At 40.3% G+C, this 487,587-nt stretch overlaps 5 protein-coding genes and 1 long non-coding RNA gene across 10 annotated transcripts; 3 read left to right on the forward strand and 3 right to left on the reverse strand.

The window, feature by feature from the left end:
• Positions 1 to 70,420: 70,420 nt before the first annotated feature.
• On the reverse strand, positions 70,421 to 117,439 carry Tmem64 (transmembrane protein 64). 5 transcript variants are annotated; one of them, XM_076563865.1, is made up of 5 exons: positions 115,816 to 116,754; positions 102,566 to 102,721; positions 99,918 to 100,089; positions 97,138 to 97,345; positions 95,188 to 96,579 (listed from the first exon to the last, which is right to left on the reverse strand). In XM_076563865.1, exons 1-4 carry the CDS (start codon positions 116,605 to 116,607, stop codon positions 97,140 to 97,142), a joined length of 1,326 nt encoding a protein of 441 aa, XP_076419980.1. In that variant the 5' UTR covers positions 116,608 to 116,754; the 3' UTR covers positions 95,188 to 96,579; positions 97,138 to 97,139. The 5 variants fall into 5 exon arrangements, with proteins under 5 accessions (XP_076419981.1, XP_076419980.1, XP_076419983.1 ...); XM_076563866.1 differs by lacking the exons at positions 95,188 to 96,579; positions 97,138 to 97,345 and adding an exon at positions 70,421 to 70,536; XM_076563868.1 differs by lacking the exon at positions 97,138 to 97,345 and having other exon boundaries at positions 95,194 to 96,579.
• Positions 117,440 to 142,916: 25,477 nt separating this feature from the next.
• LOC121827153 (uncharacterized) lies at positions 142,917 to 169,490 on the forward strand. Its single transcript, XR_013048982.1, has 3 exons — positions 142,917 to 143,515; positions 144,658 to 145,226; positions 169,265 to 169,490. It is a non-coding gene; the product is annotated as an uncharacterized LOC121827153 (long non-coding RNA).
• Positions 169,491 to 222,110: 52,620 nt separating this feature from the next.
• Necab1 (N-terminal EF-hand calcium binding protein 1) lies at positions 222,111 to 383,131 on the forward strand. Its single transcript, XM_006983273.4, has 13 exons — positions 222,111 to 222,567; positions 230,490 to 230,514; positions 249,207 to 249,315; positions 282,575 to 282,600; positions 289,550 to 289,647; positions 330,211 to 330,347; positions 344,230 to 344,351; positions 347,925 to 348,001; positions 353,414 to 353,467; positions 361,596 to 361,708; positions 368,689 to 368,766; positions 370,107 to 370,198; positions 380,057 to 383,131. Exons 1-13 carry the CDS (start codon positions 222,469 to 222,471, stop codon positions 380,083 to 380,085), a joined length of 1,059 nt encoding a protein of 352 aa, XP_006983335.1. The 5' UTR covers positions 222,111 to 222,468; the 3' UTR covers positions 380,086 to 383,131.
• On the reverse strand, positions 382,858 to 409,004 carry C2H8orf88 (chromosome 2 C8orf88 homolog). The gene is made up of 6 exons (XM_076563869.1): positions 408,864 to 409,004; positions 403,203 to 403,301; positions 398,947 to 399,020; positions 394,908 to 394,983; positions 387,934 to 388,040; positions 382,858 to 383,269 (listed from the first exon to the last, which is right to left on the reverse strand). The coding sequence occupies exons 2-6, from the start codon at positions 403,279 to 403,281 to the stop codon at positions 383,246 to 383,248; spliced, it is 360 nt and encodes a 119-aa protein (XP_076419984.1). The 5' UTR covers positions 403,282 to 403,301; positions 408,864 to 409,004; the 3' UTR covers positions 382,858 to 383,245.
• Positions 408,024 to 409,891, forward strand: LOC121827154 (uncharacterized). Its single transcript, XM_076563497.1, has 3 exons — positions 408,024 to 408,086; positions 408,650 to 409,340; positions 409,455 to 409,891. The coding sequence occupies exons 1-3, from the start codon at positions 408,024 to 408,026 to the stop codon at positions 409,610 to 409,612; spliced, it is 912 nt and encodes a 303-aa protein (XP_076419612.1). The 3' UTR covers positions 409,613 to 409,891.
• A 13,571-nt stretch (positions 409,892 to 423,462) lies between these two features.
• Pip4p2 (phosphatidylinositol-4,5-bisphosphate 4-phosphatase 2) lies at positions 423,463 to 485,352 on the reverse strand. Its single transcript, XM_006983275.4, has 7 exons — positions 484,964 to 485,352; positions 456,615 to 456,763; positions 450,056 to 450,162; positions 448,937 to 449,060; positions 437,113 to 437,165; positions 426,230 to 426,320; positions 423,463 to 424,996 (listed from the first exon to the last, which is right to left on the reverse strand). The coding sequence occupies exons 1-7, from the start codon at positions 485,067 to 485,069 to the stop codon at positions 424,853 to 424,855; spliced, it is 774 nt and encodes a 257-aa protein (XP_006983337.1). The 5' UTR covers positions 485,070 to 485,352; the 3' UTR covers positions 423,463 to 424,852.
• Positions 485,353 to 487,587: the final 2,235 nt, after the last annotated feature.

Consider the following 487,587-nt stretch of genomic DNA (forward strand, 5'->3'; position numbering starts at 1 on the left):
GGCTAAGGATTGTCTAGTTTGAATAATATCAATAGGCTTTGAGGAACATGGAGTCTCTGGTCCTCTGGTATTCAACTCTGGAGTGATTTTAGCAGGTGGATGATGATGCAGCATTTGAGAGGCCAATAAAGGAGTTATGGGCTATAGACACTTGCTTAAGAACAGCCTCTAGCTATGGCCTCTATTCTAGTTTGCTTTTCTGTTACTGTGCTAAGCACCATAATCAAAAGCAGATTGGGAAAGAAGGGGTTAATTTGGCTTACAGGTTACAGTTCATAATCTGGAGAAGCAAGTGCAAAAGTTCAAAGCAGGAAATGAAGCAGAGACCATGGAGGGGTGCTGCTTAATGGCTTTCTTCCTTCCTCTGGCTTTCTCTTTGCCCCACCTGCTTAAAGATACCACCATCTGCAGAGCTGGCCTTTCCATATGAAATAGCAATGAAGAAAATGCCCTGTAGACAGATCCAGGCCAATATGATGGAAGTGAAGGTTCCTCTTCTTAAGTATGTCAAGTTGACAACTGAAGCCAACTATGGCAACCTCCAAATACAGCAAAAATAACTAACTTAAAGACTATATCATGATTACATAGTGGCAGCTCAATACAGATATACTGTATATGCAGGCTGTGCTAGCAGAGGAACTCTCTTAAGAGTGACCATGAGTAGTCAGTCAGTCTATCAACGGAAGGACGAAAGCAGGCTTTACTGTACAAACTGCCTTCTAACCAAATAGACATGTGATGGGTCCTTCCTAGATTCTGCTGCAAAGTTAGAGATATACAGGGGAGAGCAGAAAAACTCCACCAGAATTTTCAGAAATACAGTGGTGTATACTATCCATATATATAAAAAAAAGGCTCTTTTTATTTTAAAGCAAGCATCTTCAATGGCTCATTTTATGAGCAATTTCTTATGAAAATATAACCATTGAGCAGCAGTGGGTAGAGAATGAGGAATCCTTTATCACAGACAGCCAGGAATTTAACCCATATGAGTAGCACCATAGCACAGACTAACACAGGACAAGTCAGAGGGAGTAAATGAAACAATGAACAGAGAGCAGAAGACACACCTGCAGACCTGAGCCAAAGTACCACCATAGCTCCACCTGCTGAGGGGTTGAACTCTCTTTGAGGAGAAACATTGGATATCAATGGAAGGATTCCACTACATTCGATCCATTGCTCATCTACTCTTTATATTGATGTGTAACAACTGTATGACACTTTGGTGTCACTTGATTCTTCATGGTGTATTTATCTATTTGTTATTGCAAAGAGTTAACAGAGATGAATGGCAGTCAGAATTCTAGTGCCCGGAATAAAGAGACCAAATGACCTATAACCTTGACATGGAAGAACTGACCTTGCCAGTGAAGGCATGCCACCTGCTTTCTGTGGGTCTGTCACTCTATATGACAGCAGTGACTGGAGAAAATGCCACTTAAAACATACTGAAGAGTTTTTGGGGTGTTTGTTTTTTGGTTTTTACATTAATCTGTGTTCTTTTTCTCTTTTAGAAGTTTTAAGGCTTTTCAGGTTCTGGCTGGAAACAACCTAGATGCCCTTCAACTGAAGAATGGATAAATAAAATGTGGTACATATACACAATGGAATACTACTCAGCAGAGAAAAACAATGACATCATGAGGTTTGCAGGCAAATAGACAGATCTAGAAAAAAATCATCCTGAGAGAGGTAACCCAGACTCAGAAAGACAAACATGGTATGTACTCACTCATAGGAGGATACTAAATGTAAAACAAAGATGACTAGACTGCTACTCACAACTCCAGGGAGGCTACCTAGAAAACAGGACCCCAAGAAAGACACAGGGATCACCCAATGACAGAGAAATGGATGAGATCTACATGAACAACCTGGACATGAGTGGGGGTAATGAAGGGCAAGGGTCAAAGGAAAGAGAGCTTAGGGGAGCGGGAGATCCCAGCTAGATCAAGAACAGAGAGGGAGAACAAGGAATAAGAGATCATGACAAATGAAGACCACATGAGAATAGGAAGAAGCAAAGTGCTAGAGAGGCCCACAGAAATCCACAAAGATACCTCCACAATAGACTACCGGCAATGGTCGAGAGAAAGCCCAAATTGACCTACACTGGTGATAGAATGGCCAAACACCCTAACCGTTGTGCTAGGAACCCCATCCAATGACTGAGGGAAGCAGATACAAAGATCCATGGCCAGGCCCCAGGTGGAGCCCCAGGAGTCTAATTGGCGAGAAAGAGGAGGGATTGTATGAGCAAGAATTGTTGAGACCAAGACTGGAAAAAGCACAGGGACAAATAGCCAAACAAATGGAAACACATGAACTATGAACCAATGGCTGAGGGGCCCCCAACTGGATCTGGCCCTCTGGATAAGTGAGACAGTTGATTAGCTTGAAATGTTTGGGAGGCATCCAGGCAGTGGGACTGGGACCTGTCCTTAGTGCATGAGCTGACTGTTTGGAACCTGGGGCTTATGCAGGGACACTTTTCTCAGCCTGGGAGGAGGGAACTAGACCTGCCTGGACTGAGTCTACCAGGTTGAGCTGAATGCCCAGGGGAGTCTTTGCCCTGGAGGAGATGGGAATGGGGGGTGGGCTCAGGGAAGGGGTGGGGAATAGGGAGGACAGGGCAATCCATGGCTGATATGTAAAATTAAATTAAATTATAAATTTTTAAAAAAAGTTTTAAGACTTTCAAGAGTAGTCTTTGTTCATCAAAGCTAAAGATAACTTATTTTTCATAATTATCTTTACATACTGATCACACAATCAAGATAAATCATATCAAACCCAAAGGCTGCATGTCTCCAAGATAGAAAAGCCTATGCCTTTTCTATATTAGCTGACTCCAAATTCCTGTGGTAAAGTGTGGGGATCTACCTTATAAAAGTTTGTCCTCAGCCCAGAGGGATGTGTAGTTCTTTCTGATACCACGCAGACAGACAACTTTCTTAGTACAAAGGGAAAAGAAAAGGAGGTAAGGAGTCAACCTGATTGCTACATAGCCCTGTACTGTTCAACAGGAACCAGGATTCCTGCACCTGTTTATCCTGTAGCAGAGAATGTCCCACCCTACTGAGTAAAACACACGCCAACATGCCCCTGAAATAGACGAGTTCAAAAACTTGCTACAAAGAGTCCCATGAATCCCATGCCTGGAACTTTACTTTAGATTTGACTCTTTTAACCAATTAGTACTGAACATCTTAAATCTCTTCTCATTTTTTACCATACGATGCTCTGGAGTGCCATCCCTCCTCCAGCCCCCATGACACGTGTGTTTGCTCTACTTCAATAGGACAGGTTTCTCAGAGTTAAAAAAAAAAACAGTGGAAAATAAATGAAATAAGGAGAGCTGGAATCTGTTCTTGTTTCTGTCTTTGAGGACATGTTTTGTGTGTGTGTGTGTGATTTTTCAATTAGCCATGTAAATTTAATTCCTCTATACCCAGTTTTCTCACACACAAAAGAGAAATGTAGTTAGAGTATGTCAAGGCCCTGAAATTGAACAAGTGAAGAAATATCTAGTACACCTTTGAAAGCTCAGCATTGTACTTTTGGGTTTTTCTTTCTAGAAAGGATGATTTGCCCAAGAATCTCATAAACGGTTTTTATCTCCTAGCAGTTGAGTGAGCCCTGACTCCAATTTTCAGATGACTCAGACAGTTCTGACCACCCCCTGCACATTATGATCTAATTCCCTCCATAGAAGTCAGCAAACTAAGAATATCAGTTCTCCTAAGGCAAACAGAATTCAAAGAAGAGGAGCACAATTATCCTTTATCCTTACACCCGCCCAGCTGAAACTAGAGATCTTGTGTCTAATGGCCCAGAAATTACCTGAGAATGTCCCTGTGGCTGGAAGAGATCTAATTTCCGGGCCTCAGGAACCACTGACCACAACAGCTCTCTTCCACCGTACCTCCTTTCCCAGAACACTGAAAGAGAATGTATGCAGTGGAAACCGCTGCCCTCAAAGATTTGGACCCTCCTGTTTTCACCAAGAGGACAGGAGTAGGCAATGTTTGTGATGATCTACGAACCATTTGACAGCATATAACCATGTTTTCATTGCTGTTTTCTATAACAAGGTCGATGACCCTGTTAGACCTCCTGGTTTACAATGAAGAAAACTGAAGTCCCAACAAATTGCCAAGGACGATACAAAGCTAGACTTCTCTCTTGATTTTTGGTCCAGTATTTAAGTGCGCCACAGCTCTGTGGATCCAAAGACCCATCAAATAGGGAATTTGGGGACTGAGGAATAAAGAAATGGTTTCTCTAGAGTTATAGGACTAATTAGAGGTAGAAGAAAGATGAAAACCAGCTCTTGTGCTTTCAAGTCTACAAATGTCATCCCTAATGAAGGGAGGGCAGCATTGACTAGAGAGAAGCAAATTAATAAATGGAGTGGATGTAGGCGCACAGCTGCTAAGGGGATGATCAATAGAATGGTTAGGAAAACAAGCACTAATGATTTTGCTGTAATTGGCTGGTAGCCATTCAAGAAGTGAATACAGGAAATAGATTAAATAAAACTGGTCTCATTAAATGGTACAGATATGGACAGAAATAACTTTTAACTTATCATACTTTCTTGGTCTTTTTACCATTATATACATGTTTGTGGACCTACTTAATAGGCAGAAATATTAGTGCTAGATACAGTGTACAATCCACATGATTCCTAATATGTTTAGCATCTGACAGTCTTCAGATACATGATGCAATAATGCAGATTTTATAGAAATGGTTTTCAAAAGGAACTCCTTCACAGTTCCTTCTCTTTTATCCAAGTTATTAAAATATTGGCATATAACTTATACCCTTTCTCTTTAATTCTTAAGATTTTTCCAAAAGTAAACCATTATGAGAAAAATAATAATTATCCTACTCCATGGCATGGCTTAGGATCTCCCCAGATTTCCTTTCCCTGCCTTTAGATTCCTCTTGCAACCATTTCCAATTATTTTTAGAGAGAAAGGGACCAGAGTAGGGGAATTAGGCTTTCAAAATGACCAGAGAAAAACTGAGGAAGGAGAACCAATAATCGCTGTGTCCCGAGAATGGAGAGCAGTTATGATGCTTGTGCACAGTTCCTAGTCCAGCCTCAGAGTAGTTTATGAGAGGAATGCTGTCACTTTACAGACAGAGGAGGTAAAAATAGGGTTAAGTACCAGTCACAGGCTCATGTAGTCAGCACATGACTTGGGAATATAGAATTAAATTTTGTATCTCCCCTCACTGCTCATCCCTTTAAATTTTTAAATCTGGAAGACTTAAAAATGTTTTTGCAATAAACAGTATATCTAAGATTTATCACTAATAAATTAAGTTCTCCAATTAAAGTTGAGTTTAAGAGGCATGCAAGTGATTGAAATTTATTTCAAGCTGCGGATCTAAAAAGTGGTCTTCCATTCAAAGTGAACTAACTTTGCAGGTGTCTGACGTTCAGACAGAAGTGCAGATGTTGCCTTTAAAATGATTATTTACTTGCTTATAAATAACACTGTGATTTGCATAAATACGGACAGAATAGGCAACTAAAAATTACACCCACATAAAAAGTTCAGTACAGAAGCTAAGGATGTCCCAGCTGTGCCTGCCCAAAACTAACAGATGTGGTTCACTTTGGAGATTTGTTGAGTAATCATGACAGTGTCTAGTATATACTAGAATGTGAGCAAAGAGCAAATTTAAAAAAAAAAAAAACCACTCTTGCTCTTTCCTGCAGATTGAGTAGCATAAATGTCTCCACCTTCCCAGGCTGGAATTGCATGTCTCCATACCCACTTAGCATTTATGTGAGGTCCTAGGAGGATCGCAACTCTGACATTCTTGCTTATGTGGCAAGCACTTCAACTGCTGAGACATCTCGCCAATCTATGTAGAGTGCATTAAAAAAAAAGGAATTCAATTTTCTTCCTCTTTATCCACACTTACATTTCACTTTTAAAAGGATATCTTGGCCATTAGGACTGAGTGGGAGAAGAAGACCTACATGCCTGCCCAGGATTATCCACCCTGAGCATGGAGAACACTGGTCTGCCTGGGGCCTTGCAGCACTATTATGGTGAACAAATATATGGTGGGGTATGGAAGAGGGAGAGAGGAGAGAGAGAGAGAGAGAGAGAGAGAGAGAGAGAGAGAGAGAGAGAGAGAGAGAGATCTGAAGAGGTAAAGGCAGTGAAGAGTGGGCTGAGGTGGGTGGCCTGGGCTGCTGCCAAGAAACATATTTGGGCCCTTGGCTTTGCCACAGCCTTGGTATTTATTGATGTCCATGGCTCCTATTATTACCAAAGGCCAAGACAATAGGGCTACCCAGAGTTGGCCCTGCCCCTCACCCGGTGCAGCACTGGAGAAAGTAGACCCTGCCCCTCACCTGGGCTCTGGTGAGCCCTCCTGAGGGCTTGAAAGTGGGAGAACTTGGCCTTCAGCATAGTAGCATGGGAGAGAGGAAGATGTCCTCCCCGCACACCCCTTACCACCTGTGACAGGTAGGAGAGCTGACCCCTCCCCTCCCCAACTGTAGCACTGTGGAGAGCTGGGCCCTGTATCTCCCCTAGGCAGAACAATGGAATTGACCCTATTAATGGGGGTGGGGTGGGGAGCAGGTGAGCTGGCCCTGAGAATGTGTGAGATCTGGTCCTGGCCCTCATCTACCATATGGTGGCACAGAAGAATGAGAGAAGCCACCTTCCCCATCCCTTGCTGCCAATGGCAGGTGGAAAAGCTGATTCTGAGGGAGAGAGAGAGAGAGAGAGAGAGAGAGAGAGAGAGAGAGAGAGAGAGCCCGCCCTGCCTCTCACCAGCTGTAGGGCTCAAAAGAGTGGCTGCTGCAATTCACCTGGACAGCACAATAGAGCTGACCCTGGTGATGTTAAGTGTAGGTGAGCCAGCCCCAAAGGCTTGAGAGTAGAAGAATCAGCCCTGCCCCCTTGCTGCTTACTGCATAGGATGAGCTAGCTTGGGTGGTGCTGGAAAGACCCTGTGGTGGTGATGAGGGAGAGCTGGCAGGCTGACCAACCCAGCTACCACCCAGACCCAGAACCAGGGATCTGAGTTGGCCCATCACAACATCCACCCCATCTATGATCTGCTGAAGCACTTGAAGGGGCTGGTCCTGCAGACCCAAAGCTGCAGTATCTTCATGACACAGGACAACAATAGGATATCCAAGAGGAGTCCCAGTGAGGGCCCAGTATTGATAGTGTAGCAGAAACCAGACCATGCCAATGGCTCATTGCAATGAACACTTACAAGTAAAGATGTATGGACTAAAGGGTATACTGTGTGACTCTGACTCACTGCAGCTGAAGTTTTCCTGTGTCCAGTTCGGTCTGTAGACACTCAGACCTAAGTAAATGCACTGAGGTTTATATTAATTAAAACTGTTTGGCCATTAGTTCAGGCTAACTACTGACTAGCTCTTACACTTAAACTCAGCCCATTTCTGTTAATCTGTATGTTGCCACATTTTTCTGTGGCTTTACCTGTGTGCCATTACATACTGCTCCCTGGAAGGTAGGCTGGCGTCTCCTGATTCAGCCTTCCTCTTCCCAGAATTCTCTTTGTTTATTTATCCTGCCTATACTTCCTGCCTGGGTACTGGCCAATCAGCATTTTTATTTATCAACCAATCAAAGCAACACATTCACAGCATACAGAACATCCCACAGCAACTCACTGTGTCACACTACAGATTCCTCGGTGAGATTTTTTATTTTCTTTTCTTTGCTTTTAAGTTTTGTATTGTTTTGTTTGAAGAGGGCTACACTGGTGGAGGCTGGATGTGGTGGGGTGGGGAGATGAATGGGATTGAGATGCATGATGTGAAATCTACAAAGAATCAATAAAAAATTAAATTAAAAAAAGAAAGATATTTGAAGGTTGGCATGATGGCTCAGCAAGTAGAGTGCTTGCAACCAAGTCTGACATCTTGAGTTCACTCCAGGCCACATGGGGTAGGAGGAGAAGACCAACACCTATATGTTACTCTCTCTCACAGACACACACACACACACACACACACACACACACACACAAACACACACACACTTACACACGCACGCTCACTTAAATTTTTAAAAATTTAAAGGATATCTGAAACATATTTAAAGGTAGTTTAAGAGACTCAGCATTGGAGAGCTCTTCTGATTCTTCATTAGCTACACTAACATTTTCTCCTTTATGCCTGACCATGCATTCCCCACAAAGATATTCTCAAAGTGGAAACAAAGCCCTTCAAGTTTCCAGCTTGATGGAGGGATGACCTAAAACAATGTGGCTAATGTCTTCTACTCTGTTCACAAAAAGTTATCTGAAATGCAACATTTTACTTTATTTCAAGCTGTTTCCAATTGCCAGAGCTTGAATGTCTGAAATGTCTCCCAAAGGTGCTAAAGTCTTGGTCATCAACTGGTGGGATTTTTTTTAAGCAATCAACTCATGAGAGACATGACATCATCAGTGTATTGATTCAGTGATGGACTCATAATTTGATGACATTATTGGGAGGTGGTGAAAACTAGGAGATGGAGGAAGTAGGCCTCTGGAGGTGAGCCTTGGAAGGTATGCCTTGCCCCTGGATCCTTCCTGTCATTTTAAAGTTTCCTGGGAATCTGCTCTTGTACATTCCTGACACTGAGGCCCATAGCAATGAAGGAAGTTCACCAGAAACTATAACCTCCCAAAGTTGGAGCTGAAATAACCTTCTCTAACTTTAACTTGATTTTCACAGCTACTTTGCGAAAGCAACAAAAAGTGATAAATACACAAATTTAGATCTAATTTGGAAATTGAGATAATGCCTGAGTCAATTAGATATGGGGCAATAATGAAGAAAAGTCACAGACTGACATTAAACAAAATCTACTTGTCGACCAGGAATCTTCAACCTTTTCTGGAAATGATCACATGGAATCAATGTTAGGCATTTCCAACCCTTCTCTCTGTGCTGTAGGCCATACACAGACTAGAGTGTGGCCATATTCCAGACAATCCTATTTACCCAACAGAGTGGCTGCATTTGGCCAGCAGGCCATAGTTTGCCGATCTCTAGAACAGAGTCAGTTTCAGTAGGATTGTTTCCTCAGAATCGGCAGGGTCTCGGGCATGTTACTGTTCAACATTGAAGCCTTCCTAACCGCATAAAAATGTAAGGTTTGATCAGAGTTAATTAGCTTTAGAAAGGATTATTTTCATAATTTAGCCAACTGTAAGACCTAAAGCTAGCACTACACTGTGTTCTTCATTTAGAGAACAAGATCCCACAGGCATCTATTCCCAATTCTAATTTCTTGGTAAAATGTGCTCAATATCTCATAATTTCATAAAACTTTTTCATATGCTTTCTTCAAGCAGATGTTAAGATTACTGGTACCATTGCTAGAAGATAAAATTGGGTTGGGTGGTCAAGGAAATTATCTTCATAATTAGCTTAGAAAGAATCAGGCTCTGTGTTGAATTTCTTCTTTCCCACTGATGAGCATAATTACTATGCCATTGATTCCCCTCTCATTGCAGAAAAAGAAAAACAAACAAGCAGCTTTGCTCTCAGTGATCTGTAACAAAATGTACCTTCGTTTCTTGCTGTTCACACGCACAGGTTTTATTGAACTATATCATGACTGTGACATCTGTCAGGGGTGGACTATAAATACACAGGCCACACTGATGATCCGTGCCTCTGTGGTTTATGAATACACAAAACCTGAATGACGATTTTCAAGAGATGATGAGAGAGCAGCTGAAATATGGAGTCCTGACTCTGAGTATTATTCAATTTCTGATAGCTAACCACAGAGAAAATGTCATCATGATGTTATAGTTAAATTTAATCACATGCTGTTAAATCACCTGCCATGTGTCAGTCAAAGTGCAAATTCTATGAAGACAAGGGAAGATGGATATTCCACCTCCTCCCACAGCATATAGCCTACACTAACACACAAGTGCCCAAGCGCTCTCAACTTTCTGATGCTCTTAGAAAAACAACTAAAGGGGTAACATCTTTAACTGGATTCTCTGGTGGAAATTATCTGGCCTCATTAAAAATATTAGAATGTGTGAGTGGACATTAATAACACAGACTTTGAAGCAGAAGAAAACATAATGAAAACTCACTGACATTGAGGTATTTTGGACAGTGCTCCACATTGCTCATAAATGCTCTTTTGTAAGACCTTTCTTAAATGCTCCCATTCCAGAGGATATAGAAAATAAATGATGGTCAAATATTAAGCCGGCTTTTTGGAACTGACCTCCATGCCACCTCCCTTCTGGTTATTACTCACAGTGCTGGATGCCCTTTGCTGAGGGCTGTGGTTAATTGAGAGGCTCAGAGCTGGTGAAAGTGGTGAGATAAGTAACTGTTGAATGCTCAGGCCTAACCAGAACATCACCATCTTCTCAAGGCCCAGGAAACATTACAAAGGGAGAGAAGGAGCCAGAGTATGGGGAGTACCACAAAATGCTGACATTGAGACACACCACAGCCTTTGCAATCACAAACACACAGAACCTGTGGACACCTGAACAAGATAGGGCCCTTTAGCCTTTCATAACAGGTAGAAGTGGTGACCATGGGCTCCCACCCCTTTCTGGGGATCTATTGATCCTTTAACATATCTAATGACTACTGAGCCTTTAACGTGTCTAATCATTGCTGAGGGGAGGAGGTGTCATTATGTTCAGTGGTGTAGCCCCTGAGGGAAAAAAGTTGGAAAAAAAAGAAGAGCTCATAGGGATAAGAAGGAGCATAACCAAGGGTAACTGGGAATGAATATAACAACAATATACATATTACATGTATAAAATGTCTAATATATATATATATATATAACATTTTATATAATGTAATAAAATATACCTATGGAATTGTCAAAAATATTTACCCAATTTTAGAATAATAATATCTTAACTATCTTATTTATATGGATACTTTTGATATCTGTCAATTTCTAGGATGATAATGTTACATCTTAAATTAATTCTCATAAAATTGCACTGGCAGACAACATAAACTGTCTTGTCCATATCTCTGTTGTTGTATGTGGTCACTCCATCTCATGCTGAAGGTCACTGTGGTGATTTGAGTTATAATGGCCATCATAGGCTCATAAATTTTAATACTTGATCCCCAGTTGGTGGAACTGCTTGGGAAGTATTAGGAGGTGTGGCCTTGTTGAAGAAAGTATGTAGCTGGGAGCCAGGCTTGGAGGTTTCCAAAGATTAGTTCCTTTGCCATTATGTGTTTCCCACTCTACCTCATGATTTTGTGTCAAGAAGTGAGCTCTCGGCTACTGCTTCAGTGCCTTGCCTTCCTGCCTGCTGCCATGCTTCCTGACATGATGACCATGGACTCTAATCTTCTGAAACTGAAACAGTGAGCCCCAAATTAAAGACTTTCCTTTTAAATTTGCCTATGTCATGATGTTTTATCATAGCAATAGAAAAGTAACTAAGACAATTATGTTTAGGTTGATTTCCTTTGTCACAATCCTGGGATCCATATCGAAAGGCACCCATCCCTGGGGAATATTTTTCTGAGATTCCACAGGAATGAAAGAGCCTGCTGTGATGATTTGAAAGAAAAATAGCCCCCAAAGAGAGTGACACTGTTAGGAGGTGTGGCTTTGTTGGTGTGGGTGTGGCCTTGTTGGAGGAAGTGTGTCACTGTGGGAGTGGGTTTTGAAGTCTCCTATGGTCAAGATACTACCTGGTGTGTTAGTCTACTTCCTGTTGCCTGCATATCAACATGTAGCAGCTTCTTCTGCAGCACCATGTTGGCCTGCATGCTACCATGCTTCCTGCCTTGATAATAATTGACTGAACATCTTAAACTGTAAGCTACCACCGCAATTAATTTTTTCCCTTATAAGAGTTGTTGTGGTCATGGTCTCTCTTCACAGCAATAGAAAACCTAACTAAGGTGCCTAACAAGCCAAACTGTGGCAGCTGCGACTCTTACATGTAAGCATGAGGCAACTACATTCATTCGCTTCCCAATACAAGGCATATGGTCAAGTACATCCATAGAACAAGACTCCTTGCTCTTTGTGCTCTGGGAAGAAAAAACAGAATGGTGACTATGGCCTAAGAAACCATTTCAAAGTTCACAGTGAAATTAAGAATACTAAAAATTGTTATATTTTGAAGTGTCAAAAATGTCTTATATGTAATAATATATACCTATGTATTTACATGAAATTATATGTATTATATATATATATATATTATACATATGTAAGCCTTTGAAATAATCAAAGAGATTATTCCAGAGAAAGAGGAAGAAAAGGATCAGACAGCACAGTCTTTCACAGCAGGGGTAGGTGCAATCGCTACAAAGTGCAGCCTGAGCTAATCACCTAAGGAGCAGACAGTGCATTTTTAAAATGTTTCTGCTCCAGTGGACAACATTGAGAATAAGGATTTCTTGGAGTTTAAGTTTTTAGGTTTCTTTTTATGAGAAGCTATGTCAAGGTCACAGATAAATGGAAAAGTTATGCCTACTAACTGCTAATATAGAAAGAATAAAGTCCAAAAATTCTGCCATAGTAATAAAGTGTTAATTAAAAAATATTATTTTCACAAGAATAGAAACTATATATTTATCATGTGTAACATGGTGATTTGCTGTGTGTATATATTGTAGAATATTTCAAGTGAACTAATATTTTGTGGGAAGAACACTTAATTCTACTATGTGATCTTCAATTATATTACATAATGGTTGTATATTACTGCTTTTTTATAAGTAGATAGATGCTAGGGGATGTCTTTCTGTATGCTGTGAATATATGTTGCTCCTATTGGTTAATAAATAAGCTGCTTTGGCCTATGGCAAGGCAGCTTAAAGGCAGGTGGGAAATTGAAGGAGAGAGAAAGGAAGGAGAAAAGTAGAGTCTAGAGAGACGCCAACCACCACCAAAGGAGAAGCAAGATGCCAGCAGGTTGATAAAGCCACAGAACACATGGTGATACATATGTTAATAGTTATGGGTTGAGTTAAACTATAAGAGCTAGCTAGCAAGAAACCTGAGCCATAGAGCAAACAGTTTGTAAATAATACTAAGTCTCTGAGTGATTATTTTATATCTGGCTCCAGGACCGCTGGGCCAAGTGGGACCATGGGGCAGCGTGAGACCAGAGAAACTTTCCAGCTACAGATAGAGATAAGAATAACCAAAATTAAATGAGTACAAAAAGTATTATTTCACAGAAATCATATAGATGCCTGTTAAAGGAACATGACTATCTGAGATAAATTTCAGAATATCCATTCACTACTGAAGAGTAGCTCTGAACACTGAAAGGAAGTAAATTATAATTGAGGAGCCATTAGTGCAAAAGAAAGAACAGAATCGGAAAAAAATTATACTGTGAATCCTCTCTAATGGAATAATATTGCAGAACCAGAAAGCAACTCAAAGCTAGGCTATGTGAGAAATCCTGCATCTTTCCTTCTTAGATTAAGAAGTCTTATTTGCTAGCTTATTTGCTAGAATTTACTAAGCACTACTCACTGATTTGGTGAAGGCTTTTGCATTCTCACTAGGTAGAGCATTTTCCTGGAAGTGTGAAACACACAGAGAGAAAATGCAAGCCTCACTCCCTAGAGCAAGCACTCTAGCCAACTGTGAAAATTGTGATGGAAAGCTCCCTTGGCTCCATTTCTCTGGGAAATAAGTCTAACACAGTGAAGTAGGTGGAAATAATTCATTTGGGAGGTAAAGAAAATGTCCAGTGGGGAATAGAAAATTGTGAAGGGAAAGGAAACAGCTATCAAAAGCTGCAAGAGAAATCAAGATCCACTGTGAGCCAGAGGCTTGCACCTATAAGGAATCTTGGGGTAACAATGTTGGATACACCCCTAAGCCGGCAACCTGAGCATTTCTTCCCAGCATTGTTCTCTTGCATGAAAGCAAAGACAGTATGAGAAGACATCAGGCAGCCAGTTGCTACAACTTGAATAAGTACTAGCGTGTTAAGATCTGAAAACACACAGACATCTGGTACAGAAGTCTTAGATTCACAGTTGTTCCTGATTGACAAAGTGGAAGTCAAGAAGGGCTTCCTGTAAATTGCGTTTTAGATGTCAGGGAATAGAAGATAAAATATCAGCATTTTCATCAGGACATGATCAAAACCTTCACAATCAGAGAGCTCAAGACCCTTTGGATTTGGGTAGCAGTTGTGACACACAGAAACACGCAGAAGGGGGCAGGAGAGGATTGGCTAAGAAATGAAACTAGTTGTTTACAAGAGCCAGTGGGAATTAGCCTATTAGACACCAGCATCATGATATCTGTGAAGTACAGAAATAGGAATATGCCACATGTACCATGGCATGAGTTACATAGCATAACTACAATGCTTAACTAGAACCTTGCTTGAATTGGGACTCAGTAGCTTTGACCAATGAGCAAGCTCTTATTCTGGTACCAAAGATAAGAACCAATATATAAGAAGCAAACTATATGCACTTTCATAAGATTTTGGGATCAGAATGATAAATAATTGCACAAATGATAAATAAGAATTTTAGACACAGAAAAGCATATTGATCAAAAAGTAGTAAATGGTTCTTGTGCTATTTAATTATATGCTTAAGAAGACTAGCCTGAGAAGAGACTATCTAAGCTGAGAACTGAGTGAGGATAAAGCATGGAGGCTGAAGAAAAGTCTTATAAGAGGGAATTCAGCCAATGAGGCTATTTCAAGGTAGATATCCTCAATGGGTTTTCAATACTGATCAGAGGCATAATTGTATCATGATGGAGAACTGAGATTGTAGTCTAAAGGTGATGGGAATCCATCGAAACATTTCACATAGTGGAGCAATATGGTCTCTTGTACATTTTTTTAATTGACTGTTCTCCCCAGAGAAGTGTTCACAGATGTGCAAATGTAGAGACAGGGAGAGCAGAAGAGAGGCTATTGCAATGGACCAGGGTGGAATGAGGGTGGCCTGGTTTGTGGATAGGTGTGGAATTGTTTTGGAGACTGCCAGAGCTTGTTCCTAAATGCTGGGAAGGAAGAGGGAAGAAGAGGATTCAAAGAGGGAAGAAGTGGCAGCTCAGTTCACATTTCAGGAAGTCTTAGATTGTCAAAATTTCAAGTTATTATTATTTTTTAAAAGCAATGTAAAGCATAAAGCTGGACTACTGAAAGTCCTTAATAATCATGCTAATGTCATCAAATTATAATATCATGATGTGAGAGTAAATTTTAAAGTAATATCAAAAATAGCCATAGGCTGGATCCCACTTATTTTAAAAATTTAATCATGATTCTTTGTGCCTCATTTGTAATATCTCCCATATTAATGTAGTTTCTTATAAACTCTTTCTCCATTTCCCCAAGCCATTATTTCTCTTTGGTGTGTGATATATATGTGTGTGTGCACAGACCCATGAGTGCCAGTCTATAGGCCAGTGGTTGTGTGTCTCTTGGATCACTCACCACCTCATTGATTGATCTGGAATTCACTGAGTGGCTAGACTGGTCAGCAATCACAAGGGATTCTCCTGTCTCTGCCTCTCCCAGTGTTGGAATTACAAACATTAGCTGCCATGCCCAGAATTTTACAAGTGTCCTGGGGATCCAATTACAGTTTTCCATGTTTGGGCAGCATTCACTTTGCACATTAAGCCATCACTTCAGCACCCAAGCCATTATTTCTTACCTTCTTCTCTGCTACTCAGTCTGACTTCTCTTGGCTTTTCCTTTTGAGATGTTCTACCCAATTCTCATGTCCATTCACTCATGAACTCAAGAGTTTTTCCTCCTTTCTTTATTGATGGGCATCTCAGCTTAGGCTTCCATGATAAAATACTAGATAGACTTGATAGCCACAAAAACATAAATTTATGTGTCACTCCCCTTATGGCTGGTTCTGACAAGGTTCCACCAGACCTGCCGCCAAGCCAAGCAGTTTTTAATGGATTCTTGTCACATTGGGCACCAGATGTAGATGTAACCAACCGTCTTATTAAATAAGAAACACAGAATCAATGTAAAGGAGAAAGCCAAGAGATCAGAGCTCAGAGCTAAAATCTCACCCTTCCTCCTGCGGTGGTTCTAGCTCTCTGAAAGAGAGCTACTTCCTGTGTGTATGTCTTTTCATAGTCTTTTTGTTCTGCCTTCTCATTGGTTGTAAACCCAAACATGTGACTGCCTCATCACTGTCTGTAAGTACAGCCCTCTAGGTCTTAAAGGCATATGTCTCCAATGCTGGCTGTATCCCTGAACACACAGAGATCTATGGGATTAAAGGCATGCGCCACCACCGCCATGCTCTGTCTATGGCTCTAATAGCTCTGACCCCCAAGCAACTTTATTAACATACAATTAAAATCACATTTCAATACAATTAGAATACCACCATAGTACAGTGAGCATTTATCTCCCCTGCCTCTTCCTCTTATTCTCCTGTTACATTTTATTTTTTGTGATTTTCTTTTCTTTCTTTGCTGTTGTTGTTGTTTTGTTTTTAATTTTATTTTTATTGAAAAGAGATTCTTCTCTCATACAATACATACCGACCACAGTTTCCCCCCTCTCTACTCCTCCCAGCTCTCCTACAACCCCTTTCTCCCAGATCCACTCCTGTAGGGAAAAGGGGCTGGCTACAGAAACCCACCCTGATCCTGAAGCCCAGAACTAGAGAAAGATGGTTCAGATCAGGACAGAAAGAAACACAGTTTGGCTCAGTCAGATCAGAGCCATCTCTGCCCCTGGCCAACTGAATTGTGAAACCAACCAATCACAGAGCAGGATAGTAGAACCCTGGGCCCAGGGTTGACTCCATCCACTAGACTTCCTGTGTAAACCACCAAGCCTGGTCAGTTAGAAAAAAGGTTGTTCTCTCCACCCTGGTAGAGGCAGCTACTCTCCTGGACTCCTTCTTCCCAAATAAATCTCTTTCTCAAAAGAGTTTTGGGTGTAAAGATCTTCATTCACTGGCATAGAGAAGATCCTTGCTGAGATGTCCCCCAGTGAACAAAACAAGGGAGAGCTGGAAGAGCATGGCAAGGAGGAGCTGAACAGAAGATCCTTACTGAGATGTCCCTCAATGGACAGAGCCAGGGAGAGCTGAAAAAGTAACCCTTTTCCCTGGAGCCGGAGGAGATTGCTACATTTCTACCAGGGTTTCCGGTTTCCCAGAGTGAAGCAAAAGAAGCAACATCTTAAGCCAGAGAAGCAGAGCTCTGCTGGGAAGCCCCCTTAAGTGGGGGCTGAGAAAAGCTCAGCTATAGAGGAGGCTCTCCAGGAGAGGCGCAGGATTGCTATATCCTGTGGGGAGACCATCCCCCATCATACCAAGTATACCTTGACTTTCCCACAGAGTCAGGACACCCTTCCTTGCTGAAGCAGTTGCACGCGTGACTCACCTGAGAAGTCAGAAAAATTTCTCTTCCAGTGCTGGGCTGCTGCTTTGCAGTTCCAGCCATCAGTAGCTAGCTGTGCTATACAGCTCCAGGTATCCGGGACACCTTCAGGGCAGAGCTGTTGTTCTGAGCAGCTTAAGGTGTCCTGGATACCTCACCCTCCAGGGTGTCTCCTTGCAGTTCAGCGATCAGAGCTGTCCTAAGCAGGTAGTCAGGACACCTTTCCCAGAGTTGCAAAACTCACGTTTTGGTGACAAAATCCGGGACCAAACCCATACTTGTTGCAACCAATTTACTAATATTTTTGGTGCCAAAACCCAGGACACCAAACCCACAGAGTTGCAAAATGTGCAATTTACCTACAACTCCCCCTTCAGAAAAAGAGCAGGCCTCCAAGAGATGACAGCCAAACAAGACAAAATAAGAGAAGCCAAAGGCCCTCATATCGAGGCTGCACAAAGCAACCCCATAGGATTGTTTTTTTCAGAGTGAATCTCACTCTATATGCCAGGCTGGCCTCAATTCCAATTAATTCTTCCACCTCATCCTTTTAAGTGCCAGCTACCATGTCCAGCCTCTTCTTATAATGGGGATGCAAATTCATAATCTCATCTAAGCTGAATTTCTTTACAGAGGTCCAGCAACCTGGGTTTCAGCATAATGATTATGGGAGGGCACCAACATTCTGTCCATAGCAGTGGGGCTCGAAGCCAGTGGCCATAGTATGAACAATGTGTGCTGCTGAGAAGGCAGATAGACTTCTGTCTTCACTGTGAGTTCCCATTGACTAGACTGAACAAATGTGTTCCCCCAGCGTGTGCCCCATTTTATATTGCATGCAGCACTGATGAGTTAAGAATGAGTCTCTGGTTGTTGATCAATCATTTCTTCATATTGGTGACTTCTTTTGCTTCATTCTTAATTTTTGCAATGTATAAAATGTATTTTGATTAATCTCTCACCAACACCTTCTCTTATTGCCTTCTTATCCCTATTAACATGCCCTTCTCATGACCAGTCCCTTTTCCAAGTTCAAGACTTTAGGTTTAGATTTGTGAATAATGTAGTTTAAACCCGACCATCGGTGACCAGTGGATTAGAGGTGTCCATTGGAGACTGGTGGCGTCAGGCATGACACAGTGATTTGCTTGCTCTCTCAGTCTATCAGTAGCAAGTAGTTTATTATTTATTAGTGAGGTGTAAGAAGCCTTGAGTCTCTCTATCATATGTCAGTATTGACAGGCAGGCCCATCTTTTGCAGATCCTATACTGGCTACTTTTCCATGTGCTCCCTCTGAGTTCTTTTTTTCTTGCTTGGAATGTTATCAAAGGAAATTCCTGCAGAAGTTAAATGTATAAGAAAAAATTTATACAAGACTACTGAAATAGGAATCTAAAACCCTTGAAAGAGAAAGTAGGTACTGTATTAAACTTGTTAAGTAACAAGTAGGAGTGTTTTTAAGTGGGGAGCAAATACAAGAGCACCAGAGAACAACAGTATTAAAGGAGGAATGACATGGCCCCCTTTTCTCTTGATTTCACGACAGATGGTTCCTAGATACATGAGAATGACATTCAGGGAGTATAGAACAAAGTTGTGAAGGAATGTGGAAAGTGGATTTGGGAGCATTTATGGGAAGGAGAAGGGATCAAAATACATAGTATGCATGCATAAAATTCTCAAAGACTAAAAGTATTATATTAAAAGTACATTTAGCCGGGCGGTGGTGGCGCACGCCTTTAATCCCAGCACTCGGGAGGCAGAGGCAGGCGGATCTTTGTGAGTTCGAGGCCAGCCTGGGCTACCAAGTGAGTTCCAGGAAAGGCGCAAAGCTACACAGAGAAACCCTGTCTCGAAAAACCAAAAAAATAAAATAAAATAAAATAAAAAATAAAAGTACATTTAACTCATGGTAAACTTGAAGTTCCCCAGTAATCATTGCCCTCGTACCTGGCCAGTTGATGTTTATACTGGCTACAATGCATACTGACTTGGTCTACTGTTTCATTCTGTACCCCTGCCAACTACTTCTCCTAACTCATTGGAGACCTAGTAACTTCTAAATTCTCTGTGTATACAACTAACTCACTCTCTCTCTCTCTCTCTCTCTCTCTCTCTCTCTCTCTCTCTCTCTCTGTTTCTCTTCATCTACACTTACCTCCTTCCCTCTAAGCTCAGAGAATAAATCTCTTTTCTCTGCCTTCAAAGTCACCTCCTCCCAGAATCCTCCAAGTTTCTCACACCAACACTTATTCAGAGGTGTGGGTTCTCTTTCTTGTCCATATATTTAACCCTACTGTATAATTCAATTATTTCTCAACTAAAAAACGCTCTGTCTAGTCTTCTCAGATCAAAACCAAGCAAGCATTCTACATCAGTCCTATGTCCTTCAAGCTCCTTGTTTTCATCATAACCAAGCTTATTGAAAGGTAATTGCTATGTGCTTTTGACCCCTTTTCACTTCTTATTCACCCTACTTTGTGGTCTATTGTTACCAAACTTCTGGTCCCATATTCAACTGAAAATTTTTTCACCAAGAACACCAACCAACTGCCTCTTTCTTGCCAAGTGCAATGCCTTGCAGCAGATGTCAGGGATAGTCATCTTCCCTAAAGACCTGTGCAGACCCCTAAAACCATCTCTTTACCCACACTGACCCTTTATAGTAATACTCTCTGCTCATGAGCCACAAATTATCCTTTATTCTCCTAAGTCACACCTGTAGGGAGCAGAGGGAGCCACAAGTAAGTGAAGTCTTGAGTGAATGGTATTTTGGCATGTGCACACTGGTGTCTGTGTTGAGAACTCCAAGGTAACTGATCTATAGGACAATTTGGCAAAGCTATTACCATATGGGCCAGGTTCAAGAAGAATAGCAAATCTTTCCTTGAGAGTCCCAGTATGAGTGTTTATAAATAATTGATCCACCAGATGCAGAGATCCACGGTCAGGCCCCAGGTGGAGCTCCAGGAGTCCAACTGGTGAGAAAGGGGAGGGTTTGTATGAGCGAGAATTGTTGAGACCAAGATTGGAAAAAGCACAGGGACAAATATACAAACGAAAGGAAACACATGAACTATGAACCAATAGCTGAGGAGCCCCCAACTGGATCAGGCCCTCCAGATAAATAAGACAGTTGATTAGCTTGATCTGCTTGGGAGGCATCTAGACAGTGGGACTGGGTCCTGTCCTCAGTGCATGAACTGGCAGTTTGGAACCTGGAGCTTATACAGAGACACTTGGCTCAGCCTGGGAGGAGGGGACTGGACCTGCCTGGACTGAATCTACCAGGTTGAACTCAATCCTCAGGGGAGTCTTTGCCCTGGAGGAGATGGGAATGGGGGGTGGGCTGGGGGGAAGGTGGGATGGGGGTGAGTGTGGGAGGGGGAGAACAAGGGAATCCATGGCTGATATGTAAAATTAAATTTAATAAATAAATTTTTAAAAATGAAAAAATTAATTAATTAATTAATTAATTAGTTAATTAATTAAATGATTGATCCACGGGTGCAAAGACTAGATATTGGTGAAATTATTAAGGCCACTCCACATAGTTAAAAGGGAGGTTTATTTAGTGGAGTAACTTACAAATGAAGGGATAGGTAGGTTGCGGGTTCTGGGAAAGACGCAGCGCAGTCCAGTGGTGTTCTCTGGAGAACTCTCCTAGGTCTACCTCTAGCGTCCAGGGTCCAGGAAAACAAGTGAGGGTGGTGCATGCAGATCTAGGGTCTTCAGGGCCCTCTCTTGGCCCTGCCTTGTTGGCGCGATAGTTACCAAAGCCTCAATAGGGGTTGGAACTTCCAGACCAAAGCTGGAATGGCTACCCACTACATCTAGAAACTGTGACTTCCTTGATTTACAGCCTGAGACTGGTGGCCTGCAGAGGCGTCCTATGAGCACTAGCTAAGCTCTCCCCCTGTGTTGTTCCTAATAAATATGCAGGAGTTCTAAATACAGTGGATGCATTAGCAGAATCTGCTGATCCCAGTTTCACTATTGATTTGTCAATGTGTCTATTCTTTCTTCATTCCCTCATCAGCCCTGGCCAGAGATTCCAAGACCCAAGCCATTTGGGACATGGTACATACCCTCTTTCTTCTCCATGGTTTTGCCCATTCCTTTCCCTCTGCCTATAATACTCATTCCTACAGCTTTCACTTTTGAATCATATGTGATTTGACTCTGGTACTTGCTTATTCTGTTAGATTGCTGCTAAAGAGTTACTTCTTAATTGATACAAAACAGCCTCTGACCCTGAGAAGCCCCTGGAATCCCCTAATAGGTCCTGGTAACACCAAAAGATGCTCTACTCGGTTGAGGCAGCTCAGGAGTTTCGTGTTACTTAGCATTCTAAAGAGAGGCTGCATTGGACCCTTGTGCTGATTCTTTGTTAGTGAAGCAGATACGAAACAGCTAAACAGCATTAGCTCTTTATCTGGGCCCCAAACAAACAAAACAACAAGAACCTTAAAAATCTTTAACTGCCAAGGGATGAAGTGAACACCTCAAAAAGGGACAGAGGGAGAATTGACAAGGACAAACCCCTGAAGTAAATATTCCTTTTTAAAATGGAGGCGCCTTCAAAGAGCCAAGTAGCTAGTTTAATGTTACTGAAAGAGCAGGGAGCAGTAGAAACATCTTGCTCAGTGTGGTGCATTTGTCAAGGCCAGACCTCCCTCTGTCCCATCCCAGTGAAGGACGTCTCTGTTTTATTTTTTTTATTTTTTTATTAATAAATTTTTTATTCATTTTAGATACCAACCACAGATCCCCCTCTCTTCCCTCCTCCAGCCTCCAGCCTTCCCCCTATGAGCCCCATTCCCTCCTCCAACAAAGTAGGACTGCTCTATTTTATTGAATAGACCAGTAGATTGTGGGACTCATATCTTCTTTCCTCTTGCAGTGTTTCAGCATCTTTGGGAAATCTCTATTATCACTTTCTAATTAACCACTGCACATTACAAGGAAAAACAAGCAACAACAAAAGCCTTTTTGGTTGTTTGTTTATTTGTGTGTTTGTTTGTTTTTTGAGACAGGGTTTCTCTGTGTAGTTTTGGTGTCTGTCCTGGATCTCACTCTGTAGACCAGGCTGGCCTTGAACTCACAGAGATCTGCCTAGCTCTGCCTCCTGAGTGCTGGGATTAAAGGCTTGCTCCACCACCACCCAGCTCCTCCTACACTACACTTTCATTGAGAAATGGGCTTTGTTGTGCTGCCTATATATTGATAAAACACAACACCTTTTTTGTTCTGAGAACTTTCTTTTCTTTGGGATCTTCAAACTTCAGCATATATATATATTAAGACATTTTCATACAATTTAAGAGAAATAATGGGATTTATGAAAATTTTAATGCCCTAATGCTAGAAAATGTGCTGGCCCTTTAATTTTCATGGGGAAAGCATTGTGAGTGAGCCTTATCAACAGCATGCTCCTTTATCACAGGCAGAGGGAGGGAAGCAGCTGAGCTTTTCAGGCTAACTCTGTTAGGGAATACTTGTCACTCTTACACTGAAACAAAAGGGTGGTGCCAACTTTTCCTCCTGCTGCTTCCCTAACTGTTGTCATAAATTCGGCTTTGCTATTATGCAGAAACCATTCTTTTCTTAATGTAAACTAAACAGCATTTACTATAGATGTGTGTGGTGTATATGCATATACACACAGGGATGACCTTTTCTTTAGGCAGCTTTCTTGCTTCAGAAATCAGAGCATTCCTGTACCAAGAAGCCACTCCTGCAAGCATCCCATAGTGTTACTCCTCACCTGTCTTCTGATGCTTGGGCAGCCTCTCAGGACTGAGCCTTTGAACCTTGCTCCTCTCTTCATGCTCTTTTCATCTCTGTCCGCCTTGTGGTGCAGATGCATAGTTTATGAGGTCTGGGACTCCGCAGATAAGGGCTGCTGTTGCCCAGCCAGGTTCAAAGGTGACAGCAGTGACTACTGGAGCTGCATATTCATTCTGTGCCCACTGTCATGCACAGCTCTACACCACTGAGTCCTAACCTCTCCTCCTTGTTTCCATTGTTTTAACTCTGGCATCTACTCCTCCTGCCCAGGGGAGGATGAATAATTGACAGTTGAGCATGAGCTTCATTTGTATGCCTTGTAAGAACATTTTTATGCTGATTTGCTTTGCATTGTCTGAAATATCAAAGGCCAGCACTCAATGACTGGAATAATTAATATATTCCATATGTAATACTTGCCTCAAAAAATTATCTGGAGGCACAGATAACTTCTTACATCACTTTTGGGGTAATTTTAAATTTCTTTTAAAATGTCAAGAAGAATAAAGAGAATTCTCTATTATTTTCTAGGAAAAAGTGTTCTCTGACTGCTCTATGACAAATGTTTTGAAAATAAACATTTTTATTTCACAGTGAGATAGCAAGCATATGTCTGATATTCTCTCCTCTTTGTTACCGGAGCATCCATTTAGTTACTTTTCCACCAGTGTTTTAAAGAATGCATCTGTTGTTAGCTAACTGTGTACACTCAGTGCCCTCCTCCAAATCCAGATGTGCAAGCCCTCTAGTATCTCAGGGTGTTAATGTATTTAGAGACAAGTTCTTCATAGTTGTCATTAGATATAAAAGAGCTCACCAGCATATTCTCTAACCCAGCATGAATAGCGTCTTTCTAAAAAAAGAAGTTTGAACATAAGCAAGTATAGAGGAAAGATGATAGGAAGATACAGAGAGAAACTGTCTTCAGGCCAAGAGCAGTCTGGAGTAGATCTTGTACATCCCCCAGGAGCAACCATCCTTGGTGTGATCCTGATTACTGCTAGCCAACTTCTGATATCTCAAGCCTAGACTTCTAGCTTTCAGAAATGTGAAAAAAAAATGATATGTCTCTTTTATAAGCAGTCTGGAGTGTGGATACTTTGCTACAGAAACTAATATAGCACTCCCCTGTCAATCCAACATGGAAACACCTAGGCCTAGAAGACTGACTCTATCTTCCTGCCCTGCAGTAGACTGGACTAGAAGGGTAAGCCTAATCCAGGGACATTGAACATTGACTGTCTAGGAACCAAGAAGGGACTGAAAAAAAAATTGAACCAAAATGCCAAGCCAAAACTATAGGGAGGTATTTCAGTTATTCAGCTGCTCACTGGATTCCATGCATTGGAATAATCTACCTCAAAAAGCAGGAATCAACCAAAGAGAGACTAGAGATCAGCTGGAGAAGAAAGATGATAAGGGAATAAGGAAGAGGAGAGAAGAAAACTAATTATGCCACTGACATGATTTTGTTTCTGAAGTCAAATGCACCCATCCATCAAATCCCCAGTTGAACTATGTGGCACAGTCGTAAGCCAGACTCAGCCTTGAGCTCATGAAACTTAAGGGCTAGAAATATCTGCTTTCTGATTATTTTATTTTGCCACACCTCTGTTCTGTTGACTTCAATCACTTAGATCATCTTCAATAGGTGTCTCCAAGTGCACTTTTAAGTAAATGACTCATTCTTTCTTACTATCTGTGAATAGCTTCTAAGCCATCTTTAGCATTTGTCTCAAACTGTTTGGAGAGTTCTGTCCATACATCAGTGAAAGAACAAAAGATAAAGCCAGAAAGTTCTTTTCTCCTTATTGTACTTAAGAATGGTTTTAGGGGGGGAAATTCCTGAAACAAAAAGAAGTTGCTATTTTAATACTTCTTTTCTTTTCTTATGCATTCTTCTCTTGTATCACTACCCTCCCCAATCTCCAAGCCCCCAATAAGCAAACTTTTGAAATTGGTCTTCCCTAATAAGTACTTCATGTTTCAAAAATATTTATTCTTCATTCAATCACGTCCACTTATGTACCCAAAATTTCCATGAACTCAATGAAAGATAGTGGAAAGTGTCAGCCTTTCAGAAGGAAATTCTGTGGCTTGTGATACCATGTCCAGGATACTATGATAAGTGAACTGAGCTAGGCATAGAAGGACAGATACTGCAAGAATTGTATGCATATGCAGAATTTCAAAGAGTCAAATTCAAAGAAAGTGTGTATAGAACAGGGTCAACCATGGCCTGAGGTGGGATGGTAAGTAGATGTTCATGAAGTCTCAGTGAGCAAGGCAGAAACGCTTTTAGTGAACCAGCCATATAATGTTGACCACAGTTATTAAATATGTTTGTCCCGGGCTGGAGAGATGGCTCAGAGGGTAAGAGCACTGACTGCTCTTCCAGAGGTCCTGAGTTCAATTCCCAGCAACCACATGGTGGCTCACAACCATCTGTAAGGAGATTTGGTGCCCTCTTCTGGCCTGCTGTCATATATGCTGTATACATAATTAAAAACAAACAAACAAAAAAAAATATGTTTGTCCCAAAGAAGCATATGAAGTAACAAATTTGTTAGTTTTGTTTAATCATTCTATAAAATATGGTGTTGTGCCTCTTAAACATATGTAATTGTTATTTATAACTGAAATGTTTAGAAATGAATGTATATTTTCCTGATATATTGATGTCAGGGGGGAAAAGCAGTAAAATTGAGCTAACATATATGAAATTCTTTTAAAATAATGCTCTACATTCCCTATGTTCCCTATATCCATTTCCACATTTTTAATTGTATTTTTTATTTATTGTATGGTGTGAGAGGCAGCATGCCACAGCATAGGGAGAGGTCAGAGAACAACTTCATGGCACTGGCTCTTTCCTTTTACCCTTGAGTTCTGCGGATAGAACTTGGGTTCTGCAGATAAAACTTACGTCATCAGGCTTATACAGAAAGCCATCTCAAAGCCCAATTGTCACATTTTAAGAAAGATACTCCTTAGTTTAAATTATTGTCAAAATAACACAATTATAGGCCACATAAGAAGATGAAATCTTAAGCTTCCAAAGATACATGCATAGTCCATCACCATGGGAATGGGCCAATGCCCTGGGGAGGGCAATCCCTAGTGTCAACATCCTCATCTCTATTTCTACTTTCACTTCCTCTACTTTGGTATCAGGAATCCCTAAGAGCCCTAAGATTTTGTGCAATGTATTTTCCTTGCAGGGTACAAAGTACAAAGAGAATTTTAGCATAGGTGCATCTGTATTACATATAGATCCATTTATTTAGTCAGCCTGTCATTCATGGATTTGAGAAGCAAATCTCAAGTTCTCCTTGTGTTCATTTCTATTCATGGTACTTAGGACTCAGCAGTCCATCAAGTGTACCTCTTCCTTTGTGTTGTGGACTTTTAATATCATACAAGGCTGTTATACAACATTGTCTGGGATCAGGTTAACTGTTGCTGGACTGAAAAATGCTGATGGGGTAAGGTGTCTTATCCCAAGTGAGATAATGATAACATCAGTGATCCCGGGCAGTAAAGGTGTGGCTCTTGCTTAGGTAACAGTCTGACAAACATACTTCATTATTTTGGTTTTAAAATTCTAGGAATTGTGTATATCATCTTTATTTTACAAATGAAGAAACTAGGTCAGACAATAATTAAAGTCACTGAGCTAGTTTTTAACAAAGCTAGGATGTGGTCCCAGGTATTTGGATGCAGAATCTATAGGCATGACTACCAGGTATGTACTGGCATGAAATTGTTTTATGTATATTTAATTTAAAAACAGAAAATTTAGTTTAACAATAGTAATGACTAATAATAATAATTTATAAATTGGCCACATACATATTAAGTTTTGGGCACTGTGCAAAACAAAATAGGCACAAGTTAATTCTAACTGGGCTTAGTGCCCAGGCAAAGAGTGATACAGCAAATACAGCAAAGAATGCCATTAGAATGCCAGGAAAGAATGCCATTAGAAAAACTTAACACAGGTTTTTATTTTGGCTCTTGAAGAGTGTAATAGCCAACTTGGGTACCTCCAACCAGTGTGAGACTGAGAGCAAAGGATTCTGATCTGAGATAAAGGATTCTGAATTTGTGTACACACACACACACACACACACACACACACACACACACACACACACACACGCAATGTAAATTCTGCCCTAATTGATCTCAATCACAACCTGGATACTGGCCTTGCTTAGAGTTTTTCAGGAGATTCTAGGGTGCAACCAGGGTTATAAACTACTTCTCTAGATCCTTGAAGCTAAATACAGCACCTTGGCTCTAGCCTGTTAACTCCCAGTAATAGTAGCTTCTCTTTCATCCTCATTGCCAGTGCTGTAATTACGGACACCTTCATTTCCTGTTCAGATTATTGCACTGGTCATGTGACTGGTCTCCTTGGTGCCAAGGTTCCCAAGCCATCCCTACTTTATTTTCTGATAGCTGCTAGAGGATCTTGCTAGCATAAACACTTGGTTCTATCACTCCCTTGCTGAGTATCCAGTGAACTCTCTTGTATTGCTCAGTACAGTTCATGCGATCTGCTCCAACAGGATGTTGCCAATTCCCAGCAACTTGCCATACTAAAGGCTGATTCCCCTGGTTTATGCCATAGTACAGTGGTTGCTCTTCCTAGCAGTTCCTCTTCAAGTGACAGTAATTCTCTGTCACATAGCATTATGATCTCTAAATCTTCCTTGGAATCTTCCCCTGGACCATATCCATTTAGCCAACTGACAGATCAATTAAAAGAATATGAGGTATGCCAGATTTTTTAGAGGCTTGACCCACCACTTGACATGTATTTCATTGGTCAGAAAAAAAAAATCTTGTGACTTCAGCTGGATGTCACACATGATCTGAAGGATTACTTTTATGTGGCTAGCAAAAAGGTGAAAAGCAGAGGTAGTAGCTAGCTAGCATTGTCTCTACCACACGTTTTTGTCATGTGACTCAAACATTTGTCCAAATATTTGACAGATAGCTCCTATGTAATGATTGGGTTTTAGAGACAGGAGAATCACTTCTTAATGTCTTTAGTCCAAAGTCCTGTCTTGATCTATTACAACATTAAGAGTTTGTGCCTGCTTCCTTGTCCAATTTCACCCTTTGCTATTTCTCATGGGCATTTCTTGCCTCTGTGTTACTGTTTTCCATGTGTTCTGTGTTGTCATGTCATTTAATTGGAATCCAGAAAATATTTCTTCCATTATTCACTTACCCTTCTCCCATTTCCTCCACAGTACAGATGTGGTCACAACAGCTGCCTCATTTTTTCTTTTCTAACAGCCTTTTGTGATCCCTGACTTTATCCTATTTTAACCCGATGAACCCTAACTTTATCACCTCTAGGCTATGATTCACCTCCAAACTCTCAACCATGTACACTCTCCAAATCCCTGTCCTTCCCGACTGAGTTGATAGCCACCCCTCCACTTTGTATTTTTCTCTCTTAAAATCATCTCTCTGGTATTTAATCATTCTACCCCTTTCTTCAATGTTTTCATTCCAACCTCATCAGACTTTCCTCTCTTACTGACCTTGATTTCATAACTAATAACAGAATCACTTTCACCAAAATTATATCTCTCCATACTTCTTTATATTTACCTGCATAAAGAACAATACATCACTGCCAGATTGGCATTTTCTGCTTCCAAAAGATCCTGGAGAAAATACATTGAAATTGATTTTTTTAAAATGTTCTCACTGGATTAATGTCAGGGTCTTTGATTTGATTCCATTGATCCACATGTCTGTTTTTATGCCAATACCAAGCTGTTTTTATTACTATAGCTCTATAGTAGAGCTTGAGGTCAGGAATGATGATGCCTCCAGAGGTTCCTTTATTGTACAGGATTGTTTTGGCTATCCTGGGTTTTTTTGTTTTTCCATATGAAGTTAAGCATTGTTCTTTCAAAATCTTTGAAGAATTGTGTTGGGATTTTGATGAAGATTGCACTGAATCTGTACATCACTTTTGGTAAGATTGCCATTTTTACTATGTTGATCCTACCTATCCTTGAGCATGGGAGATCTTTCCATTTTCTAATATCTTCTTCAGTTTCTTTCTTCAAAACTTTAAAGTTCTTGTCATACAGATCTTTCACTTGTTTAGTTAGAGTTACCCCAAGATATTTTTATGTTATTTGTGTCTTGTAAAGGGTACACAGGATTGAACTAGGCCTTCTGAATGTGGGTGACAGCTGTGTGGCTTGGTCTGTTTGTGGGGCTCCTGGCAATGGGACTAGGATTTATCCCTAATGCACGAACTGGCTTTTTGGAGCCCATTCCCTATGGAGGGATACCTTGCTCAGCCTTGGTGCTGGGATGGGGGGGTTGGTCCTGTCACAACTTGATATGCCAGACTTTGATGACTCCCCATGGGAGGAGTGTTTGAACAGTTACCTTCTCTGAGGAGTGAATGGGGGTGGAGTGGAGTGGGGAGAGGTGGGGGGAACAGAAGGAGGTGAGGGAGGGGGAACTGTGGTTGTATGTAAAAAGAAAAGCTTTTAAATAAAAGAAATGTTCTCGCTGTGGAAAGATAGTATCTTTTTTTTTTGAGATGCTACATACATACTAGCTGCATCACAGGGGTATGTGACATGTTTCATTATAATGCTCCCATTTTCTTTCACACAAATTTATTTTTAAGGGTTTAATATTATAAAAAATGCAGGGAAATATAGCCAGTTGTTTTAGAAAGCCTTTCTTGTTCTATTGCCCCACACACTCATAGACCTCATCTCATATATCTCTTTGACACAGAACATCTTCATTGTATACTTCTCTACGACAAAAGGTTTTTTTTTTTTTTTCAACATACCTAACAGTAACTTGTTGCCTGGCACAAAGCCGACTTTGGATGAAAGTTTCTTGGAGTAAATGATTATCAATTAAGGACATTAAACAGTCCTGACTTTTTACCATTGAATAGTAAAGATGGTTTCCATTGTGACTTGATACGTGTGCGCAGACTTCGTGTGTTCAATTGTTACCTATCCCTTTATTAGTGCAGACAACTCTGTATAGAAAATCTATTGACCATTAAACATAACCCTGTCAGTTCTTCAGGCTCAATGTGATGATGCCGACTCTAACTGCTATATTAAAATGGGCCACAAGAGAAGTATTTGAGGAAGAAATAAGATTTCAAATTTAAGAATGCATTTGATCACAGGCGATTTAATAAGTATACTAGATGCTGCTTTGAAGATCATGACTAGTTGGTATAGCATGAGAATGTTATTAGAGATCCACAGAGTACACAAATAAATGGTATGGGCAGCCACTGAAGACAAATTTCTACTTTCAATGTTTTCCCCTGGGGACATCCTATTGGCGAATCTCATACCCTAGTGGGCACTTATGACTCCACAGCTCAGTAACCTAATACCAGCAGTCCCAAGTAAAGTTATCTTCTTCCAACAGCAATCACCTTTCTTTTTGCAGGCATCTTTTACTTGTTATCACTTCAATGGGAACAATTACCTGCCCCTCTTGTTTATTTTTCATTAGAAATGACCTGATTTTATAGCAGGAAGGGAATGATAAGTTTTTACTCCTTATTTATCTCACAATTTGCTAGGGTGTGATGAGATGGAAATATGTAAGTGGCCACATTCAAAATGTTTCTGCAACACTACCATTTGCCTCTCTAGACCCACTCCCTGCTCCTCTTTACCTTGCTGTGTGTGCTAGGAGCTAAAATTATTGTATACAAGTCCTTTCTGATAGTATTTAGTCATGGGTGGCACCAATATATCATCAGAGGATGTTCAGCTCCTTTGTCCACTTGGCTTCCTCCCTGGGAGTCACCTGAGATCACCTACCTCTTTGCACAAGACTGCAGGTACTGCATGCTGACCTCCAGGCTTCCAGTTTCTCTGTAGTCTCTTTAATTGCCTCTTCTTCTACTCTTGATGCTGACTTCCTGCACTTGCTAGCCTTACATTGTTTCCGTACCTTCTATTAGCTTCCCTTTGCCCAATAAATGACCTGTTAGCCATGAGAAAAGCTGGTTCACTAGAGTGTCCTCCTGAGCAGTACCATTTCTTTCCTCTAGAACTCTGATCAATACAGTAAACTAGCTGGTAAGATACTTAGCAGCCAGTCATAAGGCTACAAATAGACCTCATACCTAATCTCTCTCCATGGGCTACAAATGTGTGAACATTTATAAAAGTGTAATATCTTTATTACCCTTGAAGACCTTCCTGAGAGCAAAATGTCAGTCCACAATTCAATCTTATGTTTTAAACAATGTTATAGTATGAGGATGACAGTTTGAACTGATGTTCTCTGGCTTCTGAGTTACGGATTCCTACCACACTGACCTGATATGTGTGGGCCCCTCAAAGACCCAAAGTCTTCTGATGTGTAATCTGTGATTGGGTGATTGGCTGAGACTTTGTGTTCTGGAAAACTGGGCACTTATGTGGCTTCCCTAAAGTTTCTGTCTAACTGAACTAACAGAACTTTTTTGCTAAGTGATCCCAATGAGTAGACCTACACTTAGCCCCATTTATACCACATGGGTGTATGCATTTTTGGCAATCATTTTGTTCATTAATACACCTGAATACATGGTGATTAAATGTTCATATTATAAACCAGAATGAATAATAGATGAAATGTCTGTTCCCCCACTTGACAGCTGTCTCAAAAAAGTTAATCTCTCTGAATCTCAATTTTCTGAAATTAAGGAGGATTTTAACAACTTCTATTTTACAAGTTGTGAGACATAATACATGAATTTCTCTAAGAGTTCAGCACATTAGCTCATAGAAACACCAAGTGAATGTTTTCTCACTTGCATGCATCATTTTCCTTTAAAAAAAATGGTGAAAATATTCCCAAACTGAAATATTCTGCTGTTACCATCAAGCTCCAGACTGCCATTCCTGTTTTTCTGAGAGAGTCCAAGATTTTTAGAACAAGACATTTAATACGAAACCATTCTGTCTGGTCATCGTAGACATTCAGGACTCAAGTGAGCAGAGCAGCTAGGCAGTGTTGAACGTTGAACCCTGCTTCAGTTTTTCCTGAAGGGGTTCTGTGCATCAGACTGTCTGGATTCCTATTGCTTATGAGCACAGCTTTTGTCTGTGTGGTGGAGCTCTCTGGGTGACTGCTTGGTCCCTTGAGACTGATTCCACAAATGATCTGATGAAGGATCCAGTCCCAGTCTCACTGCTACTATCAGCAACAGCATCAGCTTGTTCTCATCTTATTCTCCAACCAGGGCTGAGAGCACTGCTTTTAACTCTCAGATGAGCTCAGGTTAGAACTTCTAATTTGGGGGTTAAACTAATGGTATGATACTTAAAACTACACAATTTCCTCTTGGCCTCAGGGCCAATACATCAAATGTAAGGAAGGTGAACAACCTGGTGTCATTCAATACAAGGCGTCATATATTTTGTGATTTCGCTTATGAGAAATATCTAGAAGGAGTAAATCTGAAGAGAAAAAGATAGAGTAATGGCTGCCAGGGCCAGGCAGGGAAAAAAAAAAGACTGTATAATGGGTAAAAGGTGTTCTTTGGGGCAATGAGTATTAGCAACTGATAGTTGTAGCTACACGTGTGCATCCCTAAATGCCACCAACTTGTAAGCTTTGAATTCATTAATTTTGTGCTATGTGACTGTTATTTCAGTTTTTGAATTTACATGATGCTTACATATGGTATGGTTAGACTCCTAGTTAAGATCGCCAACTGCTTTTGTCTACCCTTTCAGTCTTTGCTCACTTCCACACTTTTTTTTAGCATTATGTGTCCAAGAGTCCATGCAGCTTTCCTGCAAGTTCCTTCCAGGAATTGACTATTTCTGTCTGCAGACCACTCCTTGGGGAACCAATGTTTCATTCAACTGGTGCCTCAGGTTAGATAGTAGTCATGATTTTCTTTTGAATATCATAGCCCTCTTTGGTTTAGTTATCAGATTTATGCCAACAAAGAAAAAACAATTAAGAATCCCTCTGTTTCTTTTTTCTTAAAGAGTTTTGTAGAATTTTTATTATTCTTTTGACATTTTGTACAAGATAACAACTGGAGAAATTTTTGCCTGGCATGTTCTTTGTTAGAGGACTTTTGATTGTTCATTCAATTTCTCTAATTACAGGTTTTCTGTTAAACATGTCATGATTTTCCTTTAATTCTTATGTCAGTTTTTACTAGAATAACTTTTTCTCCATCCATATTCAGTTTGAAAAAATTGGGATTTTTTTTATTTCATCACTAATTCATGGGATTGTAAATGTGTTAGTTAATTCTAGATATTTGGGTATTTGTTAGGCTCCAAATTTGTTACTTATTTCTATTTTAATATTGTTGTGATTAAAGAATATACTTCAATCATTTCAAGCTTGTACAAGCAAGATACGATAATCAAAGCCAGGAAAATAATACTGTTGTTTAAGTGCTGAACACTCAGTGAGATTTCCAACTGTCGCAGTAATGTCCCTACAGAACAGGGTCAGCACAGGGGTCTCTAAGCTTTCTGTGGCCACGCTACTTAAAGTGGAAAAGTTCTCTGTGTTTGTTTGTTGGTGGGGGCACTTCTGGAGGATGCAGGTGAGCTGTTCTGCAGACTGGCCATTGGAGAGAACTTGTTCATCTTTCCTCAGGGTGACTTTTTGGTGCTGCATCTTAGGCAGAGGTACCATGGTGGTACGATATTCTAGTTGCTTTCTACTGGATGGAACATAATACCACTTTTCCCTCTGTTTTATGATGTAGATTTTAACCAAATCCTTTCTTGCCAAGATTTTTCACTGTTAAATTGTTCTTTTCCCCTTTGCAATTAGTATGTATTTGGTAAGACGCCATTTTAAAATTCTGTAAATCTACCATTCTTCCTGGTTTAATTTGCTTGTTCATTTCTGTCTTTTTGTGTTTCTATTTTATTTTATTCAGTCAGCTCAAATCAATTATATTTATTTCAATGTTCAAATTATCCCTGTGTTTACTACTAATGGGAGATTTGGCAAATGCTTTACAGGTTCTTTGTGTCATATTTTTGACATTCTTTGACAGATTTCATTCTTTGAGCATTTTATTAACTTCTTGGCACACACACACAAATGGTATCTCATGCTTGTCTTCCACTTCCCCTGCTCCAACCTCGAAGTAATCTTTCCCTTTCGAGGAAAATGGTACTCAGGAGGTAGGAGCAGGACTGTAATTCTGCTAGCCACTTGTGAGGTGATGCCGCTCCTAAGTTCACTCAGTAAGTGCTAAAAAAAATGCATATAAATAATTATACACATTTAGACCTATATTCAGCTTTTATAGTCATTATAAGCTGCAAGTTTGCAGTAACACTTTAATCACAATCCAACACTACTGGATTCATCCCAGTTTGTTTGGTTTGGTTTGGTCTCCCTCCCTTTGTGAACTCTGGTCTCTAACACATTACCACAGTGAGAGATCTATAGTCTGCTCACACTTCATATTCCACGTTTTGGTCCACAAAGTACTGCCAGGCAGACAAGAGTGCTGGCCAACCTCTTATGTGTATCCCCTTTCTTAGGATCTTGATCCTATCCTTTGCCTAGATGTTGTTCTAAGTTTTATCTAGTTTTGTAATTGCCAGTGGAGCGCAGGCTTTCAGTATGGCACTTACTCCCTCATTTTAGGGGTAGGAAAATGGACCACAGTGTGTCCTCACACTGTTCACACATTCCTACCAAATGTCACTCACACGCACTATAAAAGCAATGGTGAGCATCTCTTTTTTTTTCATATTCTATTTTTTTTAATTTTATTTTACAATACAATTCAGTTCTACATATCAGCCACGGATTCCCTTGTTCTCCCCCTTCCCGACCCCTCCCCTTCTCCCCAGCCCACCCCCAATTCCCACCTCCTCCAGGGCAAAACCTCCCCCAAGGACTGAGATCAACCTGATAGACTCAGTCCAGGCAGGTCCAGTCCCCTCCTCCCAGGCCAAGCCAAGCGACCCTGCATAAGCCCCAGGTTTCAAACAGCCAACTCTTGCAATGAGCACAGGACCTGGTACCCACTGCCTGGATGCCTCCAAACAGGTAAAGCCAATCAACTGTCTCACCTATTCAGAGGGCCTGATCCAGTTGGGGGGCCCTCAGCCATTGGTTCATAGTTCACGTGTTTCCATTCGTTTGGCTCTTTGTCCCTGTTCTTTATCCAACCTTGGTTTCAACAATTCTCGCTTATATAAACCCTCTTCTTTCTCACTAATTAGATTCCCGGAGCTCCAACCAGGGCCTATCCATGGATCTCTGCATCCAGATCCCTCAGTCGTTGGATAGTGTTTCTAGCATGACAATTAGGGTGTTTGGCCATCCCATCACCAGAGTAGGTCAGTTCGGGCTGTCTCTCGACCATTACCAGCAGTCAATGGAATACTACTCAGTAGAGAAAAACAATGACCACATGAGGTTTGCAGGCAAATGGATGGATCTAGAAAAAAATCATCCTGAGTGAGGTAACCCAGACTCAGAAAGACAAACATGATATGTACTCACTCATAGGAGGATACTAGATGTGGAACAAGGATGACTGGACTGTTACTCACATCACCAGGGAGGCTACCTGGAAAACAGGGCCCCAAGAAAGAAATGGGGATCCCCCAATGACAGAGAAATGGATGATAACTACAAGAACAGCCTGGACATGAGTAGGGGTAATGAAGGGCGAGGGTCGAGGGAAAGAGAGCTTGGGGGAGCAGGAGATCCCAGCTAGACCAAGAACAGAGAGGGAGAACAAGGAATAGGAGACCATGGTAACTGAAGACCACATGAGAATAGGAAGAAGCAAAGTGCTAGAGAGGCCCACAGAAATCCACAAAGATACCCTCACAATAGACTGGTGACCATCTTTGATCATCTTTGAAAACACCTACACTTGGTAGAGGAAGGGATTTGGACACAGCTAGAACCATGTTCTAACGTGATCTTAGATGAGTCCATCTTGGCCTTTTCCTCTGCTAAGGAAGAGAGATGGGGAATAAAGGATATATATAATGCTGAGAATTTCTATTCGAGATCCCTATACAAAGATCTTCAACAAAAGGAAGCATATTTCTCAAAGACTTCTAGGAAGTCTATCATATCTTTTTGAAAGGATAAAGTATTTCCAATACCAAATACTTAAATTACTTCAGAAACATTTTCTCGTGATTTTTATAGTTCTTATTTCTCATTTAAAGAACATAAAATTATTACATAAATTGAACATCAGCCTTTATCACATCAGCTGCTGCTAAAAAGTCAGAGTCTCTGGGGTAGAATGTGTCAGCCAGCTTTGAAATAGCATGCAGATACAGGCTGCTTAGATTTTAAATAAAAGTTAAAATTCTTCTTTCACCCAAGTCTACATGATGCACTCAGCAGTCAGGCTATGCCAGTTCCGACTGAGCACTAACTACTTAAGTTTTCTACTTGCTTTTATTCAACTGGTTACTCATCATGACTAAACCTTGAAAAGGTGCTGCACCCATACCCTTTCCAACTTTGGAAATTGCTTTCCAACCTTTATATAATAATGAATAGGTTATATGTAAAGTAGTTAGATTATGTAATACAGTGTATGCCTGTGGTTGTGTTAAAGAGCGGAGGTGTCCTTACACATATATGTGTATACCCTGTGCACATATGCACATATACTTACACATAGATCTCCAAGGACTCCAGCATTTGACATAGATCGACTGCCCCTCTGACTTGCAGCTTCCCTCCTTCCAGTCTGGCCTTCTCATTCTCATCTTCCTTCCTCCTTTCCATTGCCTTGTCTCCCTTCTTCTGCCTTCCACTTCCTTGTTTCCCCACATACACTGTTTACATACATTTGTTTCCCCCATATACAACCTCCAATGACATGCTAAAGGTATCTGGCAATTTATATGCATACTAAATACAGAGTCCCTCTTATCCCAGCAGCCACTTCCAAACAAGCACACTGAGGCTCATATTAATTTTAAATGCTTGACCAATAGCTCAGGCTTATTACTAACTAGCTCTTATATTTTAAGTTAACTCATATTCCTTATTTATGCTCTGCCACATGGCAATACCTTTATTAGCCTGGCATGTTCATCTCCTGCTCCCTCTGCATCTGACTCCTCCCTTCTCCTTTCCAGCATTCTCAATTTGGCTTTTCCACCTAACTTTATCCTGTTCAGCTATTGGCCAGTCAGCTTCTTTATTAAACCAACCGCAGCAACAAATCTTCACAGTGTACAAAAGGATTCCACAGCATCCTTCTGATCCCAGAGAACTTTAAAACCACAAATTAAGTGCAGCCAGCCCAGCACTGGGGCACTCCAAGTCTCTCTGGGGCCAGTGAGTGAGTCCTGGCTGGGGCTTTGGCCAGTGCTTACCATTTCCCTTCTCTTCTGGAGCACTGTAACCTTGTCATTTTCACCATTGCCTGTCCCCTTATTTCCTCATATTCACCTCTGGAATTCCTGCTAAAGCTAGTGTTGGATTGCCTTCTCTGTAATATAACCTGTTCTTTTCACTTTCCATCTCTTTTCCCCACTGTATTAGAGGCTGGGTCAGTTTCAGATTGACTTTCCTTTGTGTGCTCTTTAGCTTATCTATTAACTACCTTAAATGTCAGTCATCAGAGGAAATGATCTTTGCTCTGAATAAGTCCAATTTCCCTTGTCTGCAGTGTGCTGAATGCATGCCACATGTTCCATAATTTCTTGTATGTCTGTGGTTGTTATAAATATATTTTAAGGATCTCTTAAACTCCATAGTCTTTATATTCTAGTTTTGAACAGTCATAGTTGTTTTATGTTCAAATTTTTATTGGTGAAAACTTTTCTTATTTCAAAATGTTTTACTGGCCTTGGGTTTTTCATAATATTTAACAGAACTCACTTCTGATGGAAATGTTTCCAATATTTTCAGCTAGAGATGTAGAAGTATGTTGTCCCGCCTATGGTGAATTTATGAGTTTGATTTGTTCTTTATGAGTTTTTCACATGGTTCCTTAGCCAGGTCTCTGTCCTTGAAGACAGTTGTATTCATACTGCTCAGACTTCGTTGACTGAGCAAGCTCTTTTATCATAGCCCATTACAGTGACTTGGAATCAAACTATGCCTAAAGGGCTGCTACTGATGTACAGAACTAATGTCATAATTCATACACTGGACAACCCCTTGAAAGATCCACTATTCAGGGTGTCAGGTCAACTTTTTAATACTTGATAGATGTGAGATCATTCCATACTACATGCAGCCAGGACCACTCAACTCCACATCCAGCCCAACCACACAGACATTACCACTTCCTTGAATCCTCATGTGCTGCATCAGTTTTGGTTTCTTAAGCTGCATACTTACTTGAATCATGCTGTGTGGTCTGAGTGTGGAGGAATTTCTGGGAGTCTAGGGACCAAAGACCTTCATCCACACTCAGACCATATCTTATTCAAGGTCCAGAGTCCATTTTTCCCTATATCCAGTCACTGTTTCTTGATGTAAAACCAAAGTTCAAGTGGATGTGGAGACAAATAAAAGTACATGACTGTGAGATGCTGGGCATCCAAACTCATGCTGCCATGTTCACTGAGCAATCTTCCCTCATCTCTTTTATAATGAGAATGTTTAATTAAAAATTAAGGAATAGGAATCTCATTTTGCCCCAGTGTTGAAACCCCTTAGTCCAGGTTGAGTGCAGTTTTGCTTCTTCTATTTGGCCTTTGTGCCTATTAAATATGGATGATATTTTTTAAAAAAAAAAGCTTTAAAATATAGCCCCAAGCATCCTTTTGTTTTATACCTCACTTCAAAGTGCCTTTGATGGCCTGAGAAGGGTAAGAGACTAAGATGCCGTATGCTCTCGGAGAGTGCTCCCTCCTGCTTCTGCTCTCTGCCCACCGCACCCCTTCACCTGGAGTGCCTTCACTCTCACGTCCTCATCCTCAGGTTCACACACGGCCTCCTGTGTTAGCTCCGTGTCCTGTGGCTCTGTGAGAAGATTTGACCAGAACAACGTAAGGGAGGAAGGATTTATTCTGGCTCACAGTTGGAGGGGATATAGTCGACCACAGTGGGAAGGGCATGGCACTGGGAGTAGCTTGGTGTGGCAATAAGGGCTCGCAGCTTGTTCACACCCCTGTGTACCAGGAAGCAGAGAACTCATACCGGAAGTGGATTTGGACTATACCTTACGAAGCCCATCCTCTTCCCAACAAGAAATCCGCTTCTCTCAGCTAGGCTCATCCTCCTTAAGGCCCCAGAACCTTCCTAAACAGTGGCACCTACTAGGTACCAACTATTCAAATGCTTGGGCCTACAAGCAGCATTTTATATTCAACCTATAACAATTTTTTAGAATAATTTCCTCAGTGTTTCTCCACAATCTTATGCAAAATCATTCAGTCATCAATGACACATGGAGTATCCGTGGTTTGCCCTGAATACTGACCCTCTTGGAGAGGCAAGACTGCAAAAAGTCGGCTCTCCTCCTGTGATACCCAAGCATTTGGCTCAAAACTCTGCCAGCAGTTCTCAGCCTCGTGGTTCTTTACCTCTAAAGATATTTGGCAATTTCAGAAGACATTTTTGGTCTTCAGGACTGAGTGAAGAGTGGCATCTAGTGGGTAAAGGCCAGAGACGCTGCTGGCCACCTTACCATGCGCAGGACGGCACTGTGTGAGGCTTTCCCTGGGAAGATGCTGCACATGGTCTACTCGCCCCAGATAGGAACCTGACAGCCGATCAAAGAGAGGATTCTGCCAAAGGGCAGTTTAGTGATCTAACAAGTAAACGGAGTGAGCATGGGTAAGGGTTTGCTTACAGGAGCAGGGACAACTCAAATGCATGTCCATCACTGTAAAACCCACAGCAACCTGGACTGTGACTCAGGAAAGCTGCACCCCTGGCACCTCTTTTAAGTCCTACAAGTTAGAGAAGCTCTTCTCTACAATCCTGTCCAGTTAGTCTCCTAACCAGTTCTGCTTCCATAGCCTTAGGAAGGGGGTCCTTCAGAATCTTGTACATTTCAGATTTCCCAGATATGTGACATTTATTCACTTCTTGAGTCTCATGAGCCTCTTCCCTTCTTTCTGGGGTAACATTTTAATCCCAGAAAATTGCCATACAACAGTTTGCCCCATGCAACAGAAAATCACCTGATCCCAAATGTTCATAGTGCTGAGGCTGAGAAAGCCCTATAATGAGGAGGGTATGTGCCTTCAGTGATGTCCATCAGCCAATGAACTCCTGTTTCACAGAGGTCATAGCTCCCCATATGTCACAACAGAGAGGTGTCAATACACATTTGCAATGGAAAATGGTTAAATATTTTGTATTAGATTTACATACTTTATTTTATTTAAGAATGTTTTGCCTTTACATATGTATGTACACAACATGCATTCTTGGTGTCTGTGGAAATCAAAAGAGGACACTGGATCCTCTGGACCTGGAGTTATAGATAGTCATAAACCTCCAGGTGGGTAATGGTAATAGGACCTGGGTCCTTTGTAAGAGCAACAAGTGCCCTTAACTGCTGAGCCATCTTTTCACCCCTATGGAACATTGTTAAAGGTAGAGGTCTCTGTTGTCCTCAGCAGTTGTCCATGAAGACGCAGTTCAGTTTCTGGATATTCCCAATGCCTTGTCTGGTGACTTCTAGGTCACAGTTCATAACCAAAGCACTGAGTGTTACTTTGATGCCAGCATCTCCATCTGAGTTATTTTTTCTTTCTCTGACTGATCAGCCACAGAGGCCTCCTGATGATCCTGTCTTAGTTTTCGAGTATCCTTACTCTTACATCTGCACCCTCACCACCACCACCAAGTGAATGGTGCTGCATATACAGAAACTACAAGTCCAAATATCCCAAGTGTTATTCTATGTAGCTATTACTCTTCAATGCTGTGGCCAGAAAACAGAAATTTCAGTTTCTCTGGGTTAAGTAATTTAGGAAGAGGAGCCAATAGCCATTGAAGTCATGACCTTAGATGTGTCTGATTGTCAGGGTTACTAGAGGCAAACCTGAGTGGCCTTTGGGTATGTTTAAGTGTTACCATCAAATAGACCTCACTGCAACAACTGATGCCATCTTCATGGAAGACCAGATAAAACAGCACATCTGAAGCTCACTTAGCATGTGATAACTACCCAGAGGACTGATGTCATTGCTTTTCTTACCCCCATGTGAAAATGTCAAGTGGCCTGTCCTTGGCATTAGTTTTGTGGCCAGAGCTGTAGAAATACTTCATGTCAAGATCTCTGATTCTAGCCAAACAGACAGTGTCCTCTAGAATGATGTTTCAGACTGAGAGAGTGAACCTTGCTTTATTCACTATAATTAGAGGCCACAACTGGTACATCCCACCAGGGCCTAGACATGCTAAACATCTTGCTGCAGGTGAGACGTGACAAAGAACAAGACCTAGGGTCAGGCGTCTGGCTCTGCGGTCAAGCCCTTGCCTCACACTTGTGAATCAAGCATTTTCTACTCACCAGCACATCGAAAATAAAATAATACTTTACAGAAGCAGAGAACTGGCTTACTCTAGGTGCTACCACTGTTCTCCAACAGGAGAGAGCTGAGCCAAATGACCCCAGACATAGGTCTGAAATCCCTCACATGCATCATGAGTCAGCCTTCTGATGGGTGGTCATTATACGAGGTCTCATGAAGGGGTTATAAGTCAAGTATGGGTTCAAATTTTCGACAAAAATCTAAAAGGATGCCACCAGATGAGCCCAGTCAAACCCTAAGAATGGCTTCCTATAGTGCAAAAGTTTATGAAAAACAGAAATTCAAGACTTCATAAACAGGGTCTCAAGGCATTTTCTAGCCCTCTGACTGCCGCCTCCATGTCCAGCTCTGAGGAGACAATGCTTTAACGCTTGACATCTTTGCTCTTCTCTCTGCTTATTCACATCTCTTTTTGCTCTGCCTCCCAAGTTCACTCTTCTGTTTCTTCCTCTGTTAGCTCCCCTCCACCACTTCAAATCTGATTTCTGCAGTTTTATTTTGTTTTTGAATCTTTCTTCACAGACAATTTGCCTTTATTCCTCTGAAATGTTTTAAAGATTTCTTCTATGATAAAAGAACCAAGGCATGTGGAAAACCTTTAAAACTTTTATTCTAATAGCTTACAAAAGCTTCCTGAGACACTTACTTAAAAGGAAAATAGGAATGCTTAAAGCATTTTGCTTCTGATTTCAGCTTTCTTGACACATAGTTCTAAGAAGAAAGCAGGATGTTTTGTTCATGTGCTTCAGCAAGGATTTATGATCCCTCCATTGCACAGATGTTGGGAGGGCTGGCTGGTCACATCAACAGACACCTTCAGTCCGGCTAACCCTCCTTCCATCACTTGGCTACTAGGCGGGGCATAGGGCATTATCTATGAAGCACTGGTCTACTGCTTAGAATGTAGACAGCATGTTTAGTTGTTAGTAGTCACTTAGAGCGGTAGTTACTATGTGACTTTGGAGAGGTGGCTCCAAAGGAGCATGGGTGAGAAGGGGGAAAGGTTGGATAGAACATATTCAAAGACTAAAGAGTGAAGAAAGCAAGGAGAAGCCATGCAGTAAGTAAACTAGAAGGTTCTATAAATAAATAGAGGGTAGAAGCAGCAAGTTCCAAACAGGCTTATATAATAGGAGAAAGGAGATCTGAATAGACACATCTGAGATGAATGCAAATGTCAGGGAGAAACTTTGTCTAGGACTCTTTAGAGGAGTGGTTCTCAACCTGTGGGGTCACAATCCTTTGGGGGGATCGAATGACCCTTTCACAGGGGCCACCTAGGACTATTAGACAATATGGATACTTACATTGTGATTCATAATGGTTTCAAAATTACAGTTGAGGTAATTATGAGGTAGCAATGAAAACAACTTTATGGTTGGATGTCACCACAGCATAAGAAAATGTATTACAGGGTCACAGCATTAGGAAGTTTGAGAACCACACTGCTTTAGAGAATGAATTTACAGAACAGTAGCATCATCATGTCGGCTGCTGATAACAAAGGTTCTAACTTTGGTTTCTCCATTAGTCGTCAAAGCTGCCAGGACATGTACTCATGACATCTGCTACCAAACAGTGGGATTTCCTTTGTGAGCTGAACATGAAAAAAGCACGTTTCTTTATAACAACTCTGTACACAGAACTCCCTGTTAATAGCCAGGATGTGTGTGAGGGGGGAGGGAGTCTGAGTGGATACCAGAGTGCAATCTTGAGTGTTGTTCTACAGATGACACCCTCCTTTTACTATAAGGCAGGGTCACTCACCCACCTGAAACTCACCACATGGGCTAGGCTAGCTGACTAGTGAGATCCAGGGATCATCTAGTCTCCATATCGCAGAAATGGAATTCTAGCAGCCTCCACCATGCCTGGCTTGTTTTTAAACTGGGGTTCTGGGGTTAAACTCAGGTCCATGTTCTTCTTGGCTAAGCATTTTGTTGAATGAGTTCTCTCCTCAATCCTACTCCCAGGTTATTTTTTAATGGGGTTTCACATATTCTCCAGACTTCTAGCTCAATGAGAAAAGCAAAGACATATCACCTACCTTGATGAAGTTCTAGGATTTGACATGGAGTGAGTCACAAAGATCTCTGAGGTATAAAACTAAGTTGACTGAATTCAATAGCTTCAAGTTCATTGACAAAACTGCTCTGTCAAATTGCTGCTGGCGAAGTTTGACCACTATGTTGATCCTCCTCTTCATTCTCTTCCCAGACACTGCAAGTCATCTGCACTCTTACAGATATCTATATCCTGGACCAGCAAGATAGCTTAGTGGGTAGAGGTGCTTGCTGCCAAGCCTGAGGACCTGAATTCAATCCCTAGGTCCCCACATGGTGGAAGGAGAAACCCAACCTGGAGAGTTGTTCTCTGACCTGCACATGTGTGCCTGTGCTCATACATGTATACACACATATACACAATAAGTATAATTTTAATCAAACAATAATAAAGAAATCTACAATATCCTTCTATCTTCGGTATTCACTGTGCTCCAGGAAGCCATGGACAATTAATTGAGATCAGTAGCTCAGGTGAAATCTGTGTAAACCTGGTAAGCCTGGCCCTGCTGTGTACCAGCAGCACACAGGGCAGGTGAAGTCAGTCACAAAGCTGGTCTTCCTTCCTGCCCATGTCAGTGGCCAGTTTACGGCCTTCACCACATTCCTTCATGCTCTCAAAGCCTTGTTCCTCAACAAAATAGGAAAGAACTCAATGTTTCTATGTATTGACCGACTGTATTTTACTATAGGTGATTTGAAAAGAATCAGCTGATGTAATCCTCCTTCCTCTCAGAAGCGTTTGCTCTTCCTAGCATTGACAGCCACCCTCCTTCCTACTTTTACATGAGATTAGGTATAGTTCTATCAATGGTAAACTTGTCCATACAGTATGTCATGGCCCCATGGGATCGTGGTTAGTTACTCTCCATAGGAGACACTTTTAGAGAAAAACAATGGCAGGCTATGCCTAGGATGAACTCTATGATCACTATTAAGCATTTGTATTTGACCTTTCACCTGAACCACATTTGCCGGGAAAGTTTAGTTGGCAAGGAGTTTGACTTATTGAGATTGTAAGTCAACCCATTTTTTGAACCAAGGAGGGCAGGTTTGAAACAGTCAGACATTCTCCAGGACCTGGCCCTGGTGGCTTCCATCTCTTTGGGGACTAGAAAACACACCTACTCTCACTGATCTGAAGGAAGCCGCTCTGCTTTTGAAAATTCATATGAGAATTCTTAGTTCTTTACAATTTAGGGTGCTTTTGGAGAACACTGAAAACTAGAAAAGGCTGTTTCATTTTCTTTTCTTCTGCTAAATGTGTAATGGTTCTATGAGAAGAAATGCTGGTCAAGAGCCCTCAAAACGTCATGCAATGTTCTCACTCACCCCTTGAGCGACACTACTGAAGTGACAGACCACGTTGACATGGGTCACCTTGTGATAAAGGCAGTGGAAAACAGTAGATGGAAGGAAAACAGTCTAACCTTGCCTTTTCTTCCTAAAACTAGGAAAGACACACTCCAGTGAGAAAGATGCCCTCCTGGACCTTTTACATGGCAACATTCTGTGACTGAAAGTCTCAGCGTGGAGAGTTCTATATAGCCAAACCTGGCTAAAGTACTTTGCATTCTCCTGTCCTCCAGACAAAATTTACTTACCCATACCGCCTCTCTTGACTGAATCTACAACAAGCATGTGGGTTTCCTTTCCATATGACAGCTCCCATGTCATGAGGAATTTGTATTAAATTTGTATGCCTTCTTCCCATTCATTCACCATTATCTGTGTTAATTTAATATACACACTCAGCTAATATGCTAAGCAGGTAGAGAGCAGCTAACATTTTACCTCTCCTACGTTATAAAACCCCAACACAGAAAGACTGACACAGAGGCAGAGAGACAAAGAGACAGACATGCACACACACACACACACACACACACACACACACACACACACACACATCTCTTTTCTTACTCTGCCAGCAGTCTTCCCATTTCCTCAGATCCCAAGTTCCCATAGCAGCCAGAGTGTTGTCTCCCACCACAATGTACTGCATACGAGCAATCCTAGCACTATGGAGGCTGAGACAGAAGGATCAGAGTTCAAGGCTTGCTAGGGCTAAATGCAAGTGCTTCTCTCAAAAGTAAAAATCAAAAAGGGAAAACAAAAAAGAAATAGTCTCACTTCCCCCGCCCCAAACCCCACTTAGTTCTTCATTTAGAGTGTATTCTGCCTTACAACATTACTTTTTGTTTGGAAAACACATGACTTGTAAGCCTTCCTGAGGATCCTGGTAATGTCCCTACTCTTGTAACCTAATGGTATTCAGTCCCACTGAGCATGGAAGGACAGGACCACAAAGATCCCTGGGAGTGCCCCTGAAGATATTCGACCAACCACAACCTACCAGCACTCAGTCCCCACTGATCCCAGGGGAAGGATAAACTTTATGTATCAAAGATCCTGTTCATTTGGGTGTGCATGTGTGCAAAAGCATGCTTGTTTGAATGCACATTCGTGTGTACAGATGTGTGCACAGACACATGGAAGTCAGAAGGCAAGCTCAGGTGTCTTTGCTGAAGGCACTGTCCACGTTTGTTTTTGAGACAGGGTCTCTTACTGGCCGGGAGAGTCACCAAATAAGCTCAGCTGGATGGACAAGGAACCCCCGGAATCTAGCCACCTCCATTTCCCTGTGCTAGGACCACAAGCTCAGGATCACCAGACCCAGCTCTTGAAAACTGTGTTTTCTGAGATTCAGATTCAGGTCTTTGGTGGCAAACGCTTTACTGACAGAGCCAGTTCCCCAGCCTGAGAAACCTTGAAGACACTGTGGAAATTGAAACCTTCCCACTAAGGCTGCTGCAGAATTAACACAGCTCAGAGAGTCCCGACTTGTCTCCCATTGTGTAATTCATTTGTTCACTAGTGTTATTGAACACCCAAATGTTCAGGCATTCTAAGTGACGGTGACGATACAGCAGTGAATAGTGAACAAGACTGCTAGCCATAGAGACCCTGTGATTTTCATTTCCTGGACAGCACTTGTTCCTTGGATTTTTGTTTTTGAGAAAGCTGCCTCCCTCTATCTCCTCATAGAACAACACGGCAAGGATGGAGCGTGTGACCCGGGGGTGGGGGTGGGAGTGGGGCTGGGGGTGAGGCTGGGCGTGGGGCTGGGGGGATGGCTTATGTCTCCAGGTTTTAGAAGTGAATTGCATTGAATCAATCTTAGCCAATGAATGGAACAAATATTTTTGAGGCCATTATTAAGCTCCAGGGGCTTCATAAAGCTGGACATTGGCAATATAATTATAAACTAAATAGATATGGTTCTGGGTGCTGGTCTTGTACTACTCATAGATAAAGGGGACAGACATACCGCAGAGCTAAATGTCTGACCACAGAGTGTGTGTGATGCGTGTCTGATACTATGACAGGTAGACAGTTCTTCCTTCCCCATTTTTGCAAAAATGGTTCTCTACACTAAGATAGACACAGAAAATATGCAAAACTAGACATAGAATCAAAAAATAGAAAAAGCACTTTCTATTTTCAAGTCACTGCAAATGGTGTGTGATATCAGTCATGTGACTAAGGACAAATTTTGCTTTGTAGGTCAACAATCAAAGACAGTTCTAAGACAGAAGAAGAGCTTTGCAGTTTTTAAATATAGTATCTTCAAAATGGCATGTTAATATTTCCAGAAATGAAGTCTTACCTTCTAGAATTTATCCTTGTTTCCATGATGAATTGATGGACTAAAAATACCATTATCTTTGGTTGTATGAAAAGAAACTTCTGACTCCCTGGCATAACTTCTAAGCCCAACACAAGTATCACCCAGACACTATCAAATCATTGGTTTTTACTAGATGCAAACAACTATTCAAATGTAAAATCTGCTAATAGACTTTTAGAAGACATCTAATCAAATTCATGCAGTGACCTGACTCATTAGCTTTTGTTCTCTGCTGGAACACTTTGCTGACTATTTCCAGAAAAATTCAAGATGTGATTGAATATTTGAAAATCCTTTATTTTTCATAAGACCATATAAATAAATTAGATTAGTGTTAGTTATTTTCATGCATGTGTATCTTTCAGAGAGAAAACAAGTTGTTGAAATAATTCAGCGTTGACATGTATGGGCTGAACAAAGTGTCACCTCTAGGAAGAGCCTTAATTTCTCTTTTACTCTTTGAAAATTACATGCTTGTATCTTAGTCAACTGAGACATGGTTCTATTGCTGTGAACAGACACCATGACCAGGGAAACTCTTACGAAAGAAAGCATTTAACTGGGGTCTTGCTTAATTTCAGAGGCTTAGTCCACAATCGTCATGGCAGAGAACATGGCACCATGCAGGCAATCTTTTCAGCATTTCACTCCCTGGTGACTAAGCATTCAAACATATGAACCTATGACAGTCATTCTTATTCAACCACTACACTTGTCTGCAGTGTTAGCTTGGTCATATCTACTCCTAGCTTGCCCTCAACTCCCTCGGGGCTGCCCCTTCCCCAACCACAACCCCCCTTCCCGACTTCTTCTTCTTCTCCTTCTTCTTCTTCTTCTTCTTCCTCTTCTTCTTCCTCTTCTTCTTCTTCTTCTTCTTCTTCTTCTTCTTCTTCTTCTTCTTCTTCTTCTTCTTCTTCTTCTTCTTCTTTTTCTTCTTCTTTTTCTCCTCCTCCTCCTCCTCCTCCTCCTCCTCCTCCTTCTTCTCTCTCTCTCTCTCTCTCTCTCTCTCTCTCTCTCTCTCTCTCTCTCTCTCTCTCTCTCTCACACACACACACACACACACACAATAACTCATGGAGTCCAGTTAGTGGTTCCATATTTGCATGGGTGTGTGACTTGCCCTCCTAAATTTCCACATTGTCCGAGCTCTGGATGCTGACAAACAAGAGATCCATGGACCTTGAGCCCCCAGCCCCAACTTCCCTGGTTCTTCTAGTTTCTAGCACTAACTGGCAAGGCATCCCCAAATTCTGGGCACTAGCCAATTTGTATACTATATTTGAAAGCCCAAGATTGATACCAAAATTTGCATTTAAAAAAGAATTTGTTTATGTAAAGAACTCTAAAACAAGACACTATAGTTGAAACAAAAATAATAAAAAAATCTTTCTAGGAAAAGGAATGATAAAAAGCCTTAGAGTCTTACCCATTTCCAGATAACTTTGATTTTCATACTTTTTTTCCTAAACACCTTTTTCTAAATCCTTTCATTTCAAGTAACTATTCCTAAAATCTTCGCTCTAGCATAAAATTAGAAAATACTGTAACTCCAGCCAGATGCACAGGGGACAGTTGTGGAGATCTACTGAAACATGACCCTATTTTCACCCAGGATTTCCTCAAATCCTATTTAAAGTTAAGCTTATTGAAGCTTTTTAATCCTGAGCTTTGGAAAGCTCGGCTGAGGTGATTATTTCTGAAATCCATGTGTCTTATTTTCCAGAGTCCAGTCAGCTCAGTAGCGTGGATTCCATCGTATTTTTCAAACACCTTTTGGAAATGAAAACAGAGCTGTTCTTTATTTTCTTCCCTCAGGAATCTGTGAGTTTCGGGGTCAATGAGCAGGCTGACTTCTTCATCTGTCTTCATGGGCAAAGGCAACAATATTCACCCTTAACTAACTGAGCTACAAATAATTCCCAGTAGTATAAGCTTTAGGGTTTTAGAATAAAGATCCTTCTGGTCTCAAAATGTGCAAAAATTATTACTTTGGAAGATTATTTGAGTCAAGTCCTGTAAGGACACATTTCTGCAACTGAAATATTTGACTGACTTCACATTTACTCACTTATGATTTACAGATATGCATGCAAATATTTTTTAAAACACTCACCTCACCAAAGAAGAAGAGAGATTGTGAACACAATCTCCAGAGTGAGTTGAATACAGGCTTTAGAAAAATAGCAAATCAAAAGTGTTGGCATTCTGCCATCCAGTGGTCATCAGTGGTACTACAGTATTTTGACATTTACAATTTCCACGCAAGTATTCTAAAGTGTGAGGATCCCCAAAAGACAAAGTTGTTGTATATGGTTGTATGTGTAAATGCTTTAATATTTTAAGCTTTTGGCAGACACTTCCACAGTCATTAGATTCCAGTAATAACAACTAAACTAAATATTTTCTAGTTGATGAAGGTAAACATCAGATCAACAGAAAGGGAGTCCAGTTCAATATCATAAGCACATCACTGAACTCCATGTGGTTTTGATATTTTAATTGAGAAGGTGAGAAGGATCAGGAAGAGTCTAGGTAGCTCCTGAACTCTGAAGGAACAAGGGGTGGAGCCTCTTGTCCCAATCTTCCACCTCCCCACTCCCCTACCCCCATCCCCCGCTGATCTTCAGAAGGATAGCACATTTTTATTGTAATGCAGACAGCATGCTAGCCTCCCACCATTCATTAAACACCCACAGAGTGTACATAAAAGACAAGGGGACCCAATGTTTATTCTCAAATTTACTTAATCTCTTTTCTCTCCCTATACCATCTTCAAGTCAAGTAGGAAGCTGCCCTCGGTGGCAAGCAATTAGAAAAGTCCAGTGCAGTCACCTCCAGTGGATGACACCACCAGCCAGGTAACCACTTAGAACAATCTTGGCCCAGTCACCTTCAGTGATGCAGAAGCAACGCCTCAGTTTCCACCCTAGCATTTGTGCCGGCCGACATCAGACATCGATGTTCCGAGACATCCCAAGAGCTTGTCAGCTTGCTCTCAGCCGGTTACAGAACATTGAAATGCACATTTTCATATCTTGCTCATGAACTTAAATGGCAAAATAGGAGAATTTAAGCTTTAGCTCAGATTATTATTTACATCAACTTTGAACCAAGACTGTGCTATCATTTCATTACTCACACACAGACTAAATGACTTTGTGTTCACTTCAAGCCTCTCTGTCCTCTTCCTTCTGTTTGTCCTTTGGTGGAACTCACCTTCCCACTGACCCCTCTGGGTATCTTCCACTTTACTCCCATCAAAATCCGCCTCAGGTTTTGTGTCACAGACCAAATAGAAGGAGACGATCCCAGTGTGAGTTAAGTAAAGCTTCCCACAGGTAGGCAAGGGCACCATGAACCTTTGGCCTGTTTCTCATCCATATTTCCTTTTTGAGAAATGCAGTAGTGGTATTGGCTACTCTTAAAGCTAAAATGTCAAACTGGTTTGCTGTGAACAAAAGTCACAGGAAGACTCAAGCACAGAGATCCAAAGAGGGGGTGGCAAAGCTAGATCCTTAAAGTGTTAGACTTGAAAAGGTTGAAAATATTAAATTAGGCCCTAATTTAACCCCTGGATTTTAGGGGATAGGAAGGAAGAGCTCCTGAGGAAAGAAGGGAGAGTGGAGAGAGGCAGGAACTAAAATAATATATGAACAACAGGGCATTTCTGCTCATGCTTAGTGTTCAGCTGTCTTAAAAATACCAGCACCCAGACTCTGTTTTTCATTTAAGATTGAATTTTTTTCCCTTTAACCACACCAGTACATGTGTATTATAGGAGTTTTAATGTGGTGTCTTAATCTTTACCATGGTCTTGTGAAGCAAGAAGTCACTTCATCTTATTTTACAAATGAAGAAAGGAAGGATTTGAACCAGGCAAATAGCTGCCTGTGAGGAAGTAAGCAGGAAGAGGAGCCGAGCTTGGCAAGGTCCTGTGTGCTCTGTTGTGGCCCTCTCCCTGCCTTTACCCACTTTTCCTTTACTTCCTCTCTGATTCCTCTGCTGTGGATATCGATCGCTCTGTATGCTGTGAATGTGTTGCTCTGATTTGGTTGATAAATAAAATGCTGATTGGCCAGTAGCCAGGCAGGAAGTATAGTATAGGTGGGACAAGCAGAGAGGAGAATTCTGGGAAGTGGAAGTCTGAGTTAGGAGACATTGGCAGCTGCCGCTGCCACCACCATAAGAAGTAAGATGTAAAGTACCAGTAAGCCACATGACAACTTATAGATTAATAGAAATGGGTTAATTTAAGATATAAGAACTAGATAGCAAGAAGCCTGCCATAGCCATACAGTTTATAAATAATATCATTCTCTGTGTTTTCACTTGGGTCTGAGTGGCTATGGTCCCTACTGGGACTGGAGAAAACTCCAGCTACATTCCTCAGCCCACCATCCCCATCTTCTTCATTCCTGGATTTTCTCCTTTCCCTTTTGCATTTTAGATCCCTTTGTTCCTTTTTTTTTTTTTTTAACAATCATCCTCTCCCCTCCCCCCACCATTAAACTGGAAAAAATGATGGGCAGGCACCTACAGTGCACTGTGGTAGGTAAGTACACAGGCCTGAGTTTCACAAGGCTCCATTCTTCTTCAGCTTGGGCCACTGAGCAAGATACCTGCCCTGGAATCTCAGGCTCCCATCTGCAAATTCAGATGGTAGGACACCTTGTGAGGTGAGCGCCTCTAAAGAACCATGGAGCAGAGTCTGGTACAGAGCAAGGATGGGCTTGCACCTGCCTCCCCTTCCCAGCATTGTTAAATGACAGCATTTAGAATTTTTTTTTAGTATAAATGTTGAAATATCCTTCCCATTTAACTTTTTTTCCTACTTTCTAGATGGCAAATTGCTCAAGGGAGGCAACCTCTCTTTTGAATGCCAGAGATTAACAAATGTTAAACAGTTGCTATTATAACCCTATCTCCAGTCTCCAGTGTGACATTGGTGGAGTATAAATTTAGAACAAATTTACATGAAAGGTCAGTTGCTTAGTGAAGGTGGAGATCTACTGCTTCTTATTTAAAGTGGGGCACCAACCAACGCAAGGGGGAAGGATTAGGAGGTGTCCTGGCACTCACTAATGACTCCCAGGCTGTAAGACATGGTAAAGAGACCCCCAAAGAGCCATGGGGAACCCATCACCACTGGCTTGGAATTGCCCACTGCCTATCGGTCAACTGTGCCTTTGCATGGAACAGTCCACCACTGGGACTTCTCCAGAAGGAATAAGAAGACATTGAAGACCACGTGCCCAGTGCAAAAAGTGTCTACTCAGCAAGTTTAAAGTGGACAGTGGTGACAAATAAAAACATTGGTCACAACTGCTGGAGAACATTCTCATAAAGATGAAAAGCATGATGTTGTTGATTGGCTTAATAAAAATGATAGATACCAGCTGTTAGGGTTTCTGTTGCTGTGAAGAGACACCAAGACCAGGGCAATTCTTAAAAAGGAAAACATTTAATTTGTGGGCTTACAGTTCATTATCATGGTGGGAAACATGGTGGCATGCAGGCAGGCATGGTGTTGGAGAAGGAGCTGAGAGTCCTACATCTTGATCTGCAAGCAATAGGAAGTGGACTGACACTAGGCATAGCTTGAGCTTGAGAGACCTCAAAGCCCACCTAAACAGTGACACACTTCCTCCAACAAGTTCACCCTTACTCCAACATAACCACACCTCCTAATACGACCACTCCTTATAGCTTATGAAGGCCAATTACACTGAAACTACCATACCAGCTTAAATAATTCCCCTTATTGCTCACAATGTGCTTAATGGAGTTAACCAGTCACGCCCTGTTTTGGGTGTCAGAATTTCCTGTGTGATGCACACCTGGATTTGACCAGCTAATGGAGAACTTTTTGGGCTTTCTCTTAGGTTCCCATCACATTCTTCTTATTATTAAGTGTTATTTTCACGCTGATCCCCTCCCAGCCCTCTTCTTTCCTTTAATGACTGGAGAATAAACTAGGCAGATTTTGATAGTTACTCCAATGTTTGAAATGTAGTTCATAGCCCTCAATTTCTAATGAATATGTTCTTCTTAGCAGAGAACATTCATCTCAAGAGCTTCACCAACAGCATACAGGGGTCTATCCATTTGTTTAAGATTCATGAATGTGAAAGTCATTCTGACAAAATCTCCAAACTGCCTGTAAACACTCCCCTTAGCCGAGAACTCTCTGAGGAAAACCTCAGGGCTTTGGTTGGTGTTATTCACTACACAGTATCATTGAGATGTCTATCAGGTGGGACTTTATGTATTCAATGTTTATATTCCTTACCACATTTCTACTTTTGAGAAATAATACTTGGGTGGCTTTGTCAACTTGTTTTAAAATATAATCAAATCATTTACATGTCTTGGACTTATTTCGTATTTTGCCTTTAAAAATGAATCCATTCTCTTTTGAAAAATCATATGATCTAGAAAATTATTTTGAGAGTCAGAGCCTTTAATGAGCTTTTGAATCCTAGAAGCTCACCCTAAGGGACATATTTCCTCCAACAAGACCATACCTCCTAATTCTTCTAATCTTTTCAAGCAGTCTTACTCCCGGGTGACTAAACATTCAAATATATGATCCATATGATCCTATGGAGGACATTCTTATTCCAACCACTACACTTGTGTGACATATATCTTGGTCATATCTATTCCTGTCTTGCCCTCAGCTTCCTCTGGGCCTCCCCATGCAAGTATGCAGTAAGGACTTCTTGTTGAATTCTGATAGACACGCGTGAGGTTTATCAATGCTGTACTGAGTCAACTATCAACTTGCTCAATCTGGAAATCAGTCACACATCTTCAACTAGCCTCCACTATTTAAGAGAAATACATCAAAAGACTCTGACAATATTGGCTCCCAGACAGGGAACTAATATGACTCCTTGCTCTCAATGCGTCAGTGAAAGGCAATACCTTCTAAATAGCTCTTCACCTCTTGTTTGCTGGTCTTGCATCATACCTGAATCTTCCAATAGTCATTCTTCACCTGGTCAGACACAATAACCTCTGAGGGTGAGGATGCAGTCAGCCAGCAGACTCAGCGCATTACATGTGTTTTAACATTCCTAATCTAGACTTTCCTTTCTGTCTATCTGAAAACAAACAGCTTTAGGACTGATTCACAGGCAAACTGGGTTGCAGTTGAAGTTGATACTTGAATTGTAGATACCAATGCTTAGTAGAAAAGGAAAATAAAATAAAATAAAAGCTACAGCGGAATATAGGAACTGTGGCTAGCGCTTGGGGGCTAACTGCACAGTAGCAACAGCATTAGTAATTCACATCTCCACAGGGAATGAAGAGGTCTCTTAATCCTACCCCACAGGGGAAAGTCGGTGAAGTGATGGGAGAGCATGAGGACAGACCTGCGAAAACTCTGGGATGTGTAGCCCCAAACCCTTGGTGATGCAGGCGTGATGAAGGGAGAAGCAGGCAGATATGCTTTGCTTGAGTTCATTCCTTTCCTAGTGTTGATGGTGTGAAGAAAAGGTAAGTTTATTTGCAACTAATACAACAGAGTTTATTGCAGTTTCTTGACGCACATAACTTGTGGTGTTTATGTAGAAGAGAACCTGTGTCATGGTGGAGAAAGGGAGAAAAACACAGAACAGGGACACTGAACAGAGAGGTAAAGGTTTCAGTGTTTTAATCAGGTTCACAGAGTTTGTTAAGTCTGTCAGATTCAAAAGAAACTCCAGACAAATGGCTACCTGTGGTGCCGTTAGCATGCCAAAGCACATGCTGGCCTCCAGGCTCCCCCAGTACCTGCAGCTCTTCTCACCCGCCCCTACCTAAACTTCTCCAGCTCCTGGGCTTCCCTTCCCCTAGCTTCTCATTCCTATATAACCCCACCATTTTGACCATGTGCTCTTTTTTGCTCTTTCTTTTGGTCTTCCTCTCTAAGTTGGCCCTCCACCCCAAGACAAGGTCTTGTCTTCGAGCCATGTTCAGTCTACTACTTTCTCCCTGCTCTGGATTCTTCCAGATGCCTCTGGTTGTTCTCTCCCTCATATCTACAATAAACCCTTCCCCTCAACCACACCTTGGAGCCGTGATGTCCTCCCTTTATATAAAATTCATGCAATCACTTCAGGATCAAACAACCAATAAATAGTGGCACCTCCCCTTGCTACCCTTCTGTGTATGCCAAGCTCTGTCTCCTAGTGAGGCTGAATTGATGGCCTCCAAATCTTCCAAGCTATGGTATTTCCAGCCACACCCGGTCCCTGTGCTGATGACACTCTATGACTTAGGCACATGGTCTGCTGATCTGGCTTCAGACTCCAAATCTAAAACAGCAACCATACCACATCTAAGTATGAAGGATTGTGAGAATCAAGGCAAATATGGGGGAAGGGCATTTTCAGTGCTTATAGGAACATGCTGGAATCCTTGGGCTCTCTGCTCATGGCCAATCCCAGAGAGAAACACTTCTCCTCCTCTCTGCTACTGCCCTAGTAGTGTACACATTGGACAGATCAACCTTCCAACTTCTCAAACTTGTCCACAGACATCCCTTTAATGGCTGAAGGACTGAACAGATACCTAAGGATGGACTGGACATTGTCATCGAAAGCTACTCCCAAAGATGCTCTTGGAAGAATTTTCCAAGACTTTTATTCTGTTCTCTGTTACAATAAACTTTAAAGTGTTCAGTGAAACAATTTACATTTCACTATAAATATTTCAAATAAAGCTGATACTAGAGAAAAGTATTATATATGCAGTGCCAAGGGAGCTAATGCCTGATTTTATGAAACATGGCCTTGTTGAGTATATGATTACAGGTGTGTGATGCGCAGCCTTAGCCTACAGTGTCCTTGTTCTATGCAACTATCTTGTTTTTCTCATATACACTTTACCATATTATTCACAAACAGTTCCTCATGTTGAATATCCCAACTCTAATCTTACTTTTACTTCTTTTTCTAAACAACACACAGCATCTGGTATTCCTCAACTTCCATCTGAAAGCTTAGCACAAAAGTGGAACTTTTTGTCTACCTTTCCCCTTTCTCCTGTAGTTCCAAGTATCTAGTCCAGTGTTACAAGTTATACCTCTCTTGCTCCTCTCACTGTCTTTGGTGGTTGAATGAAAATGGCCCCCATGGGCTCATATATTTGAATGCTTGGTCCCTAGTAGATAGAACTATTTGGGGAAGAATTGGGAGGTGTGGCCTTGTTGGAGGAGGTGTGCCATTGGGGGTGGGCTTCAAGGTTTCAGAAGCCCTTGCCAAGTCCGGGCTCTCCCTCTCTACCTTCAACTTGTGGATCAGATATAAGCTCTCAGCTACTGCTCCAGCACCATGCCTGCCTGCAGCCATGCTCTCCACAATGATAATCACGAACTCACCCTCCAAAACTGTAAGCAAACCCTGCAATTACATGCTCTCTAAATTGGCTTTCTCACAGTGTCTCTTCCCAACAGTAGAACAGTAACTAAAACACTATCTTTTTCCATTCCTTGTCAATCCCATTTCTATCTCTGAGTTGAATACTTCTTCCTAGTTCGCACCTCCTACAACCCAGCTAACTTCACCCCAAAACCCTGGCCATTGGCCAAGACTCTTGTTTTCCTTTTACTCCTTAATGTGTCTAGACGTCTCCTGAGCCTTGGAGTGCATTCAAGGAATCATGAAAAGGATTTTCCACTTACTCATAGGATGCAGCTTCAGCTCCATTGTAAAAATGACTGTTGAGTTGTTAATTTATTTTGGTTTGTTAAGACAGATCTCTCTGTGGAGCTAAGACTTGCCTTGTCCTCTACATTTTATCCTTATCTGCCAAGAGTGGGCACCATCACACCTGGCCCAAAACTGCTTTTCACTTTACAATATGAAAACAGTACCTTGGGGGTACAGGACTATTAAGGCTTTAACTGACAGCAGACTCAAATATAATCAAAGTTCCATTTGTCTCAAATGTTTCTAGTGGAAATTTTGAGGTAAAAGTAGATTGTCACAGAACCATTACCAAGAACAAACTTTAATATTTTACATCATTAATTTTTGCATTACAATAAACCCCTTGTTAAAACTAGAAACTTAGGCATGTAGCTCAGCAGTAGAGCAATTAATTAGAATGTGCAAGACTCTGGGTTTGATTAATGGTACCACATACTCAAAAAATAAAATTCCCTAAGAACCAAAAAGCTGTCTTGAATCAAGCCTTTCTTTTCTGAGCCTTGAAAGCAACTATGTTGCTTTCTGGAGTGTCTGTGTGAATGTGTGCCAGCATCATCAGGCCCTGGAATCACAGTGGCAGAGTGGACGGTGGCTTTGAAGTGACACTGGCTGAGATCCAAATAGGATTCAGAAATCTGAGCAGAAGGGGAACTGGGTCAGCAGCCTAAGAACCTCTCTGAAATCTCCATGCTGATCTGCAATCATTAGCTCCTCTCCCTTGAGAATGCAACTTGAAAGGTAGCTGAGTGCAAAGGTCTTTTCTGAAGTCAGATTGGAATAAACACTTCAAATATAAACTCCAATACAGAGAAGGACAAGGGATAGTAGCAATAGCCTAACTGGTTTACATAATGAACACAAGACTACATATAGTCATACATACCTTTTCTTGGTATTATTTGAAAACTTTTGATTAGTTGCATCCAGGTATCGAGCTAGTTGGCATTTTTCCAGACCTACAATTTGACCCAGATCCTAGAAATAAGAAATTAATACAGACCTGCTGTACAGAGGGAATAACACAAATTCTCCACAAAGAAATTTTAGTCTGCAGCCTATTTCTCAGCACTAATGGTCTCTGGGGAGTATACCCCAAATCCTCTCAAAAAAATTTTTTTCCTGACATTTCTTGAAAACATGATACTCAGCTAAGGAAACAAAAGTCACAGTTCTTGGTCCATGGACTCATTGTTTTACTAAAAGTGTTACCACTGGGGTAACTGGTGTCCTTCCTTCTACCAGGATGTAAATCATGGATGCACCGGAAGCTCTGCCCGTTTAGAATTCCCCAGCCCTTGACAGTATTTTCATCACAACTCCCAAGTGTAAGGTCGGTCAGGTTTCCAAGACCCTGGAGAGAAGACGGCTCCACCACCAGGCCCAAGGGCGTCTCAGACCTTTGTCACCGAGGCCTCTACTGCTCTTCCACTGCCATTGTCAATGCTGTGGCTGCTGCCTTGGCCTCACACTGATCAGGCTTTGCTCTGCCTCTGCCATTGCCACCGTTGCCAGTGACTACGGCTCCTCTGCTTCCGTAACTCTACCTGTCTGCCATTCACAGGGTGGCCTCCTCAAACGCAACCCCAACAGGGGTGTTCAGGTGTCCCAGCCAACCATAGCAGACCTTCATGTGACATTTACACCAATAAAGGCATGACTTCTTTTGCTCTGGGCGAAACAGTCCCATTGCTAGGCCGTGCACTTCCCCTTTGGCCTGGGTGACCATGATGGCAAAGGAAGTTCTGCGCCAGCTGTTTGGCACCGGTCATGCTATAGCCACGGCTGTCATCCCACAGCACGGTCAACACAGTCATGGCTGCAGTGTAAGCCAAGACAAAGAGGAGCAGAGTGGTGGCTAAATTCCTGCCCCTCACTAAAGATAGGCTCATGCCGTCACTTTTCATTCTGTGAGCCTGGTGCTGTCCACGTTCCCGAGTAAAACAAACTTAGACATAACCAGTTGTGATTCCAGATGCCAAAGTTTGAAAAGGGGCACAACCAACTGAGTCACACTGGGCACAGAAGCAATCGTTGCAAGATGACAGGTAAAATTTGGGAGGTATTTTTGTAGCTGGTGGCAAGAAGACCTGATTACCAGTCTTCTGAAGGCCCTGGTAACCGGAGTTAAGCTGCGCTGAATGGTTCTATGCAGAGACAGAATGAGCAACATCTGTGAAACAGCAGGACGGCCAGGGAGCATGGAGAGGTCACTATGCAGAAGCCGTGCACACCTTTCTGAAGACCTGGGTTGGGCGATACTGGATCTGGACATTTCTGAACTGACGGTGCTAGCAGCAGACACACAATGACTAGTCTAGAAAAGACTTCTACTTCTGTCTTAGTTAGGGCTTACTGTTGCTGTGGAGAGACACCATGACCACAGCAACTCTTATAAAGAAGACATTTAACTGTGGGTGGCTCACTTACTGTTTCAGAGATTCAGTCCATTATGATCATGAAGGGGAGCATGGCCGTGTGCAGGCAGATGTGGTGCTGGGCTGAGTGCGCTACATTTTGCAGGCAACAGGAAGTCAACTGACTGTCACACTGAGGGAAGCTTGAGAAAAAGAGACCTCAAAGCCCGCCTCCACAGTGACACAATTCTGCCAGCAAGGCCTCTTCTCTTAAGGGTGTCACTCCTTTGGGGGCCATTTCCTTTCAAACCACCACAAATTCTAACAGACAAGAGCTTGAATTGCAGCTCTGCTACCCACCGTAGGTCTCCTGTGGAAGAGTTTTGCTGAGCCTGTTTCCTTATCACAAGGCACAGTGAAATGAGCTCTGTTTCACAGGGTTATCATGAGGGTGGCAGGACATCAGTCTTATAATACCTGGCTCCCCTGTGTGGCAGGTAGTGGCAGCTGAGGGACAGGAAATGGGATGCTGAGCTGATGACAGGCTTGAGGATGCTCGGCCACACGCTGTGACTATGAGGCTCTGCTGTACCACCTGACCATCGGAGTGTACTGGTAGATGTGCCCTGATTCCCTGCAGTACAATAGTCACTTAGAGAGTAACTGAGGCATAGATGAATTTCGAGTGCACTGCTATATTCTGTTCCTGTTGGTCTGTAACACAACTACTGATGCTCTGTGTTTCTAGGTTTCTTGCCTCTGGCTTAGTGAGCTTTAATTCATAGGGCAAACTGTAATTCACCACCAGACTAAAGATTTCAGTGCTATTCATCATTGACTCTCCACACCAAAGCACAGGCTCCTTAGAAGCCTTGTGTCACAATCCCTAAGGTCCTTTGCTCAAATTTTTCCATCATTAGCCTTCTTCTGTCTGTGAGATAGCTATCGTACGGCATCCCTGTTCATTTCAGCACTGATTTTAAAAATAAGTCAGTCTTTATAAACACAAATGAGTCCTAAAAAGGGATTCTGTTGGTGAACTGACAAGTCATCCAGTCACCATAGCAGATAAAAATCATTAAACCTTCACTTCTGTCAGTGAATAGTTACATAAGAGTTTCTTAGACACAAAAAGTCAGATTTTACACACACACATACACACACACACACACACACACACACACAAAATTAGGTACTGAATACTACACAAATGCTTTTGTTCTCCAGCTAATGTTCTAATGTATGTTGGAGTATTGTCTATTATGACTAACTTCTAGAAAACATGTATATACATTAATTACTTGCTTAAAAATTGAAATAGATTTTCATTTCATTTCTGGAAGGTTTGAAAACAGATCACATATTAAATAAAGATGCCCAGTAAAGTAAGGCTACAATATCTGAAGGAAGTGAGCAGATATTTTTAGACATGGGAGTTCAGTGGATTGTATCATTTAAGCAACATACTACTTCCGAAGCTTTCTGAATGTCAGAGTATGAAAATGAGCTGCATCAACATATATATATATATAGTTCTCCTCAACTCACAGCCTGATAATATCATAGCCCATCCTAACGTACAAATGTATTTAATACACCTAGTCTGACAAACATCACAGCCCAACCTACTGTAATGTGCTCAGAGCACTTATATTAGCATGCATTTGGGCAAATCATTTACCAAAAAGCCTACTGCACAATGAAAAAGGTGTGGGATACCCCCATGTAATTTATTATCTATTGCATTTAGATCGAAAGCTGTTTTGTTTTTTTAAAGTGAAAGTAGGAACTGCTCACTTTTAAAGAAAAGCACACGTTAACCTGTAGAATTTTCAAGTGGGGATTCATTAGTGTTTTTTATTACAACACGTTTGCATATTAACAGGTTTGAGAATTACAAAGGTTATCTAACAGCATTTTCACGCCTACATTGTGTAATCAATCTTAACCTGCTGTGAGATGTCTTTCCATATGCTGTGAATATGTACTGCTCTGATTGGTTGATAAAGCTGCATTGGCCTGTGGCAGGACAGGATAAGGTTAGGCAGTACATTCAAACTGAAGATGAGGCAAAGAAGAGTGGACTCCAGGAGTCGCCAGACCACCACCAACGGAACAACAAGATACCAGCAGACCAGTAATGCCATGGCCACATGGCAACATGTAGATTAATAAAAATAGGTTGAGTTAAGTTATAAGAACCAGCTAGCAAGAAGCCTGACCAATAGGCCATATAATTTGCAATTAATATTAAGCCTCTGGGTGATTATTTTATAAGTGGCTGCGGGACCTTGGGGTCTGGTACGACCTGAGAAACACAGGACTGTGGGGCTGGGTGGGACCAGAGAAATTTATGGCTACATTAACCAAAAGGCTGAAAAAGAACGCATGCCAATCCTCTGAAGATACAGAGAAACAAACACCTAATTCTAGTTGGTGGCTGTCTTCTGTGAAGGAGCATTGTCAAAACAAAGTGTCGCAAATTGGGCTGCTTGAACAACAGAAATCTATTGCTAGAAGCATGAGATGGAGGTGTGGGCAGAGAAGGGTTCTTCCTGAGAGTACGAGAAAAATTCCATGCGGTGTGGTTCACCCGGCTTCTTACAGCTTGTGGGAGAGCTGGGGTTTCTTAGTCTGAAAGGCGTTATCCTGAATTCATCTTTCATGTCCACATGATCTTCATCCCATGCATGTGCATCCCTGTACCCAAATTTACCCCTTTGAGAAGGACACAAGTCATATTGGATTAGTTCCCCATCTTAGTTAACTAATTAATTGTATTTGCAATGACTATGCTTCCAAATAAGGTGGCAGTCTGAGGTAATAGGGTTGAGAACTTCTACACAGGTCTTGGGGCAGGAGAAATCATTTCAGCTTTTTCTGGGCAATGTGGGACAAATATTGTAACAGAGCTATCCAAGTACAGATGCAAACCTGGAGCGTTTGGCTGAATGACTGCCATTATGATATGTTAGGCAAGCTGTTTACAAGAACTGGTTCATATTTAATTCCTGGCCGAATCTCTTATTACCCACTCACTAGTAAAGAAGTCTTACTACTAAAAGCTCATGAGTTAGACTCTATGTGAGACACTCAATTATTTCCCTATCCAAACTGTGCCTCAATATCCCACAGCTGCTTGGAAGCTTCTCAATGTACTGGATGTTATCAGATGTCTGTCACTAGACCTTGTGAATGATCAACACAGCTATCCCCATGCGCAGGCGGTGACTCCACCTCATGATTCACTATCCACTAATGCAGGAGGAAACCAAGGTACTGTGGTGGGGGAAAAAAGATTATCTGTTCCCTTCAGGGATTCTAGGGTTTTCCTTTCAGATGGAAAGTTTTTTTTTTTATTTTAAATGATGTGTGACTTCTGAAACAATTCTAAAACTAGAAAACACATGACATAATAAATGACAACTAAGTAATAAATAAACATCCAGCTAATGGGCAGATACATATAAGTGAAAAGGTGCATATCCCACAGTGCAGTGGCCAGCATCCCCAGAAGTGTGAAGCTACGGTGGCAACTCAAAGCCAGGCTGCTACCAGCTTCAGATGTTGCTTTCACACTGCTGCTAATCTCAGTCCCACCATCATCACAGTCAACAAAGTGATCTTATTTTCGTGGTCCAAAGATCTGCCTTGTAAAGACTGTGTTCATAGGAAGCCAGGTACTCCCTCGACCCGTCTGTACATCTGGTTAACCATTCAGACTCAGAATTTAAATAGGCCTTCAGTGAATCCTGCATCTACCACTTACTGATTCTGTGATTCTGTTAAAGTGTTTCCTGTGGTTCATTGCTGAATAACGATCCAAATCAGGTATCAACCAATTCATACCATCCTTAGCTTCATGCCAGATTCATAGTTAACACCAGCATATTTCAAGAATTATTGCTTTAATCAGTAAAGGTGAAAGAATTATGCTAAGAAATCAATTTGTTAGAGAATTCTTTGGAACCTCTTAAATTTTAGTGTGTGTATGTGTGCATACATGCACACATATGTAAGTGTATGCTTGTTCGTATTAGTACACAGCTGTGCAGGCTTGTACCTGCATGTGGAAGCCAGAAGAGAGCATCAGATATTCTTCTATGTCACTTTTTGCCCATCTTTTTGAGACAGAGTCTTTCCCTGAACCTGAAACTCACAGTTTCTAGGCTGAGCACCTGTCTCTGCCACTCTCAGATCTAGGGTTACAGGTATGCATGGACAAATGTTAGTTCTCATGATTGTACAGTGAGTACTGTTAACAGCAGAGCCACCATTCTGGACAGTGTATTTTTCCTTTATATACATTTTTATTTTATGCCTGTATTTGTATGTGTGCTCAGGTGTATGTGCAGTGTGTGCAAGCATATGTGTTCATATGTGTTCAGGTACATTGTGAGTATGTACATGTGTGCCCATGTGTGCATGGAGGCCCAAAGTTGATGTTAGGTATCTTCTTCAATTGCTGTCCACTTTGTTGTGGCAGGATCTCTTGCTGAATCTGAATCTCATCGATTCCAGCTGATCTAGCTAGCTAGCTTTTCAAGGGATCCCATGTCTCTGGCTCCCAAGTACTAGGATCACAGAAGGTCATCACATCTGCAGCTTTTATATGAGTGCTGAGGATCTGACCTATGGTCTTCACACTTGTGTGGCAAATGTTGACCCATTGAGTCATCTCCTAGCCCTCATTAGAGAATTCTTTATTGGTATGAACTATTCTGACTTAATATAATAATGCCTCACTTTTAAAATAAATAAAAACAATTCTTGCATATATAATGAGAAAATTACATAGATGTCAGAATATTATATAAAAAGTAATATTAAAGTTTTGTGCACAATACTTCTAAATGGCAATGTGTTACATTAAGGTACTGTGTTTCTCTGGGGTGCTAGAGTGGAGTAGTGCAGAGAATTTTAATGTGACATCCGTGCTCTGTTCCTACTGTCCTCACTTGTCTATCCTGGGCTGACAGTGGAGCTGAACTCTGATAGGGATTCTCAAGGCTGGAGATCACAGTCTGTGAACACAGCTTTCCCTATTTGCCTTGGCACCTCTGAAAGTTTCATCAAAAGAATATTTTTAACTCGACTTTGACTAATAATTTACAGTCATATGTCCTTTATCCAAAGACCAACTTATTGAACCCCGACAGAAGCTAATTTAGAAGAGAATCCTAAAGTTAATCCTCAAAGAGATATTCTTTTGTTACCTAAAAGTCCCTCAATTTGAAGCATTTATGACACTGCCTTTCTTATCTGTGATTGATGCTTCTGTCTTTAGAAATGGCTTGAATAAACTGGCTAGTACTGAAAGTTTGTGGAAGAAATTGGGGGGAAGTGATATGATAAGGAAAAGAAAAGATAAGAACTGTTAATGGCTTCTCATATAAGTTTTGAAGGTTCAAGATATAATTAGCTAAACATATAAGAACAAATAGGACAAGGCTAATGCTCAACCCCAAAAATATTTAAAAGGTTGAAGAAAAGACTAATTCCCTTGGCCTAATTTATTTCAAAGTGTGTTTCGATTATCAATAGGATCTTCATTGGTGCTCTTTGCAAAACCAAGTATAGCCTATTTTAGATCAGCTTTATCCATTAATAGTCCTTTCATCCCAGACCATTTCTATCAGGAGAATGGTATTTGAGGCAGGAAAATTATTATTGGAGGAGTTCTAGAGCTTCATAATTAAAATGTTGTGACAGAAATGAAGACTAGAAATGCTTTTATATGGCTATGGAGATAGTTGGTGTGTGCTGTACAAGCATGGGGACCTGAGTTTGCTCTCTATTACCCAAGAACAAAGGCGGGACATGGTGGCACATGCTTGAAATCCCAGCTCTGGGGAGGTGGAGACAGGCAGATCTGTGACTCACTGGCTATTGAGCGATAACTAATGGAGGAGCTCCAGGCTCACTGAGACACTCTGTCTTAAAAAACACAGAGAGAGATTAAAGAACACAAGAGGTCAGCCTCTGGCTTCCATACACAAGTGCACTCACATGTACACACACACACACACACACACACACACACACACACACACACACTTACATGCACACACAGAAACACATACCCACACACACTTTTTAAAATAGTCTAGATTCTAAAACTCACTAGAACATGTGACTCCTTATCAGCATCAAGTTGAAGTACCAATGGAAGAAGGACAATCCATTGAATGGAGACTGCAAAACTGGAAATGGTCTACTATAATTATATAATTGGTTTCATTGATGGCATGGCTGCTCAGCATGAGGTCTGGGAGAAGCAAAGATAAAGCAAATACAAATGAGGAACTAAGTGAAACTTTCACTGACCATGACAGGAAGGCAATTATTGAAATTGCCTGGCGAGGTGCCTGGGTGCAGCCATGCATTGCTGTCCTCAGACACAAGTGCATGGCCCTGTGATCGAGTGGATTAAAGGCAAAAGAGAACGCTCCATACCTGTCATAGTGAGCCGCACCCTACAGCAGGCAGCGCTGAGTAGTGCAGTTTGCACTGGCACAGCCGTCAGGGACTCTACACCTGAGACCTGGAAGATTATACCACGCACACAAGTCACTTAACTGCAGTGAGCCTCAGGGTTGTCACTGAAGTGCCAGGAAGTCTGTGTTCTCAATTCACAGGACTTCCTACCGGGATTGAAGAACACTGAATATGTAAAAAGAGCACCGTAAACTATAAGACTCTGTAAAACTGTACTAAATACGTGTTTATTAGAATTCATTTATAAATGAGCTTTGATATTTACCATCTTTTGTGTAATCCAGTAATGCTGTAATGCTATAGATAAAATGCAGTCCACCAATCCAATTTGCTTGTCAATTAACTTTTAAACTCCTCCTCAATAAAATGCTGACTCACGCTTCACACATGGTGTATCTTGCAGAATCAAATTTCACTTTTCTTCAGGGCTCTGAACCGGGCACTGCTGGCCCTTTGAGAATGTAATGCCAACTTCCTAATTTACTTTCAATTAGTGCTTAATTTACTTTAAAATGTGTTACCAATACTTCCCAGTCCTAAGAGTTTCCCAGAGCCGCCAAGAGTATTGGGAACCCACCTCGTTTCTCTTTTGTGGAGCAGTAATAGGTCACATAAAATATTATCCTATTCTGAACAAACTATCAGAGAGAAAGCTGGAGGCTGCTGAAACCTCAACATCCTTCCGTGGCCAACCAAAAGCACTGATCATTTCCTCCTCAGCAACCTCAAGAAGGAGGAGCTGAAGTATGTTTCAAAGCACTCTCAGACTGGCTAGATAGGTAGCACTTCCTCACAACTGAATGTAAGCAATGAACTGTAAACAAACAAAAGTTGCTTCCGCTTATATTCCCCCATCAGTCATTTGTACCTCAATTAAAGTAAATTATTAACATTTCCAGTAACATAACCAGTAGGATACTTACTTCTTCATTTAGAAATCCTTAAAAGGCATGTGATACCTTTAAATAAAAAATCCACATTTTGGGCTGGAGAGATGGCTCTACAGTTAAGAGCACTGGCCACCCTGGCAGCTCTTTGAAAGGACCCGGGTTCAATTTCCAGCACCCACATGGCAGTTCACAATTGTCTGTAACTCCAGTTTGGGAAAATGTGGTACATTCTCACACAGACACATATGCAGGCAAAACTCCCCGTACATTTAAAAAAAAATTATTTCCAGCCAGATTTTTTTCCTATTTATTGCAAATCTAAACTAAATATCTGAATACTAAGAAGGTGCTGAACCTACTGTGCTTTGCTTTGTAAGGCACATTCCTAAGAAGACATTAAAGACAATAATAGCACCAGAGGCGACAGAAAATGATGATAAAAATAAATCTTGAAGACGGTGCCTCTTTTAAGGCCTTCTGTCTGTTTTGTTTGAGTCTGTATGGGCAAAGAGAGTCACAGAAGGTCTGTAATACAGACCCACAAAAGAATCAGACATATCCAAGTATGCTTGAGTCAACTAACTGGAATAAGATGTGAATATGAATTTGCAATATAGAAAAATGGATAATGACTGGTTATAATACACCTGTTTTTGTAATTAAACAAAGTCAAGGCATAAACAAATAAGTTATAGTATTTTTGCATTTATAATCAAATGTTCTATTGAGAGCAGAATGTCTCTATCCCTTCTCTGGAATAAATGTAAAGACAGAGGCTTAGGTGTGAGGAATGAGATCAGGAGCCAGGGAGAGGAGAGATAGGGAGCTGCCTCAGTGGTTAGGGGGACCTGCCATGCAAGCCTGACACATCTCTAGAGAAGGACAAAGAGGAGAGGGTGGGATCCTGGAAGGCTACTATGGTCAGTGGCCAATGTACAATAACTATATGCCAATCACAAAATAATGGTAATGAATCAAGAATCCTGAGGGCCGGGGGGAAGGCTCAGTGCATAAGAGCCTTTTCCAAAAGACATCAGTTTGATTCCCAGCACCCACATGGCAGCTCAGAAAGCTTGTAACTCCAGTTCCAGATGATCTAATGCCCTCTTCTGGCTTCCACAGGCACCAGGACCACGTATATTATACAGACTTACATGCTGGCCAAACACTCAAACAATATGATAATAAAATAAGTATTTAAAAAGCACCAAATATCCTACCAAATCCTGTCTTAGCTAAAATTTGTTGGCCTTGCACAAGTCTCCCAGTGCCTTCCCACCCTGTGTTCAGGAGCACTCCCAGCTGCCACTTACTAGGTCAGTTTTGTGACGGTGCTCAGAAAACCAGGATTAGCAAGGCTGACAAACAGAAAAGATGGGAAGAGAAGGGGAAAGAAAAATAGGGTGAGAAAACAGCTAATTTAAGTGGTAATAGTGAAGTGTTTAAGATGGGCCACAGAGCTCCAAGTGTTGGCAAGGAGAGGGGACAGAGCTACATAGATACCGCTGCGGCCACCTCTACATAACCCACAAGGGAAGCCAGGCTGCAGTCATTCATTATTTCTCCACCTAAACATGGGTCTAGGGAATGGAGATCAGCTATGACAAACTGGGGCTGGAAGACAGACATCAAAACAAGCGACATGGTGAAGGTTGAAAGAAAAGAGGTCAGGCTTCCATAAAGGGCACTGAGAAGCAGCTCTTACGAGTTGGAGGGAGATAAACTACATCAGCTGAGACAGAACGTGTGCGTGAGGGAACGAACGGGCCAGGCAAAGACTGGGGAATGAGCCATCGGACAGAGTAAGTGGATTGGGTAACCATCTGTGGGGAAGAAGAGTGTTAGCACAGAAGTGAGGTACCTCAACCTTCGAGGAGGCAGTGGATGAAGACGAGGGTGAACAGGACCCTCTGGACACTGGCAGGCCTAAGGGGTCTATGCATATGCAGCAGGAGCCACTGAAATGATAACTAATTGAAACCACTTACCAATGACTGTCATTTACGTATACATTTACTTCTAAATTAGAAGCAATTGAGATAATTAGGACTAGAAGATAATTTAGACGTTTGCAAGGAGCCATGGACCCAGTTGTGGCTTCTAATCATCATTACCTTTCCGTGGAGATGAATCCAGCCTATCCTGAAAATGCTCTTTGAACTTAGTCACCTGGCAATGGTTCTACGGCTTAACCTTTCCTCATGGAAATGGTCTTCTAAAAAAATTTCTGAGCTGGGCAGCGGTGGCACCTGCCTTCAATCCCAGCACTCAGGAGGCAGAGCCCGGCGGATCTCTGTGAGTTCGAGGCCAGTCTGGTCTACAGTGTGAGATCCAGGACAGGCACCAAAACTACACAAAGAATCCCCCCCCAAAAAAAAGCTTTTTTGCAAGCTGGAGAAATGCAGATGTTGGGAGTGCTTATTGCTCTTCCAAAGGACCCAAGTTCAGTTCCCATCACCCATATCCCATGATAACAACCTCCTGTAACTCCAGCTCCAGGGAACTGATGCCCACTTCTAGACTCCTAAGGCACCCAAACACACATGGCATGCAGTCACACAAACACATAAATGAAATTAAAAATAAGCCTATTTTAGAAGGCTATTTTCAGCAGGTAACATGTGTGTGTGTATATACACAGGTATACATATATTTTATATGTATACAATGTTACAATACATAAATATATTATAGGCATAGTATTCTATATAAGTAATATATTTTACTCATTTTAGAATATTTATGAATAGTTTATTTTATTGTATATGTATGGGTGTTTTGCCTGCATGTACATCTGTGCATCATTTGCATGCTGTGTGCCCTCTGAGGGCAGAAGAGTACATCAGATTTCCTGGAACTGGAGTTACAAATGGTTGTGAGCTGAGATATGGGTGCTGGGAATTGAACCCAGGTCCTCTGGAAGAACAGGCAGTGCTCTTACTCACTGAACCATCTCTTAATTATATATATAAAGAATAATTAACAGTAGGGTTATTAAAATCAAAATTCTACCAGAACAGCAGCTTCTTTTTTTTTTTTTTTTTTTTTGGTTTTTCGAGACAGGGTTTCTCTGTGTAGCTTTGCGCCTGTCCTGGAACTCACTTGGTAGCCCAGGCTGGCCTCGAACTCACAGAGATCCTCCTGGCTCTGCCTCCCGAGTGCTGGGATTAAAGGCGTGCGCCACCACCGCCCGGTTGAAACAGCAGCTTCTTAAAAGCTGCATGTTCACTCTTGGGACCATCGTGATGAGACTCATGGTATCTTCTAACAGGTGATCCATATTGATTTCTTTTTCATTGTCAAGCTCTACATAGGAGGCATTTCATTTTTGATATGGAGAAATTAACACTGGGTGTGTTTTGTGTGTATGGTGCTGAGAATTTAACTTAGGGCCTCATGTGTGCACTCCATCATTGAGTTATACAACCAGTTCTTTATCTCTTAATATATAGGTGCATCTTCATATGGAGTTAATCAAATGTCCTTACTATATAGATCACAAAAGAAAAATCCCAACCACACAGTTCACAGAGTCACCATTTATTCCTGTATGGATTCAACAAGTTATGCCGCTGTGTCCTTCACAAGGAATCTCAAACGTGTACAGTGTTGTGGCTTTCCCGAAGCCTTATGTTTCTCGCTGCAAGGAACACAAAAGAACAGGTAAGTTAGTATTTTAAAATTAACCCCAAGGGCTTTGGTGAGAGCAAAATTAAAAGGTTAAGAGGTTAAGATGTACAAGAAAAATAACCATCACTTACAGCACTCTGAACACCCCTGTAAAGGAATCCCACGCTATCATCTTTCCCGGATTGGGTAACTGCTCCTGCACAGACCACTGAAGACATTGTGTGGGAGGCTGAGTGTGGATGCTCAGGTTGGACAGGTTTTGACCTAGCTCTATCATTTACTGGAAGATGCTAGGTAATTACTCAACTTGGTTTTTATAAAATGTTTAAGAACAGCATCAACAGTCTAGGATTCCTGGGCAAATTAAAAATGCATATATTGTTAATATTTAAATCTTATAAATACATTTAAATATAATGTATTTAGATTCAGATTTCTATGGTTCTCCAGTGTCAGTATAGATGAACCCACCATAAATACTCAAAGGAACAGAAGCGTGCAGGACCTTAATATTATCCTATTTTGTTGCAGAAAAGTGTAGATTAGAGCACAGCTTTTTTTTTTTTCCCTTGTTGTATGTTTTATAGAATGTTTGTCTTCCCTGTTGTCTACAGTTTCCTTTCAAGGTCTTTTTGAAGAGTCCTTGTCATTTCTCTTAAGAGTCAAAGCTGGTAAGAAGAGCTCTCAAACCTGCTCTGCAGTAGGAGGCAGAATCCGAAGGGCCAAGGACGAGGTTAAAAAAGCACAAATGAGTTGTGAGGTACTGGTTTCTACCAAAAGGTTTTGCTTAGGCCAGGCAGTGTGCTTGAGTCTGGTCTGGCCTTGCGAGCTGACAGTCTTTATCAGGAGGAGAGATCAGTTTCCTACTACAGAACCAACAAGTTGTGAAAGACATAAGCAGCCGTCTGAAGGGTGGAGAAGGTGGGAGAAAGAACAGCAACCCGCTCACACACTTCTTGGCTGAACTCAGTACAGGCCTGTCTGCCTTTCTTGCAGGCCACCCACTGTGCAGGCGCTTTTAGTCACATCCCTTTATCCTCATATTTTACAGATGAAGCCGCCAAGGTTCAGAAATCATAAACTGCTTATCTACGATTGCTGAAAGCACCACCAAATAAGAGAACATTTGTTATTTTTGGTGAATTATCACAATCTGGGTCATGAGCACCAAAAAGAGGAGGTGCCAAGAAGTGAGCTAAGGGGAGAGTCGGACCCTGGATTTTTAAATGGCACATGCAGGACACTCCACTTGACCCATAGAGCCACGCTTGAGTTGAAAGCTCATTGTAATAAAGAAGTGAAAACCCTGAGGTGTTATGCAGGTGATCCATTACCAAACAAACAAGTTCCACTGGTAGGTACTGGATTATTGTCTGATCATAGTCCTTGCTTTGGTCCAGGACCTAACAGCACTGTGTGGTGCTGAGGAAACTTTCAGGGAAGCAGCTCTCCGAGCTCAGATACATGACAAAAAGAAACATTATACAATTATTATACATCTGATAGAAGTTTATTTTAAACGGAGCTTTTCCTGAATAATCAATTCAATCTCTTGATTTTGTTTTCATAGCACACAAGAAACATTTGTGCCTCGTTGGCAGCGACTTTGTTTGCTTCCTGACCAAAAACTGTCTGGCACTTCGGGAGAGCAGAAAAGAGACTTAAGTAGGAAAAGCTGCTCTACTCAGACGGGGAATGCTGTCTTCATCCACAGTACAAGCATTGCAGACTTTAAGTTGTCTTCCTGAAAGGTTTTCTGACCATCTCTGCTCTCCTAAGAAACAAGCCAACAAGACCAAAGTACCACTTCAGGCTGACGGGTGGCTCATCGGGGACGGTGCTTGCCTTACAGATGTGATAGCAGAGTGTGGCCTCCAGAACTGACTCCTGGAACTTCTCCTCTGACCTCCACACATGCTCCTCGGCATACGCATGCCTGCACTCACACACGTCCACACACAAAATAAATACATATAAAACATAAACAACGAAGGAGGAGTAAATGTATTCTCTTTCCCTGTTGTTCGCTGCCATGCCACTTCAAGCACTGGATGGCATTTTTTTTAAATGATCTTGAGACTGAACTTCCATTACAGTTTTGGGTTTGCCCCTGTGTCATATCCTGCTTCTGAAATTATGGGCTGTTCTCCCAAGTTGTCCCATGAGTGATCTACTCCTCTGTAAGTAGAGGGCCCACCATGGACAAAATCATTCTGGAAGCATGAAGATCAAATCTCTTGCCACCAAGGAAAAGCTTGCTTGACTAGGATTCCAGTTCCTGAAAAATCAGAGCCAAGACACAGACAGAGCTTCTGACCTTAAGAATGTTGGTCTTTGTTCTGGGAAGCCCTGGCACACAGGAAGCCTGATGTCCAGTGACCTGTTACTTGAAATGTCATGTCCCCACCAATTTATTAGAAGTTGACTACTGACAGAACAACATCTTTGTGTTCCACTTCTTATTTATTCAGTGAGTATTATGCAGCAAATGACCCAAGGACCTGAATAATAGCGCCATACTTCTGTAAGTGGAGTGCTCAAGACAGAAACCATTATGGGAGCAATGGTCCAGACAGAAGATGTGAAGGGAGGTTCAAGGGGAGGGGTAGTTGGTGTGTTGAGAGCATCAGGTTGACCAGTTAGCTGATCTTTTGCTTCCTACATACCTAGACATCAGCAAAGAGTTAGCTTATGGTCCCCATCTCTAACACACCCTTCTGACTCCTCTTCCTGGTGTTCTTTCCTTCACAATAGCCCATGGTTATCAAGACCTCGAGGCTCACAACCTCAGCAACAGCTTTGTTTCCCCTTCTAGGATATTTGGCCAGTACTTGGGGTGGCAGACCAAATGACCAACCGTCAGAGGTGCTGAGATGGCCACTGCCAGAGAAGAAGCTGGGTTGAGCATGTTTAAATGAATAGCACTCTGATGAAATAAATCTATTGTAATGAGTTTTTTTTAATTTATTTACTTAATTATTTATTGCCTCTGACTTATCTATCACATGTTCTCCTCTTTATTAGGAAGCTTCTGTTAAGGTCAAAATCTGGAAAACCACAAAACATGCTTCCAGATGAGCTCCAGTAGTTTCTGCATTGCAAATAAATCATTTTTATCACAACAAAAAAAACACTAGAGGGAAATGTTTGTGCGTCACTACACGTTTACTTAAACCACTTGAGATTGCCAGTTGGGTACCCCTGGGCTGTTCCTATGGTGCCCAGACATTGCAAACTATTCTATCTTCCATCCTAGGTACCAAGGTGATGTGAGGTCCGTAACTTCTCTTTAGGCTACTCAAAGACTCTTAAGTAACCCAATTCATTTCTTATATGATTCTTTCTATCACGCTTGCCAGTACTACTTCTTTATAGGGCATTCCCTCATGAACCCTTGCAAACTTCAGGACTGAAACCTAAACACTTGCCAGTTCTGACTAACTAGGAAGCATTTGGTCACAAAATAGTAACATATATGTACATATATAATCCCAGCTTTAGTAATATAATGACTCGAGTTGAAATCTAGTTAAGGGGTGTGTGTGTATATGTGTGTGCGTGTGTGTGTGTGTGTGTGTGTGTGTGTGTGTGTTGTGTATGTATGTGTGTAAAAGGCAAACAACTTCCTGATTATCAGTTAAGAATAACCAACATGCAACATAAGATACCAATGGAAGAAATTATTACTCTCAGCTCTTGAGCCACATGTAATGTACACACGTAATTTCCATATGTAATACTTGTACAGGAGGAAAACAAAGAATGCTATAAGAATGAATGAAAGACATCCCTTGTTAGAGGATTGCTGAATCTGAACATTTAATGTCAATGGCAGATTAGGAAACATGTTTCATGGATTTCTAAATGTTTTCTCCCTTCTAGCGTGGTCACTGGCTGGACCCTTTCATATTGTGGCATAGGCACCTGTAGCATCATTTAAATGTGTGATGCTACTCCCAGGCCTACGGCCCTGGGCTCTAGGTTCTCCCAGAAGGGCAGGCTGAGGAGACGTACTTGGAGATGTGTTTGCAGCACATTCAGGATTGAGAAGCTCTACCATGGGAAGCAGGAAAGCATGGAGGTCCTCAACTCAGCTTAAAGTACCTTCCAAAGCACTTTCTAGTTATGATGCTCACCATCCCTGTAAAGTACTTGCAGTTCTGCCTGAACCACAGTGGGAGCTCGAAACATGTTAGACATTACACCACATTCAAACCCCAGACCTATCTAAGCCAGACTCTCTTGAATAAGCCAGATCAGCTGCTGTGGAAGGAGGAATTCCTTTTCCCGGGAGATGAGGGGGGCAGCTGTCACTAGAGAAAACGCTGCACTGTTACCATGGAAATACCCGTGCCCTGCTCCTAAAGGCAGCTTCACAGCTACACACATACATTTTTCCAAAAATAATTCTAGAAATAAAACAAAATTCCAATGAGTAGACAGAATTTAGTTTACACAATTTACAGCACAGATGTCTATTCCAGAAATGACTTCACTTTCTATATTCAAACTGCCCTTTAAATTATTATTTTAGCCACAGCAGCATTTTACAACATCAAAAAAGAACATGGGATTTGCATTACAATAACAAAATATAAAAAAACTGGTATCTTTTAATGTGAATTTAATTAGGTTAGAAGAAAATTTTACTTACAAATTAAACAGAATGCTTAATATTAATGCTAATATTTAATTAGTGGGAGCCTAATTGTCTAGGTGTTTATGACATAATTAACATTATTTAGTCAACCTGTATGTTCTATAGTAAGACAAGTTCAATTAGAAAATTACTTCCTACTAAATAAAATTGAAATATATATTTAATAGACAAATTCTATTGTGATTTGAGTTTACAATAGTTTCAAAAAGGAATTTGCCACAAAGGGATTTCATTATAATTTTACTCTAGGATAATACAGAACTCAATAAATACAAAAGGAGATTCAAATGACAAATTTTCAACATTAATTTATAAAGGTACTTAGTCAAAAATATTTTAAAACTACATTTACAGTCAACATTTCTTTTTAAAACTTTTATATTTTTTTAGGTACCATTATGACTTCTTCAAGAAAGCATGTTTTTCTGTTTCTTCTCCCTTCCATTTCCCCACCTCTCCTTTGTTGCCCCATACTGTTATTATTTATGGTGAAAGGTAGAAATAAATTCATGGACTTGAAGAAGGAGATAGTAAATGTTTAGTAGGATTTATCCAAATCTGCTTTGAGTGATTTACTCTACACATATGAGACAACGTTCCCCTCATCTTGGCACAGTTTCATCTGGGAACATTAACATGTTGGTGTCATCTTAATCACAGACACCAAGCCAGAGTGCTTACACAGTAAGCATGACTTTAAGTTCTGTAAAATGCAAAGGTGTGCATTTTATGTGAGTAATGTTTACCTGTCACAGAATTTCCTCCTTGCCCTGGTTTTTAAGTGATATATACATGCAAAAGTCTTAAAAGTTAAAGAGGAGCACTTTAAATATGCAGAAATCAAACTGGAAGGACCAAAAGCTAATTTTAAACAGGTTTTTTCCCCCGAATTCTTTTAACAGAAGGCAAAAATTGTAAGTGAAATATTTTAATAGTAGAACCAACAGACAATGTATAAATTATTAAAAGCTCAGTGTTTGCCTAGCTGGTATGAGGCCCAGGGTTAGTTAAATCACAAAAAGAAAAAGAAATCACTAACATATTCTGTATCAATTATGCAGCTCATTTATACAAATTCAGAAAACATTGAAGCAAATGTTTGATCGTTTGGAATTCATTAAAATAATCTGAACATCCAGTTCCATTAAGAGTGCTCAAGGTTTTAAAATACTGTTTGGTGAGATATTATTTTATGGTAAGTGGTATGTTTTCTTCTCATTTAAAAAAATGTGTCCACATATCTAATATAAATCACTTGTTTGTGAACTATAAAAATGTCTGGCATGAAAGTAAATTTTCAAAAATAAGCACTTAAACTACTGAAAAATACAAGCACATTTTTGTCTTTTCACATGTATGATGTGTCATGTGGGTGCATATGTATAGGCATTTTCGTATGTGGGTACATTTGTATATGAGTTTGTGTGTGTGTGTGTGTGTGTGTGTGTGTGTGTGTGTGTGTGTGTGTGTGTGCAGATGCCTGAAATTGATCTGAAGTTGATGTGCAGAGTCTTTATTGTTCTTCCACTTTATCCTCTGAGGCAGGGTATCTCAATCAAACCCACAGCTTGTTGATAGGGCTAGTCTCATTGGCAAGCTTGCTCCAGGGATCCCAACTCTGCCTTCCATAGCTGGAACTCCAGGCAGGCCTCCATGTCCACTGAGCATTTATGGAGGTGGGATTGGAATTCCAGTCCTCTCGCTTGCATGGCAGGGTTTAGCCACTGAGCTATCTCCACAGCTCCCTCAAAACATTAATTTTCACAGGTGGAAAGATGTCACAGGTGGAAAGTGGCAAAGAGCACTTGATGCTCTTGCAGAGAGCTGAGGTTTGGTTTCCAACACCCATGTGGCAACTCATGACCCTGTGGAACTCCAGTTCTAGACAATTCAACACCCTCTTCCAGCCTCTGAAGACACCAGGCATACACTTATACACATAAACACAAAACACCCATACACATGAAATAAGACTAGATTTTTAAAATTAAAACTTAATTTCTAAACCCTAATGAGCATATTCATTATACTGAATTCTAAAAGATCCCTTGTTGAGGTCATTAAAAATATCAGTTTCTAATATACTCAAAAGAAAATGATAAGGTTTTGCTTTTGGTAATTCATAAAAAGCAATATCCTTAGTGTGGCATAGTTGTAAGCATTAATTGACAGCTCCTGACATTTCCATCATATATAAAAAGTGAATGTGATTTACTGTCAACATTTCTGAATGTTTACTAAATCATATTCTACTTATAGAAGGCAATATTAATTTCACCTCAGTAGGTCAGTCAATATTTCTAGTGTACCCACCAGGTACTGGTCATACAATGGTAGGCAAGAGAGTAAGACAAATGATTCAGAGAGAGAGCAAGGTGGGATATAATTGAGTATGCATTGGGGGTATCTCTTGAGATGCCATGAAACACTTCCATATATATGTCTCTGTCAAGCACTAGCTGGGGTCCCCAGTTTCCAGCTACTGGCAAGGAAAGGTTTTGCCCAGGTGGCTTCTTTTGTTCTGCGTCATTGTAACTATAAATGTGGCTCACGTAACTGAGCACATGGCTAACTAACACTGATTTCACTGTTAGCGTTTTGGAGGGCTGGGGGGTAAGAGTTCTGTGCACACTCACAGAGTTAAAGAATACAGACCGAGGGGGCTGCCCGGGCCAAGTCTGCTTAGTGAAGCCTCCACTCCTGAGTTCACAAGCAAGCTGAGCGAGATCACATTCTGCTGACCCGACAGACCATCTACAAGTCCTCAGGTCTGCTGATGTCAACTCTCCCTGGAACTCTCCGGACAGTCTTGGGTAGCAGTTACACAAAGGACACATCGTGCAGTGCAGAGAAACAGACCCTTTGTCACTAAGAATGTCGGTGGCAGCTTCCGCTTCCCGTCCTGCTGATGGGATACCAGGTCATGAATCTCTACAGCCCTGGGAAGTGTCGTTTCCACACCTACTGAGTGTTTTCTACCCACCGGTTAATGTGGTACCGGCAATGGTCCATCACTTACCTTTATTTTTAGCATTTCAAGCTACCTTGGTTTAACTCGTGTAGTGGCAAGCATAAAACATTTAAAAACAATGCACCTGTTTTGTATTTTTTTTTAAGACACACATCACTTACAATTTTAAAAATAAGACTTTTGTGGCCTCATACGTGTTGTACCCTTAAGAACAACATTCTCACAGCTCTTTTCATGATCACATGGATGGTTGGTAGGAGGAGAGTGTAGGAAGACTGCTTCTCCTTTTATGTATGTAATAAAGCAAATGGCTGCCTGTTTGTAACTCTAGGAAGCCTCTAATGAGCCTCCAGAGAAACAGTTAATTCCCAAAGCCCCTTCAAGGGCTGAGCCTATTTATGTGCACATTTAAAACCTGCTTAGAGCTTATCTTTGCTGTTCCAGCTGCCTGTGCTTCAGAGTAATTCAGGGATGGAGACAGGACTGGTCGGCCCCCCAGCCTGAGGGCCTCTGCACTGCTCAGAGAAGCGGACAGACCCAGCACTGGCCGTTTCCCTTCCACTGTGCAGTCCCACTTCTCCAGCGCTGTAGAAGCCAGAGCTGGATGAGAATTCTTTAACTTTGTCTTTGCTTTGCCGCTTCTCAGCGACCTGCAAATGTCGGAGGTGGCCAGGGTCTGATGTGCAGGCTTCCGGCTCTAAGGGCTTCGGCTCCGAAATGTATACTTCCTAAGATTTTCATTCACGTCCAGACCCTTATTACTAGATGCCTACTAATATCTCCTCTTGGATGTCTAACAGACTTCTTCATTCTAACACCCCCAAAACAGAGCTGCTCGCTTTTCTCCCCAATTCATTCCTGTCTCCCTTACTAAATTGTGGGCACCCACTCAGTTGCTCAAGACAGGAACAAAAGCAAACACTATCTCCAGTCTTCACTCTTTCCCGAGATTCCATGTCCGGTTTGTTAAAGATTTCTGTCAATTATTTCACTGGGATCTACGAACTTTGGAATTTCTTCTTGCTTACTCTAATGGCTGGCCTTTGCTCTCCTGTCTAGACACTGAAAATAGCCTTTTAACGACTTGTCAGACGTTTCTTTGTCCCTTGTAATCCATCCATTCTCCACAGTCAACCAGACTGACTTTTAACAAGATTTTCACATTGATAGTGAAGTTGCAATAATAGTGAGAGAAGTGTGGTTTTTCTGAGTCATTTCAAGCATGATAATCTCATCTTTGATCCTGAGTCTGTCAGTCTTTCTTCTGCCTTCAAATCCATAAATAAACACTAGTACATTATTGTTATTTAACACAAAGAGCCTGTCCAAGCTTTCCAGTCTTTTTTTTTTTTTTTTTTTTGGTTTTTCGAGACAGGGTTTCCCTGTGTAGCTTTGGAGCCTGTCCTGGAACTCATCCTGTAGCCCAGGCTGGCCTCGAACTCACAGAGATCTGCCTGCCTCTGCTTCCCAAGTGCTGGGATTAAAGGAGTGTGCCACCACCGCCCGGCATCTTAAAAATGTCTCTTATGACTAAAGATTCTATTGGGGCCACATATTGTATTTAGATGTCATGACAGTCAGTTGTCATGTCTCTTTAGGATCCTTCAAGATGCAATGGTTTCTATTTTTATTTTAATGTCAAACTTGGCACTTTTAAACTACTACCTTTTTATTTTCTATCACCATTTCAGTTTGTGCCTTGTATTTCTTCATGAAAATATTCATATTATACATTTTTTTAGTAAAAAAAAAAAATCCACAAAGTGGTGCTTTTCCTCTCCTCACTGCATGTATCATATGGTTGTATCAGTTCAAGTCTTCAAGAAGTAGATGGTAAGGCAGCTTAAAGACCATGATAGGTTAGTTATGCATACATCTGTAAAGGATGGGGAGGAAGAGGAGTAGGCAAGGAGAGTGCCACATGGCCTGTAATAAGAAGAAGGAAACAGACTGCAGCACAGTTCTGAGAAAGCTTCACACTGGCTGATGCGGCACCTCCAAGCAAAGCTGCCTGATAAAGAAATGCAGCAGGAATGGGTAGGCTGAGCGCCTGCTCCCTCAGCATGCTCAGAGATTGGCTGGAGCATCCTAGGAAAAGCATGACCTCAGAATTCATGGGGACAGACTGGTGTGTCAGTCAAGCATCTATGGCTTCCACGTCATATTCTGTTACCAGGTCACGTTCGTGGCCACCACACACTATTTCTGGCAATGTCCGTTTGGTGGGCTGTGGTAAGAGCTCAGTTTCTCCATTACTGGATTGGTGGCGGCAGGACAGTGAGCTGTGACTATCATTTTGCTGCTCCATTGTCACAGATGAGATACTGGCTCCCGTGTCTTTCTGAGGCGTCCGCAGCATTCTTGAAAAGCTTTTTACTAGCAGTACAAGGCAGGGCCAGACTCCACTTGTTCTTTCCTTGCCCCAGCCCTAGGGTTACCCATTTCTTCCAAGACCACCAATTCCTTTTAGTTAAATGACATCTTAGAACCAGCATCTGGATACTAGGTGACATTATTGCTATTGTAGTATCTTTGCTCCCAGGCCCTCTCAATGAACGGAGCCTAAACAAAATCTATTATCTATGATCTATATCCATCTATATATTTACATATCTACCTACCTATGTATCCATCATCTATCTTGTATCTATTGTCTATCTTTAGAAACTAATGGTATTAAAATTGTAAGCCAGCTGGCTCATTTTAAGTTTCCTGCTTTTCCTGTTTGTAACTCCTTTCTCTCATAGTGAGAAACAGGCCTTGCTCTTTACTCGGTGTATTTCAGTCCACCTGCATAAGACAGTCCTGTGACCTCATCTGGACCCTAGCAATGTTGTGCCACTCCTTGACCAGCTCTCTGCCTTCACCTGGGACACAACTGCATCCCACCTCAGATCATCTTAGATACACAGTTCTGAGACAACTCATCATTGCTGCAACAAATAGTCCAATAATGTTACCAAAATTGGATTTAATGCTAACATATGAAGAACAAACAAACAAACAAAAAAACCTAAGGAAAAGAATAACTAAGAGAAAAATGCCAGATAAGTGGAGAGGCATGGAAGATATTTGTTGACCGAAATATTTAGTACATAATTGCACAACATATATGTGTTGAGTGCTGTCCTAGAAACAGGATATGAGGCAGTGAAAGGAAAAGAGACACAAATCCAAGAATAACAGAAGTGCTAAATACAGAATTCATAGAAGCATAATTACTGATGAAATTATAGCAGGAGATACTTTTAGAGATATTAAAGAAAAACAGATGAGAATTCATCCTGTTAGAGAAACAAGAAAATAAGCAGAAGTCAGGATTGAAGTATGTTGGGCACGATGGCACACACCTTTAGTCCCAGCACTCTGGAGATAGAGGCAGGTGTATCTCTGTGAGTTCGAGACCAGCCTGGGCTACATATCAAGTTACAGGCCAGCAAGAGCTACATGGGGAGAACTTGTCTCTAAAACACACACACACACACACACACACACACACACACACACACCACAATAACAGATCAAAAATGTTATGTGAATATTATTAAATGTCAAGGATGGATCATAGAATTAAGTGGAAAACATACAACTATATAGACTTTTAGGGGAAAATGTAAGAAACTATTAATACACATAACAATTTCAGTGTGTATCAAAAAAACACATATAGTGGACAAAAGTTATTCCCCCAAAATTGCATACTGTATCATGAAATTAATATAATATTCTCAAAGTAACAAATTGCAGAGTTAGAGAGTGAGTTCCTAAGTGCCAGGGATACAGGAGAGGTTGGAGACAGGAGTAGGCACACCTATCACAGCATCCTAGGGGGCTTTTCTTGTTGTTATCCAGGTGTACTGTATCTCTTCTGTACCAAGGTCAGCATCCTGGCTTGGATATGGTCCAGAAGTGCAGTAAGATGTTCCTGTTGAGGAACATTCTGTCTCTCTGCATGACTTATTACAACCACAAGCAAATTTACAAGGTTCTTAAAATTAAAAATTACATTAAGCGTCTGTAGCTGTTAAGTAGGTAAAGTTAAAAGCATTTTATATTTGTAACAGTTAGTGCTGAAGTATATGCTATAAAAATTTCTAGCCTTGTCAAGGAAATTCTACCAACAAGATCAAGGGTGGGAGAGGATCTGAGAAGAGCTGGGGGAGGGAAAAGAATATGATCAAAGAATATGACCAAAGTATATTGTATGAAATGTCCAAAAAATAAACACATAAAAAAGAGCTTCTAGGCAGAAGCAGCTAAGTATTTATGTTAAGTATTGTGAAACTGAAAGATGAATAAAAACTCTGCGACTAGAATCTATATAATTACTGATAGAAACTAGTAATTACAAATATTCATAAATATTCCGATGAACCATAAGATCCAATGGTATATTCTTGAAAACAAATAACTAAAATTAAAAAGATTTTTTAGGGCTAGGTGACAGTTCAGGTGGCAATGTGTTTGACTTGCAAGCATGAGGAACAGGGTTGATCTCCAAATTCTTCATAAACAAAGACGGAGTGACGACGGACACTGTAATACCAGCTCTGGAGATGTAGAAACAAAGCAAGTCCTTGGAGCTCAAGCGCCAGCGAGCCTAAGCCAGGTGAGGCCCAAAGAGCCAAAGAACTACCTTGTCTCAAAAAACTAAGCTAAATGCCTCTGAGACTGTCTTCTGGCCTCCACAGACAGGCACACACACACACACACACACACACACACACACACACACACACCACGCACGCACGCACGCACGTGCACACTCACCCTCCATGCGTGAGAACACACAGAGGCTTTTAAACACAATGTAGAAAGTCTTTACAATTTGATTTCTGAACAAAATCATAGCAGATCTTGTTTCATCTTGACAATGAGATGGTGTAACCTTTAAAGTCCATCCATTTTCATAATACATTGAAAAGAAAATAGTAATAGTTTATATAGCACTTAATGGAACAAATACATACCCACATTTCTATGCAGAAGAAAATCTTTCAAAGGCTTTTACACAAAGCACTGAATTATTTTATACTGCATTATGCAAAACACTTGTAAGGCAGATAAAGTAACTGTTTAGATGAAAACTGAAAGTGCTACATAGACCTAAGAAGATCATTACAGTATTTTAAAATAAGAAGATAGCCAGGCGGTGGTGGCGCATGCCTTTAATCCCAGCACTCGGGAGTCAGAGCCAGGCAGATCTCTGTGAGTTCAAAGTCAGCCTGGTCTACAGAGTGAGTTCCAGGAAAGGCACAAAGCTACACAGGGAAACCCTGTCTCAAAAAAAAAAAAAAAAAAAGATAAAATAGTCTAAAAATATTTTTTAATTTTAAATATAAAACATAAAACACAATAAAAACAGTTCAGCATCGAGTAATACTTCTGGAAAAACTGGGAAAAAAAACACACAAGTGTTTTAGGGAAGTGGAATTAAGGGTTGGATGTTTAAATTAAAAATGTAAATTCGAGGGCTGGGGTGGAGATCAGTGGTGGAGCACTTACCTAGCACAGTCCGGACCCCGAGTTTCATCCCCAGCACCTCAAAAGGCAGACAGAACGCAACGTAAAGTTCACCCAGGCCCGTTTATTTTGGTAGAAGCATCTTTGACCTTTTAACTTTTCTAGAAGATCGTTTTGTGTTCCTAGTGCAATGCATTGCCATTGCCATCTGTAGATGAGCAGGCACAAAGCCTCTCTGCTCCTTTCCCTCCCTCTGTCTGTTCCGGTACAGGAAGTCCATTACTGTTTTTAATTATTTTCAAAACTTTTCAGGATAATTTCAACTACTTGTGGTTAGGTCTCAAACCCAGGACAAATGGCTGAGGTGCCTATTTAACATATCAAAGTGGACCTGGCCACCAGGTTCTCCCAGCATCTCCAGGCCACTATGTTTTTACAGGTTATAGCTGGTTTACTCTGCTCTCTCTCTGCCTTAAACTTCTCCAGCCCAGGGGCTAGCTGCCCTCCCCCAACTTCCTTCCGTATATAATCCAGACATTGGTTACCTGGCCCTTATGTCTACCCTTTACTCTCCTGGCCCTCCCCTCTCCTCTCCCACATTTCTTCACAAGCAAGCTCAGGGTCATGTTCACTCTGGACTTTCCAAGATATCCCTGCCTCTGGCTGTGTTCTCTCATAACTATAGTAAGCCTTCTCCTCTACCACACCTAGGAGCAGTCAAATCCTCCTCCTTTCTCCTCTCTCTCTCTCCTCTCCCCTCCCCTCTCTCTCTCTCTCCTTCTCTCCTCCCTCTCCCCTCCCAGTCTCTCATTTATCTGGTACTGAACCCTGGGAGTTCCAATCAAGAAACTCAGCTGCCCTGGCAAGTCACTGATCTGACTCTCCTAATGTATGTATGCATTGTTTCCCTGGCTCCTGCCATCCATCAAATTTGACCCCAAATTCTAGAGTTCATCTTCTCAAATACTTCTCCCCTCCATGTACTCTAACCAATCCTCTCCTTGTCTATGCCATAAGTGTCTCTCTCTGGCTCTGATAGACTTCTTCATAATCCCAAGTCACTACCCTGAATGCCCATCTCGCATCTGGGCTCTGGCCTGTTACACCTGTCTGGGTGTCTCTACTAAAGACATTACAGTCTCCGTTTCCCCCAGCTCTCTCATCTCTCTCTACTGCTTAAGTGTCACCCGGAACTGCCCGCTTTGTCTACAAAAGCCACAAGGTGTGCCAGGAAGTTCCTCTCACCCTACTTGCACCTTGGTCACATGGGAAGGGAATCCTCTGTGATTCAGCACACTTCTCTCACAAGTTTCCCATTCCCGTTGGGGATGCCCAGGCACTTCATCCACGCCTGCTTTCTCTCCCCTCGCCCCAGGAACTGCAATCCCACTGTCTCTCAGTGAATGCCTGCAGCCCACAGCTTCCGTTCTCAGTTCCCTCCTAAAGTTTCCTCCCCCACTCCCAACCCCTGTGGCTTGCGGCTTGGTCTCTTCCTTAAGCCCTTCCAGGCGGAGGGGGAGGGTCGGAGCTCCTTCCGCAGCTTCTGTAAGTCAGAGCTCATCTGGGCTACCACACACACTCTCTTAGCTCCTCTTAGAGTCTATGGGAATTCCCTCCAGCAGAGTTTCCTTTCTCCACCTTCTCTCTCTCAGCCTGGTTTCAGTACAGACCCGTGGCTACAGACTGTTATACTTGATTTTCAAACTCTCTCATGCGTAACAACTTCTGCCACAGCACTAACAAGTGATCCAAGTCTCATATCTAAATTTCTGCCCTATACTTCCTCTACTTCCCACTCTTGAAAATCTTTTATCTCTACAATTTCTCAGTGCTCTGCTCTCAATCACTTAAGACTATGCTGTAAAGTCTATCTCATGATTTGTTAAGTTCACTGGGTATGGTTAAAAATCTATAAAATATGTAACAGAATTTGGCTTAAAACAAAAGGCTTATAATTAAAAATCTATATATGGGCAATCTTAATTTGCTACAACTTATTATATATGTGATTCAACTCTTGTTTAGAATAAACTGTAGATGTAACTTGGATTCAACTCTTGTTTAAAAAAATAGATCTCCCCCCAAAACTAGGTCTATCAAAAAAAAAAGATATTTTAAATAACAGCCACATGGCTGGCAGCCATGTTTACTAAGGTTAAAGGGTACATGCCATGTGACTTCACTGCCATCATGATTAAGATGTCCACATGGGATAAAACAAATAGAAGTATAAGATGTCTCTGTCCTACTAAGGCCTCTGTTTATCATTGTATCTATTTTAGACTAAGGGAGCAACAGCAGGTTTCCAAGGTGTCTTGGATTAGGATGGATTTTTATATGGTGATCAATTCCTAAGGTTAAGGTAGACTCAGGTTAACAGAACCTAACTTAGAAATGTACATCTAACTACTTAGGTCTTTGCTAACTCTGTTCAGCATCAGACTTTCCGAAACATTAGGTAAGTAACAACATACACTGGCTAAATAAGGCTTATTAATCCCTGAGGTCTACTTGGGCTCACGGTAATATTTGTCTAGCCTCTTTGTCTTTACTCATCTTTTTAAGCTGCAGCTATTTGGATAAACTGAGTCATTCAAGAAACTGTAACATTCTGTAATTGTGCACTATAGAAAAGATCAGGAAAGTTCCCAGTCCCTCTATGGACTGCATTTACAGTTTGAAGTTTATAGCATTTATGGTTTAAAATTTTTGTTTCTGTTTTGTTTTGTTTTTTTAATGCTAAGGGGTCTTCATTTAAATAAACTCAAATTTTAAGGCTCAAACTTAACAGAAATAAAGCTGTAAAATCCTAATCTTATAAAAGCTACTAATTTATAAGCCATTATGTAATTCATTTAACAACAAGCTTTATTTAGCCTCCTATATGTGTTTTCAAGGTTAAACCTAAAGCTACTAACTAAGTAAGATCTGATGAATATGAAATTTAAGATGTTTAATAAAAAAAAAAAAAAAAAAGCTCCCCCATAACAGATATGCCAGATCCTACAGGGAATGGTAAGGTCTCCAAAGAAGACAAATGGGGCACAATGATTCCACCTGAATTGTGGTAACACTAACCACAGGGCAAAACTTCCCCATGCTTTGCCTGCCACCAGGGCTCTGCCCAAGCTCTGGACACTAGGGGTGACTGCCCTACTCTACCTGGTCAAAATAAGTCCAGTCCTCCAAAGTCCTTCTCCACAGGAAAACCTCTCAGACCTGGGTCTGGCTGCCGAAGGCAAATGCTGCTCTGTGTGGAAGCTGAAGCTGAAATGTCATCCTGTGCAGCAGCAGCAGCAGACTGACCACTGCCCCATGAAGATCCCGAGACCACAGGAGCCCAGAGCAACCATAGGTAGTGGGGAAGTCTTCGTCATATTAACTGATACACAGGCCATTTGGATTACACCTCCTGCTGTAATTTACCCTTCCTAGGTCTCTGATGATATTGACTAACTGTGTCTTTGTCAGGGTGACCGCAGCAGGCATACTAGCTCCTCCCACAAGGCTACAGCTGCCTTTTCTTCCTATGTAAGTCAGGCCTCAGGCCTCACTTTCCTAGAGCTACTGGGTTTCCAGCTGAGGAAGACAAACAGTTCACCTTGCTACCAGACTCTGAAAGGGTTAATCTCATAGGTGCTTTTAACCCAAAATCATTTTTTATTTCCCAGGCTTTCACTATGACTCAAAGGCACCGGTCTACTGTTTTTTCTACAATGTGGATTTCAGTACAGGTTACAAACAGCAATGCTAACATATCTAAACTTTTATCTCTTTTTATAAACTTAAGAAAAAAATCATGCAAGCTTTAGGGAGTCCACTTGGATCAACTTTCAGCAGGCAGACAGACTCCAGATAAGTACTGCAAATCAACAGCCTATTTTCCCATCTGCCTATTCTCCCTATTCCTGAGGGTGAGATCTCTTTCTCCCCTAGTCTTGGGACTCCCCTCAACTATCAGGACCATGGGCCCAGAGGTTTCAAATGTACAATCAAGATAAAAAATTTCCCCTAAACTCCTCAACTTTACCTTCTGTCCCCAATCTATCTGTCCCAGCAGATTCTGAATCAACTGCACACCACTCCAGCAACTTGCCAGCCCCAGGTGCCCCCTTGGAATCTGCATCCCAGATGGCCAGGCTTGCTCTGATATGTTAAATAGGCAACTCAGCTAGCCATTTGTCGTGGGTTGGAGACCTAATACTTATTGGAGATGATCTTTGCATCATTCTTGCACATTATAAAGCAGGGGAAATGCTTGGAGGTATTTTTTTTTTTTTAGACAGGGTTTCTCTGTGTAGCTTTGCGCCTTTCCTGGAACTCACTTGGTAGCCCAGGCTGGCCTTGAACTCACAGAGATCCGCTTGCCTCTGTCTCCCGAGTGCTGGGATTAAAGGCGTGCACCACCACCGCCGTCGCTAAAAGGTTGTGTGTGCCAGTTACCTTGTTTTTTTGGTCTTTTTTGTTAGTCTTTTTTTTTTTTTTTTTTTTTTTTTTTTAACAGAGCTGAGGACTGAACCCAGGGCCTCGAGCTTGCTAGGCAAGCGCTCTACCACTGAGCTAAATCCCCAACCCCAGCTTGGAGATAATTATTGTAAGGTGGGACACTAGTTTGAGGGAATTCATGACTTGATCACGGGATCGTCAGGCTTCTCCGGCTCACTCACATATTCCCAGGTGTAAGTTAGCCCTGACATTGCTGTAGCAAGCCCCATAGGAAGAACAGTGGGGCTGAATCCCTCCTGTTTAATTCTGAGGAGGAATATGAAAGAACAAATCATAAGGTGAAAGGTGATTCTAACTCAGTTAAACCTGATGTTAACCTTGGGACTTCACGTTAAAGTTAATTTGGGGCTTGTGTGTCACAAGTATCAGAGAAACCCAGTCTACTCCAGTGTTGCTACTCCACAAACCAACTCACAAGTCACCGTGAGGCTGTCTCAGGCACTTAACACTCGGCAGTGACATAATGCCAAAGGATTTGATGTCAGACCTGAGTGAAAATATTCGGGCCTTTCCCCCTTGTGCCCCGCAGAACTGGTAAAGAATCTGAGAGTAAATGAAGAGGGGCAGTGAGCACTCTCACTCCACATGTCTGTCGTGGTTTATGCCTTGCACCATTTCACAGCCTCTGCGGAGAATGCAGCCAAAGCACACATGAGAAACTACACCGAGCATCACCTCCCATCTGCAACTAAGAGCCAACTGAGGTTGAACAAGTGGCAAAACATAGGTTTTAAAACATCAGAACCTTTCTGTAGAATTACAACTAAAATGTAATAGGAAAACAGGTCCTTTGGATGTTTGAAAAAAAAAAATAACCCCATTTTGGTTCTGACTCTAGCAAATCAATATGCTCAAAAGGTCCTCCAGCTAAGAAAACATCTAATGATTATGGATCTGCTCCTGAGTATTCAAAGCTCATTCTCTCCTCTCCCCTACCCCCTTTCTCCTTTCCTCCTCTCTCTTCTCCTCTTCCCTCCACAGAAATATGTCGGGATGATGACCATCTGCAGAGCATTCATTGTCACGTCCTCAGCTTGAGTCTAACACTGGAGGGAAGCACCCTTTGTCTGACCATATGCCACACATAGCAGGCTAGGAGGGAAGAAATTGCTTGTAACTGCGACTTACAAATAATCTCCCTCCCTTTCAGTTATTTCTTATAAATGTCCCTGAATGTGCACAGATTTTGCTTCCTTTTTTTGCAGAGAAAAATCCTATCTTGCCATGTAACAAACTTTGGCATTATCTTAACTATATGATCGTGTCTCTCCTCCCTCCCTCCCTCTCTCTCTCTCTCTCTCTCTCTCTCTCTCTCTCTCTCTCTCTCTCTCTCTCTCTCTCTCTGTGTGGGTGTGTGGGTGTGTGTGTGTAGGTGTAGGCTACCTGACAATAAGCTTGGGTGTTGTCCCTCAGGTGTCATCCACTTTTCTTTTCTTTTTTATTTTTTTGAGGCAGGGTCTCTTAGTCTTGGCTGGCCTGGAATTTGCTATGTAGACCAGGATGGCCTTGAACTCACAGAGGTCTGCAGGCCTCTGCCTCCCACATGCTGGGATTAAAGATGTATGTCCCCACACCTATGCTGTCCATCCACCCTTTTGGGAGACACAATTTCTTGCTGGCCTAGAGCTTGCCAGGGAGGCCAGGCTGGCGGGCCAGGGAGCCCCAGGGATCCCTCAGGGATCCTCCCTTTGGGTTCATGAATTTTTTTCACATGAGTTCTGGTGATCACACTCTCCTACTTTACCAGCTGATCCATCTGCCCAGTCCCAAATCATTTTTCTTCATCTCAGAAATTTGAAACTTAAAAAAAAAAAAATAGATTTGCGTGTCAAAAGTCTTTGTAATTGTTATATGTTTTATAGGACTTGATATATTCAGAGACTTCTGCCTTAATCAAAATCTAGATTGAAGTGCAGGGGAATAATTTCACTAACTGAAGGTAATGGCCCCTGCTGTGACCAGCTCAGGGAGCAAGCTCTCACTGCTCACTGATGCCTAGGCTCCTGATGTTGTGTAGAAATCATGAGGGGGCCAGAGGATGCTCTGCCACCCACTTCTTCTGATCTTAAGAAAATGACTTCCCTCCTGACGTGAGACATCAGCATTCTGCTTTAGATGGTTTCCTAAAACTGACCAAACTTTTCAATACATGTTTTTAAACTCATTTTTACGCATTCTGATGGGGTGAATGCAGCCAAAGTACACATAAGAAACTACAAATACTAACTACACAAATGTGAACAATGTGTAGTGTTTGAGTCAGGATAAGAGGCATTTCCATGTCTTCACACATTGCTCATTTTTATGTGTTGGGAATTATGTAGTCTTCCAGTTACTCTGAAGTAGATCATGGAGTGCTGTAACCAAATCCTGTTATAGAAACACTGAATCTGTTCCCCCTGATACTTCAGAGCTCATATCTAACTTCCCTCTATCTCTCTCCCCACTCCCCTCTCATCTAATAGTGTTTAGTTCTAACCACTGAATAGGTGGTTATTATAATAATCTAGGTTATTCTCTGAGGTCAGTTTTTAGTTTCCAAAATACAGTGGGAAGATGTGGTATTTGTTTTTCTGTGTCTGCCTTATTTCATGCTTAAAAAATCGCCACTGGACTATAAACATCGAGTAGAGGAAATTTTTAGACTGAGTTTAGTATAAATGGTATTAGATCTGCCTGCTCTTTTGAGTCTTTTGATATTCTTATTTTAGAGAGGGATGAAAAGAAAGTACTTAAAAGTCATCCTAGATCACTTAAATTTGGCATTGTATTTAACTACAGGAACAACTGGGCTACTCATTCTAGAGTCATGTTCCTTTGCAAGAAGAGAATTTTAAGTCAATTTCGTTGCTTTAAAAAAATTCTTGGGTATATTTTCAACCACTATTGCAGTTGATCATTGAAACATTAGCTAAATTAAAAGAATAAAACACATGAACAACAACTCCCTTTAAAATGAAATAGACATCAGGTAAAGGAGCAGTATGCTGTGGACACATTCTGCTGTAACAACATTATGTAGTTAATTGGCAACAGTCAGAAATATTTGTATTATGCCACAGCTTCCAGGCCAATGATCCATTGAGTTCATGCTCGTATCTTGTGAGATAAGCTAAGGCATAATCCAATGAGTTAATACACTAACTGAAGTTGTAGATGGCAATTTACCTCACTGCTTAAACAACCTCAGTCATCCCATCTTAATAGAAAGGCTGTCGTTAGCAGTGAACATCAGAACTGGTTGAGGCTCTTGAAGAGGTGTGCACACTGAAGACCTACTCAGAGATATTAGAACAAAAAGGTGAGAAGGGCCAGCGTGGCAAGTGCTTTGGTTTCCCAGATAACTTTAATGTGAAGAACCTAGTCCTGCCTCATCTTTTCCCTGCTCCCCAAGTGTGCTTTCTCTTCTCACTCAGTCTGTCTTTTGAAGTTTATACTGACACAGTAAATAGGTGTATTAACTGAAAAGACATGAGCAGTCAGAGGAAAGATGCCAAGCCTGAGCATACATGCCTGGAATCCTGGCTACTCAGGAGGCTGAAACAGGGTGACCTCAAGTATTGGGCCAATCTGAGCAATTTAGTGAGACTCTTGTCTCAAAGAGTGACTAAGATCTCAGATTGGTAGAGTACTTGTCTAGTGTGAGGGATACCATTCTCAGTACCCCAGAGAAGAAAAGAAAAATTAGAGAAGGGCAGTCAGCAGTGTGCACCTCCTTGAAAAGCAGGTCTCCCTTCACTTCAGGGTCTTTCCTGTTATTCCTTCAGTTGCCATAGTTATTCAGAGACCTAATTTACAGCATCTATTTCCTCATCTCCAAGTCACACAGCACACCCCTTCAGGCTTCACACCTCCTGCTTCCATATACTGTCACCAAGACACCAACATCATCTTAATTGTTAAGCTCACTGAATACATTTGAGTGCTTTGTTTTTCTACTTTCTGAAGTAGTCAAACTGAGTTCTTTCTAGAACCTTCCATCTCACACTGCAGGTGGCTTTCCTCAGGCAGCACTACCAGGCTCAGACTCTTCTCATTCCCAGTTCTATTCCTGGTCACTATTATCCTCACTTGGTACCAAATCTACCACTACATGTTCTGTGTTTATTCCCAATCCTCTATCACAGCCCTATCCCTCAAGTTTCAGATCTATACCTACTTTGTCTGTTTGTTGATCGCCATACCCTAGAAGCATTTGAACCGCCACCACCCTTTTAGCTATCTGGCCTTAAACTGCTCTTATTTATGCTACCATCCATTGCAGAAAGAGTGAGCCATCCCAGTGCCTTCCCCATATGCCAATCTGCATCCTACGCTTGCCAAATTTATTTTGCACATCTCCTTCCTATACTTATTGTCATGTCTGATTTCTGGTCTTTACTTCACCCTTGATTAACCCTTGGATTAATGGTTTTGGCATTCTTCAATTTCCTTAACTATTGTGTGCAATTGAAAATTCAGATACTCTTGCTACTTCAGTATTTTCTTATCCATAAATATAAAACTCATGCTTCCTGTATTATATATGAGTCCATTTGTGCATTTACAACACGAGCATCTTATGTATTACTCCAGCGTTGGTTTAATACTTTGCTTCCTGCCCTTTGTGTTCTCACTGTACTTAAATATTTGATACTTTCTTGTGCTTTGAATTCCCATGTCCCTCCTCTTTCCTTAACAATCTGCATTTATTCTTCAGACTTCAATTCAGCGATCACTAACTATGGTACACCTTCTAATCTTGGCCTATCCCCTGCAGTCCTACTCATCTCTCTCCTGTTCTCTTCTTTCTGCTTGGTCTTCTTCTACTCACCACAGGCCTGCTCAGGCTGCACAGCCACTGTTTCCACGCTCCACCTCCCTCATCAAGAGCGAGTTCACCTCCTATTACTCTTATCACCATAACCCCAGGCCAAGCATATATCTAACCAATTTTCTCTTTTTACTGAAAAGAAAAAAAAGTGACTGGCTGAAATGAAAAATCAGAGAATTCAAATTTTCTTTTCCTCACTCAGAACTATATTGACATGATACAAAAGGTAGACTGGGATCATAAACAAGGGTGGATGAACTTGGTAGCCCCTGTGAAGAGTGCATAATGCAAAAGCAGTAATCAATTCCAGTAAGTCTACATGATGCACCAGCGTAAGCAACTCAAGGCTGCTGGTGGAGGCAGCAGATAGCTGGGAAGGAAGCACTGACTTGGAAAGTCACCTGTACAAGAAACAACAAACAAACAACAAAAAAGACGTTCCCTCCTCTCTAGGACATTCATCTTTTTGTCTTTTCAGCTAAGGGCTCCTATGTTTTCACGACGTGCAAAAACAATACAAAAAACCCAACTTCGCCGGGCGGTGGTGGCGCACGCCTTTAATCCCAGCACTCGGGAGGCAGAAGCAGGCGGATCTTTGTGAGTTCGAGGTCAGCCTGGGCTACCAAGTGAGTTCCAGGAAAGGCGCAAAGCTACACAGAGAAACCCTGTCTCGAAAAAACTAAAAAAAAAAAAAAAAAAAAAAAAAAAAAAAAAAAAAAACCCAACCTCACCCAACTCAGTGACTTCTCTGAGCTCTGCTTTCCTTACTCACACATTTTGTGCTAATGGGTTTTTATTTTGCTCTTTTATGCTGTATGAACCATACAGGGTTTGTTTTTTATGTTGTGTCTGCAACTTCCCAGAACCATGTAGGAGTTTTAATGTTCCACTGCCCTTGCTCATTCTTCAGAGCTGAGGGACCCTTCCAGTCATCTTAGGCTTCTACATCCACCCAGTGGAAGGATCTCTCAGCTCTGAAGAATGAGGTAGGTTTGGGAAGTAACAGCTTACTGTACTTAGTTCTCTCTCTCCACACAGCCTCTTTAACTTCCCCAATACTATGAGGCAGACTATTACCTCCCACGTAGTGAAACAGAAGAACAGAAACACTTTACTTCTTAACTGCTCAAGAACTTGCATTCAGGATTGATGGTGGACCTGTGATTTGAACAGGGCACTTGACCTTAAGTAGGTTCACTCTTGAGCAAAGCGCTGCATCACCTCAAGGCTTCAGGCAGGAAACCCATGATGGGCACACTTTAACTCGAGGATAACTTCTGCCACACCATTTTACTTTCACGTGTGCCTCTTCTTCCCCTTCCTTTTCAGCTTTTGCTCTTCACTGTTCTTCATGCCATTCTGGGACACCAGCCGGTATGTTCTACTACCAGCTGAGGAACCCACATTAAACTAGTAAGCGTCCTTCTGTAGTTTCACGACTACATTCGTCCTATGGGCGGATGCCGATGTTGCTATCACACACACGTGTACACCAAGCAGTGGGACTTGGGAGTAAGATGTGCTGTTCTTAGAGTTGTAGCATTTGCCTCTTTCTGAAGTAACTTTTAGCTGCCTGGCATCGGCTAGGGCATCCTATCTGAGGTCTGGTGAATCTCCTATACTGGCTGCATCACTCCTCTAGGTGCTGCGCTGTTTCCAGGGGCCACGGGAACAATGGTGTGATTAATATAAGCTGTCAGACATGCTCGTGGTGGGATGGGAAGCGGACGACGGGCAGCCCTTGGGAGAAGCTCCGCTGCATCTACTCTTCCAGAATTGTCCCCTCCTCCCAAAGCAGGGAACACTCAGGCCTATCAGCTCCTTTGCTGCGTGCTGGGTGTCGCAGAGGATGGTAGTTTTTGGTAGGAACGACATCAAATTTCCTTTCAGAAGCTCACAGATTTGAAAGCCAGTATGTTCCCAGGATCTCTGGCTCTCTCTTTCCACCCACTGACACTAGCCAAGCAAGTACCACAGAAACCCCTACCCTGGGTTTTCTGCCAAGATGCCCACCAAAAAACAAAGCCTCATCTCGACCTGGCAGCCAAGGGCAGAGGAGGAGAAACAATGTGTCTGAGAGTCAGCGCTCCTGGACCACGCCCTTCTAATGAAAGGATGCTCTCCTACGGCCCAGAGTCACTGGTTCCACAGGAAGCGGGCCAGCTGCATGTTCACAGTGGAAATGAGACATTAAAAAAACAGATAATTAACTTGAAATCAAAGTAATAAACTGAAAAACTGAGTGGAAAACTGTTTAGTACCCTACCACCCTTGACAAGGTATGCTTTGAACAAGACTACAAGAGACAAACAACAGACCAGGCTTCAAGTATTCATGCTGGCCATGAACTTTATGCATGCTAAATATTTACATTAACGTGTTCCACTCTATAAGAATTTCAAAGTGTTTATTTTTGGTCTTATCCATATACAGCACACTTTTTCTATTCAATTTTGCCGCATATTTTGTGAATTTTCAAATTTCCTATCTAGCACATTACCTTGAGGAATTCTGAGTTGTTTTTAAAGCAGTGGTAATTATCTGGTTATTACTAAACCTGGATAACGATGTTTGTTTAACCTGACAGGGTGATTCAATATAAATGTATCACATGCACATACCTTGTTTAACACTAAAATACATACATAGCCATGCTTTAATATTTAACTCAGTTCAGCATATACCCTATTAATATACATTTTCCCAAGCTTAGGAGTGCTAAGATGTATTCTAGTATCAACAAGGAGAGGGCCATAGCCTGCTGGTGCATGACCTTGAACGACAGGCACGCAGCAGTGTGCTTGTCTGATGTGGGTACTGATGTTACACCCAGTCTTAAGCCTCTGCAATATATGATTATTCCCCGTGGCTTCTTTATTTGATTTTTGATTTTTGTTTTGTTTTGTTTTTGAGACAAGGTTATGCCATGTAATCCAGGCTGTCCTTGAACTCAGCTTCCAGGAGTGTGGGCATAATAGGCATATATAATCACACTTGGCTTCCTTTGTGGACCCTTTTTTTTTTTTTTATTCTAGAAGGCAATTTTGACAACAAGAGATGAAAAACAGCATTGGATCAGGTAAAAAGAAACAAGGGTAGGCATCATTCTGGATGCTAAGAAGATCATTTATGGTAGCTGCAATGTACTTTCCAGGAAACTGTCAGAGAAAATAGGTACAAATGGACAGAAAATTAAATCAGGACAAGTTTTTGATTTTATGAAAAAGCATCAAGAAACTAACAATGTGTTAACAGATGGCATTTTCTGACACAGGAGCTGAAAAGCAAAGGCCAATATAAGAAATCAGCATCACCTGTCACAGCACCGCTCCTACAATCCTAACACCCAACATGAGATTGATCATCAGCATGACCACTGCTAGAAGCAGGATGCACCCCCCCTTCCCCTGAACTGTTCTCTCCCATGAACACGTCTTTACAACCATAGAAAAGAAAGAGAAGAGAGAAGAAAAATAAAACATTTCCTTTTATTTTCTTAGGCACACGAGTGATGTGGGATACCAATTTTCAAGACATTGCACTGCTTCACTGTTAGAGCTCTCCACTGAAATCCCAACCACCTTTGAGAACAGCTTGCAGCGGTCACTCTGCAGCTCAGACACGCCAGGTTATAATTCAGCTGCAAAGTCAACAGTGTCTGGTCAATATGTGGGTTTACTTGACCTCCTGAGTTTTAAATATCCTACGAGAGTAATTCCTCTCCCCATTTAAATGGCTTTTCAGATTGAAGCAATGACCTTTAAAAATATATATCCTAAATACCTTATCATAAGAGAAACCAGAAAAATCGAATCTGAGAAGCCTGACAGTATTACATGGAGTATCATTCACAGCCTAGGTGTAGCCTTTAGCTGAAACAAAATCTCAGCACCAAGGCCATCAACCTAGTTACAGTTGTTCTCTAGCTTCACAATAAACCTCTTCTTCTCATCAAATGCTCCTTTTCTGTGAACGGCATGCACCTGCCACACAGTATGGATTTATTTGCACCAATGTGGTACACACCTAGTGGCTTTTAAGAACTGGAAAGAGAGTCTCATGGACAACAAATTTAAGTCCTAGCAACTTCCCCAGGAAGAGTTCAGATTGCCACCACAGGTAAATACATATGCTGCTGGGGACAGGGGAGCACCTCTACTGCTTAATTCGTTTACAGTGAGGGCAAACGAACACTGACCTTCACAGCTTCACAGGGAGGAAACTGTCTGACAGTCCAGTAGGTGAGCACTGGGGAAAACCATCGTGGAACATTAGCAGCTGGTTACAGTGCATCAAGGGTGAGTATGGCTGGCCCTGAATAAATCCAGTCACTTCCGAATATAAACTCAAAGCGAACATTCTAATGACAGAGACTTGATGATATGATTGTTTATCAAGAGTATGGACTTCAATAATTCACAAATCAGATGATCAAATAAAAAAGACATAAAAACACAGTAAGTATAAACATGGTTTTAAAAAGAAGTAATGCAAATTTGCCAAAGTGGAAATCTTAAAGAAAACAGGACGAAACTTTCACCAGATTTGAAAACTAGGTGGACTCTAAATGAATATAAAGCAACCTTAGACTGTAGTTAACTGGTGTGAAAGAATGCTGTGCATCTCATTTCTGTGAATATGCATTTCATAAACACAAATGGCTGGAGGCGACATGTGCCCAAATGAAAGCATTGCCTGGCAACTGCTGCTGCCCTAAGTCTAGGTTGCAGGGTTAGAGACAGTGAACATGGCATAGCTACGCTGCAGATTATGGTGAGTGTGAATGTAACCTCGACACCAGCCACCAGATGCGCCTATCAAATAACACGGCAATAGTGGACTGCTGTTTCCTGGGACCCTGGAAAAGTATAGCTAAATTTGTATTTTAGAAATGGTCAATCCATACTATTATAAAAGTTGATGATTTATTATATAAAATTATGATTGGCAGAATACAGAAAATTATTTTTTACCTTTACATATTTAGTACAAATATCAGGGAAAGTGTTAACATTTGGAAGAACTCATTACAAACTACCAACAGATACTCGTTTGGTGAAGTTGTTCAAGTCACAAATACTAAGTAATAGAATGCACTTCAAAATACATGAACTTTAAAACAAGTATGAAAACATGGATCTTAAATAAAGATTCCTTTAACAAAAAAATAATTAATGAGAAACACGAGAAAAATGTTGCCAAGTCATACAGAAAAGAATAAATCAAATATTTCCTTTATTTGGATGGTTGAACTAAAATAAAATTTAAAACTAAATACCAATGGGGACTCAAAGTATATATAGTTATTTTTCTACCAATAACAGAAAGATCTGGAGGCCATCATGCGCTGTAGACCAAATGCTTTTCATCATAGTTCTCTGGTCTTCTACTGCTACTCAAAGGCAAAGGAACTTATGTATCAGTGAGGGAAGGGAAACAACCGGAACAGGGCAAAAATCGTGGATACGAACATGATCGAATTCATCTCTAGCGGAAGACTAGAAAAATCTGCTTGTAAAGGATTACTCTGTGGGTCAGCAGTAACCAGGGCAAAGGTTTTACTGCAAGGAAAAGGCAGAAGAGAGAGCTTTGATACGTTGGAAAAGTCAGAAAAATGAAGTACTTAACAGAAAATGTTACCATATTTCTACAATCTCATTCATAACAAAATCAACTAGCCACTAAGTTTGTAATTAAACTATTTTAAAAGTAAAGCTGATTAATGAGTGCGTGCCATATGAATCATGTTGGATGACTGTATTCTACAGCCCTAAGTGCTGCTAGTCAACACTCACGCTACAAGACAAAGAACTGAGACAGTTTCACATTTCAGAATTCCTGAGTCTTCCCAGGGAAAAGGAATACCAAAGCCCCAAACAAAGCAGCAATAACACAACAGATAACACAAACATGGGCATTTAGTTAATATTATGTTTATAATTTTAAAGCTGAAGACTATGGGGACAAATATATTAGTACTTTAATGGAACTATAAACATGATTTTAAAGCTTGGTTCTTTTTAACAAGGCGTTTTGACTAAACAAGGCCACCTGAAAGACAATTTCAAAGATGGTAAGCCCACCATTTTGTAGGAATAGTATACTTATTTCAAAGCCTAATTATTAATATAAAAAGGGAAAATGGTTTAGTAAGAATGCTATCAGACAGCCCTTTGATGAGGTCTAAAGGGTGAAACCAATATAATAAAATAAGAATGTGGGTTCTACTTTTGAGCCACCAACCCCTGAATAATTTCCCTTTTGCTTTGCATATTACACAGTGAAAATAAAAAGGAATCTTAAGAGCACTTCAGTCCCACAATGTAGGATTTAAGCTTGTATGAAAAGGTGTAAAAGGCCCACCATGACATAATGCTTGATAACATACATTCAACTAAAATATATCTATTTTCTTACAAGCAAAGAAAATGAAGCAAAGTTGTCTTACTTAAAACAGACAAGGGGAAAACAACAATAAAAACAAAAACAAAACAAAACAACAACAAAAAAAAACAAACCTGAAAAACAAACAGTTTACTCCTTCTGGAAAGACTACCTAAGGAAAGAACATCCAGCAATGATACATTTAGAACTGCATACTTTTACTCATCTTTAAAGACAGATGTACAAAACTATTCATGAGCTTTATAAATAAAGATACTAAACAGAAAAAATATTTGGGTTATTTCTCTGTCCATAAGTCCCAGCAATAAAACCATTCAACAAGACTAAAGTGCACACCTCTAGGCATTTCAGGTATAACAAGAGGCAGCCAAAGCTGCGTCTACATTTACATTTACAGACTCAGAAAATGATTCTTGCTTTTAGAAAATTGTGCAATTTAAAAACTAGTCAGTTTTGTTTGTGCCATAATGCAACAGCACTCGTATCTGCCACTAGGCAAGTGACTGCTAGGCCTGTACAGCATACTAGGCTCTTGACAACCAGTTTGTAAGGATCATACAATATTGATTCCACCTCCAGAAAACGTGAGGGTCCTCTTGTTGTAGAAGGGAGAGCCACTGGGATCTGGCTGACTGCCTTTAACCAGAGAGGTTTTCAGTTCCATCTCACAAGCTACGATAGCTGCATTCAGTTCCACTTGAGCTCGATGGACTACATAAAACATGAGGCCTATGCTTATAACAATCTGTGAATAAAAACAAAACACTAGTTACCAACACATATAAAAGTAAAGGCCTTGAATTCAATAAATACGTGGCGTAAAGAAGCTTCTTCACGTGGATGGTCCTTAAAAGCGGGAGGTAGCAAGTTCCACTTTTGTAACAGCTATTGCCATTAACTGAGCAGCCACTGTTCAGTAAGTTGCTAATCTGGGCATTAGAAAAGTGGGGTTCTAAAGACTGCAAGTGTTTCATTTCTTCCAAAGAAATATATTTTCTGGAAACTTAAAGTTTGATACCTTTCATTAGACTATAATGCCATGTAAAGATATGGAGACAGTGTTAGGAGAATCTGTGCTACAGGCTGTGTAAGATGCTAAATCTGTTTGAGTCACACTGAGTTTGCGGTCCTACTATACACAGAAGCTCTGGGAAGGGCTAAGCTAAACGTGCAGGGTAGGAGACACACACTTGGCACTGGCTTCCCCAGCATGCATCATTCGCTTTCTTCCTTAGCCTCATGAAGTATAAAAGGAAAAAGGAAAGACACAAACAGGATGTATAAGCAACTCTCTGAAGTGTCTCTATTTAAATAAAAGGAGGCCAGAGGAACAAGCCTTCTGCAGGAACACATGGGTCTCTTCCACCATTGGCTGGAAAGCAGGCTGGAGCACAGGCAGAAGATTAAGGAGAACAGATCTTAGATAGGCTGAGGGTTTCCTACATGGAAGCTTCCGATTATTAAGGAAAAAGAGAACAGTGTACTGAGGACACAGAGGGAGGTTGGGAAAGGTGTGGGAGCCCGTTCTCGGGTTCCTCATGGCTTTACCCAGCAGGTCCGAATAGAGGATGATCAGGACCACGGGCCTGAGTGCAGGTGTCTGAGATGGTCTGCACTTGGCTGTGCTGGGGGAGGAGGTCTTTTGCTCCACCCCTTGGCGTCTCTATAAAAACCCTGGGCCAGAGACAGTCGGGGCCCGTTGGAATAGGTTCCAGGCCCTCTCGAGGCTATCCTTTATTTTCTATCTGTTTATCTCCGCGATAGTCTCCACTATAAATCCTTCTATCTAATATTTCCTGCTGCTCACACTCAAGAAAACTCTGGGAAGCTGTGGGGTTGGTGGGTAAAACGCCCCACAGAAAGGACAAGTAAGACAGCTTGAGTTGCTTCAAGCCAACAGGAGAGGAGAAGAGGACAGTGGAGCGGTGGAGTGTGGGGGAGAGCTGGAACACTGGAGAAAGTCTGGACCCACGAACTGCAATGCTACCCATCTGCATCCTGGGACCTTTGACCCATAACACATACAGAGCAGATCAAACTTGGACTTAAGTGGGACTGGAGTTCTGGAAAGTGGGACTAGAAACATACAGAACATGAAGAAGCTGAGATAGATGCTGGATGTCTATACAAGATATGTTTCAATTTTCCAACGAGCAGGCTCTCCTGGGGCTGTAGGCTGTAAGACCCAGAAAGCAAATAATCTGTGACTCATTTCTAGCATGGAAAGACCTGGCAAGTGTACTCGCTCTATTAACCGTACCCTATGCTTGGCCCTTCCCCTGCCAACGTCACCTTCAGGACCACCCCCTCACTACCATCTTACAAACCAGCGGCATTAGATCCTTTCCGAAACAACTTGAGCTGTAACTAACATCAACAGGCCGGACCAAAGCATTGCTTCCATTTTTCTATAAATGCTTGAGCTAAGAGTTATGTGTCTTTTCCTTCCTGCAATGCATTTCAAATTTAAACACGCCAGCTCAAACAAAGGGGTTAACAAATTTCTGGAAAAGAGATGATTCTAGTTTTACGAAGCACTAATGATTGCAGTTGAGTAATTTACAAAGATGGCACAAAAATATAAAATTTCAATAGTGGAAATACTGTGAGAAAGTCTAATAAAACACACTAATTTTATAAAGATATTTCAGACAGATTTCTAATTTCTAGAAAAGAGAAAATAACACATACTTAATCATCTTAAGAAACCTTAGGAATACATTATATGCCAAAATCTTCAATGTATTTTGAAATGGACACGGAGTAAGTTACACATAATACATGTAGGCACAATACATAAAAAATTTAATATTATGTGATTAGAGTGCTTAGTCATATAAATAAAGCAAGCAAAACAAAAATTCTAAACTTAGATAAAAACCAACTCCTTGAATGTCAAATATTACAAAATTTTTTGAAGGCAAAGCTTTCATACAAAGTCCTAATACAGCATTTGACTTGTAATGATTTTAAAAATAATCCCTGTGAAAAAAATCATATTTTTATGGTTCTTTTTTCTAATTTTAAAGAGGATATTCAATGCATCTGACAAAATCCATATATTTTTAGGTATCCACAAATTAAAACTATTATCCAAATATAAAACAGTATTGAAACAGCTATCTAAAATGGAACAATTCTTCAACCATGATAAGGAAACACTAGGTTTAAACCATCAGTACAGAAGGGTAGGGCTGGACAACTCTTGGCCTCACACTCACCTGTAAACAAAAGACAAAATATCCACTAACACTTTGTTCTGCGATGACATCTTCCATTGTCCGCAGGGTGGTACCCAGGTAAGAGTTGAGAAGCTGAGTGGGAAGCAGTCCAACCGAAGATGCCATGAGATAGTTGGGTAAGGAAAGGTCAGCAATCTAGGAAGAAGATTGAAGGTAATGATTTGTCATAAGTCAAGTCACAACATAGCCTCTCTAAGTTTTATCACTGCTTTCTCTTCAGAGCAGGGAGCTGAGTATAGATCATAACTTATGAACTTATGAACAATTATCAATTATACATGCAAATTATAGATTTAGAATGAAATTAAAGTTTAAACAAAAATTTGCTATTCTATTCTACTACTATTAAAAGAGAACATTTAGTAACCAATTTTTCTTACCTGTAAGTAAAACCCACATAAAGATCGCTATGTAAAAACTTTTGAGTCTCTCTCATCTTATTAAAAAAGATATCTTATTCTTATTCAATATTCTTAAGTGGCAATGGGATATTATACTCTGAAGCCAAGGAATGCTGGAACAGTATACTGTAGGGTTGAGAGCCCAAGGAATTACTGTCTCCCTCACTCTCAATGCAGAAACAGCAGCATTGTGTATTTCTTGGCGTCTGTGACAATTTTTGTTTTCTTGCTATTAAAAAATAAATCCACAAAGCTGTTGTGGAATGTTTGTTTAACTAGGCAAAGATGTGTGACATTTGTTTATGTTGTGGAATATTACTTTAACTATGTAATGATGTGCTACATTTGCTCATTTGTTTACTTATGTAAAGATGTGCTACATTTATTTCACCTTGCCTACCTAAGGCACTTGATTGGTCTAATAAAAAGGTGAACAGCCAGTAGCAGGGGAGGCACAGGCAGGGCTGGTGGGCAGAGAGAATAAGTAGGAGGAGAAATCTAGGCAAAAGGAGAGAAGAGAGAAGAGAAAAAGAGGGAGACACCTGGAGCCAGAAGCCAGGCAGCCATTAACCAACCACACACGAGAACACGAGAAGCAGGAAAGTAGAAGAGAGAGAGAGTGAGAAAGTGTGTGTGTGTGTGTGTGTGTGTGTGTGTGTGTGTGTGTGTGTGTGTGTGTGTGAGAGAGAGAGAGAGAGAGAGACACAGAGAGAGAGAGACACAGAGAGAGAGAGGTATAAAAAGCCCCAAGACAAATGTAGATAAAGAGAAATAGATTAAAATAAGAGCTAAGATAAGGCTGAGCATTCATAACTAATAAAGAAGTCTCCAGGTCATGATTTGGGAACTGGCTGGTGGCCTAAAACAAAGCCTGCTACACAAAGCCATAGTGAACAAATTTGTATATTAACAAGTGGAAGTCAGCACACGCCCAAGAATCTAATTTCTAGTGTTCATGGCCTGGGCAATCCTTTCCTCAAACATGGGCTGCATTCTGCTCACTTCTTAGCAAACACACTCTAGCAGACAAAATGAGAAATCACTTCTAAGATAAGATTATGAAGAGAAGGTTTCCTGCTACCCACCCACACTGGCCAGCTGCTGTATTGCAGAAGCAGCTCTGGAGAGACCTGTGTGAAAGGAACTGATCTCTGTAGCCAGAGGTAGCAAAGGCTCCAGTCGGCCAACAGCCACAAGATGGCTAGAGGCCTGGCTCACACTTCACTGTAGAACTATGAGAGAGCAAATCGCATGCTCCTAACTGCAGATTCCTCACCCACTGACAACATTACTACGTTCTGAAGTGATCTGTTAAACAGTAATATGCATCTCAGTTATTTCAGGATAGATCACTAGGACAGCAACTACTGAAACAAAAACTTGACACTACATACCAAATCAATCACAGTGATTGGCATACTGCAAGTAATAATGTGTCCATTATGCTCACTGGCTTTAATAAATGTCAATATTGTAGCCTGGTAAGGTAAAAATTACATCTTACCAGGATACCACCTGCACTGTGTTTCATTTATACTGTTACTCGGTTTTGACAATTTTTAATTTTCAATTGTGTTTTTATTTATTCATACTTACCTCTTGCTCTCAGAATTTTTTCTTATTCACAGTGTACTTTACATAGTGAGGGCATGCTTTCATCTATTTTACTTATCACACATTTTCCTATGGTACTGTCCCCAGACCCTAAATTTTGAGACATGGTGTCACTATGTTGTCCAGGTGGGCCTCAAATGCCTGAGTTTCAGCTGTCCTCCCATCGCAGGCCTTCCGAAGGAGTTGGCACCACAGTGCCTGCTTCATGTTCATCTTACAGAAACAGAAACATATAACTGAAAACCATTGTGAGAAAACTCAATTTCTTTTACTTTTATGAAGTCTTTTTTGCTTCTTAATTTTTTTTCTGATTAGCCTTCCTTTTTAATATTTGCCATTATGTAAATCTGGGATTTATTCACATTAAAGGTAATGGTGTTGATTTATTCCTTTCCTTTCCCAGTAGCTAATTTGGCTAGCATAACACACTAGCTAATCAATAGCTTCTCTATTTGTTTGTGGTTTTATTATGAACACCCCCACTCCCTTCAAATCCTATTCATCACTCTTAAGAATTACCATGTCCATTCTCAATGCTTATTCTTACAGATCATCCTATCATTGAAAGAACTAAGTTAAATTTTATAATGAATTCAGATATAGATGAAAGATCTACACATTCAGTATCCTTATCCAGAACTGTTTGTATAAGTACTCAAATCTTTAACATGTTTTACTGAAGTTTGGCTAATTAATTCATGTGTCATGCATTTATTAGTCAAATTCTAATCTATATATACTGTGAGAGTAACTTCACCATACCCCCACTTAAATATTCTTGTTACATAAAAAAGTTACCACTCCATTAAACTTTTTAAGATTACTTTTAAGATCTAGTATTTTAGCTACAGACAGTTGCTCTATGACTATCGTACAATAATTGTGTAAATTATAATTTCCTTACAACTGAATTAATCTGTAGTTATAAATGAACAGGAGATGCAGCATTGGGTTGGAAAGAATATTACTGCAATGAGTTGCTAATTCATTTCATCTATCATTGAGCCGGTAACTGGCCCTGCAAGATACTCTGATATTTGCTGAAAGAGACACAGAATAAGACACAGCAATTATCCTTAAAGGAAATCACACACAGCACATAACAACCTCAGACACAGAAAATGAGTCTTGAGAATGACGAAGTGCAGAACACTGAAGAGTAGAGAGGAATCAAAATCAGCTTTGGGAGTCTAGGCCGAGGGGCAACTTTGTAGAAAAGGAGGCAGTGAGGATGGACACAAAAATCTAAGCGTGGGTTTAGCAGGCAAAATGGGTACCCTAAGGAAGACAGGTGTTCTGGGAGAAGCACATACAGATACTGTGGGAGGGGAAGTACAGACACACTAAGGAACTTGCCAGTACATTCTGGATTGATTCAGACTCAGGAGAGGGAATCTTGAACACCAAAGATACTAAGATCAAACCTGTTAGCAGGCTTGAAAAGAACCAGGGAGTTTATTCACAGAAGAGGGTACTTCTTTAGAATACATGTGTTAAATGCATACAATGAAAAAACATGGCAAAATGAGTGAAAAAATCCTGTGTGATGCTTTACATGAAATTTATCAAAATTATATTTAAAATAAATATTGAGGAGGCTGGAGAGGAAGTCAGCAGTTAAGAGTGTTTGCTGCTCTTCCAGGGGACCCAAGTTTGGTTCCCAAAAGCCTGTAACTCCAGTAACTCCAGTTTCTGGGCATGAGCACCCACATATATACTTAGCATACAGACACACCCACATACACATATATAAAAATGAAAATTGGGGGGCGGGGTGGAGAGACAGTTCAGTGGTCTAGAGTATGTATTGCTCTTGCAGAGGACCCAAGTTTGGTTTCCATCACCCACACTGGGCAGCTCAGGAATCCAAAGCCCTCTCTGGTCCTCCACAGGTACCTGCACTTATGTGTAAATACCAGTGTGCACATGCACGTGTGCGCGCGCGCGCGCAGATACACATACACATAATTTATAAGATAAATCTTAAAAATACTGATGTTACATTCCAAAAATGTTCTAATATAAACCTTCAGTCCACAGTCTTAAATGTAATGGAATGTCTCTTAGCAGAATCCATAAGTGATATTCAAAGGGCATCAAAAATATTCAAGTGAGAATGGAAACAGATTTCAGAAACCTGAACAGACTTGGACACTCAAATCTTTAACCTGATTACTGCTCAATATTAAGTCAAAGTTCATCAAAATGTTCAGGATGAAACCTCATCGTGGGGAAAAAGTGCCACCACTTCCATGTATTGTATCTATAGTTGTCTATGAGAAGCAAAAGGCAAACTTCAGATAATCACTCTCAACAGCTCTGCTAGAGGGAACATAATAAATCAGTTCCCAAGCTATTAATAACATTACAGAAGATAAGAATCCAACTTATTTTAATGTAGCATTTCCGACAAGCCCAGATCCTGCATTTCGATTCAGTCTTTGACAAATACAACTTCCTACAGAGATCTCCCCAACTTCCTCTCCCACAGTCTTGGCCCACAGAATTTTAAATTCTGTCCACTTTCAAAGATAAAAATCCACCAAGGGCAATGCCACTGAGATGGCCTCCTGGATTACCCTGGTTGTAGAGTTTTCCTCCAAATCCAAAGAGCCTATGGAAATGTCAATCTATACATAAGCGTTAGCTGGACAGTTGCTATGGTATACAACCTATATAGTGACATTTTCAGAGATTATGAGTGCCACCTGATAGACACATATGTATAAGCATATTGTATGTAAATAATACATACCGTAAAATATTTGTTTTTATTTTACATGTATGTGTGTGCATGAGTGCCTGAGTATATGTGTGTGAAGTTTAAGTATACAGGTGCCTGAAAGGGTCAGGAAAGGGTATCAGGTTTAAACTGGAGTCTCAGGCAGCTGCACACTGCCCAGTGTGGGCACTGGGAACCAGGACATCTTTAAAAGCAGCCAGTGCCGTTTGTTCACACTGACGATACATACTCTCATCTCCAGAGTTCCTGTGACTCACCTGGAGAGCACTGGGAACCCGAGTTCTTCTCAGGCGGGGTGTAAAATACAATTCCTGGGGAATTCTGCTCCAGAAATAAGCTCATTTTTAAGTTTACCATTCTCACATAGGGTTTTACAAACTCTACTTCAAAACACCAAAACTTGATCATTTTACATAGAATAACTTGACATAGAATTACTGAAGATCATAAAGGCAACGTGTTCAAAGACCTCACATTTTACCCCTAACTCTGTAAGTCCAACATTGGCTTGGACAAGTTACACCTTCATGCGTGAGGTGCACTTCATGGTCTGTGCATCTGCAGTGTTGTTCACTGTCAGTAACTACTAATGTTTCACATAAATTATAAGTACAATATATTCAACAGGACAGAGGAAAATCACGAATCTCTACAAAGACAAAGGAAACTAAAGGGACTATAGTTTCTTCTTTTCATGTACTTCTGGATATAGTGCGTGCTTTTCCGGCATACACCCCCCAAATACTAATAATTATAACCTCTAGAATACATGTTGAAAATTCTTAATATGGTTTGATGAATTATAGGTTTACTTATCCTATTCATTCAACAAAAATTGGTCGAACACGTTTAGTACATAAGGTCTAGCGCTAAACTGGAATTTAATTAGAGACAAGTATTGCTGTGTGGTCATTAAAAGTCATGTGGCTGTACACTGAGCATAAGAAGGTCACAAAAATCATTTATAACATTAACGCGTGTTAGAAAAACATCGATTAATAACTACAAAGTGAAGAAAAGTAAGCACAAAAAACTGTTAAGCACTGTTTTCTTGACTTGTACTTTTTAAGTTCTTTTAACAAATACACTTTGTAAAGTGTGAGAGAGAGAAAACCACGTAAAAATAGCTTTCAGACCTCTTTACTTTGATTTTTCATCTTTAGTCCGGGAAGAGTTATTAAGACACTCCACACACTGCTGAGCTACAGATAAAGATGTGTGAAACTTAAGCCAACATATGACAGAGACATCAGAGAAGCAGATTAGGTAACTGCAGAGCATCAAAGGAGAAGAGAGCTTCAACGAAAGCATGAACAGCCAGCTGTCTTCAGGGAAACAGGAAGGTCTGAGGATGTGGGCTAAGATACTATCTATGTGTCAATTTGCTCACCCTATCCAGCCCTTCGGAGTTGATACCAACTCCCCCAAAGTGGACTAGCTCCCCTATTTCTGTTCTGCATTCCATGTGCAACAAATCAGTATATTTTCATAGAAAAACAAATGATGATTTGATACATCATCTCAGGATAAGTATCATAATCTATTGTTTTGATTCCCATCTATAACTGTATTCATAGAACAGAACAAGAATTTAAGGAAATAAAGACAGTTTTTATAAAACATGCTCTCACTAAAATTCTTTAGAAGAATAAAAATGGTACTGTTAAGTCCCTGCTTTTAAAAAAGCAGACTCTGAGACCTTGCCTACTCTTGACCAATTACAAAAAGACAACTGGATGCCAGGTTCATCAATGACTTCATCGTGAACACACAGTAGCCAGCACAGAACAAGTCCCCAGAGTCCCCAGGCTATGGTGTTATCACATTTATGGCTTTAGATGGACTTGCCAAACATTTTTAATAAATTAGTTGTAATAAATGAAAGTTCAACTGTGAATAAAATTACTAAAAGAAACTCTTATTGATAAGTCAAATTCTAGGGAAATGTATTCAAGGGTAGTTCTGTCTGCTTTAAGTTATAATGACATCTTTGGCTGTCGGTATTCTGGTCAGTACAGGCTCCCTGGTCTTTCACTCAGAATAAATAAACAAGTAAAGTCCTTCTTGGCTGCTTCCAACCTTCTAAGAGTCCACACAAACAGTAATGAAAAGCTGAGCAGTGTACAATTCTTGAAGGTATTCCACATTAGACATAGTACTAATGCTTTGTACTTTTACATTTACTTATTTTTATTTTGTTTCACTTTACACACAATACATACCATCTCTGCTTAAATTGTTTTGTCTTGAAAAGATGAGATATATTTGAAAACTCAAAGGCCTTTTTCCAACTGCAACATCAGTAACTAAGGCTTAGTGGGTATTTTGTTGCACTAAATATAAAGCAGCAATGGCTAAACTCTTTCCGTGAAGTGTGAAGTAATAAATATTTTAGGCTGTGCAGGCATAGGGTCTATCTCAACAATTGAACTTTGCTCTCTTTTCTCAAAAAGAAAAAAAAAAGAAAAGAAAGAAGACTAAAAAGAACACATGTATGATGCACAGATGCACGAATCTGAGTTTCACAGAATGTTCATGTGCATGAAATACTATGTACCACACACACTGTGGTATAGTTTGCTGGCCCTTGGTCTGACAGCTGACTCACTGCTGCAAAGCCCTGTACAACATCTGCCAGGCAGGAGGTCCAAGATGCTTGATGGACAGGCTTCATAGGACAGCAGACCTCTGAGAAAGTCAGTTTTCCTTGCACCAAAACTGAAACAGGCACTAGCGAAGGGCAAGGTGCTTTACCACTCTGTGCTTCAAAGGTCTCAATTCTAAGACGATGATGACGATCAATGTGAATATGAAATAAGTAATGTGTACACCAGAGAACGGTGCCCGGTCTTTCCTAAAGACAACAGAGATATTGGTAAACATTTAAAAATAAGCTCCGTTGTTGTGGGATATTAGTTAAGGATGTGTTATATTTGTTTATGCTGTGAAACACTTGTTTAATGATACAAACATGTGTTGCATTCCTTTATGTTGCATTTGTTTAACTCTGTGAAGCTGTGTTACTTCGCCTGTCTGAAACACTGGATTGGTCTAATAAAGAGCAGAACAGCCAAAAGGTAGGCAAGATAGGGATAGGCAGAGCTGCCAGGCAGAGGGAATAAATAGAAGGAGAAAAGAGAAGAGGGAGGAGCGAGAAAAGGAGAAGGAGAGGAGGATGCCGGGGACCAGCCACATAGCCACACAGGGAATAAGAAGGAAATAAAAGATAGACAAAAATAGAGAAAAGTAGGCCGGGCGGTGGTGGCGCACGCCTTTAATCCCAGCACTCGGGAGGCAGAGCCAGGCGGATCTCTGTGAGTTCGAGGCCAGCCTGGGCTACCAAGTGAGCTCCAGGAAAGGCGCAAAGCTACACAGAGAAACCCTGTCTCGAAAAACCAAAAAAAAAAAAAAAAAAAAAAAAAAAAAATAGAGAAAAGTAAAAGCCAGAGGCAAAAGGTAGATGGGATAATTTAAGTTAAGACAAGTTGACTAGAAATAAGCCAAGCTAAGACTAGGCATTCTTAAGAAAGAATAAGACTCCCTGTGACTATTTGGGAGCTGGGTGGCAGGCCCCCAAAGAATAAAGAGTAATTCTGAGGATGTAGACAACAGAAAGAAATAGTAAATGATGAGCAAACTGTAACATATCATAGCTTTGTAGTAGATATTATTAAACATGACTTACAACACAAAGCATGTCTCAAAGGAGTAACTATAACTTCCTCAGGATGACTAACTAAATGTCAGAGCCAACTCTGGTTTAAGATTGTGACATCTGCCCTTTAAAACACTGCCTCTTACGATCAACGTCTCAGACAACTGCTGTGATGGAAAACTAAGGGATATCATATACGTAAATCGGCTCTGTATGTGGGAGGGGCACCCAGCATGTGAGTAAGACATCTTGTACACTAGAGTTTGTTTCTTTTAATATTTAAGGTTAATGAATATGTTTCAAGTATTTAAGGTTAATGAAAATAAACTTCCCAGGTACATTTGTTTGAGGGAAGGAATCTACAGGAGTTTTTGACTTTGTATTTTTTTCTCTGACTACAGTAGAAAAGACTTTTAGGAACTCCTGTGGCATGGCTTTACATCGGACCCACTTGGTTTGAAAATACAATTATGGATTTCATTACCCATACAATCCACAATCATGGGGTCTTTTGGGATCAAGAACACCATTTTACTGGAAATAACTTTAAAATGCATGTCTCCAAGGAGATCTCACATAGTGGATATTATGAGGACAGTTCAATGTTTATTAAGTGCAGGGTAAGACAGTCACAATGAATTTCTCAAAGCATTTCTTCTAGATTTTACTCTTTAAGAATTTTGTCTCCTACACCTATTATCAACAGTCTCTCTTTACTGATCTGAGTTCCTTTTCACTGGAAACTGAGAAAAGTGAAACCTGAAGTTTCTAGTAGAGGCAGGATTTCATTTGCTAAATTTACATCCTGTCTGCTTCCACGGGTGCTGAGGATTAAATAAATGACGACATCAAAAGGGGCACAGCAACTAACTAACTCTAGATGGTAAAGAGAGGAACCAGTCCAAGGGTAGATGCAATTCATCCTCGGGGGAAAAGAACACTTACTGAAGAACTCACAGATGGTAATAACCAGATCACATTTGTATTGCAGTTATTTTTGGATAAAGATAGGAGGACGGGAGCCGGAAGCCGGAAGCAGGGATACCTGGTATGAGGTAGAGGTTCCTTAATCAGAGCAGAGGCAGTAGGTTGGACCGAAGTGTCAGGAGGCAAAACCCCCAGGACTCAGACAATAATGCCTAAGGTATAGAAGGTGTGCTATGTACCAGGGGCCTCAAGACGTAACTAGGCACGCCAATCCTCTCTCCTGCCACACATCCACTACTCCTGTAAGGTTAGCTATGACCACACCAGGAAAACGAGATCCACTACAAAGGACACTTGAATGTCCAGAGTCCAGAATTAATTCACTATTCTCGGCAACCATGCCCAAGGCAATGGAACTTATATTTGGACCTAGTCATTTTTCAAAGTCCTGGCACAACTATCATAAAGTTGGCCAAAATTTATGTTCATAGTTCACACTGAAAAGTTGAAGGGCTGAGTACCTGGGAATCTCAGTGTGAACTCCAGTTTAGAATCATCAAACGTGGGAAACTCAGCCATTCAGTCAGTCCCTTTAAAAGTGAAGTCAAAGCTGGGTATGGGGACTCACACAATCCAACAGGTAACTTGCTCCTGTCCATGACCATGTAACTTGTTCAGGCTAGGGAAAAGTAAGATCCACTCCAAGGACATGTAAAGTACAAAATGCAGTTCCATAGTCACGGTAACCAAGTACAAGGCAATGGCTCTGCCAGACCAAATCCCAGAGACAAAACAATGTAAAGCTGTGGGTCCCTCCTCAAAGTGGAGTTCAATCTACGCCTGTATAAAGCAGAATAAGCAAACCTTTGCTTTTAGCCTACTGAGAAATGGAGATTGTCAATGCAGTCTAATTTAGCCTACCATGAACAATCTGGTAAGAAAGGTGTAGTCATCTCAGATGTGTGTCTAGTCAGGAATCGTACTTAGCAACACACAAACTGTAAGTTCAGAGCTTCACTACAATGTGCAGCAAGACCTGCAGATACAAGATTTCACCAAGATGTTGTGAGGAGGGAGACACTTCACCTGTTTCTGAGAAGAAATAATGGGAGAAAAAAAAATGTAAATACAGACTTGAAGAATTGTATTTCTTATAGCTTAAGCATCAATACTATAAAGTGCTGTTTTCTCTTTTGAGAATTTCAAATGTTGTGTATCAGCTTGCTAATTTCTTTCTAGCACATGAGGAGAATTAAAGAATCAGGGTTAATAACTAGAAGCAAAGGGAACCCCTTTTCGTCTTCTATATACTCAACTTTTACGACTGGCTTCTGCCTCTAAAATAAAACTACCTTGACCACCAGCAATTGTATGGGCCAGGTAAAATAATACCTTCGAAGCACTAGCTTAATAGACACTCATGACTCTATAATATGTTACAAATGAGGAAGCATGGAGTTCACTCAGCAGGAACCAAGCGAAGACTATTTCAAAACCTGTGCTTTGCACGACCTTTACACCTAACTTCCTCTTTGAGCTAAATATTGTATTCATGGTCATTGAGTAAATGAGAAAATAGCTTCAAGTTGGGGGGGGGAGTGTGTTCCAGGGTTCAATAAGGAGTAAAGTAGAAACCAAAGAAGTGTGCCGGGGTAAATGTGATGGGTATGAGGCCAGAGGGTGGAGGCAGAATGAAGGTCTAGAAGGCAAAAGGAAAAATCAGGTTAAAGCCAACATCACCCTACCCTTTGTCTTCCTGAGTAAACACAACAGAAGGCCTCTCCTGCTAGCAACCAGCTCGGAGGATGAATTAACAGACCTTGTCCAGTGGCTTCCTGACCCATCCTGCTTGTCTGTGTTTGAACTGTACAGCAGCACACACAACAGCTGACTGCATGTTTAAACTGAAGCTCCACCTCTGGCAGCTGACTCTACACGGTCCAGAAGGGAGGCTTCGTTTCTTCCTTTCTAAAATGGTAACAATGCCCTCTTCAGTAGAAATCTGTTGTCTTCTTTTTCTCCTGATCCAGTAATGCCAAAACTACATACTGAGTGATCTTAAACTGTTTCCAATAGTAAAGTACTTCTTATAAGTTTAATATGTAAGAGACATTAGGACAGGAAAAAGTAACACTGTACATCAATAAATATCTTCCTCAGTATACACGACGTGATTAGGGACTAAAGAGTCCATGAAGAAACAGAGAGGGCCATAGGTTGAGGCTCTATCTAGGTGACAGTTCAAAGTCTGACTCGACCACTCACTTCCACGTCCTGTTACTGTGGACAGTAACAGCAGAGAGAGCAAACAGTGGACAGACAAAATCCAACTTGTGCTTGCAATCCCGACTGGGTTGCTTATATTTACCTTATGTAATAATCCCAGTAGCCTATCCAACACGGTCCAGTACGTTCCTCATTTACAAACAGAAATGGAGGTGCAGAAAGAACAGACAATTCAGCCAAGGCCAGCACACACTTAAGACAGCGGGACTGCAGAGCATGAGCCCAGTGTTCTCAGCTGTTGTAGGCAACAGCAATTAGATGTGTGCAGTCACTTCTACCAGCGGAAGAAAGGCAGACACCTGGAAAGTCTAGAAGAGCAGTTAGCACATTGTGTATGGATAAGAAAGATGCAGGCTGTGCTGGAGACAGAGCACACTACCAGAGTGAAACCATGCACATTCCTGGGCCCCTGTCACTTTTCTCAAAGTCTTGGTACAGCAGCACCTGTACCGGATCGATTATAAATTGAAGAAAATTTATGTTCATATTTCACAATGTGAAACAGTAAAAGTGGAAAGGCGGAGGCCAAATTACTGCTGGATCTCAATACTTCAGGCAGTTGCCTTATAGCTGAAGGGCTGAATACCTGGGGATCTCAGGTGTAAACGCTGGCTTAGAATACACAGGAAACTCAGGCATCTATGTAGTCCCTTTACTGTAGAAGTGAAGTCAAAGCTGGACTCGGGATTCAGGCTTCTAACCCAGCACTCCTCAACTAAAGAGGTTGAGGCAGGAGAATCATTGCCAGTCTGAGGCCAGCCTGAGCTACTCAGTGAGTTCTAGGACAGCCTGGGCTAGAGTTACACAGTATCTTAAAACAAAACAAAGTCAGATAGGTTTAATAGTACTTTCTAAAGCCATACAGTTTCCCATAAAGTGGGCACTACCTCACCAGCAGAGTTTGTACCTTAAACCAGGTGCACGCTAGCTACAGAAACCTACAGAATAGGCAGAAAATACGAATACAAGGGCAGGGAAGGAAGAGTCTTTAGACGGTGTAAGAAAAGTGGATGTTAATTCTGCTTAATCACCTGAATGACTTCAAATTAGAATTCTAAAGAAAGACAAGCAGGATTCTTAGCTTTTACACAGTATTACAGCAAACTACCTTTAAGAAATTCATTACAAACCTAGGAAACTCCAAGAACTGGAGTCTACTGCTGCCTCCTCCACTGTTAAAATAAAAGCGGCCCTCAGCCCCATGTAACCAGATACTTGAATCAAAACCTGGATAACAGGGCACAGTAAACTAGGGAGGTCAAGTGATAAAGCCTTATTGCCCAAGAGCTGCCAAAACTGCTTTAGACGCACAACGGCACACTTACCTTTGCCCATCTCCCACGGCCCAAGTGAAAAGGATACATTTTTTTTTTTAATCAAACTCAAAAACAAGCACATGCATCCAGAAAAGTAGTTCTTTATCGAGTCTTCCGAGGGGCCGTGTTCTATGCATTTGTAAGATAAATTTCTCAGGGTATCATGAAAACGTCAATGACTCCTCTGCTAGGTATCTATCTATCTGATGGAACGCCTCCCAGGGTGGTGAGAAGGCCGCTAAAAGACAGACTTGGGGAGAGAGCCGGGCCAGCGGGACCCCACTTACCGAAAACACTGCATTCTGAAGCCCAAAAGGTATGGGAGTCAGCCGGGCCAGGGCCACCACCTTCAGGCCGCTTCCTCCCTCCACGACGCGGATAACGGCGCTCAGCTTGTCGCTGCTCTGGATCCTGGCGGCCACCCAGGCGGTGAGCAGCCGCTTGCAAACCACATGAGCGATGAAGGTGCCGATGAGGACGCCCACCACCATGAGCCCCATGCCTAGCACGAAGCCGTACAGGTAGCCGGCCGCCACGTTGAGCACGATGTAGCCCCAGCCGCAGGGGAAGGAGACCACGATGAAGCCCACGACGAAGAGCAGGACACCGAGCAGCGAGTCGAGGCTCTCCACCCAGAGCAGGAGATGCTGCAGGTAGCGGCGGACCAGGGCCAGGGAAGCGAAGCACAGGGCGGCCAGCACGCACACCAGCACGAGGCTCCGGCACCAACAGGTGCTGCCGAGGCAGCAGCACCGCCAGTTTCTCACCTCGGCCACCCCGACCACCACGCCGCCGCCGCTCCCGGGGCCGCCCGCCAACGCCCCGGCAGGCGCCGGCAAGTCCGAGGCCGCGGGCGGACCGTGGCGCTCCAGATAGGCGCCGAGCAGGGCGCCGGAGGCCGCCGCCGCCGCTGCAGCCGCGCCGGCCCCGCCCCCGCGGGGAAGGCGGTCCTCGGGGCAGTCCCCGCCCACCGTCCGCTCCGGTGCCCAGCGGCCGGGCTGCTCCGCGCCGCCCAGCCGACCGGCGTGCTGCAAGGCCCGGGGCAGGGTGTGGAGCAGGCTCCCGCCGGGACTCCACATGCCTCGGCCTCAGCCGGTCAGTGTCTCCGCTCCCGCCGCCTCCGCCTGCCTGCGGCCTTCCATGGCACCCCGCACGCCGGGCCTCAGCTCCCTGCGTCCGCTGGCGGGGACGGGACGGCCGGGGAACGGCGGCGAGCGGCCGTCGCGCAGCGGTCCCACCGGGAGTCTGTCGCGTCTGGCCGGACCCCGCGCCCGCTGAGCCAGCCCCCTTGGGCCCGAGGGGCGGGGCGCGCGCAGGGGGGCGGAGCCATAGCCGGCCGGTCGGCCACGCCTCCGTGACGCCCTGCCTGGGCCGCGTTGAGGGGCGCGGTATCCAGGTCTCCGGGGCAACGGAGGCCGCCGCTGCCGGGGCCGACGTGAGCCGGAGGGAGGCCACGGGAAGCGGAAGGGGGGCCCCGGGCTGCGCGTTCCCCGCGCCCACGGGCGCGCGCGTGCCTGCGTGTCCGAGTCCCTTGGCCGCGGCCGCTGGCACGCTAGCCGATTGCTTCCCTAGCGGTTTCCAAAGTGACTTCTGCGAGCCCCACAGCGCCGTCGCTGACGTGCAAGGCTGTGGGGACTTTAGGGCAGGAGTTCCTGTTCTGTCCCGAGGGTAGATAGACATGCCTTCCCAGGGAGCAAGGTCTCCCCATGTGTCCTAGGCAACTTGGCCGTTTAGGAGCCCAGGGAACGGGTTGTGAAGTGCCACTCTTCAGAGGATGCGCTTCTCGGTCCCTAGTTCTTTACTGAGTGCCAAGCACCGTGCTGGGGATAGTGGAGAAGACCCTCGGAGGACCTTTGTTAAGGGCTCCTATTGCCAGGCGGCCCCTTTTCTCTGGCTATAGACTGATGGCTGACGCAATGCTAGAACAAGGTAAGGAGTCAAGGATACTACCTAGAGTTCTTAGTGGAGGCAGTAGATAGGGAGCCATTGACCAAAGGAAAATATTATGCAAGAAAAAAAAACAAACATGAGGTTGATACATGAGAGTTGAGATACCCAAAGTACTGCCCAAATGTGGCATTTCAGTAGATGGTTGAAAATGCGAATTTGGCATTGACATGGGTTATCACTCTTAGGAGTGTCGACATTGCTATACAGGCAGCAGTTAAAACCATAGTTAGGGATGAGTGAATGGTGGTGGATGTACCAAATATTCCGTTTTCTTCTCAGTACATGGTAGGCTGGCTTGTCTGTCCAGGCCTTATGTTTGGGTCAATCTTCATGATTTTTGCCAGGGAATTGTGGCTAGTTTCTAGATCCTTTCACTATGTGCCATGTCAGCTATCAAAGTCCCGGAGACTGAGCTCTGTGATGCTTCATCTTGGGAAGGAAGATAGCGCAGAATCGAATCTCAATCACTTAATGAGTGAGAAGAAAAAGCACTGACGTGAGAGTGTTGTTACCAAGACAGGTGTTTTTCACTTCTGACTGGTGTGACTGAGAACAGTTCTAAGAAATGAAGCCTTGAGACCGTTTCATTTCATTATGCTTCTTAGAGTCGTGTAAGGAGAATCTGGAAGACTGCCTCAATATTCTTCTTCTATTATTATTATTATTATTATTATTATTATTATTATTATTATTATTATTAGGAACCCCTACTTCCCACTGTGTTTCTGTCTCTATCCCTGGTTTACTCCCACACTACCAACTCCATAAATAAGCCTTGTGTTATTCTCCAGGTCACATTGCAGAAGACTATAATCCAGATGCAGAGCCCTTAGTTCTGAACCAGCTCATGGGCTGCCAGCCAGCCTGGATGGGCCAATCCTGGATCCTGAGTCCTTCTCTATCTACACAGTGCCCTGCCTATCCGAGAGATTAACTGTCTCCCCGGAGCACAGGGCTTTGGCCACCGCAGTGTAAACTGCAATGGAATGTTTCCACTCTTGTCCCACTGTAATTTATTTGTCATAGAATTGTGAAAAGTGTATTTTACAACTGGAAATGAGGCATGCCTTGGTCTACATGCAGCAGCCCATCATGGTCAACCTAAACCCCTTCTGGGAACATATTAAACCTTTACCTGGCCTACAAAGGTGTTTATGACATCACTGCCTGCTGCCACCCCTACCTCATCACCCCTTGCCCTTTCGCGCACCAGCAAGCTGGCCTCCTCTCTCACTCTCTCACATGGGCAAGTTTCCCACTTCACACTGATCCCCTTCTGTCCCTGCTGATCTCTCTTGGGTCAACAATCTTCCCTTGTCTCTTAGAAAGCCCGGTTTCCGTGTTTGGTTTTATTTATTATTTTTTTGACTCACTTTAAGCTCTGCTGACCTCTCCCCAGAGATGGCATCCCTGATGACTTTTATCTGAAGGACAAGCCTGCCAACAAAGAGTTGGGTGCTCCCCACTTTCCTCCTAGCACAATCCCCACCCGGCATTGCCTTGTGTGTTTAATTCACTGTCTGTCCCTCCAAAGTGAAGACACCGTGAAAGTTGCCATTTTTACTGTCTTGTGAGACCCAATATCCTAGCTTTCCATAATACCTGATGGAATTTTTGTCTTTAATTAAGTTTATTTAGTTTATTGTCATTAGTTAAGTTAATATGGCATCCAGAGAATGTGCTTCATTATGGAATTTTAATAAATTTGTTTCCATTTGCCACCTCTCCTAGTCTTCCTCTGCTCCCTGACCCACTCTTAATAGTCACCTTCCCTGCCACCCCTTAATAAAGAATTTCTTCCTGCATTCATGTAACAATTTATATATTCTATAATCACCTCTCTTTTACCCCTCCCTGCTTCCCTCAGACCTCTCACTTTAGTTCCATAACACACGCAAGCACACATACACGCACGCACGCACGCACGCACGCACACGCACACACTTGTTTTGCATATGTCAGTACATGCAGTATATTTTTTTGAGTCTGGCTTATTTTGCTTTGCATGCAATGTGTTCCATCTTTCCTTTTTTCTGCAATGTCATAACTTCAGCTTTCGTTAGAGCTGAAAAAAATTCCCTTATGTATATGTATCACATATGTATCACATTTTCTTTATCCATTCATTTGCTGGTAGGTATCTAGGGTGGTCCCATTTCTTAGCAGCCGTAACATGAGTTTGCCAGTGCCTCAGGGTCCTTTGGGTACATACACCCAGGAGTTTTTTCCTTTCTTGTTTATAGTATAAAGGTTTTTTGTTTGCTTGGTTGTGTTTTTTGTTTGGTTAGTTTGGTTTGGGGTTTTTGTTGTTTTCTGTTTTGTTTTGAGTTTTGGAGAACCCTCCTTCCTGATTTCCGTAGTGACTGGCAGCACTCTAGCAGCTCACCCACCAGCAATGAGGAAGGATTCCACAAGTATTCCTCTTCCCTGTGTCCTCATCAGCATTTGTTCATCGATGGCTACCATTCTACTGGGGTGAGAGGAACTCTGAGTGGTTCTAACTACATTCACCAACAGCAAAGGAATCCACTGGCCACTTGCACTTCTTAGAGAATTGCCCATTCAAATCATTAATGCATGTAATGATCAGAAGATTTGGGAATGTTTAATTTTTCAGTTGGCAGTGATATTTCCCCCCTGTTCTGTAGGATTTCTTTTCATTCAGTTTTCCTTTTCTTTACCTTTTGCATTATCCCATTTGTCAGTTCTTAGAGTTACTTCCTATGCTGCTTGGGGTCCTTTTCAGAGAGTTCTTGCCTATGCTTATATATTCAGATGTTTTCCCCTAGCAGTTCCAACGCTTCTGATAGTATGTGAAGGACGATTTTTCATCCATTTTGAACCGAGTTTTCTGCAGGGTAAGAAATATGGATCTAATTTCATATCCAGTTTTCTTGGCACCATTTATTGAATAGGTTGTCATTTTTCCAGTGTATGTTCTTGGCACTTTATTAAAAATAGGTGGATATAGCTATGTATGTGTGTGTTTGCATATAGATCCTATATTCTGTTTTTTATTCTGCATATCTGGTGTGTGTTTGTGTGTGTGTGTGTGTGTGTGTGTGTGTGCATGTATGTGTGCACGCATATGCACTAGGCTATGCAGTTTGAATTGCCATATGTCTGCATCGTGATTTGCTATATTAGTTAGTTAGATATTGTGACACTCTCATTGGCAATGGAACACATCTCCACACCACAGTAGCAGCTATCTAAAGTTCGCTTCAAAAACCTCTACTCATGCAAAACCTACATCGATGGTTCTATAAAAAAGTAGATTTCAAGGCAACCAAAATATGAAGCAAAATTGAAATTATTAAGAGTAGAAGGTTCTCCAAGAATGAAAGAGTAAACAATAGGACAAGTATAGGCTTCTCTAAGAAAAAGTCACAATTGGGTTTTAATACAATGGGTATATGTTCTGGGATATTTGATCACACTGTGAAACCTGAGACTGTGTTAATAAAATCAACTTTGGCTCAGGTGGCAGAGCCAGCAAGTAGTTGACAGGAATTAGCCATAGAGAGTACAGAAGCCCCAGGAAGACGGATAGAGAGACACACTGGAAGCAGTAGAGAGGGACTTGAAGTTTTGCAGGCTTTTTTGGCTTGGGATGGCTGGAGAGACGCACTCTTGCTGGATCTCTGGCCAAAAAGGAGGTCAGTTTGGCCTTTCTGAGCTGGCAGGTTTTTATCTCAACATCTGACTCCCGAGTCTTTATTGGTAAATACAAAGATTGAGACTTAATTAAAAACTACATTTGGTGGCAGCAGCAGAGCCAGTACCGGCAGGACTGGAAGTCCAGCCAGGCCACGACCTGAGAGGCTGGGTGCTGACTCTGGAGACTCGGGGCTGCAGACAGTAGTTAAAATATTAGTAGATTCAGGTGGAGCCACTAAGCCAACCAAAAACAACAAATATATAAATATATATGGGATTTGGGTGACTCTCAAGTTACATTTCTAAAGATTGCTAAGAAAGACCCCTCCCCCTTTCTAATATTCTCCTAAGAGTGTAATTTGTAGTAAAATGAAAGGGTAAAGAAGTGTTCTCAGTAGACAAAGTTGTAAGGTGGATTTATGGGAGGCATTATTTAGTTCTAGGGAGTGAGTGTTAGGAATATAAGGTTACACATGTTAGCCCTATGTAAGCCTAGCTTTATTTCCTTGATTGAGATATCTCTAAGATTTGGCCTTAAATGAGAGCGATTTATTTATTGTCTTTGACAAAATATTTTTAGAAAACACATTTGGTCTCTGCAGACCATTATGTCCTTACCAGTGAATGTAGCTAGTCTTTCTCTGTCCCACCAGCCAACTCTCAAATAACCACACGGAGACTTATTATTAATTATGAAAACTTGGTTGATAGCTTGCTTAGGCTTGTTTCTCACTAGGTCTTATAACTTAAATCAACCCATTTCTATTAATCTATGTGCTGCCACATGGCTCATGGCTGTTACCTCTCTTCACGCATGTCTTACTTGTTCTCCATCTCTTGGTATCTCTGCCTTCTTCCCAGCATTCTCTCTACCCTGAAAATACTGTCTAGCTATTGGCCATTTACCTTTTTATTAAACCAATCTGAGTGACATATCTTCACAGTGTACAAAAAGATTTCCCATTTTTGTCTAAATAAAAAGGAAAGGTTTTAGCTCTAACATAGTAAAACTATATACAATAAGAACAATTATCAAGTAAGAATTACATGTACACCATTTAGTCTATTTGTATTTAGCAAATTTAGAGAAAACACTCCATTATCTATCCTCACTTAATGAGTCCAAAGTTTTATACCTAGTTTATCTTCTATCATAACTAAAGAAAACTATAACTATCTAATCTTCAACTCCATTAAAGATCCCAGAAGGATATATTATTACCTGACTAAACAAGAAGTGCCATGCAAGCCACTTCCAAAACTAAGAAACAACAGAGACATCTAGCTGCCTAGACAGTCACCCCAAGTTTTCTGCAACATTTGGGGAATCCATCTTCAGCCTATACACCTAGAATATCTGGTAGATTTTTCTATAAAGCAAGCATTTTGAAAGACTGTCTCATCTAGTCTTAGCAAAGCTCAGCAGTCACTTTCCTGTATGTCCTGGAGAATGTCTGGCAGACTTCTATGAAGCAGGAATTTTGAAGAACTTTCCTGCCTTGTTTTGGCAAAGTTCAGCAGTCTTTTTCCTTTATATCCTGCTTGTCCAGTTTGTACAGCATACTGTCAGCTCTCAAGGCAAGAATAGTTTCTTGGTCAAATAGCTAGCTTTGCCACAGTGGAAGCAAATTCCATATGGAGGTTCTTCGATGCCCATAATCCTTTTATGAAGTAGATTGGTGCTGCCAGGAACAGATGTGCCTCACTGTCATGAAAAGCCTTAGGTTAACAGAACATTTTAAATTTTATATTTTGTAGATCTTTAAAGTGTTTGAAGACTATCTATCTAAAATATATCCCTGTATTATCTTGAAAACATACCTAACATAACTTAACTACAGGTTTGATTGTTATGGATGACTAACTACTAATTTGCATCTTTAATTATCCTAAATGATTTATAATAACAGCTTTCAAAGACTAGAACTTTACCTTACATGTTTAAATGAACTGCATAGGTACAATACCTTAAGCAAGAGTAGAAACATACATTCAGTATAACAAAAATAACCTTAAATTGGTATCAGTTTGCAAAGATCCACACCAATGGAAAATATTTAAGACTAGTAGTTGTTTTTTCAGTTTAAAAGTAGATTCAATAATGTACCCTTTATTCCTATCATTCCTATACCCCCTTTTTCTTTTCAGAATGAGATCCCTGAATCTAATCTCCTTTGTTTAGCTTTTTTCCTGACCATAACCAATAACAGCTTATAGCCACCACCACCCCCAACAATGACAAACATCCATAACTCACTGAATTACGAAAAACCACCCACCCTGTGGGAGCCTGTTTTCAGGTTCCTCATCGCTTTATGCAGGTCTGCATAGAGAGGGTGATTGGACCATGGGCCTGAGTGCAGGTATCTGACATGGTCTGCACTTGGCTGTGCTGGGGGGAGGTCTTTTGCTCCACCCCCTTGGCATTTCTATAACTACCTTAGGGCAGAGACAGTCAGGGACCATTGGAATAGGTTCCAGGCCCTCTCGGAGGCTATCCTTCATTTTCTATCTGTTTATCTCCACATTCTAAATCCTTCTATCTAATATTTCCTGCTGCTCTCACTCAAGAAAACTCTGGGGAGCTGTGGGGTTGGTGGGTAAACGCCCCACAGAATGGTGCAATGAATGGGGACTAAAGACAGAGGAATAGGAACTAAAGACAAAGGAAATTAATAGTTTTATACAGAGTTTTTGGCGAAAGTGTTGAGTCAGATCCTGCCAGTGGAAAAAAGGGATATGTCCAGTGTTGTAGTTTATCACTGGAAGGATGTCCGATGCTGCAGGGCAAAAATCTCCTCTATACAGATTTCTATCTTCTATCTTTTTCTCAATTTCTATCTGTGAAAAATAAATATAAGGTATAGTGTAGTAATATACTGTAGGAAAAACTTAGAAATGTAAGATCGTATAGAAAAAAATTATTTAAGATAAGGCAACTAAACAGAAAAACTCTTCAATTTTCTAACTTTGGAGGCTATGAATGCAAACTGGGGGAAAAATCTTTCTTTGAACTTTATGAGTAGCAAAAAAGCTCTTCTTTGAGCTTATTGGGCAGAAAAAAGTTTCCTATGGAAGCTTTTGGCCTAGGGACAGCTGAAATACTAAGTCCAAGCCGCAGGAGAAAATGATTTCCCCCTGAGGCAAAAATGTGGGTGTAAGAGGCCAAAAAGTTTAAAGTTCAGAAGTTTTGAGAAAAGTTGGCCTTTTTCTCTCTTGGGAAAAAAAAAGCTTTCTCTTAAACTAAAGGGCTTTTTATGGAGGGAAAAAATTTTGTCCCTCTCAGAAGGACAAAAATTAGAATCACCTGAGATTAACTCTAAGGGAAAACAACAAGCCTCTTAAGACAGTAAACCCTAAGTTCTGTCTTTTTTTCAAGCTTTAAAAATCCTCCCTGCAATGCAGGAGGCAAGGACAAGTTCCTAAAAACCTCTTCTAAGCTCAGTCTCTTCAAGCTAGCAAAAGACAAAGGGTCAAAGTCCCCTGAGGGAAACCCTTGGGAGAGTGTCCCTGAAGAGCCATAAAGAGTCCAATAGGGCAGGAAACTGTTTACCTGGGAAAAGCAAAAAAGCCAAGCCTTTCAGGTACAGCTGAGCTGAGGCAGCAAAGGTTTTGTTTCTGAGTGAGAGTCTAACAGCATGAAAGGGTGCTCCTAATTGCCTCAATGCAAGGATCCCCTGACGTGATGAGCTGAACCCCTTTCTGTTAGCCTTGTATCCTTGCTTCTAACCAACAACTGAGAAGCGAAGAGACCGGCCAGTACCTCCAAGTTAGAGTTCGGTCCAGGATACTAGAGTTCCTACAGTTGTGAACAATTTCCTGGAACATAGAGCTGAGGCAGGAAGGTGCAGTACCCAGGGGAAAACTGCTAAAGGTAGTTTTTCCACTGAAGATGGCAAAATTGCCCTGAAAGACTTTTGTCAGCTCGAAAATACGTTCATAGTAAACTTAAAATACAGCTTTTAAAAGAATAAGAAGGAGGAAAATCATCTAGAGTTTCTTGAATGTTAGTTCCAAGGAAAGACTGTAAGAATACAAAACTCAGCTCTGATGCTTTTTGGCTTTACCAGCTCCTTGAGAAAATATCTTATTTACCCTAATAGCTGTGCAAAGTTTTTATGGTAGTTGGATGACAAAAAGCTACCTATAAGAGCAAACAAGCCACTTTAAAATCCTTAAGAAAGCAAGAGAAAGCAGTTTATAAACTGAACACTTTTTTAGATATGAAGAAACTTATGTGAAAATTAAAAAGTTCTTTGTCTTTTGTACAAACAACTTGCAATGAATGATTCCTTTGCCAATCTAATAAGGAGACAAAGAAACGGGCATTTAAAAAGAATGACTGCTGTGTAGATGGGAAACAAACTTCAGAAAATCTGTCTTAAAAAATAGTTGTTTCATCCGGGCGGTGGTGGCGCATGCCTTTAATTCCAGCCATCAGGAGGCAGAGCCAGGCAGATCTGATTTCAAGGCCAGCCTGAGCTAACAAGTGAGTTCCAGGAAAGGTGCAAAGCTACACAGAGAAACCCTGTCTTGAAAAACAAAAACAAAAAACAAACAAACAAAAAGTTGTTTCACACCTGAAAGTTCCTTATAAGAAATCAACGCTAAATATCACAGCTGCTAATAATGATAACATCAGGAGTTAAAGCTAATGAAGTGAAAATACTAAATCATGAAAATGCTTTTCCTCAGAGTAAGCTAATGAAGGATATATATGTTTTGTGAAAGAACGTCTATGTTCTTGACTCCTTTGAATAGTAGCAGTTTTGGTGAAAATATTGGGCTAATTAAAAATCTATCAGTGCCGGGCAGTGGTGGCGCACGCCTTTAATCCCAGCACTCGGGAGGCAGAGCCAGGCGGATCTCTGTGAGTTCGAGGCCAGCCTGGGCTACCAAGTGAGTCCCAGGAAAGGCGCAAAACTACACAGAGAAACCCTGTCTCGAAAAACAAAAGAAAAAAAAAAATTCAACAACAACAACAAAAATCTATCAGAAACATCAGCATGGTTAAAGAATTCATGGCAAATACAGCTTTAAAAAAAATTAAAAAGGGAGAAAATTGTATCAGAGTTTGGTGATGAGTAAAAAGCAGCTAAATCAATTTTCCTGATATTAAGGTTCCATCTTGTAGTCTGAGGATAGTAGGAGTATAAAGAGGCTTCCAGACTCATGAGGAGTTTGAGATAATTGTAACTAAGTTTCAGCAATGTTTTCAGACCTATTGAAAGCTGCAGGTCTGGAACCCCACTCCAATTTAGACAACTATCTTCTGTTGGGAAATTGACTGTTGAGTTAAGCAATCAGAAACAGAATATTCCTTACAAGGTTTTTCTTTTCTCTTTTCTTTTTTTGGGTTTGCTGTAAACAGAGATAGCTCTTAATAGAGTTGTTATAAAACATCTGAAATGCATAGCAACAGAAGTCACTAAGTCCCAGAGTTAAGATAGAGCCATTAAAGAATTAAACTCTTGTTTCTCAAGAACTTTCAGAACGATAAGCTCTGAACTTTAGAAATGATTTGCATACTTCCTATCTAGTTAAGAGAATCTTTCTAATAGGAGATAGTGATAATAATTAAGAGTAAGAAGTAGAAAATTACTGTCTTGTTGGAAGATAATGTAGATGTTAAGAAATCTTTAGGTGTTTGCTAAGTTAGATATATGCTAATTGTAGCTCTGTAGAGTTTGCTTAATAGTTCTTATGAATATAAGTTTGTAACATCTATAGAATTTCTTTAAGAATATAAGCTTGCAATAAGTATCTAAGGTAGTCCTAAGACATGTAGTAATAAGCTTGTAAGAAGTAAAAGTGCTGGGTGTTAAATAAAAACATAGGAAGTAAATAAGTAAAGATGCTAGTTGTAAAAGAATATAAGATGAATATAAGAAGTAAATAAGAAATATATTTGCTAAAGTAGTCTTATAGTTTCCTTAAGTATAAATAAGTAGATGTTAATATGTTATTTGAGTATGTAAAAATGTGTGAATGTTTGAATGTGAGTCTAAATGCTTTGCAAGATATGTTGAATACGAATTTCTAAAGAAAAATATAAATGTTAAGTGTGAGTTTATGCTTTAATCATATGTTATATGTGAGTTTGCAAAGTATAAATGTTGAGTGTCAGCCTATGCTTAATGTATATGGTGAAGGAACCTGAGACACAGAAGGTAGTGTCCTAGTAGACTGCAAAGCAGGCAGTCTGAATGGTTTCAAAAGCTCCAGAAGCCGCTAAGAAGCTAAGAATGGCGGACTGTGGACGCCCGAACCAGCACAACAAGGCATCTGTAGCTGAGATCTGTGAAAAATCAATGCAACACAGAAAAACCTGAGCTAACAGCAAAAAACAGTGTAGTTTAAAATACTACTGTAACTAAAAGGTCTCTGGCTTGAGAACAAAAGTTGCAGAGACACTTGTTTGAACTAAAATTGATAACTGCAAAAAGTTTTGGTTGTAAAATGTCTCTGCATATTTGGAAGTGGAAGTCTGATACCATAATTTACTTTTTTTTGAACTTTTTGAACTTAAATGAGATAAAACTACAAAAAGGTTTTTGTAATGTATTTCTTTATATTTGGAAGGCTAGTACCAGAATATATTTGAATTTTGGGACTTAAGAAATGAACAATAGTGATTTCATTGCTATGGGACAATTTTGAATGTACTTATAGTAATGACCTAGGAACCGTTTTCTGGAATTATTTGTGTTAAAAATGAAACTGTTTAAATGAAGAAATTTATGGTTTCTACCTAGATTCAAGATGCAGTTTTGTGTATGCATATATGCTGGTGATTCATGAACTGTTTTGTGTTAAAAATGGAACTGTTTTATGGAACTGTTTATGTAAAAATGGAATTACTTATGGAACTGGTTTTGTGTTACAAATTGGAACTGTTTAAGTGGAAAAGTTTGGGTGTTTTAACTAGGCTTGAGATTTTGTTTAAAAAAATTATAAAGAAAAGGGAGAAATAATATTCCTTAGTGTATTTAATTTAAAAAATATTTTCTTATTTGACTGGATTAATGTTATGTTTTGTTAGTAAGAAATGCAAATGGGTATACTAAGATTATTTTAAAGTGTGAAGTGTTTTATTATAAAACTGCTATTGGATGTTTTGCTAAAAGTTTTCAAAGTATTAATGATTAGATTGAGAATATTGCTCTTAAATATGGGCTTGTAGAAATTGTGAAAGTTTGGGTTTTATTCTTACTAGGTTTGAGATTTTGTTTTAAAAAATTATAAAGAAAAGGAGGAGTTATGAGTGAATTAAGGTTAAATGTATGTTTGCAGAAGATATTAATGTGCCCTGGTTTGAAGTTAAGGAAATATTTAAGTTTTATGTAAAAGCGTCAGAAGTTTTTCCTATATTCTGTTAGCAAGAAATTCAAATGGTTCTATTAAGAGTTTAAGTTGTAAGACTGAGAAAATAGTAACTATGTATAGCGATATTTATGTTAACCTGTTACTGGTAATCATGAACTAAGGGATTCTTTAGGTTTGCAATTGCATTAATAGTTTTTGGTTTAGAAAGGGCTTGAGGCAGCTAAGACTGCTGTAGTCACCTTGGACCTAATCCAAAAAAGAAATGCCATCTTTATCATCCTCTACTCCCATACTGGGAGGTGTAACAGCTATGGAGATTGCTGTGAGCTCTTAATAATGAGTTATTTTTATATATTAAGAAAGGGGGACCTGTGAGAGCCCGTTTTCAGGTTCCTTGTGGCTTTACCCAGCAGGACTGCTAGAGAGGATGATTGAACCACTGGCCTGAGTGCAGGTGTCTGACATGGTCTGCACTTGGCTGTGCTGGGGGGAGGTCCTTTGCTCCACCCCCTTGGCATTTCTATAAATACCTTAGGGCAGAGACAGTCAGGGACCATTGGAATAGGTTCCAGGCCCTCTTGAGGCTAACCTGTATTTTCTATCTGTTTATCTCCACATTCTAAATCCTTCTTCTAATATTTCCTGCTGCTCTCACTCAAGAAAACTCTGGGAAACTTTGGGGTTGGTGGGTAATTGGGAAACCTGAGAAAATTAGGATAATGGTCAAGTCCTGGCCAGAATAGTCTGTGAGACTGAACCACCTCAGCCAGCAACCTTGAAGCTGTCCTGGATATAGAAATCTGAAGAAACTGCAACAGAGAGGCACTCTGAGAAGTTGGATCACCTGGGCCACCAAGTCTCCTTGGTGTCTGGCCCCTTGCTCTGAAAACACACAAACTTTTAAAGTTAACATACATATATGTATTAATACAAGTATGAGCTGTATGTTGTGTACAAGCCAGCCAAAGATGATATTTTGTTTTATGTTTGAGCAGGCAAAATATACCTTATCTGTCTTGTAGTTTTTCTAGATTTATTCCTTTATATCTTTAGCCAGGATTTTCAGGGGGTCTTCCCTGATCAAATCTGATCTCTATCAATCTTGAAAGAATCCACAGCCTTTTGTTTTCTATGGAAAAAAAAAAGCATAACTGTAGACGAATTTCTAAACAGTCTTATTAAATAAGAAACACAGAGCCAAATACAGGGTGCAAGTCATAGAGATCAGAGCAATAATGATAGCTGCCAAACTAATGTTAGCTTACTACACCACTGTCACTTCCCAAGGGAGCCTCTTCCTGTCTAACCTGCATCTTCATTGCCTTCCTGTTCTGCCTTCTCGTTGACTCTAAGCCCAGCCACATCACTACCTCATCACTGCCTGTCTATACAGACCTCCAGGTCTGTATGGTCGGTACTGGGATTAAAGGCATGTGTCACCACACTTGGCTGTGTCCTTGAACACACAGAGACTCTGCCTGCCATGTGATTGGATTAAGGGCATGTACTACCACCACTGACTTCTGATTTTGGCTGACTATGACCTCTGATCTCCAGGCAAACTTTATTTATTAACATACAAATAAAATATCACATTTCAGCACAAATAAAATATCACCACACATAACCTCTTTCCCAACTCAGTTTTTTACTTCCATTTTGAAGCTAAGACATTTTAAAAATATATAGGTTGGTTTAATTTAGCAGTTTCTATAATCCAGTGTGTCTCAGCAGCTGTTGTTCACTCATCAGCAATCAAAAAATTTAAAGTCAACACAACACCATACAGGATTCAGAATCCCTGTGTATTTCCCAATTCTACATGGCTTACGGTTTTTATACTTGATTTTCTCTTTAAAGACTTAGCTTATTATTTATAAACTATTTTTATATGTTTGTCTATATCCACATGTTGACTTCTTACTACTTATGAAAGCTTGGCCAATGGCTTAGGCTTATTTCTAGCTGGCTCTTATAACTTAAATTAACCCATTTCTATTAATCTGTGTGCTGCCACATGGATCATGACTGTTACCTCTCCTCATGCATGTCTTGCTTGTTCCTTGTCTTTTGTCTCTGTCTTCTTTTTCTCAATGCTTTCTCTGCCCCTAAAATCCTGCCTAGCTATTGTGTGTTTAGCTTTTTATTAAACCAAAACAGTGGCATATCTTCACAGTGTTCAAAAAGATTATTCCACAACAAGTGAGTACCCTACTTTTCTCAGCAGTAAAATCAGATCAGGTCTGGGGAACAGTGTGTCCTTCCCTCTTTTCTTTCCATGTAGCCGCAATTTTCTATCTTCCTAGTCTGACTCTATAATTCTATCATCACTCTTTCTGTTGAAGGTTGCTTTTGGATATTAAAGATCTTTTTGTTCTTCCTTGTGAACTAAAATTTTTTCTGGTTTTATGAAGAATATCATTGGAATTTTGATAAGAATAGCCTTGAATCTGTAGACCATTTTTGGTATAGCCTTTTCAAAATACTAATCCTCCACCATTGTCTGCCTTTATATGCACATTAGTAGGTGGATCTCTAGCGCATCAACCAACCTCTAATTTGAAGTCAGTTTCCACATAAGTTTGAGTAGTAATCAGCATTAGCAGAAGATAGGACAAGAGATATGAAAGGTAATCTGGATGCATATCTCCTCCTAATCAGTTTTCTCTGTGATTTTGGCATTAGCTGTGTTCTTACCTGGAAAGAACTCCTATTGCCTAAGTTTCCAGTTCCTTCCCAACTCTGATAATTATTTCCTGATGTTTTTCCATTCCTTGTTCTACTACTTTGATTAGTCTGTTGTATTTGTCAGCAGTCTCTGGAGGAACAGAACCAATAGAATATGTAATTATGAAGAGCTGTATTAGAAGTGATTTATGTAACCAGAGGCTAACAAGTCCCTGCCTGTATGCTGGGAAAGACTGGAGAGTCAGGGCCAGCCATAGCTGCTCAGTCCAGGGAAGCCTCCAAACAAGATGGATCAAATGATACAGACACAATTCAGGGGTCCTCAACTCTCACGTCCTCACGGAAGAGCATTATCAAGAATAAATCACGTCAAAACAACATCAAAAACTCACCAAGAGCAGGCTGTGAGCCAGCATGTGTTCCTCTTCTTCCTTTCTTTCCACCCCTGTGGTACTTTCCAAATTCAGGGTGAGTCTTCCTCATTTGTCTCCCCCAGCATGCCTGTCTTCTCTGGAAACATCTTCATAGACATACCCAAAAATGTTCTTTACTAACTTTCTAGAGCTCATTCAATTCAGTCAAGCTGGCAAAATAAACCATAAGGCTATATACTCTTGCTTCTGTTCCAGGCAGAAAGCCTGGTTGACCCAGAGAGGCAAGTTGGAGGCCGACCAGTTCAGTACAATCTGCACTTGTTTTTTATGTAAGCTACCCAAGGCCACATAGGCAAAGTAGTAGAATCAGATTTCAAAGAAAAAGTGAATTCAAGAAGTATCAAGAGAGCTTTTGTATAGTGAAAATACAAGGAAAAGAGCAGCTGAGGAAGAAGGGAGGGAAGGTCGACATTGCCCAAGATAGCAAAAGATCAAGGTGAGGAAAGGACCAATGAGGATCCCTTACATATTTCTCTTAAAAGTACGAGTGTAACTAAAAGGGAGATATGAAGGGAAAAATTTCAGTAACTTTTCATAATCATTACAGAAGGAAGGGAAAGGAGCTAGAAGTTAATGCAGGGCAAGAATGATATGGATATTAAGTTACTCCAGTATCTTTATAATTTTAGGTTAAGGATCACAAGAGAGGAAGTCCAGGATGAGTCAGGTTGAGCAGGAGATGGGAGAGGGTGGGATTAAGATATGGGAGAAATATTACAGGAGACGAGGCATTTCCTCTGAGAGTCAGTGCAGAGTTATCCCTTCTGTTTTCCAGTGTTTATGTAACACGGATGGGTTCTGTCATTTCAGGTTTTATTTGACTGTGGTTGGGAGAATGCAGATAGATTTGTCTCTCCTTTGATAGCCTGGAGCAGGTTTTACATGAATTTTCTTGAACATTAAGGAGAGCTGATTTATGCTCCCAGCTTTTTCACATGTCAGCCATATACAACAGGCAAAGGTTTTCAAGTTCCTTCTAATGTAATGGAAGAACACTGTTAACTAATCTTGTTTAAATGCCAAATGGAAGGTGCTATTAAATTCAATGGCAAATTACTTTCCATACTCCAAAGTATCTACAACTGTGGTTTTTTTTATATGCTGTATGGTAAATCCATAATAATTTTGATGTATGTGAATATTGGAACTGTTGATATCAGTTCACTGTGGTTTGGTGTTACTCAGCAAATCATCTCTCAAGTGGAATTAAGTGTCTCTTGGCTTTGGCAGAATGGCTGGAGGTATATTTACCTTCCTCTGCTGCCCCTTAAAATATTTGATTTGGGGAGATTTTAGGATTTTGGACTTGTTAGGACTTGGTTTATTTTGTTAAAGGGTTTTGGAAACCTCGAACTCTTTGCTTACCTTTGTATCATGTAAACATATATACCAAACAAGACTGCAGCCAAGTGAGTATAAAGCTCTTCATCAACTAGTGGCCTTGTGGACTGTGGACATGGCTTAGCTGACAAGATGCTTGCCTAACATACACAAAGCAACTGCTTGATCCCCAGCACCTTATAAACCAGGGCTGGTGGTGCATGCATGTAATCCCAGCACTTGGGGGGTTAGAGGCAGAAGTTCAAGGTCATCCTTAGCTATATAGTAAGTATACAGCCAGCATGGGATACATGAGGCACCCCTCTTCCCCCCTCCCCCACCCCACACAAACAAGGACATACAAGCAGATGAACTTGGGATGACAGTGTTATTCTTCAGTGGCTCTAGTGAGGAAAATAGCTTGGGTGCATTTTATAGGAGACCAGTACCTTTCCTTTCAGGCTTACTGAAGCTATATAATTTAAATAGGTGTAAATATACCTGGATCCTGCATAAAATTGCATTTTCCAGCTAACCACTAATTCTTTCTAAATGATGGATTTTCAGCTTATTTGTTCAACAGGAATATTTTGAGTATATATGCTGTGGCAGACTCTTCTGAGAGCAGAAGGATGAATTAAAAACACTTCTACCATTTGGGGAATGCAATCTAATTATAAGAAAGAGAACAATAATTCCATTGCAAAGCCTGTGTGACAAGAGCATCAGAGTGCCACTTAAGGGCTTAGGATGGCAGGCATATGGAGAATGTCCTGATAGGGTGCCTGTTTCAAATGGTGTTCTTATTTCTGTTCCTTGGTCATACTTAACTAGACACTTCAAACTAAAGGCTTTCTTCAGCACTTGAGCTGATTGGGAAAGCAGCCAACCTCCACTGCTTCTTTTCCTGTAGCCAGAAATACTGCAGTCTCATCCAGGCTTGATCTGGCATGATCATTTGCATGTCTGCCCATACTTGAGTAAGTGCATAGCTTCCTAGGTGTCTCCAGCCTCTCCCACCTCACGCACTACACCTCACTACATATTTGACCCCGAAGAAGGAGAATGTGATGGAGGAGACAGATCACATCGGCCAAGTAAATGTTTACTTAGTTGTTATTCACAATAAGAGAATGAAAACATACAGGTTTAACTCTATGGGTGTAACTTCTAGTCCAGAGAGGTCATATGACTTGATGTTGGCAGATTTTATAGCTCTGAGGGAAAGGTATTTCAGGATCCCCAAAAGAAAATTGTTGATCACTTATATGAATGAAAATGCTAAATCTTTTAATTATTTTATCTCTGTTATTGTACAAGATAATGTTCATACAAGGTGCTGTTTGGGCTAGCTACCACACTAATACTGTGTATCATATTAAGAAGAAAATTGAACAGATAATGCCTTTAAATTCTTGTATAAAGATGTACAGAAAGAAACTCAGAATATCCTATTACTAATGAGATTTTGTTTCCTAGTATAGATAAGACTGGTATATAAAACTTCCATAAGACAAACATATCACTTCTTAAATAAAAGTCTCTTTACTTTCAATTGGTATTTTTTATTACTATGTATGTATGATGTGTGTTTGCCAGCACATGCATGCTGAGGCACAGTGTGGAAGTCGGTGAACTATGTGGAATTCATTTTCTCCTTCCATTTTTATGTGGGTTCCAGGGATGGAATCAGGCCATCAGTCTTTGGGGCGAGTGCCTTTCCTCTCTGAGCCATCTCAGCAGGCCAGTCAGTCACTTTTTAGCCACACTTACAGAAAGAGAATTATACATTTTCTAACATTTTAAAAAATACATAATTTTAAAATTCCTTTATAAAGTAACAAATAATATCTAAGAGTAAAAACAAGTTTAAGAATTTGAACTTAAATCCAGGTTTATTAAAATTACCAGTTTATTAGATATATGAAGTAGGGACTTAATACTTACTGTTGACCTTTAGGTTTAATGTAATTAATTGGCAGATAGTCAAACTATGCTCTTAGTTGAAGAAGAATCTTCTCTGGAAGATGAGTTATCTCAGTAAAAAGGAGGGGGTGAAAATAAGCAAAAATAACAAATGGAGTACCTACTATGATCCTGGGATCCGCCTTCCATTGTGTTATATCCTATGTAAGGATTTATGATAGCCTATGGGATCTGACCACACCATAGAAGAATGGAGTAAATTTTTCAGGCATAGAAAGTACTGAGTCATGTATGCACAAAGGGGCAGGACAGGCTTGAGATGTGATGGGATATTCTGAGAGTAGATGAGAGTACATCTGTGAGCCTGGAGGACAGAAGCAGCATCATTGTACATTTGCCTTGCAGTAGTTTTCAAACTTGTGTCTGCATTACAATTCCCTGAGGAGCTTTTAAAAGCACACTTCACTGGACCTCATCCGCAGGGACCTTGATTTTGCAGGTCTCTGGCTGGGGAAAGTGGGTAAGAATTTGCATTGCTTACAAATTCCCTAGGGATGCAGGTGCAGCTGGTCTTTGAAGTACATTTTAAGAAACACTCCTCAGTTTTTGGATTTTATCCTATAGTAGTTAGTAGTACATGCAAATTTTGCAACTTGAGAAATAAAGGAATAGATTTGAATTTTAAAAATGTATCAGGCACTAATGAGGAGAACCAGGGAAGGAAACTGCCTAGTGGATTATTCCACATGTCCAGAAGAAAGAGTAAATGTATCTGAGTCATTTGAGGAAAAATAAAACTAGACTTGTCTTCACTCAGTAGACTGAGATTCAGGATATGTAAGCCAAATAAACCCCTGTCTCCCCAAATTGCTTTTTGTCATGGTGTTTCATCACTGCAGTATTAAGCCTGACTAAGACAGTAGAGAAAAAGAGCTTCTTCCTTTAAAGGTAGTGAATATCAATGCAGCACAGAGAATGTTTATTCAGCTATGAAGATGAGCAGTGCTGTAATCAAGTGTATAATTGATACTGCCTCTGCCTAAGCTGTATTTAATCTTCAAAAGCTATGAAAGGAGAACACAAGTTTTAGGAAGTTATCATTTACTGTTATTTCTCCTCCAATCTAATCTTCCTTCTGGCATACTAGTAGCATTTGAAGCTATATTCACCTATTTAGAGATGCTACCGCCCAGCCTCACCCATAGCTAAGGGAGATATGCAAATGTGTCCTCACTAATATAATGATGCTGCTAAAGCGATGTGTGCAACTCCAACCCAGCCTGTTGAAAAAGAACCATCTTGTTCTCTGCTGTCTTTCTCTTTGCTAAACTGGGATACTGACATGGCAGAGTTGGTCTGCCAGCCTATCCTGGCTAGACTGTAAGATGAGAAAGAAACAACTGATTCAGACAACGATGATGATGACGATGACTACTACTACACACACACATGAACATACAATGCACACACACACACACACACACACATACTCACATACACACAGATGTGTACACACAGATACACAATATACATACAGACACCATACATACATTCCTACATATATCAAAGAAGACTGCAATAGATTTGCACTCACTGTGTTTAAGACTTACCCATTAATAAATATATTCCTATTTTCTGACAAATGGAAATTTTCCTCCTTAGTGAAATAATGTTTGCTATTGTGTGATACATAGAGAAATAAGAAAAAAATGAAAAATGCTAAAGGAAAACTCCATTCTTGAAATGCCCTTACAAATAATCCTGGAAAACATTCCTCCCTGTATAAAAATATTTCTGCCAAATTTATACAAAGATGCTGGATGTTAATTGTATGGGATTATACATGTCTGCATTTTTAACAAATCAGGATCTTTAGTGATTGTTCAAACTCACATAAAGTTGACTTCCTGTCTTTTATTTTTATTATTTTGTATTTTCTCATGTTTTCCTCCTCCCCCAACTCCTCCTGGAACCTCTTACATCCCTGTCCACCCAATTTTATGCCCTCTCTCTATCCCTCCCCCCACCAGTCTGTCTCTGTCTCTCTCTCAAAGAGAAACAAAAACACGCCCCCCTACAACAAACCCTCAAATAGGCAAAAGACCAATAAGACAAGAAACTCCAAGAAAAAGCAAAAAGATCACAAAAATAATACTGGGTTCATTTTGTGTTGGACAACTACTCCTGGACATGTGGTCTACCCTGAAGTATGATTGATATACCCAGTGATACTCCATTGGTAAAAACTGATTTTATTTCTGCCAGTGGGTATAAATTGCAAGTAGCTTCTTGGTTAGGAGTGAAGTATTGAGTCCACGCCCCCCTCTCCCTGTTAGGAACTTGTGCAGACCTTATGCTTGCTGCCATAGTCTCTGTAAGTTCATATGTATGTCAGTTCCTGTTGTGTCTGAAAGACACAACAATATGTCATTAAGAGTCATTTCTTTGCTATGTTTCTTTAGCAAAATAGTAGTTGTAGTTTCTCCTCTAGGCAATGTCAAATAAGGGTTCCATCTCATAAAGCAGGCCTTAAACACAATTTCAAAAAAGGGGTTGGTTTCTCCCATAACGTTTGTGCCACTATTGCAGCAATGTATCTTGCAGGCAGGTTGATGTTGTAATTCACAGGGTTTGTAGTTGGGTGATATTGATGATTACCTTTCTCCTACAGTAGTGTGCAGGCTGCCTTCCAGTACCATGAATGCTAGTCAGTAGGGATGAAGATTCTTTGTGTTCAGTGCCATAAATAAGTGTTGTCTTTATCAATAGGACCTCACCATCAGTTTGTGGAGAGCAACTAATAATTGCCTTGACGAAGGCCTGAATTGTTTGGGGGATTCTGTGGGATACCTTGTGGCCAATGACTCAACAAGATATAACTCATTTCTGGCACTGGAGGTTTTATTTAGTGGCTTAAGATGTCTAGTTGAGGCATTGTCTCTTCCATTTTTTGGCGACTCCTTTTAGATGCCTTTCATGCATGTATATATTTTAGGAGGCTTTTACAGTAGTAAGTTACCATATATTTATCAAATGGCCTTTAGCCTTAATTGTCCCTCCCCATATTCCCTCTTTTACTTTTCTCTCCCATGCCCCTCCCTATTTACCCTCCTATACTAGTTTCCCCTTTGACTCTCCATAACACTATGTTCTACTCCCCCTTCCTTGGGAGCTGAAAATGGTACTTTCAAGATCTGTGAAGAGATGTGTTGGAATTTGATGGGGATTGCATTGACTCCATAGATTACTTTTGGTAGGATGGCCATTTAAGTATACTAATCCTACAAAATCATGTGAGATCTTTTCATCTTTTGATATCTTCTTCAATTTCTTTCTTCAGTGTTTTTATCATGTGAGCCTTTCACTTGATTGGTTAAAGTTACCCCAAGATATTTTATATTATGTGAGGCTATTGTGGAAGGTGTTGTTTCCCTGACTCTTTAAGTGTTTCTTAGCCATGTGAGTTTCCTCTTTAGAGAATTCCTTGTACCCCATTTTAATTGTGTTATTATTAATCTTCAATTGCATCCTATCTGTACCCCATTTTTAATTGGGTTATTTGTTTTCTTGATATCTAGTTCTTTGAGGTTTTATATATTTTAGATAGTAGCCCTCTAAAGGATGTGTGGTTGGTAAAAGTCTTTTTCCATTCTGTAGGCTGCTGCTTTGTCTGAATGATAGTGTCCTTTGCAGAATCATTTCCTTTCTTATTAGGTTCCCAACCTCTATGGTTATTAGGGTTATAACACACGTATCAAGAGCTTCAAATCTAACATACACATATAAAAGATGCTCTATTTGTCTTTTTGTCTGGGTTGCCTCATTCAGGATGATTGTTTCTAGCTCCATCCATTTATCTGCAAACTTTATAATTTCAATTTCCTTAACAGCTTAATAATATTCCACGTGTAATGTATTACATTTTCATTATGCAAAATGGATAATTTTTCATTATCCATTTTGCAGCTGAGGGACATCTAGGCTGTTTCTAATTCCTGGCTATTATGAATAAAGCAGTAATGAACATGGATGAGCAAGTGTCTCTGTAGTAGGTCTGTAGCAGGAATCTTAGATAGTCTTATTAATAAAATCAAACCCAGGGCCAGTTATTGGGGTGAAATGCTGTATGGTCAGAGAGACAGAACAAGCCACAGCTAACCTCACCTGGCCATCTTCTCAGCTAGTCTTGTTTCCTCAGACTGGAATCCCCTGTGTCCTCATATCCGAATGGCTCTCAGCTGAACTGTGCTGTTAGAAGCCTGAAAGTTTAACCAGCCAAATGCTTCTAGTTTTTGGTCCTCATGCCTTATATACCTTTCTGCTTTCTACCACCACTCCCTGAGATTAAAGGCGTGTGTCACCATGCCTGGCAGTTTCCAATGTGGCCTTGAACTCACAGAGATCCAGAGGGATTTCTACCTCTGGAATACTAGGATTAAAGGTGTGAGTGCCACCATTTTCTAGCCTTTGTATCTAGTGGCTGTCTGTTCTCTGACCCCAGATAAATTTATTAGAGTACACAATATTTTGGGGAACACAATACCACCGCAAAGGTCAGGTAATGCCTAGTTATATAGGTCAGGTATAGCTAGATCTTGAATTAGATCTATTCCCAGCTTTTTAGTTTCATGAGGTCCCATTTATTAGTTGTTGATCTTAGTGCCTGTGATTTTCTCATCAGAAAGTCTTCTCCTGTGCCAGTGTGTTCAAGCCTGTTCCCCACTTTCTCTTCTATCAAGTTTAGTGTGTCTAGTTTTTTGTTGAGGCCTTTGATCCACTTGGACGTGCATTTTGTTCAGGGTAGTAAGTATAGATGTATTTCTAATTTGACCAGCGCTATTTGTTGAAGATGCTATCTTTTCCCAGTGTATGTTTTCAGGGTTTATAATTTTGTCAAAAATCAGGTATGTGGACTTAAGACTAGGTCTTCAAGTTGATTCTGTTGATCAACACATCTGTTTTTATGTCAATACCATGCTGTTTTTATTACTATTTATAGTACATCTTGAAAGCTGGGATGGTAATACCTCTAGAAGTTCTTTTTATTTTTCAGAATTGTTTTGTATTTCCATATAAATTTGAAGATTAGTTTTTTCAATTTTGTGAAAACTGGTTTTTTGTATTTCCATATAAATTTGAAGATTAGTTTTTTTCAATTTTGTGAAAACTTGTGTTCAAATTTGAAAGATATTGCATGGAATCTGTAGATGGTTTGGTAGGATGGCCATTTCCACTATATTAATACTACTGATCTATGAGTATGGGAGATTTTTCCATCTTCTTGTGTCTTCTTCAATTTCTTTCTTCAATGTCCTATAGTTTTTATTATATAAGTCCTTCACTTGTTTCTTAAAAATTATCCCATGATATTGTACTTTTTTTAGGCTATGTGAAAGGTACTATTTCCCTGATTGCTTCCTCAGTATGTATATCATTTGTATGGAGGAAGGCTATTGATTTTTGCATATTAATTTTATCTCTTACTTCTTTGCTTAAGATGTTTATTAGATAAAGAAATCTTCTGGTCGAGTTTTGGGGATATTTTATGTATGAAATCATATCATTTATAAATAAAGATACTTTGACTTCTCGCTTTACAATTTGTATCCCCTTAGTTGTCTTATTGCTCTAGCTAAGACTTCAAGTGCTATATTAGGAAGCTATGGGAAAAGTGGACAGCCTTGTATCATTCCTGAATTTAGTGGCATTGCTCTGAGTTTCTCTCCATTTTGTTGTTGGCCATGGACTTGCAATAAACTGCCTTTATATGTTGGAGTATGCCCGTATGTCCCTTGTATCCCTAATCTTTCTAGGACTTTTATCATGAAGGGGTGTTGGGTTTTCTTTCTTTCTTTTCTTTTTCGGTTTCTTGAGACGGTTTCTCTGTGTAACAGCAGTGTTGGCTGTCTTAGAACTTACTTTGTAGACCAAGCTGCCCTGGAACTCAGATCCACCTGCCTCAGGCTCCCCAGTGCTGGAATTAAAGGCATGGGCCACCACCACCCAGTGCAGTATTGGATTTTTATCAAGGCCTCTCTGCATCTAATAAGATGATCATATGGTGTTTGTCTTACTGTTTATTTATGTGTTGGATTTATACTTATTGATTTATATATGTTGAACTATACCTGCATTTTTAGGATAAAATCAACTTGATCATGGTGAATGGTCTTTTTGATGTGTTTTTGAATTCAGTTAGCAAGTATCTTACTGATAATTTTTACATACAAGTTCATAAGGAATATTGGTCTCCAATTTTATTTTTTTTTATGTGTGGTCTTTGTATGGTTTGGGTATCAGCATAAGAGCAACCCCATAAAAAGAATTAGGAACTGTTCTTTCAGTTTCTATTTTGCAGAATAATTTGTGAAGTGTTGGCATTAATTCTTCCTCAAGGTCTGGTGTAGAATTATGCACTAAATGCATCTGGCCCTAGGCTGTTTTTAGTTGGAAGATTTTTAATTACTTTTTCTATTCACTAGGGTTATGGGTTTGTTTATATTGCTTATTTAATTTTGATTTTTAATGTGGTAGGTGGTGTCTATCTTTGATGAAAGGCTTTTTATTTGGATGCAGCAGAAAAACAGATCTTATTTTCTAATCCATTCCATTAGTCTGTGCCTTTTATTGGGGAATTGAGAACATTAGCTTTCAGTTATTAATAATTATTGATTTCTGTTATTTTGTTGCTATGTTGTGGGTATTTACACATCTTTCAATTTACTTTTTTAAAATTATTTATTACTTATATGCTCTTGGGTGAAGTTAACCTCTTAAGTTCTTCTTGTGTCTCTGATAGAGTGGATCTGTAGATAGATATTGGTAGTATCATGTAATGTTTTTCTTTCTTTCTCTGTTGATAATAAAATAGTTTTTTTATGTATAGTAGTCTGGCTTGGCGTGTGTGTTTCTTGGGATTTGTAGAATATCCATCTAGGCCCTCTGGCTTTCACAGTCTCCATTGAAACCACATTTTAATGGGCCTGCCTTTATATGTAACTTGTTTGTTTTTTTTAACAGCTTTTAACATCCTTTTTTCTGTACATTTAGTATTTTGATTATTATCTATTATGGAGAATTTCTTTTCTGGTCTGTATGCTTCTTGTACCCTGATAGGCATCTCTTTCTTTAGATTGGGGAAATTTTCTTCTGTGATTTTTTTTTTTTGAAATATTCTCTGTGCTTTGAACTTGCCTTCTGCATCTTGAGAGGTTTTCTTCCCCTTCCTCTATATTTCTATTATTTATACATTTGTTTTTTTTAGTGTCTCAGATTTCCTGGATGTTTGTTCCTGGATTTTTTAGTAATTAACATTTTCTTTGACTGAGTTATCCACCTTTTTCTTCAGCGCCAGGTTCATTCTTTAATGTCTCCTACTTTGTTGGGGAGACATACCTCTGAGGTTTTTGTTTGACTTCCTAACTCTTTCACGTCCAGGTTTAGTTCAGTTTGGTGTTTCCTTTGGTGGTTCTGTTTCCTTAATTCTACTTTCTTGACATGAATTGTTTTCACTATTTCATTCCATTTTGTGTGTGTTTTCACAGACTTCATTAAGGAATGCACTCATGTCCTCTTTAAGGTCTTTGAACATGTTCATAATAGCTATTTGGAAGTGCTGTGCCTCAGGTCAGTTGCTTTTCTCAGGGCCTTTTGCTGGCTTCCGGAAGATACGTGTTGGCTTGGTGGTTCATGTTTGTGTCTTGCAATGGGATGTAGGAATTTGGAGTTACGAGGTTTGCTTGTTTCTTGTTGGAGATATCTGGTCTCATCTTTGTTGGCTGCGTCTTCTGCTCTTTGGTTGCTATTGCTCACTCTGAATTGTAGGCAAGAATGGAGAGTGTGGGGCTTTGCCTTTCAGCCCAGTGGGACCACTGGGGGTTCCCCATAGAAACTGTTCCTTCGGATTGGGGCTGACACAAAGGAGTTCAGATGGGTTCCGAGGGGAGGCTGAGAGAGTTCCTAGGAAAGAGCTGGGACAACCCTGGGTCTGAACCAAGGGGTGGAATTCTCAGGCAGTGGAGGTGGAGTGGAGGGAGGTGGGGTGGAGGGAGGAGTTCTTACAGGCTGGCAGGCTGCAGCAGCAAGACTAAGAGTAAGTCTGGGAAGAGTGGAACTCTGTTTTTATTTTAAGTGGAAATTCCTCTTTCCATGTTTTACTTATCTTCTGACTCAGATTTTTTGAGATGCATTTTTTAAAAAAATAAGGGTGATTGCTATTTCTGTTGTAAAATTGTCAGGTAATGTTTGCTCTTACAATGCTGCCTTACAAAGTTTATGTAAACATTTACAGAATAGCAGACCTCCAGATAAACCCAGGTCCTGTTTGGTCGATGTAGACATTTCAACTGTGGAAGGAAGGGCTGTGTCTGTCATAGATGAACCCACTTGTACCTTGTGCTTGTCTGCTGGGATCAGCCCAGGGGGCTATTTCCTTGAAAGACTTTGGGTTAAAGAACAAAAGTGATTTGGAATTAAAACAAAATGCGTTAACATTTCTCAGATGCAGAAAATGTGTCATAAAGAATAAAATGAAACAGTTTGAACACTTCAGACTTGAGAGTGCCCAACTGCTTTTGGTCCCTGCATTGCTTGCCTTCATTTTAGCCTGTCTGTCTATAAGTGTGGCTGAAGAAACTCTGCTGCATCGGCCCCATTCATGCTGCACAAGGAAGGTTGAGCGGAGGTATCTTTCAAGGAGTTACTAAGCAAGCAAACATATCAGTCAGAAGATGGGAGAGAAGTCCAGCCTAGACATCACTTTTTGAGAGTGCCAGCGATTTAATGATTCGTTAATGCATTGGAAGTAGATGAGATTTGCTAGGGGGAAAGAACACAAGCTGTGAATATAGCTCATTGGTAGTGTGCTTGCCTAGTATACACGAGGTCCTCAGAATAATCCCTGCAACCAGGGAAGAAAACAGGAGTGCAGCATTTTTATCAGCTCTCTAAAGGCAATGCTCCTTTGAACAAACATGAGACCCTCTCACCTCCCTATCATGATGGAAAATTTTAACCTCAACATCTTCATTGCAGCACTCCCCACTCCAGATTTCTCTCTCCCTCCTCAACTCTCTCCCAAGATCTTTCTGTCAACACTTGTCTGTGTTACACACTGGGCAACTCCTTTGTATCCTTGATTCTGGACATAAAGTATATACACTTACCCTGCACATGCCCTTGGCTCATACAACACCAACAAACGCTGGCTAGAACCTATCTTAGATTTAAGACTATTGCACATTAAGAAAGTGTTTTTCCTGTACATACAAAGTTTTTGCAGTTTTAGAGAAATATGGTGCTTTAATTATGGAAAAGAAGACTATTTTCCTACCGCCATCCCTTGGCATATATTAAATAAGTATATCTTTGGATTGTATTATGTTAGGACATTATATTTTAAAACTTGCTATTTTAGTTGCTGAACTGCACATCTAAAAAAGGTATTAAATTGTTGTGGTTTAGAATTAAGACTATTACTGAAATGTTCTTAAACATAGCTGTGATGCTTTGCAAGGCAAACTTAAACAAGGTAATATTCTTACACTGATGATGAAAGCATAAAAATATCGATCAACTCTGAGAAATGTTGAAAAAGATCTGTTTCCTGCAGTATCAAATATTCTGGCAAGGTTTAATTATTTATGGAAAAATAAACAAGAACATATTTTATTAGTATGAAAATATTCTTTTATTGCTAATAATTGGTAAATTATATGTATAAATATCAAAGAATTGTTTTAAAATAAAATTCTCTGTTTTTTTTTAATCAGTGAATACTTGATTTATATACCTTGTTTATATATGTTTGCTCCCATGGTTATACAGATGTTTCTTAGATGAAAAGGGGTCACCATGAAAGAAGTGTAAGAAGCCCTCGTCCAAAGTTAAAAATAAAAAATTTTGCCTTCATTTTCAAGTTATAGTCATGTGCAGCATAATGGTTTTATCAGTGATGGACCGGCCACCCAGGCAACAGTGGCTCCCCAAGATTATAATGAAGCAGATGCATTTTAGTCCCCAAGTGACTCTGTTGAACAACTAATGATTCATGTGTCTGTGGTGACGCTTGTGTCAACACAGCTACCGCATGGACAGTTATATAAGTGGAAAAGACACAATTAGGTACAGCACACAGCACCTGGTAGTAATAGATAACAGTGTCCCCGGCTGGTGTACCTGCTGTACTCTGCTGTGGAGTCATCATCTTAGCTGCTAAGAGTTTTCTATGGAGCAGCCCCGTCTCCTGTTTCCTGCATTGGCATGTTCTTGCACAGCGCGGCTCCTGGACCCCTGACTCAAGGTGAATGAAGAAAGCACAGACAGACACAGACACAGAAGAGCTTTAGCATGGTCTCACCTCTGTGATGGAGAAGCTGCAGCACCCCAGAAGCTCGGTGTGTTTCTTATATACATTTGAACAGGGAGGTGAGGTTATTACATACAGAAATGAAGGAGGCGGGCTTATTGTATACAACTGGGCAAGGACTTGGCTAATCTCATCCAGAGTGGGTTCTGTAAGGGAGCAGTCTTTAGGCTGTAAACATCTGGGAAGAAGAAAAAGACATGGTGAACATTTTCTTTAAATACTGTCAAGCATTCACACTCAAACATGGTGGAGGTTTTGTTATCCCTTCGAGCCTCAACTGGGGAAGTCATTGCCACTCCCACGGGGCTGAGGCACTGGGATCCTTAACATGGCTGTGCCCATGTCAACAATACACATCCACTCAGGACTTCACTCACTCCTTATATTGTGTCTCCTGATCATGTCAAGAGGTCACACTGAGTGTTGTACCACATCTGTATATCATTCAGATTTGTGCAAGGACACTATGTTGGAGACAGACTGAATTGGCTAATACTGCAGTGTAACCCAGATGTTAAGCAATATGAATCTATGCTCTGAACTCTAATGTGCACTTTAAACCATACATGCAAAGCCTCTAATGAATAATAAAGAGCACTAGGTGGGCATGGGATCTATGAAGGGAAGATCCACTGCTGGTCTGCCCACCTTACAGGGTGGTTCAGACTGCCAAACAGAGCTGCATAGGTGGAGATCTCTGAGATTCAGAACTTATAGATATTCTTGCTAGAAAGAGATATTACTCCTAAACGTGTGCAATGGGAAGTCTTTATGTTATTACCATCTGGTATATGACCATTCATGGCACAACTTGAGTGCCTTGACTACAGTGTGATTCATGGCAGATATATGATGCTACCTGTGGTGGTTTGAAAGAAAATGGCCCAAAGGGAATGGCACTATTAGGAGGTGTGGCCTTGTTGGAGTAGGTATGGTCTTCTTGGAGGAAGTGTGTCACTGTGGGGGTGGGCTTTGAGGTCTTTTTCTTAAGCTTCACTCAGTCTGACAGTCAGTCAACTTCCTGATCCTCTGGTCACAATGTAGCCAGCACCATGTCTGCCTGCAGTCTGCCATGCTCCCCGTCATGATGATAGTGGACTGAACCTCTGAAACTGTGAACCATTACCTCAGTTAAATGTGTTCTTTGTAAGAGTTGCCATGGTCATGGTGTATCTTCACAGTAATAAAAAAAATCCCGAGACACTACCAGTGGCCACATCACTTGTCTCAATGTTTAGTTTTTTGTAATTGGAAACCTAGTAAGTCAGGTGATCAGCAGCAGGACCAGTGGGTACCATTTGTTGAAGGTGGACAGTCTTTGGTTCATGGTCAGGGTGTTTTTGTCTTCCACAACTCTTTTGTAAGTATCTTATTCTGCTGTATGCTGTACTGTTTTCAGTGAAGGTCAGGGTACTCCCTAGTGCCTATATTAGTAAAATACATTCCACAATGAAACAGCACTTTTGCTTTAAACATTTTAGAGTGGTGGGGGGAGGGGTCAAAGGACAACCTTGGTTGTTGTTTCTCAGTTGCTACCTTTCTTCTTGAGACAAGGACTGATCCTCACGGGGCTGCTGCTCACCAAGTAGGCTAGGCTGCTGGTCCGCTCTGGATACTTTGCTGTCTCTGCTCCTTCAGGGCTATGAGAACAATTGGAAGCCACCTTGCCCAGTTTTTTCACAGGTCCTGGGGGCATCAAACTCAGGTCTGTTTGCTTGCAAAGCAAACACGCTACCAACAGAGTCACATCCTCAGCCCTCTTAATCCTTTAATCCTGAATTTTCATGCTTTTTAAAGGTAAATCTGTAAAGACTAAAATATTATTTTTCTCTTTTTCTTCTCTCATACAATATATACCTTTTAGTTACCCCCCTGCCAAACCTCGATCCACTGTTCCTCTGTTTCCCTTCAGAAAAGAGCTAGCCTCCCAGGGATATCAACTGAACACAGCATAACAAGATGTAATAAGACTAGGCATAAACCCTCATATCAAGGCTGAGTGTGACAACCTAGTAGAAGGAAAAAGGTCCCAAAAGCATGCAGAAGAGTCAGGGACAGCCCCACAGCCAGTGTTAGGAGTCCCACAAACAGCTCCAGCTAAAGAACCACCGTGTGTATGCAGAGGGCCTAGGGCAGACCCATGCAGGCTCTGCGGTCTCTGGGAGCCCCTGGGAGCCCTGCTATAGCTGTGTTCTCCTGGTGTTCTTGAGCCCTCTGGCTCCTACAAGCTCCTAAAATCCTTCCTCCCCATCTTCTGTAGGGTTCCCTGAGCTCTGCCTAATATTTGGCTGTGGGTCTCTGTATTTGCTCCCATCGGTTGCTAGAGGAAGTCTCTCTGATGATGATTGGGCTAGGTACTGATCTATGAATATAGCAGAACATCATTAGGAATCCTTTCATTGGCCTCTTTTTTGGACATACTTGGTTCTACTGTAGTTCTCTGAGTCATCCAGGCCCTGGCCATCCAGGCAGTGTTGGTCATGGACTCTCTCTTGTGTCATGGGCCTCAAGTTAGACCAGTCATTGGTTGACCGCTTCCACAAGCTCTGAGCCACCATTGCCCCAGCACATCCTGCAGGCAGGGCAGGTGTGGGTCAAAGGTTTTGTGACTGGGTTGGTGTTCCAGTCCCACCACTGGGAGCCTTGTCTGGTTGCAGAAGATCATTCGACATCTCATCTAAAACACTGTTGAGCAGCGTTTTTCCCATGAGTATTAAGACTATCTCTCTGCTTTCTGCAAGTACCTATTTCCTCCCTTAATGTCTCTGAGAGGTACAGTCACACAAAGCAATTGAGCAAGGAAGAAAATAAACAAAGCAGTAAAGACTTCATTAGCTGGGAATTGGCTAATAGCCACAGAACAGAGCTCTGTTTAAAATGGCTGATCATATGAAGGGCTTTGTTTATGTTGAGCCTATTGGCCTAAGTAGCCTCAGGCTAAAGGGCTGGCTTTTAGGATCCCTCTGTCATCCTTTATTTCATTTTTTCCCCACGACTCCCGCAAGACCTTAAGAAGTACGAAGGAAAGTCTATCATGGAAACTTGGTGAGTTCACCTGTGGTTGGATGAAAAGGCCAAGGTTGTGGTCCAGACTCAGCAAGGCGGTGGGAAAGAAGGAAGCTCAGTCTTTGGCACCACACTCCACCCTCATGCCATCCTACCAGTTGGTTGCTGGGAATCAGGGAAGGAAGCAAGACTGTGGTGACTCTGGTGACCTACACTTTGACCCAGGTAAAGCTTTGACCCTAGCAAAGGTAGCCAATTAACTCCAGTGATAGTGTGATCATACTATGCCAGAAACATACATGAACACAAAATGGCTTTTCACAATGTCAGCGTTTTTTTGAGTGACAATGAATTTACAAGTCTTAGCACTTTGCTCTAAAATCTGTATACCTTGGCACCCTGGCCAAGGCAAATACAAGTTCTTTATTCCAATCTTATTTTCCAGTATTCTCATACCACACTTCACGTAGCACACAGCAAATACATGTAGCTTTCTCTACGTGGGTCACAGAATGAATACCAGCTAAGAACTATGCACCAAAGTTCTAGCAGAGAAAGAGCCTATATAGATAAGGCACAGAGCCAGACCTGGGCTGAGAGGGAACTGCTGATGGAATTATTACTGGAGGAGCTGCTGCAGTCAGGTTTGGGAGCAAAGCGGCAGAATTCAGCTGTGTCCTGAAGAAGCTGGAACCAGTTCAGAACAGGACGTGGGACAGGTACAGACGAGTGAACAGGTGGACAGATAAGCAGTGAAATGGGCCAACTCAGTAGTAACGGCCTACCCTGGGCCCAGGATTCTCAATCCTGCCGTGCAAACCGCTTTAAGGAGGATAGGTTGGTGAGCTATGCCATGGCTCTATAAGGTGTCCATTATTTTCTGGGGTCCAGGCAAGGGTGCTACATCATTCCCTTGGTCTGGATACCTAATCATTCTTGGCCCTGCTTACTCTGATTTTTACATACTTGTGTGCCTCTACTGATGATTATGCCGCGGCGCTGCCCCTCGTGGTCGCCGCCCACGGAGGCCATGCCGGTGGAGGAGTGTGCTGATTAAAAGAATCATAGCCATGGTTACCTTTTTAGAGCTTTATTGGGGGGGGGGGAGAGGAGAGAGAGAGAGACACAGAAGGGGGAGGGAGAGAGAGAGGGAAGCCGACAGGAGGAAGGAGCGGAGAGGAGAGGGGACAGAGAGCCCACAGAGGGCCCACCCGCTTTTTAGGCTGGGAAGCCAGCGAAGGCTGAGGACATAATTAAAGACCAAATCCTTACACCTACAGTCTCAATTCTCACCAATTAGTGTATAAGGAGTCTTCACTTTCTCAGGAATAAGTCAATTATCAATATGTGCAGGACAGATGGTAAACCCAGGAGCTGCAGTCATCCCTGTCTCTGAAAATGAAGTCAAAACTGCTTTTTAAAATGAAGTCTCCTGAGGCAAGGCACAGCCTGACAAAACACTGTTTCATGAAATGTGCAGTAACAGAGTTGGGCATAGCCTGGTCTTTACCATGATGCCAAGAGAACACCCAACCATCCTCCCTAGATTGGAGGGAAGTGTGAATGTGGGGATCCACATCTAAAAGAGCAGCAAAAACACTTCAAACATTTGAGTGCATTCCCAAAGGAAAACGCAGATCTTGTTTTCTTTGTTAGATATCTGACTTCTTACTAAGTCAGTGGGAAGAAAGCTTTGTTGAGACCTCCAAGTCCTTGAAACCAGTCAGTCTTTGCATTTCTTGGGACCAGTGCAAAGTTGGCCTGCACTCGAATTCTTCACGGCAGGCCCCTGGCACTAAAGCAGAGGCTTAGTGAGCTCAGCTGACTCACAGTGTTCCACAGCTCCTTCTCTGCCCTTGGCCCAAAGCCTAGATGAAAGGAAAGCAGACCTGTTGACTCCTCTTCCTTAGGCCTGGCTTTTATGTCTTTGCTTTTAGGCTTTTGCTTTTAGAATCTCGCTGCCTTCATACTGACTGGAATGGAGATGAATCAAATTTTAAAATATAATCATCAAAAGACACAATTAGCAAAAACTCCATTCTCCTTTAGGCTTGGAATTGACACGTTGCAGGCTTAGGACGTTTGACATAAGCTTGTTGGGGACATAGGGAGCATTTCAATACAGAGCCCTCGTGATGAGTACAGCCAAATCCAGATGCCAGTGAAGCCGCTCCACAGTGCCAAAGTCAGCAATGTGTGCTGTCTGGGTCCCAAGGCCAATGGCTCACGTGCTTAGCCCCTTCTCTGGGTCTACCTTGGCGCTCTGGGTTTCTCCTCTTAGAGACGCGTAGCCTTTTAGTCCTCTTCAGCAGATGCCATCTTCCTAGATTGGCAGCTCTGCAAGGCCCAAAGCACATCTATTTTATTTAGGACTTAACTCAGTAGATTTGTCTACTTGGGTGACATTTCATCTTACCCTGGACTGGAACTTTCATTCAAAACACCAGTGGGGAAGGGGAGCTTTTGTAGGCAGAGCTTCTTCAAGTCTCCCAAAGCATAGTGTTTAGGCAGAATTAACTCTAGAAATATTTGGATTTATTTGCTATTCCTTCTGAGTGATAGGGAACATTCTTTCTTAGCTAGAAAAATGGAAAGAATACAAAAATGTGTTAAAATATACAACACAAGTGTCTCTTTTAAAAAGTTGTCTCTCTTCATATTGTTGTTTAATTAACTATATCAGATCAATAGGTTCTTTGGAAGTCAAAGCAATCCAAATTTGCATTTGTTTCGAGAAAAGCTTATTAATATAAATAAAGAATTAAACTTCAGCTTTTCCAATAAACATCTAAACAGCATTTATTTTCACAATAGGACACTTTCATGGAGGAGGGCTGACATGTAGAGGAGAAAAAGGGAAAATTCATCCCCCAATTAGTACATTTTACAAAGAATTAGAGAAGATGAAAAACTGAGGTATGAGTAAAATATTTTTTAAAATTTTATAGTTTAATTTAATTTTACATATCAGCCACGGATTCTCCTGTCCTCCCTCCTCCCACCCCACACCCCACCTTCCCTCCAATCCACCTCCCCCCATTCCCATCTCCTCCAGGGCAAGGACTCCCCTGGGGATTCAGCTCAGCCTGGCAGATTCAGTCTAGGCAAGTCCAGTCCCCTCCTCCCTTCACCCAGGCTGAGCAAAGTGTCCCTGCATAGGCCCCAGGCTCCATACAGCCAGCTCATGCACTAAGGACAGGTCCTGGTCCCACTGCCTGGGTGCTTCCCAAACAGTTCAAGCTAATCAACTGTCTCACTTATCTAGAGAGCCTGATCCAGTTGGTCTCTCTCTCTCTCTCTCTCTCTCTCTCTCTCTCTCTCTCTCTCTCTCTCTCTCTCTCTCTCTCTCTCTCTCCTCTCTCCTCTCTCACTGGTTGGACTGCTGGAGCTCCACCTGGGGCTTGGCTGTGGATCTCTGCATCTGCTTCTATCAGTCACTGGATGAGAGTTCTATCACAACAGTTAGGGTGTTTGGCCATCCGATCACCAGAGTAGGTCAGTTCGGGCTTTCTCTTGACCATTGCCAGTAGTCTATTGTGGAGGTATCTTTGTGGATTTCTGGGGACCTCTCTAGCATTCTGCCTCTTCCTATTCCCATGGGGTCTTCATTTATCATGGTCTCTCTTTCCTTGTTCTTCTTCTCTGTTCTTGATCCAGCTGGGATCTCCTGCTCCCCTTTCCCCCGACCCTTGCCCTTCATTACATCCCCTCACGTCCAGTTTGCTCATGTAGATCTCACCCTTTAGATGATTGAGATCTTAACATTGACTCAGTAAGCACTGTGAGCTTTCACTTATTCATTAATCATGGGGCTCGAACTTTCCACACTAGAGATGTAGAGATGACTGTTTCCCTTCAGGAAACACAGAGTCAACTAAAGAAGACAGATAGCCGTGGTCCTTGATGACAAATCATGCTTAGAAAAGAGTTCAAAAAACGTTCTCACAGTATTACCATCAAATGTTAACATGGCATCTCAGATCCCTTTTTAAAAACTGGTGTTGTTGCCGGGCGATGGTGGCGCACGCCTTTAATCCCAGCACTCGGGAGGCAGAGACAGGCGGATCTCTGTGAGTTCGAGGCCAGCCTGGGCTACCAAGTGAGTTCCAGGGAAGGCGCAAAGCTACACAGAGAAAACCTGTCTCGAAAAACCAAAAAAAAAAAAAAAAAAAAAAACTGGTGTTGTTGGTTGACATGGTTTTAATGTGGTTCCCTATGTGTTGGAGACTCAGTCCCTAGAGCATCAGTATTGGAAGAAAGGGATCAATAGAAGAAGAAATTGTCACAATTACCATTATGATTGATAGCATTATCACAAGAGTGTTTGTCCTGACCAGAACAGGTTGTTCTAAAAGACAGTTAGCCCTGTCTTGACTCTCTGTGTTCTGACCCTCTGCCAGTTGTGACATGAAGTAGGTCCTGTTCAGAAGTGAACCCTCAAAATTAGACTTTCCAGATTCAACAATTGGAAGAATAAGTCTCCATTCCTTATAAATTGGTCTCAGATATTCTGTTATAACAGCATAAAACAGAACAAGACAGGTGTATTTATTATAAAATATACATTCCATTGCAAAACTGCATAATAAAACAAATATTGATTTGCTTGTATTTTATTTAAAAGCTGATGCATAAATTCTTCCAGAGTTAATATTTCACAGTTTATATGTTAGAGCAAATACAGAAAGATGGGAAGCAGTGGATTTGAAATTTAAGTTCTGGCTTTAGAATATAGTTAAGCAGTAAGTACCATGATATGGCGCCCAACATTTTTAGAGTCTGGAGTGCTGCATGAAGTACATGAGGAACAGAACAATGTTACTGAAGATAATTGTGGCCTAAATGCTACATTGGTGCTTCTGTTTATGTGGATAATCACAAGGTGACTACTTTGGATCCTAAGTTCTGCATATTTCAAAGGCTTCATATCACTGTGAGGTAAGTTAGGATTTCACCTGAGCAAAGAGTCTCTGCAAAGACCGCTCCAAGTGATTTCATCTAGGGTTTCAAAATGGCAGATAAGTGGAGGTGAATACCCTGAGACAGGTAGAGAGTAGGAGCAAAATCATGAAGTATCTTTTATGTCGTATGAAGGAAATCAGATTTTGTGGTGAACAAAATGTTCTCTGTCTAGTTTAGATTTATCAATCTAGTAGAGACTTGAACATAGAGCCTGATGTCTAATTAAGTATTTTTATGGTTTGGATATGACACGTGACCACAACTCAAGTCTTGGTTTCCAATACAGTTTCCTAAAGATAGGCCCTCTGGGAGGTATTTGAGTCATTGGGGTGCCAGCCTCATCACCAGACTGATCCATTGATGAATTTATAGTTTAATTGGCTAATAAAGTTAATAAAAGCTTTAAGGGGTAGGGTTAAGGCTGAGGAAGTAGGTCGCTAGGTGGGGTGTGTGCCCTGAATATTATATTTTGTCTGGCCCTTCTTCACATGTACTGGCCAAAACATTGTGCCAAATGTTCCAGGTCGATTTTGTCGGTGACAGGTGAAGACAAGGAAGGACTCACAGTTAGGGTTATGAATTTGGAAGGTGTTAGGCCACACTCTCCCAGGGGCCCTCAGCAGTTACAGAGCAGAGCAGGAGAGTTTTCTGAAACACTGGCTTTTGATACAACAATGTCCCTAGAAGAACCAAAACCAAACTGTTGTGGTGGTATTGTGTTCCCCAAAATGTGTACCCTAATAAACTTATCTGGGGTCAGAGACAGAACAGCCACTAGATACAAAGGCTAGAAAATGGTGGCACTCACACCTTTAATCCTAGCATTCCAGAGACAGAAATCCATGTGTTCAAGGATACAGCCAAACATGGTGATTCATGCCTTTAATCCCAGAAAGTGAGCCTTTAATCCCAGGGAGTGGTGGTAGAAAGCAGAAAGGTATATAAGGCGTGAGGACCAGGAACAAGAAGCATTTGGCTGGTTAAGCATTTGGCTGGTTAAGCTTTTAGGTTTTAAGCAGCACAGGTTAGCTGAGAGCCATTCGGATATGAGGACACAGAGGCTTCCAGTCTGAGGAAACAAGATTAGCTGAGAAGTTGGCCAGGTGAGGTTAACTGTGGCTTGTTCTGTCTCTCTGATCTTCCAGTGTTCACCCCAATACTTGGCTCCAGGTTTGATTTTATTAATAAGAACTTTTAAGATTCCTGCTACAAACTACCAAACGAAAGTATTATAGAGTGATCACTGAAGGACTTCTCATTAACGTCTGGTATTCAAGTTCACCTGTTCTAGTTTGCTAAATTCAGAACAACCATTCTGTCAGTGGCATGAGAGATGCTGACCCCTATCCGAGTTGAGGGATAACAGTGAAGGGAGCTATAAATGGAAGAGCTATGAAAGGGTTTGATTTGACTATAACTTTCATGTAGAATTGAGTGAGAGGTTTGAAGAGATAGAGAAACTAAAAGATGATTTCCAGTGTCTGGACTATGGTGACTGGGCACATTAATGTCCTCATTTTGAGGTGGAAGATTAGTTATTGACAGACCTTAATGGGTACATCTATACAAATACACTGAATGTATATCTAGGCAAATATCACATTCAGATAAACATTTGTTAGATTGTAATTTGAGAATCGTCATGTATTGGTAATTTAAATGCTGCCTTATTGGGGAAAATTATAAAGGCCACTCCACGTAGTTAAAAGGAAGATTTATTTAGTGGATGACTTACAAATGAAAGAATGGATAGGTCGCGGGGGTCTGGGGAAGGCGTATAGCAATCCAGCGGTGTTCTCTGGAGCTCTGCACAATCAATCTCCACCATCCAGGGTCCAGGCGCAGAGAGAGCGCCCCGAGCGAGCGCTTGCCCATCCAGCTCTCAGGTTTCCAGCACCTCCCCTCGCCCCGCCTCGTAGGCGTGACAGTTGCCAGAGTCTCAATGGGGGTTGGAGCTTCCAGATCCAAGCTGGAATGGCTACCCACTACATCTCCCCCTTTTTGTCTAAATAAGAAGGTTCTAAACTAATACAAGACTATATACAAAGGAATGGTTATCAAATATTGTCCAGAAATAATGAGGGATAATGACCTAGATAAGATGTAACTACAACCAATGCAAACAATATCAAGCAAGAAACACATTCTAAAATCCAGAGAAGTATAGAGCATAGGTAAATGGCATGTTATAAAGATCATTCAAAGGTGTCCTATCCTAAAGAACCTGAATCTAATACTTAATATGTTCTATCTAAGATATTATATATACTAAGTTGTAACTATAACTGCTAGTCTTCAGTCTTCAATCCCATCAAAGACCTGAGAAGGAACATAATGGTACTTGAGAAATGGTAGACGGATGCAAGCAACTTCGGGAGTCTTGCAAGAGTAGACCAAGACAGCTGGCAGCCTGGACACTCACCTAATGTTTCTCAGCATTGTTGGTGCATTCAAATTGGCTACAGGCCTAGAGTATCTGACAGACCATTTTCAGAAGCAGGATTTCTGAAAGACCATCTTACCCTGTCTTGGCAGAGTACAGTGGTCGCTTTCCTTGTGTCCCGCTTGTCCAGAAAGGACAGCATTGCATTTGTACTGTCAGCCATCAAGGCAAGGGCAGTTCTTTGCCCAGTAGGCCATTTTGTGCCAAAAGACAAACTTCCAAATGGAAATGTCTTAGAAGCCCAACATTCTCTCGGGATCAATTGGTGCAGCCAGGAGCAATTGTGTCTCACGTCAACAGAATTTTAAGTTATTTAAATGCCATATTCTCTAGGTCTATGAAGTGTTTGAAGATTACCTATCTATCTGAAATATCTCTATGTATACCTAGAAGACTTAACTAACATGGCTACAAATATGATTATCATAGATGACTAACTATTAATCTATTTTAATTATCCATTACAATTTTAAATGAGTTACATAAACAATACCTCAAACAAGAATAGAAATATATATATACAGTATAACAAAATTAATTCAAGTTTGTATCAATAAACTAAAATTTATACCAATGTAAAACATTTTAAACATAAACTAAAATCTATACCAATGTAAAACATTTTAAACAAGTTGTTCTTTAAAAGTAGGTTCATTAATCTACCCTTTTATCTTATCATCTCTATATATCTATATCATATCCCCTTTTTGTTTTTTAGAAAGAGACCACATTTATAATCAACCTGTTTTAAATAAAAATATTGGTTTTTCTCTGTCCCACACCAGAGGGCTCTTCTGATTTGGGACACAAGAATCTCTTAACCATTTTTTTAAAGCAATATGTCTGGGTTTAGAGGGGGAGTGAGCCAATTCCACCTCTAAAGCCAGCTTGGTATATTTGGGAATTTGGGCGTAGCATCTCTTACTACTTCCTGCTGGAGGGGGGCGCTGTATCTTCTGGGGACGCAAAAGAAAATTTTAGGCCTATGGGGTAGTCCTTGAGGCTGTATTGTGGGAGCCAGTTGCCTTGAAACCGTTCTGGATGTTGGATCATCTGGGCCATGGTGTCATCGGATATCTTTCAGGGGGTCTTGGCTGGTCAAACCTGATGTATCTTTTTTTTTTTTTTTTTTTTTTTTTTTTGGTTTTTTTTTTTTCAAGACAGGGTTTCTCTGTGTAGCTTTGCGCCTTTCCTGGAACTCACTTGGTAGCCCAGGCTGGCCTCGAACTCACAGAGATCCGCCTGCCTCTGCCTCCCGAGTGCTGGGATTAAAGGCATGCGCCACCACCGCCCGGCCAAACCTGATGTATCTTAATATGGAACAAATCCATAGCCTCTGGCTTTCTGTGGAAACAAAAGCAGAACCTCTTTTCCAAAGCAACATATCCTTAAATCCAAATTTTGAAGTCAAGTTACCTTTAAAATATACATATTGGTTTAATTCAACATCTTTTTTTTTTTTTTTTTTTTTTTTTTTTTTTTTTTTTTTTTTTGGTTTTTCGAGACAGGGTTTCTCTGTGTAGCTTTGCGCCTTTCCTGGGACTCACTTGGTAGCCCAGGCTGGCCTCGAACTCACAGAGATCCGCCTGGCTCTGCCTCCCGAGTGCTGGGATTAAAGGCGTGCGCCACCACCGCCCGGCTCAACATCTTTTTTGATCAAATGTTTTTTTGCAGTTAAAAATCCCAAAGACAACACAATCCAGATTGTCTGTGTAATATTCATCTTTACGTGGCTTTTTACATTAATTTTTTTGTCTCTTTCAAGCCTATGTATATTTTACACACATTGTAAACGATGTTATCTGAATCAGTCTTTTTGTGAGCCTATTGCTTTAAACTGCATCCTTCTAAGCCTGAAACAGCGCTGTGGCTGCTGGCTCCGCCCACTTCAGCTTCCCAACATGGCAGTGGTACGTTTTCCGCCAGCTCTGGGAGTCATCAAGTCTCAGAAATAGTGGGTCTAAGCTTTTATCAAAGCAGCATGTAGCCCAGAAACCTTTTTTTTTTTTTTTTTTTTTTTTAAATACTAGTAAAGACTAAATCTACTACACAGCATAATGTGCCTCTGGCGTCTTAGACCCCTCATTCCCGCCATACTGCCGGTCAAACGCACACGCCAGGAACCCGCCAGTTTTGCGGCGTTTTGCGGCGTCTAGCTGCTCATATGAGACAAGAAGCAGGAACCTGGTTTTGGCTCTGTTTAGAATTGGTTATTAAATATTCTCAGGTTTAAGGCGGAAACTCGAGCCGTTGGGCGCCATTTGTTGCCTGAGGGCTTCTCTCCAGGTTCCCCAAGCCCCGCGTGTGGTTGAAAACTAGATAGTTATAATTTCCTCAGTTATGATAAAAGATAAGTTAGCTATAAAACCTTAAACTCACAAATATAAGATAGATAAGACATCTTCTTTAATATTGTAACTATAATTCTTGCTCGGTAATTGTTTTGTTATATGTAATTTTACCATGTTAAAGTTAAAACCTTCCTTTTAAAAAAAAAAAGAAGAAAGGGGAAGTGCTGTGGATATCACTCTATATAAATAAAACTCTGATGGCCAGTGACCAGGCAGGAAGTATAGGCGGGACAAAGAGAGAGGAGAATTGGGGAAACAGGAAGAAGGAGGAGAGACACTGCAGCCACCGCCAGGAGAAGAGCATGTGAAGACGCTGGGAAGCCACCAGCCACGTGGCAAGGTATAGATTTATAAAAATGGGTTAATTTAAGATAAAAGAACAGTTAGCAAGAAGCCTGCCACGGCCATACAGTTTATAAGTGATATAAGCGTCTGAGTGATTATTTTATATGTGGATTGTGGGACTGTGGGGCTTGGGGAACCTGGAGAGAAGCCCTCAGGCAACACTGCCTGAAGGGGTGAAGACGTTCCTTAAGGACATAAACCAGAGAGGGTTGTCATAGAAACCCCGAGGAAAGGAGATTTAAAATATAGAGAGAGTAGGGATTAGTATTAATCACTGCTGGAGGGGTGGGGAAAGAAAGGGGGTACCAAATAATCACTTAATTTTTCAACTAGGAAGAGCATTTTCCAGTAATGGAAGTGGAAGAAGTCAGTTTCAGTGGGCTGAAGAATAGAGAATGAGAGACGAAAAGATGGTCTTTGGACCCAAAGGAAGGGCTGCTGGAGAATGGGGGTTTTAGCGATGTGCCGGCATTGCTGGCCTGATTTTGGTCAGAGATTTGCCCTCCTCATTCTTGCTGTTTTGAAAGAGGATGTGCCAGGCTCTCTCCGCTGCCTCTCATATCACCTCAGGAGAAAGGGAACAAATGGCATGTTTTGTAAATTAGATTAGAGTATCTGAACATAGCTGGCCGAGTCTCGCTATCCTTCCTTTTGGGAACAATCTGCCTGCACAGAGCAAGCATTCTGTTCTTTCAAGGGCAAGCTCCGTCCACGCCCACAGAAAGGTTTGCTTTGGTCCAGTGCTGCCATGAATTTTATTATATCTGTCTTATTCTGAAACTTGGTATTATTAAGCTGTTTTAGTTTCTTTCTGCCCTTCTTTGGTTTCTCATCCATACAGGATAAGAGAGACTGATGTCATCTGTGTATCAATTAATTGTTTTTTCAAATATAGTACTGATTCCATGAGCATGGAAGATTGATAGTGGGTCCCCAGATTTCCACAGACATTGATACACATATAGAGATTATTCGTCAGCCCCACTGAACCAAGAAAATGACCACAAGTGATGAGTGAAAATTCCACCTCACTGGCTTAAAAAGAAGTTGCTTTCTCTCTCTCTCCTGTGTATGAAATCATAGCTATGGCTGCAAGCTAGTTTGGCTATGCAGAGGAGGATTGAGTTCCAGGGTTTCTAGAAGAGAAATATGAATGGAATCTGAATTGTTAAAAGTCCTGATAGAGAAGTAAGGGCCCCCTGGGCTACCTATGCTGTACACGACAGGAACTCTTTATTCTACCAAAGCCATTGTTCATTTGAGGCTCCTTATTACAGAAGTATAGTCTCTAGCTAAGAAACCAAGGTCAAGTTGGCTTGGCCTTAAATACTCAGTACTATAAATCTAACAGGTAGATGGAATTTCACTAACTAAACTTTTCAGCTTAAACACTAGACTTACAGGATATATTATTTCTTAGAGAAATGAATGATGCCATTTATAATATAAAATATGACTACCATATGCATATTTATCAATTCATTCCAAGGGTGGTAAGTGAGAGAGGCTCAGGAGTGCTAACTAAATACAGGCTTGCCGTAATTCTGTTTATGTGAACCCAACAGTTATCAAATACATCAAGAAAGCTTAGCTGAGCAAGTTTTTCAGGCCCTTCAGGAGAAAGAACATAAAGGTCCTAAAGTCATAGTGCACTTAGCATGTTTGGATTCAGGGGAGCGGGGTACCTGGTGCACAGCGGGTGAAGGAGGGGGCGTGAACTCGGAGAGATGGCGATGCTCAGATGAGATGAATCCTTGGGAATCGGAATAAGGACTTGGGGTTTATTCCAGACATGACAGGCAGCCATCACAAATATTCTTTTTTTTTTTTTTTTTTTTTTTTTTTTTTTTCTTTTTTTTTCCGAGACAGGGTTTCTCTGTGTAGCTTTGTGCCTTTCTTGGAGCTCACTTGGTAGCCCAGGCTGGCCTCGAACTCACAGAGATCCGCCTGGCTCTGCCTCCCGAGTGCTGGGATTAAAGGCGTGCGCCACCACCGCCCGGCTCAACATCTTTTTTGATCAAATGTTTTTTTGCAGTTAAAAATCCCAAAGACAACACAATCCAGATTGTCTGTGTAATATTCATCTTTACGTGGCTTTTTACATTAATTTTTTTGTCTCTTTCAAGCCTATGTATATTTTACACACATTGTAAACGATGTTATCTGAATCAGTCTTTTTGTGAGCCTATTGCTTTAAACTGCATCCTTCTAAGCCTGAAACAGCGCTGTGGCTGCTGGCTCCGCCCACTTCAGCTTCCCAACATGGCAGTGGTACGTTTTCCGCCAGCTCTGGGAGTCATCAAGTCTCAGAAATAGTGGGTCTAAGCTTTTATCAAAGCAGCATGTAGCCCAGAAACCTTTTTTTTTTTTTTTTTTTTTTTAAATACTAGTAAAGACTAAATCTACTACACAGCATAATGTGCCTCTGGCGTCTTAGACCCCTCATTCCCGCCATACTGCCGGTCAAACGCACACGCCAGGAACCCGCCAGTTTTGCGGCGTTTTGCGGCGTCTAGCTGCTCATATGAGACAAGAAGCAGGAACCTGGTTTTGGCTCTGTTTAGAATTGGTTATTAAATATTCTCAGGTTTAAGGCGGAAACTCGAGCCGTTGGGCGCCATTTGTTGCCTGAGGGCTTCTCTCCAGGTTCCCCAAGCCCCGCGTGTGGTTGAAAACTAGATAGTTATAATTTCCTCAGTTATGATAAAAGATAAGTTAGCTATAAAACCTTAAACTCACAAATATAAGATAGATAAGACATCTTCTTTAATATTGTAACTATAATTCTTGCTCGGTAATTGTTTTGTTATATGTAATTTTACCATGTTAAAGTTAAAACCTTCCTTTTAAAAAAAAAAAGAAGAAAGGGGAAGTGCTGTGGATATCACTCTATATAAATAAAACTCTGATGGCCAGTGACCAGGCAGGAAGTATAGGCGGGACAAAGAGAGAGGAGAATTGGGGAAACAGGAAGAAGGAGGAGAGACACTGCAGCCACCGCCAGGAGAAGAGCATGTGAAGACGCTGGGAAGCCACCAGCCACGTGGCAAGGTATAGATTTATAAAAATGGGTTAATTTAAGATAAAAGAACAGTTAGCAAGAAGCCTGCCACGGCCATACAGTTTATAAGTGATATAAGCGTCTGAGTGATTATTTTATATGTGGATTGTGGGACTGTGGGGCTTGGGGAACCTGGAGAGAAGCCCTCAGGCAACACTGCCTGAAGGGGTGAAGACGTTCCTTAAGGACATAAACCAGAGAGGGTTGTCATAGAAACCCCGAGGAAAGGAGATTTAAAATATAGAGAGAGTAGGGATTAGTATTAATCACTGCTGGAGGGGTGGGGAAAGAAAGGGGGTACCAAATAATCACTTAATTTTTCAACTAGGAAGAGCATTTTCCAGTAATGGAAGTGGAAGAAGTCAGTTTCAGTGGGCTGAAGAATAGAGAATGAGAGACGAAAAGATGGTCTTTGGACCCAAAGGAAGGGCTGCTGGAGAATGGGGGTTTTAGCGATGTGCCGGCATTGCTGGCCTGATTTTGGTCAGAGATTTGCCCTCCTCATTCTTGCTGTTTTGAAAGAGGATGTGCCAGGCTCTCTCCGCTGCCTCTCATATCACCTCAGGAGAAAGGGAACAAATGGCATGTTTTGTAAATTAGATTAGAGTATCTGAACATAGCTGGCCGAGTCTCGCTATCCTTCCTTTTGGGAACAATCTGCCTGCACAGAGCAAGCATTCTGTTCTTTCAAGGGCAAGCTCCGTCCACGCCCACAGAAAGGTTTGCTTTGGTCCAGTGCTGCCATGAATTTTATTATATCTGTCTTATTCTGAAACTTGGTATTATTAAGCTGTTTTAGTTTCTTTCTGCCCTTCTTTGGTTTCTCATCCATACAGGATAAGAGAGACTGATGTCATCTGTGTATCAATTAATTGTTTTTTCAAATATAGTACTGATTCCATGAGCATGGAAGATTGATAGTGGGTCCCCAGATTTCCACAGACATTGATACACATATAGAGATTATTCGTCAGCCCCACTGAACCAAGAAAATGACCACAAGTGATGAGTGAAAATTCCACCTCACTGGCTTAAAAAGAAGTTGCTTTCTCTCTCTCTCCTGTGTATGAAATCATAGCTATGGCTGCAAGCTAGTTTGGCTATGCAGAGGAGGATTGAGTTCCAGGGTTTCTAGAAGAGAAATATGAATGGAATCTGAATTGTTAAAAGTCCTGATAGAGAAGTAAGGGCCCCCTGGGCTACCTATGCTGTACACGACAGGAACTCTTTATTCTACCAAAGCCATTGTTCATTTGAGGCTCCTTATTACAGAAGTATAGTCTCTAGCTAAGAAACCAAGGTCAAGTTGGCTTGGCCTTAAATACTCAGTACTATAAATCTAACAGGTAGATGGAATTTCACTAACTAAACTTTTCAGCTTAAACACTAGACTTACAGGATATATTATTTCTTAGAGAAATGAATGATGCCATTTATAATATAAAATATGACTACCATATGCATATTTATCAATTCATTCCAAGGGTGGTAAGTGAGAGAGGCTCAGGAGTGCTAACTAAATACAGGCTTGCCGTAATTCTGTTTATGTGAACCCAACAGTTATCAAATACATCAAGAAAGCTTAGCTGAGCAAGTTTTTCAGGCCCTTCAGGAGAAAGAACATAAAGGTCCTAAAGTCATAGTGCACTTAGCATGTTTGGATTCAGGGGAGCGGGGTACCTGGTGCACAGCGGGTGAAGGAGGGGGCGTGAACTCGGAGAGATGGCGATGCTCAGATGAGATGAATCCTTGGGAATCGGAATAAGGACTTGGGGTTTATTCCAGACATGACAGGCAGCCATCACAAATATTAATAACATGAATGAAGTTGACTTTTTGCAGTGCTGTCCCATGCCCAAATGGAAGCAAGGAGATAGGAAGGCAGAGTCATTTAAGATCCCTGGCAAAGCAAGTGAGTCACACAGGGACTCAGTCCTTTTGAATGATTTGGGGATTTTGAAAACAAGCCCCCTAATCAGCAACAAAAATAAACATATTAGCTGAAACTAAAAGAACACTTTAAAGCATCAAAGATTTTCTTTCATGTGGATCTCATTAGCCAGAATGTTTCTTCACTCTCAGGCTCTGATCCTGCCCCTGGCTGTTCCAGGCATGCCTTTGTTGTTAGAGAGTGAACCCCTTGTTCTAACCACCCAGGAGGGGTCCTCAAGCACATCTGCCTGCTTATGGGAACTTAGTCGGCAAAACAAATATCCAGGTTTTAGTCAATCAGATCAATGCTGGCCAGCAATTTTGGATTAGTGCTTTTAAAGTTGCTGCAAGTCCCAGCCAGTGTTCTACATTGTTTGGACGGAGACTTGGACAGCTGCTGGGTCCTCACAAGACATCTGGTGACGGGGATGTAGCCGCTCCCAGATGGGAGAGCATCTGTTAGTTGGTCCAATGTGCAGGAAGAAAGGAGATAACAAAAGGAAGTGAAGTGCCAGCAAAGTAGAGTAGATGAGAACTGCAGCAGGTGAGGATGTTCTAAACGAGTACTCCAAAATGGATAATTAATAGTTTTCCCCAATAGATTTAGTCCCCTCTCTTTACCCTTTACATCTCCTGTGAGTTGGCTCGTTCCTTTGGTATGTGATTCCCTTCCTACTGGATGATGTTGCAGCAGTGTCAGGAGTGAGCCACTGAGGAGGTTGGAGGCCCTCCCAGGAATTTGAAAAGAATTGCCATCCTCCCTCCACCAAACCAAACCAGAAACCTTAAGATGAGGGAGAACTGTCTTATATCTCTGTTCTGACAGTCTCCCAAATGGGAAGGTCTACATATAATTTGACTATGCTAGTGAGAGAGACAGAGACAGAGACAGAGACAGAGACAGAGACAGAGAATGCTTGGAAGCAACGTTAGTCATCAGTTACAAATGAGGGCAGTAAAGGAGTGTCAGGGTTGTGGTAAAGAAGAGTGTGTTGCTGAGATTTTGTATAGAACTGAAGAGACAGCTTACCAAACATGAGAGAATTACTGAAAGGCCTTGAGTTTCCAGGTGACTGAGCAAATGGAAGAACACAGTGATACAATTGACACTGGGCTTTTTATTTGTTTGTTGTTTTGTTTTGTTGGGTTTTTTGTTTGTTTGTTTTACTTTCTCCCACAGCATCCTGCGATCTTGCTTAAAAAGACAAGAGAAAGTAATGTTTGTCGCTATGGTTTCAACCTGAAAAGTTCCTCACAGGCTGTTTTGAATTATTTGTTCCCACTAGTGACACTATTTTAAAGGTTGAGGCCTGGGTGATGAAGGTAGGTGAGTAGGGTGGGACTTTGAATGTTATACACACCTCTGTCTCTTACCTTCTCCGCCACAAGAACGTGAGGGGAGGATGACCGAGTCCACTGGTGTCTGTGTGTCTAGAGCGACGACAGAGCAGCTTAGGCTGGGCAGCAGTGAGATGAGACCAGAGAACTGCAGGACAGGGGAAGCCAGAGCAAGAGGAAGGGTGTGAGGGAAGGAAAGTCACCTGCGCTTGCATTCTCATCAACTCAGGAAGCACTGTGTACGATTTGATCTGAAGGCTCTGCTCATGATTCGCGTTTAAAAGTCAGAAAATGTCTCCAGTCCTCCATACTAACAAAACCATGCCATTTAGCAGATAATGTGTTTAGAAATTTTTACAAGCATGACCTCATTTGATCTCCCAACAGATGACATTTTCCATACCACAGAATCACACATAATCTGTGTGACAGACCGGATATTTATACCTAGTAACATAATTACATACCCTTTCTCTTCTAATTATTATATTAATTATAATTAGTCTAATTATTATATTATTCTTTTCTTCTACACTAGAACTATTGAATATTGCCAACAAAAATGTGTTCTTAAAAATTATTGTGTTAGCCCCAGAGAAGCTAGGTAACAAGGAGGATCCTGAGAGAGATGCATGGATCACCCTGGGAAGGGGAAATAGATGAGATATCCTGAGTAAACTGGTGGTGACAGGTGGGGAAGGGTATAGGGGAGGGGTTGGGGGATGGGAACATGAGGGACCGGGATGGCTGAGTTAGGGGAGGAACAGAGAAGGAGAGCAATGAAAGAGATATCTTGATAGAGGGGCCCATTACAGGGTTAGGGAGAAACCTGGTACCAGGGAAACTCCAGGAATCCACAAGGATGGCCCCAGCTAAGACTCCTAGCAATATTGGAGAGGGTGTCTGAACTGGCCTTCTCCTGTAATCAGATTGGTAACTACCCTAATTATTATCATAGAACCTTCATCTAGTAACTGATGGAAGCAGATGCAGAAATTCACAGCCAAGCACTAGACTGACCAGGAGTTCAGTTGAAGAGAGGGAGGAGGGATTATATGAGTAAGGGGGTGTCAAGATTATGACAGGCAAACAAACAGAGACAGCTGACCTGAGCTTGTGGGAGCTCACGGATACTAAACTGACAGCTAGGGAGCCTGCATGGGACTGACCTAGGCCCTCTGCATGTGGTTGGCAGTTGTGTAGCTTGATCTGTTTGTGGGGCCCTTAGCAGTGGGATCAGGATCTGTCCCTGGCACATGAGCTGGCTTTTTGGAACCTATTCCCTATGGTGGAATGTCTTGCTCAGCCTTGATGTAGGGAGGAGGAGCCTTGCACTTTCTGAGGAGTGGATTGGGAGGGGGTGTTAGAAAAGAGGTGGGAGGGAGGGAATGGGAGGAGAGAAGGGAGAAGAAACTATGGTTGATATGTAAAACAAATTAAAAATTTAACAAAAAAAAAGATTAAGAAATTGTGTCGAATTTCAATCACTGTGACAAAAGACCTAAGTCAAGGGGAAAGATTGATTTTGGCTCAGGGATTCAAGGGTTTCAGTTCACGGTTACTTAGTCTTATTACTTTGGTCTAAGGTAAGGTGAAAGGTCATGGTAGAAAGTGTATGTTGAAGAAAAGCTGCTTACCCATGGTGCCAAGAAGTAGAGAAAGGAAGGATCCAGTATGTCTTCCATAATTTAACTTTTTTCTGTTAGGTCCTCTCTTTGTTCCTTGTCTATTGCTACAAAGAGACACCATGACCAAGGCAGCTTATACACTAGTTTATTGAGGGCTTACAGTTTCCACGGATTAGTACATGGTCATCATGGGAGGATCATGGCAGCAGGAAGGCAGGCATGGCACTGTCACAGTAGCTGAGAGCTTACATCTGATCCACAAGCGGGCCTGACGTGGGCTTTTGAAACCTCAAAGCCCACCTCTAGTGACATATCTCCCTCAACAAGGCCATACCTGCTATTCCTTCCAAAACAGTTCCACTAACTGGGAACTAAGCATTCAAACATAGAAGTCTATGAGGACAGTCTCCTCCAAGCCAGGTCTACCTCCTAGAGGATCCACCACCACATAATAGCACTGTCAGAGAGTGATCAAACCCTCTAGCATATGGCCTTTGGAGATGTTTAATATGCAAATCTCATTACTACTTACAGTATCCTTCACAGATAACTTAGGAACATAGGAATGAGACATGAGTCACAAGGATTGTTTTCCCAATTTTTATTATGAAGACATAATGTCAGCACACAGCCCCAACTCTTGCACACTATAAATTGTGAATTTGTACTACTATCATCAAATGCCTCAGCAAAGAAAGCATATTAAATTAGAAGTTTATAATGCTAAGGCTTATAATTAAGGGGAGATATAAGATTATGAGTTATTATTCAGAAAAGGACAAAATATATTTGTTGTCACAAAGATATTAAAATAAAACTCAAAATAATGTCCAAGGTTTTGCAAGAAGAAGAAGCCAACAGGAAACTGTGCATTAAGTAGTCCATGAAATTACTTATTAAGACTTGATTTTTTTTTTTTAGAACAGTTTTGTCCTAATAGCAAATTTAAAGTACTGGGATTCCTCAAATGCCCAGATGTTTACAGACTACCATGGCAAATGCCCCTCACCAAGGGAGTGCTCATGTTAGAGTTCACTAACCTGCATAGGCAGATGGTACCCACTGTTCATAGTCTACTGTTGGACTCACCCTAAGTGTTGTATGTTCTATGGGCACATGTGCAATGGCACATATTATGGTGATATTTTAATTGTACTCAAATGTTATTTTATTTGTATGTTAATAAATAAAGTTGCCTGGGGATCAGAGCTAATAGCAAGCCATAGCAGAGTTGGGTGTTCGTGGCACACGCCTTTAATCCCAGCACTTGGTAGGCAGAGCTAGGTAGATCTCTGTGTGTTCAAGGATGCAGCCAGCATTGGAGACATACGCCTTTAATCTCAATACCATAGAAGACCTGGAGGGCTGTACAACAGACAGTGACAAGGCAGTCATGTGGTTGGGTTTACAACCAATGAGAAGGCAGAACAGAAAGTCTATATAAAGACAAACAGACAGGAAGTAGCTCTCTTTTGGAGAGGTCTCTTAGCTTAAGAGGCTAGCTGCAGCAGGCGGGTAAGGCTCTTAGCTCTGATCTCTTGGCTTTCTTCTTTGCATTGGTTCTGTGTTTCTTACTTAATAAGATGGTTGGTTACATCTACAACATATCTGTCATTAAGTGTAATTTTTATTGTCCCCCAAATAGTCATTCCTCCCTTGCTCCAACCATGATCTTTTACCATCTCCATAGTTTTGCCTTTTCTAGAATGTCACAGTCAAAAGTCATTCCTATGGCGTGGCACCTCTTCACTTCAGGTTGGATTCTCTCAGTAACACACCTTTAAGTTTTCTTCATGTTCTTTTTATGGGTTGATACTTCACATCTTTTTAGAACTCAAAATATTCAGTCATCTGCATCTATCACCATTTATCCAGTCACCTGTTGCTTCCCATTTTACAGTTGTGAATAAAGTTGCTATATACATCAGGGTGCAGGTTTTTGTATGAATATGTTTCAGCACCTTTTGGTAAATACCAAGGAATGCAGTTACTGGATCATATGGCAATAATAATCTCCAAGCAATTTAGACATCATTAATCCCTGCTATAGTATGTCACAAGAACTCTAGGAGAAAGAGTTGAGCAGTCACCTATACTGACTACACCCTGCTTCACAAGCTTGTAACCATGCATGAGAAGTGGAAAACCTTAGAATGTATACCCAGTGTTTCTTACCTGTGGAAACTAGGATGCCAGGTGAGGCTATGGGAGCTCCTCTATGAATAATTAAGGGAGGACAGAAAAGAGGTACTTCTTGAGTTACTTTCATGCCTAAGTTTTGGGTCATCACTATTAGGTTGACTCCAAATGACCTCTTCACCTGACAAATGTAGGTGATGCCAGGTTTTGTTTTATGCAAACAGTACTGTGTGGGGACAGATGAGTTCCGTGGTACACAGATATGCAAACAGTACTGTGTGGGGACAGATGAGTTCCATGGTACACAGATATGCAAACAGTACTGCGTGGGGACAGATGAGTTCCATGGTACACAGAAACTGTGCAGAGGAGGAAAAAGTAGATTCAAATAGAGTAAGAGGCAAGAATGGGGAATTCACTTTGCCAGCCCTAAGATGGGAATTCATTTAGAGAAATAAAGTAAGAATAAGCGTATATTGGCTGTTTTGAGTGGCTACTGTAGTATGCTGTAGTATAATGATTGGACTTGGTAAAAGTAGAAAAAAATTGTAAGTTGAGGCTCGATATTTTATGAAGATAGCAAAAAATTCCAGGTTTTTTTTCTTTCTGGTTTTTTGAGAAAGAGGAACAGGGTCTCACTCAAATTAAACTCAAATTTTAGAAAAATTCTGAATGTTTGGGCAGAGTGATCTTAACAAAACGTGTTTGCATTTTTTATTGGAATATCAAATACTACTCTTTTGTAACTCAAATAAAATGGATAAGTAGAAACCACTGCACTCAAAAGAGAGTTAAGGGTTACACCTCTGTCTTATCTAGTAAAAGTTGTCTAATAATTGACATTTCTTCATCCTTTGCCAGAGTGCTCCAGAGCATGATGACAGGTGCCTGCAGTCACACGACGGGCCTCTCGGCAGCATCGCCAGGTTCCCCTGGATGATTTCCAGGGACTTCTACCTTAGATCATCTTGTGCTGCCTTCTGGGAAAGGGTCACTCCAGCCGTTTAGGAAAACCAGCTTTCCACTGCAGAACATAAAGGCAAATGAAGCCAGCCAAAGCAATAAAAGAACACTTTATAATTCCAAATCATTAAATTGAAAAATATTTCGATGGTGCGACTACCTGTTCACTGTAAGCCATCACTTTGTGCTCAGAATCCACCCCTTTTTAGAAAGGACAAAAAGTCAACAGAAACCTGAAAGGAGAACAATAGAAAAATGACAAGGATAATCTTTGAAATAGTATTTAAAACAGTTTGTGTTCGTAATGTCTTTATTTTCCAATCTACTTAACATTTAAACAAGAACAAACATCCTTGACTTTGCTGTCCTCCAAAAAGGACGTAAAGGGACACAGTGAGTCAAAGAAATCAACCCAGTTTATAAATGAATTCTGCAATAACTTATGAATTGTAGCTTCCAAAGCATGGGGATAGGAATTTACAATATAGAATTTTTTTCTCTCTGTGTGTAAATATGTTACGTGAAAGATTTTAAGATATTATTAATGAAGAATACAAATATGCAGGAATGAAAACTCTCCAGCAAAACCATTTAGAGGGAAAAAACCCTCAAATGTTTCATTTTAAAAACTATTTTTTTTATTTCTTTCTGTACAATGCTGGTGACTAAATTTTGACTTCTACATATGGAAACAGTTCGAGAAGAACTGGTGTGGAAGAGCATGGCTTTGCTCTCTGTTGGAGAATGGCTTCTGTTAAACAGAGGACAGTGAACCTTAACCCAGCAGAGAGTCAATGGGGTGGAACACAAAGGTAGTTCTGGAGCCAGCTTGCCCAGGAGATGTACACTGAAGAGCAGAGGGCCTCTCTTCCTTAAACCTTCAGACCCCAGGTCTCTGTTTTCAAAGGCAAGCCTACAAGAAGCTGGGGTCTGCAGGAGACAAGTCCCGATACCGTGGGAACTGGTCACAGGGCAACTTGTTTAGACCAAGAAGGGTTCGATGTGGTCTCTGTTTCTTTAACATACTTAGCTGTTTTATATACTATTTACCATTTCAGTGAGCAGGTAAGAAACATGTCTTTCTCTTCTAAGATTCTTGCTCTACATATACACTTCCCTTTATATATTTGTGTCTATTGACTATATTTTGCTATTTTCACTACCCACTATATAATTATGAATTCCCAATAGTCCTACAGTTATGCTTTTATATTAAAAGGCTACCTAATATTTTTATTTGTATGTTATAATTGATTAAAAGCATTATGTAATGTCAGACATTCAAGTTATTTTTTTTCTTCTTTGGTGGAAAAGGTAGTCAGAATAAAACTAGTTATATAATCTTTCTTCTATGTAATTATTTCATTTAAGCTCATTCTGTATTGCTTTTGAACAGAGGGACCAGAGGTGGTTGGTTTGTAAGCACTTCCCACACTTAATTAACTCTGAAAATGACAACCTTTCATTTCAGTTTGAACAGAGAGTTCTCATTAGACAACAACTAAACAAAGAAGGAGCTAAATCTGACCCCTGGTGTGGTTTTTGTCTGCCTTTCTGCACCCTCAAGCAAATCTCTAACTTTAACTAATATCGGGACTCTATTCTCTCCCTTTGAGGGTGTCTATTTTAAGTGTTGTAACATTGCTTTGTGTAATACATATCCAAAGTGTACTAAATATTAATTTTAAAAATTGACATGGTCATAAATGGACTCTGACCAGCCTAGAGAGCTTCTTAGTGCAAAGGGGGAAATGTCTATCAAACCCCTGCCTCCCCCCACCCATAGATCTCCCTAGCAAAGGCATTGTGGGTAAAAGAGGAAAAGGCCAGCATCCCTGCTTTCGGTTTCCACTCTCATTCTTCTTTTTCTGGCTCAGTGCAGAACATCATGACAGGTGGACATTCATTGTTAGGACACAGTAGCTGTACTGAGGGACACTGCCAGCCATCATATGGGACTTTTTAAATATGAGCAATTCCTTTCAATATGCACTTCATGTCTAAAAGGTGGGGTTCTATCTGAACACACAACTGGTCAAGGCAGTTTCTTCACATATGATCCTCTAACTGCTCCAGAATCCTCTGATGCATTAGAGTCCCCTCTCCCAACATGATAGCATTCCTAGACTCAGGATCCCTCAGAATGGACCTGCTTCTGAGAAGCTCATGCTTCTTTTGTATAAGAACTGTGAACATACTTCCCCATGAGATCATTACCCTGAAGACATAGGAGAGTAGAGGCCAATTACAGTGCCCTTACTCCGAAGGATGAGCACAGAAATTAGAATAATAGCATGTCCAGTTCATGCCGAACAGTGTAATGTATCTCTAGATCACAACAAATAGGTGACATAAACCAGTCTCTAGCCACAGTTCTTTGCATAGATTATTTTTTTAAACTTCATAATAAACTAGGGGGTTACTATTTTAAGGTCTATGTGAATCACGGGAAAAGCGCCCCTATTTTCATGTCTATGTGAATCACGGGAAAAGCGCAAGGTAGGAAGTTAAGTAACTTACCGACTAGTCACACATTTGGCAAAGGGCGGAGCTAGGATCCAGACACAAGCCCATAATTTTGATCATTTTGGCATTCGAGTTTGTTCCTAATTTTGAGCACATAATAATAAAGATTTTAATAAATGGATGAGTGGACAAATAGTGAATAAATAAAACATTTCCTGGGAGTCAAAACCATGAAGGAGGACAGGCCTTGCATGAATTAAAATTGACTAGGTTATTCGGGGTAAACCTCTTATAGAAACAGAAATGCATTTTAAGTGCAATTTTTAATTTTGAATTGGAATTTTAAAAACTGATTGAAAGGTTTTTAAACTGAGGGGAAAGGATGATACATTTAAATACAGAATATATAAATATGTTGATGGAAATAAGGAAATGAAAAGTCTTAAACACTGCTTTGAATAGAAGGTGCGGAGGCAGAAAGGGTTTAGGTACCTGTTGTTTGGAGAGTTTATTTAAGTGTGTTACAAAAAGCAATAAGGAGTCAGTGGGCAGAAATAACATTTTTTTAAACAATAATGAATGAATTATTGAACTTTTCTTACTATTATTTAGCTACAGCTTTTTGCACTGGTCAGGATGTAGAAAGGACCAAAATCAGGAGTGGGAGCCAAGGAGGTTTCGTGAGCCACCGTCTGGGGGACGATGGACCACAGCACAGAGCAGAGGGGAGCTACCAAGAGACTATTCCAGGGAAGGAAGGCTGCCTCCTCATTCAAAAGCCATGTAGGATATGAAAAGAACAGAAGCATAATGACCTCTTCCTGGCTTTTAGGATTCTCCCTTTTCATATTATTTTCCTTCTGTTTATTACTAGTCAGAATAGATATTAATTCTTCTTAAATAAGTATGAGGCCAAAGATATTTTAAATGTGAATATTGTAGAGTCTCAAATATTCATGCAACCTAGGAGGAAATAATAGAAAGTCCAATTTAATGGTTTTTAAACTTCAAAACATCGTTTAGTATATTGGAACACATCAGTGTAAAGGACTCTGTAATTTCATTGTGCCAGGGTTACCAGTGGCACATGCTTGTTTTCACAGAGCTCTGAGCAGGTGGTCAAAACAGACTGGGGAGTGATTTTAAAATATAGAGTTTGTAGGGGACAACAAAAGAAATTTTAAAAATTCTCCCTGAACCCAGGAACTGGATGCCTAGCAATAATGTAAATAAGAAACACTTTTTAGAAATGGGAGTTCTGCCCTGAGTTTTACTTTCTGTACAAACACCACTAGATATTTTGATCCCAGAAAATAGAGAGACACAAATATGTAAAATGACAGATTAATATTACATTTAAAAAATTATGAATAGTGAGCTGTTTGCTTGATAATGTTTCTTTACATTTAGTTGACTTACGTGAGCCATGCATTTAGGAAACTGGTTTGCGATGGTAAGATACTCCCAAGATTTTTTGTTAGCAACTCAGATGTCCTTGCACCAAAGAAAAATGAGGTAAATTTTAAGTGGAAGAATGACATAATTCTCCTTTAAGCAATGTAGCTCTCCTGTGGCTCTTTCTCAGTCAGCAGTGGCCTCATATTTACCTTCCCCTTCACACAGTGAGAGCTCTGAAGAGCTAAGTGGGAAGAACCATAGAGGCTAGAGTTCAGTCAGATAACACGTAGCAAAACTCCATGAGAAATGTCTCAGTGTCTCTGTCTCTGTCTCTGTCTCTCTCAGATTCCATGCCTATGGAAGCTATCAAATAACTCTCCTCTTCCAGAAAACTATCCCCAGCTCTTCCATAACTTCCTTCTATAAAATTCCAAATCTGTCTGCATCCCACAATCAACTAGAAAAAAAACAAAGTGGCACTAAGGCAAATCCACAGCGCCCACTATCCCTGGAGCCAGAGATGGCAGAGGTTCTGTTTGTCATGTATTAGGATGTGTAAATGATAAGTAAACTGAATGGAAAATGTCCTTTTCTTCCCCCAGGCCCAAGGGACAAGGTGAAGTATCCCAGTCCTTTGTCCCTGCCCCATTCCGTGACTGCTCTTCCCTTCCTGGCCGTATTCATTTCACTCTTAGGATTTGTCCTTCATGGCTACACTTAAGGTCACATACCAGGCTGCTTGCAACACTGATTTATATGGAAAATATTAGCCTCCAAGCTTACTGACTACCCAAGAAGCTAACAGGTGCTATGGAAAATGAGACCTTAGATTTACAGGACATAGTTCCAAGAACAAGTTTAACTAGGGGCCAGTGTTTTACAAGTTGGACGTTTTATTACATTATTGAAATGTTTGTTTAGCTGATGGTCAGGAGACACTTCAGCAACATCTGTTAACGGGCAAGTGGGCTGCTTTAGAATGAGCTTTGGTGTGTAGGGATTTTGGAAATGAAAGAAAAGGAAACCATTTAGTTTCATGGTGGTGCCAGATACCTGATCCACCAAATACCACTAAAATATTGTGTCCAGTGCATAAGCCCAGGGTGGAGCATGTGAAGAATCAGCACTTCAGAATGCTTCTTCCTCTCTGATGTCACAACAGAAGATTTTTTTTTAATCTTTAGATTATGAACATCAAAAGTATAACAAAAATGACACAAAGTCATGTCACATACAAAACAATCCAATCAAAATTAGTGGCCATGTTTGAATGTGAAGTTGTTTATGTGTGCCTTCTCTGCAAATAAGTAAATCAATGAAACAATGTAATTTGAATCACTTAGAAGTTAAAATGCATTATTTTTCATAACAGAAAAACTATGATTTAGTTAACAATGTTGTCTTTGGAAAAGAACTTTCTTGCCCTGATTGTTTAAGATTTGATTCTAGGGAGAAAACCAATTCCCATGAGGCTGTAGACACAAAGGGCAAGAATTTGTTTGCTGTGTTTAACAGCATGTCATGCCTGGCACGCAACAGGGTCATAACAAATGCTTGTTGAACAAGTAATGTGGGGCTAATAGTAGATGTGACCTGAAGGACTGCGAATTCATCATGATCGCGATGATGATGGTGATAAGTAGCTACAATTTATTGAATTCCTTCTTTATATTAGTGACTGAACTGTAATTCATACCACTTACATGAATTTTACATTTCACTCGTCTTAGAGAATATAATTACTAAAAGCTTTTTACAGTGGAGAATGGAGTTAGCGAATTTAAACCTAACTCCACCAGCGTAGAGTGACTTCAAGGTCTGATCTTTTTACTGCCTTTATGACGAGCACATTTTATATGAATATTACAAAGAAAGAACGAAGTTGAGGGTAGTGGGTTAGATTGAGAGGAATATATAATTTTTGCTCTTACAGGCACAGTGAAAGGTAGAAATAAAAAAGTAAATAAGCCGGAGACAAAGTGAGAACAATTTGCCAAATAATTTCTCTAGAAAATCAATGCTACACATTATGTTGGGGGAAGAAAGGCCCTGTCCTAAAAAGTTTGGAAGATGCTTCATGGGTAAAGAAAGCTAAGACTGGACACTGAGACATGAACAGGATGTGAAGGAGATGAAAGACAGACACACAGCTGGAAAGCAGGGGTGTGGACGTGTTTAGACAACAGTGAGGGGACAGATACTGTATCTGCTGCCCCAGGGGACAGTGCTCGTCTAGGAAAGTGTCTGCAGACACTGTCCCTTAAATGATAAAGTGCTGAATTAAGAAGTTTAAAATTATCCCATGACAACCACACATTCTTAAAAAAGCATTTAGATGGAAGGGATTCTTTTGTATTCCATCTTAAAGTCTTTTCTCACCATGAACATTTTTTTTGTTATTGTCTTACTAGTCTTATTTCTGTGGATAAATTAAATAACTTGAGTCCATTTTTCTGTATGATTGATATGGAATATATCACTGTTAAGACTGAGTCCATATCCCAGTGGCAGAGGGACCTGCTTCCGACTCTGATTCAGGGTCTACACAGTTGGGGCAGAGTCCATAGCTTCACAGCTATCTGTGGCTTGCACTGTGTCTTTATGAAGTGGGGAGGCACAAGTGAATTCTAGGACTTGCCCTAAATTTAATAATTTCATTTGTTAAATAATTCAATCTCCATTTGTATGGTTTATTTACTAAGGGTTTAAAATACAGCATTCACTGTGTTTTATTGACTTCCTTCACATTATTTTGTTCATGGGATCCATGCCTGTCTTGTACAAAATAGCAAACAGGTCCAGTTTGACTTGTCTTCTCTCTAAATAAGTTTAATACTCAGTTTTGGCACCTGCAGCTGTCACCTCTACCCTTGCACACACATTCTCAAGAGTGCATTTTATAAAAAACAATGAATTGTTTTGACCTGTGCATGGAGATTGGCTCTGGGTAGGGAGAGCAACCATCTAGGTCCATGAGTCTGTGTTCTGGGAAAGCATCTGAGGGTTGGGAGACGGTGATGAAGATCACTGTAAGCCAGACATGGAGCAGCTTCAGAATGAAAATGGTCACAGTGACAGAAGACAGGCATCATCTAGACCAGCAGTTCTCTGCCTGTGGGTCGCCGCCCCTTGGGGGTTGCACATCCGATATCCTGCATGTCAGATATTTACATTATGATTCATAACAGTAGCAAAATCACAGGTATGACATAGCAATGAAATAATCTATGGTTGGGGATCATCACAACATGAGGGTAGCAGCATTAGGAAGGCTGAGAACCACTGCTCTGGAGCAAGAACAGAGCTGACAGCATTTGCTTTGGACTTGTTGCTTTTCAACTCCAGAAGTACAAATATAAAATTGAAGTTCTTTCCTTTCTAAAGAAAACACTTGTAGAAATGACAGTTTGATGGAATGTCAGGAAATGCCAAATTATTATCTACAAAACAGATAATAATTTGGCACAGGAGAGGATCTGGGCAACAGGTGTACCAAGTTAGAGCAGATGCTTTGAAGTATCTCTGCAGCCAACTCTGCTTCTCACTGACTGTGAAGGTGACCTTGAACAGACAATCTGAGTTCTCCAGACTGAGTCTCATTAAAGGCACACAGATGCACAGTGGATACAGTGATAGCCTGCAGAGGGACGATGCCTCGGAAGTTGTTGGATGATTCTCCAATGGCGAGGAGGTGTGTGAGAATAGAAAGCAGTAGAATGAGTCCCAGGTAGCTATTGCCTTCAAAAGACAGTAGAAAGAGTAGCATGGGAATTAGAAATAGCAACACTCTAGACTTGCTATTCCCTTCTCACTTCAGTTCCTTCCCACTCTGAGCTGTAGCTCAGCACAGAATTTATTCTGTAAATGACAGCCCTGGACAGAGTCCTGAGGTGCTCTGGTAGAAGTGGGAGTGAAGCGGGGTCAAGCAAGAGTCTGGGCGTTTGTCTCCTCCCTTGGCCTCTCCATGCTGACCTCGACCTGAGGACATCTATCTTCCTGGAAGCTCAAGGTAGAACCCCCATGGGTAGGCACATGACAGAGCCACATTCACTCTGCCAATAGAGTGACAAGCTGAAGCCTAGTGTGTGAGAGACTACTGAGACTTGATCCTGCACCTGTAAGAAATCTGTGTGAGCACTGACCAGGGCCTTTGAAAAGGCAAATGTTGGTGTCAGTTTAATCTCTGCTTGATAGTGCTGCAGCCAGAAATTGCCTCCTGTCTCCCCATCAGTCGAGGAGTGAGTTTACCTGGTGTAGTTTCGTCATTGATGTTATGGCCCGTCACAGATACTCATGTAATTAAAGCTATTTATTATTCCAGTACACTAGACAGCTGCCAGGAAAGATCATAGAGAGAATACTCAGAGAACGGGAAAACCGTGGGAGGTCATCTTTCAAATGGCGTATTCTATTTTTTCTTTTTTTGTAGTACCTTGGAAATAAATTCAAATTGAGTCAATATGTATGGTAGCTCTCTGCCAACAGGGTTTCTATATCCATTTTGAACTTAACCTTGGTTGTTGTTTAGCCTCTGTGACCGCTGCTCTTCTCAATTCTACTTCCTACACAATTTTCCCTCTGCTAGAAAAGATAACAATGCAACTAATTAATTTGTCCTTTAAGATTGATTCTGGCTTCTAAATTCTGATCTTTGGAGAACTGAAATTATACCACAAATTATTTTAATGAAGGACTTTCAGTTCTGCAAGGCAACAGCAACTTTCTGAGATGTAGGTACCATATTGCAGAACTGATAGAGAAATTCAAAGCTTTCCCTAGAAAAGTGAATCCATTTATAGCTTGTAACATCTGGAGAGTAATTTGCTTAAATTACCCAGTTATGCTGCTCCAATACTTGTGTGGATAGCAACCACTCAGCCTGCCAATTAAAAAATTCCCAGGATCCCCCCCTCTAATATTCTGCTTTTAGTAGGTATGGGTTAGGGGTCATGATTTTGTCTGTAAAGGAACTACTTGGCTGACTCTGATGCAGGCTGTCCTTAGGTTATACTCAAGAAATTTTTGTCTCAGAAATTTTTTGAGGAAAGCATTTAGTAGGTTTCCATGCAGTGGACAAGCCATGGGAAGTTTCCAGTTCTCCCAGTACCCATGTGTTTAAACAAATGGAGAGATGAACAATGCCAGATGCCAGGTGTTCACATTCAGAGGGAGGCAAACTCACTTGAATCTGGGAATGAGGAAGTAAGTCCTCAGCCAGGAAAAGCCCCTCCCAGTTTTCCAGCTGTGCCTTGGATTATCCCATAATCATTCCTGATGAGGACATCTTGTCTACCTTCAGAGGATTATTTACTCTGCTTTGAGAACAACAAACTTTGGTTTGTTTATAACAAATAATCAACTCTGAAGCCCACCTGTTCATATATTACCTTGGAAAATCTGCCTATTCAAATACCATACACCATGTTTGTCAAACACAGTATCAGCTAGCCAAGCTCCCTAATTTAATCATAGAAAATTCTTTTTTTTCAGTATATTCTAGAAATGCCCCGTCTAATGATAGTGAAGAAAACAGCCATTTGGATTGGAAAACTATTCTAAATTACAGGGGTTTTCAGGTAATACACAAATAGAGACTTATTCAAGGAACAGTTAATTTTACAGGCTATCATAATAACTAGGGATTGAATAAGGTCCATCGTTTTTCTGGAAAATTTACTTTGTCAGGTGTTCTGACCACTGATTATGATTACTGAAGTTGCTGAAGCCAGCTGTTATTGGGAACTTCAGATGTGAGGCCTGACGTCAGCACCTATCAACTGAAAGACCTGAGTAGTTAGCATACACCACCTTCCGTTTCTAATATTCCATCCTCATTGTTTGCTTCAGTCATTCCAATATGTTTTGTTTCAGCTACGAAATACCACATTCAATACATTGTACTTCACACCTGTGTTTCACACCCACCACCGTATTTGTGGGTGGAGAGAAGAACATAGAGTAACAGTATAGGTCTAAGCTTTGCATGCAACTATGGAATTAATATTCAGATATAAATATTATCCAAATTATATACAGTGATGATATTTCTTTTTCATGAGTATCGAGAAACTTGTCTCTAAATCCTTTTTGAAACAAATTCCCAGGATGCTTTAAGAAAAACCATTTGCTTAAAATTCATCAATAATACAAAAAGCTCCATGAGGTGGATTTGTGGATATGAGAACAGGGTTTTCAATTTTTTTCATCAGAACCTGGAACAATTATCTAATTTATAAAAATAAATCTTTGAAAATGATTTAAAGCAAAACCAATGATGCTCCATTTGGGGTTGTGATTCTGAACAGGAACTTGGAGTACCTGGACTTGGAACAGTAACTTCTGCGAACGTGCCTTCAGAATTCATTTGGTTCCCAGGAGAGATAGGGATCAGATGTTTTCAATTCATCAAAGAAAGTAGATACAGTGGGTAAACACTTGCCTAGCATGGGCAAGGCCCCAGGCCACATCTATCACCACAGGCTTTGTCCAAATCGGATTCATGGATTGAAGGTGTCATTGGCCAAATTAAGTTCCTGGTCCTGACAAGAGTGGAAAAGACATAAACAAGATCATGTCATAAACTGTACTACCATTCCAAAAGTTTCACTATGCTCCATGTGAGATTATAATCCTATCCACTGCAAGTGCTTGCCACAAATGCTTTCTTTAGGGGAGGGTGCACTTCCCTATTCCATGTTTATCAGGGCAAGTTTAGTGACATGAGATATCTGAGTAGAGATTTAAGAACAATTGTCTAGTTTTAACTTGCTGATAAAGTGACATATACCAAAGAGGAACTGTACTCAGGCTGGATTCTGGAAGCAGATCTTGAAAATTTTCCATAGCTGATTTGGAACATAAATGCAAAATGAGTCTTTGCTGTTACAGCTCTATGTTTTGGGAGATGCTTTCTACTTGGAACAATCCAACAAAAGCTGACTGATACTGAGTGGCTAGGCTTGCTGTGGGAAACTTAAAACCGAGAAAGCAGGTAGCAAAGCAGACACTACATTGATAGGTGGGTGGCTGTTGTGAGCATCTCACCTCCAGGTGATTTGCTCTCTACTCTTGGCCACTGAGTTCACACAGGTGAACATCTGCAGCTCAGAGCATGTTTTGCCCTCGGGGTGATGGCTGCCAAAGCTATGAGCATGTCCTTGAATTTCACAAGCCCTTGTATAAAAGTAGATATATAAAGATGAATGGGAACGTCTTTCTCAGGCTTCCAGGCACCACCTTCTTAGTGAGTGACAATTGCCCCTCTTGTAAAAGAAGTGATGACAGCGCCAGGCTCAGAAACAAGTGGGGCTTTGATATACATCAAACAACAACTGTAAAGACCAGGCAGAAACAGGTAAGGCTTTGTAAACCATTCCATAACGTTCACAACCATTCAACATGAAATGAATAATAGAGGCTCTGTTCAAAGGAAACTCTAAAACTAAAAACAAGGGACTGGATGGATTAGGCTGGGGATTGTTTTTTGATGACTCTTGATTAGTAGAAAAGAAAATTGAAATATGTCCACATATTTCAGAATGTTGATATCAGTAAAAGTAAGGTATTCATCATAGACACCTCATTTAAAAAACTTCAAAACAATCAGCCTAACTTACACAACCATCTTTCCAAGAGGGGAATTACCCCGAGGAACTATTTAGAAAGTTTAATGGCAAATACTGAATTATCAACCCCAATTCCTGGTCAGACATCTTGGATTGTGGGAAACTGCAAACTTACCACACTTTGAGAATTCCCTTAGCAGTATACAACCCCAGCTTGCGTAGTAGATTTTATTATTCAGTGACCAAAGATGTGCTTTTAGTTATTTGTAGACAAAAAGTTACACCATGCACTCACTCTAAGTTTCTGAGTAGAAAACAGGACATCACTTTCTAACACACATTACAGACAAAATATGTTTGTTGTTTCAAAGCAAAGTACCTCAGTGAGGAAAGGATTATTTGCTAAAGTCATATTTGGAGCCTGAGGTTTTATTTCATATTAAAACTACTTTTGCCTAAAGTAGAGACATAAATCCTGAATTCTACTGCCTTTTCTGTGCTCTTAATTCTCGGTGTTATAAATTTGCTAGTGTACCTTACAGTACAATGAAAATAAAGACTCGATTTCGTGAGATACAATTTTCTAAATTTGACAAATGACCTAGGATTGGTTCCCTTTATTGTAGATAAAATTATACTCAAATTAACAATGGATTCTGTATAGATAAGAGAGACTGCTATAATACAATATATTGATAAGATTGTATATTTAATTTAAAAAGCTTTTAGCTACTAATATAAGTGCTTTAAATCTTGTTCAGGAAGGGAAGATACAGTTTTTTGCATTGAATCTATGAGAAAATCAGGAATATGAGGAAGCATAGCAAAAGTCAGAGATGGCAGGTATACTGACTGGCTTTGCTATGCACTATCTCTATGAGTTTTCTCCAGACAACCATTCTCTCTGATCTTCATTCTCCTCCCTCATAACAGAGCCAAAACAGTCCAGCATGCTAACAGCCAGTCATAAAAATTCAGTGAGCAAGTTTTTACAAAAAACCTAAGCTTACAGTATTGAGACAGAGAATGTCCTTTATAGTACCCTGACACAATTTGACTGATACTATTCTTGAACTAGGAACTTTTTTTGTTTTCCTATGAGAAGTTAATCATTTTATATTTCTTTCATGTCTCTCCTAGCCATATGCTTTCTGCTAATATATTCCTATTATAGTACCATAAAATTTAGGAACAGAGAAAAGTCATATTAATTAAATAAAATTCCATTACTCTCTCAAGTCCTAACATTAAAATGTAAATGAGCTTTGCATTATATCAAACATTTAAAGAAGTTTTTATTTCCACATTAATTTAAATATCACTCTTAAGTGTTGCCTTCTTTTCATAAATATGAGAATAAAAACAAATATCTTCCTTGGTCCTGTGGCATAGACATAATCAAATCACATTGTTGATTTGCCTTTTTAAACTGGGATCATCTTTTATATTAGTACTGTATATCCACTGTAGAAAAATGGCAAATGCAATCTAAATAAGAAGAAATAAAGGTTATCCATGTATCTATAAACTGCATTTGCATTCAGGTATAAACTCACTGAGATCTTTTAATAATATAACCTTTTCTTATCTCTAAAATAAATGGTGTCTATTTCTCAATCAAATAAGTAATAACATTTTTTGCTACATTGTATTTAGTGTTTACACATGCTGTAAGTTATGTAAAAATCCACATTTATTGAATGTTCTGTTTATTCAGTTACTTCTATTATTATACAATGGGGCTATTGGCATCTAACGTCATGGATTTATTTTCTTAAGTTACTTCTATTATTATGCAAAGGGGTTATTGGCATCCAACTTCACTGATTTATTTCCTTAGTTTAAATTACTGTATGTAGAATTTAGCCTGAATCCAGGACTGAATAATTTACCACAAATTTTCATGTACAGCTTTATTGCAATTTCTTCACTAAAAGCCAGTTTCTTTCTCGGTGAGATGAAGGGTTAGGAGTTGCCTCTGTGTGACTCAGTGAATGGGAAGAGGCAGAGTGGCAAAGACCTCTTCAAATAAAGGAAGACTGGAGGAACATCAGAAGTCACTAAGAAATGGGACAGCTAAAAGTGAGGTGATGCTGTAGCTGTGTGAATTAGAAGTGTCCACAATAGGTTTGGGTTCAATGCTCTTGTTCCCAGTGGGTCGAACTATCTGGAGAGGTTTAGGTGGTCCGGGCTTGCTAGAGGAAATACGTCACTGGTAGCAAGCTTTGAGATTAAGTGGTTTCATCCCAAATCCATTCTCTCCCCCACTTTAAGTTTGCATTCGAAGATGTGAACTCTTAGCTTCATGTGCTTGCCACCATACCAGCTGCTTCCTGATTCGCCTCCCTGCCATGATGGAATAGGAAGCCCAAATAAACTGTTCCTTCTATAAGTTGCTTGGTCATGGTGTTTAATCACAGTCACAGAAAGGTAATACTAAAGTTGTAACTTGAAAATAGGTTGTGGCTATAAAGAACTTGACCATGTTGGGTTTTTAGTTGGACTAGAAAATCAGTGATTGAATGCTGTATACAGGGCTTAAAGCTGTCCTTGTAGGAACCTGGAAGAAAGTAATGCTGAGAAAAAAAAAAATCAGACTGTAGAAGCCCAGCTAAAAAGGTGTCAGAGGAAAACGAGGACTTCAACAGCAACTGTGCTATATACCATTCCTGCTATTTTGGCAAAGAATCCGGCTGCTTACTGCCCATTTCCTGAAGCTACATTTGGAAGTAACAGACTCACTTCTTCGGTGGAGGAAATTTGGCAGTTGGGAGTTCTTTGGTATGGATTCTGGGTCCTCTGTAAAAGCACTGTGTGTTTTTAACTGCTTATCCATCTCTCCAGTCCCAGACCATTTTTTGTTTATGTGTGTGTCGAGACAAGATCTCACTATGTAGCCCTGGCTGGTCTGGATCTCATTATGAAAATCTCGTTATGGCTACCAACTCAGAGATCCATTTGCCTCGGTTTCCCAGAGTGCTGGGATTAAAGTCCCAGAAATTTTATATTCATGTTATTAGGCTTATTCTTCCTTGGAACTTGCTCTCCATATTTGTATGCCAAACCTTTTTTTTGTTGTTGTTGTTATTTAGACTTCCAAATATATTCTTACCAGATACCTGCAATGTGTAGATATCAAGTGAATAGTGTGGAGATAAATAGACATTCTCTTGTCCTTTCTCACTGCAGCACGTCTTGCAGGCATTTGCTAACACTAGATAGTTTTTGAGCTTCCATACTGTGTGACATGTCACGGAGTTATCACCAAAGAAGCATGAGAATGCAGGTGTGGTATCTCTTATGAAATGGCCCCATTATGCGAGTACAGGGTCAGGAGGTGGAAGAGAATGAGACACTGAGCAGTTCATGGGCCAGGGAGAGACACTGAGCAGTTCATGGGCCAGGGAGAGAGATGGATCTGAAGAGGTGAGGGTGCTAAAGAACAGGCCAGCGTGATGGCCTGCCTACCTCCCAAGTCCAAGATGGTGTCCAGGCCTGAGCTATAGTCTTGAGCCAAGTCTCATCTAAGGTCATGAAGCAGCTGAGGAAGCCTGAACTGAATTCTATGGCCCCTGTCACCACTGAGGGTCGAACAAAAGCCTGTATTGTGGGCAAAACAGAAACCTGTAGTGTGGGCCATGTTGGTATCCAAGAGACACGCGGCCATGGGGACCATGCCAATCCGAGTGTCTAGCACTGCTACCTGGGGCCATGGTGACATCCCATCCTAGCCTAGACTGCTTCCTAGGACCTTATCTGGGTCTGTGGTCCTACAGCAGCCGGGGTTTGTTTTGACGTCCGTGACTCATGTTGCCATCAAAGGCCACATAGATTCCAGGGATCTAGGCAGCAGCAACCTATGGCCATGTGGGTGTCTGAGGGCCATGCCAGTGCCAGGGCCAAGCTGATCTGAATGGCCTGCACTGTCATCCAGAGCCATCGTATCATCTAAGCCAGAACTGTTGCCAAGGGCCATGGGGGTCCACGACCCTACAGCAGCCAGGGTCTGCGTTGATGTCCATGGCTCCTGTTGGCATGAAGGGTCGTAAGATGCCCAGGATGTGGTCAGCCACCGGAGACAATGTTGGTGTCTGAGGGCCATGCTGCTGCTGAGGCCATACTGATGGGGGAGAGGGGGGACTTTGCTACCTTCTGGAGCCATGGAGCCACCTGGGCCTGAGCTGCTGCCAAGGGCTATGTCTAGGTTCATGGCCTTACAGTGGCTGGGATCTGTGTTGATGTCCATGGTCCGTATTACCAAAAGGATCACAGAAACCATGCATGTTGAAATCTAAGGGCCATGCTGAGCTATCCACGCCCCTCACAGGCCCTGGGAGAGCTGGCCCTGCCCTTTGCTGGATACTGCAACGGGAGAGTTGGTCCCCCACACTAGAGAAAGATACCCCCACTCCTCACCACAGGCTTGCACCTCACCTGGGCAGCACACTAGAGCTGACCCTGTTGTCAGGGACACAGGTGAGCCGGCCCTAAGGGTGTGAGAACAGGAGAGCTGACCCTCCACCTCACCCCACCTCACTCCCGTATGCCCACTACAGCAACTGGGAGAGAGGGTCCCGCACCTTGCGCAATCATGTCAGTGGAGCTGGCCCTGGTGATGTGAGTGCGAGCGAGCCAGACCAGAGGGCCGGATTCAGGAGAACTGGCCCACTCCTTGCTGCAGGAAGCTTTGGGAGGGCTGACAGTGCTGGAGAGTGAGCCTGGGTGGTGACAAGAGGGGAAAGCTGCAGGCTGACCTGTCCCGCTGCCACCCAGGCGCAGACCGAGGCTGAGTGTGCCCACCCCAACATCCACCTCATCAATGAACTGTTAGAGCATGAGAAGGGGACGAACCTGCAGATCCAAAACTGCAGGCTCCCCAGGACACGGGACAACAGCTGGATGTTCTTGGGGAGCCCCTGTGAGAGCCCATTGTCAATGGTGTGACAGACAACAGAGACCTCAAACCAGACCAGCCACTCATGGTAATGAACACTTGCAAGTGAAGAGGAAAGGACTAAAGGGTAAACCGTGTGACTCACCCACCCGTCCACACCACAGCTTCCACGATGGGATTCTTCTCCTTTTTTTTTCCTTTTGTTTCTTGTTTTGTTTGTTTGGTGCTTGGTTTTCATCTTTCTTTTAGATTTGTTTTGTTTTGGGGGGAGGTTGCAAGGGCAGAGGGCAGAAGCAGGGGAGGGGGAGATGGATGGGATTGGGATGCATGATGTGAAATCCGAAAAGAATCAATAAAAGTTAATTTTTAAAAAGTTGTGAATTTGAGGGGAATTGGGGGAGGCCTGGTGTAGGGAGCACAGTTTAGAGTAAGCTTTGGAGAAACCAGGGCTGTCAGTCACACAGGCTTATTTTCCTCAAAGGAAAGCAATGAATGACACCTGGTCACCTGGAATGCCCGTGACAGCTGTCAAAAAACCAAGTGGCCCTTTGCTGTTCTCTTAGGAGCCCACCTCCACCTGAATCCCCCAGTATCCTCAGCAACGTGTAGGGCCTAATCCTGAGTTTTGTCTCTCACTGAGTAGAACTCATCCTTATGAAAAAGGCCCCATGTACTTTGCATCCTCCATCAATAAAATCTATCTTTATACTTTTTTCCAAATCCTTCCTCTCTAGGCCCTAGCCCTGAGCTCTATTTATCAGCCAGTAGAATTTATTCTCATAGCAAAGGTCACAGAGACTTTGCTAGGGAATTTCTATGTAGTTGTGCCTAAAGATCTGTTGTGATAATTGTCATGTGGAAACCCTGTCCAAAGCTCTGCTGTGTTTAAATGTGTAAGAAGAATAAACCACAAGGTCAGACTTTGGAAGCTTTTTGACCTGCAAAGATGGTACTGACTCAACTTTCACTCTTCATCTTGCATGAATTGTCTCCCAGACAGTTGCAATGTTTGTGGGGTGTGGGTCCCCAATAGCATGGGAGCAGGGAAAAGGAGGGGTAGATATAATGTAATACAGCCCTCGAAGAACTCTTAAAAGAAAAGCTAACTCAGGCTGTATGTGTTGGGTCTTGACAGAATTTGTAGGCTTTCTGGATGAATATAGTCTTTTATCAATATAGAATGATATCTCTAGTATACCATTTATCTGCTTTATCTATTTAGATAATATGCCTTTCTTAGACTTGATATTTCCCCCAGATTAATGAATTTAATATCTATGTTTTTATAGTTAAACTGTTTCCTTGTAACAATCGTGTATTCAGCCATTGTTCTTATTCTGCCCTAACAATCCCTACTTGTTGTTGGAGAATCTATTTCATTTAGCTCAGATGATGATCTTCATTGTTGGGATCAAGACATTCATCCTGTTTCTTGTTTTGTGTTCATTCTGATTTTGAGGCCCTACTGTAGCTTTCCTACCTCTCTTCTGGCTACTGTATTTTCTGTGCTCCGTTGTTTTCTCCTTGTTTGGATTTGATGCCCTTTATTTTCAGTTGTTAGTTTGTTTATTTTTAGTTCCCTAACTCTCAGTCACCGTTTAAATGAGTATTATAGCACTGCCGTGTACTATAAGGATTTGCAAACCATGCTACATTTTGTGAAGTGATCGTTGGGTTTTTAGCTTTTACATGTTATACAATTGTATATGGCATTGTTCTCTTTTATACTTTAAATAGCCCGTGTCTAAAATATCACTGGCTGCATGTTAGGAATATTTGTTATTTTGTCTGTTGTTTCCTTCTGGGTTTTCATTACATTGTTTTGTCTCTCTGTTTACCTAATCTTTTAAATTCAGTGCCAGTTGCTGCATTTGAAAAATTACTGAGGCAATTTGAAGTCTAAAATAAAGTTATCTTTCTCCAAAATAAAATTTACATCCATGTCTGCCAGATAGCTGAGGGGAAAGCACTATTAGCTAAACCTTAATCCAATCAAGTAAATCAAGTACTGAGGTGATTTAAGAAGGAGCCTCAGTCCTGATAAGCCCTAAGTATTTTTGTTCATCCTGAATCTTCAAGTATAGCCATTAGGAACTTCAATATAAAGCCTGGGGTGGGATTTGGGGGAGATGCCTCTCCTTGGACGGCTCTGTACGCCAGTGTTTATCATCTTAAACTTAGGTTGTGGCTGAGACCTCAGTTTAACTTCTCAGCCTCTGAACCACGCTGGTTAACTAATGTCCCTAGAGGGAAAAACTCCAGCTTGCTATTCTGGATTTTTATCTCTAGGAATTTTGTCAGGGAATTATCTTTGCTTTCTAGTTTTCACCTTACATCTTTTAAAACAATAGTTTACAAAAGTTTTCTGGTTGTTCTTAGCTGTAAAATTAGCTCAAATAACCTAACTGACAAAGCAAAGTACATATTTTCATCATTTGAAATTGGTGTATATGTCTCCCTGGGTTGTATTTATGATTAATTTTATATCTGCCTAGACTTATAGAATTATTAGTTTAAATTTTTAGTTTTGAAATATGATGCATTTGTAAAAGTCATAATAGATAGTATCCTGATTAGTTGTTTTTTTTGTTTTGTTTTGTTTTCTGTTTTTTGTCAATTTGTCACAACTAGAGTTATCTGGTAAGAGGAATCTCAACTGAGAAAATGCCACCATTATACTGCTCTGTAGGCAAGGCCATGGGGGTATTTGATTAGTGAATGATGTGGGAGTGTCCAGCCTCTGTGGGCAGTGCTACCCCTAGGGTGCATAACAAAGTAGCTGAATATGAGCAGACCTGAAAGCAGCATCCCCAGGGTCTCTGCTTCAGTTTCTGCCCCCACATTCCTGTCTTGTGTTCCCTCAGTGATGAACTGTTCTGTGGAAATTACAACGAAATAAATCTTTGCCTTCCAAGCTGCTTTGGGTCGTTTTATCACAGCAATAGAAAACAAACGAAGACAAAGGTTCAAGAAAAGTATATGTTGACTATTCAATACAATTATGAATAAGATGAAGAATTTAAGAAATATGTCTGTAGCACAAATCTTAAAGCATCATTAATAAAATCAAACTTGATGCCAGGTACTGGGGTCAATGCTGCAAGATCAGAGAAGCAGAACAAGCCACAGCCACCTCACCTCACCAGTTCCTCAGCTGATTCTTTTTCCTCAGACTGGAAGCTTCTGTGTCCTCATCTGTTGCTAGAGTTTTCCTGCCTTGCCCACAGTCAGGACAAATCTTTGTCACCCGCCAGTCCCACAGCCACTCAGACCCAACCAAGTAAACACAGAGACTTATATTGCATACAAACTGTATGGCCGTGGCAGGCTTCTTTCTAACTGTTCTTATAGCTTAAATTAACCCATTTTTATAAATCTATACCTTGCCACATGGCTGGTGGCTTACCGGCGTCTTTACGTGCTGCTGGTCATGGCGGTGGCTGCAGTGTCTCTCCCCCGTTCTTCCTGTTTCCCCAATTCTCCTCTCTCTTTGTCCCGCCTATACTTCCTGCCTGGTCACTGGCCATCAGTGTTTTATTTATATAGAACGATATCCACAGCACTCATCCGAATGGATCTCAGCTGAACTGTGCTGCTCAAAAGCCTGAAAGCTTAACCAGGCCCAAAGGCTTCTAGTTTCTGGTTTTCATGCCTTATATACCTTTTTTGTTTTCTGCCATCACTTTCTGGGATTAAAGTCTCACTTCCCAGGATTAAAGGCATGAGTCACCATGCCTGGCTGTTTCCAGTGTGGCTTTAAACTCACAGAGATCTGAATGGATCTCTGCCTTAGGAATGCTAGGATTAAAGGTGTGTGTGCCACCAATTTCTGGCCTCTGTATCTAGTGGCTGGTCTGTTCTCTGACCCCAGATAAGTTTATTAGGGTGCACAATATTTTGGGGAACACAATATCACCACATACGTCCTGTTTAAAAATTGTATCAATATTCTAACCAATGATTTTTGTCACCCAGTGGAATACAGCACTCTTGATTTCCATGACAGACACACAGAAACTGAAGACTATTAGTGTTTCATACAAAGAAGTGATACAACATTTATCCAACATGTTTAGTAATTCCAAGTATAGTATAAATCATTTTAGGAGGCAGAAAAATAAGAATATTTAGAAATTGACTAACTGATCAAGACTTAAAGTAAGCATACATTATGAATAATTTAAAGAAATGAAAAATGATTATATTATTCAAAAACATGTTCCCACAAGAATTAAGATAAGACAGTTTGCATACTGTAACATGAATAATTTTGAGGTATTTGAGAAGTATTAATTAGTATATTTATATATATTTTAAAAGATATATATATACATAAATAGAATTCCATAAATGGAATTTATCTTTCCATATATAGGAAAGATAAATCGATCATATCTGATAAAAGACAAAGGGAACAATGAAATAAAATTTAGGATTCACGTACAAATCCTAATGTAAGTTTCTGACAACTCTGGAGGCAGTCGTGTATCAGACACAATTTCTTTAGTGTCAAAGGGAAGAAGAAATTAAAAGCAGTTTCAAAGTTCACAGTTTCAAAATACCACAAACAATTATTTTTCATTCACCAACAAACCAATGGTTTAGGAGATGCACAAATGAGAAAAGAGACCTGGTATGGGTCCTTATTCAGAAGCCACTTATGAGAATGTATATATGAAAATAACACTAATTTATTCTTGAGCAAAAACAATAAGACACATGTGGTACAGAAAGGAGATGCTAAAATGGGCCCTGTGAAGAAGCACATGACTATTTGAGGTATTTATTGAGCGGATAGAGCACAGATACTCTATGCCAGGTAGCACATAAAGCTAAATATTTCTGGTCTGGTAAGAAATACACATAGGATGTTACAATACTGTGAAATCATAACAGAATTACACAGATGGGATCACGTGACAGCAAGAGGCCCAGATCTTCTCCCGGGGAAATGTAAAAATTAAGCAGTCTTAGCACGCAAGTAACATTTCTCCAGGGCTTCAGGAGGACCGAACACAAGAGAAAGGAAGTCTATCAATAAGTAGATAAGGAAATGCAGGTTGGAAAGGAATAGGAGATAAGGCTACAGAGAATGGTCAAGATGAAATGATACCCCACTTCGATGTCATCTCATCGCTAGTGGGAGCTGCTAGGTGACTGACAGGAATAAAGGGATAAAATTACTCAGATTTCAGAAAGATCACTGGAGGAAGTTCAACTATAAACTGTGAACCCCCAAAGTAGATAAAGCATTAAAGAAGGTATTGTAAAGTCCAGGAAACAAATGATGAGAATCTGGGCTAAAGCACTTGAAGAGAAAAAGATTCAACTTAGAAATATTTAGGAATCCTTTGAAAAGATGTAATGATTTATTAGGTATCAAATGTGATGGAGACAAAAATTATGGAATGCTGTCAGGAAGGACTTCACTGGTCACTCTGGACGTTATGAGGACTTGTTTCTCAGCATTTGAATGTGTTTTCTTTGCTGTGAGTAGGGTATATTAAGACAGGGCTGCCCAGGGGGCAGTGAGATATCAAGGCTAGAGATGCAACAAGGTGATATGTGAATGAAAAAAGAGAAATTAAAGGAGAGCATGACCGCTCCTAAGGAGTTGCGGTTTTTATTATAGATGTAAAGGAGAGCACAGGCAGAGACATTTGCAAGAGTCCAGAGTGAACATGACTGGCAGACTAAGTCAGGCTGTGGAGGAGGGGAGATGGGAGAGTCAGAAGCCAAGAGCAGCAGCCAAGAGGCAAAGAGACCACAAAGGACCCATGTGGCCAAAATGGCTGGATTATATGGGGAAGAGCAGCTGGGAGGACAGTCCAGCCCAGTCCCTGGGTTGGAGACTTCAGGGTAAGGAACGGAGTATGCCAACCAGTATGACTTTAACAGGTACTGAAGGATGCTGGCAGAACTAGGTGGCCAGAGTTCACTTTGATATATTAATGGTCACCTCAGTTAGATACTTGTCCCAGGTTAGAAACCTAGCAATTTGGACCAAAGAAATTGGAACCATCACCATGGAGTTTCACTAGTGACTAGATGAACTGGGAATGGAAGAGAGTGTAGAAGGCTAGAGAAGGATTATTGGTAGTCAATATAGAACAGTCAGCTAGTGGTAGAAGAGACATTGAAGAGAAAGGCTAGGGTTGCGTGGCCAGAGTGAAATAATTTTGTTTTTTATCCATTAAAATTGTGTGGTTTTTAATTGAAAAATGTTCCACAAAGTTAAAATATTTTCTCAAATTTTTTGATTATTTGCTAAAGGTTCCAAAAAAACTACAGATGGTCAAGATAAGAGTAGTATGTTTGACTTGTTTTGTTTTTTCAAAAAACTACCTGGTGACCATGTATATATCTGAAGCTAATTACAAAATAATTGTAGCCCTTTTGTAGCATGGGATAATATGTAATATTATGATACATTTCTGAAGAAATGTGTAATTAGCAGAAAATGTCAACATAGAATGCTAAATGGAGTTCATAGACTAAACCACCACATGTGCATGAACTCAGGTGAAATAGCTTCCACTCCCTGCCAAGTGCAAAGATGCTACATCATGTGAGTAGAGTAGTCATGAGAACAGTAATGATGCTCAAGAAACACCCAATCAAGTTGAGCCAGAGAGAAGAGGCAGCTTCATGAGACTCAGCTAGTATACATGCTACCTAGTCTGGGAAAGCAGAAATAAGATTCCAGGGTCCCTCCCTAAGGTAGTAAAAGCAGTAATTAATTGTTAGGAAATCCTTGCAATCAGCCAAGTTTCCTGGAGGAAACTCTCCAGCATGTTGATCTGCCTGTACATACTGCAGAAATTTCATAATTGAGAGCTTCATGTTTCACGAGTAGTGGCCCATGCTGGGGTAATACTTGTCATTATGCACCTGGATTTGAGTCACCCATGCCCCTGTAAATAACTGCAACCCTGTAAGGAACACTCATTGGTTCTTCAGGTTCTGTTTTGTTGGAACATTTACTTGTATCTGTCATTGGTTCTGTGGTGAATAAACATTTGTTCACCTTTCCCCAGGAAAAGTCTCCCAGAACATTATTGTGGGATATTTTCTTATTTGCACAGGCGCGTGCACACACACTCACACATACATACATGCACACAGGTCTTACTTCTTTTTCTAATTAGTGAAAAGCAATATCAAAACCTCAGTTCAATTAAATAATTTGTTTTCCTGTCTAGCAAATAATTAATAAGTATTAATACCACACTTGACATATAGATTTTAAGATAGTTCAAAGTTTAGTTTTTAGTTTATGGAAATAAGATATAATTGGAAATTATATTTTCACAAAAATGATAGAAAAATAAATGTATAATGTGTTTGCACCATTTTCCAGCCAATAGACCCAGGACTCTGAAGCACACAAAACTATTTTACAGAGCCTTCCTGGTTTACTTACCAATGAGTATCATTATTTTCTCTGGAATACCAGAGGGCAACTACTATCTTGTGAATCCATTCAAGTTTTTGATGCTGATAGGGCTCGTATTTGGAGCAACCAACCTGAAACTGTGCACTGTTAACAAAATAAAGTTAAGAATTTATTGGAGTAGATGTATATATGTAGTGCCCTGAGGGATGGTCATTACAGAAAGTGAAACATATTGAGGGTCTGTCAGATATTATAAACAGGAGAAAGCAATATATAAACTTAGGAACAAAATGAAGAAGAGTGAGAAAGAAAACATCTAGCAGTAGTGCGGGGTATAAAATAGGCCATAATGAATGATTCAATTAGGTAACCAAGAATGGGGTAAATAACACATTTTTAAAAATTTTATTTCCGGCCGGGCAGTGGTGGTGCATGCCTTTAATCCCAGCACTCGGGAGGCAGAGCCAGGCGGATCTCTGTGAGTTCGAGGCCAGCCTGGGCTACCAAGTGAGTTCCAGGAAAGGCGCAAAGCTACACAGAGAAACCCTGTCTCGAAAAAAAACAAAAAAACAAAAAAAAATCTAAAAATTTTATTTCCTCTGTATCCTATCCTCAGCTATTGATAGAGCATCCACAGATGGAGAAGCCTACTTCCCCCAAATCCTGAATTAAAAGTTCACAACTAGAGTATCATAAAAACTAAAGGACACTTGCATTCTTCAGTAAAAACAATAAGGGGCCATGTTTATCAAATGCTAGCAATGTGGCTGGAATTATTTTCAATACGATAAATCGGTTTTACTTCTCAAACAAAGAGAACTGGGCCCTAAGAAGAAGAGTAAGAATCTTGCAGGTAGTGAATGGAGAGGCTAGAGCATGAGCCATCTTATGAACCCAGATGATCCATGCACCTGCATTTCATGCCACCTTCTATCTGTACAGTTGAGAATTTTTCCCAAACCACTTTTAGATAAACATGAAGGTTAAATTTGATCATCCTTACATACTATCTTATATAATGTTCACTACAGAGCTTTTTTCCTATAGGAGGCAGAATATAGATCACAAATTAAACTATTTCTGATCATTGAGTGCTCTCATTATGACTGTTGAAAGGTCCTGGCTCTTATCTTACCTGCCAGAGCTGAAGCATATTATTGGTGACTGTGTTATAAATGGGCATTATATAGATGTATTTTTTTAATTTAACTAATGAGCATGTTATTTTGATAATGACGTATTTCTAAGATATTTGAAAAAGAAAAGAACAGTGTGCTTATACAGTGCTTGCTTTTTAAGTATCTGTGCATGGAACATAGTAGGGATATTGGAAAATACTTGGAACATAATTCTTCAGAGTGACATTGTTATATTTATAAAATAATGCTTATAATTTAACTTCCCCTATGAAATATTTTTGCTTTTTGTTTAAAAAAAAGGAGGTCCTTATTTTTGTAACAAAAGAAGAGTACAACAAGACATTTGTAGTATCGAAGCTCCCAGAAAGACAATGGGGATCAAATGTAGGGGGTCACTTGCCTTTGCTGTTGCTATGGTTTGTACATGATCTGAGTGTGTCCTCCAAGTATTCATGCATGGGGAGCTTCACAGTTTGCTCCCAGGCATCCTACTATGGTAGTGTGAGGTAGTAATATTGGTCTTGCTCATCCTGGTTTCCTTTCGTCCCTGTCATCCCTTCACACACCAAGATGCTCTCCACCAAGAAGCAACCTAACCCAACCCAAGTGCTCTTTCCAGAGACATCTACTGTTTGGGACTTTAGGTTTCCAAAATGATGAACTAATGAAAGCTCTTCTATATAAGTACTCAGTCTCAGTATTCAATGTGATAACTAAAATGGATTTAGACACTTGTTTTACTTAAACCTACTTAACCTGTTTCACTTTACTCTTTATATTCATTAAGTCATTGATCAAACTGTTAGTTGAGGACATAGTATGTTGCATGCATTGAGATAGCTTCAGGGTCCTAGCCAAAATTTGGTATTTGCTCTGATATTAAAGACAGCTGATGGTGTTTAAGCTGGTGAGGAGATATTAATCAATTGAAAAATAAATCCCCAAATTAATGTAGAATGACAACGATTCCATCTGAGGCAGCAGGGAATGCTAGTAGCAGGTATAAATTACTTCAGCATTTCAGGGGAGTTGGGGGTCTAAGTACAGAAGGTAATGAATCACTGAGAAAGTTCCTAGGTTTTGAATAGCAGAAATGAAATAATGATGTGTTGGCTATGTGTGCATAAGCTTTGATTTTGAAATTATCGCCAGGAAATAAGAGTGATCTTTTATTTTGATTAGAAAACCCAAACTGCAGTATTTTGTCTTCTTAAACTCCCACAGTATCTCTCACACAATCTTGCCACTTAAAGAACTGTTTTTCACAGGTCTGTGATGCCTTTTCATGTGCACTGGATAAGATGATGTTCTGTGCTAACTCTCATCCTGCATGTTACAGTGTATGCAAAGTAGTCATATAGTTTGTATACAATATTACAGAATATGGATTCTAAATTATCAAAGGACCCCAAACAACTATTTTATTTTCTTTTTTAGAAAGAATATCAGATTATCTTTTCCTAAACTGAAACATTTCCTTATACTCTTAGTGCACGGCCAGTGATGTATGATAATATAGAGTTTTAAAAGTTCAAAAGCAAAGAGAGGAGAGAATTTGAGGTAGTTCATAAAGGCAGAAGTCATAATTTCCATTGAGTAGAGATGATAAAAGGTGAATGAGAAGATAAATTGGCTAAGGAAGATCACAGAGTAAGTTAGTCACTGGTCTAGTATTCTAATTTAGGCTTTGATTCCAAGTCCTGTGCCAATCTATAATGAACCTAAATCAATATTTAGAACTACATTCATATTATCTGTTAGACTTATGGCTGTTCAGTAAAGGATTTTCTCACTCTGTTACATTTTGGCAAGATTTGTCAATGCTCTATCTTGTTAAATTATAGCTGCTTTATATGATTATAATGTGTTTATGCATTTGCTATGCAAAGAAATACTTGAATCATAAAGAGAAAAGGCAAGCTAGCTGAAACAGCATTAAAATACACACAGGCAATGCTCAGCAGCTTCAGCTAGGTGAATTATATTTAGACCAGAAGATGGCATAAGAGTTATAGTAATGGGAGATTATTCACAATGGCTGTGAACTTCCCTAAAGAATTGCTTTGTAAAAGTATGATCTACATTCTTAGGCATAATTCTCTTTTGGTCTAAGAAAAATAAGCATGGATTTAAGAATACAAGTAGGAATCTCTCCATCATTTAAAATTACACAATGATTGCAAAAAATATAACATCCTCATACAAAACAAACATAAAACTATCCAAATCTTACTGTTTGTGCACAAATGAACAAATATAATGGTGCTTATAACTCTATACTTTATCTAGTAAGATCAACTATGAACTACTGTACCAACTGCCACTCTCCTTTACCAATGCATAATTGGCATTTGAATTAAAATGGTTTCATATACCCGCTGAGTAGCAGAGAAGTGTTCCGTTGTAATATATAGCAAAATTTACTTCATTGCTCCCTTTGTAATAGATAAGTAAACAGTGTCCTGTGGTGGTATTCTAATTGTACTGAAATGTGATTTTGATTGTATGTTAATAAATAAAGTTGCCCAGGGATAAGAGCTATTAAAGCCATAGAAAGAGCGTGGCGGTGGTGGCACATGTCTTTAATCCCATAGATCTCTGTGTGTTCAGGGATAAAGCTAGCATTGGAGACATACGCCTTTAAGACCTAGAGGGCTGTACATACAGACAGTGACGAGCTACAGAGCTCTTAAGAAACCATATATATATGTATTCTGCTCACCTGCATTTGTTGATCTTCCTTATCAAAATTGTCTAAGATTTATTCTAGAAACAGAAGGGTTTAAAATTGGAGTTTTGAAAGCTTTTCATTTATTGTCAAATATCCCTCTATGAAGACTTTACTAGTTTCATTCATTAGTATACAAAGGCCCTGCTTTCTCAACCTCTGCATCAGCCTTACATTTTATCTTTGTCTTGGATATTAGTCCATTTTTTAATCAGTGTAATAAAATGCCTGCATAAAGGAACTCTGTAAGTAAAGGTGGATTCCCTAGCTCATCATTCTGGAGATGCGGATGCAGTGACACAGCACCATCTTGAACTCTGATGAGGGCCTCTGGGTTGATGGCCAGAGCCCAGATGAGAAGGAGACAGCACACCACCAGACAGGAAGCAGGAGAGTCAGGAGTCGGGTTCGCTCTTCTAACAACTTGCTCTTGACTGAATTAACAACCTGTTCTGAGCTCTGGGGGCAGCACTTTTAGTGAGCTGAGGACCATCCAGTAGGCAGCACCTCCTAAAAGGCTACACCACCTCCTGTACGGACACATGCAGAATCATATGAGTCCTTGGAGGATGCACTGCTAAATTATATCTAAACCATCAGGCCCTGATAACAATTTCTAAAATATAATCTGCAAAGAAGTTGCTTACATAATTCTCATCTTTATGGGTACACACAAAATTGAAAAAGAATATTCTTATTAAAGGTCATTAGAAACTTTGTTTATACTAGTTGATGAGAATTTTTGTAGACTAAAACAACTATGTACTAGTGTTCTGACCATGTGTGCTAAATTCATCAATAATAATAGCTCCACCATTTAGTACTTTCTAAGTGCTTATCCTAAACCAGACTTGTTCCAAAGGCATTACAAAAATTAACTTAGTTCAATTTTCTACTTAAAAACTTTTAAATTCATTTTACAGCTATCATGCAAAGTGACGGGCTTCATCATTACATTTCACACATGTATGGCATTAAATTTTGCTCCTAGTCACAAGGCTAGAGCATTTTTCTAAAAATTCTCACATAATTTTGCCTAATTACGCTTATTGATTTATTGATCTCTCTGAGACGTACCTCTATAGAAAGAAAATTTCCACGCATTATAGCTTGGATGTAAACTGTCTTCCCACAAGCCCAAGTGTTTTAAAACTTAGTCTCGACCTTGTGTTGCTGTCTTGGGAAGTCTTCAGGATGTGGGGCCAAGCTAGAGGAGGTGGCTCATTAGGAGGTGGGTCTTATGGACTGACTGTACTGGCCCCTGTACCAGAGGAATCTCTCTTGTCCACTGAGAAGTGAGGAAGTCGCTGTGTATTCCTATAGCCATGGAGTCACCCGCTACCCTGCCTTCCTGCCAAAATGGACTGAGTGCCCTCAAACCATAAGCCAAAATAAATACCACTCCCTTATATTACTTTTGGTCAGGCATTCTGTAGTAATGATAAGAAATGCATATTTAGGTTTTATTTTCATGCCATCAAGGTAAGACACCTTTAAGACCATGTTTATACTTGGTTTAGTATCCAATGCTATGTGGATACTTTCATGATTAAAGGCGCAGATACCATGGAATCCCAGTTTGATCAGTTTTTATGTCTAGGAAAGCCAACTTTATAAATAAATGCTTGGAGACTTCTTAGAGTCCTTACATGACATATTGGTCAACAAAGATCAAGGTACTAGCAAATTCAACTTCAAGGCAAGCCTGAACTAGATAATGAGACCTTGTCTCAATAGAAAAAACTCTGAGGATGTAGCTTAGTGGTAGAAACATTGTATAACATATACTTGACACCAGGTTCCATTCACGCTACTGTGAGATGGGGAGAAACCACCCCAGATCCTAAATTTGCTGATACCTTCATCTTGGACTTTTGGACTGGAACTATAAAAAATTAATTTCTCTTTGTTGTGATATTATACATCAGATTAAGGCAGCCTTTGCAGACTAAGTCAATGTTGAAAAACCAGGTTTTATATTTTGTGGGTTAGGTTCCATTTCTTTAGAGTAGTGTTCCATATCTGCAGTTGAGATTCCTTATTCATAGAATCAAAGTTTGTAAGGCCAGTTATCCTGCATATGGTAAGGGAGAGTTCATTTAATGCCAGGGTCAGCTTCCATGACTCAAAACTAGGTTCCTATGAATGGAAACACCTTTCCAACCCTGATGTTAGCTGAAGGCTAGACTGTCTTGTTTTGTGCTATAGAGCCCAAGTCTATTATCCAGAAGTAAGCAGCACAACTCCACTTATACTCGAGGTGAGACAAATGATTTATCTCCATATTCATTGCTGGAATTTGGAGACCAGGTCTAGTTGCCACACTGAGACAGCACTGTGACAGAAGTGACTCAAGAGAGATGGAGAGTTCAGAGGCCTCTTAGGAGTTCTGTGCAATAGGAAAACACGCCTCCAATGAATAACTGTGCAATAGGACAGTAAAACATGCCTCCAAATGAATAAAGTAGAGTTGAATAGTTGCAGACAAATATAAATCATTTTAGCCTCACATTTCTGATCATTCTTGTTTGACTTAGGACTGAGTGCTAACAAGGAGGCAGGTGCTTTGCTAAACCTACTTTGCATTATATGATTTAATCTCATGAGGGGGGGAGGGGGCGTGGGGGGGTCCTGTTATCTGGTAAACGAGATTTTGCAAAGATTCCTAGCAGGTATATAAGTAAGGATATTAACTTCTACATTCAATACATTTTCAATGATAATAGACTAGGTCTGCATTGTTGAATGGGCCCCAGATGAGAAGTTTGTGCAAATTGCCCGACAGTCTAACTAGATTCAAGTTGCCTCAGTGATCTAACATCATCCGCAAGCCTACATTTTGAACTACAAAGTATCTTAGTGGCTTAAAAAAGTAATGGCGTACCTAAGTATTCCTTACATAAATAAAAAAAAATCTATTCAACTCCAGAGGTATGAATTTATAGCATGAACACATTGTGATATTTATAATTAGTTTCTGCAAAGAAATTTCATCCCTAAAGCTTTTTCAGAAATTAACTAATTAATCTTCACCATATCCTTTAGAGAGAGATAACTGTATCCTTTCTGCAGAGAGCCTCTGTCAAGGGATTCTGAATGCTTTATGAATATTATATATGATGATAAGCAGGCTCCAGGCATTTCAGATACACACTAGCTGACATCAGGGATATTAGAATTCATTCATGCATTGTGCAAATGTTTATTTAGTGTCATTACTGGAAATCTATAATCATGGAGCTGATGCCCCAGGAGAAGAGACTGCCTCTGTCTGACTGAATGCAGTGGAGTGTATAAGCAGGGAGGTCTTTAGGAATGACCACTAATCCTTCTTGACTCGTTTACCCAAATATACAATTTATCTTATAAGGGCTGTTTCTCCAGGTACAAGGAGATACTTGGCTGCCTTGAAATTGTTGTGTAGCCCTCAGTGTTTTCAGTCCTGTATTCTTCAAAGCTAGTGACATTTTCCTCTGCAAAGCTTCCCATTCATCTTCAATCCTGTTCCAGCAAAGAATGAAGCATCTCACCCAGACTCTGAATGGTTTTCTGGTACCAAAATACTAGTGATTCATTGAAAACTATGCTTGTACATTGTCTTTGCTGACATTCCCTAGGCACAGAGTTTTCAAATGACATTTATGCAAATGATTTACAAAGGGAATGTTCTAGTGATTTTAGCCTATGGTCATCTGATTCTGGTGCTAGGTAGAACAGCAAGGCAGAGGGTATGGCAGAACAAAGTGACTCACTTCCTCAATGGTAACCACAATGCAAAAACAGACAAAGGAAGGGTCTGGGAACAAGATATATGCCCCATGGACATGCATCAATTGTATACTTCCACCTCCAATTTTCCATCACCACAATAACCCCATCAAATTATTAGTCCTTTGGTAGATTATCCATTGGTAGTGTTAAGAGTCTTTGTGATCCAATCACACCTCAATGATTAAATTTATGAGCCAGGAACCAAAACTACAACATATGAGTTTTTATTGGAGAGCTTTATACACAAGCCATAGCACAGATGTTACCTATTATATGTCCACATATGTCAGGTATTGAACTTGACTTACTTCCAATGAGAGACCGTGTCCACAACAAGGCATCTATAGACAGGGCTTAGGTTTCTTTCACTGGCAAAGCTTATCAGCAGTCAACAACTACAGTACCTGGAGCAAGTTGCAATGGTATGACAAGGGGCATCTAGGTACAGAATCAAGACTTCCACAGCCCACCTTGCACCGCTCAAATGCACTTGCTTCTTACATTGTTTCCTAAGATATACACAGCTTCTTCTGGCCTGTGTTTAATCATGATTTATGGGTAAACTTGCAATCGGAAGATCAGTGAGACATCCTACAGCATTGCTACTGCTATTGATCCCAAAGAAGCAACTGAAATACACTCTCACTTTCTTCATCTACTGTCATTATTTTCCCTCAATGACATTTTTAGCTGGCTTGCCTGCTGATAGGCTTAGCCCCTCATCCTTGATGCTTCTGACCCTATGATTCCCAGGCCTCTACCAGGCCACTGTATTTATCATTTCAAATACAACCGGATGTGAAACTATGAATAGAAGCTTCCCTGGATGATGTGTGTCTGAAGTGTATTTCTTTCTGCTTCTGTTATAGGATATTAATCTTATTTCCTCTTGATGATCTGCATAGTCTCTCTTTTTTTGTCTGTTCTTTTATTAGAGGAATGACCCCAAAGTCAGCAGGTAGCAGCAATAGATTTATGATTGGTGAGACTTTTGCTGACTCCACTGATGGGACTTCTCCCTTTCTGGGGACTAGAATCATTATTCTATACAGCTCAGTGTTACCAAGTTGGAAAATTGGAATTCCTAAGAAAGCCATTTGCATTGACTGTAACTGGGGTTATTTTCACTTCTGTGCCTTAGTTCCTAAACTCATGTGCTCTATTGACTGTGTACACAATGTCATGTAATGAATCTCAAATTACTGGATATAACATATCATGAAGAACAGCATCTTACACCAGCAAGATACTATACAAACATATATTCCAGGAGCCCTGGAGCCTACCATCGTATGCCTGCTGCTGTACTGCCTTGGCTGTGGGTCTCGTGATCCTAGGCAGTGTTATATATTCTGGTGACCCTATCAGTTGAGGATCTGTGGCAAGCACAGATAACCTCTGCTTCTACCCCAGGACAAACTACCATCCTTTCTAGGGTAGGAAATGTGTATGTAATTAATTTACTGCTAACTCTCTTTTTCACCCTTAAAGGATAACACAAATACTAGGAGCTCAAAAAAATATGACTCTTATTGTTCCAATATTTAGCTGTAGCATTTAGCAGACCAGGCTAAGTGAAAAGTACCTATGCTTTTAGTTCATTCATACTCTCTGTTTTATTTTGAAGCTTTTAACATTTTTGCATTCATTTAAAGAGAGATAATGCATGCGCACGCAGGTGTGTGTGTGTGTGTGTGTGTGTGTGTGTGTGTGTGTGTGTGTGTTACATGTTCACAACTTGCAGGAGTTGGGCCTTCCCTTCCACCATGTGGGTCATGAATATAAAAATTAAGAGGCAAGTGTGTTTATCCCCTGAATCATCTCACTAGCCCGCGTAGCACCTATTATTATATTCCTTGCTATGCCTTTGATAAGCCCAGTGTATAAATATGAAAGTGGACAAGGATAGAATCAAGAAGAAATCAAGACTCTCTTATTTGTTAAAGCTTTATCTGCCGCAGGTACAGTTATTCTTCAGAATTTATTCCGTCCTTGCAGGTACCCCAGTGAGGTAAAAGGAGATAGGCGGGAGGAGACCACTTTTTGCATGTCTTGAGTTTTTGAGAGTGTCACCAATCTTGCAGTTGGCTCATATGATATTTTCTTTGGCGTTTAAATATTTATTTGAGAATTTCACACACAAGTGCTATTTTTATATAACTTACCTAACTTGGACTCACACCCATCTACACATGGTACTGGAATCGGGAGGTTGGCTCAAACTGAATGCAGGAGAATTTGTCAGTATGGGGAACTTTTCCTATAGGCCTATGCAATGCCCCGGCAAAGTCCTCAGGGCCAGACTAATGTGTTTCTGAGATGGTGTTAGGCCCTTGGAGAGAGCAGTGACCTATATTGAATCCAACAGACATGACAGAATCACTGTGCTGGGGTCATCTGTCTGAGATCAAGCCTTTTACAAGTTGCGCAAATTGAGATTATTCAAATTTCTCTCAATTACTTTGTGAAAAAATTAAGGATAATGTCTACCTCATAGTGGTTGAATGTCCAATGAATTCCAAGAAGTATATTTTCTCCAAGTATTCTCTCATAGAAGGTTCCTTGTGAATTATTAATTGCTAATATTTTTATCACTCCTTGGTATATGCTGGTTGTCTCTGACTCATGCCTCTTTCCAGGCTACACTGAGTTACTCAACTGGCAAGTTGGACAGCATTGCTCTCCTACCTCAACCTTACTTCACCTTGGTCTCCCCTGACATGGCCTGCCTCATGCTTCATGGATGCCAAGAAGCAGAAGAGAGTTACTCTCTTCAGCTCTCAAATTCTGGCCCCTCTGATCTGTTGTTCCTTCGATTCAGCTGCCTTGGCAGGCGGTGACCTTCTCCCTGGGCAGTTAGCAAGGAGAGCTCTGGAACTGACATCCTTAGACTCTTCACTGATCCCACAAGGGCCCATCTGATGAATGCATCACCAGCCTGTGGTAAATCAGGAGATGGTGGATCCTTCCAAAAGTGAGGTCTAGTGGAGAAACTCAGGCCACAGGGAGCATGCCCAGGAGGGAATCTGTGGGGGAGGGGTGTGGTCCTGACCTCTTCTTCCTCTCCCTGTGCTTCTTGGCTGTCGTGAGGCAATTCTCAACTCACACTTCTGTCATAGTGCACTGTGCTGCCAAAGGCAATGGGAACAAATGACCAGTGAACCAACTCTCTGAAACCGTGATCCAGTTGGTTTTCTCAATACTTTCTTACAGTGACGGAAAACTAACACCAAAATGGCTTCTGAGTCTGTCTTCAAAACCATTGTCATTTTATTTCTTTAATTTTGATGCTTTGGGATATGTTTTTATTGTATAACCATCTTTATTTTACAAATAAGTATCATTTTAAATGTGATTCATTCCTATCACAGAAAATGATAAATTTGAACATTTCAAACTGCAAATATAGTTATTGATGTTTTACATAAGCAAATCAAATTTTCTTTTGGATTACTGACAATATTTAATGATATGAATTTTATTGAGATATTGACAAAGGCACAGGAATTTTAGGAATCATAGCAAGTTGCAAATGGGTTCATATATCTGGGAAGGTTTTTGGGAGAGCTGATGTGTGAGCTGGAGATGTAATGATGGTGCAAAGCATGAGTGGAGATGGAGAGGGAGAGAGCAGTTAGATACACCAGAGAAAATATAGTCAGAAGAGTCTAAGAAAGAGAGATTTCAAACATAGACCAAAGGTTTGGCTGTGCAGGTAATGGTGAGCATGCCTACAGAAGTGTTTCAGCTTTGTTGCTTCAGAGTAAATTCTCTCTGTCTCTCTGTCTCTGTCTCTGTCTCTCTCAGTCTCTCTGAGATGTATACTTTTTAATATATACATTATATATTATATCTTTAATACACACATTATTTTTATATAATATAAATATTTAATATATATTTAATACATACATTATATATGATGTTATATATTCTTTTGAGGTGAGATGTACAGTAGACCTACCAGAGCATGGCATACCCAGAAAGGGAAATTATCTTTTCTTATGTATGATGAATATATTCCATTATTATTATTTAAACATCACTCTTCATATGAAATAAATTTCTAATATTTCAGATAATATATAGTATATTGTCATTATATTTTTCTAAGAAAGTGTTTAGCTAAGTGGTGGTGGCAAATGCCTTTAATTCCAGCACTCTTGTGGAGGCAGGTAGATCTCTGTGAGTTTGAGGCCAGCCTGATCTGTAGAGTGAATTCCAGGACAGCCGGGGCTACACAGAGAAACCCTGTTTTGGAAAGAAAGAAAGAAAGAAAGAAAGAAAGAAAGAAAGAAAGAAAGAAAGAAAGAAAGAAAGAAAGAAAGAAAGAAAGAAAGAAAGAAAGAAAGAAAGGAGGGAGGGAGGAAGGAAGAAAAGAAAGTGTTTAGAAAACAAACTATTTTAAATATTACATTAAGATGAAATAGAAAATAAACAAAAATATCTTGGATTTTCTTTCTTATATATCTAGACACAACACATACTCACACTACAGGCAATCACATTCTCTTTGTATAATTACTTACATTATTCTGGAAATATTGATTTTTTTAACCAAATTTGAATTCGTCAAAGTTTATTGACCTCATCCCCTATTCCTGGAAATTGGGGTTGCATAAAAACATGGACTCCATAAGTCACATTTAAATCAATGTGCCGTATGTGTCTGTGTGAAATGCAACTGGTATTCTCCAAACTTTTCTGGTTCTGTCGCCTTTCAGAGTTTTGCTCAGTGGAGTTCAATGAAGGGCAGTGGCTACTTTTACTAGTAGCCAATCTTCTGTCCCTGGGCCATCTAAGATTTCACAAGGGTGATAGTATGTAGGGACAGCTTGATAATGCAGTTACAGTATAGATCAGATTCAAGGATCCATGGAGGTCCTGCAGTCTGGAATACTTCAGGCACACTGGAAATGCAGAGCTGGGACTATGTAGTGGAGATTGGATCTGTCTTTCCTAGGCTGCCTGGATAATGAACCAGTCGCAAAACCTAAAACACAGGAAATCCTAATGTGGGGAGAGTAGAACAGTGAAGGGAAATTGAGCAGAGAAGGACACAGAATGGAAAGGAGATGATGGGAGAATTCCCTTTTACTTCCTCCACCGGAGAGCCACTGGGATCCAAATAGTAGACAGGAGAAGGTTAATGCAATGATTGACTATATTTTATTATAACACCGTGGCTGTCTAGATAGTGTTTTTCCCTCCTTCTTTTCCTGTCTAGATACTATTTTCCACTAAGCTTGCTGTTTTGAGACTGCATTTATCATTTTGAGTTGCCCGTGCAAACCTTGCCTCAAACTCTATACCTAGGCAAACTGGGCTAAGATAACATCAAGTTATCTGTCATCATCTGTCATCTTCTTAGATGTGCTAGAAGCCGAGTGGTGGTGGCACAAGTCTTTAATCCCAGCACTTGGGAGGCAGAGTCAGGCAGATCTCTGTGAGTTCGAGGCCAGCCTGGTCTACAAAGCAAGTTACAGGACAGGCACCAAAACACCACCGAGAAACCCTGTTTCAAAAAAAAAAAAAAAGGAAGGAAGGAAGGTAGAAAGAAGGAAGGAAGAGAAAGAAAGAAAGAAAGAAAGAAAGAAAGAAAGAAAGAAAGAAAGAAAGAAAGAAACAAAGAAACAAAGAAACAAAGAAAGATACAAAGAAAGAAAGAAAGAAAGAAAGAGTGGTGCTAGAAATAACACTGTCAGACAAAGGATCTACATGTTTTAACTTTAACCAAAGGGCAGCACTAACTTCCCTAGACATTAATTTATCTCTTTCCAATTATTGGATGATGATTTATTTTTAAGGCTGTGAAACAAATTCTTCTTCTTCTTCACCATCTCAGTGTGTTCTCTGTTGCATCTGAGTTCAATTAGGCAGAGGACACAACAATACTATTTTTACATAGATATTAAAATGGGCATTCGATGGTTATGCACAGAACCTGTGAGAAAGGAAGGGAAGATGAGAGATCAACTGTGCTCTGCCTCTTGGTGGGGGTGTGGGGGCAGAGGACTGTCTTGGAGAGAAAATAATGTCTACATGATTGGCAGGCTGGTTAAGGAAGATGTGTGCTCCAGACAGTCCTTGTGAAGGGCAACAGCTCAGGAACATGGAGGAGTAAGTCAAATTTAGGAATCTGCACATACTGATAAATACCACATTTTTCCCATTATTTTTGTGCAAGTCACCGTGCTAAATGTCTTACGTGTACTATTTAACTGTATCCTCACCTAAACACCACACAGTGGGTACCATTCCCATTTTCAATTGGAAGCTGAAAAAAATAAAAGCTAATCAACATGGCTTGGTATTACCCAAAGATGGTAAGCCAGGCTAGGATTGGAGCTCAGCTCTTTTGGGTGTCATTTGACTTTACCACTCAATTTGACTCCAGAACTTCACGGTGGACAGAGTGTTGAGTTTGGGAAGGAGGTAGGCAGAGAATGGCAAAGACAATGCATGAACGTATTTTTTTTTTTTTATTTTTCGGACTCCAGTGAGTCTTGGGGAATTTTAAGTAGGAGTGTATATGCTTAGATATTTTTAAATGGTTATTTTGTCTTAAAGTAACAGAGGAAATTCCATCCAAATGGGAACTAATTTAAACACATTTTTCTGACTTTCAGAGTATTCAAAACAGGGGACAAAAATCCAAAATACCTCATATATATATTCTCTCTCTCTCTTTCTCTCTCTCTCTCTCTCTCTCTCTCTCTCTCTCTCTCTCTCTCTCTCTCTGGTTGTTTTTCATTCTTTACTCTTTGGGGGCCTGTCACCTTGCTCCCAAATATATTGCATACAAAAGATTATTCTTACTTATAAATGCCTGGTCTTAGCTTGGCTTGTTTCTAGCCAGCTTTTCTTAAATTATCCTGTCTACCTTTTGCTTCTGGGATGTTATTTTTCTCTATTCTGTATACCTTTCTTTACTTCTTACTTCGTGGTTTGCTGTGTTGCTTGGGGGCTGGCCCCTGGTATCTTCCTCTCCTGTTCTTTCTCTCACTCCTAAATCTTCTGATATCTTCCCAGATTTCTCTTATTTATTCTCTCTGCCTGCCAGCCCCACCTGTCCTTTCTCCTGCTTTGCTATTGGCAAGGTGTTTTAGACAGGCAAAGTAACACAGCTTCACAGAGTTAAACAAATGTAACATAAAAGAATGCAACACATCTTTGCATCATTAAGCAAATGTTCTATAGCATAAACAAATGTAACACATCTTAAAATAATATTCTACAACACTCTCTGTCTCCTCTTTCTCTTGGGTATTTTTTTCTTCTCTCATCCATTACATGTACACTACAGTTTCCCCTCCCTCCATTCTTCCCAGTCCTCTCTGCCACCTCCCTCTCCCCCAGATTCACTCCTCCTTCATTTCCCTTCAAAAAGAGAGCAGGCCTCCAAGGGATCTCAACTAAGCACAGCATAACAAATTACAATAAGACTAAGCACAAACCCTCATATTAAGAAGGCTGGGCAAGGCAAAACCCAGTAGGAGAAAAAGGGTCCCAAGAACAGGCACAAGGGTCAGAGACACCCCCACTCCCATTTTCAGGAGACCTACAAGAACACACAGCTACATAACCATAAGGTATATGTAGAGGATCCAGCTCAGACCCATAGGGTCTGTGTTTGTCACTTTAGTTCCTCTGATCCCCTACGAACCCTGCTTAGTTGATTCTGTGGGCCATGTTCTTGTGATGTCCTTGACCCCTCTGGATCCTGCAATCCTTTTTCCCTGCTCTTCTGTGGGGTTCTCCTGGCTCCACTTAGTGTTTGGCTGTGGGTCTGTGCATCTGTTGCCATCGGTTGCTAAATGACACCTCTCTGGTGGCATTTGGGCTAGGCACAGATCTATGAGTACAGCAAAATATAATTAGTAATCACTTCATTGAAATTTTTCCCAGTTTTGTTTGGTTCTATTTTGGGTCTCTTAGCTGTCCAGCCTCTGGTTACTGGACAATCAGGCAGTGTCAAGCATGGGCTCTCACCCTCCTGATGTGGGCCTCAAGTTGGACCAATCATTGGTTGGCCACTCCCACAAGTTCTGTGCTACCTTTACCCCAGAACATCTTGGAGGTAAGACAGGTCAATGGTCAAAGGTTTTGTGGCTGGGTTGGTGTCCCAGTCCCACTGCTGGAAGCCTTGCCTGGTTATAGAAGATGGCCAGTTTAGGCTCCATATCCCCAGTTACTAGAAGTCTATTCCAGGGTCACCTTTATAGATTTTAGGGAGTTTCTGCTGTGCTAGGTTTACACATCGCTCTCCAAATACCCCCCAATTCCAGTCATCTCTCCCAGTACCCTCTTCCTCCACCACCACCCCTGCCTGATCCCTCCTGTTCCTATCCCCACCTATCCAAGTATTGTCACCCTTCTAATTTGTCCAAAAGAGAAACCCAGGAATAATCTTAGACTATTTCCTCTATCCTTCCTCTGCTCTATCTTCATCCTTATCCAATCAGTGGCAAGTGTTTTCTTTGGAATTCACCTTCTTTCCACCCAATACTTGGGCGTCTCCTTATTCCTCCTGGGTGTCCCTCTAGCTTCCTTTGAGTCCATCAGAAAACTCTGTTAATGTGGACTCTGAAGCAAGGTCTGATTCTGTTGGCAGTCTTGGAGCGGCAACACAAACAAATCTCCCTCAACAGAGAAAGGATTGTATTTTTAGATTGTCTCAACTCAAAATTTCTAAGAAATGTCTATAAGGAGATGTGTAGTGGCCAGATGAAAATAAAAATCTGTAGTCATCAGCCTACAGACCCATAAAAGTTGTAGTGTTAGATGATGTTGGCATATGGCAAAGAGTAATAATGAGAGATGAATAAGGATCACCGTTCAGAGACCAACATTTAGAAGGCTAGAATAGCTAGAGAATTCCAAGAAGAAGGCTGAGAAACTCAGAATTGTAATTTTTTTAAAAAGGCAGGCTCAGGGTTCAAGAAAGAGGGAACCATCAGTAGTGTTTAGAATAATAGACAACACGTCACAGTATCAGTGACCACTACTGCTTCCTCATCCCAGTGTGCAAACACTGCTCTGTAAATTTCACATGAAGATTCATTGTCCTCACAAGGTTGTTGGGGCTGGCAATGACACTCTGTTGAGCACACTCCTCTTGTCTGAACCTTGTGCACATAATACCTCATTATTGCTTTTACGAATGAGGAAGCTTGCCCACTGTGTTCCTGACTTCTCACTGCTGTGACAAAATACCTCACAGAAGAAGGTAAGGACAGGTTTATTTTGATCTCAGAAGTTTCACTCTGTGGCAGTTCTGTGGCACATGAGAGCAGCTCCATTCATGGTGGACCAAGTGTATGGCAGCAGATGTGCACATGTGGTGGAAATCAGGGAAGCGGGCTAGAATCAGGGACCAGTTTACCAGCCAAAGTCAGCTTTTGGTGATCTACTCTGCCAGCCAGGCCTCACCTCCTAAAGGTTCCTAGACCACCTGAACAGTGCCACAAGCAGGGGGCTGACCGTTTAAAGCGGCAAGACTTGATGGGGGTGTTTCAGACTCCTACTGCAATACCCACAGATGAGTAAAATGAAGACAGAGTATTCTCAACATACAGAGTTAGTAAACATACAGAGCAGCATAAACAGTTAATGCTTAGGATTCTGTGATTTACTAAAGTAGACGCGCACACTGAGTAAGCCAATAAAATGTGAGCTTGATTTACTCACACATTGGCAGAAAAGAAAATTTCTATCCCCAGGAGAAAATGGCTCCTAACAAAGCAGTCACCATTAGTTAATGCTTAAGAAGCCCATGGTACTTACAGCTCTCAAGTCCTACTCCTGCTGTTTGCAGCTGCACAGATGTCTGCACAGAACAGGCACTGCTGGAAAGAAGAGTCTCTCCTGGTCTCTCCACCCCTCAGCGCCACCACAGCCCTGCAGCAGCAGCACTCATGTGTCCTGCATTACAGTTGTCTACTCAAAAGTGTCTCCCTAACTTGTAGGTTTTAACAAGGACCATTCTTCATCCAGAGCTACCAGCTGCCTGAAATAAAATGGGCACTCAATGTGTATTTGAAGAGAACTGATTTGTTTAAAACATTTTTTAATTTGTGGTTTAAGCTATGGCTCTCTTTACCAGGAGAAATTTAGACAGAGTTTATTATTCAGAGCACAATACAGCAAAAATACTAAGTGACCAATTAAATATGCCCAAAGTATGTATGAAAGTATCATGATGAAGCTTTTAGTTATATTCATTCATATTGTGTGCATGTACATGTTCACATAGGAGTGTGCATGTGTCTTTGCATGTGTAAAGACCAGAGGCTAGCTTTGAGTGTCTTCCTTACTCACTGTCTGCTTTGGTTTTGTTTGAAGCAGGTTCTCTCACTGGACCTGGACTTCATGCATTTGGCTAAGCTGTTTAGCAGCCAATGAACTCCAGGGATCTCCTTGTCTCTGTTCCTCCCTGGAGCTGGAATTATAGCTGTGCTGCTGTGCCCAGCTTTATTATGTGAATTCTCGGGATCTGAACAAGGCCCTCATGCTTGGGGAGTGGGCGCATCTCCATGGCCCAGAAATCTTTCCTTTTGTACAATTAATGTACTCTAGTAAAGATATTGGAAAACACATAACTGAAGGGCTGGAGAGAGAGCTCAGCGTCTAAGAGCATGGGTCGCTTTTGCAGAGGAGTGGAATTTGGTTTCCAACACCCATGTCAGGAGACTCACTACCACCTTAACTCCAGATCCAGAGAATCGACACCCTCCTTTGGTCTCCACAGGCACTACACATGTGTGTACCCCACATACACATACATGCAATTAAATTCTTTTCAATCAAACCTTTTAAAAAGTGAAATGAAAAGAAAGTTTAGGGAAGAGATTGGATTTTTCTGGAAGTCTGTGGGAAGGATTGCTCAGAGGACATCTTAGAGAATGGGCTGCTGAATTAATAATCCTACTCTTTCTTTATATCTTCGATGAGCAACTTCTTTGAATTATATTTTAAGTTAGACTTTTAAGCGTTGGGCTTCACTATGCATTTTCCTGCATAGGCACCATTACCCTTTGTTCTAACTCATCCTTCTCTCCCTTGCTCTCCTCCTTCCCTGTCCTCCTGTTGCAGGTCCTCCTTCCCTGTCCTCCTGTTGCAGGTCCTCCTTCCCTGTCCTCCTGTTGCAGGTCCTCCTTCCCTGTCCTCCTGTTGCAGGTCCTCCTTCCCTGTCCTCCTGTTGCAGGTCCTCCTTCCCTGTCCTCCTGTTGCAGGTCCTCCTTCCCTGTCCTCCTGTTGCAGGTCTTCCCTCCCTGTCCTCCTGTTACAGGTCCTCCTTCCCTGTCCTCCTGTTACAGGTCCTCCTTCCCTGTCCTCCTGTTGCAGGTCCTCCTTCCCTGTCCTCCTGTTGCAGGTCCTCCTTCCCTGTCCTCCTGTTGCAGGTCCTCCTTCCCTGTCCTCCTGTTGCAGGTCCTCCTTCCCTGTCCTCCTGTTGCAGGTCCTTCTTCCCTGTCCTCCTGTTGCAGGTCCTCCTTCCCTGTCCTCCCTGTTGCAGGTCCTCCTTCCCTGTCCTCCTGTTGCAGGTCCTCCTTCCCTGTCCTCCTGATGCAGGTCCTCCTTCCCTGTCCTCCTGTTACAGGTCCTCCCTCCCTGTCCTCCTGTTGCAGGTCCTCCCTCCCTGTCCTCCTGTTGCAGGTCCTCCTTCCCTGTCCTCCTGTTGCAGGTCCTCCTTCCCTGTCCTCCTGTTGCAGGTCCTCCTTCCCTGTCCTCCTGTTGCAGGTCCTCCTTCCCTGTCCTCCTGTTGCAGGTCCTCCTTCCCTGTCCTCCTGTTGCAGGTCCTCCCTCCCTGTCCTCCTGTTGCAGGTCCTCCTTCCCTGTCCTCCTGTTGCAGGTCCTCCTTCCCTGTCCTCCTGTTGCAGGTCCTCCCTCCCTGTCCTCCTGTTACAGGTCCTCCTTCCCTGTCCTCCTGTTGCAGGTCCTCCTTCCCTGTCCTCCTGTTGCAGGTCCTCCTTCCCTGTCCTCCTGTTGCAGGTCCTCCTTCCCTGTCCTCCTGTTGCAGGTCCTCCTTCCCTGTCCTCCTGTTGCAGGTCCTCCTTCCCTGTCCTCCTGTTGCAGGTCCTCCTTCCCTGTCCTCCTGTTGCAGGTCCTCCTTCCCTGTCCTCCTGTTGCAGGTCCTCCTTCCCTGTCCTCCTGTTGCAGGTCCTCCTTCCCTGTCCTCCTGTTGCAGGTCCTCCTTCCCTGTCCTCCTGTTGCAGGTCCTCCTTCCCTGTCCTCCTGTTGCAGGTCCTCCTTCCCTGTCCTCCTGTTGCAGGTCCTCCTTCCCTGTCCTCCTGTTGCAGGTCCTCCTTCCCTGTCAGTGGACCTCTTTTCTGCATTCATGTCACATGCATTCCATTGCTCTCATAGATCTCTTTCTTCCCTTATACTCCTCACAACATTCACGTGCCTATGCGTGTGCACAACACACACACACACACACACACACACACACACACACACACACACACACACACATCCAGACTCCTTGTATGAGGGAAAGGATGCAGCGTTTGCCCTCTGAGTCTGCTTTATTTTGCTTCACATAATGATCTACAGTTACAGCCATTGTATTGCAAATGTCATGATTTAATTTTTCTTTACAGCTGAATTGAATTCCATTATTTATTTATATGCACCACATTTTCTTTATTCTATCATTGATCGATGAAAATCTGTTTCTTAGTTATTTGAATAGTGCTTTAATAAACCTGAGTGTGCAAGTATCTCCCTGGCATGTTGGCTCAGTCTCTCAGGTATATACTTAAGATGGCTTTTGTTGGGTTCACAATGCTATTCTCTTTTTAGCCTTTTGAAAAACCTCCATAGTGGTTTCCACAATGGCTACATGAGTTTACATTCTCAACAGCAGTGAATAAGGGCTCACTTCCCCCACATCCTCACTAGCACCTCTTGTCATCTATTATATTTGTGATAGCTATTCTACTGGGGTGAGGTCGGATCTCCAGTTTTAATTTTATTTCTCTAATGACTAAGTAAGTTGAACACTTTCAAAAAATATGTATTGGTCATTTGCATTTCTCCCCTTGATAACTGTCTCTTCTGTTCATCAGTATGCTCATGGACTGCATAGTTTATTGTGGGTATTTAATTTTTCAGTAGTTATAATCAAGATATTAATCCTCTGTTTCCTGTACAGCTATGAAAGATTTTTCCCCCATTCTGAAGGCTGCTTCTTCACTCTTAGTGTTATGCCCAGATTCTCAAATACATGAGAGCAGCAGACTAAAAGTGACTCCTTGCTCTGGCTGGTCCCATGGACCTGGAGGCCACTTCTCTGCTGTGACGCTGGAGGGGCAGTTAGTTCTCCACCAGCCCCCACCAGGTTCAGCACACTCTGAGCTCCTCGAGACCCCTGCTGGCTCCTGTCAGCTCTGCCCTGCGGCTCTCCGCACAGGGGCCCAGCCAGAACCTGCAGGCCATGTCAGGGCCCCACAGTGCTCACAGTCCGCCCCAGCACCCAGCCATGCCTAGTCCCCATGCAGCCTCAGGGCTGACCTGGCCACCACCTCAGCCATGCTACAAAGCCTCCACCCCATGGCTCCCTGAGAGAGCAGGGGCCTGGCCCGGAACTGCTGCATCTGGGTCCTGTGGTGCTCACAGCCCGCCTAGTCCACTCAGCAGTGCCCTGGGTCCCTGTAGTAGCCCCTGGGCCTCAAAGCTGCTGCCCACTGGACTGATTGCAGTGTGTTCCCCACCTCCTGCCCACGCGCTGGTCAGAGAGCAAGGAAGCAATGGGGGAGTGCTGTTAGTCTGTCCCAGTTCAACCAAAGGAACCCTCCTTCCCATTCAGCTGGCCATCCCACCTCAAAGGCTGTGCATGCACTTCCATTAGGAGTCATAACACACATACATGCCCAGGCATAAAACACACACACATGTGGCCACATTTCTCATACATACAGTCACACATTTTATAGGTAGGACATTTCAACAGAAAGGCAAACAAGGCTTTTTAGAACACACAAGACAACAAGATAACAAAACAGCTCTCTTGGCACCCGGAGACAAAACCAAAATCCAAAAGATGCCAGCCTCTTGCTGGTCCCATGGGAGCAACCCATGTCGTCTATACAAATCAAATACCTGCAGGTACTTACAAATTTTGGGCACTTACAAAAGGATATCCAAATGTCCCCTAAAGGCCCTCTCACAAAAGGATATTCCTAAAGCCCATTTTCAAAAGGATATCCAAACGAAACCAAATCAAAGTAAACACAGAAAACACAAAAGTAGACACAGGTAAACACAGGTAAACATATCAGCTGGTTCTTCAGGCTCTACAGGCTGGTGGTCCCGATGGGCCTGGAGGATCCAGGATAGCCCCCAAATGTTATTCCCAGATCACATGGACCCCCAAAAGACCACCACGGAGACCGAATCCCACATGTAAAAGCAACAAGTCTTTATTTCAAGCTCCAGAGCTTGGTCCCTCTGTCTGTGCAACACAGCAGTGAGAGCAGAGAGCCCTGAGCTCAGGTGGGGCAGAGTTTTTATCATGGCAGAGGTTGGGATGAGGTGATTTCCAGGGTCCAGGACCCTGATTGGCTGTCCAGAGGTATCTGTAAAACAAAAATAGGTGTGTGCTAGACTCAAGAACATCTGGCCACCTTATCTAATGGTTGGAATGTTTGGGATGTCAGGTACTTCCTCACCTCTGGGTGGATCCCTGAGTGGTATCAGCTTAAGGCTTTTCCTGGATCTGGGTGTTGCCTGCCAGTAAACCTGTCACAAAAGCTGTGTCTAGGCCTCTAAGCCTGTCATGGCTGCTGTGTGGTCAAGCTATTTGGGAGCCCCTCCACATCAGGACTGTTTTCTTTGTTGTACAGAAGATGTTTAATTTCATGGACTCTCATTAGTCAATTCTTGGGGTTATTTCCTGTGCTATTTGAGTCGTTTTCAGAAAATCTTGCTATGCTTGTGTCTTGAAATGTTTTCTTCTAGTAGTTTCAGAGTTTCAGGTCTTCTATTAAGTTTTTTGCCCCGTTATTTAAAATTTGCTTATTTGCTTTTCACAAATTTAAATCCAGGAGGGCTACAGCATCACATGAATTCTGTGTGCAATGGCCTTTGAGGGAAGTTTGCTTTGGAATTTGGTTTAGTTACCTTTCTCCAAATTATTCTGGTTTTGTTTGGTTTTCTCCAGAAATCACTGTGTTGTTTCTTTTTTGTTTGTTCATTTTGTTTTGTTTGTTTGTTTTTGCTTTATACACTTAAGCACAGTGCTTGTCTGAGTAGATCTCAAGCATAAACACCTTCAATTTTAAGAAGAATCGGGTGCTTCCTTTGGTTCTGGAGACCTCACTTACAGTAAAAATGCCCTTTCATCACAGCCTCCCAGGCGGATTTGCCTTTTAGAAGTCCTGCTCCCAGGAGGCCTCCCAGGTACCAAGATGGAGGAAAGAGCTGTTCCAGTTTGGAATGGATGTTTGCTCAGGATGAGAGATTCAGAATTTGATTTCTTCTTCTGTATGCGGATGCACAGGTTTCCAGAATCATCTGTTGGAAAATAATCGCCGTTCCCTGCATGTTTTTGAAGCCTCTGTGAATAAATAGGCGTCTGTACCTGGCTGTGTCTATTTCTGGGTGCTCTGCTCTGTTCCATTAGTGTACATTTCTGCTTTTGTGCTGTACTGCTACATTTTTCTTAATGCAACTCTGAAGCATAATTTGACAACAGGTATATGAGGTGTCTAGTGCTGTTTTCTGCTTACGACGACTGCATTGGCTGTTCAAGGCATTGTACTTCCCCATGAGCTCTAGAATTGTTTTTTTGTAGTTCTGTGAATATTGTCATTAGATTTTGACAATGGTTGCACTGAATCTGTAACCTGCATTCAGTAATTCGGCCATTATTATTGTTTTTTTAATAATATAAGTCTGCTAATCCATGAACATAGGAGGTCTTTCTTTGAGTGTCTTTAATTTCTTTCTTCAGCATTTTAAGGTTTTTTACTGTAGGTTACATTATTACCAGATATTTTATTTTGTTAAGCTAGTATGGACGAAGATTAACAATTCTTTAGCTAAACCAGCCAGAAAGTAAAAAAATAAAAAAATTAAAAATTAAAAAAAGGAGAAGACTCAAGATAAGAAAATTGAGAGCTAAGGGGTGTGTGTGTGACAGACGATTCAATTGAAATTTTTAATTAAATAAATTCTTAAGTGAAGCACCCACCAAAATTAAGTTAAGAGGAGATGAAACAACTTAAACAGACCTATAGCAAGTAACAAGGTTCAAGCAAATGGGAAACAAAAACAGAAGAAAACAAAACAAACAAACAAAACCCAACCTCCCAATAAAGTAAACAGAGGACCAGTTAGGGTCACAATTGCTGAATTCAACACTGTGGTGGTTTGAAAGAAAATGGTCCCCAGAGGGAGTGGCACTATTAGGAGGTGTGGCCTTGTTGGAGGAAGTGTGTCACTGTAGGGGTGGGCTTTGAGGTTTCATATGCTCAGGATACCACTTAGTGTGTCAGTCTACTTCCTGTTTCCTGAAAGCCAAGATGTAGCACTCTCAGCTCCAGGACCACATCTGCCTGCAACTGCCATGCTCCCCGTTATGATGTTAATGGACTGAACCTCAAACTGTAAGAGAACCACCTCAATGAAATGTTTCCTTTATAAAAGTTGCCTTGGTCATGGTGTCTCCTCACAGCAATAAAAACTCTAAGACAAAATGTTTTCTTTATGAGATCTGCCATTGTCATGGTGTCTCTTCACAGCAATAAAAACCTCAACTAAGAACCACACCAAGGCTAACACCAGTGTTCCTCAAACTGCTGCACAAATTAAAAGGGAAGGCACACTAACAGATACACTCTGTTAAGCCAGTATTACTTGATATCAAATGAGGTAGAGCAACAATAAGGAAAGAAAACTGTAGACCAATTTTAATGGTCAATATAAATGCAAAATCTCTCAATTAAATTGATTCAGACTGAATGACACCAGGATGGTTCAACATGCTCAGTACAATAAATATAGCCTATAAATAAGCTCAGGGACAGACATGACATGATCCTCTCAATAGATATAGAAAAGGTCTTCATCAGGGTTAAGCAACCCTTCTTAATAAAAGCACTGAAGAAACTAGAAATATATTTTAGCACAAGAAAGTCTGTATATGAGAAGCTTTAGACCATATTATTCAAATTGTCTAAAACACTGAGAACGTTTTCCCTTACATTAGGGACAAGCTAGAGTGTCCATTTTCTCTACTCATACTCAATACAGTGCTTGGAGTCTTAGATAGAGCAATAACACAGAGGAAGAAATAATAGGGATTCAAATAGGAAAGGAAGAAGTCAAATTATCCCTATTTGTAGATGACAAGATCATACATTCAGAAGAACCTTATTCTTTTACCAGAAAACTCTTAGGTCTTATAGATAACTTAAGTAGCAGGACATTAAATCAGCAGAGGAAAATCAGTGGGTTTTCTAAATATAAGTAATTCAATTGCCAGGAAAGAAATCAGGGGAAAATCTCATTCACAAAATCCTTCTTTAAATTAATTGAGTTGTCTGCAGAACTCTTCCAGCATTGTGGCCTCTCTGCACTCACTTCTGTGTGCCCATTGTAATCAACAAATGCCTCTCCCTATATAGATACAGATTTAAGCACCCTGTCACCTAAGCCTACATTTCAATCTCTACACTCGATTCTACGAGTGGAATCATATTCCATTGTACGGAGGATGTGAGTCCAGCCTGTTTTCAGAACACACCTCCTGGGTTTAGGTCCCCAGATAAAAAGTGGGTTTGGATCTGAGGTTGCCAGAGCAACAGAATGTCCATTAAGCAGACTGGAAAGGTCCTGAGTCATTGCTCTGAAGAATAGTACTACCTAGATTTAATGTATAAATAAAATAGATCCCTGGCATTCTAAAATGGTTTAGATAATAGTTCCTCCATAAGGCAGAGATGGATTGAAATTCAATACACTTCCACACGGCCATCATCTGCTGAAATGCTCCAGATGTCTTCATGTCAGTCTTATAGCAAGTCTGAGAGCTATAATCTAAAATTACATTCCTTTCTCCTTTGCTTTCTTTCTTCCTAGGCCTTCACTACAGATAAGTTGGAAAGACGATACATTTCCTCCCTCCAGTCAGCTGTCTGCTGTCTGCAACTGATACTATGCACAGCAGTACAGCATCTGTGTTTCAGGAAAACGATGTGTGAAAACAGTTTTCAAAATGCTCACTGTCTAGATAAAAAGAAAACTAAAAATATGTTTGGTTACCAATTGTAAAGCCTATTGAATTTGGCTGTGAATGAGAATCTAATTGTCATCCGTTTCTAGTGGAGTCTTCCTTGAACATTACACCCATCATAAAAATAAGTCAGCTGTAGCATAATATAATTCATGTGGAAATCATTAAAAAAAGATGTAACACAAATTCCTAAATGGTCTTATTAATAAAAAAAAAAAAAACCCTGGAACCAGATATTGGGGTGAAAGCTGAGAGATCAGAGGATTAGAACAAGCCAGCCACAAGTTCTTACTGCCAGGAAATCCTTCCTGTATTTTCGTGCCTTATATACCTTTCTGTGCCCGCCATCTTACTTCCTCTCTCCACCCAGCCTCATCACTTTCCTCTTCTCTCCCAGCTCTATAACTTCCTGTCTGTACAGACCTCTAGACCTCTATGGCTAACTACTGCTGGGATTAAAGGCATGTGCTACCGCACCTGGCTCTCTTCCCATGTGGCCTTGGACTCACAGAGATCCAAATGGATCTCTGCCTCCTGAATGCTAGGGTTAAAGATGTGTGCCACCACTGTCTTGCCTCTATGTCTAATCCAGTGGCTGGCTCTGTCCTCTGATCCCCAGGTAAGTTTATTAGAGAACACAATATATTGGGGTACACAATATATCACCACAAGAAATAACATCAGCAGATTTTTTAATAATTTACATGTAGTCTTTTAAACTTATATGTGTGCATATGTGTTTGTGGGCATGTGCATGTGTGCGTGTGTGCGTGTGTGCGCGTGTGCGCACGTGCGCGCGTGCGCGTGTGCGTGCGTGCGTGCGTGTGTGTGTGTGTGTGTGTGTGTGTGTGTGTGTGTGTGTGTTTTATGTTCAGGCACATGTGTTGTGAACTCCCTATAGAGGTGAGAGGACAACTGTGAAATCCATTCTTTCCTCCACCTTTACATGAGTTATGGGGTTAAACTCAGTCAGAGTTTCATGGAAAGTACCTGTGCTGGATGGACCACCTCACCAGCCCTACATTTCCTATTCTTTTTATTTATCTTTATTTTATGTGTCTCAATGTTCTGTCTGAATGCGTATGTATGTGCACCATGTGGGGGACCTGGACAGTTGTGAATCATCTTGTGGATGCTTGAAAATGAGCCCAGATCCTCTCAAGAGCAGCAAGGCCTCCTAACCACTAAGCCATCTCTTCCGCCTGCTCTTGTTCTTTCTTGACAGCCGCTTTGAAGAAATAAGGAGAGCCACAGGTACATAAAATCTCATGCCTTGTTAGTAAAAACAGGGATGTTTTTACCGGAGTGTTACAGCTAGTTCTCTAGTTTTGAACAATGGTGATGGATTACTTTCCTGTTTTTATTTATAATAAAAAAATTCTTTATCATCCATGCTTCTTCCCATGGGATTAGCATAAGCCTATTATACTCACAAGGCTGAATTTAAGGGCCGAAAGACCCATACAACTTAGAGAGTCCAAACTTAGGCTGCACTTATTGACAAAAAATATATTCCTCAGTCAATAGTGAGCACAAATTTGATGTTTTTGTAAACTCAATAGCATTCATCATCAGCATCCCACTTGCTTCTGTGCGGTTTGAATGACCAGGATTTCTCTGAAGGGCTGGCTAGACTTTTTAATGATTTTCAATTTCTTTTCCATATGCAAATGTCAAAGGAACAAATCTATTCCAGTTGTTCAGATAAGGAAGTTTGCAGTTAATAAGGTATAAGTACAGAAAGATGCAAGATTAATAGACCTCAAAGCACAGCTCCAATCAATATCTCCCCTAATCAAGTCTCATCTTTCTGACCCTAGACTTAATAAAGCTCAGTGCTCTCTGTCCCTGGACTTCACAGTCTGAGTTCACTAGGGTCAGCCTAATTTCTACAGCTCTTCTTCTTTAGGTGCTTATTAATCAGGGGCTCATCAGTATTGCTTGAATACATATATATAGTGTATTGTATACATATGTATAGTGTATACATATATATAGTGACAACCACATGCTAGCGGAACTTGAGTCTGAAAGTGAAGTACGTGTGTGTATGTGTGTATATATATATATTGGTGTGGGGGGTACTTTTTTATTTAGGCTACATGCTCCAGGCTGATGGCCAAAACTTATTTGTAAAATCTAATGAATAGTTTATTGTGCTTCCAAGTTCTGTGGGGAACAGCACTGTCTTGGAATTCTTCTGGGTATCTTTGATGTCTGGGATTTGGGCTCAGACTGTTAGGAGTGTCTTCAGGAGCTGGGGGCTGGAGTCATATGGAGGTGTCTTTACGGATCATTCTAATATTAATAATTAGGCTGAGGTGATATCAAGGCCCTGCTCAGTTGGACCTCAGTCAGACATCTACTTACATATTCCTTTCTATATAGCTTGGGCTTTCTTAGAGTATGGTAGCTCAATCACCAAAATTCTCTGTTTCTGACTACTAGAACAAGTAAATACTCCACTGGGAAGGTGCAGCTGTAAGGCCTTTTATGCACCCTGCCTCAGAAAGCACAGTCTTTGAGGAATGAAGAGAACCTGAATGAAAAATGACAATTTATCTGTGGCTGTGGCGACATTTTGAAGTTTGCACATGCTCTGAATGATTCCAACGTACAGCCAGGGTTGAGACCAGCCAAACTCATACTTTGTAAACACTAGATACAGAGCCGGGCTGGAGTTGCAACGTGGAAACACCAGGATACAAAATGCTGGAAAGCAAATGGCCAGGATCCCCGGAAGGAGAGCAGGCTATCTCCCTACATTTTGTCTGTGATGTGCCTGGCTTGACTCAACCACGTGTAAACATCAGAACTATGAGCCTAAATACCACCAAGATGATCATTTTACAGATTAGTAAAACTGAAATTTAAAGACTTAGCGATTTGCTGGATCATAAGATAACAAGGTAACTTAAGCAGGCTTGGGCAGATCGCCAAACCCAGTGCCTTAATCCCAAACTGAACTATTCATCCCTTCCTGAGAGGAATCCAGGAACCGGGACCAGGGTGTCAAGCAGAGTCCTGCTTTCACCACTTAGATTCCTTCTTTCCACTCATGCCCCCGCTCCCCGCTCCCCGCTCCCTGCCCCAGAGGTTCTGACCTCGCCCCTTGCCTGTTCAGGACAAAGCCTTGTCTGGTCTGTCCTGCAAGGTATCCTGTGGTGGGCAGGGTCCGAGAGGGTTACCTCTAGCATGAGGCTAAGGGCGTGCCCGAGTCAGGAAATGCTCACAGGCAAGGGGAGCTACGTTGTTGCTAAGTGCAGGGATGAGTCGGATCCCCAGTGAGACGCAGTCAGCTCGTGGGAAGGGGGCGGTGAGAGCCAGCGTGCTGAAGCCGAGAGGCGGGAGAGGGAGGAGAGTCCGCGCTGAGCGGAGGGAGGCGCGCGCCCAGCGAACACCCACTCGCATCCGAGCGCGGGGAGGCAGCAGCTGAGACAGCACCAGGTCTGAGCCGCTGCATCCCGCCCAGTCGGTCTCCGCCCGTCGGCTTCGGGGCTCCAAAGGATGGAGGATTCCCGGGAGACATCGCCGTCCTCCAACAACTCCTCTGAAGAGCTCAGCTCTGCCCTGCAGCTGTCCAAGGGCATGTCCATCTTCCTCGACGTAAGTATAGACGAAGGAGTTATGTGGGCACCTTAGGCATCACCCCCCTGTGAGAGAGGAGGGGTCGGGCGCAGCCGCTGGCCGCTGGTGTTATAAGCTCAGACCTCTACCCAAACTATCTCCTGTCCGTTGTCCTCATCCCACCCCAGAGGGACCCTAGGCAAGTGTCAGAGAAAGGACCGCCACCCAACTTGTAAAAAGAGCTGTCCCAGACTTGCAGCTTTGATTACAAGCGTTATGGGAGACCAAAAAGTTCGACTTCCCAGCAGCCTAGGCTTCTGCCAGGGATGGAAACAGAAATCTCCATTGGGCAGTATAGGACTTGATCCCAGCTCATCCCTGCTGCCCAGTTTGCTGGTAGGCACCCCCACTTGTGCTGGGGAGCGCTGATGGAAGCCTTAGAAATTGTGATGCCCCTCCAACCTCTCCCAGCTGCCTCCAAAAACAATTTCTTTGAACGTATTTGCTTTTCGTTTTACAACGGTAGCCAAGGTCTCTTTTATGATGATGATTCTTTTCCTTTTGAAGCTCCCTCCGTTCCCCCATTTTTCTCTTCCCCTGAGCCTAAATTGTAATTGCTATCATTGCCTTCTCCTCTAGCTTTGGACTGTTTTCCCTTTGGTCCCATTCCTTGCTTGGGAATTGACTTCCTTCCTCCGGTCTCTTAACATGGTCATTCTTTTCTTTCTGGGCTATTTTTCTCTCCGTGTGCTGTCATTTCTCCCTCTATAGCAGCTTTAGATCTTAATTTGCTCCTGGATTCTGCTTCACTTTGTCCTCTGCTGTGTCGGTTCTTTTTCTCACTCTGCTGCCTTGTTAGGTTCCCTGGCTTTCTTGTCCCTGGGTTGCATGCCTTCTGGGCTCTGGCTCTCCTGCTGCTGCTCACTTGTCAAATTCACTCTGTTCCCGCAGGTAGTGTCTGGTTCAGTGGGGGCAGGTCTAGCGGCTGCTTGTTTAGCATGCTGGAAAATGGGCAAAGCATGCCAAGGAGCCCTGCTTGTCCCTGCCCTTCCCCTCTCCAAGCCATCATTGCTTATTAAAGTCCAAGCAAGTGGGAGGTGGGCCATAGGCCAAATGATTGTGAAAAATGGAGATGTGAGGCAATCAAATACTAGTATCATAATGGCTAGTCAGAGATTTTGAAGACAATGGAGAGAGAAGCAAGGAATCCTCATTTTGTCTTGAATGTTCTAGATTCTTTTAATTGGCAGAGAAGTACATAACAATAATTAAAACTTGTGTAAGCCACTTGATCTGGCTCAATTCCAGCTCCCGGAGCCTTCTCCATCACCATGCAGTTCCAACACAAGATTCGGGCTTTGGGAGCCAGACATTTTTTCCCTCGAAAACACAAGTATCTGATTTCCACCTTTGCTGCACCAAATTGTCATAGTTTATTCTTCTTGGGAAAAAAAAAAGATCTTTACATAGGTTCAGTCGATGCTTTCATTAGCTAATATTATTTCTTCATGCCCTGTCATTCAGGACATAGTCCTTGAGGAACTAAGCTGGGTGAATGTAAAGACAAGCCATAAGAAGACAATCCCTGAGGTCAGAGGAAGTCAGGGCCTTGCTCATTTTAGGAGATTAGGAAAAAAACTAATCTCCTAAGAAGTGAATTCTGAGGTCAAGTGGGACCTTCATCCATTGGGGCCTGATTTCTGCTCTGCCCTCCAAGGATACTGAATGCTATCTTATGATTTTTTTTTTTTTTTGGTCTTATGCACTAACAATTCCCGGTGGTGCTCTGGTGAGGAACGAATTGAAACTATACAAGGAGAGAGTCAGCCACCCTGACAGACGCCATTCCCAGCTCAAGTCAGTTTTCTAAAACAATACTTAAATCTCATTTATTAAATATACGCACAGTTGTTCCCAAGTTCTATAAACAGAGTAAGGGCCCTGTCCTGACGGAACTTTCATCTTTGGACAGAGTTCCCTTGCCTTCTTGTGTATATTTCTAGAACTGAAAAGAAGAAGAAGAAAAAAAGCCCATCTAATTCCATAGGAGAGGCGTGAACATGCTTGTTTTTCAGTGAAATGTAGTCTCAAAAAAAAAAAAAAAAGATTAACTGCAGTTGAATTTTTTTTCTTGGATAGAAAATAAGTTGTTTACACATTTCTGAGTTATTTTGTGAAAAAAAATCTAACACTCTGGTGAATTGTGTGACATGAAAAAGAATTGGTTATTTAGGGATCTCTGAATTATTCATTTCTGGATCTTGTTGCTTTTAGCAAAAACAAAATGTGAAACATAAATACATCACTTGCTTTGATTAGATTTAGTATATTCTAGTAGCATTGCTAAGAACGGCTGCTGTCTGAGTTCTGTTAAAATCATAAGGAGAAGGTGGTAGGTATTCTGTCTGAGTTCTGTTAAAATCATAAGGAGAAGGTGGTAGGTATTGCCTGTACTAGAAAAGACACGGAACCACTGTGGGACTTTTGCACCTCACAGACTAATTTCCAAATTTTTGGATAACTGAATTTATATTCAAGTATCATTGAAACAGTCGATCTTTAGACTTCTTAGAGAAATTGGACCGTCATTTGAGGATACTGTTGATAATATGACTTGACTCGGCAAGCTGGTTAGAAACTAGAGATAAATGGTTGACATGAACTTGAAAATCAGATTTTGTAGGTCATTGTCTTTCATTTTTCTTATGTTACACACAGCAGTTGCCATGAATCTGATAAGGCTGCTGTCATTATGGGGTGATGTTCTAGAAAATAAAGGAAGAAAGGGCGCATGCAATATACATTTGAAGTTCTGTGGTATGTCAGTGCTTCATGCTCAATTCAAAAACAGCTGTAGCTAAATTCTAGTTTATACAAACTAATACAGGAACTGCATAAATATAATCTATATTACATCCCCCAAGGTGGCAGAATTACATATCACTTTATGGTAACTATTTGTGAATACCTACTGAGGGTGAGACTTTGAAGACCTCTACAGAGTGCTGGTGCCCAAACACGCTGGCACATTGCTGCTGGGCGTGTTTACCCAGTGCACACCTGTGAGTCATGAGACAGGACCCGAACTGGCTCCAGCACACAGCAACACAAAAGGATCAGAAAGCTGACAACCGCTTCCTTTTCCACTACTACACTTTATGTCCCCAAATTCCCTTATTCCAGATAATGGACAATAACGTCACATTTAAACTGTGAGACCCTGGAGCAGTCAGGTGCTCTTTTGGTTAATCTATTGTGCTATTGTGCAGTGGGGGAGAATCTTCAATTCTGTTCCTGACACAAGCGGAATTCCAAAAGAAATGAATTGCATCTCTGCTCACTCGATGGCACTGCCCTCTTTGAATAAGTTCTTTTTGACTCTTCTTTTGTTCAGTGCTGGGCATCTGACCCAGGGCCTTGTGCGTGCTAGGCAGGTGTTCTACCTCTGGACCACACCTCCAGCCTCTCATTGCTTTTGATTGAGAAGGAAAAGGGCCTTCTTCACTTTACTGGTAGAGGGGGACTGAGGCCGGAAGGTCGGAAGAGTGATGACTTTACGGTCTGACATTCATTGTTTCTCCATCTCAGTGTGTCAACCCGTGCAAGGCACATGGCGTGCAAGGTCAGAACTTGGTAAAAACAAAACAAAACAAAAAAATGAGTACTAGCTTCTCCTTCTAACATGTTCAATTCCGAGGCTCGGCACATACGTGTTTGTAGGAGAGATGACATGGATGGAGGATTGTGAGAGCAGACGGGGTTTTCTGACACCATGATACTATGACTGAATTCTGCTTTTGTCACAGATCCCCTGCCTTGCCCAGTCACACATGCTCACAGGGTTACTTGAATGAGATTGTCCGTTTTGGAAAATGCCAAGTAAAAGGCTAGACAAGTGGCTTTTGCCATGTTTTCCCACACAGGACTTACCCAGGGCAAAACTGAGAAGAATGGAATGTACTGATTACATTTCAGTCCTGTGTTTTCCAGTGCCTACCTCCCTGCAGCCTGAGAGCAGGCGGTGGTGTGGTACCAAACGATCTATTGAGTGCCCAGGCCTGTGCACCAGGGCTCATCCCCTAGCTCTTTATTTCTGTATATCAGTTGATGCTCTGTGTGAGCTCCACTTTTCTGTTGAACATCCAGGTTCCCATGGACCCTGCCAAGTGACTGATAACCCATCTTATCTTAAATCTTAACCTGAATCCTGGTCTGAGGCACATGTTAGTTCAGTAAATGATGACTTATGCTTTCAAGATAACATTTATGTTTAAAGTCTGTCCTCAGTAACTTAAAGTGAGAAATAAAAAATTTCATTATGAACATCAAAGAGTATCTTTGGAGGTTAAAAAGAAAAGAATCTGTACTATAATCCTTAAGTTATAGCAAAGTGCAGTATCCCTTGTGTTTAAGCGTCCTGCCTGGACATATTTAAACTTATTTACTATCCTCTAGTGAGGGCAGCTGTTAGGATTAACTGACTGTGGTAACACTGCATACTAAAGTCCATTTTCATTTGCAGTGCATTTTTTTTATTACTTTGTGAGCTCTGAGGCAAAATTTGCAGGGAAAGCAGTTCTATCCATACATAATTACAAGAGTTTAATAACATGAGCTACTGTCTTAATTTCATCTCTGAGAGCCTGAGTGGCTACATCCGGTTGTTATTTATGCAACGAAATGATGGAAATCCTGGGTCCAACTCCTTAAGGTGTGGTTGTTTCTAGTCTAGTCATTTCTTGAGTATCCAATAGGGTTCAAAAGCCAAACCTTAGGGCCAATCAGAGATAAGAGACGGGATGTGCTTCCTGCTTCCCTGACTTGGCTGTAGCTCTTAATTTTGGAAGTCAGGAAGAAGCGGTTCAGTGGAAGAATGGATCATTAAAGTCTCCACTAGCAACTGCTCCAAGCAGTAAAAAGAATATTGTGTCAGTCTACTCTAAGCATATTTCCTATCATGAAGTCATCCTCTTGTAGTAATTGAGTTTATTCTATGAAGCAGAGGAGCCATTTATGTCTGATGGTTAGAGTGACACCCATCTGTTCCTGGGAAAGTTCCATGGAAGACTCTTGTTAGAATAATGTGGTATTTATAATAGAAAACTTCCTAGTGAAGAGTAGATTTATCCATACCTCACTTCTGTGAAGTCAGAAGAATGAAAGGACGTTACTTTTCCTATAATAGAATGAAGAATTTTTTTTTTTTTTTGGTTTTTTGAGACAGGGTTTCTCTGTGTAGCTTTGTGCCTTTCCTGGAACTCACTCTGTAGCTCAGGCTGGCCTTGAACTCACAGAGATCCACCAGGCTCTGCCTCCCAAGTGCTGGGATTAAAGGAGTGTGCCACCACTGCCCGGCAAATGAAGAAAATTTTAAAAATAGTAATAAAGTAGTAGTAAAAAGTAGACTGTGTTTTAAACTGTTCACCAAGAAGGGTCAATCTAAAAACAAGGATAGTTCCAGTTATTTATCAATAATTAAAGCTTACTCAGGAAAACAAGACCCTCCAGGGCTCTTTCCATGTAATTCAAGTTTGCATTTGCAATGCAGTAGAGGATCATTCTCCGTGGGCGTGTATGAAACGCATTATGTCATCCAGTTAGTTTTCTGCAGGTACCTACATCACATGGGGTTCATTTAATTGCTCCTAACAGAAGGAAACAACCAAAACCCGTTTAAGGTTTAAATGTATAACAGTGTATTGGCCTTTGTATGAACAGATGGGGTTGTCTCCTTAGGGACCAGCCAGGACCTCAGAAAGTGCCTCTTGGTTTTTCTAATCTCTCAATATAGCTTTCTGGAGTGTTGATTCGTTTTAAGTTATAAATTAAATTAATTTCAGAAAAAGGCTATAGCAACTATCATAGATGGGGTGGCTTACACGTAAGCACGTAAGAACTCATGAAACCTCAGAGTTGGGGAGGCCATAGGCTATAGTGAAGGTGTGGTAGGAATGTTTCTCCCAAGGCTGCAGAGTGGCGATCTTTTGTGACTCTATCCTGGCTTCTGATGGCAGCGTCGGCTCCAATCATTCTAGAATTGTAGCTATATCACTCCAGCACCTCGGGCTGTCATGAGCCCTCTTCTGTGCCTGTCTCTCAAATCACTGTCTCTTTATAAGGTCATCACATTAGGGCCCCCACCTCATGAAGGACCCACTTCCAAATAAGGTCACATTCACAGGTACTAAGAAACTAGAGCTTCAACACCTGTTTTCAGGGGAAAACAGTTCAGCCCACAGCATATATGATAACATAACATCCAAGGGCATACCTTGCCTATATCTTTCCAGGTTTAAATCCAGAAGCAAGCAAAGAGTATCTTTCTCCTAACTGCTCAAGCGTAGATTGTTATTCATTAGCACTAAGGTGCTCCTGACCCATCAAATGGCATTGTCAGAGCAATGTAATACTGTCAGGCCTACATGCTTCACCCAGCCCTGAAACATAGAAACCAAGAGTAGAGGAAAGTTTAGTTTCTCAGGGAATAATTAGAAATCATTACCACTGAGTAATGGACACCAGATGGCCAAACAATTGTTGTACATCAAAACACCTTAAAGAGGGTCCAAGATGACATTACTATAGCCAAGTATGACATAGTAGAGCTATGTGGGCTCTTGTTTGCCAATCACTTATTATTTTTCTTTTCTGTTTTTAATTTCCTGTCTTATTGAAATACAATTACCTTATATTAAAGTGTATACATTTAATATATAAATGTGTTGAGTTTTAACATGAAATGTGAGAGTCCCTGCAAGCATCATGGCTAGCAGCCAAACAAGCTAAGGAGAGGCAAGAATGGAAACCCGGTTCAGACTTGTAGAGTCCAACATCAGACCAGTTTATTTTAAACATATTCAAATACAGCAGAGTTTTGGATAAAAGTTTCTTAGTAACAAGTAACAACTATCCCAATCCCATGCACACAATAAAGCTTAAGGTATAACTACATCAAAACTCTTTTGAAAAGTACATGTGACCTCTACCATGAAGACAGGTTCTATAGCCTAAGGGCCTAGGATCTGGTGTGCTCTCTGACAGAGGTAGCATAGAGGTGAGCAGCTTGTAAAGGACATGTGGCATCTCCTCTGAGGATGGGTTCAATTGACTGAGAAACAAAGCTACATATAAAGGACTAGAGAGGGAGAGTCTGGGATAAACATTCTGGGGATTTGGCTCTACAGATAACAAAGGTCTCCAGGTCATTAACAACACTCACTCGTAGCATTCTGGGTAGAAAACAGGTATTTATTTCCTCCATTGAGACCATACCCCTGAGTGATTAAAATTTCTGGTTTCTCTATTGCTTATCTATGAGTACAAAGACCTCATGCCCTCTACAATGAAACAATTAAATTTGAGATAATTTAATATTTGCATTGTCCTCAACAGTTTCCTTATACACTTTTCTAATCCATACCTCTTGGCCTTGACTACTATTAGACAGCTTTTGATCTTTTTTCTGTCACTAAATGTTATTATGCATTTAAAAACTGTATATACCTAGAATTATGCCTAGGCATTTTTGTGTCTAGGTTTTCTACTCAACCTAATTATTTTGAGACACATCCAAATTTTTACATGCAAAATATTTTTGATAGCTGATTCTTTTTAAATTGCCAGCTAGCTCTTTACTGTATTAATCATACACTTGGTTCATCAGTTTACCAATTGATGGACATTTGAGCTACTCCCAGGTAGTAGAATATTAAGAAGGGAAGATTTCAGATATTAACCATTCATTTAACATTGGGGTTTCATTTGTTTAATGACAGATTAATTATGTGTAAATATAGCATTCAGTGCAATATTTAGGAACAAAAACCATCCTTTCTTCCCCTGCCAATCCTGGAGATTGAACCTAGGGTGTCACATATGCTAGGTAAGTGCTTTGCCACTGAGCTACAGCCCCAGCACAGAAAAAAAAAATATGATAAAAAATTTTCTTCTTTTCTTTCCAGATACTGAGGAGAGCTGACAAGAATGGTAAGTCCAAAATTCTATAATTTCTATTTATTAATTCATTATATTTTAGACTGTCTTATGTGAATAGCAAAGGAGTAGAAAGTCCTAGAAATTGACCTGTAAAATACAGTTTTAGCCATAGTTATCATTTTCATCAAGTTTAGGGCTTCAGATACTCATAGAAGTTGGCAGATGAACTCAAATTTGACAGAAAGATGGAATTTTTGCCTTTGAAGTGAGGAGTCTTGTCTTACTTGGGCTGTGACTTCTCCCTTTAATGCTTGAAAAAAAAAATAGAGCAATAGCAGCTTCAACTCAGAGTATACTGAGCTGACGGAGTGTATTTCGTCTGTATTAGAGTTCTAAGCTAGAAAACGTCTTAAACGTAAACCTGTTTGGTACCAGCATCTAGGCTCACTGATCTCACAGTGGCCTAAGGAAATCCAAAGGCCCTGGGAGAGCTGCCTGGAAACAGTAGGAGTTACTCTTCCATCTCAGGCACGGGAAACTCATCCACAGAGACAGAGAAGTGAGAGACGACAAACCAAAAATAAAAATCTGCCCTGGAAATTTTGAGGCAGCTACGCTAAGTCCAATTATGAGCTTATAAGTATTTTTTAGTCCTTGATTCTGCCAGAAGTTTCATCCCATAGAATCAGAGCTTGTTAAGTCTCTTCTACTGAAATATTTCACTACAGTTATATTACTAGTAAGAGTGGCTTGACGATTTCAGGATACAAAGACTTCTTTCCCATTCTGGAAATCTCATTTCTTATCTCCAAGGCAAGATTGCAGTCAGATATGCCCATTAAAACATGTTTTTGTGTTTGTCCTTAAGCATCCAGATCCAGAAGAGCTTTTTTGACACTGCACACCTTTCTTCCCAATACCTAATTGTCCATCCAGGGAGTTCTGAGAAAGGATCTGGAGTCCGATAACATAAACCTCTGTCTGACCAACAGAATATTTTCTTTCAAATTATGTTGCAGAAATTGTTATAGCACCAATTCAGGGATGCCTTTTATTCACTTGTATCATTTCATTACTCTTGAATATGGAAGTGAGGATGCTTTTGTATCTGATCCTTTAGCACCTTGCCTGGTATCTGGCCCTAGTGGTGCGGAGTACCACAGCACACTGGTCTTTATATAGCTGCTGTGTATTTCAGCACCTGCCTGATGTTCTGATATACCTGACCCTCTCACCTGAACCTCCTTATTCTTACAGGTTGCACCTTTGTTTCCTTGGATCTCACAACTCTGATCAAGTCCTGATATTACCTTTTTATCGATCACTCTGCTTTCTATCAAAACTATCATATTCTACAATCATACTAAAATCCAGTTAACACAACCCATATTCACAACAAAAATCATGTGATGAATCAATTCACATGAATGAATTTAGAGGCTGAAAGTAACCTCATAGTTTATGCTACACAGAGTACCTGTTTGCCAGTTTCATTTCCCTTATTTCCAACAGCTCCTCCCCCAATGTGATTCCTTTCTGTTCCCCACTCCCTTTCCTAGTGCTTGGTTTTAACCATGTGATCAAAACCACCTTCTTCCTGCTCTTAACCTCTCACAGTCTTTGCCTGTGTTTACCCTGCAGTCCTCTGAAGTACACAGTTTCCTGAGCATTTCTCCATTTGCTCACCTCCATGATACAGGCCTGCATTAACCATGGCTTGTTATGACATTCCACTGTACGAAGCTTGAGAATGTATACATATTGCATGTGGTCTCACTCAAAAGGCATTGTATTCTAAGAAGTCTTCCCTGTGCTGCAGGGCCCCACCCACTCTCTGAGTTCCTAACCCTTCCACATATATAGATCATCACAGTGAAGGGCTGAAGTTGATCCCATGAGATTCCAGTTCCCTTAGCCAAATGTGCTTCTCTAGGGCAGAAATCTGTCTTTTGCATCGAACCTATGCCCAGTGCATACTCTTACACTAGTGGATATTTGCTTAATAAGTTATTAATGAAGATACTCTGCCCACAATACACTGCTTTGATCTGTCCATTCCTCTGTGCCTTCTCTCTGCCTTATTCTTCACTCTGACTCTTGGTGTAAAGTTGGAGGAAGCTTGGAGTTTAGCAGGTCTAGACTTAAATCCCAGTTCTTCTACTGTGTGACTCCATGTATGTGAGGACCATTGTAAATAATACATGAGATGATGTAAAACCTCTAGTGTAGTGCTTCTCACACAACAGCAACTTAATTTCCAAGTTGTGAGCTCTTTTTGTGTCATGAGGCCTTGGCTACACGAAGCAACTGGTGACCTTTTGGTAATGTCTCCTATAGCAGGATTGGGTGGGGAGGAAACATAAGGCTATTTACCAGTCACGCTGAGTTGAAAAAGAAAACTAGAGGGGGGTGATCTAGTGTAAATAAGAAGATAAAAAGTAGTCATCTTTCTGTACCATCTAATTATTGTATTCTATAGTTGCAAATCAGCAGCCATTATGTGTATTTGCTCTCTTGGTAACAGACTCTCATGTGATGGAGACCCGTGTGGACAGCTTAATTGGTGCTGAAATAATGAAAGGGATGAGACGCAATAAGCAGAATGAGAGTTCGCCTGCCAGAGGACAGAATTAGCATTTGGACTCTGTTTGACATAGAAGAGAAGCTGCTGGATAAATGGGAGAAAGTACATGATTAGGGATTAGCTATAATAATGCTGTCCTGAAGAGATAGTTCTTGGTCTGGTTGTTGTTTTTAAATCACAGGCTAGGATCCTAAGCAGAAAGACAGACTTGAAAATAGTGTTGCTTTAGGGGAGTTACCAGTTCTTTGATCTCCAAAGCCCAAAATTAAACCCAGAGATGCAGAACTCTGAAGAAGCTTCCTCACACATGGCCTGAATGAAAATGATAGCAGTACACAGACATATTTCAAATTCATAAAAAACATTTTACTTGTAATTTTTACTTGGGGATATTTAATTGGCAAAATAGAATTGTGTGTATTAACTGTATGCAGCATGACATTGAGCTGTATGTACTCATTACGCAATGGGTAGCACCAAATTGATTAACACATTCATCGGCACCTGTAGTACACCGCAGGTCCCCAGAACTTGCTCGTTTTTATGACTGGAAGTCTGTATCCTTCTAACAACATCACCCCATTTCTCCTACGCCCAGCACTTGGCAACTGACACTCTACTCTCTGTTTCTATGGGTTTGACATTTTTCAGATTCTACATATAACTAAGATCATACGGTGTTTATTGCTCTGTGTCTGGGCCAAAAGATTTTCTTTAGCTTAGTAAAAAGCAAAATGAAAAGGCTTCTAGTAGTGAATAGCAGCATCCAGTTCCTCTTGTTGATATGCACTTGCTCAGATCCACTGCCGTGCTTGTCAGCGATTGGTTAGGGTGGATAAATGGTGGCTGTGACCTCTGTGTAATGACTAACCTCCGACTGAACTGCCCTGTGGTGTAGATCTCCTCTGGCTTTCAGTTACTCCAGTCTGTGAGGGCAGAGCTGTCTGAGGTCCCAAAGTCTGAGCAAAGTGCCTGCCATGACATAGGTGCTCAATAAATAGTTATGAATATTTGTAAGAAGGTCATTATCAACAATTTGACCTTGAAATCTGAAGAGGAAACCAAACCATGTGAATTTATTTAATCAAGTTTCACCCTTGATTAATATGTAGCTACTTCTACCCATTATTAATAGTGACTAAAGTTTACGGTTGACTATTATGGTCTAGTACCAATCCTAAGATCTTAATACACATTGTCTTGAATCAGTCTGAAAGTCCACAGAGTATACTGTTTAAAGCCATAGGAAAACAGAATTTGAGGAAAAAGAGCTCCAGTACCCTGCCTCTCACTCTGTCTAGCTGCATAATACTGAACAAGTCATTCATCTTCCCTGTGTTTCCTCATCTGTGAAATGGGTTAATGAAAGAAGTCTCTTATAATGCTGTCTTAAGAATTATGTGAAATTATACTTTTGAAGCATTTTACTTTTTATTATTATATGTTACCTATACACAATAATGGATTTCATTATATTTAATGAATAATACACACACACACACACACCCTCTCCTCCCTCACTAATCCTTTCCCTACCTCTTCCCAATTTTCCCCTCTTCTTTCATGCCTTTTTCTTTTTCTTCTTTTACTTTTGGTGACTTACTGAGTTTCATTAGGATTTCTCACAGGAGCATTCTTGAAGAAAATGTTTTTCCTTCATCAATTATTAACTGCTTACACATTCTCAGGGTAGGAATGAAGCCCCCACACTTCCCAATTCCACGACAGGGTATTGGCACGTCCAATCTTGTGCAGACCTTGTGTGTATTGTCATACTTGTTGTGAGGTCAGGAATATAATAGACGTGTAACTCTCAAAAGTCAGGGTTCCACATTGCTCCCCACATCTTCCTCTGATTTTTTTTAACACTTTTTCTCTCCACTTCTTCAGCAATGTTCCCTGAGGCTCAGGGAGGAGCAAGGTGGAGACAACTACAATATAGTTGTCTCACTTAGGAGTAGGCTTCAAAAGTCATTAATTCTCAGTACTTTGAGCTGTTAAAAGTCACATGACAAAAAAACCAAGATGCTTCTTTGACCAAAGTTGGTGGCAAAACTCTTCTGTGTATGTAGCATTGTTATTCTGAAGATAATTTGACAGATATATCATGTCCACTGGGCAAAACAACAACAGTAGCTTCCACACTTCAGACTCCCTGGCCCAGCCATAGGCTGTTGATCATACTTACAGTACCATATGTGAAACTCCTCATGTAAAGCAGGCATCAAATCCAATCAGAAAATGGAAGGTTACCTCCATGATAGGTTTGCCACTGTTTACTAGTGAGCTCATCTTGCCTGCCTCAGAACTGCTGCATGCAAGGTCCACAGCTTAGTAAGGCTACTGATGACAACTTTTCACCAGCAGTGCAGCAGTAATTTCAGCCAAGGTAATAATATCTCATATTTATAGGCATTGTTTCTTTTTTAATTGGACCAAATGAAGCCATAAGGGTTAAATAATTATCTTTGAGTTACATCTCATGTTAACAACAGAACCAGCATTATGAATCAAGGCTCAAGACTTTTCGTACTCCAAATTGACTTATTCATTTTCTTATATATATACACACACATATGCATTGTATATATTTTAGCATGTGAATGCATAACTATTTGTTGTAGTTGTAACCTAAGTCTACAAAAGTCTGGTGTTCTGTTTTTGCAATACACGATAGTTACATTTATTTAATGTGCTAAATATTTCACTGGAAAGCTGAAAAGGGTATAAATGTATGACTAGCAAATCTCCAGGAAATAGCATTAGCTAAGAAAAATCCTGGGCAACAGTTCACATATTGTTTATATATTTTAAAGACAACATTGGGTTATAGTCAGTGCATATTGAATTGATTGTATGAGGATTGATTAAAAAGCCTTTCAAGATCATTTCCAAGAGGTTGGTTTATTTGATCCTCTCATGAAAATAAGATAGGTAGCGACTAAAACAAAGGTTCAGTAGGTAGAGCTTCTTTACCGAGAGGCGAAATTTTCGCCTCTAAGGCTCACCTCGGAGCCTTAGAGAGGCCTGTGGTCTTTGGAAACTGTAACGAAGCTGTGCTTAATGTGTACTTTACAGACAGATATCCCTGCACCTTGCGCAGTCCCAAATCCTGCCTATTTGTAATCAGGAACGTGGCCCCAAATAAAATGGAAAGATTGAGATGTATGCCCAGAAATTAACATTATTGGCACAAGGTTGATTTTTATTTCATAATTTCTCACTCATTTCTTAAAATGGATATGAAACAGAATAAGACAATTTGCCAGAAGGACTCTCAAATAACTCCGTGCCCACGACTCTTCTTAGGTATAATGGAGAGTCAAGTAGACACCTACCACCCTGGAAGCCAAAGCCGTATCTCTGAGCAATGAGTCACTTAAGCTGTGCCCTAAGAAGGACCCTGTTAGGAGCAGCGCACAGTGCCGAGAGTGTGGGAAGAACTCTAGAGTGCAGATTCTGACTCTAATGATTTATTTTTAACAAAATAAGGGAAAACAAATTTTCTATTCTCATCGTTCTTTTTTTCTGATATGTAAAGCAGTTTCACACTCACAAATGTGTTACTTTTCTTCCAGAAGTAGAAAATCGTGAAAATTCTGGTCTTTACATAGCAAGGCTTATCAGATATCACAGGAAGAAATCTAGATTCAACTTCTGGGCGCAATAAATGACCACTCAGAAGTCAGAGAACAGAATACCAGGGAACAGAGCAGAATTTAGTTAAAATGAAGAGGGGTTTTTGTTGTTTTTTCTTTTCTTTTCCTTTTTTTTTTTTTTTTTTTTTTTTGCCAGTGAAGAGTTTTATTAGGGCTGAGGAGACACACATATACAGCAGACACATGGAAAGACAGAAAGAAAAGACTTTCTGCAAAGTAGGCGTGGGGGCGGGGCTTGGGAGGCTGAGCTCAACTTCTCCTTGAGGTTTGGGGCTTTTTAAAGTCTCTGAGGGGTGGTCCTTCTCTAATTTAGGGTTGGTCATTTTGGAGAAAGACAGGATGGCTCCCAACTGTTATGTAAACATGCCCAGATCCAGCCTTGCACTTCAAGCAGGGGGCCTGTTGGGAGGAGAGGAAGCCCAGTAAGGCCTTTGTTATGAACTTGCCTGAGCAAGAAGCCAGCCATCTTGTAAATTCACTACCTTTATTTCCCAGCTATGTCCACTCTCTCTCTGTCTGCCTGTCAGGAAATCTAACCATGGTCCCTCACCCCATGTTGCCCAGAGGTCACCCTAACTGCTGTTAGTAGTTGGGGGACAGACTGCCCTAACTGCTTTCAACTGGCAAAGGGGTGAGATAGAAAGGGTAGCAGTTTGAGTGACTCAGAGGAGGGGTTACATAAGAGACCATGATAACTCTTAACAGATGGAAAAGATACAGAACATTAAGATGGCCATTTGATGTCAGTGTGCATCCTTGGAGCCTGCTATTCCAGTGAGGTACCCAGCTGTCAAACTCACAGGTTTGGGGAAATCATTCACCAAGTGGTGTCCCTGAGACATTGCTGGACAATCCTATAAAAAAGACCTGATGGGATTATATTTCTCCTTTACATTGTTAATTAGATCCCTATGTCTGGTGGTAGCTTCAGCAAATGGACTCTGGATTTTACTCAGATTTGGCCCATGGTGTCCATTCCCACTGGACATTACACCTGATCCATGGGCAAAGGCTTCTCTTGCTGGGAAGGCATGGCCAAGGAGACAACTACTTCAACTGACTTCTGCAAAGTTTCCAGACGTTTGGTCCCTAGGCAGGAGTCTGGCGTGACAGTCAAAGTTCATAGTTTTGAGGGAGAAATATATTTGATTTAGACATGAACTATACATTATAGTGAATGCCATGGTAGAAGTCTTCCCTGGGGGCCATCCTGGAGTAATCTTTCTGTTTGTGTGTTCAGAATTCTGTTTGTTACTCATTGTCCACAGGATGAAGCGCAGGCTCTTCAGCAGGTCATTAGCTACCTACTTACCTCCATTTAGGTCTATAGGACACTGAACTCCAGATGACCTCGCTCTGTGTATGTACAGGCATAGCTCTGTCTGCTGGAAATGACTTTCAAACCCATTGGTCTCCAATAAAGTTTATCCTTTCCATTCAGCCTTCTATGAATTCTGTTTGGCAGAATATGCTGCCAAGTTTTATGTCTACTTGACACAAGCTAGAGTTATCTCAAAGGAGGAAACCTCAATTAAGGAAATGCCTTCATAAGATCCAGCTGAAGGGCATTTTCTTAATTAGTTGTTGATGGGGGAGGGCCCAGTCCGTTTTGGATGGTGCCATTCCTGGGTGGTCCTGGGTTCTATAAGAAAGCAGGCTAAGCAAGCCATGGGAAGCAAGCCAGTAAGCAGCACTCCTCCATGGCCTCTGCATTAGCTTTGATCTTCAGGTTCCAGCCTTGCTTGAGTTCCTATCCCAATTTCCTCCAAAGATGGACTATGATCTGAAAGTGTAAGCCAAATAAACCCTTTTCTCCCCAACTTGCTTTTGGTCATGGTGTTTTATCATACCAATGGTAACCCTAAGACAGCAAAGGAATTATTTATAAATAAGGGTCAATTTGTCAAATCCTTTTTACACCTATAAACATATACCCATATGCTTACCTCATGGGACCACTGAAGTTGAAATCACATGAAGATGTTACAAGTGAGAAAGGTAAACTTAACAAATACTAATGCTTCACCCAATTATCTTAGATTCTTCCATCTATAACATCATATATCTATATACTTACCACATTGTACAGCTAGTCTATGGATGTGTTCCCTTAGTCTGTATAGAGTTATATAGTTATATAAAGGTTTATATACGTGTATGTGTGTGTGTGTGTGTATAAAGTTATATAAATATAAATGGTTTATGTAAAATTATATATGTATAAAGTTATATAAATGTGTATATATAAAGTTATGTATGTGTGTATATATACATATATATTCACTTTTCAAACAGGGACTTTACATCTCATTATGCTTAGCAACAAGTGTAACTCCTGATCTGTGGTAGGTTTGTCATAAACATGAAATAGTTGTGATGCTATGAAGGGAAATGAGCCTAATTTTGCCTGGGATGTTAAGGAAAAGTTCAGTCCATCCTATGGAGGGTTTAGGGGACAAGCGATTCCAGGGAAGTGAATTAGCAAGAACTCATTCATAAACACTGAGAATAAGGAAGACAAGTTCTCAAGCTGTAAAAGTATATATTGGACAGTGCCCACACTGATGTCTGAAACTTAACATCTGGTCCTAGGCCCTTGCTCTACTCCTCAGAAGTCTCTCCTGTCTAAGGACAGGGCCACCACTCAGCAGCGACTCCAGCCAAATGCTTCAACCACTTCCATGTTCCCTCTCTTCTAGCTACTATGCATTCAGTTCATTAGCACGCCTGTCGGTGCCACTGTCAATATCCAGTGACTTCTCATTCCACATGTTCCTGCTAGTCCAGAGCCTCTGTCGTCTTCTACTCAGCACATCATAAAACCCACCAGAGTAGAGCTATTGAAGGCATCAATAGATCAGCGGTACAAGAACAGTGATGACAAAGCGAATGTGACATTTTTTGACTTATAATTAGCAAAGAACTATTAATTAATTGAAGGGTTAGTTAGAAAAATGAAGGAGTTCAACAGCACATATTTGTGCTTGGCAATTGGAGTGGGAAGCACATTTGTTTTCTGGTTTCGGTAGTGAGACTGCTTAGCAAGAGCCTCATATTAGGAGCTTAATTCTTTGAAAAGTTTGTAACACTTTTATTTATGAAAGTTCCTACAAACATATGTGCTATTTCTGTGTTTCTCAAGACATTCTAAATCACACATAGTTTTATAAAACTCTGAAATTTAATAGTCTGTATATTACCAAGTTTTATATAATCTTGAGAATATTAGTTCATGCATCAAATGAAATTGTTATACTACTAATAGTAAATAACTTAGTAAGGCATTTCTTCATACCAGATGCTAGCCAGTCTTCATGAGACTCCACAGAGAGGGTGGTATCATGGTTCCAGTTTTATGTGAGAGTAATCTGAGACAAAACTCAAGGACATAAAGATTATAAATAAAGTTTGTATCCAGAGTCCCTTCTAACTTAAGGGGTTTAGCACCTAACTAGGGCACCTTATTTGCCACAGCTCATCTCTGCAGAGTGTTGCTCTGTTCAAAGTAGAAATATTGATCTTCTATAATAGATGAATAATACTGAGTAACTCAAAGTAATTTGAGAACAAAAGAGGGGAAATGTGGAATTATCCTATTATTGTGTTTGAAGATGCATGGTATAATGGAGATATGGAACCACACAGATCAAATGTTAATCTTGACTTTTTTGGATTTTTTTCCTTTGTATATACACCAGATATTTTGATCTATGTCCTTTGTGTGCCAGAGAATATCCTAGTTTTTGAGAACACAAAGAGAAATGGATATATAAACTTTAGGGTACATTTACTAGGCTGTGATATTGAAGAATTAATCTCTCTGAGCTTATTTTCTTGCTTTTTAGGTAGCAATTATAAAGCTTCATTTGTGGGGAAATTGGGAAGAATAAGAAAGGTAAATCCACATGGATGGTGTTTAATATTGTGAATAATCCAAACATGTCAGCTTCCTTCACTAATTCCCTGTAGGTCCTAAAGACAGGATTCTTCAGCTGTAGATTCACGGTGAAAGGTGGACTGGACCAGTACTGAGCTCTTGCTAGATTTCATATTCATAGGGCACACTACAGATTTGAGAAAAGAAAGGGATTCCTCTTTAATATTGTACATAGATTTGAGAAAATTTAGTTAATCAATAAGAAACCTTTAGTGATGTGAGAAAAAGGGGATCACTGCTGCATGAGGGTGGCCTGTGGGAACTTAGTATCCTGTTGGTGAGTCGTAAGCATGTGGAAACTGAATAACAATGTCTTCAACGATGCAAGAGATATCGAGAGCCCTGGTGACTACTAAAACTACAGGTGTAAAAAAATTCAAATAAGAAAAGCCCCCAGGCATAGAGTGGCCTAGGAAGGCTTATGTAATAATTATTTTGCATTAATTCTCTGAGAAAGGGTAAAGGTTCAGAAAACCAGAGGAAAACAAGGATGTATATTCGGTTAGGACCAATTAAGTTTAAATTAATTTTTTTTTTAATAGTGTAACTAAAGTTGAGAAATCGCCAGTTTTTAACATTGAAATACCCAGATCTGGCTTCAGGCTCAGTCAGATCTGAGTATTCAGAAACTGTTCTCTCTCTCTCTCTCTCTCTCTCTCTCTCTCTCTCTCTCTCTCTCTCTCTCTCTCTCTCTCTCTCACTCTGCTTCTCAGGTGTAGTTTTCTTCTGGGAGGTAGGCTTTCTTACCTGCGGTGGCAAGCTACCTCCTGAACCACGTGGCACCAGTTCAGTAGGACAAAAATGAGAGACCTTTCCTCCATGATGAGTTTGTAAAAATCTGGAAGTTTTCTCTGAGTGGCCAACTAGTCACATGTCCACATGTGACATCCCCCCGCCCCCCCCCCCACACAGAATGGGGTGGGGTGTTTAAAGCTGCAATCCAGTGAGAAAGAACTAGTGATCTTTCTTGTAAAAATCACTGTTTCAACCAAGGAAGGGAGAATGGCTTCTGATGAAGCAAAAATGACAGCTTTTCTCTTGGAGGAAAAGCCGAGGTGATCAATCAGGGATGAAGGTGAGGTTGGGGGAAAGGAAGCGAGTCAGCTATGGGCTGAACTCTCCTACGTCTGTATCAAATTTATTTTTCACTTGTGAGTTAAGTTTGTCTGTAATTGGAGTATGCTTTATGCTGTTAATTTTGAATCTGTGTCCTCTATAAATAATTTAATGTTCCTCTGAAAAATGCTTTATTTGTCATTATCTGAAAGCCTCAGTAACTGGGGGTGTAATTGATTTCCTTACTTCTAATCTCACATAAAATGTTATTGTTAGTTCTCAGTAGAAGTGATATTAAATGTCTCCCTTTTTCAGTAATATACACTCATTCTCTAAGTTTATTTTTTAATATTCCCAGCACAATTCCAAAGTAATGAAAATATTCTGGTATAACAGATAGATTTCCTGGTAAGTGTCTAAATATTTGGTAGCTTTCCTAATTTGCTTTCTGATGCTATGATAAACACCAAAAGCAACTTGGGAAGGAAAGAGTTTATGTTATCTCACACTGCCAGGTTATAGTCTGACTCTGAGAGAAGTCAGGTAGGAACTGGAGCAAAACAGAGGCAAGCACCGTGGAGGAATGCTGCTTACTGGCTTACTTCCTCTCTCGGGCTCTGCTAGCTGTCTTATATAGCCCAGGCCTACCTGCTTAGGGATGATGCCACCCACAGTGAGCTGGGCCCTCCCCCATCAGTCATCCATCAAAACAGTTCCCCACAGACATGCCCACAGGCTAGTCTGATGGAGGCAATTTCTCAGTTGAGGTTCCCTCTGCTCAGATGAGACACAAGTGGGCAATAAAAACCCGTCAGTATGTTGGCCATTCCGGGAAGAAGCAGGATGTGTCTGCACAGGCGCATGAGCACTCGGTGGATCTAACACTAGCCTTGACGACTGGCCTCCAGGACCATATCCCAGAAGATGTGCTGTGACCTTATGTCAGCCACTTTACCTCTTTATGTTTTCTGGGTTGTTTTTCTACCTGAAAAGAATAAAAAGGAATAACTATTCTATGAAGTTGTTATAATGACTACTACAGTCAATAAACTATGAGGTAAAAATTCTCAAGGGCTAGGAGATAGCTCTGTTGATAGAGTGTGCCTTGTGCCTTCCTTTCTTTCCTATTACTGTAATAAAACACTCTGACTAAAGGCAGTTTACAGGAAGAAAGGGTTTAATCTATCTCATATTTCCAGTCCAACATTGAGGGAAATCAGGATAGGAACTCAAGGCACAAATATGAAGCAGAAACCAGTGAAATATGCTGCTTACTGGATCGTTCTCTGGCTCAGTTCCAGGTTCACACCTAGCTAACTTTCCTATACAGCCCAGGACCATCTTCCCAGGGAATGGTACTTCCCACCCACAGTGGGGCTAGGCCCTTATAAACCAATTAACAACCCAGACAATACCCATAGACATGCCCACAGGCTAATCTGATCAAGGCAATCCCTTAATTAATCCCTGCTCAGGAGACTCTAGCCACTTTGAGGTGACAGCCACTTAAAGGTAACGAGGACAGGACATCTTGCATGCATAAGCACCCAAGTTCAATCCTCAGAACTCATGTAAAAAGATCTGGGCATGGTGATTTATGCTTATAATTCCAACAGTGGGGAGGCAGAAAAAGGCATAGTTTCTTGGATCTCAAGAACCACCCAGCCTAGCCTACTTGTTGAGTTCCAGGCCAGGGAGAGATGCCACATCAAAAATAAATGTGGCTAATACTGGAGATGTGATGCCCAACACATACTGGCCCTCCTCCCCTCCACATAATTCTTTACATTATAACCGGTAAACACATTTTAAAAATTAAAGGTACCAATAATATATAGAAAGTTCCCATGAACTCAACACCTAACTTTTCATACTATTAATATCTTGCATTACTATGATATATTTGTCACAATTAATGAGCTGTGATTATGGACATGCTTTTGGTGTCATAAGGTCATCTCTCAGAATCATTCAGAATAAGGAACATAAGACATTGTGTTCCACTTCTTTTGCCTCTTTCTCTGATGCTGTTTTACATGGCTCTAAGTTTATTACCAATCTTTCTTTCCTTCTCCCTAAAGAACAGTTTCTAACATTTCTTTCAGGGCAGCTCCAGTGGCAATGAATTATTTTGCTTTTGTTTGCCTGTAGAAATATTGATTTCACTTTCTCTGTTGAAGCATAGCATACTGGTTATAGAATCCTATGTCATGATTGTTATTTATTAAGCAGCGCAATGTTATTCATTAAGCAGGACTGTTTACCGTGCAAGAAAAACCACGAGGTACAACAAAACCCACTATAAGAGTTTATTAAGGGGAGGAAATAGAAGGGGCTGCTTAGGCCTATGAAAAAATCATGCAGGAAAAAGAGAAGGGATATGTGGAACCCACTTTTATAGATTCTCCCCACACATGTGCATATGGGCTTATGTAGCTACGCCACACGTGTGAATAGATTACGTGGTCACACTGTGAGCAAATTATGTGATCATGCAGCACACAGATTACGTAGGATGTAAAGGACCTAGGATGACTACTAAGCATCTTGCCTGGCTACTGGATAGCGCATGTGCGGTCATGTAGCTGGGGGAGTAGCAAGGAATTCTAACCATGATGCTTTCCTTAAACACTTTAAATACTTTCATACATACTCCTTTACTACTGGTCCGGTTTCTAGTGAGGCCATTATTCTGTATTCACACCCATAGTCCTCAATTAATGTTTATCTTGCTGCTTTCTCCATGATAAATTTTCTCCTTGTCCTTGGCAGCCTTCAGTTTAAGTCTGATATGCTTAAATCTGAATTACATGGGAGTTGGATGTTATCTGATCTTCTTGGAGCCCCTGCAAAACATACTCAGTCCTTTTGGTGCGACTCAGCAATCCTCCCCAGATGTTCATTTTGTACCACAGATTCCGATATTGTTGACAGATGATCATGTTTTGTTTTTGATAAACCACAATATTTAAAACCTTCGAAAAAGTTCAAACAACACATGAATGAAATCCATAAAAATTTACAGAATTGTTTTCAATGATCAGAAAAAAACTACACTTAAATTTCCATGGAGGTACAAGGCTGAGCTTGTCTCTGTTTGCTGGTGTATTTGTGGCTGTGACCTGGAGGAGACATGGAACCTCCTACTCCTTCCCTATGGCTCAGGGAGCTCTGGGGAAGAGGAGACACAGACGGTAATAATCAGAGGTGCTGGGTGACTCCAGTCAAACAGTGTATTCCAGAAACAATATGGCTGCCGAGGTGAACTCACAGGCACTGTGGTACCACACACAGGAGCTGCACAGGCACAGGACAGATGGGGTCAGAGCACCGAGGGGAAGGACATAGGGTCCCACCCCTAGCCAAGACACTATTTGCAAACCATACCCACTGACAGAGGGACAAATCAATTTTCTCCAGTGGAGTGTCACTGGGGTGGGCCTCTTACTCAGGAGTAATTGGTCAACAGACACACACACACACACCACCACCACCAACAACAACAACAACAACAACAACAACAACAAATATTTGTTTTTATTTTCATTTTTCTAATGTTTTGAGACAGAGAGAGCGTACAAACAAAGTCATGTGAATAGGTAGGGGTAGGGAGGGTCTGGAAGGAGTTTGGAGAGAAAAAAAAAGTATGCCCAAAATATATTGTATGAGAAACTTTAATAATAAGGAAAGCCTGTCTTAGAAGTTCATAGATTATATGAGGGAAATAACTATTGCTGGTTAGCTAAATAGACAAAATGTCAATGTGCCTTCTAAATATCTGTTTATACTCTTAGACTAAGGCTACCCACAACTCCAATAAGAGAAGCTTTTCTTCGCAGTGAATGGCAGTCAATGCATAGACTCACGGCTGTTCAAGATGCTGAGAATAGGAAGAGGGTTTGGTCCTAAACATGTCATTTATGCTAATCCTTGGGAGGCTCCTGGAACAGTGCAGAGGAGGGGATGAAAAGAATGTAAGAGCTGAAAGATGGGGGAGGCAGGAAAATCCCTTCCTCCAGACGCAGTACTCACATGTGGTCATAACTCCCAGCAGTTGAGATTACCTGCACTGGGCTGGCACAAGACGATTCTCAACTGTTAGTCATGGACAAGGAGGGGCTTCAGGGCCTTTAATCCTCACTGCTGCATTGCGGGCCACTGATAGCCACTGTCTTCAGTTGTGTGACCACCAGTACACTCACCAGACTCCACTGTGAGTTCCAATCCCAGAGTTCCACAGGCGGAGCTGGCAAAGCCCAGAGGGCCACCAACAGAATGAGAAGACATAAACAGTGGGAAAGAAGCTACCCGGGAAGAGGGAGTTTGGCAGGGAAGGGAGAAAGAGGGGAGACAGTAGGTATGAGAATTAATCAGAATTCATAATATACACATACGCAGGTGCCAAACAGCAAATTTAAATTAAAAAATAAAATAAACGAATCTGAGAAAGTCAAAATGTTCAGGACAAACTGAGCGATGAACGTAATTCTAAAAGAGAAGTTGAAAAGCCTGTGTACATTGTGGTAAAAGTGAAGCTTTGTCCTGGAGGAAGGCGGGCCTCTGAAGGCATGTCTATTTTGTGAGCCAAGCCAGTTTAAGCCAAGTTCTTATTGTTTTGTTCCATTTCAAACTTCATCAGGAATATTGAAGTTGAAATAAAATATATTAATAAAAATATAATTGCCTTATTAATACCGAATCACACAAGGAGGTTTTCACTCATTCTATTTAAGCTTTTGTTTAACATTTTAGTACTAGTCTAGAACTACTGGAAAGGAATACTTTGCAGTTGCTTGTTTCATAATGTGGCAGCCTGTCATGAAGACTTTCGAGAATGCTGCATGTGATAAAAACAGCTTTCAACACATACTTTCCACTCTTCAAGGACTGCAATTTAATGCTTACATTCTCTTATATATATATTTTTTTGCCAATAGGAGATTATTTTGTTATTTTTTAAAGCAGGGCACTTGCTAGCCAAAGCTTTTATTTTACAAAATGTGCATTACTGCTTGAAATCTGTTCCCCTAGTTATAAAGCAGCATACCTCAGAGGCCTGCCCCACCCACAGGAAGCACAGGAATCCAGTTATAAGGCCTGGTTTAACTCATTGGAGAATATTAAAGGTTCACTATAAGAAACATCCCATTAGATCTGTCCCTGGTGCATGAGCAGGCTTCTAGGAATCCGGTGCCTGTGGTGTGACACCTTGCACAGCCTTGGTGCAGTGGGAAGGGGCTTGGACCTGCCTAGGCTCAGTGAGCTGGGCTCTGCTGACTCCCCATGGGAGACCTCGATTTGGGGGATGTAGGGATGCGGAGTGGCTTGGGAAAGAGGGCTGAGGGGTGGGAGGAGGGAGGAGGGGTCCGTGGATAGCATGAGGAGTGAGTAGAAAATTTCTTAATAAAGAAAAATAAAATAAAACCTGAAATATATATATATATATATATATATATATAAAAGAAACATCCCATTATCAGTTTGTAAGGTCATATTTACTGCATAGCACAGCGACAGTGGAGAAAATAGTATGTTCATTTATAGTTTTTCCTCTTTAATTAATTAGTTTGTTTGTTTGCTTATAGGCAGGGCCTTTCTTTGTAGCCTTGGAATCTATATTTTTCTGCCTTAACCTCCTGAGTGCAGGCATATCAGGTGTGCACCACTACAGCTGACTGTAGACCTAGTTTATGAACAATTTCTCCTACTTGCTTATTTATTTCTTTATCAAAATAAGAAGATGCAATCCAGCTATACAATAGGCTGTATGGGGCTAAATTTCCATAGCTCACTAAAAAAACAAGCATGGATCAGACAACAGAGAAGCCGGCGTGTTGATCTTCTCACTGCACTGAGCTATGCTGGGCTTGCATGGCTGAGAGTTGCATGGCCCAGGAGGTCACTCAGGTCGGGGATGCTTTGTGAGCTTGATCCAGACCCAGATTTTTATCACGTGGATGACCACATCGTCTCTGCTAACTGTTACCAGAATGAAGTGGAAGCCTGGTGTATTGTGACTGTTCAATGAAAAAGCAAAGTGAAATGAAAATTAAAATCTCTCAAGGATCTGTATTTCACCAACCAGGATCTTTAAAAATACACCAGTCTTTAAGTCTTTACTGAAGAACTGAGTAATGCAGGCCTGCTGTTTCTTTTATAGTAAAACCTCGTGGAATGCAAGGAGAAGCTGTACAGGCTGTTAAAAACCATCCATCTTGCTGACCCACACTCTGAGCTCTTTGTGTGAGTCTGATGCTAGGGCAACACCCAGGAACCAGTATTTAAACAGTACTTCAGGCAGTCTGGGACCATCTGTTGGAAAATTGCCCTAAATAATCTTGGTGGTCTAGTCCTATTAAATCATACTTTTTATTCAGTGACAGGATTGTATTTTATTCATTGCAGTATTGCTGGTTGGTCTGCGTGAGGAGCTTTGTGATCCTGGGCAACTTATTTCTCTGGTCTGCCTGAGTAGGATCCTGTGTTATAAATGCAAAGGCTCATTCCATCACTTAGAGTCATTTGGCAGCCTCTCTGAAAAATCTGATAAATGACTGTGCATAGCAGAGGATGCGCACTCTCCCTAAGGCGCCCTTCACTCCTTCAGATTTGTTGCTTCTGTGCCATGCATAGATAGTTTGCATGTTGATAATGTGTGTGGGTTTTTTTTTCCCAGCTATGGTTATCTGGAGCTTTTATTCATAGTCAGGTGTAAATGATACAAACCCTGCCCTCACTCTTAGAAGTGAAAAGAATCCATTACTCAAATTCCCATACCCTTAAAGTGCATCTGTCTCCTGTTGAATTTACAGTTCCCAGCTGTGCAAAAACACATATGCTATGTCTGTATACTTTATCTTTTATTAGACTCTGATTGGGTTCTGCTATTGTGTCCCAAATAAGAAAAATGTGTTTAGCTTTAAAAGCACTCACTGGTTTAATGACTACAACAATGAACATAGTTTGTTGAATTACAGTAACTTATATACTTGTGTAAATATTCAATCAAAACATACTTGTTAAGAATCTAGTATTTATCCTGCAGTCTGATAGATTCTGTGTAGGCTTGGTGTCATATAAGTGAAACGTCTGCTTGGCCCTTATGTTGCTGTGTGGATATCATTTTCTGTGGCTAGGTAAATGTTTCCTTAAATGTTAAATGTTTGTGAAGGTGATAAACCAGCCAAAAAATACTCAAAACCAAGAAGACATACATCAGTACACTCATCGGTTTCTTTATCCAATGAAGAGATAGTAAATTGGTTTCTTTTCTTTTTAACACTTCAAACATATCTCTTCTTCTTCTTCTTCTTCTTCTTCTTCTTCTTCCTTCTTTCCTTCCTTTCTTCCCTCCTTTCTTTCTTTTTTCTTTCATTCATTATTTTTTAAATGTATGTGTGCCCCACATAAATATGACAGGCACAAATACTATGAGTAAGTTTTAAAAATCAAGAGTAGACCAGCATACGACATTGACTTGCTTCTTTCCTGTTTGCTCTTATTTCAGATGATGGAAAATTGTCCTTCGAGGAATTTAAAGCATATTTTGCAGATGGAGTTCTCAGTGGAGAAGAACTACATGAGCTCTTCCACACCATTGACACACACAACACCAAGTAAGGAATAGTTCTTATCGGTGGACTCAGGAATGAGGTAGAGAGGATGTGAATGAGTCACTCAGAGACATGTAGATGGTACATTCTGTAATGTTTAATTCTGTAATATCCTTTCCTAAAAATGCAAGTATTCTAAAAACCTTCAACATCTTTAAAATAAATATTCTATTAGTTTTATATTGTATCCTCTTTATAGAATATAAGACAAAAAGGATATGATAAATATAGTCTGTCATTAATAAATAAGTAAAATCTTACTATCCATCTTTGGTATAAGCCAGACTTTCTTTGTTTGAAGATTGTCCTCTGGATATTATTATACTGGTATGTTGAGATGAAATTAGTGCAGTTATAAACTGAAAATCACTGCTACTTGAGAGATGCAGGTAACGTAGGGCAGGGGATAGCTCTGGAGAGTGATAAACCGGGTGATGGATGACCATCATTTATTTGGCATGTGGAACTCTCTCTTTTGGAGCAGGAAGATTCTGTTCATATTCTCCTATGCAGAAAATATAAGATAATAAGGACTTTAGGATACAGATCAACAGAAATGTACTGCTAGTTTGAGGTTACTGAACCAAATCATATTATTTTCACCATCACAATTATAGAAGTCTAATACAAAAGAGCATGGATTCACACACGCCTTGAGACCCACCACATCGCCTGCTGCTGAAAATCACATTGTGCTTCAGGCAAAGCACCGACATGGTTCCAGGCAATAAGCCAGCCTGCTAAGACAAGCTCTGGAGCTCTACCTATGAACAAACATTTGCTTGAGGCAGACTATTTAAAAAATTAGAAGATTAAATTTACTTTACTCAGGTGGTTGATTATTTTTAAAGTATCCATAAGTTTCTAGAATTCAACAAGATTTTCAATTGCCTTGACAATGCCTTAAGTCTCTTCTTGTCAGAAATAGTATTAGGCTCAGTAACTGATAATTTCTGTATACTATCAACAATTCTGTGATTGATATATTCATAGGACACTTGGGAATCACAAAGAAGGGCATCATAGGTCAGTTTGGCTCAGGAACTGAGATGTGACGGGAAAGTAAAACTGCTTATGTAAAGAAGTACAGGAAACTGAGGAGAACATTCCAGTCAAGAAAAGGCATAATCCAATGAATCCATGGAAAACACAAATTGTACTTGGTGTATTTTTGTCTCTTTTTTCAGGAGAAGAGATAGCTCAAAAGTTGGGGGAGTGAGCCTGGGAGGACTGGGAAGCTACTGTGATTGGGTGAAATTCCCAAATAATCAATAAAAATGCTCACACACACACAACCCACAAGAAACTCCTCTTATGTGAAATTCCCAAATAATCAATAAAAATACTATGTTAGAAATAAAATAGTTATTCACAAAATAAAAAAAAAACAAAAAGAAAAGGCATGGAGAAACTTCTGGATGCATGAGGTGAGAAAGAGTCACTTCTGATCGCTAAAGTGTCAACTGTACAGCTGAAAGTGGAAGGGGATCAACAGAAGAAAGAATGGTCTGGCTGGGAAATAATTTATATTCTGAGTTTTTAAACGTACTTCAACTTTATGCAAGGCAAAGGTAACCTAGTCAAGAACTCCAGCCACATCTTATAGGTCACTGTGGTTCCAATAAGGGGCCAGCTAAAATGATTCAGATGAAGACGGCAGATCCTAGGTAAACCTTAAAGGGATACTGAGGAAACAGCGACCATGCAGAGAAGGAAGCCATCAGGACAAAGGATGCAGAGGATACAGAGCTCCCCTTGTGTCTTGGGCATCTTTGGAAGTTGGTATTCTAACACTACATCAAGCATACTGATGATTTCCTCCTTATTATGTCAGGTTTTAAAAGTATCTGGACTTGGAACATTTATTAAGAATTCTAGTTTTAGAATTTGGAATCATGAATATTTTTCAGTGCATATTTACTAAAGGAGAAAGTTTTCACTTGGTTTTATTTGTTGGATTTTGCCATTTTATTTACGTTTTTCACAGTTTGTATTACTCTGTATACATTTAAGACTACTTAGTACCAAGAACTGAGATGTGTAATGATTTATACAAGTATAAAGAAATGTATATTACTGTTGGTTGCTAGCATATGCATTAGCAACAACTGTGTTTTCTGGAATAATTATAATCAATTTAAAATTAAAAATATTAGTTGGAGACCTCTGAATTATATTCATGAAATTCATCCTTAAAACAGGTTGTCAGTGTCAAGCTTTGATCTTTTAAAAAGATTAATTCAAGCTTCAACATAGAAATTCCAGAGCTTTATTTTAAGCTTAAAAAAAAAAACTTTTATCTTGTCTGATCCAAGTTTTTTCTATAAAAGTCAGTTGTTTTTCCTTTTCTACTGACTTTCTCAGGGCATATGCTACCCTCCCAAATACTGATACTGCCCAACAACCAAAGTCACTCTAATGTAATCAGAAGCACAGCCTGGCCTACCAGAAGCCAATTAATGTTGGTGGGAGCAAACCAAGCAAATTAACTCTCTCTGTACTTACAGCAGCTCCTGGGTCCTTGTCCCTCCCAATGTCTTCTGGTTGACTATTTGCTTGGCCATAGGAGCAGTCTTTTAGAGAAGTTTAAGTATTGCTTGTATCTACAATGCAGTAAAATTAATGTATGTAAAGTATCAAAGTTAAATTATTTCTTATAAAAGGAATGCCTTAGTTGAGAGAGTTTTTATGATGTTAAGGAAAGTGCTTCACATTCACTGTCCAGGATAGAGCATGATTTTGAGCTCAGTGCTCAGAAAATCTCATTCTAAGGTGAATCCCAGGCAGTATTCTGCGTGTTTGAAGCTGTGTCAGACTTCAAGGAAGCTGCATTCCTCATGAATCTAACCTCAACATTTTGCTCAATGCAGAGTTTTTAAAAGTGAAAAGAATCTCCAGTGAAAAAAGAGAAATTTGAAGGCATCATATGTTCAACTCTCTATCACTTTTTAAAATCAATATTTTAAATTGATAGAGGTTTTTCATGAGGTATGAACACTTAGAATGTTTTTCTTCCTGGATTATTGTTGCGGAGTGATTCATGGAGTATGTAAAAACAACAATACTTGAATTAGATGGTCTGATGAACAGAAGATGGTGAAGTTATAAACATTGTTAACAAAGAGTGACATTATTGAAACTCACTTCTTAAAGTAACTGTGAACAAGCTAATATTTCAAAATAAATAAAAATTTTCACCTCAATCTTATTAAAACTTATAATTTCAATCTCCATATGAACTGTTTTCTTTCTAGGTAGATATGCCCAATCTTTCTTCTTTAAGAAAAGGAAAAACATGTTAATCTCCCAATGATTTAAGTTAGCTTTTTTTTTTATTGCAACCCTCCCAGCTCAGGTATATTTCTAGACACACATTTGTTTTCTCATCTTGTATGAAAATAAGACTTACTCAGAAAAAAATACAATTCTATTAATATTTATGTTTGGGAAAAATAATACTAGCAAAAACTAAATATATAGTTAGATGCTCATAAATGAGGACAAGCACCTCATGAATAAAAAAATAAAGGTAAGACTGGTAGGTCAGGGGGAAACTTTTACAGCTCACAGGAAGTGCTTTCACTCACTAAAAAGCCAGCACAGGTACATTTGGCAATCAGTTAGATGAAAAAAAGAAAATTTAGCATCAATCCTTGAGGTATTAGTCATAGCAGAAACATGGGAGAAAGTCTCCCTAGAGACCTAAGGCAATTCTGCCAGTGAACTGCACTTAGGAGCTCCAGATTGTCAGGGCAGACCAAATGGTAGACCAGATGGTTTTGCTCATGATGCAGAAAGTGAACATAAAGAAAGTATCCCAAGACTCTCAGAGAGGGGCTCATGACTAGGAACTCATACGTTCAAACAGAAGATTCTTTGTTCCAGACTAAAATAGTCTTTTGGATGCTGAGCTCTGATATTTCAACCCTGTGCTGGTTAGCTCACCAGAGTGACAGAAATATCATCAGCTACTAAAATGAGTTAGTTCTGGAATTGAAACATTCTTTCCTATACTAAACTTTTTTTTCCCTCGCTCTCTCTAATTTCCACTTAGTCTACTCCTTAGGGCTATCCAGAAAATGAATATTTTATGACATGTCTCTCCAACATTTGAAAGCAGTTTTCATGTGCCAATGATGAGATTAAAATCCCATAATAATTAGAGAGTAATTATATCAAAGGGTTTGTTTTCAGATGGCAGAGTTATGCTTCTTCTGAAATAGAAAAGTTGTTTAGCCTATATTTATGCATTACGGTTAATTCCTAAAGAACTATGAATTGGTTGATAATGCTCCTGTCTTTCCTGAGTTATTCATTATACTGCTTAAGGGAAGACATATGTTGTGAGGAGCAGGAAAAGAATGCAGGGTCAACATCATGCAGTAAACATTAGGGCATTCTGAAGGGTATGCAATATAGTTGTACATGGTATTGTGATTAGAAAATCCATTGCCATTTTAACTGTGAGTGAGATGGATCTCCTTGTTAGTGTAGCCTATACCACCTTCAATTGGAATTGATGATGTAGATGGTAAAACCACAAATTTAGTACCTGGAAGAGAAGAGTAGTTCACAATCCCAGATGTTAATTACAAGTATGTGGTGGCTAAAAGTACATAAGCAAGAAGCCAGAGAGTGAAAGGTAGTAGAGCTATATGCCAAAGGAACAAATGATCATGAAAGTCCCTAATAGAGTGGTCAGCCTGGGCAAGGCACGGTTGAGTTTCAATGGTTAAGACCTTGGCTGAGAAGCCCTGGCAGAACAGTGCTCAGAACTCAAACTGGCCAAGAGAAGTCAGCATCAAACACAGGCTGTTTCTGTGCATGACCAAAGCTTACCTGCAGAAACAAGGTAAAGGGTTGATCCTTTTTCCACACCCAAAGCCTCCTGTTTTGAGACAACAGCATATGGAAACTGCTTTCAAGAGACATGGTGTTTAGAATGCTTTGGATAAAGGATAGAGATTCTCAAAGCTGTGGAGCCAGGGAAAATCATTTTTTGAACAGATATTCCTCAATCTCTCCTTTGCTCAACTTGGGAAAAGGTCACAATAAGGAAAATGATAGTATGAAAAGAAGGAGTTCATTGGTTGTGACAAAAACCTAAGTTAACTTAAGGAAGATATAACCTTACTCATGTGTCAGATGAAGCCAGAGGTGACTATGAAGTGTGTGGGAACCAGGTACTGGAATCGTGGTTATTGTTTACCTCTTCCTTTATCTCTATCAGCTTTTCTCTCAGAAGAACTGAGAAAACAGCCTAGAAAACTATCAGAGAGACTGCCGTTCTTTACCAACAGCTACAGCAAAATTCTGGTTTCGAATCATTATCCTGCTTTGCTATCATGAGCATATGTGAACAATTTATCACTGTTTCAGGGGAAAGAGAATGTGAACTGAAACCAGGATCCTGCATCCCAATAGAGGAGTATAGATTCTTGGCTGATACAACTTGGGTTTCCTACAGATCAGAGAATTGTTTACTTGGCCTCAAAAATCTTTATTATCTCATAATTTATAGAAACATAACCAACCCCTTTTGAAGAGCAAAAAAGGCTCAGAGAAGTTAAAATTCTAAAATATTCTAACAGTGGGGTCAGCAGAAAACCTGAAGTCACTTGTGGTGGAAAACCCTGAATTCAGGAAAATCTCTGTGTTCTAACGGGCATCCTGGTCTCACTAAGGTGTCCATGGTCCTGTCATCCCACTAACCCCCCTGCTCTTGACTTTTCCATCCATTTGACTGACCAGTGTCCTAGCTTCCCTACACTCTTCTAGAACCATGCTTGTCACACCACTCCTTGGGCCTTGGGGTCTGTCCTGTCCTCTGTGTATTTAGGATGACTGCCAAAATTTGGATGTAGCAACATCTAATATTTATTCACTAACTCCCTCATAATCCCACCTACTGTAGAAATCAAAATATTCTTGAATTTCATACCAGTTTAATCCCTTGAGAATTTGGAGAGTAGAAAGACTCATGTGCATGGGTGAAAGAAATACTACTTCATTACATCCTTTGCGGGTAGACTTTTGCCCACGGAAGCTGAAAACCAAGAATCACTTGAACTTACTATTAAATCTCCAGTTACTTATTCGATTTGTCCTACAGCCCACTCAGGACAACAGATTTCTTTGTTATTCATCCATTTTTGAGATGTGTTTTTACTTCAGTATTTAGCTAAGCCTATTTACTAATTCGGAGAACGTTTTCTCTATCAAAGAAATGAAGAAAAACAAATATATGCATTTTTGAGAGTTGATTGGAAACTTTGTTCTTTCCTATGAAGATGTTTTTATCAATAGCATCTTGGTTTCTTCCTAAATCAAGTCACTCCACAGCCTCTAATGTGAATAGGGACAGAGATATCCCCAACCCACATGGAAGAGTATGAAATTAATAAGCCAAATTCTACTTTACAATAAAAAATTATCATACCTTGGGAGATTTACAATAGAGATAATTTTAAGGAAATTTTATGTGAAAAATGATTTATCCTTAGTTATAATTTAAGAAATAAATTGTCTCTAATTTTCTCTGATAAAGATGGTAGTGAAGTCAAATTTTGTGTCAAGGCATCTCACTTATTTCTAAAAAAATAATTTCTAGGGGAAATGTGCAATTAATAACTGAATAGGGAGAGTCACTTATTAGACAGCTACATTCTAGGCACTTATTTGTATCGTTTTGTTTAATCTCCACAAAGACTTTATAAGACTGTGTTGCGATTCACAGCCTGCAGTTCATCAGTGACAGTTAACTGATGTGCCAAAGTTGCTGGAATAGCTTGTACAGAAGCGTGAGATTTCCCAAGGTCTAGCTAAAATCGAGACTTAAATGCTCTTCATTGTCGTGCCATCTCAAGAACAGTTCATATTTTTAGCTATTTTGTGTATCAGAAATCAAAATATTTCAAGGCCTTTCTTAAAAGTCGCTTTGAAGTGTTTTATTCTGATGAAAAGATGGCTAGTTCCCAGCCATAGAATATATTTGGATGTACAGTATAGAGGCAATTATTTTAATTGCTGCCTTTATCTCTTCTCTTTTTAGGTCTATTGTGTTGGGTTTTTAAAGTGTGGGAGTTGCTGCATTGTAGAAAAGTTATTCTTTTTTTCCCTGTGGACATTAATTCCATTCTTCTCCCATTTTCCCTCCTTCACACCTGGAAGTCAGCTTCTACTTTTAGCCTGCTCAGAACCCTCCTTTGCATGCTTCGCTTTGCTCTTTTTCTCATTGTTCTCCAGAATGCTCAGAGTGTCATTCTTTCTCAGATCATCGGTATTAGAGGATGATATTTCAAACATTTTCAGTATTTTGATATTTCCTTCTGGTTGTCATGAATTCTTCCCCATGAAGAACTTGAACTTTCCCTTCATCTTAAGTGAACCCCCTCATTGAGAAGATGAGAAACCATGGGCAGTTGCTAATGGTGTAATGAAGTCAATTACTACTCAAAATAAAGTTTTCTAGGGTAAATTATTTATGCATAAGTGTAATCTTTCTAGCTTTACTATTATCAACCAGATGAATGAGATAAATTCCGTCAAAGTGGAACAAAAATCCCTTTAAAGCACACTGTAATCACCTCTTGGATTGTTTCTTCCCACATACCCAATGCACCAACAAAATTTGCTCCTATAAAATCTTTACCACTACAACCATCTCACTACAAAGTTTCTATCTTTAAAACCACATTATTCTAAAAAAATTGTTATTTAGGCAGGAGTTATTTCAAAAACCTGAAATCATTGTTTTTGAAGTGAAAGGTTTTTCTTTTTCTTTTCTTTTCTGTTTTTTTTTTTTTTCCAGATAGGGTTTCTCTTTGTGGTTTTGGTGCCTGTCCTGGCTTTCGCTCTGTAGATCAGGCTGGTCTCGAACTCACTGAGATCCGCCTGCCTCTGCCTCCCGAGTGCTGGGATTAAAGGTGTGCACCACCACCGCCCAGCTGAAGTGAAAGGTTTTTCAAAAACAACTTCTTTTAAAAACATTTCCACAACTGTCTGTGTCTCTTTATATTCAAATCTCTGAAGTGATTTCATGAGTCAGTGAGAACTTGGAGAGATGATTTAGTCAGGAACCCTCTTGAATGGGATGAAGGCCTTTATAAGAAATCTCCTAGGGAGCTTGTTACCTCTTCCAACCTGCTGGTGTATTGATCTTGGACTTCAAAGCCTCAAGAAATAGGATAATAAATTTCTGTCATTTATTAATTATTCAGCCCAACATATTCTTTTAAATCACTGAGAAAGAATAAGTCACCCATGATTAAGAGATTAAAAATAGCATGGTTGTTGTAAAAAGAACTGAAACAATTCAGAAAATCTCAGGTCAGAGCATAGAACACCTGGTACCCTGTCACTTCGACATAATCACAGTAGTGTCTGCTTAAAATGGCTTCTAATTATATATTCCAGTATGATCATGGAAAACTATTTTCTTTTATCTTTTTTATCTTCTACTGTTTACCCTTATTCCACCCCATAGACTGTCTTTACCACCAAAAATATGGCTTTATATACATTCTCTATCAACATATATTATGTATGTTATGTATTTTATTACATTCACCTGTGCATATTTCATGAAACTTTATCCTAAGTTTCATTGTTTGATTAACTTTTTCTGGTCTGCATTCTTATGGGAACATAAGAATTCTCTGTAGCAACTATATCATTTACAAGTTTAGATCTACTGTACTCCTTGTTTAGTGCCTCCTCCCCAAATCTGAGCTTCATGAAGTCAGACATCGTGACTACTTTGCTTTTCATTGATTTTTTTCAGCACATATCATGAGCTCAATAAATATTTGAGATGAAAAGGAAAATACATTCCTGCTCTCTTGTACCTCCCGCTGTGCCTTTTGCTTAGATACTTTTGCTTCTCCATGTAGTAAAGTTGCCACTCATGAAAGTCCATCAAACTCACTATACAGCACTACTGCAATGTGTAAAAGACTCACGGAATCGCCAGCCTTGGGCTTGAATCTCTTTATAGTCTAGTCTTGGAATGCTGAGCTTATGCTCTTCATTTGATCTCAAATTCTTTGCCAAAAGAAGGAAACCAATATAAGAACTCATTTTTACAAAACTTACCAACAGAATATAAATAGCTGCCCAAAATAACAATAAAATGAAGATAATTAAGATGGATTCATTAACCTTTCCAGCTTTCCTAGATCATCTTTCTTTAGTTTTATAATTATAATGTGTGCCTTCTTAAAGCACCATCTAATCATATAATGTCTTTTCAAATAGTTGTTTCATTAGCTTGTTAATCTTGTCTCTAAATCTAATTATAATCTCTGAAACAAGAGCCCTTGTTTTCTAGTTCTTGTAATCACTGTACTAAACTTATAAATAATTAATTGATTGACACAAAACATTATGTATTGATTTGATGTAAGATATTTTGCAGAGGTATATTTATGAGAACTTAAGCATTTAGACCCTATAGATTGGATAAAAGGAATAATACCATTGACAGAGTCTATCATATAAATTCTTTAATTAGCCCTTTTATTTGGAGCCCAGTACATGATTAATTTGGCTTAAGACTGAATGAAAATTAGTTTCAAAGGATATTTCTCTTAAAAATAATACTCTACTCTTGTGAAGTAAAACTTGTGAAATATAATTTAAAATATAAATGTGATTTAATTCCTTATTTTAACAGAGACAGATATGTACAAATGAATAATTTATTTTTCCCAATATTAATCGTTCTTCACTTATATGTAAAAATAGTTTCTATTGCTTAGGAAGAAGTGATTACTACATAGACTATTATGCTCTTCTCTGGCCTTAAAAGGTTTCTCAGTAAGAAAAAAGATAGACTAAATAACCAAAGCTTTTAGCACTTATCTCAAAATCTAATGGGGTGAAAGCTGAGCACCAGCCTCAGGTGAACATTATTGTTCTTGTCTCATTCGCTAATGGCTTTAGGGATTTAATTTTATTTTTATGATTTTCAAGGATTCTATTTTTAATCAACTTTAAATTAAACATAGTGATTCAGCATAATTAGAAATCTACCTCTATTGGACCATAGGGTTTGAGGATTTGCACAACTAATTTTCTCTATCTTTCTATCCTGATTGCATGGGGGTAGAAAAGCATAAAGACTCACTTGCAGCCACAATGAAGAATTTCTTTTGGCTGAGTTTTTTTTTTTCTTTATTCTTTTTCCTTTTCACTGTGTAAATCCAGACTGTCAATTTTGATAATAGTTATTCTGTCTGAGTTTGCAGATTCCATGAAACTAGTCATTTATTCTCTACTCATTCATTTATTTACCCAGTAAGTACTTCTTCATCACCTACAGTGAATTACACATGCCATGTGTTGTATATGAATAACTGCTTCATATTTAAGGTAAGCTGACATATTCATGGGTGGGAGATTGCTTTTCAAATAACTTATAGAAAGCTGATTTTTGTTCCAATGTACGTGATGTCGTCTACTTTTCATGACTGAGAAGTTTGGTAAGACACCTTGTCTCTTGATATTTCCATCCATGTTTGACCTAAACCCACAATCTTCACAGTGCTTAATTTTGACGATAAAATATAATTTAGCATGACTGTGTATTACTTTCTTAATAAGAATCATTAGGTTCAAATAATCTGTCCTTTAAAAAATTTTATTGTCTGGAAGTTATTTAAAGGCAATATTTCCAGGCACCCAGAGATGCTTGCATAATGCATTGATCTCAGGGAGGTCACCTGACTTTTGGGCCCAAAGGTCAGTTGTTCAAAAAAAGGACTAGAAACAGAAAAATAGAGTCCAATTGTTTGAAAAATGATTAAACACTTTTCTATGGACCAGGAAATAAACAGAGAATTACTATTTATTATCATTTTACATTTGTTCAAACCATAAATAAGAATAGTAAAACTGTGACTAGTGTACTTAATTCCCTTCTGTAACACATCCCACCTTTTCCAACTTCATGGTAAGAAATTGTATGTATTCTGGATTTGTTTAAATGAGAAAAGCTGAAAAGAGGTGTCTAAAATCAAAATTCTTGTTTGTTATTTAATCTAATTCCTGTGAATTCCTACTTGTATTCTGCACTCTCAGTCTTGGATTTGAGGCCATTATACTGTATTTTTCATTTTTTTCAATTGTCCATTAATTGTATCTATACCTTGGATGATTAATGAGAATGCATAGAAATAATGTAAGTAAAAAGGTATCTCCAGAGAGATATATTCCCATGAAAAGACTAGGATATGCTACCCTCAATTTCCCCAAACAAGTGTATGAGTCCACTCATCATGGCCTATATTTGTATAGATGGAGGGCCATCTCCTGGAGCCCTAGGAGCCCTATTCATAGGTAGATGCCTCATCCTTGAGGAAAGTTGGCTTCCCTCTCCCATCAGCCATCCTATAGCTCATCAGGCAGCAGTGGCACTTTGAGCTCATTTCCCTCCTCTAGCATTTTGTCTGGCTTGATCTCTTATTGTTCTTGGGCATGCTGTCACAGCCGCAGTGAATTCATATGTGCCAATACAGCACTGCTTCACTCTAGTCATCCATCTTCTGTACCTCTTACAGTCTCTCTGCCCCCTCTTCCGTGATGGTTTCTGAACCTCAGGAGGAGCTGTGATTCAGATATCAGGTTATGATTTTAACTTATTTTTTGTGGCATTTATCTTCATTGCATTATATTGATTTTTTTTTTTTTTTGTGAAGTGAAGTGAACAAAGTAACCTGAATGTTGAAGCCTGTGACAAGACTATCCTTTCAATGGGAACAGACCACAAAGGAAATGTTTGCCTGATTTATTATTTACTATCATTGAAACAAAGAAAATAAACTACATTTTTAACCTGAGCAACATCAATCCTGGTCATCAACTATAAAATATCATAAATATTGCAATTTGCATTTTGGTGGGAACTGAAAGAGAACAGCTAAATTGTTGTACAAGACTTTCAATGTTTTATGTGCAAACATCAAAGAACCATTATTTGTTTATCTTCCTTTTAGCTTACAAGTCATGTTTTGTGAATCATTTTACATTAATTCTGCTATAGAAAAACTAGTTTGATATTGTAAGAGAGAACTGCAAAGGCCCAGTAAAAATTCTAAAGGATTCTGGGGGAGAAGACTCGGGCAATTAAGAAGAGAAGAAACATTTAATTTGAACTCAAGTTCTACGTGTCTAGTACAATCATGAACTCAGTTCTGTCCTGCCCATCCAAACAGAGCTTGCCATCTTTCAGCAATGAGTTACTGAGTGTTTATTAAGTGATGGGTATTTTGTTTGGTCCTGGGAATGTAATGGTGAACTAGAATTTTATCCTTTAGTAGAGAAAGTAAGCATATAGCACATAGAGCGTGGTTTCTCCAAACAACATCCCTGCGTGGGGAAGGGAAATAGATGCCAAGTGCCACTCCTAACCTAGAAGTTCTTTGCAATTCATACCTGCTGGAAAAGAGAAAATTGGTGTTCTCCAATGGAGTGACACTGACTGGATTAACCACACTTCAGAGAACGTCTTGTGCCGAGGAATAGTTGGCCAACACAAAGTGGACTCCAGGGTTTTTTTCTGCATTTTTTGTTTCTGTTTGATTTAAGAGGTTTTTTTTTTTTTTTTTTTTTTTCTTTTTAGTTTTTGTTTGTTTTATCTTCACTTTTTGTTTGGGAAAGAGAGAGGGAGGAGAACATGAAGTTGGGTGGATAGACAGGTGGGAGTGTCTAGGAGAAGTTGGAGAGGGGAACGAATATGACCAGAATATATTGTATGAAAATATTTTTATTAAAACAAAACAAGCCGGGCAGTGGTGGCGCACGCCTTTAATCCCAGCACTCGGGAGGCAGAGGCAGGCAGATCTCTGTGAGTTCAAGGCCAGCCTGGGCTACCAAGTGAGTTCCAGGGAAGGCGCAAAGTTACACAGAGAAACCCTGTCTCGAAAAACAAAAACAAAACAAAAACAAAAAAACAAAACCAAAAATGGTTTCTTATAACAGGGAAATGCAGTGTTTTGGAGGGAGTCAGTACACTGACCAGGTCTCAGGAGGTCCTCAAAAGTCTCAGGCTCATGGCTGGGTTTTCATGGTGTCTTAACAAAGAAAGGCAAAGAAGTGGCTGTGGCAGAAGATGAGGGGAGAGCTCGATCAAAGAGAAGGTCATACATGGAAGCCCTGAGGTGAGAGAATGTGGCAGTTGAAGATCATACATGCTGCATGTCTGAAGCATCAAGTTCAAGATGATGAGGGAGATGCCTGACAGGCAAGCCTTGGCTGTGGAAGAGCTTAGGAACCAGCAGGGCACTGGGGTGTCTGCCCTTTGTTCAGTGCGGAGATGGGTGAGAGTCTCAAACCCGAAGCTGGCTGGAGTGAAACGCAGATATCCCAAAGTAAAGAGAATTGATGAAAGGTAACAAGTCTGGAGGTGGCACACCAGTGAAGACGTTCCTGCTGCTGTGCTAGACCAAATGCCGTCTGCAGCACCCTCTCGAAGGATCTATACCCTTCGTCTTCCTGTGTCAATTTAAACATTTCTGATCTAGAAGGATCACGATAATTACCCTGGGATGTAGAAAAATATTAATGTCAGTTTTATGGATTGTTTACTATGTTCAGGTCTAAGCAGTTTTTACTCATTAATTTGCTTAATCTCCAAAGCCAGGTATGTGGTTCATACCTTTAACCTCAGCACATGGGAGGCAGAGGCAGGCAGATCTCTGTGATTTCAAGGCCATTCTGGTCTACATATGGAGTTTCAGGGCAGCCAGAGATACATAGTGAGAACCTGTATCCAAAAAAAAAAAATTAATTCATTCTTGAATGCACATTCCTGATGGATGCCATTTTGCACAGGAGGAAACTGAGTCTCAGTGAAGTAGAGAACTTCCCCAAAGTCACATCATATTCTGCCCAACTGCTCAGTGAATCTGCCTCTGTACACTCCCTTGTCGCCTGACAGAGCAGCAGTCTTCACTCTGCTTCTGGCCAAGAAGACTTTCCAGTGCTCTACTCTCTTTGAATATTAAGTGGAGCTAATAATATGTTCTGGAAGGAAAATTGTGAAAGCTTAGGAACAAATGTTAAGCAGTTTATTCTACCAGCCAAGGAAGGTGCTACATAAATAGATGAAGTTTGTTTAACTAGAGTCAGCAGTACTTGTGAATACAGAACCACATGGTACGTGGATTAATTAATTGCTTAGTGCTGCCTCCTGGGTTCAGGACAGGAGAAAGTGTGGTGGCTGTGAAGTCAAGCCATTGACTTAGTTCTGCACACTAACTCTTCTTTTAGGAATATGCATGATACTTGGGAGTTCGCAGCTAGACCTAATCAATAGAAATCTAATGTTTCAGGAAGTATTATAAAGGACAATAAAATAGAATGATAAGCTCATAAAAAGTGGCCAACAACCTAGCTTAGGAATAGAACTTTGCAAGATTAATCTCTTCTGTTATAGAGCTTTAAAGATTAGAGGCAGTTGACAGAAATCGCCTCCACCCCCATTATGTCTTCTGGATACAACAATACCTTGTAAAATGGCCTTTCTTTAAGAACATAGATTTGCACAGTAGAGAGGTAGATGGGGGGTGTAGAATAACTATTTCACTTAACTCCTCTGAAAGGGAGGGTTGAGTTAAGAGCTGGCATTCCTGTTTGAGACGGCTTCCCTGTCTACTCCTAGTGTGTGGTTGAGCAACAATAACAACAGCCTGAGACTTATTTTCAAGGACATCAAGGAAGGAAAGTAGCTGAGGAGGCTGGCTTTCAGTCTTGGGAGAGAAGATCCTTTCTGGTTGGTAGTGTGGAGGTGGCCAGTCTGACAATGGAGAAAAGCATTCTGAATCCCGGTGGTGGAAGTCTTCCGGCCTGAGCCAGAAGCTGGAGGACTGTACAGTCAAGAGTGCCTGTGGTTCCCTAGAGTTAGACTGGGAGGTCTACAAGCTGATTGCCACCCATTGAAAGGTTTATTTATCTCCAGCTTCAAAGGACAGCCCTGTCCTGGGGCTTGAAGTTGTGTCTAATACAAAACTCTATATGTGTAACAAATAAATGTGATGTTGTTTCTTTTAGAACATTTCCTTGCTTCTCATCCCTAAGAGACAAGTAGAGGAGAGAAGGGCAGATTGGCTTAGCTATACCTTAACATCATGGAAAATAGCGGAAAACTCTCAGCAGCCCTCAAGGGACTGTGTGGGAGGGCTTATTGGTTGCTGTTCCCTGTTTGTTTTCTGGGGGCTGGAACAGCTTGTCTCCTGGAGCTCTTTGCTCATCAAGTAAGTTCTAGGCTTTCTCTTCTCTGTGGACTGTCGGTGCTTTTTAACCATACCCAGAGGCTTTTCTGATATATGGGACATTTTGCATAACACCAAACAGTGCAAAGACAAGGATGACATTTAGGTGGCCAGAGAATTTTTCATTGTCTTTCTTGATAGATCTTGGGACATTATGCATATTATAAATTGTTTGATATGTGAGTTTTATTAAAGTTGGTATAGACAGGAGAAATGGTCAGCAGTGATTCTAGGTGCCAGAAAAATAGCCTTGGCTGTGGGGAGTAGGGGTTAGCAGTCAAGGAAAATGTCTGCTGTTCAGTGTCTTCCAGTAGCATTTCTTTGATGGATATAATTATTAATCCCATTCCCCTTGATATCCAAGAGGGTCATGGGCAAACACTTTCCTTAGTAAAGAGGGGTCTCTTCACGTTTTCTCCTTCTATCCTTTTCTTTACGTTCCAAAACAGCTGTGATTAACAAAGTTACAAACAAAAGATTTTCAGTATTGCTTAGCATGTAGCATAGAAATGTGTTTAATGAGTTCTCCCAGGCCCAGCTGTATGTGGTTAGAGAACTGGCTGCTACGTGCTTCAACACTATGCTGAGGCATGGGGAGATGCAGAGACCCCAGGGAGTGTCCACACTGAATGCTAGAATTCGCTTTGTTTCACTAAAGCAAATATCTGTTCGACCCTGGCGTTAGCTTTGGGCTAGGAAGGACCAGATGTGGAATCTTGGACCTGTGCACAGCACTACCTACCTCCTTCTAAGATGAATGCTTGCTTTGTGTTTTTAGATAACTGACTAATAATTAGTTTTAATTGTCATCTGGACACAGCTGGTAAGAGGGAACTTCAACTGAGGAATTGCCTCCATCAGATAGCTTGTGGACATGTCTGTGGGGGGAAAGTCTTGATGGATAGTTGATGTATGGGGCTCACCCACTGTGACTGGTACCACTCTGCACAGGTGGCCTGACTGTCTAAGAAAGGTTGCTGTGCATGGCCAGGGAAGTAAGTCAGTGATCAGCATGCTGTGGCCTCCGCTTCAGTACTTGCCACCTCATTCCTGCCTTGACTTCCCTGGATGACAAACTATACCCTAGAAGCTAAAGCCAGCCCTTTCTTTCCCAAGTTGCTCTTGGCCATGGTGTTTATCATGTCAGCAGAGAAGGAACTTGGGACACTGACAGAGTATACTAAGAAGAAAGGCCCTCTTTGGAAGGGGTCTTCCATTCCAGCTCTTCTATGTTATCTTAAATAAACTGAGTTTAAAGAGGGTAGGTGATTTCCAACAATCATGAATGACCTAGCGTAGGCTGGAAACCAGGTTTTCTGGATCTCTGCCACCTTCTCTCCTCTGCACTGTACTGTTTTTCTGCAGAGAGTAGAGCAGGCTACAGCACTTGGGTGTAAATGGAACATTTTCCGTCAACAATTTAACTTGCTTTATATTTTGAGCTTTCATTCTACCAGGGAGTGCAAACTTATTACTAGTCAATTGAGGGTCACTCTCAATCCCCCTTGGGGGATTTGAATAAATCTGGGCATACAAATCATATTCTAAAATACTTCCTCCACACAGCATAATGTAGTATGTAGTGTGTGTGTCCTCATGAAGGCATTGGTTCATGTTCCACAGATTACATTGCTCTGTACAGTTAGAACACCCATTCTATTAACTGAAAAGACTGATTTTTAGACCAGAAGATGCAGCACTACATATCTAAGTCAAAGCCATGTAACTTGAAAGGGGTATTTGACACTTAGTTTTATTTTCTATTTCTGTAATAAAATACCCTGAAACAACTTGGGAAGAGAAATGGTTTGTTTTGACTCGCAGTTCCAGGTTATAGTCTACTGTAGCAGAAATGTGAAAGAACTGGTCACACTATCTCCACTGTAAAGAGCAGAGAGCAGTGAATCTACAAATTCATGCTGTACAGTCAGGATTCTCTACCCAGCAAATGTGGCCAGCCAGGGTGCTTCCCACTTCAATCAATGTGATCAAGAGAATCCCCAGCAGACAAAGCCACAGGTCAATTTGATCTAAACAATCATTCATTGAGACTCTTCATATGTGATTCTAGATTCTTCTAGTTGGCAATTCAAGCTAACCATCACAATTGCCAAGAAAGCATTGGTCACCAAGTAAACATACAATAGCTATATTAATAGAACTTGACTTTTTGAAAGTTATTTCTTTTATTTTTTGAGAGTATAATAGAATTACATAATTTCTCTCTTCCCTTTACCTCCTCCTCTGAATATACTCTTCCTAGCTCTCTTTCAAATTCAGGGCCTCTCTTTTTATTAGTTGTTCTTATACACATTAAAAAAACACACTATTCTTGAAATTTTTGTCTTCATACAAAATCAACAGTCCCTTAATCTGGTGAAAACTTTCATAAGTGAGCAATGGGATTTCTTTGAACAACTGGATGTTTCTGTTTTTTTGAGTAGCATCCGTTTTCTTAATTTTTGAAGTGTGTCTTTCTTGAAGTAGCTTTTGAAAGCAAGCAAAGCACCACTTGCCTTTGAGTTGCCGTCATACCACAGGCTTTCCAGAATGCAATGCCACCTGGTACATCCTAAATTCTGTGAAGCAGAGAGCAAGCTGGGCTAAGTGAATAAAAGTGGCATATCCTTAATTACCACAGAATGGCGCCTAATTACCTTCCTGCCAGCTTTAATGTAACGCGGACCAGGAGAGATGGTGTTTGATTTTCAAGTGAGTTACATAAGCCAACCTTTCAGTGCTGGAATGACTCCCCCAACATTGCCACCTTGTGTTCTGATGGAGATCTTTTGGGCTCACATGCTCCCAGTGTGCCTGTCTGTGTTTTTGGCCGCTGGCATGCACGGTCTTCCCTGGCCTGATGTTCCAACACAGCTGTTATTAATATTGAAATGGCAAGAGCAACTGTTTCCCAACGATTGTCCTTAAACTTGATCCTTCAGGAGGAGACAAAAAAATAACAGACGTGGCACTGTCATCAAAATGGAAAGTGCAGCAATTATGCCGTAATAGTTTTAATACGTGAACTTAACTTGATCTCTAGTTTATTAAAATTCGATAGTTCTACCAGCCTCAAAAACTGCCTCAATCAGGATTTTGAAATTCACTCTTTGTTAGCAAAAGTGTCAAGAAAGGAAACTTAGTTTTAAATGATTTGGAAATAGGACTGCACCATTGAAAAAAAAAAAACAAATTGTAGGGGTTTGTTTTGTTAGTTTTTACTATTTTTACTCATATTTTTCCTCTACTACTAAGTGTTTGCTCTATACCAGACCAGACTGTAGCAAAAACAACAGACCAAGAGTTTGAAGTTATAGCACTGTTTAAGCTATTTTTCTAATTTTGCATTGATATAATGGAAGATTTAAAAATACATATCTCTAGATATGCTTCTAACAGAACTACTAACAAAATCACTATGGTTGATGATTATGTTGAGTTATCTTTTTTGCTTTTATACTACATCAATTTGCTTTTGTACCTGGACTCTTTCAAGTTAGAAAGAAAAGGACTATGGAGCAGCATTAATGTAATGTGCCAAAAATTATCAGAGGCAAGGATAACTAAATATAATCTGTCAGAATGATTGTCAATTAACTTTTGGAAACACTTAAACTTCTAATTCTCCTCATGAAACAGAAGGAAGAAAATAAAAATAGAAATGTGAAAAATGAAATTAGATGGACTCTGTGTGTGTGTGTGTGAGAGAGAGAGAGAGACAGAGAGAGAGACAGAGAGAGAGAGACAGAGAGATGACTGGAAAAGACAATGGCTTGATTTTAATGTAATATTCTTTTGAATATCAAGTAATCCAATAGGTTTTGTGTAGTTGCTCTACATGAAGGGAAAAATACCTTCTTAGTAGCAATTTCTCTTGATATTCATTTCCACAGCTTAGAAATGACCGCATGCACCATATTTTTCACTGACATTTTATATAAAGAAACAGTAAAATTAATGGTGAATAGAAAGGTTTTGGCATAGAAGAGCTATGACATAATGGAAAAGAGGCCTGAAGAACAAACCACCTAAAACAGACAGCAGAGCCTGAAGAGAAGAGGAAGGTGAATCACATAAAATATTTTCATCTATGTAGAGCAGTGATAGATATGAAAAACATGATTCAGAGAAGCCATAGAAAGTATGTGCTGCTTGACAGCTGGAAGGGAAGAGCGCTATGTTAAGAAAGAGGAAGCCAGGATACTTGGCCTGTATCTAATTAGTGGGCTCAAATCTCCTCTTTGTGTATCCACTGAACTCATGTGATATTGTAGAAAACAAGAAATTTGTATGCGTTCATCATTCGTGGTCTCTGGCCCATAGCTCCTAAATGTCCTGAGAGGTGGTATCCAGAGGCCTGTCTTTTGCTTTTCATAATAAGCCCCTTTCAACCATACTAGTGTTTACTCAAAAGAATATTTCTTGGAAAATAGGGACCAGATAGCAATGGAGCCGCCCTGTGATGAGATTAGAACTATTAACTCTGCAGCTCCTCATCCTGTGGGGAAAGGATTAGATGTTGAATTAATCACTAGTTGTCAGGATATCATTTGTCATACCTAGAGGTGACGCCTCCCTCAAACCCCTAAATTGAACTTCTGGATTGATGAGCACATGGGGCTTCTGTGCCTTCCATAGGGCAGACACCTGCTTTGGAATTCACTACTTATAAGTGACATCTGAAGTAAAGGGCATTCATTGGGATTAAGCCCTCCTTTCATGGATTCATACTAGCTTTTCATGGTTAGAGTCATAGCTGAATTGCAGCACACCAGTTGTATCCAGAGTGTAGGAGACTTACTTTGTGGGAGGAAAGCTCCTGGGAATCGGTGAAGAGGAAAGGGGACTGGAAAAGAGTAGGAGCTAAGTTTGGGGGCTAAATGATGCCCACTAGTATTAAAGAAGAAAAAGTTAGCCTTCAGGCTCTCGGAGAAATTGTCTTGTTCTTTTAAGAAAGGGTCTCATGTTACCTACTTTGGCCTCAAAGTCATTATGTAGCCAGAATATGATTAAACTCTTGATGCCCTCCCCTTGTGCCTGCACTCCCCAAATGCAAGGAATATAGGCGTGTACCATAGAGTTGGCTTCCTTGGAAACATTCTTTCACTGAACATCAAGGGTAAATTTTCCTTCCTTCTCAGTCTCAGACTAATTAATACATTGCTTTTATAAGCTAGTAGGTAAAATGTTTGGTATTCTTAGAAAATGCCCCTCATCAGTCTGAAGGTGTTTCTCTAGATCCCTTTAGCTTATAACATTCAATAATAGCCAAATTTCATATCTATTGTCTTCTGAGACTTTTGTGATATAAAGTTTTAGAGCTGTTTCTGAAGTCAGGAAAGTCAGAGACACTATCAGAAGCCTAGCTAGTCTTCAGAGGGAAACCACGGCAACGTTGCCCTACTGGAACACTTTATAAGCAGCAACTCCTGGCCCTTTAGGTACCCGACATTGGTGAGCAGAGTGATATACAACTCCATTTTCTACCTGAGCTCTTTGGAAAGGGGGAGGCACAGAAATGTTTTGCGAGTTGGGATAAGATATAAAGACTATAATCACCTCATACTTTTATCCTCTTTCCCTGTCATATGTATAATTTACTAGTTAGAAATAGAATGGCGTGGGCCTTGTTACACCAGCCCCTCGTGATGAAAGGCAACTGTTCCATAAGGTTAAGAGTAAAGGCAAGGCTGTCACATGACAATTGACTAAGAATTTTCCCCTTCTATGACTGCTAAGGCATAATTTTCTTTGTATCCTTTGGAAAAAGAGCTACCACTCAGGGTAGAGAAGGTGGGGAAGTATTCCTTCTGTTGAAGGTGACTTCATCCCATGGATGTCATACCATACACATCCACTATCTCTTCTGGTAGACAGGTAACTGCATGATGATGAAATGGAGACACTAATGGCAATAGGGAATAGAAACTTCAAGTAATAGTCTTAGAAATCTTAGTAACATAGGACACTTTGAGGGCAAACCAGTGAGTCAGATCCCTCATGAGTTACTAGTGTATAGGCTGCTAAAGGAACATATTGTTCAGCATATGTAAGCAGGCATATGCACTTCTGTTTTTCTTTGAGAAAGAGTTGTTCCATATAAACCACAATCCAAAGGCATCTTAAGCAGATAAATTAATTAGTAAAGTAAAATTCTATTTATCATTATAAATAAAGATATATGTAAAGTCTGCAATGTGGGATTTTCTTCAGCCCCTCTCCTCCATCCCACATACAAAATTCAAGCTATCTGAAAATTTGCTAATTGGCCCATGAGAAAACTGAAGCAAATACAACGTATCTTGATTCCCTGTGATAACTCCCCTCCCATTCATATATAAGTAACATTTTGTGTTTTTAGCTTAACCTTGTGCTTCAATTCTGTCACTTTGAACTTGCCTAATAACATCAAAATTTATATAAGAAATTCAGTTCCCCCTTGTGTCTAACTCAAAGTCCTGAATGAATTTTGATACAAACATGTTATCAGCTTTAAAAAAGATTAAAAGGGGGAAATTCATTTTTCTACTCCTTATATTGTCTTTCTCTGTCATGCTGAACAGCTTTTTCTGGAACATTTCTACTTGACTTTCTTGTACTGTCTGCCTGACGACAAAGACTGAATACTCAAAAGGAAACTGGTATTTTGCAATAAGTCTAGAAGATTAGATTTCTGAAATATTAGGAAAAATAGAGATCAAGAATTTTATGAGGTATGCCAGGCTCAGAATTATGCGTGACAATTTTTATCACATAAAAAGGCATTTAAGTGCTCCTAACACATAATTTTCCTACTCACCAAAGCAACTTTTTTATTTCTCTGAGGTCTTTTTATTTTTTGAAAATATTTGAACATTCCAAGTCATAGCAAATTAGTACAATTTTCTCAAGCTTTGTGTATAGTCACAAAACTGCATATGAGGTTTCTGACATTTAATTCTTAGACTCACTCACTTTGTTCAACCTTCTTATTAGTGAAACATTTCATGATATCAATGCTGATGATATTGTGCAATAACTTATGAAATGGTAAAAAGATAGATGGATATTAATATGATAAATGCTTTCTTGATTTTTTTTTGGTCTTTAAGAACTGGAGTTCTTAAATGAACATGATTTTCTTTTTTTTTGTTGTTTGTTTGTTTGTTAAAATTGGACTTCTTAAATATCTATTGAGTTTACAAAATTAAACAGTGGAGACTTGACTTATTCATGACAGTCCCCCAAACAGAAACAGGTTTTTATTCCACAGTGTAGTAACATAAACCAATTTCTTAAACATAGTTTAGATCAGGACACATAAAGCCAGCTGAACTGCTGCAGCTACCCATGTGGGTACCACCCAAGGCAGAGGCCACAGGCTGATGTCAACTCACAAACTGTTATTTGTCCACATGGAGACAAGCATGAGCCTAAGAGCTCTGTGAAAAATCTTGTAGCAGTTTGTCACTCCCATGACATCCAAGTACATGATCTAGTCATTCATTTTTATAGTGTTCGACAAAGATATCAGTCTGGCAGGAATTGGAAATGTAAGCATTCCACACTTCTCCAGAGAGCATGGACAGCTCTTCTCAGGAGCTGTGTGCAGCTACTGAAGAGTTCTGGGGGCTGGGGGAGGCACTAGTAGATGAGCTCATGGAGGAGAAATCAAGATGCACAGAAGGGAGACAGACAGAACTCAAACACTAAGCAACAGATAAAGCTAAACAAACAGAAGACCCCAAACTAACATTTCTAGGAAAGATTAACTTACCTGTTAGTTGTTCCCAGTGGCTACAAATGTTTGATTTTAGTCAGTCTTCTTTTAGAAACAGATGACAGAACACCAACTCAAAATAGCTTGGACAGGAGGGAGAAGTTTGAGTGAGGGGTGGTGGTGAATGATTTCCTGGACTCAACAACAGGTTCAAAGGATCTGAGTCACTATGTCGCTATTCTTATGTATCTACTCCTTTCCTTGGCTTTCACATGGTCTTAGGATTCCTCTATTCAACCAGAAGGAGCGTTATGGCTCAGAGAGAGATTGACTTTATACAGTGTGAAGTTAATATCCCACCTCAGCTACTTTAACAATCCTCCTATGACAGCCATATAAAGTCCTAAAGGTATAGTCAGTGGACTAGTACTGTGTAAAGTTCTCAATCTGGGACCATTTGTCACATCCAAGGAGAGAGAAGACTTTGGTGCATGTGCCTGTGACTAGGGTGTGTTGGGTTGAAGTAAGGTAAATATTGAGTTATGTGATGATAAATATTAATTCTTACTTAATTGGATTGAGAAATGCCTAGTAGGAGATACAGTTCAGTTGACAGAGTACTTGTCTAGCAAGCATAAAACCTGTGTTCAATCCCCAGACATGGTGCACTCAGCCATCTCTAAAGGTTGAGGCAGATATATCAGGAGAAGTTGATGGTCATCTCAGCTGCAGAGTGAATTCAGGGATAGTCTGGCACACAGGAGGCATTGTCTTTGATGGTACATGCCTTTAATCCCAGCACTTGGGATGCAGAAACAGTTCGATCTCTAGTTCAAGGCCAGCCTGGTCTCCCGAGTGAGTTCCAGGACAGCCAAGCTACACAGATTAACCTGTCTCAAAAACAAACAAACAAACAAACAAAAATGCCTAAGCAATTAGTAAAACATACTCAGGGTGCCTTTCTAAAGAGTATTAACTAATTGAAGGTAACCTACTGTGACTGGGGGTGGGATCATGCCTTGTGCTGGTGGCCAGGATGAGATAAAAGGAGATGAAAGAAAAGCTTGTTAAGGTCAGTGTTTTACTCTTTGCTCCTACCTCACTGTGCTATGAGTTTCTATGCTTTACCTTGCTATTGTGGTCTGAAAGCAAACCCCCCTGTGGGTTCATGCACTGAAGACTTGTTCCCCAGCTAACAGTGGAGTTTGAAGGGCCAGTAGGAGGCAGGCTCTCATGAAAGAAGCAGGGATACTGGGAACATATCTTGGTTTTTAAAGCATAGCCCGCGTTCTTCTTCACTCTCTGCTTCCTGGCTGTGGGTGACCAATGATCAGTCAGCCTCTCATTTTCATCCCCATGCTCTCCTGCCTGCCTTCATGTCTTGATGCAGTGATGAAGATATCCTTCCACACTGTAAGCCAACATAAGCCTTTCAACTTTAAGTTACTTCTCACCAGATATTTCATCGACAAGAAAAGTGACTAATACACATGCTTTCCCGCTGTGATGGGTTGAAATCTCTGAGCCAATACAAATCTCCCCTCTTTTTAAGTTGTCTATAGCAGACATCCTGTCAGAGTGGTAAGAAAGTTAACTAAGTCAGGGTACTATGGCCAGCAGCCCCTCCTGGAATACATAGTTGAGTGCAAGTTCCCCAAAGACAGGGAAAGTGAGTCCCAGAATAGATGGGGTAAGTGGAAGTAGTAAGAGATGCTTGCTGTGTCTTATGGATGAGTCTTTCCAGTTGAAAACCATGATGTACGGGAAGTGGCAGGAGGAGGTGGAAGAGATAATAAAGGAGACAGTCAGAAAATGAAAAGGGGAGTTGAGGTCCCCAGAGAGTCTGGAAGCTGATGCAGGTTGGATGTGGGAGGTGTTGCACACCATCGCAAAGGCAGTGAAACAGAACAGAAAAGAGAAGTGGAGAGTGGGTGGAGAGCCGCCTATTATGTGTCCTCTAAAGACATCAGCCATGGGACAGCTTTGTCGGTCTGAAAGGCAATAACTGCCAATCAGCCAATTAGAGCTCAAGACTCCTCAAGCAGCACGAGTCCAGTGCTAAGCCTCAGCTTGTCAGTTATGGTATGCTTCAGCATTTGGACAACACATTTTAACAAGAGTAGTGCCTGGCAATTTTTTATTACCTCTTTCTCTTCGCTTCCTCTTCATTGTGTTAGCTTATTGCACAACTGTAAATTCAGACTGTTTTCTGTATGGTTTTCTGGATGCAAACTAATATTCCAGAAGATTAGTTGCCAGGCCCATTATACTGGCCCCGTCAACAACTTTTAAATGACAGTCAAGATGCAATTTTTCACATTGTGCTTAGAAGGCTGTTCAAAAATCATAGTCTTTAAGAAAACTGTCTTGAGTTCTTTTTTGAATGTTTTAAAGGTAGGGTCTAAAGTCAGTCTATTTGTGAATAATTGATAAGTTGAGAAAACTTGCTGATGTTCTGAGAATAAGTTAGTGAGACAGGAACCGTGCAGTCTGACAGGTGGCATTTGTGATTCAGAGTGCCTGACTTTTAGAGCATCTAAGTTGGACCAAGGAAAAGAGACACTGAGCTCAAATGCACCTGTTGACATCCATCACTGCTGCTTAAATTATGACCCTGGAATCAGTAGCACAATTGTGGGAAGCTTGAGATAAAAACTGCTCGGTAGGGGAAGTTCTAGGCATAGGGTCTAGGAAATTACATTTTAACAAGCTTTTTGAGTGACTCTAACATTAAAAGAAGTTTGAGCCTGGCGGTGGTGGCACATGCCTTTAATCCCAGCACTCGGGAGGCAGAGGCAGGCAGATCTTTGTGAGTTCGAGGCCAGCCTGGTCTACAGAGCTAGATCCAGGAAAGGCGCAAAGCTACACAGAGAAACCCTGTCTCAAAAAAAAAAAAAAAAAAAAAAAAAAAGTTTGAGAGGGAGAGGGATATGTAGTTATGTAGTAGTAGAATATTCAAGTGAAAAAGCCCAGAAGGTGGCTGCACAAACTAAACCAGAGTCTGAGTGAGAAAACAGCATCTAAGGGCAAGGAAGTAAGTTATTACTGGCAATGGTACCTGAGGAAATGAATATAATAAGCCTTAGGCAAAAAAAAATGTGGAGGGACCGTAATAGTTGTCCTCAGTCCTCTGGAGGATATTCAGGAAAGCCAGGTTTCTCCATCAGTTATAGGGGTTGCTTTAAGAGAGCAAAACCAAAGTCTGTTGACACTTGGAGTGACCTTTCAAACAATCAGGTCTCGCCCCCTGCTGGATGTAACTGAGTTCTCTACAGAGCTGAACAAAGGAGTAACAGAGTGTATTGCTGCTGTGTATATAATTATTGAGCTTAGATTAACAGAGTATATAATTATAGGAAATTTAAGCCCTGCTTGCAGAGCAAGGAATATTCTTTGTGGATTATGTTCAATGGTTGGGAAATGCTTTGTTTGCCTTGTGAGAGTTTTGAAAGGTGAAGGCTGGTAACAAAACATCACTTCAGCAGGCTTCTAAAGTCCCTTCACACACCTTGAGTCCCTGAAGCACTCTCCTAGGGGTTTGGCCTGGAAATCTGTATTTCTGAATTCCCCAGGCAGTTCCTAGGTTCAGTTAGATTGAGAAACCTCTAAACTAAAAACCAGGCTGGAGCATAAACCTATTAGATTTCTGCCCTAAGAAAAACAAATTCAGAAAGAAAATTGCCTCCCACTCTCCAGGCCATTCTTTGGTCTCTGCTGTGGCCATTCCCTCCCCTTACCTCGTCTTTCCTCATTTTTCAGATTATAATTCTATGCTTTTGTGAATGCAAGTGCTATCCTCTCTCTGTGCCCTCCGCCCTCAGTCCCCTTAGTCACACCTTATTTCCTGTTTTTGTTGGCTTTAGAAAGGCAGGCGTCTTTCAGGGCCAACTTTATTAGTGTAACTGCAAAGAGCCCTTTTCCTTATTTTCAGAAGCTCTTTATGCCGCAAGCTAAGTACACCCGGAGACATGCCTGTCCAGTATTTTGATCTTTGCAAAAATGCATCCCATGCATAGCCCCCATGTGTATCCCAAGATGTGTCTACTATCTCTGCTTTCTTAAATGACAACTTTAAACTGGGCAATCTCAATCCCTACATGAGTGAGTATAACCTCCCTGAAAAAAAATCCTCATCTTCCCTTTGATTGGAGATAAGCCTGGAGAATATATTTTTCTTCACTCCACTTTTTTGTGTTGTCTATGTCCTTGTTTGGGATCTGTCCTCATCTGGGTTGAAGACACTGTGTTCATTGGTTATACTTTCATGCTTCATTTCTCAGAGTCATAGTTCTGTTATTTCCAAGGCTCCAGATTTCAGAGAAGGATTATGTCTTGTTCTGAACATTATCAAAAGCCCTAAATGTGAATTGCAAGCAGCCCTCTCCAGACCTTGCTGTACTTTCTCTTTCGCGTCTGAGTTTATGGCTCTCTACTCCTTGCCTTCTGAACTGGTTCCTCCTGGCTGCTCTTCTGATCATCATGTTCCTTTATAGTCCCTCTCCTTCCATTTGTGCCTGAAATGATGGATTCAGTCCATAAACTATCACTTGGATCTCTGCAGAGTTCTAAAGAGCAATAAGAGTCTCTGCAGAGTGGAAGTAACTCTGTTCAGTATTTGTATATTCAGTGAATAGTGCCTAGTCCTTGCTGTGGGGTGACATAGAGCCCCACCAGGAAGACAAAATTGGAGAACTTCCTAGTCTCTCCTCTGTAAGTCTAAAAAGTGGTGCATTTGCATGAAGAGTCCCAATGAATATTCTTAAAGGGCTCCTCAGATCCTCACCTCTTTCCTTACTATAGCTGACTATTCTGTATGCAGCTGACTCCAGATTCCCATATGAGAAGACAAGAGCTCTCCAGTTAGATGTGCCTGGGTTTGCATACAGGCGACACCACTCACTCATTGGATAGGATGGGTATTTCTAACAAGAAACTTAGCATCACTTGTACAATGAGAGAGTAACAGGTAAGTCACAGAGTCCTTATGTAGAGTGAAGTGCCCTTGAAGCTGTTCAAGGGGTATACAGCTCCTGCTCAGTACTCCATGCATGTTAGCAGTGGTTTACCAGCTCTATCTGTTTACATTTCCTACCATAATGCAGTGTAGTAACACCCAACTTATAAACTAGCTCTTGAGTTCGTGGAATTCCCAAAGGACAGTGAAGAGACACAGAGACCAAAACATGATGCTATTTGATGTGCATGGCTACTTGAACCCCACGCATATTAGAAAAGGCTTTGCCGGGCGGTGGTGGCGCACGCCTTTAATCCCAGCACTCGGGAGGCAGAGCCAGGCGGATCTCTGTGAGTTCGAGGCCAGCCTGGGCTACCAAGTGAGCTCCAGGAAAGGCGCAAAGCTACACAGAGAAACCCTGTCTCGAAAAACAAAAACAAAAAAAAAAAGAAAAAAGAAAAGAAAAGAAAAGAAAAGGCTTTAAGAGTTTCCTAGAACTACTATAGAAAGTATAATAAACAGAGTAGCTGAAAACAATAGGAATTTATTCTGTGATAGTTCTGAAGTCCAGCATACAGGCTCAGCGAGACCTTGCTCTCTCCAGTCTTAAGTGGGGAAGTGTTCCTAGTTTCTCTCAGCTTCTCGTGGTAGCTGGCAAATGCTGGCATTTCTTGGCTCGTGGAAGAACAGTTCCAATCTCTGCCTGACTCCACAAGCCTTCTCTGTGTCTGTGTCTCAATATCCCGAGTTTTCTTCCTTTTCTCATCTAAAGAGGAAGTCACTTAGCACACACACTAATGCAATATAACTCCCATCTTAATTTGCTTGTATCTACAAAGACTTTATTTCACATACTGAGTGTAAGACACAAGTATTTTGGGGACACAAAGCAGCTTACTACAAGGCACAGAGGAAATAATTAGTATGTTATGACTGAGTGAATCAATAACTTGAAGCTCAAGAAAAAAATGTGCCTCTTCTAACTCTAGCTTATTTCCCATATATGTGATGTGTTAATGTGTAAAAAAAATCTAATTTTAATTGGTTTCAATGTTAGGAGAGTTCAAATTCATACATGAACTTGGGCTTTAAAGATTTCAGCAAAGATACATAGGATATGGAAATTGTAGTTTTGGAAAGGAGCCTATAAAAGAGGAGTTTAGAATGGTGATCTTTCAATGGGAAAGTTACAATTCGTTCTTAGTATTTTTGAGCTGAAATGCAGGTAAATCTGTAGGAAAATACCTAAGTGAGATAATAAGAATGTTGATATGAATATAAAATTGTTCTGAGGCATAACCTAAGCTGCCAGCTGGGGATCTTGAGTTACCAACCACAGTGCCATGGTTTTCTTTCTTTTGCTGAGTGGCAAACACACTTCTTAGGACAGAAATTTGGTTCATCGGAGTTCAGAGAGTACAAGACAGCACAGTAGAGTACAGCTTCTAGGGCCTTCGGGGTTGGATGTGAATGCTGTTAAATATTGCCCACCATGTCACTGTTTCTTATACACAGGATGTCAAATGGTGGAGTTTTAAAATGGAGTGTTGGGTCAAAATGAACAGACTGAATGCAACCTCTACTAAGCAAACTCATAGGCTGTTGCATAGTGTGTGCAAAGAAACTATGGATCTCACCTGTTAACCTTAACACCTTACTTTTCCTGATTTCTTTCAGTCCAACCACAAAACTTATCATTTCCATTAAGAGGGAAATATAATGATTATAGACAACAGTATTTTAGAAAGGTAAAAGGAAGAAACAAACCTCCTTGATGTTCTATCATCCAAGAGCAGTGTGGGTTGACTATCACCATATTCATTCACTTCTTCCAAATAATTTTTGACTAATATGTATGTATATAGCCAATTTACCTCTGGTGTCATATTTCTATAATTTTTGAATATATATTTTTTCCATGATAGTGAGAACTCTTCAGTTGCATTTAGTGATTATGATAACACACAATTCACATAGCTACTCATCTACTGCACATTTGCTTTCTTTGTCTTTATTTTCATTATTGCCAATCAGATGGCTATGGGTAGCTTTGTGTTTGGTTTCTATCCCTTTCTGGCCACAAGATGAGAAGGGGTTCTTCTATTAATACCCCTCCTGTTCTGTTTCTGTAGGAATGTGAACTGTTTATAACCAGAATTCATTCTTTTCATCTGGCTTTCTCTCTCTTACCCTTACCCCCCCTCTCTCTCTCTTATTTTAATATGATGCCATTGGTAAAATACCATTGGACTTTTTGCTATAAACATGGAAAGAAGCAGGAAAATCCTACGTTACCAGATACACTCTGAATTCTTTTGTAGCTGATGTGTCCTTTACAATCTTGCCTTACTACAGGATGTAATAGATCACAGTTTGAAATGAGTCCTACTGTAATTTATCCATGTAAGCCTGCTGTAAAGAAAACTATGGCTTCCTACCCACGACTAACAGCATGGCACAAAAACGACTGAATACAGCATGCTGGAGCCACGAACACTTGACAAGCATCATTTTGTAGTAATGAACGAGCAGGGCTCTTGTGTTCATTATTCCTAGCTGTTCTACTTTATAATGTATTCCAAGTAATTTAATTTTCAATAATAAATTGGAGCTGTTTATTCTTTTGAAAATTCAAAACAAATCTTATCATGAACCTGTGGACCATTGAAGCAAACAAGTACAAAACCAGTGCCCTTTAATGTCCTTTTCAAGTCTGCAGTTCTATAAAAACAGTAAGACTTAGAAAAAAATCTTATATCTTACAGTGATACTACAAAATGCCTGTGCTAGCTAACCCTGAATCCTATGTGTTTTAAAACATTCTTTTGGTTTCTCTTCAAAACCTTTCAAAAGTATCAGCTTTTCCCCACCCATCTCCTCATCTCTACCTATCACTAGTGGAGAGAATTGCTACAGACCACACTCCCTTGTTAATTAATATAGGAAAAGTGGAGTCCTGGGGAGTGGTATCGAGAACTATATCTTCAAAAATACTGTATTATTAAATTATAAACCAAATATAGATTTATAGACATACTTATTTGTATGTTATATAAGTATACACAAAAATAAAGTAAAGGTTGGTATTAAATGTAAATACAAAGATATCCTCTTGCCCCACCCCGTGAATGAGGCTGCATACACACTGGATTGTGTGCTCCACCCACATCAGTGAGCCCTGGATACTTCAGTAACCTTCAAATGGGGCTCTGTCTTTGCTTTCCTTCTACCACTACCTAATTGAAACTGATTTGTCAATATAACCTAGTCAAGCTGTAACCTAGTCAAGCTGTAATCTAATCAAGTGGCTCACCTTTAGATTTTTCTGTGATTCCAAATTGATAAGAAAGCAAAGAGGAACTTCATACATTGTTGTGTTAGGCCTTCTATTTGTTCAGCCCCATTTCCTCACTGATGACCTACATTTCAGTCAAAGGAATAGCTTAATTCCCTGAAATTGAATGAATTCCTAGTCACACTTTTAGCTTCTATTGAAAAAAATATTTTCAATAAGAATATCCCTTGTTCATCTACTTTTTCTGCTCACATTTAACCTTCGAACTTTACTTTAATTGTATTACCCTGAGATACACTCTTTGATCCCTGGGAAAAGTTCTCCAGTTCTCTGACATCAACTGATTTATTGTAATTTATTTATTTTAAATATGAGTTTACCTCTTTTTGTGTGTGTTTGAGACAAGGTATCACTATGTAGCTCTAACTGTCCTAGAACTTTCTATGTATACCAGGCTGGCCTTGAATGAACAGAGATCTACCTGCCTATGTCTCCTGAGTGCTGGTATTAAAGGCAGGTGCCACTGTGTCTGGCATCTGGGTCTACTTTTGAACTGAGCTCCAAGAGACTAGGAATCTAATATATTCATTTTGATATATATTGCAGCCTCAGGTATTAAGGGCAGTTAGAATAATATCTAATATGTAGCAATACATGTCTGTGCAATAAACAAATGAATAATGAGGAGCCCACACCAAAACTAACACAACAGACCTTACATATTCTGTCTAGTGGCAAATCTATTTACAAAACCATGCATTTAAGTATCAAAATATTCAGATAGAATATTTGGTGTCATATAATGAAATATTGAGTTTAGTTACATTACAAAGAATGATAGGGCTGGTGATGGAATGCTATGACAGTGTCTCTCATGTCTGGCAACCCTTCCTATGACTTACAGGAAGACTTGTCTATGAAGGTGTATGTTGAACTTTGACATGTGATAAGTGGAAGTTCTAAGATTTTTCAAACTCATGTTCCTAGCTGATCCTCATATACTTTAGATCTTTAAAGAGATATGTTTCTAGTCCTCGTATTTTAATTTTTAAAAAAGAGGAATTATAGTTAAATTTTTATTTATCATTGCTAATATTGTATGCTTCTCCTTTCTCTCATAATGTGATTAGTTATAATGATGTATTGACTAATACTGAAGTATATTTTCATTCATGTACCATACCCTTCTGGGACCATGGCCATGGCATTATTTTTCTGATAATCACATATATTTATTAGCATTTCATGCCAGTATTTTGAATTTTTCTTCATAATTGTAATGATTTTCTATTGTTTACATCTGAATTTTGAGCCATGTAACTATTATATCTTAGAAATCACATGAAATAAGCATTGAAGCAAACTTGTTTCAAAAGTATGTCAGTTCTGGTTCTGTTAAGTCAGCAATCATGATGCTTTTATTAAATGATCATCTTTGCCCCAGTGACCCCAGTTCCCTGTGCCCAATCCACTTGAACACTGAAACAGCCTTTTGAGCCAAAGACAGTAAGACTCATGGGGTGAAGTATCCAAAATCACTGTGGAGTTAAGATTTGGACTCAAGCGTTCTGGCCCCAGAGCTCATGTTCTTTGCTATTGTGTATTATTTTTTTAGTATGTTGAAAGGAAAAGCACAAATACAGAATTATTTGTTCAAGCAGAATCTGATATAATCATTACTAATAATGTGCAAGTACTCAACAATGTAGAATGGCTAAGAGAACTATCCTAACCACACACCTTTATTAACAATTATGGGGACTGGAGAATAACTGTATTTAAGTGTTTAGAAACTTAAATGAAGGACTATGGATGAACCCACGGAAGATCATTTGTATCATGTGTGAGGTAATTGACTAATACTGAAGTATCTTTTCATTTCTGTGCCACAGGTCATGGCTATGGCATTTTTCTTCTGACAGTAATATATTTATTAACATTTTATCCCAATATTGTGACTTTATCAGTCTTCAGTTCTGGAGAAAATAAAAGATAAGTGAAAAAAAACACTAACAAAGAATAACATCTTTTTTCTCTCTTTTCAGCAATCTTGACACAGAAGAACTGTGTGGTGAGTATCTTTAAGACCAACCAAACTGTTGTTGACTTGATTCAGAAATGGGATAATGTAATCTACTTTACATTATATTAACACTTTGATGTTCAATTCTGGCAGTAAAACGAAGCATCTGGCAGAGTCATCGGGGGTTTCTTGTCCTGGAATTTGGCCCCAGTGTGTATATTACTTAAACAGTGGGGCCTAGTTAATTTGCTCATGAAAAGAGAATTGGGATTGTGGAATAGTTTTTATAGAAACGAATTCTTCACTAGCTAAATGCAGTTTCTCCATTTGCTTCATAACCAACGTGCAGCCTTTCCAAAGCTGTATCCTTGAAATATAAAAATAACTTTGTTCCATATCTGTGCAATTATTCTAGAAACTTAAATGCCTTTTTGAAAAATGTACAAGTGCAGAGAAAGAAATATTTTCAAATGCCTAGTCTTCATTTATTTCTGTTATTTTTGTGGCTGGGAACAGAGGGCAGAGATTAAAAATGTAGAAAAGTAAATAATCTGAAATATATTCTTTGTTATGAAAATGGAAACTACTAAACTTGAAACAGATATATATGTCTCTGCATATGGGAAGATTTGGTATTTTTCATTTTGAGATGAATGTGTCAAATACCACTTTTGCTCAAGTACGATTTTATTGTCTAGACAGCCTGAAACATTTAGGTAGCCAGAAGAAAGGTCTTCTAACACTTCTCATTGAAATCACAAATATTTCTTGGTACTGTAGACTTCTTACAGTGTTAGGGCTCACCACAATCATCCAAACAGACACTTTCCGGCATTGAAGACTGCTGACCCTCCAGCAGATCAACAGAGATTTTGCCAGGATGATGTGTCACAATGCAGTGTGAAGGCAGCAACTGACCAAAGCAAATGATGACCACTGACCAGGAGCTTTCAAATGTTTCAGTGGCCATTAGACGCTATGCTTCCTGCATAACACCTGCACAATGCCTCTCTAGTTCAGGGACAAGCATCCAACTGAAGAAACACGTTCCAGTGCAGAAGCCAGGCGTTTTGGTATCACAGGGGGTTAGGTTTTTGGAGCTATGGGGAAATCCTGCCATACCTTCACATACTCACAGGTAGCTTCAGCTACACATGGCAATTACTGGGTTAAACAGATGAAAGAGTTCACCTAGACCATGACACCAAAATGTGTGATGAATGGCAAAGCCCGCGAAGGTCAAGTTGCAATCCATTCTCATGGGTACACAAGCCTTGCCAGTGAAGGAGAGATAATGGGAGAAACTGAGACAACTACCTTGCTCAGTTCATGAATTTGGAGACCTGTTTCTCTCAGATGCTTAGGTGCAACATGTAGCATGAATCCTAAAGGGTCTTATTAATAAAACAAACTTGGAGCTGGGTATTGGGGTGAATGCTGGAAGATCAGAGAAGCAGAACAAGCCACAGCCACCTCACCTTGCCAATTCCTCAGCTGATCCTGTTTCCTCAGACTGGATGCCTGTCAGTTGAACTGTGCTGTTCCAAAGCCTAAAAGCTTAACCAGCTCTAGTTCCTGGTTTTCATGCCTTATATACCTTTCTGCTTTCTGTCATCACTTCCTGGGATTAAAGGCGTGAGTCACCATGCCTGGCTATTTCCAGTGTGGCTTTAAACTCACAGAGATCCGGATGGATCTCTGCCTCCCAAATGATAGTATTAAAGGCATGTGTGCCACCATTTTCTGGCCTCTATGTCTATCTAGTGGCTGTTCTGTTCTCTGACCCCAGATAAATTTATTAGGGTGCACAAAAATATTTTGGGGAACATAATATCACCACAGCAGCAGGCCAAATTAACAACTCTCTCCAATTGTTTAGAAAATTCCTTTGCCTGAGTAAGAAGAGCTAATTGAAAAAAATAACTTATTAATATCTTTAAGACAAAAAACATTTAGTGGTGACTATTGTCTGTTTGCTCTGTTGTCTGTCTGTCCTTAAGGAGTAACTTATAAATCTGTCTTCTCCTAAAATTACTAAACTTTAAAGCGTAGCTGTAAGTCTTCACTTAATCATCCAAGCAGAATTTTGTTTTCTTTCCCTATAATAATGAGACTTGATTAGTCATCTACTCTGTATATATTGGAGAATTTGAATGCTTCCCTCTCCCCATAGTTTTAGGAAGGAAAGTGATTGGGCTTTAATTCAACACAGAATTTCTTTATATTTTTAAATCCAGTGATTATATTCACAATCTTGTTATAATCCTCTTCTCTGCTGTAGAATACGCATTTTTATTTCTAGATTGCAGCTTCATTTCAAATTATTATTTGAATATAAAATAAATATTTAAGTTGGATTTTAATCAAAGCCAAGGCTTCAGTGCCAGCAAGTGAAATATGTCGAGTCACATCTCATACAAGTTCCCTGTAGGCGTGGGAGGGGAGGGGTTTGATTGACAGAACAGAGATTTCATGCACTTTCTCCTAGAAACCAATTACAGAGTCTAGGCATCTAGATCTTAGCTTAATTAAGCTTTTACTTAATTCAATTATGGACCTAAACTCAAAAATCTATTAAAATATTACTTTAAAATATCATTGCAGTCTAACTTATGAGAGTAATATATAAATAATGTTTTGATTAATAACATTGCATTGTCTGAGTATATAAGCTGAATCACCATTGGTGAATGTAGATGGTACCATCAAGATAGACAAGAGAATTTTGATTATATATGGTTCTTCAAGGTGCATTTTTCTGTTAAGGTTTTTTGGACTGATCACTCACACTTATCAAACTCCCTTAGAATAATCTCTATTGAAATTCTGAATTTTATTCTGCAACTCAATCTTCTAAATTTAATTTCAGGTCTGGTTTAAGAAGATCAAGTCAGAACAAAAGGACCCATAGCTACTGCATCAGAGTAGGAAATAGTATCAGAAAATATTCTCATGAATCTACATGACTTCCACAGTGTGCACCTTGTTAGCACCTTGTAAATGAGGCAGAAAAGGCAACTAAATGAGATGAGATATAGGGATTTATCCCATGTAATCTGAAGAACACAGTCAGATAGAAATGCCCAGTAACACAGCTGCACAGAGTTAAACAAATGCAACATAGAAGAATTCAACACATCTTTGAATCATTAAAACAAATGTTCCACAGCATAAATAAATGTAACACATCTTCAAATAATATTCTACAACACTCTTCTTTTCAAAGTGTTTCACCTACCTGTTGCACATAGCCATCTTAAATTTAATTTTCATGTCAAATTTTTAGAATCTGTAGAAATGTTGATTTCTGGCCTTAACCCCCAAGATTCTGATTTAGCAGGTGAGACTTTATTAATAATCTTCATTTGCAGCAAGTTCACTAGATTTCATGCTTCCCAACTTAAATGCACCCATAAATCACCTCATAGCTTATTTAAGCGCATTTGTGAATCAGCAGGTCTGTGGGCCTGAGACCATGTATTCTAACATGTTCCAACTGCTGGTCCACAGAGAAGAAAATCAGTGAGGCTCTAGAGAACTCTGACACAGATAGTTTAGAACAGTAACCTAAACTTGAGGATAAAAGAACACTGAGCAAGGATATGTTCACAGCTCATCCAGCTTCCTCTCCTACTGGTGAACTTAGGACACTGAGCCTCACCACCTCGCTTAGCTTCCTAGCTCAAGCTGTTGTTCATGGATGGCCTTGTTGGTCCCTCCATGCTCAGAATTAGTCATTGCTATATCACTTACTGTGTGGTTGTGCCCTCTCTAACTATGCGGGGAGTCGAAATGAACAGATGTGTAAATGAGGAAGGGGAAAAATGAATGAAACCCTGAGGGGTTCCTATCTGAAGCCTCCAGACATAGTTTCTTCATATGCTGTACTGGCCTCTGCATGCATGTGCTAGCACACGTAAGGTAAAAATGGAAAGAAAACTGAATTTCTCTTCACCACGCTTTGCTAGCTAAGCCAAACATCTTGACTATGAAAGGCATTTTTTTTTTTTTGAAAGGTCAGCTCTGGACATATGTACATATAAGCAATGCTAAACGGACTCAAAATGTTACATAGGTACATGTTTGTGTGTAACAATAATCATTTAGAAGAGGTCAAAAATTTTGAAGTGGAAGGTGGGGCTACAGGAGGACTTGGAGGGAGAGGGAGGAAGGCATAGAGTCAGTGTGTGTGACGTTCTTAAAAACAATAAAGGAAAAAGGTGAGTGGAAAAAAAGAGTGACCTTACCACTCATTTTATTTTATGAAAACTCCTGGGCTCTGTGTGTGTGTGTGTGTGTGTGTGTGTGTGTGTGTGAAGATCTAACCTAGACCATCATGAATGCAAAACAATCACTCTACCAATTAAGCTCTATCCATTAGTCCCTTTGTTTTTTGTTTATTTGGGTTTGTTTTGTTTTTCAGTCAAAACACAGAGATCTCAATTTAAAAACTAAAGAATAGCAATAAAAAAAACAAAATAAGCCAGTAAATACATATGATATTTTGTGTTGTTACTAATAAAGTATCTTTTAGAGACACTTGTCTATTTCTAAATACAAAGCCTGGGAGAAAAATTCCATCAGATTTCTCATTTGCACATTGTAAAATACTTCACCTATTTGTGTTCTCTGGTGAATTAGCTCTAGTCTGGGAGGAAGACGGTATTCAAGCCGAGTCACACCCCAGACCTTCCGGAGCCATCACTGTAGTTCTGTTTATTTTCTTTTGTGTGGAAGTCAAAAGTCTCTCAAATCAAATTACTCCACGCAGATTAACTTTTCCAATTTTCTACATATTAGATATAATTTCTCCTTCTTTCTGTTAGCTCCTTTATCTGATGTCTGTACAATTTCAACATCTGTGTTCACATCACCTGGCCTCATTCTCATCTTTATTTCAATTTGAATTATCTTAAATCTAAAGAGCCTTTATCACAATGAGTTTTCCTTATAGCATCCTGAAGTATATGCCTGCAAAGAATACAGAAAGATATATTTTACTTTAAATGTGCACATAAATCCAGAATTACTTTTCACATATTTATATTTAAAATAATATGTGTCAAAATGTGCCAGCAATCTGATCAGGTCTTTCCATTTTTGTTGCCACCATCTTGGTGCAAGCCATCGCTGGATTCCTGAATGATTAAAATAGTTCTGTGATGGGTCTTTTTAAATTGAAAATAGCTTCTTCTCTAGCTCCTTTGTGTAAAACCTCTAACACACTCAGTTCTCTTGTGTTTTCACAGTATGAATTTTCACTACTTACATGTAAAACTCCTGCATAATCTTCTTTGAGGCTGTGCATATATTGAAATAAAAATGAACAAACTTATCATTTCTTCATGTTTCTTTGCATATTTTGCTTATTTTAACTTAATATTGCTTCTATTTTAATATGCATTATTTTCTCATCTTATGAATATTCTACAGCAATATTAACTGCATATTAATTCATAAAGAGTATTGTCCACATGGATCTCGTTTATTACAATCACTACACAGATAAAACAAATATTTTAGCTAATCCTATCAGAAAATTAATAGCATAACCAAAACTTAAAATATTACTTTTCATTTATTTAAAGAGTATTTCTTCATTTATTATTTCACTAATTCTTCCCTGAAAGAATCTCTATAAAGGATGAGTCACAATGTTTTAGAGACTGCAGAATCAAGAATGTATTTTGCTTTAGGAAAAATATTTCACTTGTTTTTAATTTATGTATGCATAGGCTGCAATATGGCAATATCTAGAATGTTTGTGCTTCATTGTTTTATATTCCTCAGAGAAGTTTATACATTGGGTATCCAATTAGTCAACTGTCCAGTATTTTTGAGACAAAGTCTCATGTAATCCAGGCATGACTTGAACTTTCTATGTGTCTGAGAATGACCTTGACTATCTGAGCCTACTGTTCCAATTCCTGAGTGCTGGGATTACAGACATGCACCTCTACACATGGCTTATGAGGTACTGGGGCTAGAAACCAGGGCTTTGTGCATATTGAACAAGCATACTAGCCAGCTGATTTAAATCTCCAGCCTCCACTTTTGTTAATACCAATCTCAACAAATGTTCTATCTGGAGTATTAGATTAACAAAAGCAGATTTTATCGAACATATTACAGTATAACCCAAAATTAAGTCTGCATGTGAGTTGATATCATTCTAATATAATTTTTAAATATCATGATACATTACAGAAATACAATAATAAATAGTAGTTCATCAATAGTTGGCTCATAGGACTCATGGTAAGGGTTATTAATTTTCCAGAACATAGTACATGAAAGTTCTGCTCTTTCTAGAATATGAATGTTTGTTAAGATCAGAGGTCTCTGATTTTAGAAATATAAAGTTCTGTAAATAAAGTTTCCCTTTATCTGTATCACATTTCAACTAATTTGAAATTATTTTGTGTGCCATGTTTTCATTTTAGCCATAATTTTTGAGGCAGTACTTATTTCTAGCAATGGAAAAATACGATAAATATGAGATTATTAAAAACAATTCATGACATAAGTATATCTGTGAGTAGGGCCACAGCAGACCTCCCTTGTGATTTACAGAACCAAACTTTGAGGGAAAGCTATCCTTCAGAAATGTTTCCTTGAAGAAATAATAGCAATTTTACATTTTTCTCAAATTACTATCCTATTGTGATCTAGGATAATATACTGTTGAGAATAACTTTTTACGGAATCAACCTTGTCTTCACACCAAGACTCATGTATTCCTGGGTGGTTTTTTTTTTTTGTAAGAAAGAACACTTTTGTGGATAATTATATTCAGCTAGGCTATTTTTCTTTTTCTGTTTTACTTTCCTAATGAAATTAGTACACTGCTACCTTAGTCTCATTTGAAAGATTTCCGGTTTTTATATATAGCCAACAGTTTGCTTGCTGATTTATGAAGTAAATTATCAGTTGAGATTTTTGTTCTATGATTATCTAGACTCTGACATAAATTGATTTTAATCCTTTTATTTTCCAGAATATTTTTCTCAGCACTTGGGTGAATATGAGAATGTACTGGCTGCGCTTGAAGACCTGAATCTCTCCATCCTGAAGGCAATGGGCAAAACAAAGAAAGTAAGGAAGCCAATGATTACTCTCCAGAACATATCTTCTTTGAAAAATATTTTCTTTAAAATCATATGCATTTTTCAGTGTATAATGAAAATACAGTTTGCTTTTATCAGTGACAGTTCATTTTTTTTTAAAAAAATATTGGCTGTATTATTCACTCACAGGACAATTACAAGCATCAACTATGGACCAGACATCCAAACCTATTCTGGCAATTTTTTTTTTTAAGTTTAACTTTTTTTTTTTTTTTTTTTACAACACCATTCAGTTCAACATAATAGCCACAGTCTCCCCTGTTCTCCCCCTCTCGCCCCCCCTTCCCCTCCCCCCAGCCCACCCCCCATTCCCACCTCCTCCAGATCAAGGTCTCCCCCGAGGACCGGGATCGACCTGGTAGACTCAGTCCAGGCAGGTCCATTCCCCCCCTCCCAGACCGAGCCAAGTGTCCCTGCATAAGTCCCAGGATTCAAACAGCCAACTCATGCAACGAGCCCAGGACCCGGCACCAACGCACAGCTGCCTCCCAAACAGATCAAGCCAAATGACTGTCTCACCCATTCAGGGGGCCTGATCCAGTTGGGGGCCCCTCAGCCTTTGGTTCATAGATCCTGTGCTTCCATTCATTTGGTTATTTGTCCCTGTGCTTTATCCAACCTTGGCTTCAACAATTCTCACTCATATAAACCCTCTTGTTTCCACTAATTAGACTCCCAGTGCTCCACCAGGGACCCAGCCGTGGATGTCTGCATCCAGATTCCTCAGTCCTTGGATGGGGTTTATGGCACAACTATCAGGGTGTCTGGCCATCCCATCACCAGAGTAGGTCAGTTCCTGCTGTCTCTCGACCATTGCCAGCAGTCTTTTGCAGGGGTATCTTTGTGGATCTCCGTGGGCCTCCCTAGCTCTCTGCTTCCTCCCCTTCTCATGTGGTCTTCATTTACCATGGTCTCCTATTCCTTGTTCTCCCTCTCTTTTCTTGATCCAGCTAGGATCTCTTTCCCTCGACGGTCGCCCTTCATTGTTCCCACTCATGACCAGGCTGTTCATGTAGATCTCGTCCATTTCTCCGTGTATTTTTTGGGGTCCCGTTTTCCAGGTAGCCTCACTGGTGATGTGAGTAGCAGTCCAGTCATCCTTGTTCCACATCTAGCATCTTCCTATGAGTGAGTACATACGAAATTTGTCTTTCTGAGTCTGGGTTACCTCACTCAGGATGATTTTTTCTAGATCCATCCATTTGCCTGCAAACTGTATGATGTCATTGTTTTTCTCTGCTGAGTAGTATTCCATTGTGTATATGTGCCACAATTTATTTATCCATTCTTCAGTTGAAGGGCATTTAGGTTGTTTCCAGGTTTTGGCTATTACAAACAATGCTGATATGAACATAGCTGAGCAAGTGCTCTTGTGGTATGATTGAGCATTTCTTGGGTATATGCCCAGGAGTGGTATAGCTGGATCTTGGGGGAGATTGATTCCCAGTTTTCTAAGAAAGCGCCATATTGATTTCCAAAGTGGTTGTACAAGCTGCATTCCCACCAGCAGTGGAGGAGAGTTCCCCTAGTTCCACATCCTCTCCAGCATAAAGTGTCTTCAGTGTTTTTGATCTTAGCCACTCTGCCAGGCGTAAGGTGGTATCTCAGAGTTGTTTTGATTTGCATTTTTCTGATGATTAGGGATGTTGAGCAATTCCTTAAATGTCTTTCAGCCATTTGGGTTTCCTCTGTTGAGAATTCTCTGTTTAATTCTAAAGCCCATTTCTCATCTGGCAATTCTTAATATGGTGGGAACACAAGTTGTGTAAATAAATGCATTATTATGTAACAGAGAGAAATGCAAGATAGAATTCTTAGTTCACACTGAAAGAAGTAACACCCGAGATTTAGAAATCAAGATAATAGTCATTAGACAAAGGAGAGGTAATGGCATGTATGGGAGTTCTGTGCCAGAAAGGGCCCAGGGCACACTAGGAAGTAAAAATGAATAGTTAGACTAAGGTTCAGAAACACAATGGATTGACACAATGTGAGATGAAGCTGAATTGGGGAAGGGCTGCATCTTTCATGGTGCACCCAAAGCTAAGGATGTAAGCTGACACACAAAATGCAAATAAAACAGTATTTCAAGCAGAGACATGAAGTCTTTCAGAAAGAGCATGTGAGAACTAGGCTGTGGTTGAGTTAGGAATACAAGAGAATAGAATCAGGAAGCTGAGGAAGGAGGCTAGTTAACCATTTCTGGTGAGAGATATTGGTATTTGGAGAAAAATTGGTGGGAAAAACAGAGAATAGAAAGTGAAGTGCATTTGTCTTTGGCACAGTAGCTGTGGAATTTGGAGAAAGGTTGAAACAGTGGGATGAAATGAGGGTGTATTCAGGATAAACCTAATCTTTAGCTTGGATACTTGGGTAGTGACTTTACCTAGGCAGAATGTTGAAAGAGGACCAGGTGTGACAATGTAAGAGTATACATTTTGATTTAATCTAAACTGTCTTAATGGTGTCTGAAGGAGACAACTGAACCACTGGAGAAAGAAATCTATTTCTTATAAGTGACATCTAGAGTTGGAGTTGCAATAAAGAACTTGACTGGCATCATCTAGACACAGGGGATTAACTAAAATAAGGAAGGACTATAGCACTGCTCAGTCAGACATTACAGCTTTTGATGATGGTAGGAAGAGAAGGGTCCAGGGTAGGGGACTGAGCAGGAGCACATAGTGTCCACAAGTTAAGGGAAGTATTTGAAGGTATGGGGAGTGGTTTGATGCTGACTGCTATGTAGAAGTTAAGAGATGAGAATTAAATTCTTCATTGTCAGCAAATCAAGTGGCACATTAACATTTAAGATGCTTGACAGGTAAAATGTTTTTGAAGCACATATGGAATTCTTGGATAAAGACAACAAATTTATACCAACAGTGAATCCTGACATTCCAATACCACATGAGCAACCCTGAAATGAGATTTTTTTAAGATGGGAGCGTTTACAGCAACACGATTGGGAAACAGCAAAGCAGATGGACATGAGCACAAGGTGCTAACAGGAGAGACACTGCACTATTTGACCCACTGGGGAAACAGCCTCGGGTTGAAGTAGGTAAAGAGAAACTCAAGGATCTGTTGCAATCATTGCCACCACAATGGGGAGGGTGAGTCATGGTAGGGCTGACCTGTTGGAAATGTATATAGGAAGCACTGGGTACTCAGATCCCATCCTCTGCTCAGCAATGACTTCTTGTCAACCAAGACTGAAATTTGTAGATATTTGAAGGGTAAGATACTATCCCTGGTCTGAGGAGGTATTAGGCACAGTGAGGGATTAAGTAAAATTTGCAATCGTAAGTGAAAAGTATCCAGTTTTCTTCTCACTAAAGTCTGGGAGTTTGGGCAATATATCCTTGAAGCAGATAGGGAGACTCATCTTTCAAAAACCCCAACAGCACAAAATGACAAAACTAAAGATTCATGAGGAGGTATAGTCTAGCAAGACCTCCTCCCCTCTAATACTGGTCAGCATGCCCTAACCTACCTACTACTCGATACTGAATATGCAATCTGTCGAGAAGAGTCACCATACTTCTTATAGAGAGGGTGGAGACACAAATAGCAGAAGAAGAAAAGAAGAACAGAGGGAGACAGAAAAGAGTTAACATGGGAATTATGCAGGAAAACGAAATTTTCAAAAATATTATCTTTAACCTCCTTACAAAAATAGGAGACAATACTACAGTTACGAAGAAGTAACAGACAACCCCAAGGCAAGAAAGTGAAACTAGAGCACCTATAATACTAGCAGATTTTTTTTAGAAGGTCTCTCCAAATGCAAAGCAAAATAGAAAATTGAGGTATCAATCAACGATGTTTTTACCCATAACCAACGGCACAGAGGGTAAGCAGAGCAAAGAGAGCAAAAGCAGAACCGGGAAGCATTTTAACTTGCCTTCCTGGGAGACTCTGGCAACTGTCACTGACTTTGCCTCTTGTAATTTCTCTCCAGAAGTGGTCATTTTAAAATCTATGCTGGGCCTCCTAGTGTAGGCTACTTCTTAAATGGCAGTGACAGGAGGTTGGCAAGTTCAGGGCTTGCCTGGGTTACACACTATGCCAGCCTGAGCAGCACAGCAAGACCCCATGTCAAAAATACTAAAACAAGAAAGAATAAAAGGGAAATGGTTAGGGTATGTCTCTGGAGCACTTGCTTAGTATCCATGAGGTCATAAGTTCAAGTCCTAAAAAAAATAAAATAAAAAAAAATAAGTTCAAGTCCTGGTATTATAGTTAAATGAGTAAAAATCAGTTTGGTATATATTGTGATTCAAATGTGAAATGTACCCTACAGAGTTATGTGTTTTAACATTTAGTTCCCAGCTGGTTTCACTGCTTGGGGGAAGTTGTAGAACTTTTGGGAGGTAAAGCCTATCTGGATGTGTTGGTTACTGGGGGAAGACCTTGGGGTTTTATAGCTCTGTTCCACTTCCTATGTGCACTTTACTTCCTGTTCTGCCAAAGTATAAGAAGGTAAAGGGTCCCAGCTGCCCACTTCCATCACCATGAAGTCACCCACCACTGTGCCTTCTCCTGCCTGGCAGACTGTGTCACTTCATACTGTGAGCCAAAACTCTCTTAAGTTGCTCCTTGTTAGATGTGTGGAAACAGCAATGAGAAAATTAGCTAGTACAACATGGCCCTCCTCTTCATTCTTTAGGACTTATCTTTAATGGCAGTATACAGAGCTTGTCCTGCTCCTCTGACTACAAAGTTTCACCTCTGTTACAAAATTACTTGTTTGTTGCTATTGACTCTGACCATGGGTAGCTACAAGTAACTACATAATGAAAAAATACTTCTGTATGAAATAAAAGCAATATCTTTTTTATTTATTTTACCTGCCACATTTGCCCTAAGCCCTGAACAGGTCCTCACAATGTAAATTTTATTGCTGTATTAAATACATGTTTTAGTTAAAGGGGCATTCATATACTAAAAAAGCTAAAAACTTCAATTACTTTGAGAAAAAAAAATTCTCCTAAGTTCTAGAAGCTTTCAAATTTCTTTGACTAGGAAGGCATGCCAGGCACATAATCTTTTATATTTTCATACAAATACACACTAAAATCCTGTTTTTTCCTTTGTGACATTTAAACCATGGCCAATCTTTCATTTTCATTACGTTGACTTTTTTTTTCTTGGCATTGACCCTTAAAATGTGTTTGATTTATGTAATGCTGCTTAATCTGTGAAAGCATTCTTTTATAAAAGAGAAAGTGAAGCAGTAGAAAATAAAATTAGAAGCTATATCTTAGTAATGATAACTTAAAGATGGAGGAATTCAGCATCCCAGCACCTTTCAAGCCACTGGGGACCTGTTATCTTCTCTGAGCTGCCAGCATGAAGAAGTACCCTGACTGGCAGCCAGCATTTCTCCTTTAGAAACTTGGTGTATTTTTACCCAGATGAAAAGTGCTGTCTCAGTAGGAAAGGCTGACATTCCAGGCTATTTGTGATGTCTTGACTGGCAGCACATTTGTTTGCCGTATCAGAGAAGAGATAAATGGGTTCTAACTGTTTAACTCAAACCCCAGGAAGTGACTCCGGATAGATACAGTGTAGCATGGATGCTGCCCTTTCTCTCTCCTTACCCTAGTCTTCACATGGGTCCTCAGAGGATGCATTAATTGACTTACATACTTATCTGGAGGAAAACAAAGAAGATGAAACTCCACTTGGTCATTTGACAAGTAAAAGTAGGGAAAACCAGGATCCTCATCCAATATTGACAAATTTGGTCAATTTATTTTTCTTCTTTTGACAGAGTGAGTAATAAGCTGCCTTATTATAGCATTAGTTTGTAGTGTGATTGTAGCTCCAAAATGAAAAGGCAGAATTCTTATGCAGCCAAAGTTATTATGTATTGTTATGCAAGTATGTGATATTCCCTGCTTATTGGTTAATAAGGCTTAGAAGGTTGTTATAAACTAAAATGAAGAATGATGGTTTTGAAATGATATTTAGGATGTGATAGTTACCATATTGAATGTTTCTATTGGAATTTCCAAATTTAAAATATATATATATATAATTTTTAATCTAGAATTCAATTTTAAGCAAGAACATCTTACAGTATATCTTCAATATTTAGGAAAAATAATCAATTTCTAGAGCAGACCTCTGTCATTCTTGGTTCTTATCTGCCTTTGGGGTCACTGTTGCTTCTTTCTCTCGCAACACTAGATACCTTCAAACTTTCCATTTCTCCAGTATTCCCATTTTTCTATTATTTAGTATCAAAGCTTCTCTGAGACCTGGATTTCCCTCACTATTTTAATATTACAAAAGTTTCTAAGCTTTATTATTAATACAAAAATGAATAAATATTCATGATTCTCTTTTCACTATGAGGAAAATATGATAATTACTACCACGGTGCTAGGATTTATCATGAAAAAAAATACCCCTTCTTTCCATCAAACTGTGAGAAGTGAAATGAGGTGTCAAATATTGAAGTGCCCATTTCGGGTGATAGAGGACAGGTGTTTCCATTTTTTGTTGTTTCATTATTATCCTTTACACGTTCTTTAAACTGGAAGTTAACTCTTGGACTTCACGATAAAATAGTTTCCCATTTGTCACTTACCACTTGTATGTGCGTGTGCAGTGAGGAGGCCGTGGATAGCACAGGCCTGGGAAATGTGTGTGTGTAGTGAGGAGGCCGTGGATAGCACAGGCCTGGGAAATGTGTGTGTGGAGTGAGGAGGCCGTGGACAGCACAGGCATGGGATATGTGAGTGTGTAGTGAAGCCACAGATAGCATGGGCATGGGAAATGTGGGTGTGCATAGTAAAGAGGCCATGGATAGCATGGGCATGGGAAATGAGATAACAGGGTCTTGAGGCCACAGATGTAGGCCAGCAGGAGAGAAGAAACTTCTATGCAGACTGCTGCCCAGCACTTGGCAAAGGGAAACACTAGGCCACTCTATTAAATCAGAGCACAGTCCTCTCATTGGAGGCCCTTGCAAAGAACTCTGCGGCACTGCTGACCCAGAAACTGAGCAGTCTTGGGCAGAAGACCCCAGAACCTCTGACTGGGCAAAGAGGGACAGGACAGAAGTGAGAAACAAATGAATGTGGCTGTTGAGGTGATGTGAAGGAGAGAAGAACATTGAATTTCCTGTCATTATTCACAAGGTGATGTGGGTATTAATTCATACAAGGATCGTCATTAAGGTGATGGCTGAAAGGGTAGAGAACAGAGCTCCCAACTAAGGCTGGGCTAGCTCAGGACTTGGATTACCTGTCCTGTGACAACCACGGCATTGGTGCTTTCTTGCCATTGCCAAAGCCCCACCCTATTCCTGGTGGCCAATGTGACTTCCTACACCAAGTTACCCGATGAGGACTACTTGCTCTCTTTGCTGCCAGTGCAGTGCTTGAGAACCTGTGAGCAAAATGGAGAGATGGCTCCATGGCTAAGAGCACTTGCTATTACTCTTCCAGAGGACCCAGGTTCAGTTCCCAGCACCCTGGTGACGCAGCTCACAGCTGCCTGTAGCTCCAGTTCCAGGGGTCCCAGCACCCTGTCCTGCCCTCCACAGACATCTTTACAGAGGCAGTGCACAAACAAACTGGCAGACACACGCATACACTTAAATACACTTAGTTTAAAACTAAGATAAGGAATAAAGTCTAGAATAAAATGGAGCTTAGGAATAACAGTCTACACCAATTAGCATTTACATAATTATTTAGAGTTTCCAGTATTCTCTAATGTCCATTAACTCTTTTTCTCTTCTTTATGATTAGTATTTTGTTAGCATAAAAAGTAATGGTGTTTATATATATATATATATATATATATATATATATATATATATATATATATATATATATATATGACATTGTACTCTTTCCGTCATTTCTCTCTGTCTTCTTCATCATTCCTGTCCTGCTCTTGATGACCTCCACCTTCCCCAAAAGTAGCCACCCCCTCTGTTTTCATATGACATGGATTCATTGACCTTCTTTTTTCTCTCCTCCTGTAAGATCTCCTCCTCACCTCTCATACTCATCTTTCAACCTTTATGATATAAACATAGATACATAGACACACATAAATTAAACCTAGATCCTACATAGGAAAGAAAATATATGATGTTTGTTTTTCTGAATCCAGATTTTTTATTTTTATTTTTTGCTTAACATTATTGTATCCAGTTCCATGCATTTTCCTGCAAATGTCATGATTTCATTTTTCTTTATGTCTGGATGAAATTCTATTATATGTATGTAGCACATTTACTTTATATATTCATCTGTTAATGGACATGTAGGCTGGTTCATTTATTAGCTGTTATGCAACAGTAAACATAGATGTACAAGTATTTTATTGTTAACTTAGAGACCTTTACTTACATACCAAGAGTGGTATAGGCTTGTTCATATGGTAATTCTGTCTTTAAGTTTCTTGGAACCTCCACAAGGACTTCTGTAGTGGCTGTACAAGTTTACATTGTCACCAACAATGAATAATGGTTGGTTCCTCTTCCCCCACAGCCTTACTAATACTTGTTGTCATTCAACGTCTTGATGTAAGGCATTCCAACTTAAGATAGAATCTCAAAGCCATTTTAATTTGCATTTTCCAGATAGCTAAGGATATTAAAAATCTTTTCAAATATTTATTGGCCATTGCAGATCTCCTTTTAAAAGATGCCTAGATAGTTCCTTAGCACATTCATTGATTGGATAATTTGCTGTTCTTGTGTTGAACTATTGCGATTCTTTATGTAGTTTAGAGAGTAATCCTTTGTCTGATGTACAGTTATTTAAGATTATTTCCCATTCTCTAGATTGTTTCTTCTCTATGGTGAATGTTTCCTTTGTTGTACTGAAGGATTCTAATGTTATTGAATCCTATTTGTCACTTCTTGTGTTGTTTCATATGCTAATGGAGTTCTTTCCAGAAAGTCCATGGCTATGCCTACATCTTGAAGTATTTTTCATATTTTTCCTATACCAGTTTCAAGGTCTCGGGTCTTACATTAAAGTCATTGATCTATTTTGAATCCATTTGTGTGTGTGTGTGTGTGAGTGTGTGTGTGTGTGTGTGTGTGTGTGTGTGTGTGTGTGTGTGTGCAGGGTGATCTAACAAGATACATCAAGTGTTTTAATACTTTTGTAGTGTATAAATACAGCTCTGTGATCATGAATATGGCCTGATTTAGAAAATCTCTCATGGGATTCTGAGTTTGTTGAATAGAAAATTCTCTAGAACCTTCCAATACTAAAAAATGTCAAAAACAAAATTAGATAAATGTAAAATGAGCAATAAAAATAAAAATAAGAGTTTCTATTAAATGAATAATTACAAATAGAGTCAATACTACTAAAAGTGTGATAAAAATTTTAAAAACAGAGGAAACACGTGGGATGAAAAAGAAAAAATAGAAAAGAAGAAAGATTACACAATAATGGGAAATCCATAAGGAAAATTAGGTGTATATATAAGGAGGGATGAAATAGTAAAAGAGAAGTTTCTATAGTTAAATAACAATAAAGTGAAAATTTCTACTTTTATGCAGCAAAAAACAAGAATGCAAGTGGCAGCCTGGGTGGCATGGTGGGGCAGGGCTGGAGAAAAGAGAATTGGATCAGATTTCTCCAGTTCTCTGAATGGGGGCCAGGCAGCATTTGCAGTAGCTTCTTTTCCCTGTGGTTTATGCTGACATGGAGCCCAGATTGGGCAACTGTCCAATGCCTGTCTGAGCTGTCTCCACTTTAGTTACTACCTCCTGTGCATACCGAGGGCCTTGCTAGTTACACTTAGTTTGAAGCCTGTGGGCTAAGTGATTTTCCTACATTCCTGTCACTCCAGATTGTACCTCCATGGAGTGGCTGGTATTCTCGCTGAAAAGTGTCTTCCAAGTGGGAAAAGAAGGGAAAAAAAGCACTACAAACTATACAAGTGGAAGACTTATCTTTATCCTCCTGTGCCTGGTAACTGTTGCTCTTCCTACTGGAGGGATGCAGCTATGAGTATCCAGTACTCCAGGAAGCTTCAGAGTTTTCAGACTCTACGGTAGTGAGTGACAGTTGGCCCAGGCACCTATCACTCCACGACCTCAGATTCAGACCTATCAAACCCAGGGTTAGTCTCCGTTGATAAGGTCTGCTGTGGGCCACTGCAGGAAGAAGGACCTTTCCTGAGCACTTCGCTTCCTCCTCTAAGCTTCCGATATGTGCTCTCAGCTGTCTCCTAGACCTCTGCCTCATCCTAGGACTGCAGCAGGTAAAGGTCACACTCCCTGACGTAAGGTTCTTCCATATTCTTGCTCCTCTCAGGAGCACAGTTTTAAACAATAGTCTTTCTCCACAGAGCATGCAGCCACTGCCCTGCAGTTCCACAGAGAGCAATGAGATTCCTCTCCACTGTTCCCGTGTTCTCCCTCAGTGGAATCACTGTGTCAATAAAACCTGCAGCATTGGATGAGGTTCCTGTTCCATCTTCTCCACTGGGCAGTCACTCGTCTGGAGCCATGTTTGGACTGGTCGTCTTCTTTCAGAGGGTCACCTAGCCTGTCCTCTCTCAGCACTTTTCCCACATGTTGCCACTCACTGCCTTTGTGGGCTTCTGGAGGCTTTCTCTTTCATGCTGTGCGAATGATTCCCTTCTCTTTGACTGACTCTTCTTAACCTGATCACTTGGAGGCAACTTCTGTTCTACTACCTTACTCAGAAGTTTTGGTTATTCTTGGTAATATCTTAATGAGGCATGCTAGACAAATGGTAATATTCTGTTGTTGGTTGTTTTTGCTCTTTTTGGGGACCCACTACCCAGCTCCCAAACAAATCACACACAGAGGCTTATTCCTAATTATAAATGCCTGGCCTTAACTTGGCTTGTTGCTAGCCAGCTTTTCTTAACTTAAATTATCCCATCTATCATTGGCCTCTGAGCTTTTATCTTTCTCTATTCCTGTATATCTTTTCTTTTCTCCTTATTCCATGGGGGCTGGCTGTGTAGCTGGGTGGCTGGACACTAGCATCCTCCTCCTTCTTTCTCTCCTTCCTTTCCTCCCAGATTTCTTCTTCTATATATTCTCTCTGCCTGCCAGCCCTACCTGTCCTTTCTTCTGCCTTGCTATTGGCCATTCAGCTCTTTATTAGACCATCAGGTTTTTTAGACAGGCACAATCACACAGCTTCACAGAATTAAACAAATGCAACATAAACAAAAGTAACACACCTTGAAATAATATTCTACTACAGTATTCTCATTTCAGAAGTGAGGAAACATAATCACTCAGTTTTTAATTGGTTTACTGAGAGCATAAAGGTAGATTTAAACCAGGAAAATTTTTATACACTTTTTTTTACATTTGTTTATTTGTGTGTTGCCTATGTAGATGTGTGGGCACATACACTTGGTAGTGCATGTGTATGGATCAGTGGGATGTTTGAGCAAGTTGATTCTTGATGGAACTCAGGTGTGGCAGCAAATGCCTCTATCCCATGAGCCATCTAATCAGCCCCTAATTATTTTTTAATTTAAGGTTTCTACAATCTACATTTAAATTACAAATATAAAATCCTAGGGCTGGAAAGATGGCTCAGCAGTTTAAAGCACTGGCTGCTCTTCCAGAGGTCCTGAGTCCAATTCCCAGCAACCACATGGTGGCTCACAACCATCTGTAATGAGATCTGGTGCCCTCTTCTGGCCTGCAGAACACTATACATAATAAATAAATCTTTAAAAAGATAGCACAAGATGTTAGAGGAGAAGGTAAATAAAGTAAAATTAATGCAAATAAAATTGTGAAATATACAATATAAGCATCAAATCAATATTTAAAAAAAACAAATATAAAATCCTAACATATATCATGATGGAAACTTTGTGTTAGATACTTGGATTTTTTAATAATTGCCCTTTTGAATGTTCAATTGTGGGAGGATATGGAGATATGCATCCTATTTCTTATATTACTTTCATGAATATTTTTTAAACATTTGAACAAGTAGGTGTCCAGAGCTCAGTGCAAGAAATTATGGACATAAGCAGATTATACTTAAGTGTTTAAATAATAATCAAATACTGAAACCAAAAGAAAAAGATACATAAGCAAAGGAAATTATATGTTTCTACAGTTTATTGTCATCAGAGAAGATTGAACTTGAACTGGAAAATGGGGTAGGTTACATTTCACGTCAAGTGATGACAATTTAACCCTAGTGTGGTGCTCATGCCTGTAATTCCAGAAGCAAGGAGCTGATGCAGGAGGAGCATGGGTTCAAGGCCAGGCTGGGCTACTGAGTGAGATGTGTCAAAAAGTAAAAGGTGTACTGAGCTTTCAGCTCACTATAATATGAAATATACCCCTCCCATATGAAAGGTGGTCAAGAACAATAGGCAAACATTGGTGGCTTTCTGAAATCTGGATGGACCCGAAGCATCCAAGCAAGTGTCCAGGTGACATTCCAAATAGCAGAAAATCCATGGCTGCTTCTTGACTAATGCGTCCCTTATCCTTTCACATCAGATGCCATCCATCTTTACCATTTGCTGAATGTTTGTACCACACCAGCTTTGTGTCAGAGTTGACTGTCTTGTTCCTCTGACAGAACTGTGTCTTCTATCACTGAACAGCATTTTCACTTCAGATACTTAACACATTCTAAAATTTGAAAATTAGAATCCTCCTTTGTTTTTCCCCTCTGTTTTGCTATTTTATATAAATTTTCTAACTGTTTTTTCCTCTCTACTAATACAATTCACTAAAGTTGTTATATCTTTATTGAAGTTGTAATTTTGAGAGAACTATTTAGAGTTTATTCCCCTTCTCTTTAAGGTACATGCATTATTTTTTATTTTAGTCAAGCTTCCTTTTATCTCTTAGTACATTTTTTTATAATATTTAACACAGGTTCAGACACTTTCTCTTCCATCAATCCAATGGTTTTATGTTTTGATCTCTTTTTTTTTTTTTTGAATGGTGTTTTCTCCATCTTCACAACTTAGCACTACTGTGATATTGGGAAGTGACTGATATCTATAGATGTCCCTAACTCCAGTAGCCACTCTCTTGAGTAGCTAGTGATGTGGAGTTCATTTGTTGCTTCTCTAGGCTTGAGCCCTGAGATCTGTTGCCACTAAGGTTTGCATATCTTCCAGGAAAACCAACTAGTCTTTCACAAACAATGGTCTTCACTTCTTCTCACATCTTCTCCATGTTTCTAATCAGGAACTTTAAAGTTTACATTCACTGTTAGTCTGTAAGGTTTCAATCTTACTTCAGAGTCACAAGGCAATCTCTCTCTCTCTCTTCTCTCTCTCTCTCTCTCTCTCTCTCTCTCTCTCTCTCTCTCTCTCTCTCTCTCTCCTTTAGAATTTTATACAAACCAGGTATAGTTTTTTTTAAAGTTAAGCTGCTAAATGTTACATATACAAACATGTTTAAAACTTCAGTGGATTCTTTATATACTTTAATTCAAAAGATACAAAATAAGAAAACATGAACAAAATAAAATATGCATTAAATTAATTACTAATGCATCTAAATGATATAGCTGTTGTTAAATAAAGGGAGATATTGGTGACAGTTGAGTGGTCATAAATAAATAAGCCTGACATGAGCATTGAAGAATGTGTAGAATTTTAATCAAGAAAAGATATAAGAGCCAGTGAGTGATGACATTTCTTTGACCTTTTAAAGAGACACTTTTCAAGGCTGGTTCTGCTGGAAGCACTCCCTCACGAACAGAAAAGTTGTCGTTTTGAATGAATGGAACCAGAGCACACAAAGGTGCAATTTACAAAGTTCCATTCTGTTTACTGTTTTTTCAATGAGTACAGAAATGGCAAGCAGTAAGCTTGCAAACCATCTTGAGTTGAAATGGTTTGGAATAATTCAACAGAGTCTTAGCATTATAACTCAGTGTCAGGGCTTTCTAGCATTCAAAATTTGATCCCTGGCCTGTAAAAGACAAAGAGAAACAAACGTCAACAAATTGCTAGCACTGCAACAGAAGCCCCACTGATACCCCCAAGGCAGGGGACCCCATTAATAATCACATTTTTGTGATTGCATTCTACTTGTTGATAGTCTTCCCAGTTTTTCCAACCCTTTGCTTCCTTCCTCCACCTCAGTCAGTAACAAGAATCTATATGAAATTATTTTTATTTTACATCATGTACTTACAGTTTTTGAATAACTGTCTCCTTCATGTGGGTTTTTAAAAATTTATCTATCTTAAACCACTAACTAGAACACATATGTTATTAATAGACAGTAAGTTAATTTTGTGCTCAGTAAAGTGATGTGTACAAAGTACACTATTTTAACATGAAATCTGGTTTATTTTGCCTAAGGCTATAGTTCTGAACTACAGTTACTGGAGTGAATTTATATTGACCTTTTTCTCAAGAACTGATCTTTGAACAAAAAAGTGAACAGGAACTGTCATGGGGCTACACAACACAATACACTATTCCTTTGTCAAGATAATCACATGTGATGTTACTCATTTCTTTTGTTTGAAGAGGAAAAATGCAGGGAAAGAGATTTAAAATTGCTCAGAACTGTATTTCTCAGAACTGACAGGCCTCAATTATTATCACAAGAGATATATTCTTTTTTAATTTTGGAAAATTGCATTTATTTACTTATTTTGTGTGTGTGAGTGTACATAAGTATGCACAATTTTGCTCCTCTCATTGGTCTTTATTTGTTTCCTATCATATCTAAAAATGAGGTTGTTTACATCAGTCATAATATTTCTCCCTTTTCTTCTCAGGAAGACTTATTATGCATGGTATAGCATATTCTTATGTTTATGTATGTGCTATTCTAGGTATTTCGATGAATGCTAGAGAGGGTTTTTTTTCACTATTTCCAATAAGAATTACTTATTCCTATGTAGAAAAACTTTAATGAAAAATACCATACTTAATCTGATTTATTTGGGGTTATTAGAAGCCCTAAATAAATCAAAAAGGATGAAGCCAAGACTGTGAGAACTGAGTGTTTTCCTATTTGACTATATATTTTCATATGATCCAAGCACAGCAGTTAGATAAAGCCCAAGAATGTTTGCTGTAAACAAAATTGAAACAATTTTGTTAAATGTTTAGAAGATATTTGTATAAGGATTTTTCTTTGTTTATTTGGGAACATCAATTTAAATATTTTATCACTCATTTTTCCTCACATAGTCATATGCTTTTCTGTATTATTTTGATTACTAATATTTCAACTGAAGGGAATTTAGCTGGGCTGGAGGATTAATGCACATGTATTATCTCTGTTGTGGTAGATAAATACGTTACCTTCTGCTGTGGTTTGAATCTGAAATATTCCTAAGGACTCAGCACCAGTTGGTGTTGCTATTTTGATAAATTCTAGAATCTTTGAATATAGAGCCTAGATGGAAGAAGGTCAGTGGTCATGGATCTTTGGTGATATACTATATCTATTCTTTCTTGTGACATTCTCTAAGCTTCCCTCCTGGTCTGGCTGTGATGTGAACTGTTCTACCTTGCCATGCCATTCCTACCATGACATGCTGAAACTATGAACCCTTTTCTCCCTCAGATTTCTATGTTGTGTATTTTTATCACAGCCATGCAAAAGCTAACTAATATACAAAATTAGTACCAGAGAAGTGAAGTCATTGCTGTGACTAAACCTGACTATGTGATTCTTGGGACTTTAGAACTAGATTATGGAAGAAAACAGAAGTTTGGAGATATAAGTTGAAGAAGCCTTAGAATTCCGTAAGTTCAGCTTAAAAAAGTGATTTTGATTGGTGCTCAAAAACTAGAATACTGAGAGTAATGCATGCTATGAGGTTTCTGATGGGAATATGTACTGTGTTTGAAATGAGTTATGGGTCATTCATCTTACATTCTGTCAGACAATGTATCTGCATCTTGCCCATGGCCTGAGAGTTTGAATGAGGTTGAATCAGAAAGCAATGGACTAACTCAGTAGGTTGAATATGTTTCAAGATAGCATAGCATTCAGGCTGTGTGTGGTTATTGCTGACTGCCTTTATCTAGGGTTGCAGTGAAAACTGCAGAGAGCAAAGTTCAGAGAAGAAGGGGCATGAAAAATATGCAGTGAGTTGAATGTTAAGGACATTGTGTTTGTTGTTGTTAAACTGTGTGGGACCAGCCTGAACCTTTTCCAAGGTTCCTAGGAGGAGGAAACAGGAATAAGGAACTTGTAGATAGAATAATAGGCATAGCCAATGAGAGGAAGAAACACGGGATAGCCTCGGGAAGGCCTGGATTCTTATCCACCAGCCCAGAACTTTATTTGAAAGGGCTTTTTATAACAATGCCAAGGGGCAAGACAAAAGACCTCCGCATGCTAGATACAGCCAAGTGTAGACCCTGGTACCCAGGACCATGGTCCAATCATCCTCTTATGCAGTCCTGCTGGGTAAAGCCAGCTCAGATCTCAACCACAGCAATCCTCATAGCTGCCACACCTCCCAGTGAAGAAGTAGAGTATGATAAAGATGGGTCTTTTTTGAATGGGTCTAAGATGTCTATAGCAGTCTTAGCCACACCAAGCCCCTTTTTAAAACAATAAACTCCTGATGCAACTGTATCAAATAGATCAAATTCCAGATGCAACCACATCAAACTTAAAGACTCCTTTAGCTTCACCAAACATTAACAGCTTAACATAATTCTAACATAAATATTACTATACATAATTATAATTCTCTCAAACTTACATCCAAAAGCAAACTCTTAATAGAACCATTAACACTTTAAAAACTTGAGCAAAAATACACTTTAAAGCAATCTCTTAATAGAATCATTTGCATTTCTTACTAACAAAACATAGGATAAACTTCTGATGCATCCACATCAAACTTAAATAATCCCTTAACTTCGCCAAACCATGGTGCATCAATATCAATAGGTTAACATAATAACTCTAACATTAATATTACTATACACAATTACAGTTCCTACAAACCTACATTCGAAAGCAATACTCTCAATATAACCATTAACATTTTAAAAACTTCAGCAAAAATCCAAAAGCAAGCCAGGCAGTGGTGGCACATGCCTTTAATTCCAGCACTCGGGAGGCAGAGGCAGGCAGATCTCTGTGAATACAAGGCCAGCCTGGGATACAGAATGAGTTCCAGGACAGGCTCCAAAGCTACACAAAGAAACCCTGTCTTGAAAAACAAAAACAAACAAACAAAATCCAAAAGCAATTTCTTATAGAATTATACAAACATAAGGTACATTAACACAAGTTAACATCAGTCCACTCAAGGGGCAAGAAAATATTTTTTAATTAAATTAAATAGACTGAGGAATATTAATCCCCTCCCCTTTTCTCTGTAATTTCTTAAGATGCATCTTGAGCTTAGGTAGAAAAATCCCAAACTTCTCCATTTAAACAGTTCCATTTTTAACACAAACAGTTCCATTTTTTAACACAAAACAGTTTGTGAATCACCACAGTTAATAGTCTATATGTGTAGGTAAATCAAAATTGTCCCAGTGCAATGAAATCACTCCTGTCCATCCTATTTCTTAAGTCCAAAAAGTTCAAAAACACAGTTCTATCACCAGTCTTAAAGTTTCTGAAAGCTTTCTGATATCAGTCTTAAAGTTCTTCTGAGTGCTCAAAATCATGGCCTGGCTTGTCAGCCACAGTTAAGTTTTACATACCTGTCAGAGTTATAATGACTCTGAAGCAAACAGCTCCGAATATGAGGAGTCCCGTTACCAAAGTTTGTTGTGGCCCCCCGTCATGCAACAACTCAGTTCAAGCCTGTGTCTCTGAGGCTTTTACTCTCAGCTACAGCTGTGTTTTCAGTTACAGCAGCATTGTATGGCAGTCTTTCCCTAGGAACCTTGCCTCAGGCAGAAAGCTATTAGCTCCACAAGAGCTGGCTGGTGCAAAATTCTCTCAAAAGAGACTTTCTTACAGCCAGCAAACAGAAACTGCAAGGCTTTTGACTCCTGGCTTTCACAGTCCTGTTCTATCTGTGCCTCCTGTTACTAGGATGTTCCCAGTACCCCTGTGTCCTGAGGCCCTGAGGGCTTTCAATCACCTCATGCCACACAAGCTCAAGAGGCCACCCTGCTGCTATGAGCCACTGCTCTCAGCATCCAGGATCCAGGAGGAAACCCAGTCATGGTCAGTCACAGCCTCTGTACCCAGGCTGCATTACCTGCTCTGCCAGTGGTCCTTGCATCCCATGCTCTGCCTCACCACCTCAAGCTTCCCAGTGTTCTGGGAAATGACTCAGACTCAGAGCACCTGTTCTCTGGCCCTCCTGGTGTATGCCCTGAGGGCATCTTTCTATGGAGTCTTTGTCTTTGTACAGCTGCCATGGCACCCTGAGCTCTCACTGTCCAGCTGCCCACTTGGCTCTCTGCCTCTCCTGCAGTGTCTCTGCCAAGGCTCCAGCTGTCAGAGTCTGCAGCTCCAGGAGACAGCCCTGCTGGGGTCCGAAGTCTTTGCTGCACTCCAAGCCTCTGCCTGCCGTTTGCCTCTTTCGCGCACAGTGTCTCCACTGCTCGGCTGGCAAGGTTGAGTGTAGCCTCAAGCTGTGTCAGTCAGGCTTTCACGAGCAACCTGACTGACTGCGTTCTCCTCACCACAGCTCCTCATGGCAGAAAGCACACAGCACCTCTGTGTTCGTGCTGGCTCTCGGGCACCTGCCACCTGCGCTGCGTTGACGCCACTTGAGTCTCAGCTGCTGCTGCCTGGCTGCTCGGGCATCCACCGTTGTTGGTGGCTCCTGTAGCTTCTGAAGCTGCTCAGAGTGCCAAGCTCACAGTCTGCTATGAATGCTACTTTCTATGTCCCAAGTTCTGTTCGCACTCGGGTGGAGGCAGGGGACTACTCTACTCTCAGTTTCTATTATACCTAAGTCTTACTCTACCCGAATATACCTAAGCCTACACGATATCCTTATGCCTAAAGCTTGTTCTACCCTAATATACCTAAGCCTACATTTCTATGACTTACTTATACTGCCATTTTTAATCCTAATTTAATAGATGGAGATTGAGAGAGAAAGAGAGAAACTTAGACAGAGAGATACTTGTTACAGCCTAACTTTAACTACTTTCTTATTTAGCTTAACTTGAACTACTCTACTTTATATTTAAAAATTTACTCCCAAAGAATAGAATACCCCTGCCTTAACCTTAATTCATTAATTCATTACCAAGCATGCCCAACTGCTTCCCATGGAAGACTTTCCTACTATCACTTAACTTCCTCCACACCCAAGTTCCTAGTTCTGATGCCAACTGTGGGGGACCAGTCCCCACTTTTCCAGGGATCCTATGAGGAGGAAAGAGGAATAAGGAACTTGTAGATAGAATGATAGGCCTAGACAATGAGAAGAAGAAACACAGGATAGCCTCGGGAGGGCCTGGATCCTTATCCACCAGCCTAGAACTTTATTCAAAAGGGCTTTTTATAACAATTCCAAGAGGTGAGGCAAGAGACCCCCCTGCTAGATCCAGCCAAGTATAGACCCTTCCAAACACCTTGTACCCAGTGGTCCAATCATCCTCTTATGCAGTCCTGCTAGGTAAAGCAAGCTCAGCTCTCACTAGGAAACCTCTGTGGGTTCCCACATTAAACAACTCAATGAAGTCTAATGCTTTACACTGAAATAATAGGAAAGTTGCCTTTGAAGAAACCATCAAGACCCCTCCCCTTCAGGCTGCAGGATGAAAATTATGACATTTTAAATTTTTTAACATTTTAAATATATTTTAAAATATTAAATACATTAAATGGAAAAATTTAAAGAGTTCTCCTTTTGAGAAAAGAGTGCTTCTTGGATATCTTGCTTTCAAAGAACTACAGTAGTAGTAGTACTAGGAGGCCACTAGAGTTCTGGCCCAAGAAGGACCCATTATTGCTCGAGCTGGCAGCAGAATGTGAAGTTGTTCATGCTGTGCTGGTTTTGCATGCAAGCAGAATGCAAGTGTTACAATATTCTAGAGGCCTGGGCTAGGCTCACAACAATATTCTAGAGGCCACCACTGGGATCTTTAATGGATCTTGTGAGGCTAAGCAATGTCTATCAGGATGGAGTCCCTCTGGGTAACCTCCAGTGTGATGTGTGAAGCAAAGAAGGTGAAGTCTAAGCTGGAACAGGAACCCCAAAATGCTGTAGGTAATAAGGCTGTGGAATTTCTGCCAAGGAAAGTTCCAAGCAACAAACAGAGTATCTTAAGAGAGAGGTTATGTGTCCTGACAACAGTAAAGCCATGGGGACGGGCTTGTCTAAAGATGTTAGAAGTCACACTATGTACCTGCATGCTCTGGGCACTGGGATTGAGCTACATAATTCAGTATTTGTTGCTCTCAGGTCAAGTCCCTTTTTATTGTATTTCTCCTTTATTTGCCTCTGTTCCTCAGTTTTGCAGTGCGAATTTATGTGCCATTGCATCTTGGAAATATGTAACTATTTTAATTAATTTCATACTGCTTACATCAAATTGTTTATATTGAGTCTAGGTGGAAACTTTTAATTTAGAAGTTTGAATGATGTTGAAACTAATATTGGACTTTGGGGAACTTTTGAAGGTAAACTAGGCCAAGGATCTCTGGGAACTAAGGGTAGACTATTATAATCTAAGTATGAAATGTCCCCCACAGGCTCTCATTTTGAGTTCTTAGTTCCCAGCTGGTGAAACCATTTAACGTAGTTCTGGAAACTGGAACTACAGCAGAACTGGGGGAAGTAAGACACAGGTCATTAGGAATATTCTCTCTCTCTCTCTCTCTCTCTCTCTCTCTCTCTCTCTCTCTCTCTCTCTCTCTCATCTATCTATCTATCTATCTATCTATCTATCTATCATCTATCTATCTATTTATCTATCTATCTATATCTCTCTGTGTGTGTCTGTCTGTCTCCACCTCCCTCCCTCCCTCCCTCTCTCCATCTCTCCCTCCCTCTCTCCACCTCCCCCCCCCTCATCTCTCCCTCCCTCCTTTCTCACCCACTGTGATGTAACCTGTTCTACTATGTCATACCTTCCCTATCATGATGAACAGAAACTCTTTCTCTCTTTAGTTGTTTGTGTTGTGTGTATTTTGGTCATACCAATGTAAAATCTAACTAAGCATCTTCTGAGTCATCAGCTATGGGCAATGAGAACTATTTTGAATAAATATTTGAGATTATAATTTCTATCCAGAAATGTTCAGCCAATAAATATCCCACCCACCAAATTTTGCTCTGTAACTTAATATGCATGATTTTATACAGAACTACTTCAATTCTAGAAGTAACTCATGAACAGAACTCAAATAAAAGGATAATTTTCATGTTTATATTCCCTTCAGATTTTGCCACATTCTTTTCATCCATTTATCCCTTAAAGTCGAATCAGCACTGAGAACTAATGAATTAATCTTTTAAAAAATTAATCCCAGCTGGGCAGTGGTGGTGGTGCACGCCTTTAATCCCAGCACTCGGGAGGCAGAGCCAGGTGGATCTCTGTGAATTTGAGGCCAGCCTGGTCTACAGAGCGAGATCCAGGAAAGGTGCAAAGCTACACAGAGAAACCCTATCTCGAAAAACCAAAAAAAAAGAGCAAAAATAAATAAATGAATAAAATTAAAAAAAATTAATCCCCTCCATCCTCTGCCATCTTAACCTACTACGTAGGCTACATTTAATGGAATCAGCCCAACTGTCACTAGATTTCTTGCAACAGACATTAATACATTACTTTTCTTCCACTGTTGTACGTATACCATTGCAATGAGAAATCCTTCCAAAAGTAGGACTTAGCTTCATCTGTCTACAGCCTTGCAATGGTTCTCCAGCACTCTCATGAAAGATTCTTTTCTTAGAGCACACAAGGAGCACTCAATCATGAGTCTTCCATTTACATCTGGCACCCCTGCTCATATGTCTCGTCCCACCTCTTACCAATCCTTTCCATGTTTTTTCAGCTTCAGTTACTCTGTAGTTCAATGATCCTTCTTTGTGGATGGCAGTCCTCTGCCTTCCTCAGAATCTTCCTCAGGATTTCACTTGCTTCTCTTCTGTCTAGTCCTGTAATAGTCTTGGCAATACTATGAAATGGTGTAAATATTGATTCCCAGGGTCATTATTCGGGGTTCTCTAGAGGAAAAGAATTGATAGAATGAAAGATTCATTCATACATACATACATACATACATACATACATACATGCCTTGTATATGTGTGTGTGTATGTGTGTGTGTGTGTGTGTGTGTGTGAGAGAGAGAGAGAGAGAGAGAGAGAGAGAGAGAGAGAGAGAGAGAGAGAGAGAGATTCATTAGAATGATTTACAGACTATGCTCCAGCTAGTTCAACAATGGCTGTCTACCAATGTACAAGAATCCAGTAGTTTTTCGGTCCTTGAGGCTAGATACCTCAGCTGGTGGTCAGGATATGCAGGGATCCCAAAGAAGTAGGCTTTAATGCTAGTGAAAGAATGAACTTGGCAGTGACAGTGAGGACAAGCTGGCAAAGAGCTCAAACTTTCTTCTTCCGTGTTCTTTAAGCAGACTGCCCCCAGAAGGTGTCACGCATATTAAAGATAGATCTTCCCACCTCAAAAGATCCAGATTAAAAGTGGGTCTTCTCATTTCAAATAATTTAATTAAGAAAAATCTCTCCCAGGCATATCCAGCTACTTAGGTTTTAGTTAATTCCAAATGTAGTCAAGTTAACAACCAAGAACGGCCACCACATCTGGGAAATCTTTATCTTCTAAAAGAGGACTGTTTATTCTCAAAGTTCCTCACATATATTCTTATTATCATTTTTTAATCTTTGTTTGTTCTGTCAATCAAAGTGTACTATAATTTAGACTTGGAATGTCCCCCAAAGGCCTAGATACTAAAGGTTTGGCACCCAGCCTACTTGGATGTAGTGAAAAAAAAAACATTATGAGGGAGGGCCTCATGAGAGGTCTTTAAGTCTTTGGGAGTGTGCCTCTCAGGAAATAGTGGGATTCTAGCCCCTTCCTCTTCCAGTCTTTTATCTCTCAGCCACTAGTCAGCTGGCTTTGTTCTTCCAGGTGTTCCTGCCATGATATCCCCCTCCACTAGAGAGAAGTCTGAAAGCATCTGCCCAATCAAACTGCAAGACAAAATTAACCTTTGTCTACTTGTTGGCTGGTTATCTCAGGTGTTTATTATTTCACTAACACAAAGTGTCATATCTCATTGCATCTTCAACAGTTACTGCTAGGGCTAGTAAGGCATTCATGTAATCTTAAAAATATTGGCTCCCACAAGCACAAAGGACATGTTGCAGTTCACTGCTGATTATGAATAAACTGGAAGGAAAAAGGGGCTCTGCGACCATATTTCAATTCTGGGAAGTCTCCGGAGCCAAAGGGATGTGAATTCCAAGGAACCAGGGAAAGAATGAGAAAGGAACAAAGTCACGAATTTTCTCCCAAGACTGCTTGAAACCTTTGGCGTAATTGTTCTCCTGAAGCAAACAAATTACTCTTTCTGAATTTAACAACTCATAAAGTAAAAGCTGTGTTCTCTGCCGTCTGTCTGGATTCCACTGGTGCAGGGCACAATTGGTACACCTGCAAGGGCCAGGTGCATTTTGCAGAGAGCTCAGGGGTCTGGGAAACAAACTCGGCTTCACAATTTTAATACAGTGCTCATACAGTTTAGTGTTTTTGTAAATGCTATTTTTAAAAATTGTAGGTCAGCATCAAGTTTTCTCACAGTTGGATTTTTTTCCTTAGTCCATTATGTTGAACTTGCCTTTGAGCAGATTTTGACTCTGACATATCTTCAGTTTGTGATCTTCTGTTCTGACATTTTCAGAGCTGTAACCAATATTATAATGTGGCAGAATATGGTAGGCGCAGGTGAACAATATTTTTAGATTCCTCATTCTCATGCTGATCATCCAAAGAGGGAAAATGAAAAAATAGAAGCATGTATAGCATAAAATCATACAATGTGTTTAGTTATATATTCTTAAGAATTTTGTCTAATCTGAATTTGTTACTTTCTTACTAAAATGCTGGTAGAAAAAAGGTTTTTCTTAAATAGTGTTTTCTGATTAATTACTACCAGAAAAGAATGAGTTCAATTAGGACTGATTGAATTTGCTCAGTGTACAAAGTTGATATTGGTAATCATCGTATATCACAATCTCTTCTGTGATGTAAAATATTTATCTTCTAGGCAATAAATGTCCCTTTTCTTGATTTCTTTTAAATATTTAATATCAAAAAAGAATTTTGTCTTTTTTATCTGATAAAGTTTTTTATAATGATGGTGCTAAACAGAGCCCAGTTCTTTTAGTGTATTAGGAAATGTGTATCATTATACAGGATGGAACCTACTTCTCAGTTCTCTGTTCTTCCTTTGAGTTCTACATAGCTTCCTATTCTTGTATAGTAACATATGGAAAAGTATTTCCAAACTGTCTATATAAATAGTATACGAAACATACATATAGTAATGCCTCTGGAAAAAACAACATTTTTAAAAAATTCTACATTAGAAAAAACTTGATTTGATTCCTAGCTCCAATGCTTAATATACACCTATGTTAAATTCCTAGTCTCCATTTCTTCCTTCACTATATGTGGACAATGCTACTTCCTTCCCAAAGATATTGGAAGGATAAAATGAGACAGTGTATGTAAGAAGTCTATGACTACATGTATCCCATAATAGAGCCAACATTGACCAGTTATCTTTTCACAGCTAAGATCATTCTCAAGTTCCAGGCTTGGTTACTGAAAACAGTTGGGAAACATGGATGATGTTTTATAAAGATATCATCATTTCTTTTTTATTAATTGAGAATTTCATACATGTATACAATATGCCTTGGTCAAGTTCACCCCTCATTTCTTCCCTTCTAATTCCCCTCCCCTTTCATGTTCTCTCTCTCTCTCTCTCTCTCTCTCTCGGTTTTTCGAGACAGGGTTTCTCTGTGTAGTTTTGGTGCCTTTCCTGGAACTCGCTTTGTAGACCAGGCTGGCCTCGAACTCACAGAGATCTGCCTGCCTCTGTGTTCTCTTTTTTAAAAAGTCCTGGAATCCATTTGGTGCTACCAGCATGTGCATGGTCTGGGATCATCTATGGGAGTATGAGTAGCCTCTCAGGAACCTCGTCCAAGAAGAAAACTGCTTTCCTCTCCCCATCTGCCATCTTTGTCTCACCCCTCAGCTAGGAGTTGGACTTCCTGGCCTTCTCCCCGTTTCGTGCTGGACTTTTGTCTGGCTCGATCATGTGCAGGTCCTGTGCAGTCCGTCACGGCCACTGTCAGTTCCTATGTGCAGCGGCCCTGTTGTGTCTTTAAAATGCTGGTTTGTTGTAGTCATTCATACCTCTGGCTCTCACAGTCTTTCCACCCCTTCTTCAGCAATGAGCCCTGAGCCTTGGCAGGAAGAGGTGTGCCGTAGATGTCCCATTTAGGAATGAGAACTCTGCAGTCTCTCGTTTTCTATACATTGACCACTTTTGGGTCTCTGTACTAATCACCATCTAATGCAAATAGAAGCTTCTCTGATAAAGAATTTTCCCTGAATGATTGACCAAGCTGTTATTTACAGGCAGAGGCGTAGAGAATTGTGTGGAGGCACAGACGTCTGTCAATAACAAAATTATCAAACTGAACAGAAATTAATCCACGAAAATATAGGGAGATTTTGATGAAAGCACAACTTCTAGTCAGCCACTTTCTTATTAAGGTGATCAAAACAGATCATCTGAATGACAGAACATACACTCCTACAACGTACTTGGAAGCAGAAAGGCAGCACGTGGGACCCAGATACCCCAGTTATAAATAGCTCCTGAAGCAGATTCCTGTGCCTCCAAATTCCAAAAAGCAAACAGCAAAGCCAGGCTCAAGCCAGAGGAAGCACAGACGTCTTCTGAAGAGCAATAATCAAACAACTGAAAGTCTTGTATGTAGGGGCTGAAAGGTTTCTTAACCCAAATCGTTTAAATTACAAGGAACAATGCCCACATTCTAAATGTTGGCTGGTGCTAGCCATCAAAAGGAATGTAATGGTCAACAACCTATTTTCTAATCAAGTGTATATGATAAGAAATGTATTTTAAATACCTCTCTCTTCATCATTTGTAGCAGGGTGTTTTTTTTTTTCAGCTGATAAAACAAGCAGCTACCAATTTGATAAAAAGAAATTCAGGTAGGAATTTATGGGACCCTCCACAGTCCTACAAGATCAGATACAATGTAGCCATTTCAGAATGCTTCACTGTGTGGAATAAGTATGTAGCAGGGATTGAAAGGAGCTGTTTTCTTCCTTTAATTCATATCCTCCACTCCAGGTGTATTTGTCTCCTTCAAATCAGACACAATGAAATCTCAGTGAACTAATCGCTCTCTAGTGGGAGGATAATTCCTTTGCTGCTCATTTTAGACAAAGCTCTATACGCTCTATCCTATCCTGTATAAAGCTTGAGAGATCCTTTGTAGATGGATTCATCTACATATTTAACAGATAGAAAACAGCAATGAAAGTGCCCTGCTGCAACTTTATGCTACATTTTTAGCTTCTCTATCACTCTCATTATCTTTGTAGGGGCTCCTCAAGACGGTATTTAGAATGGCATTCACTGCAGTCCCACTACTTCCTGTCCGGAACTTCTAAAAATAGAACGCTTTGATTTTGTTGGTGCTTGATAAACATAGATTCCAAATCCATCTGGAAGCAAAACCTGTATTAATGTAGAGAACCTCGGTGGGGAAAATAGCAATATTGTAGTTACATGGTGAGTCTCCATATTTTGTATTACAAAACACCTGGTGTGTTTTAGGTATTACCTCTGTAGGATCTGAAAAATCCTGAACTTTGGCTTACACTTGGCCCCAGTGGGGTTTTGTTAATGCTGAATTATAATGACTATCTCATTATATATGGTGCAGTAATAGATCATCTAATAAAAGTTTTAACTATCAGATTATGTTACTCAACAGTATAGAAAGGCATACTATCTGATGTTCAAAAGGTAAGTCAAATAGAAGAAACTACTAATTCTTTGGAAATTGTATTGCATTTCAAAGAACAGCAGGATTACATTATGTACAGTCAAACAAAAATTAACCCCTAGGGCTCTGGGGGAAATGTGGATGGGTTCATTAACCTTTCAAAAATGGCACTCTTAGGAGACAACTAATTATGTTCCTGATAAGTGTACAGACACACTGGCAAATGATGGGTTAGGAATGCTTCCATTCACTGCTTAACACACTAAGAGAAATCAGTAGCTGCTTCCCATAAGTTAGGGGGACAGACAGTTTGAATGGCTTTGGGAATAACCAAACAACTTCAAAAATAATTTATTTTACATTTGCTGTTGCTGTCAGATGAGATTAGTTATCATCTCATTGCAATTTGGAGGGGAGATGTCTTTCTTCTGGTTTGGTTTGTTATGGTTTGGTTTGGTTTTTCAAGGCAGGGTTTCTGTGTGTAGCCTTTGCTGTCTTAGAAGTGGCTCTGTAGCCCAGGCTGGCCTTGAAGTCAGAAATATGCCTGCCTCTACCTCCCAAGTGCTGGGACTAAAGCCTTGTGAGCCCCTCCTGGCTTTTTAATCCCATAACATTACCTTCTTAATCCCCTGTAAATTTCCTAGGTTTAGCCTGTTTCTTCTTATCAGGTAAATAATATGACTTCAGTACTGTGTCATATGTACAGATAGTTTCTAACATGATGAAGAGATTCTCATAGTCACGCAAGTCATTACATACAAAAGCTGACTGCCAAGCCTACTTTTTCCCTGTGAGAATAACCTTAAATTGGAAGGAATTCAAGATGCCACTCCACAACCCTTGTAGCCAGAAAGTTTCTCCACCAAGCCCACCAGTCCCATGGCCCACTTATAAAATAATCATTCAGAGGCTTAATATTATTTATAACTGCTTGGCCATTAGCTCAGGCTTATTACTGACTAGCTCTTACACTTAAATTAACCCATAATTCTTATTATGTTTAGCCACATGACTTGGTACCTTTTCTCAGTTCTGCCTTGTCATCTTACTTCTTCTGTGTCTGGCTGGTGAGTCCTGACTCAGCCTTCCTCTTCCCAGAATTCTCCTTCTCTGCTTGCCCTGCCTATACTTCCTGCTTGGCTACTGGATCATTTGACTTTTATATGGGTTTCTTGTGCCCCATGATGATCCAAAAAGTCTCCCTTCCTCATTAAGTCAACTCACAATTCAAGTCAGTTTAATGCTTAATACCAATATTGTGATGAGGCTAAATATGAATGCTCTCAAAATGTTCTAGAAATATTCTGAAACCAAAGATGAAAAGCATGTAAATCAGATACACAATGAGGACGATAGCAAGCGTTGCTAATGGCTAGGGAAACAGGCCAGTTGGCATTGCTACATAAGCACCAAGACACAGGTTCATAGTCCCAATGCTGCATAAGAAGTTTAATGCAGAGGCCTGAATCTGTAGTTCAGCTCTGGGGCAGCGAAGAGTCCCTGGGGTTTGCTGGCTGTCCAGTCCAGCTAAATCAGTGAGCTACAGGCTTAGTGACAGATCACCCCAACCCCCAAAAAATAAGATAGAAAAGCAATTAAGGAAGACACTCAATATCTTCACATTCATACACATCTATGCAGATACACACACATGCATGTGTATGACTGCACACAAACACGTACACATACACACTTATGAACATATGAACACACACATACACAAAGTGTTGCTAAACATACACTAACATTTCAGGGAAGTTCGTGGTGTTTACTGCTGTGTTGTGAAGCCATTTCCTTCTCTGAGCATGATAATTAAACCTTTAGTACTTGTCTTTCTTGAGGAGTTTGTTTACCGTCGCTGCATTTTCATTATTAGAATTATTATCTTCACTTCATTAAGCAAATGAGTAGTTTCTCAAAAGTGGAAATAAGAAGATTCAAACTCATGTGAAATGGCACTGTGCCACAGTATGATGGCCATACTCTGTGTGGCCACACCTTGACGATCTCTGTGTAGGGCCTATAGCAAGAGAAAATTGGCTGGACAAGGGAAAGTACATTGTGTTGTGGGACAAAAAAAAAGAGGATTCCTTTTTCCCACTCAGATGCAGGGGAACTCATTCTGGATAAAAATAAATAAATAAATAAAATAAAAAACCAAGTCAGACATTCCCATTTCATAGATTTGAGAAACCAATATGGTCAAGTCTGTCACCCAGCTTAGCACCCTATCCTCCATTAAGATCAGAAAATGTTACTCAGACCTGAGTGGAAACACTCAAATTAGTTCATTGCAGTCTAATCACTGGAATGCAGCAGGGCCTCTTCTGAGCTTAATGAAGATCATCACTGTAACCTCTGGGTACAGGATTCTCTACCTGTTGCCATGGCAAAAGAGCAAGATGTAAGCCTCTGATTAAAATGAACAGTTTTGTAAGAAATAATCAAGCTACCTGTGAGGTTTCCTCATTGTCTCATCATCTTTCCCATAATTCTTGGAACCTGGACTCAAAGTACAAACTTGAAATGTGTTTTGTTGTTTATATAATAATTGAATTAATTTTGTGTCATGAGTTTCTTGAATTTTTTCAATAGTACAGATGTATTTTAATAATTCTTTTTTTTTTTTTTTTTTTTTTTGGTTTTTTGAGACGGGGTTTCTCTGTGTAGCTTTGTGCCTTTCCTGGAACTCACTCTATAGCCCAGGCTGGGCTTGAACTCACAGAGGTCTGCCTGGCTCTGCCTCTTGAGTGCTGGGATTAAAGGCATGCACCACTACTGCCCAGCAATAATTCTAAATATTTTTAAAGTTTTATTTTTGTGATGAAAAGGAGACTGGTAGGCAATAGGGGCATGCATTACATGTGCCCCTTCTAGAGTCTGAGGTTTGCCTTTTAGCAAGAAGGTTTTTGGTTGCTGGGTTCAACACAAAAAGCCTGTATCAAATATGAAACTAAGAAGTAAAATTATTAAACAAATGGTGATGGCCTGGAAACATTCATCATAGGATAGACTTTGATAAACCCTTGCCTAAAAAAATTTCCAAGACTGACACGACTTAAGTCTCTCTACAGAAGAGCAGTGTGTTTGAAAAATCTTGCTGCCTTCTTGCACCCCTCTGCTTAAACAGAAGCTCCCTGCAATCTAGGAAATATTTCCTTTCCATTGTAATTGCTTGTTCACCGCCCTGAAAAGCTTTCCTTACAGCCATGCCCTGCTGGGAGTGTGATGAACAAGACCCTTCGGCTAGCTCTGGTTCCTGAGACTGGAGTCTGCTGAAGTGACCAGTAAGCTGCTGTGTATTACATGCCCCTTGACAGTAGGCAGCACAGAAAACATGGCCGTCCTCTCCTGTCCTGAGCAAGTGTCTTCCATCTGTGTGCACCTCACTTCAGAAATGAAGGCTTGTATGCAGTTCTTTCATGCTGGTTACCCGTGAAATATGGAGACTGCCACTTTCTGATTAGAAATCTTGTCTTTCATGTCAACAGGCTGAATGTTATTACTGTCTAAAGAGACCAAAGTAACATTCCATCTTATAACTAACAATATTTTATATTTAATGTACTACAGCATTTTGTTTTCTTCCAAGTTCTACTGGGCCAAATTCTTGTCTACTTATCATTGAAGAAGCTAATCATTCTTGGGGCTATTATTTTGTGAATGAAAACATGGTGGAGTACATGAGTGTTCTCTTTAGACATAGGTCACAGGGTCAAGTGGAATTCAAAACTCGGCAAATGCTCATACGTCTAAAATGTATCCACTATTCCCCATACACCATGGTGGTAGAGAATGTCCACAGTATTTTAATATACAAAAATTTGTCCTGTCTCAAAACTTGTTCAGATCAAAGAGAAGGATAATATGTCTTAAAGGCAAAAGGATTAAATATGGTGTTTTGAAAAGGCGTTTCTGTCTGGAAATGCAGGGACTTGGAGAAGTTAACTGAAGACAGTATAGCAGCGTGATTAAAATAGCAGTATCCATCTGACATGGTGCTGATCAGCAGGAGCCAAAGAAGAGGGGTGCCCCTGGGCTTGGGTTTGCCTGACTTATTCTGTGAGCTTAAAACGATACCAAAAAAAAAAAAAAAAATGCATGAGCAGTAAGGTAGAAAGCACTGGATTTACCAGAAAAAAAACATGATAATAATTATAATCAACAAATGTGAGTTGAGCATAATTGATGTACGAATGTAGGCCAGCAGACTTCGTACTGAAAAATGCACCATTTGGTACTGTGTTACACTTCAAAGACATGCAGGCTAGCCGCTGAAGGCAGAGCGTACAGGGGTGAAAGAAATTACCAATTGGGAAGTGTTTACACATTTTCTGGCCCGACTGCGTGCCAAGGAGTCCCATATTTTATAGCCTCTATCTGTCTATTCCCACAGCTGTTCAAATATATGAAAATAGCTTATCTCTACCAGATTGGTTCTCACACACATCTTGACCTTTTTATTGTCGAATGAAACAACAATAGGAAAGCAGAACTAATAAATGGAGAGCCCGATGATTTTAAGGCAAACACTTTGGAAATAAGCCCTCACCTCCCGAGATTTAAAAAAAAAAAAAAGCAACCGGTGACCCTGGGCGCCTTTCCACATGCTGTGGAGAAGCGGTGATCCTGCCTTCCCTGAGCGTAACCGGCAAACTGCTTGCCCGGGTCATCTCTTTCTCGCCTTTCCCTGTGACTTTATCATGTGTGTGTTCAGTCTGAGAAACCAGATGGGGCTGCATTTTTCATCTGTTTCATCACTTTTACATTGCAGGTTGCCCCAATCCGCTTTATTTACCTACTTTTCAAAGTATCTGTTAGGTCAGCTATACTGTGCTAACAGTTCAGGTATCAATGTTTACTTCGCTAAGGTAGCAGGGTCCTCTGAACTCAGTGTTTGCTTCAAATTCTCAGCCCAGTCCTGCATTGACTTGATAAGGCTGGGCCTTCGAGCACCCTTTCATCTACACCCACAGACTGTGAGTCATGTATTTTGAAAGTGGCAGCCTTTGACACGGCATGCCCGAATCGGGGTGAGCAAGGTCCAGACCTGGCCAAATTCTACCAACCACTGATTTTATGTGGTCTATGAACACAGCCAGACTTCTTATTTGAAAAGGTTCTGTGGCTGCTTGCATACTCTGGAGGCAGGATACATGACCCCTTGTTCACAGAGCCTAAAATCCACACTGCCTAAAACCTATGCCTTACTTCTATACCCACTTTGCCTATACTTAGAACCTAAATCATCCCTGTTTGAAGACTCTCAAGTCATTTCGGCCGTCTATGGTGTGGTCTACTGGATTCCTGCGAAAGGTTCACAATGATGTTAGTATACCAGAGTTCTCAAATATTGACAGTTTGTTGGGCCATGGGACACAGAAAGACTTTCATCATAGAAGTCAAATTTTTCTGGAATCCTTAGATCATTTTATTTTAAAAACAAATATTTTGCTATATTTTTCTAACACAAAAGTATGGCTTTTTGAAAGTCATGATTTTTTTTGTTTTGATATTCAGTTTACCTCTTAAGTTGCATGATTTCTTTTGTGTCTATGTACACAAAGAAATTTTACTCCTTTTGGGGGTGGGCAGGGTGTTGCTATGTGGCCTAGTCTGTCTTAGAATCGCTATCCTCCTGCCTCAACCTCACTGGTATGCACCCTCACACCTGGTGTTTGCTTTGTGTTTTCGATTCCAGTACTGTGTTGTTCTGAATTGAAAGCTCTTCCTTGCAGCATGCAGGTATTTAATGGGGAATCTCTTCAATTTCAGGGGTTCATACTTAAACATTAGATCCTGGTGTTCGATTCTTCTGCTGGATTCGATTTTCTTCTTCTGAGTTACACTGTCAGTAGGTTGACCAGTTACTCTCTGTCTTCCATAGCTGTCACTTCCACTCAACCTTTGTTTCTTTTCTTGGCTGCTTTTTGTGGTTAAATTATTTCTCGTTTCCTCTTTCCTATCAAGGTATTATATATTGTCCTTTGCTTTTATTTCTTCTAACGGAGACTCTCCTTCTTCCCCAGTCCTCACAGTCATTTCTTATGCTTTCTATACTTCTGTGAGATTGAACAGGGGGCTGAGCCTTGATGGTGAAAGTCGGGCCTGCACAGACTTAAGAAGGCAAAAAATGTCTAACCACACATCTAACAATCTGGAAAGAAACAAAGAAAACATAGTAAAGTCAGATACAGACAAGGAATTATGGAAAGATCCTGGACAATAGGGCATTCATTAGAAGGAAGTAAGACAATGTTCAGAGGAGGTCAAAGGCAATACTAGAAGCATGGCTGGATTCATCAGTTGTGCCCTATGTATTAAGCCTTAGTGAGAAGCAAGTCAATGGTATAAAAACCTTTTGACCCTGCCACAGAACTCTACATTTTAAACTTCATGCTCCTCAAAGACAATTCCATAAACCACAGCTTAAATACAGCAGCACATCTATACATGAAATGTGTGTATCTTAGAGAAAGCAAGGTAGTACATATGCCCTAAAAAAAAAATGCAAGTAATAGTAAACTATATTATGCAGACTGAATAGGTTTTACTAGGACTGTGTGTATATGTGTTTGTGTGTGTGTGTGTGTGTGTATGTGTGTGTGTGTGTGTGTGTGTGTGTGTGTGTAACAACAACCAATAGAAAAAGGACCATGAACTTGAAAGAGAGCAAGAGGAATAAATGGGAGGGTTTGGAGGGAGGGCAGGGGAGGAGGAAGATATAATTATGTCTCAAAAGATTTTTGAAAATTCAACTTTTTAAATGAAAATATGAGTATAAACAATTCTAAAAAAAATAATTTATATAGGGAACCCACTGTATATCAAATGCCAACTGTGCATTTATCTTGGGGGTAATTCTGATATATCCTGTTATTGTGGAGGACAAATGTAGGTCTTTTTTGTTTCAAGCTACTGGTTATAATTCATGACATCCTCCTTCACGATATTAATAGAGATAATAAACATTTATCGAGCTAGACAACATACCATGCATTTCACATGGCTTTCTTCATTTGACCCTTGAAGCAACCTGGCAATAACTATTCTTAACAGCTTTTAGAACATTGAAAAATAGACCACTTTTGTAACTTTTCATAGCTGTCGAGTGGTGCAAGCACAGAACAGAACTCATGTGGCCATCTTCAGAATATTTTTTAAATTTTAATTTTGAGATTATAATATAATGACATCATTTCTCACTTCCCTTTCCTCCCTGCAAAGGCATATGAATGGTCAACAGTTTCCACCCAATAATTCAATGCATGTGTCTTTTATCAGTGACCTGGGTAAACATGATTTGAATCTGAGAAAAAGCATCAGCTTTTATTTCTCCATAACCTTTTAATAGACAGGAAGACAGAACAATGTTTGAAAATAAAGACGATGTCTCACACCAGAGCAGCGTGGGTTCTGGAAGCTTGTTGCAGAGGCAGATAAAAGCAGTAGCCCTGCCATCTGCCCTCAGCAAAGAGACGTTGTGACTGGATTCCACTGACTTAGTTACGTTTCACATATGGCAAATACAAACAAGCAAGTCTGATACTCCAACTTTCTGATTAACCAAGATGATGCATATTGGGTTAATAACCACGTTCTCCACTCTCGATCATGCAGATGTGCTGTGCTCACTTGCTGACAAATGATTTCCCAATTAAGATGCACAGGCAGTCCCCTAAGAAACACAATTTTCATGTTAGCTTCAAACCCTGGGATTTTCTTGAACAAATGCAAGCCTTGATTCAGTTCCCCCCAATCTCACACACACACACACACACACACACACACACACACACACACACAAAATAAATAAATAAAAAACAAACAAATAAATAACCTAAAACTGAGATGCTGGCATTTTGGCAAAAATGGAAATTTTAAGGGCATGTGGCTAACAATTTCCTTATAATGATTCAGTTATCAATGACTTGAGCAAAGTCATTTAGATCTGAGAAACAGAATCAGCTCTCGTTTCTCCATAACCTTCATAATAGTCAGGAAGACTGAACAATGTTTGAGAAAGAAGAATCTAGACACCCAGTATTTGCTATCTGATGCTTTATAGATTCTTCCCTCCATTCTTGGAAACACTAGGCTTTGCTCAGATGAACGTGTATCAAATACCAACACTCCAGTCTTCTGGGGAGACAGGAATGCAAAGATCGCTTTTTGTACTTCTCCATCAATACATTTGTTGAGGATAAAAGGTCCAGGATTTGACATTTCCCAGCTTGCTATCTATTTAATTTTCCATCTGCTTCTTTGCCACTGCCTTCCAAAGGAACATCTGCGTGTGTGTGGGAGAAGGGAAGGAGGTTGGATCTGTGCCACTTGGGTCTGCAGTCTCAAATCATGGGATCCAGAGGAAAGAAAGGAGAGAAGACTAACAAATGGTCCAAAAAAAAAAAAAAAATGAAATGAGGACAAACAGTCTGCTGAGAGCAAAGCTGTACTTCCCTTTACAGCAGAACCACACGGCCAAGCGAAGCAGACAGCGGCACGTACCCGCAAGAGCCGCCCGCAGGAGGCAGCTGGTAACTGCGATGGACGGTCTAGAGCAGCCAGGGCTCAAGCATTCCTTCTGGCTCCCAAGGTCTTTTGCATGGTTTCCTGTTCTTCACACACTCTGTAACCATTTCAGGGGCAGCCGGTGTGGGCCAGGAGCTATTCTGAACACTTGGGAAACAGAAGAAAAAGATACAATCTTTACACCTAAGAACGTGACACAAGATTACAATGTAAAATACCAAATCCTATGCCCCAAGTAAAGAAAAGATGTTCCAGGGACACAGAAGGGAAAGTGACGACGTAAAAATAAATGATGGGTCCAGGTCAGTAAAGGCTATGAATACAGTGCTGTGAGGTCAGCCTGGGAGGATAAACAGGAATGTTAGAAATCAAGGTCTTTTTTTCACTTAGAGTAGTGATCTCCTGTTCCATCTATCATAATTTTTTTTCTCATGGCTGAGTGAAATCCCACTGTGTATATATACTGTATTCTCTATCCATTCATCTGTTGGTGAGCACCTCAACCAGTTCTGTTTCCTGACCCTTGTGCATTATGTCAGGACTCAGAATCATTTGGGTGTGTACCCAGGAATGGTCACAAGGGAGCCCCATTTTAAGACAAAAAAATGCATGTTCTATCTGAGTATGTTTGTGTGTGCGTGTGTTTGTGTGTGTAATCAACTAGAAAGGGGACCATAGAGGGGAGGGTGAACAGTCACGGGAATAAGGGGGTGAAAGAGAGGAGAGCAGAATTACATGTGGTTTGAAGTCAGAAGGGAGGGTATTGAGGGGGACCAGCAGTGGAAGACGTAGTATGAGATGCCATCATGAAACGCACTGCTTTGTATGCTAACAAAAATTAGCTTAACATTTTTAAAAGAAGACAAGTTATTTGTTCTCATACCTAAGAGCATCACATCACATGGCAGCGATCCTTTGTAACTGATTAAAAAAATCTTAATCTCCCAAAACCTCATCTCACTTCCCATCCTTGTCCATGTCAGGCTCTCAACATTTCTGAGAGAGAAGTGTGTGAGTGGTGAACTGATGAAGTTACATCATATGTGTGTGAAATTGTCAAGGAAAAATGAATAATTTTTAAAGTATCAAAGTTTACTGATGTCTTTATAGAAACAGCATCAACATGATAAAAGTTTAGAGTAGACATATATCTGCAAAGCAAGGCACTAAAATATCAAGTGAATATTTACCTTGGACATATATATGGTATTTCCTGCATCTAAGAAGCTAAAATTTTTACTATGTTAGTCCTGCCTATCCATGAGTATGGCAGATCTTTCCATTTTCTGACATCTTCTTCAATTTCTTTTTTCAGGGACTTAAAGTTCTTGTCATATAGGTCCTTCACTTGCTTGGTTAGTGTTACCCCAAGGTATTTTATGTCATTTGTGGCTATTGTAAAGGGTGATGTATCTCTGATTTCCTTCTCAGCTTCTTTGTCCATTGTATATAGGAGGGCTACTGATTTTTTTGAGTTGATCTTGTATCCTACTATGTTGCTGAAGGTGTTTATAAGCTGTATCAATTCCTTGGTGGAATCTTTGGGGTCACTCAAGTATACTATCATGTCATCTGCAAATAGGGAAAGCTTGACTTCTTCCTTTCCAATTTGTATCCCCTTAATCTCCTTATGTTGTCTTATTGCTCTGGCTAGAACTTCAAGTACTATATTGAATAAGTATGGGGAGAGCGGACAGCCTGGAGGCTACCTGGAAAACAGGACCCCAAGAAAGACATGGGGATCGCCTAATGACGGAGAAATGGATGAGATCTACATGAACAGCCTGAACATGAGTGGGAGCAATGAAGGGCGAGGGTCGAGGGAAAGAGAGCCTGTGGGAGCGGGAGATCCCAGCTGGATCAAGAACAGAGAGGGAGAACAAGGAATAGGAGACCATGGTAAATGAAGACCACATGAGAAAAGGGAGAAACAAAGTGCTAGAAAGCCCACAGAAATCCACAAAGATACCCCCACAATAGACTGCTGGCAATGGTTGAGAGACAGCCGGGGCTGACCTACTCTGGTGATGGGATGGCCAAACACCCTAATAGTCATGCCAGAAACCCCATCTAACGACTGAGGGATCTGGATGCAGAGATCTATGGCTAGGCCCTGGGTGGAGCTCTGGGAGTCTAATTAGTGAGAAAGGGGAGGGTTTATATGAGCGAGAATTGTTGAAACCAAGGTTGGATAAAGCACAGGGACAAACAGCCAAACGAATGGAAACACATGAACTGTGAACCAAAGGCTGAGGGGCCCCCAACTGGATCAGGCCCTCTGAATAGGTGAGACAGTTGAGTGGCTTGATCTGTTTGGGAGGCATCTAGGCAATGGTACCGGGTCCTGTGCTCATTGCATGAGTTGGCTGTTTGAAACCTGGGGCTTATGCAGGGATGCTTGGCTCAGTCTGGGAGGGGGGGACAGGACCTGCCTGGACTGAGTCTACCAGGTCGATTTCAGTCCTCAGGGAGGCTTTGCCCTGGAGGAGGTGGGAATGGGGGGTGGGCTGGGGGGAAGGGGAGGGGGAGAACAAGGGAATCCGTGGCTGATATGTAGTACCGAATAGTATTGTAAAATAAAATAAAAGGGAAAAAAAGAAGCTAAAATTTAAAAAATGATGACTGGAATGTTGCCATTGGCTAACTTTTTAAAATAATTCCTTTTCTAGTCTGATATAATAGTGACAAATATTTAACATTTAAATGAGAAAAAGTAAGGCCAGCACTGTAGTCATTGCTCACTGATCTTCACTGTTCAAAGCCGTCTGCAAATGAGTACAGAACTTGCCATCCTATTTGGGATTAGTCACAGTTTACACTGCGATGCAGATGAGTTGGCAGCATCTCTGGCTGTGCAATTGTGTCTTGAGTTCATTTTAATAAATTTTATTTTTAAAATATGTGTTGGTAAAATGAGAGCAGCTGCAGGGTAAGAATCCAATGTGCCTTTGTTCCATCAACACATCTAGTCAATGGGAAGCTTCCTTTGGTTGTAAAAAAAAAAATACTGAGAAATAATTCTGTGAAGTTTTGACTGCAAAAATTAGTAACCCCTGAGATCGAATGAGGTATTTTGTATATTTTAACTCAACTTATCCAAAGTTCTTATGTCTAAGGTAAGCATGGGACATTGTATTTTATGTTTTGTTTTGTTTGTTTTTTAAGTAGAGTTTAAGGACAGTTTTGAATTCTTAAGTGAAGCTGCTAGGTTGTGGATAAGAAAAATTTCTGGGTTTTCAACTCTAAGGAATGAGCTTTTTTACAGGCCAATGACTGAAAATTTTGCTAAATGAAATCTTCTATGATGTTATTTTGTGGATAGGAAAAAATAATTTATATTGGAAGGACACAAGCAAATACTTTAAAATTAGAATTGGTAGACACACCGAATATTTTGAGTTTGTATTGCATGCTCGAGTTACTTAGCCTAATTTTCAAGCAAGAAGGATGAGGTCCCAAAAGGTTAAATAACTATATTTCATTTGTTTGGATTTGCAACCATACCTTCTAATTTCCCAGAACATCATGATTCATGGTAGCATCTCTTCATCATCATTCCTTTTGGTTTTGTATTTTCCATCATGAAAAATATCATTTTGTTTAGGGACAGAAGCAAATAAATCTTTTCATTGACTGAACTGAATTATACCCTTCCCACCTGAAGAATTACTTCTGTATCACTGTGACAAGACTGTCTGACAGAGACAATTTAAGGGGGAAAGATTTATTTTGGCTCATGACAGAGTGGGGAAGACACAGCCTAGAAGGAAGTCCATGGCACTGTGAGAATGTGGCAGAAACTTCTCAGATGACAGTGAACCAATCAGCTGGTAGTGGCTGGTACCAGCAATGGGATATAACCTTTGAGGCCGATCACTGGTGACCTGTTTCCTCTGGCTCTGACTGACTCATCTCCCAAAGTTTGCACAGCCTCTGAAAATAACTCCACCAACTGGGAAACAGACATTCAAAATGTGCCACTAAGGGATATTTGAGATTCAAACCACAGCACTACTGGATGCTAAAAAATCAGATTTAACTAGTTTCTTATAAAATGAAAGGGAGACTCTGTGGCCATTGCATTCTTACTAATCTGGCTTTCTTGCTTGGTTCTCCCTGAGACATTACAGGGTGGCAGCTAGTAGCATCTAGAGCAATGATTCTCAACCTGTGAGTTGTGACCCCTTTGGGATTGAACATGGCTTTCACAGAGGTCACATAAGACCATCAGAATACACAGATATTTATATTGCAATTCATAAAATAGCAAAATTACAATTATGAAGTAATAATGAAAACAATTTTATGGTTGGGGTCACCACAGCACAAAGAACTGCATTAAAGTGTCTCAGGGCATCATTAGGAAGGTTGAGAACCACTGATCTAGAGCTTACTCATCTGCCTTAAGTAGCTGTGTAAAAGCCATTACTAGCTCCATAGCAACCTGTGGCTGGTGGAATAGAAGGAATTTTTGTGATAGAAGTTAGCTGCAGTCTTTAGCATGGCTGAGCAGGACGTGAACAGATTGAGTAAAGTCTTTAAATATTCCAATCCTAACATTTTCCAGATTTTAAAATAACTACACCTAATTTCTCTGTCTTCTCTGGAATACAGATTAAAGCATGATAATTGCATCAAGAATTAACTAAGGCACTTGTTAAAACATGGATATATATATAAAGAGAAAATATATGACGTCATGGTCATTGTTTACACAAAAAAGAACAAAGCAAGTTAGCTACACTCCAACATTTTTTTCCAGAAACGTTTTCTTTTCCCACAGATTACTTAATTATGCTAGAGTTTGTCCTTTCTTGATAAACTTTAGGCAGGTGCAATGAGAAGTGACAGAGTCGAGACTGTTGTTAGATTCAGCCTCTGGCAGGTGGACAGCGTCCTGCGGCAGACTTCCCAGCCTCTTTCCCCTCTCCACTCTCCCTTCCAGGGATCAGTCTCAAAGTGATGGGTACTTGAGGAGAAAATCTATTCCTGGATGTTTGTCGCTACTGAATTTCTAATTACATTTGTTTTATAACCCATAGGACTACCAAGAAGCCTCCAACTTGGAACAATTTGTCACTCGATTTCTGTTGAAGGAGACCTTAAATCAGTTGCAGTCTCTCCAGAACTCTTTGGAATGTGCCATGGAAACTACTGAGGAGCAAACCCGTCAAGAAAGGCAACTAATGTTTTCTATATCTCTGATTATGCTATACTTTTTTATTATACTTTTAACTTTTATTTATACTTTTATACTATTTATACTATGAAAGTATACTATGCGTACTTTTTATTATTATTCTCTCATACATTACATCTCAACTGCAGCCTCCCCTTGCTCCACTCCTCCCAGTCCCCTCTCCCCTTTCCCCCAGATCCACTCCTCTTTTCTCTTCAAAAAATGAACAGGCCTCCCAGGGATATCGATGAACACAGCATAACAAGACACAATAAGACTAGGCACAAACCCTCACATCAAGACTGGACAAGGCAGTCCAGCTAAAGGAAAAGGGTCCCAAGAACAGGCAAAAGAGTCAGAGACATCTCTACTCCCACTGTTAGGAGTCCCACAAGAACACCAAACTTCACAACCATAACAAACATGCAGAGGACTTAGTGTAGACCTGTGCAGACTCCCCAATTGTCCCTTCATCCTCTGTGAGCTGCTATGAGCCCTACTTAGTTGACTCTGTGGGCCATGTTCTTGTGGTGTCCTGCACCCCTCTGGCTCCTATAATTCTTCCTCCCCCTCTTCTGCAGGGTTCCTCTGGCTCCACCTTGTGTTTGAATGCTTTACTTATGGAAAGGCAATTGAGGGGTCATTCTGCTTATTCTAGAGAAAACTAATTACATAAATTAATAGATTTTAAAGCAATGCCAAGGACCTCTCTAGGGTATTTGCTTTGGGAAAAAAAAAACCTCACCTTTTATTATGTTGTCTGTCATGTATTCAACAAATGTGAATTGAGAATGTAGTAAGTAAAGAAGAGTTTAAAAGACAATATAGATGATATTAATATATATTTTACAAGATATTAATCCTTAAGGAGCTAAGACCTATTACATACATAAAACATGGTCATTGAAACTAAACAGTAAGGCACAAAAATATAAATGCAGAGAAAGGGAAATAACTTGTCTATGTGTTTCTGAAGAGTAAAATATTAAATATGGCAAAGTGGAATTTAAAGTCATGGCCTTTTAAATTTTAAAGTCTTCAAAATCCATATAATTTGAAAATATGGCAATGATCAAAAAAAAGCCTTACAACGCTTTCTTAGAAAATTGGGAATCAATCTCCCCCAAGATCCAGCTATACCACTCCTGGGCATATACCCAAGAAATGCTCAATCATACCACAAGAGCACTTGCTCAGCTATGTTCATATCAGCATTGCTTGTAATAGTCAAAACCTGGAAACAACCTAGATGCCCTTCAACTGAAGAATGGATAAATAAATTGTGGCACATATACACAATGGAATACTACTCAGCAGAGAAAAACAATGACATCACACGGTTTGCAGGCAAATGGATGGATCTAGAAAAAATCATCCTGAGTGAGGTAACCCAGACTCAGAAAGACAAATATGGTATGTACTCACTCATAGGAAGATGCTAGATGTGGAACAAGGATGACTGGACTGCTACTCACATCACCAGTGAGGCTACCTGGAAAACGGGACCCCAAAAAAAAGACACGGAGAAATGGACGAGATCTACATGAACAGCCTGGTCATGAGTGGGAACAATGAAGGGCGACAGTCGAGGGAAAGAGAGTGGGAGATCCTAACTGGATCAAGAAAAGAGAGGGAGAACAAGGAATAGGAGACCATGGTAAATGAAGACCACATGAGAAGGTGAGAAGGGGAGGAAGCAGAGAGCTAGGGAGGCCCACGGAGATCCACAAAGATACCCCCGCAAAAGACTGCTGGCAATGGTCGCGAGACAGCAGGAACTGACCTACTCTGGTGATGGGATGGCCAGACACCCAGATAGTGGTGCCATAAACCCCATCCAAGGACTGAGGAATCTGAAGGCAGACATCCACGGCTGGGCCCCTGGTGGAGCACTGGGAGTCTAATTAGTGAGAAAGGAGAGGGTTTATATGAGCGAGAATTGTTGAAGCCAAGGTTGGATAAAGCACCGGGACAAATAACCAAATGAATGGAAGCACAGGATCTATGAACCAAAGGCTGAGGGGCCCCCAACTGGATCAGGCCCCCTGAACGGGTGAGACAGTCATTTGGCTTGATCTGTTTGGGAGGCAGCTGTGCATTGGTGCCAGGTCCTGGGCTCGTTGCATGAGTTGGCTGTTTGAATCCTGGGACTTATGCAGGGACACTTGGCTGGGTCTGGGAGGGGGGAATGGACCTGCCTGGACTGAGTCTACCAGATCAACCCCAGTCCTCGGGGGAGACCTTGATCTGGAGGAGGTGGGAATGGGGGGTGGGCTGGGGGGAGGGGTGGGCGAGAGGGGGAGAACAGGGGAATCTGTGGCTATTATGTTGAACTGAATGGTGTTGTAAAATAATAATAAAAAAAATATTTTAAAAAAAAAGCCTTACTAGATCAAATGATAGTGGTTATATTGAAAGATTAGGCATTATTTAAGCAAACCAGATTATTTTTAAAATGGAGAAAAGTGAGCCATGAAAGAGATTTAAGAGCTAGTGCTACCAGTATGTATTACTAAGAAGAAAATTAACAGCATAATAAAGGGCTGGTGCCAATGAGAAGATTGCATTATAAGCAGATGAAGTGATATCAAAATAATTCAAACCATTTAGTATGTTACAGCATTGACATTGTTGGTGCCTTGCAACATTGACAAGGGCAAAACTATTGCTCTTCTGACATACCTTGATTAAGATATCACTTTAAGCCTCTAGATATGTCTTATGAAACATTCACATCTTGGGACCGTGCAGTAAGGGTTTTGAATTAGGTGATGATAACTTATTATGTAATACCAATTTTTCTAAACAAATTAATGGACACATGACTATCAAGACATCTCCATAATATCGTGGAATTTTCAGCCATGTGTACAGTGTCAGATGAATGAGCATTGCCAAGTTCCAGCAAAGGAAAGCCTGTAACTTCAGAATACAGTGAGCCTATGCAGATGATAGACTTGGAGTGCAGTAGATGAGCATTGGAATGCATTATTCCATGGATCTGTGCACATCTTCTTTTAACTGTGTTGAGTGGTTTCATACCAAACAGCAAGGCATAGAAATTCACTTCAGGACATCAGCAACCCACCTCCTCCAGTTTGAGAAGATAACTGAATGCCTTAAAGCATGATGAAATTGATTTCGTGTTCTTGGTGAGAAAATGATGATCCTTATTATTTCTTTGGTTTGGATCTCATGGACTCAAACTCTTTCCTTTTAAAATCAATCATTTGCCACCTGAGAAGAGACTTAGGAAAGCCTCAGCACTGCCTCTTCACCTTCATTCTTTGAGTTCTATTTTCCCCCTATGTAGTTATTGCCCACAAACACAGGCCACACACAGCACCACACACACAGCAAATGTTTAATGAACCATTGTTTTGGGTTAGGCTTGCTTTCAGCTCATGCTTGCAACAAGAAGCTGCATAGCAGCTGTGTTTAATGAGAAGGAACAAAGTAATTCAGAATTTAAGAAAAATAGAAGATAGCAAAGGATTAATGAACCTTTTACTTCTAGATCTATAGGCCCCAAACTGCTTGAATAATGGGATCCCTCATAGGTCTCTTGTCCTTGTGGAGAGTGCTGTGATATGGAATGTCACTAAAGCATCCAAGGACGCCCAGGTCTCACTACATTCTGAGATACTCTCAGGAGTTTCTGAATAAATTAATTTTTTAAATAAGTGGAAAAAATATACCACTGTGGGCTTCTGCCCATTATATCCACTATGAAGTTTCTGGTGACTCAGAAGGAAGCATTCATTAGCCCTAACCTAGAAGGCTATATCTCCTTTTCTACCTGCTGTCACCAAAGGCCAGCATGAGCAGAGACCCCAGGACCAGGAACAATGACAGAATGACAGTAACACAAAGGCTGTCCTGTCCCAAGACATCAATCAAAACAGCCTTGGAAAAGCTTCCTAAGTTGGGGATCCTTGAACTGGATCTTTAGGAAGACTTTGAGAAGGAGGATGATATTCTCTGCTGGGGGACTGTGCTCTGGCCCACCCCATGTTGGATACCTGTCATCTGGCTAGATTCTCTAAGCTTGTTTTTTCACTCCACGATTCTTTGTCTATAAAGCCTCCATGCAGAACAGGCTCTCACATCTCCACATCCCATACCAAGTGCTCTGGTTGTGGCTTGTATTCCCACTTCATTAACTCAGCCTTATACTAACTCATCCTCTCCATTAGTCTTTGCATTTCTAGATGGTAGGGACTTTGCATTTCTCCCCGATACATGTTGAATGAATGGAAGTGTGCATCATGTTAGGGACAGTGAGGAGACCATTCTGTGTGCTATCCGGAAGACCTTAAAAGCTAGACAGATGCATTGGAAGTTCATTCTATCATAGGTTGCTGTTAGTGATTATAAAAGAACAATCTAATGAAACCAAGGAAAGGAAAGGAAAATTAGTCTTGCAACTGTATATAGCACATATTTGAGGGAGAGAAGAACAGAGTGAGGAGAAGCCAAAACAGAATTTATAAAACTCCTCAGTTTTTATTATCACAAAGGAGGATTCCGTGATGCCCTACTAAGTCAAGAGTTGTAAGTGGCAGGTTTCATTAACATTCCCTGTGTCATAATAATTTTCTTCCCCTTCAGCATCAACATTACTTTAGAATTTAATAGTTGTGAAACCAAGGGATACAGACTTGTTGAGAAGGATGAAATCCAGAGAAAACATCTTTCTTCTAGCAGCCCCAGGCAGAATCACACAGCATCATTCATCCTGCAATAATGAGTCAGACGTGCTGGGCTGGGCATAATGTCTGTGCCCATTCATGTGAAAATGGCAATTTCAGAGAGGGGGATACGCACAGCTGGAATGTCACAGAGGTGAGACTCTCAGATGGCATTCTATGCCATCTTTGTATCTGCTCTGGCAAACTGGCTAAGTGGGAGCCACTTTAATTCCCTGTCTTTTCAAAGAACCCAATAGCCAGTGGCAAGAATAATCATTATGGGATGTGGAGGCTTCCCTCCAGAGGACCCTTGTTCTATTGCATAAGCCCTCCTCTTCACAAGCTACATTTCCTGAACACAGTTCAATTATCTGTGGATTTCCTTTGTATAATGGAATCTCTAAGTTTGATCTGTTTTCCAAGTTTCTTCTATAGGCAGAGATACAAATGAGTCCCTCTGGGCTTGGAAGTCATTTTTTTTTTCTGCCTTTTGAATGTTGTCTATTGTAGAAGAAAGGAAAGGCCGTAATTTTACTGACAAGTGATTATAAATCCTCCTGTGGCTTATGATCAGAGAAAGGCGGCGCTGATTGCAGTGTCACCAAAGCACGGGGCTTGTGCTGTGTGGAAATCCATCGGGGAAATTAGACATTGGAGACTAGATACATGTGAACTGTTGTTGTTGTTTGCCTAAACTTTCAAAATTGACATTTAAAATGCCTGAATAAAATAGTCATTAACACACAAACAATAAAAAGGGAAAAGCCCCACCCTAAAGCCAACTCCCAAACTAGAAACTGGAAATCTGAAAAGAAGAATGTAGAGTGATTTCAAAACTCCGGGGGAAGCAGCTCACAGCGGCTGTGTGAGAGGAAGATGCGCTCACAGCAGTGAGCACGGAGAACCTGGGGTGCTAAAGAATCAACAGAGCCCTGTAGAACTGACAGTGAGGTGACAGGGAGACTGTGTATTGTGGAAATCCTCACCAGGCATTTTGAGGGACTGCCCCTTCCCAGTCTGGAGAACCCTGGAGGTAAACAAGTATAAACCAAGGACAATGGGGGCGTGGCACAAAGCTGAAGAGACATCAAGTGAAGGCCTTCATCCTGACCAGTGCATCTAAAACCCCCTTTGTATCCTGTGTTTCCAGATCACTGACTGCAGAGCTCAAAGTAGCCAGTTAGAGGACACTGGAATAAAAGATCTGATTAATCTAAGAGAGAGTCCAAGACAGACCTAGGAATAGGCTTAAAGACTCCGATTGGAAGACCTGACTTGGTTAAAGTTCAGTGCACACAAAAATGCCAGCCTGCCTTGTGATTCCCCCTGCTGGATTGGAGAGGGAGAGGAGCAACAGCAGAAGGAGCCAAGCAAACAGAAACAGAAGAAACAGAAACTGTTATGGAGTTTGAGACTACAGGGGAGGGACCACCAGACTCAATCCAGATTGTAATTAGCCAGCTTTATTAAAGCAGCCATCAGGCCACACAGTCCCTAATCCAAACCAGAAACAAGCAGTGCAGAGGCGAGGGGAGGGAGGACTTTTTCCCCCCTTTACTGATTTTTCAAGATAGGGTTTCTCTGTGTAGCTCTAGCTGTCCTGGATCTCACTCTGTAGACCAGATTGGTCTCGGACTCACTGAGATCCACCTGCCTCTGCCTTCTGAGTGCTGGGAGTAAAGGTGTGTGCCAACACTGCCTGGCTTAAAGGAAGGGCTTTGAAAGGCAAAAACCACCGAGCTCTTCTGCTCTGCCAAGATCAGATGGTCAAGGTGACCATAAAATAGTCCTTGAACATCTGCATAAGCAAATTACAGAAGCCAAAATCAGCAGTTAAGCATCATCACAAGCAGATGGTCATGACTGTACATTTTTGTGTTCAGGTCAAGGAGTCAGGATTGTCAGGAGTTTATCCCCAGGAACTTAAGTCAGAGACAAACAACTATTAGATACCAAGATGGACCCGTAGCACAATATAGACTTCTTTAGCCATCACAAAATGATTCAGAGAGTAGAAAATAAATATATTAAAAGAGCCAAAACCATCAGATGGCAAAGATGTTGCTGAAGGAAAAAAAAGCCATAGCAGACAAGAGAGCTCTTGTCTCATACGTCCAAACGTGAAAAAAATGTGAAATTCTTTGAGAAATATTTTAATATAAAATTATAGGAAAAAAATCTCTATAAAGTAACAAGAAAGGAAATATATAATGAGAAAACTAGACAATAGTCTAAAAGATCTTATATATGTGAAGTAGAAATTCCAGAAAAAGAACAAGGGAGAATAATTATCCAAAGAAGAATTCAAGAAAAGCTTTCAGAACAAGTGTATGCGTTTTCAGCTTGATACATTAGACTAAGAACTCATTACAATGTTTTTTAATCTAACACTAAGGAAAGCAATTATGACATTTTAGAATATTACAGACAAGATGTGTCCAAATATTGTAAGGGAGAAGCCAGGACATCTGGAAAGGACAAAGGATTCCACTCTGGGAACTGGAATAAGAACAATCTCCTCTCTATCTATCTATCTATCTATCTATCTATCTATCTATCTATCTATCTATCTAACTATCTATCTATCTATCTATCTCTATATCTCTACCTCTATCTCTCTCTCTCTTTCAAAAATTAACACATTGGAATTGGATTGGACAAAACAAACAAACAAAAGGAAAAAGGCCCAAGAGAGGGTACAAGAAGCCTAGATCACTCATTTGCACCCTCAGGAATCCCGTAAAAACACTAAACTGAAAGCCATGATATACACACAGAGGACCTGGTCCAGACCCATACAGGCCCTGTGCATGACGCCACAGTCTATGTGAGTTCATATGAGCTCTGATCATGTTATTTTAGAGGATCTTGTTTTTTGCTGTCCTCCATCCTCTCTGGCTCTTAAACTCTTTCTGCCTCTTCTTACCCAGGGATTTCCTGGGGCCTGAGGGTTGGGATTTGATGCAGATATCCCATTTAAGGCTGAGTGTTCAAAGATCTTCAAATCTCCACATAATGTCTAACTGTGGTTCTCTATTTGTTCCCATCTGATGAAGGAGGAAGACTCTCTGATGATGGCTGGGCAAAACAAAGATCTATGAGGATAGCAGAATGTCATTAGGAATCATTTTATTGCTACATTTTAAAAAAGTAGTATTTGGTTTTACCATAGGTACCTGGGCTATCTAATATCAGATTCTTGATCCCCTAAGCAGTGTCAGGAATGGTTTCCATCTCATGAAGTGGTCCTTCAGTCAATCAGACATTGGTTGTTTACTCCATAGGCTTTGTGCCACCGTTGCCCTAGCATATCTTGCAGGCAGGACACCATTACAAATCAAAGGGTTTATAACTGGGTTGGTATTTCTCTTTTGGTAGTGTGCAGAGTATCTTCTGTACCAAAGACACTAAGACATGCAGGTAAGGGTGCTATGTAGGCCCCAGACAATGTCTCTGTGTTCAGTGAGTTGTTTAGGTGTTGTCTTCAACAGTGGGGACCTGCCATCGGATTGTGAAGAGCAACCTATAGTCTCGGCAATTGCCTGGATGGTTAGGGAACTCCCAAGGGATCCTATTGGCCAAAAACTCAATTAGATGCAACCCAATTCCAGCACTGGAAGCTTCCTTTGGTGCAAGAGATACCCAGATGGTGCTATGTTGCCTCCATTATTTGACAAATTCATTTAGATCCCCTTCATATATGTAGATACTTCAGGCAGCTTCTGCTGTTTTAGGTATCCATACTACCCCTCAAATAGTCCTTAATTTTAGCTGTCTCTTTCCATATTCCCTCTCTTGTCACTTTCTCTATCCCTCCTCACTTCCTCTTCTCACTCCGTCCTCCAATCCATAACTATCTATTTTCTTTTCATATCCTAGGAGGAGTTATCTGTCCCCACACAACAAGTCCCTTATTCTATATCTGTGTGGTTTAATGGATTATAAAATTGCTATAATACAGTTAAAAGCTAATATCCACATATAAGCAAATACATACCATATTTGTCTTTCTAGGTCTGAATTACCTATCCAGGATGATTTTTTTCTAATTCTATCCATTTACCTGAAAGTTCTGTGGTTTCATTTTTTAACATTCATTTTTTTAATCCCATTGTGTAAATGTACCACATTTTCTTTATCCATATTTCTGTTGAGGGATGTCTATGTTGTTTCCAATTTCTGGCTATTATGAATAGAGCAGCAATGAACATGGTTAAGCAAGTGTCTCTGTGGTAGAATGGAACATCCTTTGGGTATATGCCCAAGAGAGGTATAGCTGGATCTTGAGATAGATCAATTCCCATCTTTCTGAAGAACCACCACCATGATTTCCATAGTGTCTATACAAGTTTGTACTCCAAGCAGCAATGGAGGAATATCTTCCTTGCTCCACATCCTCACCAGTATAAGAGGTCATTTGTTTTATTGATCTTAGCCATTCTGACTGGTGCAAGATGAAATATCAAAGTTGTTTTGATGTGCATTTCCTTGATGGTAAAGGATGTTGAACATTTATTTAAGGTTTTCTCAGCCATTTCAGTTTCCTCATCTGAGAATTCTCTGTAAAGATTCTGTGGCTCATTCTTTAGTCAGATTATTTGGGATTTGGGTATCTCGTTTCCTGAATTCTTTATATATTTTGGATATTAGTCCTCTTTTGGGTGTGAAGCTAGAAAAATCTTTGCCCATTCTGTAGGCTGTCATTTGGTCTATTAACAGTGTCTTTTGCCCTACAGAAGCTTTTCAGTTTCATGAGGTCCATTTTGTTAATTGTTGACCTTAGTGACTGTGCTATTGGTGTTCTGTTTGGAAAGTTGTCTCCTGTGCCTATTAGTTAAAGGTTATTCTGCGCTTTTCCTTTATCAGGTTCAATGTGTCTGGTTTTATGTTGAGGTCTTTTATCCATTTAGAGTTGAGTTTTGTACAGGATGGTAAGTATAGCTATACACACAAAATTTAACTTCAGCCTTTCCATTTTGCACCCCCTTGATCTCCTTCAGTTGCCTTATTGCTAGCTAAGAATGCAAGTACTATATTGAATGGGCATGGAGAGAATGGAAAACCTTATCTTGTTCCTGATTTTAGTGGGATTGCTTTGTATTTCTCTGCAGTTAAGTTGATGTAAGCTACGAGCATGCTGTAAAATGTTTAGGTATGTCCTCTGTACGCATAGTGTCTCCAGGACTTTTATCATGAAGGGGTGTTAGATTTTGTCAAATGCCTTTTCTGCATTTTCTAATGAGATGATCATGTGGCTTTTGTCTTTCTGTTTGTTTATATGGTGGATTACATTTATCAACTTATAAATATTGAACCATCTCTGCATCTCTAGGAAGAAACCTACTTGGTCATGGTAGATTGTGGTGAGCCACAAGAATATGTTAAAAGGAGTCCAGCTATGTATTAATGCTATACCTTGACTAGGCCAAGGGTCAGTTAAATGGGAAGCCATCTAGCATGGACTATTTGATGTTACATAGCTTAATATTCAGCTAAACCTCGTTATGAATTTCTTGTGCTCACAAGTCCCATAGAATGTGTGTGTGAACTTCCTACTCAGGCCAATACTTGGATAAGGTCATGTAGGCAAAGCGGAGCAGGTGGTAAGTGCATAGCTTTGTTTCTTGTGCAAATGAAGCTCTCACCATCCCCTCCCCTTGAGGAATAGTGGCTCTCCAGAGCAATTGATGGAGAACAAAAGAGGTTTTTACATATCTAGGTTGAAGGTAGGGAGAAGGAACAAGTGTTTTTCTGTAGAGGCAGACAAAACAGCATGACCAGGGAGAAGGGAAGAACACAGAGGTTTTGTAGAGGGTAAGGCATCAGAGCCAGGAGTAGAGAGCAAGTAGAGATGGAGAGCAAAGAAACAAAGGATAAAGATGAGGCTGGAAGCATAAGAGCTTAGTTGTTAGCAGGACTTTGAGAGTGCAGTAAAAGAGAGGACAAAGAGGAACTGAGTGTCAGGATGGAACTGAAGCTATGTAGACAGGATTTTATCCCAGAGAAATAAAGTAGATGGACAGAGAGCTTAGTGTATCTAGATTTATTCCTGCCCTGAATGCCTGATGGAGCTGTGGTTGTACAGATAGAATTTTGTCTTAGAAGAATAAAGTTAACAGACATAAGAGCATAGTGTATATAGATTTTCCCCAGACACTGGGCTTTCCATATCTGGTGCCTGAACAGGTGTTATAATAGGTCTGCCTTTATATGTTACTTGGTCCTTTTCCCTTGCAGTTTTTAATATTTTTTCTTTGTTCTGTATATTTAGTGTTTTGATTATTATGTGGTGATGGAACTTTCTTTTCTGGTCCAGCCTATTTGATATTCTGTATGATTCTTGTACCATAGTTTAAAAAAAAATTCTTCTATGATTTTGTTGAAAATATTTTCTGTGCCTTTGACCTGGGTTTCTTCTCCTTCCTCTATCCCGATTATTCTTAGATTTGTTCTTCTCATAGTGTCCAAGATTTCCTGTATGTTTTGTGCCAGGAGTTTTTTAGATTTCACATTTTCTTTGACTGAGGTATTTCTTTCTTCTATCATGTCTTCAACATCTGAGATTCTCTCTTCTATCTCTTGTAATCTATTGGTGAGGCTTGTCTCTGAGGTTCCTTTTGGTTACATGGCATGCTGTTCACGGATGGCCGCTACCCACTGTGGCCATGCCGGTGGAGGAGAGTGCTGATTGGAAGAATCATAGCCATGGTTACCTTTTTAGAGCTTTATTGGGAGAGGAGGGGAGAGAGGGGGAGAGGGAGAGAGGGAGAGAGAGAGAGAGAGAGAGAGAGAGAGAGAGAGAGAGAGAGAGAGAGAGAGAGCGCAGAAAGAGAAGAAGGAGGTCCAGATGGAAGGAAGGAGTGGAGAGGAAAGAGAGGGGCACACAGAGGGCCCACCCGCTTTTTAGGCTGGGACGCCGTCGAAGGCGGATGACGTAATTAAGGACCAAATCCTTACAAGTTCCTGATCAAATTCCTAAATTTTTCATTTCCAGATCTCCTTCAATTTGAGTTTTCTTTATTGATTCTGTTTTAACTTTCAGGTCTTGAATTGCTTTATCCATTTCCTTCTACTGTTTGTGTTTTCACAAATTTCTTTGGGGGATTTATTCATTTCTTCTTTACTGCCCTGTATCATATTTATAAAGTCTATTTTAAGGTCTTTCTCTTGCATTTAAGTGATATTTCAATGCTCAGAGCCTGCGGTGGTGGGATTGCTGGGTTCTAATAGAGACAACGTCCTCATTGTTATTGAATTTTTATGCTAGTGTCTAGGCATTAGGACAGTTGTAATTCTGGGTGCTGATATCTGGTCCTGTCTTTGTGGATGGGTATTTGTTCCTTGGTTTCCATTGTTCTCTCTGGTTCTTTGGGGACTGTTGTGGAAATTCTTCTGGGATCCTGATAGATGTGACCACTGGGGATTCCATGTCAAATGTGTTTCTAAGCTTTGGAAGCTGACTCTTGGGAACAGGGATGGAATGTGGGCAAGGCTTGAGGGTATCCATGGGGGGAGGAAATCAGGTTACTTTGCCAGGATCAGCTTAGTCCCCTGGTAATAGGGGCAGAGAGCAAGGAGAGGCTGCAGCAGGTGGTCCACTATAGACCTGGGAGTAAGACTGGGGGGTTGGACTTGGAGAAAGAGAGGGAGAAGTGAAGATCTGAAGTTAGACTAGCTGTTTGGATGGCCAGAGTGGCCTGCAGGGTCCCAGAAAGTGTCTGATGGAGCTAAATGAGTCAGGGGAAGGAAGTTCGGAGGGATAAATCTATGTGATCTTTTGGAGATGAGGGTGGAGGCAGAGGGAGGGTACAGCATGTGGTCTGCTGTGAAGCTAGGGATGAGACCAGAGGATTGGATTTGGAGGAGAGGATGGAGAAAAGAAGATCTGCAGTTAGCCAGAGTCAGGGGACACTCTCTTTAAGATGACTGGCTGCCTCAAAGTCTTAGTGCCATAAAAATTAATGCCATGGGGAGTATTTCACACTGAAATATGTGAGAAATCCACCTTAAGAAGTAATTCGGGACTTATTTATCACCAAACAAAGCAAACCACACAGAGAAAAATGGAATCCAATAACATAGGATAAAAGCTAAAGGAATCTACCTTGGAAAACAATTTGGGGCTTATTTATCACCCAACAAGGAAACCACACGGAGAAAAATAGAATCCAGTAACAGAGGATAATAGCTAAAGGAGTCTTCACTAGTGAAAGGTAGTTAAAAACTGATTCTCACAAAGGCAAGTGAATGCTATAGTTGACTGCCTATAATGGAAAATCTAGAAAGTGGCTCAGATGCTTAAGGGATTTCTCTAGCTAGAGACATCTATAGGCCAGCCTAAGGCCAGTGCAACATCTCCCAATACTGGTCAGTCTTTCTTCTTCACATCCCAAGCACTTCTACATTCTCAAGTTAGTCACAATTGAAGAGAGTTGAAATTCAGCTACAATGTTCTGTGTGCCAACCAAGAAACAAGAAAGACAAACTTCCTTTTTTACCAAATCCACCATTTTAATTAAGTTTCTTTCTTGAACATTTCTTACAACCTTTCCATATATTTATCACTAGCTAATTTCACATTGGGAAGCTAATAGGAAAGCTTAAAATAAAACTACAGACATAGTGATTTAAGCATGCTGAGTTCTGATAGGATGGTAAGTAGCACAATAGGCACTTACTAAGAAATGTCTTTGAAAAGGGAGTGGAGGCACATCTGGGAAGAGGAGGAGGGAGCTTCAGTCTCTTGAAGTAAGAACTATGGAATTATTTGACTTTTTAAAATATATGAAATCTTAGTAGATTGGAACAAAAGTTTAAAACATTAAGCAAAGAAAATTCCATAGGCATTCTCAAATTAAGCAAAACACAACACATCATACACCAATTTTTTTTCTGTTAAAGACTTGGCCAATGATGGAAAGAAGGCTTAGGTTACAAACTACATTTTACTTGGGCTTAATTTTACGAATAATGAAAGCCTAGAGCATTCTCATCCTTGCATTTGTATACTGTAGTAACAATCAGCTTGACTTTCCAGGGCATGTTTGCAAACAGTATTTCTCCTGTCTCCATTAAATATCCCAGAAAAGCCTAGTGGTTGATACCTTAGAACCTTATCCTAAGAGCAACATACTGAAGGTCTGACAGGAAATTGGTTCTGAAGAACCAATCAACGTTGGTTCTTGTTTCAGGCAAGGCCCAGCCAAACCGGAAGTCCTGTCTATTCAGTGGCCTGGAAAGCGATCCAGCCGCCGTGTGCAGAGACACAACAGCTTTTCCCCCAACAGCCCACAGTTCAATGTTAGCAGTCCAGGTAAGGCAGACCTCGACGCTCTTCTTCATCATGTGGATGATTTTAAACCAGCAGCCTGGAACGCTTTCCTTTTCACCTAATGCATGTGAAACTAAAGAGATCAGAGTATTTTTAGGAAGTGAGGGGGTGATGACTGCCAGTCCCATCAGATCCTAGCAGCTGTGCCTGGACAGCTCACAAAGGAATGGATGCAGAGGAAAGCACTCCAGCAGCCAATTCCCGAGAGACTGGCCCTGCAGCGCACCCTAGTTCTGAAACTGCTCCTCCACCCAATACCTATCCCCCCTCCCCACATCCCGACTAAATCGCCTGAAGTGTGTATCATGAACTCTTCCGGGAAACTCTTAGGATTCGCCATAGCTGTCTTATTCTCTCCCAGATCCTTACACAGTGTACATGTGTTTCCACATTATTCCAGCTCACTTGGAAGAAGCCAAAGCCCCAAATATGAAGTGATTTCTCTAAGATCATCTAGACTACTAGTCCATTTTTATTGTCAAAGAAACCCAAAATCTCTATCATTACAACTACAAATAATTGTTTTTCTCCCTCACGAGTGTGTGGTTGGCGGTGGTTTGGGCATGGTCAGCCAGATGTGGTTCTAGGCTATAGGCTGAGTTCTCCGCTCCTGGTAACTTCATCTGGAATAAGTGACAAGCAGAGCATTTTTGCCCCCTGGTAAATGTCAGAAGCACAAGCAACCAGGCCAAAATGATATAAATAGGTTGAAACTACAATGTAATTTTTGCCACCTAACTTTCCATTTGCCAAATAAGTCACATGCCAAGCCCGCTAGTCATGGAGCAGGAAATTATGCCCCTGGCTGTAGCAAGAGGTGTACAAAGTCCACACACACACACACACACACACACACACGCACGCACGCACGCACACACGCATGCACGCACACACATTCACGCACGCACGCACGCACACACGCGCACACACACACATGCACGCACGCGCACGCACGCGCACGCACACACGCACATGCACACACACACACACACACGCTCACGCACGCACGCACACACGCGCACGCATGCAGGCACACACGCACACACACACACACACACACACGCACGCACGCACGCACGCACACACGCACGCACACACACATGTACCCCAGGGCTTGCACAGAAACTGTGCAGAAGGAAAGAGTAAGGAATCGGCAAGCAAATTATAGGCTGCTCTCATGGCTCGAAAATGGCTGTGCTGGGTTCCCAAGGCCAAGCATAGATTATTCTATTTCCATTTTAATCATGTAGAAAACACAGGGCCAGGGAGAGGGCCCCACAAGTAAATGGGCTTGCTGACAAGCCTGGCAACCAGAACTTGATCCCTAAACCCACATGGTAGAAAGTCAGACCCCATGATTGAACCAACTCCCACAGGTTGGCAGCTGACTTTTACACACAAGCCTTGGAATGCATGAATTTTCCCTGAGTGTGCATGCACACACACCCATACAAGAGTACGCACACAATAAATAAATAAAATATAAATGTGATATAATTTGGGGGGAAAATACAGAAAATACTCATTTATGGTCATGCTATTCTGAGTGTATCAATCAGACTTAATCTTAGATGATAAGTAGGGTGAAGCCTGGCTAATACTTTAATGGAAAGGCATAGTCAAAACTACAGTTCCCATGGTGTTTGATTTTCCTTAAATCCCTGTAGGGAACAACACAGCTTAGAGATAAATATGCCACCTATTTGGAGCAGTAAGCGTTAAATATGAATATTGGTTTCTACATTTAAAGTATTTTCTCTAAACTCTCATTTCTGATAGCATTTATTTGTCGCAGCGTTAATGTTTGTTTTTACTTTATAACTTGTTGGTGCATTTCTTCCTCCAAAAGATGGGTACAGAAGTACATTTTGATACAAATCATTATGCTTTTTGTTTTGAAGTCTTAAAGATGAACGGGTTTACTGTGCTGTTTTCATATGTGAATAGTACCTCTTTACAATTTAGGTCCATTTCTTTCTATGATAAAGCAAGATTTATAGCTGTGAATTCAATTTTGCCCTCATTTCAAGGAAAAATAACTAATGTAACTTCAATAAGCATTTGTAAGACATCTTAAGTGAGTTGTCATCAGCACACAGGAAGCTAGGATGATCATTCAAGGTCTCAGAATATAATGCCTCCCTTTTTATCATTATAGTTAAGCAATAATACCAGCAGTGTTTATGTGGTGTTTAAAGTGGTGTTTTCTGTACAGTCCAGAGAATGATCTATAATAGCCATATTTTAGATTTTGAATGATGAGCTTATCAGGTAGATAACAAACCAAAATAAAAGAATAAATTGTGTGTGTGTGTGTGTGTGTGTGTGTGTGTGTGTGTGTGTCAGAGAGAGAAAGAGAGAGGATGTTACAAGCTCTAAAAACATCCCATAGAAGCTGACTGAAGAAGGCCTTTTAAAGTAGCCAGCTGGAGTTCCTCATGGATAGTCCCGGAAGAGTATCCCCTTTGCCGAGGCTTCCAAGTAAAAGAATAAATAGCAACACCTAAAGATAACATCATCAAATTGGGAGGCTGAGGCAGTCAAGTGGAGTTTACAGTTGAGCTCTCTGTTCATGGATGAGCTTCCTGGGTCTGGAATTCTGGCTTCTCCTTCCCACTAGACACTCTTATATCCTGGAAAAAACAGTGGTAACACTTGTTGGAAATAGTTTACCTGCTGGCTCTTCTCAGAGGCATAATGTGTTTACTCTTGAGTTGTTTTGCTCATCTAGTTCCTCCCTGCTGCAAAGTTAGAGAGCCAGCTCATCCCCAGACAAGGAGCCTTGGAGAACACTTAGAAACAAACACACAGAGATGAGCGGCAAGGATAATCCTATTTCTCAAGCCAGCTTCCAGTGAGCTCAAACAGCACATGATACTTGCCAATGTCATATAATGTCATATATATTGCATGGTACCAGATACACAGATAAGTGCTGATAAATATTCGTTATGTATGTATATATGTATATACATATATACAATTACACATGTATCCATAGGTAGTCCCTACTATATCCACACATATACATGAGTATATTTCATATACATGAATACAGCACAACAGACTCTGGTCTGCACTCTTCACCCCTAAGCCATGACCAAAGGGTCCATACAGTCCCAGGTTAGTCACTGGGAAACACAACACTAGCTACCTTACTACTACACTTTTTTTACAGCACAGCCCCATATCAAGGTTCTGATTTTACCTGTTCCTGCCCCTGCTTCATAGCTGAGTTTAGAATCAGTGCTTTCTTTCTTTTTCAAAAGAAAACTGTCTTCTAGGAAGGTAAAACTGGCTCAGCAGGGTCTGTTCTCTTGAGCTTCACAGGCCAGTGCAGAAAACAACATTAAAAAGAAAAAAAAGAATAAAACAGGCTCATGAAAAAAGTCAGTGATGCAGGGATCTCTGTGAATCGGTGAGACATCACTCTTGGATACATTTTTAGGGCTCTGTTTAAAAAAAATCAGTGACACTGCATTCTTCCTTCAGGATGGAAAGAGCATTCTGCATTATTAAAAATTTAACATTCTGCCTTTGTGATTTTCTCCCAAGCATTGTTAGAAGAAGACAACCAGTGGATGACCCAGATAAACAGACTCCAGAAATTAATTGATAGACTGGAAAAGAAGGTAGGTACTTTCTTTTCTTTCCATTCCCTCCTTCTTTACAAGATCTTCTGACCCAGTTTCCTCCCTCCTGAATGTCCACCCATGGCTGTCACATGGATAGAGTACTGCTCAACATCCAGCTGACTCTCTGAATGGCTGGCTGATAGCCTGTTTTCTGACTGGTTGTTTGCTAAATCAAATATGAAAGCTCAGAGTTACATTTAAAATGAGGTCCAGAGCTGAAAACTAAATGAACTCTTAGGTTATGTTTGAATGATACTAATGGCATCTCATAGACAAATACAAGTGAGTTCTTATGACTCTTTCAGTTTAATTAGGGGAAAGGATTATTCTATGCTCAACTTCTAGAGATTAACATGTTAACGGATCATCTTAGCATCAAGCCTGCCTAGTAAGTGGACAAGAAGGGATATGATGAAGACTTCTTTGGAGCTCCATTGTATGTTCTTAATTTACATATCTTTATGGAGCGATTCAGCTTGTATCAAGTGTCCTAACAGTATACTGGTACTATGCTTATACAGCCTTGATGGTAATGGTGACCTTTGTCAATCAGTAAAAAGACTTGTTTTCTGTGACTTCAGGACAACAAAGAATGAATATTTTTTGCTTGGCAGAAAACCTGAGTTTTGAAGAACCCATGTATAATTGTACAAATAATCAAGCAAAGGAAGGGTGTTTGTTGTTTAAATGACTGATAGAACTGAATTCATAGCTAATGCTCAGTAGGTCCTGACATGTGCCAAAAAATTGCAATGTGCATTACCTGAGGGAATGGTCTCCATGAGCTGGGTGCTTGGAAGGATTTCACATTCACAAAGTGTGTAAGTTATATTTTAATACTGATGACAACTCAATTAATAATTTGATTATAAGCAATAGAAATCAACTTTCTAAATTTAATAAAATTGAGAAATTTCTGGAAGGGTATGGAAACGCTCATGAAATCCACAAGTAATGGATTCTAAGACATGAATTCAGGAATTTGGGAGATAAGATGATTCCAGATGTCTAGCTAGCAAGAGCTATAGTTTCTTGGGCTATGTCCACTAGAATTAATGAGTTCAAACCATTTCCAGTCTGTTTATGTTCTACTCATGATTCCAGGTAGGAAGATGGGCTTGGTGTTGTTAGGGTCACATGCAAGCCTCTTGGAGAAAGTGGGGGGCAGGTGCTTTCAGACCACTGCCGTGTAATTACAGAGAAGAGTAATTCATGGAAAAGAAAATGTGTTGACATTTAAGTTGGAATAAATGCTGATTAGCTAACAAACTGAAGAAGTAGAGTTTTAGTAAAGAATGAAGAAATTAATTGGAGAGGACGGCATGAAAGTGGAAAGGCTTTGTCTTTCATTTAGGAAAGGAGTGAGGACTAAGTTGCTGTGGTGATTGCTGCCTGATTGTGAGGGGCGTTTCTAACAGACTGAGAGATTTGGACTTGGTCTTGGGAACTACAGACAAATTTATTATTTTTTAACTGGTAATTATAAACATAAGATCTTTTGGTAGAAAACCAAGCAGTGAGATACAAATTGCTTTAAATCAAGATCAAAATGGATTAAAACAAGAAAAGACTAGGTTGCAAGCTGAAGAAGTCATCTCCATCAACAGTATTTAGTTTGTGTACCAGAACCCAGAGATGGGTGCATACTATGTGAGTGAATGGAAAGGAAAGACTTCCAAGATCAGAAGTAGAATTAACAGTACCACCAGATGGGTATGCTGGGAACCCACAAACAGTCTGAGGATTTCAGCCTATCTGAGTCCATAGAAACTGTCTCATAGAAATGGGGGGAGGGACAGGGGGTGCCCCACTCTGAGGTGCAATGAGAAAGGAAGCTGGCTTTCTAGATGCATCAACTTTAGGGTACAATAGGCAGAGGTACCCCTTTAAGTGTCAGTAACGAGGTCAGGCTGACAGGTCAGGTCTTACACTTGGCACAGCTGAGGTGAAACCTCCAGGCCTGAAGTTGGACAGGATGCTGAAAACAAGGTTCTTTCTATACAAGGAGAGTCGTGTCAGAGGGAAGCATCCCTGGATAGCTCCAGGACTTCTGCCAGGGCATCTTCATTGACATTGGCCTCCTACTGGAGCAAACACATGAACTATATGCGTGTTGCAGATCAACTTTCCTCTTTCATTTCAAAAAAACTAAATTTTCAGCTAGGACTAAAGGAAAAACATGAAAATTAGTTTTCTGATATTGAAAGGCCTAGGAATATGAGACTCTGTTTTGAAAAGAGAACCCAATGGAAACATAAGGGTTCCTGTGTTAAATAAGTTTACATTCTTTTAAAGAACAAAATACCTCTTTTTGAAGTGGTTTTAAAGGGAAACTATCTCTTCTTGGTGTATGAAATATGTACAGTTCTTTTTTTCTGAAATGGCTTAAACTTTAGTAATAGCTTTCTAACCTGTTTTAAATCAAAGTATTGTCACATCCCTTTCTTTCCCAGACTTTTGTCTCCCTCCCTTCCTGTGAAACGGTTTTATTGTGAGAGCAGCATCCACGAGAGTTGCTGAAAGTACTGTGTGATGGTGTTCAGCCTGGGCCTCCCACTGTGTGGTGCTCAGCGTGAGCTGTCTTAACGAGTAGTGGAGCAGTATGGGTTAGGTTTCCTTGTATGATTTATCCTGCACTGTGCTGAATTAGGTTTCCAGAGGACAACTACCCAATTGCCAAACAGTGGCTAAGTGCATGTCGTCTCACTGCTGACTCCCTTGTTTCCTGTGGTTGTTAGCATTAGATGTGATCTCCCTGTTAAAAGAAAGTACATTTGAGGCGGAACATAAATTATTTGTTCTGCCTATTAAATATTTGTGATAATCCTTTCTAGACTATAAACTAAACATGATACCATTCAAGGGGTTGGTGGTTAATAACATTCATGATTCCTACAAGTTTTTCAGGTTTTTGTCTGTCCTTTCCAGTCTCCATGGGTAATAATGGATGTAGCTAGAGTTTTCCTGCCTTGCCCACAGTCAGGACAAATCTTTGTTACCCGACAGTCCCACAGCCGCTCAGACCCAACCAAGTAAACACAGAGACTTGTATTGCTTACAAACTGTATGGCTGTGGCAGGCTTCTTGCTAACTGTTCTTATAGCTTAAATTAATCCATTCCCACAAATCTATATCCTGCCATGCAGCTCGTAGCTTACCACCATCTTTTCATGCTGCTTGTCAGGGTGGCAGCTGGCAGTGACTCCTTCTGCCTTCCTGTTCTTTCTTTTCTCCTCTCTGTTAGTCCCGCCTATACTTCCTGCCTAGCCATGGACCAATCAGTGTTTTATTTATTGACCAATCAGAGCAACACATTTGCCATACAGACCATCCCCCATCACAGCCAAGTGCAGACCATCTCAGACACCTGCACTCAGGCCCGTGGTCCTAATCATCCTCTATTCGGACCTGCTGGGTAAAGCCACGAGGAACCAGAGATCAGGCTCCCACCGGACATACAGAACATCCCACAGCAAATGGATGTGTACTGAAGTTATAACCATGCTAAATTGAATTTATACAAAAGACCTATAGGGCTGGGGAGATGGCTCTAGGCATAAATGTACCCCATGCCAGCAAGAGAATCTCAGTTCAAATACCTAGAACCATATAAAAGCTGGGTGCAATAGCACCAATCTGTATCCCTGTGCTTCTCTGGAGAGACATATGGGAGGCAGCGACTGGAGAATTCCTGGAAGCTCACAGGCCATTTATCCCATTGTGTGAAGCAGCAAACAAGAAAGAGGCCCTAGCTCCAGCAAGATAGAAGGTGAAGTCTGATGTTCAAGGTTGCCTTCTGACCTCCACACTCACACACACACACACACACACACACACACACACACACACACACACACACACACTGGCTTTTAAATCAAAAGGGGAAAAAAAGAGAAAAAAATCTTTAATGTTAAACAAAGCAAAGGCAATGATAAGGACTGTTCATTCCCCAGTGCATCATCAGGTCACCAGAGGAGGACTGACTGAGGGTGGCACACTCATGAGCAAAGCTTTTCTTCCCTTCCATCAGACAATATAGAACTGAAAAGTTAGAGAAACATCGTCAGAGATCGCCAGCTCACAGCTCTGTCAGTGCTGTCCTCCGAGTATTCCATTCACATTCTTATTCCTTACACGATTTTACTTTGGAAAAGCCATGATTTAGATGGGGCCTTCACCCAGGCACTCGTTGATTCTGCGATGTCTATGTGCCTAGCAGCATTCTGGCAACAGCAGTCCAGAAATACTTAAAATGGGTAAAATAGTTTGTCTCTACAAAGACAGACAGAAATATGGGAAAGAATCTATGAAAGAAATCAAATCAAACAGCTGAACTCCTGAAGTCGGGAATGTGAGCGGATGGTCTGGGAAGGTCTGTGCAAAGGATGCTGTATTAAAACTGGGTGTGAAAGATAAGAAGGAGCCATCTAGAGGAAGGCCTATGGGGAAAGGAATTTACAGCAGAAGGGACTGAAAGTGAATCCCAGAGTTGATCAATCACTTGCCCAGCGCTGTAACACACACAGCCAAGCCAGAGCAGACCTGCTCTGTGATGACCAGTTTAACACTGTCTAGCATAAACTAGACTTCTATAATGGCCAATTTATTCTGAGTTCTTTGAGGGAAATATTTCACGTATTCCTCACTTGGAATACACGTATCTTCACAAGTGTTGAAGGTTTACTCTCTTGGTTTTACTAGATATATCAGTGTTAACCACTGACCACAGTTGAGGACCTGAAGGTCTTTGTAAAAGTCTTTCATTCATGAAGACTGACATTCAAAGGTTCTCTTCTAGACTCCGCACGTACACCGTGGTGTACACCTGCCTGCATACACACACACACACACACACACACACACACACACACACACACAGGTTTTAAAAGTTTGAAAAAATATTTATTTTATTTTAACAAATATTAGTAGTTGTTTTCCTTTATTTTTCAATTCACCAATTTTAGTAAATAAAACATACGTTGGAGCACAAAAGCATTATAACAATAGACAAATATCTATGATGCCCTCTTAACGAAAGAAAGACATGATAATACTCACAGCAAAGTCAGTCTGCCTGTTAGGCTGGTCATTCCAACTTTACTTCTCCTCAGAATGGATTTCTAGTCTCCCCTTTGCTCTCTGATGGCACCAGTGAAGTGAGCAGAAACAACTTAAACATTGCATAAATAACTTCTTAACATTGATGTTTAGTAATGATACAGTATCTCTTTATTGGAACAGCTCAATTTGTAAAATGAAAATTAGTTCATCTCCTTTCAAACAATAAAGTACTTCGGGCTCAATATTAGCCATGGAAACAAAACTACACTGTGGTTTTATGCCGATTGTTTTAGTTATGTAACTTGACATCTTTTTCTTTTTCTCTACCTTTACTTCCCCTGACTGAAGGATCTGAAACTTGAGCCCCTGGAAGAAGAAGTTATTGAAGAGAGCACTAAACCTGTGAGTGATTTCCATATCAGAATGCAGAGATACATACTTTGAAGACAAGACTTACTTCCCTCAAAATCTAGTGCCCCAATAACAAGTTGAAAACTTAAATAATGAATGGACACATTTCACTCCTTTTAGATTTACCATGGCACTTATTATCACATCTATTATTTTTTGCTTTCAAAAACAATAAACATTTTATGGCATGCAAAAAAGCAAGATAAACCCATCATAAGAGTTACCAGGGCCGGGCGGTGGTGGCGCTCACCTTTAATCCCAGCACTCGGGAGGCAGAGGCAGGAGGATCTCTGTGAGTTCAAGGCCAGCCTGGTCTCCAAAATGAGTTCCAGGAAAGGCACAAAGCTACACAGAGAAACCCTGTCTCTTACTAAACCCAAGAACACAGTATATAGACAGATTTCAGAAAAAAATTACAATTTCAGTAATTTTCCAATTGTTTTGCTCTTTCTTTAAAGCTCTTATTCATTATGCTTGGCTAATGTGGATTTGTGAGGACCAAATGCTTCACATCAGGCAATAGTTGCTTGTGTGAATGAACTTGTCACGCACAAGGTACAAAATGAAGTTTTTATAAACTTAGAGACAATGAGTTGTTGCATAATAGAATATGATAGGCAAAGAAGGAGGCCATCAGATGTCATCATAAAGGCATTTTGTAAACACCACTAGGTTGAGTACTGTAAAGGCCTAAGCTGAAACCTAGTTCCGTTTATCACTATATCTCTAGCATTTAGCTTAAATCTGGGGGTGTAGTAGCATTAGCCTCATTTCAAAGAAGAAGAAAGTAAGGTGCAGAGAGATTTAAATTTACAGCTGAACTCCGGAAGCCCAGACACTCACACTCAGCACTCTGGTAACGCTCTCAACACAGTGTCTTGTGGATTTCTCACCACTGCAGGAGAGGTGCTTATTGCTAGCAAGGTTGTGGGTTAACACTGGATTTTTTTTTTGTTCTTGGGATTTTTTCCATCATGAGAACAGATTAGATTAATTGGTGGGCTTATTGAAACATAGCAAATCTAGCCATTATTGCATCTAACTTTTTGAGCCATTATATAATGATGAATCCAAGATATGATTTACGTCCTAAAACCCATTTTCCCCATCATCCCAAAGTAAGGGAAATAAGATATCATAGACAAAATTTTTATAAGACATTTACCACTTTAGTTGGCAGCGTGAACCTGGAAGAGCAAGCAGGGCCTAAAACTGAGGCAGACTAAAGTCTCATGTAATAACCCACTTTATTCAGAGCATCAACTTTATTCAGGCAAGTTATACTCTAAAGGTTAAGAAGAGTCACCTGAGTAAAGTGTGCAATCACAAGGACAAGGTGTACATGGCAAAAACATGTTTTGCACAGAGGTATGTGAACAGCAGCCTGAGTCAACTCACTCCTATCCGATATATCAGGGAGGGCAGGAAAGCACATTCCAACAACAATTCTGTGTTTTGAAGAAACTGAGGTCACAAGACTATTGTCTTATTTTCTTGGAGTTCTCTTACAAGCTCTGAGAATTCTCACATGACTTCACTCTTGGACTATGTTCTGACAGTAAGACTATGTAGTATCCCTCAATTTTATGATACAAATACCAGTATTTCAATTTTTTGTATCCAAACTTAAGAAGAAAAAACAAATACCGTGTTTAAGGCCTCATAGCCAGTAAGCGTGAAGCCAATTCATTTGTATTTATACTCCTTGCTCTTGAGAAAGGAGAAGAAACAAGAGAGCAAATGGTAGAAACAGATAGAAGAAAACTCCATAACTTTCCAGTACTCTAGAGCTTTCCGAGTACTTAAAATCTGCAATAAATAAATGCATGGAATGTGTTAAAGGACATTCAGTAAATGTCACTTGCTAAAAGCAAAAGCACCTTCCATAAACAAAATACTGAAGGATCAGCTATGCATCAGTTGGTGAAAAGGTCTAGAGATAAATTTGTGAATACTATTTGTCAGAAAACAGATGAGAAGGAAACAATCAATTAAACTGGAACCAGTAATAAAATGTGGTAAAGAATATTATAGATGAGTATACGTTTTTCACAAGGGGACATGATCAGAGAATGCATCCTGAATTATATATTTAATACAAAACCATAAAGAAGGGACTGTAAGAGCCCCCAGGAGATAGAGAATTCCAAGAAAACAAGGCTCTCTAAATCAACATGTTCAAAGCTCATGTGGACTCACAGAAGGGGGCAACAAGCACAGGGCCTGCCCGGGTCTGCACCAGGTCCCCTGCATTTACATTATGCTTCCAGTTTAGTGTTCTTACGGAATTCCTGAGTGAGGGGATGAGTGAGTCTCTGATTCTTGTGCCTTCCTTTGGTTCTTCTCATTTTCATTTGTCTTTTCCAATTCCTATGTGACTTAGAAACCAGTTTGGTTTCTAATGAGAGACAGAAAGGGAGTGGATCCAGAGGGGAGAGCAGATGGGGATGAAGTGGAAAGAGTAGAGGAAAGGGGAACTGTAATCAGGACATATTACGTGATTTTTTTAAAAAAAAAAATCTATTTTCCATACCACAAGGACACTTGCTCTACTGTGTTCATAGCAGCATTATTTGTAATAACCAGAACCTGGAAACAACCTAGATGCCCCTGAAGAATGGATAAAGAAAATGTGGTACAGTTACACAATGGAATATTACTCAGCTGTAAAAACCAATGATCACAGGAAATTTGCAGGCAAATGGAGGGAACTAGAAAAAAAATCATTCTGAGTGAAGTAACCCAGACCCAGAAAGACAAACATGGTATGAACTCACTCATAAGTAGATATTAAAGTAAAGTACAGGATAACCAACCTACAATCCACAGCCTCAGAGAGGCTAGAAAACAAAGAGGGTCCAGAGAGGGATGCATGGATTTCCCTGGGAAAGGGAAATAGAAAAGATCTCCTGGGTAAACTGGGAGTGGGGAGGGGGAGGTGAGGGGATGGGAGCTTGAGGGATGCAGGAGTCAGGTTGGGGGCAGGACGGAGGGGAGAGTAGTCAAAGAGATGTCTTGATTGGGGGTAGGGGGCATTTCAGGGTTAGGGAGAAACCTGGTGCCAGGGAAACTCCCAGGAACCCACAAGGATGACCCCAGCTAAGACTCCTACCAATAGTGGAGAGGGTGTCTGAACCACTATAATCAGATCAATGACTACCCTAATTGTCACCAGAGAGCCTTTATCCAGTGACTGAGGGAAGCAGATGAAGAGGTGCATAGCCAAGTACTGGGTTGAACTCCAGGAATCCTGCTGAAGAAAGGGAGGAGGGATCATATGAGCCAGGGGGGTCAAGGTCATGATGGGTAACCAACAGAGACAGTTACCTGAGCTCGTGGGAGCACATGGACTCTGGACTAGCAGTTAGGAAGCCTGCATGGGACCACCTAGGTCTTCTGCATGTGGATGAGAGTTGTGTAGCTTGGTCTGTTTGTAAGGCTCCTAGAAGTGAGATCAGGACCTTTCTGACGCATAACTGACTTTTGGGAACCTGTTCCCTGTGCTGGATTCCCTCACCCACCCTTGATGCAGGGGGAAGACCTCAGTCCTACCTCAACTTGGTGTGTCATGCTTTGTTCAAGCCCATGGGAGGCCTACCTCTTTCTGAATGGAGATGGAGGAGGAGTGGATGGGGTGGGGGGTAGATGAAAGTGGTGGGGGCAGTGTGTGTGGAGGAGAGTGTGAAATAAATGAAAAAAATGTTAATTAAATAAAATAAAAATTTTAGAAACATTTTCAATAAAAGGAAAAAAGAAAGGTGGAAATAAAAATGTAGGTACACTGTACAAGAAAAGTTACTTTACTTCTGAGGACATACTCAGGATACAATTGTAGTAAGCAGAACATGTAGTAAATAGAGCAAGGCAATAGTAGATGTTTATTCTAGATGCTAAGTAAGCATGTATGCTGCACTAGTCTGCTGCTTAGTAACCTAACCCCAAACTTCAGGGACTTGGAAACAATAACCATAACTTTATGGGGAGGAAAATTAGACGGGGATCAGTGACGTGGTTCTTGTGACTCCCCGGTGGCCCCCTTCAGATATCTATGGTCAGCTGGGCATCAGCTTTGCTGGTGTTGGCCAAGCCTTTCATACATGTAGAGGTCCAGAACTGCTCCTTGAGGGCTTAATTCACAGTCTACCACCTGGCTTGTTTTGTTTGCATAAAGTTGTATTGAAATTAATTCCTTCCCATTGTTTACGTACTGTTGTCACTCAGTAACAGATTTGAGGAGTTGCTACAGGAACCAAGTAACACACAAAGCATGAAATATTTGCTGTCTGGTTATAGAAAAATTTTATTGACCCTGCTTGATCAGGGTCACATGACGATCTCAGGGGCCTGAGTTGGGGGGCGGGGCGGGGGGCGGACGACACTAACAGTCCCTTGGGTCTTTATTTGAAACTGTAATGCGCTGTCGTTTCTGCAGCCTTCAGTTAGCCAAAGCGGTTAGAAAGCTAACCCAGATCCCAGCGGAGGGAAACGGAAATGGCAGCTTTGTGGGAGGAACAGGAAAGTCACACTCTAGAGGGCCTGTAAGTTCTGGGGCCATGAAGGCCTCTGGTTGTTGGCAGTATTCATCTACTGAATCACGTAAGGATTGCTTTTCAACTGAAAGAGTTATTGAGAAACGGGTGTGTAGAGGTCTGGAGCTCATATCTGTACCTAATAGCCCCCAAGAAATCCCTGACCCACAAAGTCCTTGCAGATGTCTATGAAAGGATGTGTCCATCATCATGTTGTCAGAAATCAATTCTATTTGGTTATTAGTACTAAACCAAATTCCTGGGAGAGTCACACAAAGAACTGATTGATCACACAAACCCTTGGGAGCTAGTCACAGGTTGTATCTTCTGATTCTTGATCTCCGACCCTAAGAGGAAATAAAACAAACGTCAGTTGGGTTGTTGAACTCAAGTGGGTATTATTTTTTTTGGGGGGGGGGCGGGTTTCAAGACACTGTTCTCTGTGTAACAGCCCTAGCTGTCCTGGAACTCACTCTGTAGACTAGGCTGGCCTCGAACTCCTAGAGATCTGCCTGCCTTTGCCTCCTGAGTGCTGGAATTAAAAGTGTGCACCACTACCAGCCAGGTCTCAAGTGGCTATTTATGGAAATAAATAGATAAAATTTATAGACTGGTTCCAATACAATTTTAAAATGTTGTTTTTCCAGTCAAAAGCCCACACAATGATTCAGGAGCCCATAGTCCTCATCCTGTGTCTCTCTCATTCCCAAGATAGACCGTCCTCCTGCCAACAGAGAAGACACAAAAAAGGAATGTGACGGCTGACATCCTTTGTAACGTCAGGCTCAAATGTGGTATCTAGAACTTCTGTTTGAACAGTTCGGTTAAAAAAAAAAAAGCATCAAGTAATTGCACCTAAATGCTGGGAAGGTGTGACAGAGAGTCCCTAGTGTGCCTGGGAAAATGAGAAATGAATACTATGGGGTCTAACCATCTAATCCCCTTTAGAACACACACAGGAGACTCCATGCAAGAGAGACACCCAAAACTCTCTATAGTTACTACTTTAGATCAAAATCTGGCATCTATGGATATTATTAAGCCCTATTTGTTAGGAATTGGTCTCTGGAGATCTGAAAAACAAGAATTTTAGATAAAGTAAACTGAGAGAGAGACAAACACATAAAGAGACAGACAAACAGATAGACACAGAGAGGGGGAGGGAGGGAGGCAAGGGAGAGAGAGAGAGAGAGAGAGAGAGAGAGAGAGAGAGAGAGAGAGAGAGAGAGAGAGAGATCAAACTAGGCCATAATGCATGAATGGGGTGAGTGGATGAGAAACACACAGCCCTCACTGCTTGATTACAACAATGAATTCAAGCTGAGAGACATTTTTCAGCTAGGAAATCCTATGATTAGACACTGGGTCTCAATTCTTGGAATAGCCTTGCCACCCAATTGTTTTTGTGAAAAAATTTTTCCCTGGTCCATTAACCTCTGTGATGGTCTGTAAAAGCCAACTGAAGAACATCACTTCCTGGGGAGTGGGGAAGATCATACACTATTCATAGCCTGTTGAGTGCTCATATATACTTGTGGACAGGAACGTAGTTCTAACAGCTAAATAGCTGAATAATTTTATCACTGGCTTTAGTATTTCAATGGCAGTGCAATACTCTTTTCTCAAAAAACTGATAGACTTATTATTTGCTTTTAAAAACAAGAAGTCTTTGTGTGTGTGTGTGTGTGTGTGTGTGTGTGTAGCACTGGAATTTAGCTAGGACACATACATGTTAGGCAGGTGCTCTACCACTGAACTAAATCTCTAGCCCTAGAAATCTAGTCTTTATCTATCACTGCATACTCAGAATCCTGCATGTAGTATTTACTGTGACAAAATAAAAAAGCATTTATTGACATCCTGACCACTGTTCTACTGCTAAGAATAGACACATGACAAAGCCAACTTTTATGAAAGAAAGCATTTAACGCGCCCCCCCCCCCCCCCCCCGCTTGCTTACAGCTTTAGAGACCTAGTCTATCATCATCATGGCAGGGAGCCCGGGAGCATGCAGGGTGGTGCACGTGGTGGTGGGGATGTGAAATCTGCATCCTAATCTGCAGAGTGAGAGCAGGAGAAGGAGAGAGAGACTGGGTCTGACTTGAGCTTTTGAAACTTCAAAGCCCACCCCCAGTGACACACTTCTGTCAAAAAACATCACACCTACTTCTACAAAGACAGGCTTCCTAATCCTTCTACTCATTTCAAATAGTGCCACTCCCGTGGTGACTCCATATGAGCCTAGGGGGCAGTTCATGTTCAACCACCACAACTGGATATTTTTAGTGCCTCACATAGTTCCTACAGTCAATCAGTGCCTGACAAACAGCAGCTGTTTAACAGGCGCTGAGGAATTGGACGGAACAGGGAACAGAAGATCAGGGTTTAACTGCAGCCTCTGTGCCACACGCCTAGCAATAGTGGGCAAGTTTTGTTTATGTTCCATATAATTCTTGTGAATTTAAATTTGCTTTTCACTTTTATGGGGCTATTTTTTAACACTTTTTAAGGTTTTCCCTCAATCTTTGCAGAAGAAGAAAGGATGAATATTGAGACCCATATTTCCATGAGAGGCACACAAATCTAGGCAGTTCTCTAGGGAATTGAAACTACAATTGTTATAATTGTATTAAGATTATTTAGGAAAAGCAGTTATCAGCCAACCCACTGTGAGCCATTAAACAGGGTGTAATAGCAACTTGTCTTGTTGCTATGGCAAAACATTTGACAAAGGTGACTTAGGAAGGAAGGCCTTACTGTTTGTTTGGCCTTATTGTTTTGAGGGTACACTCCATCATGACACCAAAGTACCAGAGGCAGGGTCAGGAGGCAGCTGGTTCTATTATGTCCACAGTCAAGAAGCAGAGACAGGTAAATGCTGGTGCCCAGCTTGCTGGCTCCTTACTCAGTCCAGGACCCCAACTCCGGGAATGGTGCTTACAGTTAAGCTGGGTCTTACCAGTTAAATTAACCTGATACAGAAACTCCCTCACAGACCAAGCCCAGAGATATGTCCCTTAGGTGATTCTGGATCTGATCAACTGACAGTATGGAGCATCACACAGTGTTGTGGCATCCTGAATAGCACATGTTGTAAATGGGTAATATGATAGCCCTTTAATCACCGATGCAGCACTGGAAACGTATCCATAAGCCCATGTTTTTAAAAGCAAATTTGATTGTAATGATTGTCACGGTATCTGATACCAGAAAATATCCAAGAAGCTGAAGCTATGCAGATTGCGATAGAACCCTTTAAAACTTGGTGTCTTTAGGGGGTGGTGATGACTCAGCTGCACATCAGAGGTACTTTGGGAAGTTTTTAAGATACCAAGATACCGGTGCCTGGGTCAGCCACCTCCGCCTCACAGAGACCTATTCTTGAAAGTACCTCCGTGATTCTAATGGCTTCTCTTGCTTAATTTTAAAGAGGAAACGCCTCGGCGCAGAGGGCACTTTCTTTAGCTTCTGTTGCTATATATTTTCGGGCTTTTGTGTAACTTGAGATATGGAATAGTCACGGCTTTCCCAGGTCAGTTTCTGGCTGGCAGTGGTGCGTGTGACTGCAAGCTCCCATTATCCCTCCACAGCACATCATGCTCGTGCAGCGCCAGATGTCCGTGACAGAAGATGATCTGGAAGAGTTCCAGCTCGCTCTGAAACACTACGTGGAGAGCGCCTCAGCCCAAAGTGGGTGCCTGCGGTAAGCGCTCACATGCAAGCCCCCACCAGCTCCACACAGGTGGTGAGCGTGGGAGTTTGGGTGAGGGTGGAGGTGTCGGAGCACAGGCATTTCCAAATCCTCATCTTCAATTCTGCAGAGCAGTCCAGCCCTCTGGGATATGGCATTTGCAGAGTTTAACAGGATATTTTCTGTTTGATCTTAGAACCAGGGTTGATTTAATCATTAGGCGTACCAAGGGAAATAAAGTGGAGAGTCATCTGAACGAGAAGGGTTTCAAATAGATTGCAATCTCCGCTTTTGCACACAGGCTACCAGCACCCATTGAAAATCATCTGTGGAGACAAGGCTCCTACTCATGGGTGTCTGGCCTCAATTACCCTGTGGACTAATGACCATTTCCACTATTGTGAGGATAGCAGGGCTCTCCAAAATTAAGATTTTATGATTGCTTCATAAAAACAGTGGCAATATCTCTTTCCTCCATCCCATGGCTTCCTCTCCACTGTTATGAAAAGACTAATAAGATATGTTACACCTCATCTGTAGTTTTTCATTACAACTGGTCTAATAAAACAGTACTAGAATAGTTGTCCACAAACAATGGTAGAATTCCTATCATGAGGATTCTGCAGTACCCCTCCAAGGAGTGTCATGTCAAATGCTAGGTATTTGGCTAGACTTTATGAGTATGCTACCTTTCAAACCCAGAAACCCATAGGCACAGCCATCTAGCAATAACCCAGCATTAGCTGTTCTATCTTACCATGCCTCAGATCTGACCAGGCTCTTCCATAAATACACATCCAGCCAGTCTCTCATGCTGTGCCAGAAGTCCACAGCACAGACCCAAACTTACCTGTGTTTAGAAAACTTCCATAACAATCTACCTCCACCTGCAAGCTTATTTCAACTGCATTCCCTAATGTTCTTTCGGTGTTCAGGGAATGTGTTTTAGCAGATGTGTGTTAGTGAGGTATACATTTGTATGAGCATAAAAACACATGCATTACATCTTTGTTTTGCCCTTCTGTCTGGTGGTTAATGGATTTTTATTTATGCTCAAGCCTACCATTCAGGTCTCTGCAGTAAACTAGGATTAAACTTGGGCTAAAACTGGGATTGCATAGCTTTGTGTCTTAGGGATTCTTGCTGGCTGTAAACCTCACTTTTTACCATCAAGAACCTTGGGGAGGCAGGCCTGCTCACACCAACCTGTGATCCCAGCTACTTGAGGCAGGAAGATAACTAGTCCATGAATTATCTTGGTGATAGAATGAATTTAAGTCCAACCTGGCAATTTTAGTGAGACCTTGTCCCAAACAGAGAAAGCATTAGGAATGTACTTCAGAAGTAGAATACTTGCCTAGCATGTATAAGGCCTTGGGTTCAATCCCTACATACACACACACTTCATGGATATTTATGTGTGAACTGCCCAATATAGTATGTTCCATGCACTGAAGACTGTAAATCTGAGCCAGATTCACTAACTCCTTCTTCCTGACTGATCCTCTACCTCTGCAGTGTGAGCATCATTAACTCCTCTCAACCTCCCAGTGCAGCCTTTTGTAACAGACACTAGGAAAAGTTGCACTTTTGTGACTGTTATTCTACTTTCTATCAGGATCAGAAGAGCACAAATAAAAGTATTTTCACCCTTGGAAGAATTAGAGATTTGTCAAGACAGGAATGTATGTAGCTTCTAAAAGCCCACTCATTTAAAAATAAAACTACTTGGAAAACGCAAAAGGAACCTATGCAGTTGCAGAGCATTGAACTCAGTAAACTCTTTCTGAAATAGCAAGATAGGGGGAAAGTCTGTGCTGAATTCCTGGGGCTCGGTTAGATGTTTTATACTTATTAAAAGGACACAAAAGTTCTTAAAGGTCTGAAACTGCTCTGGGTGCTGGAATAGCCCTGAGAGGAGGATCCTGCTGTGGGCAGGTCAGAGAGGTAGTAGTCTGTAATGCTTGCTGCAAACCATGCAGAATCAGGAAGACCTATCCCTGCTATGAGCAGAGGCGAGGAGAGAACCACTTCCTGAAGGACAGACTCCCAGCCTTGCCTTTTCTTCCAAGTACTGCTGTGTCTCTTAGTGGTTCTTCATCCACTTGTTGCTGATTCTTCAGCTATTTTTTTTTGCAGGAATTATTAGAATGTAGATTTTATCAGATGTAATGAGTATCAGAAAATGACCACACTGGTGGAACACCTTGTGGAAGAGACTTCTCCAGTCTAGATTCAGTGTTTCACATGAACCGGTCAATCAGTTCCAGTTCTCTACTTGTTGATGAATCATCAAATGCCACTCACGTCAGCAGCCATGATCCTGGGTACCCTCCACAGCTGCCTAGTGCTGAGCTGATGAAGCTCTATGAATTAGCAAAGGCTTAAGGTTTCTTTCCCATAATGCTTAGCTAAGTCTCCTCTTGCAAGACACAGCTGCCAAGGGTGATACCTTACGAGGTTAGTCATTTTCATCTATTTTCTTATCTAGTTTTCACCGGAATTGCTACAGGCATTTATTACATCAAGTTTAGAAAAAAACAGACTCTGGTGTGTTAAAAACTTGCCCAAGCTGCACTCAAAACCACATGTCTAATCTTTGTCAGGATAATCCTAGTTGAATTAAGGATTGCTGAACTTTTTGTGGCTAACTAGGAGTGGAATGCATCCCCAAGCTCCTTCCTGTTTCAGTTATAACAGTAATCATCTTGTTAAATTCAGGCAACAAATTTAGAACCTCAGCTCTGAGTATTCCCTAAGAAACTTGGAAGTTTGAGGACTGACAGAGGTTTGGTTATAGTATTCTATCAATGGTGCTTTAAAGACTTGGGATAGGGCTGACAAGATGGCTCAGTGGGTAAAGGCGCTTGCCACCAAGCCTGATAATCTGAGTTCCATCCTTGGGTTCTACATGATGGAAAAAAAAGAACTGACTTCCACAACTTATCTCTGACCTCCACATACCCACCCTGGTGTGCATGCTTATACACACACAAGCACAACAAATCATAGATATAGATATAGATACATATATGTATATATATAGATATATATAGTTATATATATTATTTGGAGAAAAACTCAGATCATTCATGTAAGTGGATATATAATGACATAGTATTACATGCTGCTTACTTTCTCTGCAATTACAAATGCTCAATACCTTTTGTGAGAGAATCACCAGTTGAGTAAATGGCATGTACAATGTGCTCTTAGAATCAGCCTTGATGCCAGACAGGAAATAGCTTCTGCCTTCAATGATTTTATGATCTAACTTTGGAAACAGGATCCTTACTCATGAAGGTAGAAAGCAATTCCAATCATCCTTGTCCTAAAATTCTAGTGTTTCAATAGGACTAAGTGATCTCTGAGGCTACATAATTCTAGAAATATAATATGTTCATATTTCCAATGTCAAAGGCCTAGGAAACATGACTGTGGATTATATTGCAAAAATTACTCTTGAGACACCCTTAAGAATTAATGGAGTGCATTGAAACATTAATTATCAATATGTATGAATAAAATAAAATATGGTGGACAAACCTAGACCTCAGTGTAGAGAAATGTGGGGAGTATGTACCTACTATTACATTTTTTCTTCATTGGTTTGGCCTTGTGGGTAAGGCAGGGCAGGCACTTAGAGAAGGAAGAAAGCCAAGAGTAAAAGCGAGTCCTCTGCAGTCCTCATAGAGCCATTCACAGAGGGAAAAACTGAGGTTGAGTATGGGCCAAAGGTGGCACACTTAATGAGTGGTAGTCCCGTTGGGACATTCTTTAGTCCACCATCTATGACACTATGATATTTTTAATCCTCTACCCCAGTCTTCACCAAGCTTGGGCATTGTGCTGACATGTGAATTCACTGGGAGGGCAATGCTGGAGATCAAATGCAGGGTCTCTCACCTGCTACACAGTGCTCTATCAATGAGTACATCTCATCACTTAGCCAAAGCTAGTCTCAAACTCAAGATCCCCCTGCATCTGTCCTCCAAATGCTGGAATTACAGGTTTACAAGCCTTTCTGTGCTAGTCTAGAAAATGTAAGGTTCTCATAGTACAATAACTGGGCTTTTAAGATGATGAGTAATATTAATAACTAGTTTGCAGGAGGCAATTAATGAGGGACCTGAAATACTAGGCTGAGTGTTTTAATCTTTACTCTAAAGAAAGCATAGTTAAAGTTTGCAGTATATTTGAGCATTAGGGACACCTTCAAGACACTAAATAAGCTATAGATTCTCTTCCCAGGAAAAAGTATATGTGCACATTAATTTGCAGGTCACTTTGGAGGTTTATGAAAAAAGTCACAAAGCTTACCCATGAACTTTTGGGGTAAGAAATACAAACTCCCTATTGTATTATTATCATATAGCAAATATTTATTCAGCAAAATCTTGAGTTAGTAATATTAGTACATCATGCATAATGAATAATTATATTTTTTTAAAAATGTGAAAAATACCATACTTACAGAAATTAAAGGAACAAAATGTCCTGTATTCATGCTCCACACTGCCATGAGCAGGATCTTTTTTGTTTTTGTTTTTGTTTTTTTTAATATGTTGTTTACAGAATAAATACAAGTGAAAGAGCCTGCAGCAGAGTTTCGGAGGTGTCAGGAGCGGGCCAAGAGAGTCTGTTAAAGAGCTGGCTTAGTGCCAGCCAGGAAGGGGTTGCTGCTGGTATTGGGAAGTGAGCACAACAGTGTTGCCATTGTGAGTGAAAGACTGAGTAAGCTCCAGACCTGGAAACCGTGGGTTTAGGTCCAGGACCAGATGGGGGAGCAGGTGGATGGACAGGCAGTCACGTAGACATGTCAACAACGGGGAACCCAAACAAGCTGAAGCTCCAGAGACAGTCAGGGAGTTCTTCACTTGCCAGTCTGTGATGCACTCAACAGGTATTAGATAATAGATTGGTGTGGAGCTGTATGTACCATTGAAGTATTATGCCACTTTATGGGGTCTAGATGAAGGAGTTACACCCTTTCCTGAGTCTGATGTATCTAGCAACTTCTTGGGCCTGGTTTCCGTGATACGATTTTAATACATCCATGTGCCTCTACCATTGCAACTCACTCCCAATGAACCTAAGGGGTGGCTCCATCCCAGGGAGAGGTCCTGCACCAGTTTGTGCTGGGTGGCAGTGCATAACTGATGGTGCAGCTTCTGGCCCACCCAGGGGGTACATTCCTCCTTTTCCCTCAAAATGGAATCAGAAGATACTTGCAAAATGGAGTCTTCTAGAGCAGTGTGCAGCCTTTTGACAAGTACAGTTATATGCAATATATGATAACTTACAGTAAGGCATAGCCTGACTTAACACAGCCAGCCAGGATGGGACCTAGGACACGGCTGCGCGGTGTCTGCACACCCGGCACAGTCTGTGGTGAGATCTAAACCACGGTGCAGGAGGACACAGTTGCGCGGTACCTGCACACCCGGCACTGTCTGTGGAGAGATCTAAACCACGGTGCAGGACACGGCTGCGCGGTGTCTGCACACCCGGCACTGTCTGTGGAGAGATCTAAATCACGGTGCAGGAGGACACTTTCTCTTTTTCCATTCTGATGGGAGGATGAGGATGATATTGGTGATAAAATAATTACTAACATAGTAATATTTATTGGGCACTTATGTGCAGGGATTATCTTTATTCTTTCTGTGTACTAGGCTGCCACATTTCATTGTTATCAATAATTTGATAAACTCTAAACTTTATTTTTTATTTCCTTCACCTCATAGTTAAACATACTGAGGCAAGGAGATCCAGAGAAACTTTGAAGGCTTACAAAAAGGCCAGGGTTTTGTTTTTTATTTTTTTATTTTTATTTTGTTTTTACATAGAGTCTCAGAGTCTCTCTGTAGCTCAGGCTGACCTAAACATCCACTCTCAGCTCATGAGCATAACCGTTTAAAAACAAAAATCTATTAAAATTCCTTTGTGTACTTACTGCCACCTGCTGGTCACAAATAGATAAATCCTAAATCTTCCTTGATTATTTCACTGATCAATCCTTATTTTTTAAATCCTTCATTTTGCTTCCTAATTTAAACATACTACGAAACATTCGACTAAGAAGATATCCTTTAAGAACTCAGTTTTTGCATACACCGCGCTTTTGTCTCTTCTCACACAAGCCCACGAGCCTGTCCCTCTGCTCCTCTGTTTCCATGTTGATTGGGCTCTTGCTCATGTCTTCTACCGACTGCTCAGCTTCTCTCTGTGCTTTATCTGACTGCCCTCTGTTATGCTCCACACTGCTGTGAGCAGAATACTTTAAAACAAGTTATTTTTAATAAATTTTGGCACAAAGGATGCCTAGTTAAACTTTTGAATGTGAACTGGAGAGATGGCTCAGTGGTTAAGAGCACTGACTGCTCTTCCAGAGGACCTGGGTTAGATTTCAAGTACGGTGGCTCCCAAGTGTAACCCTAGTTTCAGGGGAATATGATACTCTTTTCTGGCCTCCATGGGCACCAGGCATGTAAGTGATGTACAGACATACACACAAGCAAAACAAAACAACACAAATAATAAATTAAGAACTTTTTAATAAAAGTGGTCAAAGATAATATTAAACTGAAACTTGTATGCCAAAATAGATGCACTGGGCTACTCAATTCTTAATAAATCCATTTGATAGTCTACCCAGCTTAAGTTACTTTGTTTCCTATACATATAGGTAACATTGTTGTATACTACACATAAAGATTAGAAAATTTGATTCGCTTCTGTCTGTGTGGGCACTGTGAGTGGTCACAGATATGTGTGTCAACATACATGTGTGCACACAGGTACGGATGGAGGCTGGAGGCTCTTAGGAGTGTTCCCTCGCTGCTCTCCACATTATTCATTAAGGTAAACTTAGGCAGCTCGCAATGAGGATCGTGCAGCTTGTCGTTTACGCCTTGCCCCCTGAGCTGTCTCCCCCACCCCTCCTCTGCTTCTTTAACTTCCAGGGCCCAATCATGCCTCTTCTATTTCAGCATCTCTATACAGAAGCTTTCAAATGAATCTCGCTACATGATTTATGAGTTCTGGGAGAACAGCAGTGTGTGGAATCGGTAAGTTGTAAGGAAAAATGACTTGTGTTAAAAATGGGGTGTGGCAATGTACATGTGAAACTTTTAGACTGTTGGGAAAGTTGTATTTTTGCTTATTTTTTGTGGTGCTAGAGATTGAACCAAGACTTTGAGCATGCTAGATAAGCACTCTGTCACTGATACATCCCAGCTTCCTTTTAAGTTTATGCTTTGAAACCAGGATGCATAAGTTGTTCAGGATGGTCTTGCACTTACTCTGTAGCCCAGTCTGGCCTTGAATTTGAAATGCTTTTGCTTCAGCCCCAAATAACTAGGATTCCAGACCTGCACTACCAGATCTGAGGTGCTTACCTCATCTTAAAATTGCCTTCCCTGTTACACTGAATCCTATGCTCTTTGGAATGTGTTTCATAGCTTTGGATAACAATCTCACTTTAAGTTTCTGAATTTTACTAATGTTCTTGGTGAAGCGGAATTAGTCATGGGCATCTCAGGAAGGAGATGTGATGGGGGCTTGAAGCTTCACAAAATATAAGCTCTGTGGACGTCATTTTGTTTTATTTAAATTTAAAACTATACACAGTGGCTAATACAACTTTTTAAAATGTCCTTAAACATTACAAATAAAGGAATTAAGACATTGGAAAAGCTTATAAATCAACTTTGAAAGTAAAAATGATGACTAACAAATATGCAATTTAAAAATATGTGATGAAGGAATGTTTTGTTCTTCTATCTCATAAACAGTTCCTGATGGTTTTAGGTCATACAGAATAATACAGCTCTCCAATAATCAGTGTTTTAGGGTGCTAAATATGGAAATAAAAATGCTGTGAAATTCAACTGATTCGTATTTCACCTTAAATTTCTTCTGTGTGTGGCTTCAAGGAGCAATCTTGGGATGTAACTCAATGGTAGAGTGTTGATACCCAGTAATAAATAATCGAAGCATTCTGTGCTATAATGAAGACATGATGACAACAATATTTTTTCAGGCAGAGTCCTGGAGTGCAACTTAGCTGCAAGCATTTATTCTCTGCTGATATTAGATATCCTGCACTTTAAACATGCAGATATTAGAATGCTTTCATCTGTACATTTCTCCGGAATTTTGGCCTGCCTCCTGTTGCTGCATGTTCTGTATGCTTATCTTAAATGCCCTTTCTTCTAAACTTCTGATGACAATTATTGCTCGTCAGGTTCTATTCAAGTTAAATAAGCATCAAGAGCAGACTGTATCTGGCCATTTAGCTCAAGCCACCCCAAATCTTGACATCTTGGTTGAATTTGATCTCTGCTGTAGTCTACTGAGGAAAGTTTTAAACAAAAATGCACACCTTTAACCTACAATCATTTCACAGCCACCTCCAGACAAACTACAGCAAGACCTTCCAAAGAAGCAATGTGGATTTCTTGGAGACTCCAGAGCTCACATCTACTATGCTAGTTCCTGGTAACTACCCTGGAGCATGCTCCATGCTTCTATGTGCTTCTCTACTGCCTTTTTTTTTTTTTTTAAGATTACATGATCTTCCATGCTTTGTCAATGGTGCTTTCTTTACTGTTCCTTTATTTAAAATTTAGGGAGGGGGAAGAAACATTTGTCTTTTGTCCTTAATGACTATTTTTTTTTCCGGCTATTTTAAGCCTAGTACTGATTGCTGTTTGGTCACCACAATTTTAGGAAAATTTAAGTATAAGTCAACTCATATACTTCAAAAATTATTTAAATGGTTTATTATATTACAACTAGTATGCTACACTAGTATGCTGAATACAATTTGAAATAAGTAATCATAGGATAGATTTTAGAATGTTAGAAAAGTTCATTATGATAGTTGCTAAAATTATTTTTATAACTGGAAGAAAGAAGATTAGGAGGAGAGAAACTTGGAATGAAATTGCCTAAGAAGGCTGAACAAAGCTTAAGATCACTGAGAAAATCTTGCTGTCTACTTTTCCACTCAGTTGCTAACTGTGCATATATTTACCAGGTAATAATGTGTGCTTGGCCCAGGAGTTCCTAAAGTGCTTAGCTGATTTATTGGCACTGATTGGGATCCTGTTCTGACCAAGCATTTTGTTAAGAGCTGATGTACAAAGTAAAAGCAAAGTCTCTAAGGGTAAAGTGCTGTCTATGCAGTATGACAAAAAAAATGTTTACAAAGGGCATACATTTGCATAAAAACAAAACACAGCTCACGGCACAAAACAGTAGTTATCACCAGAGGCAATACATGCTTTGTAGACTTAAAGAAGTTCTCTTACTCAACTATAAGGTGGAGAATATCTTAATTAGGCATATGAACAATACTTTAGAGGCCTTGAAGGCTGTTTGAATGGATGACATCATGAGCCACTCAGTCATAACTGACCGGATGGACAAAGTAGTCATCATGGGGTGGAGACTAACCAAGCAGGACAGTGACCAGAGGATAAAAGAACCTATACCAAGAGCCTGCTGGGATTCCAGCTGCAGACACACAGCGAGATCAATTCTGAGTGAGGACAAGAGCAGATAAGAACAAAGCATCTGAGAGAGGCCCAGGAAATGTCTTTCTGTAACAGATATGCAGAGGAAGAAGAGCTACTTTATTAAGGAGAACAAGGGGCACCATCCCAGGGAGAACCAGAACAGGTCAGATAGCATCCGAGTGGAAAGCAAGGATACCATGCTCCTTGGGGCATTCAGGGTGAAGTGATTGAAAAATGGCACAGGACACTGGATTTGACAAGATCACCACCAAAGAGAAGAGTCTTAGTGGAGTGGTAGGCATCTGATGCACTGAGGAACAGATGGAGACCAGGCAATGAATTCTGGAACCGCAGCTGGTTGAGGAGCCAGGAGCCGGGTGGGAGAGCCTTCAATGTAGCTGATCCTCACAGTCTAAGGCAGAGCTTTGGTGTGCCAGGAGAGCCTCTGGAGGACACACATGTACAGAATCCCTCACTGTATAGCTTGTTTAATCCTCAAACAAACAAACAAACAACAAAACCACACACATGGTGGGGTTCCTCAGGCTTTGCACTTTGACTCGGTTTGTATTACAAGGTGCCACAGTTGGAGAAGACCAGGAAAGTGTGGTGACAAGTCATGAAGGGAGAGACTGAGGCAGCCACATTCTGTGTATCTAGTAAAGTTTTAGCTTCATTCACTCTTATAGCAAGCTTGAACTTGCTGTTTTAAATAGGTTCCGCCTATGATACAAATCAATGATGTAAATATGACTGACTACCGCCTTTGTTGATAGAATGAAGGGAAACAGGGCTAGCGTTTATCTGCTCATCTTTTTCTTTAAGGCTGCACTGCTACTGTATGACCCAAAACAGTAAAACTTTTCTAAGAGAAGGGATGAAGACTTCCATACCACAAATGTACTAGTATTGGACATGCAAATCTCCAAGACCTGATATTAATATTTTTGTGTTTACCTTCAGATCCATTTTCAAATCTCCCAAAACTAAGTCCATTGGCTCAAAAGGGTGAAAGTATTGTTTGTTCTTATTGGGGTCTTGAGTCTATCCAGGTCAGAAAACATGTAGGCAAAAATAGAGTAGAAAAATAATATAGAAAGGAGCTCATGAGTTAACAAGAAGCTGGGGGGGGTGTTATTGTAAGCATTGTAAATATAAAATAACCTAAAGTTTTCTGATCCAGCTTCACCATAATTTTGAATAAACTTTTTCATCACTGATGTGATGAACTATTTCATCACTGATACATGCATTACTCCACTCCACTGTCTCTCAGTGTTCCCTAATTTACAGAGAAAAAATGGGCACAAATAAAACTGGATCAACTCTCATCCATGGAGGCTGAACTTCATGCAATTTAAGTTCTGTCCAGCTTTGCATTAATTTCCACATCACACCTAATCTCAACAATGGAGCTCAACAGAACATAAAGAAAAGCTAGTCTTGTCTTCTAACACAAATTAAAACCTATCTTAAACAAAATTTTACCATTCACTGGAGCATCCCAACCTATTTTAAAGTTTCCTAGGAGTGACTGCAGGAAGAAAACCCTGAACAGAAATCTGGAATTTAGACAATATGTATAGTTTTAGCAGTCATACCACTTCTTTTTTAAACTTTTGTTTTTTTATTTGCTGCGTCTTCATATTTTTTTCCTTTATTATTATAAAGAAAATTTCTGTTCATTTTACATACCAACCACAGATCCCCCTCTCTCTGCCCCCAAACTTTCCCCCAAACCTTCCCCCCATCCCCACCTCCTCCAAATCAAGGTCTCCCATGAACCTGATACATTCAGTTGAGGCAGGTCCAAGCCCCTACCTGCTACACCAAGGCTGCACAAGGTACCACCCCTTAGGTACTAGGCTCCAAAAAGTCAGCTCATGCACCAGTTCAAGCTAAACAACTGTCTCACATATCCAGAGGGCCTAGTCCAGTCCCATGGGGGCTCCACAGGTATTGGCCCACAATTCATGGGTTTCCACTAGTTTGGCTGGCCATCTCTGTACATTTTCCCATTATAATCTTGATGTTCCTTGCTTATAGAATCTCTCCTCTTTCTCATCAATTGGACTCCTGGAGCTTGGCCTGGCACCTGGCCATGGATCTCTGTATCTGCTTCCATCAGTCACTGGATGAAGGCTCTATAATGACAGGGTATTCACTAATCTGGTTACCAGCATAGACCAGTTCAGGCACCCTCTACACTATTTTTAGTAGACTAAGGTGGGGTCATCCTTGTGGATTCCTGGGAACTTCCCTAGCACTCTATTTCTCCATATTCCCATGATGTCTTCATTTATCATGGTATCTCTTTCCTTGCTCTTCCACTCTGTCCCGGTTCCACCTCAAATCTCCCATTTTCTTATGTTCTCATCCCCCATTCCTTGCCCTCCATTACTCCCCAACCCCAGTTTACTCATGTAGATCTCATCTATTTCTCCTTCACTGGGCTATCTATGTGTCCCTCTTAGGGTCCTCCTTGTTAGCTAGCTTCTCTGGAGTTGTGGGTTGTAGTCTGGTTATCCTTTGCTTTACATCTAGTATCCACTTATGAGTAACTACATACCATGTTTTTCCTTCTGAGTTTGGGTTACCTCAATCAAGATGATATTTTCTAATTCCATCCATTTGCCTGCAAATTTCATGATGTCATTGTTTTTTACTGCTGAGTAGTACTCCATTGTGTATATGTGCCACATTTTCTTTATCCATTCTTCAGTTGAGGGGAATCTAGGTTGTTTCCAGGTTCTGACTGCAATGAATAATACTGCTATGAACATAGTTGAGCATGTGTCCTTGTGGTATGACAGAGTATTCCTTGGGTATATGTCCAAGAGTGGTATAGCTGGGTCTTGAGGAAGATTTATTCCCAATTTTCTGAGAAAACACCATACTGATTTCCAAATTGGCTGTACAAGTTTGCATTCCCACTAGCAATGGAGGAGTGTTCCCCTTGCTCCACATCCTCTCCATCATAAGCTGTCCTCAGTGTTTTTGATCATAGCCATTCTGACAGGTGTAAGATGGTATCTCAGAGTCATTTTGATTTGCATTTCCCTGATGATTAAGGATGTTGAGCAATTCCTTAAATGTCTCAGCCATTTGAGATTCTCCTGTTGAGAATTCTCTGTTTAGATCTGTAGCCCATTTTTAAATTGGATTGTTTGGTGTTTTGATGTCTAGTTTCTTGAATTCTTTATATATTTTGAATATCAGCCCTCTGTCACATGTGGGGTTGGTGAAGATCTTTTCCCATTCTGTAGGCTGTCATTTTGTGTAATTGATCATGTCCTTTGCCCTACAAAAGCTTCTCAGTTTCAGGAGGTCCCATTTATTAATTGTTGCTCTCAGTGTCTGTGCTACTGATGTTACATATAAGTGGTTTCTATGCCAATGCATTCAAGACTACTTCCTACTTTCTCTTCTATCAAGTTCAGTGTAACTGGATTTATGTTGAGGTTTTTTATTTACTTAGAGTTGAGTTTTGTGCATTGCGACAGATATGGAGCTAATTGAAATCTTCTACATATTGATATCCAATTATGCCAGCACCATTTGTGGAAGATGCTTTCTTTTTTCCATGGTACAGTTTTGGCTCCTTTGTCAAAAATCAGGTGTTCATAGGTGTGTGGATTAATGTCAGGGTCTTCAATTGGATTCCATTGGTCCACATATTGGTTTTTATGCCAGTACCAAGCTGTTTTTATTACTGTAGCTCTACAGTAGAGCTTGAAATCAGGGATCGTGATGCCTCCAGAGGTTGCTGTATTATACAGGATTCTTTTAGCTATCCTGGGCTTTTTGTTTTTCCATATGAAGTTAAGTATTCTTTTTTCCAAGTCTGTGAAAAGTTGTGTTGGGATTTTGATGGGGAGTGCATTGAATCTGTAGATTGCTTTTGATAAGATTGCCATTTTTACTATGTGAATTCTGCCTATCCATGAGCATGGAAGATCTTTCCATTTTTTAAAATATATACCTTTATTTTATAATTAACTTAATTTCACATATCAGCCATGGATTCCCCCGTCCTCCTTCCTCCCACCCCCCAGCCCTCCGCCTAATCCACTCCCCATTCCCAACTCCTCCAAGGCAAGGTCTCCCCTGGGGAGTCAGCCCAGCCTGGTTGACTCCACTGAAGCAGGTCCAGTCCCCTCCTCCCTACACCAAGGCTGAGCAAAGTATCCCAGCATAGGCCCCAAGCTCCAAAAAGCCAGTCCATGTACCAAGGATAGATCCTGGCTCCACTGCCTGGGGGCCTCCCAAACAGTTCAAGCTAATCAGTTGTCCCACTTATCCAGAGGGTCTGGTCCAGTTCCATGGGAGCTCCTTAGCCATTGGTTCACAGTTCATGAATTTCCACTAGTTTGGCTATTTGTCCCTGTGCTTTTTCCAATCATGGTCTCAATATCTCTCACTCATATAATCCCTCCTCTCTCCTCTCTCTCTCCTCTCTCTCTCCTCTCTCTCTCTCTCTCTCTCTCTCTCTCTCTCTCTCTCTCTCTCTCTCTCTCTCTCTCTCTCTTGCCAATTGGGCTCCTGGAGCTCCAACTGTGGCTCGGTCATGGATCTCTGTATCCGCTTCCATTTTTTAAGTAGATGTTTTAATATTGCAGATCTGTTTATAAAATACTTTAGGATGTTAACAGTATGCTATTACAGTATCTCATAGTGTAAATATCATTTGGTCATTCACAATGGAACCCACAGTATTTCTCAAAGAAATGCAATAAGCAAGATGGTCACTGGTTCTGATTTTGTAACTCAGAATTTCTTCAAAAAGCATTTCTGGAGTATCTCTTCCCTTTTCAATAACCATTCATAGCAATGACACGTAGCTTTCCAGTTTATTTCATGATGGAGGCTTTATATAGGTTGCAAACTCTTTCTCTTGACTTCTACCCTGGAGCTGATACAAATGCTGTAATGAGATCTGGTTTTACAAAGAGTTCTGGGAGTCCAGAATGAGTATGATGAGGGATCCTTAGAAACAGAACAAGTGGGTGGATCCTCAGATCAAGATGAGGAGTGGAGTTAAATCTAGAGCCACCTAGGCTAAAGGAAGAATAGCTAGGAGTAAGATTTGTAATACAAATTGCTAGACAGTATTATTAATAAAAACCCGGAGCCAGATATTGGGGTAAAAAACTGAGGGATCAAAGGAATAGGAAGCTATAGCCAACCTCACCTTACACATGCCTCAGGCTCCAAAGAGACTGCTTCCTATATACCCACTCCTATATGCATTTCTGTTCTGCCATCTCATTTCCTCTCTCCACCCAGCTACATCACTTCCTGTCTGTACAGACCTCCAGACCTTTAAGGTTAGTGCTGGGATTAAAGGCGTGTGTGATTTAAGCTTTAGTAATGGTTCTTTTACAAATGTGGGTGCCCTTGTATTTGGGGCATGAATGTTCAGAATTGAGACTTCATCTTGGTAGACTTTCCCTGTGATAAATATGTAATGTCCTTCCCAATCTCTTTCAATTGATTTTAGTTTGAAGTTTATTTTATTAGAAATTAGGATAGCTACACCAGCTTGCTTAAGTCCATTTGATTGGAAAGTCTTTTCCCAGCCTTTTACTCTGAGGTAGTGTTTGTCTTTGAAGTTGAGGTATGTTTCTTTTTTTTTTTTTTCTTTACAAAAGAAAACATTTAATTGGGGGCCTGCTTACAGTTTCAGAAGCTTAGACCATTTATCCTCACAGCGGTGAGCACAATGCCCGAGCAGTAGCTGAGAGCTACATCCTGACTTGCAGGTAGAGAGACAGAAAGGGGAGCTGGGACTGGTATGGGCTTTTGAAACCTCAAAGCCCACCTCCAGTGACACATTTCCTCCAACACAGCCACATCTACAGCAACAAAGCCACACCGCCTAATCTTTCTAATCCTTTCAAGCAGTTTCTACTCCCTAGTAACAAAGCATTCAAATATAGGAACCTACGGAGGCCATTCTTATTCAAACCACCACATTCATTGATCATTATCTTGGTCAGCCAACATCAGAAAAGCTTCCTCCTGTAGCGGATGGGAACATATACAGAGAACCACATCTGGACAGAGCGTAGAGCATGAGAGCCCTTAGAACACTCAGTCCTAAATGGGATGTCTCCAGCAAAACCCTTCCCTCAGGATTCAGGGAACTATGCAAAAGAGGAGGCAGAAAGAGTGTAAGGGCCAGTAGGGATGGAAGACACCACGGAGCAAGGCCTTCTGGACCATGCAGGGCTTACTCTTACGTGAACTTGCAAAGACTGGCAGCATATGGGCCTGCACAGGTCTGAGCCAGATGGGGAGCCAGCATCCATAGGGGAGGTGGACTGCAAGCCCCTGAGGTGTGTTTCTTGTGTGTAGCAGATGGATGGATCCTGTTTTTGTATCCATTTTGTTAGGCTGTGTCTTTTTATAGGCGAATTGAGACCATTGATATTAATGGATATTAATGACCAGTGATTGTTAATTCCTGTTTATTTTTTGTTGGTAGTGTTGTGTTTTTCTTTGGTATTTGTTGGTGTGAGATTATCTATTGCCTGTGTTTTCATGGGTGTATCTAACTTCCTTAGGTTGGATTTTTCCTTCTAGTGCTTTCTGTAGGGCTGATTTGTGGATAGGTATTAAATCTGGTTTTATCATGGAATATTTTGTTTACTCCATCTATGGTGATTGAAAGTTTTGCTGGGTAAAATAATCTGGGTTGGCATCCATGGTCTGCATGTGTCTGCATAACATCTGCCCAGGACCTTCTGGCTTTAGAGTCTCCATTGAGAAGTCAGCTATTATTCTTATGGGTCTGCCTTTACATGTTAGTTGACCTTTTTCCTTTGCAGCTCTTAATATTTTATTCTTTATTCTGTATGTTTAGTGGTTTGATTATTATGTGGCAAGGGAATTTTTTTTTAATCCAGTCTATTTGGTGTTCTATAAGCTTCTTGTATTCTCATAGGCATTTCCTTCTTTAGGTTGGGAAAGTTTTCTTCTATGATTTTGTTGAATATATTTTCTGTGCCTTTGAGTTGGTATTCTTCTTTTATCCCTATTATTCTTAGGTTTGGTCTATTCATAGTGTCTCAAATTTCCTACACGCTTTGTGTTATGATGGCTTTAGTGTTTTCTATGACTGATGAACCTATTTCCTCTATCATATTGTCAATGCCAGATTTTTCTCTTTCATCTCTTGCATTCTGTTGGTTATGTAGTTCCTGTTCATTTACTCAGATTTTCCATTTCCAGCATTCACTCAGTTTGTCTTCTTTATTGTCTTCATTTCAGTTTTCAAATCTTGAACTTCATCTGTTTGCTTTTTCTTGGCTTTCTTTAAGGGATTTATTGATTTCTTCCAATTTTTTGTTTGTCTTTTCCTCGATTTCTTTGAGGGAATTTTTTATTTCCTCTTTAAAGACCTCTACCATCATCTTAAGTCATTTTTAAGGTCAATTTCTTCTGTTTCTTCTGCATTGGGATGTTCAGGTCTTACTGAGGTAAAACCACTAGGTTCTGATGGTGCCATATTGATCTTTATGTTGTTGACTGTATTTTTGCATTGGCATCTACCCATCTCTTTCTCTACTCAGTGCAAGCTCCCTGTGTCTGAGGGAGCCTCTCTTGGTCCAATCAATACTCTTGGTCCAATAGAAGCCCTTGTTCTAATCAGGGCTCTTAGTCCAATTGGCACTGGCAGGCTCTGTCTCAGGGAGTAGCTGAAGTCTTGGAGGGTTGGTGGGTTTGGAAGGGGTGGGGTTTGTGGGTTATAGGGTCTGGTGGGGGATGGTGGTAGTCTGACCTGTCTGTAGGAGACCTGCCTACTGGCCTGAAACTGGGACTGCAAAGGGTGGTGGTGTGGGGGCACAGGGTTATGCCCCTGGGCCCAAAGCTTAGAGGCTGGGGTGTTCATCTATGAGGACAAAGATTCACCTCTCAGTCCAATCAGTGCTCCATACCACTTCTAATACAAATTTTAATGACCAGTTTTGTGCATTTTGTATGGTATAAAACAATGAAGGTTAGAAATGACAACAAAACCATAGTCACTGCACAAACTTAAGTCTAAATACTGAAGGCAGTACCTGTGGTATTTAGAAACAGAGAAGACACATCTCAAGCTGAACACCATTAGACGTAAGTATACACCAAAGAATATCCCTATAAGCTATTAAATACAAGTGTCAAATGAAGCATCCTAGAAAACAGTGATGCAGGTCCACTAACCATCATAAACCATGCAGACAACAGGAGGTAAGTGCTCAGCTCAGGAGCCAGAATGTCTTTATGGTACCATAAAGGGAAGAAGTACACAGGAAAGTAAGGTCTGTGTGCAAGCAAGCCAGCAGCTTTAAACAAAAGCTTACTCCCTTCCACCTGCCTTTTACCACAGCATGCCAACAACCATACTTCTTTGCCATAGGTTATGTTTAGGTGTTTATATTCATTGGGGAGCACATTTCTAGTGCTGAAATTTAAAACTATTAAAAATACTGTTTATAATACATCTATTTGTTTAGACTCAAACTTCCTGAAGCATGTATGTAGGAGTACCATATGTTATTTCCTAACAACTGCTACTATTGGGTAGATTGCAACAACATGACTCACCATCAGGGTGTTGATAATCTTGCTATAACAAATGTTATTCATATATAACAAAAACATCTTAGCCTACAAAGTACAAAAAACTACAGTATAACTACACGGGAATAAATCAATATCCCAAAGAGTCTAGAACTGAAAACTAGAAAAGTAGTTATGCATACTGAAGACGAAGGGAATGAACTCTTTTCAGTTTAGACTTTCTCTGCCCTAAAAACACATATTTTAATTATTGTTTTTCTTCTTTCAGCTTCATGGTGGATCCTGAACAACAATTAGATGTCCCTACACATTGTCTTCATTGTTCCAAGTACAAGTGTTCTTATCTAAAATGCAAACTGTAAAGTTCTCTGTGGTTGTCAATTGGCTGCACACTTTTGTTCAAGGTGTTTACTATAAGTATACTATTCTGAAGTGTGTTCTGTAACTATTTTCAAAGTTTATTGTTAGTATTGATAATTGATGCTAATTGATTTGTTACATTGTAATCAAAATTATAACAAAATCCTAATATATAAAAATGGTATATAAATTAAGTGATGAAATTGTGTGTTTAAAAAAAAATACTAAGTGAGAACTTCTAGCGCATTGTATCATAGGCCAGGGTTTGTAAACTGGCATACGCTCTAAAGAATCACATCCATGCTTTGTGACTTTTTCATTAACACATTCTTCTTCAATAAGGTCCACATGCCCACCACGTGGTCCTCCAACTATTCTCTTTATAATTCCTTTAATATTAACATAAATGCACTAAACAACCTTGGCTGTAGCCTATAGACGCTCTGTCCATGTGTCATGTTGTGAACTGGCTGTAGCCTGTAGAGGCTCTGTCCGTGAGTCATGTTGTAAAGTGGTATTTTGCAAGTGAACACTCTGTAGTAACTTAGAGCATTTACTAAAGTGACACCTTTGCTTGTATGACTCTCATATATAAGCTAAACATTATTGAGCAAACATTGGGGAAATTAAAGTTTATGGCAGAAGGCTTTGACATATGAGCCAAATAGCTAACTATTCTTATGAAAAGTGGACACTTGCATTTCAATGAAGATTTTCAAATTCAGTACTTTAAGTCTAAAATTTCAACTCAACTGAATAAAGAAATTTAAAATAAGCACAAAACTTTAGTACTGAATATACCTATTTTATATACTTCCCTAAGATAACAACTACACAGCTTATCTATTCAAGAACTCTATAACTCTTGTTATAGACTCTGCTATGAAAATACACATAGAACTGTTACCATGTTATTCTCTGATATAAATGCCTTTGAAACTCTGTGTCTTAAGGGGAAAAAAACATGTAAAATATTGTGGTATTTTTAACAGAAAACTTGAGTAAAGGAAAGCTTGAATGAAAGTTTCATTTCATAAATATGAGACTCAATCTAGAATATTATCTCAAATAATTTATGGGACATTGATTTATTGAATGCTTTTGTATAATTTCAGTACTTAAAAATCTATGTAAAATTTCATAGTTTCTGTTAGACCAAATGAGCAAATTTCTACACACACACACACACACACACACACACACACACACACACACAGTGTATATGTATATTCCTCAAGCACTATGAAACAATGCCTGACTCAACACTTTTGATATAGATATGCAAGGCAAAAATATTAATGGAGTTTTTTATAAAATGATTGTTGAGACAAAAATTATACATTTGTGTGAAAGGCAAAGAGACAGCAGGGCAGTTTTTGTAGTCTCACTGTGATTATACACTGTAAAGTTCTGAAACCAGGGGTCTTTCAACATACAAATGCTTTTTGGAAATGCTGGTTATAAATGATTTCAAAATACAAATTACAACCAATCCAAACATTGTCTTAGCTGGCCAACTTTATATTCAACCCTAAAATCCTACCAAGTATATTGCACATAAGGCAGTTCTCAAAGTAGCATAGTAGTATAACTGAAGAGGATCTCTGCTCAGCAACAGAGTTTGGAGAAAGGCCTTCTGCTTACAAATTGGAATGAGTTTTGTAAATATATTAAACTAAAATCAAAAAGACTTAAGAAAAAAAGCAAATAATTAACCAATTTAACTCTATGGTAAATCTTAACTATTATGCATATATTTATGTGTTTTTAAGTGTGTGTATGTGTGTATGAATATGTATGGAAATATGTATGGAAACAATAGGAGGCAACACACACACACACACACACACACACACAAACACACACACACACACACACACACACACACACACACACACACGATTCCATAGTATAAATATCTCTTTCAAACAAACAATGCATTTATGCTTAATGAACAGGTGTCTTTTTTTTCTGTTGAAAAACAATTCTTTCTCTGAGGAGTAAAACAATGAAAAAGAAGCTACTAAAAGAGCAAGCTGGGAAATCTACTGCAGCAGAGGTGCTGGCTTTAGTACTTCACACTCAGGAGAAACAAGGTTTCTGCTGCTAGTGACCTCAAGTGACTTCCCAGTGGCCCTGAACACAAGTGTGAAGGACTGGGTTTATGCTTACCTTTCTGTCTGCAGTATTCCTGAAACTTAGTGCACTAAATTCCTAGGAATTAAAAGTTTATGCATTAAAATTCTTTATCCATATATATTCTTATTATGAGAAAATACAGAATTGAAATTTAATATACCTCAATTATTTGCAAATTCCTGAATTTGTCCTCCTTCAGAAGCAATCTCAATTTTATTTTCCAACTGCTTGACTCTCAGTCATATAATCTGATGAGTGTCATTAAGTATCAGCTACTTTTCAACATCAGTTTCATTAACTATCATTGTTTTCAAAATGTTTATCTCTACTAGTAGTTATGGATCTAAGACCATGTTATTATTAAGAACCTAGAGAACAATCAATCATATATTTGAAATGTTTATCAGAAAGTCTCCTCCCCTCTTCCACCACCATTGATAACTGCTTTGAACACCCTGAATCATTCTGAGCCTCTGGAGACATCCTTATGACCTGTTCAGTGGTGGTGTGAAATCAGTGGGGAAAAAAGGAACACTGGCTTTACAGGCAACAAAAATTATGTACCATGTATACATCATAGCAAATACTTTATATTTGAGAATCTTTACAGCTTACATTTCCATTCCATTATTACAAGTGATGAAAAACAAGAATTGCAAGTAGCATGCAAATTATAATACAGTCTTCCCACTTCGCCAACAACATCCCCACTTTTGAGTGTTACTTCCCAATTTTTGCAGGAACTGCCTGCAAAGCTGAAACTGATTAGAAAAATTCTTTATAGTTTAAAATATCTCTTTCTCATTTTATGAGAAGCCAAATAGCCAACCATCAAAAGTAAAAATAAATTGAATCGTCACAGTCCATTAGTTATTGTTACTAGGTCCACTTCATTTGCAGGTGTCCAAAATATAAAATGAATAATTCTTTATCTTCAAATTCATCTGTTCTTAAAATGCTACTTATAACTTTGGTTGTTTTCCTGTAATATAGAAGAAAGATAATTTATCAATTAGACTAACGGAAAACAGTTTTCACAAATTAGCTTATTCAATCAAATACTATGAATCTACTTCTATGTAAATGCATGTTACTATAGAAACAAAGTAACTGGAACTATCAAATACATTTGTGTTTCAATAAACTTATGTAATCCATTTTTAAATATAATAAATTGTATTCTAAGTCTGTTGTTCTATTTCTGTGGTAACTAGTTTTATAAATGCTGTTAATGCATAAAACAAAAGTAAGCAATTCTAATGTATACTTATCCAAAATAAGTTTGTCAAGCTTTTATTAACAAAATAAAGTGTTAATGAATTATTTAAGCCTGGAAATAAAGACTGATTTGTTTTATGAATTTATATTTATTCTTACAAACCAAGAAATTTTATGTTCCCTTAATCTTCAAACAGGTGAGAAAATCAAGTATTTAAAACCTTCACCAAATATTCCTTTCTTAAGAGTATTATTTAAAAAATTATTTCCTAGCTGGGCAATGGTGGCGCACATCTTTAGTCCCAGCACTCAGGAGGCAGAGGCAGGTGAATCTCTGTCACTCTGAGTTTAAGGCCAGCCTGGTTACAGAGTGAGTTCCAGGACAGCCAAGACTGTTTCACAAAGAAACCCTGTCTCGAAAAATAAAAAAATAAAAATTTAAAATGTTTAAAAAAAAAAAAAAAAGCAGTCTATCCTTTGGGCTGAAGAGATGGATCAGAGGTTAAGAGCCCTGGCTGCTCTTCTAGAAGTCCTGAGTTCAATTCCCAGCAACCACATGGTGGCTCACAACCATCTGTAATGAGAACTGGTGCCCTCTTCTGGACTGCAGGGATACATGCAGGCAGAACACTGTATATATAATAAATAAATAATTCTTTTAAAAAATGTATTTCCTGATTTAATTTGAAAAAAAAATGGCTGATGAGTTAGTGAGATGACTAAGTGGATAAAGGTGCTTGCTGCTAATCCTGATGATCTGAGTTTGATCCCCGGGACCTATATGTGGGAAGAATAGTGACTCCTGCAAAGTTATTTTCTGACTCTATGCATGTGCAGTATCAGGCATACACACACATGCACTGTAGATAAAATACAAATGTGATAAAAAGTGTTTAACTGGCTGGAGGCACCTAAGCTGTTAGGAAGTTTCAATTATAGAATATTGATAGAAAGAATGAATATAAAACATTTTAACTTATAGCCAAGGAAATATATTTATTTACAGTGGGGTTTGTATGTGTGTGCCAACTGAAGCACAGATACACATGCATGAAGGCCAAATGGGGATGTGAAGTTTCTTGCTCTATGACTTTGCCTTTTTCTCTTGAGATATGGTGTATCACTGAACTTGGAACTCAGCTGACAGTCAGCAACCCCCTATTTCTATATGCATCCACACCCAGCTTTTTATATGGGTTCTGGGGGTTCAAATTCAGGTCTCTATGACTGTGTGCCAAGTGCTCCTGTCCAATGAACCATCATCCCAGCCTCATGACTGTGGAAATAGTATGAATTTTCAAGACTTAAAATTCCAAAAAGAGGAAAATGAGAAAGTATTCTATACCCCATAGTGGAGCTTTTCCAGGCAAACTTACAATGCTGAGTCTCATCTTAAAATTATAATAAGACAACTAAAGGAGATCAAGAGGATACAAATTGGAAAGGAAGAAGTCAAAGTATCATTATTTGCAGATGGCATGATAGTATTCTTAAGTGACCCCAAAAATTCTACCAGGGAACTCCTACAGCTGATAAACACCTTTAGTGAAAGAACTGGATACAAAATTAATTTAAAAAAAAAAATCATTCGCCCTCCTACATACAAATGACCAACGGGCTGAGAAAGAAATCATGGAAACAACACCCTTCACAAAAGTCACAAATAAGGTAAAATATCTTGGGGTAACTACCCAAGGAAGTGAAAGATTTATACAACAAAAACTTGAAGTCTTCAAAGAAAGAAATTGAAGAAGATATCAGAAGATAGACTGATCTCCCATGTTCATGGATTTACGGTAGGATTAACATAGTAAAAATGTCCATCTTACCAAAAGCAGTCTACAGATTCAATGTGAACTCCATCAAAATTCCAACACAATTCCTTACAGACCTTGAAAGGACTACACTCAACTTCATATGGAAAAACAAAAACCCAGGATAGCTAAAACAGTGCTGTACAATAAAAGAACTTCCAGAGGTATCACCATCCCTAATTTCAAACTGTACTACCGAGCTATGGTAATAAAACCACATGGTATTGGCATAAAAACATACAGGTTCATCAATGGAATCGAAATGAAAACCCAGACATAAATCTATACACTTATGAACACCTGATTTTTTTTATAAAGAAGCCATAAATACACAATGGAAAAAAAGAATCTTCAATAACTAGATGCCAGCATGTAGAAGAATGCGATTATATCCATATCTATTGCCATGCACAAAACTCAAGTCCAAATGGATTAAAGACCTCAACATAAAACCAGATACACTGAACCTGATAGAAGAGAAATTGGGAATAGTCTTGAACATGCACAGGAGACAACTTCCTGAACAGAACACCAATCATACAGGCTCTAAGAACAACAATCAATAAATGGGACCTCATGAAACTGAAAAGCTTCTGGAAGGCAAAGGACACTGTCAATTGGACAAAATTGGAAAGATTTTCAGCAACTCCACATATGGCATGGAGCTAATATCCAAAATATATAAATAACTCAAGAAACTAGACATCAACAAACTAAATAATCCAATTAAAAAGTGGAGTGCAGATCTAAACAGAGAATTCTCGACAGAGCAATCTCCAATGGCTGAGAAACGCTTAAAAAAATGTTCAGGGCCTGGAGAGAGGTCTCAGAGGTTAAGAGCACTGACTGTTCTTCTAGAGAACCCAGGTTCAATTCCCAGCACCCACATGGTCACAGCCATCTGTAACTCTAGCTCCTGAGTCCCCAAGGGCATCAGGCAGACACATGGTACACATACATGCTAATATTCTAAAAAGAAAGAAAAAAGGGAGGGAGGGAGGGAGGGAGGGAGGGAGACAGAAAGAAAGAAAGAAAGAAAGAAAGAAAGAAAGAAAGAAAGAAAGAAAGAAAGAAAGAAAGAAAGAAAGAAAGAAAAACGTTCAACATCCTTAGCCATCAGGGAAATGCAAATCAAAACAACACTGAGATTCCATCCTATACCTGTCAGAATGGCTGAGATCAAAAACACAAGTGACAGTTCATGCTGGTGAGGATGTGGAGTAAGAGGAACATTCCTCCAGTGCTGGTGGGAGTGCAAACTTGTACAGCACTTTGGAAATCATTATGGTGGTTTCTCAGAACTTGGAGATTGATCTACCTCACGACCCAGCTATACCACTCTTGGGCATATACCAAAAGGACACTCCATCCTACCACAAGGACACTTGCCTGGTATTCTTGTAGACCACCTAACAGTGGGAATGGGGGTACCTCTGACTCTTTTGCCTGCACTTGGGACCCTTTTCCTCCTATTTGGTTGTCTCTTCCAGTCTTGACATGAGGGTTTGCGCCTAGTCTTATTTGTTATGCCATGTTCAGTTGACATCCCTGAGAGGCCTACTCTTTTTTTTTTTTTAAGGAAATGGAGGAGGAGGAGATCTGGGGAGAGGAAGGGCATGCTGGGGGACTGGGAGGAGGGGATGGAGGGGAAACTAGTTGGGATGTAATATATAAGTGAAAAAATTTTTAATGAAAAAAGAAAAAATATTACTTTTACCTAAAGCAAATAGTGGTTTTGAGAACAAGCAAAAAAGGCAAAAATTAGTAGAGATGAAAAAGAACATAAAAAGTTATGGAATGCAAAATGACTGGTAGGCACATTATTTGTATTTTTATATGTTACTTGATTTAATCCTAGCCACACAGAAGTCATTAGCCTCATCTTTAATTACAAAATTGAGGTTCAAGGAGAGTTACTGCCCAAGCTTGAACTAGCAATATGCAGAGTGTAGCAACAATTTGATCAATTGTCTCTACCACAAGTGTGATAGGGAAACCCGTGTCCCTTCCAATAAGCATCCAGCAGGGTACAGTATATACTACTGTGTATATTTTTCTATAGTTGGTGGTTTGGCATGGAAATGTAAGGGGCTAAGTAGCAAAGTAAAGAGATAACACGGGTGGCCTGTATTTTAAAAAAAGACTAATTGAACGAATAGAAGCCTACAAATAGGCCAGGGACACATTACCACACAGTGTCAGGGCACTGCCTTTCTTTAAATATTGCTAGGATGACTAGATATCCACACAGGAAAAAAATTAAAACAATTCTCACTTCATATTGTTGAAAATAAATTTCAAATTTCAGGTAGATTATAGAAGTTAATTGAAAACTAAGCTAGAACTTTTAGGCTGCAAGATGATATTTTCATAATCTTTCAGCTGAAGAGTTTTAGCATTCAGAAAATAAAAATTATTTTGTTTTATCTCTTAAGTAGAATGATGATTATTTTGATTGATTACATGGGTACATTTAAATTATTGTGCTTTATGTACTACCATTACCTTACAATACAGAATGTCAAAATTCTTAATCTATAATAATCAAATTAAAAATGTTAAAAACTAACACCTGGGACACAATTGTGCAATAAAAGTTCAGCAAATGACTCACTGGTTTTTGAAGTACAATGGGATGATCAGGCAGAAAGTCTGGTTTTTTTCTGCAGATGGAAACACTTGAAAGCTTCAACAAGAAATCTCTGCTGTATTTAATTCTCTCTGTAGATAGTAAAATTTAAACATAATTATAAAACAATACTATTCTAGATAACTCTTCGACTTGGTTTTGGATGTCTCTAAACTATCCACTATTTTATTAAATGGCAGGCAGTATCTTTTGAAAAGATAGAGGGAAAAAGCTTATCAAATTTTCCTTTCACATGGAAAGAAAGCCAAGGAAGGGAAAAAAGGAAAGAAGAATCGGATGGAAAAATATGTAATACTTAATATGAGGGCTTACTCAGGTATAATATTAGGTCAAGGTGACCTAATATTATAAAGTGTAACAGCAGCAATATATGTTGACTATGCCAATGGATATTATTAATATCTATTGTAATATTCAGATCATGCCAAAATGGAACCACAGTGATCCTATCTAATCTCAATCAATACTATAATTTTAATATAATCAAACTAATTAAAAACATTTATTATATGCCTATTGTATATCAAGAATTATGCTAGATGATGGTAAAGAGTTCCAAGACAGGGTCCCTATCTTTAAGGCAACCAACTATTCAAATATCTGCCAATTTCTCCTCATAAATCATCCAGAACTATCACCAATATTAACCATATGCTGATGTTGAAAGCAATGGCCATAATACTGTAAAAGAACTAAAAGAAAAGAACTGACATATTTCTTATCAGTGTGGAGAGAAAATCCCACAGGAATTCTTCTGACACTCTCTCATAAAGGAAAGCAAAGGAATTCACTAGCAGACCTGATCAACAAGAACTGTTAAAGGAGGTCACTCAAGTTGAAAAGAAATGATCCTAGATGGAAACTTTCCTCTTCAAATGCAAGAGCACAAGAAATGGTAAACTGGCCAAGTGCAGCAGACTCATGCTTTTTCCTCTAAATTGTATTCAAATGTGTGTCACTGTTAAAGGCTAAAGTTCTAATGTGGTCTGGTGTGTCTCTAAATTATAGATGTATAGAGTGGCCTGCATACATGTCCAGAAATGTATGATCATCACCATATACTTGAAATAGTACAATATTAAAAATAAGTAACAAGGTTAACAAGGTTAGATATTATAATCCCTAGATTATAACTAAGAAAGAAAAGGAAACCAGAAATCAGGTCAATAAATAAAAATGAAAATAAAAAACACAGTAGGCAAGAAAAAATAAAATAAAGTAAAAATCATCTATTATCAACAGAAACAAATAATAAAATAATAGACCTAAACCTAAGTATATCAACAATCGCTTTAAATGTGAATGCTCTAAATAAACAAGAACTTCTCTTAGGAAGGGTCAGCTAACAAATATTTGAGAATCATGGAATCATACAACCTGTTACAATTATTCAATTTTGTATCATAGCACAAAAGTGGCCACCAATAATACATAATGAAGAATGTGGTTCTATTTCAACAAATTTTGTTTCTAAAAGAAACATTTGATCCATAAGCCATAGTTTTATGACTCCTATGAAAAGCATTGCATAAATGCATACAAGTTGACACTGGGTAAAGACGACCTTCTTCTTACTCTGTACTGCCTGCAAATGACACATTAAACAAATATATTTGTGTGGAAGCTATATATACATATATGTGTGTATGTTGTAGATATATGTGATATATATAAAATTCTAAGACTAGGAATAAGAAATCTGAAGTGGCTAGCTATCTTCTCAAACAAAGAGGTATTTATCATTATGTTCTACATAATGGACTTCTAAAAGACATGAAGCAACTTTAACAGAAATAAATTGGTAAACTTAGACAATAATATCAAGTACTATAAAACCCTCTTTCAGAAAGTAAGAAAATTAAGCACAAAAATCAGCAGCAATCTCAAGAGATTTATTAAATATTTTATCTAACTAAAATTATAAACATGACACCTAAAAACATAAGTTCCTTTTTAATATATTTGGTACAATATACAGATAGCAGCTATAAGTCAAACCATAAACAAGTCTTTATAAATTAAAGTCTATATAATAACAAAATTAAATTATAAATCTGTAATAATGCCTATAAAATCTCAAATTTCTAACAAGTCAAATAATATATTTCAACATACATTCATAAAATACAATTAAAATATTTTATATTTTTGGTTGTGAGCCTAGCCTTTAAAGGCTGAGCCACCTCTCCAGCCCAATTAAAATATCTTAAAGTAAACAATTCAAATACAGCATTTAAAACTTGTAGAGTGGGGCTAGAAAGATGACTCAAAGGTTAAAATCTTTGCTGCTCTTGCAGAGGACTTGGGTTCAGTTCCCAGAATCCTCTTGATGGTACACAATTGTCTGTAACTCCAGGTTCAAGAGATCTGACATCTTCTTCTTGCCTCTATAGGCATCAGATATACATTTGGTGCCTGATATATATACTCAGGCAAAAAAATTCATGCATGTAAATTTAAAACATAAGTCTTTCTCAAATATGTACAATGTGGCTGAAACGTAGCTTCAATGGGAACGAATTCTTATTGCATCAAAGGTTTTGGGCAACTCTATTGCTGAAGACATCACATATTTGAGTCATAGAACATGGAGAAATCAAGCTGGTACTGATCTAAAAGCTTCTCCCTACTGGCTAGTTTTCATAGTACTGGAAGGTGCTATGAACACTACGAGAGAAGAAAAGTTAACCATCAATCTTACCTCACTCATCTCACACCTTGGGAGCCATAACAATGACTAGGCTGGCAAGCCATGCCCACTTTGGCAGTAGTACCATAAACATAACAAGCGTTATCAATCACTTTGAGATTGGATTTAAGGCCTGTTCCACAACATGAAACCCACACCTGGCACCATTATCGGGCCAAGGACCTATAGTTGAACAATTCATAGGCCATAAGGGAGAAGTTACTACTTTAAAAAAAATTGTTTTTGAAGGACAATACCAATAGACATGCTAATATCGACAGAGGAAAGCAAACAGGCTTTGACCCTACAGTAAGAACTACTGGTAACTAAAAAATAATAAGAGCTGGAGAAGTAGTCTTCCCAGAGAAGAACATTCCAATCGGTTATCAATACCAAGCGGACATCCCTAAAGTTACTACTTTTATTCTGCTAAGTGAACACAGTATTAAAGTGACTGCTAATGACTTAGATTAATGCATCTCTCAACCTTTATCAGAGAAGATTCTATTTACTTGATGAACACAGAGACTCACAACTGGCCATGGTGCAGAGAATAAGACACTGCAGAATGATCAGCCCTAAATGGAACCGACATACTCCACCTCCTCCTCCAAAGGTTCAGAGATCATTGAAGAAGAAGAGGTAAGCAGACAGAGTGTAAAATCCAGAGACTGTAGACAACCATAGGAAAAGTGTCTTCTGGATACAGAAGGGCAGAAGGGCTCATATGAACTCACAGTGCTATGACAGCCTGCACAGGACCAATACAAGCCCAAGTCACGCCAAATCCCGGCGTGGAGAGGGGTTTGTGCATGAAGTCCCTTCCCTAGCCAAGGAGCTCTTGGCAACTGTTAGAAAAAGGTTCATCATTTTTTCTTCCAGATTATAGATCCTGATAAACTGACCACAGTCCAGTAGAATACTACACATCTAAGAATATTGGGGTAGCAGAAATTTGTCTTAATGAGTTTCAAAGAGTAAAAAGACACAGAATTGGATTAGTAGGGAAGTGGAGGGTAGGGGGAGATCTGGAAGGAGTTGTGAGAGGAAGGTGAGTGTGATCAAAGCACTTTGTACAAAATTCTCAACTAATAATACATGTATGTTTTAAACATATGTAATAAAACAAAACATATAAAGAAATGTTTTGTTCTGTTTCTGTGTTCTTCTAACAGTATACCTGACTCTAGATCATTGAGAAAGAAAAGCAGCTGATCATTCTGGTGGCTGAAAAATCCAAACACCATGGCATTTGGGAAGGAAGGAACTGTTGACTTCATCTTAACATGCAAGGAGGCATCTTAGCATAGGAGGTGTGAACATGTTAGAGAGACTGGCATTAATCTATTTTAAAGACTAGGTCCCCATTCTTATTACTATAATGGGGAATTGAGCCTCAATAAGAGGTTTGTGGAGACAAATCATATTATTAAGAAAATAAATATATACAAGTAAAGACCTAATAAGCTACACTGAAATGCTGGGGTTCAGTGGGGGATAAAACAAACCCCAAGTAGGACAAAGGAATTTACAATCACCAAAGACAAAGCAAAACAATTAAAGACAAAGCTGCTTCTTACTATCATCTCAGTAGATTGATTAATCAACAAAAAACAACCTCAATGACCACTGTCTAGAAAAAGAATAGAGTTCTTATCAAACATTAATTATAAAATAAAGAGATAGGATGAGCAACTTCCTACCAACATTCAACATGATGAAAGGGCTATATACATATTTGAACACAGGTTTTAAATTTCCTTGATATGGCCATTTGAAAATTAGAGTCTATTAGATTTACTGCAACTGAAATAACAATGATGAGCTATGAATGTCAAGTGCTGTCAAGCAATTAGAGTCACAGATACATATAGCTACAATGTCACTCTAAAACAGTATGATGAAATTATGCATCTACCTCTTCTATGGTATATCAACCCAACTTCTACTCTAGAGAAGTAAAAAAATCCAAACAATAACTTTTTATATAAACAATCAATATCAACAATAATCAAACATTAAAATGCAAAAGGATAAATAAAATGTTGTATAGCCATATAGTGAAATTCCTATCCACCACTTTTCAAGAAAAAACAAAAAACAAAAAAGTAATACACAATAGAAAAAGATAGCAGTTAGTATTCGCTGCTTGAGTGTGGAAATAGGGAATGAGGCAAATGTGCAACAAATGAGTGTGTTTTGTGATGGAAATGCAGCAATGCTTACACAATTCTGCAGTTTAGCAAGAGGACAGACAATTCACCCACTTAAAATGGTGACTTCTACAATATCTACATTGTACCTTTCGGTAAAGCTCCTAAGGAATAGATTCTCTGAGATGAAAACAATTTAAATTTGGATAATAAGACGAGGAGGAAGAGACTGGATAGTTGCTGCTTTAAACAGTGCTGTGTAAAAGCAGCTCATAGGATGGGATCAATTCCGTCCATGATGGGAACAGCCAGTGGCTGAAAACTAGGGATTTGTAACTTCACATTGGGCTGTGCTGCCCCAGGAGAAAACAAGAAAAGTTATTAGCAAGGTGAGCATGTGCGCATGGTGGGGAAGGGGTGTTCAGAAGGTAAAGAATGACTAAGGAAATATAAAACACACTAGAGAGCCAATGCTATTAACAACAGACCCAAATAGGGGCTTTAGAAAAGGAACAGAGAGAAAAATGGAGTGGAGAAAAACTACCAAAGAAATGTGCAAAAAATATTCCACATTGAGGACCCTACAATATCTTCATATTGAGAAAGTTCACTTTTGTCTCGTTTGTTTCTACAGACTTGCCTTTTCTAGTTGTTTCATGTAAACAAGAACTTAAAATAGCTCAGATTTTGTGTCTACCTTATTAAAAACATGCATTTTGAAAGTTCATCTTCAACTGAAATTTTCTATCTAGCCAGACTATCAATCATGTGTGAAAGTGGAAAAAAGTCATTTTCAAACACCTGTTCAACACCCTTCTTCCTAAATTTTCTGAAGAATGTACTTGAGCAAAGAGAGACGGTGAATGAAGACAAGGTGAAAATGGAGGAAAAACCTAAGTGACATCATGGAAAAGAGCCAAGCTGGGAAAAAGCTGGTAAACACCTGAAAGAATCAACTTTCTCTGAACCCTGTAATTTCACTAAAAACTTAATGTTTGATAAGCATTCCCAGGACAAGAGATAGTAGCTGGAACAAACACATACCTTGCTCACTGACTGGGAGAGATGGTATTTCAAGATGGTAATATTCCTCCCAAGTGATCTATAGATTCAATGCCATCACTACCAAAATTTTAGTGTTGTCTATTACATAAATGGAAAATATGATCTTAAAAAACATATGGATTTCAATGAACCCCAAATAGTTTAAACTATCTTGAAAAAGAACAGCATTAGTGGGTTTATACTTCCAACAATCAAAAGTTCCTACAAAGCTACTACAGTACTCAAACAGTGTGGCACCAGCATTGGGTAAAAATATAGGATAAAGGATTAGAAGTGAGAGTTCATAAATAAACACCAATGTCCACATCACCTAGTTCCTAAGAAAGGTTCCAAGGACATTCAATGAGGAAAATGTGTCTTTAATTCTGAATAGCTACATAAAAAAAAAGAATGAAGCTGGATTCTAATTTCACAATAGATACATAAATTAATTCAAAGTGGATCAAAAGCCCCAAAGTTATAAAAGTATCAAACCCTGAAGGAACCAAGGGTAAATATTCATAAGAGCTGACAGTCTTTTTTTTTTTTTCTATCTAATCCTAAAACACAGCACCAAAAGAGAAACACTCCAAGTCAGGAGTCATCTAATTAAAATGCTGAGCACTGAAAGAAGGAACTGAGACAATGTGTTCCAGCACAGGGGAAAACACTTGGAAATCAGGTATCTGGTACCTGATGGGGTTAACCACTGAAAGTGAAGAGGGGCAGGAAAAGGGAGAACAGGGAAAGAGAGGGAGGGAAAGAGAATATGTATATATGTGCATATGTATGTATACTACAAGTCAGTCAAACAAACCACCTAATGAAAATTTTGATAAAAGATATAACCTTCCATCTCATTGAAGTAACTGTTATTCTGATGTCTCTTTGAGAGCAGAAAAACTAATGTAATTATGAATACAAACAAATCAACCTAAAATATAATAAAATTCTTATGTATAGATAGGTAGGAAAATAACAAAGAGAGTTAACCTCATATGAATACTGAGGATACTCTGTGATTAAAGTTGAGAATTTTAGCAAAAGTGTACCTTTTTTAACTGGAGACTGGTGTTGCTGTTGCTCATTAAGACCTTGAGAAAAGGCTTGCATTCCATTCGTCTTACACTGTTGAGTAAGAAAACATAATTTTAAACTTGGGACTGAAGCGTTTATATAACATTTCTTTTTACCACCCAGAGGCATTTTGTAAGGCCTAAAATATTAATCACAGAATACTTGGAGCTAACTAATAAACTCCAGCTATAACTTTGCTTTTTCAAGTGAACAACAGAAAGCTGTTATTCTGCTGCACACTTACAGCTCCAGCACTCAGGAGGCAGAGGTGGGAGGGTTGTGAATTCAAGGTCAGCCTGGTACAGAGGGAGACAGTATTCCAAGTCAATCTCAGCTCAACTATGAGCTGCTGCATGGAGCGGGGGGGGGGGGGGGGGCCGGGGGCGGGCAGAATTCCCAAAAACAATATAGTTATTGCCATTGTCCTTGGTTACCCAACACAACTAGATGGTAAGACTCTGATTCTGAAACCACACATTTGGTTGTAGGACACAAAGGCATCAAACTATAACTGACCTGAAAACTTCCTCCCCTATGGCTAGCTTTTATAGTGCCAAAAGATGCTTTGCAGGCTACTGTGGAGCAAATTATCAATTATCTTATGCATTAATAAACCCTGTATGCTATATAATAGTGACTTACCAGTCAAGCTATGACCAGCAGTGAAACAGTGGCACGCATGTTACAAGGTTAACTAACCACATTCTGTTAAGATTTCAGGACCATTTCACAGAAGGGAATTCATGCGTGGTGCTGCAAACCTAGTCAAAAGCCTATGGCTTGTGAGGTAATATACTCTACGGGGATAATTTACTGCTGCTGCTTTGCTAAATGGACATGTCTAAGCCTTTCCAAATCTTCATGCCTACACTCCTAACTACTAATACTCTCATCCTTGGTCACAGACGTGTAGCTTTCATCCTGATGATACAGTGGTAACTGCTGTGGGATGTTCTGTATGTTAAATGTGTTGCTCTGATTAGTTAATAAATAAAACACTGATTGGCCAGTAGCCAGGCAGGAAGTATAGGTGGGACAAAGAGAGAGGAGAATTCTGGAAAGTGGAAGGCTGAGACAGAGAGACACTGCCAGCTGCCACCATGAAAAGTGAGATGTAAGGTACCAGTAAGCCACGAGCCATGTGGCAACTTATAGACTAATAGATATGGGTTAATTTAAGATAGAAGAACTAGATAACAAGAAGCCTGCCATGGCCATACAGCTTGTAAGCAATATAAGTCTCTGTGCATTTACTCAGTTGGGTCTATGCGGGACTGGCCAGTGAGAGAGATTTGTCCTGACCGTGGGCCAGGCAGGACTGGAGCAAACTCCAACTACAGATAACCATCCCCATGTGCTATGTAATACTGACTTGCCAGTGTTGAGATGTGAATAGTAGTGAAACAGTGGCATGCATGTTCTGCAGTTAACTAACCACATTCTGATAGGATGGGGAATAGTTAATTCAAAGATTCATAACTGGCCAAAGTGAACGTTGACTTCTCATCCCTAAGTGGAACACCAGTATCTCTCCCACCCCTCAAGACGTGGGGAATATCCCCAAGATGGGAGCGAAAACAATATAAGATATAAAGATGCTGTGAGATGCTTGCTGCTGGATGTGGCATGGCATTGTACACATGAACTCAGGGAAGCTATGGCCATCTGCACAAGACCTGCACACAATTGAGCCCTTCAGCATTCTCGCATGGGGGCAGAGGGGCACATGAGCTCCAGGACCAGATGGAGACTGTTAGCTTTAATGGTAGCTGGAAGAGAGGGGGTTATTCTCCTTTAGAGGCTCAGCCACTGGTGAGGTGCTCATGACCCACTAAGCAACCCACACCCACACACATGCAAGTAACAATAACTACACTCAGTGAGTTATAACACATGCACACACTTTGCACAAATAAACATGCGTAAAAAATTCTTTTTCACATCTGACATTTTAGTGGATGATCATTAAACTCTGAAACAGCCACTTCAAAGCAAGGCCTAACATCAAAGGTAAAATTATACTTTTTCATGCTTATCCACATTAAAATAACTATTATCTAAAATATTTCACACTTGTAAAAAGAATACTTACTAAAAGTTTTACAAAGTGATTATATATTCTGTGACATGTCATAATCATACAAAGGTAAGCAAGATTATCATGTTTACAGTCAAAGTAAAGACCAGATGAGTTCAGTGACAAGCCAAATGCCAGGCCAGAGTTGGCTGAAGTGGGCTTTGAAGACTGGTGCTAGTATGCACAGCTATGAGGTGTGTACCTAAAGGAGTGCCCTTCGTCATACTGATGTTGACTTTTAATGAATAGGAACAAAATATAACCATCTTGTAATTTTTCAATAATATTATTGGTTTTCTTCTAATTCTTACAAAGATGCTAGTTAGTTAGCAATCACCCTAATGAACGTAGTTACTTAAGGAACATGGGTACCCATGAAATAGCAGCACTTTGGTTTGAATTGGAAATACAAAGAAAAACATGACATCTCTTTTCAGGAACTCACAAATTCCCAAATATGAAACAACTTTCTCATAGACCATGTTCTTCAAATATTTTCTGTGTATATAAGAACAATATCAAAACCCAAAATATATTTCAAATGAATATAAAGAAAGAAGTTAACAAGAAAAAAATGGGCAATGATGTGAGTTGGCAATTCTCTTTGCACATACAAAAACTATTTGAGTCAAACTAAACTCATGAAAAGATACTCCAATTCTCAGGCCACAGAGATAAAAATTAAAAGCAACACAAGAATTTGCAACCACTTAGCAAGAAAAAAATGTTATGTCTGATAATAACAAGATAAGGACTTTGGTTAGGTGACAGAGTTCCATGTCCTACATAGAAAATTTACCTCACTGCATAATCTGAGTAGCTAACAGAGCTAAAGGTGAGAACATTGTTTTCTGTTTTATTATTTGTTTGTTTGTTAGTTTGATTTTCCAGACAGGGTTTCTCTTTGTAGCCCTGGCTGTCATGGAACTTGCTCTGTCAACCAGGCTGGCCTGGAACTCAAGAGATCCACCTGCCTCTGTCTCCCTGCTGGGATTAAAGGTGTAAAGGCCTGCACCTGTGAAAACATTGCTTAACACAGCAATTCTCTTCCTGGTTTTGTTTGTTTATTGTTTTATCACAGAGAACCTTTCAAACTTGAAAAAGTGAAAAATGCACTGGAGAGTCATTGTTACATTGGTATGAAATTGAAACAACTACCCATCAAAAGAAAACGGACTCACAATGGGGTCTGTTCGTGTAAGCTGAAGTGTTTTTCTCCATCAGCAGCAGGAGCTGCTCTGTTTGTTAGACAGTTGCCTAGCATTCCAGTTGTCAACTCTTGGGTACCCACAGCTTAATTCTGGATGTATCTGCATCAGGATATCTACTTAGGTTACTAGGAAATGGACCACCAGGAAGGGCCATAGGCCAGAAGGAAAGCTTCACTAAGTATCACTTCATGAATTTAATTTTTCAACACAAACATTGATGTGAAAGAAAATTAAAAAAAAATAAAGTAGTTAAAATAATTCTATTATGGCAAAAATTCAAAATATATTCATGGAAAAAATAACATCCAGGATGTTTCCATCCAGCTCTGGAGAGGGTAACAAGAAAAGGGAATTAAATTTAGAAAAATATACAGTGAGTTTTGAATTGTCAGGCTTTTGTTTTTAATTTTTTAAACAAATATAGGAAAAATATTACATTTTAAAATGCTAAGTGAGAAGTATATGGGTGGCATGCAATCATTAATATATGTATGATATATATCTTAACTTTTTTTTAAAAAAGAGAACAATACTCTTAACATAAGATCTGGCATACAGCCATTTAGCAATGTCATTTTATAGTCTATCATGTGTGTACATATATTACACAAACACACACACACACACACACACACACACACACACACACACACACAGTCCCTGGATAAGCATGAACTATGCCACTGAGCTACTCCAGCTCAATCTGTTATAATCTCTAAGACTTACTCGGCCAACTCCACTTTGTAAGCACTGAGTGTTACATGGATATTCATTCTGAAAGTTAAAAGGGAATACTGGTCCTGTAAGAAGAGGGAAAGACTATTTTAAACATTCACATGTTCAATCAATGATATACCATAGTCTAAAAAGCACACGTTTGTGACATCTTTGGCATTGTTACAAAATGCTTACGATGGTTCATTATCCAACATATATTTATTCCACCCTGTGATGTCATAGCTTGTTAGGAGAAAGGTAACAAGCATGAGACATCTTCACAGTCTAAAAACAAGCTCATAAGTAATGGTTACCATATAATTTCATACACAGTAAACTATACTCTTACTGTGAGCTTTAGAGAAATCACAGGGGTGCCCTAGTTGGTTGAGGGTACCAGGAAGGTTTCACAAACGAAGTAATTTAATCTGCATTTGAGGGAAAAGAAAATTCTTCTGAGGACCTGAGCTGTGCAAAGTGTGCAAATATGTTGTGAAAGCTCAAGATTGATTTTTTTTTAGTTTAGCTTTCTATCTAACAAGCCTCTAGTTTATTGTATCGTAAATGTATTATACTTCAATTACAGATCAGGGTCACCTCGCATTCCTTCCCATTCCTCTATGTCACAGCCTTAGAGGAAAGAGGTCAGTGAGAATCTGGACCTTCAAAATCGAGATAGGGAAGAGTGCTGACAAAAGCTGATCACAGGGACAAGATCAATGGAATCGAATCAAAGACCTGGATGTAAATCCACACACCTATGGACATCCGATTTTTGAAAAAGAAGCCAAAATTATACAATGGAAAAAGATAAAGCATCTTCAACAAATGGTGGATATTGATTACAACAGATAATTGGATGTTGGCATGTAGAAGAATGCAAATAGATCATTATTTATCATTCTGCATAAAATTCAAGACCAAGTGTATCAAAGACCTCAACATAAACCCAGTTACGCTGAACCTGATGGAAGAGAAAGTGGGGAAGAGCCTTGAATGCATTGAATGCATTGGAGAAAACGTCCTGAATAGAACACCAGTAGGACAGGTACTAAGATCAACAGTTAATAAATGGCACCTCATGAAACTGAGAAGCTTCTGTAAGGCAAAGGACACTGTCAATAGGACAAAACAGCAGCCTACAGAATGGGAAAAGATCAACCCCACATAGGACAGAGGGATGATCTCCAAAATATATAAAGAACTCAAGAAACTACATATCAACAAACCAAATAATCCAGTTAAAAATGGGGCACAGATCTAAACAGAGAATTCTCAAATGGCAGAAGAATATCAAATGGCAGAGAAACATGTTCAAAATCCTTAGCCATCAGGGAAATGCAAATCAAAATGACTCTGAGATTCCATCTTACACCTGTCAGAATGGCTAAGATCAAAAAACACTGATGACAGCTTATGCTGAAGAGGATGTGGAACAAGAGAAACATTCCTTCACTGCTGGTGGGAGTGCAAACTTCAACACCCACTTTGGAAATCAATATGGCAGTTTCTTAGAAAATTAGGAATCAATCTACCTCAAGACCCAGCTATACCACTCTTGGGCACATATCTAAATGATGCTCAATCATACTACAAGGATACTTGCTCAACTATGTTTATATCAGCTTTATTTGTAATAGACAGAACCTAGAAATAAGCTAGATGCTCCTCAACCGAAGAATGTATTAAAAAAATATGTACAATAGAGTATTACTCAGCTGTTAAAAACAATGACATTAGTAAATTTAAAGGCAAACGGATGGAACTAGAAAAAAATCATGCTGAGTGAGGTAACCCAAACCCAGAAAGACAAACATGTACTCACTCATAAGTAGATATTAGCTATAAAGTAAAGGATAAACATGCTATAATCCACAGACCCAGAGAGGCTAGGTGACAAGGAGGACCCAAGAGGGAACACATGGATCTCCCTGGTAAGGGGAAACAAAAGAGATCTCCTGGGTGGACTGGGAGTGGGTGGGGATGGGAACTGAGGGATCTGGTTGGTAGGTGGATGGAGGGGAAGAGAACTAAAAGAGATGTCTTGATGGGGGGGCATCGTGGGGTCAGGTAGAAATTTGATGCAAGGGAAACTCCCACGAATCTACAAGGATGACCCCAGCTAAGACTCCTAGCAATAGTGGATATGTAGCCTGAACTGGCCGTCTTCTGTGATCAGATTGGTGACTACCCTAATGATCATCAGAGAGCCTTTATCTAGTAACTGATGGAAACAGATGCAGAGACCCCCCAATAGGCCAAGCTCAGGGAATCCTGCGGAAGGAAGGAAGGAAGGAAGGAAGGAAGGAAGGGAGGGAGGGAGGGAGGGAGGGAGGGAGGGAGGGAGGAAGGAAGGAAGGAAGGAAGGAAGGAAGGAAGGAAGGAAGGAAGGAAGGAAGGAAGGAAGGAAGAATTGAACGAGCCAGAGTGGTCAAGGACATCACAAGAAAACCCACAGAATCAACTAACTGGGCTCATTGGAACTCAGAGTCTGAACCAACAACCAGGGAGCCTGCATGGGACTGGCCTAAACCTTCTACATACATGTGACAGTTGTATAGCTTGGTGTACTCATGGGACTCCCTAACAATGGGAACAGGGACTGTCCCTAATGCTTTGGCTGGCTCTTGGGAACCTACTCCTCATTCTGGTTGCCTTGCCCAGCCTGAATACAAGGGGAGGTGCTTAGTCTTACTCCAACTTGATATGCCATGCTTCATTGATACCTATGGGAGGCCTGCCCTTTTCTGAACAGAAACAGAAGAGGAATGCATTTGGGGGTAAGGCTGGGAGGAGAGGAAGGAAGGAAAACTGCAGTCAGGATGTAAAATAAATTAACTAATAATTTTTTAAAAGATGATCACAGGAAGGAACATCTGCTATTCACTCTATGATAAATTGGAAATCTGACTCTACTCAGGAGCTTACAATTCAGAGGACATGGGATCCACACGCCAATGCTATTGACCTGGAAGATCCAGTAAGTTACCTGTCTGTGTTAATGCACAACTCTCTTGAAAGGGAGCATGACTACGCACTGACCATTTTCTTGGAGGAACCAAGGATGGGAGCAGTTTGGTTACATGTCTACATTTCCTGCTTCATTTTTATAGAAATAAAGGGAATATATTTTTCCTTTATTAAGCAATCCATTAAATCAGTGGGACAAACTAGACTAAAGAAATTTTGAAGTAGTTTATATGTGTGCCACTTAATTTAGACCACCGAAACCATTCTAGCAGCAAGGAATCACATATTTCAAGATTGTGCCCAAGAACACTTTCGTGAACAGGAAGAAAAACATTTAAGATTGGGAGATGGGTTACCAGGGATTGAACCTAGGACCTCGCATGTTCCAGGCTCTATGAATTAGTTATATCTCTAGCCAGATTTGCATTCTTTAGTAAATGCATTTATTTATTCTGTGTGTGCGTGCGTGTGCGTGTGCACATGCCCATGCCATAGTACACACGTATAGGACAGAGGACAACTTGCAGGAGTCACTTCTCCCTTCTACCATATTGGTCCCAGGGATCAAAGTTGGGTCTTCAGGCTTGGGGGAAAGCACCTTTATCCACTGCACCATTTTGCCAGCCCCCTTGGTTTTATTTTGAAATAGGTCATTACTAAGCTGTCCAATCAGACCTGAATTGTCTCTGTGGCCCAAATAAGCCTGGAGTTTGCAATCTTATTTCCTTAATGTCTCAGGTAGTTTACAGGTCTCAGCCATGAGTCCTGGCTTACTTACATTGTTATTGTTGTTTAACTTCTGAACAGCTCAAGCATGTCCCCAACTCCTATTGGCATTACATGCACAATGTAATGTTAGCCTCTAAGCATTGTTTGCTACAAAAATGGTCATTTTATTTTCCATGTTTTTAAAAGACATTATACAACATGACTACTATGCACTGGCAATAATCACAAGGTACAAATAATTTATATGGAGGGTGTTTCTTTGACCAGACACCAGTTAACTATGCAATAAGACATTAAAATAAACAAACAAACAAAGTCAGCTACTTCCAAGTAAGGGCTTATTTTCCCTTCCCTGACTGATGTGGAAGACTCAGGGTCAGCAGATACTAATAATCTCTTTACCATTAGATAGCATTTGTAAACTCTTCCAACAGAAGGAATCATTAATTTTTATTACTTCTTTTTAAATCCACCTCAAATAATTACTTATAAATGATTTAACCTTCTAAATACTAATTAATGGTTAATAAATTAATACTTAAAGAATTAAATACTCCATTACTCACCTGGAGAAGAAGAGAGATGACGAACAGGTCTTGCTGGTTGAAGCGGTTTGCCAATCAATTTTTTGGTTTCCATTGTCATAAAGACCTTGAGGTTCCATACTTTAATAGGGAAAAACACATTTTTATCTTTTAGGCAAAATAATAAAGACCATTTATACCCTTTCCATATATGTAAACAACAATACTGATTTGAAAACATTAAAGTGGAAACACACATGAAACTCATTTAAAATATTCAACCTCCATACAGTCTTCACCACAGTTACACTATCCCTCTTTAAGGGACTTCCTCCTTCAATTTATGTGACTCTATTATCTTGTATTGTTTCCTATGTCTTTGGCTGCCTCTTCTAATTACTTTAACTGATTCCTCTTCTACTCTATAATTATAAATTTATGGATGATTACATTTAGCTTTAGTCCTATCAGCTAACTCATTGATATTCATATTTACAGCTATCCACATACACATGAAAATAATAATGTGATGTATACCTTAGCCTTTCTAGCCCGTTATTTTCATTTCTACATTACCATTGGGATGTCAATTAAACATCTCTAAAATGGAGTTAAGAGCTGTGGTATCAAAAATGTTCTTCTCCTGAAGTCTTTAATCATTAACTCCCTTAAACACCCTTTTACTAGACACACCCTCAGTTTGATGGTTTTAGTCACTCTGATTCCTGCCCATTTTTTTCTGCCAAAGATTCCTCATGTATTCTTATCTATTCTCTTAATTTCACAGCCCTGGCAGTCCTTGAACTCTCTCTGTAGACCAGGCTGGCCTCAAACTGCCTCTGCTTCCTGAGCGCTGGGATTAAAGCTATGCGCCACCACTGTCTGGCCATAGAAGTTCTTAACTGATCTCTCTGACCACCTTTTAAATAGACGTAAATGATTCCCACATGTGACCTTGTGACACCAAGAATATGTCTACATTATAACATTTAGAGTACATAACATTTAGAGGACATTATAGTATACTTTTTCTTCCGTACTAGACAAAAGTAGAAAATAGGTTCTTCTTAATGAAGAAACATTAATTCACCCAATATCCTCTGAAAAATATAAAATATGGATAAAGCAGGCTGTTCCTTGAGCAACTAGATAAATATTGTCATCTTTTGAACTGTGATCCTTTTGTATACACCTAAAGTTTAAAAACATGAGTATGTGACTAGTGGTACATGCCTGAAGGCTGTAACCACTACTGCTTGGATAATAAGGCAGGAGAATTGCAAGGCCACCCTAAACAACTTAACAACATCCTGTGTGAAAAATAAAAAAGTTAAAAATATCTTGGAATATATCTTAAGGGTAGATAGATATATTGCCTACCTTGCACAAGGATCTAGATTACCTGACACTACCAAAACAAAACAAATATATTGCCCACCAGTTAAAAATCTTCTGCACTAATAATAATAGAAGCAGGTTATATCCATGGTATGTATAACAAACCACTTTCGTACATATTATTATAAATAACTCTATACCATTTATAGAAGTCAGGAAGAGTGGTATACCCTGTAATCCTACCACTCAGAAAGCTGAGGCAAGTTAGAGGCCACATTGGGTCACCTAGTTAAATCCAAAGCCATCCTGAGCTACTTGGCTGGGTCTCAAAATTAATGATTTTTATGTAAGCATGCCTGGATTCATATCATGCCTCTAACACCTACCTATATGACAGTAGATAATAACCGTCGTACTCCCTCAGCTTGATGTAAATACTAAATAGTATAACTTACATAAATCACTGAGGAACGCTGTTGTTACATAATTCAGTAGAAGTTAATGTGTCATTCTCATTTTATAATTCAGGTATAGACAGAGAATATAATCACACAAGGTCAGCAGATTAGGAAGTGATGGCTAGGCTTTGCCCATGCTGGGGGACAATCTTCTATCCTTCCCACACTTAGGCTAAACTGCTCAGATTCTCAATAAGAAGCCTTTTTATGATTTCACAAAACATTTCTGTAACCTCTTCCAACCCCGTACTTATTACACACATTGCAACTACCTATTAATCAATGTTTAAATTTTTTGAGAATTTCATACACATATTCAATGTATATGATCATATCAATCCTCTCTACTCTCCTCCACTCTCAGTCCCTCACCAACTATTAAACTCCAGTTCTCCCTTTCAGGAACGCATCTCATGTGAGCCAACTCCTCTGTGAATGTGGATACTCACTAAGTTGTAGAATGAATGTTATTCTGTTTCACCGTAGATGCAAATCCAACTATGTCTCTAGACTCTTCACTCTACCTGCTGCTCTTCAACCAAAAGCCATTAATCTTTCTGGACCAAAAGCAAGGTGTTGCTATTTCCTCACAGAATATCTTCGAGTCTCAACACATAGCTTAAAGCAAAGTAGCTTTCAATGTTCTGATAAGTAGTAAAAAGTAAAATAATAATAATTCTGCTTTCCTTACCTTCCTTCTCCATTGGTCTATTCTTTCTGCTAAAATATAGCATGTAAATATATGTTTATTTGAATATACCAATAATTGGCTGAGGCCACAGGAACTGGATTTCAATTATCTTTTCATCCTATTATCTACAACATAATTAGTTTTAGTAAATAAACCAAAAAAACCTTTCTTATTATACTAAAATCTCCAAACATCTTCATAGTACATGGCTTCCTAAATTCTGGTGTACAGACCTTGCTTAACTTTAAACGGGTCATCAAAAATTAATTATGATCTGGAAGCCATATTTACATTTCCTCAAGCATAAGATATGATTACTAATTACTGTTTTGTCCTAAGAGATGCTCTCTCTTGTTTAAAAGTCTGGACATACATAATTCCAATATTACAATAATAAGTATACTCCTTAGTCATGCTAACTCATCTCAGAGTTAATTTTTCCTGAAGTGTGGGGAAAACCAACCAGTAGCCATCAGTGCCTGTCTTGCTTTCTTATATGAACTGGTGCTGTCTTAACACAGCAATTAGCCTTCCAAACAAATCAATACTGCATTTGTTCATGACACAACACTGATCTAACAGGAAGAAAAAACCCTCAAATATATATTGACTGTTTCCTATACGGAATATTTAAAATAAGGGTCAAAAGCCGTCTAATGTGAATTATTAACTATAATACGTATTTCTTCACTTCATGGTCATCCTAACAGTTCTGATGAGGACTCTAGTAATACCACACAGCAACTGTCCTCCCTGTTTCCCACATAAAACTAGTGAATCAGAACACAAAAGAATAGAAGACCTTGGCACACAGTTCCTTGTTTTCCATTGCTCAGCTGAAACTGAGCTGTAGACTGTGAAGTCTCTTCCAGCTGCTGAGCAAGGGAAATCCACAGTATTCAAACTGGGGAATTTCAAGAGTTGGGAGTTACAGATCTTGCAAAACACTAAACAGAAAATGAAAGCCCTTTTGGTACCACCTACCTTCCAGTTGGCAGTAGAAAAGAGACACCTACGACTTCCCATATATAAATTCACATCAATCAGGAAATTAGAAAATATGGTTGCACACATACTTTTTAATGTATGTTTTCTTTTAAAACCAAACTCGGTTTTCACAGACACACTGACATGATAGAGGATGATTTAGAAATCACGCTATCATCATTTATTAATTAGAGGGTTAAGTATTTACAAGATAACCACCACACACATCTGGGCTACGGATGCTAATCAAGAGAGGACTCCATGAACCACAATCCAAATTTCCATTAATTAAAAATAACAGAAGTTTAGCTGAACTACTAAGGTGGTGTATAAAATAACTTCAGTGTTTAATGCCTGTTTCATCCTAGAGCTTAACAGCTTCCTTGATGCTGCCAGCGCTACCCAGAATATGCATTTATCTCCTCGACTTTTACAAAGGACAGTAGCTGCAAAAGAAACAATCTCACTGATAACGTTGAGTAGCAAAGGGCAGGCCCCTAAGAAGGTTCTCTTTTAGAATGCAAATGTACAGTTTGTGACTTAGACCTCATTATATTTTTAAAAGATATTTTTAATTATGCCTCATTTGGCATAATATCTCAAAAATATTCATTTCTATTAATATATTCCTCAGAATGATTGCTAAATAGTTTCTTTCAAGTTTGGAAAATGTATCCTCTTGAAGGACCAGTTGCTTAGGAGTGAAATCAGTGGACTTACTAGCCCTATTAGTGAAGCACATTGTGGCTATTATTCCGCAGGTGCCAATACTAACTACATCCTCAGGTCCTTTCTTGTTTTGCAGAAGCTGTCCTCACCAATTCTGAGATTACAAATTAACTAGAATTTTCTAAAATAGAGTAGAATAAGCACGTAAACTGAAAAATTTGGATGCAATCTGTATAGAGTAGAGATGTTTTAAATTAAAACACCATTTCTTTAGCTATTACTACATCCTAAATACCTTACTTATGTTACTTCAACATTGAACTATACATTAACTGTTGAAATGATTAGTCCCACCTTACAGATGAGAAACATGAGGTTCAGAAACCCCAGTCCACAGAGTTAACCAATTCATCAGTCTCCAAAGTTGCTTAATTTGTTCAGACATGACTCCACTGTTAGATGCAATTATTTTATGTATTGATGAAAAAATTAACTAGGAGACGGCACATGCATGTATAAAGCCCTGGTGAATAAACTCTATATGCTAACACTTTCCATTTCCTCAATTATTTCATTACGACATGTTTTCCTCATACTAATCATAATTCAGAGTTTAAGATATATAGGGCTGGGTGTGTGGCTCGGGTGGTAAAGTACTCGCCTATCACGTATGAAGCACTTGATTTGATTGATCCCCAGCACTGCAAAAAACCTGGTATGATGGCTCACCCCTATAATCCCAGCACTTGGGATCAGGAATTCAAACTCATCCTTGGCTTCAGAGTGAATCAGAGACCAGCCACGGCTAGACACACTGAGCCCTAAATTAAAACCTCCCCTTTAAATTCTGGGCGTCTTGAGGATAAGGATGTATCTCAGCGGGAAAGCGCTACACTAGGATGTGTGAGGTGGAGTTTTAGTATAATTTAAAAACAAGATCACTTTTATTTACCTTCCGTATATATCTCATGTGAAAACTCGTTAAGATTTAAATTCAATTTCCTACTTCAAAATTCTACACTACAGAGTATCTCTTAAAACCAAACGCTGCTTGTTAAGACAACCAGTCCTGATAAAAAATAATAAATGAAAAGTAAGAAAACAAACAGGAACGGGAGACAGAATCTATTACTAGGTAGTTCAAAGAATTTTATATCCCATACATCTAACTGGACTATTTGGTTTTTAAAAAATCAAAAACTATCCAACAGCTACACGTAGCATCTTATTTTTCCGCACTTTCTCTAAAAAAACCCAGGGGGGTGGGCGACAAAAGAGTTTTTTGTTGCTGTTTGTTTTATGTTTGGGATTTTGGTTTTGTCTGTTTTAGTGTCTGTCAATAAAAGACACAGTTTAACGAATCGCTGAGCCAGGATGTCCAGGCAACAGGTGTGTGCCGAGCAGCCCGGACCTTCTCTCCAGCGGGCACCTGCGGGCGGGCGGGCGGGCGAGCACCGAGGCTCCGGGGCTGTCGCGGCCTCCGCTCCCCGTGCCCGCTCCTCCGCGGTGCCCGCAGCCCACCCGGAGCCCGGGCTCTGCGGGCGGCCTCCCCTCACCTACCGCCTCAAGACCCGGGAGGGTTTCCGGCGCGGCGTCGCGGCGCTCAGCCCAGACACGGCGGCCGAGCGCCCGGCTGCCGTCGGGGAACGGCTCCCGCCGCGAGTCGGCTGGGCTCGCGGCCTGGGGCGCCGCGGCAGCGGGCAGGGGGCGGGGCGCGGGCGCGGGCCCGGGCGGGCGGGGCCCCGGGGCCAGGACCGTTAAACCGGCGGCGCGCGCGTCCGGGGCCGCGCCGGGGGCGGCGCGCGCAGGCGGGGCGGGCGAGCGGCGACCTCCTCCTCCTCGGGCAGGTGCGGACCGGCGGGGCGGGCGAGCTTGCCCTGGACGGGGCGCGCCCGCCTGGACCGCCTCGGGCACCCAAGTCCTCAGCCCCACCGTCGCGGGACCGTCCGGCAGGGCCGTCTGCGCTGCGTGGAGCCCGAGGGTGGGGCCCCGGCCGCCTCTGTGAGGGAGGCCGCCTCTGTGAGCAAAGCCGCCTCTGTGAGGGGGGCCAACCCAGGGAGGGACGCGGGGTCCGGGGGGTGGGTGCCGCGTCTGTGACCCAAGCTCTGGAGCAGGCGCCCGAATCCTTTTTTTCTTTCTTTCTGTGTAAAGGGTATGTCCTCTGGGTTCCAGCTGTCGACAAGGAGGGTGGTGGAGAAATGGTGCCCATCCAGCAGGAATACATATTTTCACCGTGTTTTCTGGTTCTTGTGACCGAAAGAGCACTGGCACAAACTAAAGAAGAGGATCTGTGTGGGCTCACAGTGTGAGGCTATAGACTGTCCCACCGGTGAAGAAGGTGCGGCAAGAGCGTGAAGCAGCTGGTCACAGCCAATCCATAGTCAAAAGCAGCTCACTTCGCCCCATTCAGGCAGTCCTGCAAGCCCTACCCATTTATAATGCTCCTTTTCTCACCTGAACCCAGTCTGGAGACTCCCTCACAGACCTATCGTGAGGTTTGTTGCCTGGATGACTCCAGATCCAATAGAGTTGACAACATCCCACTCAGCAGATTACAGCCCTGAAAAGATCAAAATTAGTTAACGAAACTCAGTCCAAATCCATTCTTTTCCACCTTTCCGTTCTCATCAACTTTTTTCACTGCCATCTCAGCGTGTCCATAGGCCTGTGCTGAAGGACGTGTGTCTGAGTGTGTGTGTGTGTGTGTGTGTGTGTGTGTGTGTGAGAGAGAGAGAGAGAGAGAGAGAGAGAGAGAGAGAGAGAGAGAGAGAGAGAGAGAGAGAGAGAGAGAGAGAGAGAGAGAGAACAGCCCTCACAGGGCTTTACACAAAGCGTTCTGTGGGTCTGGTACTGGAACACAACACTTAGGTTGGGAGTCCAGTAGAAACATGCCAAAGCTGACGCTTAGGCCCAGGTCAAAGTTTTCTGAGAAGGTAATGCTTCCGTGTTGTCAGTTACCTGGAAGAAACGTGAGAGAAAGTACAAAGAGAGAGGAAAATGTTTTTTAGCGCAGAGTAAGCAGAGGTGGATGAAGAGGAAAATGAAACATTAAACCAGACTTTGAGGCTTTATTTAATGGTCTATCTTTAAGTGACAGAAAAATGACATGATCAAAATTGATTATTTAAAGACCATTCTAACAGTGTTGTGGAGGGTAGATGTTCTGGGAAGAGGCAGACACAGCAACACAAGTCATTTGAAGAAATTTACCAACACTGCAAGAAAAAAGAAACGAGACACCTGCATTAAGTATGGGAGAAGGGAGATCTTAAGAGAGCAGTGAAGTTATTGCCAGTCTCAGAGGGGACTGAGACACTAGGGTGTCTTGGATATCTGATAGAGGATGAACTGAGTCAATGGTGGTGGAATATATATGTATGTATGGAATACAAGAAGTAGGCCTGGGAAAGGAAGAGTTTGAGACTTACATGTGAGATTATAATGGGAAGTTTAGTTTGTAATATCAAAAGCTGCAGAAAATGTATACTGTATGCATACACACATACTTCATGGGCATTATAAATTGGAGAATTAGGAAAATATGTTTAAGAAAAACTTGCACATTTCAGAAGGAAGCATTTAGGGGGAAAAACCTCAAAAGGTAAAACAACTTCCAAAGGAAATGAGACTTGGGGGGCAAGTCAATGTTTGACAGGAGTGGGGTACTGAAGGATGGTCATCTAGGCTTGAGTGTCAGTAGAGAACAAGCAAGGGGTTTTAGGTAGAACAGCCTGGGGAGAAAATTGTTATTTGCCATATTCTAGAAACTGAGGTAAGGCTGGTATAATTGGACTACAGAAAACAAAACGATAATGTTGACAAGTTTAGAGAATGGGAAAAGCCAAAAATCAGTGTTTTGTGCATGGTTTTAAGGGAATTGAATTTTATTTTAAAGCTCTCGGAAACAAAGATCTTGATCTGGAATGTGATATATGGCTTACCACTTTAAAAGATATGAAAGTCTATAACACTTCTGTTGTGGAATTAACTAGAGGTGTGTTACTTTTGCTTATGCTGTGGAATCTTTAACTGTGTAACGGTGTGTTACATTTGTTTATACTGCTTTTGTTTAATTATGAAAAGATGTGTGGCTGTTTCACTTTGTCTGCCTAAGGCACCTGATTGGTCTAATAAAAAGCTGAATTGCAGAGAAAGGATAGGTGGAGCTGGCGGTCAGAGAGAATAAGTAGGAGGACAAATCTTGGCTCAAGAAAACAAGAGGAAGAAGAGAGGAGAAAACAAGGAAGAAAGAGGGGGAGATGCCAGGGGCCAGCCAGGCAGCTGCCAGACAGACAGACATAGACTCAGCAGGAAAGTAAGCTATAAAGACAGAAAGGTAAAAATCCCCAAGGCAAAAGGTGGATGAAAAGAAACAGGTTAATTTATAAAAGCTAGCAGGAAATAAGAGCTAAGACAAAACCAAGCATCCATAACTAATATTAAGTCTCTGTGTCATGATTCGGGAGCTGGTTGATGGCCCACAAAGAAAATAGCTGGTTCAAACGTCTATGTACAATCAATGCATTGCTAGTTATCTTGGTGTAGAAATAGGTTTGAGGAACACTCTTTACCATCCACTGACAGTATCTCACTTGGCATCAAAGGTTAAAGTTCAGGTCAGGTAATGGATTTATCCTGATAAAAATGTGGCTTACAACGTAGCACTAGAAGTTATGGGCAGTACAGACAACATATCCTCCAACCCCCATGTAGAAAACTGTAGATAGAGTATTCAATTTTCATCCATTTATTCAAAATATTTTTTCATAAATACATTAAACAATGTATAACTTTATATGCATCTTACAATAAAATTTTTAATTATATTACATGAAATCCATAGAAATTTTTGTGACAAAAATGTTAATTGCAAGATATTTTCATGTAAAACTAGGATCATTAATTTATTGAGAAGATTAATTTTTAAATGCTATTAAGAGACTCCTGAATTATTTTCATAATTGATGAAAATGAGCCATGCAATGGTGTTGACCCTTTTTAAAAAATCCTTATTGCTGTGGCATGAGAGATAACTATAGTCTAAAATTCAAAATATCCACCATGAAACCTTGACAACAAACAAATGGCTCCAACTAAATGAGTAAGGTTTGTTATTGGCCCTGAACTGGAATGAGCCAGGTAAGGAGACAGAGACCTATAACCTGAACATTTAGGAGGCTGAAACAAGATGACCCTGAGTTTGAGCCCAAATGGGGCTGCACGGTGAGAGTCTGTCTCAAACATAACCATAGAATTGCATTGCCCTGAAATCTCAGAGCTCACAAAACTCGTGACAGGTTTCACCGAATTTAGCAGTACTAAAAATTGATATTATAGTTAACAAACTGTGAAACTGAAATAAAATTTCAATAATTTAAAAAATGTTTGAAGAGATATCAATTTTGTTCATATTAAACAATGTATTACCAAAATAGTGTTGCAAATGATAGAGTAATATATATATGCATATATAAATTTTAAAATATAAAGCATTGTGGAAGATAATTAAATATTTTCTGAAATAATTTTTCTGGTATCTGTCATCCTTTCCACCAAGAAGCTATTTACAGTCAATAGTTGCTGGGAGAGGGAAAATCTGTTTTCTTCGCAGTGGGGTGACACTGGACATTCCAGGGTGCACTGTTTTGGTTTCTGGGTTTTTTGAGTTTTTTTGGGGGGGTGGTTTTGTTTTGTTTTTTGCTTGTGTTGTTTAGCTTGGTTGGGTTTTGGCTAGAATATTTTTTGAAGAGACAAAAAGAATATGAACTTAGATGGATGGAGAGTTGGGGAGGACTTGGGGGAGAGGAAAGAATATGCTCAAAATACATAGTACTAAAAAATTTTAATGAACAAATTAAATTTAAAAAGGATATAAAATATATTAATCAGACTATTCCAGAAATAATTTATAAGGTTTAAATTGTATGTTCTCAGTAATTTGATGGATTCTTGCACTGCTGAATCATTCATTCCTCTGTCCATTGTATTAATTTGGTATATATTACATGCCCTTTAATTATTTCATAGCTATCTCAGTGGCTAGATTGATAAGACAGTTGCCTTTATATTCAAGTGAGTATTATTTTACCAATAATGTTCCCAAAGCCCAAGAGCAATGATTCTGGAATTTTTATAATAGCATGTTCCTCCATTCTGTTTTCTGAATAGCTGTTAGTAGTAATCTCTTACTGTGTATTAATATCGTCATAGGTATGTATTTATAAGAAGAACATAGTGTATAGATAGGGTTCAGCACTATTCACAGTTTCAGACATCCACAAGGAATCTGGGACAGAGCACAGAACCTGCACAGATACAGGGGTAGAATTGCATCAGTGTGCTAAATATTTGAATCCATCAACTTAGGAAGAAAGTTTTGATGGCGGACACATATTAAATGCTAGAAATTAAGAATACAAACTGAGATGGGGGAAAGACTAGGGTTGCTGAAGCACATTTAACAAGAAGAGAAATGGTAGTCATTAGTAATGTGTCAATAGTGTCCATGGACTAACAAAGTAGAGGTTGGCATATGTAGTGGAAGTGTTCACATGGAAACAACGTGTTACAAAGAAAGACACTGTTGGAGGGTCAGAGGAATAAAAGGCCCAGGGAAGGGCTCATAGGGCAAGTGGGCCTAAGGAGACTTTTCCAACATGAAACGTTTTATCCATTGGAAAGCTATACTCCTTGCAATGACAAGACAAACACCAAGAGATACATATTATTTCATTATTATGTGATATATTAGTATATAATATTAATGGTATGTATTATTTAATGATTAAATATTTATGTTACACACATATAAATGAAACAAATCAATACAAATATTTAATGATTAAATATATATTTATATGTTACACACATATTTATAAATGAAACATTAATCAATACAAATAACAGCAATTCAATCCCACAGAAGCATAAATACAAGTGACTGCTTTGTAGATGAAGGATCTCTTATTCTTTTATAAGGATACCAAAAGGCATTAAAAGATTTTAGGTTCATTGTGATAATTTGGAAAGTGGCAATATGGGAAAGAAATTGGGAAAATGGTAGGAAGGACACAAGGTAAGAGAGGTAGACGTTTTTACAGTCACCCAGGTAAGATATTAGAGAGCTTTGCACAGACAGTAGTGTTCATGAAGAAAGAAAAGTGCATGTGGCTGAGATTTAAAAACCTGATAGAATGTAGATGGTATGAGAATGAGACATGAACAGTTGGCAAAACTAACTATTGACGTGGGCACCCTGTTGAATATAGAAATCAAGTTGTGTGGTTCCTCTGAGGAGGCACAGGAATCGGCTATAAAGGGAAAGATATCTAGAATGGAAGGGAACAGGACTAATGTTCCAACAGAAGCAAAGAACTGTGAGTCTAGAGCCCAGATGCTGAAGCTACAGGCTGGAACCCACACAGGGTCGCATAGCTAAATGTGGGGCTGAAAACAACAAGAGTAAAAGGTCTTTGAATGCACAATGACGAAAAATTCCTTCTTAATGAAGCATAGTCTGAGGTGTATCCACCAGTACTCACCCATGTTGAATATATAGCTTTATGTTATATAGAACTATCGAGTTCTGAACACACAGTATGTGCACCCTTCATGCCCTCAAGCCACATGTCAATGAACAAGACTGTTGTGTATGCTTCGAATTGTAGTTCTTTTACTGTATGGAAAAGTTCCCTGCTCTGGGGGACTGGAGAGATGGTTCAGCAGTTAACACCAACTGCCCTTGCAGAGGACCTGGGCTCAGTTCCCATCACCCATCACCTACAGCAGGTGATTCACAACTGCCTGTAACTTCAGATTCATATCTGACACTCAGGTCTTGCCAAGCCCTGGCACTCAGATGCACAAACTTACACAAAACATACACATAAAAGTAATACTAAAGTTTTCTGCTCTATGTAAACCATGGTTAGGCTGCATAAAACATGGACCTTTAATATTTCCCTAGCTCCATTCCTCAGCATGTATCGAATTCATATTTTTAATTATATCACATTATAATATTTGATTTTCAGTTTTGAGTTGCTGAAATGAGTCTCATAGATTATTCACAGGCTGGGGAGGTGACTTAGTGGATAAAAGCACTTGTTTTGTAAACATGAGGGCCTAATTTTAGATCCTTCGGAGTCACATAGAAGCCAGGAGTTGCCGAGGGCTCCTTTAACTCCTGCACAGGGTTATGAGGGAGTCGGAGACTGCTAGCCCTTGCTGACTCAGCCAAACAATACAAATTCCATGTTCAGTGAGAGACCCTGTCTCAAAGGGATAAGGTGGGGAATGAAAGAGCAAGACACTTGACACTCTTCTCTATCCTGTGTGTCATAGGTGCACACACCTGTACACATGCATACTACAGACATACAAATCAACATTTTGTCTTTATATTAGAATAAAATTGACCATTTTTAAAATGACTCTAAACTCAACTCTTAAAATATTGAGGGTGTTCTGTGCCATGCGTTGTCAAATATTCAAGTTTTAATTTTTTATGTAAAAATAATCACATGTATCCCATTTAGTATATAAATTTGCTTTCATCATTAATGAATGGTAAATTTTTATGTGTGCCAAAATCAAATTCTACATGTTTTATTGTCAGTAAATGTTTTATTTGCATGACTATTTTATATGCGTATATACTTAGTGTCATGAAAACTTCTCAGGAGAAAAGGATTCATGAATGGCAAAAGTCTAAGAGGCACTGATCTAGACTACAGTACTGTTAGATGATTCACATTTAACATGGTGCCATGTGATAAGATTGAAAAACACATTCTGAAATCTCCATTGATAATGAAGATGTGAAGAGAGACTTGTGGTGGATGGCAAGTGGTAAGCAGAGAGGAAGCTACATGTAATGAGTAAAGCGGGTATGATTGAAGAAACCAGAAGAAAAGCCTTACCCAGACTAAGGAGTTCTCCACACACGTCCTGTTACAAAAGTCTGAAAAGTCTGAAAAGCTTGCTCAAATGTGCAATATCTAAAGCCAAAGGTATATGGAAATACCAGACATCCCAAGGTTTTAAGAAAATGTTATTGATACACTAGGAAACTTTGAATAGTTTTAAGATTTTTTAAAATGTGTGTGTGTGTGTGTGTGTGTGTGTGTGTGTGTGTGTGTGTGTTCACTAGCACATGCATGTACACACAAGCATGTGGGTGTCCTCAGAGGGCAGAATAGGGTGCTGGATCTCTGCTAGCCGTAACTACAGGTGCTTATGAGTTGCAAAATGTGGGTGAGTGCTGGAAATGGAACTCCAGAACTTTATAAGAGTTAATGCTTGCCTGGCATTGTGATGCACACCTTTAATCCCAGCACTCAGGAGGCAGAGGCAGGTGGATATCTATGAATTTGAAGCCAACCTGGTCTACAGAGTGAGATCCAGGACAGCCAGGGCTGTTTACCCAGAGAAAGTATATCTCAAAAAACAAAACAAAACAGTTAAGGATCTTAACCACCAAGACTTCCAACTCCTTTTTACAGTTTAAATCCAAACACACAAACAGGAATAGACCACTTGGAATATTCAAAAACTCAACATAAGCAAATCCTGTTAGAAAGCTACTTCAGGCAACTCTTGACAAAACCAGGGCTCCAGCAGATGAAACCCCTCACCTGCCAGGGGCAAGCTGTATGTCCTTCACAGGTCTTCAGACATACCTGACACATTACTGAGAGGCAACCTTCAAAAGAAGTAGACTTGGTTTGGTTTTGTTTTTTCACTTTTTCTAAAGTATTTCACTTCAAGCCATGCACATTTAGCAAAACAAAGAGCATAAAATGTAAATTTATGAGTCAGCATGTAAAATGAATTGAAAACCTTTTACAAACTATTATGTAACCATTTTAATTAGCATTACAAGAATAAAACTAAGTTATTTAAGGCTCAACTCATGTCAGTTTTCTCATTTAATAATATTCCTACTCACTCTTCCTATTATGTTAGTTATTGAAATGAAAATATATAAAATAAATTGATATTGATTCAGTTGTATATTTCAAATTCATAGATTTTTGAACTATTATTTTGGGATAACTACTTTCATTAAACACTCCTATTAATTTTGATAAAAAGGGACATAAAGCCCAAAAGTCATTAACTACAAAGTGAGGCACAGTAAAATCCCATACAGTAGCTGGGCAGTGGTGGCACACATCGTTAATCCCAGCACTCGAGAGGCAGAGCAGGAGTTTGAGGCCAGCCTGGTCTACCAAGTGAGATCCAGGACAGCTAGGGCTATGCAGAGAAACCCAGTCTCAAACCATCCCCCTCCAAAAAAATCTCATACAGTAGAAGACAGATGAGCTTTGAAAGCAGACCAACTGATGCCAGCCAGGACTATCACTTAGTGGCCTTCAACAACTCAACCTCTTCAGAATCACATGTGTATGACGGACAGTTAATGTATGTATACATACATATACACATATATAACACTCAACACTAGGGCTTACTTCATTGCTTGTTACATATATACCTATGTGCATACGCCAGAGCATACACACAGTAGCTGAAAATGTTGGCTTTATAGCAATTATGTGGATTCTGAACATGAAAATGGCCATAGCATTTCACAATGGCATAGGCAACCAAATACAGCCATGCCAAAACTAAAGAATTATATTAGTTACTCAAATACAATTAGAAGTTTTTCCATATCAGGAAATTGGGAGGGGGGGTTCAATCTGGTGTACAGTATTTTAAACGGAGTAATCTAAAAACATACCAGAATGACCTAGCAATGACTGTTTTGAATGCAGATTGTTTGACTCTGGGAGAGCATGTCCATGTTCTCTGTAGAACAGAAGCATAGTCCCCTCCTAGGCACCTGTAAGTACACAACATGTTTTGAAACTCTAGCACAGTACCTGGCCCACATCATTATTAGAATCTTTTATACCTTTTTTTTATAAATATAAATTTTTTTATTTTTGTCATTTGATGTATATTTTTATTAAGAAATTTTTTATTCAATTTACACACCAACCACAGATCTCCCTCTCTTCCCTCCCCCAACCTCCCAGGCTCCCCACCCCACTCCCATAAACCACCCCCTATTCCCTCCTCGGAAGTAAGATAGATTTCTTTATTCTAAAATAACAGGGATATTCACAAAAGATGGTCAAAAATACCTAACCAGGACTGGTGAGATGGCTCGGCGGGGAGAAAAGTTGGCTGCACAAACCAGACCACCTGAGCCGATCCACAGAATAATGAAGGCAAGAATCAGCTTCCAAAAGTTTCCATAACCTACCACATACATCATGGCACATGAAATAATGCACACACACACACACACACACACACACACACACACACACACACACACACACACACCATACAGCAATAACAAAATACTTTTTAAAAGAAAGTATCTGATCACAGGTTCATTTTCTCCCTCTAAAAACACGGAATTTTCAGCCATTTTAGTTTCCTTTGTTGAGAATTCTCTGTTTAGTTCTATAGCCCATTTCTTATTTGGACTGTTGGTCGTTTTGATGTCTAATTTCTTGAGTTCCTTATATATTCTGGATATCAGTCCTGTCAGATGTGGGGTTAGTGAAGATCTTTTCCCATTCTATAGGCTGTCAATTTGCCTTGTTGACTGTATCCTTTGCTCTACAAAAGCTTCTTAGTTTCAAGAGGTCCCATTGATTGATTGATTCTCTCAGTGTCTGTGCTACTGGTGTTATATTTAGGAAGTGATCTCCTATGCCAATGTGTTCAAGACTCCTTCCTACTTTCTCTTCTAGCAGGTTCAGAGTAGCTGGATTTATGTTGAGGTTCTTGATCCACTTGGACTTAAGTTTTGTGCACGATGACAGATATGGATCTATTTGTAGCCTTCTACACGTTGATATCCAGTTATGCCAGCACCATTTGTTGAAGATGTTTTCTTTTTTCCATTGTACCCTTTTGGCTTCTTTGTCAAAAATTATATGTTCATAGGTGTGTGGGTTAATGTCAGGGTCTTCAATTCGATTCCATTGGTCCACATGTCGGTTTTTATGCCAATAACAAGCTGTTTTTATTACTGTAGCTCTATAGTAGAGCTTGAAGTCAGGGATTGTGATGCCTCCAGAGGTTGTTTTATTGTACAGGATTCTTTTGGCTATTCTGGGTTTTTTGTTTTTCCATATGAAGTTGAGTATTATTCTTTCCAGACATTTAAGGAATTGCTCAACATCCCTAATCATCAGGGAAATGCAAATCAAAACAACTCTGAGATACCACTTTACGCCTGTCAGAATGGCTAAGATCAAAAACACTGAAGACACTTTATGCTGGAGAGGATGTGGAAGTAGGGGAACTCTCCTCCACTGCTGGTGGGAATGCAAGCTTATACAACCACTTTGGAAATCAATATGGTGCTTTCTTAGAAAATTGGGAATCAATCTCCCCCAAGATCCAGCTATACCACTCCTGGGCATATACCCAAGAAATGCTCAATCATACCACAAGAGCACTTGCTCAGCTATGTTCATATCAACATTGTTTGTAATAGCCCAAACCTGGAAACAACCTAGATGCCCTTCAACTGAAGAATGGATAAATAAATTGTGGCACATATACACAATGGAATACTACTCAGCAGAGAAAAACAATGACATCATGAGGTTTGCAGGCAAATGGATGGATTTAGAAAAAATCATCCTGAGTGAGGTAACCCAGACTCAGAAAGACAAATATGGTATGTACTCACTCATAGGAGGATGCTAGATGTGGAACAAGGATGACTGGACTGCTACTCACATCACCAGTGAGGCTACCTGGAAAACAGGACCCCAAGAAAGACACGGAGAAATGGATGAGATCTACATGAACAGCCTGGACATGAGTGGGAGCAATGAAGGGTGAGGGTCGAGGGAAAGAGAGCGGGAGATCCTACCTGGATCAAAAAAAGAGAGGGAGAACAAGGAATAGGAGACCATGGTAAATGAAGACCACATGAGAAAAGGAAGAAACAAAGAGCTAAAGAAGCCCACAGAAATCCACAAAGATACCCCCACAAAAGACTGCTGGCAATGGTCGAGAGACAGCCAGGACTGACCTACTCTGGTGATGGGATGGCCAAACACCCTAACAGTTGTGCCATAAACCCATCCAAGGACTGAGGAATCTGGATGCAGACATCCACAGCAGCGGCCCTGGGTGGAGTGCTGGGAGTCTAATTAGTGAGAAAGAGGAGGGTTTATATGAGCGAGAATTGTTGAAACCAAGGTTGGATAAAGCACAGGGACAAATAACCAAATGAATGGAAACACATGAACTATGAACCAAAGGCTGAGGGGGCCCCAACTGGATCAGGCCCTCTGAATAGGTGAGACAGTCGATTGCCTTGATCTGTTTGGGAGGCATCTAGGCAGTGGTACCAGGTCCTGGGCTCGTTGCATGAGTTAGCTGTTTGAAACCTGGGACTTATGCAGGGACGCTTGGCTCAATCTGGGAGGAGGGGACTGGACCTGCCTGGACTGAGTCTATCAGGTCGATCCCAGTCCTCAGGGGAGACCTTGATCTGGAGGAGGTGGGAATGGGGGGTGGGCTGGGGGGAAGGGGAGGGGGGCAGAAAGGGAGAGAACAAGGGAATCTGTGGCTATTATGTAGAACTGAATAGTATTGTAAAATAAAAAAAAATAACATATTAAAAAAAAAACACGGAATTTTTAGCACTTTGGGCAGCAGGGGGCGAACAAGTTCTTTGTGCTCTGGTTAGTCACACTGACAAGGTCTTTGAGAAAACACGTTAGTCCAGGACTCACTGGGCACTGAGAAGTGAGCTGCATGCACACAAAAGAAGTGATAATACAGGATATAAAGCTTCAAAATTTAGGATCGACAGCAAACTTGTTGTAATTTATTTAAGACTAAGCTTTAATATGTATACAAATCTAAATGAAAATATAAGAAATATTGGTGTGATCATACCATACTTAATTTTTCAAGAGCAAAGTTTGAAGTTTCCAGCTATTAATGTAGTTAGAAAGTGTTTAAATCCTTTTTCTCTTGCCATCCAGAGGTAACATTTTGTTCTTTTTTCCTTGGTATTTGGAGTACAGACACATACTTTTCCCCGATGGATCAAAATGCAGGCATTACTTTGTGACTGATAAACTTCATCTCTTTCATGTTTTTATTCATTTATTTGATTATTTTATTTATATGGGTTTTCAAGTTTCTCTTTGTTGTCCTGACTCTCCTGGAACTCTTTGTAGACCAGGCTGGCATCGAGTTGACAGAGATCCACCTAACCCTGCCTCCTGAGTGCTCAGATTAGAGCTGTGTGCCCCACTGCCAGGCTCTTGCGTGTTTTCAGTGGTGGATTTTTATTTACAAGTTAAATGTGCTGTAATTGGTTGGCCATAACCCATTCTTTTGAAAAACAACTATTTCCTCTTTTTAATATTTACCAACAGAAATGTGATAAGCATCATCCATATACACATTTGCTCTAATATTAGCACCATTGGTATAAATTCTTAGAATTACAATGCCAAAGAATTTGGGGAGCGGGGGGGGGGGGATTGAGATTCTCATATTCTAAAAATTCTTGGGATATTACTGCTCTTTTCATTATCAGTTAATGGAAAAAATACAATCTCTTGGTTTAGTCTACATTCTTGACTAGAAACAAGCATGCCTGTTGGGCTGGAGAGATGGCTCAGTGGTTAAGAGCTCACAAGTGCTGACAGGACAGCTGAGTTTGATTTCTCACACCCAGGTCTGGCAGCTCACAATTGCCTGCAACTCCAGCTCCAGGGCATCTGATAACCCTGCCCTCCACAGGAGCCTGTGTGCATGTACACACACACACACACACACACACACACACACACGACCCTGTCCTCCACAGGTACCTGCATGCATGTGCACACACAGACTCACACAGTTAAAGATAAAAAAATTAATCTTAAAAAAAGAAATGAATTTTTTAAAAGATATTAATATTAATTCATAGTTTTCTTTCTTTCTTTCTTTCTCTCTCTCTCTCTCTCTCTCTCTCTCTCTCTCTCTCTCTTCCTTCCTTCCTTCCTTTCTTTTTTCTTTCTTTCTTTCTTTCCTTTAAAGCAGGTTCTCACCATGAAACCCTGGCTGGCCTGGATTTGCTGTGTAGACCAGGCTGGCATCAAACTCAGAGTCTGTGCCTTTGTTTCCCAAGGGCTGGGATTAAAGGTGGGTGCCATCATGCTTGGCTTTATTTCTCCTCTTGTAACTTGCTTCTTCCTGCCTTTAGATCCTTCCCATATTTCAGAGACTGGTCCAACTATCTTGAACATATCTTTACCAATTTGTCTTTTTGCTTTTATTTATAAATTTTACTTTTTTCATACACTAGTTCTTGAAGTGTTGGTCTTGGTTTCAATCACTTACTACTGCCAATCTTTTACATAGTTTGCTTCTAGGTAATATTTGGATTTTTTTCTTTAACCTAACATTATAATATCTACCGAAATATTCTAGCTCAAAACACTAAGTACTGACCAAGTGTACATAAGAACTAAAAATAATGCAGTCACTTATCTGTCATGCACATATACTGACTGAGTGTACATAAGGACTAAAAATACCACAGTCACTTATCCCTCATGCACATGTACTGACCAAGTGTACAATAAGAACTAAAAATAACACAGTCACTTATCCCTCGTGCACATGTACTGACTGAGTGTACATAAGGACTAAAAATAGCCCAGTCACTTATCCCAGTGCACATTCATCCTTCCATTCAGACACAGTCCATGTGTACCAAGAAGAGATCTCAATGGGGATGAACATGTGAACAAGCTGTCACACATCTCCCAGAGTCATATTCAGAAGGATATTGTCCAATAGCATCTAACACAATATGAGATTTCAAACCAATAGGGGAAGAATGGGTTGACAATCAACATCCTGCACTACTACAAACGACTGTCATTGAGACGGTACAAAGTCGATTATCTGATACTCCATGTCAAGTATGCTACCAACGCCATGGCATGCAAAATGACTTTTGAAAAACATAGTTATGAAAATAGCACAACAATGATAAATTAACATTGTAAATGTTATGTCTTTTTTAAGATGAATATATCAGAGCAAGATCTCAAAGTAAATTTTAGAAACTAAATCTTATTTTTTAAGATGAAATAGGACAAAGTAACTTTTGAATAATAATCTTTATTAGTGTATTTTTAAAGATACATATAATCCTGAGCTACTGCATTTATACATTTATCATTTTCTCTGAGGTTTACTTGTAATTTCCTTCCAAACTCCATGGTAAGTACATTTTTATATTAATCAGGAACATAAATAATTTAAAATACCAGTCTTGTTCTTTGGAATCACCTACTAATTTACTCAGGTCATCTCATTGTCTAATTTTACAATTTGAAAGAGTTTAGACCATTAATTCTCAAATAATTCCTTCGAAACTGCAAAAATGGGCAGTGTAGGAGCTGATTCCATGAATCTCAAGCAAAGTTTTAGGAAACCATGAAGCTCTTTATCTCTGATCCATTTTCTTGAATAAGTTGAATCATTATCTGGTCAGCTGAGAAATGGTAAGAGAATCTCTAATTCTAACATTTCAGCTAATATAAAATGCCATAGGTTCTCTTCACAGAGAAACGGGTGCACAAGGACCTCAAAAAGAAAGTTTTGCCATGATCTAAAGAAAGGAAGTGCAACCCAGTGTAAATATATCTTTGATGAGATGATGAAGTATTATAAAATATGTTTTCTTAAATACTTCCTCCAGTCTATAAAGGAATACATCCAGCAGATTAACATTACATTCCATAAACCCAGACTAGACTTTTGTAAATGCTAAATAAAAAGACAAAAAATGAAAGGCAAAAAGTTCTGTAATCTTAGAGAAAAGACATTTATCCAACATATCCAACTGTGAACAAGTATGTCCATCCTAAGTATTTTAATTTACTACCAAAATATTGTATCTTTCTATAAACAACAACAACAACAAAAAAAAACAAGCATATAATATCTAGAAATGTTTCTCTGACAAGAATGTCAAGTTTTTGAAAGTACACTCAATTTTTTTTCCTGAATAAGGTAACTATAATCTTAGGTTAAAATTACAGTAAGCAGTTCAAGCAAAAATGCATATTGCTTAGATTTTTAAAGCAAGCAATTCTGTTGAAAATGTAAGTATAAATGTGAACCTAGTGTAGAAACATTTATAAACACTTCTTGGGAATAGTCACAGGAGTAATGGAATAAATGGTTTAAACATAATAAAAGACTGATATTAGATGTAACATGTGTTGACAAATCCAAAAATAATTTTAATTGATTTAAAAGAACAAAGACACACTTAATTTTTCCAAGTCTGATAACCTAGCAGCAAAGTGAACTTGCATATAATGTACTGTAGTGAGTATCTGTTCAGAAAAGACTCACAAAGTCTTGAAACTATTATACAAAGCAGAATGGAATCCACTAGGATACATGATTTGAAGGTGTCCAAAAGAGCTTATCAAGAACTACTGGACACTCTCACTTGCGTCAAGGATTCAGGGGCAGATTTAAGCAAAACTGTGTTCTGGATAACTGACTCTTATTGCACCCCAGTAACAAGCTCGGATAAGGCAAATCAAACCTAAGAGGTAAGCAACTGCCCAAGATACGTAGGTTGCATGAAATCTCCTTGAAAAATCTTGAGTGCCAACCTGAAACAAAAAAATAATACAAAAACAAGAGATTAGAAACTTTAAGAAAATGTCTGCTGAGAAAATTTGTGTTGGCCCTCCCTGTTTGTGATTACATGAAACATGTCCCCAAACTAAAGCCAATAAGTCCCTCTAAGACTATGTGTAGCTCTTGATTAACTGACAGACAACAATGCTACTTGTATTAACTACTAATTTTATGAAGTAAATAAAAAAAAAGCACACTGTCAGATATGGTGGTGAATGCCTATAAATCTCAGGACTCGGTATCAAAAAAGTGAAGAAGAAAATTCATGTGATGTTATCTCTGTAAGGTATTTAATCCATGTAAATATTTACTCTCATATGGCACCGTAGAGCATTACTAATAACATGGGACCAGGTGTATTGACCAAAAAACACAGAGCATGGAAAGCAAAACAGATCAACTCCACTCCTTTCTACTGATGTAATCTCCATGCCAATTGCTCAACTTCAGTCTCTCTGAAACTAACCTAGCCTCATAGCAAACGTAAATCTCTACTTGGCATGGATAAAGAGAACGATTTTTCAGATCTCGGTAAATGAAAACAAGTGTCGTTTTGGATATAAGATACTCCATGACCATGCAAAGTTGGTTCTGCCCACTCAACAAAAGTAAGAGGGCTCTTGGCAAATGAATTTCTCAGTGCTAAAGACTTTCAGAGGGGCACAAACATAGCTTTCTTTGGGTAGGCAGATTCCATTAGGAATAATTCATCAACAATGAAATCTTGATTTATATAATTAATATAATGTCATGAAATCTTTTAAAATGGGGCTGGAGAGATCGTTCTGAGGTTAGGAGCACTAATTGCTCATCCAGAGGACCTAGACTGGATTCCCAGCACCCACATCAGGGCTCACAACCATCTATAACCCCACTTCCAGAGAATCTGAAACCCTCTACTGGTCTCTACTCAAGAATTGCCTATCTGATTGACCATAGTCCTTCAGAAGCTCTAGAGCCTGTCATGCTGAGTGGCCACCATCTTGGGGATCTCTGATGGCTGTCCCAAGTCTCACGACAGATTAAAGTTGATAAAGCTACAGAAAGAATTCTAATAGTTGTGTTGAGTCTTTTGGCCTGGCAGGGTACACCTGTAATCCCAGTACACCTATCCTCCCAGCACTTGGGATCCTGAGCTTGAAGGCCAGTCTCTGCTACATGGAAGCCTGTATCAGAACAAAGAAACAAACAAAGGCAGTACTCACAGTTAATCCAACTCCAACGAAAATACATATCATCCCGATGGTCACATAGGCACAGCAGCGTCTCCGGGGAAGTGCACTACCTACTGAAGAGCTGTAAAGAACAGACCAAAGGGACATATGAAATATCACGCCAAGATTTTCCATCACATCTTCTTGAATTCTTTTTTTTTTTTTTTTTTTTTTTTGGTTTTTCGAGACAGGGTTTCTCTGTGTAGCTTTGCGCCTTTTCCTGGAACTCACTTGGTAGCCCAGGCTGGCCTCGAACTCACGGAGATCCGCCTGGCTCTGCCTCCCGAGTGCTGGGATTAAAGGCGTGCGCCACCACCGCCCGGCAATCTTCTTGAATTCTTATGTCTGGCTTCACTAACTTACTGGCTTCATTTGTTTCTTGAAAGTGACAGAGAGTGTGTATAAAATGACATTTGTAACAAGTGACAAAGGTATATGGTGCCTTCCTTGCTCACTGACAATACCCATCTATAAATAAATATATAAACAAACAAATAAATAACAACAAAACAAATAAATAAATAAATAACAACAATAAATCACCGTGGTTCTTGATCATGAATGTCCACATCCAAAGGTCTTTTCCAGAATGGTGAATAAATACTGGCTTTAAAGTAACATTTGGCTTGCTTATGGTTTATATTTAGTGCAGAAAATGTGGACAATAGGGACATGAATGAAAAGGGGAAGAATGTGTAATTCTGCTGCCATAAAACCATCTCCCAGTGTCCTAGCATACTCTCTTCCTGCCCGTCTTTATACTGACCCACAGGCAGCACGAACGCTTTCCTGTTATCAAGCATTCTCAAAACAGAGTTCTAATATGTAAGCAGCGGAATCAACCACCTCCCACGCTCGCTTACACCTAAGTGTTTTCATCATTATAAATCCTGGCAACTGACCGTCACTTAAAAGCATTGTGCTTATTTTCATCATTGTCTTATGTTTTTTAGAATTAGAATTATGACATCGTAGGGGTTAAATTTTTTTTTTTTTTTTTTTTTGGTTTTTCGAGACAGGGTTTCTCTGTGTAGCTTTGCGCCTTTCCTGGAACTCACTTGGTAGCCCAGGCTGGCCTCGAACTCACAAAGATCCGCCTGCCTCTGCCTCCCGAGTGCTGGGATTAAAGGCGTGCGCCACCAACGCCCGGCTAAATTTTTAAGGTGTCTCAACAATGTCGAAAAGCCTGTAGAAAATTCATCAAAGCATACACTGTGACTATGCTTCTCCAGTGAAATCCAAATTCGATAATATTTACCTGCCTCCACTCCTAACTTTGGTAATTTTCAAAGTGATGCAAGCATAGAGAGAGCAAGTGACCCAAGCCCAGTGGGCAGTGTTCGCTAATGTGCATGTATTTATTAACACATACCATAAGAAGGCACCGTCAGTGAATGACAGTGTCGAGACCATGTGTAATCAATGATTGTTCTGAATGAGTGAAAGAGAGGACCGGGCCACTTGTTAGACATAATTTATAAACATGCTTCTCTAAAGAGGTTAATTTGGCATAATAATTTCCTTCAGTACCCAAATCTTCCTAGAAGTTAACAAATTTTGCTGCAATTTATGTACCACCAATTTTCCTGAACTAAACATTAACACAAACATCTGGGTGCCCTGGGGACAACTGACACTCCATTGTGCAGAGGGCTGTCTGCAATTGCTGGGACATGTACGGTCCAATGCCTTTACGCTCTGCTTGGCCTCACACTGTTTTTGGTTTTAAATCTGGTTTCCTGCCTTATAGCTCACAGCTAATTCTTCTTTCTCATTACTACCTGTATAGCAATCTGTGGTGGTCTCTAACTTACCATGCATGAGAAACCCACTAAGGTGATCAGAACTGCCCACTGTAGAAGTCAAAGACACTGAGTGAAATGAAATGAGAGCAGCTATTCTGTGAACCAAGAGGATAACTCAGTTACACTAGCCTTCCTGTGTAAATCCTGTATAGAAAATCCATGCCTTTTTTAATCATTTAAATTAAGGAAGAAACCACCGCTATTCCACAGCCTAAGTGCTAACCCACCATAGGGATGAAGCAAGGACCAAAGACTGCTCATTGCACAAGTGAAAACCTTCTCAGTATTTAGTACATATGTGGTGCCGTATGCAGCACCCAGGATTGTCTGCGTCTGTGAAACCTTTACAGATGTGTGTGTTAACTGTTTGTCTAGGAGCTGACCTTTCATTTGTTTAAGACTTGACAGGGAAATCTATATTGATATGAGACTATCTAGGTCATAATAAATTTTCATCTTATGAATGGAACATTTTCTTAATTTTTTTTTATTATACCACTACTCTGAGCACTATTTTTGTTTTGGTTTTTCAAGACTGGGTTTCTCTGTTTAAAGCCCTGGCTGTCCTGGATCTCACTCTGTAGACCAGGCTGGCCTTGAACTCACAGAGATCCACCTACCTCTGCCTCCTGAGTACTGGGGTTAAAGGGGTACACTACAACCACCTGGGAACTGAGCACTATTTTATGTCATTTATATGTGTAATAATTTCTCAAACATGTTCCTAAAAATAGAGTGTTGAGTTATATCATAAACATGCCTTTAACCCTAATAAATATAAAATTTATGTCTTCACAAAATTGTATGATAGATGCCATTATTCAACCTAAATTCTTGCCAGCATGTAACATTTAGTATTGTTCTTATTTATCATGCTGAGAAGGGTTTTTATTGTAGTAATACACATTTTACTGAATAAATATAACCCAGATTTTTAAAGTTGGGGAAACATTTCAACTGATAGTTGGCTATTCTTTTTCTACTCAGTATGTGCTCATGTCTTTAACTCAGGCTGTCATTTGTGTGCTGATTCCCAGATGGTATTTATAGATAACATTCCTGGCATATAAATGTATGGATATATGTGCTATATATATCTCACACTGTGATTAAAAACACATCACTCTTATAACATCTTTTGATAGTTTTTTTTAAATCAAGAAAGTCAATGTAATATAAGGCAATTCTTTTTCAAGATTTATTTTTATTATGTGTAGGTATTATGTATATTTATTAAGGTTTATTATGTGTAGGTGTATGTGCCTGTGTACATGAGTGCAGGTGTCTACAGAGGCCAAATGAGTTGGATCCCCTGGAGCAGGTTAACAGCTGGTTATGAGCCACCCAATGTAGGAACTAGGAACTGAACTCAGGTCCTTGGCAGGACTGATACATGTTCTTAACCACTGCACCATCTCTCCAGCCCAATTATGTATATTCAAAATTACCAATCTTCCTTTAAGTACCTTATCTAGGAAGTTCTTTCTTATCCATTACAAAAATACTTTATCTTTTAAAGTCTTAAAATTTTGTGTTTCTTTGTATCTTAAATCATAAGGACATAGTCATTATCACCGCCAGTTTCCATTTTTACATACTGTGACATTATAGTATAATATATTTATATATGTACTATATGCAGTATATGGTGCATACAAATATGAAATTTATGTTTCTGATGAAGTGGCCATGATGATATTTTTATACTACATAGTTAGTACATGTGATAAAAGAGAAACCCAGACCATCAAGGGAAGCGTACAACTAGAGTAACTTAAGGGAGTTTGTTTCTCTTGCACATAAAGTCCGATGCAGGTACCCAGCCTAGAGCTGACCAATGGCCCTATGCTGTGATTAACTGGCACTGGCAGACTCCACTCAATTGGTAGCAAGGTTCCTGCTGCAGTTACCTGTCCAGATAGCTGGAGAGGCAAGAGAAGAGCAAGTCAATCAATTCTGTGTTTGAGGAGCGTGCCAGGAAGCTGTACTCATCACTGTTGATTCCACTGTTCCCAACCTAAGCACACAGCTGTCCCACTGTAAGAGAGGGTACAGCTGGGGGTGGGGATGGGACAGAGCTCAGTTACTAAAAGGAAGAAAAGCACGAAAGACTTGCTGTTTAAACTCATGGATGTTTCGGCATTCGTTAGCATTTGCCTGGTGTGCATTTGCCTTTGGTGAGTGTTTCATCGTTACATCTTCTTCTGTCCTTTTACTTTCACTCCATGATCAACTGTTTTTTTTTTTTAATTTTAACACTTTTTTCTTTTAAAGATTTATTTATTTATTTTATGATTGAGTGCTCTATCTGCATGTGCACTTTAATGCCAGAAGAGGGCATCAGGTCCCACTGGAGATGGTTGTGAGCTACCATTTGGTTGCTGGGAATTGACATCAGGACCTCTGGAAGAGCTCTTAACCACTGAGCCATCGCTCCAGCCCCCAACTGTTGTATTTTAACCCTCTCTTTTGACTTCCATATTGCTATTAAGATGCCTGCTGACACAAGCTATCTTTTCCACATCTTCCTGTTCTGGCAGGCTGTTTTTCATTACCTACACATTTGGGGAGAACATATTTTAAGAGGGTTATTGGGAGGGAGCAGTATTCCAATGTTTCCATCTCCCAAAAGGCAAAGTCCATTTCTCTTTACCTGAACACTAAAGCCTCAGGATGGCCCCACTTATCATTGTATCTTCATTGGTGGAACCTCGGTGATTCTTTTTAACTTTCCTATTGGCTAAGCTATGCATCAAAGAGGATGTTTGTTATAGCTATTTAAAAGTACATTAAAAATGTGCACAGTGACTTTGCAAGAGGAGAGACTATTTGGTGTTCCCAAGCATCTAATTATGCTTCAAATTACAAACTTCCCTGTTTACAAAACCATTTTATGGAATGCTAGTCTTATGAGGGACACGTGTAAAGTGTGGTGTGGCTATTGTTATGAAAACTTTTTTTGTTTGTTTTTTTATGCCAATATTCTTTTTCATTTCAGATGAGGTAAAGGGGGAAGGTAAGTGCTCTGGTTTGAACATTGCTTCTTCCTTTCTGAAACTCAGGTTGGAGTTTCATCTTCACAGTGAGGGTTTTAGAATATGAAAATTTAATTGGGAGAGTGTAGAGATGTGTGGCTTTAGAAAGGTAATTAGGATTAGATTACATTTCTTTGCCTATGGTGATATAGTCACCATTAGATATAATGCCCCATGAATGAATTTTATGCTTGTTTTGTTCTTAAAGAATAGTCAGAAATACCAGAGAAAGAAGTACATGTGTACATTCCCAGTCACTAGTCCTGTGAAACTCTGTACCATCCCAAAATTCTGCCAGCAACAAGGCCACCACCACATATTGGCTCTTAACCCTTGATCATATGAGCTAAAATAAACCTTATTCGTTTTTATAATGCTGAAATCAATAATATTTCATTATTGGAATACAAAATGAACCAATACAGAGGTTTGAAGGCAGGGCAAGATGTGAATAGATAGAAGGATGGGCCATTTTAGTTTATAATAGTATGGTTCAAGAATGAGAGAAAAGCCGGGCTGTGGTGATGCATGCCTTTAATCCCAGCACTCAGGAGGCAGAGATAGACGAATCTCTTTGAGTTCGAGGCCAATCTGGTCTACAGAGTGAGAGCCAGAAAAAACAAACAAACAAACCAAAAACAAGAATGAGAGAAAAAACAATGCTCTAGCCATTCTCCGACAGGAAGTTTGTACAAGTCAATAAGAGAAGCAAAGGAGATTTCAGCTAGTTTGTGGGGTTTAATGGGTATCTCTGAGGCAGGCAGGAGAGAGGAAGTAAAGCAGCCAGGCCATCTCACGGCTGCCAGCTCATGGCTCCCACACAAGAGAAAAAGGAAAGAATCGAGGAATTGAAGAGGATGTTTACAGAAGTAAAGGAGTTTGCTGAGGTTAGCACATAGGGGTTGTTTGTAGGTACAGAGAAAAACAAAGAAAGCTCTAGAAGGTAGGTAGAGACTTAAATCTAGGGACTGTATAAAGCTTCCTACAAAGCATTCTGAGAGAGAGAGAGAGAGAGAGAGAGAGAGAGAGAGAGAGAGAGAGAGAGAGAGAGAGAGAGAGAGAAACTAGGAAGACAAAATTAAGAAAACATGAACAGGATTAAGATAAGAAGGGACATGGCATCTTCTTGAGTTATACAGCTTGTAACTCACACATTTGCATGCCATGGGAACTACTGGAAGATCTGAAGCCAGACTTTAAAACCATATGTGGATATGGGCACGCTTTTTCTAGGAAGCCGTTTGAAAATTTGAAGGCTGGAGCTAAAGGGTTCATCAGAAGGCCACTGCCAGAGCACTAACCCAGGGTGCCGAGTGAGTGAAGCAAAGCTGAAATGGTAAGACCATGGAGGGAAAAGTAAAGTGGCAAGAGACATAACGGATATGATATCAGCATCCATATATGGAGACTAAAGAAAAGACAATCAGAATTCTGGGTCCGCTAGAGAGATGGAGTAAGATTCACTGATATATCCATCCTCTATAAGGAATATTGGTGTGCAGAGTGGGCTCGGGAAATTGTTACAGTGTTTGTGACGTCAGCTGGATACTAGAATGAAGTAATTGTAGATGAGATTATGAATGGAGATTATCTAGCTACATTTGAAGTTTGTGAGAGAAATCTGAACTGATCCGATGACATCCAGATGACAGCGCAACACATAAAAACTCACATAAAATACACTGAAATTTTTGCTTTGGAGAGCACCAATACGTAACAAGTTACAAAAGGAAAGGAGACCGAGAAAATTAATAACAAAGGAGTGTCCTCATGAGTGGAAAAACTCAGAAGAAAGCAGTTTCTGATAACCAAGAGCAGAACAAATATTAAACCAGAAAGGTCAAACTTGCTCTGAGGACACAGGTAGGTAAGGGCTGAGTGGCTGGAACTGGGAACTAGATGTGACTCTCCTCAGTGGCTCTCTGGAGAGTAACCGCGAGTGGTGGCTCCCGCCCCCCCACCCCCGGTCCAGGGAATGAGGTGAAGCCTGCGCGGAAGAGCCCCCCACCCTCCATCAAGAGAGGGAGAGTGGCCGTAGACAAAGACAGGCTCATAGACAGGGCTTAAAGCCAAAGTTTTCACAGTCAGCTCCAGTCATCTCAGAGACGGGAAAACAGCCCATCAGCGGAGGAGCCGGGGAGAGCGAGGAGGCTGAACTGAAGGGTGTAAGGGGAGCAAGAAAGAAGATCTGAACGTAAGTGTTTTCGGACAATGTGGTAGAAATTAAGGAAGGACGCTCAACAGAGAATAAAAAGCAAAGCTTTAGAGGAAGGGTAAAGCTGTACATTAGAAAAAGGCTAACCAACACCAAAATTTTCAGCTTTCAGTTATCGTGGCGAAAGAAGGGGAATGTCACCGCCATGTTGACCCAAAACGTCGTTTGCATAGGGGATGGACTCAGGGACTCTAGCAAACCTGAGTCTCTTTAGATCACTGTGATAAAAAAGGAGCCTATTATCTCCTGCCAGCTGCATGTCTACTAGATCCCGAGTTCCTCCTTAGAGTCTCCAGAGCATCTAGGAAATAAGGTCCTCGTTGGCCCCAGCCTGCCTCCACCCATGCTCAGTCCTCTCTGCTGCGTCCTTAACAGCATGGCTGCACCCTGAGTCCTCCCTTCCTTTCACCAAGTGACTGCTTCTGCAGTGGACCATGCTGACTTCTTTACAATCCCCCCCTTGTCTATGCAACTTGGATCACACTTCACCCTCTCCTGAAGGCCACCTCTCATGATCGCTTTCCCTCCAATCTTCCAAGCAGGACAAACATTGCCAAGACAGCACTTAAACGGTTTACTGTGCTTTCCTGTTCTGCCCCTTCCCCACCTTTTGCCTACCAAACTAATGTGCATCACTGTAAGACTTTGGTCTTTTACTTCAAGCTCCCAGTAACACCAGAGTGCTTACTGAAGTAAAGGGTCTGACTTAGAAAATCTAAAGACAGCATCCAAGAGGAAGAGTCCATCATAACTGAAAACAGCAGAAAGGCATTCACAAAGGAGTTCCTGGGGGCGTAGAATTGATACTTAATGAGACCATGTCTCTGTTAGTTGTAGATCGTTATAGCATTTCAGTGGGGGACTATAGCCCAAATTCTACTTCCGAATGCTAGAACTGAATATCCAGATGGCAGTCACCAGCCACAATGGAAGGAAAACACATTTTCAGCTGCAATAGCCTACACTTCTGCATGAACAAGGAAATGGGATAGGAGAATACATTTCTTTGCCTATGGAGCTGTGGGAAAAGCCATCCCCAAGGGTTTGTGAGATCAACACTTGGCATACTCATTTTGGAGTAATGACTTTAAAACCCTATAAATAAAAAGGAATTCTAGGACAGTTATATTTAAAGAAATAAAATGCTGTCTCAGCATCCTATTCTAGTAGACCCATCATGCCGCTATAAAGAAAACATGCCAAAAGAAATCTAGAAACCAGGAGACACCAGCTTGCTGTCCAGGGAGCAACATGTAAAGGCAACAGAGTTCAACTAAGACTGTCTGTGTGATTTGGTGAATGTAGAGACTCACAGATCCTCAGGATTCTGAGAATAAGTTATACTTGAATGCTCAGCCCTAAACAGGACCTTATATCAGCCCCTGCGCCTCAGGGAATGTCTTGGAAGAAAGTGAGGCAAGAATGTAAGAGCCAGAACAGATGGAGAAGGCCTGTGATATGTTGCATTCTGGGTGTGACACAGGCAATACAATCACAATCTCACAGAACTTACTGAGGCCACCACTACCTGCACAGGAATGAGTCTGTCATGAGTGCACCATGGGTCAAAGTGGAACTAAGATTCTGGAAGAGTGGCAATAATAGTCGGATGGATGCTCCCATGTGACCCTCCAAGTTTCTAATAAAGCTTAATCACATACAAAAGCCAAAAAAAGAAAAAAAGAAAGAAATCTAGAAACCAGCTATGGGTACTCATGTCATGGCAGTATCTGCCCACTTACCACTCAGAAGTAACAAATGCCCCAAATTTTCCCATGGTTAGCATATGACTCCAATTCTACACACCATCTTCTGAGAATGATGTTTAAGCTGGTTTAATCCACATGAATTTCTATGCACACTGCTCCCTAAGTTATTAATACAAATTCTTCTCTATATCAATACACCTTCTGATCAGAAATTTAACATTCTTATCAGCAAAAAAAAGTGCCCTTGTTCTGAAGTAGTTAAAGCACCAAGTTCCTTAAGCACAACCCTTGCCCTCTCCCAGCAGTTTCTAACTTGGAAAACTAGGCCAACCATCCCTGCATTCCTGCGGAAGTTCTGGACAATGTGTGCAGGGCTTGGAAGGCTGCTGTCACCGTGCTTAGAGCATCCGATCCTTTGCTTCTTGTTTTTTGTGATCTTTTTAATACTCCTTAATGTCCTTGGTAAAAACAGTTACCACTTAATTTTGTGCATTTTGTGATATATGAATAAACACGTATTGATAGCATACATATTCACATATTTTGGGTAGCATTTGTATTCACATATTAGGAGTTGTCTCCCCAACATGACTTTTTTTCTGTGTATGTATTTGGGGTTGTCTACTTTTCTTATCCATGAATGGATTTCCACTAGATTCAATAAACCTAAAAATGTAGGTGATTTATTTTACAAAAAAAAATCTCTTCTTTTAAATTTAAAAATGAATGATAAAGAAAATTATCCTAGGAATATATTTAATTGAAATCATTTAGCAGTGATGAACGGAGACATTTTATTATGTATTCTCAATTTTTCAGACACTTTTTAATTATTTTCTCTGAGAAACCATCCTTGGGATTCTTCTACTGTCAAAATAGATGAAGTTAATTAGGTCATAGTAAAGGTCATATAAAGTATTAATCCATATTTTCTGTTTTAAAAATTGAATTGTCAAAATATTCCAGTTTAATTGACTTTGCTTACATTATAATTCACACATGTAAGGGGATAATCATTTTTATTTAAATTTTCATTATCAAAATTAATGTGTGGAAAGGTTAACATATCAAGCCTAAGACTACTATCATTTAAAAAACCCTTCTTATAAGGTTGGTCCTTAGCTGCTCTCTGGGCGCTTAGGTTTTTAAAAAGTTCCCAGCATTCCATAAGTAGTAAGAGTGGCTTATAGGGTATACATTCTCTCTGTGAGTGATATGGGTTATACCAAATATGAACTTTCCTGTTGGGCATTTGGAATGTGGGTATGTGCTTGGCAATAGGTGCCAATGTTCCCCAGGGCACCAAGTCTCGAGTGAACACCCTTGGTGGGCACACATTGCTGAAGTAGTACCAATCGTTCACAGAAGATTCCATTTGGAATGGCCTCTTTGAAGCTGCCGCTTGACATCTCCAAGGTTTGTTCCCCATTGTCTTTTCCCTTCGCTGAGTGTGCTTAATATTCTTCAGCTAGAGTTAATCATCATCCGTAGTAATGACTGACTCCTGTGATTCAGTCGGAATCTTGGTCCTCAGAATCCCCAACACTTAAGCCATAAAATATTTTCAATCAAAATATCTTTGTGGTTTCCCATGGTCATATTGCTTTTTGTTCTTTTCCCTAAGCAAACCAGTTAGAAACATAGATAAATAGACTTCATAGTTAAAACAGACAGTTACATAAACTTTGCCATAGTAATAATCTCATTAGGAAGGGAGCAGAAAACTAACCATTTTCTAACTAATTACAGACTCACAACAATATAGGTTTTCTCCTTGATTACAATATTTCTTACAAACTGTAGATTAGTCGCGAGAGATTATAACCTTTATAACATAGGAAAACTCTTCAGGTAACTAACAATTTATTAGTTTTGCTCTCTTAGAAATGGATTTCCCTTTAAAGAATAATCAAGCCCAATTATTTTAATTTCAAAATGGACTATAATAGCCTAAAGACGCCTTGTCTTTGTCTTGAAAATGATAATATATTAAGCATTCACTCACTTCATAGCACGACTTAAAGATCAAATCTACTTAAGTAAGAATCCCAAACCCTGTAGATTGAGCTCAAGCACTTCTCAATGGTATTTCCAGCAGCAGAGAACTTACATTTTTTTGCAGTGTGGGCATTTTGCCAGAGTGTTGAACCTCAGTTCCATCCACTGTAAAATAAATAGAGAGGGATTTGAAAAGAAAAACAACTGAAAACCAGCCAATCTGAGAAAATGTTTATTTTAGTCTAAATGTCACCAGGGATCATGACAGCAGCCATCAATTGCCTTCTCCTGGCTCCATAGTTTTTCACCTCCACAGTTCTCTCATCCCCTGAAAACACATTTTGGGATCCCAGTCTGAACCGGTTCCCACGCCTCTCTCAGGGCTCTGACGCCATCTAGACTTGCCTGGCAAGGAAAAGAGAATGCAGTTCTTCATGTCACCTCTTTCCTCTGCGCTTCTCAGTTGTTTATGAGGTAGATCATGTACCTTCAAACTTTATTTTCCTTTAAGCCCTGAGGACCAACCTGTAAATGCTTGAATATTTTGATTTATAACTTCTTTCAGCTTTCTGTTTTACTTGTGTGAGAAGCCACAGCACACACAATAAACTAACCAAATGAAATTCTAACAGAACTGCAACCAGGAAAATATCTTGCTCCCTCTTGTTCGTAAAATGCAACAAAACCACATTAATCCAATGGTACAATTTTCTTCTCTATCTACCAGTAAATGTAATAGAATGTGTAACCGTTCTCATAAAACTATTGTTCGTATTCTCAAAATAGCTTAGAGACCTTAGGGCAAAGTTTTTCAAAGAAAGTTCCTATAAATTTAAGCTAAAATCTTTATTTCATGAAAGTATTTTCAAAGGGCTTTCTAGGGTGGTGTGGCTGTTGCTCTGAATTTCTGTTGATGTTGAACAAGCGTGGGGTCCAGGGCTCTCTATGACACCCCAACAATCTAATTATCCATCTTGCTCTAAGTAAGATAATAGTCTATTTCTTTCATGGTTTTACAGGGATATAAATATGTCATTAATTTGTCTCAAAACTAGTCTCCTATATAAGAATTAATTTTTGCTTGGGATTCTAGGTGTCCAACTTCTAATTGTTGTGAGTTTTCAATAACTTATGTATATTCTAATGTTTTCCAAATAACAAAAGATAATTTTAAGAAAATATCTTACGGGTTTTTCTTTTACATTTTTCTTTCATTCCCAGATTAAAAAAATGAGCAAAGGGTGTGGATTTCCTGTGCTTCATTTTAATTCAAACTTCATGAAACCCCACTAACCTTAACAAAACCTTCACATGCTCTTTCCATCGCAGTAGGGCACACAGTCCCAAGGGAAATAAACTAGGAATGAAACTATGTGAATACTCAGTTTTTTCAGAGATGTTATTTTCAACATCGGAGAATGTCAACCAAACTCACACCATTTTCAAGCAGCAACCAAACTTCCTCTGACTACTTACACTTTGTAACACATTAGTTTATTTCAGTTACTCTTATCTGCAAAAGATTCTGGAGTTAATGTGCCAAACAGAGATCTACACAGATGCCAGAACAGAACACAAAATAAAGTGTTCTTTTGTATTATCAACAGATGAGGTGTTGGACTTGTAATATCATTTCAGATGTTATCTATAAACAGTTTTTCATGAATGATTTTTATAGTTAAAACCAGAAAACAGCCTGAGGAGGGAATTTAAAAAAACCCTTAAGTCAAGGGTAACTCCAAACCTAAGACTTAAGGTTGACACATTGCAGAATTCGAATTTTTTAGGTGACTAGCCAAAGAGGATTGCTCGTCTCAACATGATTGTCTTATAGTGCGCATTTGAGCACAGTTTAATCTTGGCGAATTCATTCATAACTAACATCTGAGACTTGATTGTGAAGGAGATAAACTATGAGCTTGGCACCCTGACAGAAACAGTGGTGCTGCTGTCTCCAGTGCAGTTTCTCAAATTCACAAAAGAAAAGATTTTAAAGCTGGGCTTGATTTTCTCTCAATGTATTTAAATGGATGAATTTTTTTTTGCAAAGAACTTGACTTTCTACAGTCTCCTTATCTAAAATGCTATGCCTGTACTCTTAAAATGGCTAAACTTTGAAGTCCTGATAGAAACAAACAAACAAACAAACAAACGAATAAACAAACAAAATGAACAAACTTACTTTCTGGCATCTTGGTCACCTCAGGTAGTTTCCTACCTTGGGCATGACACCTGCAGGAGACTCCAGAATCCAAAGAATAGCATGACTACCTCCCTGCACGAATGCTCAGCCCTGCTCTGCCCTGATTCTGCCATGCTCCTGGGTGCAGAGGAGAGCATCTTTCCCGATGACTAGTGGTATGTGTGCTGTTTGTGGTGAGATGGGAAGAAGCCTGGAGTGCCTGCCGACCACCATGGTTTCTTACAGATGCTGCATTGCTACAGCTGAGCTGTCCTGGGAACACATCCATGAGCTTGGAAAGCACAGCACAGAAACCAGAAGGCTAGCATACCTCCAGGGCTCCGCTACGCCACTTGTCTGCATCTCTCCTCATCCCAGCTTGTTTGATGCTATCTCTTCATTAATTAAAACAAGATGTACAGTAACTGGACCAGTACCAAGCAATGCTTCATACATCCCCTTACTCAAATTCCCTATCACTGAGGTCTCATGCCAGAATTCCTGACTACATCTTTAGAAAAGCTACAGACTGGTACCTATACCCATATGGCTACAGCCCTTACTATCACCCTCATCTGCATGGCTCTGAGTGTCTTCGCATGGTGCCAAGTCTCAGCATTGCCAATGGTGGATGGGAAAGGTCATGTGGTAGACTTTGACTCCAAGTTTGATGCGATCAATTTGTCAGGAGAAAACCACACAGGAATATAGGTCTGGCTGTGATTGTACCCCTACAACATCAATTACACAACTCTGTGAGGGTTCCCAAGTGCTGTTTTCATGAGACTCTTGAGATCTTCATCAATTTGGTGGAAGAGGTTCACAGTCTGGCAAGAGAACTGGTCAAGGGAGCTCCATCTCTTTCTGACATCCTGCAGGCCCAGGCACACACAGAGAGAAAGATATTCCACTCCCGGCCTGATGGAAGCTTAGGGAATCATGAAATTCTAGAGGAGCTGAGTCTACTCCCAAGCAGGAACCCTCTGTCCATGATCTAGAAGCTAAGGGAGACATGCAGAAAAGAGAAAGGACTCTTAGCAGCCCTTGCTCTCAAACTTAGACACTTGAGAAAAGCTCTCAGCCTAGCCAGTTCCTGGCCTGGCCTCCTTGGATGTAACTGCCTTTGGGATGGTATCCGTGGGCTTGGTGCTTTTCAGGTTAATTCTGAGAGACCCTTAGACTGACCCCCGCCCTTGCTTCTGTCTCTGGCCTGACTGTACCCTAAGATAGTAACAGCACAGAAAAATTCCCTATAAAGGGACGCTTATTCATTCTCTTTGTGACGCACAGGGGAGTCCATTTAATAGCATTTTCCCCATGAGTCACGTGGGGAATCCGGCAGGGAGGCCGGCCCTTCAGCTCCTATGCTGATTATACAACAGCAAGGAAAGTGGTGAATAAAGGTTAGTGCCTTTTCACGGCAAATCTAGTTAAATAACAAGGTCCTCATTAAAAAAAAAATCTCACTTCTGTCAAAAAACTAAAAGTGACTTCTCTAAAACTTAATCATTTTTAGACACCTTCCAACATTGCATTTGTTTTTAACCCATTCTACTGGACAGATAAACTCAGTGGCCTCATGATACATTTTTCAAATAAGAAAGCTCGTAAATAAGGCTTTCTTGCATAAAATCAGTCACTTACTATTACCTCACTGGAATATTTTTAATGGATATAATAGACAATGAGAAACACCTGGAAATATGCTTGCACTGAAACTATCATTGCCCTCAACTATGGCACTAACTCTGTATTCAAGTAAAAATCTGACAATGTCAGAATGTGCCAGCTTGGCCCACTTCAGAGAAAAGTTTGAATCACTGTCTGTGACTCAGCACATGGGGTGAGCTGGGGTCTGCACCACTGTCTGTGACTCAGCACATGGGGTGAGCTGGGGTCTGCACCACTGTCTGTGACTCAGCACATGGGGTGAGCTGGGGTCTGCACCACTGTCTGTGACTCAGCACATGGGGTGGGCTGGGGTCTGCACCACTGTCTGTGACTCAGCACATGGGGTGAGTTGGGCAGTTTTGTCAGAGAACACTAGCCTCAATAGGATAAATATGCCTTTTATCAGCAAGTGCGTAGCTGTCTCCAATATGGACGCAGTGTTGACCTCTACTGCACATTAAGAAAGGTCTTTATATTCCTGGTGGACTGGTTTAAGCCTGCATATCACTTTATTCTCCTAGGAAATTGTTTTCTCCACATGCCCCTCAAAATAATTGCTGTTATCTGACCACAGGATTCTCTCAAAACAGTCTGGATGACAAAGAATATTTGGACACGCAACATAAAAACTCCCTTTCAGATGTCAACAGTGACACACACAGAAAGTACTAAAGAATACACTTACAAAAACTTCTGCCCAATTTTTTTAGCCTATCCCTTCCCAATATTTATGAAAGTATTTATAGAATAATAACTAATGACCCCATTAAATAAATATGGCATTAAATATACTTTGCAAACACAACTCTCATACTTCTAAACTGCTCAATGAGTCCAGGTAGGTCTTGAAACAGTGTCAAATAGTAAATTCCTAACCAACTTAACTTAGAAATTATAACCTATTAGAAGATGACACGAAAAACAGAAGGAACCTATTGAACAAGGTCATCATAGTGATCTTGAATCCACAAAAGTAATATCCTCTCTGGTCTCAGGAGTCCAGAGACAGACATTTTTTTTCATTGTTGTTATCTTTTTGTTTAAAATGTCTTAAGTATCTTCTAAGACATTATGGTTTTTTTTTTCTTTTTTTGTCTCTAGAAAACTCAACTACAGTTCAGCCTAGCTTTTCATCTCTGCAGGATTAAGTATCTGCATACTTTTTCACATTCTTTTCTGATGCATTTTTCTTCTCTTGGTTTACTCCACTCAGGACAAAGAACTAGTAGAAAAGAGTCAAGATCATTCATGTCCAGCACAATAATGATGAGGCCACAAGCAGGAAGAAGAGCTTGGCAGCCAGGGCTCACTTGTGAACACTGAGCAATCTTTACTCTCCACCCCAGGTGGGCTGGGGATGGAACTCAGGGCTCCTAACTTTCAGGCAAGCCCCCTCTACTTCAGAACCCTTAGCGAGCTGAACTGTGCTCCCAATCCCATCCAGCTTCTCTCATTAACCTGAAACTGTCAAACTCAGCTCCCATCCTTTAAATACCAGCAATGTTCTCTCTTATTACCAAAAATAACTTCCTAGAAATTTTGAAATCATCTTTACATTCTGTATTTTAAACTGAACATCTCTTCTAGATAAAGAATTCAAGTTTTCACTTATTGTTATTGTGGAAAATATGCTAATTTGATCATCTGACTCAGTTGCCTGGCCTATATATTAAGTAGAAGATTTGTCTGTAGATGTGAGTCTGTGGTTTCAGATAGCAAAATATCTAAATAAATAAATTATATTTTAAGATTATAAAAATTCTCCCTCCTACATATCTATTTAAATTCTCAATTTGGATCATTTCTCTAGAATTCACTGTCAGATGATCCCCCTGGTACTAAACAGAGGACATAAAAAAGGAAAAGGACAAAGAACTGGGAGAGGGAAGTTACTGATAGGGGCGGGGTAACAGGGAGGTAGGGGAGATGACAAGAAGAACCACAGAAACACACTTGGTTGGAAAATGCCATAACGATATTGCTGTGAGATGTTCTGTATGGCAAATGTATTGCTCTGATTGGTCAATAAATAAAACACTGATTGGCCAGTGGCTAGGCAGGAAGTATAGGCGGGACTAACAGAGAGAAGAAAATAAAGAACAGGAAGGCGGAAGGAGTCACTGCCAGCCGCCGCCAGGACAAGCAGCATGTGAAGATGCCGGTAAGCCACGAGCCACGTGGTAAGGTATAGATTTATAGAAATGGATTAATTTAAGATATAAGAACAGTTAGCAAGAAGCCTGCCACAGCCATACAGTTTGTAAGCAATGTAAGTCTCTGTGTTTACTTGGTTGGGTCTGAGTGGCTGTGGGACTGGTGGGTGACAAAGATTTGTCCTGACTGTGGGCAAGGCAGGAAAACTCTAGCTACACAATGTCTAACATATTACACTGCAATTTAAATTTAAATGTATCAATGTGTCTGTATAATATTTTTCTTGAACTTTTCCCCACTCTTTCCCACACTATTAAGACTATCATTAATTTTCTCTCTCTCAAATTCCTAATACTTTTTCTAACCATCATCATCATCACTTTTCTGAATAAAAGCTGAACATCTGTTTAGCCCTGTGCAGTCCACTCTATGCATATAATCCATATATCTAAAGTGCAAAGCAATTCTTTTTTTATTAGTATTTTACTTTTTTTATTTAGCATGTGTGTGTGTGTGTGTGTGTGTGTGTGTGTGTGTGTGTGTGTGTGTGTGTGGGCACGCTGGGGAATATTATTTTAAGGTGTGTTCTTTTGTTTATGTTGTATTTGTTTAACTCTGTGAAGCTGTGTTACTTTTCCAGTCTAAAATACCTGATGGTCTAATAAAAAGCTCAGCAGCCAATAGCGAGGCAGGAGAAAGGATAGGCAGGGCTGGCAGGCAAAGGGACTATATAGTAGGAGAACTCTGGGAGAAAAAAAAAAGTAGCCAGAGAAAGAGGAAGACTCCAGGGGCCAGCCACCCAGCTACACAGCAAGCCACAGAGTAAGATTTACAGAAGTAAGACAATGGGGAAAGCCCAGTGGAAAAAGGTAGATGGGATAATTTAAAGTTAAGAAAAGCTGGCAAGAAACAAGCCAAGAGGCCAGGCGGCGGCGGTGGCACACGCCTTTAATCCCAGCTCTCAGGAGGCAGAGCCAGGCGGATCTCTGTGAGTTCAAGGCCAGCCTGGTCTATAGAGTGAAATACAGGACAGGTATCAAAACTACACAGAGAAAAACTGTCTCAGAGAAAAAAAAAAAAAAAAAAAAAAAAAAACCACAAGAAAAGGCCGGACATTTATAATTAAGAATAAGCCTCCGTGTGTGTGATTTATTTGTATGCACTCACATTGTAGAGGTCAGAAGACAACTTGTGGGAATCAGTTCTTTCCTTCTACCATGTGGCTTCCTAGGATTGAACTAGGGTTATCAGTCTTGGCAGCAAGTGCCTCTACCTGCTCAGCCATCTTGTCAGCCTTGCAGAAGGCACTTGTATAGTTTTCCATTACTCCTGGATACTGCCATGCCTTTTTAGCATCTCCGCACTAAAACAATGTATTCCCATGCTCTATTCCAAATACATTCCACATGATTCTTTGCTGTTGTTGTTGTTGTTTGTTTGTTTCCAGACAAGGTTTCTCTGTGTAACAGCCCTGGAACTAACTTTGTAGACCAAGCTATCCTCAAACTCACAGAGATCCACCTGCCTCTGCCTCCAAGTGCTAGGATTAAAGGCGTGCACTACCATGCCCATCTTTTCACGTGATTCTTAAATGCTTTTCCCTTCCTACTAGATTAGAAAACTCTATGAAAACAGAGATGGCTTCCTGTTTGCCATGATTTCCTTGGGATTTGCCCAGCACCTGGTACACACACTCTCAGTATTTTATAATAAATCACATTAGCTCTTTTGTAGGGTAACTACAAAGATAAGCCATGGAAAGATTAGGAATATAAAACTTAAAGAATGCAAGGTCATCCTAGAAGGAGATTCCTCAGTAAATTGGAAAGAAGTCTGTTCTGAAGAGTTTTAAATGCTTATTACAGGGGCTGGAGAGAGGTTCAGTGGTTAGGAGCACTGCTTGCTCTTCCAGAGGTCTTGAGTTCAATTCTCAGCAACCACATGGTGGCTCACAACCATTCGTATGAAATCTGTTGCCCTCTTCCGGCCTGCAGAGATACATGCAGACAGAACACTGTATTCATAATAAATAAATAAATCTTAAAAAAAAATATTTTTACATTCAAAAGACAGTTTCTTCATGTGAGACAAAGAGCAACAAATGTGTTAAATATGTTTTTAGCCAAATCAATTTACTTTATGTCTGCTGACATCTGAAAAGTACACTAATCTGTACTAAGTCAATATGAAGTGACTGTAAACAGAAAGCTGTGGTTTATCCCAAGTATATTCCATAATTTATATAGGCACTGTTCTTATCAATAAAGTATAATGTAAGGAGATTTATATTTCATCCTAGATCAGGAAAATTTGGAGTCATTACGATGAAATGCACACAATTAGATGAGTGAATGAATTTCTATTTCCTTCTCCAAGCATGACTAAAGTGATAATAAGTGAATTTAAAGATGTAAGATCCATGGGGCTGGAGAGATGACTCAGCAGTTAAGAGCACTGGCTGCTTTTCCTGAGGACCTGGGTTCAATTCCCAGCACCCACACGGCAGCTCACAACTGTCTATAACTCCAATTCCAGGGGATCTGATGCCTCACGCCAAGTTACATAAAATTAATTTTTTAAAAAAAATTTAAGATATTATAAGAAAAACAATAACAACAACAAAATCAGAAGGCAAATGGTTTCCAATTTGTGTACAATAGAAAAGGGTTAGGAAGTGACTTGGTGAACAGGATGCTGCAATTTAACTATCTGCAGAGAGACATGCCAGGGAAAGCAGGCAGGTTCCCACTGAACTATAGGAGTCCTATAGCAATTCAGGTAGTTGAACCACTTTCTTTTTGTTTGTTTGTTTGTTTTTTGTTTTTTTTGAGACAGGGTTTCTCTGTGTAGTTTTGGTGCCTGTCCTAGATCTTGCACTATAGACCAGGCTGGCCTCGAACTCAGAGATCCACCTGGCTCTGCCTCCGGAGTGCTGGGATTAAAGGTGTGCGCCACCACCACCCAGCTTGAACTACTTTCTAAGTTGGATGTTAGAGGGTGTGATAAAAGCAAGGAGCATCACACTTCCGTGCTCACTGAAGCATTAGTCACCATAACCAAAATGCAGAAGCAACTCATAAATTCACTGACAGATCAAGAAATGGTGGTACACACATGAAATGAAATAATTCAGTCTTAAAAAGGAAGGCACATTATGACGACGTAGGTCAATGTGGAGGATATTATGCTAAACAAAATAAACCAGACATAGAAAGAGTAGCTCTGTGTGACCATATCTGTATACAGAACTGAAAACAATGAAACCTATGGAGGCATAGAAGACAAGCTTTGTTCCAGTAGCTCCAGAAGGATGAAGAAGAATCAGGAGCTGTCTATTGTGGAACTACAGTAGATAGGAAGGTACTGTCTCATCTTCCTGAATTTATGAAGAAAGCAGATATTAAGTGTAGAACTGCTGTTTTTATGATACTCACACTAATAAGGGAATATACCAAGTGATCTAAATGTCCACTAGTTAGATTGTGATGATTTTAATGTACACTTGTGTATAAATATAACTTGTACCTCCTAAATACATACGATTTTGCATTGTCAGTTATATCACAAGGCTGAAAACCAAATACCCAAGTATTCCTTGTAAACTCTCTCTCCATACTACAAAGCCAGAAGCACTCTTCACTCAACACATGCAAAAAATGAATGATTTATTTTGAAAAGAAATTGAACAGTCAAGCCTGTGACTCTATGAAAGCAGAAGTATTCTAAAAACAAAGGAATTAAAGTCTACCGTCTGATCAGGAGGTAAGACTTTTGCTCTATCAGTGCCTAGAATGCTAGATCCCAGATCTAACTCTCTTTCCCCAGAGAAACTGGCCCCTCAGCAGATTTACAAGTATTAATGAATGACAAATTTTCAGAGAAAATGGAAAAGAAATCATTTGGCCTCCTCTATCTACATGTAGAGTCCAATAGGGGAACTTAAATAAACACTAGAGTAAAATCTCTGTTAGGAAAGAAACACAAACAGAAAAATGAGGATGAAGCAGAGAAAAAGCATTGAGAAAAATAACACCTCCTAAAAAGTATAATTAGTCTTTTCTGAATGAGGAAGAGGTTACAGTCAAAAGGAAACAGAATTTGAAAGGCCTCTTGGGTATTTAAACTTAAATTAGATCATCTAAAATAAATCCAAAGGCCCATAAAATACTCTCCCCTGGACACAGCCTCATGAAATTTCAAATCAATGAGGAAAATGAAAGAAAAGAAGGAGAAATAGAGAATAGGCCAAATAGGAAGAACTTGGAATTAAAACAGTAAAAATCTCATTATCAATGGGAAAGTCTGCAATTTTCTGAAAGAACAACAGAAATTTCAAATTCAACATCTAAAGAAATCATTATGGAAATTTGACATTAGATTAAAAACCACCCAAGAAATAAGTTTTACTTCCTGTCTCTTCTCAGGGCAAAGTCAACAGTCTCGAAGTCAGCATGAGGGACAAATCTGCAGACTGAAAAAGACCTTTCAGGATGGTGGTGGAGGAGGCCCCAAGATGATAGCTACGGAGCAGAAAGCAGGAGATCTTAGCTACATCTGACTAGATACAGCAATTTTATAGATCTAAGACACCACGTAAGGAACAAGGAATGTAGACATAGAAAACTAAAGAAACCAAAGCAGAGGGCCAACTATTACAGACAAACAAAATGCTAAAAGTCATGTGAGGAAAATGTACCACATCACTGGCTCAGCCATGAACACAATTACCCTAATCATGTAAAGTCCACAAACCTTAAGGAACCCAGTCAGTCCACTGCGAATAAGGAAAGGAATTGAGGGCGGGAATACAAAGAAGGCGGTGTGAGTGTAAATGTTCAAGTTCCATCTTACAAAGTAGTGACTAAAACCCAAACTCGACAAGTCAGAAAGAAACAGGAAAAGAAACAGCTTGAACAGAGAAAACTACTGTTAGTCAAGTCGCTGGAAGAGCTGAAAGCATTTGAGGAACACTATCAGGGCGGTGAGGTGGTCCCAAGCCTGATTTGACATTTAGAATGTATGCACACAAACTGCTTTAATACAAAAAACACTTAGAAGGAAAAGAGCCAATCACAGGTCTTAAGCTTAGTCGTTCCATGGCAGCATTCATGGGTTTCCTTTCCAAGACTCAAGAAAGTATTTAGTATTAAGGACCTAAAACTCTCTTTTCTCCTATGTGTTGAATAACAATAGAAATCCCCTCTTACCTTCTCAGATGGGGTGAGTCATGATGAAAATAATTCTTTAGAAATCAACTGTGAGGTGAAATTAGAAGTATGAAAACAGCTACAGATTTGTTCACATCAAATACTTCTAGTTTAGATTTTGTTCAGTGGTTTCTCTAATCCTGAGTATCAGAATTAATTTTCTTTACTCCAAATATAATTTTTGGTTTTGTTGTTTTGTTTTGTTTTTCAAGACAAGGTTTCTCTGTGTGTAGCCCTGGCTGTCCTGGAACTTGTTCTGTATACCAACCAGGCTGGCCTCAAACTCACAGAAATCAGCCTGCCTCTGCCACCTGAGTGCTGGGAGTAAATGCGTGTGCCATCACTGCATGGTACCAAGTATAATTTTTAAAGTCAGAAAATTTTTCATAAATCATAATAAGAATGGTTCTTGAATCTAGAAGCCATAAACCAGGTTGAACATGTGTACTTTGCCACTAAGTAAGCTAAGAGAGCTATGATTTATTTACTCACAAGATACCCCATAGAGCTAAAAGCGGATGCATCTTTGTCTAATGTACAAAGGATGTTACATATCCCTGCTATATGCTGGACTCCTTATCTTCATAAACCAGGCTCTATTTTAACATTTTGACCAATGTACACTTGGATAGAACCATACCGTTATAAACAGTCCTGAGATCTACGAGCTCACGGCCTAGATTTATAGGTTAGGATCCAGTGACCGAGGCACAGCTCCTTACCAGGAAAGTGTTGCCGCAGTGCCCACACACCACCCTTGTGCCTTCTGGCTGGATTGGCAATGCAGGCTGGGCCGGTTGTTCTTCAGAAATGAGCATTACAGGACCAAGGTTAATTATGCGCCGACTGTGGAAAGAAAAGGCAAACAAACCCATGAATCCACAAGCAGACTGAGGGCAAACCCAGAACACACGGCCAGAAACAGACGACAGTAAGGCAGGTTAACTGAATCAAGTAGCAAACCATGGGTCCCAAATCACAGCAGGTATCAATAATCCCTCGAAAGTAAAGCAAAAAGTAAACATTTTTCAAATATAAGTCATACTGTGTCATCAGTTCTAATCAATGGCCTTGGGAACAATTTAACTGCTATTTCCAAATTATTATAACTTCAAATCAGAAAGGTCATTTTTTTCTTAATCTACACAGGTGACCTGAATTTGGAAGAAGACTGAATGCACAAAATATTTTCCACATTAATAAATACATCTGTCATGAAAGGACCCAGCACTGAGCTAAAACCAAACTTCTCTGAAAAACCTAGTAGTCCTTAATAATTATTCACTCAGAGATGTAACGAAAGTAAAGTGGGGCCCATGTTTCCTTTCTACTCTCCAGTCTTTCAGATGATGCATTTGATGGTCAAAAGGCCAGAGAAGTTGCAGGAAAAAGAAAATGGTGAAGGTGTTTATATACTTGCATGTCAGCACATGCATAATGGCATTTGGTATAGGAAACAACCCCAGGCATTAATACATATTATATAGATACTCATGTAGCATACAAGGAGATGCACAATAAAAAAAAGTCTCCTGGGTTAAAATTAATTATATCAAAGGTAAGCTAAGTAGTTATTTTTAAGTAACTTAAGTGAGCCACCGATTTATTATAGTTCATTAAATACCCACATATGAAAAAGAGACTATCCATTGTCCATTTAAAAACATTATATCCTACAAATCTACAAATACTTCTGACTGCCAAGTTCTAGGTCTACAATCTCTTTAACAAGAAAAATCTATGCTCTGTAGTGACTGAGGACAAAGCCTCGCACATAATGAGCCTTAGCAAACACTTGTTCAATGAACAAACGAATGAATGAAGGAATCTTTATCTCTTACCAGTTGGGTCTCGGACATCCTATTCGCCGAGATGTGTCCTTACATATGAGGAGACAATTACAAGGGCATCTAACATATTTCTTCCCTGTTGGGGGGGTTTTGATTGGCTAGATAATGGAGAAAATGCAAACACAGGAAATCAACCAAAATACAAATTGTCACAAATCATTTGTGTCTAAGGAGGAAACAATGACTTGACCATGGAAGGCCCCACAGTACTACCAAGGTACAGTCTAACAAAGAGCTCACAGCACATGGTTCAAATGCTGGCAAGCACTCAGAAATTCAGGGACTGAGGATTTGATTGTAAAGAACCCATTTCAAAGTGAGTTAGAGCTGGCCTTTACATAGGGTAAGAACAGTTATCTTGCATGCTGGTTGTTTTCTCCTTAAAGTTCACAAATGAAGGTCACATACCCGGCCACTTAGGTAGAAACATACACAGGACTATCGTACCTGGCCCACGCTCAACAAAAAGCAACATTAGAGAAAAATGGGCTCATTTGACCTTTTCTTCAACTACTCAATACAAGTGATTAATTATAATAGCACATCTAACTTAAAAATTTGTAATTAATTACAGCTGGGCGGCAGTGGCACATGCCTTTAATCCCAGCACTCAGGAGGCAGAGCCAGGCAAATCTCTGTCAGTTAGAGGTCATCCTGCTCTACAGAATGAGATCCAGGACAGGCACCAAAACTACACAGAAAAATCCTGTCTCAAAAAAACAACAACAAATTGCAATTGTTCCAAATACTAGTATATATATTTTTTAATTTACAGTAAATTAAAAGTGAGAATAAATAGCATAGAAGAAAACATTCTTTGCCATATTAGAACTTAGGCTTGCTAAACTGAATGGTCATGCTGAAAAGAATAGACCTCTTCTGTGATATTCCTTCCAAAACACATGACCTGAAGCCAAGCATGGGAAACAGGAGACAGCTCGAACTGGGAGACAGTCTACAAAATATCTTGCCTAAACTGATCCAAAAATAAAAGCAATAAATAGAAAGACAAAAGAGAGCAAATCACAGATAAAAGAATGTTAAAGCAATATGACAACCATATGCTACATGTGATTCTGGTTTTACTTCTGAAGCAGAAGTTTTTCTTTCCTAAAGACACTAATGAGACAGTTTGGGAAACATGGAGTAGGTCATAAGATTATAGAACAGGGGCCGGGGAGACGCTCAGTGCTTAGAAGCACTAGCTAGCTACTCTTCCAGGGGACCGTGTGTGTGTGTGTGTGTGTGTGTGTGTGTGTGTGTGTGTGTGTGTGTGTGTGTGTGTGAGAGAGAGACAGAGACAGAGACAGAGACAGAGACAGAGAGAGACAGAGAGACAGAGACAGAGAGATGAGGAGAGACAGAGAGATGGAGAGAGACAGAGACAGAGAAACAGAGAGACAGAAAAGACAGAGAAACACAGAGAGAGACAGAGATCAAGAACTCCAGTTCTAAGGGATCTGACTCCCTCTTCTGGCTTCTACAGGCACTGTGCACATGTGGTACACAGATACCCAAGCAGGCAAAATTCTCATACACATAAAGAAAAAAAGAAAGAGAGAAAAAGGAAGGAAGGAAGAAGGAAGGAATGAAAGAAGGAAGGAAGAGAAAAAGAGAAGTAAATAAATAAAATTGAAAAAATAATAAGATTAGACAGCAGAATGATGTCAACATTAATTTTCTGCATTTGATAAATTTATACTAGTAAAATTTATTTAGAAAGAAAAGCATGTACAGTGTGTTAACATTTGTAGAATAGGATGATGGGCATTTGGGAATGTTTCATATTTAACTGCAGGGAGTCCTTAAATTATAATAGTCACACTTGCAGCTTGTCGGTAACTTGGTGATGTGAAGAAAGAAGTCTGTGTTCAGTAGAAAGCATTCTTAGAATGTTGATTTTTTTTTTAATCTTTTTCAGTGCTAGCAATATGAAGTATGAGATTCTCTGAAGAAGTTCTTGGGCATCAGCAGCAAGCTACAGCTCTCAGCCCCTTGATCAGCACGGGAAGAACCCTACACTGCACAGTGAGCATACTGTGCAGGCAAGCTGGGATGCTCAGTACGCATTGTGTACTAAATGTTTCCTATGGGCATATTGTTACATAAGTGATGGAACTGGAGAAGCATCCATACAAAGCACAATTTTTTAACACTTATTCTTTAAAAAATGCAAAAAGAATTCCAAATATTTTAAGCAAAGAACTGTAATAGAAATACATAAATGTTAGTAAAAAACAATCTATAATTAATTAAAATTATATTTCAGGTAACTAATCTGAATGTTTAATGCTCACAAACATCAAGGATATGTATATCTATAGTATGAGAAGCACCCAGAAAAACAGAATTTGGGCTTATTTATGTTTGTTACTTTTTTATGTATGTTTGTTTGACAAATAAAATGTATGTTTGACAATGGATAAGATTTTTCACACACACTTTATTACTTTCTCACTTCTAGACATCAGTCCCTTCGCTTATAACACACGGCAAAAGTTAGATTTTGAGCCCTAGCCCTCAGTGCCACCCCTCCCCGTGTCCTGTTTGGTCTGCATGGGAAACGGGAAGAGACATGCCCTGGAGCACACTTTTGTTTTGTTTTGAGACTTATTTATTTTATTTTATGTATATGGCCATTTTGCCTGCAGGTGTGTCTGTGCAGCACGCGTGTGCAGTGCCTGTGGCCAGAAGAGAGCAATGGGTCATCTGGAACTGGAGTTACAATAGAATCTTGCTGGCTACCAAACAGTGCTCGGAACTGAACCCAGGTCCTCTGCAAGAGCACAGTTCCAGGGTCATCTGGAACTGGAGTTACAATAGAATCTTGCTAGCTACCAAACGGTGCTGGGAACTGAACCCAGGTCCTCTGCAAGAGCAACAAGTGGTTGAACAGCCTTTGAGCCGTTTCTCCAGCCCAAGCACATGTTTTAAAATTACTATTTGGCAAAACAAAGTTGTCTAGCTGGGCATGGTGATGCACGCCTTTAATCCCAGCACTCAGAAGCCAGAAGCAGGTGGATCTCTCTGAGTTCCCAGCCACCCTGGTCAACATAGTTCCAGAACAGCCAGAGCTACACAGTGAGATCCTGTCTCAAATAACAACAATAATAATATTAAAAGTAGCTTTGTCAATAACTATGCTGGGTATTTTACTCCTGTTTCCCACAACAATTATACAAATTGGTATTATTTTATGAAGTCACAGTTTAAGATATGAAGTCCCCCAAGATACAGTTACTGAGCAGAAAACAGGGACTCACAGTCCAGTCTGTCTGCCTTTGAATCTCAGGCCCACAATTAGCTCTGGGCCATTTAATCTTGACAGACATACCAGGTTCTTATCAGAGTGGCTACCACAAAGAACAGACTCCGAGGCCCCATTTCAGGTGCTTGGGAAGGGAATGCCGTAGGGGACAGAGACAGTGGGTGCAGAGACTCACTGTTGGACCTGAGCCCATTCCATTCATTACTTCCGACATTTTCTCTGAAGCCAATCCCGGGTGCCTCACAACAATTCATGTACAAGCTTATGATCAAATTACATGTGGACATTATCAAGTCACACGTCAAGGCACTCCTCCAAACTTTCTTTTCACCTCTGTCCTCCTTTGTAAAGTTAGAGCTAGGAAACAAGTCAGTCTGGTTACATGCTATTAGCTAGTCTAGTGTCTCCATGATTGCTTACATTTCTTTACTCCACGGGGGAAGGAATCGCCATAATTTCCTTTAGGCACCAAAGTCCTGAACTGCACTGGTCCTGTACAAATGAATCACTGACCAACTGATCCTGTTTGTTGAACTTTCAGAAACTTTAAGGTTTCAGCATGAATGACCTACTTTGTTCTGTTTACTTCCAAAGAGTAAGCACAAAGCCTTAAAACTTGTGTGTGTGTGTGTGTGTGTGTGTGTGTGTGTTCTTATCACTAACAAAAGCCAAGCATGGGGACACATTCTTGTAATCCTAACACTCCCAGGAGCTGAGGCAGGAGGATCACGACCTTGAGGGAACCTGAACTATGTAGTAAGACGATGTGCCTAGAGGGACTGGAGAGAATGCTCATGGGTAAAAGTACTTGCTGTGCAAGCCTGAGAACCTGAATTTGCACTCCCAACATCTACATAAAGAGATAGGCACGACTGCACACCCCTGTAACTCCAGCATTGTAGGGTGCAGGGACAGTCAGAGGTAGAGGAATCTCTAGACAGTCAGCCTAGCTGAAAGGCTGAGCTTCTGCTTCAGTGAGAGAGCCTGTCTTAAGGGAGTAAGGCCAAGAGTAACAGAGGAAGGCATCCTAATCCCTCTCTGGCTTCCATATGCACATGTACCACACAACCCACCCACACCCACATCCCCAAATCACTGTAGTGGTATGAAAGAAAATGTCCCCTGCCGGGTGGTGGTGGCACACACCTTTAATCCCAGCACTTGGGAGGCAGAGGCAGGCGGATCTCTGTGAGTTTGAGGCCAGCCTGGTCTAAAGAGTGAGTTCCAGGAAAGGCTCCAAAGCTATACAGAGAAACCCTGTCTCAAAAAACAAACAGAAAAAAAAAAGGGCAGGAGAGATAGCTCAGAAGTTAAGAGCACTAGCTGTTCTTCCAGAGGTCCTGAGTTCAATTCCCAGCAACCACATGGTGGCTCACAACTACCTACAATGAGATCTGGTGCCCTCTTCCGGCCTGTAGGGAGCAGGCAGAACACTGTATGTATAATAAATAAATATAATTTTAAAAAACAAAAAAAGTAGATATATGGCTATGGGGCTGAAAAGATGGCTCAGTAGTTAAGAGCACTGGCTGTTCTCCCAGAGGTTCTGAGTTCAATTCTCAGCAACCACATGGTGGCTCACAACCCTCTATAATGAGATCTGGAGCCCTCCTCTGGCCTCCAGGGACACATGCAAGTAAACACTGTATACACAATAAATTTTAAAAAAAGAAAAGATAAAAGAAAATGCCCCCCAAAGGGAATGGTACTACTAGGAACTGTGGCCTTGTTGGAGGAAGTGTGTCACTATAGGGGTGGGCTTTGAGGTCTCTTTTGTTCAAGCTTCCCTCAGTGTAACAGTAAGTCAACTTCCTGTTGCCTGCAAGATGTAGGACACGCCGCTATTTCTCCAAAACCATGTCTGCCTGCACACCTCCATGCTCCCTGTCATGATAATAATGGACTGAACCTCTGAAACTATAAGCAAGCCACCTAATTAAATGTTTTCTTTAAGAGTTGCCATGGTCATGATGTCTCTTCACAGCAATAGAAACCATCTAAGATGGACACCATCTCAAATATACATGGATAGATACAGCAGAACGGAAGAAGATACTAAATCCAAGAAAAGCTTCAAAGCTCTGCCTTTTAAAATCAATACTTATGTCTGACCACTTTTATTTGCTAGCCTAGCCTACATAGAGCACAACAGAAGATGATCCTAATTAAGTTCACCAGTCATTGATCAACTTACATGCTAGCTAGCTTTGTAGTTATGACTATTTATCATGACAAATTTCTCTAAATGATGGGCTATACCTTGCAGGAAAAAAAAATTGCAATGAAATACACTGCTTTCCAAATTAGTTTTATTTTACAACTTTCTATCAAACATATGAAGCCCAGTATCTATGATTTGTGGTTATTACAGACAATGATCCCTAGCAAACTTCTTAACAGTTTTCCAAACAGGAATAAAATACAAACACCAAAATTTGATTCATAGTTAATTGCAGATTTCAAAAGAGACTGAAAAATTTTAAAGTCTAACTATACAAGTAGGAACAGAGAGCAACTAAATAGTATATCCCTTACCACATACTATTTGAAACTGTAAAAATTTTGCTTAGATTTAGTTATTCTTCCCAAAGATCAGTTTTTTAAAAGCACTCTTTGATTATTTAAAATTTTCATTGCATTAATATCTAGCAAACGGATTAAATGCTAGGCTACTTAAAAATAAGCAGTTTGTAGGGGCTGGAGAGATGGCTCAGAGGTTAAGAGCACTGACTGCTCTTCCAGAGGTCCTGAGTTCAATTCCCAGCAACTATATGGTGGCTCACAACCATCTGTAACAAGATCTGCTGCCCTCTTCTGGCCTGCAGTCATACATGCTGTATATATAATAAATAAATAAATCTTAAAAAAAAATAAGCAGTTTGGCACAAAAGGAAACAATAAATTTATAATCAAAGAAAGAGAATGCTGATATTATATGGATATTAAATAAACAGTTTTCTACAAAATAGATGTAGATCACATTTACAGTAAAGCCCAGTAAGATTTGTACTAAAATGGACAGATACTAAAGACAAATATAAATACCTACCATATGTAAAGAATGAAAAAGACATTATAGTTAACCAAGAAAAATTGTAGTGCTGTTATCCTAAACACGTAGAGGCATCCTTATATAACAAAAGACAGGCAGAAGAAACAGTGAAAAGGATCATCATAGTTGTACATGCCCACATTGGCACTTAAATAACACTACTGAAGGGCTTCCTTTAGAAATAAGACATCCATTAGTGAGCTATGTTTTTGATGAAAATCGCCACCTACCGTAGCTTCATTGCAAACTGTGCATTTAACCACATGCTGGTGAAGTTTACCATCCAAGTTGATTAGTGACTGGCACACCCGGCAGTTGATCACGGGAACGCCACTGGCTCCTGGACTGGCGATGGCTGTGTACGGGGGCGGGAGTTCAGCTGAAAGGATTTGACACAGAGTCAGAGTCTTCAAAACTGCCGTGGCTAGTTTGGGCATAGACCCATTAGCCACGCAGTAGAAACTGCGAAAACATTTCCTCCACACTTAAGATAGAACACTAGCGGACCTGTCCTAGCTGCAGGGAGTAAACATGCATGTGACTGTGTTGTCAAGCAGAATGATTCTTAACTCTGATAAAACCCGAATTTTGATGGTTTAGGTCTCTTACAGTGGGGAATTTCCTTTACTCAAAACATCCACCCCATTCCTCTGCATTCATCTGTATAGGTGGTAGTAGCAGTTTGTGTCTAACTGAAAAATCATATATTAGTGGACGTGTAATTGCAGTACTTGGTAAACTGAGACAGGAGGATTGCAAAAACAAAGCCAATGGGCACTACTACATGGGTGAAGGGACAGAAGGCTGGAGAGTCCCATACTTTAACAACTGGGCTGTGACCTACCTGGAGGCTAATCACAGTCACTTACACCGACATTTACAGCTGACACCCAACACTAAATGATCAGAGAGACAGCACTGTGAAATTTACTCCTTAAGATACTAAGGAGCCTGCCACATGTGAATGCCTGCAAACAGCTCAAAGATAAGACCAAGTAACTTCTCTGCTAATTATTATACTGTCATTAAAAAAATCCCCATTCCCTCCTACAGCCAAGATCCCCTCAGCTACATCCTTTCTAAGAACCTGCCTTTCGTGAAGTATACGTCAATCAATTTTCACTCTGACTGTTTGGACCCTTGGTAAATTCTTTTTTACCCACATTCATGTCACCAGCCCTCAAGACATTGTTTCACATGGCCATAAAAGACTCTTTCGGAAAATAATAAATAAATAAATGTTCTCACTACTAGAAAATAAAAATAGTCAACACACTGAAGTATTATAATCACTCACACATAGCATAAATTGAATACTGTTGTGCTTTCTCTATATACTGGACCAGTAAAATGACTGACTATGATCAGAATAAAATAAGGATTATGAGAAAGTTAGAGAGAGACAAATTAACCCAGGCAAACTGAACTTAACAGGATGAGTCAAAGATGGGGACTATCCACATTTCAGACACAAACAAAATGAAGTAAATTTAACAATTTCTAGTTTCAAGTGTTTACTTACCATTGAGAACATTAAAAGACATAGGAATTATGAGTAAAATAAAATGACGCCTGAGACAAGGTAATCCAGGGACAACCACAACACAAAGGACTGGAAACACATGAGTGACCAATGACAGCTGGTGAATATAATGATACAAAAGAACATGTGTTTCACATATTTTTTAACCTTGATCTTAAGCCAAAGACTTGGCAGGGAAGAAGATACTGTAAAGGCAGACTTGTGCCCCTCACTCCAGCTATTCGGTCATCACCTGTCTTTTTTTTGCCTCCATGTGAATGGAGCTACAGTGAAAGAATGGACAAAGAATTCCGCCAAGCTGAAAAGCACCGGCGTTCTAGGTATACACAGGGATCTTATGAACCACAAAGCTCCCAGATTCCTTTCCCTTCAAAATGAAGCATCTTTAAGATTCTACTTTCTTTGGCCAGGGATTAGATAAAAAGCTGACATCATAACAGAAAACAGAGAGCCTGGCGTCTGGGTCCCTTCCTCCAGGAACTGCTTTGCCATCTTATGGATAAATTCCCCCTTTCTCATGGCTTCTTATAAATTGCAAGATGGTAACAGGTGAGATGAGCAGGAAATTAGGCATCCCTACCTATCGATGGGCAAACTGCAAACACATCCCTTTTCCTTTACCAAATTTTGTTTCCCAATTTCTTTTCAAATATGGGGAAAGAAGGCAGCAGGTTTATAAACCTAAGTACCCAGAAAAGTAAAACCTTTGAAAATCCCCACACCTCAAAGAGACACACAAACATACACACAGCTATTTCCTGCTGCTGCAGCTTTGCTTTGTGAGATGTCTAAATTGGATTGAGTGGGTAAAGAGTTATGCCTAGTTTACAATCATCTGATATTCTACAAGTAAATTTCACAGGGCTGCACCCTAGACAAAGGACGACAGGCAACTGAGAGCCTCCCTGAGCCTCTGAGAACATGAGAAACAGTCCTCCCTAGGAATAAGGCCCCGATTTGTTATCCTATTCCACGTGGTCAGCCCTGTAATCATACACTAAATGGACTTAGCAATTTACGTATGTGTGTGTGTGTGTGTGTGTGTGTGTGTGTGTGTGTGTGTATTTGCGCATTTATTCATATAGGTAACAAATAACAAAGAAAAAGAGGCAATGAATTTAAGAGGAGGTTGGCCGGGAGGGTGTACATGGAAGGGATTGAAGGAAGGGGAAATAATGCAATTATATTTTAATTTCAAATAATCAAATATACATTTATTTTTCAAAAGAAAAAAAGTCAGCTGGAGAAAGGGTCCTGATACAGCACTCTAGGAAAGGGGTTCCACAGGGAATGCCTGGCCCCAGTCTGTGTGTTTTCTGTTTGCTCCTTTGTATGTTAGGCCCAATGCTTTAACTCATTATTTAGCCCAAGCTGGTCTTGAACTCATGATTCTCTTTCCTTAGCCTTACAAATTCTGGGATTACAAGGCTATCAAATTGGTTCTAACTATATGATATTTTTTAACGGTGCTGGAGATCAAAGCCTTGCACAAGGTAGGCCAATACTCTATCACTAAGGGACATATGTCTCCTCTAGGATCGAAAGCCTTTTTGATGTCAGGGATTATCTTAGGACGTCTACAAAGACCCACCAAACACATGACTGAAGCGCCACCAAAGAAAACTGAATGCACACAGAAAACAACTACATGAAATGAGCTACTTTTGAAATTCAGATTCGGAATCATGTGACTTTATTTCAAAGTGTCGGAGAACAGTACAATCGGTACATTTAAAATCCACATATGGAACCAAGCTCAAAGGAAGTCACGAACTTTAGACCGACAGCTGGGAACCTGCCTGGGACCGGACTAGACCCTCTGCACACGGGAGACAGTTGTGTAGCTGAGTCTGTTTGAGGGGCCCCTGGCAGCGTGATCAGGATCTAGCCCTGGAGCATGAGCTGGCTTTCGGGATCCCATTACCTATGGTCGGACACCTTGCTCACCCCTGATGAAGTGGGGAAGGGCTTGGTCCTGCCTCAACTGAATGAACCAGGCTTAGCTGTCCCCCCATCTCCCCCTGGGTGAACTTACCCTGTTGGAGGAGGGGAAGAGGGGTCGAGGGGTGAGGGGAGCGGGAGGAGGGATGAGAGGGGGATCTGCGGTTGGTATGTAAAATGAATAAAATAAATCAATAAAATCCACATGTGGTCTTTTTATCGCATAGCCTTATTAAAGTGACTGTTTTTCAGACATTTAGCGGCAAGTGCTGTGTAGTCAAATGATCCCTGAGGTGGATTCCTGAGGCAGTCAAGGTTCTAAGCAAGCATCCATTTTGAAATGACACTACTGCTTACATTTCTGGGAAGCTTGTGCCAGAGCTCTGCCCAAGACTGAATATGAAAGGGAACTATACATGTCTTAAATCACAAAAATAGTTTGAAATCCTTGAAAGAACATTAAAGTTGGTCTACAGTGACTCATCATGCTTGAAGAAGACAAGAGCAGGTCAAAGCCACAGTGAGTAAAGGCCTTGCAATTTACACACACACACACACATTTTTCAAAATTGTGAGAGAGAATAAAAAAAGGACGGAAAGAAGGAAGGGCAGGCTGCAGAGGTGGCTGAGCAGCGAAGAATGTTTGCACTTTTTCAGAGGACCTACAGTCTCCAGCACCTATGCTGGGCAATTCATAACCACTTGTAATTCCAGCTCCAAACGATCTGATGCCCTCTTCTGGCCTCCCCTGGTACCTGCACACAAGTGGCTTTCACTCACACAGATGCATACATGAAAATAACAAAATAGAATGTTTTTTTTTTATTAGTATCTTATCATTTTTGTGTGTATATAGAGATTCTGTCTGCATGTATGCCTGTTCACCACATGTATTCCTGGTACATGAGGAGGCCAGAAGAGGGCATCAAATCCCCCTAGAACTGGAATTACAGACAGTGGTAACCAGCCAATGTGGATGCTGAGAATTGAACCTGGGTCATCCAGAAGGGCAGCCAGTGCTCTCAACCACCAAGTCAACTCTCCAGCTCCTGTGTCTCTTTTGGTTCAGGTTTTGGTTTTTAAGAATAAAACGTCAGTGTTGTAACAATCACTCGAAATACAAAATCCTATGAATTTATCCTCAAGGATTTGCACTATAATTTTTAATCTGCCAAACAGGGAAAGCCCTTAATGACAAAAATAAGTTCAAATCTGCTCTTTTGGAAGAATGGTGGAGTAACCAGTGATGACAGGCATGCCTGGTTTGTTAATAGCTCAGTCCCTAACACTGCCACGATGCCCTATATGTGGCTGACGTTCACTACATGGTTATTGATAATGTCTCTCGGAAAAATAAGACCAAATGAATAAATAACTGCCAGTCTCCTCATACGGGAGCTAGGGTCCTTACAAAAGAATGGCTTGACATTAGAGGGGGGGGGAAGAAGAAAGCTCTCTTCTTGTGGAAAAATGGTCCTTCCAAACCTCGCCCTCGGAGGTGAGGAAGCTGGGGACACCGGCTTGACCCAGCACACAAATGCAGTCAGTAGAATGGCAGGCACTGCAGCCTACTGCTCCACTAGCCAGCACTTCTAGGCCTTTCCTTCCCATTGTCTGAGCATCATTCTAGTCCTAAGGCAATTCAGGGACACTGAGCTCTCATTTGGAATTTACCCCCAAGGAAACCTTCACCCACAGCTCTATCTCCTCCCATAAGGGACCTGCAATTCTGGAAATGTAGTCAGTTACTCCGACAATAATTGGGATTTAGATTTTTCTCACATCATCTATTTTCACTGTTTAAACAGCCAAGAAAGCACTTGTACTTCCGTGAAATTTCTAGATAAAAAGGGTACAGTGATCTCAGAATTGCAGCTCACTAACTTTCAAGTCAAAAATTCTTCATTTTTCAGAGTTTTGGTAGACACTTAAACAATGGGCATTTCCTCCATGCAGTTATATTAAATGAAAGATCTTGCCTTTCTATGTATTTGCAGCCCTCAATTCTAAACCACCCCGTCAAATCTTCAGGACCGTACCACATTATAAGTGGAATCAATCTATGAAGTCTAATGTTTTCTTTAAAAAGAAGCCTAGAGATGCTGACCATTGCAGGACTCCGGAGAGATTCCGCCACTCCCGGAACACAGTCGCTGTTCAATAGGCAAAGACTTTATGTGGGGGAAAGGTGAGAAGACAAGGGAGGTGATGGAAACAGGCAAGAACCTTTTAGTGAAGGCTTCTGAAGAATCAGATCTGGGGTACAGTGGATAAAGAAAAAGATGAAAGTCAGGGGATGTTAAAAAATGAATAGTATGAAGGAACCACTTCATGGTAATAAAAACTTCATAGAAAAACTGAGACTCTGAAAAGACAGAATGAAAGCCAAGGATCAAAGGACATGCATCATGCTGCTCCTGAAACACTCAGAAGGAAGCAGAACCACCCTGCAAACCCACAAGTGATCAGATTGCAGTTTCCCATCACAAGCATCAGCACTGTTCATCCATTCTGCACCAAACAGCCCAATTCATTTTTGCCAATTCATCCTAGTGTATTAACCTGTACTCTGTTTACAGATACATCTCTCTGTATTTTAAAGGTTGGCATTGCCTCCCTGGCTGCTCTGACCTTTACTATCTCAACCACTCCCCTTCAATGCCTGCCCACTGCATTCACTTCCTTCACCCAGACACTCACTATATCCAGCCCTACAGACCCTTGACAAAAATGCATGAATAACAGAAAAATGACAACAGATTAAAGTCTGAGATGGTCTAGGACCCTACTACAGAGGAGCTGCCTGAGAGGAAGGTCTGCTTTATCCTCCCCCTGTTTCCATCTCAGGATCACTTTCTTCATGGTCATTGGGAGAATGTGGGTTAAAGACATAGTCAGCTGAGCTGTCATGGGACATCTGCTTTCAGTGGCCACTCTCTCCAATGCAGCTCAACACAGAGAAAGGGAAAGGACACTCCTCTTCCTCCCCTTCTCAGAAACCAAAGAAATTACGTCATTTCAAGAGACTCTCGGGCTCTCCCAGAACCATGCCTCTGTTTGGAGGAGGTATCTGGCACTAATCCGACTAGGACAGTGCGTTGGTGGTCAGGTTCCTGACCCTTATTCTGGGACCTACATTCACCATCCTTTGTTCTGTATTGTGACTACAGAGCTGAAACGGGGCAGCCACGCCCTGACTCTGTAAGCTGCCTGCAGGTGGTCGGTTAGTGGGTGCTTGAGGGAGTCTACCAGAGGAGGAAGGGACTTGTCTCTTCTGTTTGTTACCTGTTTGCTTCCAAATCACCCGCTGACCGTCTCAATGTCTGGTCAGGAGCACTCCTTCACAGTGGCTAGAGCACTTTCCCATGGCAACACTGAATCCTGTTTGCGGTCTTCAACTACTAACTTCACTGTGTACCCCAACTTCCAGACAGCGCTTCCCACCTCGAGTGCATGGTCTTTTCTAGCATTCAGAGACACCAGGGCCAGCTGCTTGGGGCGTCTTCAGAAGCAGTGTTTCAGCTCTTCAGGAGCTTTAACAGTTTCAGTCTTTCCTTTTGTTCCCTGGGCCCTAACAGTGATCACTGCATTTTGTTACCTCCTGGGCACTTGAGAGAAAGATATTTACCTTTCAGTTGTCTAGTTAGCAATGCCATACCTAGCTAACGATTCTTTATATTCAATTCTGTTGAGTTGTTTCCATATTCTGATGAGACCTTGACTGCTACAGAAACTAACAAAAGGAGATACCTCAGGAGAAACAAGGATGGAATAAGAGAAGTGGTTGGATGAGTCTGGATTTGACCTGGATGCTGAACTCCTCATCGATGAGAAACAGGAGGGTACAAATCCACAACGTATAGTGTCATCCTGATGAACCTGATGAACCCTGGGGTTACAGCTGATGTCTATGGCTGGTTCATTCGATTATTAAAACAGTAATAACTACTATACAGGCTGGAATATGAAAGAATTTACATGAATATACAGGTCCTTGAAGAAAAGAAGGCTCAAATCTTCAAACTCTCAGCTCGTCAGAGAAGCAGAGAACTGTTACAGCTTTAAAATTATCATGTATTTTTAATTAAGAAATGATTACTAAAGGCATACAAAGAGACTCCCTCCCCTGTTACATGAAGTCTGATTCTCTTCAGAGACCCTGCCAGTCTGTGTGTCTTTAGTGCTGAGACCTAAACTCTCAGAGCTTGCATGCTCTCCCCTTTGTTTCTCAATAGATGGCATTAATATATCTTCTAATAAATTCCCTACTCCTCAGAACAAAAAAAGGAAGGAAGTGCCAGGTGATGGTGGCGACACCTTTAATCCCAGCGCTCGGGAAGCAGAGGCAGGTGAATCTGAGTTCAAAGCCAGCCTGATCTACAGAATGAGTTCCAGAACAGCCAGGGCTACACAGAGGAAAACTTGTCTCGGAAAAAAACAACAACAACAACAACAACAAAAGGAAGCAAGCAAGTGTGAAGCCCTTATTAGAAACCAAACACAAAATTTAGTTGTGGTGATTAAAAACTATGTCAGGTAAATTCACAGGCTGAGTCTGCCACTGATGGCCAAGAAGAGCGCTGGTTACAAAAGAGTGGAATTCTGGAACTTGGAATGTATGCAAGCAGAGCTGAGATTACAACCCTGTAGAAAATAGCTTTCTCAGGATCTGTGGAGATCAGCCTTCCCTTGAGGGAGTGGGACCTACAAGAAGATGGCTGGCCATTTTCCTTACGATCAACCATTAAAATCCCTTATTGCCTCAAGATCCAGCATGATGGCAAAATCTCAGCGTGCTTTAAAAGAATGAAATTGGGGCTGGAGAGCTGTCTCTGTGATTAAGAGCATTTGCTGCTCTTGCAGAGGACCAGGTTTAGTTCTCAGCATCCACACAGTGGCTCACAGGCATTTGTAACTCCAGTTCTGGGGATCCAGAGGCACCACACACACACACACACACACACACACACACACACACACACACGCATGCACATACTGCAAAACATTGATGCACATAAAGTAAAATTAAATGAATCTTAAAAATAATTTAATAAATAAAATCAAACTCTAAAACAGAATTGACTTATACATTAAGAGAACTGCAAGATTTCTGGTGATACGTATCACCTCAAACCTGAAAATATTTTTGAGTAGATCTTCAAGGAATGAGCAAAAGTAGATAAAATATAATGCTGAATTGAGCCAGATTTTCTAGACTCACTCCTTGTTTTAAAGCTGGAATTAGCTGAGGTACATATGAACTCACAGAGACTGTAGCAGCATGCACAGGGCCTGCATAAGTTCAACCAAGATGGGGTTCCAGAACTGGGAGGGAGAAGCAGACACAAGCTCCCATACCTAACCAAAAAATTCTCTCCAGCTACTTGCAAAGAAAAATTTAGTTTAGTCCAGTGGAGTTTCACTGGGTGCATGAACCACACTCAAAGGTAGGCCCCATGCCCAGCAGTAGTTGGCCAACACAAAATGAACTCAGTGTTATTTTTGTAGACTTTTGGTCTCATATGGCTTTGTTTGGATATTTTTTTTTTTTTGGTCTTGTTAGTCTTTTGTTTGTACCTTATGGTTTCCAATTTTGTATTTTTAAGGTGTGTGTGTGTGTGTGTGTGTGTGTGTGTGTGTGTGCCTTTCTTATGCTTTTTTGTTTTTGTTTTGTTTTTTATTCTGATTTGACTGGTTTTTGTTTGGTTGGTTGCCTGTTTTCTAAAGGGAGAAAGAAAGAACTTGGAGCTGGGAGAGTGGGAAAGTGGGGAGGACCTAGGAGGAAGGGAAACTGTTCAGAACATACTGTATAACAAGAATTTATTTTCAATTTTAAAAATATATACACATATATGTATATATCACCAGAATTAGCTCTGAGAGTTTACTTTGCTGTTGATACAATGTCAAAACATTTGGACTATGTTTCTGAAGAAGCAATCATAGGTTCAGAGAGTTGAGAATGTTAGAGTGGATTTATCACAAGAAAGCTGTACACATAAGTGTACATCGCTACATCTCCTAAGATGGCTCACAGCATGCTCCTCCCTTCACTAAGAAATCAAAAACCATCATTTCAAAGGTGGTGGTGGTGCACAGCTTTAATCCAAGCACTTGGGAGGCAGAGGCAGGTGGATCTCTGAATTTGAGGCCAGCCTGGTCTACAAAGCGAGTTCCAGGACAACCAGAGATGTTATACAGAGGAACCCTGTCTTGAAAAACCAAAATAGATAGGTGATAGATAGATAGATGGATGAATGGATGGATGGATGGATGGATGGATGGATGGATGGATGGATGGATGGATGGATAGATAGATAGATAGATAGATAGATAGATAGATAGATAGATAGATAGATAGATAGATAGATGATAAACCAATAAATGAAGCATCATTTACAGAAAATCAGGCATCCTTGTGGTTACTTTCCAATGTAGAGAAAACATTGTATGGCACAATACACTTAGAATGTGTCTTAGTTGTGTGTATGTGTTGCTGTGGCAAAAGCACCTTAAGGGAGAGAAGGTTTATTCTGACGCCTAGTTCAAGGATATTGACTACTACGATAGGGTTCAGAGATCAGGAGTTGAAGCAGCTGGTTACATCACATCAACATCAGGAATCAGAGAACAATTAGGAATTCCTGCAGCTCAGCTCCTTTTCTCTGTGGAGACAGTCCAGGGTCCTATCCAGGCCATGGTGCCACCCCCAATGGGTAGGTCTTTGTACCTTAATTCATGAAATCAAAAAAACTCCCCCCCCCCTTCCAGGACATGTCCAGAGTGTTCCAGGTGATTCTAGATTTCATGAAGTTGACAGTTAACACTACCCTCACAGATGGGATGTCTGGTATCAGTAGGGAACAAGGATTGTAGAGTAACTTGTAAACTAGCAGGCATCCACACTAAAGACACAGGAGTACACGGATTATGAAGGAAGGTCATGCATTTTCAAATACTGACTCACGGGAACCTTTGGCAATGACTAATTACCAAATTAAAATTAGCCAGGGATTAAAATGGTTAGCTAATCTGCAAAAATATTGCTTGGCTGTATAGAAAAAACTCTAGGTATCCTAACCAGCAATGTAACTTCAGAAGCTACAGCAGAACCAGAGTCTTTCAACTGGTTTCCAATAAAAGCAGCTTCACAGAACCAGAGCATCTATACGGACTGGGTGACTTGTGATTGAGACGAAGCACCTGCCTTAGTATATACACTGTGAGTCTTGCTATGAACTTCTGCAAAGAAAACTGAAGTAAGCAATTTGATTGTTTACAGAGGAAAGAAAATGCAATTAAACTGACTTTCAAATAATGTTCACTGTGAATAGACTCAAAATGGCCATCAAGTGATAATGGAGTCTTTCATTGGACACAATTCACAGTAGTTCCAGTATATCTTGGAACCCACTTGAAAGGTATTTTAATAGTTCTTGAAAACATAATTTAAGCAAACATCTTGACAACCATTTAATTGCCAACTTTTTTCTCTGGCTCACGAAGAAGGCTGAGTGGAAGTCTCTGGAATTTTCACAGAAAGCAATACCGCATCCCTGGAAGAATAGCAGGTGTTAGAGCCATTATGGTAGACTTGAAAGGTGACGAGGTGGTGATAGGAGAGGGGCGGGGGGGGGGGGGGGCAGGATGAGAATGGAGTGAGGAAGGAAGGAAGGGAGGAAGGGAGGAAGGAAGGAAGGAAGGAACAAATGCTGGTGAGCATCTGGAGAAGGAAACCTAATCCACTGCTGGGAATAACATTAACTGGTGCAGCCGCTGTGGAAATCAGTACAGTTCTTAAAAGCTAAAACTGAAACTGCTATTGACCCAGCTATTTAACTCCTGGGTATGGACCTGAAAGACCCTAAGTCAGCTTCCATAGAGCTGCTTGAGCATCCATGTTATGATACTGTTCACAGTATCCAGGATATGCTATGAAATCAGCCTAGATGTCCTTAAATGGAAGAATAGATAATGAAAATGTACATGTACAAAACAAACTTTTTGCAGCCATAAAGTAAATGAAATTATGACATTTGCAGAATAATGGGCTATATTAGAGATCATTATGTTGAGTGAAATAAAGCAGATTCAGAAAGAGAAATGTCATGTTCTCTCATTTACAGAATCTAGACTTTAAATATATGTGTATCTATGCACATATATGTTTATGTATACACACACATATATATGAGATGGAACAGAAACAGGGCTATGAAAGATGTAGAAGAGGTTTAAATGGAGCAAGTAAGAGGTCAAGAAGCTAACAGAAGATATGTGGCATTAAAATACTTGGGGAAGGAAGGATCACTGAAGGCAGTGAGAGAGCAAATTAGAGCAAAGCGTAACGATTATATATGTATAACAATGCCACAGTGACAATCATTACTTTGTATGGTAACAGAAATATAATTTTTTTTATAAAAGAAAAATCTGATGAAGGCAGAGCATGTGCCAGGGTTGCAAGTGGAGGGGGAAAGGATGTGAGCACAGTCCTTTCTGCAAAATTTACATTTGGCTCAGCCTGGGAGGAGGGGACTGGACCTGCCTGGACTGAGTCTACCAGGTTGATCTCAATCCTCGGGGGAGGCTTTGCCCTGGAGGAGGTGGGAATGGGGGGTGGGCTGGGGGGAAGGGGAGGGGGCGGGAGGAGGGATAACAAGGGAATCCGTGGCTGATATGTAGAACTAAGTTATATTGTAAAATAAAATTAAATTAAATTTTAAAAAAAGATTAATAATTAGTCTTCTATGATAGTCGAACTTGTAGCATGTTAGTTTTCTAGGTATATATAGATATATTTTTGATAGATAGGTAATCTTCAAATACTTAAAAGACCTACAGAATATGGCATTTAAAATGTTTTAAAAAATTTAGACTTTCTGGACAATGAAACATGTCTGCTCCTGGCAGCACCGATTTACTTCAGAGAGGAGGATGGGCATTGAAGAAACTCTATTTCTTCAATTGTTTATCTTCTTCTTGGCAAAAATAGCCATTTGGGCAAGAAACTGTTCTTGCCTGGACTGTTTGATCAACTGGACATGCAGGACTCATAGGAATGTGACCACTGAATTTTGCTTGGCAAAATGGTCCTTCAGGTTCCTGCTTCACAGAGGAAACTGCCAGACATTTTACAGGACACAGAGAGAAATGACTGAGAGACTCTAGGCCTGTGGGCTGAAGACGGATGCCCCAACTTTACAATGGATCATTAGGTGACTGTCCAGGCTGCCAACTGTCTCTGTCTACTCTGCAAGACTCCTGAAAGTTGCTTGTGTCCTTCCGGTTCTCAGATAATATTATGTTCTTCTGGGGCCTTTGATGTAGTTGAAGACTAGATTGTTATTTCCTCAGTTATGATAAAAGATAAGTTATATATGAAACCTTAGACTCACAAATATAGGATAGATAGGATATCTTCTTTGATTTTGCCAAATACAAATAGACTAGATATTATAAATAGACTAGAGATTGTAACTGTAATTCTTGCTAGATAACTATTTTGTTGTATGTAATTTTACTATGTGAAAGTTAAAACCTTCCTTTAAAAAAAAAAAAGAAAAGGGGAAGTGCTGTGGATATCACTCTGTATAAATAAAATGCTGATTGGCCAGTAGCCAGGCAGGAAGTATAGGCAGAACAAGCAGAGAAGAAAATTCTGAGAAGTGGAAGGCTGAGGCAGAGAGATGCTGCCAGCCGCTGCCACGACAAGAAGATGTAAGGTACAGGTAAGCCACGAGCCACGTGGCAAAGTATAGATTAGTAGAAATGGGTTAATTTAAGATAGAAGAACTAGATAGCAAGAAGCCTGAGCCATTAGGCCAAACAGTTTAAATAATATAAGCGTCTGAGTGATTATTTTATAAGTGGGCTGTCAGACTGCCGGGCTTGGCAGGTCCTGGAGAGAAAACTCTAACTACAAATGAAAACACACACACACACGCACACACACACACACACACACACACACACACACACACACACACAGAGAGAGATTGCAAGCCCAGTGCCACTTTGAGATCTTTGGCAGCAGTTAACTCTGCAGCTCACACATGATTGAGCCTGTATGATAATAAGTATTCAGAGATGGGTAATGCCTGAGGGGCATTCACCAACCTAAGACAGAGCACCTGTGTGGCCTGGGCAGGCATCTCCATGACAAGTAAGGTAACCTGCTGACATCCCACTCAACCCTAGTCAGAAGCTCATTTTCCCTGCCCCACACCCCGTTTTGGGTAATTGTTGCCTTGCTTGCTGACCTTGACCTTGATATCCTCCCTATGCTAATTCCCTGCCAGGTTCCACCCTCCTGAATGCTTAAGGGAAGTTCCTTGTCTGTGTATCCTGCATAATGGGCTTTAACAGCTTAGATCCAAGATTGTAAAACATCAGTAGCGAACTTCTGCCCTCTGGGGTTCTCCCATTATGCTGTAAGCCTGTATTTAAGACCTCCTCCCTTCTTCAATAAACGGCATTCAGAAAAAAATAAAATAAAATAAAAATAGACTAGCTAAAAAAAAGAAAAGAAAAGAAAAAGAAAAAGAAAAATCTGATGAAGGCAAAGCATGTGCCAGGGTTGCAAGTGGAGAGGGAAAGGATGTGAGCACAGTCCTTTCTGCAAAATTTACCTTTATTCCTTTAAATACTGCAACACTTTCATATAACTTTACCATTAATGTTGTCCTCCAATCAACATCTCTAGAAAAACAGCCACACCTTACGTACGGCTTGAGACCAACATCAGTTTACATCCCAGGGCATTATTCCTCCTTATAGGTGCTTACATGAAGCCAGGGTAGACCTGAGGCACCAACAAATCAGGTATTTCTATCAGTCAACAATGAATGTGAAATTTCTCTATGAACTATTATCATCTATCTTACACTGTCTTAGGGTCTCAGGTTATAGACTGTGTCAAAGAACGGCCACATAATTGGAGATCCTGGCAAGAAATACTTAATGACATGCCAATAACCAGCTCCTAGATAGCAACAGCTTCTGCTCTGATTTCTGCTTTCCTTGGACCTGAACAATGCATTTCACCTGTGGCATTGCTACTGCTTCCAAGACATGATGTCATACAATGTATTTTTATCTTGCTTTTCAATTATTCCATTTGTTGCTATTTCCAGAAATACAAAATTTTCTGGCATTGATTTATGTAGAATCACACTGATTATTTGCATGGCTCCATTCTCAGTTTGACATTTATAATATTGCTTTCAGATACACGTGTCAAAAAATACGAAGATTCTCCTTTGTTGCATAGAACAAATAATTACTTCCATGACAAAAAAAGAAGGAAAGAAAAGAAATTTCTCTCCTGCCTAAGCAGGTGAAGGACTCCTCTGCTGTTACTCTTCTCACCCATCACATTTCACTAAGGATGACAAACTGTATTTTCTAAGAGAAAGTATGACTGACCTTTGTACATAACTAGGTGTGGTAGTTTGAAAGGAAATGGGACCCAAACCGAGTGGCACTATAAGAGGTATGGCCTTGTTAGAGTAGGTGTGGCCTTTGGGGGAAGTGTGTCACTGTGGGGGTGGGCTTTGAGGTCTCCTTTGCTCATACCACTTCCTGTTGCCTGCAGATCAAGATGTAGAACAAACCCTCAGCTCCTTCTCTAGCACCATGTCTGCCTGCATGCCATCATGTCCCACCATGATGATAATGGACTGAACCTCACAATTAAATATTTTCCTTTATAAGAGTTAACATGGTAATGATGTCTCTTTACAGCAATAGAAACCCTAACTGGATATATATATATATATATATATATATATATATATATATATATATGTGTGTGTGTGTGTGTGTGTGTGTGTGTGTGTGTGTACTAACCACAGGTATTCATAAGTCACTAATAATAAAGTCCATTTATCCCAGGTCTGTTTAAAGACATGTTAGACCAAGAGATGATATGGGGAGGGGAAGGGGAAGATAAACCAAGTATATGGGAAAAGGAAATAGCCAAACTGGTTTAATAATGTTTTGTTTGCTTAAAGATGTCACACCACCGGGCCATGGTGGCCCATGCCTTTAATCCCAGCACTCAGGAGGCAGATCCAGGTGGATCTCTGTGAGTTCGAGCCCAGCCTGGTCTACAGAGTGAGATCCAGGACAGGCACCAAAACTACACAGAGAAACCCTGTCTCAGGGAAAAAAAAAAAAAAAGATGTTACACGGTATGGCATTCTGTTAAGATCTCATGGTATTAGATAGTATAAATATGTAAACTAGTATATTATACTCTGCATCTTTCTAATTATGAATTATTACCTTTAATGAATTTTAAGTGAATCAGTTATTAACCAATTTAAAAAAAAAATCAATAATGTGGAGCCTGCATGGGACTGGACTGGGCCCTCTGCATGGGCGAGACAGTTGTGTAGCTTGGTCTGTGTGAGGGGCCCCTAACAGTGGGAACAGGATCCATCCCTGGTTCATGAACTGCCTTTTTGGAGCCCATTGCTTATGATGGGACACCTTGCACAGCTTTGATGCATGGGGAGGGGCTTGGACCTACCTCACCTGAATGTGCCAAGCTTTGCTGACTCCCCAGGGAGGCCATACCTTTTTGGAGGAGGGGATGGGGGATGGGATGGGGGGGAAGACTGGGAGGAACAGGAGGAGGGATAAGGGGGGGATCTGTGGTTGGTATGTGGGATGAATAAAAAATTTCTTAATAAAAAAGAATGATAAAAAATCAATAATTAGATAACTTTATAATTTGAGTCATTCACTCTACATCTTAGAAAAATCAGATGAATACAAGAGAGCTAATAAGACCCTTAGGATCAATACTTATTTTATAGGCATACAGTAATTGCCAAAAAAAAACATATTAGTAAACAAATCCCATTTTTAGCTAATGGATCAGCTAAATTTCATTTCCAATAAAAATTCGCAAAGAAATAGAGCAATTAAAGTGGCAGGTCTTCACTATTGACATGAGTGACAGCCTTGGAGTGCCTTCCTCCACCCTGTGGACATTTCTGGGGAAGCAACCAATGTGTCCACCTGTTCCACTGGATCACACCACCTTTTGTTCCTGCACCCCTCCAGCACCTTCAGTCCCTCAGAGAATTCAGTGTCACCATGATGTCCCACCCTGTCACCCATTTATTCATATTAGGGATGGAGACTCTGAGTATCTAGATGTGGAGGCTGTACGAGGTCACATGCAAGAGATGGCAAAGACAGGGATCCTATGTCGTGCCTTGTCTCTGTAGGATCACACACACACAAGTATTTGGACACACACTGTTGAGGGGACATGTAGTCCTGGCAAAACCTTCACAAAACAGAAGAGCTTTGCTGGGCTACTGCAGTTTTACTTTTAATAGTTCCACAGTTGCCTTCCCATTTGTCTATCCGCAGGAAGGAAAATGTAAATCTCAATCCGGAAAAGGGAAAACATCTGAAACTTGTAAACTTGCTATAATTCATAATTATGATGAGAAAGTGCAGATACCTTAAAATCCCTTAAAAGATAATATTCATTAACTTAAAGTTATGAAGTTTTCCCTTTCATGTTAAGAGTCATTATTATCATGTGCTTGTTAGTAATAGTGGGTTTTTCTCCCCATGCAAACTTTATTTTATGCTTATATTGCCATAACTTTTATTTTGAAAAAACTGTAGTCTACATTATCATATCAATGTTATTTATATGCTGGTATGAGAGTCTTCTCACTATAGATCACAGGGGCCACACCTTTTAAATACCCTTCCTGTGTCTCTCTGGGCTATTGCATATACTATGCACATATGCACATTCTCATTTGCCCTATATTTGTACACACAAGACGTGTGCCTTACACTATACTTCATGTTTTGTCACCTCACAGCATATTCTGGCAAGCTTCCCTCACTAGTGTGCTAATGGTATATACTGGTGCCTCATTTACATTTCCAGTTGCAAGCCAGGTGTGGTGGCACAGGCCTTTATCTCAGCATTGGAGGCAGAGGCAAGCAGATCTCTGTGAATTGGTGTCTAGCTTGGTCTACAAAGCACGGTCCAGGACAGCCAGGGCTGTTATACAGAGAATCCCTGTCTTGAAAAACAAAACGGGGTTGGGGATTTAGCTCAGTGGTAGAGTGCTTGCCTAGCAAGTGCAAGGCCCTGGGTTCGATCCTCAGCTCCAGAAAAAAAAAAGAAAGAAAGAAAAGAAAGAAAAACAAAACAAAAACTTCTTACTTTTCCAGCTGCAAAGCATTTTATTCTCAATATATATGTCGTGGCTTATTGTGGTGGTTTTGTAACATGGCCATGAGTTCTGAGGCACTCTTAGGATGAAAAGATAAAGTTCCTCCATTTTGAACCCAGGTGATTTGTAATTACAAACCAATAAGTTGGCAGATGTGATGATCATCTGACTTTTAGCCTCTGTCATACATACTATCTGGCTTCCACTTGGAGCATCCTGTATTGAAGCATGTCTTCAGAGATTTTATGATTTTTGTTCTCATTAGAGATTGGTAGCAAATCTTACTTATGCTGAGCTTAGCAAAGTGTCCTATATAGAGAACAAAGACAGTTCTATGAGTTTGGAAACTGTCTATCAAATTTTAAAATAATTTTGTATTCATGTATAGAATTCACAGAGCTCAGTAGAAATCAATGAGTTTTTTGTTGTTGTTTTGGTTTGGTTTGGTGGGGTTGTTTTGGTTTGGTTTGGTTTGGTTTTTTTGTTTTTTGGTGTTTTGTTTTGTTTTGTTTTTGGTAACATTCCATGAAAATCTTCCTATTTAAATCACTCTCATTTCTACATATACTCCTCTTCTGGATGATAAATCTTAGTACTTTTCTTAATTTTTGACACCACAAGGTTATTATATTGTACTATGCCATCCTCAACTTCTTCCTTCATTGAAATCATATACTCAAATCTAGGAAAATTAGGGCCTTTCTTATAAACTATTTTGAAATTCATATTATGCATCAACCAAGTTTAAATAACTCAGTAAAAAAGCAGAAGAAATAATCTGCCACTGCCTCTAAGCACCCACCCATGCTGAGAACAAATGTTCTCTAATCAGTCACATAGCGTATACATATACAGAGAAATGAAATATTCCATGCTAGTCAGACTTCTAATTCTGAAAAGAAGAAATGTGTAATAGTTCTAAAAGATTAACATATTGTCTTTCCAATTTCTAAATACTATAACATTTAGAATTTAAGGGGCTGGAGAGATGGCTCAGAGGTTAAGAGCACTGGCTGCTCTTCCAGAGGTCCTGAGTTCAATTCCCAGAAACCACATGGTGGCTCACAACCATCTGTAATAAGATCTGGTGCCCTCTTCTCTAATGCATGCAGGCATACATCCAGGCAGACCACTTGTTCACAAAATAAATAAATCTTTAAGAAAAAAAAAGAATTTAAGCAAAGATGAGACTTTGGAAGTAAAGGTGTGAGATAAGAAAGGTAATATGGGTTAAGCATATATTTTTAAGGTAAATACAGTTTGAGCATCTCTAACAACAACAACAAAAATCTAACCTCTAAAATGTTTTGAAATACATAACTTTTTGAACACTAGCATGGCAGTCAGAGTATTTCAGATTCAGAGCATAGCGGATTTTACCTTTTCAGATTAGGGATGTTCAACCTGCAGAGCCTATGCAAATATTCTAATTAATTAGTTAATTAATTAACTAGAACACTCCTCATCCCAAAAACTCTGGATGAGAGATATTCTGTACAGGTATATTTCAGGTGCTTCCAATTCCTTATAAACAAAAAACAAAACAATTGGGCTATAAAACATAAAAGCCAAAGGTCACACTATATACTGTTTCTGGTATGAGAAACCAGGGCTCTGAAATGAAATAGGTAGCACCCAGCAGCAGTAAGAACGACTCTGAGGCTATGAAGGAATGGAGTTCCATGGTGCCTGGGACTTTCCTGAAGTCAGGGAAAAGAGCAAGTCTTTGCACATATCTTATTTTTATTCTCATAGAACATAAAAAGGGGTCAATGGGGTTATTTTATAACAGCAACGTGATTAAAGAAAAATATCTAGAAACATATAAAAGCAACACAGCTGGGCGGTGGTGGCGGAGGCGCACACCTTTAGTCCCAGCACTTGGGAGGCAGAGGCAGGCGGATCTCTGTGAGTTCAAGGCCAGCCTGGGCTACAGAGTGAGTTCCAGAAAAGGTGAAAAGCTACACAGAGAAACTCTGTCTCGAAAAACCAAAATAAATAAATAAATAAAGCAACACAAATCCATTAGAACTCTTCCTCCCTTACCCACAAAAGTACAGAAGCTTTGTCAAAAACAAAACCCCAAACCCTGAAAACACATATTTATTCCTTTTAGAAACTATGAAAATGATGTTATTCCCATTATATTTAGTACCTCTTAGTGATGATGAAAATACAATACAAAAGAGCTGAGCCCAAAATCTTCTCCAGAACTTCACCCCATAACAGGATTACAGTTTTCATTTGGAGAAGCTCCCCGATTGTTTCTCTGGGATTACTACCCTGGTAGTCAGTTATGAACTACTTTGCTAGCTCTCCCCTGCAACACCTCTGCCCATCCGCCAGTGCCATCAGCAGGTGGCAGGGCTCTCCACTTGATCTCTGCTTAGACAGGTGTGGAGGCTGAGGCAGGAGAAGCACACGTTCCAAGACAGCCTGAGCTACCTAGTGAGACCCTGTCTCCAAACATTAACATGAATGAGTAGATGGATGGATAGTGACTTCAACCACATCTCAGCATTTTCAGTTTCTCAATCCCGTCCACCACAGTTGAGAACATCAGTCCACAACTGACAGCCCTTAGTTAGTGTTGTATCTTATTAGTTTCTTCTCATCATCTCTAAGTATTCATTTTCCATATGCAAATCAGGACAGTCTTAAAAAGTCAAAGTTCTAGGTGTCTCCTTTACTCTCATTACCCTCAAAATGTGATCCCTCTCTGGATGGTGACTCACCAAGCCTCCTGGTCTCAGTCTATAGCTATGACCTCTTCCCCAATAACTACTGCTCTTCCCCCAATAGCTACTGCTCTTCCCCCAATCTCCATGCTCTAACCCATGGTATCCCCAGCTCTGTAAAACTGCAGCTGTTACATTTGCTGTCCCCATTGTCCAGAAAACTCTTCTTTCCCTTAAAGTTTTGATGGCTGATTCTGATTCATTTTTCAGGGCTCTGATTGTTACCTCTGAAATGTCTTTCCTGGTCGCTCAACTGAAATACTTTCTGCCTTTGTTCCTTGCTTATTATTCTTAAATTACAGTGCTTACTGTACATAGCTCAAATGAATGGATGTTCTTCAGCATATGAATAGCAAAATAGGCACTCAAATATTTGAAAGGATGGCTGAATGGACGGGTGCAGGAGGGGGTCTTGATTTAACATTTAAAGATGCTGGAAAGAACCTGAGTGAAATATGAGAATTATAAAATCAGAATAAAAGAACCTTGAAGGCCAGTGCTTACGGAACTAGGGGAAAGATTCTAACAGGAAATGGGCATGGCGTTCTACTAGAGTGCCAAGAGCAGGTACACTTTATCCTTACTGAAGATTTGGTCTCAGTGAAGCAAAGTTTGATTTAAGAAACAATATGAAAGACATCCCTAAAATGGCATAAGTGGGTTATATTAACACAAAAGTTAAGTTTTCATGTTCATCAAGACCTTGTTTGTTCAGCATCATAGAAGGTATGCACTGTGCCAAGACACTGAAGAAGCTTAATGACACTTTTCTCCAAAATGCTTCACATTTCTTGCTTATCATGACAATGTGACTTCTCAGTGGGTCTTTGGCAAACAACATGAACATTTAAATAAACTTCCCCAGGGAGTGTGTGCAGAAAAGGGCCTTGCATATAAATCATTTCTTTTTATCAACACATAACCAATCTTGGTTCTTCAAGTATGCAAGAAAATTTGGAAATTCAAGACTGACAAAGTACATCTAAAGACTCAGTATCAGTCTACTGAAATATAGAAAAGTGCAGTTCCGAAAGAACTAAGATTACACATCCAGTTTGAACTAAGGTACAATCTCTAAATTCAGATTTTTCCAAGGATAAGACGTAAGAGGGTCACTAAGAACATACTTCCAAACCAAGAGGTATTTCCTAAAGATCACAATAGTGCATAATAAATAACTTGTGAGAACTAAATTTATGTCTGAAGTTTTAATTACTGTGCCTAAGAGATCCATAAAACAGAAATGCCTCTAATCTGTAAGCCCCTTGCCCAAGGACAGATACTCTCTGAGATGATGGAGGCTATCTATTTATGTAAGATAACAAGTCACATGTTTTTGATCCCCAACAAGTTTGTTTGACCCAACTACACTGGATGTGCTTAATCGAATGTAGGCAGGAGGTACACAGGCAGGAAGCATGTCAGGATATATGCTTGCCCCTGATTGGATCTGGTCTTTTTAAGCCTCTGAAATGTGACTCTTCACCATTTTCTGAGAACCCTGGAATGGACCTGGCCAGAGTCCATCATCCTGGCCAGTATTTAACTAAAGCTTGCTTCAAATTTGGCTCAAAACTGTGGTAGTGGTCTTATTCTCACCCAGTGAGATTAATAAACTTACCATTTCATCACTGAAAACATGTCCTCCAGTCTCTGACCTTGAGAGGGCCAGGCAAATATCATGACAGGCCCCCAATAACTCAGTTAAGAACGAGGCCTCAGTTCACAAACAAGGGGCAATCAATCACCAATGCCCCGACGCTGGATGAAGCGCTTATGTCTGAGCAACTCCCTTTCCTCACCCTTCCCCCAAGTAATAATCAAACAAGGACAAAGCCTTGGACTTGTCCAGTCTTGCCAAGAATGTAAAAGCTCTAGCCTTAGCCCACCCCTGCCAGCCCTAAACAATCAGAAATGTACTAATATGATTGCCACTTGTGTAAGCCAATCCTAGGTAGAATGGTCACACTGCTTTTAGAATTTCTTCAGCTATGCTTAAAAGGAGCTTACACGTCTCCTTCAGTTTGATCGACATTTTGTACAGGTAAGCGACCCAACATGCATGTAGTATAAATGCATGTGCTATAAATGCTCCTGCTGACTGAATTGTGACTGGTGGTCTTCTTGGGACTTGTTGCAGACCCTAACAATCTTAGTCCAAGAATGGGGTCGTGCAAGGGAAATTCTAACCCCTAGTTAGAAAACAAGATAAGAGTTTTGTTGCCGGGCAGTAGTGGCAAACACCTTTAATCCCAGCACTAGGGAGGCAGAGCCAGATGGATCTCTGTGAGTTCGAGGCCAGCCTGGTCTACAGAGCAAGATCCAGGACAGGCACCAAAACTATACAAGGAAACCCTGTCCTGGAAAAAAGTCTCATGACCACACTTTCTTCAAAAACAGGGAATTTTTCTTGGAATGTGCTTTTGTGCCCCTCCCAGCGGCATCAGATAGGAGTGAGCTGACTTCAGCTGCTGTTATTCATAAGCCTCTGTGGAAAAACATGTTTGTGCCACGTGTGGCTTGTCCTTGTGATTGAACACCTTACTTATGTGATTTTGGTTTTGTTTTTTTTTTTTTTTTTTCCCGTTTGTTTTTTGAGACAGGGTTTTATCTGTGTAGCCGTTACTGACTGGAACTCACTCTGGAGACCAGGCTAGCCTCAAACTCAGAGATCCTCCTGCCTCTGCCTCCCAAGTGCTGAGATTAAAAGCATGTACCACCACTGCCCTTAATCCTCAGAGCATAAATTAACTGAGTATAAATTGCCTGATGCTCGAGCAAAGTTGACTATTGCGTGAGACTTTAGTGCACCTTATTTTTAGGCCCTGTATGCCACCAACTAGAGCTGTAAACACTCAAACAATTAAATTTTTTTCACATAACACTTTTTCATGGACGTATGCATATGCCCTGGCACACTCATAGGGCCCCGAGGAGCTCCTTTAAAATGCCTCACATCTAAAGCTAAGTTCGGGATCGATCTTCTCCAAAGTGCAGTCCTCTGGTGTTCTCTGTTAGCGCAGGCAAATAAACCATAAAGTTATAGAAGCAGAATTCTTGGATCTTTGCCATCGCCATCTCACTCCCAAGAGCCATCCACCAAGTTCAATCTCATCTACTCTTAGATTTGCTTTGGGTTTTGACTGGGAATTAAGCCCATGGCCTCTTGTCTGCTAGTTAAATGCTATGCCACTGGGTTTGATTTCCATCTCTTTCCTCATTGTTGCTATTTTTCAAATTATTTTGAGACAGGATCTGGTTAAACTGACCTCTCTGATCTCATTTTACAGCATGTGCCCTACATCTATCTCCACTTTAGCAACATTGAACTTCCTTCCCCACTAGGGCTTACATTACCCCATTCTGCTGAAGTTTTTTTCCATACTTTCTTTGCCTACAATCTGGTATGCTTTTCATCTAGATAACCTCTGTCCCATCTTTAAATTCCAATCAAGGCTCAGGAAAGCCTTTCCAGTCTCCTTTAACCAGGTTAAATCACAGTGTATGTGATCAAGGTACTGGACATATTTCTTTCTTTCTTTCTTTCTTTCTTTCTTTCTTTCTTTCTTTCTTTCTTTCTTTCTTTCTTTCTTCCTTTCTTTCTTTTAAGAAGCATAAATATTTATTTGTAACAAAGGAGTGTACAGTGTTGAAAATCTACAACTTCTTGTTAAATTCATATTTGCACTCCACCTTTTTTTTTTTTTCTAGAGCTGAGGACCGAGCCCAGGGCCTTGCGCTTGCTAGGCAAGCACTCTACCACTGAGCTAAAACACCTTTTTAAACAAACATTTATAATCATTATTTTATACAGATATATATACGTAAATACAACATCAAGTTCAGTGGTCCTTCAGCATTTTCCACTTAATTTTTTTAAACATAAAAACAGGTTATAACTCCAACGTCCAGACTTATTTGAAACTGGAAAATATTTTCTCTGTAGAAAATAATAAAAATGATAACATTTCCCAATAAGCCCTTTTAAGCCAAATAATACCTGAATTACACATAAAATTATTGATTAGATTCTGGGATACAGAAGAATCCTATCTTCATCTGTTCAGAGAGCTGTGTTTTACTTAAGTTGTGTAAGTGAGATTCCTATTCACCTTCCCCTTCACTGTTTGATTTACAGCAGACATTTTTCTATAGGCTAATCCATAATCTAAAAAGATTTTAGCCTCCCTCCTGAAAGTACAGCCAGCATATCCTTTCATCAGCTTGATACAGTACAAATTCTTATTGTAATAGTGAAATATTTCACTAAAGCATGCCCAGTGATTGGGCAAACCCAAAACTTATTATAAGCCACAGTCATCCTAGGGTCCTCCCTGCTAGGTAGCCTCCCTGGATCTGTGGGTTGCAGTCTGATTGTCCTTGGTGTATCTGGTATCCGATTATGAGTGAGTACATACCATGTTTGTCTTTCTGAGTCTGGGTTACCTCACTCAGGATGATATTTTCTAGTTCCATCCATTTGCCTGCAAATTTCATGATGTCATTGTTTTTCTGTGCTGAATAATACTCCATTGTATATATGTACCACATTTTCTTAATCCATTCCTCAGTTGACAGGCATCTAGGTTGTTTCCAGGTTCTGGCTATTATGAATAATGCTGCTATGAAAATAGTTGAGCATGTATCTTTGTACCAGACATGTTTCTAACACAGTCCTTGTCCCCTTTGCATTTTGTATTTCTGTGAGTGAAATACATTACATCATAAGAGAAAGGAAACTAGTCAGTTTTCCCTTTCCTACCACAGCTTGGCTAACATGCCAGGATTCGTTGATGAATAAAGGAAAGAAACAACCTAGACCTGTCCCTCTGTATGTAACCAAGTATCTCCTCCCTTTCTGAATTACACTCAAGCAATAAGTCACGTTCCCATTGTCAATACTCTGCACAATTAGACAATCTGGAATTCAAAACATTCTCACAGATTTTGCAAAGTGAGCCAGTTAATTTTTGCTCAGCTGAGGAACTGCTTCCCCCAGAATGGACTGTGGGCATGTCTGTCAGATATTTTCCTAATTAATGATTGATATGGGAAGTAGCAGCCCACTGCAGGCAGTACCACCTTCGAGCAGGTGGTTCTGGGTTGTATAAGGAAGCAAGCTGAGCGAGTCATGGAAAAAAATGAGCCAATAAGCAACATTCCTTCACCAGTCTCTGCTTCAGATTCTGCCAAGAGATTCCTACCTTGAGCTGTAACTTGTAAGCTAGAATAAACCCTATCCTCCCAAATTTCTTTTGGTGATGGTGTTTTATTACATCAACAGAGAAGCAAACTAGAATACAAATGTAAAAGTTATGTCATTCCCCTACATTGTCTAAAGTATTAGTAGATCTGTAAGAGAAGCAATTAATATAGCCAAACTATTAACGCTTGTGGTATTTTTTTGTCCCTACTTTCCTTTCAAATGAGACTAAAGCTGTCTTTGATTTTAATTTCTATGCCTGAACAAAAGCTAGTCGATATATCATAGAGCATTGCAGACAGGAGAGAAGTCGCACTCTGTAGCTACCCAGTGCTGACAGTGAAGACCACTAGCTTTCTACTCAGAAACTCAGGTGGATAGTTCCAAGGACTACATGTCACTCTTCTAGGGCAAAACCTAGTGTCCAATGTTAAATACCCTCCACTACATTATTAACAGTCTACCTAGAAATAAACACACCATAACTTTCAACCCAAATGCACTATTTCTTCACAGGAGACAGGAACTAAAATTTATGTTCCTTAAAAAGTGAGGAAAAGAGGAGTTGAAGAGGTGGCCCAGTGGTTAAGGGCACACATTATTCTTGCAGAGGATCCATGTTTGGTTACCACCACTCACAATGGGTGGCTCACAATCAACTGGAACTTCAGTTCAGGCCATCCAATGCTCTCTTCTGGCATCCTCGACCACTTGCAAAGACGTGGCACACACACACACACACACACACACACACACACAGTCTGAATAATTATAAATGGTATCATAAACTAAAGTTAATCATCAAAATGTGCATTCAATTTCTTGTCTTTGGATTCCAACTAAGAATTTTACTGTTTTCATCTATTAACAGAGTCTGGTGATGACGGAAATCTTAAAAGTCTGAACTGATTAAGGCTGAAGTTTATTTATTCTTTCTCCCACTGCATGAGCCCCATGAAGGCACAGTTTTGGTCAGGCTTGCTCAGGGCAGTACAGCACGTGGCACACTGTGCTGCCCTAAAGCTGCTGAATGAATGAATGAATGCTGATGGGGTTCAAGTGCGCAAACAGTTATTTGTTATTAATCACGAAAAAAATACTGTCGAGATGCAAATAAAACGACGTTATTTCACATTTATGTTTCTTGCATCATACGTATTGACCATATGAAATTAGTGTTTTAAATATCTCACCTGTCTCCTTCATCAGTACTTAAGAAATGATTCTACTGTAAGGCCAAACGGGCTTTTTGATTAAACACACCCTCAAAAGTGCTGGTTTAAAAGTTCTTTAGAGTGAAATTACTTCTCTTCGGTGGTTGATCTATAAGTATCACACTTCCTTTGTGGTTTGAGGAATCTGATCAAATTAAGGAAATCTATAGAAAATAACGAAGGTCTATGCAGGTCCGTGTGTATGAGTATCAATCATGTATTGTTGTAACTACAGCCTGACTAAAGGTAGGAAAAGACAGCTCCATGACAGAGCATGGAAACATGTCCTCCATCAGTAATTTAAGTCCAAACTCAGTCCCCTAATAAATTGTCAAATACTTTCTCTTAAATGACTAAGTTAATGAAATTGAAACATTCGTTAGGGAATCAGTGAATAAATATTATTCAATATTTATTATAATACTGAATAGTACAATATTAATATTGAACTAGCCCACTAAGGGAAATCCCCAACTTGGTACCTGGTGAATTCTGACCAACAAGTATAACTTGTAGGTTTTCTGTGGGTGAGTTCTGTTGGACGTTTCCCCTTTCCTCTCAAGCTGTCAATCACACTGAATTACTCCCAACTAACCATAGTTTTCCTTTGTCTTGCTTGGGTGGACTGGGATCCTCGGAGCTAATTTTCAAGTTATACAATGTTAAATAGAAATGCTAAGTGCCAGACAACTTCAACCTGTTCCAGTGTGTCTCCAATTTCAGACACGTACTTAGAAAAAGTTGTGTTACAAGACATGTGACCTGCTTATATTTCAAAAGCACTAGCTTTTGCCTCCTTAGGTTTTTACACTTCATTCACATTCAGCCAAAAGAGAAAGACGAAGGAAGCTATGTTTGCACGTGCCATATTTAATGGTCTCTGCAAGGCTTGCCTTCCAGACTACTGGAGTAATCATCCAGAAGGCTTTGAACAAAGACAGATCTTTGAATAAATCGAATCCTTTGGTAAACAGACTTCTTTTTCCTCACCGCACCATTTACCCGAATTCCTTTTTATTCTACACTGAAAACAAAAATAAAAATATATGCAGTATAAACTTGGGTAACTTTTTGGAAGTTAATTTCAACCTCACCCAGATATGTATGTAAAAAATATTTCACTTTCCCTTCTATCTGCAAGTTCTTCATTCACCACTGAAGCCGTGACACACACTTCTCCTCACAGGCAGGACTATTACCCAAAGCCTAGGGATTTCAGACATATTAGGAATATTGATTAACTCTGTCCCTTCTGGTTAGGCACTTCCCTGGTTGCATCGGGCTGTGGGGTGAGTGTAAGAGACGAAGATGTTTGGTGCTCAAGTCCTCTCAAGGACAGATGCCAAGGTGAGCAGTACCCCGGGTTTTTCAGCAACCCAAAGCACTTGTGAATGACTGAAGGATCTGCACCACCGCCCAGCTACACTTAGGGGCTGCTTGGGAAACAGCAGCACAGAGCCCGGGAGATTCACGTCAGATCCCAAACCCGGGTAAGAAGTGCTCAAGCACACACTCCCCACACCACTAGCAGCAGCAGCAGCAGCAGCAGCGAAGCCCTGCAGCCAGGCTCTCGGGCCGGCACGCACCGCCTGGGAAGGCAACAGTCCGCATCCTTCTCCCCCAGCCCAAGTGAGAGGCTCTCCGCCCCGGCGCCAGAGCTCCCCGGCATTCATCCTTCCAGACCTTTCCGTGAGCAGCAGGAAGGTCTATGCGGGCCTTACCTCTTGGGCTGCTCTCCTGCAAGTACGGCGGGGCGGTGGGAGTGACATTCCCGGAATGGGAGGCTGACAGCAGAGGCGAGCGTTCGTCCACCCCGTCAGCGGCCATGACTGCAGCAGCAGCAGCAGCAGGCCCGCCGCAGGCTGAGCTGGGTTGCGGCTCCGGAGGAGGAGGTGGTGGCCGGCACGGCTGCCGAGCTGCAGCTACGGCCTCCGGGAGGGCCCAGGATGTGTCACAAGGCAGGAGGCGGGGGAGGGGAGGGTGCGGGACCGAGGGGCGGGGGGAAGGGAAGCACGCTGGGAGGCTCGCTGGGGGAGGGGAGGGGAGAGGGAAGAAAGAGCCCCGGAGGAGGAGGAGGAGGAAGGGAAGAGGTGGTGGAGGGGCACCCCGCCAGTCTGAGAAAAGAGGGAACAGATTAGGACTGTTTAGGAAATGGGGGAGGGGAAGAGATCAAGTAAGCACGAGGAGGGACCAATGGCATGAGAGGGTGAGGAATCTTTTAAACTTAAAGAGGATAAAGAGCTGCTTTGAAAAGCACTAAAAGAAAAGGCCTGTACTTGATTATGGGAAAATTAGAGCAATCAAGTTCAGCTCCTCCAGGGAGGAGTAGGGGGGGGTCTAACTTTGCTGATAAACTTTGCAGTAGGGTAAAGAAAGTTTATTTCTTGGGTATCAATTCCTTCTTGGAAGTTTCTCCTTTGTTGTGAATCATAGCCCAGTATCTGTCGACTAAGGAAGATATGAGCGCACTTGTTGGGTTTCCTCTTTTCCTTGGTGAATTTTTAGCAATATGAGTGCTGACTTTTGATTTCGGCACTTTAAGCATAGGTGTTGATTTTCACAACTTTTGTTTCACAAAATAGGCTGTCATTTCAGTTTTTACAATAATGAGACTTATGTAAGACAATTAGATCTTTTTCTCACAAAAGGTAATTTTTTAAGAGCCGGGCGGTGGTGGCGCACGCCTTTAATCCCAGCACTCGGGAGGCAGAGCCAGGCGAATCTCTGTGAGTTCGAGGCCAGCCTGGGCTACCAAGTGAGTCCCAGGAAAGGCGCAAAGCTACACAGAGAAACCCTGTCTCGAAAAAACAAAAAAAAAAAAAAAAGGTAATTTTTTAAAAAGCCATTGGGATGAAGAGATGTTCAATGGTTAAGGTGCCCACTGGACTTGCTTAGGACACAAATTCAGTTCTCAGCACCCATATTAGGTAGTTCACAAACACCTATAACTGCAGCACACGCAATCTAATGTCCTCTTCTGTCCTACACACCACACACACACACACACACACAATTTTTTTTTTTTTTGTTTTGTTTTTTGAGACAGGGTTTCTCTGTGTCATCCTGGAACTCACTCTGTAGACCAGGCTGGCTTCAAACTCTCAGAAATCCACCTGCCTCTGCCTCCCGAGTGCATGCGCCACCACTGCCTTACTTATAATCTTTTTAAAATATTCAGCGTATTTACTGTCTTATTTTCTTTCTATTTACATTTTTCTTCTTTTGATGGCTTGCCATATGAGTCCAACATAGTTTACATTTTTTTAAAAAAGCAAATCAAAATTTAGAACACAACCAAATAAAAATGCAACAGGAATAAAAATTGTACCCTGGGATGATAGCTTTCCTGCTATGGTCACTTGGGAAGAGTCAGTTACTCACTTACTTGGGTGTCCTCACGTATCCAGTGGTCTGTGTTCAAGGTGGCTGAAAGGCACTGCAGGAAAACAGCTATGCAGGGAGCTGGTAGTTACACCCTTCCGTTACCATGAGTAGAAGCAGCAGATATCAGACATTTGAAACTACTCAAATCACACTCAGAATCCCCAAATTGCTCTCTGAAGACATATCTTTCTTCCTAATCTATTAAGTACCAGCTGGAAACCCTAAGGGAAGATAAAGAATGATGTTTTCCTTCATGCAGCATCTTTGGATGGTCAATAACAAGAAGATACAACACATATAAGTATCCCCATATGGTATGATCCCTACAGGCATAGATGGGTCTCTAGTAGCCTAGGATATGAAGACTCAAGATGTAGCATTCCCTGCAAAAAATAGTTTATCCCTTGCAAAAGGAGTGGTAATACTTCACAGTTGGAGTCTGAAAACTACTGAGTTGAAGAAAGTTACAAAAAATCCACAGAACCCTACTCATACCCTAGTTATGGTTTGGCTTATCCTACAAAGGCTCATATGTAAATGACTGGTTCCCCACACTAGCAGAATTGGGAGGTGCTGTAGAGGGTTAAGATGTGGAGCCTTTGAGTCATCAAAGGTATATAGCCTTGAAAGAGATTGCATTGGTGAGTTATAACTTTCTGGTCTCCACACTCTGCATCATGTGCAATGTAGACAGTTTCTCCCAAAGCTGATTTTTCCATTGCCATCCACAGCCCTCATCAGAGGACAGCTAATGCCTTGTATTTGAATTTCCAGAGTAAGCTAAATAAGCCTTCTGTCTGTAAGTTAATTGCCTCGTGTATTTGGTTGTAGTAATGCAAAGATGACCAATAGATATCATATTCTCCACTCCTCAAACTCCATTTATTTTATTTTTATTTTTTATTTTATTTTTTTATTTTTTATTTTTGGTTTTTTGAGACAGGGTTTCACTGCATGACAT

This window comes from Peromyscus maniculatus, chromosome 2, assembly GCF_049852395.1.
Source record: "Peromyscus maniculatus bairdii isolate BWxNUB_F1_BW_parent chromosome 2, HU_Pman_BW_mat_3.1, whole genome shotgun sequence".
Lineage (NCBI taxonomy): Eukaryota > Metazoa > Chordata > Mammalia > Rodentia > Cricetidae > Peromyscus > Peromyscus maniculatus.

What these genes read in the sequence shown, in the direction of transcription:
- Tmem64 (XM_076563864.1), bottom strand. Translation starts at nt 117,208, where the DNA reads ATGTCTATCTACCCTCGGGACAGAACAGGAACTCCTGCCCTAAAGTCC.
- Necab1 (XM_006983273.4), top strand. Translation starts at nt 222,469, where the DNA reads ATGGAGGATTCCCGGGAGACATCGCCGTCCTCCAACAACTCCTCTGAA. An exon ending in TTGAAGAGAGCACTAAACCT is followed by an intron (nt 353,468 to 361,595) that starts GTGAGTGATTTC and finishes ATCCCTCCACAG; the next exon opens with CACATCATGCTCGTGCAGCG. An exon ending in ATCTACTATGCTAGTTCCTG is followed by an intron (nt 370,199 to 380,056) that starts GTAACTACCCTG and finishes TTCTTCTTTCAG; the next exon opens with CTTCATGGTGGATCCTGAAC.
- C2H8orf88 (XM_076563869.1), bottom strand. Translation starts at nt 403,281, where the DNA reads ATGACAATGGAAACCAAAAAATTGATTGGCAAACCGCTTCAACCAGCA. An exon ending in TACAAAGTGGAGTTGGCCGA is followed by an intron (nt 394,984 to 398,946) that starts GTAAGTCTTAGA and finishes CTTACTCAACAG; the next exon opens with TGTAAGACGAATGGAATGCA. An exon ending in CCATTGTACTTCAAAAACCA is followed by an intron (nt 383,270 to 387,933) that starts GTGAGTCATTTG and finishes TCTATATTACAG; the next exon opens with GAAAACAACCAAAGTTATAA.
- LOC121827154 (XM_076563497.1), top strand. Translation starts at nt 408,024, where the DNA reads ATGGCTCACCCCTATAATCCCAGCACTTGGGATCAGGAATTCAAACTC. An exon ending in AACTCATCCTTGGCTTCAGA is followed by an intron (nt 408,087 to 408,649) that starts GTGAATCAGAGA and finishes TGTCAATAAAAG; the next exon opens with ACACAGTTTAACGAATCGCT. An exon ending in CTGTGAGCAAAGCCGCCTCT is followed by an intron (nt 409,341 to 409,454) that starts GTGAGGGGGGCC and finishes TTCTGTGTAAAG; the next exon opens with GGTATGTCCTCTGGGTTCCA.
- Pip4p2 (XM_006983275.4), bottom strand. Translation starts at nt 485,069, where the DNA reads ATGGCCGCTGACGGGGTGGACGAACGCTCGCCTCTGCTGTCAGCCTCC. An exon ending in CAGTTTGCAATGAAGCTACG is followed by an intron (nt 450,163 to 456,614) that starts GTAGGTGGCGAT and finishes TCCATTATCTAG; the next exon opens with CCAATCAAAACCCCCCCAAC. An exon ending in TCGTTGGAGTTGGATTAACT is followed by an intron (nt 424,997 to 426,229) that starts GTGAGTACTGCC and finishes TTTTTGTTTCAG; the next exon opens with GTTGGCACTCAAGATTTTTC.